Raw genomic sequence first — 576,716 nt, forward strand, 5'->3', positions numbered from 1 at the left:
TCCAAACACAGGCAGCCCCTCCTTACGCATCTCAACCCTGCAGCCATACTGGGCTCATTTCTGCTTCTGAACAGCCTTCAAGTCCATCTCTTTACCTGGCCTCATGCTGCCCCATCTGTCTGGCCATTCCCACATGTGGAGAGTCCAAATCCTACCAACATTTCAAGGCCTTGTCCAAGGAATCCCTCAAGCCATTTGCCACCCTCTGCCCCCACTTTTCATTTCTCACAGCCCGTGATCTGGATCTTTTGCAGACACATCACTTTCTCCCTGAAAGGTACCTAGTGTCTTCTTTCACCTAAAAGAGGCCATGCATAAAAAACACCTAGGAAGATGATGACACATCCTGGGTGTTCAGGAGAGGATTCTATGAAAGAAGAGCCAAACAACAAAGGGAAAAGATCTATGCAAATCAAAGGGGGGGGGAGAGAAAAATATGAACGTGAATCAGAAAAAGAGTGAGATTTAGAAGTGAATATTAGAGTGGTCGAGATTCCAGGCTGGAGGAGCAATGTAGACAGAGATGATGGGGTGGAGAAAAGGTGAGGAGGTTTACCTGATAAAGTTGGAGACTCATATGGCATTAATGCAAAGGTGGAACTGGGTACATGCAATGGACCAGAAGAGAGAGTCTCACAGTCTTTAAGAAATACAGTTTTAATTTCCTTTGTAAAACAGATATCATTACATGTGCCAGTTTATAATCAATCCTTATACATGCATTAATAAATATTTTTGTGTTACAATGTTAGGTGAATAAGATAGATTGTGTTTCTGCCCTCATAGAGCAGACAGTTGAACAAGAAGAATTAAGATCAAGTCCAAAAAACAATGTAGATCTTAAAAAAAAGAAAAAAATCAGGTCCATTCTATTTGCTCCTTAGCTGTTATTTAAAAAAATTGCTAGCAATTAATAAACTTGAAAAAAAAAGATTAATCTTTGTATCCTGGTGTCTTAGCTATCTAGTGCTGCTATAACAGAAATATCAAAAGTGGATGGCCTTAACAAAGAGAAATTAGTCTTCTCACAGTCTAGGAAACTAAAAATTCAGAGTGTAAGCTCCAGGGGAAGGCTTTTTCTCTCTGTCAGCTCTGCTGGAAAGCCTTTGTCATCATTCTTCCCCTGGTCTAGGAACTTCTCAGCACAGAGACTCTGGGCCAAAAGGATGTGCTCTGCTCCTGGTGCTACTTTCTTGGTAGTATGAGGTCCCTCTGTCTCTCTGCTTGCTCACTTCTCTTTTATATCTCAAAAGATATTGACTCAAGATACAATCTAATCCTGTAGATTGAGTCCTGTCTTGTTAATATAACTGCCTCTTACTCCTGCTTTGTTAACATCACAGAAGTTAGGATTTATAACAAGTAGGATAATCACATCAGATCACAAAATGGTGGACAATTGCGCAATACTGGCAATCAAGGCCTAGCCAAGTTGACACACTTTTTGGGGGACACAATTCAATCCAAAACACCTGGGAAACTATCTCCTACAGACTTGATTTCACTTGTGGAAAAATTTTAATCACATTTGCTCAAAATGGTATATTCTTTAAGAGTGGAAGATTGAGCGATGAAACTCTAGTTCATCTTTTCCTCCTTCTTCCTCATTAGAATAAATGTTAATACTGAGAACTATGCTCCATGAGAGAGTAGATGGATTCTGTTTCTTTGAAAAATAAAAAAGGGAACTCTTTTAATTACTCATGGGGGTATTCTTTATCATAAAAGATGCAAGAAAAACTTGGCATCTTATTTTCTTATTCTGTGGTTCAAATATGTTCTCAGCAATTTGGAAATTATATGAAAGGTTTCAAGACTCAATTTACATATCCAGCAACATTATGAGCGAAGAACAGAAGTTAGAATCAAAACACCTTTTTTTCTTTGGAAAACGAAGTACCAAGGCTGGTGGCAACACCTCTGTGAGTCATGGCGCTCCTTTTGAAGATCCACTGACAGATTTACATACTCCCACCCAGCAGAGCAGTAGGCCTCCTGTGTCCTCGTAGGGCAGGCCCCTAAGTCAGAGGATGGCTCTGATCATACCACCCACCACTCTGCCTTGGCGGTGTGACTATCCCAAGGCCTGGCCCCTCTCTGAGCCTCCTGGACCATTCTCCACAGACTGAGAGCTCCCTGTGTCCAGTCCCCAGGCCTTTGTTTCTGCCTCACTCATGAGGCACAACACACCAGACCTTATCATTTCTCTGTATCAGGAACACATATCCTATTTTAAAATGGAATCCATTAAAAAAACATTACCAGGGGTTTAAATCAGTCTGGGAGGTCCGTTCTTTCTCTGTTTTGGGAGGCAAAACAATTTGATGGGCTTTTTTTAGTCCTGTAGTTGCTTCAGACTAAGACGGTGGGTATTTAGCAATAGTGTGAGAAGTCTGCTTTCCCTGAGGCAGAGGGAATTTCTGCCCAAGTGATGAGGACGTTAGGAAGTTATCTGACCCCATCCCCACCCTCCCAGGCCCAGGGCTATGAATAAGGGACAATAATGGAAATTGGGATTAGGATGTAGGATCCTGTGGAAGAAGGAGTGGGTTTCAGCCATGCGGTTACAGTGTTGGGACTAAGGAGAGAGAGCAAGCCTGCAGGCAGTGAGGCTGAGAGAGGCCAAAACAATAATAGCTGACAACTAGCTTTACGTTTGCCATTTCTGTATCAATATCTTCTTATGCTCTCCTCAAACCAGAGTCGAGTCTGTTAGAAGTGACAGCCTTGACTAGCTATGCTACGGAGGTAAGAGAGATAAGTGTTGATGGTGATCTCTTTGGGAGCAGACTGAGACTTCTAGAAACCTGGAGGAGGGACAAGAGCTGACAACCCACAGTTAGGATGGGTCTGAGGGAAATGGACACTCCCCAGGGATCTGCTCAGTGGGGTAGGCCTTGCTGCCATTAGGAGGATGGCTCCACCTCATTGCTCAAAGGACAATGGGAAAGGCAGGAAAGGTGGAGACAAGTCAGATTACACCTGTATTCTCATCATTCAGTGCCGTTTTAGACAAAGCTGTTATAGGCTAGATGCCAAGATGTCCTAAACCTGAGGTCTATTCATAGGGAATGTTGACAAATAAAGGCTGGCTTAAGAGCACATGCTGTGAAGATCCATGTGATCCAGTAAAGCAGAGATAACCAAGGTCCTAGACCAGAGGAGGGGCAGGCAGGTAAGCCCAGGGAGGTCTTGGCCAAGGACCACCAGGGAAAAGAGAAGGGCCGTCCAGAGAAGTGGAGACTGCCTGGGATTGGAATTCACTACATATTTAAATATTAACAATATTGCCTCAACAAACTGATATTTCCACCTAAATTAATCACCCAGGCCTATTCTAGAAAAAATCACATATCCATATCTTTACCCTGTATCTGTTATTTTCCTGGGCCATTCCCTGTGCAGGAGCCCTGGTGGCACAATGGTTAAAGTGCTTGGCTGCTAACCAAAAGGTCGGTGGTTTGAATCCACCAGCTGCTCTTTGGGAGAAAGATGTGGCAGTCTGTAAAGATTACAGCCTTGGAAACCCCATGGGGCATTTCTGCTCCGTCCTATAGGGTTGTTGTGAGTCAGAATTGTCTTGATGGCACTGGGTTTTTTTTTTTGGTATCCCTCTTGTGCCTTATTACACTTTTTGTAATTTTTGTCTCTTCCGCCCTCCTCTACTTATCCTGTAGACCCCTCCCTTATCTGTTCCCCTGTGTGTCCACCTTGTTTGGAGGCCCTTTCAGGGAGAGTGACCCACATGGCACAGACAAGGCCAAAAGCTGAGGAATTAGGGCTCTAATCCTGACTCTGCCATAAATTAGCATGTCCCTTTATCTACAAAATGGGAAGACTGGACTATACCAGGGGTCAACCTCGGATCACGAACTTTGCAAATTATGTAGGAAATTCTGTTATCACCATACTTTTCTGGAGAGAATGGCCAGCATTTTCATCATGTTAGAATCGTTGGAATAATTAATCTGAGAGAATAGTAACAGTTATTTCTGACAATTACAGGATCCAAAGGTATTCACATTCAGCTTGTGTGTATGTCTGTGTGTGTGTGTAGAGCTGATTTTGAAAATTTTGTGTTGAATAAGGTGGACGAAAAAGAATTTAAACTGATGAGAAGCAATGTTAGGCACCAATATTAACAAAGCTTGGTTGTAGTTATATAACACTCAAGGAGTGCATAATGCATGTACGCATACTTTCTCACACATCCATCACACACTCTTGGTTCTCTCTCACACACACATACATACACACTCACACTCACAGATACCCTACTCCGCTGTCATAGGTAGAACAGTCCCCTGTGACTGTTAAGATTGTATGTCGACTTGGCTCAGCCATGATTCTCAGTGTTTATATGTGATCACTCCCATGATTGAATCTGCTGTGAGTAGCCAATCAGTTGAAGGAGAGTTGACTTGGGGATGTGGCCTGCATCTAAATATAAGCAGATGTTTTGGCTCTTTGCTCACTCTGGATCCTGTGGCTGCCTCCTATTCATCTGACCTCTGGTTCTTGGGACTTGAGCAATCAGCTTATCTGCTGATCTTGGGATTTGTGGATCTTGACAGCCTATGAGCGGAGTGCTGCTCTCCAACCTGCTCATCTTGGGTTCACCAGCCCCTGCAGCAACGTGAATCAGGAGAGCCTTGTGGTCTTTCCTGCCAATCTTGGGATTCGTGGATATTCACAGCCTGTGAGCAAGAGCCCTGCTTTCCAACCTGCTGATCTTGAGTTCACCGCCGCACCCCGCCCCCCCCCCGCCCCACACCTGCGGCTACATGAATCAGGAGAAGGCTTTTTCCTAATCAAAGGACTTGGGATATTCCAGCTTCTACAATCACTCGAGCCATTTGATATAAATCTCTATGTATATTTATACGTTTCACTTGTTTTGCTTCTCTAGAGAAGCCATCCCCCGAAATATATTTATACCCTAATCCCTGGAACCTGTGACTATATTTCATGACATGGCAAAAGAAACTTTGCAGATATAATTAGCCTTAAATTGAGAGATTATCCTGTATTATTGAGGTGGGCTTGATCTAAACATGTGAATCCTTAAAAGCAGAAAACGTTCTTTGGTTGGAGCAGGAGAGATGTGGAAGAAGAAGAAGTTGGAGAGATTTGAAGTGTGAGAGGGATTTGCTCACCATTAATGGAGGGGGGCACCTGGAAAACTTAAGAAGGAATGTGGGTGGTCTCTAGGAACAGAGAGCACCCCCAGCCAACAGCCAGCAAGGAAACAGGGACCTCAGTCCTACAACCACAAAGAACTGAATGTTGCCAACAGTCCAATGAGCTTGAAAGCATATTTTCCCACAGAGCTTCCAGGTAAGAGTTCAGTCCAGTGGACACCCAGATTTTGGCCTCGTGACACACTAAGCAGAGAACTGGCCAAGTCCACTAGACTTCTAGCCTCCAGAACTGCGAGATCATCAATTTGTATTGTTTTAAGCCACTCAGGCTATGGTGATTTGTTATGGTAGCCCAAGAAAACTAATATAACCCGCACCCCAACTGTATTGTCTGCTTCTGCCTTTCTATTAGATCATCAGCATCAGCATACCAAGGTATTTTAGAGTCTCACATCTTAAAAAAAAATAAAAATTTCACCTTTGATTCCATATTCCCCTTCTGCTACTGGTCTATTTTTTCCTGGTGTTCACAGCAGTGGTGGCTTCTGGGTTCTTCCAGCAATGCCCCACCTCACTTTCTCTGTTTGAGTCATTCCAGTCGGCCACCATCTTCACTGAGATGGCTCTTGTCCAGGAACTGATGATCCCTATGCCACATATCCAGAAGTCACATTTTTGTTCTTATCTAAAACTCAATACCATTTTCTTGTAAAACTGCTGCTTCTCCAAGTTTCCGTGGACCCCACTCCCAGGCTTTCCCCTTTCTAGTCCCGTTTTCCTTTCTATTCTCTTCTGCTTGACATGGAAATGTTGGCAGGACTAGGGCTCTGTTCTGGGCTTGTCTCTTCTTTACCTGCTCCCCCTGGGCCTCATCCAGCTCTGTGGATTCAAACACCGTGTTTGTTTGAATGGTCTCATCTCTAGCCTGGCCTCTCCCTGAAAACCCAGACTTGCACATTTATGTGTTCATTTGGCATGCCTATGTGGGTATCGTGGACATCCTCATCTTCTCGAGGCCAAAACAGAGCTTTTAGCTTTCACTGTCAACAAACTGATCTTCCCGTCTCCACAAACACATGCACTCAGTTGCTCCGGCCACAAAAATTATCATTCTTTTTTTTTTTTTCTTTCTCTTCTGTACAGTATTGATTTAAAAAAAAAATTGAGATATAATTCACATATAAAATTCATCCATTTAAATTGTGCAATACAGTGATTTTGAGTCTATTCACAGATTTGTGCAACCATCATCACAATCTAAGAAAGTAACCTTGTACCTACTAGCAGGCACCCCCCATTCTTTCCTCTCCTCCACCCCCAGTGCCTGAAAACCACTAATCTACTTTCTGTCTCTATGGATTTGCCTGTTGTAGACATTTCATCTAAATGGAATCATACAATATATGGAATTTTTTGTCTGGCTTCTCTCACTTAGCATAATGCTTACAAGGTTCATTCTTATGATAGTGTGTATCAGTACTTTACCCCTCTTTATTGGTAAATATTATTCCACTGTATGGATATACGACACTTTGTCCATTCATCAGTTGACGGGCACTTGGCTATTACAAATAACATAGCTGTGAACATTTTTGTACACATTTTTGTTTGAATCCCTGTTTTGAATTCTTCTGGGTAGATACATAGGAGTAGAATTGTTGGGTCATGTAGTAACTCTTTGTTTAACCTTTTGAGGAACTTCCAAACTCTTCCTAAAAGGCTGCACCCATCAGCATTGTTTGAGCGTTCCTATTTCTCTATGTCCTTGTCAACACTTGTTATTGTCTATTTTTTTTTATCACAGTTGTGCTGTGCTGGGTGACTGTTTTGGTATGCAATGTCTTGCTGTTTCCAATCTCTACTGCCCAAGTTGTAGAGATATTATGCACAGGAAATCATTATCAGTCCACCAATGTCTCTGGAATACCTACTAGGCAATACCTTTTACTGGTACTTTGGGAAGACTAAGTAAGAGTGAATAAAGCATAATCCTCTATCTCAAGTAACTTACATTCTTTTTTTTTTAAACTGTGGTACATATCAAATAAATCCCTCATTAAACAATTAATACACATATTGTTTTGTGATATTAGTTGCCAACCCTGCAATGCGTTGACACTTTCCTCTTCTCAACCTTGGGTTCCCCATTTCCATTCATCCGGCTTTCCTGTCCCCTCCTGCCTTTTCATCTTTGCCCCTGGGCTGGTGTACCCATTTAGTCTCATATACATGGTTGAACTACATGTATTATTGCTTGTTTTTTGGGCCTGTCTAATCTTTGGCTGAATGGTGTGACTCCAGTACTGAATTAAAGGGGTGTCCAGGGGCCATACTCTCAGGGTTTCTACAGTCTGTGTTATACCAGTAAGTCTGGTCTTTTTTTTGTGAGTTAGAATTTTGTTCTACATTTTTCTCCAGCTCTTTCTGGGACCCTCCATTGTGGTCCCTGTCAGAGCAGTCAGTGGTGGTAGCTGGGCACCATCTAGTCGTGCTGGTGGAGGCTGTAGTAGTTGTGGTCCATTAGTCCTTTGGAATAATCCTTCCCTTGTGTTTTTTGTTTTCTTCATTCTCCCTTGCTCCAGATGGTATGGGACCTGTAGCCGTATCTTAGATGGCCGCTCACGAGCTTTTAAGACTCAAGACACTTCAAATAATTTACATTCTTGCAATATAAAGTACATTTTAAAATTGCTGATGTTTAGGGCCAAATAATATAACATCCATGGGAAGGAATCTGTGGAGGCTTTATCTGGGATGTAGCATTTGAACAGGTGTTAGAAGGGTGGAGAAGATTTCAGATGCTGTAGATGAAAATGGGGAAAGAGTTCCTGGGTGAAGCAGTGGCCTGGGAAAATGTTAATCCTTTGACAGGCAAGTAAAGCAGTTTGGCTAAAGCATAGGATACCCTAGTGGTGCCATATTTCCTGAAATGGGAGACTGCTCTTTGAGAGATACAGGCATTTCGATTGCCATATTGACATGGCAGCTTTGACATGGGAACATGCCATTCATACCGATTTTTGTGGCTTTCTCGGTGACCCCTTCTGCATCTCTGTGTTTTACCTCATTATGTGATTTCCACTTCCATGCTGGGCCTTTTCTCAAACCTGCCTGGACCCCATCTGTCAGCCTTCCTTTACGGGTGACCTCTATTAAATGAAAATCACAATTTTTATGGTTTTTCCTCTCTAAGATCACATTAAAATACTGTGGCAACTAAAAAATGTCTATATCAAAATTTCCTGTCTTAGGTCAAGAGTGAGGGAGTGATAGACTGGTATTGTGCTTTAAGAAGACTGTTCTGGCAGCAATGTGAAGGATGGTTGGCAAATCAAAGGATGGAGACCAGGTAAGAAGCCATTGCCTTGACCCAGGTGTAAGTTAATAAGAATCTAACTAAGACAATACCCAGGATTCTTATGAGAAAGATAGGAGATGTAAAGATGGAATTGGCTGGAATTGGACTGGGTTGGGGAAGCCAATAAGATTCTTAGCAAAGGTTATTTTTCTCTAACATGTAATAATGAGGTATTAGTGCTTAAGCAACATCTAACCATTCTCTTTTTTAATTACTTCCACCACAACTTTGTGTGGCCAAGGCATACAAATTCACCTTTGAAAAGATCTTCTTTGTTAAATAAGGAGCCATTTAAGCAAACTTCTTAAAATGCAGAAGGGTATAGTGAGACAATTCATTCGACTTAAAAATAAGGCCCCTTTCTCTTGGTGTCCAGGGCCCCGGAGAGAGGGTGGGACCTTTTAGAGGGTAGGGATGAGTGCTCCAAAACTCCTCTGATAACTGAGTTTTTAAGTGAGGCCCCTGTCAGCAAAGAAGCCAAATGCCTGAAAGAACAACTCAGCAGGAGGCTGGGGGATGGAGCTGGGACCTGGAACACAGGCCTACTCTTGGTCCAGGCTGGCCATGTAACTAGAGTTGGAGGGGAGACTGGGAACTATGGGAGAGCACAGGGCTGGGTGAGCCAAAAGAGTCTTAAAAGTGGAGACCAAGTGTGGGTACCCTTCTGACCTGTACCAGTATGTGAACCAGCATGGAATCACCACAGTGAGGGGTGCCCCTCAGACTGGGCAGAACCAGTGCCCAACAGCAGCACCATGTGCAGCAATTGAAGGAAAGAGGCTATGGACTGACCAGATGTACCATTCTCTGCCTCTGCCTGCAAAGTGGAAGCAGTTCCCTTGGACTAGGTCAGCCTCAGGAGGGAAATGTGCATTTTCTTGGTAATAAGGGCAGTTGGGGGATCAAGCATTACAGGGGGGGATAAAGATGTGACAGTTTGTACCCCAAGTTATAAAGTAGTAAAGCGCATCATATACTGGAGAAATATAGATAATTTTTTGCACTACAAGATGTAAAAAAGCTTTATTTCTTCAGATGCAGCTAATGGACCATACCCAACCCAGCCCAACTCACTACTGTAGAGTCAATTCCGACTATAGGACAGAGTGGAACTGCCCTATAGGGTTTCCAAGGAGCGGCTGGTAGATTTGAACTGCCAGCCATTTGGTTAGCAGATAAGCTTTTAACCACTATGCCACCAGGGTACATAGTCACTCACAATTTCTCGAAAGGCTGATGGAAAGTAAGTACTTTTAAATTTTCTGTATCAGGTGTACAAATTTTTTGTGTGTTTTCTAAAAACTGTAAGCAAAGATTAAATATATGTGCTTACTGTATCTCTTTTTTTCCCTTGAGAATGTTCTTCCCTGTCCCATTTAATTTAATGAGATGATCATGAGAAATCAATTTTATGATCTTAGCACCTAGGTATAAACAACCCTGCTCAATGCTGTATTCATTAAGAATGGGTACCAGGGTCCTTTGTCCTGCACCTGCACCATCTTTGTGGTGGCTGTGACCTTTCTATCAGCTAAGAGAAGTATCAGGTCTGAAAGTCAGTCCCCAGTTGATGATCACAGTTTTTATTGTCTGAACCCTAAGCAAAGTAATATTGCCATTTTACTTGGCTCTGCCCTTTACTTTGAAAAGATGTGTGAGGCTAAATGAGATGAGAAGCAAGGATCACTTCCCTTTCTCACATTACTGACTGCTTGGAAATAGTTTGTCAAATTGTATTTGCGGTTAGACAGGTTCAAACAGGAGCTTTAGAGTTACCCACCTGGAACTATATCAGAAATGGAAAAAGACAGGAGCAAGAGAATAACAAAGGGTCAATTAAAGCTCCAGGGAAGATAGGAGAAAAAAACAAAATCAGAAAGGATGTTAAAAGAAATCAGATTTTTTTTTTTATTAGTACTTTAAACTGTCAAGGGAAAAGGAAAGCAGACAGAAAAAGTAGCTCCATTTGTAAATGGAGAAAGCAAACTCAGAAGGCATAAAGAACAAATTAACAATATTAATAATAGCTATCATAGCCACTATTTGTTGAGTGACAACAAGTTAATGATATTCGCCATCATCCTCATAGCCACCATTTGTCACTGATTCCTCTGCCCAAGTCATTGAACATAACCAGCACTAATTGTGCTGTGAGGTGGTAAGATGATCCTGATTTCATAGATGGGGACAGTGAGACTCAGAGAAGTAAAGTAATCTGCCCAAGCTCACCCGGTAGTCATTGAAGCAGCTGGTATTTGAACCCAGCTCTATCTACTCTTTCCATTCGACTGCTGCCTACAGACATAAAATGGAAAGTCTTGGTAACGTTTTCATCCTACCTGAGCCACTCTCCTCTCAGTGAGTCATCTGGGGACTCCAGTGAGCCCCGACCCTATTCATCTCATGGGAACCCAGGAATGCCAAGGATGGAAAGAAGCTCCAAGCTGTCTTCAAACCATCTTTGAGTCATCCGCTGTTTCAGAGAACCAGCCTGGGTTACTGGCAGAAAGCAGAGTGAAGAGAAGGGCTGGTGGGCAATAGTTTACTTCAGGAAGTGATCCCAAGGATTAGGAATGGGGAATGGGGAAGAGTGGAACAGGGAGGGAGGGAAAAAGCCCAACAAGCCTGTCAGCAGTGTGGGCACCAGGCTCCATTGCTGGCCAGGCCCTCAGAGCTGCAGTGGAATGTAAAAAAGAGGGGCTTTAGTTCTCTGGCTCCAGTTCCCTGTTGATCAAAGAGTGTGACCTGGGGCTCTAACTCCCTCACGCTCCCAAGTGAGGCCCGGATGGTTACTGTCTGCATCTAAGTGTCTGCGTCTAAGATCTGATACAGCAGAGGCTGGAGGACAAAGAAAGCTGAGGGCTGTGAAGCAGGGCCCAACAGGTATTGGACATACCCTGCTACTAGGTAAAGGGGTGTCTGAGCATTTTTGTTCTCCATCAGCAGAGCCTGCAAATAGGTTGGGAATTAGAGAGTTCTCGTTTAAAAGATGGTAAATACTTCATGGTTATAGGATGATCGAGGTCAACTGGCAACACCTGGGAAATCTTCACCAACCTTTTCCAGGTAGCACCAGGAACACTGTATCCCATTTTGATCCCATTTACAGTGTATACATTGCTTTCACACACACCATCTCATTTGACCCTCAGGAGACACGATGAGTTAGTCATTACAATGAGCCCCTCTTACCAAGGGGCAAACTGAGGCCCCAAAAGGTTACAGAACCTGTAAGTTTGAGGGTACCATACCAGAGTCCTTTACTTTTATGAGTCTCTTCTACTTTCACCATTTTACATAATGATTAAATGTGGCTGTTTATGCATGCATATTCCAAGGAGTCTGTGAGAACGCTTTGCAAACAAACTCTAACCCAGTGCCCAACCCATGGGCTGTTTAGCGAGCAGTAAACCCTGCTGGTGTAGTGGTTAAGCGCTATGGCTGCTAACCAAGAGGTTGGCAGTTTGAATCCACCAAGCGCTCCCTGGAAACTCCATGGGGGCAGTTCTACTCTGTCCTATAGGGTCGCTGTGAGTCGACATCAACTTGACAGCACTGGGTTTGGTTTTCTTTCTGTTTTATGCTTTAAAATGGCTGGGGTGGGGGCGGAGGTTGTAGCAGCGGTAGGAGGGCTTCCACATCAGAAGGCACTCAGAGTGTTTCTTTGTTTTCGTTTTGCATCTCGACCAAAAAATGCTATATTTATGCCATCACAGAACACACAGACCTGTGACTGTTTCACAGATTTCAGGAGTGGTTTTATACACCATTGTGTTTTATAGGGTCGCTATAAGTCGGAATTGACTCGACGGCAGTGGGTTGGTTTATGTATCAAGTGCTGCTTTTTATATGGAGTCTCTGCTACAAGCCAGACACATGGCATAGATGTCATATCTAACTCCACAACAACCCTTTCAACATAAGGGCTATAATCCCTGTTTTATGAGTAAGCCTGAGGTTCAGAGGGAGCCCTGGTGGCACAGTGGTTAAGAGCTATGGCTACTAACCAAAAGGTCGGTAGATCAAATCCACCAGCCACTCCTTGGAAACCCTACGGGGCAGTTCTACTCTGTCCTATTGGGTCACTATGAGTCTGAATCAACCCAATGGCAGCAGGAGTAATTTTTGATTTGGGAGACTGAGAGAGTTTCCCTGTCTTACCCAGGATCATAGCTAACAACCAGCCTGTCCAGCTCCAGAGCTGGAGGCAATTCCACGTACCTTTGGAAATAGAGGGTGACGGAAGACATTTGACAGAAATTAACTCTCATTTTAGTGATAAAATTATTTATTGAAGTCTTGGGAATGGTGTATCTGTGATGGATCAGGGCAGTCAGGTTCTAAAGCCATTGTTCTCATCACTACACAACAGCTGTCTTTCTGCTACAGCAACAAAAATATCTAAGACCCATCAGCCACTATCATAAAATATTTTTAGTGTTGTTTTTGTTAGCTCCTTTGAGTCAGCGCCCCTGACTCATGGTGATCCCCATGCACAACAGAACGAAACACTGCCCAGCCCTGCACTATCTCGTGATTAGTTGCAAATCAGACTGTTGTGATCCATTGGCTGAAGTTCAGAAGTAGGTTATGAGGTCTTTCTTATCTTAGTGTGGAAGCTCCTCTAAAGCCTGTTCAGCGTCTTAGCAACACCCAAACCTCCACTGACAGATGGGTGGTGGCTGTGCATGAGGTACACTGGCTAGGAATTTAACCAGGTCTCCCACATGGAAGGCATGAATTCTGCCACTGAGCCACCACTGCCCACTAGTAAAATATTAGCTTATTTTTATTGGCAATTTACTATATTCCTGAATTATCTTCTTTATATCTCAAGATTGATACTACCATGGTTCCTATTTTATAGCTGCAGAAATGGAGACTTTCAAGGATTAAAAATCATGTCGAAGAACAAAAAATTCAGTAAGAGATGGAGCTGGGATTTAAACCCAGGCGATGTGGCTGCAGAGTGAGAGAGAGCAGAAATCAGGAAAGAAAGGAGCCAACATTAGCCATCAAGATAGATTTGGTCCTGTTCTAGAAAGTAAGGGTATCAGGACTTTTGATCTTCTAGAAAAAAGGTAAGAAGCAAATGACTTACTGAGGTTAAAATGTAAGGTAGTTTTACAAAATTGGAAAGTTAGGGAGAAAATTATAACCTATTGGCATGCCATTCAAAGGCCTTCTAGGGAAGAAGATATGACCACTTTAGACATGGGGTTCCTACTTAGCTGTAGATTAGCATCTGTGGTCTGGGGATCCCTGGAATCACATGCAAAAATTTGTGCGTGAAATTTGTGTGTATGGAGGGGACTTGACAAACAAAGGTAAAGCTTAAACGGAGTTGGCAGAACGAAGAGTGTTGGGGAAGGGGCAGGGCATTTGGAGCAGAGAGGACATAATGGAGTGTCCACCGTTCAGTCATCAAGCTACCATCAAGCCACCACCAATGTGGCCTGGATGGACTGTGAAGGGAGGAAGGTCTGAGATGTGTTGGGGTCAGATTGTCAAGGGCTCTTGAGGAATCTTGACGTTATCGTAAGTGTGATGGGGAGGCCTGGGGTAGCACAAACGGTTACGACGCTTGGCTGCTAACAAAAAGGTTGGAGGTTCGGGTCTATTCAGAGGTGCCTTAGAAGAAAAGCCTAGCGATCTACTTCTGAAAGATCGGCCATTGAAAACTTCGTGAAGCGTAGTTCTACTCTGACACACGTGGGGTCCCCTGAGTCAGCGTTAACCTGACAGCAACTGGTTTTTAAGTGTGATGGAGGGGGCTGGTTACTGAAGGTTTCTAAATAGAAGAGTAACATGATCTAAATTTTGTTTCAGAAGGAGTGCTCAGGACTCCATGTGGCTGATAGCCTGAAGGCAAGGGGAATGAATGAGACAAACCAGTGCCTCTCTACACCTCAGGTTGTTGTTTGGCATCAGGTGGAGCTGTCCTGAGGGCAGCAATGAAGAAGCCAAGTGGGAAGATTCAGTGGCTCCCGCCTGCTACCTGGCAGGGAGTAGAAGCTGAAGATCTGCCCCCCACAGGAGGAGCCCCTGGGCACTGCACACTTGTCGCACTTAGGAGGTAGGAGCTAGTATTTCTTGTACACATTGTGTTTATTACTCGCTGTTATGGATTAGATTGTATCCACCCAAAACACGGGTGGGAATCCTAACTCCTCTGTGGATATAATCCTGCATGGAAGTAACTTTTCTTTGTTATGGTCATGAGGTCCTATCAGCACAGGGTGTGTCCTAAGCCTAATCACTTCTGAGACTTGGACATAGAGACAAGCAAGCCATGTGGAGATCACTGAGGAACTGAGGAAGGCTGGGGCAACAGAAGCTGAGAAAACGACCTTTCCCTCAAGCTGACAGAGAGAGACCCTTCCCCTATAGCCTGTGCCCTGAATGCAGACTTCTAGCCTCCTAAACTGTGAGGAAATAAATTTCTGGTACTGCAGCACTAGGAAACTAAGGTACTCACTATGCTACACACTGTGCCTGACCCTTGATAAACAATGCGGCCTCACTGTCTGGCGGCCTCCCTGAACACTAGCTCCATTTTGCAGATATCCACTGCAAGGTTTGAAAGCACAGGGGAAAGCTCTGGAGAGCCACACCTGGTACAAGCTTGCTGCAGAGTAAAGCATTTTTTCTCTGGAGTTTCATAAAGACGCAGGCGCTGGAGATATGTCATTGGGGGTGTGAAATCTCAGTGAGCTAAGGCATTATCTAAAAGCATCAAGTATTTATTTTAATAGTCACATATTGTTAGTACAAACCAGTATGCTAGACTGGATCGGGAATGGAGAGAGCTAAAATGACGAATGATTGGGTTCTGGCCTATGACTGCACTTGCGTGCAAATAGGAAGCTAGGTAAATGCATAAGAAATAGTGGAAGTGAGGTGGGGCTGAGTAGGAACAGAGGCTAGGGATACCACCTTTTAGTTTCCAGGCTGAAGCTCTGTTATATGATGCCTGAGAATAAAGGACCCTCAAAAGATTGTAGCCAGGGATTCTTTGAATGTCTTTGGTCATTATTTAAAAAAAAAAAAAAAAAAGTTTGTCAAGTTGATTCCAACTCATGGAGACTCCCTGTGTGTCAGAGTAGAGTTGTGCCCCAGTGGGAACCTCCAAGAGGCTTGGGAAAAGAAAAAGGATAACTTTTGGGTTTTCTTCCAATGGCTGCTCTTTCAGAAGTATATCTCCAAGGTGTCTCTGGGTGAACTTGAACCTCTAACCTTTCAGTTATTGAGTGCTTTAACCATTTGGGCCACCCAGGGACTCCTTGGCCATTATAAAAAAAACAAAAACCTGTTGCCCTTGAGTCAATTCCAACTCATAGCAACTCTATAGGACAAAGTAGGACTGCCCCATAGGGCTTCCAAGGAGCGGCTGGTGGATACGAACTGCTGACCTTTCAGTTAGCAGCAGAGTTCTTAACCACTGCGCCACCAGGGCTCCTTGGCCATTAGAGAGTCATTAAAAAGACACACCTAAATCCTTCCAGAATTTAAAAATTATCTTCCTTCACAGCAGTCTGAAGGGGCCTGGTTCCTCTGTATTTGTTTTCCCCTTTGGGAAATAATCATTCTCGTAATTTCTACCCACTTACAATCAGGCCGTGATGATTTTCCACTGATGGTCCCCGCCGCTCTTCTCTCTTTTAAGACAAGAGATTATAGAGGCAGAAATGATTATTAGTATGAATCTTTAGAATAGAATTAAAAAAAAATTTTTTTTTTAACCTCTTATTCAAAATCATGGCTTTTGAATAATTTTTGAGCTACTAAACGGAATTTATTTAGGCTAGTTTAAAGGCTAATTGATACCATTTCAATTTCAAATTGAAACACTACTTACAATGCATTGTCATTCATCTTAATGGGTGTTAATGTTGAAACATAATTGAGACTCTTTGAATAAGAGCATCATTAACCCCCTTATTGCTGATCAATGTACGGCAATGTTTTAATAAAAATGCTTGTCCAGCATGGTTGGATACAGAGTCTGGCATCTCCGATCATGAGAATTTCCAGCAGAACAGAGGGCAGTCAGAATACCTGGGCTTGTAACCCCTGGCTGTTGAGGAAATAAACCAGATAATATATGAAGTGCCTAGCACCGTGCCTGGAACACAGCAAGGACTCAATAAACAGCTTCCATTTCCTAACTTGTTGGTGATTTTTGCAGCTACTCTATGGTTATGCTTATCTTCTTTTTCCAAGCTTCTTGGAAATTGCCATTGGATCTAGAATACATATCTAGGTGCAGAAAGTGTCTTGGAATACTATTAATCATGATAGTGACTAGTTACTGAGTTCCCAGTAATGAAAGATACTTCACAAAATCTTTTTTACTCAGAAGAGTAGTTAATCCTTCCAGCAACCCTCAGCATAGGTATTATTCATGCCATCTTGTATACAAGGACACTAAGTTCAAAGATGTTAAGAAACAGCCCCAAATTCACTATTATTAAGTGGTACAGCTGAAATTCTGGCCAACATTATGGCCCGTGCTCTTAACGACTGTTCCCTGTTCATATGAAAGAATTTCCAGGGATAGTGGACATTTCTGCCTCTTACCATAACTTCTAGAAAAATGCTCAAAGTGCACCATGATACTCCACAGATTTCCAGAAGAATAAAACAGAATCGCACTGAGTTTGCTCTGTGAGACAACCACTACCCTTTTCAGTTCCCTTTGCCTCAGGCATCCATCACCCAAGAAGTTCAAAGCCCACCACTGTGACCTTTTCCCTGAACTGACTCTTCCCAGGGAAGCTATATTGTCGTCAAAAACATGGTGGATTCCACTTCTGTGGCCGACACTCGGGAGCAAAATTTCTAAAGTAGCATGAGAGCTAAGAGTTTAGGTCTGACCTTTCCTAGGTAATGTTTTTTGAAGGTCTCTCACAGGAGCAGAGACCACGATAAGCAGGCCCCTCAGACCCTCAGTCTTGGGGTAGTCTCATTTGCTTCAGTAGAGTGTGGAGTGCATGCAAGGCCCACTGGTGTCAGATAGCCAAGCCTTGCTTCAACTGACCACTTAGCCAACATTCACTGAGAACATGCACGTTCCATGGCCCTGACATATATGGAAAGATGTTAAGCACTTACCTACAGTTTAGTGTAGGAACGCACATATAAACGTTAAGTAGTACAAGATCATTGCTGTGATAACAATATCTAATTTGCATTGAGCACTGTGTGCTAGGCATTTTATGCTGTGACCTCAGTCAATCCTCAAGAGGACCATATAAAGTAGGTACTATTACTATTCCATTTCACATGTGGGGAAATGGAGGCCTAGAGATAAAATCACTTCCTCTAGACTATTTGGCCAGAAGGTGAGAGGACCAGGATGTGCATCTCAGCAGACAGACTGCAGAGCCCCTGCTTTCAACCACAGCACCCTACCACTCAGAGGTGGGGGTGTTTGAGGATGAACAGAAAGTACAAACTTAAAGTTCAAGTTGGGCTGGGATAGAGGAGATAGCGTTTGATTTGGATCTTGAAGCTTAAGCAAGAAATTGGTGGGTGAACAAGCAGACCTGAGATCTCAAAGCTGAAGAAATGGTATGCATGCAGCCTGGGGGTGGTCAAGGTCGTTGCCTGTTTTGGGAACCACATGCAGTGTTACTGGAGTGAACTTCCAGTGAGGCTGAGAGAAGAGGAAGTGGCAGAGCTGATGCTGGGTCAGGCCAGAGAGGCCTGTGGGCTGTGCAAAGGCTCTGGATTTGGTAGTGTCAACAATGGGGAGCCCTTGAAGAAGGTGGAGACCCCAGAAGTGGGACAAATATGTGCATTAGGAAGCTGACTGTGGTGTGGCCACGTGTGACGTGTGGAGCAGAGTGGGCCATAGGGAAGAGAGCTGGGTGTAGAACATCAGTTAGGTGACTATTGCAAAGATGCAGTGGAGGCATGATGAAGGCTTTAAAGCAGTGGCAGAGCGAGTGGAGACAAGAGGATTGTCTTTCAAGATTTAGTTAATGGGTAGAACTATCAGTACTTGGAGTCTCTGGGCAGTGCAAATTGTTAACATACTTGACTGCTAACCAAAAGGTTGGGGCTTCAAGTCCACCCAGAGGCACTTTGGGAGAAAGCCCTGGAGATCTACTTCTAAAAAATTAGCCATTGAAAACCCCGTGGAGTACAGTTCAAATTCTGACACACATGGGGTCTCCATGAGATAGAATCAACTTCAGGCAACTGGTTTTTTTTTTTAATCAGTGCTTACTTAATAAATATGTGTGTGTCTGTGTGTGTGTGTGTGTAGGGAGAGAGAGAGAGTGAATAGTTAAAATTCTCTGCATGGCAAGTCGAAGAAACTGACTAACTTATGCAAAGGGTCACAGATATGAAGAGCTGAAATCCCAGCCTCAGGAGGGGCGTGACCCAGAGCAGTTAAAAAGTCCTCGGCATCATTACCTGAGGATCCCGGCTAGTATGGGCCTTCTTGTCGCTCTTTGACTCTAAGAGTGAGCAAACACCTGCAATACCAGATGCTGTTAGACCAGACATATGTTTCTACAGAGAGTACGGATTTGGGGTGTGGAGAGACAGGTATTAAATTAGACTTTACAGAGGCCTTGGTGGAGCAAGACGGAATGTAATCTGAGTATGCAAACAAGTCTTCCCATTCTAGAAAAGACTGAGATGAGCTTTATATTTTTAAAGCAAAATAAAGTCTATTTTTCAATGAGTGAAACATAAATAAACTGTATAGTTCATGAATATTATCTGTGAATATAATATGCAAACCAATTTCGAGTCTTAATCCTCCCCAACTTAAAAGAAATGTTACCTATGGGAGAAGTTTTCAGTGTTGGGGACGGTACCTGTCCTGGCTCCCCCAGGGGCTCTGGGAGGGAAGGTCTGCCCACTGTGGAGGGTGCTCACTGAACGTCCTGTACACAGTAACTGTCAGAGTTGTAGGACTGAATGAATGAAGCCAAGTGCATGATGGTGGGGAGTCTAGTGGAACAAGCAAAAATTTAGCAGTCAACAAACCTGGGGTTTTATACCAGCCCTGACAGTCACTGGTTGTGTGATTTGGGGCTAAATAACTTAGCTCAGTGAGTCCTCATTTCCTCAGAAACTTCATAAATAGATCTGTTCCAGACTCTACCTCTATCGATTCTGATTCAGTATGTCTGCACTCTTAAAAAAGTTCTATGGGCCACATGATGAATAAGCAGCATTGAAGACTTCAGATCTACAGGACAAGCAAGAAACAATCATGGTCTCGTGGTCATTCATTCATTCAACTCCTCCTTTTGAGCACCTACTACGTGCTAGAGTCTGTTCTGGGCACTAGGGCTACAGGAATAGACAAGATAGGGAGTAGTTAAAATAAATGAACTAGCCAAGAGAAAAGAGTGCTCCCTCATTAGTCCTAGTGATGGTATGTGGTTATGGGCTGCTGGGAAACTTCCTAGACTCTCCTTGGCTCCTCAATTCCGAAGATGTGATATTGACTATGTTAGACTTAGAGGTAGTTTCCTTTCACCCCACCCCAGCTAACTTCAGTTGCAAACGACCATTCAGCAGCCTTACTTCACCTTCTTTTGTGCCTGCCAGGAGGCCCAGGGAAATGGAGTAAACTTGGACCTTAAATATTCTTTCTCCAGTTCACCATTTCTTCTGGTGTACCTATTAGATTATGCCGATAAATTTTGCACTACCTCATGGCATTTTTCTGAGCAGAAACACGAGTCTTTGCTGTCCAGTCCCTGATGCCTTCCCCTCCACAGGCTCAGTTCCTCCATCTGAGCGGATACTGTTTAGAGCGGAAGAGTATCAGCTATCCCTCCTTCTACCAGCTAATGGGAATGAGACGTCGTTATGTTCCTCTAGATGTAGGTCAGAAATTGCAGTCTGCCCTCTCTGGCTACTGTGTTGATTTAGAACATGTAATTGTGCTTTTCAGACAATTATAGTTGTTAGTTATTGTCCTTTGGCTCTGGTTCATGGTGACCTTATATATACCAGAACAAAACATTCCCTGTTCCTGTGCCATCTTCACAGTTGTTGGTATGTCTGAGTCCATTGTGATGGGTATTGCGTAGGGCCTTCCAACCTGGGGAGCTCGTCTCCCAGCTCTTTATCATACAGTGTTCTATGGTGATCCATAAGGTTTTGATTGGCTGATTTTCTAAAGTAGATCGCCAGGCCTTTCTTCCTAGCCTGTCTTAGTCTGAAAGCTCTGCTGAAACATGTCTACCATGGGTGACTTTTCTGGTATTTGAAGTACTGGAGGCAGAGCTTCCAGCATCATAGCAACCCAAAAGCCACCACGGTAGGACAAACTGACAGATGAGTGGTGGTTCAGACAATTAGAGAATTTGATAATGGTAAATTATCAAATTTTCTCTGGTGGCTAAGGATGAAATCCAGCAATAGGATGGTTAACCTTGGCCTGCCTGAACAACGTGCACTTCCATGGGAGCAGAAGTAAGGAGACCACACTCTGGGAACCAATGTGGAAAGAGGAAGCTCTGGCTTGTGCATGTCTGGTCAGAGTGCAGGAAGGGGTGTGGCATGGAGGGTTGGGAAAGAAACAGCCCGGAAGAACACTTGGAATTTAATAGTGTTGGTTTTTTAATGGAAAAAAAAAAAAGTGGTCTGAAAGGGTAAATATTTTAGCATGTGCCTGTCTGATATACCTAAGTATCTCTTTGCAGATATGAAAGAATGAATACTACAATAGACAGCAATTTTTATCTAGCAGCCCTAATGGCAATAACATCTTCAGTGCCTACCATACCCACTGGCAAGTGGCAAGTGACAATAAATGTGAGTAAATGACTGACTGATGGAATAATTGAATGAATCGTAGAATCTTGAGTATACAGTAACTAGATGAAGCAATACTAATTGCTGAAGTTGGCTTTAGAACAATGGAGATGGGTCTGGGCTTGGAGTATGGCCAGTGAACCTGGCCTCTCTCTTCAGCGTAGCCTAGAAGTTAAGAACGTAGGCATTGGAGTCAGCAGTCTGGGGTTCAAATCCCACCTCCACCACTTGCTAACATTACTTAGCCTGTCTATACTTCGGCTTCACCAATTATTACTACTAACAGGGTAGTAATAGTACCTCATGTGTGTGTATGAGTGGGTGTGTACATGAGTTAAGTGAGCCAATATACACGAAATGCTTAGAACCATGCCTGGCACATAGTAAGTTCTATGCAATTATTACTAATTATTATTAGTCATAGTAGTACCTGTATACATTTGGGCATTTGTGTAACATAAGTCTCAATTTCCTCATGTATAAAATATGAATAGGAACAGCTCCGTCACAAAATGGCTGTAAAGATAAATGGAATAATGTGGGTAACAGTATCTGGCCCGAAATTGCTGTTCAATGCTTAGCGCTTGACTTTTTCAGGCCTAGACTACCTACTTACAATTTTATATTGTCTACCACGTCATTTTCTTTTTTTTCCCATTGAGTAACTACACTCTAACTGTGAGGATTTTCCTAAATATAATTACATTTAAGGTTTCAAATAATTGAGCAAATACCGGTAAAGGTGTTTGCTCAGTAAGGACAGAATGCACTATCCAAAACAAACAAACAAAAACCAAACCAGCTGCTGTGCAGTTGATTTAAACTCATGGCGACCCCATGTGTGCAGAGGAGAACTGCTCCATAGGGTTTCCAAGGCTGTGACATTTCAGAAGCAGATCACCAGGCTTTTCTTCCGACGCACCTCTGAGTGGGTTTGAACTGCCAACCTTTCAGTTCGTAGTTGAGCACTTAACTATGGCCCTAAGGACTCCAAATGCACTATACTATAGCTCCATGGGAAAAAAAAATTGCATTTATTTTCCTGGTTTATGGAATGGCCTTCCATCTCAGGGGCCTCATCAGCCCCGATCAAGTGTCGCCTGACACATCTGAATTCTACATGTTCGCCCCTACAGGTGCTGTGATGGGTGGAGTAGGCTCTGCTGGAGCTTTATGGTGAGCTTGCTATGTGGTCTTCCAGAAGCCCCTTCAGCCAGGGACCACCACAGAGGTCAAGACAGCGCCCAGCTTCCTCACAGGAGGAAGAGGGGAATTTTAAATCAGGACCCTTGGGCAATCCCCCAGCTGTTGCCCAAATGGTCACAGGGTCTGCCACGGACCCACGACACTGAAGGCTTCTCTGAAATCTTCTCCTGAGGGGAAATGTGACAGGGTAGAGGTGCTGGATAAACGGAACTTCTGGGCTGGCTTTGTCCAGAAATTTCCTGTCGAGTGTTTCACTTCACGTTTAGGAAAGGATTGAGGAACCCTTGGGAATCTAGCTCACAGAGAGTCAGAATGCAATGAAAAGACATTGGGCACCCACCTCTCCCTTTCGGGTCTCCTGGAACACACTGCTTAGCAGGAGCTGGTACAGAAGATACCTATCCTTGCTTCTGTGAAGCTGAGGTTATTTTACATCTTGTGTTTATTTCTCAGCGGAACTGTGGTGGCGTAGCCGTTAAGTGCTATGGCTACTAACCAAAGGGTGAACAGTTTGAATCCGCCAGGCGCTCCTTGGAAACTCTGTGGGGCAGTTCTACTCTGTCCTACAGGTCGCTATGAGTCGCAACCGACTCGACTGCGCTGGGGTTTTTTGGATTTGTTTCTCAACTCTCTTGTGATCCTGAGCATGCACTTGGCATTGTCTCTTTTTATTTTTCTCCAGATCTCAAAAAAAAAAAAAAAAGGAAATACTGGAAGTGGTTCATCTCTGCATGCACCCTCATGGCTGTGCAAACTGCCCCCGAATAACCACTGGCCCTCCATGCTCCATCCCAGAATGCTCTCCGTTCCTTCAAACCCCTTAGACCCGTGACCTTGGCTGAGGCCAGGCCAGTTGAAATAAATGACCTTCGATTAAAGTATGGATTAAAACACCGTGCAGAAAGGTGTATCTTTCAGGAGGACATCTTCTCAGTTCTCCTCCATAGGTGTTTGAGAGCAGTTTTTGGAAGACCAGAGAGGAAGAGAGAGGGTAGGTTTTCCCTTTCATTTCATGGGTCCTTAACCCATATTTCATACAGACTCTGGATTTTAGACACAGCAAGTATGCTCGCAATTATTTCAAACAGTTAAAAAAGCTAGTTAATGATGTTCAACATAAGTAATCATGTTAAATAGTAAAATTTAATTTCTTAAAAACTTAAATCCTCATATCTTCTAGGATGCATTGTACTGTAGGATGTCTGAGTAAATTAAATTCTCTCCTGCACACTAAAGCATCAATTTCCTTATGGTAATTATCTGCTAGATTGGATCTGTCAGTAGCAGGGAAGCAAGCCTGACATTATACCCTCTTTACAAAAAATGATTACAAAAAATTAAGACGAATGAGTAAAATTAAGGCTGCGGCTGGTAAGCCTCTATAAAGCTCTCATGGATCACTTTACATAAGATAGCATTGTACTGGGGACTAAGCTTTTAATGACTAGTCGTATAATCAGGTGAAGTCCATTAAGGAACGGCAGAAGTTACCGATCACAGAGATAACAGCGGAAAATGATTTTCCGCCAAGTAGAAGCAATTTATTATACACAAAAACGCATTTCTAACGGCAACGTCTGGATAGATGAGGAACTCGGTAAAGTTGACAGGATTTCTCTTCTGGAAAGTTTGACAAATACGATAATGCTCAGGCTCTGCTCACTCTTTTTCTTTGCCTTTTGGGTCTCTCCCCAAGTTGGCCTCTTCTGAGGACGGAACTAACCTGGCTCTGTAAAAGCCTGCTGGAGCTTGTTGGAATAGCCTGAGGCTGCTCAGGGGGTCACAGGGCTGCCAGTGCCCAAGTTCTCTGGTCTAGAGTCCTCAGAAGTTAATTTGGACAAAGGTATTCCTTCAATTCTGTGTTCCACTCTCTCTCATTGTACCCTGGACAACCCAATTGTTAAAATCTGTTGTTAAACTCAGCCATGTGTGAAGGTACTTAGGAAATATAATCGGATGGCTCTCATGGCCAGCACATTAGTTTAATTAACTCTAAGGCTCAAGGGATTCCCCAAGGAATCAGGAGGAAAGCTGCCTGGCCTCTGGGCATAAATTAGTAATGAAACCTGCTTGGCTTGGCATTCAAGGCCCTCCAGCTGCTACCGTGGAACATCCTCTGTGCCCCTCTCGCCTTTCCAGACTTACTGTGTACTGTCCTTGCCAGCCCCTGGAGCATCCCTTTGTCTGTGATCTTGCCAGGGATATTAATTTCAAAGGATTACCTCTCCTCTTTGCAGTGATTAAGACCACAGGTTCAGTCCCAACCCTGCAATTGACTTCTGCGGGATTGTGAGCAAGTGACTTCTCTGGGGACAACGGGTGTTCAGTGGTAGAATTCCCATCTTCCAGGCTCCGGTTCCTGTCAAGCGCAACTACCACCTGTCTGTCAGTGGAGGTTTGTGTGTTGCTATGATGCTGAACAGGTTACAGTGGAGCTTCTAGACTAAGACAGATTAGGAAGAAAGGCCTGGAGATCTACTTCCAAAAATCAGCCAATGAAGACCCTGTGGATCACAAAGGCCTTACCTGCAACTGACCATGGGAATGGCAAGGACTAGGCAGCATTTCATTTTGTTGTGCATAGGATGTTCATGAGTCAGAGCCAACCTGAGAGCAGCTATTACCTTTTCTGGGCCTCAGTTCTCTGGTCTGTAAAATGGGATTCTAATGGAAACACGTCAGTGTTAAGAGAGGTAAATCAGGTGCCACACTCAGTGTCTTGCAGGATATACTAACCGCGTGACTGGGGTTTTTAGTAAACCAGGGCACAGGCCACCTGGTTTTATTCTCAGCTGCGTGTATATCCATCTTGCCCATTCTTCTGTGAGCTCTATGAGGGCAACAATTGTCTTTGGTTCTTCATTGTGTTCCAGCACCTAATGCAAATGTTGGTTCTTTAAAACTCTGGTAAATAAAAATGTGAATAGAGAGTTTGAATTTTTCTAATCCTAAGTGAAAACTAGGGAAACTGGAGCCCTGGTGGCACAGTGGTTAAGAGCTCAACTGTTAACCAAAAAGTTGGTGATTTGAATCCACCAGCTGCTCCTCGGAAATCCTTTGGGGCAGTTCTACTCTGTCCTACGGGATTGCCACAAGTAGGAATTGACTCGATGGCAATGGGTTTGGTTTGACTTTTTACTTTCGTTTGGATGACATAGATAATCTGGTTTATGCCTTTCTTTAGCCTCTGGCATGAACTACAAGAAATAGGTCACTGATTTGTGGGAATAAAATCCATTAGCTTAAGTCATGCTTCATAGTGAAAAGTACTTATTCTAGAACAAGCAAAGGGAGGATTGTATGAGGTGATTTTCCAGTGATAATTTCGGAACCGAAATGTATTTCCTTTCTCACTGATACACTTGGCATTTCCTGATGGGATCCCCGGGAGCAAAGGCAGGCCTTCTTTGGTTGCCATTTGGGGCACTAGAATCAGGGGCAGAGGCCAGACCCTGCCCAGCCCATCCTTTATGGCAGCCAACCACAGCATGCTCCAGCAGTCTCAGTCCTCCTCACGGCGCTCCAGGTTCTTCACTATCTGGGCCCACATACTGTGTTTCACCTCGCACCACATGCTCTGGACATATGGAATGGTGTTTCATTTTCTAAACAACGTCCAGCTCAGCATTTCTATGCCATTGCTCATAGCCTGCATGCGGTTAGTGCTCTTAATAGCTTTTCTTCACTGAAAAAAGTCCCTGCTCGCTCTTAAGGTGACTTTCTCTAAAGGCATCCCTGATGTGCTCAGGGACAATGAACTGCTTTCATTAAACGATGTTTACGTTTCCAAAAGAGCACTGATGAAATTCTACTGTGGGTTAATTGAGTATGTATCTGTATCCCAGGTAGCTAGCTCTTTGAAGGCACAAGATGTGTTTTCTATCCCCTATTTACGCCTACAATGTCTGAAAAGCTGCCCTGGTATAACTGAGTAGGCAAAAGAGAACAACCTTACTCTTAGGTGTCACCGAATATAAAATATATGCAAATGATGGTGCACAATATTTATTTACCCATTTGGTTTACTCTTCTCCATCTGAACTCTGGCACTTGGATGGACTACTCATTCCTTTCTGGTCTTCTTACTTCTTTCTTCCTGTTGCCGATACCGATCATTTCTCATAACATAATTTTAATAACATTTTATGCTAACAAGGTTTGGTTTTTAATTTTTTCCCCCATAAAACACATCTTCCCCTTAAAGTGGGAGAGGAGGTAAAGATGAGATGAGGTCTTGAGGGACAAAGATCATCTCATCCTGCCATATTGTATCCCACCAACACCTCACTCAACAGATGTTGGTGCAGTGAGTTTTCACCACAGTCCACTTTGCTTGAGGGTTTCCCATTTGGACAAGAATCTTGCCCCTTAATGGACATTTCCATAGAGCCAGAAGAGAGGAGCTGGTGAAATGGCAAGAGAAAGCTTCCATGTGACACTGTCATCACAGCAAGGATTCTGGGAGAACCTGATTGTGGGGTTGGGATGTGAGGGAGGGTACCGTCTCTGAGGATGTCTGAAATGACAAGGCCCAGCAAGTTCAAGTCAAGACCCTTGAGGAAAACTGAAATTGGAAAGAATCAATGCAATTTCTAGCCTCATGAGTAGGGGCGGGGCCAGGAACTGGAAGGATGTAGGAGCACACCAGAACAAGTGAGGTTGCTGTGCAGTGACTTCTGTAAACCCTACACCATCCAAGGGCACATTTCCACAAGGCTTATTTATGTAAAGACCCCATGTTCCCAGCAAGATGGTGAAGGTAGGCACTAGAGATTAGAGGTCTGGTCCCTGGGTCACGGTCTGGTAGATCTGGATAACAGGGTGCAATGAGGTTCTACCAAACTCTGCACTGTCTTCACTTGCCAGGGATCCAGGTCTGAGATGTTGATTCTTGAGGAACAATTTGAGTATTACGTGGGCTGAACCTGACCAAATACCCTTGGGCCACTCTTCATTCCCTGTACACCCTCCTACCCCCCCCACCCCCTCTGCCACCCCCACACCCATTAAATTCTTCAGCACAGAAAACTGTAACCTAAGAACAAGGGTTATCTTGTGAGATCCTTAATAGTGACAGATTCCAGTATAATGCTATTGAGGGCACCTAAAACCGTGACCCACACCCTAGAAACATGCTGAGAATGTGTGAACTAAAGACCAAGGATAGTGAAAGCTCCTGGAACAGCTTGCTAACGAACAGACTGCGTGTATGCTCCTCTTCTAGGGTTCTGATTGGAGAGCTAAATAAATGATCAGAAAGAGAACATGGTCCTTTGAAGTAATTGCTGAGCACATTTATCTATAAACCCAACAAGTAGCTGAAATAGGTTGTACAGTCCTTATAGGTGCTTCGTGGTTGGCTGATATGGTCAGGAATGTTCTAGTTATCCAGAATAGCCTAAGGATCAGAGATAGAAAAGAACTTAGAAATCCTTGGAAATTCATACCTTCAATTGGCAGAAAGGGCACCTGAGGCCCGGAGATATCACAACACATCCTGGAGGTCATGCATCTGTCTGCCCAAAGGCAGAACTGAGGCCCAGGGTCCCACTCATTTTCCTGGGTCATCTTTCCCATGGCATTTCTATCACTTCAATTCCTTATAGGACCATCGTCTTTATTAAAAAAAAAAAAAATGCATGTTTAGCATATGAAATGTTTTTGCCTAAATAATTATGGGCTGTTTACTTAATTATTTGATTGGTTGAAAAAAATTTGATAAGGTGTCAGTCTGCACAAAGGATTTAATTGTTCAATTGTAAACACACAAACCGTTCTTTGAATTGAGCTCAGGAATAATCTGGGATATTAGGAAGAGATCTTGCTTGAGAGGCGAATTCAAAGGAGCAGGTTTCCAGCCGATGAATGAATGGGAAGCCTTCTTTTGAGTTAATATAACAAAAAATTAACTTCATACTGAAGGAATATGAGAAAGTTCAGTGACGCATTCTCTGTCCTGAACCAACCAAAGACCCAGATCAGACAAAGAGCCCCTTATGACAGTAGAAGCGATTTCAGAACGGAGTTGGGATCAACTCAGATTCCACTATCGGTGGAGAGCATCCGAAAGCAAATGCACTTTATCTTGATCAGCTTCCTCTCTCGCTTGACCAGCTCTCTCTGGTCAGGCTCAGGAAGGGAAATTCCAGGGGTCTTGGTATTGCTGCTCTGCTTCTAAAATAAGCTTCACTCCAGCCCACTGACCTGAGGGTTTCACAACCACACTGCACTGACTCTCTGCAAGCAGACAGCCTGCCTTCTCTGTGCCTTACACCTTTGTGAACTCCTTCAATGTGCAAACCTCCCTGATAAGTCAACTCGTAGTTGCTGTCCCTTCCATGACAAATCTTTTCCAACGCCTGCACATGTAACAGTGACACAGCTTCCTTTTTAAGCCAAGGTGTGTCATAAGGATTCAGTTCTATTAGGATGCAGAATAGAATGCACTTTTTTCTAGGACATAAACCCATTGCCATCAAGTTGATTCCAACTCACAGGGACCCTATAGGACAGAGTAGAACTGACTCACACTGTTTCCAAGGAGCAGCCGGTGATTCAAACTAACTACCTTTTGGTTAGCAGCTAAACACTTTCCATATTATATATATATATATATATATGCCTCAATTCAATTTATTTCCTCCAACATTGGTTGGTGTCTTAGTCATCCAGTGCTGCTATAACAGAAATATTACAAATGGATGGCTTTAACAAAGAGAAGTTTATTCTCTCACAGACCAGTAAGCTAGAAGTCCAAATTCTGGGCACCGGCTCCACGGGAAAGCTTTCTCTCTCTGTCAGATCTGGAGAAAGGTCTTTGTCATAAGTCTTCCCTTGGTGTGGGAGCATCTCAGTACAGGAACCTCAGGTCCAAAGTATATGCCATGCTCCAGGCACTGCTTTCTTGGTGGTGTGAGGTCCCCCTGTCTCTCTGCTTGCTTCTCTCTTTTATATCTCAAAAGAGATTGGCTTAACACACTATCTAATCTTACAGTTTTCATCAGTATAACTGCCACTAACCCATCTGATTACATCATAGTGATAGGATTTACAATACATAGGGAAATCGCATCAGATAACAAAATGGTAGACAATCAGACAATACTGGGAATCATGACCTAGCCAAATTTACAGGTATTTTGGGGGGACACAATCCAATCCATGACAACTGAATTCTCAATATATTTCAGGTAATGTTCCTACCATTTATAGGACATAGTTTCCAGCCCAACACTAGAGGACGATGAGGCAGATAAACAATTATGGCACAACTTAATATATATATATATATATATATATATATATATATATATACACACACACACATACAAGGAGACCTGGTTGCACAGTGGTTAAAAGCTCAACTGCTAACCAAAAGCAAAAGGTCAGCAATTCGAATCCACCAGCCACTCCTTGGAAACCCTATGTAGTAGTTCCACTCTGTCCTATATATAGGGTTGCTATGGGTTGGAATTGACTTGACGGCAATGAGTTTTTTTTTTTTAATATATATACAAAGTGTAATAAAAATGATCTGAGGGAAGTAGTTAATCCCCCAGGGAGCTAGGAAGGCTTCACCAAAGGTGGGATATTTCTATTGGGTCTTTAAGTTTAGGGTGAGGAAGTTGGTGTGGTAGGCAGACATTTCAGGCAAAGGGAGCAGGGTCTGGAAAGAGGTGTGGAAAGAATACTGGCAGCCTGCCATGGCAGCAGCATGACATGGGGATGGCAGAAGATGTGTCTAGAAAGAAAGATTGGGACCATGCTGTGAAAGATTTTTTGTGCCCTGCCAAGGGGCTTGGAATTTGTGCTGAAGGTGGATGGGAGTCATTAAAGGATTTTTTTAGCAAAGATAAATTAACAGAATGATCATATAGCAATGTGGAGGAAGATGGATTTAAATAGGACAGAGTGAAATAGAAAGTGAGAGAGAAACCAATTGGAAGTATATTACAAAATATAAAGCTAAAATGATGAAGGTCTAAGGGCCGAAACTAGAGGAAAATGAGACATAGGGATAGAAAGATTTTTTTTTTTTAATTAGGAGATACATTCAGCAGGACTAAGTGATTCATTACAGACAACAGAGAATAGAGTGGGAATGTTGAAGGGAATAGAGGGAAGAATTTTGGATTCCTTTCATATATCTGACTTGGTGACTCTGCATGGTGGGACCAACAAGGGAAAGGAGCAGGTTTGAGATGAGGGAAATGCAGAAGGCAGTTCTGACCGCGTAAAGTTGAAGTATCTGATTGAGAGCCAGCTTTGGATTTCTACAGTGAAGGTCAGGAGAGAGACTCTGGGCCCCTAACTATAGAAATGGATTCCTGGACTGAATATCAAGACATATTTGTGGGTCACCAGCAAATAGGATAATTGAAGCCCTGTTAGCAGGGAAAGTTACATTGGAGTGTTATTTCCCTGTGTTCAGTCTCTCTCTTCAAAGCTTCCTGTACTCTGATTTAAAATAGTGTTAAACACTCATTTCTTCATATACCTTCATTTTATCCTTATTAACAGGAGTGCATCCAGCTCCGTTACATTGGCTGGGAGGATCCTTTAAAATCTGGTCCTAGCAAAAATGTAAACATAGCACACTCCTTATTAAACTTTTTGTTGGAAATATGTAGTGATTTTTCATAAAAAGTGTGCTGTTAGTGTTAGCATGGAATGGTGTCATTATTTAATGTTTAAATAATTGCTTTATAAATTATTTATAAAAATCGTTATAAGTAATTCATTTATAATGAATTAATAAAGATTTAAAACTATTTCTCTAGTTTTATTTCTAATATTAAAAAAAAAAAAACCCATTGCCATTGAGTCAATTCCAGCTCATAGTGACCCTATAGGACAAAGTAGAATTGTCCCGTTGGGTTTACAACAAGTGGCTGAAGAATTTGAACAGCTGACCTTTTGGTTAGCACCCATAGCTCTTAACTACTGCGCCACCAGGGCTTCTTTCTGCTATAGTAAATGTCAAAAATATTACCCACATGAACAAAAGCCCTTTGGAAACTGTAATAATTTTTAAGAGTGTAAAGAGGTCCTAAGACCAAAAAGCTTGAAAGCCAACACCCTGCACTACGGAGAAAGTCTTCATTTCACTTCTCTCCAGCCAAGCCATGTGGGTTACTCCTTTACTCCTGCTTCTTCTGCTGCCTAGAAGGTTCTCCTCATGCCTTCCCTTCTTGAACTCCTAGTCTTCAAGACTGAGCTCCAATGTTACTGACCCAGGGGCTTTGTCTCTTCTACAAACACAAGGAAGGGACCGCCAATTCTTCTCCTAGAGCTTCTTAATTCGTCTTCATCACCTGGGTCTCGCCTTGCCTTATGTGGTTTATCTCCGAAGCTGGAACACATCACATCTCTCAGAGAACTTGCTTTTTTGGATTAAGTTCCCCTGGGTATGTATTAGCTGAGTAACTGGATAAGTCTGTCCTGGTGCACACAGATTAGTGCTTAAGGCTGAGATGTACAGGAGAACTTGATGAAAAGGGAAAGGTAGTGGATTTTCAGTTCAGGCTGATTTATCTGTCTCCCAGAGAAACAGCAAAAGGACAGACATGTATTCTAAATGGAGCACACACCTATAGTAAGACTTTGTTCTTTGGGGGAGATTTGACACTTCCATCTCACTTAGGTACAATCTGAATTATAGGGTATTTTCAAAGAAGTAATTTCTTCCCTTCGAAAACATTTAGAATGAGTAGTGCTTGGTTAAATAGAGTTCAAAATCATTTGCGATCAGATCTTATCTGAGACTGGTAGGAGGCAGGAGATCTTGTAGAGGCCAAATTTTTGATTAAATAATAATACCTCAGCTGGATTCCTTGTTCCAATACGACTAGTTGTGCCACCTTGGACATCCTTGCTGAATTCCAGTTTCCTCATCTGTAACACGCAGCAAATACTGACTTCTACATGGGTTGGATGAATGGGTTACAGGGTAGGACCTGGTGGAGCACATAGCCCCTTTCCATAGGAAGGGAATCACAGTTTTCAATTTCAGAAATTAAAAAAATGAGGGATATAAATTAAGCATTAGGAGAAAAACATTATTCTAGAGTGAGCCAGTGTCCTTGTCCTACATTCAGTGGCAAGACTGCAAGAGAGTCCATCTTGGCGAAGTTGGAAATCCTGGGTCCCCTCCACAAGCAGAATGTTTTCTCCCCTCTGTGCCCTGCTCAGCCCCTCTCCACAGCCTTCTTCCCTGCCCTTTCAGTGTCTCCCTCCTCCTCTCAGGCAGGAAGTGAGCGTGTGCAATGCGCTGACAGGCTTTACTTCTGATGGAAAAGGTTACATCTTTGCAGGGTTTGTGGGAAAGGAAGGGGTGTTGTCACTTTGATTTAAGAGAGCTGAGGTTTCTGAAAAACAATATCACTCTTTCTGAGCCCCTAGGCACTCTGAAGGACAAACCAGAAAAAAATTCAAACCCCACCACTCGTCTGTCAGTTTGTCATATTATGGTGGCTTGTATATTGCTGTGATACTGGAAGCTGTGCCGTCAGTATTTCGAATGCCAGCTGGGTCACCTATGCTGGGCAAGATTCGGTGGAGTTTTCAAACTAAGAAAGACTGAGAAAAAGTACCTGATGATCTACTTTTAAAAAAATTGGCCAGTGAAAACCTTATGAATAGCAGCAGAGCACTGTCTGATATAGTCCCAGAAGAAGAGGCCCAGGTTGGAAGGCACTCGAAATGAGACTAGGGTAGTGCTGCCTCCTCAAAGTAGAGTCAACCTTAATGAGTTGGTATTGGCCGTTTTGAATCAGACATTCACATGGTCTACCATGCCAGGAAAGAAAAATTGAAGAGGAGCAGCGTCACATTCATAGTCAAAAAGAGCATTTCAAGATCTATCTTGAAGTACAACACTGTCAGTGATAGGCTAATATTCATACCCCTACAAGGAAGACCAGTTGATATGACTATTATTCAAGTTTACACGCCAACCACTAATGCCAAAAATGAAGAAACTGAAGATTTTTACTGACTTTTGCAGTCTGAAATTGATCAAACATGCAATCAAGGTGCATTGATAATTACTGGTTATTGGCATGTGAAAGATGAAAGCATAGAAGAAGGATTCAGATAAACCAAACCCCTTGCCGTTGAGTTGATTCAAACTCATAGCGACCCTACAGGAAAGAGTAGAACTGCCCCATAGGATTTCCAAGGAGTGGCTGGTGGATTCGAACTGCCAATGTTTTGGTTAGCAATTGAATTCAGAAGAAAGATCAGTAGTTGGAAAATATGGCCTTGGGCATAGAAACAACACTGGGGATGGCATGATAGAATTTTGTAAGACCAATGACTTATTCATTGGAAATAGCTTTTTTCAACAACATAAGCAGAGGCTATACACATGGACCTCATTGGTTGGCAAACACTGGAATCAAATAGACTACATCTGTGGAAAGAGACTATGGAGAAGCTCAATATCATCAGTCAGAACATGGCCAGGGGCTAAAGGGATAACAGACCACTAACTGGTCACATACAAGTTCAAGTTGAAGCTGAAGAAAATTAAGACAAGTCCAGGAGAGCTAAAGTACAACCCTGAGTATATCCCACCTGAATTCAGAGACCATCTCAAGAATAGACTTGACATATTTAACACTAAGGACCAAAGACCAAACGGGTTGTGGAATGACATCAAGGACATCCTATGTGAAGAAAGCAAAAAGTCATTAAAGACAGGAAAGAAGGAAAAGACTAAAATGGATGTTAGAAGAGACTCTGAAACTTGCTCTTGAATGTAGAGTTGCTAAAGCAAAAGGAAGAAATGATGGAGTACAAGAGCTGAATAGAAGATTTGAAAGGGCAGCTCGAGAAGACAGAGTAAAGTATTATAACGAAATGTGCAAAGACCTGGAGTTAGAAAACCAAAAGAAAAGACTATGCTTGAAATTTCTCTGACTGAAAGAACTGAAGAAGAAATTTAAGCCTTGAGTTGCGATATCGAAGAATTCTATGGGCAAAATATTGAATGACACAGGAAGCATCAAAAGAAGATGGAAGAAATACACAGAGACACTGTACCAGAAAGAATTGGTCAGTGGTCAACCTCTGGCATTTCAGGAGACATGAAGAAATGATGGTGTTGAAGGAAGAAGTCCAAGTGATACTGAAGGCGTTAGTGAAAAACAAGGCTCTAGGCTTGACAGAATACCAGTTGAGATGTTTCAACAAGTGGATGCAATGCTGGAAGCACTCACTTGTTTATGCTAAGAAATTTGAAAAAGAGCTACTGGGCCAATCGACTGGAAGAGATCTATATTTGTGCCAATTCCAAAGAAAGGTGATCCAACAAAATGCAGAAATTATCAAACAATATCATTAACATCACATGCAAGTAAAATTTTGCTGAAGATTATTCAAAAATGGATGCAGCAGTACATCAACAAAGAACTGCCAGTAATTCAAGCTGGATTCAGAAGTAGACGTCGCATGAGGGATATCATTACTGATGTCAGCTGGATTTTGGCTGAAAGCAGAGGATACCAGAAAGATGTTTACCTGTTTTTTATTGACCAGACAAAGGCATTTAACTGTATGAATTATAACAAAATATAGAGACTATTGTGAAGAATGGGAATTCCAGAACACTTAATTGTGCTCATAAGGAACCTGTTTATGGAACAAAAGGCAGAACAAAACTAGGGGATATTGAGTGGTTTAAAATCAGGAGAGGTATGTCAGGCTTGTATCTTTTCACCATACTTATTCAACCTGTATGGTAGAGCAAATAATCTGAGAAGCTGAGCTATAGGAAGCTGGGCTATATGAAGAAGAACGAGGCATCAGGGTTGGAGGAAGACTCACTGACAACCTGCAATATGCACATAACACAACCTTGCTTGCTGAAAATGCAGAGGACTTGAAGTACTGACTGATGAAGATCACAGATTACAGCCTTCAGTATGGATTACATCTCAACATAAAGAAAACAAAAATTCCCGCAACCTAACCAAAAAGCAACATTGTGGTAAACAGAGAAAATATTGAAGTTGTCAAGTACTTCATTTTACTTGGGTCCACAGTCAGCACCCATGGAAGCACTGTCATGAAATCAAATAACGTATTGCACTGGGCAAATCTGCTGCAAAAAAACCTCTTCAAAGTGTTAAAAAGCAAAGGTGTCACCTTGAGGACTTGGGTGATCCTGATCCAAGCCTTGGTATTTTCAATGGCCTCATATGCATGCGAAAGCTGGAAAATTTAATAAGGAAGATCAAAGAAGAATTGGTATGTTTGAGTTTTGGCATTGGGGAAGAGTAATGAATATATCACAGACTCCCAGACAAATGAATGAATCTGTCTTGGGAGAAATACAGCCAGAATGCTCCTTACAAGGCAGGATGATGAGACTTCGTCTTATGTACTTTGGACATGTTATGAGGAGGGCCCAGTCCCTGGAGAAGGAAATCATGCTTGGTAATGTATAGCATCAGTAAAAAAGAGGAAAACCCTCGACAAAATGGATTGATGCAGTGGCTGCGACAATGGGGTAAAATATAGCAATGATTTTGAGGATGTTGCAGGGCCGGACAGTGTTTCATTCTGTTGTACATAGGGTTGCTATGAGTCAGAATGAACTGGATGGCACCTAACAACAACGACATAACATGATCAAACCACAATCCTATCCCTACCAACATAAACAACATCACTAACCCGCCTTTGCTAACCTCACCTTTTAAGCAGAAGAGGGCAAATATCCCTGTGCGCTTTTACCTCAGCGGCTGCCTTGGCCTCAACTCCTGCGCTCTTGGGAGATGCCTCAGGATAGCTCAGCACAAGGGTTCGGTTGCCAAATCTCTGTGGGAGAACTGGCAGCACCATTTATGAACGTGGTAACTCCTTTGGCCATCAGCCCTCCAGGCCTTGTGTTTTGCAGATGTTAGGTCTTCAATTTGAGGCATTAGGGTGCACCTTGACTCAGCCTGATGGTTCTTTGGAGCCAAGAATTGACTTCACACAACTGATCAGAGTAGCCACACTCGGAGCAGCAGCCAGACTTCCATTTGGTGGCTTGAAATCCTCACCTGTTGTCTGGATTGAAAGGAACTGGCATGTATTGGACACACCTGGTCCAGTTGCCGTGGCGTCCACTCCAACTCATGGTGACCCCAAGAGTGTCAGAGTAGAGTTGTGCTCCATAGGCTTTTCAAAAGCTGATTTTTTGGAAGTAGACCACCAGACTTTTCTTTAAAAGTGCCTCTGGGTGCACTTGAACCTTCAACCTTTCCGTTCGTCGCCAAGTGCTCTGTTTGCACTCTCCGAACTCATACCAGAATATTTTACACAAGTGTGCTCCTCAGAACATTGACGGGTCTGTCACCAAGCTCCTGTAGCTCGGTAGCCACTACTTGAGGACTACTCCACCAACACCCACTATCTCGAAGTGCTTTCACTTTTCTGGCCTTTCTTCTTTGTAGGTTCCCTCAGTAATTGAGTTTGGCCTTTTCCCTTGTGTGATGCCTAGATCATCCCCCCACTTCCCCTTCAGGGCATGTGAGCACTACCTACCTGTCCCGCTGCCATTCTCAAATGTCTCTTTGAAAGTCCAGCAGCTCTTACTCTCCCTGTGTATAGGTCAGTTGCTTATGTATAAGACTTACTCAAGAGAGGTTTTTTTATTTTCAACTGATAAATTCATTATTAAATAATTCTTGGAGAGATACAGGCCACTGATTTTCTGCAATTTGCATCACCACATTTTAACTTACCTTGAAAGCTGAGCTTTTTGGTCCTCATGTTTTAGAAGTATATTAATATTTCTGTGACCTTTGCTAGATGGCAGTTGAGACATATTCTTTTAAAGAGCAAGACTAAGAAAATCAATAACCTAAAATGCATATTTCTGACCCTTGTTTGATGAGCAAATTAGAAGAGAGAAGTCTTTTCCCAAAGGAAAGAGAAAGTCAAGGAGACTTGTAAAGTTCAAGCAGAATGATGATATGCACATATATATACTCCAATGTTTTATATATATAGATTCAAATTCACCTTTTGATATGTTATAGTTTACACAACTTAAATTCCATGTCATATTTTATGTAATTGACTTGAGTTTTTAAAGGATGCCACATTTAGTGGGTGTCAGGATGACAAAATAGGAGGCAAGAGAACAAAGCTTTTAGGCTTTCAGAGTGCATGGCTGCTGCCTTCCACAGAGCAGCAGAGAATGCTGAGCACCTTAGTTTGTTCCTCAGCTTCAAGACCCCTCAGTTTCTGTCAGTGTTGGCTATGCAGCCAGTACCCAGTAGGATCAAACTTGCGGTCAAGACCTGAATTTGATCTTGTGGCCATGCACCACCTCCCTAGTAAGTCCAAGTGGTTTGGGTGACTGACAAACAATGTCTCTCCCCACATGTCATTGTTGCAGAGCAGAGCTTAGCGAAAAGCTTACATCATCTCCTGAAAGTCTCGAGCCTGAATAGCAGGCTACACCAGCCTGAGTCAATGTGACCCCAGGGAAGTGCTAGATTTTCTTTACAAGCCAGTCTGGATCCTCTCCAACAGTATATAGAATGGCTGTTATTAATTGTAGGCTATGTAGTTGAGTTTTAATTTTTGAACTAGGTGGTCTGCATTGCTCACATTGGTCTTGAAAAATATCCCAATTAAGGACTCATAGGTCATCCACTTTGAAACTACATAACTTTTTAGTGGATCTCTCACAAAGACTTTTGTTGCATTTGTCCTCTTAGGTTAAGTAACTGGGTATAGAGATGCTAGCACTAAGTTATTAAATGTTGAAGACTATTTACTCAACATGCTGATTTGGGTTTTGGAACCAATCATCTGCAGTCATTGGGGGGGGGGGCAGGAGTAAACATAGATATGAAACAAAACACACGCCACTTAAAGATTTTTTACACGTAGAAGACATTAATTATATTCATCATATTGTGCAACCATCACCAATATGCATTTCTAAATTTTTCCATCACCTTTAACAGAAGAAGCTCAGTGTCCCCTAAGCAATGATTCCCCCTTTCCCCTTCCTCCCACCCACCCCTGGTTACCACTAATAAACCTTGGTCTCTATACACTTGGCTATTCTAGATCTTTTATGTAGATGAGATCCAAAAATATTTGTCCTTTTGTGGCTGACTCAGCATAATGTTTTCAAGGTTCATCCATATTGTAGCATGTAATAGGACTTCATTTCTCTTTATGGATGATTAATATTCTATTGTATGGATGCACCACATTTTTTTGCTCATTCATCTATTGATGGACATTTAGGTTGTTTCCACCTTTTATCTATTGTGAATAGTGCTGTAATGAGCATTGATGTACAAGTATCTGTTTGCATTCCTGCTTTCAATTCTTTGGGTTATATACCTAGGAATGGAATTGCTGGGTCATAAGGTAATTTTACATTTAATTTTTTGAGGAAGCCCAAATTTTTCCACAGTGGCTCTACCATGTTACAGTACCAACAGCAATTTTTCCACATTTTCACCAACACCTATTGTTTTCTGTTTTTTTTTTCTTAAATTATCATAGCTGTTGTAGTAGGAGTGAAGTGATACTTCACTGTAGTTTTGATTTGCATTTCCCTAGTGACTGATGGCATTGTGCATCTTTGAATGTGCTTATTGGCCATTTGTATTTCTTCTTTGGTGAAATGTCTATTCAAATCCTTTGCTCATTTTTTGACTGGGTTTTCTTTTTATTAAGTTGTAGGTGTTCTTTATATATTCTGGATATGAAACCCTTATGAGATAAATGATTCCCTAAAATTTTCTCACAATCTGTAGATCGTCTCTTTATTTCTTTAATAAAATTTATTGATAAACAAATTTTTTAATTTTGATGAACCCCAATTTTTCTATTTGGTCTTTTGTTGCTCGTGCTTTTGGTGTTATACCTAAGAATCCATTGTTGAAAACAAAGTCCTGAAGCTTATGTTTTTTTTCCTAAGAGTTTTATGGTTTTAGTTCTTCATTTAGGCCTTTGCTTCATTTTGAGCTAGTTTGCATAAATGGTGTGATGTAAGGGTATACAACCATTCTGTATGCTGACAACATAATCAGTATACTGATAACCCATAGTCTGTCTGAGTAGGCTTTTCCTTCATTTCAGCTTTGCCCAATTTACTTCCTACCCAGGGCTGGAGACTTGCCCTGAATCTCAGTAATTCTTCATGATAACCCAACGCCACACTTCGCACTGACCAATACCCACTCCAGGGACAGTGGTCCCCAGCCACTGCCAGTGGCCTGCTCTCGTGTGGAAGATCCTCCATCCACCACAGAGTCCGGTGACCTTCACCTTCCAGACCAGATCACCTGCAGTCTCCCCACTATGTGCACCCCAACCCTCTACACGCCACCCTCACTCAGGTGTTCTTCCCTGCACCTCCTTTGTGCATACCCTCATGCCTTTCCCCATGTCCCACGGCCTGTCTAAGTTTATCCCGTATCTGTGGCTTTGCCCACAGAAGGTACAATAAAAATGGTCTACCAGCACTGGAAAAATGGATTTATACTGAACACTTAGTGCCTTATCTTCAAAATGTTAATGTAATAAAGTGAAGCTATTTACAAATATAGTTTGCAAACTAGAACAGAGGGTTTTACCCTGGAAATGCACTCTGCGTAACCAGGGATGTTTGGTGGCACACAGGTAGCTAGCTCTCTTCCTGTACACCTGTAATCAGCAGGTGAAATGAATTCATCTGGAGCGACGTTTCAATGTCAGCTTTCACCAGTTTATGAGGAACCTACATTTAAGGAGTGTGATAAGAGAATTGCTTTGACAACAGTAAGTATATTCAAAATCAGCCATGATAAACAAAACACATAAGTGCATCAAATAAAGCCAAAGTATCATTTATAAATACCATTTGGATAGAACGCACAAGGTTAAATTAAATTGCAACACTATGTCGGAAAAAAAAAAAAAAACTGAAAACTGTGTACTCAATCCAGAATATTTGCATTTTCATACAATTTTATCACAAATTTATTGGGCTCCTACTATATGCCCAGTACCCCCTGGATTATCAGGTGTTGCTTCCCCAAATCTAGCATAATTAAAGAGTTCCCATTTTTAGAAAGAGCATTAGTTTGGGTAAACCAAGGTCTTTTATGGTAAAAGTATATAGTTAGTTTCAAGTATCTCTTGAGTATATGTGTACACAGACGCATACGTATCTTACAATAAAAACCACCCACTGCTGTCAAGTTAATCTTACAATAGGGCATCATATTTTGATTTTTTAAAATTCCATATATTTTACTTTTAGGAAAATTGCTCAATTTACTACACAAAAGATGTAATTTGTGTACTTGTCTGAGGTGAGATATTGTGTATGCTGCTATTCTTTGTAACCTCCTTAGCACAATCATTGTTTGTTGACTCTTTGATCACTTCCTATTTACTTGTGGTCTTGAATATGGGGGGTCTCCACAGCACCTAAGACACAAGAGTCCCCTGCACCATTGTGGCCCCAGTACAGCTGATGAATGAATTAATCTGCATCAGCAAAGCATAGATTCCCTTCCTGTTTTAACTCAGGCAATGAGATTACAGGTATTATTAAGGTTATGATAATTATTCTTATAATTATAATCACAGTATTTTATATTCAATTCAATTGTTGTTGTTAGGTGCCATCAATTATTTCACTCCCGGGGAGCTGTGGTTCAGAGCAGTAAAGTAGCTTGCCCAGAAAGTGTGGGGCCTAGAATTTGAAACCAATTCAGACTGATTCCAAAGCCTGTGGTTGTAACATGCATGCTGCCTTACCTCCCCCAGTGGGATAGGAGTGGGGATGAAAAAATATTGTTATCAAAGGTTATTCTTTAAAAAAAGAATCAGTCCTTAATGTACATTTTACAGGGAAACATACCTGTTTCTTATTTAATTATAGATATTTTTATTTTGCATTTTCCTTCTTTGCTTTTTATGTTTAGCAATTCATGGATTCTACAGCAGAACTCTGTAATTCCCAAAGATTAACGTAATCCAGTCTACTCTGGGCTAAATGGAGCAAACAGATCTTACTTAGAATATCAGAATATTATCATTTATTAGAAAATAATTCTGGGTTGTTGGGGTTGGTGTTTCTGTTACTGGGTACTCCCACATCACTCTCAACTTCATGTCTTAGGGAGCCCTAGAAGGGCTTGAACATGCTTTGCCTACAGAGGTTCTTGGGATGGTTATTACTACATGGGTCTTTGTTTCTTATTTTGTTTTTTCCTTTCCAATTCTCAAGTCAGTGTTCCCTGTTGTGCATGAAATAATAATGGAAAACACATTAACATTTTTAATGTAATCTATATCATCCATTTCCCCCAAGGATCTAAGGTATCTCATAATACTATAAACCAGCCAAAAACAAACTATAAGTGTCCTAAAATAGAAACAAAGAAAAAAATCTAAAACCATGTAGAAAAGAAGAAAAAGCAGTCATATAAACTGGAATCGGTGGTTATCAGATTTTAATGTGCACCATAATAACTCAGACATATTATAATAACAATATTGAATGGTTAAACTTTGTTAAAGGGTCTCTGGGTAAATATATTTATTCAATTCAGCTTTGAGCTACCTGGCAGGCAGGAGAAAAAGAAAGCACATTATCCTATATAATTTCATTCTTCTGTATATTTTAAATGACCAAAGTTTAGAAATAATTGACACGGGCAGCTTAAATAATCTCATAATCAGATACCCGTTTTTCAGAAGACATTTTCCTTGTACTAAAATCTTAAAAGGAATTTTTTAGATAATTTATCATATAAAGAGTTTTAATAAGCATTCAGGATATTGACTTTATATAAGTTTTAAAATTTTCTAATTTTAAAGAAATACAATACACTTTTGTAGTAACAAGACAAAAAATGCAATCAACTGTAAACCCAGAATTAATAACTATTAACATTTTTGTCCACCACTTGTCAGTTTGTCATTCTGTGGTAGCTTGCATGTTGCTGTGATGCTGGAAACTATGACATTAGTATTTCAAATGCCAGCAGGGTCACCCATGGTGGACAAGTTTCAGTGGAGCGTTCAGACTAAGATAGACTAGGAAGAAGAATCCGGCAATTTACATCCAAAAAATAGCCAGTAAAAACCTTATGGATGGCAGCAGAACACTGTCTGATATAGTGCTGGAAAATGAGCCCCTTAGGCTGGAAGGCACTCAAATTACAATTGGGGAAGAGGTGCCTCCTCAAAGTACAGTCAACCTTAATGACATGGATGAAGTTAAACCTTTTGGGACTTTTGTTTTCTGATGTGGCATGACCCAAATGAGAAGAAACAGCTGCAAATAACCATTAGTAATTCGAACATGAAATGTACAAAGTATGAGTCAAAGAAAAGTGGAAGTTGTCAAAAATAAAATGGAACACTTGGAGATCCATATCCTAGGCATTAATGAACTGGAATGTACTGATATTGGCCATTTTAAATCAGACAATCATATGGTCTACTATCCTGGGAATGACAAATTAAAGAGGAATAGTGTAGCATTCATCATCAAAAAGAACATTTCCAAGATCTATCCTGAAGTACAGTGGTGTCAGTAATAATATCCATATGCCTACAAGGAAGGCCAGTTAATAATACAAGTATTATTCAAATTTACATACCAACCACTAATGCCAAAGATGAAAAAATTGAAGATTTTTACCAACTTCTGCAGTTTGAAAGTGATCAAACATGCAATCAAGATACAATGATAATTATTGGTGATTGAAACGCAAAAGTTGGGGAAAAAAGAAGGGCCAGGAATTGGAAACTATGGCCTTGGTGTTAGAAAAGATGCCAAAGATCTCATGATAAATTTTGCAAGATGAACAACTTAGTCACCAGAAATGCCTTTTTTCAGCAACATAAATGATGACTATACACATGGACCTTGCCGGATAGAATACACACGAATCAAATCAACTACATCTATGGAAAGAAACAAATAGAAAAGCTCAATATCATCAGTCAGAACAGGGCCATGGGCTGACTGCAAGACAAACCATCAAGTTCAAGTTGAAGCTGAAAAAAAAAAATTAAAACAAGTCCAGGAGAGCCAAAGTACAACCTTGAGTATATCCCACCTGAATTTAGAGACCATCTCAAAATTGAACACTAATGACTGAAGATCAGAAGATGTGCGGGATGACATCAAGGGCATCATACATGAAGACAGCAGAAGGCCATTAAAGACAGGAAAGAAAGACCAAAATGGATGTCAGAAGAGACTCTGAAACTTGCTCTTGAACGCAGAGTAGCTAAAGTGAATGGGAAAAATGATAAAGTAAAAGAGCTGAACAGAAGATTTCAGAGGATGGCTTGAGAAGAGAGAGTAAAGTATTTTAATGCACTGTGCAAAGACCCGGAGTTAGAAAACCAAAGAGGAAGAACATGCTCCACATTTCTCAAGCTGAAAGAACTGGAGAAAAAATATAAGACTTGAGATATAATATTGAAGGATTCTATAGGCAAAAAAAAAATTGCATGACACAGGAAGCACCCAAAAGAGATGAAAGGAGTACACAGAGTCACTGTACCAAAAGAATCGGTTGATGTTCAACCATTTCTGGAGGTAGCATATTATCAAGAACTGAAGGTATTGAATGAAGTCCAAACTGCACTGAAGGCATTGGTGAAAAACAAGTCTCCAGGAATTGATGGACTATCAATTGAAATGTTTCAACAAATGGATGCAATGCTGGAAGTGCTCACTTGTCTATGCTAAGAAATTTGGAAGACAGCTACCTGGTCAACAGACTGGAAGAGACACATATTTGTGCCCATTCCAAAGAAATGTAATCCAACAGAATGCAGAAATTATTGAACAATTATCATTAATATCACAAATAAATTTTGCTGAAGATGATTCAAAACCAGTTGCAGTAGTATATCAACTACGAACTGCCAGTAATTCAAGCTAGATTCGGAAGAGGACATAGATTGAGGGATATCATTACTAATGTCAGATGGATCTTGGCTGAAAGCAGATGATACCAAAAAGATGTTTACCTGTGTTTTATTGACTATACAAAGGCATTCAACTCTGTGGATCATAACAAATTATGGATAACTTTGTGAAGAACAGGAATTTCAGAACACTTAATTATGTTCATGTGGAACCTGTGCATAGACCAAGAGGCAGTTGATCAAACATAACAAGAGGATACCTGCATGATTTAAAATCAGAAAAGTTGAGCATCAGAGTTATATCTTTCCATCATACTTATTCAATCTATCTGGTTATCAAATAATCAGAGAGGATAGACTATATGAAGAAGAAAGTAACATCAGAATTGGAGGGAGACTCATTAACAACCTGTGATACAGAGATGACACAACCTTGCTTGCTGAAAGTGAAGAGGACTTGAAGCACCTACTGATGAAGATCAAAGATCATAGCCTTCAGTATAGGTTGCACTTCAACAGAAAGAAAACAAAAATCCTTATAACTAGACTAATAAGCAACATCATGATAAACAGAAAAATAATTGAGGTTGCAAAGGATTTCATTTTACTTGGATCCACAATCAACACCCATGGAAGCAGCAGTCAAGAAATCAAAGGACATACTGAATTGGGCCAATCTGCTGCAAAAAAACCTCTTTAAAGTGTTACAAAGTGAAGATGTCACTTTGAGGACTAAGGTGGGCCTTACCCAAGGCAGGGTATTTTCAATCGCCTCATATGCATGTGAAAGCTGGACAATGAATAAGGAAGACTGAAGAAGAATTGATGCATTGAATCATGGTGTTATTAAAGAATAGTGAATACACCATGGGCTTCCAGAAGAACAAACAAATCTGTCTTGGAAGAAGTATAGTCAGAATGCTTCTTAGAAGGGAGGATGGTGAGACTTTGTTGCACTTTCTTTGGACATGTCATCAGGAGGGGTCAGTCCCTGGAGAAGGACATAATCCTTGGTAGAGGGTCAGCGAAAAAGAGGAAGACCCTCAACGAGATGGATTTTCAAAGTGGCTGCAACAATAGGCTCAAACAAAGCAACAATTGTGAGGATGGGGCAGGATCAGGCAACATTTTGTTCTGTTGTACATAGGGTCTCTATGAGTCAGAACAAACTTGACTGCACCTTAAAACAACAACAACATTTTTGTACAGCTCTCCAAAGTATCACATGTGTGTTTGTGCATAAAATTAAAATAGGGTAATAAGATACATACTGTTGTCAAATCTGCTTTTTCACTTACCAATATTTTATGTATATCTTTCTAAGATAATAAATATAGAGCTACATTATATTTTTAATGCATATGTAGTATGTCAGTATATTTATGTACCACAAGTCTTTTATCATATTTTCTCTTGGACAGTAAGTTATTTCTAATTTCTCTCATTTAATTAAAATTATATACCTTTAACTTCTTTATACAAACATATTTGCTCACTTGTCTAATTATTTGCTTGTTAAGTCAAAACACATGCCACTTGTAAGGGCTATGGAAACATTTTGCCAAATGCCCTATAGAAAGGAGCTCCTAGTTGTTATTGTTGCTGTTATTTGCCATTGAGTCGATTCCAGCTCATACCAGTAGTGTGTAAAGGTATGTATCTCCTCTTATGGACACAGATTCATGTGTGAAAAGTGCAATAGTATAGTCACTTCTCTAATACTCATGGGGCATAAACATTTTTATTTGCTTATTGGCCCTTTTTCTTATTTTTTCAATTTATTTGCTAATATCCTTTGCTTTGTTCCTATTGGGGTAATCGTATTTTGAATGTGGATTCTTTTTATGATAATAGTAGGAACCCTTTATCTGACATATTTTCCCGTTGGGTTTTTCTGACTTCCGTTGGTGTATTTTTTACATTAGAAAATTGTTTTTTCCTCTATGATTTTTGGCTTCAGTGTCCTGTTTGAAAAGATTTTTCACACACCCAAGCTTATAAAGCAATCCAGTAAATTCCCAGGTGATCTGTCTAAAGGCTTTCAATTATCCACTTAAATCAGTGATCAAAGAACAATTCACTTTTGTTTAAAGGGTGAGATCTGGGTCTACCTTTCTTCTTTTTTTCCAAATGGTTGTCTCACCATCATCTATTGCAAATATCTATCCTGTATTCATGGGTTTAGAATAATTTCTTTATGTTTTCGTTTCTGGACTTTCTATTCTGCTCTATCATGAATATCATATTTTTTATATTGTTGTACCTCTGCAATAGTTTTAAAATATTACATTGTAATGTCCTTACCTGCTAAGGGAAGGTAATTAGCTCACATTTTCTCTTCCAGGTGAACTTTATAAGAATTTCTAACGTCATCTCCCACATTAGTTTTATAAAAAATGCAAAGATCTTCTGTAGAGTCAGTATTTGAATAATCCCTGGGGATAAATAAAAGTTGAGATTATAATATCGTAGGGAAGACTTTGGTTTGGGGACGACAGTGAGGGGCAAGTCACTAACCTGAGGAGGTCCAGGAATGTTGGTATCTGGTACCATCAAGAATTCAGAACTTGAAGAGGAGTTAAATATCCCTGAGACTATCTTCCTTGATTCTTTTATCTTCCATTTGGGCTTTGGCCAATGGAAACCCAAATAATGCAATTTACACACATGGGTAAGAGTCAGGGCACTGGAATTTCTATCTTCTCCATTGGTGTGGCTGACCTTGGAGTCTATATATGTGGTGAGCAGGGTTTGCATTTTATCTTCAAAGGTGAGCAGTCTGACCTAGTCATAGTGCAAACAGTCACCATCTGTCTTCTCCTGGATACAGCCCAGGGGGCTACAGGGAGAGACAACATTTCCTTCAAGAGCAGCATCAGATGTGCTCATGCTCTGATAGGAGCCCAGATGTCTGCATTGCAGAGCTTGGAAACAACGTCTTAGCCTGCAAAGAATGTCCAGAGCAGGTGTTAGTGCCACGGAAGGATCCAGATGATGAAGAGCGGTCCAAGAGTTTGGACGGTAGCACCTGCTGACAAAGTGGCCTGCCTAGGATATTCACCAAAGAAGGTGATCTCAGTGAACTAAATGAATCTACCTCTAGGATGAGGCTAATATTTTCCATTTGTGTTTTGGTGAAAGTCTTCCAGAGACAAAGATTTTTATTTTGGTTGGATTTTTATAGAATTGCTCTTTCTGAGTATAATTATACAAGATCAGACTTGTCTTGAGGGCCAGGCAGGTATTCAGGAACATGGCTGCTTATCTTCCTGTTTGTCACAGCCCAGAGCAGGCCCGGAAAGCAGCACACAGACATGTTCTTCAGATTCAGTTCAAAGCCTAGGTCATTTTTAACTGAGGCAATATAGGATTTCAAATCAAAAGAGCTGCTTTTCCCTTCCTGTGAGATAATACCACCAGTTAGTTGCCTTTGAGTTGACTCCAACTCATTCTGACCCCATGTGTGTCAGAGTAGAACTGCATAGGGTTTTCTATGGCTAATTTTTCCGAAGTAGGTAAACCAGGCCTTTCTTCCGAGGTTACCCTGGGTGGACTCAAACCTCCATCCAGCCTTTTGGTTAGCAGGCAAGTGTGTTAACTGTTTACATCACCCAGAGACTTCTGTGAGTTTAGCAGCGCCAAATTACTCTCAAAAGAGTGCAAGCATTTTTCTTGGAGCTCTAGTTATTTATGGCAGCAGTTATCTCCCCTAGCCCACATCCACTCTCAGTGGCTCTGTGAGCTGGTGCAGGGTCATGGCTGATTCCTGACACCCTCTAACTCTAATGTGGCCAGAGGTGGTACTTTCTGCCTGATCACGTGGAACCTGAGGGATACTTCTCCCTCTGAAAGAAGTAGCAACTGGGACAAGGGAGGATTTAGTCCCGTCTGCATCCTCAACATCATTCCCCATGCAATGTCATCTCCCAGGTGATGTTGTCCCCTCTGTGAGAAGCAGAATGCAGCTGTCAGTTACGGCCTGTCACTTTCTTTCTCAGTCACTCCGTGTCCTCATTGGGAAAATATGGGTTTTGACTAGATCATCTCTGTTGGTGCCCTTTGGTTCTACCTTTGCATGCTCTGTGCTCAACAGTTATCATTCTTGCATTAACTTACAGGACACAAAATCTCTGTGTAGACCTGGTGTTCCAACCTCACAGAGAAATCATCTAAAATAAACCCCTGTGATTGGTGGCTTTGGAAAGCCTCAGCTGCCATCACAAAATGGTAGCATTCCAGGGCAAGGCAGAGAGCCCCCGGACAGGTCAGAAGACTGGCCGAGGGTGGGGTTCAGGAACTCTGCCTTAGGCAGGAAGAGGACACAGGGGGCTTACTGGCATTACAGACACCCTGGGTACAGGCCAGGCACCTTTATTTCCCACCACACTGTGTGGAATGCCGACACTGAGGTCTTAGCAGTCTCACTCAGCAGGCTGGTCTCTTTCAGTAGTCTACAGTTTCTTTTTCCTTTCTGTTGAAAGGGTTGTAGGGTTTCACAGTTGTGACCATTCGAGACAGAGGCCCCTGGTGATGGAAAAAGTCCACTGCCGTGTCTTTCCGTAAGATGCTGTAACGGAGTAGAGAAAAACAAAAAAGAATGCTTAAAATAAACATAAAAACACATATCCTCATCTATTTTGCAACTAATGGTAAACATGTATGAGAGCGAGAGAGAACACAGCAGAAAGAGAGACTGAAAAAAACCAAACCCATAGCTGACGAGTCAATTCTGATTCACAATGACCATATAGGACAGAGTAGAACTGCCCGACATGGTTTCCAAGGAGTGGCTGGTAGATTCGAACTGACCTTTTGGTTAGCAGCTGATCTCTTATTATGAATCATTGTGTGTATTCCTGGTCTTATTTCATTCAGTTGCATTTACTGAAAATCTACTATGTGCCTAGAATTACATTAGGAGCTAAGAATACAGAAAATAAAGCCCAAAGGAGGTGAGTCTATACAGAGGCAGTCACACAAGTCAACAGTTACCACTGGTAAAGTCTCTGAATGGAGTGGGTCCAGGGTGCTGCGGGAGTGTGGAGCACACAGTTGCCTCTCTGGGCAGGGAAGGACATTGGCCTTGAGTTTGAGGGAATTAGACAGATAACGGAAAAAGAGAGGTGGTGTAGGCAGCGGTGTGGTGTGGGGAAGGAAATGGAGGTGAGAGACAGCATGGCACATTTGGGGAGAGGCTAAATGGGTGAGTGGTGAGAGAGGAGTCAGGGTGGGTGGACAGAACCCCCAAGAGGAGAAGCTGTATGGTGGCTGAGGAGTGTATGTTCATCCTAAAGGCAATAGAGGTCTCCTAGTGGGTTGTAGGAGCCCTGGTGGTGGAGTTGTTAAGAGCTACAACTGCTAACCAAAAGGCTGGCAGTTTCAATCCACCAGCCACTCCTAGGAAACTCTATGGAGCAGTTCTACTCTCTCCTATATGGTTGCTATGCATCAGAATCGACTGGATGACAATGGTTTTTTTTTTTTTTTTTTTTAAGTGGGTTGTAGGAGTACTTGGTGATAGAAAAAAAAAAAAAAACCAAACCCAGTGCCGCCGAGTCTGTTCTGACTCATAGTGACCCTATAGGACAGAGTCGAACTGCCCCACAGAGTTTCCAAAGAGCGCCTGGCGGATTCGAACTGCCAACCTTTTGGTTAGCAGCCGTAGCACTTAGCCACTACACCACTAGGGTTTCCCCTGGTGGTAGGAGGTGGTGCAAATGGTTAACACACTCTACTGCTAACCGAAAGCTTGAAAATTTGAGTCCACCCAGAGGTACCTCAGAAGAAAACTCTGGCAATCTACTTCCAAAAAATCAGCCATTGAAAACTCTGTGGAGCACAGTTCTATTCTGCACGTGGACTCTCCAGGAGTTGGAGCTGGCTTAGCGACAACTGGTTTTAATGGGTTGTAAGCTGTCTGCTCTCACACGGTTTTCTTAAACTTACTCTTAGTTTGCTCATCTATCAAGTGGGAATAAATGTGTTCTACCAAACTTGTTGTGAGAATTAAAAGAACAAAGATAACTATGACAAAGTCTAAGACTATGCAGATGATATTTCCTTACCTTGGCTGTCAATTTTGCTGACCTTCCTCTCACGTGCATTATTGGCAGTCTCAACTCTGATACATGGCCTACTGACTATCATGAGCCGCCCTACAAGCCTACTACCTGAAGTAATTTTGCTGTAAATTTGCCACAAATTGGAATCATGTGCACAATGTGACGCTCACATGTGGCAGCAAGTTACAAAGTTCCTGCACAAAATAACCCACACACAGCCACCAAATCCAAAATGGCTTTGTTTTTATGCTGTGATTATCAAGAAGTAATAATTGTTCTCTTTTCTTTGTTTTTGTTTTCTTTTTTCTTATGTTGGAGGAAAGGGCTGTTGAAGTGAAAGCTAAAACTTCTGTAAAGGTTACATTTTGGTGTGAGGGAATGTGCAAGGAACACTGGGCTCTAATAGAAATAGGAGTGGAGAGAAACGCACTGGTACACGTTTCCTTCTTTATGAATTTGCAGTCATAAAACCTCTCCTTATCCACCTCCTGCGCCTCCCTAGCTCTTCACTTCAAATCTCTTCCCATAATTCCTTTCCCCTATATTTCTCTACACCTCACTTGATATTAGTCCTAGGACATGGCTTGACCCTGTCCTTCCTGCTCAAAATGCGATATGGGCATCTCAGGGCCACCAGCCCCTTGGTTGGCATTCGAGGCGTAAACAATTTAACCCGAGCTGACTTTGCAGGCTGATTGACCAAAGAGCTCCAAATGTGGCATCCATGCCATGGAGAGAGCCGTGGCCCCTGTTCTCCTGTCTCTTGGTAACTCTGTGGCCTGGCAAGAGGAGGATGTTCTCTGACTGCTGGCGTCAGAATTCAGATTGTAAGGGGTGAAGGAGAGAGTGGGCAGAGAGGAAGTGGAGGCAGTGAGTGAAAGGAGCGGGTGGTTGCTTTTTAGAGAAGTTCAGAAGTGAAAGGAAGACAAGGAGAGAGGCGGGGGGGTGGTGGGGTGGGTGGAGGGGGGAGGGTGATCAGAGGGGAACACATTTGCTTTGTACAGTAGGGAAACGTGGTGCGTTTCTTCATAAGCAGTGGGCCAAGTGGGGAGAGACGAAGCCCTCATGGCAAGCAGGGAGGAAGCGGGAGTAGATTGAAGAAGGAATGACTGACCTTCTTTAAAAAGTGAGACATGTCTTCCTAGGAGGAGAAGAGAAAGAATGGTGACAGGAGTAGAGATTCTAATGTGAGGAGGAGAGGGAGTGGCAACAGAGAAACAAGGAGGTCTCCACAGACCATAGTGGGGAACCAGAAAGCAAATGGTAAGACCTTCTGTTGACAGTGACCTGAGGAGGAGATGGGATTGGAAGTTTACATGGTGTAGAAAGGTCTGGAATATAGCCACTTCGGGGAATGGTGTAGGCTCTTAAAAATAGCTGAGGGAATTGCAGAGGAGCAGTGAGGTACAGTTGAGGTTGATATTCACGAGTTCCCAGGGAATGCCTGAGCATAGACAGCTTCTTACAAATAAAATAACAGGAAAAAGCGCATCATATCAGATAGGTACCATCAGGAGGAAGTTAGCTCATGGAGTTCTCATGATACTCATCAGAGAGAGACCTAGGCTCACACTTTCACTGAAAACTTTAAGCAAACATAACTGTAACTATAGTGTCACAAAAAATCAGAGGCGATACTTGATGATGAAAAGCCTTGAAGGCCTAAAAGGAGCAAATTTCCTCTGAACATAGGACCAGGAGGGCAGGGCTAAATGCAGTGCAGAGGGCTTCTGGCTGAGGGCACCAGCCAGCCTCTGTGCTTTCTCACTCTGGGCCATCTAGACTCTGGAGTCAGAGCTGTGGTTGGAGGAGATCTGGATCCCCAGCAAACACCAGCTCTCCTTCAGTATAGGTGACACTTTGGGGGCTGACGCTGGATGTGTGTCTCTGGGGCCTTATGTGCACTCTGTGAAGAAGAACCTCAGAGAAGCCACCTCAGAGGTTGATTAATTCTGGCCCCACTCTGGGAAGTTGGGTGACAGATACACGTACAAGAGGTGTGAAATGAATGTGAAGGCCACCGAGGATTCTGCAATAGGCCTAAGTCTGGAAATGAGTTTCCTGCTGCAAGACACAAGCTCTTTTCTCTAGTAGTAGCAGTAGGTGACAATTTTACAATTAGAAATAAAGATTTCTCTGAAAGATAGTAGGAACATTTCACCATATATTGGATAGGTAGCTGGATTATGTGGTTGCAGAAACACATGTTAAACCAACAGGATGCTGCGGGTGGGATCTGCGTTGTTTGGGGTGAGAAGACAGACTGTGAAACCGAAAGGTGCCTGCCATTTTCCCTGACATAGCATCTTTGAGTTGGATCCCTCCTATATGGTTAACCATCTAGATACAAAATTTAATCTTGCCTTTTTTGGGATAACAAATTTAAATATAGATATACGGATGCAGTTAATTTTGACATTGTTTCTTTATGTCCTTCCCATGAAATAAAATGTTATTTGCCTAAATTTCTGCCAGTCCTGCCTTGGATATGGATTTGTGACATTTCACCTTAGAGAAAACTGAGTGCAAAATATTAGCTCAGAAAATCAAAGATCTCCTTTAAAAACTGTCCTCGGCAGATGGCCTAGGAACTCCAGACAATCATCAAACCAAAAATTTAGATAATACCATGAAACTCTCTGTCTGCAGGCACCTTTCCTTTCCCAGATCAGTCCTGTCCTGCCCTTAGAGCTGGGTCACGCATGCAGGGAGTGTGGAAGGCGATTAGGATCCTCTATGCACAGTGGCATGGAAGAGGTTAGGGATGGCCCTGAGGAGCCTCCATCCTATGATTCCATATTGCATGGTGAGCTCTACATGCTGAGGGCTCCCTGGAGCAGGGCAATCCATGCCTAGGTGCAGGCGGCCCTCAGCTACCTATGAAACAAACACCCACTCCCAGGATCACCTCATAAATCGCTTCATCTGTGTGGTCTTTTTTGGTGCCCCCTTGCAGATCAGATTACCACTGCAACTCCATGTGCCTAGGTTTGCTTATCTGTAAAATGGAAATAATAACAGTACCTTCCTCCCAGGGTGCTGGGACAGTTAAATAAACTACTACATGCAAAGTACTTAGTGGAGTGCCTGGGTATAAGAAGTACTCAGTCAATGTAAGTAATGATGGTGACGGTGACGCTTGTCACCCTGTACTATAGGTGTCGATTGTTTCTTCCTGACTGCTAGACTTGAAGTTCTTGTGATTTAATTAAATACAGTAATTATTGGACTATAAAATTTTGTTGATTTAATGAAAGAACATACAAATTGACCAACAAATGCGTGAGTGATGAGAGAATGAGCAGCTGGGTGAATGCAAGAAGCTCTTACTCAGGAGCTCTCCCTGTTTACAGGAGCTGCCTCTGTTCCCAGCAGACATTCTTTGTATCATTTTCAAGATGTTTTTAAGAAGTTGGTGGAAGCAGGAGCTTGGGCTCGGGTACCCCCATAGCCTGCCCCTTGCCAGGCACTTTCTAGTTTATCACCTCTCCCACATCACCCAGTTTTTCTTCTTCACGGTACATCTTACTACCCAAAATCATCTTTAGTTACTTGTCTACTTCTTTATTATCTAGCTCTCAGGCCAAAATATAAGCTCTGGAGTGTGGGATCTTTTCTGCCTTGTTCCCCACTATATCCTCTGTGCCTCCAACAGCCCAGAAGGGATGCTCAATAAATGCTTGATGAACGAATGAATGCTCTACCAAAATAATAATCTAGGCGAAAAAAGTGCCATTTGGGAGTGGGAACTGATCCCTTCCCCCAAACACACATTACCAACCACCCTCCCCACTCCCGTCCTACCAGGACGGGTTTGTTTATTTGTACCAGGCCAGCATCTAGACCTGGTGAAGGCTGCATTTGCATTTTCAAAAACTGTGTCATCTTATTTGCAAGGCCAGGACTTTGACCAAATGTTTTCAAATTTGAGCGATAATGTATAATAGCGTGCTTTTTCTCACTAGCAGCTTCAAATACAGGAGCTTTCAGCAGGCTTCCATCCAACCTCTATTTTCAATTTGCAAAAATCTGTCTAAAAATATATGATGTTCAACAGAATTTTGCCTTTTAGCAAAGGTAAGGTGATTGTTCACAAGAAGTAAATATGTGTCTGATGCAAATATTTCTCATGCACCCAAGAAACATTCATCTTCTTACAATGATGCAGAAGGATGATATGCAAAGCTGTGAGTCCAAGAGGCAAAGATGTTCTCCACCTACAATGCCTTAAACATCCTAATACGCTCCATTCTGCCACCTCAATATTAACATTAATCTGCATATGCTTTTCGATGCAATTTAGAGTGACGCTAATTAAGGCTTAATAAAGATCCCCTCTGTAGGAAAATAAACTCCTCTCTCTTTTTGGACTAGACACCCCATTTTTTAAAATAATTTAAATTTACACTTAGTATTTAATTGTTCTTTAATGGAATAACCATAATTAGAATCTCTCCCTAATGTGTCTGAGAAAATTGAGTAATAGGATTCATACTTACCGATGCACTTCTGAGTCTGGTGATGGGGTTGTTGGTGGAATATTAGAATTTGCTGGGTGGGTGGCTGTGAAATGAACCTTGCCGGTGTATCCTGGGATGTTGCCAGAGCTAAAGCAAAGAGTTAAAGAGAGAAGAGATTAAAATGATGACTTGTGACTAGCCATGGTAACTAGCACTCAGATATGAAAACCATAAAGGAGGATGACTCTGGTTTTTTTGCCTATCTAGGTTCTGTAACATGGGTTGTCCAAACAGGAGAAAGCAAGCATGGGGCACGCTGATGCAGAGATATGTAGATTACAGCTCTACTCTAGCATTGCAAAAATTTATTTCTAGTCCACGCTTTTCTATTATTTTATATTTGCATGTACTTTATACACAAGATTCACTACCGAGGTGGGTTTCATGATGAAGAAAGAGACTAGTTCTTTACCAAATGGCAGACCATACTCCAAACCTAACATCGCAGAATGCTGATTTTAATACTAGTGGGCACACGCCCTTACTTTTGCAACTGAGGTATTTTTTATAAAATGGTCTTTCATGTCACCATCAACATGCTACATGACCTATTTCAGATAATTTCCTAAAACTGCACACACTGAAAACAAATTTAAACAAGCATATTAATTCTATATTGGCTTGTTTAATTTCACTTTTTTTCTGCTCTCCCTTTCCTTTTCCCATACCCATGAGGGAGTTAAGGGGGAAAAAGAAAATAGTAAGACAGCACAGGGGAGATTCTTTAGTGTGAATAGAAAAAAAAAAAAAAAAAACTATGAAAAGCAAATGAACATTCAAAAGCAATATTTATATAGAGAATTTGGAGAAATACACAGTAAGAATAACTAGTATTTGTGCCATCTTTATAGCATACAATCTACTTTACACAGATTATTTTGTTTGGTGGGTACGATAATCCTGAGAGGTAGTAAATCTGAATTATAGGGACAGGCCCTATGTGAGGTTCCACCCTGTGTGCAGCTTAAGACATGCTGCCTTCACCTGAAGAAGTTTATAAAATACTTAGAGTTAAGATTTACACTGCATTTCAAGGAGCAAGAACACACTATATGCAAATCACAAGGCTCATTTAAATATCAGACCATTTTTTTATGGAATTCAGCTTTAGTATCGATTCAATGCTATGGCCTTAGCTTTTTGTGCTTATTTCAGAGGTGGAAAGAGAAACAGCACCATCAGCAACGTACTGATAGTAAGGAGAATGCCAGCCACCAGTGGTTTGTGCTTCCCATCCTGGGTGCCTTTCTTTCAATGCACGACACCCTTTGGAGTGGTTCTTTATTCTAAATTGATGCATGGATAAAATGCAACAAGGCCGCAACAATCAAACCTCTGCCTCAATCAAAGGCTGCTCCACCTGTGGCTCTCTTGGCTATGTATATCTACATCATTCCCCCCACACACGCTAAACCAAACGAAACTTCTCCAGGAACTGTTCATCTTAGGAATAATCTTCTAAGTATGGAGTTTAAGGAGGTGGCTCATTCATAAAGTGTCATGTGACAAGGCATACTGATGAAAGACCAACTCAAACCAAACCCACAGCCCATAGTGACCCTGTAGGACAGAGCAGAGATGCACCATAGGATTTCCAAGGATATAATCTTTACAGAATCAGACTGCTACATCTTTCTCCTGAGGAGTGGCTGGTGGGTTCAAACCACTGACCTTTTGATTAACAGCCAAGCACTTTAATCACTGCACTACCAGGGCTCCTTACAGAAGAGAGAAGGGGTAGTGAGAGGGGTATGTTTTCAAGAGTCAAGACAAAGGGTCAGACCCCAGGTATCCGCTCACTGGCTTTCAGATCTGGGCCATTGACTTAATTTCTCATCTGTGAAAAAGGGTAAAACCATCAACCTGGAGGACATGGGTGACAGTAAAGTGAGATACTCTAGATGAAATGGTCTAGGGAAATTAATATTAATTTTAATAATATTAATATAGGAGTCCTTAGATGGCATAAAAGATTAAGCATTCGGCTATTAACCAAAAGGTTAGCAGTTCGAACCCACCCAGAAGTACTTTGGAAGAAACCCCTGACAATCTCCTTCCAAAAGGTCACACAACCATAAAAAAAATCTATGGAGTGTGGTTCTACTCTGAGGCTCATGGGGTCACAATGTATCAGAATGGACTTGACAACAACTTTTTTCTGTTTTTAATATTGCAATTTCTTGGAATCCTAGCATGCATTGATGAAGTGTTGATGTAGGAATGCTAGAGAAAAAAAAAATTAGCAGGCAGGGGATTGCACAAATAGACCTCATATGTTTCTCCCAACTTTATAATCTATGACTCTGTAGGTGATATCTTATTCACTTGGAGGCAATAAAATCCTGAACTAGTATAAGGAAGAGAAATTAACTCCAGGGCAACACTGGAATAAATGGTATAAATTAATGGATTTTTATGAGATTTGGAAAATAAGTCAGCAAAAGAGCATAATAAACAGAGAAAAAATTGAAATTGTCCAAGATTTTGTTTTACTTGGATCCATAATCACTACTCACGGAAACAGCAGTCAAGAAATCAAATAATGCACTGCACTGGGAAAATCTGTGGCAAGAGATCTCTTTAAAGTGTTAAAAAAAAAAGCAAAGATGTCACCTTGAAGACTAAGGTGCGCCTGACCCAAGCCACAGTGTTTTCAATCACCTCCTGTGCATGTGAAAGCTGGACAATGAATAAGGAAGACTGAAGAAGAACTGATGCCTTTGAATTTTGGTGTTGGCAAAGAATATTGAATATACCATGGATTGTCAAAAGAATGGACAAACCTGTCTTGGAAGAAGTACAGCCAGAATGCTCCCTAGAAGCGAGGATGGTGAGACTTCGTCTCACATATCTTGGACATGTTATCAGGAGGGATCAGCCCCTGGAGAAGGACATCATGCTTGGTAAAGTAGAGGGTCAGTGAAAAAGAGGAAGACCCTCAATAAGGTGGATTGACACAGTGGCTACAACAACGGGCTCAAGCATAAGAACAACTGTGAGAATGGCACAATTCTGGGCAGTGTTTCGTTCTGTTGTGCATAGGGTCGCTATGAGTCTGAATCTACTTAATCTACTCAACAGCACTGGGTTGAGTACTGGGAGCCCCACAACCAAATGTAAGTTTTTACTCAAATGAGGAAGGCACTCTCAGCCTTACTCAGTCAACTGAAGAATAAAGATAGCACTAACTTTTTTTAACTCATAGCAGTACTCAGGGATTAATAAATTAAATGGATGTGAAAGCAGCTAGCAAATCATCAGCACTCAGTAGGTGCTTAACTAATTTTAGCTGAAACACAAGATAGTAAAGAAATAAGTTATTTAGAAAATAGGAGCTGTGTAAATGGAGCATGCTTTTATCCAGTACAGATGCTATGAAGATGTTAAGAGCATTGTTTCCAAATGGTACTGCACTTGGAATCTCATGGGATCTTTAAAAGGTGCTGTACCTGGCTTCCACTCCCAGACCTTCTGATTTAATTGGCAAAGGGGTGTAACCTGAGAATTGGGCTTTTCAAAAGCTCTCCAGATGATTTTAACGTGCAGAGAAGTTTGGAAAGCTCTGCTTTAGCCCTACATTTTCAGACTTTTTGGAGGAACCTGGGTGAATGAACTAATGCTGTCAAATTCTAGGCAGTGCCCTTCAGTTTTGCTGGGAATGTTCTTGAAGACATGTAGCTCTAAGTTAAGGCGGTAATAAAAAGTGAACCAAAATTATTCATGTGTATATCTCTCCCCCAAGCATTCTTTAAAGCTTCCATGCATGTTGCAAAGGAAATACTCTTCATTTGTGTGGGAGGTTTTTTTCCACTGACCCTAAAACACCCACAGAATTAAAATGCCTCTAAACTCATAGTCTTCCACTAGAGTAGTGTCTTAGGATGGGTTTCTCTAGAGAAGCAAAACCAGTGAATTATGTGGCTTTTGCATCTCTAGAGAAACCCATCCGAAGACATACTAAGATATACACACACACCTATACACAACCTTGCTTCCTGAAAGTGAAGAGGGCTTAAAGAACTTACTGATGAAGATCAAAGACTACACCCTTCAGAGTGGATTATACCTCAACATAAAGAAAACCAAAATCCTCACAACTGGACCAATAAGCAACATCATGATAAATGAAGAAAGTATTCAAGTTGTCAAGGATTGCATCCCCGGTCAACACCCACTGAAGCAACAGTCAAGAAATCAAACAATGTATTACACTGGGCAAACCTGCTGCAAAAGACCTCTTTAAAGTGCTGAAAAGCAAAGATGTCACTCAAAGGACTAAGGTGCGCCTGATCCAGGCAGTGATATTTTCAATCGCCTCATATCCACGTGAAAGCTGGACAAGGAAGAAGAAGACTGAAGAAGAATTGTTGCCTTTGAATTATGGTGTTGGTGAAGAATAATGAATACACCATGGACTGCCAGAAGAACAAACAAGTCTACCTTGGAAGAAGTACAGCCAGAGTCCTCCTTGGAAGCGAGGATGGGGAGACTTCACCTCATGCACTTGGGACATGTTATCAGAAGGGACGAGTCCCTGGAGAAGGACACTGTTTTAGGCTGGGTTCTCTAGAGATGTAAAAACAGTGAAGCATCTCTCTCTATATATATAGAGAGAGAGATTTATATTAAGGAATTGGCTCATGTAGTTGTAGAGGCTGGAAAGTCCTAAGTCCACGGGTCAGGCTGGAGGCTTCTCTTGACTCATGTAGCTGCAGGAGCTGGCAAGCCCAAGATCAGCAGGTCAGATAACAAGCCTCTGGCTCACAGGCTGTGGAGACTGACAAATTCCAAGATCGGCAGGTAAGCTGCTAGCTCAAGTCCCAAGAACTGGAGGTCGGATGAACAAGAGCTGGCTGCAGGATTCAGAGTGAGCAAAACCCAGTGAGCCTTGCTAGAAAGCTCACCTATATTGGATGCAGGCCACGCCCCGAAGGAAACTCCCTTTCAACTGATTGGCTACTCACAGTAGATCCCATCATGGAGGTGATTACATCATTATAGGACTGCCAAACTACATTATAACTGCCAAACCACTGATAACCATGGCCTAGGCAAGTTGACATACACGCTTAACAATCACTGACATCATGCTTGGGGAGGCAGAGGGTCTGGGAAAAAGAAGACTCTCTGGGTGAATTGACACAGTGGCAACAACAATGGGCTTAAACATAGTAATGATTGTGAGGATGGTGCAGGACTAGGCAGTGTTTTGTTCTGCTGTACCCAGGATCACTATGAGTTGATTCCGATTCATACCAACTATAAAGGACAGAATAGAACTGCCCCATAGGGTTTCTAGGGAGTGGCTGGTGGATTTGAAGCAGCTGAGCTCTTAACCACTGCACTACCAGCGACGCTATAGGACAGGGCAAAACTGCCCCATAGGGTTTCAAGGCTGTAATCTTTATGGAAGCAGATTGCCACATCTTTCTACCACAGAGTGGCTGGTGGGTTTGAACACACAACCATTCAGTTTGCAGCCACCAATCATTCAGTTAGAAGCTGAGCACTTAAACACTGCACCACTGGGGCTCCTTTACAGAGATTCATCTCAAGGAAATGGCTCATGTGGTTGTAGAGTGTCTGGCAAGTCCCAAGTCTGTAGGTTAGGCATCAGGCTGGAGGCTTCTCCTGACTCACGTAGCTGTGGAAGCTGATGAATCCGAGATCAGCAGGTAAGACAGCAGGCTGCTAGTCCACAGGCTGTGGAAACTGATGAATCCCAAGGTTGGCAGGCAGTAGGGTGGGCCACTGACTCATCATCAAGAACCAGAGGTCAGATGATGATGAGCTGGGTGCAAGATCCAGAACGAGGAAAAGCCAGTGAGCTTTGCCAGAATGTCCATATATATTGGATGCACGCCCTGCCCCCAAGGAAACTCCCCTTACAATTGATTGGCTGATCACTCCAGATCACATCATGGAAGTTATTACATTATTATTAACTGCCAAATTATGTCATGACATAATTGCCAACTTACTCCATTACATAACTGCCAAACTACATCATTATATAATTGCCAAACCGCTGAGAATCATGGCCCAGCCAAGATGACACACAACCTTAACCATTACAAGTAGTTAACAGATCAGGGAGAAGGAAACAAGCAACTGCTATAAAACATCATACGGCCCTATATGCTTCTATAGCATACTACAGCATTGATGTTAAATGGTATTATAACCCAAACCAAAAACAAACCCATTGCTGTTGAGTCAATTCCGACTCATAGTGACCCTTGTATTACATTATTTTATGAGATATGATGTGATATGGTAAACTAAACCCACTGCTATCAAGTCAATTCTTACTCACAGTGACTCCATGTGTTACAGAGTAGAACTGCTCCATAGAGTATTCTTGGCTATAATCTTTACAAAAGCAGGTTGTCAGGCCTTTTTTCTACTTTACCTCTGGGTGGGTTGAACCACCAGTCTTTAGCTTAGTAGATGAATGTAAACTGCTTGTGCTACCCAAGGACCTATGATGTGATATATAATGTCTATGTGATATCAAATAATAAGATACCATAAAGTAGTACGCTGCTTAAAAACCAAACAACCAAACCCATTGACATTGAGTCGTTTCTGACTTATAGCAACCCTATAGGACAGAGTAGAACTGCTCCATAGGATTTCCAAGGAGTGACTGGTGGATTCGAACTGCTGACTTTTTGGTTAGCAACTGACCTCTTAACCACTGTGCCACCTTATGCTTGAGAAATAAATTCAGTTACATAATAAAAAGCCAGATATTTGAAAACAAAAGCCCTCACCTACATTGCTTATCATTATTCCCTGTAAATGTGTACATGATATCATGAGGGGAATTTTGTAGCAGGCTGAGCTTACATCAAAAGGAGAATAGTCTGATGGACAGTTTACAGACCTCCTGCTGATACAAGATTATTATGCCTTCCCAAACCCAGTGCTGTTGAGTTGATTCCAAGTCATAGTGACCCTATAGGACAGCTAGAACTGCCCCATAGAGTTTCCAAGGAGCGCCTGGCGGATTTGAACTGCCGACCCTTTGGTTAGCAGCCGTAGTGCTTAACCACTACACCATCTTAGATGGAGGAAACAAAGCTCTTAAAAACTTTGAAACTTACAGGCTTCGAAATGAATTGCCAGGTTAGTTGCATGTTAAAAGACATCCCCCACCCCCATTTGAGGAAAGCAAAGAGAAGCAGGAACCAATTCAAAAATGAGAAATCTTCATTTTTGTCTTTTTCTCCTCAGCTTCCAGTCCTTTAAATACCCTCTTTTGTACCTCTTTTCCCAAATAAGCCTGGACTTGGTTCAGTAATGGGTAAATTTTAACAGCTTATTGCCAAGTTTACAACTAATTGGTTTTGCTCAGTAAAGCATAATAAAATATGTTGGTGTTAGGTGTTGATTTCGATGCCCTGTGACCCAATGCATCAGGTTAGAACCCGCCCATAGGGTTTTCTAGGCTGCGGTCTTTATGATAGCAGGTTGCTGTGTCTATCTCCCACGGAGCCACTGGGTGGGTTCAAACCGCCAACTTTTTCGTCAGCAGCCAATTGCTTAGCCCTTGTGCCACGGAGGATCCTTATATAATAAAATGCACATTAAATACTTTCAAAAAGTAAAGAAGTTTTAGTATATGAGTTACAAAAGTAGCTAAAGGAATGTAATTAAAATTTAAATAAAAATACAGAGAATGGCGGGAAAATCATGTTATGTGTAGAATATATGCAGATAAAAATATAAACATCTTTACAATTTCTCTCTGTAGATTAAAAAAAAAAAGTTGCCGTGGAGAACTTGGCACGGGACTCCACACGAGTCAGAGTCGGGCTGTGCTGCACAGGGTTTTCTCTGGCTGAGTTTTTGTAAGCAGATCACCAGGCCTTTCTTCTGAGGCACTTCTATAAGACAGGGCTAGAGCCTTGGAGTCATTTTTTCTTAGCCTCAAGACAACCCCTCACCCATCCCATTTCCTTTTGTTCTTTCTTTTCCTCCTCAGACCTCCTTAAAGAGAAACAGCCACAGGTTGGCAAAAACCGACTAAAACCAGTCCTGCCCTCCATCTTGGCACCCCAGTTAAACTTTAGCTCATTAACTGCCTCACGCATGGTAACTTCTCCACCCCTGGAAAGCTAACATGCTAATAAACAAAAATGGTTAATTACACCTGCAAAGGGAATCGAACCTTGCTCTTAAAAAATGCTTACTCATTCTAAAGCGATCTGCGCCTGCGCGCATACCATTTTGTATTTTGAAACTGATCCTGCCTATATAAACCAGCCTCAACAAGCTTCTTTCGAGGCAGTCTTGGACGGGACGCAGCTCTGACTGTCTCCTTGCTTGGCAGACCAATAAAGTGCCTTTCTTCTCCCCAGCTCGTTCTCTGTCTTTTTGGCCCTGGACGGAGTTGCGTCCAGCAGAAGCCAAAGTTCATGGCAACATTTGGGTTAGCAGACAAGCGTGTTAACTGTTTGTGCTATAGATGTGACTAATACTCATTGACTTGGTAGTATGTTCCAGGAACCCTTCTAAATGCTTTACATATATTGGTATATTTGATTCTCACAAAATCCCTGTATGGTAGCCCCTATTATCATCCCTGTTTTGTAGTTGAGAGAACTGATATGGAGAAAATACGCTCAGAGACAACCAAGCTCACAAGTGGTAGAACTGCATCATAACCCCGGCAATCTGGCTGTGGGTTGGCACCTGCTGCCTCTGCAGGGAGCCAGAAGCCTTGGGCTTTGGAGACAAAGAGATCAAGATGAAAGGATCATTTGCATTGCTGGGAAATCCCCCTCCTGCTCTTACACACATGGCCTCCAGCCTAGCCAGGAGAGTCTTGTATTTAGGGTATGTTCTTTGCAGAGTAGGGCTGTGAGTGGAAGTTCAATTCCACAATCTTTTCTTGAGCCCTGGTGGTGCAGTGGTTAAGAGCTTGGCTGCTAACCAAAAGGGTGGCAGTGCGAATCCACCAGCTGCTACTTGGAAACCCTAAGGGGCAGTTCTACTCTATCCTATAGGGTCGCTATGACTCAACAGCAACGGGTTTGGGTTTTGGGTTTTTGGTGGCACAGTGCTTAAGTGCCTGGCATTTCGAACCCGCCAGTTGCTTCACGGGAGAAAGATATGGCAGCCTTTTTCCACAAAGATTATAGCCTTGGCAACACTATGGGGTAGTTCTACGCTGTCCTATAGGGTCATTGTGAGTCAGAATCGACTAGACAGCAACAGATTTGAGTCTTTGTTGTTGTTCTTTTTTTCTTGAGAGGTATTCTGCATATGTCAGGTACAGTTTTAGGCAGGAATCAAGCAGGCCTGACTTCTCAGAGCTTTCAGAGGTAGTGTGTAAATTAAAAAAAAAAAAAAAGCATCTCTAAAGGTTGAAGTAACCCAAATGGGGCAAGCATCATTGATATAAAGTCAGGGACAGGGAGCATGAGATGGCTACCGGCAGAGCCGGTCCCTTGTACCTGGCTTCAGGGTTGTTGGAGAGGGTGTTAGGTTATAGAGGTAAAGTGCCTGGCTTAATGCCCAGCACGCAGAGTGTGTGGAATAGATGTACTAAGGAATGTCAGAAGTAGGGGTGGGGGACAAAATGGTAAAGGTGGGAAGAGAGCAGGAGCAGAATGAAGTGACAGAAAGGATCAAGGCCTGGCTTCAGGGAGAGTTGGGTGGAAAGGAGAGGTGAGGGAGAGCCTCCAGAGAACCTGGAGTGTAAGAGCTAGCTAGACAGGAAAGCAGAGGAGGTTACTAGTGAGTTTTGAATTTGATTGCTTTTACTACTCAATGAAAAATGTAAATAAGACTAGAATTATTTTATAATAATTTTTAGTCATTGCAGGGCCCTGGTGGTGCAGTAGTTAAGCATTTGGCTGCTAACCATAGGGTCAGTAGTTTGAATCCACCAGCTGCTCCTTGAAAATCCTATGGGCAATTCTACTGTATCTTATAGGGTCACTATGAGTCAGAATTGACTGAGGGCAATGGGTTTGGTTTTGGTTTTTTAGTCATTGAACTGTATTTCTCTGAATATAATAACAGGTTGTGGCCCCAAGATTTGTTCAGTTATTACTATTTGCATTGTATTATTGTATTATCATCATCCTGTGCTGGTTATATATTTTTTTCCTCCTTTGTTCTTAGGATCTGCAGCTTTTACATTCGGAAGGAGATACAGAAATTATATAATCCGAAACCTTGAGATTTTAGATAAGGCTGAAGCCCAAGGAACCAGTTACTTGCCAAAGGCAAATGACATTTCCAAGTGGATTGAAAAAGCAAGCCTTTGCCGTGGGCGTGAGAAGGCTGTTCTCTGGCCTGCTCTTAGCCACTCCTGAAATGAGTGATCTTGGGCTCCTTAAGTCATTTACTCTGGCCTCAGGCTCCTCATCTGTAAAATAAGGATAGAACCTGTTTCCGCAGCTCTGGTCTCATCACACTATTTTGAAAAACAAATGAGAGAGTAGATGTGAAAGCACTCTGAAAGGCAGAAGTTTTGGGTTAGCGTAAGGAACTACTATTCATAATGTTATTCTTTAACCTAGGTTGTGGTAAGATTGAAAAAAATAAAAAGGTGCTACAAAGCATAGTGACTGACAGGCCACCTCGCTCATTTCACCTTAGACCTCAGCCACGGCTGCCTGGGGGATCATTTGGACAACTGCTCATTATTAGCAAATGCTTCCTCAAAGAAATCATTGAAGTAAAAATATAATAAATACAAAACTATGTGAGGTCCTGAAATTAAAAAAAAAAAAAAATTCAACTTAGAAGATAGTGTAGTGAAGGGACCTGTGTCATTTGGAAAAGCAGGAAATGGTGACTGAAAAAGTCCTGGGCTTGGGATCTGAAGGGTTCTCAGCCAGCTTCTACTTTAATGGTCTTAATTCCCTGGGCAGACTGCTCTCAGCCTCAGTTTCCTCACTGGTAAAGCACAGGATCTAGACTAGATGAGATGCTTGTATATAAGATCCCAGTTAGTTCTGGCATTCTAGAGTCAACAACCAAAGAAAAAGCACTTTCAGCAGCTCCTTTTCATTTTCTTAAGGAAGGACAAGGATTAAATGCTTTTGATTCTGACTTTTCACAGGTCTGCTGTTACATGTAATAGCTACACGTCTTACACTGATGACTGATGACTGCAAAGCACTTTAAACTACATGGAACTATAAAATAATTACTGAAAGAAATTAACTGCTGAACCTCGTTCATTAAGCTCTTGCAAAGAAAATAACTTTGGCATTAAAGAGGATAAAAAAAATCAGATATGAAATCAAATAGGAATCCTTACGTTAAATTCACTTATTTTACCTTAACTTTCCTGCTCAACATAGTCTATGAGGGTAACTTTGTTTCATTAATATTATTATTATTCTATTCCTGGATACAATTTACTCCAATGTAATAAACTCTCAGCACACGTTTGTTGAAGGAAGGAAAAAGTCGTTTAACCATCCTGAGCTTCTATAATTGCTATTGAACCCGATGGAAATTTTGGGTTCTCCTAGTTCCTAAATTAGTCTCAAGTTAGAAAGTAGGAACTGCAGTGAGAACTGCATTAAATATTTTGAGTTCCTTAACTCTAAATGCCACTTAAAAATTGGGCATGCCTACCAAATTTGAAGATATTTTTAATTTTAGTGAGAAAACTTCACACAATCAGTTCATTTTTAGGAATGTATTCTACAGAAATGTAGCATAACTGTCCAAAGACATAGGCAGAGGTTGTTTATTGCTATATTGTCTACAACAGGAAAAAAAAAAAAAAGACTTTAGTAAGGGCTTGGGCTATATTATACAGCCATGTTATAGAAAACCATGCAGCCATTAGAGAGATTTCAGTAAGCCTTCATAGTGTCCAGAAAAAATGTCCAGTGCATATTTCAACCACACATGCATGCACACACACACAACACATGGATGCACACAATAATAGTATACACATAATTATACAAAGCACACATTCACAAATACATGGGGAAAAAGTAAAAAGAATACCCCAAAATATTTAATAATGGGATTGAAAATGGAATAAATCCTTTACATTTCACAGTTTAAAAATATTTGAATTATTTGTTCGATGAACACATTTAGAAAAAAGGAAGAGGTGTTTAGTGAGCTTTAGTGCTAGCATTGAAGGTCATCATAAACCCTGGCCGTAAAACACTAGTTGCACTCTAAATTTACATAACACTTTCAGAAAATAATCTGGCAACATGCTTCAGAATATTTATGTATTTTGATGCTACAGTTCATGTCTGGGACTCTCCCTTAATAATTCCAAATCATGAAAAAGATTCATGTAAAAAGTGTTTGAGAGCATTATTTATCATAGCAAAAAGTAGAAACAATTTACATATATAATCTATGTGAGCTAGTTAATTACAGTTTTTTTTTTTTTTTTTACATCTATACAAATAGCAAAATGTGATGAGCTCATAATAACATGTACCCATGATATGTTGTAGTGGTAAAAATTCTATATGCAGTATGATCATAGTTATATAAATACACAAAAGCAAGACTAAAACAATACATATGGCAGATGGAAATATTCCAAATATTAATAATGACTTTTTTATGTGTGAAGTATAATTATATTTTTACATTGTTACAAATTTTTTGGTACTTTTTCTATAATGATTAGATTCAACAATAAAAATAACAAGCTATTTTAAAAATAATAGTACAGTAACCATCAATATAAAAACCATTGGACATATCAGATGAATTGGTGACCAGAAAAACAAAATTAATTAATCAGGGAAATTTGAAGAAATTTTCACCTGTTCGGGAAATTGGTGATTCCAATAAATGGAATCACTCCAGCTCAACAGTCAGTGACCTCAACCCACACTCATCTGAAATATTACTTCCGTTCAATGGGTGGGGACATGGCCTGTCTAGGCCACCATGATTAAGTAACATCAATCATGAGGAAAACTCTAAAGACATGGTAAAGACATTTCTTTTTAAGAAAGTTTACACTGAGAAAATAATGAAGTTGATAATTTGCTTCTGAAGAAGGTAGTGCTCAATTTCTTGCTAGGCACAAAATCAGTATGTTTATGTCTCTGGGTTTTGAACTTCATACAATGGACATCTTATATGTATTCCTTCTGTGCCTTGATTTTTCTAGCTCAGTGTGGCATTGTGCAAACTACTTGACATATTGCTTAGAGATTCATATATGTTGTAAAACTATAAAGCGAAGCAGGTGAATGATAAGCTCAAAGTCTGATGATGAGTCTTCTGGGTTGGGGAAGGCGTAGCCAGGGCCATGAGACTGGGATGGGCACACAGACGGTTTAAAAGATACAGGTGAGATTCTGTTTCTTAAGCTAGGCAAGGGTGTACACAGGCATTTATTTATTATTTTCCTCTACCTATTAATATAATGTTATATATTTTTGTATCTCTCAATATTTCACAATAAAAATGGAAAACTATTTCTTCACGTTAAAATGTTAAAGTAAAAAATCCTCTTAAAATTGTAAACGGAAAGAAACCTCTCAACCTTGGAGGCCCTCTAGTGCCCAAATTGAATAAGAACAGTTAAGGTCTTCAATTCTTTTCCATTATCCACTCACAATTTCATATCTTTAAAAACAGAAATTAACAGCAAGATAAGTTAGAATGACATACCCCCAAATTTATTCAAGCTAAATTATATTTTTTGTATCAAATTTTTAAAAATTCTGCTAGACTTCTCTTTACTCTCATTGAAGCATGATCTAAAAGAGTACATTTTGATTCTTTAGCAAGAATATTTCATAAAACATTTCAAACTTCAAATATACATTTTAAAGGAGAAACATTAAATTATCATGCCTGTATAGTATTTTAAAATTGGTTTTATCCTCATATCTTTCCTTTAATTTAATTCTTTTAGGCTTACTATAAAAAAAAATTTTTTTTTTTACTATAACCATTGCCAAACCAACCTAATTGGAGCAAAGGAGAACGAAGAACACATAAAAGATGCAAAATATTAGCCCAAGAGGCAAAAGATCCACATAAACCAGAGATTCCATTAGCTGGAGACCAGAAGAACTAGATGGTGCCTGGCTAACACCAATGACCACCCTGACAGGTAACACAACAGAGAGTTCCAGAGGGAGTGGGAGGTTAAAGTACAGAGCAGAACTCAAATCCACATAAGAAGACCAGACTTAGTGGTCTGACTGGGGGAACTCCTGAAACTATGGCCACTGGACGCTCTGTTAACCCAGAACTAAAACCATTCCTGAAACCCGCTGTTCAGACAAAGATTAGACTGGGCTATAAAACAAAAAATAATAATCGTGAGGAGTGAACTTCTTACTTAGTTCAATCAGATACACAAGACCAAATGGGAAGCTCCTGTCTGGAGGCAGAATAAGAAGGCAGGAAGGGACAGGAACTGGTTGAATGGACACAAGAAAACTGGGGTAGAAAAGTGGTATGTGGTGTCATGTTGTGGGGATTGCAACTAATGTCACATAATAATATGTATATAAATTTTTGTATGAGAAATTAACTTGAGCTGTAAACTTTCTCCTAAACCACGACTAAAAAAAAAATTAACAAAAAAGAAAACATTAAGAAAAAATGAATGTTACTTTTGAAATATATTTTATAGTTTGGCCAAATAATAAAAAGAATTAGATAGTCATAATAAATAACATAGAAAAATTCAAAATTATGTAGGCTACATTATTGCACTTAACAAATAACAGAATATGTCAGTAGAAGGGCAACTATTGTGAAATTTAACTAGTTTGGCTTATGGGCACATTGATGTTTTAAAAACAAACAGAAATTAACGTTTAAAATCTTATCATGATTCATGATATTATCTTGGATGAAATCTTCTGCAAGGTTTGGCAATCATTCTAGAAACTGAGGGTATTGTCCATAATATTAGTCTGCTCAGTGGAATAATGAAGAGGACACAGGACTTCAGCTGTGAGTCTGTCTCATGAATTGTAGGGAAGTCATTTAACCTCTTTGAGCTTCAGCCTCCCCATTGGCAAAACTGAAGCTATAAAGATTATTGTGATGAATCCCAAATATCAAATGGTGGTACTTAGGAGGTCCTTCCTCAACCTTAGGTAACTAGTGGCCATCTTATCTGTTGCCTCTGACAACAAACACCTCCCAGGGCTATTGGACCATGCATGTCAGCTAAGCAGGGCAGTGTTCTGGAAAGCAAGACCCTAACACTGAAAAATTCACATATCTTGTTTTTGAAAAAAAGCCAAGTTTCACCAACTTTAACAACTATCAGTTATCAGTCAGTCACGTCTCAGGTGCTTTACAAACATGATTGGTTCCCCTTGCTGCCACCTTGCTCGGAGGCATTTTCCTCCGCAGGTTTCAGATAAAGAAACTGAAGTCACCGAGGTGAAGTGACTTGCCCAAGACCCCCAGGTAAGTCAATCTCAGAAACTGTAATCTCCTTTGTGACAAACTACACTTCATGAAACAGGAATCTTTCTTCTTAAATTATGTCCAATAACGGGACATTTTTTATACCTTCATTTGTAATAAAGTCAATCATCATGTTTCATCCTTAAGAAAATAAGGGACATATTTACGAATGTAACTCACCGACTCGTGTCTGTATACAAGGGTTTAGAGCTCCGCGCCTTGGCTAGAGATGTCAGGTCTCCGAAGGGATTGTCAACATCATCAGCATTTGTGGACTCCACATAACCACTGTTGGGTGAAAAGAGAAAGAGAAGACACTGTTTGCTTATAAGAAAAACAGGTGAACAGTGTTCTAACTTTCAGTGGAAATCTCCATTGCAAAAAATAGATCAAACCCCAAAATGCAAAAATAAACCATTCTTTCAAATGAGGCTGGATGACGGAACAATTTGTCTTAAAAAAAAAAAAAAAAAACGGTAATTTTCCCTTCTTTGGGTAAGAGTTGCCAGGATCTTATGATCTCAAGTTTGGACCAAAGTGAGAGTAACCAGTGAGCAAAGGAACATGCTGTTTGTGCAGCCCTGACGTCCTCTCCACGGAGACTAAGAGGAACTCCTGGGCAAGGCAGAAACCCAGAGGTGTTGGCTAGAGCTAATAAGAATCCTATAGGGATGGAAGGCTGGGCAGGGGCTTGGGGGCCTGGGCAATAAACGATGTGGCCTCAGGAGTCTGAGACGAAGTCCTGGAGGCTGAGTCTGTCTGTCAGGGAGAGGGTATCCTAGAGACACTTCTGAGGCCACTTAAAGGAACACTCATCAACTCTACTGTACAACAGAAAAGGAGCTAACAATGGGTGGAGGAGACTGATGGTCTAGACTCCTCTGTTGTTCTCTTGGATCTACATTGTTCCAAGGTTATTCTTCAATCTGAAGCAGAGGGGAAGATTCCAAAATGATGAATGCTTTTCTATCCATGGAAAGCCTGACTTAAAGTTAGAAAAATAAGATGGTATAGTGCCCTCACGCCAGTGTTAGTGAGCACATGATACCTTCTGCATCAAGTAAAATAGTGTTCCTAGTTGACAACATCCAAAAGTGGTAGCATCCAAGTTATTTTATCTCGTAAAATAGCCAATTTAAGAAAACAGAAAAATACCACCCCTCCTTTCTTTCTTTTATTAAAATTTTTAACAAACCTTTGATGAAATTCCTGATATTAGATGGGTGCTGTGCTAGGAAAATTTTAGAAGCCTGTAGAACCACATGTTGTTTGAAAAAGTGAATTACAAGCATGAGTGAGCAAAGAGGAACTATAATTTACATGTAATTGTAATATTTTTTGAAACATTACTTACGTATAGAGAGGAATGTATTTACTTCTAGAACTTGGACTCACACTTAGAAAAAGAGAAAATATGGACAATTGGGTTATCAATATTACCTTAATGAACATCAAATAATTACATTATTTCTCTAAAACAAAAACGAAGTGTTTTTTTTCAATCTTTATAATTAAAATAAAAAAAGTATATATCTCATAGCAACGGGTCTCCAAAAGTTTGTAATTCTGAAGAAAAATGATTTAAAGATGTACTTTTTAAGTGATGAAAATCACAAATAGAACAAGTTGACCCCAAGTCATTATTGGTAAACATGTCTCTTTGTTGACTTTCACTTATGATTTAGCTCTTTTTCAAAACCCTTCCTTTCGAATTTTTCTTTTGATATAGTCATCCTTAATGATTAGAAGGAAACCCTGGTGGCGTAGTGGTTAAGTGCTACGGCTGCTAACCAAAGGTCGGCAGTTCGAATCCGCCAGGCGCTCCTTGGAAACTCTATGGGGCAGTTCTACTCTGTCTTATAGGGTCGCTATGGGTCGGAATCGACTGGACCGCACTGGGTTTGGTTTTTTTTTTTTTTTTGTAAATGATTAGAAATGCAGTATTTGACAAAGTTGAACCTCTCATTTTTTTAGGCATAGAATTTTAGCATTTGGGTGGATCTTATTGACCATCTGTTCTAATCTCCGTTGTAGAGATTAGACAGCTCTGGCACAAAAAGTTACATAATTCCTTAATACCACAGTTATTTCTGGCACTACAAGATGCTCCAGATTCATCTTGTATTTTTGGTGCTCCAGCTCTAGAATCAGGCATTATGCCATGGAACCGTGGTTCTTTTTATTAGAGAGTGGTATTAGAAACCAAAATCTGGGTGTTAGATGTATTTGTGGTTCCTGGGTTGTCACTGCTTCTAGGTCCTCTTGGACAGAGCTAGGAATATACACATGTATATGAACCCAACATTGGGGTTTTTTTATACACATATATCTATATTTATTAATTTCTGTATCTATGTATTTGTCAATCTATCTAAATTCATAGGTTGTTTCCCACTCTAATCCACACGGTTCATTCTAGCTTCTTTTCTTACTTAATTGTAATTTCTTTCTTTGGCAGAGAAACCTGGCTTCCCTTATCTATAAAATATTTACTTAATTGTTCAACATTGTGTAAGTAGTTTCAGAGTTATAAACTCATGCCCCTGTGAGAAATCAAATTTGCCAACTAGACTATAGTGTTTATATACATTTCTTTTTGTATTCAGCCTTACATATCTACTTCAAATACTCTCACTACATTTAGTTAGATCAGCCCTTTTGTTCCCCACCCACTTAGGTGTAGTTATTCATTTATTTTTAATACAGATTCATTCTTCACCGTTTTCATCATCCTAGATTTCTCCACCATCCTGGGATATTTTTCTTTCTTTTTTTAAACTTTACATTTGGTGAATTTTTTTCTTTGTGGTATATAGTTCTATGAAGTCATACACTAAAATACCATACCCAACAATTCCATCACCCTAAATATTCCTTTTACAGGTCCTTTGTAACCCCTCCGCCATGTCCAAACTCTGGCAGCCACTGATCTTCATTTCTATAGTATTCCCTTTTCCAGAATGTCATATAAATAGAATCATACAATATGAAGCCTTTTGGGATTGGCTTCTTTCCTTTGGAAAAATGCATTTAAGATTCTTCCATGTTGTTGTGTGTTGTACTTGTTGCTTTTTTCTTGCATGGATGTACTACGGTTTGTTTATCCATTCACCTGTGGAAGGGCATCTTGGTTATTTCTAGGTATTGGCAATGATGAATTAAAAAAAAAAACTGCCATTGAGTTAATTTCAACTCATGGAGATTCCATGTGTTACAAAGTAGACTGCTCTATAGGGTTTTCTTGGCTGTAATCTTTACGGAAGCAGATTGCCATGCATTTCTTCCACGGTGCTACTGGGTGGGTTCAACCTGCCAACCCTGATGTTAGCTGATGAGTGCAAATTGCTTGCACAACCCAAGGACCTGATGATAATGAATGAAACTGCTATAAACATTCACATATAGGTTTTTGTGTGGACTCCTGGGAGCAACATATTCATAGAGGCATGTTCCAGGATGAATGGTACCCTCTGGAGTTGTGAGATATGGCAGTACTGACTAAGAAATATTGCATTTAATTTACCACCTCATATGTCACCAAAAAAAAAAAAAAAATGCGCTGCATCTACATAAACTGGAATTTAAAAAATTAGCATCTGGGTCCACTATTTTCTATTTGACCACATGATATATAAATAAAAGATGCTAATACAGTTGCCTCATGAACATTCTCATAACACTAAGGATCAGTACCAATAAATTTACATCTTTATTCATTTAAGATTATTTGACTTGGATTATTAACAACTTCAGCTTGCAGTATTTATAAAGATCTTATAATTTTTTTAAATAATTTTTATTGTGCTTTAAGTGACAGTTTACAAATCAAGTAAGTCCCTCACATATAAACTTACATACACCTTACTACATACTCCCATTTACTCTCCCCCTAATGAGTCAGCTCGCGCCCTCCTTCCAGTCTCTCCTTTAGTGACCATTTTGCCAGTTTCTAACCCCCTCTACCCTCCCATCTCCCCTCAAGACAGGAGATGCCAACATAGTCTCAAGTGTCCACCTGATGCAAGTAGCTCACTCCTCACCAGCATCCCTCTCCAACCCATTGTCCAGTCCAATCCATGTCTGAAGAGTTGGCTTCGGGAATGGTACCTTTCCAGCCACAACAGAAGGTTTGGGGACCATGACCGCCGGGGTCCTTCTAGTCTCAGTCAGAAAATTAAGTCTGGCCTTTTTACAAGAATTTGGGGTCTGCATCCCACTGCCCTCCTGCTGTCTCAGGGGCTCCCTATTGTGTTCCCTGTCAGGGCAGTCATCGGTTGTGGCCAGGCACCATCTAGTTCTTCTGGTCTCAGGATAATGTAGTCTCTAGTTCATGTAGTACTTTCTGGCTCTTGGGCTCATAATTAACCTGTGTCCTTGGTGTTCTTCATTCTCCTTTGATCCAGGTGGGTTGAGACTCATTGATGCATCTTAGATGGCTGCATGCTAGCGTTTAAGACCCCAGACGCCACACTTCAAAGTGGGATGCAGAAATGTTTTCTTAATAGATTTTATTTTGCCAAATAACTTAGATGTCCCCTGAAGCCATAGTCCCCAAGCCCCTGCCCCTGCTTTGCTGACCTTTGAAGCACACAGTTTATTCAGTAAACTTCTTTGCTTTTGGTTTAGTCCACTTGTGTTGACCTCCCCTGTATTGAGTGCTGTCCTTCCCTTCACCTAAAGTAGTTCTTATCTACTATCTAATCAGTAAAGAATCCTCTCCCACCCTTCTTCCCTCCCCCCTCTCATAACCACAAAAGAATGTGTTCTTTTCAGTTTAAACTATTTCTCAAGTTCTTATAATAGTGGTCTTATACAATATTTGTCCTTTTGCAGCAGACTAATTTCACTCAGCATAATGCCTTCCAGGTTCCTCCATGTTATGAAATGCTTCACAGATTCATCACTGTTCTTTATCATTGTGTAGTATTCCATTGTGTGACTATACCATAAATTATTTTTTTCCGTTGATGGACACCTTGGTTGCTTCCATCTTTTTGCTATTGTAAACAGTGCTGCAATAAGCATGAGTGTGCATATATCTGTTTGTGTAAAGGCTTTTATTTCTCTAGGATATACTCCAAGGAGTGGGATTGCTGGGTCGTATGGTAGTTCTATTTCTAGCTTTTTAACGGAGCGCCAGATCGATTTCCAAAGTGGTTGTACCATTTGACATTCCCGCCAGCAGTGTATAAGTGTTCCAATCTCTCCACATCCTCTCCAACATTTATTATTTTGTGTTTTTTGGATTAATGCCAGCCTTGTTGGAGCGAGATGGAATCTCATCATAGTTTTAATTTGCGTTTCTCTAATTGCTAATGATCGAGAACATTTCCTCATGTATCTGTTAGCTGCCTGAATGTCTTCTTTAGTGAAGTGCCTGTTCATATCCGTTGCCCATTTTTAATTGGGTTGTTTGTCTTTTTGTGGTTGAGTTTTAGCAGAAGCATGTAGATTTTAGAGATCAGGCACTGATCGGAGATGTCTTAGCTGAAAATTTTTTCCCAGTCTGTAGGTGGTCTTTTTACTCTTTTGGTGAAGTCTTTAGATGAGCATAGGTGTTTGATTTTTAGGAGCTCCCAGTTATCGGGTTTCTCTTCGTCATTTTTAGTAACGTTTTGTATTATGTTTATGCCTTGTATTAGTGCTCCTAACATTGTCCCTATTTTTTCTTCCACGATCTTCATCGTTTTAGACTTTACGTTTAGGCCTTTGATCCATTTGGAGTAGTTTTTGTGCATGGTGTGAGGTATGGGTCCTGTTTCATTTTTTTGCAGATGGATATCCAGTTATGTCAGCACCATTTGTTAAAAAGACTATCTTTTCCCCAATTAACTGACACTGGGCGTCTGTCAAATATCAGCTGCTCCGTCTGGGTTCTCAATTCTGTTCCATTGGTCTATGTGTCTGTTGTTGTACCAGTACCAGGCTGTTTTTGACTACAGTGGCTGGATAATATGTTCTGAAATCAGGTAGAGTGAGGCTTCCCACTTTGTCCTTCTTTTTCAGTAATGCTTTACTTATCTGGGGCTTCTTTCCCTTCCATATGAAGTTGGTGATTTGTTTCTATACCACATTAAAAAATGTCGTTGGAATTTGGATCGGAAGTGCATTGTATATATAAATGGCTTTTGGCAGAATAGACATTTTCACAATGTTAAGTCTTCCTATCCATGAGCAAGGTATGTTTTTCCACTTATGTAGGTCTCTTTTGGTTTCTTGCAGAAGTGCTTTGTAGTTTTTTTGTATAAGTCTTTTACATCTCTGATAAGATTTATTCCTAAGTATTTTATCTTCTTGGGGGCTACTGTGAATGGTATTGATTTGGTGATTTCCTCTTCAATGTTCTTTTTGTTGATGTAGAGGAATCCAACTGATTTTTGTATATTTATCTTGTAACCTGAAACTCTGCTGAACTCTTCTATTAGTTTCAGTAGTTTTCTGGAGGATTCCTTAGGGTTTTGTGTGTATAAGATCATGTCATCTGCAAATACAGATAATTTTACTTCTTCCTTGCCAATCTAGATGCCCTTTATTTCTTTGTCTAGCCTAATTGCTCTGGCTAAGACCTCTAGCACAATGTTGAATAAGAGCAGTGATAAAGGGCATCCTTGTCTGGTTCCCGTTCTCAAGGGAAGTGCTTTCAGGCTTTCTCCGTTTAGGATGATGTTGGCTGTTGGCTTTGCATAAATGCCCTTTTGTTATGTTGAGGAATTTTCCTCCAATTCCTATTTTGCTGAGAGTTTTTATCATGAATGGGTGTTGGACTTTGTCAAATGCCTTTTCTGCATCAGTTGATAAAATCATGTGGTTTCTGTCTTTTATTTATATGGTGGATTACATGAATTGTTTTCCTAATATTGAACCATCCTTGCATACCTGGTATAAATCCCACTTGGTCATGTTGGGTTATTTTTTTTTGATATGTTATTGAATTCTATTGGCTAGAATTTTGTTGAGGATTTTTGCATCTATGTTCATGAGGGATATAAAAGAGGGATATAGGTCTGTAATTTTCTTATTTTGTGGTGTGTTTACCTGGTTTTGGTATCACGGATATGGTGGCTTCATAGAATGAGTTCGGTAGTATTTCATCCTTTGAAATACCTTTAGTAGTAGTGGTGTTAACTCTTCTCTGAAAGTTTGGTAGAACTCTGCAGTGAAGCCGTCCAGGCTAGGATTTTTTTTTTTTTTTTCGTTAGGAGTTTTTTGATTACCTTTTCAACCTCTTTTTTTTTGTTATCAGTCTATTTAGTTGTTCTACCTCTGTTTGTGTTAGTTTAGGTAGGTAGTGTGTTTCTAAGCATTCATTTCTTCTAGGTTTTCAAATTTGTTAGAGTACACTTTTTTGTAGTAATCTGATAAGATTCTTTTAATTTCAGTTGGGTCTGTTGTGATATGGCCCATCTCATTTCTCATTCAGATTATTTATTTTCTTTCCTATATTTCTTTAGTCAGTCTGGCCAGTGGTTTATTAATTTTGCTGTTTTTTTCAAAGAACCAGCTTTTGGTTTTGTTAATTCTTTCAATTGTTTTTCTGTTCTCTAATTCATTTAATTCTGCTCTAATTTTTATTATTTGTTTTCTTCTGGTGCCTGACACATTCTTTTGTTGCTCGCTTTCTATTTTTTCAAGTTGTAGGGACAGCCGTCTGATTTTGGCTCTTCCTTCTGTATGCATGTGTGCGTTTATCATTATAAACAGACCTCTGAGCACTGCTTTTGCTGTGTCCCAGGGGTTTTTATAGGAAGTGTTTTCAGTCTCATTGCATTCTATGAATTTCTTTATTCTCTCCTTAATGTCTTCTTTAACCCAGTCTTTTTTGAGCTGGGTATTGTTCAGTTTCCAAGTATTTTATTTCTTTTCCCTGATTTTTCTGTTATTGATTTCTACTTTTATGGCCTTATGGTCTGAGAAGATGCTTTCAATGTTTTGGATTCTGCAAAACATTTGTTTTATGACCTAATATGTGATCTATTCTAGAGAATGTTTCATGTACACTAGAAAAAAAAGTTTACTTTGCAGCTGTTGGGTGGAGTGTTCAGTATAAGTCTATGAGGTCAAGTTGGTTGACTGTAGCAATTAGGTCTTCTGTGTCTCTATTGAGCTTCTTACTGGAAGTCCTATCCTTTACTGAAAGTGGCGTGTTGAAGTCTCCTACTATAATTGTGGAGGTGTCTATCTCACTTTTCAGTTCTGTTAAAGTTTGTTTTATGTATCTTGCAGCCCTGTTATTGGGTGCATAAATATTTAATATGGTTATATCTTCCTGGTAAATTGTTCTTTTAATCATTATGTAGTGTCCTTCTTTATCCTTTGTGGTGGATTTAACTTTAAAGTCTATTTTGTCAGAAATTAATATTGCCAATCCTGCTCTTTTTTGATTGTTGTTTATTTTTTTCCATCCTTTGTGTTTTAGTTTATCTGTGTCTCTAAGTCTAAGGTGTGTCTCTCGTAGGCAGCATATAGATGGATCGTGTTTCTTTACCCAGTGTGAGACTCTCTGTTTCTTTATTGGTGCATTTCGTCCATTTACATTCAGCATAATTATAGATAAGTATGAGTTTAGTGCTGTCATTTTGATGCCTTTCTTTGTGTGTTATTGACAATTTCATTTTTCCACATACTTTTTTGTGCTGAGAAGTTTTTCTTTGTAAAGTGTGTGCTCCTCATTTTCATAGTAGTTGAATTTATGTTTGCTGAGTCATAATGTTTATCTTGGTTTTTATTTTGAGGTATGGAATTGTTAGACCTCTTTGTGGTTACGTTAATATTTATTCCTATTTGTCTAATTTTAAAAACCTAACTTGTATCATCTTATATCGCTTTGTTTTCCTCTCCATGTGGAAGATCTGTGCCTCCTGTATTTAGTCCCTCTTTTTTGATTGTTGTAGTCTTTTACATAAGAAGATTCCCTGTTTTGAGCATTTTTTTCTTTTTTAAATTAATCTTAATTTGTTTTTGTGATTTCCCTATCTGAGTTGATAGGCTGTCACCTATTAACTTAGAGGAGTAGGTGTGATGGTTGTATGCACCAGATTCTAGTAGCGGCAGGGGGTCACACTACGAGGAGGGCAGGATGCTGACAGCCTTCCCCCACGTGCCGGTGAGGTAGGGGTGTCTCTATTCCTAGAGCACTTTGGTGGGTGGGTTCTGCAGTTGAAAGAACTGAGAAAAAATTCAAGTCTCGAGTTGCAATAGTGAAGGATTCTATGGGGAACATATTAAACAATGCAGGAAGCATCAAAAGAAGATGGAAGGAATACACGGAGTCATTATACTAAAAAGAATTAATCGATATTCAACATTTCAAGAAGTGGCATATGATCAGGAACCAATGGTACTGAAGGAAGAAGTCCAAGCTGCTCTGAAGGCATTGGCGAAAAACAAGACTCCAGGAATTGGTGGAATATCAATTGAGATGTTTCAACAAACAGATGCAGCTCTGGAAGTGCTCACTCGTCTATGCCAAGAAATATGGAAGACAGCTTCCTGGCCAACTGACTGGAAGAGATCCATATGTATGCCTATTCCCAAGAAAGGTGATCCAACCGAATGTGGAAATTATAGAACAATATCATTAATATCACACACAAGCACAATTTTGCTAAAGATCTTTCAAAAATGGCTGTAGCAGTATATTGACAGGGAACTGCCAGAAATTCAGGTTGGTTTCAGAAGAGGACGTGGAAACAGGGATATCATTGCTGATGTCAGATGGATCCTGGTTGAAAGCAGGGAATACCAGAAGGAGGTTTACCTGTGTTTTATTGACTATGCAAAGGCATTCGACTGTGTGGATCATAACAAACTATGGATAACATTAAGAAGAATGGGAATTCCAGAACACTTAACCGTGCTCATGAGTAACCTTTACATAGATCAAGAGGCACTTATTCGGACACAACAAGGGGATAGTGTTTGGTTTCAATTCAAGAAAGATGTGCATCAGGGTTGTATTCTTTCACCATGCTTCTTCAATCTGTTTTCTGAGGAAATAATCCGAGAAGCTGGCCTTTATGAAGAAGAACGGGGCATCAGGATTGGACGAAGACTCACTAACAACCTTTGTTATGCAGACACAACCTTGCTTGCTGAAAGCAAAGAGGACTAAAAGCACTTACTAATGAAGAACAAAGACCACAGCCTTCAGTATGGATTGCACCTCAACATAAAGAAAAGAAAAATCCTCACAACTGGACCAATGAGCAACATCATGATAAACGGAGATAAGATTAAAGTTGTCAAGAATTTCATTTTACTTGGATCCACAATCAACAGCCATGGAAGCAGCAGTCCAGAAATCAAAGGAAGCATTGCATTGGGGAAATCTGCTGCAAAGTACCTCTTTAAAGTGTTGAAGAGCAAAGATGTCACCTTGAAGACTAAGGTGTGCCTGACCCAAGCCATGGTATTTTCAATCGCATCATATGCATGTGAAAGCTGGACAATGAATAAGGAAGACTGAAGAAGAATTGATGCCTTTGAATTGTGGTATTGATGAAGAATATTGAATATACCATGGACTGCCAAAAGAACAAACAAATCTGTTTTAGAAGAAGTATAACCAGAATGCTCCTAGAAGCAAAGTTGGTGAGACTGTGTCTTACATACTTTGGACATGCTGTCAGGAGGGATCAGTCCCTGGAGAAGGACATCATGCTTGGGAGAGTACAGGGTCAGCGGAAAAGAGGAAGATACTCAACGAGGTGGGTTGACACAGTGGCTGCAACAATGAGCCCAAGCATAACAACTATTGTAAGCATGGTGCAGGACCGGGCAGTGTTTCGTTCTGTTGTGCACGGGGTCGCTATGAGTCCGAACCAATTCGATGGCACCTAACAACAACAACATTAGTTATATTGGGATGTTTTACAATTTTGCCAAAACCATATTTTAAATAATATTTATTAAAAATCATACACTTATTAGTTTTAGAATATGGCTGAATAAAATGTAAGTTTGCTGAAAAACTCAATATTTTTCTCAATATCATCACTGTTTACATTTCTACACCCAGCAGTTAAACTTGATTACGGCTTTGTATTTTTCTACCTCATTATTCTTTTTCTCCCAATAAAAATTCAATTCCTTTTTTATTTTTATTTTATTTTTTATTTTTATTAACTTTTATTGAGCTTCAAGTGAACGTTTACAAATCAAGTCAGTCTGTCACATATAAGTTTATATACATCTTACTCCATACTCCCAATGCTCTCCCCTAATCAGTCAGCCCTTCCAGTCTCTCCTTTCGTGACAATTTTGCCAGCTTCCAACTCTCTCTATCCTCCCATCCCCCCTCCAGACAGGAGATGCCAACACAGTCTCAAGTGTCCACCTGATATAATTAGCTCACTCTTCATCAGCATCTCTCTCCTACCCACTGTCCAGTCCCTTTCATGTCTGATGAGTTGTCTTCAGGGATGGTTCCTGTTCTGTGCCAACAGAAGGTTTGGGGAACATGACCGCCGGGATTCCTCTAGTCACAGTCAGACCATTAAGTATGGTCTTTTTATGAGAATTTGGGGTCTGCATCCCATTGATCTCCTGCTCCCTCAGGGGTTCTCTATTGTGCTCCCTGTCAGGGCAGTCATCGATTGTGGCCGGGCACCAACTAGTTCTTCTGGTCTCAGGATGATGTAGGTCTCTGGTTCATGTGGCCCTTTCTGTCTCTTGGGCTCTTAGTTGTCGTCTGACCTTGGTGTTCTTCATTCTCCTTTGCTCCAGGTGGGTTGAGACCAATTGATGCATCTTAGATGGCCGTTTGTTAGCATTTAAGAACCCAGACGCCACATTTCAAAGTGGGATGCAGAATGTTTTCATAATAGAATTATTTTGCCAATTGACTTAGAAGTCCCCTCAAACCATGGTTCCCAACCCCCCACCCTTGCTCCACTGACCTTTGAAGTGTTCATTTTATCCCGGAAACTTCTTTGCTTTTGGTCCAGTCCAATTGAGCTGACCTTCCATGCATTGAGTGTTGTCCTTCCCTTCACCTAAAGCAGTTCTTATCTACTAACTAATCAGTAAAAAACCCTCTCCCACCCTCCCTCCCTCCCCGCCTCGTAACCACAAAAGTATGTGTTCTTCTCAGTTTATACTATTTCTCAAGATCTTATCATAGTGGTCTTATACAATATTTGTCCTTTTGCCTCTGACTGATTTCGCTCAGCATAATGCCTTCCAGGTTCCTCCATGTTATGAAATGTTTCACAGATTCGTCACTGTTCTTTATTGATGCGTAGTATTCCATTGTGTGAATATACCACAATTTATTTACCCATTCATCTGTTGATGGACACCTTGGTTGCTTCCAGCTTTTTGCTATTGTAAATAGAGCTGCAATAAACATGGGTGTGCATATATCTGTTTGTGTGAAGGCTCTTGTATCTCTAGGGTATATTCCGAGGAGTGGGATTTCTGGGTTGTATGGTAGTTCTATTTCTAACTGTTTAAGATAACGCCAGATAGATTTCCAAAGTGGATGTACCATTTTACATTCCCACCAGCAGTGTATGAGAGTTCCAATCTCTCCGCAGCCTCTCCAACATTTATTATTTTGTGTTTTTTGGATTAATGCCAGCCTTGTTGGAGTGAGATGGAATCTCATCGTAGTTTTAATTTGCATTTCTCTAATGGCTAATGATCGGGGAGCATTTTCTCATGTATCTGTTAGCTGCCTGAATATCTTCTTTAGTGAAGTGTGTGTTCATATCCTTTGCCCACTTCTTGATTGGGTTGTTTGTCTTTTTGTGGTTGAGTTTTGACAGAATCATATACATTTTAGAGATCAGGCGCTGGTCTGAGATGTCATAGCTGAAAATTCTTTCCCAGTCTGTAGGTGGTTTTTTTACTCTTTTGGTGAAGTCTTTAGGTGAGCATAGGTGTTTGATTTTTAGGAGCTCCCAGTTATCTGGTTTCTCTTCATCATTTTTGGTAATGTTTTGTATTCTGTTTATGCCTTGTATTAGGGCTCCTCACGTTGTCCCTATTTTTTCTTCCATGATCTTTATCGTTTTAGTCTTTATGTCTGGGTCTTTGATCCACTTGGAGTTAGTTTTTGTGCTTGGTGTGAAGTATGGGTCCTGTTTCATTTTTTTGCAAATGGATATCAAGTTATGCCAGCACCATTTGTTAAAAAGACTATCTTTTCCCCAATTAACTGACACTGGGCCTTTGTCAAATATCAGCTGCTCATATGTGGATGGATTTATATCTGGGTTCTCAATTCTGTTCCACTGGTCTATGTGCCTCTTGTTGTACCAATACCAGGCTCTTTTGACTACTGTGGCTGTATAATAGGTTCTGAAATCAGGTAGAGTGAGGCCTCCCACTTTCTTCTTCTTTTTCAGTAATGCTTTGCTTATCCGAGGCTTCTTTCCCTTCCATATGAAGTTGGTGATTTGTTTCTCTATCACCTTAAAAAATGACATTGGAATTTGGATCGGAAGTGCATTGTATGTATAGATGGCTTTTGGTAGAATAGACATTTTTACTATGTTAAGTCTTCCTATCCATGAGCAAGGTATGTTTTTCCACTTAAGTATGTCTTTTTTAATTTCTTGTAGTAGAGCTTTGTAGTTTTCTTTGTATAGGTCTTTTACATCCTTGGTAAGATTTATTCCTAAGTGTTTTATCTTCTTGGGGGCTACTGTGAATGGTATTGATTTGGTTATTTCCTCTTTGATGTTCTTTTTGTTGATGCAGAGGAATCCAACCGATTTTTGTATGTTTATCTTATAACCTGAGACTCTGCCAAACTCTTCTATTAGTTTCAGTAGTTTTCTGGAGGATTCCTTAGGGTTTTCTGTGTATAAGATCATGTCATGTGCAAATAGAGATAATTTTACTTCCTCCTTGCCAATCCGGATGCCCTTTATTTCTTTGTCTAGCCTAATTGCCCTGGCTAGGACTTCTAGCACGATGTTGAATAAGAGCAGTGATAAAGGGCATCCTTGTCTGGTTCCCGTTCTCAAGGGAAATGCTTTCAGGTTCTCTCCATTTAGAGTGATGTTGGCTGTTGGCTTTGCATAGATGCCCTTTATTACGTTGAGGAATTTTCCTTCAATTCCTATTTTGGTGATAGTTTTTATCATAAAAGGGTGGTGGACTTTGTCAAATGCCTTTTCTGCATCAATTGATAAGATCATGTGGTTTTTGTCTTTGTTTTATTTATATGGTGGATTACATTAATGTTTTTTCTAATATTAAACCAGCCTTGCATACCTGGTATAAATCCCACTTGATCGTGGTGAATTATTTTTTTGATATGTTGTTGAATTCTATTGGCTAGAAGTTTGTTGAGGATTTTTGCATCTATGTTCATGAGGGATATAGGTCTGTAATTTTTTTTGTAGTGTCTTTACCTGGTTTTGGTATCAGGGAGATGGTGGCTTCATAGAATGAGTTGGGTAATATGCCGTCATTTTCTATGCTTTGGAATACCTTTAGTAGTAGTGGTGTTAACTCTTCTCTGAAAGTTTGGTAGAACTCTGCAGTGAAGCCGTCCGGGCCAGGGCTTTTTTTTTGTTGGGAGTTTTTTGATTACCGTTTCAATCTCTTCTTTTGTTATGGGTCTATTTAGTTGTTCTACTTCTGAATGTGTTAGTTTAGGTAGGTAGTGTTTTTCCAGGAATTCATCCATTTCTTCTAGGTTTGCAAATTTGTTAGAGTACAATTTTTCGTAATAATCTGATATGATTCTTTTAATTTCAGTTGGGTCTGTTGTGATGTGGCCCTTCTCGTTTCTTATTCAGGTTATTTGTTTCCTTTCCTGTATTTCTTTAGTCAGTCTAGCCAATGGCTTATCAATTTTGTTAATTTTTTCAAAGAACCAGCTTTTGGCTTTGTTAATTCTTTCAATTGTTTTTCTGTTCTCTAATTCATTTAGTTCAGCTCTAATTTTTATTATTTGTTTTCTTCTGGTGCCTGATGGATTCTTTTGTGGCTCACTTTCTATTTGTTCAAGTTGTAGGGACAGTTCTCTGATTTTGGCTCTTTCTTCTTTTTGTATGTGTGCATTTATCGATATAAATTGGCCTCTGAGCACTGCTTTTGCTGTGTCCCAGAGGTTTTGGTAGGAAGTATTTTCATTCTCGTTGCATTCTATGAATTTCCTTATTCCCTCCTTGATGTCTTCTATAACCCAGTCTTTTTTCAGGAGGGTATTGTTAATTTTCCAAGTATTTGATTTCTTTTCCCTAGTTTTTCTGTTATTGATTTCTAGTTTTATGGCCTTGTGGTCTGAGAAGATGCTTTGTAATATTTCGATGTTTTGGATTCTGCAAAGGTTTGTTTTATGACCTAATATGTGGTCTATTCTAGAGAATGTTCCATGTGCGCTAGAAAAAAAAGTATATTTTGCAGCAGTTGGGTGGAGAGTTCTGTGTAAGTCAATGAGGTCAAGTTGGTTGATTGTTGTAATTAGGTCTTCCGTGTCTCTATTGAGCTTCTTACTGGATGTTCTGTCCTTCTCCGAAAGTGGTGTGTTGAAGTCTCCTACTATAATTGTGGAGGTGTCTATCTCACTTTTCAGTTCTGTTAAAATTTGATTTATGTATCTTGCAGCCCTGTCATTGGGTGCATAAATATTTAATATGGTTATGTCTTCCTGATCAATTGTCCCTTTTATCATTATGTAGTGTCCTTCTTTATCCTTTGTGGTGGATTTAAATCTAAAGTCTATTTTGTCAGAAATTAATATTGCTACTCCTCTTCTTTTTTGCTTATTGTTTGCTTGATATATTTTTTTCCATCCTTTGGGTTTTAGTTTGTTTGTGTCTCTAAGTCTAAGGTGTGTCTCTTGTAGGCAGCATATAGACGGATCGTGTTTCTTTACCCAGTCAGAGACTCTCTGTCTCTTTATTGGTGCATGTAGTCCATTTACATTCAGCGTAATTATAGATAAATAAGTGTTTAGTGTTGTCATTTTGATGCCTTTTTATGTGTGTTGTTGACAATTTCATTTTTCCACATACTTTTTTGCGCTGAGACGTTTTTCTTAGTAAATTGTGAGATCCTCACGTTCGTAGTGTTTAACTTTATGTTTGTTGAGTCGTTACGTTTTTCTTGGCTTTTATCTGGAGTTATGGAGTTGTTATACCTCTTTGTGGTTACCTTAATATTTACCCCTATTTTTCTAAGTAAAAACCTAACTTGTATTGTTCTATATTGCCTTGCATCACTCTCCATATGGCAGTTCTATGCCACGTGTATTTAGTCCCTCTTTTTGATTATTGTGATCTTTTACATATTGACTTCAGTGATTCCCTGTTACAAGCATTTTTTTTTAATTAATCTTAATTCGTTTTTGTGATTTCCCTATTTGGGTTGATATTAGGATGTTCTGTTTTGTGACCTTGTGTTGTGCTGGTATCTGATATTATTGGTTTTCTGACCAAACAATATCCTTTAGTATTTCTTGTAGCTTTGGTTTGGTTTTTGCAAATTCTCTAAATTTGTGTTTATCTGTAAATATCTTAATTTTGCCTTCATATTTCAGAGAGAGTTTTGCTGGGTATATGATCCTTGGCTGGCAGTTTTTCTCCTTCAGTGCTCTGTATATGTCGTCCCATTCCCTTCTTGCCTGCATGGTTTCTGCTGAGTAGTCTGAACTTATTCTTATTGATTCTCCCTTGAAGGAAACCTTTCTTTTCTCCCTGGCTGCTTTTAAAATTTTCTGTTTATCTTTGGTTTTGGCAAGTTTGACGATAATATGTCTTAGTGTCTTTCTTTTTGGATCAATCTTAAATGGGGTTCGATGAGCATCTTGGATAGATATCCTTTCGTCTTTCATGATGTCAGGGAAGTTTTCTGTCAGCAGATCTTCAACTATTTTCTCTGTGTTTTCTGTCCTCCCTCCCTGTTCTGGGACTCCAATCACATGCAAGTTATCCTTCTTGATAGAGTCCCACACGATTCTTAGGGTTTCTTCATTTTTTTAAATTCTTTTATCTGATTTTTTTTCAGCTATGTTGGTGTTAATTCCCTGGTCCTCCAGATTTCCCAGTCTGCATTCTAATTGCTCAAGTCTGCTCCTCTGACTTCCTATTGCGTTGTCTAATTCTGTAATTTTATTGTTAATCTTTTGGATTTCTACATGCTGTCTCTCTATGGATTCTTGCAACTTATTAATTTTTCCACTATGTTCTTGAATAATCTTTTTGAGTTCTTCAACTGTTTTATCAGTGCGTTCTTTGGCTTTTTCTGCAGTTTGTCTTATTTCGTTTCTGATGTCTTGAAGCATTCTGTAAATTAGTTTTTTATATTCTGTATCTGATAATTCCAGGATTGTATCTTCATTTGGGAAAGATTTTGATTCTTTTGTTTGGGGGGTTGGAGAAGCTGTCATGGTCTGCTTCTTTATGTGGTTTGATATGGACTGCTGTCTCTGAGCCATCACTGGGAAACTTGTTTTTCCAGAAAATCCGCTAAAAAAAAAAAAATGCAGTCAGATCCCCATCAGAACTGTCTTTGGATTATAACTGCCACCTTGTTCCCTGTAAGGATGAAAGTCAGAGATCTGGATCATATATACTTGGCTGTAGCTGGTTCTGTGTTTTTAGTCCAATTAGGGATGGATTTTTGGTCCCTGGGTTTTTTGTGGTTCCTTCTCTCAGGCCGGAAGAACGGGTTAGGAAAAGACCAAAAAAAAAAAAAAAGAAAGAAAAGGGGGGGGGAAGCAAAGCCGCCGTGGAGCTGGAGCCGTTCTCCCTCTGGCTCAGGAAATTCCAATGTTAATGAAGCCGCCTGGGAAGGGTGGGGGAGGGATCAGGGAGAGGAGAGTAGCACCTTGGAATATAGCCAGAGTTGCTTGTCTTGCTTGGAATGACTATTTTATCTGAGATTCCCAAGGGGCGTGTCGCCTATGTGTGCTGGCTGTGTGGAGATTGCCCCTGGGGGTCTGGCCCGCTGAAGCCGCAGTCAGATCCTCCGCTGCCAGTCCAAAGCCCAGCGTCAAGGTTCCCCTGCTGGGACGCTGCACTCCCGGCTCCAAAATCAGTCGCTGCCTCCCGGGGACTTCTCGTCCTGCCAGCTGCGTTGCTGCGCCGCCCTCGAAGACCAGCTGGGCCCCCTCCTGGGGTTAGTTCAGGGGAGTAGAGCTGCACCCTGTGCTTGTGCCGTGACAGCACCCAGTCAAAAGCCTGGCGCCAAGGTTCCCCAGCTGGGATGCTGCATTCTCGGCTCCAAAACCAGTCACTGCCTCCCCGGGACTTCTCCCACCAGCTGCGTCGCCACACCGTCCGCGCAGACCTGCTGGGCCCCGGTTCAGTTCAGGGGGGTAGGGCTGCGCCCCTTGTTTGTGCTGTCACAAGATTTATGAGTTCAGCTCCCCTGGGCCCAGAAGCCCGGCGCCAAGGTTACCTGAGTGGGACGCTGGCTCCAGGCTCTGAAAACAGTCGCTGCTTCCCCGTATTTGTTCGTTTTCCGTCTCTAAATCTGTGTTTCTTGTTCAGGGTTCGTAGATTGTTATGTATGTGATCGATTCACTTGTTTTTCCGAGTCTTTGTTGCAAAAGGGATCCGAGGTAGCGTCTACCTAGTCCACCATCTTGGCCCCGCCTCCCACAATTCCTTTTTAAGGGTAATTTATATTGGTTTTATTGGAGTGGTGCAATTGTCAAATATTCGAAAAATATTATCCTTGGTAATGTCTTTCATTACTGAAATTTAGTAAAAATTCTCATTAACTTTGCTGATTCTGGGCAAAAGTCTCCTGTACTTTGTTTTGTAACTAGCTGTGAGTATGCAAATATAAAATTAAATGTACAGCATTAACCCTACCACTGAGGCAATGATCAAATTGACCATGATAAAACCAGGAAATCAGAAGAGACTTCAGTGAGCAACAGATGGACTAACCTCTTCCTGGACAACGCGTGTTTGGCTTTTCCGACGCCTGTCAGTCTCGCATAATTGGCTACAGTATTTGCCCCCAAATACAGTTTTATATAAAGTTCCATGTGGTTCATTCTGATATTTTCTATTCTGTTTAATTTTTATAAAATGTTGGTTGTGACTCACTACTGGCCACCAACAGGCTAAAAAAATCTCTGCCTTACTCATTAAACTGGGCTAGGACAATTAGCTATTCATGTGAATGGTCTGGATCGCTACATCATACTGTGAGCAAAATCAATTTCAACTGGTTTAAAAGGATAAATGTGAAAAGAAAAACTATAAAACTTTAATTAAAAAAAGAAAAAGGGAGAATATTTTTATTACTTCAGGGCAGGGAAATATTTCTTTAAAATTTCACAAAAAGCACAAATCATAAATCAAAATGTTAATAATTCAACTATTTTAAAATTAAAATTTTCAGTTTCGGAAAACGCGCCATAAAAATAGAAGAGTCACTAACTAGGAAAAGATACTTTGTTGCACATTATCAGTAACAGATTTTTATCCAAAATAGTAAATATAAAGCTTTCTATAGTTAATAAGTAAAAGGCAACCCAAGAGCAAAAGGGGCAAAATATATAAGCAGTCAAGTTATAAAAGCAAAAACCCAAATAACTAATTAACTTACAAAAAATGCTTGCTATTTTTAGTAATCTGGTAGGTGTAATTTAAAACCATAATGAAGTACAATTTCACACCCATCAGACTGGCAATTTTTTTTTAACTTGAACATTCCAAATGATGGCCTGGATGTGAAGTGATGGGAACTCAATTACTGGTGATGGGGGAGTCCATTGTTGCAACTCATTTGGAGAAGAATATGGTAATATCTAGAATGTAAAGAAGTGTACTTCCCTTGATCCAGCAATTCTAGATATAAATATGTATATATATAAAACCCTGAAATCATTTCACACTTGGGTAGATGTAGGTATGGGAGCATTGTTTCCAGTTACAATAAAACTCAGATGAAAAGATGAATTATAAGAATGGATGAATAAATTATGGTAAATCCAGAATATACAGCAGGGAAAATGAATACCTAGAGATGCAGATGTAAACCTGTATGAATCTTGCAAATGCAATACTGAAATGAAAATACTAAATTGTGTATGTATATGTATGATATCACCTATAGAGTTTATAAGCATGAACCACAAAATATACCAAACCTGTTGCTGTTGAATCGATTCCTACTAATAGCGATAAACATGAACCATAAATATATTGGTTAACAATAACACATATGATTTAAAAGATTAAAGAAATGCATAGAAATACTAAACATCAAATCCAGAATAGTAATAATCCTGAGGAAGGCAAATATGCTTAAAAAGATGCACATATGGGACTTCCCTAAAGCTGGTAATATTTTATTTTGAAATTATGCCAAATTCTCATTTATATATTTTTTATTTAGGAAATATTCAAAAAAGAATTAAAAAATAAAAACCAAGATGATGACCTGGGTTGTGGGTTGTGGTGAGAACAAAAAAATCAAGACAAAATAGTGACATCTTCAAAGGCAAAAACAAGTTTTTTTAGATTAGACACACAAAATTGCATACGTGAAAGTTTCAGTAATAAGCCTATAGTTTCCAGCCTTAAAAGAACATAAAATAACTGTATGATATAAAAGCTGACAGAAAATAAGTATTAGAATTCCTTTTTTACGAACTTCACTAATTATTAAAAAAAAATTTTTTTTTACAATATAATAATTCATCATATCAAATTATTTATAAAGGACTCCCCATTTAAAAATGTTTGTGCTATATTTAATGTCCTAAATCTTAAGGAGGCTTAGGAGGAAATGAAAGATAGCAGACTGAACTGAGTAATTAAAATGGGATTTGGGCTATTTTTTTAATTCAGAGTGATAGGAGTCTAAAGGCCTCTGGAATGCTCTCCAACAGAAGATATGCCACACCCATCTCTCTAACCCAAGGGTTAGAGCATCAGATTCTTAATTATAAATAAGTGATAGTGAAAATCTAGCAATGAGAATATTAGGAGATAAAACTTACAAGTTAATTGGCTTGACTGGTGCCAAGAAAGATCTTGTTTGAAATCTGTCCCAGAGTCCACCAACCATCTAAAATCATCATCAAAACCAATGACAGATGTTTAATAAACAAATCATTGTAATATACAGTATATAAGCTTCAGCACCTTTAGCGCCCTCTCCGCACAATAACCAAACCCCAGGCCTCCCCAAGTACCTCCAGCAACTCAAGGTTGGCTACAGAGCCACCCATGATCTGTGCTCTGCTCTCAGACCCTCAGTTTCAGTGTGTTGTCTCACAGCTGGCGTTTGCCTCATTACCTAACTCCTTCAGATGGAAGCCCATGTGAAAGGTCTGATTTTAGTGTTCATCCTTGGATCCACCTTGGCTCACACCCGCATCCCCAGGCCAGTCTACCCTTTCCAGCTCAGCCCAGATCCTGAGATTTGAAACTCATGTTGCTTGGGAAGGGCCTCTGGACACTAACATAATTTAACACCATGGAATATGAAATCAAATTATAGATTTGTAATGGAGTGATCAATTTTCACAAGACTCAAAAATATTTTGAAGTAGCTTAGAGATTTAAAGAAAACAATTACAAAGAACCATGCATATTGTTTGTCCTCTATTTTAATCTCTATGTGAAAATCCTGTGTTTAAGTCTTTGTATTAAACCTGTGTTTTTCCTCTCTTGTTAACATTTTTCATTTTAGAATTGAAGAAGTCTTATAAGATAATGTGACTTTCTTTACCTGGGGTCTATGTTTCCATTAAGGGTCTGGTTTAGAATTGTATTTCAATATAATTGGTTTGCTTTTTAATCCTTTACATTTTATGTATCCAAAAACCTCATTATGAAAAGTAACTAAATGGCTTAACCAGACTTCTAAATGGGTACATATGGTACAAAAGGATGAGAGAATCAACAGAAACAGAAGGTGTTTTGCAAGCACACAGCAGGCACATCTAAGCTAGTGTTAAGTGGTCAGAAGTGAGGTCTAAAATGAAACCTGAAGGATACTGAAGGATACAAAGAGTGATGCAGGCAATGGAAAACTATTTGCAAAAGGTAAGAACAGAAGAAACACATGGCACACTTGAGGGTTTGAAATTTCAGCAAAGACAGGATAGAATACATTAGAGAGGGTGATGGTTGGGCAGCAGACTGGAAAAGCAAGAAGAGAAACGGGGAGAAAAGATTTGGGGTTATGGGCAAATAATGTAAAACTGAGTATGTGTCATGTCAAAAATATAAACTTTATTTTTTTTAATGATGGATTTTAATCAGTGGCTGTGGGTGTTGATATAATAATCTATGTGACAAATTCTCCTAGATGTTCAGAGATGAAAAGAATGGCCCTATCTACTGACCACTTGGTAGGCTTCGTTGTATTAGATAATAAGAGCTATATGATAAGTACAGTCATTGCTTCTGTGTACTCAATGATGAACTGCTCAGATTACTTTTGAGAAAGAGGTAGACTCTAAATAATAAATTAAAAAATTCAATATTAATAATTTTAAAGTATTGCAATTATCAATGAATTTTATGATTATAGATGTGTATATGTATTTGATTCTTTCAGTAATTCTAAGCAATAAAATAAGTGTTATTGTAACTAAACAAAGTTTTGGAGTTCAGTTCAGTAACAGAAATAATAAGCTGTTACTCAGGAATGTTCACTGACCTGAGTTATTGCTGGTAGTTTTTCGTATCTTTTCAGAGTAAAACACTGTGAGATGAGGTCACTAGCTTTTTCCATTGTTGTTTCTTCTGGATCAAGTTTCGGTGGTAGCATTTTGTCCCAAGGAACATCTTCATAAGCTCTATGATATTATCAAATAAGAGCATTTTATCTAAAAAATACATATCCACTTGATATGGTTTATAACAATATCATATACAATGGTAGGCAGAATTCTACAATATCCCCAAGATTCCCACCCCCTAGTATATACACCTATATAATCACTTCCCCTTGAATGTGGATGGGACCTGTAAATATGATGCAATATCGCTCCCATGATTATGTTACATTATATGGCAAAAGAGATTTTGCATATATAAGATTCCTAGACAGTTAACTTTGAGTTGATCAATAGGGAGATTGTCTTTGGGTGGCCTGACCTAAGTAGGTGAAGCCTAGAAAGATACCAAAAAAAAGCAGTAGGTGTTCTGCTTTCCTTAAATCTTTATGAATCCTACAGCTGTAATATCTGGATTCTTCCAACAACCTGAATGAGCTTGGAAGATGAGAATCCAGCCCCGACTGACACCTTGATTCCAGACCCTGAGCAGAGAACCCAGGTGAGATATGCCCAGACTTCTGATACACAGAACTGTGAGACAATAAATGGGTGTTGTTTTAAGCTACTAAATTTGTGGTAATTTAACTAAAACCTATGCTGATATACATTTTACAGTTTACAGAAGATTTCACTTGACTCACAGCAGGGCAAGAGATCATTGACTTACCAACAAATAAATTTCAGCTTTGACAACTGGATTTGTTTGCCTAAGGTCTCACAGCTACTGGTGATCTCACATCCAGATAATCTGCCTCACATGAGTCAGAGGCTTGTCTGCTGTTCCGTACCAATGCAGCCAAATGTTTAAATCACCCGCCATCTTATTGTATTCAATGACCATACCTAAGGATTTGTATTTGGAGTTTTGAAAGTTGTTGCTCTTTTTGACAGGCATGCATGGCAGACACAGTGGAATATACTCCAAGTTTATGCTGAATAATAAAAAAAACCATCGCCATCGAGTTGATTCTGACGCATAGCGACCCTATAGTACAGAGTAGAACTGCCCCATAGAGTTTCCAAGGAATGCCCGGTGAATTCGAACTGCTGACCTTTTGGTTAGCAGCTTTAGCACTTAACCACTACGCCACCAGGGTTTCCAAAAGCAGACAAACAACTCTCATTCCAGAAACTATGTCCTGGACAAATAGATGAATAGATGGTCTGGGCTCCCATTGCCTGGATCCCGGGAGCTACCCCTGCTTCTGCCCTGTCCAAACTTGGTGCTAAAACTGATCTTTATATTCTGTGGGCAAACCATATTTTTCCAAGTAATTCCATTACTAACTAAAGTCAGTGTGCAAAGAAATTCCAGTGTTCTGCATTCCTTTGACAAATAACTACTCAGAGATTACTGTATTTGTAGCACTGTGTTAGGTGGTAAAAATGAAAGAATGGATGTTCTTGTTGTTAGGTGCTGTTGAGTCGGTTCCGACTCATAGCGACTCTACACACAACAAAACGAAACACTGCCCGGTCCTGTGCCATCCTTACAATCGTTGTTATACTTAAGCTCATTGTTGCAGCCACTATGTCAATCCACCTCGTTGAGGGTCTTCCTCTTTTCCACTGACCCTGTACTCTGCCAAGCATGATGTCCTTCTCCAGGGACTGATCCCTCCTGACAACATGTCCAAAGTACGTAAGACACAGTCTCGCCACCGTTGCCTCTAAGGAGCATTCTGGCTGTACTTCTTCTAAGACAGATTTGTTCGTTCTTTTGGCCGTCCATGGTATATTCAATATTCTTCACCAACACCACAATTCAAAGGCGTCAATTCTTCTTCAGTCTTCCTTATTCATTGTCCAGCTTTCACATGCATATGATGCGATTGAAAATACCATGGCTTGGGTCAGGCGCACCTTAGTCTTCAAGGTGACATCTTTGCTTTCCAACACTTGAAAGAGGTCCTTTGCAGCAGATTTACCCAATGCAATGAGTCTTTTGATTTCTTGACTGCTGCTTCCATGGCTGTTGATTGTGGATCCAAGTAAAATGAAATCCTTGACAACGTCAGTCTTTTCTCCGTTTATCACGACGTTGCTCATTGGTCCAGTTGTGAGAATTTTTGTTTTCTTTATGTTGAGGTGCAATCCATACTGAAGGCTGTGGTCTTTGATCTTCATTAGTAAGTGCTTCATGTCCTCTTCACTTTCAGCAAGCAGGGTTGTGTCATCTGCATAATGCAGGTTGTTAATGACTCTTCCTCCAATCCTGATGCCTCGTTCTTCTTCATAAAGGCCAGCTTCTCAGATTATTTGCTCAGCATACGGGTTGAATAGGTATGGTGAAAGAATACAATCCTGACGCACACCTTTTCTGACTTTAAACCAATCAGTATCCCCTTGTTCTGTCTGAACAACTGCCTCTTGATCTATGTAAAGGTTCCTCATGAGCACAATTAAGTGTTCTGGAATTCCCATTCTTCTCAATGTTATCCATAATTTGTTATGATCCACACAGTCAAATGCCTTTCCATGGTTCATAAAACACAGGTAAACCTCCTTCTAGTATTCTCTCCTTTCAGCCAGGATCCATGTGACATCAGCAATGATATTCCTGGTTCCACGTCCTCTTCTGAAACCAACCTGAATTTCTGGCAGTTCCCTGTCAATATACTGCTACAGCCATTTTTGAAAGGTCTTCAGCAAAATTGTGCTTGTGTGTGATATTAATGATATTGTTCTGTAATTTCCACATTCGGTTGGATCACCTTTCTTGGGAATAGGCATACATATGGATCTCTTCCAGTCAGTTGGCCAGGAAGCTGTCTTCCATATTTCTTGGCATAGAGGAGTGAGCATCTCCAGTGCTGCATTCGTTTGTTGAAACATCTCAATTGATATTCCATCAATTCCTGGAGTCTTGTTTTTCGCCAATGCCTTCAGAGCAGCTTGGACTTCTTCCTTCAGTACCATTGGTTCCTGATCATATGCCACCTCTTGAAATGGTTGAACATCGACTAATTCTTTTTGGTATAATGACTCTGTGTATTCCTTCCATCTTCTTTTGATGCTTCCTGCATCTTTTAATATTTTCTCCATAGAGTCCTTCACTATTGCAACTTGAGACTTGAATTTTTTCCTCAGTTCTTGCAGCTTGAGAAATGCTAAGGGTGTTCTTCCCTTTTGGTTTTCCATCTCCAGCTCTTTGCACATGTCATTATAATACTTTATTTTGTCTTCTTGAGAGGCCCTTTGAAATCTTCTGTTCAGTTCTTTTACTTCATCAATTCTTCCTTTTGCTTTAGCTGCTTGACGCTCAAGAGCAAGTTTCAGAGTCTACTCTGACATCCATCTTAGTTTTTTCTTTCTTTCCTGTCTTTTCAATGACCTCTTGCTTTCTTCATGGATGATGTCCTTGATGTCATTCCACAACTCGTCTGGTCTTCAGTCACTAGTGTTCAATGCATCAAATCTATTCTTCAGATGGTCTCTAAATTCAGGTGGGATATACTCAAGGTCATATTCTGGCTCTCGTGGACTTGCTCTGATTTTCTTCAGTTTCAGCTTGAACTTGCATATGAGCAATTGATGGTCTGTTCCACAGTCGGCCCCAGGCCTTGTTCTGACTGATGATATTGAGCTTTTCCATTGTCTTTCCACAGAGGTAGTCAATTTGATTTCTGTGTGTTCCATCTGGCGAGGTCCATGTGTAGAGTCTCCGTTTATGTTGGTGAAAGATGGTATTTGCAATGAAGTCGTTGGTCTTGCAAAATTCTATCATTCAATCTCCGGCATTGTTTCTATCACCAAGGCCATATTTTCCAACTACTTATCCTTCTTTGTTTCCAACTTTCCCATTCCAATTGCCAGTAATTATCAATGCATCTCAATTGCATGTTTGATCAATTTCAGACTGCAGCAAAATCTTCTATTTCTTCATCTTTGGCCTTAGTGGTTGGTGTGAAAATTTGAATAATAGTCATATTAACTGGTCTTCCTTGTAGGCGTATGGATATTATCCTATCACTGACAGCATCGTACTTCAGGATAGATCTTGAAACATTCTTTTTGACGATGAATGTAACACCATTCCTCTTCAGGTTGTCATTCCCAGCATAGTAGACTACATGATTGTGCGATTCAAAATGGCCAATACCAGTCCATTTCAGCTCACTAATACCTAGGATATCGATGTTTATGCATTCCATTTCATTTTTGACAATTTCCAATTTTCCTAGATTCATACTTCATGCGTTCCAGGTTCCGATTATTAATGGATGTTTGCAGCTGTTTCTTCTCATTTTGAGTCGTGCCACATCAGCAAATGAAGGTCCTGAAAGCTTTACTCCACCCACATCATTAAGGTCGACTCTACTTTGAAAAGGCAGCTCTTCCCCAGTCATCTTTTGAGTGCTTCCAACCTGGGGGCTCATTTTCCAGCACTATATCAGACAATGCTCCATTGCTATCTGTCAGTTTGTCATACTGTGGGGGCTTTTGTGTTGCTGTGATGCTGGAAGCTATGCCACTGGTATTCAGATACCAGCGGGGTCACCCATGGAGGACAGGTTTCAGCTGAGCTTCCAGACTAAGACAGACTAGGAAGAAGGACCCGGCAGTCTACTTCTGAAAAGCATTAGTCAGTGAAAACCTTATGAATAGCAGTGGAAAGAATGCATAATGATTAAAATTAATATATTTACCACATATGAATGTTGTGAGGATTAAATCAAACAATAGTAAAAAACCAAAACCAAACCCAGTGGTAAAGGTAAATAGCATGGAGGCTGATCCATATGCATTCTGAATTCACTTATTCCAGTTCTACTGTGACACATTTGCAGTTGCCATGAGTTGAAATCATCTAGATGGCAATGAGTGAAAGAAATGCTAAATCTAATGAAATCTTTTTAATTATAGCTACGACTTAAATGGTACAGTTTTCTGACTAGGATTGCACTAAGAAATTTACCTGTGAGTTGATTTAAAGCTTGAAAGACACTTTACTTTTTGAGACTATGATATACTCATATTTCATGAATTATCTAATGGAATTTTCCGTGTCAGGTATACAAGCTTTTCTCTAAGAAAACTTTTATAAGATTTTTTTTAAAAAATGCTACTTAATACTATGATTTGATACTTTGTTTTATAAAAATAAAATTAAAAATTGCTATATTCAAAGTATTGTGACTTTAACCAAAGCATTAACCATTTCTAAAATGATCACGGAACTATTTTTCTTCTGATAAATATCAAGGTAAGATTACAGTAGTAAATTAACTCAAAACTAGGGAGGAATTTAGAAGTCTTATAATTTCAAGACTTCATTTTTAGGATGAGAAAACTGAGGATCGGAAAGATTAACTCACTGCTGTTGAGTTGATTCTGACTTACAGCAACACTATCTGCCTTATAGGATTCCCAAAGCTGTAAATCTTTATGGAAGCAGACTGTCATATCTTTGTCCTGCAGAGTGGCTGGTGGGTTTGAATCGCCAACCTTTTGGTTGGCAGCCAAGTGCTTTAACCACTGCAAGTAAAAGCCTTGGCATTTATAATTGCTTTGTTCTAAATCCCCTCTGTCCGGAATAGAGTTACTCAAGGTATCAGCTCAGCTATTCCCTCCAAGTTTCTGCTCAAATCTCATCTCTCAAGGATGCCTCTGACCTTTTATTTATTACTGAAGCCTACTAACCCCACAGACCCTGGCACTCCTGATTCCTCTGTATCCTATACTACCTTTTCTTTTCTTTTCCATGGACTTATCAAGCCTACTAACATATGATCCATTTTCTTTCTTATTGTTTATTGCTTCCCCCCCCGCCCTACATTTAGAATGAGAGCTCTTTGAGAGCAGAGATGGTGGTCTGTCTTATTCACTGATATATCTCAGAGACTAGAATATAGGCATATAATAGGTACTCAATAAATATGTGTTGAATGAGCAAATGAATTGTCCTCCTTCACACTTTCTCTGCTATTCTTTTCTATGACACTGTACTCTTATCTCCTTCTCTCTGTCTGACCATTTCTTCTCTGTTTTGGTTTTGTTCTTCTATTGAATATAGGTGTTCTCTAGGAGTCTTCCTTCACCTTCTGCTTTTAGCAATCAACATAACCTAGTTACAAGTATCTGTGTTTGATGTTCTCTGACTTACACCTAGGATTCAGGATATTGTAGACACAAAGGATATACGTGATTAAGGATAAATAAATACATTGTAAATAAAAATTTGACTGGGAAAAATGCTTACTTTTGTGTAGAAGACTTGTAAAATGAATCCTTTGCATTATATTTCTTGTTTGGTTGAAAAAGTGGTTCACCGTCATCCTATAAGGAATAAGACGTGAATAACAAGTAAGAAGAAACCAGATACAAATGGGGATTGCTATTATTTTCTATTCACCATACTTTTCTTTTTTCTTTTCTTTCTCTCTTCCTTCATAGCACCTCTGGAATTGACCAGATTCAACGTTTTCCTACTCTCACTATATTGTTTTGGAAATTTACATTCTATTTATATTATTCAGGTGGCTAAATGGCAACCCTGGTGGCATAGTGGTTAAGAGTTATGGCTGCTAACCAAAAGGTTGGCAGTTCAAATCCACCAGTCGCTCCTTGGAAACCCTATGGGGCAGTTCTATTTTGTCCTGTAGGGTCACTATGACTCAGAATTGACTCAATGGCAACGGGTTTGGTTTTTTTTAGTGGCTAAATTAAAATTTCCAAAATGTATATGAAAATTCAGTGTTTTCCATGAGAAGGCTCTTGATTTTAAATATAAGAGCAAAGATGTCACCTTGAAGACTAAGGTGCACCTGACCCAAGCCATGGTATTTTCAATGGCATCATATGCATGTGAAAGCTGGACAATCAATAACAAAGACTGAAGAAGAATTGATGCCTTTGAAGTGTGGTGTTGGTGAAGAATATTGAATATACCATGGACTGCCAAAAGAACAAACAAATCTCTCCTGGAAGAAATACAACCAGAATGCTCCTTAGAAGCAAGGATGGCGAGACTGCGTCTTACATACTTTGGACATGTTGTCAGGGGGGATCAGTCCCTGGAGAAGTACATCATGCTTGGCAAAGTGCAGGGTCAGTGGAAAAGGGGAAGACCTCAACGAGGTGGATTGACATAGTAGCTGCAACAATGAGCTCAAGCATAACAATGATTGTAAGAATGGAGTAGGACCAGGCAGTGTATCATTCTGTTGTGCACAGGGTTGCTATGAGTCCGAACCGACTTGACGGCACCTAACAACAACGCAATTAAAAACTTTAAAAAATCATTTTCTGTCTTGTCTCCTGATAATACAAGACTATTAATAGCTCTAAAGTACATCCCCTTTCCTTTCTTTCAAAATTATTTAATTATTTATTACTATAATCATTATTATTACTATATTTAATAGTTAAGCTACTATTTATTTAGCTTTTCCAAGATATTTCACCAATTCCTTGCCTATTTTTACTTCTTTTATCCTACTTGTTCTCCCTCACCCTGCCCCAGGTTCTGGGTTTCATTCTCCTTAGTAGCAGTTCTTTCATCAAGGATGTAAACTTCTTTTAATCGTGGTTTTCAATTTATCCTCATCCTCAACTAATATTCTAATTGGGTTTAGAATTCTACTTTAATAGTTATGATTCCATAACGTCTTGGACATACCTCATTGACTTATGGCCTGTATCGTTGTTTTGAAAATATATTGAATTTAATTGTTTGAAAATATTCTGATTTTGCTTTTGTCGTTTCCTCTTTCTGGCTGTATTTAGGATATTATCTTTGTCTTAGTTTTTCTACATTTACAATATAATTTGCTTAGGAGAGGACATATTTTGTTCACCCAGCTTAGGACATGTTATGAATCCTCATCCTGAGAATTGGACATAGATCTGGACAATTCTTTGTCTTTATTATTGTATTCTCTTTATTGTCTTCTTTTGAAATTCCCATTAGATAAACGTTGGTGTTTCTCATTCTATCATCCAAGTCTCTTATCTTTTGATCTTTCATGTTGAACTTCCCACAGCTAGTTTCCATTCTACCACTATCAACTATTCCTATTTATCAATTCTGAATTCAGGGATTTTAGTCTGTATTTAAACTTGTTCATTATGATTTTTTTTTAATTTCATCAAAGCTACATCTTTATCCTTTATTCTGTTACTATGGTGAATTATATTGATTGATTTTTTAATGTTAAACCAATATTTGCATTCCTAGAACAAATCTCACTTGGTGATAGTGTATTATCCTTTCTATAAATTACTGCTTTTGATTTGCCAAGACTTTGTAAGAGTTTTTTGTGTCTATGTACATGAAGAATATTAATCTGTCACTTCCTTTATTTGTGTAATATCTTTATTTGATTTTGGTATATTAATTTAAACTGGACACAAAAATAGCTGGGAAGTGTTCCCTCTTCTATTTTATGGAATAATTCATATCAGATTGATTTGATTTTTTTCCTGAAATATTTCATAAAATTCACTACTGAAACCATCTGGACCTGGAGTTCTCATTGTGGGAAGATTTTTGGTAAAAATTCAATTTATTTAAAGGCATCCATATATTTAATTTAGTGTCAATTTTGATAAGTGATATTTTTCAAGGAATTAGCACACTTCATAACTTGTCAAATTTATGGCATACAGTAGATTGTAATATTCTATTTTTTTCTTTTAGGATTTACAGTTACAACCATTAATTTTTTTTTAATTTTTATTGTGCTTTAAGTTAAAGTTTACAAATCAAGTCAGTCTCTCACAAAAAAACTTACACTCTCTCTTTTCATGTCCATTTCACCAGCTTCTAACCCCTTCTATCCTCTCATCTCCCCTCTACACAGGAAATGCCAACATAGTCTCAAGTGTCCACCTGATCCAAGAAGCTCACTCCTCATCAGCATCCCTCTCCAAACCATTGTCCGGTCCAATCCTTGTCTGAAGAGTTGGCTTTGGGAATGGTTCCTGTCCTGGGCCAACAGAAGGTCTGGGGGCCCTGACCACCAAGGTCCTTCTAGTCTCAGTCAGACCATTAAGCCTGGTCTTATGAGAATTTGGGGTCTGCATCCCACTGCTCTCCTGCTCCCTCAGGGGTTCTCTGTTGTGTTTCCTGTCAGGGCAGTCATTGGTCATAGCCAGGCACCATCTAGTTCTTCTGGCCTCAGGATGATGTAGTCTCTGGTTTATGTAGCCCTTTCTGTCTCTCAGGCTCGTGATTACTTTGTATCCTTGCTGTTCTTCACTCTCCTTTGATCCAGGTGGGTTGAGAACAATTGATGCATCTTAGATGGCAGCTTGTAGCATTTAAGACCCCAGATGCCACTCCCCAAAGTGGCATGCAGAACGTTTTCTGAATAGATTTTATTATGCAAATTGACTTAGAAGTCCCCTGAAACCATGGTCCCCAAACCCCAACCCCTGCTACACTGGCCTTCGAAGCATTCAGTTTATTCAGGAAACTTCTTTCCTTTTGGTTTAGTCCAGTTGTGCTGACCTCTCCTGTATTGTGTGTTGTCTCTCCCGTCACCTAAAGTAGTTCTTATCTACTGTCTAATTAGTGGATACCGCTCTCCCACACTCCCTCCCTCCCCCCTCTCATAACCATCAAAGAATATTTTCTTCTCTGTTTAAACTATTTTTCAAGTTCTTATAATAGTGGTCTTATTGATATTTGTCCTTTTGCAACTAATTTCAGTCAGCATAATGCCTTCCAGATTCCTCCATGTTATGAAATGCTTCACAGATTCATCACTGTTCTTTATCGATGGGTAGTATTCCATTGTGTGAATATACCATAATTTATTTATCCACTCATTTGTTGATGGGTGCCTTGGTTGCTTCCATCTTTTTGCTATTGTAAACAGTGCTGCAATGAATATGGATGTGCGTATATCTGTTTGTGTAAAGGCTCTTATTTCTCTAGGATATATTTCAAGGAGTGGGATTGCTGGATTGTATGGTAGTTCTATTTATAGCTTTTTAAGGAAGCAGCGAATTGATTTCCAAAGTTCTACTATTTTATATTCCCACCAGCAGCATATAAGTGTTCCAATCTCTCCACAGCCTCTCCAACATTTATTGTTTTGTGTTTTTTGGATTGATGCCAGCCTTGTTGGAGTGAGATGAAATCTCATGGTAGTTTTGATCTGCATTTCTCTAATGGCTAATGATCGTAAGCATTTCCTCATGTATCTGTTAGCTACCTCAATGTCTTCTGTAGTGAAGTGTCTGTTCACATCTTTTGCCCATTTTTTGATTGAATTATTTGTCTTTTTGTGGTTTAGTTTTTGCAGTATCCTGTGGATTTTACAGATCAGGCACTGATCAGAAATATCATAGCTAAAAAATTTTTCCCAGTCCTTAGGAAATCTTTTTAGTCTTTTGATGAAGTCTTTGGATGAGCATAGGTGTTTGATTTTTAGGAGCTCCCAGTTATCTAGTTTTTCTTCTGCATTGTTAGTAATGTTTTGTATACTGTTTATGCCTTGTATTAGGGCTCCTAACGTTGTCTCTATTTTTTCTTCCATGATCTTTATCATTTTAGAGCTTATATTTAGGTTTTTGATCCATTTTGAGCTCATTTTTGTGCAAAGAGTGAGCTATGGGTCTTGTTTCATTTTTTTGCAGGTGGATATCCAGCCATGCCAGCATCATTTGTTAAAAAGACTGTCTTTCTCCCATTTATTTAACTGTTTTGGGGCCTTTGTCAAATATCAGCTGCTCATATGTGGATGGATTTATGGCTGGATTCTCAATTCTGTTCCATTGGTCTATGTATGTGTTGTTGTACCAGTACCAGGCTGTTTTGACTACTGTGGCAGTATAATAGGTTCTAAAATCAGGTAAAGTAAGGCCTCCCACTTTGTTCTTCTTTTTCAGTTATGCTTTACTTATCTGGGGCCTCTTTCCCTTCCATATGAATTTGGTGCTTTGTTTCTCCATCTCATTAAAAAATGTTATCGGAATTTGGATCAGATTTGCATTAATTCTATAGGTCACTTTTGGTAGAAGAGACATTTTTATAATGTTAAGTCTTCCTATCCATGAGCACGGTATGTTTTTCCTCTTATGTAAGTCTCTTTTAGTTTCTTGCAGAAGTGTTTTGTAGTTTTCTTTGTATAAGTCTTTTACATCTCTGGTAAGATTTATTCCTAAGTATTTTAACTTCTTGGGGGCTAATGTAAATGGTATTCATTTGGTGATTCCCTCTTCTATGTTTTTTTTTGGTTGGCGTAGAGGAATCCAACTAATTTTTGTATGTTTATCTTGTATCCCGATACTCTGCTGAGCTCTTCTATTAGCTTCAGTAGTTTTCAGGAGGATTCCTTAGGGTTTTCTGTGTATAAGATCATGTCATCTGCAAATAAGGATACTTTTACTTCTTCCTTGCCAATCTGGATGCCCTTTATTTCTTTATCTAGCCTAATTGATCTGGATAGGACCTCTAGCACAATGTTGAGTAAGAGTGGTGATAAAGAGCATCCTTGTCTGGTTCCAGATACCAAAGGGAATGCTTTCAGGCTCCCTCCATTTAGGATGATGTTGGCTATTGGCTTTGTATGAATCCCTTCTATTATGTTCTTTTTTTTTTTATTACTATTATGTTCAGGAATTTTCCTTCTATTCCTGTATTGTTGAGAGTTTTTATCATGAATGGGTATTGAACTTCGTCAAACGCATTTTTTGCATCAATTGATAAAATCATGTGATTCTTGTCTTTTGTTTTATTTATATGATGGATTACATTAATTGTTTTCCTAATGTTGAATCATCCCTGCATACTTTGTATGAATCCCACTTGGACATGGTGAATTATTTTTTTCATACAGGGTTGAATTCTATTGGCTAGAATTTTGTTGAGGATTTTTGCATCAAAGTTCATGAGGGATATGGATGTGTAATTTTCTTTTTTTGTGGCATCTTTACCTGGTTTTGGTATCAGGGACATGTTGGCTTCACAGAATGAGTTTGGGAGTATTATGTCCTTTTCTATGGTCTGAAATACTTTTAATATTAGTGGTGTTAACTTTTCTCTGAAAGTTTGGTAGAACTCTGCAATGAAGCCGTCCGGGGCAGAGCTTTTTTTTGTTGGGAGTTTTTTTGATTACCTTTTCAATCTCTTCTTTTGTTATGGGTCTATTTTGTTGTTCTACCTCTGTGTTAGTTTAGGTAGGTAATGTGTTTCTAGGAATTCATCCATTTCTTCTAGTTTTTCAAATTTGTTAGAGTACAGTTTTTCCTAGTAATCTGGTATGATTCTTTTAATTTCAGTTGGGTCTGTTGTAATATCACCCATCTTATTTCTTATTCAGATTATTTGCTTCCTCTCCTGTTTTTGTTTTGTCAGTTTGGACAATGGTTTATCAATTTTGTTGATTTTTTCAAAGAACCAGCTTTTGGTCTTGTTCTTTCAGTTGTTTTTCTGTTTTCTATTTCATTTAGTTCTGCTCTATTTTTATTATTTGTTTCTTCTGGTGCCTGAGGGTTTCTTTTGTTGATCTCTTTCTATTTGTTCAAGTTGTAGGGAAAATTCTTCGATTTTCACCCTTTCTTCTTTTTGGATGTGTGCATTTATTGATATAAATTGACCTCTGAGCATTGCTTTCACTATGTTCCAAAGGTTCTGATAGGAAGTGTTTTCATTCCCATTGGATTCTGTGAATTTCGTTATTCCATCCTTAATGTCTTCTATAATCCAGTCTTTTTTTGAGCATGGTATTGTTCCATTTCCAAGTGTTTGATTTCTTTTCCCTGCTGTTTCTGTTATTGATTTCCACTTTTATGGCCTTATGGTCAAAGAAGAGGCTTTGTAATATTTCATTGCTTTGGATTCTGCTAACGCTTGCTTTATGTCCTAATATGGGGTCTATTCTAGAGAATGTTCCATGTGCACTAGAAAAGAAAGTACACTTGATTGCTGTTGGGTGGAGTGTTCTGTATATGTCTATGAGGTCAAGTTGGTTTAGATCTTCCATGTCTTTATTGAGCTTCTTTCTGGATGTCTTGTCCTTCACTGAAAGTGGTGTGTTGAAGTCTCCTACTATTATTGTGGAGCTATCTCACTTTTCAATGCTGATAGCAGAGTTTGTTTTATGTATATTGCAGCCCTGTCATTGGGTGCATAAGTATTTAATATGGTTATATCTTCTTGGTATATTGTCCCTTTAATCATTATATAGTGTCCTTCCTTATCCTTTATGGTGGGTTTATCTTTAAATTCTATTTTGTCAGAAATTAATATTGTCACTCCTGCTCTTTTTTGATTGTTGTTTGCTTGATATATTTTTTCCATCCTTTGAGTTTTAGTTTGTTTGTGTCTCTAAGTCTAAGGTGTGTCTCTTGTAGGCAGCATATAGACAGATCTTGTTTTTTAATCCATTCTGCCATTCTCTGACTCTTCATTGATGCATTTAGTCCATTTACATTCAGTGTAATTATGGGTAGGTATGAATTTAGTGCTGTCATTTTGATGTCTTTTTTTGTGTGTTGTGGACATTTTCTTTTTCCCACTTAATTTTATGTGCTGAGTAGATTGTCTTTATATATTGTCCTTTCCTCATATTCATTGTTGTTGATTTTGTTTCTGCTGAGTTGCTTTTTTCCTTGTATTTTATTTTGATCTGTAGGATAGTTTGTCTCCTTTGTGTTTACCTTATCATTTACCCCTATTTTTCTAAGTTTAAACCTAACTTTTATTTCTTTGTATCGCCGTATCTTCCTATCCATATGGAAGACCTATGACTACATTTCTTAGTCCTTCTTTATTGTTTTAATGTTGTCTTCTTTTACACAATAACATCGCTGTTACCCTGTTTTGAGCATTTTTTAAATCTTGATTTATTTTTTTGATTTCCCTATCTGGGTTGACTTCTGATTGCTCTGCCCAGTGTTCTAGTCTTGCATTGATACCTGATATGATTGATTTTATAACCAAAGAACTCCGTTTAGTATTTCTTGTAGTTTTGGTTTGGTTTTTACAAATTCCCTAAACTTCTATTTATCCGGAAATGTCCTAATTTCACCTTCATATTTAAGAGACAGTTTTGCTGGATATATGATTCTTGGCTGGCAATTTTTTTCCTTCAATTTTTTATATAAGTCATCCCATTGCCTTCTTGCCTGCATGGTTTCTGCTGAGTAGTCCGAGCTTATTCTTATTGGCTCTCCTGTGTAGGTGACTTTTCGTTTATCCCTAGCTGCGCTTAAAATTCTCTCTTTATCTTTGATTTTGGCAAGTTTGATGATAATATGTCTTGGTGACTTTGTTTTATCATCTACCTTATGCGGAGTTCAATGAACATCTTGGATGGATATCTTTTCATCTTTCACAATACCAGGGAAGTTTTCTGCCAATAAATATCCAACAATTGTCTCTGTATTTTCTGTTACCCCTCCCTGTTCTGGTACTCCAGTCACTCATAGGTTATTTCTCTTGATAGAGTCCCACATGATTCTTAAGTTTTCTTCATTTTTTTAATTCTTTTATCTGATTTTTCTTCAAATATATTAGTGCCAAGTGCTTTATCTTCAAGTTCAGAAATTCTGCCTTCCACTTGCTCAATTCTGCTCCTCTGACTTCCTATCAAGTTGTCTACTTCTGTAATTTTATTGTTAATCTTCTGAATTTCTGATTGCTGCCTGTCTATGGATTTTTCCAACTTATTAAATGTTTCATTATGTTCCTGAATAATCTTTTTAATTTCTTCAATTGCTTTATCTGTGTGTTCCTTGGCTTGTTCTGCATATTGCCTCATTTCCTTCCTGATGTCTTGAAGGGTTCTGTACATTAAACTTTTGTATTCTGCATCTGGTAATTCCAGGAATCCACTTTCACCTAGAAGACCCCTGGGTTCTTTGTTTTGAGAGCCTGTTGAGGTGATCATTGTCTGTTTCTTTATGTGACTTGATATTGACTGTTGTCTCCAAGCCATCTATAAGTTATTGTATTAGTTTATTTTGTGTTTGCTTACTGTGTCATAGCTTCTTGCTCTGTTTTGTTTTGATATGCCCAAATGTGTTGCTGGAGTGAGCTAGCTTGATTATTTTCACCTTTGGAGCTCTGCTTTTCAGTCCCCAGACGGGTAGAGTTGTTATCAGGTACATCAGTCTAGAAGTCCGTTCACTTTTCTAGTATGAATTCAGCTCAGGTGTCCAGGTAGCTGATTATCAAATGTGTGGTACAGGCTCTGTACTAGAGTCTTAGAGGGGCAGGGGTGATTGGTGTAGGTATTGGTATCTGGTTGCAGTAGGAAGTCACACTCTGAACAAGGAAGGAGGCTGAGAATCATCCCCCACTTGTCTCTGAGGAAAGCGTGTCCCTGTTCCCTAAAGCATACAGGTGGGTGAGTTCTACAGATGGACCATGGGCACCCAGTGTTCTTGGTTGTAAGGACTGGGAGGTACCAGTTATCCTTGGACCCCTGTCGCGGGTGGCTGGGTGACCTGAGTGGCGCTACCGGTCCTTAGGCCCTGATGTGGGTATATAAGGACCCTATTTAATAGGCAAAACAATATCAAACATCAAACACCCACCTCTCCACCGCACAGCTGATACAGGTGGAGTCTGCCAACAAGGGCCTATTCTCCTGAAATAGGCCCACACAGGTCCATGCAGAGGGGAAAGATACTCAAAGTCTATGGACTGTCTATGCCTGGACAGGAGCTGCTTCTGTCCTGAGCACCCCTGATTAGTGGAGCTGGCAAATTATCTTTTCCCCCGACTGCAAATTTATTCCTTCTTCAAGGCTGGGAGGATGGCTCTCGGTGCTCAACAGGGCCTATCTCAGGCCCGGGGAAGTCAGCCACTGAGGCCGGCTTGGGAGCGGGGGAGGAGGGCAGTAAAATATACGCAAGTACTTAGCTTTTGCCGAGAGTACCATTCTTCTCTGGTTCCGGAGGTGTGAGTAGGCTGTGTGGCTGATTGCTTCTCCCTGAGGAAACTGCAGCTGAATGCTAGTACCAGCCCACCACCGCCGCTCCCAGGAATGGTGCCTGAGGGCTCACCACGATTCAGGTCCAGTAACTCCTCTCCGCTTCTGAACCATCTCTTCCTCCCTCTGCCCCTCAGTTCATTTTCTAAGCTTGCCTTTGATGCTCAGGGCTCCTAGCTTGTCATAAATATACTTGTTTTACTTATTTTTCGGGTCTTTGGTGTGAAGAGGGCTCACCAGAAGCATTTGTCAACTCCGCTATCTTGGCTCTCCCTTCCCTCCTTTAATTTCTGATGTTGTTAATATATATTCTCTCTCTTTTTTTTTTCCCCATCCTTCTCAGGCAAAAAAGGCCTATCTTTTTTTTTTTTTTTTTTAAATCTTTCCAAAGGAACAGTTTTGGGCTTTATAAAATTTCTCTTTTGTGTATTTGTTTTCTATTTCACTGACTCATGTATTTGTTAATTAACTTATTTCTTAATTAATTAAATGTAAATGTTATTATCTATTAAAAATTTTCTTCTAATTTTCAATTTACTCTAACAGTTTTTTTCTTTTTCTTTTCGGATGGGAATTTATGTAATTAACTTTAGGCCTTTCCTGTTTTCCTAATTAAATGCTAATTTTTCCACTTAGCAATTTTAATTGCCTTGAACAAAATGTGATTTCTTGCATTTTTCTTTATCTTGTATAAAATGTTTTCTAATTTCCGTTGTGATTTCCACATTGACGTATAGATTATTTGGAATGTCATATTTAATTTCAAAATATTGAGGTTTTCCTAGAAATCTTATGAGTTTAACTCTGTGATGGATTGAGAACATATATGAAACCACCTCATTCCTTTTAAATTTGTACACCACTGTATGATCTATTGTTGCAAATATGTCATGTGTATTTGAAGTGAATACATATCCTGCATTTGTTGGGTATAGTGTCATATAAATACCGGTTACTGAATCAGATTGAGACAATATGGCAGCATAAATAGACACAACAGAATGTTTCCCCACAACAATGACACAAGAAAACAAGTCAGACTGAACACAACCAATGATCTCAGAAATCTGGTGAGCAATTGAAGGATTGGAGAACCAGACTCATACTGAGTACCGAGTCATGGAAGATAAAGAACAAAGTTGGCAAGAAGACAAAGATCTACAAACTATCCACAGCCAATATGCCAACCTGGTGCAGCATGGCCATTTTGTGATGACTAGAGAGGCATCCCCAAACAAGGGGCTCAAGGCGGGAGTGACACAGAAAAAGCAAATTGGGACAGAGATACTGAGTAAACAGTGCTGTAACGAATCAGTAAGGTGGGAAGGCATGCATCATGGCTGGGCAGGCCTGAGAGAGGGTGGCACATGGATACAGCATAGTTTGGAGTTCTGGTAACCCCAGGTAAGTGCTTCCAGAGACAAGCAGAGGGAATCTGTGGGTGGGAGACAGGAAAGACAGAGCGAGTACCCCTGAAGAGGAGCATGGGGAAAGTACAGGAGTGCAAGCATGACCTTCTGCGTCTAAAGTGAGTGTAGTTGCAGAAAAGAGCCAGGAATTAGGCCTAGGACCACTCAGAAGCCATGGCATCCATCTATTACCCAGGATGGGAGCTATTCAACACCCTAAAGACCCACTGGGAAATAGCTAGGCCTCCCATACAGAGCCAGTCAAACACCACCTGACGGGGTCCTGTCACACCAGTGCCACATGTCTCACCACACAGAAGAGCCCCATCTCCCCAAAGCCACATGCCTCAGCTCGAGGAAGGGCCCCAACCCCCTGGTACCACACCATGGAAGGGTCCTGCCTCCCTAGAGTCATGCAGCCCATGACAAGAAGGGTTACACACCCAGCGCTGTAGGCCTCCGTCAGTAGTCCAACCCCACATACCTGAGATTGGAAGCCACACTCAGCCAACCAGTAACTCCAAAAACATAAGCAGGTTCCCTGGGTATAACAGAGGAGAACCTCCACTCCTACTCTTTCCAGTGCAACAGAAATAAGTCTGAGAAAATCCTACCAGATACCTGACAGCTGACCCAGGGAACAAAGCATTACACAGCACATGAACAGACAACCTTGACACAGAGAGGTGAGGCTGAAGCAGTATAGGCCAAGATACCTGAGCAATAAGACTTGGGACAGTGCGACTAAGCAAGTACTGCTTGGATGGAAGTTTCAGGGGATCACGGGAAGAAGCAATGAGGAAAACTAGAGGCAAAACAGGAAACAATAGTAAAGAAGCAATAACAAGTGTACTAACATGAGGAGGCCAGAGTGGAAACAGAGAAATACATCCTTCAATAAAACAAAGCAATAATAAAAACAATAATACAAAATAAGAAGAGCAACTTAGAAAGGAGCTAGTCACTTGACTTATCAAAGCAAAAGAAAAATTAATGTCTGCAAAACAACAGATAATTACAAAGTATATGAAGAAAAAAGAAAGGATGGCTCACGCAAATGAGAAAAACAAAAGGACAGAAATTGTCTCTGAGGAAGGACAGATAATGGAATTACCCAACAAAGACTTCAAAGAGCTCTCTATTTCACTGACTTATGTATTTATTAATTAGCTTATTTATTTATTTATTAATCAACTATTCTTATTTATTAAAAAAAATTTCTTCCTTTTAATTTTCAATTTACTCTAAAAATTTTTTCTAGTTCTTTTAAGATGGGAATTTATGCAATTAACTTCAGACCTTTCCTGTTTTCCTAATTAAATGCTAACTTTTTATTCTTAGCAATTTTAACTGCTTTGAACAAAATGTGATTTCTTGTATTTTCTTTATCATGTATAAAATATTTTCTAATTTCTGTTACAATTTCCACTTTGACCTATAGATTATTGAGGAGTATATCAAGTATAACAAAGATATAAAGGAAAATATGGGAAAAACCCTAAAGCAAACCAGGGAACAATACAAGAATAGAACAAGAACTTCAATAAAGAGAGGAATCTTTTAAAAAAGTTAGGAATTCTGGAGCTTAATAGTAAAATAAGAGTGACGAGTAACTCCATGGAAGGACACAAAAGTAAACTTGAAAAGGCAGAAGAAAGGATCAGCAAAATGGAAGACAGAGCTTTTGAAATTGCTCAGTGTGAAGATCAAAAAAAAAAAAAAAAGAAGAAGAAGAAAAAAAAAATGAGCAAAGCTTAAGGGATATGTGGAACACCATCAAGAGGAATAATATATGCACTACGGGAGTTCCAGAAGGAGAAAAGAGAAAAAAAAATTCAGAAAGAATTATTATAGAAATAATGGCATAAACCTAGAAATGTCATGAAAGATGAGAAATTTTACACCCAAAAAAGCTCAACAAAGTCCATATATGATAAACCTTAAAAGGAGCACACTAAGGTATATCATAATGAAACTCTCAAGAATCAAGAACAAAGAAAGACTTTTGAGAGCAATATGAGAAAATCAAAATGAAAAAGAACATACAAAGCGTTCTCAATGAGATTAAGTGACGATTTTCTCATTAGAAACCATGCAGGTAAGAAGACAGTGAGACAATATACTTAAAGTGCTGAAAGAAAAGAACAGTCAGTCAAGAATAGCAAAATTGCAGAGGGGGCCAAGATGGCTGACTAGGTAGAAGCTACCTCGGATCCCTCTTGCAACAAAGACTCGGAAAAACAAGTGAATCAATCACATACGTGACAATCTACGAACCCTGACCATCAAACACAGCTCTAAAGAGTTGACCTGAGTGACAGAGGAGAGAAAAGCTGCACCCTGAAGCAGCGATTGCCTCTGGAACCGGCATCCCATGCCACAGTCTTGAGCCCTTGCGGTTCCCTGGTGCCAAGTGGCGGGGCTGATTACAGCTTGCTGAGGCGGGGCAGGCACAGGACACAGCCCTAACCTCCAGCCTCCTGGGGTAACCTCGGTAGAGACTCAGCCAGTGCAAGAAGGCTGCACACTGACATGGCTAATGAGAGAACGAGCAACCATGGGGAAGGAGTGACGGTTTTCGGAGACTGCAGCCAGAGTTCCAGTCAGAAAACCTTGGCGCCAGGCTTTGGACTGGGCACAGAGGAGCTGAGCACGGCTTCCTGAGACAGCACAAACATGGGACGCAGCCCAAGCCCCCTGAAGTGACCTCAGGGGAAACCCAGCCAGCACATGCAGGCAGCACAGGGACGTGGCTGACAGGACGAGAAGTCACTGGGAGGCAGCCACTGGTTTTGGAGCCTGGAGTGCGGCGTCCCAGTAGGGGAACCTTGGTGCTGGGTTTTGGACTGGAAGCAGAGGAACTGACCATGGCTTCTGAGACAGAACAAGCACGGATGTGGGCCTGACCCTCGGGGGCAATCTTGACCCAGCCAGCACACACAGGCTGCCTGCCCCTCGGGAATCTCAGATAAAACAGTCATCACCAAGCAAGATAAGTAACTTTGTCTATATTGCTGGGTGCTATTCTCTCCTATCTATCTGATCACTCCCCTCCCTGCCCCAGGTGGTTTCATTAACCTTGGAATTTCCTGGCCCAGGGAGTGAGGTGCTCTGCAGGGTTTTTTTTTTGTCTTTTCCTAACCCATTCTCCTGGCCTGAGAGAAGCAGCTACTAAAAACTCAGGGACCAAAAATCGTTCCCTGACTTCCCTAAATTGGAATAAAAATACAGAACAAGTTCCAGCCAAGCATATGAGATCCACAGTCTTTGACTTTCATCCCTACAGGGAACAAGGTGGCTATTATAATGCAAAGGCAATTCTGACAGAGATCTGACTGAAATTGTTTTAGCAAAGCAGTGGAAAGACAAGTTTTCCAGGTCCGATATCTCTACCTATTAAACAGAGACCTCACTGATCCACAACGGGGAACTGAGGGATGAAGCTCCACCCAAACCACCTAGCCATCTGCCAAACGGGTCTGAAGATACTGACACCTACCAATCTTTGGAAGTACATGCATTGGGTGCCTAAGGTACAGGTGCAGAGCCCACCCACCAAAGAGCGTTAGGAATAGAGACACACCTACCTCACTGGCACGTGGGGGAAGGCTGTCAGCATTCTGCCCCCCCCCGGAGTGTGACCCCCTGCGGCTACTAGAATCTGGTGCACACAACTATCACCACTACTCCTCTAAGTGAATAGGTGACAGTCTACGCCACACACTTGGTGACCCAAAATCAGATTCTATTAGAGAATAGTGAATGGACTCTTAGGTTTATGTATCTGGTAACAGCCCAAACCAGCTGCTAATAGGACATAAGTGATTCAAAGGCTACAACAATCAAGATAGCGCAATCTAGTAGCCCATCTGCATATACTGAAACAAAACAAAACAAGACTCCGTGAGCAAATATAAAATAAATCATTACAATATCTTATAGAAGGCTTGGAGACAGCAGTTGATATCAAACCACATAAAGAAGCAGACCATGATTGCTTCTACAACTCCCCAAATTAAAGAATCAAAATCTTTCCCAAATGAAGATACAGTCACAGAATTGCCAGATGCAGAATATAAAAAACTAATATACAGAATGCTTCAAGACATAAGGGATGACCTAAGAAATGAAATAAGACAATCTACAGAAAAAGCCAAGGAACACACTGATAAAGTAGTTGAAGAAATCAAAAAGATTATTCAAGAACATAGTGCAAAAATAAATAAGCTGCAAGAATCCATAGAGAGTCAGGATTCAGAAATCCAAAAGATTAACAGTAAAATTACAGAATTAGACAACTCAATAGTCAGAGGAACAGAATCAAACAATTGGAATGCAGAGTGGGGGAGCTGGAGGATAAGGCAATTGACACCAATATAGTTGAAGAAAAATCAGATAAAAGAATTAAAAAAAATGAAGAAACCCTAAGAATCATGTGGGACTCTATCAAGAAGAATAACTTGCATGTGATTGGAGTTCCAGAACAGGGAGGGAGAACAGAAAACACAGACAGAATAGTTGAAGATCTGTTGGCAGAAAACTTCCCTGGCATCATGAAAGACGAAAGGATACCTATCCAAGATGCTCATCAAACCCCATTTAAGATTGATCCAAAAAGAAAATCACCAAGACATATTATCATCAAACTTGCCAACACCAAAGATAAAGAGAAAATTTTAAAAGCAGCCAGGGATAAAAGAAAAGTCTCCTACAAAGGAGAATCAGTAAGAATAAGTTCAGACTACTCAGCAGAAACCATGCAGTCAAGAAGGCAATGGGATGACATATATAGAGCACTGAAGGAGAAAAACTGCCAACCAAGGATCATATATCCAGCAATACTCTCTCAACTACGAAGGTGAAATTAAAACATTTACAGATAAACATAAGCTTAGAGAATTTGCAAAAACCAAACCAAAGCTAAAAGAATTACTAAAGGAAATTGATCAGAAAATCAATAATATCAGATACCAACACAACACGAGGTCACAGAACAGAACATCCTGATATCAACTCAAATAGGGAAATCACAAAAACAAATTAAGATTAATTTTAAAAAGAAAAAAGATGATCAAAACGGAATCATTGAAGTCATTATGTAAAAGAACACAATAATCAAAAAGAGGGACTAAATACAGGAGGCATAGATCTTCCATATGGAGAGGAAAACAAGGCAATATAGGATGATTCAAGTTAGGTTTTTAAAATTTGAAAAATAGGGATAAATATTAAGGTAACCACAAAGAGGTCTAACAATTTCACAACTCAAAATAAAAACCAAGATAAACATAAGGACTCAGCAAACATAAAGTAAAATACTATGAAAATTAAGAACACACAATTTAAAAAGAAAAACATCTCAGCCCAAAAAAGTACGTGGAAAAATGAATTGTCAACAACACACACAAAAACACATCAAAATGACAGCACTAAACTCATACTTATCTATAATTATACTGAATGTAAATGGACTAAATGCACCAATAAAGAGACAGAGAGTCTCAGACTGGATAAAGAAACACGATCCATCTGTATGCTGCCTACAAGAGACACACCTTAGACTTAGAGACACAAACAAACTAAAACTCAAAGGATGGAAAAAAATATATCAAGCAAACAACAATCAAAAAAGAGTAGGAGTTGCAATATTAATTTCTGACAAAATAGACTCTCAAGTTAAATCCACCACAAAGGATAAAGAAGGACACTACATAATGATTAAAGGGACAGTTTACCAGGAAGATATAACCATACTAAATATTTATGCGCCCAATGACAGGGCTGCAAGATACATAAAACAAACTTTAACAGAACTGAAAAGTGAGATAGACACCTCCACAATTATGGTAAGAGACTTCAACACACCACTTTCAGAGAAGGACAGGATTTCCAGCAAGAAGCTCAAGAGAGACACGGAAGACCTAATTGCTACAATCAGCCAACTTGACCTCATAGACTTGTACAGAACACTCCACCCAACAGCTGCAAAGTATACTTTTTTTTCTATAGCACATGGAATACTCTCTAGAAAAGATCACATATTAGGTCATAAAACAAACCTTTGCAGAATCCAAAACATCAAAATATTCCAAAGCATCTTCTCAGACCACAAGGCCAAAAAAGTGGAAATCAATAACAGAAAAATTAGGGAAAAGAAATCAAATAGTTGGAAACTGAACAATACCCTGCTCAAAACAGACTGGTTTATAGAAGACATTAAGGAGGGAATAAAGAAATTCATAGAATGCAGAGAATGAAAACACTTCCTATCAAAACCTCTCGGACACAGCAAAAGCAGTGCTCGGAGGTCAATTTATATTAATAAATGCACACGTACATAAAAAAGAAAGAGCCAAAATCAGAGAACCATCCCTACAACTTGAACAAATAGAAAGTGAGCAACAAAAAAATCCATCAGGCACCAGACAAAAACAAATAATAAAAATCAGGGCTGAACTAAATGAATTAGAGAACAGAAAAACAATTGAAAGAATTAACAAAACCAAAAGCTGGTTCTTTGAAAAAATTAACAAAATTGATAAACCACTGGCCAGACTGACTAAAGAAATACAGGAAAGGAAACAAATACCCAAATAAGAAATGAGATGGGCCATGTCACAACAGACCCAACTGAAATTAAAGGAATCATATCAGATTATTATGAAAAATTGTACTCTAACAAATTTGCAAACCTTGAAGAAATGGATGAATTCCTAGAAAAACACTACCTACCTAAACTAACACAATCTGAAGTAGAACAACAAAATAGACCCATAATAAAAAAAGAGATTGAAAATGTAATAAAAAACTCCCAATAAAAAAAAGCCCTGGCCCAGACGGCTTCACGGCAGAGTTCTATCTAACTCATGGGAATACTACCTAACTCATTCTATGAAGCCAGCATATCCCTGATACCAAAACCATGTAAAGACACCACAAAAAAAAAAAAAATTACACACCTATATCCCTCATGAACATAGATGCAAAAATCCTCAACAAAATTCTAGCCAATAGAATTTAACAACATATCGAAAAAATAATCCACCACGACCAAGTGGGGTTTATACCAGGTTATTCATGGTTGGTTCAATATTAGAAAAACAATTAATGTAAACCACCATATAAATAAAAGAAAAGACAAAAACCACATGATCTTATCAACTGATGCGGAAAAGGCATTTGACAAAGTCCAACACCCATTCATGATAAAAACTGTCAGCAAAATAGGAATTGAAGGAAAATTCCTCAACATAATAAAGGGCACCTATACAAAGCCAATAGCCAACATCATCCTAAATGGAGAGAGCCTGAAAGCATTTCGCTTGAGAATGGGAACCAGACAAGGATGCCCTTTATCACCTCTCTTATTCAACATTTTGCTGGAGGTCCTAGCCAGATCAATTAGGCTAGACAAAGAAATAAAGGGCATCCGGATTGGCAATGAAGAAGTAAAATCGTCTCTATTTGCAGATGACATACACAGAAAACCCTAAGGAATCCTCCAGAAAACTACTGAAACTAATAGAAGAGTTTGGCAGAGTCTCAGGTTACAAGATAAACATACAAAAATCACTTGGATTCCTCTACTTCAACAAAAAGAATATAGAAGAGGAAATCACCAAATGAATACTATTCACATTAGCCCCCAAAAGATAAAATACTTAGCAATAAATCTTACCAAAGATGTAAAAGACCTATACAAAGAAAACTACAAAATACTAGTGCAAGAAACTAAAAGGGACCTACATAAGTGGAAAAACATACCTTGCTCATGGATAGGAAGACTTAACATAGTAAAAATGTCTATTCTACCAAAAGCCATTTATATATACAATGTACTTCCAATCCAAATTCCAACGACATTTTTTAATGTGATGGAGAAACAAAGCACCAAATTCATATGGAAGGGAAAGAAGCCCCGGATAAGTAAAACATTACTGAAAAAGAAGAAGAAAGTGGGAGGCCTCACTCTACCTGATTTTAGAACATATTATTGAGCCACAGTGGTCAAAACAGCCTGGTACTGGTACAACAACAGGCACAGAGACCAATGGAATAGAATTGAGAACCCAGATATAGATCCATCCACATATGAGCAGCTGATATTTGACAAAGGCCCAGTGTCAGTTAATTAGGGAAAAGATAGTCTTTTCAAAAAATGGTGCTGGCATAACTGGATATCCATCTGCAAAAAAATGAAACAGGACCCATACCTCAAACCATCCACAAAAACTAACTCCAAGTGGATCAAAGACCTAAACATAAAGTCTAAAACGATAAAGATCATGGAAGAAAAAACAGACAACATTAGGAGCCCTAATACAAGGCATAAACAGAATACAAAACATTACTAAAAATGACGAAGAGAAACCAGATAACTGGGAGCTCCTAAAAATCAAATATCTATGCTTATCTAAAGACTTCATCAAAAGAGTAAAAAGGCCACCTACAGATTGGGAAAAAATTTTCAGCTATGACATCTCTGACAAGTGCCTGATCTCTAAAATCTATATGATTCTGTTAAAACTCAACCATGAAAAGACAAACAACCCATTTAAAAATTGGGCAAAGGATATGAACACGCACTTCACTAAAGAAGATATTCAGGTGGCTAACAGATACATGAGAAAATTCTCTCGATCATTAGCCATTAGAGAAATGCAAATTAAAACTACAATGAGATTCCATCTCACTCCAACAAGGCTGGCATTAATCTAAGAAACACAAAATAATAACTGTTGGAGAGGCTGTGGAGGGACTGGAACTCTTATACACTGCTGGTGGGAATGTCAAATGGTACAACCACTTTGGAAATCTATCTGGCGTTTTCTTAAAAAGTTAGAAATAGAACTACCATACAACCCAGAAATCCCACTCCTCGGAATATACCCTAGAGAAATAAGAGCCTTTACACGAACAGATACATGCACACCCATGTTTATTGCAGCACTGTTTGCAATAGCAAAAAGCTGGAAGCAACCAAGGTGTCCATCAACAGATGAATGGATAAAAAAATTATGGTATATTCACACAATGGAATACTACGCATCGATAAAGAACAGTGATGAATCTGTGACACATTTCATAACATGGAGCAAACTGGAAGGCAGTATGCTGAGTGTAATTAGACAGATGCAGAAGGACAAATATTGTATAAGACCACTATTAAAAGATCTTGAGAAATAGTATAAACTGAGAAGAACACATTCTTTTGTGGTTTCGAGAAGGGGGAGGGAGAGAGGGTTAGAGAGGGTTATTTACTGATTAGATAGTAAGATAAGAACTACTTTAGGTGAAGGGAAGGACAATACTCAATACAGGAAAGGTCAGCTCAATTGGACTGGACCAGAAGCAAAGAAGTTTCCGGGATAAACTGAATGCTTCGAAGGTCAGGGGAGCAAGGGCGGGGGTTTGGGGACTATAGCTTCAGGGGACATCTGAGTCAATTGGCAAAATAAATTCTATTAAGAAAACATTCTGCATCCCACTTTGAAGTGTGGCATCTGGGGTCTTAAATGCTAACAAGTGACCATCTAAGATGCATCAATTTGTCTCAACCCACTTGCATCAAAGGAGAATGAAGAACACCGAGGTCACAAGATAGTTATGTGCCCAAGAGACAGAAAGGGCCACATGAACTAGAGAATTATATCATCCTGGGACCAGAAGAACTAGATGGTGCCCGGCCACAACTGATGACTGCCCTGACAGGGAGCACAACAGAGAACCCCTGAGGGAGCAGGAGAACAGTGGAATGCAGACCCTAAATTCTCATAAAAAGACCAGACTTAATGGTCTGACTGAGACTAGAAGATTCCCAGCGGTCATGGTCCCCAAACCTTCTGTTGGCCCAGGATAGGAACCATTCCCGAAGACAACTCATCAGACATGAAATGGACTGGACAATGGGTTGGAGAGTGATGCTGAGGAGGAGTGAGCTACTTGTATCAGGTGGACACTTGAGACTGTGTTGGCATCTCCTGTCTGGAGGGGAGATGAGTGGGAAGAGAGGGTTAGAAACAGGCAAAACGGTCATGAAAGGAGAGACTGGAAGGAGGGAGCGGGCTGACTCATTAGGGGGAGAGTAAATGGGAGTATGTAGTAAGGTGTATATAAGTTTATACGTGAGGGACTGACTTGATTTGTAAACTTTCACTTAAAGTGCAATAAAAATTATTAAAAAAAAAAAAGAATTGCAAAATTGCCATTCAAAAATGAAGGTGTAATTAGGACATTTTCAGATGAACCAAAGTTAAGGGAATGTATTAGCACCAGACTGACCTATAAGAAATATTAAAGGGAGTTCTCCAGAAGGAAAAACAACAACATTGGAGAGCAACCTGAAGCAATACATGTAGGACTTCCATTAAAAGGAAAGCATTAACAGTATAAAGATTAGATCTAAGATATTTCTGGTTGGTAAATACAATGGGCATATTTTCCATGCACTACGATGACAAAATTATGGGAAGGAGGGATAATAATAACTAAACACATATAACAGTAAAATAAATTTAAATATAGAATACAGAGAAGCCAAGATACGAAGATGCAATTGATGGTAACTTCAAAAAAAAAAAAAAAAGAGAGGGAGAGAGAGATTGGTGTAGAAGCAGACTTTTCATATGTGAAGGAAGTTTAGTTGATATAAAGATATAAAAGGTAGTTTTAATTGGAAGATATTAAATGTAATCACCATAGTAGTCACAAAGAAAGTAAATAATAAAAGTATACACCAAAACAAAGGGAAAGAAAATAGTTCAGTACCTACCAAAAAAAAAAATAATAATAATAACAATAGTAAACAAAAGAGAGACAAAATCCGTGGATAAAAAGAACTCGACACTAGAAGAAAAGAGGAACGAAGAAGCCATAAATCTCACAAACACACATACAAAATAAAATAACAAAATGGAAGAACTAAATTCCCCCATTAATAATTACAGTCAATATAAATGGATTAAACACTCCAGTCAAGAAACCAAGAGTGGAAGAATGGGTTAAAAAAAGTGACCCATCCATGTGCTGTCTACAAGAGACACACCTAAGGCACAAAGAAATAAATAGCTAAAAAAAAAAATAATAATAATAAACATTCCAAGCAAACTATAGCCAAAAGAAAGCAGTTATAGAAATATTAATACCTAAAAAAAAATAGATTTTAAGCTTAAAACCTATTTTAAGAGACCAAAAAGGACCCTACCAAACTCCTTGCCGTCGAGTTGATTCCAACTCATAGCAACCCTATACAACAGAGTAGAACTACCCCAAACGGTTTCCAAGGAGTGCCTGGTGGATTCAAACTGCTGACCTTTAGGTTAGCAGGTGTAGTTCTTAACCACTACGCCACCAAGGTTTCCTAAAAAGGACACTATATAAAGATAAAAAGATCAACTTACCAAAAAGATACTTAAGTATTTACACTCCTAACAACAGAGCCCCAAAATTTATAAAGCAAACTCTAACAGAAATTAAAGAGAGAAATAAATAGATCTACAATAAAAGGAGACTTTAACACACCACTTTCAATAACGGATAGAACAATTAGAAGATCAATAAAGAAACAGAAATCTTGAATAACAGTATTAACGAACTTGGTCTGACAGACATATACAGCACATTCCACCTAACAGCAGCAGAATACGCATGGATCGTTCTCCAGAATAGACTATATTTAGGATACAAAGGAAAACTCAATTAATTTAAAAAAGATTGAAATCACACAAAGCACCTTTTGTGACCATAATGGAATGAAAAAAAAAAAAGAGAAAAAAAAATGCATGGAAACTAAATAGCACACTACTAAAAAACTAATAGGTCTTTGATGAAATCAAGAGAGAAATCTAAACATATCTACACTCGAATTAGAATGAAAACTCAACATATAAACCTGCAGGATGCAGTGAAAGCAGTGCTCAGAGGGAAATTCATACCAACACATGCCTATATTAAAAAAAGAAGAAAGATCAAAATCAATAACGTAACCTACAAATTGAGGAAACAGAAAAAGTAGAGTAAAAAATCCCCAAAGCTACCAGAAGAAAGGAAATAATAAAAGTCAGAGCAGACATAAGTAGAATAGAAAAAAAAAAAAAAAACAGAAAAATTTAACAAAATAAGTTGGTTCTTTGCAAATACCAATAAAATAGACAAACCACTGACTAGACTGACAAAGGAAAAAAGTAAGAGGATGCAAATAATCAAAATAAGAAATGAAATTAGAGACATGACAACAGATACAACTGAGACAAAAAGGCTCATAATAGAATACTATGAGAAAAAAAAATTGTACTGTAACACCCTTGAAAATGTGTACAGAATGGATGAATTTCTAGAAACATGCCCTACTTAAACTAATATAAACAGAGGTAGAAAAGCTCAACAAACCTGTAACAGAAGAGACTGAAGCAGTCATCAAAAACCTACCCCAAATAAATACCCTTGATCAGACATCTTTACTGGGGAATTTTACCAAACATTCCTAAATACAGAAGAGAAAGGAATACTCAATAATTCATTCTACAAAGCCAGCATTACCCCGATATCGAAACAAGATAAAACATCACAAGAAAAGAATACTGCAGACCAATATCCCTCATGAATATTGATCCAAAAATTCTCAATAAAATTCTACTGAACAGAATACAACATCTTATGGGAATTATACACCATAACCAAGTAGGATTTATTCTAAAAAAACAATTGATATAATATACCACATAAATAAAACAAACTAAAAGAACCACATGATCATTTCAATAGACACAGAAAAAGCATTTCTTGATATAAGGAAAAAAAAAAAAAACTCCCAGTAAAATAAAAACTAAAGAGAAATTCCTTAACATGGTTAAGTGCATCTATGAAAAGCCAACTGCCAACATTATACTCAATGGAGAAAGATTAAGAGCCTTCCCCTTGAGAACAGGAACAAGAACAGGAAAGAGACAAGGATGCCTACTATCAACACCACTGTTCGATATCATACTGAAAGTCCTAGCCAAAGCAATAAAGAAGGAAAATGAACAAATGAATAAAAATAAAAGAACACTATGCAACATGAAGGACAGTGATCAGTCCACGAAACATATTATAACATGGATGGACCCTGGAGGGCACAATGCTAAGTGAAATGAGCTAAGCACCTAAGCACAAACATTGATGACTTCTCTTTTATAAGAAGTCAAGAATATATATATATATATATGTATACATATATATACCCAATTATATATACATATATAAAGACTCTAATGTTCACTGGTGATTACAAAAGAGAGGTGGAGTGGGAGAGGGAAGTGTGTTTCAGATCGTAGGTACTTGTTATTTTTGGTGATGGGAAAAGTGGCATCAAATGTGGGTGTAGTGAGCACAGCAAGACCAAAGTAAATTGTCTCTGAGTTCTCAAGATAAAAGGATACAGGTACTAAAGAATTTGACATAAATAACATAGTAACGACTCCAACAAAGACCCTAAAATGAGTGTAAGGTCACATGTGGATGGGTATAGGCACATAGGTATACAGGTACATACAGGTGTACAAATATGTGAGAACAAATATGTGTGTGCAGGCACATATATTCATTGACGACACAACTTCAGATACTCCTCAGACATAACGAAACACCTTCCAAAATTGATTTTCTAGGTTTGAAGGCTTAGGACCAGAGTCTCATGGGACAGCTAAGTCAACTGGCATAATATAGTTTGAAAAGTTCATGTTCTGCATCCTACTGAAGTGAGTAGTGTCTGGAGTTTTAAAAGCTTGTGAGCAGTTGTCTAAAATACAACTATTGGTCTCTACTCCTCAGGAGCAAAAGAGAAGAAACAAATCTGCAAGGCTGATAACCTACTCAAGCCATGACCTCATCTGCTTTGAGACCACAAGAATGACATGGTACCTGGCTATACTTACTGACTGTTCCAACTGGGGTCACAATAAATGGTCCCCGATAGAATAGGATAAAAATGTAGAACAAAGCTCAAATTCTTTAAAAAGGCCAGACTAATCAGAGGAGTTGAGATTAGAGGGTTCTTCATATTTTCCATCTTTTTTGTATCTCCATGCTTCATCATAGTTTTGTTTTTTTTTTTTTTTTTCTGATGTATCTATCAGCTCTCCAATTCTTTCTTCAGTTGTGCCTATTATGCTATTGCACTCAACTACCAAGTTCTTTAGTTGTTGTATTTTTCAGTTCTGGAAATTATTTTATCCCCAAATTTTCAAATTTTGCTTTTTGTAATTTCTAACTTATTTGCAAAAATTGAAAGTGCTTCTTTTATCTCCTTGAACATCTTAAGTATATTTAAGTGTCTGAAATCCATGTGTCTGTTTTTGTTTTCTCTTATTTCTGTTGATTCTTGCTCATGATGTCATTTCTACTTATGTGCTTGGTTACTGTTGATAGTGTGTTGAATATTGTATGTTAGAAGTTATTTATGGAAGTAATTTGAAGTCTAGAAAGGTATTATATTCCTCCAAAGAATGCTCCTGGTAATGATAGCAATCTAGGATCACCTTAATCCCAGTTCAGGACTTGAAGTTGATGAAGCCAGGCTGCAGTCTGTTCAATAGCTTTTTGCTATTGATATACTCTTACTTCTGGGCTTCAGAACTCTTGGTATTCAGCCCAAAGTGTGAGCTGATTTTAAGGACCAACTCCAACTTTTGATCTTTTAGTCCCATCAGGCCACCAAAAATTCAGCTCAGACTCTAGTTGCCTCTTCCAAAATAGCAAATGCCTGCAAGGCCAAAGTGACTCTAAGTGCTGGGCTTAAACATTAGAGTTTTTTTTTCCTCTCCTTGGCCCAGTAATTTCTACCTTTTTACCTCTCTGATGTTTTAAGAAATAAAAGAAAATTTATCCAGTGGAAGTATATCCATGTTACTGATGCAGATTTATTTTCTGTCATTAAAAAGTCTGACTTTATTTTAAATTTGAATACATATGCTACTAATAAGAATTCCCATGGCAAGAATTCTAATTCTAAAACAGATAGTTAAACAGAGAATAAAGCATGGGACTTTGCCATGAGATTTTTCATAACTTAGGTGATAGAGGAACCCTGGAGGCACAGTTGTCAAGAATTTGGCTGCTGACCAAAAGGTTGACAGTTCAAATCTACCAGTTGCTCCTTAGAAACCTTATGGGGAAGTTCTGCTCTGTCCTACAGGGTAACTATGAGTTAGAATCGACTTGATGGCTATGAGTTTAGATGGTAAAAGTCACGATTACTTTCAGTTTCTTATAATGTTCCTGTTGATCTCACCTCACCTGCAGGAGCATTGGCTTCTTTGATAAGAGTCTGGAGATGGAATAAAACCAAAAAACCAAATCCGTTGCTGTCGAGTCAATTCTGACTCATAGGAAACCTATAGGACAAAGTAGAACTGCCCCATAGGACTTCCAAGGAGTGGCTGGTGGATTCGAACTGCCGACCTTTTGGTTAGCAGCCAAACATTTAACCACTGTACTACCAGGGCTCTGGAGATGGAATAGATGGAAGTAATAAATACAAATTTTCATTACCTTTGTAACTTTTTTTTTTTTTTGTAACTACATTCAGCATTTTACCTGATTTCATAGCCCAAACAGCCCAAAATACCCCATGTATAATGCCATGACTTTCTTATAAAAGAAAAACATAACATGAAGCCATGCCATGGGTGCATGATGTCTTCAGTAAAGAAGGCATCGGTGACACATTTTGAACTGTCCTTTATTCCATGCTGTTTGTTTCATGGCCATATACCTTAGTACAATTGATGATCTGTTAGAGGTATGCCCCAACTCTTTTTGTGGTAAATTAATAGAAGGGTAATAGTGAAAGTAGAGGAGGGAAAAGAAAAGTCTACATAACACTATAATTTCAGGTAAGCTCTCAGGCAGATCAATTTTAGGAAGCAGTACCTATGGGATTTACAGAAATGGAAACTGATTACTTAAAACTATTCATATCAGTGACTGCTAATGAATATGGGCCTTCTTTCTGAGGTGATGAAACTGTTCCAAAATTAGATTGTGTGATGATTGCACAACTCTGTGAATATCCTAAAAAACATTGAATTGTGCGTTTGAAATGGGTGGATTTTTTGGTATGTGAATTATATCTTAATAAAGCTTTTAAAAGTATTCATGGCTCTGTATCCTTGTTTGTGGATAACCTCATGGATAAGAATTAGAATAAATTTACCCAAAATGCGGAGACTGACTTAGTGTCTACCTCCCACTTCTCAATCCTTTCTGACACCAGCTTCCCACGTGGCACAATCTCTCTCTGATCTGAGTCACCCTGAGCTATGGCAGATCACAGGTTAAAAGGACGCTGTTCTTTAGCCTCCCAAACAGGCAGATTCCAGCCACAAGTTTGGGAGTCTACATGATACTCTCGTTTTCACCTGTTGGCTCACCCTTTTCTTCTGGGTTCCATAATTCACCGGAATGACTCACAGAACTCACGTAGAATACTATACTTATGATTACAGATTTATTATACTAATGATTATAGATTTATTATACCAAAAAGATATCAATCATGATTATTATAAAGAAGAAATGCATGGGCGAGGTCTGAGAGGGTTCACAACATGAAGCCTCTGTGTCTCAAAAAGACATCATCACCCTCCCTTTGCCAACCAGCAAGCTCTCTGAGCCTTCGTGCTCCAGGCATTTATTGGCCAGTCCTGCATGATAGGCTAAATCATGTCTCTTGGGGCTAGTTGAAACCAGCATCAACAGTGAGTCTTTTCTGGTCTGGCCAGCCCCAAGCATCAGCACAATTCCTCAGGTGTGGCCTAGAAGTCCCAGGCCAAAGCATATCAATTACTCCAAGGGCTATTTTTCAGGAACCAAGGACAAAGGCTGCCTTACTTTGAGTAAAGTTAAATATTTACCCCACACCTTGAAAAGCTTTTCAGTACTCTAATTTAAATATCAGGGGTTCAGAGGCTATAAAATCAATATAGAAAAATTATTAGGAACATAATCCTTAAATTCAGAAAAAAATCTAGGCTTAAATTTTGGCTCATACTTACTATATGTATGATCAAGAGTCAGTTGAAATCACTTGGCTTCAGGTTTCTTATATAATGTGTCTTAGTTATCTAGCACTGCTATAACAAAAATACCACAAGTAGATGACTTTAACAAACAGAAGTTTATCCTCTCACAGTTTAGGAGGCTAGAAGTCTGAATTCAGGGCACCAGCTCTAGGGGAAGATTTCCTCTCTCTATTGGCTCTGGGGGAAAGTCCTTGTTGTCAATCTTCCCCTGGTCTAGGAGCTTCTCAGCCAGGGACTCCAGGTCCAAAGGATGTGCCCTGCTCCTGGCTCTGTTTTCTTGGTGGTAGGAGTTTCCTCTCCTCTCTGCTTGATTCTCTCTTTTATATCTCAAAAGAGATCGATTCAAGATACAACCTAATCCTAGACTGAGTCCCATCCCATTAACATAACTGCCTCTAATCCTGCCTCATTAACATCACAGAGGTAGGATTTACAACATATAGGAAAATCACATCAGATCACAAAATGGCAGACAACTACACAATACTGAAATCAGGACTTAGTCAAGTGGACACACATTTTTGGGGAACACAATTCAATCCATAACAATATGGGATAGCAACACTATTTTTTCTAAAAGTAGAGACTGAGAAAAGGCTGTTGTTCAAATGAAGGGGAGTGAGGAGAGTAGAATGGGATAAGGGAAAGAAGCTAGTGAGAATGTGGTCTCAATCAGAGACTAGCTTTATGCTGTTCCCTCAGGGAAGCCAACCAGTCATTGGCTGAATCTTGTGGGGGACAGTGTGGGAGGGTGCAGTCTGCTACAACTTTCTCTTGTGGAGTGGCTGGTGAGTTCAAGCCAGTGACCTACCAGTTAGCAGCCAAGTGCTTTAACCACAGTGTCACCGAGGCTCCTAATATGTATGATATATTATTACATTGTTACTATGGTCAAGGATAGAAAACATATAGGCAATAAAATGAATTAATGACAAATATTGTGTAACACCATTCAATAAAAAAAATCTTACTGTGCATGTTGCCTCCTCATCAAATGTATACGTGTGATTTATTGAGCATCTTTCATGAAGAGGTTCTAGAGGAGTAATTTTCAGTGGACTTGTCCAACCTGGAAACAAAAATGTAGGTGCTTTGGATTAAGAACAAAACACAGACATTTTTAATTCCACCAGAAATATTTCCTACTAGGAAGCTAAACTTTGTGGTATTAATTAGTTTTCCAGTGGGTTATAAATAAATTTTCTGGGATATAAGCCATAAGAACAGAATATCTGTGAAATTTATGTATTCAGATAATTATAACTATGCAAAATTACTTATTATTGAAAAAGACTTGTTAGGTACTATGAATCTGTATAGGATGGTGGTGACTGACACCAAGTGAGTCTGATTACTATTCTAACAGCAAATTAGAACTTCTGAGAGACTTGTTGTATGCTATTGGGTCTATTCCTACTCATAGTGACCCTATAGGACAGAGTAGAACTGCCCCATAGGGTTTCCTAGGCTGTAATCTTTACGGGAGCAGATTGCCAGGTCTTTTTGGTGGGTTCAAACTGCCGACCTTTTGGTTAGCAAACTAGTACTTAATCATTGTACAACCAGGGCTCCTAGCAAATATAAAAGAAGCCTTCAAAAAATAATTACAAAACTGTTAATGGAAGCAGGTGAGCATATAAAGATAAAACCTAGGGTTCCTGATTTTGAGGTAAGATCAGATGGAAAAGGCAGATACATAAATGAATAATTTATAATTTCAATGTAAGGTGGCAACTGTAATAGTACTTAAGATGAGAGAGCGGATGCTAATCCAACCACATTGTAGGGACATCTGCCTGAAGATGGTAAGGAGCCCTCATGGCGCAGTTGCTAAGCACTCTGCTGCTAACCAAAAGGTTGGTCATTCTATTCCACCAACTGCTCTGCAGAAGAAAATGTGCAGTTTGCTTCTGTAAAGATTACAGTCTTGGTGAGTGGAATAAGTCAATCACAAAAGGACAAATACTGTATGAGACCACTATAAAGTTGCAACAAAAGGTTTATACATAGGAAAAAAAAAAAGATTCTTTGATGGTTACTGGGGATAGAAGGGGGACAGAGGGAAAATCACCAATAAGATTGAAGACATGAGTTAACACTAGTGAGGGGAAAGGCAGTACACTATATGGGGGAATTCAGTACAACATGACCAAGGCAAGAGAGGACACGGAGAGGAACGTAAGGATAAAGGGCAACTACGGTAACTACCATAGCTTAGACTATCCTGCAGCAATAGTAAAAACAAACAATAATTTACGAAGGGACAAATAGGTAGACAGATATGCGAACGGTATGGAAGAATGTAAGGAAACACACCCGCTGGCAGCTATAGGCTTGGCGGTAGATATTTCTATATACACAACTGTAGGTGCGGCTCATATAGAACATACAAGGGGTAAAGTGAGGGAAACCTCTTGGATATAACCAAACACCTCGCAGGATAAAGTTCCTAGGCTAGAAGACAAAGGACCTAGACCCAGGGGTCATCTGTGTCAATTGGCACAACATAGTACATAAAGTCAATGTTCTGCATCCTACTTTGGTGAGTAGCATCTGCGGTCTTAAAAGCTTGTGAGTGGCCATTTAAGATACAACCATGGGTCTCTTCCTGTCCAGAGCGAGGGAAGTGAAGGAGACCAAAGACTCAAGGATGCAATTAGTACAAAGGACTAATGGATCACATGAACCACAGCCTACATGACTCTGAGCCGCCAGAAGAACTAGATGGTACCTGGCTACCACTACTAACTGATCTGACTGAGATCACAAAAGAAGGTCCGGGAAAGAGCCGGAGAAAAATTGTAGAACAAAAATCAAACTCACAAAAAAGAGAGGGCTTGCTGATCTGACAGAGACTGGAGGAACCCCCGAGACTATGGCCCTAAGACACCTTCCTGACCTGAAAAGGAAGGCATTCCCAGAGATCACCTCCCAGCCAAACAATAGACAAGCCCATAAGATACCCAAGAGGAATGTACGCCTTAGAACAATCAATTATTGAATCAAAGATCTAAACATAAAATCTACAACAATAAAGATCATGGAAGAAAAAATAGGGACAACACTAGGAGCCCTAATACATGGCATAAACAGAATACAAACCGTTAGCTAACAATGCACAAACACCAGAAAAGAAACTAAATAACTGGGAGCTCCTAAAAATCAAACGCTTATGCTCATCAAAAGGCTTCACCAAAAAATAGAGGGTGCCCAACAGAGCTGGAGAAAAATGTAGAACAAAATTCTAACTCAAAAAGAAAGACCAGACTTGCTGGCCTGACAGAGACTGGAGAAATCCTGAGAGTATGGCCCCCGGACACCTTTTCAGCTCAGTAATGAGGTCACTTTTGAGGTTCATCCTTCAGCGAAAGACTGAACAGACCTGTGGAACAAAACAAGACTAAAGGGGTGCACCAGCCCTGGGGCAGGGACTGGAAGGCAGGAGGGAACAGGAAAGCTGGTAATAGGGAACCAAGTGTTGAAAAGGGAGAGTGTTGACATGTTGCGGGGTTGTTAACCGATGTCACAGAACAATGTGTGTACTAACTGATGAGAAGCTAGTTTGTTCTGTAAACCTTCAGGTAAAGTACAATCAAAATAAATAAATAAGCCTTCACCAAAAAAGTAAAAAGAGAACCTACTGTCTGAGAAAAAATTCTTGGGTACGACATATCCAATAAGGGTCTAATCTCTAAAATCTATAAGGTACTGCAACACCTCAAAAACAAAGAGACAAATAACCCAATTAAAAAATGGGCAAAGGATATGAACAAGCACTTCACCAAAGAAGACATTTGGGCAGCCAACAGATGCATGAGGAAATGTACACGATCATTAGCCATTACAGAAATACAAATCAAAATTACAATGAGATACCATCTCATCACAACAAGGCAGGCACTAATCGAAAAAACACAAAATAATAAATGTTGGAGGCGTTGTGGAGAGACTGGACACTTATGCACTGCTGGTGGGAATGTAAAATGGAACAATCGCTTTGGAAACCAATTTGGTGCTTCCTTAAAAAGCTAGAAATAGAAGTACCATACTATTCAGCAACCCCACTCCTTGGAATATATCCTAGTGAGATAAGAGCCATCACATGAATAGATATATGCACACCCATGTTCACTGCAGCACTGTTCACAATAATAAAAAGATGGAAGCAACCTAGGTACCCACCAACAGAGGAATGGATAAACAAATTATAGTGCATACACACAATGGAATACTACACAATGATAAAGTACAATGATGAATCTGTGAAACATCTCACAACACAAATGAATCTGGAGAACATTATGTTGAGTGAAATAAGTCAGTCGCAAAAGGACAAATATTGTATGAGACCACGATTATAAGGACTCAAGAAAAGGTTTAAACACAGAAGAAAACATCCTTTGATGGTTATGAGGGTGGGGAGGGAGGGAGAGGGGAATTTCTAACCAGGTAGTAGACAAGAATCATCTTAGGCGAAAGACAACACACAATACAGGGGAAGTCAGCACAACTGGACTAAACCAAAAGCTAAGAAGCTTCCAGAATACAACCAAACATTCTGAGGAACAGAGTAGTAGGGGTAGGGGTCTGGGGACCATGGTTTTGGGGGACATTTAGGGCAACTGGCATAACAAAGTTTATTAAGAAAATGTCCTGCATCCTGCTTCAGTGAGTGGCGTCTGGGGTCTTAAAAGCTAGGAAGCGGCCATCTAAGATGCATAAATTGGTCCCAACCCACCTGGAGCAAAGGAGAATGAAGAACACCAATGACACAAGGAAAATATTAGCTCAAGAGACAAAACGGCCACATAAACCAGAGACTCCATCAGCCTGAGACCAAAAGAAATATTTGTTGCTCAGCTACCACCAATGACCGTCCTGACAGGGAACACAACACAGACTTCCTGAAGGAGCTGGAGAAAAGTATGGAGCAGAACTCAAATTCACATAAAGAGACCAGACTTAATGGTCAGACTGAGACTGGAGGAACCCTCAAAGCCACGGCCCCCGGATGCTCTGTTACCCTAGAACTAAAAGCATTCCCGAAGCCCACTCTTCAGACAAAGATTAGACTGGAGTATAAACATAAAATAGCACTCGTGAAGAGTGTGCATCTTAGTTCAAGTAGATACACAAAAGCAAATTGGCAGCTCCTGTCTGGAGGCAGGATGAGAAGGCAGGAAGGGACAGGAGCTGGTAGGATGGACATGAGAAACCCAGAGTGGAAAGGGGGAGTGTGCTGTCACATTACAGGGCTTGCAACTGGTGTCACATAACAATACATGTATAAAATTTTGTATGAGAAATTAACTTGAGCTGTAAACATTCATCTAAAGCACAGTAAAGAAAAAAGGAAAAGAAAGACATATTTACCAGGAAAAAAAAAAAATCAATTATAAGATGAGAAGGCAGGAAGGGGTAAATAATCAGGGCAGAAGAAAATGGGGAAACCAGGGCAGAAATGGGGAAAGTGCTGACACATTGTGGGGAATGAAACCAAGATTTTGAAACACTATGTACAAACCATCAAATGGGAAACTAATTTTCTCTATAAACTTTCACTTAAAGCTCAATTAAAAAAAAAAAAAAAGATTACGGTCTTGGAAACCCTATGAGGCAGTTCTACTCTGTCCTATAGGGTCACTAAGAGTTGGAATCACTCAGCAGTGAAGTGAGTAACGGGCCTGAAGATGACACTTGATCTAATATTAGAAATTGAGTAGGACTTGGATAAAAAAGGGGAAGTGGAAGAAGGACATTCCACGCAGGCAAACCTGTGCAAAGCCATGACCGTCTTTTGAGCATATCATAGTGTGTACAAGGAATTACAAAGGGTTATTGGGTATAAGTGATGCCTTTGAATTACGGTGTTGGTGAAGAATGTTATAATATACCATGGACTGTGAGAAGAATGAACAAACCTGTCTTGGAAGAAGTACAGCCAGAATGCTCCTCAGAAGCAAGGATGGTGAGGCTTCTTCTCATGTACTTTGAACATATTACCAGAAGGGACCAGTCCCTGGTGAAGGACATTATGCTTGGTAAGGTAGAGGGTAGTCGAAAAATAGGAACACCCTTATAGAGATGGACTGATACAGTGGCTGCAACAATGAGCTCAAACACAGCTATGATTGTGAGGATGGCACAAGAGCAGAGAGGGTTTTGTTCTGTCGTACCCAGGGTCGCTATGAGTAGGAACTGACCCAATGGCACCTAACAACAAGATAATAAAATAGCAGCCGGGGAATGCAGGAAATGAACAAGACGTTAGACCAGGTTCAGGACATGAAGGCCTTGCAGCTCATACAAAGTGTCTGGACTTAACCTTTAGATGGATTGCCATTGCAGGGTTTTAGTAAGAGAGACCAGCAACTTGGACAAATAACCCTGGTTTGGATTGGAGACTAGCATAGGTATGGAAAATGGTAGTACCTCTGATAGTTTACAGAGGGATTCCTTCTCCTACTCCATGACTTGGCTATCTACTTCTTATCCTTGTACCATGAATTATGCAACTTGGCAAAGCAAAAAACAAAAACAAAAACAAACCTGTTGCCATCCAGTCAATTCTGACTTATAAAGATCCTATAGGACAGAGTAGAACTTCCCTATAGGGTTTCCAAAGTTGTAGTAAAAAGTAACAATTTGAGATCTAAGTGGACAGTACAGAGATGTTGACCCGTGTGGAGAGATGAGTTAAGAGAGAGGCCTGGAATAACACAGGAACTACGTGGTGGTTTGAGGATACCAATCTGACGGGACTCTACAACAGACTCCAGCAGATGTTGGGGCTTAAAAATAACCCACTTTTTTGCTCAGCTAACAATGTGACCTGAGTGAGTTATTTAACCCCTGTGAGTCTCATTTTCTTCACTTTTATTGATTCTTGTCAGAGTTGTGAACACTCTAATTAATGTATATAAAGGAATTGGCAAAGTTTTTGGCATAGAGTTTAAATGTTCAACAAGGTTATTGGTAGTATTATCAATTAGTAGTTGTAATATTGTTAGTATTTGTAATAGTAATATATTTTCATATTAATGATGATTATGATTTGGTCAATATTTGACTAAGAAACTCAGACCTGAAACTGCAAAGGAAACTCGCAAGGGATGGGGTAGGAGTGTATGCTGATGGTCTGTGGATTCATGATTTAATAATAAAAAAAAAAGTGCTTTAAATGACATCAAAAAGTGAAAAGGCAACCCACAGAAAAAGAAAGTGCTGACAAACAGTATATCTGACAAGGTATTTGTATTCAAAACATGTAAAGAACTCTTAGAACTTTGTAATAAAAATAACCCAATTTAAAAATGGGCAAAGGAATTGAGTAAACATTTCTACAAAGAAGATAAACAAATGGCAAATAAGCACCTGAAATGTTGCTCAACATCTTTTGTCATTAGGAAAATGCATATAAAAATGACAATAAGATACCACTTCACCCCCAGTTTTTTTAAAAAAAAAAAACATTGCTGTCCAGTGGGTTTCAACTCATAGCAACCCTATAGGACCTAGTAGAACTGCCCTATATGGTTTCCATGGAGCAGCTGGTGGATTGAAACTGCCGACCTTTTGATTAGCAGCCAAAGCTCTTAACCACTGCACTACCTGGGCTCCACTTCCACTAGGATGGTTATAATAAAAAATCAGATAATAACAAGTGTTGGTGATGATGTGGAGAAGTTGGAGCCCTAATACAATGCTGGTGGATCCAGCTACTTTGGAAAACAGTTTCTAAGTTCCTAAAATATCAAACATACAGTTACCATATGTCCCAGCAATTCCACTACTATATATATTCCCAGGAGAGATGAAAACATGACCATATAAAAACTTGGAAATGAATGTTCATAGTAGCATTATTCATAAAAATCCAAAGTTGAAACAATGTACTGATGAATTTTCCATTAACTGATGTCTATTTTTTTTATTAACTGATTAATGGATAAACAAAATGTGGTTTATGCACACAGTGGGATATTTTCAGGCAATAAAAACGAAGAAGTTGCTAATACATGCTATAACATGGATGAACCTTGAAAACATTGTTAAAAAAGTCATTTACAAAAGACAACATATCATATGATTTCACTTATACGAAACATTCACAATAGGAAAGTATAGAAAGTAGATATTAACAGTTTCCTGGGCCTGGCGATGGGGGCGAAGGCAAGAGTGGGAACTGACTGCTAATGTTTGTGTAAGTTTTGTTTTGAGGTATAGATGAAAATGTTCTAAATAAGATTGTCGTGGTTTTCACAACTCTGTGAGTATACTGAAAACCACTTTAAGTGTGAGAATTTCATGGCATGTGTAAAAAAATCAGTTGGCTATAAATATAAGAATTTATCATTGGACCCTCTATTATCTTCTTTTGATTTATATATCTATTCTTTTGTAGTAGCATACTATTTTCTTTACTGTAGCTTTACAGTCAGTTTTAAAATTGGCTTTTGTAGTTGAATTTTACTTCTCCCTTTATATCTTTTAAAAGGAAACTGTGGTGGAGTAGTGGTTAAGTGCTACGGCTGCTAACCAAAACGTCTGCAGTTCAAATCCACCAGGTGCTCCTTGGAAACCCTATGAGGCAGTTCTACTCTGTGCTACAGGGTCACTATGAGTTGGAATTGACTCGATGGCAACAGGTTTGGTTTTGGCGTTATCTTTTAAAACAAGAATGCAAAATATTTTCATACATTTTAATTTTACATAAAATTTTTATAGTCACAGACATTACAATTATTGTTTGAACTGGTAATAGGTATTCGTGTTTAACCCTTAGTTACCCTTTTTTTTTTTTTTGCATGTCCTTGTTTTCATCTGGAAAAATTTTCATTGTACCTCAGAAGCTCTCTTTAGTACTTTTTTAAATTGTGGTAAGTATATATATATTTTTTATATATAACAAAACATCTGTTATTTCAACATTTTTTACATGTATACTTTAGTGACATTATGTTCATCATGTTGTATAATCATCACCACCACTCATTTCCAAATTTTTCTATCACCCTTAACAGAAGCTCAGTGCCCCCTAAGGAATGGCCTCTTTCCCCTACCCTTACACTCGTGGTAACTACTAACAAATTTTGGTTTATATGTATTTGTCTACTCTAGATAGTGCATATAAGTGGGATTATATTTATCCTTTTGTGATTTATTTCACTCAATAAAAATGCAATCCTGCTGTTGACAATTTTGTTTGTTTTACAAAAAAATAAATAAATTTTATCTTCATTTTATAAAGATATTTTTATCAGGCATGAGGTTCTAGGTTGGTAGTTATCTTCTATTAATTTCAAGATTTTATTTCATTGCCTTCTGGCTTCTATGGTTTCTGTTACATAGTTACAGGTGCCAACTTTTCTCATGTCAGGTAAAATATTGACATGTTCTAGGGTTTTAGACAAGGATCTTTGGAGGACCATCTTTCGGCCTACCACACTCATAGTTATTTTAATTCCTTGGGTTTTAGCTGCAACTTTTGACTCACCCATGGCTTTATTTTTATTATCTTTTTTGTTTTTTCTTATTCATGTATTTCTGCCTCTTTCACTGAATTGTTATTGAATACTGGATATTATATATTAAAGGTGTAGAGCCTCTTCATAATGTTATCTTTGCAAAAGGAGATTATTTCCTCTGCTGAACAAAGTAGGAAGTGGGTCATTCAATCCAATCAGGGATTCTTTCGAATTAAAGCATGACTGACATTTTGGTAATAGTTGGTGTTCTTATTTTGCTTTCCTATTTCTCACGCACAATTTTTTGGGCCTCTTAATTTTGTAATTCCAGCTCTGAGTGACAGCCAAAAGCTGCTCCTCTCTACTTAGGCCCACCACAGATTCTTAATTCCTAGCCTGCTCCTAGGTTACTTTCAATGAAGATTAGTTTCAAAGAAAGGGCAGAAAATTATCTTTTTAAGGTCATAAGCTCATGCTGATTTTTCCAATTTACCATCCTGATATCAGCCTCTACTTTTTTCTACAGTGTGCAAGTCTATCAAGCAGTATTTTCCTTTACATGTTTGCACTTTCTATAAACTTCATAGTATTTGGCATATACATAACAGGTGCTTAAGCATGCTGAATGAACTCTCCAGAACAAATAAGTCATTACAGCAAAGAGATCTTTGCACCTGGACTTTGCATCTAATGGAGGTTGCTGACCACAATCAATGCGAACAAGGCTAAGGTACTCTAACGGGAGCTACGGAGACTCAGCTGATTTCTGAAAAGTTCTCCCTTCTCTGGAATTTTATTTCCTATATTCTTGAGGGCTTTTGAAGCTGATGCAATTAAATATGTGATTTTGCAATTTTATCTAGCTTCTTCTAAAGCAGAAGGTCACAGACAATTCCATCCTACCTGAAAGCAGAGGTTCCCCTATTTAATGGAATTTCATCTCTGGAAATTTTTTTTTTATACTTATACAGAGAATTTGTGTTTGATTATGCAAGTCTCTTGAGGACATTACCATTTTAACACAAAATTTGCACATGTGGTATTTTGAACTGTCAATCTAAGTGAGGGTTGGTTATTTTCCTCCTCTGATCTGTGCTAGGAGCTCTGGTGGTATAGTGGTTAGAGCTCGGTTGCTAATCAAAAAGTTGGCAGTTCAAATCCACCAGCTATTCCTTGGAAACCCTATGGGACAGTTCTATTCTGTCCTATACAGTCTCTATGAATCGGAACTGACTCGATGGCAACGGGTTTGGTTTTGGAATCTGTGCTAATGCCATGACTGTTAAGTTTCCTAGTTGTCCCTGTCCAGTGGGTTTATTTCTCTCTCAATCTTTCACAGAGGCTATAGGTTTTGGTGGAGCCCTGGTGGTGTAGTGGTTAAGAGCTCAGTTTCAATCCATCAGCCACTCCTTGGAAACCCTATGGGGTAGTTCTACTGTCTCCTGCAGGAGCACCATGAGTCAGAACTGAATTGACGGCACACAACACCACCACCTTATATTTGGGTTGCTGAGGATTTTTCAGATTCTCACCAATTCATTGCTGCATTTAAGACATATTCCTATATTTATATTTCAATTTCTACCCAGTATTTTTCTTAAACTTGCCATACATTAAGGTAACTAGTCTCCAAAACCGAAGGAAATATAAGTCCCCAGTTTTGAATTTGCATTTTGATCTGACATTCAGCAGTTTTTTGGGGGTTTCTTGTTAGTTCTAATAGTTTGTTAAGGAAGTTCACTTCTCTTTCAATATTATTAACCTTTGTTTAAATAATGTACAGGTGCTAAATTGTATTAATCTTCCCTCCCCCCATATTGAGATAATAATTTTATTCTACCTCAAATCACTAATGTAATCAGTTACATTGATTTTTTTTTTAAAGGTCCATTTTGCATTTTGAAAGTATGATGGGTTTTAAAAATACCTCATTTAATTTTATTCGGTAATACTTTAGATCACCATATGTCTGTCAGTTTGTCATACTCTGGTGGCTTGTGTGTTGCTGTGATACTGGATGCTTTGGCCCTGGTATTTCCCTTGGTGGAGAGGTTTCATTCTGTTTTGCAAGGGGTCACTATGAGTCAGAATGAACTCGATAGCACCTGACAACAGCAGCAATACTTTAGAAGTTGTGCTACTATTTTAGGAAATTTAACATTTTGGGAATTTTTTCCTTTCTGATAATGTCTTTGTTTTGGTATCAAGTTTAAACAAGTCTCTTTTTCTGTTTTATAGGATGGTTTCTCTAAAACAGGAATTATCTGTTTCTTAAAGTTATACATAATAAAGTTTGATGCTTTTACAGCTGGCAGGATTTTTAAAAAATATTCAAAAACATTTTTAATAGTTACAGTTTATTCAGATATTCTCTTTCTTTTAAGTATATTCCAGGATTTTATACTCTCTAGAAAATTTTTCATTTCATTAGAGAGGCAATATAGCAGGTAGTTAAGAACATGGCCTCAGGTACTAAGTCCAAATCTCAGCTTTTCTATTTGTTTTGTGTATAATCTTGGCTAAATTACTTAACTTCCTTCTTCCTTAATTTCCTCACCTATAAAATTGACCTAATTAATAGCATCTGCCTCATTGGGTACCCTGAGGATTAAACTAAAATAAAAGCAAACCTAGATAGTACTGGTATATACTAAGTACTCAGTAATTCTTAGTCCACAGTAGAAGATCAGGGTATAGGAATTGGTAGGAAAATATCTCAAACTCAAAATATTTGTCATTTTGTTTTATTTATTTATTTTTCCATATAGTGTCAGGGACTGAATTGTATCCCATCAAAATATGTGTTGGAATATTAACCCCTATACCTGTGGATATAATCCTATCTGGAAATAAGGTTTTCTTTGTTATGTTAATGAGGGCCCTATCAGTGTAGAGTGTGTCTTAAACCTAATCACTACTGAGTAATAAGGAGCAGCAAAGACACAAAGAAGCACAAATAGGGGAATGATGTGAAGATTGCCAAGGAACCAAGGAATGCTGGAAGAGAACAGAAATCTTCCCCTAGAGCCCACAGAGGAAGAGTCTCCTAGAGCTAGTGGCCTGAATTTGGACTTCAAGCCTCCTACCCAATGCCAAGGAGTTGATTCTGACTCATAGTCGACCCCACAGGACAGGGTAGAACTGCCCCATAGGGCTTCTGAGGAATGCCTGGTGGATTCGAACTGTTGACCTTTTGGTTAGCAGCCAAACTCTTAACCACTGCACCACCAGGGTTTCCAAACCATCACTAATTCATAATACAAATGCAAGTGGCTTTCTTGTAACTCCTCATTCTCACATAAGCTTTCCTTAAGTTCACTGGTCTTAGCTGCTCATGAACAATGATGAATCCACCATCATAAGAGCCCAGAAACATGCGCTTACTGGTTTTTATTCCACTTTATAGTAAGAGTACATATGGAGTTTATGGAGCTATGTGAACTCCACATATACTCATATAGAGTTTATGGGGCTATGTGAACTCCATCACCTGGATCTCAGTTCCCAAGTTCGTAAAATCTTGCTAAACTACAATTAAGTATTCCAAGTACTATCCCTAGCTGTGCCATCTAATCACTAAAGATATTTGTGCAGCAAGCCTGGCCATAATCTACCACAATTTTTAATATTGCTCCTTTCTTCTCTTTTTATTTTTTTCTTGATTAACATTGGCTGAGACTTATCTTTTTTATTAAACTTTTTTAAAAAATCAGCTTGCAATCTTGTTGATCATTCCAATTGTTTCTTCTTTTTTTCCAGTTCATTAGTTTAATTAATATTCCCTTTCTCCTATTTTTGGGGTTTACTTTGTTTTACGTTTCCTAATTTCTTAAATAATTAGCTCACTGATTTTTAATTTTCTTCATTTTTTACTATACATGTAAGATAATAAATTTCCTACTAAATACTGCTTTATCTATATCCCTCAAAATTGGTATGTGAAGTTTCCATTAACATTTAGTTTTAAATAATTTGTAATTTTCATTATGATTTTCTGTTTGATTAATGAATTATTAAAATTGGTTTTATGTGTAATTTTTTTTGTTATTGGTTTCTAATTTTATTCTACAATGGTCTGATTTGAATAAGTCTACCTTACCTGTTCCTATGTACATTTTGTGATAAAGTTTATAAATAATTCATGGGTACTTTAAAATAATGTGTATTTTCTATTTTGGAATATAGAGTTCTAAATATGCTTGTGAGTTCAAGCTCATATTTTAATAATGTTCAAATCTTCTATATTTGTATGACCATTTTTGTGTTCAAATAACTCCTGAAAGACATGTCTTCAAATGCTGCATGCTAAGTTCTGGACTTGAGATATAGTAAAAGATTGGATTGTCAAATAAGACTCCACAGAATTAGTTATCTCACCCAGTATCACATTTTACTAATAATTTCAAGGCTATAAGTAATGATGAGACACAGGTGAACAAGGAAATTTCTTATCAAGAATTGCTCTGGCCAGATGAATATATAAAATCTCTTTGTAATGTAGGCAGGTACATTAGTTAATATTAGCTGTTTTGGTCATAAAATATCTCCATTTTATATTCTAATAATTAATATAGTTATATAACATTTTAAATGAATCAAAACAAAAACAAAAAACCAAACCAATTGCCGTCCAGTCAATTCTGACTCAGAGTGACCCTTTAAAACTGAGCAGAACTGCTCCAAAGTGTTTCCAAGGAGCGCCTGGTAGATTTGAGCTGCTGACCTTTTGGTTCACAGCCAAACTCTTAACCACTATGCCACGAGGGTTTCCTTTAAATGAATGTGGAAAAAATAGTGCCCCATAAATCCACAGATTTCAGGCTTACTATGGGCAATCCTGGACAGACCAGGTATAGCTTGTTAAAAGCATTTCATAGGAAGATTCTTCCCCTAGTAAAACCAAAAAACCAAATCCAGTGCCGTTGAGTCGATTCCGACTCATAGCGACCCTATAGGACAGAATAGAACTGCCCCATAGAGTTTCCAAGGAGCACCTGACAGATTCGAACTGCTGACCCTTTGGTTAGCAGCTGTAGCACTTAACCACTCCACCACCAAGGTTTCTCTTCCCCTAGTAAGTACCATTAATTTACTTTCCAGAAGATCAGTCATTAGCATATTCAAGTCATTTTAATTCTTTTTTTCTAAGAGTGTCCCCCTAGTAAAGGAAAAGAATGGATTATAGGCCTGCTGTTAACCATTTGCTTCTCAGAACATACAGGTTTCTCTTTAAATTCAGTTTTTGCTTCAATTATTTTCAGCTGCTCTCTTAGGTAAATATAGGTTCCAGGTAGCTGACATTTTCCCAGTTATTTCCCTCTCTTTTTCTATAATATCCTGTTATTTCTAATAATTTTTGTGTCACAAAGTACATTTTATCTCACACCAGCTTTCTTTCTGCTAATACTTGCCTGGTGTATCTTCTCCCATTTCCTTCTTTTCAATCGTATATTTTGTTGCAGTTATTTCTCTCTGAACCATCGAATTGCTGAATTTCCTTCTTTTACCTAATCTGAGAACCACTTTGTTTTAATAGGCAAGGTGAATCATTTTACATTTAACTTGTTTAGTGATATATTGCTGGGTTAGTAATATATTCAAACTCATTTCTGTCTTCAATTCACCAAATTTTCTTTGCTTATGTTTTTACCTATTCCTCCCTTCTTTAAGATTTTTCTATACTTTAATTTTTATCACAAAAACACATATACATTTAAGAACTCCAAATATTATAACAAAATATTATAACAAATATTATAACAAAAACTGCAGTCTGTGGCACTACCCTCCTCCTGCACCTAATTCCCTTTCCTACCCGATTCCCACACCCAGAAATTTCTAGTTTAAAAACTTCTCCCTTATTTCTGATCTTTACTTTGGCATTTCTCAACAACATGCTTGGATTGCAAACTTGATCTTTCAGTTATAGATAACATCTACAGATTTACTAATCTAAGAAATGCTAGGCAAAGGTGAGTTTTACCCATCAATGGTGGTACCCATCAGGAAGTTGTTAACTTGTCCTCAACGTTTGTAGCAAGACTTTCTAAATGCTTCAGCTTATATTGTGGCATGACTCTAATCTAACTGAGGACCAATACAAAATTACTGACACAGCAAGTTTGAATAGCAGCGTCCTGATGATGTAGCACTCCGACATATTTCTCTCCCTTCCTACTTTATCTGCCCTATTTTTACAAAATAATTATATTAAAACTTCAGGGTAAAAGACATTAAAAGTTTTATTTTACAATCACTGTGACACTACTGTTCTCAGCTACATCATGTAATGTTCTTAAATTTCTGTCTTACATGAAAAGCCTCTTGTCTTCAGAGTGGAATGTTTCTTCTATTGGCTTTGCAGTTCCTATCAATAATTTATTCTCTAGTCGTCATCAGAAACATAAATCCCCTTAGAGGATGTTCATAACTCATCAAGTTAGCTATTCGTTTTATTTTATTCTCAGAGACATCACTCCTGCAACTAACCGTCTTTCTGTTCCCATTTGGACTGATTACTGTCTAGGCCAGCTGCACATCTGTAATCTTGTGATTTCCATCCAAGATTTGTATCTGCTTCTGATTTTTTTTTTTTTGTGGGGTAGCTATGATTTGTTCTGGCTTATCCTCTGGTTGGAATTTTTTTTTTTTTCATCCTGGCACCTGGGGGTTTTCCTTCCTTTCAAACTCAACCTTGCGATCAATCTCTACATATCCTACTCAAGTCGATGCTGATTTATGGTGATCCTGTAGGACAGGGTAGGGTTTTCAAGGCTGTAAATCTTTATGGAAGCAGGCTGCTACATCTTTCTCCCACAGAGCAGCTGATGGGTTCGAATGGCCAATCTTTCGGTTAGCAGACATGCACTTAACCACTGTGCCACCAGGACTCCATATATATATAAATATATATGTATATATATCTCCTACATATTGTGTGTATATATATACATATAAATATATATACATATATATGTGAGTGTATATACATATATCTTCTATATATTGTGTGTATATACACATATAAGAAAACACTGGTGACATAGTGGTTAAGTGCTACGGCTGTTAACCAAAAGGCCAGCAGTTTGAATCCACCAGGCGCTCCTTGGAAACTCTATGGGGCAGTTCTTCTCTGTCCTATAGGGTCACTATGAGTTGGAATCGACTCAACGGCCACGGGTTTGGGTTTTATATACATATAAGTGTGTGTGTATATGTATATACATATATATCTCCTATACATTTGTGGTTGTAGTTGGGATGGAGTAAGCCTTACTGTAGCTTCTTAATCTACCATGTTGACCCACCTTCAAATCACATTCTAACTTTATTTCATGGACTGGTACAATAATTTCTTATCAATTTGTAGACTGGGATAACATTATAGTACTTGTCTTTCAACGTTATCTAAATTTGCCCTCACTTTGAAACGACTGGGTTTGGTTTTGGGTTTGAAGTGACTGAACCAATCCCTATTCCCAACAATTTCTTCATTACAGTAACCCTCACTTGCTGCATGTGTAGCTTCTAAATCACTGAAAAGTCTTTGAGCCTTTTCTTGCACTAAAGTAAGGCTAAATAACAACTGTATGCACCTGTTCCAACTTACCCGCAAATTCAACTGAAAGACACACTTAGGACCAGATCTCGTTTGTAACCCAGGGACTGCCTGTACTTCCAGAATACTTTCCAGCTCAAACAGGATGGGATTTAACTTTCACTCGCTCCCATTCTGAGGACTGAGCTGTATTCATGTCAGTGTGGGTAAAATATAGTTCCTACCCCTAAGGAGTATAATCGAGGAACAAATTATTTGGGAAATAAAGCAAGTATTGCCTTGTATTCTGGAAATCCTGGTGGCATAGCGGTTAAGTGCTACAGCTGCTAACCAAAAAAAAAGGTAGGCAGTTCGAACCACCAGGGACTCCTTGGAAACTCTATGGGACAGTTCTACTCTGCCCTATAGGGTTGCTATGAGTCGGAATCAACTCAACAGCAATGGGTTTGTTTTTTTTTTGGGGGGGGGGTTGCCTTGTAGTATGGCCTTGAAGTAAAATGTAGCACATACTGCAATTCATAAATATTTTTCATTGATTGCAGTCTTATGATCACAGGATCAAAGAAGTTTAGAATTGGAAAGAATATTAGGATATGATCTAATTCACAGGCCTTCATTTTATAGATGTAAATTCATGTTCAAATGTGTTAAATAACTTTTCCAATACCATTCAGCCAGCAGGTTACAAGGATCCTTTAGTCTAAGAATTTTTATTTCATCTCACTGATTATAAGGGACGAGGCTGCATCATACATTTTGATTTAAAACTGAACAATTCCTGGTATACGAGACCCCATAGCAAAGAGATTAAAGATAATTGATGCACTTAATCTGGGTTTTCTGATACTGCGGTGACAAAATATATGTATCTCAAGAGAAATGGATATTTTTGAAGATATTTTCATTTTTAGTTATTTTAATCACAATTAATATTTTAGTCACCAGACCACGAACTATAACATTTCCAGGAATGTTTTTGTCAGCGTTGATGGCATACATAGATGATTTCCTCTGCTGTCTACTTTTAGGAGGCCTCTTTCCATTTCCCTACTTTGTATCCTATCACTAGTCAATGAGGTCAGTGATCTGTGTAACAAAAATATTTTTACATGAGAATTAAACTGGATAACTCCTTTTCCAATCCTGGCACTATTTACGCGTGCTATATGAAGGGAAAATGATGCTGCAACTTCTGATAGATGAATGCCAGAAAACTGGCAAGCATCTTCTCAGTCCTGAAATTTCTGCCTCATACAGCTTGATGGGAGCCCCATAAACAGCAACGAGTTTCTGAGGCCATGACATGACCAATGAACTTGGGGACAGTAAGTTTGAATTCAAGGCTCAGTCTTATTTTTTCTAGCCACTTTTTTTTTTTTTTTGGTGGTGGAAGTCCTGGGTGGAGTTCCACGGTGCCACTGGGTGGCTTCCAACTGCCCATCTTCGAGTTACTAGGCCAGTGCAAACCATCTGCGCCACCCAGGGGGTCCAGACTCAAAAATGTACTTTCATATACTTTCTCTTTCAGCTCCTGCAACCTACCTCTTTCATAACCACTAGCAGATTTCTTTTTCGGAGGGAGAGACATAGGTAAAAATGCAAGATACACAATTAACAAAGTGATACATAAATTCCTTTGTGGTAAAACTAGGTTATTCGTACTTTCAAAATAAATGATCTGATAAATACACTGAAACTAATGAATGCACATTTTGTAACCAAGTATTGCTTTAGCAAAAGGTTTATAAAATACTTACCATCCTTACTATTTTCCTTGCAAGCCCATAATTTAAAATACTAATCTCTTTTTCAGTTCCTTACAACTTTATGTTCACATTAACTGCTAGAACGCTGAATCTTATATTCATACTTCTTTCCCTCATATGAATGTTTAAAGAAAATAAAGTCCATGACACTTTATTTACCTCCAAGTTTTGCCCTGATGGAAATGTCTGGTACTGCCCTGGAATTCCACCTCTTGTCCTGTTGTAGTTCTTCTAATAGAATTTTTTGTCTTTTTATCGTCGTATTAAACCCTGAGTCTGGTCTGGGAACTCGCTGTTGAGGTTTCACATCACTAAAATCCACCAGGTTTGGTATGGTCCTGCCAACACCAGGCTTTAAATCAGCATCAGCACCAGGACTCAAAAACTGTGAACAAGGATCACCTAAGGGCTCATCATCCCGAAGTGGAAATAACGGATAATTTGGTCCATACGGTGGGGGATAAGGATAGTGGAGGTGATAGTCTGGCAGGACTGAAGGGGGATAAGGGTGAAACTTAAGAAAAGTAGGATTGCATTTCTTTTCAAATCTACCATAGTCATGTCTGTCCTCAATTCCTGCCACAAAAGGCATGTTCATTTTTCTTAAGAGATCACAGTAGTGTGGATAGTCCATGGTATTAACACCCTTTGTTGCTGAAAGGATGGACCCTTTAGGGATACTTATCTGTCCAGGTGTACACTGTGAATCCATATCTGTGGCCTTTTATGTTTATAAACTTTTTAGGATTTTAAGTTAAGAGCTTCTGATGACACTTTTCCCTTTAACTCTATAAAATCTTATATTTCCAATAATTTCCAGGATTAGGGCTAATCAAGCATAAAGTGACTGATTAAGCTTCTAAATGACTGCAGAGTAGGCTTTCCTTTCCAGAAAAACATTTTTTCTCCATGAAAGGAAGAATAAGGCATTAAAGGAATAGAAATGAAAAAGAAAAAAAGGCCAAGAGTCTTTCGTTGCTTGGCAACAGCTAGAACTGTAACACACTGAACCATTTATTACATACATCATAATATAATTCTTAGGAAAAAACCTTGGTAGCAGTATTTCCATGATACCTTTCTCCTCAACACTCAGGAAAGTGGTGCTCACTTATTATTTATTTTTAAATTTTGTCATAGGTTAATATTTTATGGGAGTCTCTGGGTGGCGCAAATGGTTTGCGCTCTGTTACCTACCAAAAGATTGGCAGTTTGAAACAGCCTCAGGAGAAAGTCCTGGCAAGCTACTTCCAAAAGATCACGGCCATTGCAAACCCAATGGGAGAACAGTTTTACTCTGAAACACATGGGGTTGCTATGAGTTGGAGCTGCCTCTGTGGCAATGGGTTTGGTTTTTGGTTTTAATATTTTATGAGCAAAATGATATTCAGTAAGTAGTACAGATACAGCAGTCAATCCAGTGAAAATATGTTTTTAGAAGCATGTATGTGAATAAAATTATTTATTTAAAGAGATAAACCAAAACCAACCCCCCTGCCGTCGAGTTGATTTCGACTCATAGCGAGTGTATAAGACAGAGCAGAACTGCCCCATAGAGTTCCCAAGGAGCACCTGGCGGATTGGAACTGCCAGCCTCTTGGTTAGCAGCTGTAGCACTTAACCACTACACCACCAGGGTTTCCTTTAAAGAGATACAATGTATAAATTATAACACTAGCTGCTTAAAGAAATGTAAATTTAAATTCGCTGCAGAAATGAACGTGCTTTTTTTAATTATTATTATTATTATACTACTGTTAAATTAGGAGTCCTTGGATGGCACAAATGGTTAAGCACTTAGCTACTAGCCGAAAGATTGGTGATTCGAACCCACCCAGAGGCACCTCAGAAGACAGGCCGGGAGATCTGCTTCTGAGAGGTTACAGCCTTGAAAATCCTATGGAGCAGTTCAATTCTGCACACAATGAGTCGTCATGACTTAGAATTGACTCAGAGGCAACTAACAGTCACATGGTTAAATGGAATATATCTAATTTTTAAGGAAAGTAATTACAGTCAAAGTACATATTTTATATGCCCTAAATTATCCGTAATTCCCTTGAACTCTACTGTGATGTCCCTAATGAGAACACTGAGGGCTTTAAACTCATATCAGGAAACATACCTGGACAATACCAGGGACTGACCGGAATTTAATAAAGTGAATTTTTATTTGATTTGCTCAAAGAACTACAAGGTATTGACCACAATGCTGGCTGGATGCAAATTATTTACATCTCTCTTTAGGAAAACATGGCTGGACCGTCTAAATTTAACCCAGGACTTTATATAGACTAGAACTTCTTGAGAGATCAATCTACTCAGTGGAATAAACTGTACTCAGTTTATCAATTAACATATGCATAAATGTATCCAGTGAACTCAAGGAATCTGCACATTGTTATTAGGCACTGTCTCTAGTTGCTCGAACTTTGTTCTTCCTCGTATTTGCACCAACTGCATAAATTTCTTTTGTAGCTCTGTTCCCATTAAATAAACCCTTTTAGTTGCAGAACACAGTAGAGGCATGATTCTCTTTCAAGCTCTCTGAAACACGGTCTGGCTACAATGACCTCTTGAGCTGATGCATGGTTTTATACTTTTTTTTTTTTCCTGACCCTAGAAGATAAAAAACTGTCTTCCAGGCTGTGTTGCAAAGTCAATTTCATCTGGGTTTTTCCCACCAAGCCTCACCTTTCACTCCTAATATGTATGCCTTCCATTCATCTCGCAATTAAGTTTCATGGATCAATGAAACAGGAACAGTTCCAGGCGACCCTCTAAGGGCTATACCCGTACTCGTTGCCGTCCAGGCTATTCCGACTCCTAGCAACCCTACAGGACAGAGGAGAATTGCCCCATACAGTTTTCCAGGAGCAGCTGGTGCATTCGAAGTGCCAACCTTTTGGTTTAGCAGCCAAACGCTTAACCACTGCAAACAGGTTCTCAATTCTTACCACAAGGAGTACCTGCTGTTCAGAGTTGGCCCACGAATACGCGACTCCTAAGTCTACCGCCTTAGCTTATAAAAAGGGCTTTCGCTCTGCCCGTGAACGCACAAAGCTCGGGCTTTGGGGCCCACCATTCCTTTCCTAGTTTCACAATCTTCAGCAAGTCGCGTATCCTCTCCAAGGTTCCCCGAGTGGCTGTGAAGTTCTGAGGTTCAACGTCAGGCACAGCTGACACTTGACTACCTCTTAGCGATTGCCCTCCGGACTCCTGGACCACACCCACCCGCCTGCGAAGACCTCTGGGCCTCCCCAGCCCCACCACGCGGGCTCCGCGGCCACCCACCCGAGCCCGCCCACAGCGGAAGTGGCGGCCCCTCCTTCCGGCCCGCTGTGGCCCGCCAACTCCAGCCGGCGCGTGCGGCCCAGGGCGGGTGGGCGCGCGTCGCGTAACGATCGTCTGCGCCGACGGTCGGCAGGCGGCGACGAGTGAATGGAGGCCTCGGCCCGGGGCCGGGTGCGGCGGGGCAGGAGGCGGGCTCGGGATGCGGGCTCTCGGCTCTCCGGTCCCGCTGTCCTCCTCGTCCTCTCCGCCTTCCTTGTGCGTGCGCCCCCGTCAGGTGAGGCGGCGGCTCTCAGGGGTCGCCTGGGTTGGCTTCCGGAGTCCGGTATTGTCCGCGGTGCGAAGACGTCGCTGCAGGCGCGGGGCAACCTGGGAGCTGCAAGTTGGAAACAAGTCGTTTTCCTGTTCAAATTATAGGATGGGTTTTCTTGATAGCATTTAAATATCATATATACATATATTTTATCACCACCACTCATCCCCCTTCACCCCCCAAAAAGAAAAAACTAATGCCTTCCCTCCCATTTCCTCCAGCTTTGTGCAGCACGTGTGGGGTCTTAAAGAACAACCTGAAACATTCGATGCGTCTGTGCTCATTTGGAAACCCCGGGTGGCTTAGTGGTTAATAGTTTGGCTGCTAACCAAAAGGTCAGTAGTTACAATCCACCAGCCTCTCGCTGGAAACCCTATGGAGCGGTTCTACTCCGTCCTATAGGGTCGCTCTGAGTCGGAATCCGCTCGATGGCAACCGGTTTGTTTTTTTTTTTTTGATGCTCATTGGGGCCGCAGGTGCCCTCGACCCCGTGTCTGCACTTGTAAACACTTCCTTAAGACTTCGCATATACACGTGATCACACTTAACCAAACCTTTTCTGTGTGGAACCACAAAAGTATACTCATCCCAAAGATCTTCTAGACTAGAGAAATGGTTCTCAAACTTGAGCTGGCATCACAGTCACTCGGTGGGCTTCTTAAAACCTTGATGGCCTCACTCCCAGAATTTCATACTCTGTGGGTCTGGAGTTCGTCAGAGAATTTACATTTCTTACAAATCCCAGGAGACGTTGATGCTGCAGGCCTGGGACCACACTTTGGAAACCACTGCTGCAGAGAACTTTTTTCCTTTGTCATGTGACTGTACTCACTAATATCTAACAAGAGGTTTATTTTTTTAGTGAAGGCAAAGAAAGGAACCCTACGTATACATGGAGAAACAAATGCCAGGGAATGTTAGTGTATAAATAGGAGAGATCATTAAAGCATCTGTATCTGAGGCTTTAAAGTTGAAATGGCTGTTAACTCCCTAATTCATTTCATGGGCTGTTTTCCATCTTTGCATTTCAGTGTGTTAACTTTGTTGGTTCCTTACATATAGCTGATGTAATGATATATTGTGCCTAATATTTCAATATATTTTAAAATTAGTAGTTATGGTGCTTGAGCCCTGGTGGTGTAGTGGTTAAGAGCTCGGCTGCTAACAAAAAGATCTGCAGTTCAAATCCACCAGCCGCTCCTTAGAAACCCTCTGGGGCAGTTAGTTCTGCTCTGTCCTGTAAGTCTCTGTGAGTCAGAATCCACTGGACAGCAACAGGTTTAGTTACTGTGCTGCTTTGACGTATCAGTGATAGTGGAGCTCCATCTATTGGTTGTAGCTGTAAACTGCAGGAAAAGCTGGGATTTTTAAGTTTTGACCGTGTTGCTTAACACCGTTTGTTTCCTTACTTGTACCCAGAGAACCGAAATACTTTATCTTATTTCCAAAATATCTTTAAGATACTGATGAACACACGGCAAAGGAAGAAGTTAGAGTTTAATTGAACTATTGTTTAACTAGAAAGTTTGCATCATTTGGTGTTCAGATATTAGACTCTTTAAAAGTAAAATATCTCCCAGAATTGATGAATAAAAAGCACAGAAGAGATTTGTTTAAAGTGCTAAAAGTTGTTCAAATAATGGGGAATAAGAAAAGAAGACTTCAAGAGCATAAGTATAAAAGGGCTTTGGGATGTAGGAACGGCACAGGGTGGAGAAAGGACAGAAGTGAAATGATTAGCTATCACAGGATGTGCCAAAGTCCAGGTATCGAGGATCCAGAGTCCATTCATCTACTGTAAGTACTAGAACAGCCAGTGATGCCCCTGTAATTGCCCTGTAGGAGCAGGATGCTTCTTGAATATGGTTCATGAGCTTGTCCCAGGTACTAAAGAGTGTGTTTTGTTTTTTAAATTACACTTGGCTGTCTTTTAGTAAAATCACAAGATGAGACCAAAACGAAAAATCCACTGCCCTTGAGTCGATTCTGACTCATAGCGACCCTATGAGTCAAGATCAGACAGACGTACTAAATTCTGTCTTAGTTTTCTAGTGCTGCTATGACAGAAATACCACAAGTGGATGGCTTTAAAAGAAAAAATTTATTTTCCCATGGTTTAGGAGGCTAGAAGTCTGAATTTAGGGTGCCAGCTCTAGGGGAAGGCTTTCTGTCTCTGCAGACTCTGGGGGAAAGTTCTTACCTCTTCTGAGCTTCTACTCCTGGGCAATTTTCATGCTGCTTGGCAGCATCTCTCTTCCCTCATCTCTGCTTCTTTAGCTTGCTTGTTTCATTTCTTTTTTATCTCAAAGGAGACTGATTTAAGACATACCCTGCACTAATCCTATCTCATTAACATAACAAAGATAACCCATTCCCAAATGGGATTATAACAGGCATGGTTCCCACTCATAGTGACCCTGTGAGACCTCTGAATATTAAAGACCTGATGTTTGTATAGAATTTTACAGTTTGTACAATATTCATCCAGTCCCTACAAAAACTCTTGAAGCTCCAATTATTATTAGTCCCATTATACCCATGGGGAAACTTAAGCTACTAGAGCTTCAAGTGACTTTCCCAAGATCAGTAAGTGCCAGAATTAGAACTTAAACTCAGTACTTTGACTTTGAATCCCACGCTTGCAGAACACTTTACTACCTCTCTATTAAAGGTTATTGGAATATAGTGCTTTATTGCATATTTTATACTGCACGTCCAGTTTGTTCTATGCACACTACAGTGTTATGTCCATCATGTTTGTTTGCTCAGTAATGACTGAAGGGTATCAATATACTGTAACAATTACTGTTTAACATTTAAAGAGCCCTGGTGGTGCAATGGTTAAGCACTTGACTGCTGACTGAAAAGTTGGTGGTCCGTACCCACCTAACAGCTCCTCAGAGAAAGGCCTGGCGATCTGCTCACACAGATGACAGCCTAGAAAGCCCTTTGGGGCTGTTCTGCTCTGTCGTGTGGGATCACTATGAGTCAAAATTGACTCAAAGGCACCTAACAACAACACAACAGCATTTAATACCTTTTATATGGAGATGGACATCATGCTTGGTAAGGTAAATGGTTAGCAAAAAAGAGGAAGATTCTCAATGAGATGGATTGACACAGTCTCTGCAGTCATGGGCAAACGTAGTAACTATTGAGAGGCTATCACAGGATTGGGCAGTTTCATTCTGTTGTTCATAGGGTCACTATGAGTGGCAATAGACTCAGTGGCACCTAACAACAACAACCTATGCAAGGTATTATGTTTGTAGTGATTCTTGATAAATTGACATAAACCCTGGTCCTGCTATAAAATGAGGTTTATGATCTAATAAGGAAAATGATATATATGTATAGATAATTATAATGCATTGTAGAATGGGTATCATAAGAGAGGTCCCCAAAACCAAACCCATTGCCATCGAGTCGATTCCGACCCTTAGCAACCCTATAGGACAGAGTAGAAGTGTCCCATAGGGTTTCCAAGGAGCTGTTCGTGATGTGAACTGCCAACCTTTTATGGTTAGCAGCCAAACTCGTAACTACTGTGCCATCGGGGCTCCATGATGTAATATAGAGGTAATAAATGAAAGAGACAAACAGAAAATTTGATGGAGAAGGACTTTGTGATTTGGTTATTGAAGGGTGGGAAATTTGAACTTTTAAAATAAAGGGTCTGTTCTATGTGGATGTAGAAAAAACCACAAGTCAGATAAAGTAGGGAGGATATGAGAAGCAGTAGGTGAATTTATTACATTGGGACAAATGAAGGGAAGTGGAATTGGATCAGAGATATCAGATGTCAGGAGAATGATTTATGGCCTTCCCCTTCAGCCAAGATCAAATAGTTATTTCAATCTCTTGGAATTTCTACAAATATTTGGTCATTTCTGTTTGTTTTTGACAGTTGGCTATTTGATACGATTACCAAGAGGATTTCATTTGTCCCAAGATTTGGTGAAAATAGTGGGATCAACAAATTTTCCAGGTATTTATAAGTAAATTTTCTGGAATTTTAAGAGAGTAATTACCGTTCATTTAATTAAATTTTACTAGTTTTACCCACAAAGCTAAATTTTCTCTAGCTATCTCTGTCTTTTTATTCTACAGGAAGACCTTTTTCATTCTGTAGGAATGGATTAAAATTGTTTCTTTATAGTTAGATTCGTCTTGGCCTAACTCTGTTTGGTGTAACTGCTAAGCTATTTTAACTGCTAAGTTATTTCTAAAAATTTATCTGGTTAACGTAGCTTATGATATTTTTTCTTGTTACTGTATGATAACTATAGTAATATTAAGTGTATGCAGTTCATACACAGTAAACTTATTTCAATAAGATCTACATATTTTGAAGATTTAAGAATTACTGAAGGTTTTGTAGTGGTTACATGAGCCATAGCAACCACTCTTTACCTTTTACTTATTTTTTTTATAATACACATGCCATAAAATATCTCCTCTTAAAGTGTGCAACTCAGCAATGAGTATGTTCACAAAGTTGTGCGTTAATTAAGAATAATTGTTATCAAGTCGATTTCAACTCATGGCGACCCCATTTGTGTCACGGTAGAACTGTGCTCCAGGAAGTTTTCAGGGGGTGATTTTTTGGAAGTAGATCATCTGGCCTCTCTTCTGAGCCACCTCTGCATAGACTTGACCCGCCAACTTTGCAGTTAGCAGCCATGAGCATTAACTGTTTGCACCACCCAGAGACTCATTGTAGCCTTGTCTACCGTCTAATTCCAGAACATTTTCAGTGAAGACACCCCATGTCCATTAAGCACAAACTCCCCATTGCCCTGTCCTTTTCAGCTCCTGGCAACCACTAACTCTTTGAAGACCTGTGGGACATACTGTATCCCACCCACTTTTTATGCCTCTGGAGTTCTTTGGAAAGGAGGTAGCCCGATTTTAACGCATTTAGCCTCAAGGTGAGAGCCTTTTGAAATGTGTGAAACTCAGAAGTCCTTAGTGGAAGCCTCATTTTTGTGTAGATTGAGCACTGTCTTAGATGATGCCTCTTAGATGTGTGAATTTTCTAAACTTTTGACAGGTTTGCCTTTATTCCTGTGAGGTAAGCCTCCACACCATATTTCCTAGTTACTGTGTTCTTTCGGGAATGTAATTATGAGCATAAGCTATTGGCAGCCTTCATTCAGTGATAGTGGCCATTTTCTCCTTTACACTATTCATTATTTACAGGTGTTACTGGCTCCCTTCTTTTCTAGCTTCTGAGCAGTAAATGATACCTTTCCAATAAGGAATAATGCATTGCAGTGGTACTTTTTAAGAGATTGGAACTCCTATAACTTATTCTTACTCTGCATTCAAACTAGGGCCCAATCATTACTTCTACTTGTGGCAGGTAGAATGCACTGCTGTGAGTAGTCCTGCGGTATTCCCGGGCAGCTGTTTCTGCTTCTTAGCTGTTAGTACTGATTTTGTTATAATGAAGAATAAATAATAGTGGTAATTTTCCTGAGATTCAAATTCCTTTGTTGTTGTTAGGTGCTGTTGAGTTGGTTCCAACTCACAGCGACCCTATGCACGACAGAACAAAACACTGCTCGGTCCTGCACCATCCTTAAAATCGTTAGATGCTTGTGCTCATTGTTGCAGCCACTGTGTCAGTCTACCTTGTTGAGGGTCTTCCTCTTTTCCGCTGACCCTGTACTTTAGTTTTATTTATTTGGACTGTAAGTACTGCTTTTTCAGTAATGACAAATGCATTGTAGTGGTAATTCTCCTGAGTTTAAAAAAAAAAAAAAATCCCTTGGCTTTATTTGGGCTGTAGGTACTGCTTTTGCAGTAAGGAAGAATGCATTGGACCACGTTTTGAAAAGCTTCGTGAGAAACAATAAAAGCACTAAGAAGGAGGAGACTAGACTAAAATGTGTGTGTAGTCATTCCCAGGTGTCTTCATGTTTTACCTCATGCTTTGCAAATTTTCAAGAAATAAAATTAAAAAACTAAAAAGCCCTGATTTTATCATTGAGTCATCGGCAGGATTTACATCATTATCCACTGTATGCGGGGACATACTTGATGCCAGATAATGGGTATCAAAATCCATAAATCATAACAAAAATTCTGAATTGGTCCTTCATTAGTGAAAACATATAGTATCATCAAAAACTTCAAAGGAGAAAATAATTGGGTCTTGAAAGGGTTTTAGTCCATTTTTTGTCTGTTTTAGACATTTCATATAAATGTCATGATATAATATGTAACCTTTTGTCTCTGGTTTCTATTACTTACAATGATGTCTTCAAGATTCATCCATGTTGTAGGTATCAGCACGTCATTCCTTTTTATGGCTGAATATTATTACATTGTATGGACCCAGCCACATTTGTTTATCCTTTAAGGTTTCTTCCACTTTTTGGCTGTTTTGAATAATGCTGCAAAGAACTTTTGTGGAACATTGTGTACAGGTTTCTGTGGGAGCATATGCTTTCAGTTTTCTTGGGTGTATCTAGTAGATTGCTAAATTATATAGTAACTCTATGTTTAACTTTTTGAGAAACTGCCAAAGTATGTTCCAAAGTGGCCACACTATTTTACTTTGCCACCAGCAATGTACAAGAGTTCCACTTTCTTCACATCTTTGCCAATACTTGCTATTGACTGTCTTTTTCATTATAGCCATCCTGTTGTTGTTGCTGGGTGTCATTGAGTCAACCCTATATGACAGAGTAGAACTGCTCCATTGGCCTTCCCAGGCTATAATCTTTATGGGAGTAGACCGCCAAGACTTTTCTGGTGGAGCTGCTGGTGGGTTCGAATTGGTTGCATTTTGGTTAGCAGCCAAGCACTTAACCATTGGCCACCAGGACTCCTTCATAAAACCAAAAAAACCAAATCCATTGCCATCTAGTTGATTCCGACTCATAGCGATCCTATATGACAGAGCTGCCCCATAGGGTTTCCAAGGAGTGGCTGGTGGATTCAAACTGCTGACCTTTTGTTGAGCAGCTGAGCTTTTAACCACTGGGTGTAAAATGTTAATCTCAATGTGTGTGTGCGTGTGTGTGTGTGCGTTTTAATTTACTGTGCTTTAGGTAAAAGTTTACAAATCAAATCAGTCTCTGATACAAAAAAGCCATACACACTGACATGCACTCCCAGCTGCTCTCCCCTTGATGAGACAGCACATTCCTCCTCTCCACCCTGTATTCCCTGTGTCCATTCAACCAGCTCTTGTCCCCATCTTCTCATCTTGCCACCAGCCAGGAGTTGCTCACATAGTCTCATGTGTCTACATGAGCCACAAAGTTCTCTCCTCACCAGCATCATTATCTAGAGTCTAGGCCAATCCCTGTCTGTAGAGTTGGTTTCGGGAATGGTTCCAACCTTGGGCTATCAAAGGGTCCAGGGACCATGACCGTCAGGGTCCCTCCAGTTTCAGTCAGACTATTAAGCCTGATCTTTTATGAGAATTTAAGATCTGCATCCTACTGCTGTCCTGTTCCATCATCAGTGTGGTTTTGATTTGCATTTCCCTAATGACCATTGTTTAATCAGTAGTTACAAATATTTATACCTATATTCTAAGAGTTTTATAGTTTTAGCTCTTGTATTTATGTCTTTGATTAATTTTGAGTTAATTTTTGTGTATGGTGTGAGGCAGGAGTAGAACTTCATTCTTTTGCATGTGGGTATCCAGTTGTCACAGCACCATTTGTTGAGGAGTTTGTTCTTCCCCCGTTGAAATGAACTTGGCACCCTTGTTGAAAATCAGTTGACCATAGATACATGAATTTATTTCTGGCTCTCAATTCTATCTATTGATCTATCCTTCTATCTAGATCTAGATATGTAGATCTATAGATCTATCCATCTGTATATCTGTCCTTATACCAGTACCATACTCTTTTGATTACTCTTGCTTTGTAGTAGGTTTTAAAAATGGGAAGTCTGAGTCCTACAATCTTGTTTTTTTTCAAGATTATTTTGGCTATTTAGATCCCTTGTGATTCTAAATGAATTAGAGAAAACTTTTCAAATTGTGCAAAAATGGCAACTGGAGGTTTGATAGGGAATGTGTTGAATCTGAGGATGAATTGGAGGAGTATTGCCATTTTTAACAATATTAAGCTTTCCGTGAACATGGATGTCTGTTTATTTAGGTCTTCAGTTTCCATCAATGGCATTTGTAGTTTTCAGTGTGAAAGTCTTGCATTTACTTTGTTAAATATATTCCTAAGTATTTTATTCTTTTTGATACTATTATAAATGAATAGTCTTCTTTATTTCGTTGGAGCCCTGGTGGCATAGTGGTTAAGAGCTCAGCTGGTAACCAAAAGTTCTGCGGTTGGAATACACCAGCTGCTTCTTGGAAATCCTATGGGAAGGTTCTACTGTGTCCTATAGGGTCACTGTGCAGAGTGTTCATTGCAATTATGTAGAAATATAGTAGATTTTTATATATTGACATTGTATCCTGCAAACTTGCTAGTTACTAGCTTTAGTTTTTTTTTTCTTTTTGCAGATTCCTTAGTATTTTCTATATACAGGATCATGTGATCTGCATATAGAGATAGTTTTATTTCCTCCTTTCCAATTTGAATGATCTTTATTTTTTCTTGCCTAATTGCTCTGGCTAAAACATCCAGTACTTTGTAGTATAGACGTGCCAAGTAGACATCCTTGTATTCTTCTTAATCTTAGAGGGAAAGTGTTGAGTCTTTCACCGTTAAAGATGATGTTAGCTGTGAGTTTTTTTGTAGATTCCATTTATTAAATTGAGGAAGTTCCCTTCTACTCTAGTTTGTTGAGTGTTTTTATTATGAAAACGGTGTTGGATTTTTGTCAGATCTTTTCTGTGTGTCTATTGAGATGATCATACAGGTTTTTTTCTTTATAGATATATTACACTTACTGATTTTTATATGTTGAACCAAATTTGAATTTTTAGCATAACTCTTACTTGGTTATGATGTAAAATCCTTTTTATAAGTTGTTTGATTTGGTTCTCTTATATTTTTAGAAATTACCCATCTGTATTCATAAGAGCTATTGGTATGTAATTTTCTTATGATGTCTTTGTCTGATTTTGGTTTCAGGGTATTACTGCTATGATAGAATGAGTTGGGAAATGTTCGCTCCTCTTCTGTTTTTTGGAAGAGTTTGTGAATGATTGTTAATTCTTTAAATATTTGGTAAAATTTGTCAGAGAAGCCCTCTGGTTATGGGCTTTTCCTTGTGGGAAGTTTTTTTATTTTTTCAAATTAATTCATTATCTTGTTTTAGACATATTAAGATTTTCTATTTCTTTTTGAGTCAGTTTTGGTGGTTTGTGTCTTTATAGGAATTTGTTCATCTCATCTACAGTATCTAGTTTATCGGCATACAAGTTAAAACCCTTTTAAATTTCAATAAATCAATAAATCTTTCCTTCCTGGTTTTAGTAATTTGAATCTTCTGTATTTTTTATTGGTCAGTCTGGTTAAAGTTTTGTCAATTTTGTTGATTTTTTCAGAGAACTCACTTTTGATTTTGTTGATTCTCTTTATTACTTTTGTATTCTCTATTTCCACTCTAATTTTTATTTCCTTATGCTTTCTTTGGGTTTAGTTTGCTATCTTTTTATAATCTCATAAATGGAAGGTTATTATTATTATTATTATATTACAATTTATTTGTTTTTTGTTGTTGAAAATATACAGCCAAACTTACTCTAATTCAACAATTTCTGCATGTACAAATCAGTGACACTGATAACATTCTTTGAGTTGTACAACCATTCTTACTCTCTTTTTGAGTTGTTCCTTCCCCATTAACATAAGCTCACTGCCCCCTAAGTTTCCTGTCTAATTTTTTGAGTTGCTGTTGTCAATTTGATCTATATAGATACATCTTAAAAGAGCACAATACTCTAAGGAAAACACTCTTTACTAGTTAAGCTAAACTATCATTTGATTTTAAGAAGACTTCAGGAGTATTTTTGGTTTAAGGTTTAAAGATTATCTCAGGGCAATAGTTTCAGGGGTTCATCCACCCACAATGACTCTGGAAAGTCTGAATTCCATGAGAGTTTTAAATTCTGTTCTTCGTTTTCCCTCTTTTGATTAGATTTCTGCTGTAGAATCTTTGATAATAATGTTCAGTGGTGGTAGCCAAGCATCACCCAGTTCTTCTGGTCTCATGGCAGAGGAGGCAGTTGTTCATGGAGGCAGTTAGCCACACATTCCATTTCCTCCTTCTATTCTTGACTCTCCTAAGGTGGAAGGTTATTGATTTTAGATTTTTCTTCTTCTTTTAGTATAGGTATTTACAGCTATAAATTTTCCTCTGAGCACTGCTTTCACGACATTTCATCAGTTCTGGCACACTGTATTTTTGTTTCATGCTTCTCAAAGTATATTTTAATTCCCCTAATGATTTATACTTGGTCCACTTGTTAGTTAACTTTCACATATTTTTGAATTTCCCAATTTTCCTTCTGTTATTTATTTCTAATTTCATTCGATTGTGTTGTAATAACGTATTTTATGAGATTTCAGTATTTTGAAATTTATTGATGTTTGTTTTATGGTATTAACACGTTGTGTATCCTAGAGAATATTCCATATGCATTTGAGAAGAATATATATTTCACTCACTGAGTGGAGTGGTCTATAAATGTTTATTAGGTCTAGTTGGTTTATAGTGTTGTTCATGTCTCCTGATTTCATGCTTATTGTCTATCTAGTTTTATACTTTGTTGAAAATGGCATGTTGGAGTCTTCAATGATTATTTTTGAATTGTCAGTTTTTTCTTCAGATCTGTCAGTTTGTGTTCCATGTATTTAGGAGCTCTGTTGTTAGATGCATATATATTTATAATTGTTATATCTTCTTGATGGAATGGCCCTTTGTTAATCTATAATTCTTTGTATTTGTAGTAACAATTTTTGTCTTAAAGTCTATTTTGTCTGATATAGCTCAGCTCTCTTTTGGCTACTGTTGCATGGTACATCTTTTCCCATCCTTTTGCTTTGAGTTAGCTCTATTCCATCTGACCTCTCTGTTGGCTGCTGGAGTGCTGGTTTTCACTGTGATTGCAAACTGTTGGTTTTTGTGAAAGTTAAGGTTATGTGTCAAGTTGGCTGGGCCATGATTCCCAGTGGTTTGGCAGTTATATAGTGATGTAGTTTGGCAGTTATGTAATAATATAATTTGACAATTATGTAATGATGTAGTTATTCTCCACTTTGTGATATAATGTAATCAGCTCCATGATGTGATCTGATGTGATCAGCCAGTCAGTTGTAAGGAGAGTTTCCTTGGGGGTGTGGCCTGCATCCAATATATATGGAAATTTCGGTGAAGCTTGCTGGCCTTTGCTCGCTCTGGATCGTGCATCTGGCTTGTCATCATCTGACCTTCGGTTCAAACTTGAAGCAGCAGCCTATCACATTGCCTGATGATATTGGGATTTGTCAGCTTCTACAGCCTGTGAGCTGGCAGCTTGCCATCTGAACTGCTGATCTTAACTCATTTCCTTCTTTTTTTATTTTGCTGTACAAGATTAAACTTGATCTTAAAAATGGATTTTTGTTTTTCAATTCAACAGTCAGTTCTTACATCACATAGTAGATTCTTATATGATATTTTACTAGTTGTAGCTCCACAGAATGCTGACTGATTTTTCTTGCCTCAAATTTCTTCAGTTCTTTCTGAAATGTAAGATCTCATTGTTTCTCTATGTCCTTTTCTATTCTGTGATCTTTGTTTTAACCTTTTACTTAGTATTTTCTGTTCAGCTGGCCTTCAGCTTTCATTCACTTGTGTTTGCATTTATTCAATAAATATTCATTTACATCTTTGTCGCACTTCCAAGTCAGTCTATTTTTTTTTTTTTTGGTGTGTGTAATTAATACCATTTTGTATGTCTCATCTGTACCTGTTCTGACATCCTCACCAACACTAAATATTATCCAACTTTTTGATTTTTGCTAACCTGGCATTGTTACCTTTGCTTGACTTTTTCTTGTGGTTTGCTAAGGAGTACCTTGAATATTACTTATATATTTCAGTTATTAAGCCTTTATTATGTTGTTTGCAAGTATCATCTCCTAGCTGTCATATCTGTTAAATCTGTGATATATAGGCCTAAACAGAAATTGCTAATATTTAAGAAGTTGAGTTCAGTATTTTTCTTTATATGTATGTGTTTTTTGCATTGAGAAACATCCTTTTATATCCCAAAGAGAAATATGTTATTTATATCTCAAAGTCATACAGGTATTTTACATTTTCTTTAAAATTGATATGATTTTACCTTCATGTTTTCAGTCCACCTGGAATTTATTTTTTATTTTGCTTTGAGATATTCATCTAACTTTTTTGTGTGTAGAGTGGTATATTTTTTCTAACATTATTTATTAATAACCTACATTTTCTCCAGTGATTCAGGGTGGTATTTCTATCATATAGCAGTTTTTTATACTTGTTTGAATTTTTCTAGACCCACTGTTCTTTTCCATTTATTGCTTTTTGTCTGTACTAGTCCACTCTATATGAAGAAGAACAGGGCATCAGGATTGGAGGAAGACTCATTAACAACCTGTGTTATGCAGATGATACAACCTTGCTTGCTGAAAGCAAAAAGGACTTGAAGAACTTACTAATGAAGATTAAAGATCACAGCCTTCAGTATGGATTGCACCTCAACATAAAGAAAACAGAAGTCCTCACAACTGGACCAGTGAGCAGCATCATGATAAACGGAGAAAAGATTGAAGCTGTCAAGGATTTCATTTTACTTGGATCCACGATCAACAGCCATGGAAGTAGCAGTCAAGAAATCAGACAACGCATTGCATTGGGTAAATCTGCTGCAAAACACCTCTTTAAGGTGCGGAAAAGCAAAGATGTCACCTTGAAAACTAAGGTGTGCCTGACGCAAGACATGGTATTTTCAGTAGCCTCGTATGCATGTGAAAGCTGGACAATGAATAAGGAAGACCGAAGAAGAATTGACGCCTTTGAATTGTGGTGTTGGGGAAGAATACTGAATATACCATGGACTGCCAAAGGAACGAACAGATGGCGAGACTGTGTCTTACACACTTTGGATATGTTGTCAGGAGGGATCATTCCCTGGAGAAGGACGTCACTCTTGGCAAAGTACAGGATCAGTGGAAAAGAGGAAGGCCCTGAATGTGGTGGATTGACCCAGTGGCTGCAACAATGAGCTCAAGCATAACAACAGTTGTAAGGATGGTATAGGACTGGGCAGTGTTTCGTTCTGTTGTGCATAGGGTTGCTATGAGTCGGAACTGACTCGACAGCACCTGACAACAAAGTCCACTTTATTAATGTAACTTTGTAATATATTTTAATAACATCTCTTCTCTTTGCTTTTCTTTTATTGAATTGCCTTAGCTATTTATGAACCTTTAGTCTTTCAAATACATTTTAGAGTAAGTATTTACGAGTATCTTAAAAAATTGTGTTGGGATTCTACTTGCAACTGTGTTGACTATATACCATAAATATGGGTGTAAATTAAAAAAAAATTAGTATCTGTTAAATAATAATTCTACCCTTTCATTATTATGGCAGTGTAGCCTAATTTTTTGATACAGGCTAAAAATGTTCCTCATATTTTGTTTGATTATAGATTAATACCTGTTAATTGTTCCCAAAAATGTTATCTTGTTTTTTATTATAATTATTTCTGATATAGAAGAATATTATTTATTTTGATATATTGATCTTCCTTTGGGAAATCTGGCTGGATTTGCTTACTTTTGCTGTGACTGAAATGTCTACAAAGTTTAATGGGCATGAGAAGAGGGGATAGTACTGGCTGGGGCCTCTTGCACTGTCAAAAAATCCAGAGAAAAAAGGGTATGTTGGAGTTGAGACTCCAAATATGAGGAGGCATTTAGGTACTTACATGAGTAAAATCACAAAGGAGTGGTGCAATTTGCTGCTTTAGGGAATTATATAAGTAGTTTGACATGATAAGGGCAAAGCATGTGAAAAGAGGTATAGTAAGATATGTTTATGAAAGGAGCCCTAGTCGTGCAGTGGTTAAGTGCTCAGCTGCTAACCAGAAGGTTGGGAATTTGATCCCACAAGCTGTTCTGTAGCAGAAAGATACGGCAGCCTGCTTTTGTAAAGATGTACAGCCTTGGAAAAACTATGGGTCAATTCTACTCTGTCCTATAGGGTTGCAGTGAATTGGAACCTACTTTGTGACAATGGGTTTGATTTTTTTAAGATATATGTAAAAGAGAGATCATAGAAAGGATGGCCTGTAAGTCATTCTAAGGAGTGGAAATTGTTGGAGTAAGTATTTTTAAAAGAAGGTAGGGAGACTAAGAGACTTGTAAACTGAAAAAAACTAGGAAAGAAATAGGAAAAAGAAGAGCAGAAATTAATTAAAAAAAGAACAAAATAAAGAGGTTCAATAGAACAAAAGCTATCTTTGCAACAATTAATAGGCTTTTGGCAAAATTTATCATGAGAAAATAACTAAAGTACAAATAAACATTATGAATAACTGAAGATATGGTGAAATTTTAAAAACTGTAAGTTAATATTCTGAACATTTGAAATGGATAATTCTGTAGTAAAATATAAATTTCTAAAAGACTTTATTAAATCACTGAGTAGACTAGTAATCAGTTCTTAGTAGTCACAAATTTGTTTTCCTACTCCACCCACTAGGTTATATATTTTCCAAGGGAAAAAGAAACAAAAATCCTATGTATGACCTTTCAGAGAAAATTTGTAGAAGAACATTTGCACATTTTATTTTAGGAGGCCATTATAATCTTAGATGCCTACATTAATAATAATAAATAACAGCTTTAATACTGAAATTGGAAAAGGATAAAGGATAATACAAGAAAAAAAATTATACGTAAGTTAAATTTGGGAACACAGATGCAAATATCCAGAGAAAAATATTTGCGAATTGAATCCAAAAGTGTTTAGGTAAAAAAGCATGACCAATTAGATTTATTCTAGGAAGGCAATCTGTTAATGTCAATCATTTTATTAAAATATTCAAGAAGAAAAAAACTCAATAGATTTAGTAAAAGCATTTGTTAAATTTTAATACTAATTTATGATAAAAAATAAGTCAACCAAGAGTAGAGGGAACTCTCTTAACCTTAGGATGGATATCCACTGAAAAGTATCATACTTTATGGTGAAACTTTAGAAGCACTTCTTCAAAGTTTATTTTGATTCTCAAAAATATTTTTTATTTTACCTGATCGCAATAATCTTCAAATATGGTGAATCAGTGAAAAGTTGGCATTCTATTTCTGAACATTTGTTGGAACCTTTTTCTAAAAGCTTACTTATGACTAAACTCAAAAGAGTATTAATTGAATCTTCACTGTGTTCATTTTATATTCTCTTGAGAATATAGTTTTTGCTTGTCTACTTATCAGGATTCTTTAAATTTTAAAGCAAAATGGAACAAAATGCTTAACACAGAAGCCCCTCCTCCCTCCTTATCCCTGGTTTTCCTTTCCACAGTTTTAGTTAGCCATGGTCGCCCTCGGTTTGAAAATGTTAAATGAGTACATAGCATGATGAAGTCTCAGGCTGTCCCACCTCCGTCATTCACGTAACTTTTATTACAGTATAGTATTATTTTTCTATTTTACTAGTTATTATTGCTAATCACTTCCTGCACCTAATATATAAATTAAATTGTATCATAGGTATGTATATATAGGACAAATCATAATATATATAAGGTTTGGTGCTATCTGTGGTTTCAGGCATCCACGGGGACTACTGTTGAAAATCAGCCTTAGTACACATTTATTGACTTTTAATCACTTTGTAATTTTTATCCAGAAAATTGTGCTGCACCACTGAGAATATTGTAATATTTTTTTAAGCTGAATACGTTTATCTTATCAGTATTCAGATTTGGCTTTGCAAAACAGAGTAGATTAAACCTATGTAGAATTATCTTAATACTTTGTAATTAAAGTAGTATTCTGAAAATAAGCTTGGTTAGTGAGCTCTGAATAAAAAAAAACAAAGAGAAACATTATGTTCAAGTTGAGGACACACATACGCAATCCACGTATACATCTTTTTAGTGTTACTTACATAGAAGGCAGTGAAATTCAGTTCAATAGGAGCAGTAATCCAAAGAAAACCTATAAAAACATGTAACCCAAACTACAAAAATATGTGGCATTATAGAAAGAATGAGCATAAAATATTATTGGAACATTTTAATGTTGTATTTTCAGTAAGAGTATATGTCATGCTCCATCAAAGAAGTCCACATGTGTTATGTGCAACCCAACAACTGCGAAATGAGGAACTGATAGACCCATCATACCAATGGCACGGGCCAAGAGGTAAAATTGTTTCAGGTAGGATTTTGTTTCAGTTGTCTTAATTAAATTGATGTGTCTAAAATGTATTCAGAACAAAAAGAAGGTTTTTATTTCATTAACACTTGTCCATTCCCTCTATTTTTTTCTGCAGTTTGCTGTTGGAGTTAGAATATAACAATGTAGCTGGTATTATTTTTTCCCCATATTTTAATTTGAAATAAATAGAGACAATGTACAAGAATGAGCTGTTTGGAGAGTTTGTTATGCATCTCTATTTCAAATAGTTCTTTTGTTTAAAGTTCAGAACATCGTTTTGGTTAGACTTTTGCTAGCAAAGTATGTATGAAGAAACAAAGGGAATCTGGATTTTCTAAAATATACAAATGAGCACTTGAGCTGTAGATTTGTAAGTATGGTTTTATAGAGCCACACGTAGGGACAGTTGGAGACTTTATTGTTATTGTTATTATATATTTTGATTTACATTTTTTCTGTCTAAAATTCTGACCAGATAATATGGATTATATTTGTAATTCAATTTAAGAATTATTATTCAATTTGAAACAAATAGCTAAATTTAACATAGATATTTTAGTATTAAAGAATGCTTTTAAATATACTGCGTGGATTGACAGTGGTTGTCTGTTAATATATTGTTAGTCATTTGGTTACAAATAAACATTGCACTCGGGTTTATCCACATGAACAAAATGAATTTGAGACACACCTGAGTGGTAGCTTTACAGGTTTTAGGTTTTTGAGAAAACAAGATCTTATTCTTACAAAGCTACTTTTCCCCATAGAGATTACTGTTGGTATGGCTGGTTTGATTAAACTTTTCTATTGTTATTCTGAAATGCATATTTTACTTTTACTATAATTTTTCATTTGCTAAAAGCAGATTTATTTTTACAGTGTACTTTGAAAAATACAAATTAGCCCAGCTGTTTTTCTTTCAGCCTCACTAAAAATCAAGATTGATGAATTTTCTTCCTAAAGATATGTTGAATGAAACACCTTATTGTTTTTGTATATTCTGAGGAATGTTTTCTTTACTGTGCTATTTACCAGGTTTTTTTGTTTGTTTGTTTTCAACCATTTTGGTACTTTGAAATAGTGCCTGCGGATAAAAACCTACAGGTTTATTTTATTACCTTGAGTGAAGAAAACCAGCGTATTTATTCAAAGACATGCCAAAAAAATTCATAGGAAATATTTATTTTGTATTGTGTTTTAATTCATATTTTTATATAATTGAAGGATCTCCATTATAAATTTTTATGTTTCTGTTTATTACAAAATAGCTGAAACTTTACTGAGTTATTCTGCACTTTACGTCAAAATGGTGGTTCCTTAAAATGAATGATTTGCATGTTTAGTAAGTGTCTGAGCCCTGGTGGCACGGTGGTTAAGAGCTCAGCTACTAACCAAAAGGTCGGCAGTTCAAATCACCAGCTGCTCCTTGGAAACCCTGTGGGCAATTCTACTTTGTCCTGTAGGGTTGCTGTGAGTCAGAATCTACTTGACAGCAATGGGTTTGGTTTTTGGTTTGGTAATTGGTGGATATCATTGTGCAAGGTTTTGTAGGAGATCCAAAGATCAGACATAACCTCTGCCTCACTACAATGATACAGTAGGAACCACTGTGCCACATATCCATGAAATCAGTGGGGGTCAGTACCAGAAATGCCTAAGAGATTTGGAAGCTAATATTAATGAGTGAAGTGGTCAAGGTGTAAAAACATCCAATACTGGAATTATAATCAAACATTATTTTTATTGCTCTGTGGTCTCAACCACCCAGACCCAGTGCCGTCGAGTTGATTCCGACTTATAGCGCCCCACTCTGTGGTAGTAGCACATAAATGTAATACAGACGTATATTAAATATGTATTCCATTTGCTGTTGAAATGTCTAAGTTGAAAAATAGAAAAATTTAAATATTGTATTTTTCTCTTGTATTATGATACCCCTTTAATTCAGAAATAGATTTCTGAAGCCTCTTCTTCTCTAAGATGCCATGTCAAGTCTTATATTTTCAAAGGTAGTATTCGATTACACATACACAAGTATATATATATAATAAAAAAAATACACACGTGTATATATATGTATGTGTATATATATATGTACACATCAAACATGTATATATGTATATGTGTGTGTGTGTATATATATCTGTATATATATATATCCCCCCCATGTGTCTGACAGCTTGTTGTCCTGTGGGGGCTTGTTTGTTGCTGTGATGCTGGAAGCTGTGCCACCGGTATTCAGCAGGGTCACCCATGGAGGACAGGTTTCACCTGAGCTTCCAGACTAAGACAGACTAGGAGGAAGGACCCGGCAGCCTACTTCTGAAAAGCATTAGCCACTGAAAACCGTATGAATAGCAGCAGAACATTGTCTGATATAGTGCTGGAAGATGAACCCCCCAGGTTGGAAGGCACTCAAAATATGACTGGGGAAGAGCTGCTTCCTCAAAGTAGAGTCGACCTTAATGATGTGGGTGGAGTAAAGCCTTCAGGACCTTCATTTGCTGATGTGGCATAACTCAAAATGAGAAGAAACAGCTGCAAACATCCATTAATAATCGGAACCTGGAATGTACAAAGTGTGAATCTAGGAAAATTGGAAACTGTCAAAAATGAAATGGAGCACATAAACATTGATATCCTAGGCATTAGTGGGCTGAAATGGACTGGCATTGGCCATTTTGAATCGGACAATCATATAGTCTACGATGCTGGGAATGACAGCTTGAAGAGGAACGGTGTTGCATTCATCGTCAAAAAGAACGTTTCAAGATCTATCCTGAAGTACGATGCTGTCAGTGATAGGATAATATCCATACCCCTACAAGGAAGACCAGTTAATACGACTATTATTCAAATTTACGCAGCAACCGCTAGGGCCAAAGATGAAGAAATAGAAGATTTTTATCAGCTGCTGCAGTCTGAAATTGATTGAACACGCAGTCAAGATGGATTGATAATTACTGGCGATTGGAATGGGAAAGTTGGAAACAAAGAAGGATCAGTAGTTGGAAAATATGGCCTTGGTGATAGAAACAATGCTGGAGATCGAATGATGGAATTTTGCAAGACCAAGGACTTCTTCATTGCAAATACCTTCTTTCACCAACATAAACGGAGACTATACACATAGTTTTTTATACACATGGACCTCGCCAGATGGAACACACAGAAATCAAATTGACTACCTCTATGGAAAGAGACGATGGAAAAGCTCAATATCATCAGTCAGAACAAGGCCAGGGACCGACTGTAGAACAGACCATCAATTGCTGCTATGCAAGTTCAAGCTGAAACTGAAGAAAATCAAAGCAAGTCCACAAGAGCCAAAATATGACCTTGAGTATATCCCACTTGAATGTAGAGACCATTTCAAGAATAGATTTGACACATTGAACACTAGTGACTGAAGACCAGACAAGTTGTGGAATGACATCATCCATGAATAAAGCAAGAGGTCACTGAAAAGACAGGAAGGAAAGAAAGAAAAGACCAAGATGGATGTCAGACGAGACTCTGAAACTTGCTCTTGAGCGCTAAGCAGCTAATGCGAAAGGAGGAATTGATGAGGTAAAAGAACTGAACAGAAAATTTCAAAGGGCCTCTTGAGAAGACAAAGTAAAGTATTATAATGACATATGCAAAGAGCTTCAGGTGGAAAACCAAAAGGGAAGAACACGCTCTGCCTTTGTTTCTCAAACTGAAAGAACTGAAGAAAAAATTCAAGGCTCGAGTTGCAATAGTGAAGGATTCCATGGGGAAAATATTAAACAATGCAGGAAGCATCAAAAGAAGATGGAAGGAATACACAGAGTCATTATACCAAAAAGAATTAGTCAATGTTCAACCATTTCAGGAGGTGGCATATGATCAGGAACCAATGGTACTGAAGGAAGAAGTCCAAGCTGCTCTGAAGGCATTGGCGAAAAACAAGGATCCGGGTATTGATGGAATATCAAATGAGATGTTTCAACAAACAGATGCAGCGCTGGAGGTGTGCACTCGTCTCTGCCAAGAAATATGGAAGACAGCTTCCTGGCCAACTGACTGGAAGAGATCCATATGTATGCCTATTCCCAAGAAAGGTGATCCAATGGAATGTGGAAATTATAGAACAATATCATTAATACCACACGCAAGCAAAATTTTGCTGAAGATCGTTCAAAAATGGCTGTAGCAGTATATCGACAGGGAACTGCCAGAAATTCAGGCTGGTTTCAGAAGAAGACATGGAACCAGGGATATCATTGCTGATGTCAGGTGGATCCTGGCTGAAAGCAGAGAATACCAGAAGGATGTTTACCTGTGTTTTATTGACTATGCAAAGGCATTCGACTGTGTGGATCATAACAAACTATGGATAACACTGCAAAGAATGGGGGAATTCCAGAACACTTAATTGTGCCAGTGAGGAACCTTTATATAGATCAAGAGGCAGTTGTTCATATAGAACAAGGGGATACTGATTGGTTTGAAGTCAGGAAAGGTGTGCATCAGGGTTGTGTTCTTTCACCATACCTATTTAATCTGTATGCTGAACAAATAATCTGAGAAACTGGACTATATGAAGAAGAACGGGGCATCAGAATTGGAGGAAGACTCATTAAGAACCTGTATTATGCAGATGACACAACCTTGCTTGCTGAAAGTGAAGAGGACTTGAAGCACTTACTAATGAAGATCAAAGACCATATCCTTTAGTATGGATTACACCTCAACATAAAGAAAAAAAAAATCCTCACAACTGGACCAATGAGCAACATCGTGATAAATGGAGAAAAGATTGAAGTTGTCAGGGATTTCATTTTACTTGGATCCACCATCAACAGCCATGGAAGTAGCAGTCAAGAAATCAAAAGACGCATTGCATTGGGCAAATCTGCTGCAAAGGACCTCTTCAAAGTGTTGAAGAGCAAAGATGTCACCCTGAAGACTAAGGTGCGCCTGACCCAGGCCATCGTATTTTCAATCACATCATATGCATGTGAAGGCTGGACAATGAATAAGACCAAAGAAGAGTTGACTCCTTTGAATTGTGGTGTTGGTGAAGAATATTGAATATACCATGGACTGCCAAAAGAACGAACAAATCTGTCTTGGAAGAAGTGCTGGCAGAATGCTCTTTAGAGGCAAGGATGGCGAGACTGGGTCTTACATAACTTGAACATGTTGTCAGGAGGGATCAGTCTCTGGAGAAAGACATCATGCTTGGCAGACTACAGGGTCAGCGGAAAAGAGGAAGACCCTCAACAAGGTGGATTGACACACTGGCTGCAACAATGAGCTCAAGCATAACAGCGATTGTAAGGATGGTGCAGGACTGGGCAGTGTTTCGTTCTGTTGTGCATAGGGTCGCTATGAGTCGGAACCGACTCGACAGCACCTAACAACAACAACATATATCCAGGTGTGTGTTTGTGTGTGTATTTCTTGATGCATTACTGCATGTATGTGTATTCCAATAGGGTATATATATACACACACACATATATAGATTTCACAGATATAGTTATTTCCAGATCTAGATAAATCACATTAATATAATGGTTTTTTATATTTAGCACCCCTGGTGAAATAGTGGTTAAGAGCTCAGCTGCTAACCAAAGGGTTAGCAGGTCGAATCTACCAGGCGCTCCTTGGAAACCCTATGAGGCATTTCTACTCTGTCCTATAGGGTCGCTATGAGTTGGAACCCACTCGATGGCTGGCACCTAACAACAACAACAATACACACACACACACAGATGTGGTTTAATTTTGAATCCTTGAACTAAGAGAAATATTTGATGTTACTCACTTTCATAATGAAAAATAGATGTTCACATATATAGTTATTTCCAGATATGGAGAAATCACATTAATATAATAGTTTTTCTATTTAGAAAATGTATTTCTAAGAATATTCTGACATCATAATTTTATTTTCCAGTGCAGTATTGCATCATAATTCACTATATGCATATTTTATGGCTCACTGTTATTTCAGAAAGTACTATAAAATGTTAGGTAATCTCCTTAAAGTGTGAAAGACAGAGAAGCTTTTTTGGGCTTTTTAGATTAAACTACAGTGTACTTTATTTGTCATTTTATGAATTTTCCAAATACATTTTCTTTCCCTGAAAGTGAGCCAATGAAATCATGTAATTATATAATTACTTGTACATTGCTTTGGAGAGATATATTCAGATTGTTTAAATGTGTTATATGTAAAATCCAAGGACAAGCTTTAGATTTGGTTGCCCTTTCTCTCTGTCCCTCTTTTTCTTTCTCTCCCTCTCTCTGACTCTCTCTCAATTCCAATATTTTTTATTTACTAAGCTAATGCATTTATTATAGTAAGTCCTATATCTTTCATTCGACCCCAATGTCATTCTAATGAATTTACTTAAAAAAATTTTTAAAAATATATTTATGTATTTTGTTGTTGTTGTTAAGAATATACACAGCAAAACATATACCAATTCAACAGTGTTGACATGTGCGGTTCAGTGACATTGATTACATATTTTGGGTTGTACGACCATTTTTACCCTCCTTTTCTGAATTGTTCCTCCTCCATTAACATAAACTCACTGCCCTGTAAGGCTTCTGTCTAATCTCTCAAGTTACTGTTATCAGTTTGATACCATATAGATAGTTCTTAAAAGAGCGTAATGCTCACGGCAGGCACTTTTTAATTAGTTAAGCTGGCAATGGAGGCTGGATCAACTCCTGAAACTATTGCCCTGAGATAATCTTTAACCCTAAACCAGAAATATCCCCAGAAGTCTCCTTAAAACCAGACAGTAGTTTAGCTTAACTAGTAAAAAATGATTTAACTTTTGATGTGTGGACTTTTCCACTTCTTAAAAACATTCTTGTAAACATAGACAAGAACATATAAACATTTAAGTTCAGCTTTCTCCTGTAACCCCCCCCATTTTCCTTTTTGTAAACATGAGAGCATAGATTAGATTATATTTTACTGTCCTGTACCATTTTTATTATGAAGCATCTTATTTATACCTGTATATATGATATATGGAAACTCTGGTGCCTTAGTGGTTAAGTGCTACGGCTGCTAATGAAAAGATCGGCAGCTTGAATCCACCAGGCGCTCCTTGGAAACTCTGTGGGGCAGTTCTACTCCGTCCTATAGGGTTGCTGTGAGTCAAAATCGACTCAACTGTGGTGCGTTTGGCTTTTATCTGGATATATACAAGTTATGAAGCACAACAGTACAACAAACACCCTTGAACCTAGTACACAAATTAAGATGGATATACCATTATCAGTACCTTTCAAAATGTCTTAAAACCCTGTCCCTTTGTCCACAAACCCTACTCAACTATACATTATCCTAGACTTTTGCAATATTATTTCCTTGATTTTCTTTGATGCATTTACTGCATATATATGTATTCCAATAGAGCATATCTTAGTATTTTTGGTGTTGACTTTTATAAAAATATGAATAATAGCAAACACATAATGTTTACACTGTATCATATGCTCTAAGAAATTTAAATATATTAATAATTTAATCTTCACAACAACCCTTTGCAGTTGAGATACCATTTCCTTCATTTTATATGTGGGGAAACTGAGGAATTGTAAAAATAATCTTTCTGAAGTCCCATGTCTTTGAAATTTGCTTCAGCATTTGTAGATAAAAGCTGTGGTAGGAGTAGAATTTCCTTCTCATTATATGTGAACTTTGGTCTTTTGTATCTTTCAGGTAATTCATACAACTTCTTGAATTTTTTTCAACTTATTGGATTAAAGTTATAAATTTTATAGTATTTCCTTATTATCTTTTTAATGTATTTAGGATCTGTGGTGATGTGTCATTGGTCATTTCTGTTGTTTGTTGTATCTTCTCTGTTTCTTTTTTTTGCCTCTCTGTGCACAGGTTTAACAATTTTTCAGTATTTTCAAAGGACCAGGTTTTGGTTTTATTGATTTTTCTTTGTTATATTTCTGTTTTCAATTTCATTGATGTCTGATTCTCTCTTCCTTATTTCCTTTTTTCATTTCCTTTGTATTTGCTCATCTTTTTCTTTTGCTGGTTGTAGAATTCTGGGTTCGCAGTTTTTTTTTTTTCCTTCAACTCTCTAAAAGGTGTAGTTATGTATTCATGTGTGTAGTTTCTAATAAGAAGTTGTCAGAGTCCTTATCCATGTCCCTTTGCAGGCAGTGCTTCTGTTTTTAACTCTGGCTGCGTTACAGATTTTCTTTGTCTTCATTTTCAGCCATTGGAAAACAATATGCATAGTTTTTTTTTTTTTGTATTCATCTTGCTTGGTATTCTGGGAACTTCTTGGATCTATAGTTTAGTGTCTGTCTTTAATTTTTGGAAATTCTTAGCAGTATGTCTTCAAATATTTCTTCTGTCCCATTCTGTTTCTCTTCTTCTGGAATTCTAATAATACTTCTGTAACACTGTTTCATATTGTCCCACAGCTTTTGGATGCCTCCTCTACCCCCTCACTTTTTTTCTCTTTGTGTTTCAATTTGCCTAATTTCATTTCAGCGTATCCTTAAGTTCACTGATTGTTTCCTTGTTAAGAGTCCACTAAAGGCATTCTTCATCTGTGTTACTGTGGTATTTTTTTTTCTTTTGTTTTTAGTTCTAGCATTTTCTCTTGATTCTTAGGGTTTCAATTTCTCTACCGAAATTACCCATACAGTCTTGTATGTTGTCTATATTTCCATTACAGCCTTTAACCTATTAGTCACAGTTATTTTAAATTTACTGTTTGATACTTCCAACATCTATGTCATATAGGGGACTGATCTCGTGCATTGCTTGGTGTTGAGAACATGCCAATTCTTGCCTTTTCATATGCCTTGTAAACTTTTTATTGTTAAAATTGGGCATCTTGAATAAGACAATGGATATTGAGATTTTTATGCTTTGACATAAAACCCTTTTTTCCTCTAATCTTCTAGTTCTCTAGTCATGAGTTTATCTGGGTTTTATACTGATGTTGCTGTGGTTATGTTAGTGCACTGAAGCTTCAGATACTTTTACTGAAATCTTGTTTTTAAGGTGTAGGCTTGTTTATCAGAAATTATTTTTTTCAGTGTCTAATTTTTTCGTGGCCTAGGTTTCTCCCTTTGGTCTCCTTTCCAGAGAGAATCTCTTTCCTGCAGTTCTTCCAGCTTTATTTCACTGTTACTTTTACTAGATTCTTATTAGCGTTAGGCAGTTGGGAGAAAGGGGCATTCGCTAATGTTCTCATTAAACCTCAGTCTTTGGCATACACTGTGTACCTGGATCTCGGGGTGGTAGCCTTCACAAGTGCTCCTCCCTCTTTTCCTGCTTAAGTGCTGGACCTATCCCTGCTTCCTGCCCCTTACTCTGGGATAAGGCTTTTTTTATTTTTATTTTTGTTTTTTTTTATTATATCTCCTTCCTCAGCTGCATTGGTTTCCACCAGTGCCGTAAGGAGACTTTTTTGTTTTCTTTTTTCTTCCTGTAGATTAAATATTTTTTCATTACAAGAGGTAGGGAAAATGGATGTGGGTGGAGTTTTGGCACACACACATTTGCTGTGGTCCTTAGCTAGCCAGCACTGAGAGAAAGGCACTTGGTGGTGTTTGTGCAAGAAAAGCCTATAATCCAAGAAACCAAACCTGTTGCCATCAAGTCGATTCTGATTCATAGTGACGCTGTAGAACTGCTCCGTAGAGCTTCTAAGGAGTGACTAGAGGATTCCAATTGCCGACTTTTTGGTTAGCAGCTAAGCTCTTAACCACTGCGCCACCAGGGCAATACCAAAAAAACCAAACCCAGTGCTGTCGAGTCAATTCCGATTCATAGTGACCCTATATGACAGAGTAGAACTGCCCCATAGAGTTTCCAAGGAGAGCCTGATGGATCCGAACTGCTGACCCTTTGGTTAGCAGCCATAGCACTTAACCACTACTCTACAAGAGGGTACAAACTTCTTTTATCTGTGGCCTCTGGAGGCTTGACATGGTCACACTTGCCTGTACTTGGCTTTTAGCAATTCATTGAAAACTTGGCTGAATCTTCTACCAGATTATATGGTAACTGAAGCATATGCTTGGGCCCCATTTCTACCTGCAGCCACCTGTCTCTCCCCGGAGTTAAGGTTATAACTTTTATTATTTGGTTTCTTCTGGTGCCTGATGGATTCTTTTGTTGCTCACTTTCTGTTTGTTCAAGTTGTAGGGACAGTTCTCTGATTTTGGCTCTTTCTTTTCGTATGTGTGCATTTATCGATATAAATTGACCTCTGAGCACTGCTTTTGCTGTGTCCCAGAGGTTTTGATAGGAAGTGTTTTCATTCTCGTTCCATTCTATGAATTTCTTTATTCCCTCCTTAATGTCTTCTATAACCCAGTCTTTTTTCAGGAGGGTATTGTTCAGTTTCCAACTATTTGATTTCTTTTCCCTAATTTTTCTGTTATTGATTTCCACTTTTATGGCATTCTGGTCTGAGAAGATGCTTTGTAATATTTTGATGTTTTGGATTCTGCAAAGGTTGGTTTTATGAGCTAATATGTTATCTATTCTAGAGAATGTTCCATGTGCGCTAGAAAAAAAAGTATACTTTGCAGCAGTTGGGTGGAGAGTTCTGTATAAGTCAATGAGGTCAAGTTGGTTGATTGTAGCAATTAGGTCTTCCGTGTCTCTATTGAGCTTCTTACTGGATGTCCTGTCCTTCTCTGAAAGTGGTGTGTTGAAGTCTTTTACTATAATTGTGGAGGTGTCTGTCTCACTTTTCAGTTCTGTTAAAGTTTGTTTTATGTATCTTGCAGCCCTGTCATTGGGTGCATAAATATTTAATATGGTTATATCTTCCTGGTCAGTTGTCCCTTTAATCATTATGTAGTGTCCTTCTTTATCCTTTGTGGTGGATTTAACTTTAAAGTCTACTTTGTCAGAAATTAATATTGCTACTCCTGCTCTTTTTTGCCTACTGTTTGCTTGATGTATTTTTTTCCATCCTTTGAGTTTTAGTTTGTTTGTATCTCTGAGTCTAAGGTGTGTCTCTTGTAGGCAGCATATAGACGGATCGTGTTTCTTTATCCAGTCTGAGACTCTCTGTCTCTTTATTGGTGCATTTAGTCTATTTACATTCAGCGTAATTATAGATAAGTATGTTTTTTTTTTTATGTGTTTAGTGCTGTCATTTTGATGCCTTTTTATGTGTGTTGTTGACAATTTCATTTTTCCACTTTTTTGTGCTGAGACGTTTTTCTTTGTAAATTGTGTGTTCCTCATTTTCATAGTATTTGACTTTATGTTTGCTGAGTCGTTATGTTTTTCTTGGTTTTTATTTTGAGTTATGGAGTTGTTATACCTCTTCGTGGTTACCTTACTATTTACCCCTATTTTTTCTAAGTAAAAACCTAACTTGTATTGTCCTATATCGCCTTGTATCCCTCTCCGTATGGCAGTTCTATGCCACCTGTATTTAGTCCCTCTTTTTGATTATTGTGATCTTTTACATATTGACTTCAATGATTCCCTGTTTTGAGCGTTTTTTTCTTTTTTTAAATTAATCTTAATTTGTTTTTGTGATTTCCCTATTTGAGTTGATATCAGGATGTTCTATTCTGTGACCTTGTGTTGTGCTGGTATCTGATATTATTGGTTTTCTGACCAAACAATTTCCTTTAGTATTTCTTGTAGCTTTGGTTTGGTTTTTGCAAATTCTCTAAGCTTGTGTTTACCTGTAAATGTTTTAATTTTGCCTTCATATTTCAGAGAGAGTTTTGCTGGATATATGATCCTTGGCTGGCAGTTTTTCTCTTTAGTGCTCTATATATGTCATCCCCTTGCCTTCTTGCCTGCATGGTTTCTGCTGAGAACTTATTGATTCTCCTTTGTAGGAGACCTTTCTTTTATCCCTGGCTGCTTTTAAAATTTTCTCTTTATCTTTGGTTTTGGCAAGTTTGATGATAATATGTCTGGGTGATTTTCTTTTTGGATCAGTCTTAAATGGGGTTCGATAAGCATCTTGGATAGATATCCTTTCATCTTTCATGATGTCAGGGAAGTTTTCTGTCAGCAGATCTTCAACTATTCTCTCTGTGTTTTCTGTTATCCCTCCCTATACTGGGACTCCAATCACACGCAAGTTATTCTTCTTGATAGAGTCCCATATGATTCTTAGGGTTTCTTCATTTTTTTAAATTCTTTTATCGGATTTTTTTTCAGCTATATTGGTATCAATTCCCTGGTCCTCCAGATCTCCCACTCTGCATTCCAATTGTTCGAGTCTGCTCCTCTGACTTCCTATTGCATTGTCTAATTCTGTAATTTTATTGTTAATCTTTTGGATTTCTGAATGCTGTCTCTCTATGGATTCTTGCAAATTATTAATTTTTCCACTATGTCCTTGAATAATCTTTTTGAGTTCTTCAACTGCTTTATCAGTGTGTTCCTTGGCTTTTTCTGTAAAAAAAGTAGCTTGCCTTATTTCATTTCTGAGGTCATCCCGATGTCTTGAAGCATTCTGTAAATTAGTTTTTTATATTCTGTATCTGGCAATTCCAGGATTGTATCTTCATTTGGGAAAGATTTTGAATCTTTAATTTGGGGAGTTGTAGAAGCAGTCATGGTCTGCTTCTTTATGTGGTTTGATATTGACTGCTGTCTCCAAGCCATCGCTAAGATACTGTAGTGATTTATTCTATATTTGCTCACTGAGTCTTATCTTGTTTTGTTTTCTTTCAATATACGTAGACGGGCTACTAGATTGCGCTGTCTTGATTGTTGTAGCCCTTGACTCACTTATGTCCTATTACCAGCTGGCTTGGGCTGTTACCAGATATATAAGCCTAAGAGTCCATTCACTATTCTTGAGTAGAATCTGATTTTGTGTCACCAAGTGTGTGATGCAGGCTGTCCCTATCCACCTAGAGAAGTAATGGTGATAGTTGTGTGCACCAGATTCTAGTAGCAGCTGGGGTTCACACTCCAGCAGGGGCAGGATGCTGACAGGCTTCCCCCAAGTGCCAGTGAGGTAGGTGTGACTCTATTCCTAAAGCACCTTGGTTCGTGGGCTCTGCAGCTGTACCTTAGGCCCCCAATGCAAGTACCTCCACAGATTTGTAGGTGTCACCCTCCTTAGACCCCTAAGGCAGGAGCCTAGGTGGTCTGGGGGAAGCTTCAGCCCTCAGTTCCCTGTTGTGGGTCAATGATGGCTCTCTTGAATATGCAGAGATATCAGACCTGGGAAACTTGTCTTTCCAGTAATCTGCTAAAACAATCACAGTCAGATCCTGATCAGAAATGCCTTTGCATTATAATAGCCACCTTGTTTCCTGTAGGGATGAAAGCCCAAGACTGTGGATCACATATGCTTGGCTGGAGCTGGTTCTGTGTTTTTAGTCCAATTAGGGAAGGATTTTTGGTCCCTGGGTTTTTTGTAGCTGCTTCTCTCAGACCAGGTAAATGGGTTAGGAAAAGACAAAAAAAAAAAAAAAAGAAAGAAAAACCTCAGCGCAGTTCACTCTCTGGCTCAGGAAATTCCAAAGTTAATGAAGCTGCCTGGGAAGGGGAGGGGAGGGTTCAGATAAATAGGAGAGAGTAGCACGCTAGAACATAGACAAAGTTACTTATGTTGCTTGGGATGACTGTTTTATCTGAGATTCCCGAGGGGCGCGTCGCCTGTGTGCGTTGCCTGGGTAGAGACTGCCCCCGAGGGTCAGGCCTGCGTCTCGTGCTTGCGCTGTCTCAGAAGCTGTGGTCAGTTCCTCCGCTGCCAGTCCAAAACCCAGCGCCAAGGTTCCCCGGCTGGGACGCCACACTCCTGGCTCCAAAACCAGTTGCTGCCTCCCGGTGACTTCTCCTCCTGTCAGCCTCATCGCTGCGCTGCCTGCATGCACTGGCTGAGCTTCCCCTGAGGTCAATTCTGGGGGCTAGGGCTGCGTCCCTTGTTTGCGCCGTCACAGTATGTCGTGCTCAGCTCCCCTGCGCCCAGGCCAAAGCCCGGCGCCAAGGTTTTCTGACTGGGACTCTCACTCCAGGCTCCGAAAACAGTCGCTGCTTCCCCGTGGTTGTTCGTTCTCAGTCTTTGTCACTCAGGTCAACTCTTCAGATCTGTGTTTGATTGTCAGGGTTCGTAGATTGTCATGTATGTGATCAATTCACTTGTTCTTCTGAGTCTTTGTTGCAAGAGGGATCCAAGGTAGCTTCTACCTAGTCGGCCATCTTGGCCCCACCTCCTAAGGTTATTATTGGTTGCTCTGCCACTGTAATTCTTTGATGGGTTCAAAAAAGTTAATTTGTGGTTTCTCTAGTTTTTCCTTATTCTAATGGCAAGATCAACATTTATATTCATTTTCCATATTTGAGCTGAAACCAGATTATGAATGAATTTTTTAAAGGAATAAGCTATGCTTAAATATTAGCCATATATTTTTAGTGCTCGAATGCATGGACTTATAGAGATCTCCATTTATATTCATTTTCCATATTTGAGCTGAAACCAGATTATGAATGAATTTTTTAAAGGAATAAGCTATGCTTAAATATTAGCCATATATTTTTAGTGCTCGAATGCATGGGCTTATAGAGATCTAGTCCAACTCTGAATTTTTGGATAGTCAAGCCAAGGTCTTGAAAAAGAAAAATAAGTACCTAATTTAATTTAACAATTATTTATTATCTGATGTTGAATGAATTCTTACGGTACCTAGCCCTCGGCATCATGAAATTTCCTTAAGAGTCAATTCGTTAAGTGATATTATAGAATGGGTTCTTGCATGGGTATGGAGTTCCCTGGGCATCTTTGCAGTGCTTACAGTGCTACTGAGATGACACTTTTTATTTTTTTTTAAATAAGCAAGTAGCCAGAGGACATTTTATTATAGATTATTCTTAAATTTTTCCAGGTCTTATACTATTTGGCATTATAGTAGGCATTCCAACACACACACACTCAAACACATATACATATGTGTATGTATACCTATTAATTGATGATACTGGTTTGAGAATATTTTGTCTTACATTATTACTAATGATTGTGTAGCTTCTTTGATGACATGTTATTTCTTTTATCATATTCTTGTGAAGTGTTTCTCCTGAAAAATATAGCAAATACTTGAAATCTGATAGTCTGTTTTAGAAAAGAGAAAGCATGTTATGATAAACATGTAATCATTTGTCAAAAGTTATTCATGAAGAGATAGGCATTACAATAGTAGTTAATTCAAAACTTGTATCATTTTCAGCTTCATAAATTGGAATTCTCAAGGTGTAGTGCTCTATGTAAATTCTTTGATGGTGTCTATATCCATGTATTCATTTCTCCTTCTGTATCTTAAAAAGGGCTTTGAATGTAGTAGAAGGTAAATAAATATTTATTGAACAAATTGATAATGCAAATTTCATCACTAAGAGCACTCATGTTTTGGCTTACTTTGAAAAAAATTTCAACTTGAAATTTGTAAGCAATATATCATTTACTTAAAGTATAAAAAAGGTAGACAATTATTTATTGAGATAGTACTTTCAAATGTAATGAATGGCATATTAAATTATTGACAGAGTTTTAATAAGAATTTTGCTAATGCAAGGCAGTGGTAACAAATTTTCCAAATGGAAACTTATATTTGGTTAATGATTTATGGCTTTGTCAAGTAGTTTAATGATTGTTGTATTTATAATACAAAACAATCCTGTGAGAGAGTTTATTTCCCCAAGGTTACACAGTTTGTAAGAGAAAGAGCTAGAAGTGAAATCCAAGTTTTAATGCTTCTAAATCAATTTTATTTTCCACCACACAGCATAGCTTTCTCCCAATATGATACTTACTTTATGAGGCATATGGACGTAGAAAGGGATCAGCTCAGTGACTGAATAACCTTGGGCAAGTCCCTTGATCTAATCTCTTTATTCTGCAGCCCTCGAGATTATAATCTAACCATTGCTTAGTATGATATGTGTTGACGAGAAATCTCTAGTTGTTACGGATTATATTTGGTTAACCTTTCTTCTGGGTACACTGTTTCATATGTAGTTTGTAAGCTCAATGAAGATGTGACTCATATAAAAAATGATAAAAATATACACATTTCCAAATCAAGGAGCAGGTTAGAAGCACATTACCAAACCAAAAACTAAACCCACTCCTGTCGAGTCGATTCCGACTCATAGTGACCCTGTAGGACAGAGTAGAACTGCCCCATAGAGTTTCCAAGGAGCACCTGGCGGATTTGAACTGCCAACCTCTTGGTTAGCAGCCATAGCACTTAACCACTACGCCAGCAGGGTTTCCACATTTCCAGGAGCACATTATGTACTTGTAATTATTAGTCTGTTACCGCCTTAGGCAACCATACAATTGATCAACTCTGGTTAGTGACACTAAGAAGGTCATCTTAGCACCCACTGTCAGCAAGCACCAGACCCAATGACTAGGTATGTCTCAGCTTTTTTCAGTGGCTCTATAGGTAAATTTTGATGGTTTTACTCTGATTATATTATATTATATTTTGGTAATTTTTTCAGTCTCATGTAATTTAATCAACTAAGGACTGTATCTTATTCCTTTAATAGAAAACAGCTCTATACAAGTAACATCCACAGGAAGCCTTGTATTCCAGAACTTCGAGGAGGCTATGAGTGGAGTTTACACATGTTTCCTTGAGTATAAGCCTACTGTGGAAGAAGTTGTTAAAAATCTTCAACTAAAATATCTTGTGTATGGTAAGAAGTACACGTAGTTTCTTAGTGTTTTTAAATGTTTACATATTTTTAAAAGGCTTATTTTAAAGAGACTGTCATTTGTAGTCTCTTTTAATAATAATAAAAATGCCTGCCTGTTTTTTATAAAGACTCTGTAAGGTATTAGTGGTGAGGGCACAGAGTGGTGCAGAATCTTTTTCCTCAGGGAAATGTTGACATGTACACAGAGTTGAGTCGACATGAAAGCAGGGGCTGTAGGAATCATGTTTGTGGTAATTTGTTGCACCAGCATTGGGAAACTAATACACCGTGGTCCTCATAGCTGGACTGCTAAAGAAATAGCCAAATTATGAGTGGTTTCCTGATAATTTTTGCCACCCAAAAACATTATCACTATATATATATATATATATATAATCACTATATATATGTGTATTCACAAAATAAAATGAAATAGATTTTTATGAGAAATTGTATTTTGTTAGGATAATACTTTGTTGGAACTTTTAGAATTAGTCATATTTCATCTTTATTACATTAGATTTCTCCATCTCATATCATATATCTAGCTTATAACGAACATACTTAGAAATTTCTAATAAGAGCATATTCATATAAATAAAAAAATGTAAAAGTGCCTGAAATGAGTGATAGTAATGTATAATGATAGCTAAGGACATATTATGTTCCAGGCAATGTTGTTTTTATATGTAATTATAACAAGAACAAAACAGATACTCATGCTTACTTATGCCTGTCATTGTTCTAAGTGCTGTAATTATTTCAAATTATTTAATCCTTACAACAACCTTGTGAAATAAGTACTGCTATTATTTGTCTCTTATAGATAAGAAAACTAAGGTTCAGAGAGTTTAAGTGACTTGCTCAAGGCCACACAGCTAGAATGTGAGGGAACCCAGATTTGAGCCCAGGAATTGTGGTCCTAGAGTCAATACTCTTATGCTTTATGTCCTGCCATATACCACTGTGATATAAATGCAAGTAAGATAAAATACCCTTTAATAAACACTGACCTGCTCTTTTTGTGCTTAAAAACAAATCATATAATTCAGAGGACCTCTTTAATCTTTTTAATGGCTACATGGTATTCCAGTTTTTATTTGACCGTTCATCTGTTGATGGCCATTTAGTTTGTTTCAATTATTTCCTGTTCCAAATAGTACTGTATTGAACATTAAACACACACACATACTATATATATTCTGTAAGATTATTTCCTGGCATTTCTGTGAGATGAATTCTATAAGGCAAAATCTTCTACAGAGTATTCACAGTATTATTTTGATAGATTCTTTCATCTGCCCTACAGCTAATGTATCAATTTGCACACCTGCCATAGTATTTGAGAACCTCAGTTCCCAAAACTCTCTTAATGTTGCCTTTTGAATTTTTGTCATTCTGATGAGTTAATTATGGTATTTCATGGTTTTAATATGCTTTTTTATTATTGGTGGGTTATTCGAATTTTGCTGTTTACACAAGCTGTGTGCGTGTCTTTATGTCTAGTAAGAGATGTAGATGTGTAGATACAGAGCTGTGTGGATATTAATTTTTTGTCAGATATGTTACATTCTATTGTTTTTGATTTTTGGTTTAGCTTATGGAGATTTTTTACCCTAAGTAATTTAAAAATTTTATATAATCCACATGTGGTATTTTTTTCTTTTTGACTTCTGTGTGCTGAGCAGGGTATTTCCCTGGCTTATAAGAAAAAAATGAAATAATTTATAATTACATCATATATAAAACAAACTTTATTTTAATATATGATTTTTTATTTTTCTCCTTTTTTTTTTCTTTGTCCCCAGAAACTATGGTTCCCTGTCATACATATTTTTTAGATTAGGTTTAGGTTTACAGAAAAGTTGTGCAGAGAGTATATCGAGTTCCCGTATTATCACCTTCCTCCTGCACGTTGTTTCTTCTATTAACACCTTGTGTTCCTGTGGTTCATTTGTAACAACTGATAATATTGATGTACTATTGTTATATTATTATACTTTATTATTAAACATTTAGTGTTAAATATTTGCAATTTCAACATTCCTCACATGTGCAATTTAGTGCCTTTTTTTTTTGCTGAATAATACTTGTATGGAGGTACCAGTTTGTTTATTCATTCACCTATTGAAGGAAGGACATCTTGGTTGCTTCCAATTTTGGCAGTTTATGCATAAAGCTGCTATAAACATTTGAGTGCAGTTTTTTTTATGTGGACATATGTTTTCTCCTTATTTATGTAAATAACTTAGGAATCCAATTGCTGGATCAAGTGGTAAGCCAATGTTTAGTTTTGTAAGCAATTGCCAAACGGTCTTCTCAGGTGGCTATGCCATTTTGCATTCCGATCAGCAATGAAGGAGAATTCCCATTGCTCCACATCCTCAGTAATATTTAATGTTGTCAATGTTTTGGGTTTTAGCCATTCTAATAAGGGTGTCATAGGGTCACTATGAGTCGGAATCCACTCGACAGCAGTGGGTTTGGTTTTTAGTTTTTGGTTAATAGGTGTATAGTGATATTTCATTTTTGTTTTGATTTGCAATTCCTTAATGACATATGATGTTGAGCATCTTTTCATTTGCTTCCTTGCCATCTGTCTATATTCTTTTGTGAGGTTTGTGTTCAGATCTGCATATTTTGTAATCAATTGTTTATTGTTGGATTTTAAGGGATTTTATTTTTTATTGTGCATTAGGTGAAAATGTACACAGCAAATTAGTTTCCTATTCAATATTTTGTACATTAAGTGTCTGATAACATTGGTTTCATTCCACACAATGTGTCAGCACTCTTCATTTCCATCCTAAGTTCTCCATTTCCCTTCATTCTGATTTTCTATCCCTTCCACTTTCTTATCTTTGCTTTTGGGCAAATGTCGCCTTTGGAGTTCAGATAATTGATTCTGAGGAGCATGATCCTCTCTGGTGTTATTGTTTATTTTATGGGTTTGTCTATGGTTTGACTAGAAGGTGGCCTCTGAGAATGGCTTTAGTTCTAGTTCAGAAGGTTGTCTCAGGGATTCCTCCAGTCTCTGTCAGACCAGCAAGTCTGTTTTTTTTTTTTTTTCTTGTGAATTTGAATTTTGTTCTGCATTTTTCTCTTGCTGTGTCTGGGAGCCTCTATTGTAATCCTTGTCAGAGCGGTCCATGGTGGTAGCCAGGCTTCTAGGGTCAGGCTGGTGGAGGCTGTGGTTTATGTGGTCCATTTGTCCTTTAGGCTAATGTTTTCCTTATGTCTTTGATTTTCTTCATTCTCCTTTGCTCCAGACAGGATGGAACCAATAGACAAATCTGAGATGGCTGCTTGCAAGCTTTTAAGACCTCAGACACTACTCACCAAAGTAGGATATAGAAGATTTTCTTTATGAACTGTGTTATGCCATTTGTCCTAGATGTCCCTCAAGACCATGGTCCCCAGCCCTCAACCCTGGCAACTTGATTCCTCAAGGTGTTTGGATTTATCTAGGAAGCTTCTATGACTTTGCCTTGATTAAGCTGTACTGACTTTCCCCATATTGTGGGCTGTCATTCCCTTCATCAAAGTTAACACTTGTCTACTATCTTGTTAGTGATTTCTTATCTGCTCCCTTCTTTCATAACCATCAAAGATTTTTTTTTTCCTTGTATAAACCTTTTCTTGGGTTTTTATAATAGTGGACTCATATGATATTTGTCCTTCTGTGATTTATTGATTCATTTCACTCAGCATAATGCTCTGCAGATTATCCATGTTGTGAGATGTTTTGTGGATTTGTCACTGTTCTTTATCATTGCATAGTATTCCATTGTGCGTATGTACCGTAATTTTTTTTTATCTACTCATCTGTTGATGGGCACTTAGGTTGTTTCCATCTTTTAGCTATTGTGAATAATGCGGCAGTGAAATGGGTGTGCATATGTCTGTTCATGTGATGGCTCTTATTTTTCTAGGATATATTCCTAGAAGTGGGATTGCTGGATCATGTGATATTTCTATTTCTAGCTTTTTAAGGAGATGCCATATCATTTTCTACAGTGGTTTGTACCATTTTACATATCCATCTGTAGTGGATGAGAGTTCCAGTCTCGAGAGGCGGGGCCAAGATGGCTGACTAGGTAGATGCTACCTCGGATCCCTCTTGCAACAAAGACTCGGAAAAACAAGTGAATCGATCACATACATGACAATCTACGAACCCTGACCAACAAACACAGATTTAAAGAGTTGACCTGAGTGACAGAGACCGAGAACGAACAACTACGGGGAAGCAGTGACTGTTTTCGGAGCCTGGAGCCAGCGTCCCAGTCAGGAAACCTTGGTGCCGGGCTTTGGACTGGGTGCAGGGGAGCTGAGCACGGGCATCCTGTGACGGCGCAAACACGGGGTGCAGCCCTACCCCCTGAACTGACCTCGGGAGGGGGCCCAGCCGGTCCGTGCGGGTGGCGCGGCGATGCTGCTGGCGGGAGGAGAAGTCGCCAGGAGGCAGCGACTGGTTTCAGAGCCGGGAGTGCGGCGTCCCAGCCGGGGAACCTTGGTGCCGGCTTTGGACTGGGTGCAAGGTGGCTGAGCACGGCATCCTGTGACGGTGCAAACATGGGGTGCAGCCCCAGTCCCCTGAACTGACTTCGGGGGAAGCGCAGCCAGTGCACACAGGCGGTGCAGTGACGTGGCTGACAGGAGGAGAAGTCACCGGGAGGCAGCGACTGTTTTTGGAGCCGGGAGTGCAGTGTCCTGGCTGGGGAACCTTGACGCTGGGCTTTGGACTGGCAGCGGAGGAACTGACCGCGGCTTCTGAGACAGCGCAAGCATGGGATGCAGGCCTGACCCTCAGGGGCAATCTCTACCCAGCCAGCGCACACAGGCGAGGCGCCCCTCGGGAATCTCAGATGAAACAGTCATCCCAAGCAAGATAAGTAACTTTGTCTATATTCTGGGGTGCTACTCTCTCCTATTTATCTGAACACTCCCCTCCCCTTCCCAGGCGGCTTTGTTAACATTGGAATTTCCAGAGCCAGAGGGAGAACTGCTCCACGGTTTTTCTTTTCCTTTTTTTTTATTTGTCTTTTCCTAACCCATTCTTCTGGCCTGAGAGAAGCAACCACAAAAAACCTAGGGACCAAAAATTCTTCCCTAATTGGACTAAAAACACAGAACCAGCTCCAGCCAAGCATATGTGATCCACAGTCTTGGGCTTTCATCCCTACAGGAAACAAGGTGGCTATTATAATGCAAAGGCATTTCTGATAGGGATCTGACTGCAATTGTTTTAGCGGATTTACTGGAAAGACAAGTTTCCCAGGTCTGATATCTCTGCGTATTCAACAGAGACCTCACTGACCCACAACAGGGAACTGAGGGCTGAAGCTCCCCCCAGACCACCTAGCCTCCTGCCTTAGGGGTCTAAGGAAGGTGACAGCTACCAATCTGTGGAGGTACTTGCATTGGGGGCCTAAGGTACAGCTGCAGAGCCCACGAACCAAGGTGCTTTAGGAATAGAGTCACACCTACCTCACTGGCACTTGGGGGAAGACTGTCAGCATCCTGCTCCTGCTGGAGTGTGAACCCCAGCTGCTACTAGAATCTGGTGCACAAAACTAGCACCACTACTTCTCAAGGTGGATAGGTGACAGTCTGCATCGCACACTTGATGACCCAAAATCAGATTCTACTCAAGAATAGTGAATAGACTCAGGCATATATATCTGGTAACAGCCCAAGCCAGCTGGTAATAGGCCATAAGTGAGTCAAGGGCTACAACAATCAAGACAGCGCAATCTAGTAGCCCGTCTACATATATTGAAAGAAAACAAAACAAGATAAGACTCAGTGAGCAAATATAGAATAAATCACTACAATATCTTAGTGATGGCTCGGAGACAGCAGTCGATATCAAACCACATAAAGAAGCAGACCATGACTGCTTCTACAACCCCCCAAACGAAAGAATCAAAATCTTTCCCAAAAGAAGATACAATCCTGGAATTGCCAGATACAGAATATAAAAAACTAATTTACAGAATGCTTCAAGACATCGGGATGACCTCAGAAATGAAATAAGGCAAGCTACTTTTTTACAGAAAAAGCCAAGGAACACACTGATAAAGCAGTTGAAGAACTCAAAAAGATTATTCAAGGACATAGTGGAAAAATTAATAATTTGCAAGAATCCATAGAGAGACAGCATTCAGAAATCCAAAAGATTAACAATAAAATTACAGAATTAGACAACGCAATAGGAAGTCAGAGGAGCAGACTCAAGAAATTAGAATGAAGAGTGGGAACTCTGGAGGACCGGGGAATTAACACCGACATAGCTGAAAAAAAATCCGATAAAAGAATTTAAAAAAATGAAGAAACCCTAAGAATCATATGGGACTCTATCAAGAAGAATAACTTGCGTGTGATTGGAGTCCCAAAACAGGGAGGGAGGACAGAAAACACAGAGAGAATAGTTGAAGATCTGCTGACAGAAAACTTCCCCGACATCATGAGAGACAAAAGGATATCCATCCAAGATGCTCATCGAACCCCATTTAAGATTGATCCAAAAAGAAAAACACCAAGACATATTATCATCAAACTTGCCAAAACCAAAGATAAAGAGAAAATTTTAAAAGCAGCCAGGGATAAAAGAAAGGTCTCCTACAAAGGAGAATCAACAAGAATAAGTTCAGACTACTCAGCAGAAACCATGCAGGCAAGAAGGCAAGGGGATGACATATACAGAGCACTGAAGGAAAAAAACTGCCAACCAAGGATCATATATCCAGCAAAACTCTCTCTGAAATATGAAGACGAAATTAAGATATTTACAGATAAACAGAAGCTTAGAGAATTTGCAAAAACCAAACCAAAGCTACAAGAAATACTAAAGGAAATTGGTCAGAAAACCACTAATATCAGATACCAGCATAACACAAGGTCACAGAACAGAACATCCTGATATCAACTCAAATAGGGAAATCACAAAACAAATTAAGATTAATTTAAAAAAAGAAAAAAACGCTCAAAACAGGGAATCATTGAAGTCAATATGTAAAAGATCACAATAATCAGAAAGAGGGACTAAATACAGGTGGCATAGAACTGCCATATGGAGAGGGATACAAGGCGATATAGGACAATACAAGTTAGGTTTTTACTTAGAAAAATAGGGGTAAATATTAAGGTAACCACAAAGAGGTATAACAAGTCCATAACTCAAAATAAAAACCAAGAAAAACGTAACGACTCAGCAAACAAAGTCAAATACTATAAAAATGAGGAACACACAATTTACAAAGAAAAACGTCTCAGCACAAAAAAGTAAGTGGAAAAATGAAATTGTCAACAACACACATAAAAAGGCATCAAAATGACAGCACTAAACACATACTTATCTGTAATTACGCTGAATGTAAATGGACTAAATGCACCAATAAAGAGACAGAGAGTCTCAGACTGGATAAAGAAACACGATCCGTCTATATGCTGCCTACAAGAGACACACCTTAGACTTAGAGATACAAACAAACTAAAACTCAAAGGATGGAAAAAAATACATCAAGCAAACAGTAGGCAAAAAAGAGCAGGAGTAGCAATATTAATTTCTGACAAAGTAGACTTTAAAGTTAAATCCACCACAAAGGATAAAGAAGGACACTACATAATGATTAAAGGGACAACTGACCAGGAGGATATAACCATATTAAATATTTATGCACCCAATGACAGGGCTGCAAGATACATAAAACAAACTTTAACAGAACTGAAAAGTGAGACAGACACCTCCACAATTATAGTAGGAGCCTTCAACACACCACTTTCAGAGAAGGACAGGACATCCAGTAAGAAGCTCAATAGAGACATGGAAGACCTAATTGCTACAATCAACCAACTTGACCTCATTGACTTACATAGAACTCTCCACCCAACTGCTGCAAAGTATACTTTTTTTTCTAGCGCACATGGAACGTTCTCTAGAATAGACCAGATATTAGCTCATAAAACCAACCTTTGCAGAATCCAAAACATCAAAATATTACAAAGCATCTTCTCAGACCAGAATGCCATAAAAGTGGAAATCAATAACAGAAAAATTAGGGAAAAGAAATCAAATAGTTGGAAACTGAACAATACCCTCCTGAAAAAAGACTGGGTTATAGAAGACATTAAGGAGGGAATAAAGAAATTCGTAGGATGCAACGAGAATGAAAATACTTCCTATCAAAACCTCTGGGACACAGCAAAAGCCGTGCTCAGAGGCCAATTTATATCGATAAATGCACACATACGAAAAGAAGAAAGAGCCAAAATCAGAGACTGTCCCTACAACTTGAACAAATAGAAAGTGAGCAACAAAAGAATCCATCAGGCACCAGAAGAAAACAAATAATAAAAATTAGAGCTGAACTAAATGAATTAGAGAACAGAAAAACAATTGAAAGAATTAACAAAGCCAAAAGCTGGTTCTTTGAAAAAATTAACAAGATTGATAAACCATTGGCCAGAATGACTAAAGAAATACAGGAAAGGAAACAAATAACCCGAATAAGAAACGAGATGGGCCACATCACAGAAGACTCAACTGAAATTAAAAGAGTCATATCAGAGTATTACGAAAAATTGTACTCTTAACAAATTTGCAAACCTAGAAGAAATGGATGAATTCCTGGAAAAACACTACCTACCTAAACTAACACAAGCAGAAGTAGAACAACAAAATAGACCCATAACAAAAAAAGGGATTGAAACGGTAATCAAAAAACTCCCAACAAAAAAAAGCCCTGGCCCGGACGGCTTCACTGCAGAGTTCTACCAACTTTCAGAGAAGAGTTAACACCATTACTACTAAAGGTATTTCAAAGCATAGAAAATGACGGAATACTACCTAACTCATTCTATGAAGCCACCATATCGCTGATACCAAAACCAGGTAAAGACATCACAAAAAAAGAAAATTACACACCTATATCCCTCATGAACATAGATGCAAAAATCCTTAACAAAATTCTAGCCAATAGAATTCAACAACATATCAAAAAAGTAACCCACCATGACCAAGTGGGATTTATACCAGGTATGCAAGGCTAGTTTAATATTAGAAAAACCATTAATGTAATCCAGCATATAAATAAAACAAAAGAAAAAACCACATGATCTTATCAATTGATGCAGAAAAGGCATTTGACAAAGTCCAACACCCATTTATGATAAAAACTCTCACCAAAATAGGAATTGAAGGAAAATTCCTCAACATAAAAAAGGGCCTCTATTTAGCCAACATCACCCTAAATGGAGAGAGCCTGAAAGCATTTCCCTTGAGAACGGGAACCAGACAAGGATGCCCTTTATCACCGCTCTTATTCAACATCGTACTTGAAGTCCTAGCCAGGGCAATTAGGCTAGACAAAGAAATAAAGGGCATCTGGATTGGCAAGGAGGAAGTCAAATTATCTCTATTTGCAGGTGACATGATCTTATACACACAAAACCCTAAGGAATTCTCAACAAAACTACTGAAACTAATAGAAGAGTTTGGCAGAGTCTCAGGTTATGAGATAAACATACAAAATTCACTTGGATTCCTCTACATCAACAAAAAGAACATCGAAGAGGAAATCACCAAATCAATACCATTCACAGTAGGCCCCAAGAAGATAAAATACTTGGGAATAAATCTTACCAAAGATGTAAAAGATCTATACAAAGAAAACTACAAAGTACTACTACAAGAAACTGAAAAGGACCTACTTAAGTGGAAAAACATACCTTGCTCATGGATAGGAAGACTTAACATAGTAAAAATGTCTATTCTACCAAAAGCCATCTATGCATACAATGCACTTCCGATCCAAATTCCAATGTCATCTTTTAATGTGATGGAGAAACAAATCACCAACTTCATATGGAAGGGAAAGAAGCTTCGGATAAGTAAAGCATTTCTGAAAAAGAAGAAGAAAGTGGGAGGCCTCACTTTACCTTATTTCAGAACCTATTATACAGCCACAGTAGTCAAAACAGCCTGGTACTGGTACAACAACAGGCACATAGACCAATGAAACAGAATTGAGAACCCAGATATAAATCCATCTGTATATGAGCAGCTGATATTTGACAAAGGCCCAGTGTCAGTTAATTGGGGAAAAGATAGTCTTTTTAACAAATGGTGCTGGCATAACTGGATATCCATTTGCAAAAAAATGAAACAGGACCCATACCTCACACCATGCAGAAAAACTAACTCCAAGTGGATCACAGACCTAAACATAAAGACTAAAACGATAAAGATAATGGAAGAAAAAATAGGGATAACATTAGGAGCCCTAATACAAGGCATAAACAGAATACAGAACATTACCAAAAATGACGAAGAGAAACGAGATAACTGGGAGGTCCTAAAAATCAAACACCTATGCTCATCTTAAGACTTCACCAAAAGAGTAAAAAGACCACCTACAGACTGGGAAAGAATTTTCAGCTATGACATCTCCGACCAGCATCTGATCTCTAAAATCTATATGATTCTGTCAAAACTCAACCACAAAAAGACAAACAACCCAATCAAGAAGTGGGCAAAGGATATGAACTCGCACTTTACTAACAAAGATATTCAGGCAGCTAACAGATACATGAGAAAATGCTCTCAATCATTAGCCATTAGAGAAATGCAAATTAAAACTACGGTGAGATTCCATCTCATTCCAGCAAGGCTGGCATTAATCCAAAAAACACAAAATAATAAATGTTGGAGAGGCTGCGGAGAGATTGGAACTCTTATCCACTGCTGGTGGGAATGTAAAATGGTACAACCACTTTGTAAATCTATCTGGCATTTCCTTAAAAAGTTAGAAATAGAACTTCCATACAACCCAGAAATCCCACTCCTCGGAATACACCCTAGAGAAATACGAGCCTTCACACGAAGAGATACATGCACACCCATGTTTATTGGAGCTCTATTTACAATAGCAAAAAGCTGGAAGCAACCAAGGTGTCCATCAACGGATGAATGGGTAAATAAATTGTGGTATATTCACACAATGGAATACTACGCATCGATGAAGAACAGTGACGAATCTGTGAAACATTTCATAACATGGAGGACCCTGGAAGGCATTATGCTGAGCGGAATTAGTCAGAGGCAAAAGGACAAATATTGTGTAAGACCACTGTTATAAGATCTTGAGAAATAGTATAAACTGAGAAGAACACATTCTTTTGTGGTTACGAGGGGGGGAGGGAGGGAGGGCGGGAGAGGGTTTTTTACTGATTAGTTAGTAGATAAGAACTGCTTTAGGTGAAGGGAAGGACGATACTCAATGCATGGAAGGTCAGCTCAACTGGACTGGACCAAAAGCAAAGAAGTTTCTGAGATAAAGTGAATGCTTCGAAGGTCAGCGGAGCAAGGGCGGGGGTTTGGGGACTATGGCTTAAGGGGACTTCTAAGTCAACTGGCAAAATAATTCTATTATGAAAACATTCTGCATCCCACTTTGAAAGGTGGCATCTGGGGTCTTAAATGCTAACAAGCGGCCATCTAAGATGCATCAATTGGTCTCAACCCACCTGGATCAAAAGAGAATGAAGAACACCAAGGTCACATGATAACTAAGAGCCCAAGAGACAGAAAGGGCCACATGAACCAGAGACTTACATCATCCTGAGACCAGAAGAACTAGTTGGTGCCCAGCCACAACCGAAGACTGCCCTGCCATGGAGCATAACAGAGAACCCCTGAAGGAGCAGGAGATCAGTGGGATGCAGACCCCAAATTCTCACAAAAAGACCATACTTAATGGTCTGACTGAGACTAGAGGAATCCCGGCGGTCATGGTCCCCAAACCTTCTGTTGGCCCAGGACAGGAACCATTCCCGAAGACAACTCATCAAACTTGAAAGGGACTGGACAGTGGGTAGGAGAGAGATGCTGATGAAGAGTGAGCTATTTGTATCAGGTGGACACTTGAGACTGTGTTGGCATCTCCTGTCTGGAGGGGGGATGGAAGGGTAGAGAGGGTTGGAGGCTGACAAAATTGTCACGAAAGGAGAGACTGGAGGGGCTGACTCATTAGGGGGAGAGCAAGTGGGAGTATGGAGTAAGGTGTATATAAACTTATATGTGACAGACTGACTTGATTTGTAAACATTCACTTGAAGCTCAATAAAAATTATATATAAAAAAAAGTACTCAATTTACACTTAAAAAAAAAAAAAAGAGTTCCAGTCTCCCTGCAGCTTCTCCAACATTTTTTTTTTTTTTGATTAGTTCCAGTAATGTTGGGGTGAGCTAGTATCTCATTGTAGTTTTGATTTGCATTTTTCTAGTGGCTAATGATCCTGAGCATTTCCTCATGTGTCTAATAGCTGCCTGAATGTCTTCTTTAATGAAGTGTCTGTTCATATCCTTTGCCCATTTTTTAATTGGATTATTTTTTCTTTCTGTTGTTGAGGTGTTGAAGTATTCTATAAATTTTAGAGATTAGACCTTTGGGTGAAATGTTGTAGCCCATTTTTTTCCCCCCCGTCCATAGTTTCTCTTTTTATTCTTTTGGTGAAGTCTTTTGATGAGTACAAGTGTACAATTTTTAGGTGCTCCCGGTTATCTTGTTTATCTTCTGGGGTTTGTATATTGTTAGTTATGGTTTGTTTTGTATTTATGCCATGTTATCAGGGCATGTAGCATTGTCCGTATTTTTTCGTCTGTGATCTTTATTGTTTTAGGTTTATATTTAGGTCTTTGATCCTTTTTGTGTATGGTGTAAGGTATGGGCCCTGTTTCTTTTTTTTACAGATGGATGTCTTGATTTGCCAACACCGTTTGTTAAAAAGACTGTCTTTTCTCCATTTAATGGACTTGAGTCCTTTGTCAAAGAAAAGGTGACCATAGGTGGGTGGATTTACATCTGTGATCTCAGTTTTTTTCCATTGGTCTATATGTCTGTTGTTGTACCAGTACCAAGCTGTTTTGACTACCATGGCTATGTAGTAGGTTCTGAGATCAGGTAGTGTGAGTCCTCCTACTTTGTTCTTTTTCTTCAATAATGCTTTGCTTATTTTGCTTTGCTCTTTCTATATAAAGTTGGTGATTAGTTTTTCCATTTGTTAAAGAATGCTGTTGGTATGTGTATTGGGATTGCTTTATACCTATAGATCACTTTGGGCAGAGTTGATGTTTTCACAGTGTTGAGTCTTACTGTCCAAGCGTGTGGTATGTTTTTCCATTTATGTAGGTCTCTTGCAATAGTGTTTTGTGATTTTCTTTGTATAGGTCTTTTTTTTTTTTTTTTTAATCCCTGGTTAGGTTTATTCCTAAATCTTTTATTTCTTTAGGGGCTATTAAAAATGGTGTTGTTTTCTTGATTTCCTTTTTGAAGTTCTTTTTTTTGGTGTATAGGAATCCAGCTGATTTTTTTATGTTGATCTTGTATTCTGCTGTTGAGCCGAATTTGTCTATTAGTTCCAGTAGTTTTCTTGTGGAATCCCTGTGGTCCTCTATGTATAGTATCATATCATCTGCAAATAGGGATGGTTTTACTTCTTCCCTTCTGATTTGGATGCCCTTCATTTCTTTTTCTTGCCTTGTCGCTCTAGCTAGGACTTCCAGCACAACAATGTTAAGTAGGAGTGGTGATTAAGGGCATCCTTGTCTTGCTCCCATTCTCAGGGGGAATGCTTTCATCTACTCTCTGTTGAGAGTGATGTTGGCTGTTGGTTTTGTATAGATGCCCTCTTTTATGTCAAGGGATTTCCTTTCTATTCCTATTTTATTGAGAGTTTTTATCAGGAATGCCTTTGCCCATTTTTTAATTGGATTGTTTGACTTTTTATTGGTGAGGTGTTGAAGTTTTCTGTAAGTTTTAAAATTAGACCCTTGTCGATTATGTCATAGCTAACATTTTATGCTATTATATGTAATGGGTTTATTATTGTTATTTTAAAATGAATTAGTAAATATTTTTAAATTTTCTCAGTCTTATGTTCTAATACTATAAATATTGATAGATGCAACCCATACAAAAGGTCTTTTGGTAGTCTTTAGTAATTTTTAAGAATGTAAAGAAATCCTTTTTCCTTTTAAAACTTCTCATTTTAATCTGGGAATTTTAGTTTTTAATCTATTTCAGGGGTCCCCAACACCACCTACATATTTGTTCATTCACTGCAAGGACTCATGGGATTCAGCCTATATTTGTACTCACGGCTAAGGTGAAAGGATACACAACAGTATCAGAAATCTATGTGCAGACTTCTTGTGCTCTATCTTTCCCACAGGGATTTACACTACACCTGCTCCTTTGTCTAGCAGTGAAAAGCACCCAATGTCTTTATTGGTAGCTCGATGACAATGGGTTTGTTAGTCAGGTAGGCACCCTCTGCCTAGCAACTATAAAAACTCCAGAGTCCCAGAAGGAAAGCACATGTTCAGTGCCCCAGGTGAGAAAGAAATCTTACCACTTAGGGAGAATCATATCATTGTAGGGAACTCTTTCTCAGTCCAGTTCCTGGATATCAACCAAGGGCCAATCTTAAGCAACCACTTCTAAAGATGGTAGTCTCAAGTCAGCAGTGTTAACTCTGTTGTGCACATCTGTTCACCTTGAACCTGAGTTATGGGTGTGTGCGTGTGCATGTGTGTTTATGTACTGCTACTGGATTTGGAGCCTTCTTCTGAAGTTTTTAAGAGCATTCGGGGGACATTTTATTTTACACCTTGACTTCCTTCTATCTCAGGTAACAGCTTTATATATACCAAATATATGGATAGAAAACAGCTCTTTTTCCTTCTACAGTCAGGATATACTTGTGCTGTCCCTAGTCTCATACTATTAGCCTGGTTTTAGTTTCCAGCTCTGACCCATCAGGTTCAGTTTTCCTATGTGATATTTGTGTGTATCACACATCTCTAACGTGTGCTTATACGTGTGTATATATACATAATATACATAGGTATATATATAAATTTAATCTATATTTGTTATATATATACACATGTGCACACACACACATATATACATGCACACGTACACTGACAGATGTATCAGGATAAAAAAAGCATGATAATTTATAAGATTTGTATCAAGATGTGACAGTTATTTCCAGTATCACTGCTCATTATTTGATGGACTTTTTTTGATATGGTGACAAATCTTTCTTCAGATTGATAGCTGCGATCTCTTTTCCTCATCTCTTACTTCATCCTCATAGTTTTAATTTATTTTTGCACCTCTCTGTGCTTTGTTTTTTTATTTTACTTTTTAAAATTTTGTTGTTGCTGTTAGGAGTATACACAGCAAAACATACACAAATCCAACAGTCACTACATGTACAATTCAGTGGCATTGATTACGTTCTTTGAGTTGTGCAACCATTCTCACCCTCCATTTCTGAGTTGCTTCTCCCACATTAACTTAAACTCACTGTCTGCTTAGGCTCCTGTCTTTTCAGTTGCAGTTGTCACTTTGATCCCATGCAGATAGTTCTTAGAAGAACGTAAGGCTCAAGGCAGATATTTTTGGTTTAAAGTTTAAAGAATCTCTCAGGGCAGTAGTTTCAGGGGCTCACCCAGGCTCCATGGCTCCAGAAAGCCTAGAGTCAATAGAATTTGAAATTAGTGGTTACCGAGTATGGGAGGGAGGGGAAAAGGGGGTAACAGTGATGTAAGAATCGTATTAAGGATATGGTTGCACGGCAGATTATTATAATTCCTGTCAATAAGTTGTGCACCTGTAAAAATTTGAATTGGTAAAAGTTGTGTGATAGATATATTTACACCAATGGCAAAAAAAAAAAGTCGCTACTGATTCTGCTTGTCGTTAGGTGCCGTTGAGTTGGTTCTGACTCATAGTGACCCTGTATACTACAGAAGGAAACACTACCCAGTCTTGCACCATGCGAACAGTCGTTACGCTTGAGCCCATTGTTGCAGCCACTGTGTGAATCCATTTCATTGTGAGGGTCTTCCTCTTTTCCACTGACCCTGTACTTTACCAAGCATGATGTCTTTCTCCAGGGACTGATCCCTCCTAATAACATGTCCAGAGTATGTAAGAAATAGGCTCACCCTCCTTGCTAATAAGGAGCATTCTGGTTGTACTTCTTCCAAGACAGATTTGTTCGTTCTTTGGCAGTCCATGGTATATTCAATATTCTTCACCAACACCACAATTCAAAGGTGCCAGTTCTTCTTCGGTCTTCTTTATTCATTGTCCAGCTTTTGCATTCATATGATGCGATTGAAAATATCACGGCTTGGGTCAGGCGCACCTTAGTCTTCAAGGTGACACCTTTGCTTTTCTATATTTTAAAGAGGGCTTTCGTAGCAGATTTGCCCGATGCAATGCGTCTTTTGATTTCTTGACTGCTTCTTCCGTGGGTGTTGATTGTGGATCCAAGTAAAATGAAATCCTTGACAACTTCAGCCTTTTCTCTGTTTATCATGATGTGGCTTATTGGTCCACTTGTGAGGATTTTTGTTTTCTTTATGTTCAGGTGTAATCCATACTGAGAGCTCTGGTCTTTGATCTTCATCAGTAAGTGCTTCAAGTTCTCTTCACTTTCAGCAAGCAGTGTTGTGTCATCTGCATAACACAGGTTGTTAATGAGTCTTCCTCCAATCCTGATGCCCTCTTCTTCATACAGTCCAGCCTTGTGGATTATTTGCTCAGCATACAGATTGAATAGGTATGGTGAAAGTATAGACCCCTGGGGCACACCTTTCCTGAGTTTAAACCACACAGTATCCGCTTGTTCTGTTTGAACAGCTGCCTCTTGATCTATGTACAGGTTCCTCATGAGCACCATTAAGTGGTCTGGAATTCCCATTCTTCACAATGTTATCCATAATTTATTATCATCAACACAGTCAGATGCCTTTGCATAGTCAATAAAACATAGGTTAACATCTTTCTGGCCTTCTCTGCTTTCAGCCAGGATCCATCTCACATCAGCAGTGATATCCCCTGGTTCCATGTCCTCTTCTGAATCTGGCCTGAATTTCTGGCAGTCCTCTGTTGCTATACTGCTGCAGCAGCTTTTGAATAAGCTTCAGCAAAATTTTACTTGTGTGTGATATTGTTTGATAATTGCTGCATTCGGTAGGCTCACCTCTCTTGGTGAAACTTCGCAATTCATATTCTGTCAATTCTTGGGGGCTTGTTTTTTGCCAATGCCTTCAGTGCAGCTGGGACTTCTTCCTGCAGTACCATTGGCTCCTGATCATATGATACGTCTTGAAATGTCTGAAAGTCAACCAATTCTTTTTGGTATGATGACTCTGTGTTTTCCTTCCACCTTCTTTTGATGCTTTCTGTGTCATATAATATTTTCCTCATGGAATCCTTCACTATTGCAACTTGAAGCTTGAGTTTTTTCTTCAGTTCTTTCAGCTTGAGAAATGCTAAGCATTTTATTGCCTTTTGGTTTTCTATCTCCATTTTGTACATGTGACTATACTAGTTTACTTTGTCTTCTCGATCCGCTCTATGAAATCTTCTGTTCATTTCTTTTACTTCATCATTTCTTTCTTTTGCTTTAGCTACTCAACATTCAAGAGCAAGTTTCAGAGTCTCTTCTGACATCCATTTTGGTCTTTACTTTCTTTCCTGTCTTTTTAATGACCTCGTTCTTCATGTATGATGTCCTTGATGTCATTCTACAACTCATCGTGTCCTTGGTCATCAGTGTTCCATTCATCAAATCTGTTTTTGAGATGGTCTTTAAATTCAGGTAGGATATACTCAAGGCCATACTTTGGCCCTTGTGGACTTGTTCTAATTTTCTTCAGTTTCAGCTTGAACATGCATAGAGCAATTGATGGTCTGTTCCACAGTCAGCCCCTGGCCTTGTTCTGACTGATGATATTGAGCTTTTCCTTCGTGCCTTTCCACAGATGTAGTCAGTTTGATTCTTGTGTATTCCATCTGGTGAGGTCCATGTGTATAGTTGCCATTTATGTTGGTGAAAAAAGGTATTTGCAATGAAGATGTCGTTGGTCTTGCAAAATTCTGTCATGTGGTCTCCAGCATGATGTCTGTCACCAAGGCCATATTTTCCAACTATAGATCCTTGTTGTTTCCAACTTTTTGCATTCCGATCACCAGTAATTATCAGTGCATCCTGATTGCATGTTCAATCAATTTCACACTGCAGAAGCTGGTAAAAATCTTTAATTTCTTCATCTTTCGCCCTAGTGGTTGGTGTGTAAATTTGAATAATAGTCGTATTAACTGGTCTTCCTTGTAGGCGTGTGGATTATGCTATCACTGACAGCATTGTATTTCAGGATAGAGTTTGAAATGCTCTTTTTGACAATGAGTGCAATGCCATTCCTCTTCAAGTTGTCATTCCCAGCACAGTGGATCATATGACTTTCTGATTCAAAATGGCCAATACCAGTCTATTTCAGCTCACTAATGCCTGGGATATTGATGCTTATGCCTTCCATTTCGTTTCTGATGATTTCCAATTTTCCTAGATTCATACTTCATACATTCCAAATTCTGATTATTAATGGATGTTTGCAGCTGTTCCTTCTCATTTTGAGTCGTGCCACATCAGCAAATGAAGGTCCCAAAAGCTTGAGTCCATCCATGTGATTCAGGTTGACTCTACTTTGAGGAGGAAGCTCTTTTGCAGTCATCTTTTGAGTGACTTCCAACCTGAGGGGCTCATCTTCCGGCTCTGTGTCAGACAGTGTTCTGCTGCTACTCATAAAGTTTTCACTGGCTAATTCTTTTCAGAAGTAGACTGCTGGATCCTTCTTCTTAGTCTGTCTTAGCCTGGAATCTCAGCTGAAAGCTGTCTGCCATGGGTAACCCTGTTGGTATCTGAATACCAATGGCATAGCTTCCAGCATCACAGCAACACACAAGCCCCCCAGTATGACAAACTGGCAGACACATGGGGGCTGATACTACTTATGTACCGTGAAAAGCCTCATGGGACGTGGTTCCTTGGTGTGGAGGTTTAGGGTCATGGTGTCAAGGACATCCTCGTTAATTGGCCTAATAACGTGTTTAGTGCTTCTGTTCTACCTCCTAGTTTCTTGCGTAGTGCCTGGGGTCTTAAAACCTTGCAAGCAGCCATTCAAGGCAAGACAGTTGGAAGAGAGATTCATCTGGAGCAACAGAGGAAGAAGGAGAGTCAGGAATAGGAGGAGGATATGAAATATGTGACTAAATGCCTCCATGGACAACTGCCTCCTTTGCTATGAGACCAGAATAAATGAATGGTGCCCAGATAACATTACCAAACATTTTAATGAAGGATCATATAGAAGAATCCTGATCAAAAGAGAAAGAATACAGAACAGAATTTCAAATGTATTTTTGATCTGTCCTCCCTGAAAATTCTGTTACTTTGTTTTCAAACACGTAATTAGATTTCTAGTCTTTTTTATTCACCATTTCAGTTAACTGTTTAAAAATTTCTGTATTTATGTTTGCAATGTTTTTCATTTTTTGAGAACACTTTTCATATTTACAAATAATTTCTGTAATAGCTTTGTAGTTATTTTATGTATATATTTTCTGTCTTTACTATTTAGAATTTAAAATACATTTAATGCTGTCTACATTAACTGTTTCTTTTAGACCCGTTTTTCTCACTTTTTTGCTTCTCTTTAATGCTTTCGAATTTCCCCCACATTGAGGGGTTGTGTGGTTTTTACTCATGTCCATAAATGAAAATGATCAAGGTTTCCTCAGTATTTAGAGGCTGTCTGGTGTATCTTTGAATACAGAATCAATAGTAAGCTCTGGAGCACAGGCACTTAAATTTGGTTTAAATGGGTGGGGATAGGAAAGTGAACAGTGGCAGGCTTCCTTTCAGCATGAGTGGGGGAGCTTTCCTCTTGGTGTGGGTGGTTAGGAACCTGTGGGGAGGAGCAGAAGTGGGAATAGAGTTCTCTTCTTTGAAGATGCATTTCTTGTATTTCTGGTGTGGTTGTGTACTTAGATATTAATTTTTATATTTCTTGTGTCATTTCAGTGAGGTTTTGGAATGGACAAGCAAAAAAAAAATACATTGCCTCAATTCCAAATATTAAACTGGAACTCTATAAAACTAATTTTACATTTATTAGAATGTAAAAACTATCATTGGTAATTGTATGACCTTAATTTCTTTTCAAATGAATCTTTAAACTGAAGTTGGAGGTAGCATAAAATAAGCACAGACTCTGGAACCAGGCTGCCTGGGTTGGAATCTTAGTTCTGATATTGGGAGGCTTGGGCATGAGACACAACCCTGTGTCCTTCAGTATCCTCATAGTGGATATAAAAATAATACCAGTTTTAAGGCATAGAAGGGAAATTTCTCAACATAATAAAGGGCGTCTATGCAAAACAAATCACCAACATTATTCTTGCTGGAGAGAGGCTGAAAACAGGAAAACAAGACAAGGATGTCCTCTATCATCACTCCTATTTAACATTGTGCTGTAGTTCTAGCTAGAGCAGTGTGGCCAGAAAAAGAAATAAAGGGTATCCAAATTGGTAATGAAGAAGTTAAATTGTCCGTATTTGCAGATATGATACTATACATAGAAAACACAAAAGACTTCACAAGAAAACTACCAGAACTAATGGAAAGATTCAGCAGAGTAGTAGGATACAAGATAAAGATAAAAAAATCAGCTGGGTTGCTATACACCAATAAAGAGAATGAAGAAAAGGAAATCAGGAAAACAATACCATTTATAATAGCCCCTAAAAAAATAAAATACTTAGGAATAAATCTAACCAGGGATGTAAAAGACCTATACAAGGAAAACTACAAAACACTACTACAAGAAACCAAAAGAAATCTACATAAATGGAAAAACATACCATGCTCATGGATAGGTAGACACAACATTGTGAAAATGACAATTCTCCCCAAAGCAATTCACAAATACATTACAATCCTGATCCAAATACCAACAACATTCTTTAAAGAGTTAGAAAAATTAATTATTAACTTTATATGGAAATGGAAGAAGCCCTGGATAAGTAAAGCACTATTAGAAGAATAAAGTAGGAGGACACACACTACCTGACCTCGGAACCTACTATACAGCTTCTGTAGCCAAAACAGCCTGGTACTGGTACAATGACAGATATATTGACCAATGGAACAGAATTGAGAACCCAGATGTAAATCCATCCACCTGTCGTCTCCTGATCTTCAACAAGGGCCTAAAGTTCATCAAATGGGGAAAAGACAGTCTTTTTAACAAATAGTTCTGGCAAAACTGGATGTCCATCTGCAAAAAAAAGTAACAGGACCCATACCTCACACCGTACACAAAAACTAATTAGAAATGGATCAAAGACCTAAATAAAAGCCAAAAACTATAAAGATCAGAGGAGAAAAAAATAGGATTAATACCAGAGGCCCTGCTACAAGGCATTAACAGGATACAAACCATAACCAACAACACACAAACTCCAGATAAGCTAGATAACTGGGATCTTCTAAAAATTAAATACTTATGCTCATCAAAAGACTTCACAAAAGAGTGAAAAGAGAACCTATAGACTGGGAAAAAAATTTTGGCTATTACAAATCAGACAAAGGTCTAATCTCTAAAATCTATAGGAAAATCCGGCACCTCTACAACAAAAAGACGAATAATCCAATTTAAAAATGGTCAAAGGAAATGAGCAGATACTTCACCAGAGAAGACATTCAGGCAGCCAACAGACACATGAGGAAATGCTCACAATCACTAGTCCTTAGAGAAATGCAAATCAAAACCACAATGAGATACCATATCACCCCAGTAGTACTGGCATGAATCAAAAAGACAGGAGATAACAAAGGTTGGAGAGGCGCTGGGGAGATTGGAACTCTTATGCAGTGCTGGTGGGAATGCAAAATGGTAGAATCATTTTGCAAAACGGTATGACATGTCCTTAGAAAGCTAGAAATAGAAATACCATATGGTCCAACAATCCCACTCCTAGGGAAGTAGTCTTTACTTTCAACATATGCATATCCATGTTCGTTGCAGCATTGTTCACAATAGCAAAAAGTGGAAACAACCTATGGCCATCAATAGATGAATGGATAAACAAACTATGGTACATACACACAATGGAGTATTACGCAATGATAAAGAACAATGATGAATCTGTGAAGCATCTCATAATGTGGATGAATCTGGAGGGCATTACACTGACTGAAATAAGTCAATCACAAAAGGACAAATATTGTATGAGAGCACTACTGTAAAAACTCATGAAAAGGTTTACATACAAAAAGAAACAATCTTTGATGGTTACAAGGGAGGGAAAGGGTAGATAAGTGGTAACTTTGGTGAAGGGTCAGACAGTACATAATACTGGAGAAGCTAGCACAACTTGTATAAAGCAAGGTCATGGAAGCTCCATAGATACATCCAAACTCTGAGGGACTGAATTGCTGGGCTGAGGGTTGTGGGAACCGTGGTCTGAGGGAGCATATAGCTCAACTGACATAACATAGTTTATAAAGAAAATGTTCTACATTCTACTTTGGTGAGTAACATCTGGGGTCTTAAAAGCCTGTGAGTGGCCATCTGAGATACTTAACTGGTCTCAACCCTTCAGGAACAAGGGAAAAGGAAGAAAACTAGACACAAGGGAAAGATTAGTCCAAAGGACTAACGGACTACATCTGCCACGGCCTCCACTAGACTGAGTTCAGTACGATGAGATGGTGTCCAGCTACCACCACTGACTGCTCTGACAGGGATCATAATAGAGGGTCCCGGACAGAGCTGGAGAAAAATGTAGAACAAAATTCTAGCTCACAAAAAAAGACCAGACTTACTGGCCTGAGAGAAACTGGAGAAACCTTTGGAGTATGGCCCTGGACACCTTTCTAGCTCAGTAGTGAATTCAGTCCTGAGGGTCACATTTCAGCCAAAGATTAGACATGCCTATTTTATTATTGAAATGAAAGGGAGACTAAAGGGGCACACTGGCCCAGGGACAAGGACTAGAAGGCAGGAGGGGACAGGAAAGCTGATAGTAGGCAACCCAGGGTCCAGAAGGGAGAGTGTTGTCGTGTCGTGGAGTTGTTAACCAATGTCATAAAACAATATATGTACTAACTGTTTGATGAGAAAGTAGTTTGCTCTGTAAACCTTCATCTAAAATACAATAAAAAAAAATACCAATTTTAAATGATTGGAGATTCAAATTAACTAATATTCATCAAGTGCCTATGTAATATTTGTCACTTAGTGCTAGATGAGTGTTTAATAAAAATAAATATAAAAAAAAAATAAAATCGTGTATTATGAATTTAATTCCAAACAATGATTTCTCTTGAATGATTGCAGTGGATATTTGAGTTGCTTAAATAACCATGTTTGTATTTTTCTTTATTTTTTACAGCTTATCGTGAGCCTCATTATTATTACCAGTTCACAGCTCGATATCATGCAGCTCCCTGCAATAGCATCTATAATATTTCTTTTGAGAAGAAGCTTCTTCAAATTTTAAGCAAATTGGTTCTTGACCTTTCATGTGAAATTTCCTTACTTAAATCAGAATGCCATCGTGTTAAAATGCAAAGAGCTGGTTTGCAAAATGAATTGTTCTTTACATTTTCAGGTAAGCATGTCCAATTCTCTGAGGAAGACAAATTGAGGACAGACAGATACATTGTGAATTACCAACAGCATTTTTTAGTATATAAATACTATAAATCTGAATTTTTCATGTTCCCTACTTTGATTAGCCCCCAAATAAAACTCTGCTGATTCATATACTTAGTGAAAAGTTTGCTATATCACATAATTATGTTGCTAAAATTTACTGTAGACTAGAATTTAGTATAAAGAATATCATGAGATTGGAAGCCCTGGTGGTGTAGTGGTTGAGAGCTACAGCTGCTAACCAAAAGGTTGGCAGTTCGAATCCACTGGGTACACCTTGCAAACTCTATGTGACAGTTCTGCTCTGCCCTATAGGGTCGTATGAGTCAGGAATCGACCCAATGGCAACGGATTTTTATTTTTTTAAATCATGATATTTAGCTATACAGATTTAATTTGTAAAAGGATGCTATTATAAGATAGGTCAGTATAATGGATGGAACAGGAGGACTGTTCTAACAACTTTGTGTGCTTGTCCTCTTAATCCAGAGTGGAGGTCCAATATATTCTGAAAAATAAATCTAGAGACTTCAGATTTATAAATGGTCTATTTATGAATGAGCACTTAGGAGTAGCTATCCCATGTGTTTTTAAAGAGTTCCAGTGGCAATAGGACTCCATTTTCTTTTCATCTCAAATGCTATTGTTTTGCTTTTTTCCTTTTTCCTTGATTATCTATCAGTGTTTTTTTTTTTTTTAATGTACCCATTTTTCTGATTTTTCATTCTCTATTTTGAGCCTCCTAGGACTGAATCTTTAGAGAGCACAATTGAGAGGCATGACGCTTTAACGGAAAAGAACAGGAGAATTTGAACCCTATTTTTACTGCTTTTTATCTTTCTTACTACTTTTCTCTTTTCCAGGAAATCACTAGAGTTTTTCTTTAGGCCCTGAGACAAATTAGCAGAGAAAGACTGACTTTTTCTTAAGCTCTCCAAAGACCCACTATTAACATTCGTAGGAGTTATGGAGTTTTTGTACCTTGGTCCTTTTTACTAGGTGTGAGATTCCTTAGGAAACCTGAGAAGTGTACTTCAACCCATGAGTGCGGAAAAAAAAATTTTTTTCCTATGGTAGGGATGTGGATGGAGATAGGACACATCGAGTTTGTTTTAGGTAGTTTGTACGTGGCTCTGCAGCTCCTCCTAAGTCATCTCTGCATCTCCTCCACATATGAGCAACTCCATTTCCTGCTGTTACCGTCTGTCTTTGGTTTCTTTTCTTTATTTCTTATAACGTAAGCTGAGGATTACCTTTTTTCATAATTATGCTAGAGCGGATTTTAAATTTTGTGGAATTCCAGCTAAACTTAAGTCCCTAACAATTCCTGTGTTTATTTGTTGAATAATGGTATCATTCAATTATTTCTTCCTTTCCTCTGTTCTCCCTCCCTCACACTCTTCCCTTCTTTCTTCTTCTTTTTATGCTGTTCTTTCTTTTTTTTTTTTATTGAAAGTGAAAGTCACATAACATAAAATTAACCGTTTTACAGTGTGCAAGTCAGTGGCATTTAGTACATTCACAATGTTGTGCAACCATTATATTTATCTAGTTCCAATGCATTTCTGTCACTCTCAAATGGAAACCCATGACTATTAAGCAGTTACTCCCTACTCTCTCATTGTGCGTAGAAGTCATGGCTTTCTGTCTCTGTGGATTTACATATTCTAGATAGTTACATATAGAATAGAATTGTAGAATGTGTAACCTTTTATGTTTGGCTTCTTTCACTTAGCATGTTTTGAGATCCATCCATATTGGAGCATTCATCTTCATTTCATTCATTTTTATAGCTGAATAATATTTGGTGTATGGATAAACTATATTTGTTTATCTGTTTATCAACTGGTGATATTTGGGTTGCATCTTTGGATTCTTTTTGGTAGAACTGACATTTTTACAATGTTGGGTTTTCCTATCCGTGAGCGTGGTACATTTATTTACGTAGATCTCTTTTGATTTCTTGCAGTAGTGTTTTGTAATTTTCCTTGTATAGACCTTTTACCTACCTGGTTAAATTTATTTCTAAGTATTTTTTTTGTTTGTTTCCTTAGGGGGTGTTATAACTGGTATTGCTTTCCTCATTTCTTTTTTATAGTTCTATTTATTGGTGTATAGGAATCCAACCGAATTTTGTATGTTTATTTTATATCCTGCCACTCTGCTGACTCTATTAGTTACAGTAATATTTTTGTGGAGTCTTTTGGGTTCTCTATGTATAGTATCATATCATCTGTGAATAAGGATAGTTTTACTTTTCCTTACCAATTTGTATATCCTTTATTTCTTTTTCTTGCCTTACTTTTGTAGCTAGGAATTCCAGTACAGTGTTAAATAGGAGTGATGCTAAAAGGCATCCTTGTTATATTCCTGTTCTCAGGGGGAATGTTTTTAGCTTCTCTCTGTTGAGAATGATGTAAGCTGGTGGTTTTGTATAGATGCCCATTATTATGTCAAGAAATTTCCCTTCTATTCTATTTTATTGAGAGTTTTATCAGGAATGCATATTGGAGTTTATCAAATGCCTTTTCTGCATCTATCGAAATGGTCATGTGATTCTTTTGTTCTATTTATGTGGTGGATTACATTGATTAATTTTATAATGCTGAACTATCCTTGCATGCTTGGTACGAATTCACTTGGTTGTGGTGTATAATTTTTTTTTTTGATATGATGCTGAATTCTATTGGCTAGAATTTTGTTGAGAATTTTTGCATCTATATTCATGAGAGATATTGGTCTGTAATTTTTTTGTTCCTGTATGTGGTTTCTTTGCCTGGTTTTGGTATCAGGGTGATGCTGACTTGAAAGAATGCATTCAGAAGTATCCCTTCTTTTTCTGTGTTCTGAATTATTTTGGGTAGTACCAGTGTGAGCTCTTCTCTGAATGGTAGAATTCTCCATGAAGCCATCTGGGCCAGGACTTTTTTTTTCTTGGGAGTTTATTTTTATTCTTATTTTATTACCTTTTCAGTCTCTTGCTGTGGGTCAGATTCAGATTTTCTACCTCAGTTTGTGTTAGTTTGGGTAGGTAGTGTGTTTCTAGAAATTTGTCCATTTCTTCTAGGTTTCCAAATTTTTGTTGGAGTGTAGTTTTCATCGTAGTCTGTTATGATCCTTTTTATTTAAGTTGGGTCTGTTGTAATGTCCCCCATTTCATTTCTTATTTGGGTTATTTGCATCTTATCATGGTTTTTCTTTTATCAGTTTGGCCAGTGGTTTGTTGATTTTGTTAATCTTTTCAAAGAACTAATTTTTGGTTTTGTTGATTCTTTGTATTGTTTTTCTCTTCTCTATTTTATTTCTGGTCTAATATTTATTATTTCCTTTCTTCTGGTAGCTTTTGCTGTTCTCTATTTGTTCAAGTTGTGAAGCTAACATTTTGATTTTGTCCCTTTCTTCTTTTTGATGTATGCATGTATCACTATAAGTTGACCTTGAAACACTGCCTCTGTTGCCTCTCAAAGGTTTTGGTATGATGTGTTTTCATTCTAGTTTGATCCTAGGAATTTTTTGATTCCATCTTTGATTTCTTCTGTCACCCAGTGGTTTTTTAAGCAGGGTGTTTAGTTTCCGTTTTCAATTTTTTTTCCTTGCTCTTCCTGTTATTAATTTCTACTTTTATGGTGTTGTGATCATAGGTGATGCTTTGTATTATCTTCATGCTTTGGATTTTGTTGAGTGTTGCTTTGTGGCCTAAGGTGTGGTCTATTCTGGAGAATGTTCCATGTGTGTTGGAAAAGAGTGTATACTTCACTGCTGTTCGGTGGAGTGTTCTTTACATGTCTTTGAGGTCCAGTTGGTTGATTATGACCTTTAGATCTTTTGTATCTTTGTTGAGTTTCTTTCTAGATGTTTTGTCGTTTACCGAGAGCGTTGTGTTGAAGTCTCCTACTATTATTGTGAAACTGTCAGTTTCTCCTTTCAATGGTGTTAAGAGTTTGTTTTATGTATTTTGGAGCCCTGTCATTGGCTACATAGATGTTTATTATGGTTATGTTATCATGGTGGATCTTCCCTTTAATATTATATAATGTCCTTCCTTGTCTTTTATGGTGAATTTTGTCTTAAAGTCAATTTTATCTGAGATTAGTGTTGCCAGTCCTCTTTTTTGGTTGCTATTTGCTTGATATATTTTTTCCATCTTTTGATTTTTTATATGTTTATGTCTTTGCTTCTAAAGGGATCTCTTGTAGATAGCATATTGATGGGTCCGATTTTTTTTTTTTTTTCCCTTTAATTCATTCTGTCACTCTCTCTCTCTTTATGGGTGCATTTAAGCCATTTTTGTTTAGTGTTATTATCGGTAGGTGTGAGTTTGTTAATGTCATTTTGTAGTGCTTTTTTTGTGTGTCATGCTGATGTTTTCTTTATTTCTCTTACTCTTCTGTGCTGAATTTCTTTTATTTGTGTATTTTTTTTGTTTTTGTAGATTTTGTGTTTACTGAGACTTTGTTTTTCTTCTTTATTTTGATGAGTAGGTTTGTTAACTTTCTTTATGATTACCTTGAAATTTACCTCTGTCTTCCTAAGTTTGAACCAGCCTTTTATTACTTGATATTGCCTTGACTTCCTCTCCAATTGAAAGTTCTGTACTACACTGGAAACCCTGGTGGCGTAGTGGTTAAGTGCTATGGCTGCTAACCAAGGGGTCGGCAGTTCAAATCCACCAAGCGCTCCTTGGAAACTCTATGGGGCAGTTCTACTCCATCCTATAGGTCGCTATGAGTCAGAATCTACTTGATGGCACTGGGTTTTTTTATACCTACACTGTTTAGTCTCCCTTTTATTGTCCTGATGTTGTTATTTACAGATTGACAACTCTGGTTACTTTTTGTAAGTCTTTTAGTTTTATTTTATCCTTGAGAGTTCATTACCTAGGTTGGTATTTGGCTGATGCTGTCCTGTGTCCTAGATTCAGGTTGTTGTCTGATGTTGTTGATCCTTTAACCAAAGGACTCCCTTTAATATTTAACCGAAGGACTCCCTTTAATAATTCCTGTAAGTTTGTTTTGTTTTTTACAAATTCCCTTAATTTCTGTTTCTCTGGAAATGTCTTAATTTTGCCATCGTAATTGAATGAGAGTTTTTCAGGGTATATTATTCTTGGTTGGCAATCTTTTTCTTTCATGGTTTTATGTATGTCATCATCCCATTGCCTTCTTGCCCACATGGTTTCTGCCAAGTAATCAGAGCTTAGTCTTACTGTTTCCTCTTTGTATGTGACTTTTTATTTTCCTTGAGCTGCTCTCGTGATTTTTTCATTGTCTTTGGTTTTTGCGAGTGTGATTATATGTCTTGGTGACTTTCTTTTGGGGTCCATCCTATATGGGGTTCATTGAGGTTCTTAGATGGTCAACTCTTCTTCTTTCATGATATTAGGGAAGTTTTCTGTCAGCAAATCTTCAATGATCCTCTCTGTGTTTTCCATTTTTCCTTGTGTCTGCTTAAATATGCATTTGACAATCTCTAACGAATTTTTTATTTTCATTACTGTAATTTTTAGCTCTGTAACTTCTGTTTGGTTCCTTTTTATAATTTATTACTGTTTACTGATATTCTCTATTTTTAGAGGAACCCTGAAAAAACCTGGTGGCTCAGTGGTTAAGAATGTAGCTGCTAACCAAAAGGTCAGCAATTCTAATCCACCATCTGCTCCTTGGAAACCCTGTGGGGCAGTTTTACTCTGTCCTATACAGGTGCTTTGAGTCAGAATCAACTTGGCAGCAACGAGTTTGGTTTTTTTGTTGTTGTTGTTGAGATATTGTTTTCCTAATTTCTTTTAGTTTTTTGTGGTTTCCTTTAGCTCTTTGTGCCTATTTCAGACAGGTGTTCAATCTTTTTAAATTAGACTTATAGTCTTTTCTAATAAAGCCAATATCTGTGCTTCCTAAGAGACAGTTTCTGTTCTTTTCATTTTCCCCTGTGAATGGGCCATAGTTTCTTGTTCATTTTTCATGCCTTATAATTTTTTGTATTCCCAAATGGACGTTTTGATTATCGTAACATGGTTACTTTGAAAATTGTTTCTTTCCCCACCTTAGTGTTCATTTTTGCTTGTGTGGATTGTAGTAGTTTGTTTACTGACTTCCCCAAACTATTTTTGTAAGAGCTGTATTCTTTGTTGTGTCTGGTCTCTGAAGCCTCAGATCCTTTAACTTCTGGTCAGCTAATGGTTTGACAGTAATTAAACACAAGGTTTAAGTCATATTTCTATTTTTTTGGCATTTGCTTGGTTGCTTTAAACCATAGACTACTTTCTAGAATTCTGACAAAGTTGAATTTGACACTTTTTGTTCTTTTTTTTTGGCAGAGAAGAGTGTTTCTGTAGAGGAACAAACTCATGGAGTTCTCTACTCCAGCACTGACACTCAAGTCCCTTCTATCGTTTTATTTCTTTTTTAATCTTGTAGAAAAATTCAGAGGGCTCGGTAGTTTCATACAGCATGAGGTTAGCTAGCTAAGCTAAAAAAAAAGAGGACATGAAATAGAAAATAGAAACTTGGGAAGAGTTAAAGCTCTCTCAGAAGCTGATTGAGAGAGCGTGAATGTCACGCAGTTTGCAAAACTGAGGAGGAATATATTGCCTATGGCTATTATCACCATAAGTACTGGATTTGAACCCAAATAGTGCCTTTGAGCCAAATAGTGTTATTTGAGTATAATTTTTTTATACCCATTCTGAAATGATACATTTGAAAGATCCTTTGTTTCCGTTGATTTTGTATTGTGGTTTTGCTTTAGTTTCATGAATAGTAGATAATTTTAACATTTTTTTAAATTTTGCATTAAGCCTTTATAAGGGTCAAAAGCAAAACAAAACAAAACAAAAAACTGTGCAGCACAATGATGATCCACCATCATAATCATGTTATTGTAGTTTCATACATGAGTCTACTATCCTATCAATTACTTTATGGGTAGTACTTTAAAAAAGTATACCTTCAGTGCATAGCATTTCAAAGGTGTGACTGCATTTTGCTGCAACTTTGCCACAGTGCGTTTTGTCATCCAATGTGTATTTTTTAAACATAATTTTAGAGGTGTAAATGTTACTGGGCCTGGATTATGACAGCCTCGTTTTAAGAGGATTTAAAAGAACAATAAAACATAAATAAAACTCATTTTTTCCCAAATCTGCAGCCCTAATTGAAATTCTGCCTCAGATTAACTGTTCAATATAATTTTATGCCAGCGCTGGGATGGATTGTACAGTCCTGTATGTGTTATCACACAATTTTATAATACCTTATAATACCACTAGTTGGCAAATTGAAGTTTTACAATATATCCTGTTTTGGTAAGGTAAAGTAAAAAAAAAAAATTTTTTTTTCTCAATTTTCCAGGAGTTGTACTTCGTGTATATTAATACTCCATCTCCTTACTTATTGATATGGTTAGGTTCCAAAGACCAGGTCTGTATGCAAAATCGGTGTTACGCAAAAATGGAGGATGACCGTATCAGATCATAGTATGGACAATGATTACATCACTACATAACTGCTAAACCACTGAGATTCATGGCCCATCCAAGCTGACATATAACCTGAACCATCAGAGCTAGTATTACTCTCACCTCACACCTCTGTGTTTGTTACTGCCAAATGTACACCATCAATGCACAAAATATGTAGTAGATTTTTCACTATTGCCACAGAGTCACAATGGCAGCTAACAAGATAGTTGATAAGTGAGGAGAAAGTGTGCTTGTGTGGTCAGTTGTATGATCTTTAGATCAACTAATATTCATCAAACACATTTTACAAAGCAGATTGGGCAAATATTGGTAATATAGAGTAAGAATCTTTCTTCAAACAAAGTCATATTCTAGTAAGAATAACATATCCAAATAACAATAGAACAGGTCATGTAAATACTATGGAAAAGATGCCAAGTGCACCGTGGGTCCTAAGACTATGAAAACGACTAATAAGAAGAACCATTAGAAATGGTTGGGATTCTGAAAGGTACTCTTAACGACGGAAGTTGCTGAAATATTTATGCAAAAGGGACAACTTAAAGTTTTGTAGTAGGGTGTATTTGGCAGACAGTCTAGAATGACTCAATGAGTAGGATATAGAGAGAGAAGTTGGAGAAGACAAAATTGTCAAGATTTCTTGCAGCTATATTTTAGAGAGCCTTGCTTGTAAGGCTAAAATATTTATGTTTTCAACTGGATTCTCACGGTGGAAAGGAATGACAAGAATCATTTCATTCAACCCCTTGTTTTACAGAGTATAGAGTGATAGTCTTATGGAAAGACTGAGTAATTTGCCTAAGTTTATCAGTTTATTAACCTAGGCCTAGAAATCTGATTATTTTTCATTTATCTGTAAAGATATAAGGGAATAACTGAAGCCTGTTGAGCCATGTGGTAATAAGATGGATGCTATTATTTACAAAGATTAATTAATGGACACCACTTAAGTCATCTTCTGTTTCTTATTCCCTCATTGAACTTATGTATTGATAGTTTGATAGCCTCTCTCCTGTGATCTCCCAAAGGCATTAGTCATTTCTACATTGCTAAATCCAGTGGTCACTTTTCAGTCCTCATCTTACTTATAACCAGCTTTTGAAGAGTTTACTCCACTTCCTTTGTGATTTTTTTTACCTGACTTCCAGCACATAGTAATGCCTTGATATTTCTCCTTCTCAGTTTTCTTTGCTTGTTCCTCATCTTTTCTGAAGTTTAACATTAGACATTTCACCTCTTCTCTGAAGTTTAACGTTGGACAGTATTCAAAACTGAACGTCTATGTGATCATCCTCCTCCCGTCCTTCCCCGCAAAAATACTGCTGCATCCTCGATCTTAAACATCTAGTTGATCTAACTCTATTCTTCTGATTGCTGAGGGCAAACACTTTGGAGTCATCCTTGACATTCACACATTCCATAACCAGTCTCTCAAGAAATCTTCAGAATTACACTTTACTTTCAAAATATAATGAGAGTCTACCATCTCCTTTGTTAATACCTTGATTTAAGCCACCAGAGTCTCTGACTGGATTGCTGCCATAGTTTCTTTTTTTTTTCTTCTTTCTAACACAAAAAAATGTTGCTGAACAAACCACCTCTAACATTAAAACAAAAAGTACTTATTTTTATGGATCTGTGGACTGGTGGGGTTAGGCTGGCTCAGCTAGGTAACTCTGTCAAGTTGTGGGTGCCTAGCTGTGTGTCTGTGCTCCATGTGTTTTTATTCTAAAGCCAGGGCTGAATTGGCAGTAGCCACTTAGAGGAAAGTATGCTTATGGAGATAAGGGAAGCATAAGAAGACAAGAGGAAACCCATTAAGATCTACACTCAGAACTAGTATGTTGTCACTTCTGTCCATGTGCCATTGGCAAGTCACATGGCCAAACCCAAAGTCATGGGGTGAGAAAATACACAGTGTCCAAGTTGAAGCCATGATAAGGATATGGATGCATGGAGGTGAAGATGCATAGAGGTTAATAATGTAATCTGTCATGCTCCTCTTTCATGGTGTTCCTCTTTTAACAATCTTACAACGACTATCTTCTGCTCATAATATAAACCAAAGTCCTTTATGGTATCCTACACAATATTACCTCATGTTGCCTCTTTCATTCCCTTTGCTTATTCTACTCTAGCCATGCTTGCCTCCTTGCCGTCTTTCTAGTATGCTGTATTTGTTTCCTCCTCAGAGACTTTATATTATCTGATCACATAGGAAACACTCAGACTTTCTTTGTTATTTTACTCAAATGTCACTTAAAATTGTCTGATTTAAAATTGCAATCCTGTCACCATCTCACAATTCCAGTCCTTCTTCCTCTGCTTTCTCTCTGTTTTCTTCTTGATCTAGTATCACTTTATCATACTATATAGTTGTTGCTTATCCCCACATTAGAAAATAATATCCAAAAAGGCAGGGATTTTGTTCAGTTATATATCCCAAACACTTTGAATAATGCCTGGCACATAGTAGGCACTCAGTTACTGTTGAATAAATGAATACATGTATTCATCCATGCATGCATGAATATCTCTGTTATTTCAGTTACCATGGCTACTACCACAGTCCAACCTCAGCACGTTGCCAGGATTTTTATTATAATTTTTCTTATCTCCATCAATTTGTTGTGAGAGATTAAGAATTTAGTTTGTCAAATAATACTGTGTATTCAGATAGAGTTAATGGAATGTTGAATGAAAACCTGCACATATGCACACACATGATACATAATATACGTATATATTATAAAGGTTGAAAATAACTTTTATCATTAAAAATGAGTTTGGGAATTTAGAGACCTAAATACAAAAGAGCAACAGTCAAATGTCAATTATCAAGACAGTTGATTAATTCTGAAGTGCACTGTAAGTGTGAGGTTTTCCTGATTTATGTAAAATAAATCTTTGGCTTAGGTTTATACCTGAAAAGAGAGACTTGACATTAGGAAATGGCTTAATTTTTTAATGAAAGAGAAATACAAGACAAATGATTTGTTTTATATTTCAAAAAGCCAATGTAAATATCATGATTCAGTACTTTAGATCCATGATAAAATATAATATATTTTCTCAGTTTCATCTCTAGACACTGAAAAAGGACCCAAGCCATGTAAAGATCCTAATTGTGAATCTTCCAAAAGACTTTCTAAGGTATGTTATGTGAGGCTGGAAAAAGAGAAAAAAAAGTTGAATGAACATGCTCAGTGTGTAAGTAAGCATCTTAGCTATTTATGAAACACCATATAAAACACATGGGGGACATTTAGAGAGTTCAGTAATACAGATCACCCAATAATAAGTGATAAGAAATTAGTAGAACAGGTATTTCTATAAACTACTTTGAAATTTGGCTTATGCATAAAAAATATTGGAAGTGGTTATATGAAGAAGGATGGTTTTTCCATTTATTTGGCCTTATTTGGTTTTGATACTTAAATTATAATTCCTATAATTATTATGTTAATCAGAATTCTTGGAGCCCAGGTAGCACAGTGGTTGAGAGCTATGGTGAGCTATGGCTCCTAACCAAAAAAGGGTGGCAGCTCAAATCGACCAGTTGCTCCTTGGAAACCCTAGCGGGCAGTTGTATTGTGTCCTTAGGGTCGCTATGAGCCAGAATTGACTCCAGGGCAATGGGATTTTTGTTTTGTTTTTGGTTAATCAGAATTCCATCCATGTTACTGTTATCCATCATAAAAAATATACAAATTTGAAATATGATGTTTATTAACTATTTGTATATTGCCTATACCCAGCATCCTGTGTTTAAGATGGTTTATCATTCCCAGTAGCAATATTTAGTATAGTTCTCTCTTTTACATTATACTTAACACATTTTTCATGCTCAGTAAATTTATGGCAATATTTCCCATGCCTAATTACTCTGCTGACAGTATAAACTTTATGAAACATATTTTTAAATATTTGGAATATAAATTTATTTACATTACAATGGTTGTGAAAATTTCATTTCATGGGTATAGATAGACATGGCACACTGAGGTCAACGTTCATTATTTTGGACCAGGGAAATTGACAGGGAGATTGTTTCTTTCAGGGTGGCTATGAGCTGGCATCGACTGGACATCAAGGTTTATTTTTTTTTTAAGCCTCCTAAATACACTTTAAGTCATCAGTCTGTATACTATCAGGTGTTTCCATTGAAATATTTTCCTTAGGGCTTCCCTAGGATAGATTTTGTCTTTACTCTTTAAATGGGACTTAAGTTTGAGGTCACTAAGAATAGAGAGAAATCAATGTTAAATTTATTTTCTCATTTCTTAGTTAACAAGTACTGTGCTAATCATAGGGTCTCTGTGAGTCGAAATCAACTCAACGGCAATGGGTTTCTTTTTTCATTTGGTGCTAATCAGTATTCAGTTATTACCTAACATACTTTTTAGCTTTCTGTCAAGAGTGTGGAATATTTAAACTTTTAAATGGTCGTGGACCCTGAGCTGGTATAATTTTTTGGTGGTGAAATAGGAATGGCTTTACAGTTCTTTGGTTTACACAAAAATTAAGTAACCAAAATACCTCCCAAACTAAGTCCAATTTACTTTGACATATTTGGCTTAATGATAACATACCTGGCTTTTCTAAGATTTGATCCAAATATGTAAATTTTTTTTTAGATGCAACATTTTCTTTTTACTGGCGAGGTAGTACCCTTAGTTAGCTTTTCAGATGTGGCCTTCAGAAAGATACTAACATTAATAGTTGGTTTATTTAAGTCGAATTACATGATTTATTAAGCCAATGCTAGACTTTTATGTTCTCTTGAAGTTGATTTTATTTTTCCTGTAAATGTTTGTATCTAGTTTGCTGAATCACTTTTTCAAGCATGATGACTCTTTGTACAGGAGCTACGTTTTGACTCCCTTGAGCAGCATGCAGTTCAGTTCTGCATTGTTTTATTCCGTATCTACATATGTGATAATTTGCTGTCTTTTTAGTTTGATTTTTACATGACTTAAATTCTGGGAGGCCTGACAAATATACTTCACTGCATTTAAAAAGAGTATCTAATTGGTTTTAATATTTCTGTTTATCTCTTAGGATTACCAAAGTAGGTGTTAAAACTATATGGCTCACAAGATTTAATTGACCAAGGAACATTTTCAGTATCAGTCATCAAAAAATTGTGTCTTCTATTTAGTTCTCTTTTTGTTTTTTGATTATTTATGGTCTCTTAGACTTTTTTCTTCTACAGTTAACTTGTTCATTGATTTGTGTTTACTGACTTTTTAAATTTTTCTAAATTTGTCCTAAATTGTTGGTTTTAGCATTACCCCCAATAACTCTGAAACCCTTCTTGTCTGGAAACAATAATATGTTCTAGGCCTATTTTTTTGTTGTTTGTTTTGTTTTAATTCTTTACCTCAAATCCAGTGTATTAGGTTGTTACATATGACTTCTGATTGCAGACAAAGTACAACCAAATGATTTCTAGGCTGATCTAATGAGGGAGCCAGAGTGCTTTATGTCCTTTATTACTTTTTTTTTTTTTTTTCGGTATAAAGTGTTGTCACTTTTATTATTTTTTTTCTCTTTTATGAGCTACTACCTTCCATCTTTGCTATATAAACATTCTTTTGCCAGCTGTGTTACCTCGTACTATATCTGTATTTTTTATGGCAAACTGTGTTTAAATTACCATTTCATTCAAAGCTTAGCAAACTTAGCTTACTTTTTTCCAACATTTTATTATGAAAAATCTCAAAGGTAAAGTCAAAGAATTTTACAGTGAACACTCATATTCCCATCAACTAGATCAAACCATTAGCATTTCCGTATGGTTGCTTTATCATGTCTATTCAGCCATCCATCCTTTTATCCATCCATCAACCCATCTTATTTTTGATGCATTTTAGAGAAATACTTCAGCATATTTATCATTAACTAGAGTTTTTAATTAGTTAATGAAATGCATTAACTAATTGTACCTCAAAATAAAAAAAGTGTAAATAAAGAACTCCATGTAGTTTTTTTTTTTTTTTTTTAATCAGCAGTATTTTTCAGTTTTGTGTGTAAAAGTTTTGTATGTCTTTTGTTTGTTAAACTTATTCCTAAGTATTTTGCATTTTTGGTACTATTGTAAATGGAATTAAAAAAATTCATTTGCCAGTTGCTTCATTTTCCGGATATGTTTACGTATTAACCATGTATCCTGACACTTTGATAAATTCACTTATTAGTTATAAGTAGTTGTTTTATAGATTACTTAGGATCTTCTATGTAAACCATCATGTTATCTGCACATACAGTCAGTTTTACTTCTTTCTACCTGATTTTTATATCTTTTATTTCTTTGTCTTATTGCAACGGATAGAACTTACAGTGTAATGTTGAAAAGATGTAGTGAGAGCAAAATTCTTGTCTTATTCCTGATTTTAGGGAGAAAGCAGTCTTTCACCATTAAGTATGATGTTAGCTCTACAATTTCATAGATACCTTTTATCAAAACAAAGAAGTTCTCTCCTATTCTTAGCTTACTGAAAGATTATATCACTAATGGGCATTAAATTTTGTTAAATACTTTTTCTGATTTTAAGAAAAAAGATGTAGTACGTTTTATAATATTTTGTTAATAATTTTTGTATCTGTTCAGGAGTTATATTGCATATTATTTTCATTTTTTGTAATGTCTTGATAAGATTTTGATATGTGGGTTCTGCTGGCCTCATAAAATGAGTTGGTAAGTATTTTCTTACATTTTGTGAAATAAATGTTATGATTGGCATATTTTTTCTTTGAATGTTTGAAGAACTCACCAGTGAAAATACCTGATCCTGAAGCTTTCTTTATGGGCAAGTTTTCAATAAAAATTATGTCCAAATGTTTTCCTTAGTGGCTCTACCATTTTATATTCCCACTAGCAATATATGCGTGACTAGTTTCTCCACATTTCTGTCAGCATTTGGTGTTGTCGCTATTTTTTAATTCAGCCATTCTTATACACTTGTGGTGATATCTCATTATGGTTTTAATTTGCATTTTGTTGATGACTAGTGATTTTGAACGTCTTTTCATATGCTTTGCCACCTTTATGTAATTTTTTACAAAAGGTCTGTTAATGATTTTTGCCCATTTCCAAACTGGATAATTTTTTTTTTTTTATTGTTGAGTTTGAAGAATTCTTTATGTATTCTAGATGCAAGTCTTTTGTCAGATATGTAACTTGTAAAGAATTTCTCCTGGATTCCAGCTTTTTATTGTCTTCTCATAGGTTCACAGATAAAAAGATTTTAAGTTGGATTATACCAAGTATATCAATTTGTCCTTTTGTGGATCATGTTTTTGGTGTTAAATCTAAGAATCTTGTGCATAGCCCTAGATCTTGATGATCTCCTTTGTTTTTTTTTCCTACAAGTTTTACAGTTTTACAGTATTCATTGCAGTCTGTGGTCATTTTTGAGTTAATTTTTGTATAAGTTATGCTGTTTAGGTGAAATTTTTATTGTTTGGTTGATTTTTGCCTTTGAATGTCCAATTACTTCAGCACCATTTTTTGCAAAGGCTACCGTTCGTCCACTGAATTGCTATTGCACCTTTGTTAAACATCACCTGAACATTTTTGTGTGGGTATATTTCTGGGCTCTCTATTCTGATCCATTGATCCAGCTGTCTATGCCTCCACCAATATCACACTTTCTTGACTAGCTATTTAATAAGGCTGAAAACTTTGGTGGCATGGTGGTTAAGTGCTACGGCTGCTAACCAAAGTGTTGGCAGTTCGAATCCGCCAGGCGCTCCTTGGAAACTCTCTGGGGCAGCTCTACTCTGTCCTGTAGGGTCACTATGAGTCGAAATCAAGTCATCGGCACTGGGTACCTGGGTAACAACGGGTAGATTTAATTCATTCACTGTATTCTTCTTTTGTCATGATTGTTTTTTACCTATTTTAATGTCTGTCCATTTCTATATAAATTTTAGAATAAGCTTCTCTGTGTCTGCAAAAAAATCTTGCTTGGATTTTGATAACGATTATGTTGAACTTGAATATAGATTTAAAGATAATTTACATTTTTATTATGTTGATTCTCCCAATCCATGGACATGGTATGCCCCTACATCTTAGATATTGTCAGATTTCTCTTACCAGCATTTTGTAAATTTCAGTCTACAGATGCTGTGTGTGTTTTGGTAAGTTTATACTTAAGTATTTCATCTTCTTTGGAGCAATTTTAAATAATAATGTTTTAATTTGGTCTTCTTCATGTTCATTGTTAGTATGTAGAAATGGAATTCATTTTTGTTTGTTGATCTTGTCTCCTGAGAACTTGCTGAACTCATTAATTCTAGGAGGTCAGTTGTTTGTTTTTAGGTAGATTCCTTGAGATTTTCAACATAGACGATCGTGTCATCTGTCTCTTTGTTTATTTTTCTTGCCTTATTGCAGTGGCTAGAATGTCCTATACATTGTTGAATAAATGTAGTGAAAGAGTGACATCCTTGCCTTGTACCTGATATTATGAGCAAAGCAGTCAGTCAGCCTTGCGTCATTATTATGTTAGCTATAGATTTTTGTAGATGTATTTTATCAATTTGAGGGGACTCCTCTGTAATATTAACTTAGTAATATTTTTATCATGAGTGGATTTTGGATTTCATCAAAGGCTTTTCTCTGTCAATTGTTAAAATCATAATTTTACTTCTTTGATTTGTTAGTATGATGAATTACATTGATTTTAGAATGTTGAACCAGGCTTTATAGCTTTAATAAATCCTGTTTGGTTAGGGTGTATAACTCTATACATTATTGGTTTCAATTTGCTGATATTTTGTTGAGAAACTTTACATCTAAGTTCATGAGAGTTATTGGTGTGTAGTTTTCTCTTTTGTATTGTTTGGTTTTGGTATCTAAGTAATACTGGATTCATAAAATAAGTTGGGAAGTGTTAACTCTTTTATTTTATGGAAGAGATTATGTAAAATTGGTGTCAGTTCTTTTAACTGAGAATTCTCTATTGAAACCATTTGGGTCTGGAGATTTACTTTTTGGGAGATTTTAAATTACATATTTGATTCTTTTTATGGTTATACTACTCTATCTTTATTTTAATTATAAGTGAGTTTTTATAGTTTGTGATGTTTGAGGAATTGGCCCATTCTAAATTTGCAAATTTATGAGTGTAAGGTTTTTCATAGTTGATATTTGTGTATGTGTATTCTCCTTATTTTTTTAGTCTTGCTAGACCTTTATCAATTTTATTATTTTTGAAGAACCAGCTTTTGCTTCATTGAGTTTTCTTTCTTGGTTTTCTATTTTAAATTTCATTGATCTTTGCTCTTATCTTTATTATCATCTTTCTTTTTCTTGCTTTGTGTTTATTTTGCTCTTGTTTTATAGCTGCTTGAAGTAGGAACTTAGGTTATTGTTTTGGATTCTTCTTAATCTAGTGGAAGTATATGTGGTGTAATTTTCACTGCTTTAGCTTTACCCCACATGTTTTGATATGTCCTCCCTTCAGTTCCATTCAGTTTTATGCATTTTTCATTTTTCTGTGGGTCTTCCTCCGTGACCCATAGATCACTTTGGATGGTGTTGTTTAATTTCCACGTATTTAGAGAGTTTCCTCTTCCCTTTCTGCTATTTATTTCTAGCTTGCATCCTTTATTGCTAGAGAACACACTCTGTTTAATTTCAGTTATTTAAAATTTGTTGAGGTTTGTTTTATGGCACAGGAGATGGTCTATCTTAGTAAATATTCAATGGATGCTTGAAAAAAATGTGTATTCTGTTGTTGGGTGGAGTGTCCTCCATATCACTTATATTCTATTGTTTGCGATTATTGGATCTTCTTTAATTTGCTGATATTCTATGTAATAGTTCTATCAGTTCCTGAGAGGGATGGTGTTCAAGTCTCAAGTATAATTATGAAATTTTCTATTTCTGTTTCAGCTCTGTCAGTTTTTGCTTTATGTATTCCTTGTTGATTATTTTATCATTATGTGATATCCCTCTTTGTTTTTAATAATTTTCTTTGATGTAAAATATAATTTTATCAGATATTAATGTTGACACCCCTAGTTTTTATTAATATTTACATATGATATGTCTTTTGCCATCATTTTAATTGTCAATCTACCTGTACTGTTAAATTTGAAGTTAATTTCTTGTAATCAGTGTAGAGTTTTTGTTGTTTATTTGTTTTAATCCATTCTTTCAATGTCTCTCTTTAGTTGGTATATTTAGGCCATTTACTTAAACATAATTGCTGATATATTAGCATTTCTGTCTGACATCTTATTATTTGTCTTCAGATTTTTTTCTGGTTCTCGTTCTGTTTTTCCTTTCTTGCCTTCCAGTGGGCTTACATAATCGTTTTTTAGCAGTTTTTAGAATTTCTATTGATTTTTTTTGTAGTGTTTTGAATGTATTCCTTTGTATCATTTTCTTAGTTGTTACTCTCAGTATTGTAATATGCATACATAGCTTTAACCATCTTCTAGCATCAACATGTTTCCACTTTGTTTGAAGGATGGAAACCTCATATCTGTTTAGGACCCTTTACCTTCCCTACTTTAAATATTTTTTTAAGTATATGATAGTGTTATAATTTTTGTTTCAATCATTAAATATCATTTATGAAACTCATGCAACAAGGTGTAGCGTATTGTCTGTACCCATGTTTCTCCTCTATGTGTTGTCCTTTCTTCCATCACAATGCTTCAAGGTTTCTTCTTTTATTATTTATTCGCTTTCTGTTTGAAGAACTTGCTTTAGTCAGTCTTTAAGGCTGGGTCTTCTAGCTAGGACTCCTTCTTCTGAGAATGTTTTTATATCTCGTTCAATTTTTCCAGATATGGAATTTGTTCTTGCCTCTGTTGTTTCAGTTTAGAAATTTACTGTTATTTGAATTGTCATTTCCTAATAGGTAATATGTCATTTCTCCAAGGCTGCTTTCAATATTTTTTTCTTATCTTTAGTTTTTAGAAATTTAATTGTGATGTAGTTGGCATGTATCTGGAGGCAAAAGTTCAAATGAGGGTCTCAACTGTATCTCTAGTTTCTGATGTCTTTTGGTGATCCTTGGCATACTTTTTTATAGACGGGCCCTCACATGTCATCTCTTTTCTCCCTGTGTGCGTGTCTCTGTGTCTATTCTGCTTTTTTTTTTTTTTTTAATAACTCAGATGCGCTTAGGTTTAGAACCCACCCTATACTGATATGATCTCATTATTGTAACAAAATAAAAAAAATTAATTCTAATCAGGTTCCTATTTACCATACAAGGACTTAGATTTTAACACACTTTTTTGGGGTGACACAATTCAATATATAACATTATGGGTTTCTTTAGGTTTATCCTGTTTGGGGTTCATTCAGCATCTCAGATCTGTACGTTTGTATCTTTCACAAAATTTGGATGTTTTTAGTCTTTATTTTTTCAAATATTCTTTCAGCCATATTGTCAGTCTCCTCTCCTTTTTAGACTATGATGATACAAATGTTGAGTTTTTGTGATTGTCCCACAAGTTCTTGATTCTTTTTCCCCAGTCTGTTTTCTCTTTATTTTTCAGATTGTTCATAATTTTCTTGTTCTGTCCTGAAGACCATCTCTACTCTACTGTTGAGCCCTCCCAGCAAGTTTTTTTTTTTTTAATTTCTGTTATTATATTTGTAATTCTATAATTTCCATTTGGTTCTTTTTTATAACTTTTAATTCTTTGCTAATTTTTTAATTTTTTCATTTGTTTCAAGAAAATTTGAAATTGATTGTTTAAGAATTTTAATGACAGCTACTTCACAATCCTTGTCAGATGATTCCAACATCTGATTTATCTTGGTGTCAATAGTCTTATTAAAATTTTGATTTTCCTGGTTCTTTACATGATGAATGATTTTAGATTGTATCCTAGACATTCTGTCTATTATGTTAGGAGAGTTCTGGGTCCTATTTAATTCTTTTATTTTTGTGGGCAGTCACCTGTTTAGCTCATGGGTCTTGGCTTATTTTTGTGGGTTGTAGTTTTAAAGGTGTTTTAATATTCAGAGCCTTTGTGATGTTATTTTGGTCTCTGCTGTGGCTCCTGCTGGTATCTGCTGGTGTTGCCTGAGGGAGCAGGAGGTATTTTCCTTGATGGGGCCATTCGGTGTCTCTTGGTGTGGGGTACGTGTGCCCCCTACTTACTTCCTTGCTTCTTAGGCTTCTGGGGTTAGATAGGCTTCCCAGGTCAGATAGATAGTTTTCTGTGATTGTGTTCCTCTTTCCGATTTTGCCTACCCATCAGTAGAAGAGATACAGAGTCTCCAGTCACTTGGGAGCAAAGATGCTTCACATACTGAGATGCTTGTTATGCCTGAGTTCCTTTTCCTAGTTCTTCCCACCCACCGTAGTATCTCTAGCCAGAGAAAGGAGAGCTTCAGACCTTCAGGGTCCACAGACACTTGCCAGACTACACTGATTCCTATAACTGAGTCCGTTTCCTTTTCTGCACACCCTTTCTCTTATTTCTGATTTGAGGAGGAATGTCTTTGGTTTCTGGAGACAAAAGGGTTTCTTGGACTAGGTTGCTCGTTGTGATTGGGTTCCTTTTACTGTTGTACTTGCCAGCTCCTGTGTCTCTGGGTAAGGCAGGAGAGTCTCAGGCTTGCTGTGTCAGCTTCTGTCTTGCCTGTTTTACCAGCTCACCTTAGTGTCTCAGTGAAAAGGGGAGTCTCAGGTTCAGTGGAGAAGCAGAGTGCCTCCTTTTACTGATTAATTTTGATGGAGCTCCCAATGAGTCCTCTCTCTAGAGATGTTGGGCTGACCTGTTGTTGTCAGAGGGACTCCCCTTCAATCCCAGGGAAAAATTGTTGCTTTGTTAGGGTGGACATACATCAGATCTGGATCAACTTCTGTTGGTTAGAGAATGCACGAGACCTTGCTTCTGTATTCTGTCTCCAGTTCTGGAGTCCCAAACCAACTCACTTTCTTAGCACTTTTAAGACTTTCCTTTGGCTGTTTCTTGTGCCATTCCCAGGGTTCATAGTTCTACTTAAATGTGGACTTAGGCCATCTTGTCCAGATCAGAAGTCCCCAACCTTTTTTTTTTTTTTAATTCAGGAAGTGTATGTGGTAGGTCACACTGCTTATGTGGAAGCATCATAACCATGATTCATTTTTTACCTTTGTTGTAAGTATTCTTAAAATATTTTCTAAGTATCTTTAAATGACTCTCACTCTTAGCAATTTGCAAATACAGTGTGAGGTACCTGAAAATAAATAAAATTCTTATCCAGGGTAACACCAAGGTAAATGAAAGATTAAAGCAGTTTTTACCTCATTAGAATCCCATACAGTTATTCAAAAAAAAAAAAAACACAAGGTAGATAGAATAGACTAGGCTTTACTGAAGTGACAAATAAACCCCAGAGGCTCAGTGGCTTAACACAGCAAAAGTTTAGTTTTTACTCATTCTGTAAGTCCATTTTTTTTTAACCTTTATTGTGTTTTAGATGAAAGTGTACAACACAAATCAGTTTTTCATTCAAAAATTTTATACACAGATTGTTTTGTGATGTTAGTTGCAATCCCCTGCGTTTTCAGTGTTCAATTCAGTTTTCCTGTCCCTTCCTGCCTTCTCAACTTTGTTTTTGGGCAAGTGTTGCCCATTTGATCTCATATGCTTAATTGAGCTAAGAATTACAGTCCTCTTGTGTGTTATTGTTTGTTTTATAGGCCAATCTAATCTTTGGCTGATAGTGGTCTTTGGGAAGTGGCTTCAGTTATGAGTTATCAGGGTGTCCGTGGGCCGTAGTCTGCGGGGTTCTTCCAGTCACCGTCAGACCAGTAAGTCTGGTCTTTTTTTGTGAATTTGAGGTTGCTTCTACATTTTTCTCCCACTCTGCCCAGGGAAGCTCCGTTGTGATCCCTGTCAGAGCTGTCAGTGTTGGTAGCCAGGCACCATCTAGTTGTTCTGGGCTCAGGATGGTGGCGACTGTGGTTCATGTGGTCCATTAGTCCTTTAAACTGGTATTTTCCTTGTATTTTTGGTGTTTTTCATTCTTCTTTGCTCTGAATGTACTGGAACCAATAAATGTATCTTAGATGACCACTCACAAGCTTTTAGGATCCCAGATGCTTCTAGTCACCAAAGTAGGGTGAAGAATTTTTTTTTTTTATAAACTATGTTATTATGCCAGTTGACCTAGATGTGCCCCTCCAACCCCCCAACCATGATTCCCAGCTCTCAGCCCCAGCAACTTGGTCCCTCAAGGTTTTTGGATGTGCCTAGGAAACTTCTGTGACTTTGCTTGGGTCAAGTTGTGCTGCCTCCTCCTATTTTGTGTGTCTTTCCCTTCCCCAAAGTTACCTTGTCTACTATCTAGTTAGCGATTTTCCCAATCCTCTCCTTCGTAACCATCAAAGAATGCTTTTTTTCTGTGTGTGAACTTTTCCTTGATTTCTTATAATAGTGCTGTCATACATATTTATCCTTTTGTGATTGACTTATTTCTGTCAGCATAATGCCCTCTGGATTTATCCATGTTGTGAGATGTTTCACAGATTCATCATTGTTCTTTATCATTGCATAGTATTCCATTGTGTGTATGTACTGTAGTTTGTTTATCCATTCATCTGTTGATGAGCACTTAGGTTGTTTCCATCTTTTTGCTATTGTGAATAATACTGCAGTGAACATGGGTGTGTATATATTTATTCATGCGATGCTCTTATTTCTGTAGGATATATTCCTAGGAGTGGGATTGCTGGATTGTGTGGTATTTCTATTTCTAGCTTTTTAAGAAGTGCCATATCATTTTCCATAGTGGTTGTACCATTTTACATTCCCACCAGCAGCCCCTAAGAGTTTTTAATCTCCTAGTAGCTTCTCCAATATTTATTATTTTCTGTTTTTTCTTACTGCCAGTAATGTGCTTGTGAGATGATACCTCATTGTTGTTTTGACTTGCATTTCTCTAATGGCTAAAGATCACGAGCATTTCCTCATGTGTTTGTTAGCCACCTGAATGTCTTCTTTGATGAAGTGTCTGTTCATATCCTTTGTCCATTTTTAATTGGATTATTTTTCTTTTTGTTGTTGAAGTGTTGAAGTATTCTATAGATTTTAGAGATTAGACCCTTCAGATACGTCATAACCAAAAATTTTTAGGTCCTCCCAGTTATCTAGTTTATCTTCTGGCATTTGTACATGGTTAGTTATGGTTTGTATTATATTTGTGCCATATATTAGGGCCCCTAGCATTATCCATGTTTTTTTCTTCCGTAGTAATCTTTATTGTTTAAGTGTTATGTTTAGGTCTTTGGACCATTTTTAGTTTTTGTGTGTGCGGTGAGGCATGGCTCCTGTTTCTTTTTTTTAACAGATGGACATCCAGTTTTGCCCCTCCATTTGTTAGAAAGACTATCTTTTCCCCATTTAATGGACTTTGGTCCTTTGTCAAAGATCAGCTGACTATTGGTAGATGGGTTTACACCTAGGTTCTCAGTTCATTTCCATTAGTCTATGTATCTGTCATTGTACCAGTACCAGGTTGTTTTGACTACTATGGCTGTATAGTAGGTTTTCTTTGTTGTTATATAGGAATCCAAATTATTTTTGCATATTGATCATGTATCTTGCTACTCTGCTGCATCTTTCTCTTAGTTCCAGTAGTTTTCTTGTGGAATCTTTGTGGTTCTCTATGTATAGGATCATGTAATCTGCAGATAAGGATAGTTTAACTTCTTCTTTCCAGTTTGAATGCCCTTTATTATTTTTTTTCTGGCCTTATTTTTCTAGCTAGGACTTCCAACACAATGTTAAATAGGAGTGGTAATAAAGGGCATCCTTGTCTTGTTCTTAAGTCTTGTTCTTAGGAGGAATGTTTTTAGTTTCTCTTCATTGAGAATGATGTTGGCTGTTTTTTTGAGAGTTTTGATAAGAAATGGGTACTGGACTTTATCAAATGCCTTTTCTGTGTTGGTTGAAATGGTCATGTGATTCTTTTGTTCTATTTATGTGGTGGATTATATCAATTGATTTTATAATGTTGAAGTATACTTGCATACCTGGTATGAATTCCACTTGGTTGTAGTGTATTATTATTATTATTTTATATGATGCTGATTTCTATTAGCTAGAATTTTTGTACCTGTATTCATGAGAGATACTGGTCTGTAACTTTCTTTCTCTGGTGTCTTTGCCTGACTTTGGTATCAGGGTTATGCTGGCTTCATAGAATGAAAACCTGGTATCCAGTGCCATCGAGTTGATTCTGACTCCATAGCGACCCTATAGGACAGAGTAGAACTGCCCCATAGAGTTTCCAAGTAGCGCCTGGCAGATTAATGAATTCAGGAGTATTTCTTCCTTTTCTGTGTTCTGAAATAGTTTCAGTAGTACTGGCATAAGCTCTTCTCTAACTGTTAGAATTCTCTAGTGAAGTCATCCAGGTCAAAGCTTTTTTGGGGGTAGTTTTTTAATTACCTTTTCAATCTCTTGTTATGGGCCTGTTCAGATTTTCTGTCTTAGTTTGTGTTAAATTAGGTAGGTGGTGTGTTCCAGGAATGTCCTCTAGGTTCTCAAATTTGTCGTAGTACAGTTTTTCAGAGTATTCTGTTATGATCCTTTTTATTTTGGTTGAATCTGTTGTAATATCCTCCATCTCATTTCTTCTTTGGATTATTTGCCGCCTCTCCAGTTTTTCTTTTGTCAGTTTGGCCAGTGATTTGTAAATTTCGTTGATCTTTCAAAAATCCAACTTTTGGTCTTTTTTTTCCTTTCTATTGTTTTTCCGTTCTCTGTGTCCTTTATTTCTGCTCTAATCTTTATTATTTCCTTTCTTCTGGTGCCTGTGGGCTTCTTTTGCTGTTCTCTTTCTATTTGTTCGTGTTGTAGGGCCAACATTTTGGTTTTGGCCCATTCTTCTTTTCTGATGTATGTGTTTATTGGTATAAATTGACCTGTGAGCACTGCCTTTGCTGTGTCCCAAAGGTTTTGGTATGATGTGTTTTCATTCTGATTTAATTCTAGGAATTTTTTATTCCCTCTTTGATTTCTTCTATTACTGAGTTTCTTTTAAGCAAGGTATTATTCAGTTTCTATGTATTTTTTTTTTTTTTATGTATTTGATTTTTTTCCTTGCTCTTCTTGTTACTGATTTCTGCTTTCATGGTGTTGTGATCAGAGAGAATGCTTTGTGTTATTTCAGTGTTTTGGATTTTGTTAAGGCTACTTTGTGGCCTAAAATATGGTTTATTCTGGAGAATGTTCCATGTGTGATAGAAGAGAATGTATACTTTGCTGCTGTTGAGTGGAGTGTTCTATATATGTTTATGAGATCAGGTTGGTTGACTGTAGACTTTAGATCTTCTGTATCTTTGCTAAATTTCTTTCTAGATGTTCTACCCTTTACTGACAGTGGTGTGTTGGAGTTTCCTACTATTATTGTGGAACTGCCTATTTCTGTTTTCCGTGCTGTTAGAGATTGTTTTCTGTTTTTTGGAGCCCTGTTGTTGGAAGTGTGAATATTTAATAAGGTTTTGTCTTCTTGGTGGATTGTCCCTTTAATAATTATATAGTGTTCTTCCTTATTTTTTGTGGCTGGTTTTCCTTAAAGTCTATTTTATCTGAGATTAGTATTGCTACTTCTGCCCTTTTTGGTTACTGTTTGCTTGATATTTTTTTCCATCCTTTGATTTTAATATTTTTATGTGTTTTTGTCTAAGGTGTGTCTCTTATAGACAAAAAGCTTGATGGATCAAGCTTTTTTATCCATTTTGCTACTCTCTGTCTCTTCACAGGTGCATTTAAGCCATTTGCATTCAGTGTGATTATCAGTAGGTATGAGTATATTGCTGTCATATTGTTGCCCTTTTTTTTGTGTGGCTAACATTTCCTTTGTTCCTCATACTCTCCTGTCCTGAGTTCCTTTCGTTTGTGGATTTTAATTTCTTTTCTTTCATTATTATAGATTTTTTGTTTACTGAGACTTTATCTGTTTTTTCTTTTGATAAGTAGGTTTGTTAACTTTCTTTGTGCTTACCTTGAAATTTACCCTTATCTTCCTAAGTTTGAACCAGTCTTTTATTACTTGATATTGCCTTGACTTTCTCTCCATTTGAAAGTTTTATGTCTATACTGCTTATTCTCCCTTTTATTGTTTTGACATTGTCATCATTTACAGTTTGACTTCTCTGTTGTCTTGTTTTAAGTCTTTTAGCTTTGTTTTATTATTGAGAGTTCTTTACCTAGGCAGGTATCTGGCTGATGGCTGTCCTGTGTCCTAGACTCAGGTTGTTATCTTATGTTGGTTCTCTAAACAAAGGACTCCCTTTAATATTTTTGTAAGTTTGGTTTAGTTTTCATGAATTTCCTTTATTACTGTTTATCTGGAAATGTTCTAACTTTGCCATTGTATTTGAGAGAGAATTTTGTAGGAGATATTATTCTTGGCTGGCAGTTCCCCCGACCCCAAGCTTTTTTAACATGTCATCCCATTGCCTTCTTGCCTGAAATAGTTTCTGCTAAGTAATCAAATCTTTATCCTATTGTTTCCATTTTGCAAGTGACTTTTCATTTTTCCTGAACTGCTCTCAGGGTTCTTTCTTCATCTTTGATTTTGGCAAGTATGATTATGATATATCTTGGTGACATTCTTTTGAGGTGTATCCTCTGTGGGTTTTGTTGAGCTTCTTGGATGGCCAGTTTTTCATCTTTCATGATATTTTCTGCCAGCAAATCTTCAACAATCTTTTCTGTGTTTTTGATTTTCTCCCCCTGTTCTGGAACTCCAATCCTGCATATATTTTTGCTCTTGATTGTGTCGCACATAATCTTAATTTTTTTCCACTCTTTTCTCTGATTTTTCCTCAAAGTGGCTTCCATGGATTTGTCTTCGGTCTCACTGCTTTTATATTCCATTGTTTCAAATTTGCTTCTAAAACCTTCTATTGAGTTGTCTGTTTCTGAATTTTTTTTTATTTACCTTTTAGATTTCTAGTTGCTGTTTTTATATGATTTCTAATTATTTATTTAGGTGTTTTGTTCTTGTATTATTTTCCTGAATTATTCTGTTGCTTTGTCTGAGTTTTCCTTGATTTAGCTGATGTTTTCATTGGTTTTATCTATGATTTCCATGATTTTATTGATTTTTGCTTGTTTTTTTCTGTGATTTCATTGATCTCTTTCCTAACTTTTTGGAGAGCCCTAAATATTAGTCTTTTGAATTTCATATCAGGTAGTTCTTCTGTCCCTTCTTCTACCAGCAGGTCATCTGATTATTTATTTTAGTTACTTCCTGGAGCCATCTTGTCCTGCTTTTTTATATGTTTTGATATTGTCTGCTGGCTCTAAAACATTAAAATATCATTTTATTTATTGATTGTATGTTTGTTTCCTCCTGCTTCTTTGTTTTGATAAGTCAGGACAGGTGGGCCAGGCGTGCTTTGCTCCTTGCTTTTTTGTGGACACTATTTTTTTTTTTTTATAGCTCTTACAGCCTTGTCCTGGTGGTCAGGGTGGCAGCAGGCAGGATGAGCCTGCTCGCTGTACACTGGTTTGGTGAGGTGGCTGAGGGCAGACTGGGAGGGTGTTGTCTGTCTCCTGATGTTTGTCTAGTGGTGTGGGAACATTTACAGCCCTTTGCCAGATAGGCGGGGGTGTCAGATGGGAAATGGTATGGCTTTGCTTCCTGCCATTCAGCAGCTGGTCATGCCACATGAGGGGAGGAGCAGTTGGCCTTAGCTGGGGACACTCTAGCCATGGCAGCGTGACTAGGGCTGATGGGAAGGGGGGTGGCATATGGGGCTGGGTGGAGGGAAGAAAGAAAAGAAAGAAAAAAAGGGTAGCTGGTGGGTGTGGGTGGGGTCGCCTAGGACCTGGCAGGAATAGGGAGAGGTGGCACATGGGTCTAGGTGGGAGGTACAAAGTGGTAGGCTGGTGGTCCTCTAGCTACAGCAGTGCAGTGTGGCCTGGCAGGAAGAGGGGAGGCTAATGTACAAGGCCAGGTGATAGGGACAGCGAAAAGAAAGTGGATAAAAATGGTGTGGCAGAAGCTGATGGGTGGGGGCACGGTGGGCTGGTAGCTCTTTAGTCGAGCAGCATGGCTTGGCTTGTGGGGAAGTGTTGGGGTTGGCATATGGGGCTGGGTGGGAAGGAGGAAGAAAAGGAAAAAAATGGCTTGGCAGGGCCAGAAGGTGTGCATGGGGTAGACCTGGGGTGACAGCTGGCCAGTAGCTGTCTAGCCAAGCAGTATGTCATGGCCCATCTGGAAGGATTAGAGGTGGCATTCCGGGCTAGGTGGGAAGGAGAGAAGAAAGGGAAATAAAATGGAGAGGCAGCAGCCGGTGTGTGGGTGAGGGGAGGACACAGATTGGTGGTGCGCTAGTAGCTCTCTAGCTGAGTGGCATGGCATGGCTTGTCGGGAAGGTGTGGGGGTGGCATATGTGGCAGAATTGTTAGGGGTGGTAAAGCGTGTTTATCTGGTTACTGTGTACTGGATCTCCTGTTGGGAGCTCCGTGAAGTTGCCTTCCCATACTCCCTGTCTGGGGTCATTTCTGGCTGTGCTTCAAGATGGCAATGCTGTGCCATGTTAGTTGGCATAGGACCTCCACTCCGTATCACTCCTCATTCTCTGTTTTCTTTCAGTTTCTTCCTGCATTCAGTGTTTGATCCCTTTATCCCTTCATTTGATACTTAGGATTCCACAATTGATGTTTGTACCTGTTTTACTTATTTTGGGGGGTCTTTTTTTTTTTGCTGCAGAGGGATGGCATGATGCATCTGTCTAGGGTTCCATGTTGGCTACACCTACAGTCCAGTGTTTTTCAGTGCTGGGTTTTCTCTACATCCAGGCTGATGAAACTCTCACCTGCTTGATTAGAAGCTTCAAGATTTGCTATGATATAGGAAAGCTGGAATGTTACACTAAAATTTTTAAATGCCTTGGACTGAAAGTGAAATATATCACTTAAGCTTATAGCCCATTGGCCAGCATTAGATACACAGTATTGCCTAAATGCAGTGCAGTTGGAAAATGTTAAGAACCATATGTATTTTTTGTAAGTATAAATTATTTCTGCCACAATGGAAGAATAGAGATTTTTTGAGGTTTTGTCTGAAAATTTCTGTTTGTTTTTTATTTTTGAGGATCAAAATATAAACCTGTTATGGTTTGAATTGTGTCCCCCAGTAAGATATGTTAAAGTCCTAGCCCCTGTGCTTGTGAATGTGCCCTTTTTTGGAAACATGGTTTTTCTTTGAAGATATTGTAGTTAGGAGTCCTAGTGGTGCAGTGGTTAAGAGCTACAGCCACTAACTGAAAGATCAGCAGTTTAAATCCACCAGCCACTCCTTGGAAACACTATGAGGCAGTTCTCTTCTGTCCTGTAGCGTCAGTATGAGCCAGAATCAACTCAACAGCAACAGTTTTTTTTTTTTAATTATTATTATTAGTTAAGGAAGTCATAATGGAGTAGAGTGTGTCCTAATCCCTCTTGAATGGTGTCTTATAAAAGGGCAGACTAGACACGGAAACATGGGAAGACACCATGTGAAGATGTATCTACAAGTCAAGGAATACCAAGAGATGCCTGAGGCTACCAAAATCTGGAATAAACAAGGAAGGACCTTCCCCTAGAGTAGACATATAGAGAGCATGGCCCTGCCTATGACCTCAATTTGGAACTCTAGCCTCCAGAATTGTGAAACCATAAATTTATGTTCTTCAAACCCACTGGCCTTGTAGTATTGTATTATGGAAGCCATAGGAAACGTAGAACACTAACTGAATGTTGTATTTGACAAATACATATGGTTTACAAATACATCTGTTTCTCTTTTACTGGTTTCTTTTTATTAAACAGAGAATTCACGTATTAAAGTTTGTTTTCTCGGGGGATTTCTATGTATATAAATATAAGTGACTTTTATTATTGTACACGCTCTGTATTTCTGTCTTCTAAAAGCTTAACCCAAAAGATTGGGATGATTAGAGAAATAATGTAATTATTATGACAAATGTTCAAATTAATATTAAGAACTATAGAGACACATGCCAAATGTTCTGCCCTTAAAACTTAATTGAAGAATTCATGTGGAATAATTATATTACTTTTATTTCAAATTATTGCTTAGATTCCATAAGAATTAACTCATGAAAAGATCAATTATAATCTTATGTTCACAGTATAGTTATATATCTCCTGATACTAACCTAAGTTGACAAGTTTTTTTCCTCCAAAAGCAAGGAGAAGGTTAAACAATTATGACCATGAAATTTTTTAGTCATTTTAACTTTGGAACAACTCATTGCATATGACACCTCTATTCTTTAGTTTCAAATTTTCTGTTAACACATCAATCATCTTTATAAATATTTGTATAGACACTGAATTTTACCTTTCTGGGTGGTGAAAACCTTGGTATTCTTATAAATATTCTTGAGCTTTATTCTGGAACACAGTTAAATTGGAAAATAGCTTGAATCTTTTAAGTCTTGCTTTGAAGATTTGTTAAGTGGGATCTGAGCAGTGTTCAGACTAAGTCTAATTATTCTCCCCCTATCAAGGGCACTGGGTTTTTTTTTATTGAGACAAGATCTTTCTGATTACTTTTTCCAAGGCCTGTGAATCTTGAGTTTGGCCAGTCTGGCTAGTGTTAACAGGCACTCTTACCTCTGTCTTTCCAGATTGTTCTTTTTTCAGCCTTGGGTAGTTTCCACACATGCACTGATGAGTACTCAGCTGAATACTTGAGGGATCCCTCTGCAATTCTCTGGGCTCATTCTGTGTGCAGCTCTCTCTTCTCCGTTATGTTGTACTGCTAATAATACTCACCCAGACTTCCAGCTCCATCTCTTCAACTCGAGGGTCCTCCTCTTCACTGCAGCTGGAGGCGGCAAGCTGAAGTATTTGCAGAGCTCACCTCATTTATTTCCTATTTCTTAGGGATCTGATGTCCAGGATCTTGCAAACTATTATTTCATATATTTTGTTAATTTTTTTTCACTTTTTGTTTATTTGTGGAGTTTGTTTATTTTATTTTGGTTGTCGGAGGTGGGAGTTCTTGATAGCCCATCTCATCTTGGCTAGTGGTAAAAGTCTTCTGGATAAACTTTTGAATCATACAGTGATTTTAAGCTTAAGCATGAAGAGGAAATAGATTCTCTTAAGTTCTCTTCCAACCTATATGTATAAACCCATTGCTGTTCAGCCGATTCCGACTCATAGTGACCCTACAGGACAAAGTAGAACTGCCGCATAGGGTTTCCAAGGAGCGCCTGGTGGGTTTGAACTTCCGTAGCTCTTAACCACAGTACTACCAGGGTTTCCACCTATGTATATAAAAAATATAGGAGATGAAAAAGTGATGGGGAGTGGAGAGAACAAAGAAAAGGTGCCCAATCCTTTCCGACTCTTATTCCTTAAAGTTGGAGCTCCAGCGAGGCTTCAGGACAGAGCATTCAGGCTTCAGTCACGGCAAATAAAGGAAAAGTGAAACAGGAAGAACTTGAGAACACACTTAATTTTCTCTGACCAGCAAACTTCTAAATTTATCTCCACTTCATACCCTGAAAAAGCTGCTAAAAGAATGAATTCTACAGATCAACTGTGAAGTTCTCTGAGGTCCAAATTGCTTATAGTAATGTTTTATAGTAATCCTCCCAAAATTTGTGTTTTCTTCACTTCTTACACTGAGATAGAAGGTTAGAGATATCGAAAGATAAATAAAAGTTAAAGGATTTTTGTATTCTTCTTTATTCCATTCAACATACTAAATGCTAAGCAGCTTTCAAATATTACTTGTGCTGCTTCTAGCTTTTAGCTGAAGTTGAGGTTTCCTGGGTTGGTGTAGCATGGTAAGCAGCGAGATGGGTACAGAAAAATTTAATTTAGTGGATTAAGGTAGCAGGGAGGAGAGATTGGTATAGGAAGTTATCTGATGACATTATTGCCTTTCCTTAGAATATAAGTTACGGGCTTTCTCTTATCTCACTTAGTACACTGAATTGCAGATTTTTATTTAATAAGAATCCAAATAAAATCAGTGCAAGTGTTAAATTTTCTCTCAGTATAGTTAATAAACACTGGGAAAGAGATCTTGATATAATTTCCTTAAAGAAAATCAATGTCTATGTTCTCGAGAAGGAAAAATCATTACAAAAAGGTTTTTGATTCTTCTTTAATGGTAGTTTTACATTTAATTAAATCAGAAATTAGAATGTTATAGTTTAAATGTATCTTTTTATGATATTTTAATTTTTTGAGTACATCTCTGTATCCTTTTCATAGTGGTTGCTTTTGCAATTACTGTATACATACATAGTTTATCGCAGTCTACTGGTACTGATATTTTGCCATTTTAAGTGTAGAAACCTTACTTCCATGTATGCTTGTTTACCATCCATTTTTAAAATATAGCTGCTTTAAGTATTCTCTCTACATACACTGAACACCATATCAGATGGTGTAAAAATTTTTGCTTCGACAACTTGTGAGGAAAAAGCTAGTCTATTTACCCCCATTGTTAATCATTTAATTGTTCTCTGTTTTGGTATTTTCTTTCTGTTTGGAAAACTTTAACCATTCTTTTAGAGTAGGTCTGCAGGTGACAAATTATTTTAGTTTTTCTTTGAGAATATCTCCATTTCTTCTTTATTCCTAATGGATATTTTTGCCAAGTATTGTATTTGAGGTTTGAAATCCTTTTCTTTCATCACTTAAAAAAACTCATCAGCTTCCTTCCGGCCTCTGTGCTTTCAGCCCTATTCTCTATCTCCTCTCCCAGGACTCCTCTGATGACATGAATATCAGATCTTTTAGTATTGTCTCACAGATCTCTGAGGCCCTTTTTATTTTGGTTTCTTTTCAGTCTTTTCTCCCTGTTGTTCAGATTTGGTAATTTCTTTTTTCTGTCTTTAAAGTCACTTGAGTTTTTCATCTGTTCCATCCATTCTACTGGTAAACCTATGCACTGGGTTTTATTTTAGTGGTAATTTTCAGTTCTAAAATTTCTATTTGGACATTCTTTATATCTTCTTTTCCTCTGCTGAGGCTATTTTTCCTTTTTTCAAGTTTGTTCAGAATTTTTAATGTTTATTTTATTTGATATTATTTATTATATTTTGATAGTTTTCTAAAATTTTTATTGTAGTGAGTGCACATAGACAGATTTTGCCATTTCAACGTTTTCTACATTTACAATCCAGTTACTTTAATTACTTTCATCATATTGTGTAGCCATTACCACTGTACATTTGCAGATTTTTCCATAACCCTTAAAGAAGTTCCGTGTGCTTTGTTGAAGCATTTTTACGATGACTGACTTAAAGTATCTTTCAGATAATTATCCCTGTCATTTCAGTTTTGGTGCCTATTGATTGTCTTTTTTCATTGAAGTTGAGGTTTTTATTTATTTTCCTTATTTGGTATGATAATCGGTATGTTATTGAAACATAGACATTTTGGATATTTTGGATGTTTTTAGACTGTGGATTTTATTTAAACTTTCTGTTTTTGATGGCTTCCTCTAACACTGCTTCAGCAGGAAAAGAGGGGTAGCATTACCTCTTTACAATGAGGTTGGGGTAAAATCCAGGTTCCTTAATCAGCCTCTATTGGTACCCAAGAAGGGGAGGCTCCTCATTACTACCGGGCAATGATCAGAGTTCTGCCCCCTACTTGGCCTCCACTGCTACCATGCTGTGTAGGCGCTTGTTACTGTTCCATGGATACCACAAGGAGTGGCCTCATTATAATGAGTGGTGGCGACTTTCCATTAGACCTCCTCTGATACCATCCCAGGGGGAGGGGTAGGGGTGAGTCATCATTGCCAGGTGGGAGTATAAGTCCACGTTTCCCATGTGTTTTCTTTTGACACTGTGGAGCAGCATAGGCTCATTGCTGCCTGGGAGTGGCATGGGGGGTGGGGTTGGTAGTGAAGATATGGAAGTCCAGGGTCCCTACTTGGACTTCTCTGGCACTATTCTATTGGAGAAGTTGGGATGATTCCTTGCAGTCTAGGCAGGGTGAAAGCCTAGGCTCTCCAATCCGCCATTGAGGTGTAGGTGGGGTGGGTCCAAAGTGTTTTCTGTTATGTTTGAATGGTGTGTGGTATAGAAAGCAATTTGGCCTTTGGTTGTGGATTTCTGAGATCCCTGAGTACAGAGGCTCACTTGAGGGCCTGATACTGACTAATCCTCACAAGCCATGTTGTAATTTATCTTGGCAACGTGATGAGGCCAGTAAAGGCTGTGGAAGACAGAAGTTCAATGGAATTTCCAGTTTGGAGAAAATGGATATCTGCTCTTGGGAATATAAATAAGCATGTCTCCTGGGGACATGGAAGCTCTGTGCTGGGACTCCTCCCATTTTTCGTCTTGTGAGTCTCTTCACTTGTATCCTTTTGTGTTTTATTAAAGTTGTTTTCACACGTATAGTGTCTCCCATGAGCTCTGTGAACCATTCCAGAAAATTATCAGACCCAAAAGAGGTGGGGGAACCAGTCGATCTGAAGTGGGGGGAGTCATGTGTACTCCTGGGCCTTTGGCTGTTACACTGAGGAAGTAAAAGAAATCCCAGATTTGAAACCGGCTAGCCTGAAGTGGAGGGAGTCATGTGGACACCTGAGCTTGCAGTTGGTACCTGCCGACCCACCCCAAGGTGGCTGGGAATTAGGGAGAAAAGCGTCCGCTGGTGTGATGTAAAAGGAGTCAGCAAGGACTCCAGAGCTTGTGAATGATACTCACTGACCCAGCCTAGGTGGCTGGAGGGGCTGAATGAGCAGCTGAAGTTTGAACTGAATAGGGAGAGAAGCTGAGATTTCCAAATGACACGGCTGGCATGTGGAGTGGGATTTGTCACCCACCACATAATTTGGTTTCAGAAGTGGGTGATTTTGGTTTCCCTGGACTGGTTTGTGCAATAGGTGCAATGAGCAGGGTCTCCTAGATTGGCCCCTGACTGCACAGATGGTGTACAGTGGTTTTTGTTGAAATGTTTTCTGTCTTGCTAGGTTGTTCTTTTCCTGGCCTGTTGGTTAGAGAGAGCATGTTTTTGTTGGGGCTTATTTTTGTCTACACCACTTGGGTGTTTCAAGTTGCTGGCTTTTTCAGCTCCAAGCCTAGGATATATGAGGCCAGAAAAAACAAAAAACAAACAAACAAAAAAGCCTCATCAGTGTTGTTCATTGGTCCAGAGGTCTTTAGCTGGTCTGCCTTCTTTTTACCTTTAGGAATCTTCTTATGTTTTAAATACGATGCCTGGGGTTTTAAGTTACATTTAGCAGGAGGACTAGGGAAAAATATATCTATTCCATCTTTTTCTTAGAGGAAATCACAAAATTTTTTTTTTGTTTTAAATTTTGATAATCCTAATTTAAGTGTTTCTTTTTCTTTTTTCTTTTATTTTTTGTGCTGTATTTAAGAAATTTTCATGTACACCTAAGTTGTAAAGATTTTCTTTGATGTTGGTTTCTAGACATTACAGCTTTTGTGTTTAGTTCACTGGTCCACAACCAAGTCAGTGTTTGTGTATGTTGTAAAGTAAGTTCAAAGTTCATTTTTACCCTGTGAGTTTCCAGTTGTTCCAGAACCGTTGGTTGAAAAGTCAGTCCTTTACTCACTCAATTATTTTCATGACTTTTTTGCAAAGAAGTTGAGCATATAAGCATAGGTCTATTTCTGAATTATACTCTTTATATCTATCATTACACAGATATTACACCATTTTGATTACCATATAACAGTTCTTGAAATCAGGTCCTGTAGGTCCTTCATCTTTGTTCTTTTTCAATGTTTTGCCTATTTTAGGTAGTTTCCATTTCCAAATAAATTTTAGAATAAACTTGTTAATACCTTTCAGAATCACTACTGAGATTTTGATTGAAAATATGTTGTATCTATAAATGTTTGGTAAGAATTGACATCTTAATTTAGCCTTCCCATCCATGAACCTAGTAGAGTTCTCTATTTATTATTTAGGTCTGAACAATGTTTTAGATTTTTCAGTTGTAAGGTCTTGTATATAGTAGAAGTTTATATATATTTTTATTTAATGTTATTGAAAACTTTTCTAACTTTCAGGTTCTAATTGGTGCTCATATATAGAAAAACTTTTTTTGTGTGTGTGTGCATGGCATTGTTGATATGTGCAAACGAGTCAGTTCTGACTCATAGCAACCCTGTGTACAAAAGAATAAAACACTGCCCAGTCCTGCACATACTCAAAATCCTTGCTATGTTTGAGCCCATTGTTGTAGCCACTGCGTCAATCCATCTCATTAAGGGTCGTCCTCTTTTCGTTGACGCTCTACTTTACCAAACATGATGTCCTTCTCCCGGAATCAGCCCTCCTAATAACACGTCCAAAGAACATGAGATGAACACAGACTTGTTCATTCTTCTGGCAGTCGAAGGCATACACAATATTCTTCGCCAACACTATAATTCAAATGAATCAATTCTTCTTTGGTCTTTCTTATTCATTGTCCAGCTTTTGCATGCATATGAGGCAGTTGGAAATATCATGGCTTGGATCGGGGTACCTTAGTCCTCAAAATGGTATCTTTGCTTTTTAACACTTTGAAGAGGTCTTTTGCAGCAGATTTGCATAGTGAAATATGTTATTTGATTTCTTGACTACTGCTTCCATGGACGTTGATTGTGGATCCAAGTAAAATGAAATCCTTGACAACTTCAGTCCTTTCTCCACTTATCATGATGTTGCTTATTAGTCCAGTTGTGAGGATTTTTGTTTTCTTTATGTTGAGGTGTACTCCATACTGAAGGCTGTGGTATTTGATCTTCATCAGTAAGTGCTTCAAGTCGTTTTCACTTTTAGCAAGCAAGATTATGTCACCTGCATATCGCAAGTTGTTAATGAGCTTTTCTCCAATCCTGCTGCCATGTTCTTCATATAGTCCAGCTTCTTAGATTATTTGCTCAGTACATAGATCGAACAAGTATGGTGAAAGTATACAACCCTGACACACACCTTTCCTAACTTTAAACTAGGCAGTATCCCGTTGTTCCGTTTGAACTACCGCCTCTTGATCAGTGTACAGTTTTCACATGATTACAATTAAGTGTTCTGGAAGCCCCATTCTTTGCAGTGGTACTCATAATTTGTTATGATCCACACAGTCAAATGCGTTTGCATAGTCAATAAACACAGGTAAAGATCTTGCTGGTATTCTCTGCTTTCAGCCAAGATCCACCTGACATCAGCAATAGCATCCCTGGTTCCCTGTCCTCTTCTGACTCCAGTTTGAATTTCTGGCAGTTCTCTGTTGATGTACTGTGGCAACCATTTTTGAATTATCTTCAGCAAAATTTTGCTTGTGTATGATATTAATGATATCGGGCAATAATTTCCACATTCTGTTGGGTCACTTTTCTTTGGAATCGGTACAAATTTGGATCTCTTCCAGTCAGTTGGCCAGGTAGCTATCTTGCAAATTTCTTGGCATAGACTAGTGAGTACCTCCAGAGCTGCATCTGTTTCCTGAAACATCCCAGTATTTTGTCAATTCCTGGAGCCTTGTTTTTCGCCAGTGCTTTCAGTGCAGCTTGGACTTCTTCCTTTAATACCATCAGTTCTTGATCATATGCTACCTCCTGAAATGGTTGAACATAGACCAATTCTTTTTGGTACAGTGACTCTGTATATTCATTCCACCTTCTTTTGATGCTTGCTGCATCATTCAATATTTTTTTCATAGACTCCTTCAAAATTGCAACTCCAGGCTTGATTTTCTTCTTCAATTCTTTCAGCTTGAGAAATTCCAAGCATGTTTTTTCCTTTCGTTTTTCTAACTCCAGGTCTTAGCGCATTTCTTTATAATACTTTATCTTCTTGAACCACCTTTTGCAATCTTCTGTTCAGGCCTTTTACTTCATCATTTCTTCTTTTTGCTTTAGCTGCTCTGCATTCAAGAGCAAATTGAAGAGTCTCATCTGATATCTGTTTTGTTCTTTCTTTCCTGTCTTTTTAATGTCCTCTTGCTTTCTTCATGTATGATGTCCTTGATGTCATTCCACAACTCGTCTGGTCTACGGTCATTAGCATTCAATGCATCAAATCTATTCTTGAGAAGTTAAGTCGACAAGATCCTAAATACAACCTTGAGTATATCTCTAAATTCAGGTGGGAAATGCTCAAGGTTGTATTTAGGATCTTGTCGACTTGTTTTAATTTTCTTTAGTTTCAACTTGAACTTGCATATGAGCAATTTTTGGTACATGGCATATAATTGGGGTTTATTTTAAATCTAGTTGATAATTTCTGCCTTTTAATTGGAATATATAGAACAATTACATTTATTTCGGTTATCAATATGTTTGAGTTTAAATTCACCGTCTTGCTATTTCTCCTATATTTGTCCTATCTGTACATTTTTTCTTTTATACTGCTTTCTTTTTCATTGGTTGATCAATTATTTAGTGGATTGTGTTAATATGTGTGTCAGTGAGTGTGGGTGTATTTTTTTAATCCATTTTATGGCTTTACTTTGGCGGATGCTTTATTATTTACAAATCATAATTACTCCTGTATGTGGATTGGGTTTTGCCGTTTCATTATGTATTTTTTACCCTGGTTTTCTATTCTTAAGTTTGGGTCCCTCTCTGTCTTCTTTTGGACTGATCTAATGTTTTTAAAACAGATTTTCCTATGTTGTTTAGATGTTATACATTCTTTTTTTTTTTTACTTTTAGTAGTTTTTCTTCAGATTTTAACATATATAATTGACAACAGAACCAACCTAATTTATTTTACCTTTCTAAAAAATACAAAAGCCTTAAAGTCCTGTAACTTTCCTGACCCCTTCCACCGTTCATGGCTTGTTTCCCAGTGTTTTAGTTAGTTTTTTTTTTTTTTTTTTAATTTTTCCAATTATTTTTCTATCATTAAGATTGTTTGAGAAGCTCAGTGTCCGTTTAGGTTTACCCACAGCTTTATTCATTATGTTGTTGGCCCTTCCTTCTTGCATCTCAGTTTCTCCTTCTGGCCATTTTTCTTTTTTGAGAATTCATTGCGCCTCCTGAGTCTGAGGATTCATTGCCATCTTCAGTTTTTGAAAATATTTAGCCAAAATCCTTTCAAAAAAAAATTTTTTTTTTGCATTTGGTTCTCTGAAATTTTACTAGATATATTTTAGATTTTCTCATTAATTTCTCCATCTCTATTTTATCATCTTAACATTTTTCTACCTGTTTATATACTATATTCTTGAGTGATTTCTTTAGATACTTACTGTATTTTATCTTTCTGTTTCCATCTGCAGCTAAATTGTTGTTCAGCCTGTCCATTGAGTTTTCAATTTCAATTCTATATGTATATATATTTTTTTCATATTGACCCCTTTTCAACAGAACTTCTTGTTTTTTCTCTTGGTATCATTTTCTTTTTTGATGTTTCCATTCAATTCTTATGTCTTTATGTATTTTAAACACATATATTTGTATTTTAGATAACTGCAATTTCACTATATGAATTTCTTAATAGTCTAATTTGGCTGTTGTTTTTTATCATGGTGACTTATTTCATCATGTACTTCATAATTCTGGATGATGATGTCATGTTTATCACTCTGTCTATTTAGCTTAGTTTGTGTGTGTATTACTGTAGAGTTTTATGTTTGCTTTTGCCCAATGTCTCAGGGTTGTTCACAGCAAAGACCGAATTTTAAGCTGATTTTTTAGTTTGAGATATTTTAGACCACACAGAAAATGCATATAAAGTTCCCAACCCACTTTAAGGCAGACCATTGTTTAGGAATTCTTAGAGGAGTTCCACTCTGGCCCTCTCTGCTTTGACAGAGAAGCTTTCTTCTTTCTCTCTCTCTTTTTTTTTTTTTTGTTCATTTATCTTTTTCCTGTCCACTGGTTCACTTAGAGTCTTGCTCTCTTTTTACAAGTTGAAGACTTTTCTCTTGCTCTCTTTAGGCTGGTAAATTATAACACCCTGGAATACTGAGATTATCACAGTATCAATTATGGACCCAGCTAATGTTAGGTTTGCAGATTTTTCTCATTTTTACTTTCCTTCTTTCCTTTCTTCTTTCCTTCCTCCCCCAACCCCAGCTTTTATTTTTTCTCTGATTATTGCAATGTAGCTACACAAAATCTTTGTTCTCTTTTATTCTGCTAGAAGATTTATAGCAGGAAGATTTTCAAGACATCTCGTACCAGAAAGATGTTTACCCGTGTTTCATTGATTATTCAGAGGCATTCAACTGTGCAGATCATAACAAATTATGGATAACATTGAGAAGAATGGGAATTCCAGAACACTTAATTGTGCTCATGAGGAACCCTCACATAGATCTAGAGGCAGTTGTTCGAACAGAACAAGGGGATACTGTGTGGTTTAAAGTCAGGAAAGGTGTATGTGAGGGTTGTATCCTTTCACCATACCTATTCAATCTGTATGCTAAGCAAATAATCTGAGAAGCTGGACTATCTGAAGAAGAGCGGGCCTTCAGTATTGGGGAAAGACTCATTAACAACCTGCATTATGCAGATAACACAACCTTGCTTGCTGAAAGTGGAGAGGACTTGAAGCACTTACTAATGAAGATCAAAGACTACAGCCTTCAGTATGGATTGCATCTCAACATAAAGAAAACAAAAATCCTCACAACTGGACCAATGAGCAACATCATGATAAATGGGGAAAAGACTGAAGTTGCCAAGGATTTCATTTTACTTGGATCCATAATCAATAGCCATGGAAGCAACAGTCAAGAAATCAAAAGACACATTACATCGGAAAAATCTGCTGCAAAGGACCTCTTTGAAGTATTAAAAAGCAAAGATGTCACCTTGGTGTGCCTTACCCAAGCCATGGTGTTTTCAGTCACCTACTATGCATGTGAAAGCTGGACAGTGAATAATGAAGACCGAAGAAGAATTGATACCTTTGAATTGTGGCGTTGGAGAAGAATACTGAATATATCATGTGCTACCAAAAGAATAAACAAATCTGTCTTGAAAGAAGTGCACCCAGAATGCTCCTTAGATGTAAGGATGGCGAGACTATGTCTCACATACTTTGGACGTGTTGTCAGGAGGTTCAGTCCCTGGAGAAGGACATCATGCTTCATAAAGTAGAGGGTCAGCAAAAAAGAGAAAGACCCTCAATGAGATGGATTGACACGGTGGCTGCAACAGTGGGCTTAAGCATAAGAGTGATCGTAGGGATGACCAGGACCGGGCAGTGTTTCGTTCTGTTGTACATAGGGTTGCTATGAGTTGGAACCGACTTAATGGCCCCTAAAAATAACAACAGTATACCACGTGGTTGGAAATGGGGATTTTGTATTTTTATTTCATTTTTACCTGCCCACTGCCTAACTTATCTCCTTGCTTTTTCCTGTGAGAAAAACAAATCAAAACAAAAACCTAACTTAATATGCCAAATATACCAGGTTGAATCTCTAATAATTTCAAAATATAAATTACAATTTGTCTTTAATTTTTCTTCTAAGAGCTTAATTTTTTAATGCAAATTTAAATTCTTGTGGAACAACCACCACTTCAATGGCATCACTAAGGGAAAAGTATTATTTCTTGCCTTTGCTTCAGGATTGAAGTAGCCCACAAATCATCAAATGAGAGACTTCTGTTGTGAAGTCCTGAGATTCATTATACTTCTTATAGGTAAATTATAACTCTCATAGAATTCAAATTATTATTTAACCTTTTCCTTTCTTCCTCCTCCCTTTGGTTCTGCTTTCAAACTTTGTGTCATAGCTCTCTTTCTAATTCACTGACAGACATGAAACTAACAATTTTGTTTTTGATTAATCATTTTCTAGAGTCTCTACTGGAACATTTTATTATGAAATCTAGACACTGCCTCCTTTCATTTGTTGTCTGAGCACCAAAGTTGCCAATTTCTTCTACCCAAATTCACAAATCTTTCCAGTCCGTCCAAGACACCTCTAAGTATCTATTTTATTTCTCTTTTCTTAATTCCAACCCTATTCAATGACTATATGTGTTTTCCCAAAGATCCCAAAAGTAACCAGAGGGATGTATCTTACAGGTTTAATAGCCATCTGGTAGATATTAGTTCTCCCCGTGGGTGACACAATAGTTAAGAGCTACAGCTGCTCATCAAAAGGTTGGCAGTTCAAATCCACCAGCTGCTCTTTGGAAACCCTATGGGGCAGTTATATGCTGTCCTATAGGGTGGCTATGAGTCGAAATTGACAGCAACAGGTTTGGTTTTTCTGGTTTAGTGGAAACTGGAGCACTAATTAGATTCTGATCTTGTACAATATATGTTACTTGTTATCTATCCAGGAACTCCCTTAATTGTGGGTAGTTTTTGTCGGCTTGATTTTCTGGACTAACCTAGAGCAAATAGTAAACCTTTTCCATTCATCCTTATTCACTGTAACTTGGCATGGCCAGTGGAGCAGACTGTTGTATTTAAAACAAGCTGTTCAATTTCTACATGCAAAACTTCATATATTTATAGACTGTTCATTGTTGAAAGAGTAGGGGTTTCATTTTCCAGTCTTGTAACCAAATGACCAGTCATTATAAAGCATATTCCTTCTATGTATACTCAATCATTCTATGAAGTTTTTTTTATGAGGCAAGGGGGAGCATGGGAGAATTAGAGTGGTCTAATTAATATGCCTGAATAGACATGGGATTTTTTTTTTTTAATCCAGTGTCTATTCAGGCATATTAATTCTTTGTGTCTTCAGCCAAATGATTAATTTATGGACAGTCCCAAAAATGTGATTTATTCTTATATCGTTCAAATGGTCCAAAAAGCTTTACTTTTTAATCTGCAGTCCTTATCCAACCTAAGTTTTCCTCAGTTTCACTCTTTCTCTGGTGCAAAGTATTAACGCCATATCAACCATCAGCATATTCAGTACAAGAACATTCAGTTAATGATTCAAATAAGTTTTTATCTTCTTTTTATTTGTATTAACTAGTGGATCTAGATGCTTCTTTTTAGAGGGAAAATAGGGAACAGAAATCTGATTTATATGATCATTAGCTTCATTCATTTTTCTTGGACGGGGGAAGGGGACTAGAAAGCTGAGTGATTATGAATATGTCTCCTGAAACATTTCATTTCAGTCTAGCAATAAGTAGGATTAAATAAATACCACATTTATTTGCCTCTTAAGTATTTCATTGGGGTCCTGGTGGTGCAGTGGTTAAGAACTCTACTGCTATCTAAAAAGGTCACCAGTTCTAATCCACTAGCCGCTCCTTAGAAACCCTTTGATGCAGGTCTACTCTGTCCTGTAGGGGCGCTATGAGTCAAAATTGACTCAATGGCATTGGGTTTGTAAGTACTTCATTAAGCAAAATCATATGGTTGACCATGTAATACGTAAAAAATCCATTAGAATTTATCAAAAATCAAGGAAAACTGTTTAAACTGTGGAAGTTAGTAACTGAGTAATAGAACAAGAGGGGTTGTATATTTCGGTTGAATTTAGTATATTAAAAATCATTTTTTACAATCGTTCATATAAATTTTATGGAAGTGGTACAATTTACAAAAACTGAGTATGTTGAAAAGGTACACCGTTAATAGTTATATATTAGCATGTGTCAGTCTGTCCATACTTCTAACTAGAGGTACAGTTTTACGATTTAACATGGTAGAATTGAGCAGAACTAGCTTGTAGAGGGATTGAACTCATGACAATACCTCATACTTTAACAGGTAGAGCTTATGAGTCTCAGAAAAGTACAAACCTCTTGTTAATTTTAGGAGTCAAGCCAGAGTAATAATTATAAAGATAATTATAGATAAGAACGATGCCTTAATTATTTTGTAAACTTAATTTTTTGAACACAGAGCTAGAAGTTGTAATGTGTCTTATTCTTGTTTGAAACCCAGTATTTCGTTGTGGAATGAGTGGAGGGTATGCCTCCGGATAAGCTGCTTAAACATTTTTAAACTTTCAGTCCCTTGGAGTAAATTTAGTTCCAAAGAACTGTCTCGATTTTGCTCAGATGCCTAGCCATATATTATTCAAAATCAAAAGAGATCAAAAGGTTTAGTTATATATCTGAACAAATACTTTGTGTTATATGTGGAAGCATGTTTAGAAATATTTGAGATTTAGAGATGACTTTTTTTGTTTTTGCGTGTCTTATTTATATCCGATGAACACAAGAAAAAAGAAATAACCCAAAACATTGTTTCCCTTAACTCTAAATACATAAGCAACCTTATTTGTTCTTAAAGTACATTTATTTACATAAAGGAAGCTAATAATTTATTTTCAAATTGTATTTATGTTTTAGGCTAAAAATCTCATAGAGAGATTTTTTAATCAACAAGTAGAAGTTCTAGGCAAACGTGCAGAGCCATTGCCTGAAATATACTATATTGAAGGTACCCTCCAAATGGTTTGGATTAATCGCTGCTTTCCAGGGTATGGAATGAATGCCCTTATACATCCAAAGTGTCCTGAGTGCTGTGGTATGTAATGAACTCTGATATCATTTTTTTATATTTATAAAAATTCACTTATTTTTATTATGCCTATCGCATATTTTCACTATCATTTGAATATTCTTTAGCTTATTTGAAGTCATGTTTTTGAAAAGACTATGTGAATCTGAAGATGTAAAAGAAATAAAGCTGGTTGAATTCCAGTCTTGGTATTAATATTACAGCAAAGAGAGTTAGTGGCATTAGGCAGTTGTCTTAGAGAAGATACAAGTAATTAACAGTTTTGAGTTACTTAGCGTTGTTGTCAATTGTTGTTCTTGATAGTTGCCTAGAGTTGGCTGCAACTCGTAGTGACCCCACATACAACAGAACTAAACATTGCTCAGGTCTTTGCCGTATTCGTGGTCATCGATATGCTCAGGTCCATTGCTGTAGTCACTGTATTTTGAATGCCTTCCAACCTCGGGGCCTCATCTTCCAGTGCAGTGTCATTGGCTGATTTTTTAAAAGTATTTCACCAGGCCTTTCTTCCTAGTCTGCTTTAGTCTAGAAGCTCTGCAGAAACCTGTCCACCCTGGGTGACCCTTTTGATATTTAAAATATCAGTGGCATAGCTTCCAGCATCCTAGCAACACACAAGTCCTACAGTATGACACACTGACAGACGGGTGGTGGCACTTAGAGTTACTTACCCTGAAGGAGCCAAATGATATTTTGTTTGTAATCCATTATTGATGGGTCTGGGTTTGTATAGTCTAAGGTAGGTATCTTTTTTATTATTATTATTTTTTCCTTTTGGAATAAGTATACAATTCTTCTATTACCAATTGTTTTTTTAAGACTTTTAATTCTAGCACTAAAGGATCTGAGCGACTAGCTGAAGTTTATCCATCTTCATCCTTATTGTAGAAGAGAGTTCTGTAGAGATTGCTGGCTTAGGATGAGTACTTAGATTCAGAGTCTTTGAATATCTATTATTAGGAATTGAGTGAGACCATTTTCAGTCTTTAAAGACTTTCTAATATAAAAAAATAAACATTTTTTTTTATATAAATGTCACTAAATTGGTATCATTTTGGTTCAGTTTTCTGTTGTTATTTTGTGCTCTTTCTACTCTCTTTAATTAGATTAAAAGGCCTCATACAATAGAGCATGAAACATTCTTTATGCTTTGCTTTATTTGACTTGATTTTGCTTTTAAATTTGTTTTGTGGTTTTTTGTTTAAATGTATTACATACCTATACAAATATACATATTTGACAAAATGTACTAAAAAGGAAATATAAATCCAAAAATAAAGCATTTCCAAATTCTAACTTTTTATAATCTGTGACTGTGTATATCAGCCTAGAGCACAGATAAGGATGAAAAAAAGGCTTGGAAATACCAAGCAAAGAAATCAGAACCCAGTAGCTTAGTTGTCTGTTTATATGCATTTATATTTTCATTCAGTAAAGTTTTAAGATGAGCTAAAATTGGTAAAATATTTGCTCTTATTAATTCCAGTGATTTTGGAGTAATTAAAATAGCTCTTTAAAATGAAGTAATATTTTCAAGTATCTAAGAAATACAAATAATTTTACCATTCTAAAACATTTTCTGCGTTTATGAAATTTTAGGCAATGACACAATTGTCAGGTTCTGTAATTCCATCATGTAATTATAAAATTCAATTTATTATGTGCAGTATATTTGACCAAATTCAATGATCAATTACTATATTCCAGACATCAGACCCCATAAGAAGAATACAAGAGAACATATAAATCTCAATATTCTGTCTCTCATATACTGTTTCGAGAATTATGTGGTCTCTGCCCACAGAATTTAGAGACAAAGGAAATGCATAGACAAGACAGGGAACAAGAGACTGTTAAGTTGTGGAAAAGAGATGGAAAGGAGATAAGGTAAAGAAAACTGAGTTAGAAATGGGTTAAATCTTAGAGGATTAATGTAGTTGAGATGTCTGTCTGGATGATTTGAGACTTGACGTAGGACTTTGAAGAATGATTCCGGGTTAGTAAGTACAATCCAAGCAAGGGCATCAGTGAATATCAGTGGGGGAATTTAGCTAACTTGGGCTAGAGGGTTGGTATACTGAGAACTAGGAAACATAACAGAACTTGATTAAAAAAATGGATGATTTAAAATCGAATTAGGCAATAGGAGACACCTTTGAGAAGCCAAAAAACCCAGGGCCATAGAGTTGATTCTGACTCATAGCGACCCTATAGAATAGAGTACAACTGCCCCATAGAGTTTCCAAGGAGCGCCTGGCGGATTTCAACTGCCGACCCTTTGGTTAGCAGCCGTAGCACTTAATCACTATACCACCAGGGTTTCGAGAAAATTTATTTTTATAATTGTCGATAGGTCCGTTATTTTTTTCTACAGATTTTTTTTTTATTGTCCTTTATGTGGTCGATAGTTTATTAACTAGTGATTTGCTAAATTTTAAATTTTATTTTGTGGTAAACTAAGATTTTTAATTTAGAAGTCCCTGTGTGCGGTTATCATCTCTACGGTCTAATTAACCAATATTAAGCTCCTTGTTTTGAACAAACTAGGGCTTATTAAAATATAATATGACTTTCAGGTCCTCATTACACACAGTATTTTTTGTCCATATTACATAAGGTGATCACTCTACCATTTTAAAACAGCACATAATCATTCTCCAAACTGAAAGTATAAAATATATTCATGGTGACACTAGTTACAAGACAAAATTAACGTATTGAAAGAACTTAAAATCTGTGGAAGTGTGAAATGAAATCCTAGATAGAAGCACATAAAATATATGGCCATTTTATGAAATGACTTATTTCCGGAATGAAAATGCACTAAGTTTATGTTCAGTAAAAAAGATTGATTTAAGTCAGGTCATATTTGTTATCTGAGAGAAGTTTATTTACTTTTTCTTTTTATGATATCTTCCTTTGCCCATTTAATTTTTACCTCTAGAAGGCAAAGATTATTTACTTATAAATTAGGTGGGACTCAACATTTCTACTTCTTTTCTAATTTATTTAGCAATTTTTAATTAATGTTCACTATAAAATTTCTCTATAGCTGTACATTTCACAGTGCTTATTTATCTGTGATTCTTGTCAGCAGTTTTGACACTGCAAAAAGAAAAAGCTTTAATCAAATTCATGAATCATAGGTGCCTCACAATTTCATAATTTGTATCAAGCTACAACAGCCAAAAACCAGATAGAATATAGTATTTTCTGATTAAATTTTGTCTGAACACAGATTCTGAAATGTATTGTACTATATAATTTCTATTATTTCTAGTTAACCATCTTTGAAACTTTGTCCCATCTATTCTTCTTTCCCCATTTTATCACCTCAAAAAACCACTTATGGGTCAAATAACATTTTTTTTTTTACATGCTTCCCCTTCTCCACACCTACCTCTGTTTAAACTCTGACAACAGTTTTAAAATGTAATGTATATCAAAATTACATGAAGGTTTTTTCAAAAATACACTCAAAGATAGAGAACTAGACATCTGCATTATAATAAGTTCCGTAGGAGATTCTCATGCACATGAAAGTTTAGGAAATCTTGAATATTAATGTTAATAGACAATACCTGGACAGAATGCCAATCCTCCTACTGGGGCAACAGACTCTTTGCCATTGACTATTATGGATTGAGGAGCCCTGGTGGCACAGCATTTAAGAGCTATGGCTACTAACAGAAAGCTCGGCAGTTGGAATCTGCCAGGTGATCCTTGGAAACCTTATAGGGCAGTTCTACTCTGTCTTCTAGGGTCACTGTGAGTTGGAATCCACCCATTGGCAATGGGTTTGGTTTGGTTTTTTGGTTTGCTGTCGGGTTGATTCCAACTCATAGCAACCCTAGAGGGCAGCGTAGAACTGTTCTGTAGGGCTTCCTAAGCTGTAATCTTTATGGGGGCCGATTGCCTGTTCTTTTCTCTCATGGAGCGGCTGGTGAATTTGAACCACCAACTTTTCAGTTGGCAGCCAAGCACTTTATCCACTGTGCCACTAGGGCTCCTTTATTAAATCAGTTCATTAATTTTTTGTCAAGAATACCAAAGAAATAATGCTCTCATTCTTCATAACTTATTATTTGGAATGATAACTTTGATCTCTTAGTTAAGGTGCTATCTGCCACATTTCTGCACTGTAGAATAACTTTTGTATGTCTTTGTAATCAGTGTCTTGTTAGAAATACTTTGCGACTATGGAAATATGCTGATGTTACCATCCACTGATGATACTTGCCTGTGAAATCCGTTAATGTGTTTGCCTAATGTCAGTTTTCTATATTCATTATTTCTTATATGTTTATTGACTGGGATTATACCCTAAGGGAGAGCTGTTTTCTCTCCATTTATTTATTTATTGTTACTTATTTGTTTGTAAGTATGGACTCATCAATATTTTATTCTTTGATTTATAATCCATTGCTATCATTATTTATTTTGCTGCTCAGTTTGTCCCAGATTTACCCCTTGCAAACTCTCTCAAGTAGATTCTGTATTCTTTACACATTTACACATGCCCTCATAATTTTTTGAGGACTTTCTTGCTTTCTGGCACCACAAGATACTCCAGGCATACCTGTGTTTTCCCTATTTCTCCAAGGAGCTCTGCTTCTTTTTAATGGATAATGGTACTTAGAAGCCCAGACCTGTATGATAAGTGTGCTCATTGCTACTGGCTTGTCATTGCTTCTAAGGCTTGTCAAGAAACAGAGCTAGGAAATGTATGTATGCATAATCACACGTCCATACATACACATCAGTATTTATTTATACATCTATCCATCTTATATGAATTAAAATCCATGGGGTTTTACTCATGCCTCCAATTCGTATCACATACCTCAAGGTTCATTCTGCTCTTCCCATTTTCTTATTTGGAAATCCTTTCTGTAATATTGAGATTTATAGATGTTATTGGTTACATTATTTTCTCAATTCTAGTATATGTGTAAAGTAGCTTTAGAATTACTAACCCTATATAAAACAAATTCACCAACTGGAGTGCAGTACTTGTGTACAGTTTTTTTGTTTGTTTTGCTTTATCTTTAGCCTTCACTATACAGTTAAAAGGAAACCCTGGTGGTGTAGTGGTTAAGTGCTACGGCTGCTAACCAAAGGATCGGCAGTTCGATTCCACCAGGTGCTCCTTGGAAAATCTGTGGAGCAGTTCTACTTGGTCCTATGGTTTTTATACAGTTAAAAATGCTGTTTTTCAACATAGGATCATTATTTTATTCATTTGTAATGGTTTATATTTCATTATGGACCCCCCAACATCCTGATTGATTTTTATTTAATTATAAATTAGGGATGCAAACTCATTAGTTTCTGGTTTATCCTTGCTGTATTGCTTTTTCACAAATGAACTTTATATGTGAATCTTTTTCTATATGCTATTTTTTCTTATATGAATAGTAGCATATGATGCATACTGTTTAGAACTTTGTTCTTTTCACTTCACAAAAGATCCTGGAAATCACTCCATACTTACTCATATAGATATTTCTTATCTTTCTTTATAGCTGCATGGTACTTCATTGTGTGGATGTACCATGGTTTATTTAACCATTCTCTTATGCCTGGGCATTTAGTTTGTTTCTAATATTTTAAAATTATAACTTTGTGCATATGTATCTTCATCTTATTAGAGATATATCTTTAAGGTATATTCCCAGAAGTGAGATTGCTGAGTAAAAGGTAAGTTTATATGTAGTTTGATTAGGTGTTGCCCAGTTCCCTTCCAGAAGGGTAGAGTCTGTTTATATGCCCACTAGTCAAAAGAAGATGTTGACATATTTCTAAATTTTCATTAATCTGATATATGAGTAATGATATCTTAGTTTTGGTATAAGTTGAAATTTTCTCTTATGTTTTTTATGTTAAATTTGTTTTTTACATGTATGAGAACCATGCCCATACCCCGTGCTGTCAAGTTGGTTCAGATTCATAGCAACCTTATAGGACAGAGTAGAACTGCCCCATAGGGTTTCTAAGGAGCGGCTGGTGTATTTGAACTGCTGACCCTTTGTTTTACAGCGCAGACCTTAACTGCAGCACAACCAGGGCTTCATAAGAGCCACTTAGGGGCCATCTCCTTATATTTTTGTGAATTGACAGTTCACGTATTTCTCCTTTTTTCTATTGAGTTTTGATCCATTGCTCCCCATTGTTTTAAAGAGTTATTTATATCTTAGGGATATTAGCTCTGTGTGGGAAATGTTGCAACTATTTTCTGCCAGTTTGTTAGTTTTCTTTTGAATTTTCATAGTGATTTTTGCCATGAATTTCAAAAATGTTCTCTAGTTAAATTTACCAATTTTCTTAATGCCTCTGGACTATTGGGTCCTTTTAATATGTAGATTTCATGTCTTCTTTTTATTTCTGGGGAATTTTATTGCATTCTACTTTCGAATATAATACTGTGTGATTGTTTTTTCCTTCTTCAGAGATTCCAATTATACAAATGTTTTTCCTGTTTTTCTTTGTCTTTTATTTGGTGTATTTCACTCTGACACATTTTACTTCCTTTATTTTGTTTTCATTCTCTTGGTTGTGTTCCTGCCTTCCTTTAATATCCCATATTCAATTTCCCCCCAACGTGTCTGTCAGTTTGTCCTACCGTGGGAGCTTGTGTGTTGCTGTGATGCTGGAAGCTATGCCACTGGTATTCAGATACCAGCAGGGTCACCCATGGAGGATAGGTTTCAGCTGAGCTTCCAGACTAAGACAGACTAGGAAGAAGGACCCAGCAGTCTACTTCTGAAAAGCGTTAGCCGTGAAAACCTTATGAATAGCAGCGGAACATTGTCTGATACAGTGCTGGAAGATGAGCCCCCCAGGTTGGAAGGCACCCAAAAGATGACTGGGGAAGAGCTGCCTCCTCAAAGTAGAGTCGACCTTAATGATGTGGGTGGAGTAAAGCCTTCAGGACCTTCATTTGCTGATGTGGCATGACTCAAAATGAGAAGAAACAGCTGCAAACATCCATTAATAATCAGAACCTGGCATGTGTGAAGTATGAATCTAGGAAAATTGGAAATTGTCAAGAATGAAATGGAATGCATAAACATCGATATCCTAGGCATTAGTGAGCTGAAGTGGACTGGTATTGGCCATTCTGAATCAGACAATCATATAGTCTACTATGCTGGGAATGACAACTTGAAGAGGAACGGTGTTGCATTCATCGTCAAAAAGAATGTTTCAAGATCTATCCTGAAGTACGATGCTGTCAGTGATAGGATAATATCCATACCCCTACAAGGAAGTCCAGTTAATACGACTATTATTCAAATTTATACACCAACCACTAGGGCCAAGGATGAAGAAATAGAAGATTTTTATCAGCTGCTATAGTCTGAAATTGATCGAACATGCAATCAAGATGCATTGGTAATTACTGGCGACTGGAACGGGAAAGTTGGAAACAAAGAAGAAGGATCAGTAGTTGGAAAATATGGCCTTGGTGAGAGAAACAATGCCGGAGATCAAATGATAGAGTTTTGCAAAACCAACGACTTCTTCATTGCAAATACCTTCTTTCACCAACATAAACGGCAACTATACGCATGGACCTCGCCAGATGGAACACACAGAAATGCAGTTGACTGCATCTGTGGAAACAGACGATGGAAAAGCGCAATATCATCAGTCAGAACAAGACCAGGGGCCGACTATGGAAAAGACCATCAATTGCTCCTATGCAGGTTCAAGCTGAAACTGAAGAAAATCAGAGCAAGTCCATGAGAGCCATAATATGACCTTGAGTATATCCTACCTGAATTTAGAGACCATCTCAAGAATAGATTTGACTCATTGAACACTAGTGAGCGAAGACCAGACCAGTTGTGGAATGACATCAAGGACATCATCCGTGAAGAAAGCAAGAGGTCACTGAAAAGACAGGAAGGAAAGAAAAGACCAAGATGGATGTTGGAGGAGACTCTGAAACTTGCTCTTGAGTGTCGAGCAGCTAAAGCAAAAGGAAGAATTGATGAAGTAAAAGAACTGAACAGAAGATTTCAAAGGGCCTCTTGAGAAGACAAAATAAAGTATTATAATGACATATGCAAAGAGCTGGAGATGGAAAACCAAAAGGGAAGAACGCGTTCGGTGTTTCTCAAACTGAAAGAACTGAAGAAAAAATTCAGGCCTCAAGTTGCAATAGTAAAGGTTTCCATGGGGAAAATATTAAATGATGCAGGAAGCATCAAAAGAAGATGGAAGGAATGCACAGAGTCATTATACCAAAAAGAATTAGTCGATATTCAACCATTTCAAGAGGTGGCATATGATCAGGAACCGATGTACTGAAGGAAGAAGTCCAAGCTGCTCTGAAGGCATTGGCAAAAAACAGGGCTCCAGGAATTGATGGAATATCAAATGAGATGTTTCAACAAACAGATGCAGTGCTGGAGGTGCTCACTCATCTCTGCCAAGAAATATGGAAGACAGCTTCCTGGCCAACTGACTGGAAGAGATCCATATGTATGCCTATTCCCAAGAAAGGTGATCCAACCGAATGTGGAGATTATGGAACAATATCATTAATATCACACACAAGCAAAATTTTGTTGAAGATCATTCAAAAACAGCTGCTGCAGTATATCGACAGGGAACTGCCAGAAGTTCAGGCTGGTTTCAGAAGAGGACGTGGAACCAGGGACATCATTGCTGATGTCAGATGAGTCCTGGCTGAAAGCAGAGAATACCAGAAGGATGTTTACCTGTGTTTTATTGACTATGCAAAGGCATTTGACTGTGTGGATCATAACAAACTATGGATAACACTGCGAAGAATGGGAATTCCAGAACACTTAATTGTGCTCATGAGGAACCTTTACATGGATCAAGAGGCAGTTGTTCAGACAGAACAAGGGGATACTGGTTGGTTTAAAGTCAGGAAAGGTGTGCGTCAGGATTGTATTCTTTCACCATACCTATTTAATCTGTATGCTGAACAAATAATACGAGAAGCTGGACTATATGAAGAAGAATGTGGTATCAGGATTGGAGGAAGACTCATTGACAACCTACATTATGCAGATGACACAACCTTGCTTGCTGAAAGTGAAGAGGGCTTGAAGCACTTACTAATGAAGATCAAAGACCACAGCCTTCTGCATGGATTACACCTCAACATAAAGAAAACAAAAATCCTCACAACTGGACCAATGAGCAACATCATGATAAATGGAGAAAAGATTGAAGTTGTCAAGGATTTCGTTTTACTTGGATCCACAATCAACAGCCATGGAAGTAGCAGTAAAGAAATCAAAAGACCCATTGCATTGGGCAAATCTTTTGCAAAGGACCTCTTCAAAGTGTTGAAGAGCAAAGATGTCACCCTGAAGACTAAGGTGTGCCTGACCGAAGTCATGGTATTTTCAATCACATCATATGCATGTGAAAGCTGGACAATGAATAAAGAAGACTGAAGAAGAGTTGACGCCTTTGAATTGTGGTGTTGGCAAAGAATATTGAATATACCATGGACTGCCAAAAGAACAAACAAATCTGTCTTGGACGAAGTGCGGCCAGAATGCTCCTTAGAGGCAAGGATGGTGAAACTGTGTCTTAAATACTTTGGACACGTCAGGAGGGATGAGTCCCTGGAGAAGGACATCATGCTTGGCAGAGTACAGGGTCAGCGGAAAAGAGGAAGACCCTCAACAAGTTGGATTGACCCAGTGGCTGCAACAATGAGCTCAAGTATAACAATGATTGTAAGGATGGCGCAGGACCGGGCAGTGTTTCGTTCTGTTGTGCATAGGATTGCTATGATTTGGAACCAACTCGAAAGCACCTAACAACAGCAACAATTCAATTTTTATTTGACATTGTTTCCCCTTGAATGCCTTGAAATATTTTCATTTCCAAAGTAATTTTTTTTCCATTTCTTTAGTCAATTGACTGTCTCTTAATTTTTTCTTTTTTATTTATTTTCAAAGGAGTGTTTGAGTTATGTATAATTCAGTTTGCATTGTTGTCTTACAGTGCCCTTATGCTTCACAGTGTTTTTTGGGGGAAATTTTTGTCAGTCGATGTGAGTTTAGTCTCGTTTTCTGATTTTTTGTAGTGAGGCTTATAGGTATCGTTTTATGTTTATTTTTATGGTATTGAGTGTTTGACAAAGTTTCTAGTTTAATAGCATCCTTTTCATCTTTATTTATTCATTTTTTTAATCATTAGAGTAATAATGTGCCCTCCTCTTTTTTTTTCCTTCTTGAAAGACCCTAGTTTTTCTTGTTTTGCTTTTTTTCTCCTTCACTACCCATTTGTCCAAGGGCACTTTTCACTTTCTGCTTGCCTTTTTTCTCCTCCAAAAGATATAATTTGAAGGATCATTACTTCAAATTGCAGCCCTGTGGGACAAAGAACCAGGTTTGGACTTTTGTCTGGTTTTTAAAAATAGCTTGAGTAATCAAGGGGCTTTTGTTTTATAAAACAGCCAGGCAATAGATAAACATATGCAGTTAAGTTGGGAGTACCCAGCTCATCACTTTAGCAACAGGTCTCAGGAAGGGAGCCTTTTGGTGTCAAGTCTGTTTTGACTCATGGTGACCCTGTAGGACAGAGTAGAGCTGCCCCATAGGGTTTCCAAGGAGAGGCTTGGTAGATTCAAACTGCCGACCTTTTGGTTAGCAGTGAAGCTCTTAACCACTGCACTACGATGGCTCATTCAGGAGAAAGGGGGCACGATTCCCCCCTCCAACCTTTGAGGCCTGATGTTTGTCCATGTGGCATGTCACATGGGCTTTGAGGTATAAAATGGCTGGACAGGAGACCTCAGTTTCCCTCAGCTACGATGCTAGTGGGCAGCTGGTATAGCAGAATCTTTCAGCCCATGTAACTAAGCCTACTTGGCTTGGGAAGGACTAGAAGAAGGTAGGCCTCCCTTTGGGTACGCATAGAATAGGCATCAGCTCTGCCTAGACAGCCTTATTGAGTTAGAGGATGCTCAAAAATGGATTTGGTTTCCTGGGTTGAAGGTTTAAGGTCATGGTTTCATGGGATATCCCAGTTAATTGGTCTAATAATAATGTTTAGTGTTTCTCTTCTACCTCCTAGTTCATTGAGTAGTGCCTTGGGTCTTAAAAGCTTGCAAGCAGCCATCCAAGGCACAATAATTGGTCTCTATTCACCTGAAGCAACAGAGGAAGAAGGAAAGTCAGGAATAGGAGGAGGATACGGAATATGTGGCTCATAGCCTCTTTTGCCATGAGACCGGAAGAACTGGATGGTGCCCGGCTACCATTGTTGAATATTTTGATCAAAGATTCTGTGGAAGAATCCTGATCAACAGGGATAAAATGAAGAATGGAAAATGGAAATTATCATGGAACTCCTGACTTTCTGGAGCCACAGAGATGGATGAACCCCTGAAACTATTGCTCTGAGATGATTTTAAACCTTAAACTGAAAATATCCCCTGAAGTATTCTTAAAACAAAACAGTCTAACCGAACTAGTAAAAAATGTCTGCCTTAAGCATTATGTATGTTTACACAAAGTGTGCCTTCTACGTTTGTTTGCCAGCCATGCCCTCCACCAGTGAGGTATTTTCATAAGTGCACTATGCCAATTTTTTTTACAGCAACATGTAAAAACATTTGGCATAGTGGCACTTATGAAAATTCCTCACTGGGGGAAGGCACGGTTGGCAAACAAATGTAGAAGGTGTATATTTTTTGTGTAAAAATAGAGTATATGGGATCAAAGTGACGACAGTAACTCGAGAGATTAGATAGAAACCTTAGAGGACAACGAGTTTATATTAATGGCGTGGAACAGCTCAGAAAAGTAGGGTGAGAATGGTTGCACAACTCAAAGAAAGTAATCAGTGTCACTGAATCGTACATGTAGAAAAAGTTGAATTGGTGTGTGTTTTGCCATGTATTATCTGAACAGCAACAAAATTAAAAAAAAAAAAAAGGAATCACGTTTGTCCTGGTGTGCTGTCTGCTTCTTGTTATAAGTAAAAGAGCTACTTTCTCTGTACTAATGCTCTAGGAGCATCTGGTATGTTCAGACTCTGATCAGCAGGATGTGATGTTCATGGAGGAATCATTACTTACGATAGGTACATTTTTCTAATGGCTGTAGCTAATTAGAAATTGAAGACACACTGAATGTCTTGCGGACACTTTTGAGTCCCTTACCTGTCATCTGTACTCTGAGGTACCCAAATACTCTTTTAGTACTTTCAGACTTAAAATTGACTCACTCTTTCTGGTTGTAGTTTTAATCAGTATTAGACATGTCACTAAGTCTCTACTTATTGCAATGGGATGGAGATGAGGTCGGAGAGTGAGCATATTGGATTTGGTGTTTTTCTTTCTGTTTTCCTTAAAGTTCTTTGAGGTTTAGGCATTTTTTCTGTCTCAGCTTAGTCTGATGGCATGATTTTTTGTGTCATTTTATTTTTCCCTTCTGTATTGTTTTCAGGTAAAACAGGGAGACATGGGAGTCTAGGCAGATCTCATTCGTCAGTTACTTCGAAGTTCCCATTTTTTTTTTTAACTCCTGTTTTAATCTTCTGTTCCTAGTATGTAGATGTATCTTTGATTTTTTTTACATTTATTTTTGTCTATTATTTTAAAGATTCTTTTGGATTTTCTGTGACTATTTACATCTGCAAAAAATAATACTTTTGTTCTTCCTTTCTGGTTACTAAACTTTTTAATGCTTTTTATGTGTAACTATCCTGAATATAGATTGAAACAGTAACTGCAGCAATGAGCTCAAGCATAACAATGATTGTAAGGATGGTACAGAACCGGGCAGTGTTACGTTGTGTTGTGCATAGGGTTGTTATGAGTCGGAACTGACTCGATGGCACCAAACAACAACAACATCCTGAATAGGACCTCTAGGACCCTGTAAAATAACAAGGGTGAGAGAGTAGGTATCATTCACATTTGGATCTATAGGCAAAGGTTTTAAAAACTTAATCATTGTGTATAGCTCTTACGTTTAGTTTTTGGAGAACCTCTTTATTAAGACTGTTTCCTTGTGTTTATAGTTTGCTCAGAGATTATTTTTAATGCCACAGAGTTTAATCAGATATTTTTCCTTGCATGCATTGAGATGATAGATGATTCTACTCTCTTCATTTATTAATGTAGAGGGGTTTTGTTGTTATTTTGTTTTACTTTGTCTTTAACCCTGGTGGTGTAGTGTTTAAGAACCGTGGCTGCTAACCAGAAGGTCGGCAGCTCGAATCCACCAGGCGCTCCTTGGAAACTCTGTGGGGGCAGTTCTGCTCTGTCCCCTAGGGTCGCTATGAGTCAGAGTCGACTTGATGGCAATGGGTTTGGCGTTTGGTTTGGTTTAATATTGGTGGTGCTGTGGTTAAGCGCTTGGCTGCTAACAGGAAATTTGGTGATTTGAACCTACCCAGAGGCTCTTCGGGAGAAAGACCTGGCGATCTGCTTCTGTAAAGATTACAGCCAACAAAACTCAATAGGGCAGCTCTTCACTGTCACATGTGAGTCATAATTGAATTGATGGAATTTAACTTCCACAACCACCACAAACATATTTGCATTTCTGGAATAAACTGAAGTAGATCCTCATGTATTATCATTTTATATAACTGCTTCTTGTTAATATTTCACAAAAAGTATTTTATCTGTGATTATGAGAGATTTGCCCTATAATATTTCTTTTCATACTTTTCTAGCAAGATTTTGACACAAGGTTATGCCAGCCACGTTAAATAAATTTGAAATTCTCTTTTTCTCTTCTCTGAATGAATTTAAATGCTTCCATCTTTAAATGTGTCTTAGAATGCACTAGTGAAGCTATTTCAGCTAGATTTTCTTTTTTAGGAAGATTAATTTAAAGAAATCATTCACTCTTTTTATTGGTTATAGTATCATTTTCTATTTCTTTGTTTGCCAAACTTGTTATATTGCATGTTCCTACTAAATTGTTCGTTTCATCTGCAATTTAATCTATTGGTATAAGGATGGTCATAATCTATCACTATAAATTATAAAGCTGTAATTTATAAAGTAAAATACATAAATCTTAAGTAGACAGACATGAGTGTGTGTGTAAAATATATAAAATAAACTAATAAAAGCTCAGTTCAGTTCTGTGTAAGCCAATTTTCCAATATTTTCAAGAAGATTCTCACCTCAAATTTCTTGGTAGTCAATACCCCAACCCCACAGGTAACCACTTTTATGACATCCATCACCATAGATTGTTTTGCCTACTCTTGAACTTTGTTTTAATGGAATCATATATGTTGTATTGTGTCTGGTGTCTTCACTCATCATTTTTTGTGTGAGATTCATCCTTGTATTTGTATGTGTGTGTGTGTGTGTGCGTGTAGGGTCATGGTGAGTCGGAATTGATTTGATGGCAATAGGTGGGTTTTATATATATGCGTGTGTGTTTATATATATATATATATATATATATATATATTTTTTTTTTCCCCTGTTGTGTAGTATACCAGTGACCTACCCAGCGGCCCAGTGACTCCAAAGGAGAAAGAACTGTCAATCTACTCCCATAAAGATTACAACCCAGAGAACTATGGGGCAGTCCTACTCTGTCACATGTGGTCATGATGAGTCTAAATCAACTGAAAGGCACCTAACAACAACAATTCATAGTGATTCAGTTCTTTCTAGTTTGTGCTATTGTAAGTAAAATTGCAGGGAACATTCTTTCATGTTTTGGGAGACATATTTCTTTTGAGTATACATCTATAAGCGTATTTGCAAGGCAATAGGGTTGGCATATATTAACACTTTAGTACATAATGTCATATGGTTTTTTAGGGTTTGTGCCAGTTTTGATTCATATCAGTAATATATGAGAGGTCCATTTGCAGTTCATATATTTAATTAACTCCATATATGTTGATATCTTTTAATGTTAGTGCTCCACCTTTGTTGTTGTTCTTCATATTTGTCTTGGATATTCTAGTTTGTTGTATATTCATATAAATTTTAGAATCAGCCTCATAATTTTTCCAAAAAACATGTTGGGGTTTTAGTTCCAGTGGTATTGAGTATACATGTGGGAGAATAAGAATTGGTTCTTACCATCTCTGAACAGTCTGTCTCTTCTTGTGCCTTTTTAAATGTCAGCAGTTGTTTTTAAATACATGGTTTTCAGTCTAAAAGTCATTATTGATTTTGGAGTGTTGCTTAATTACCTTTTTGAGTTATTATTTGGATTATAATTTATATATCAATGAATTGCATAATTCTGAGTTTTTGTGGATTTTCTAAATATCTTTTTATACTAAGTTATGCTTTAGAGAGATAAAATGCGCTGTATTATTTTAATTCATCTATTGAGACTTATTTTGTGGCTCAGCATATGGTCTTTGTGAATGTTCATCTATAATTGGAAACAATCATTGAGTGTACTGATTTATGAAGTTCAATTAGATCCAGGTAGTTGATAATTCAAGTTTGTTAATATATCTTCTATATGCCTACTAATTTTTGTTTACTTCTCCTGTCAATTTTTATTTATGCACTTTATCAAATTGTATTGATTATCAAGAAAAATAGATTAAGATCTTAAAATATACTGCTTTTCAAACATGCTTAGTCTGATATTTATGTGATCATTGCAGATATTTTTGTTTGCGGCATGTATTCTTCCAACTTTGCTTTTTAAAAATGTTTAATGTGTGTTTCTAATAAGGAGCATATAGCTGAGTCTTGAATTTTTAAACCGTTTTGACATTCTCTGCCATTTAACTAGATCTTTTAGTCCATTTATATTTAAGGATTAGGTTTAAGTATATTGTCTTAGTCATATTAGTATACCGTGTTATTAGGTACATTCACAGGTACTAGAAGTATGAACTTGGGCATACCATTTTTGAACAGCACAGTCCAACCCTCTACATTCTGTCATCTGGTCCTCCTAAATTCATGTCTCTTGCACTTGCAAAATACATTCACCCCCATCCCCATATCCCAATGGCTCAACCCATTACAGCATCAACTCTAAGTCTAAAAATCTCAACTAAATCTCATTATCTCAAGAATTCCAAAATCTCATCATCTAAATCAGGTATGGGTCAGACTCTGGGTATGAGCCATCATGGGGCAAAATAATTCTCCATCTGCAGACCTTTGAATCAAAGTACATTGGTGGGACAGGCATAGAATAGACATTCTCATCAAATAAAATGAGAAATTGGAAGAAATAATGGGGTCATTGGTCCCAAGCAAATTTGAAGCCTAGCCAGACAAATTACATTAGGTTTGAAGGTCTGAAAATAATGTGTAGTTCAATCCTCTACCCTCCGCTCTGGGCCCATGGAGGCTCCTTCATCTCCTGCCTCAGGGCCTGCATCTCTCGCTTCGTCAGCCTCTGGGTCTGTCCCTCTGACCTCAGAGTCATTCTTCCTTTTTTTGAAGGGTAAACCCACTGCCGTCAAATTCATTGTGACTCATAGCGACCCTGTAGGAGAGAGTAGAGCTGCCCCATAGAGTTTCCAAGGAGCACCTGGCGGATTCGAAATACCGACCTTTTAGTTAGCAGCTGTAGCACTTAACCACTATGCCACCAGGGTTTCCTTTTGAAGAGTAGCACATACTTAATAGCTGAGTAACTCTATCAGCCCATTTTTTGCTTGTAGAATTTTGAAAATCCAGCAGACTTTGTTCATTGCATTTTGACCTTTGTGTCCTTTAGCCCAGGTTGGCAGTGTTTCTGCTGATACAATATTTCCAAAAATGTCATGAATTTATACCATTAAGACAATATGGTCTTCCACAAATCTTTTTGTGATAACCTCATCTCTATTCCTGGTGTCTGCTGAGATGTTTGAGTGTATCTCTGAGTCACGCACCTAATCTCTTCCATCAAAAGATTATCCAGCTACCCTCAACACTCTGTCCCAGAGCATACTTTTCCAGTTAAAAAATTTTAGCATTCCTTAAAATCAGGAAAAACCATGAATTTCATATATCATCAGTGCTGGTTTCCTTTTGTTTAACAATTCCTTTGTATCTTTTTCCTCTTACATTTTACTGTAAGCACCAGGCTACACCTTCAACATTTTGTTTGGAAATTTCCTCAGCAAAATATCCAAGTTCATCACTTACAAGTTCCGCTTTACACTTAACACAATTCAGTCAAGTTTTCTGCCTCTTTATAATGAGGGTTACCATTTCCTCCAGTTTCCAATAAAATGATCCTCGTTTCCTTCTGAAAGTTCATTAGAAGCGGCTTTATTATTCATATGTCTAGCAACATTCTGTTCATAACATTGTATGTATTTTCTAAAACACAAAAATTTGTCTCCTATGTTCCTTACTTCCATCTGAGCTGTCAATAAAATTATGTATAATACCCATATTTCTATCAACCATCATTTTTATGCATTCTGTTGTTGTAAGTTGCCATCAAGTCAATTCCAACTCTTTTATCATGTTCCTCAAAATTATTTCAGCCTGTATCCATTACCTAATTCCAAATCCAATTCCATATTTTCAGATATTTGCTACAGCAGCACCTCACTTCCAGTATTAGTTTCCCTGGGCTGCCATAACAAATTGTCACAAACTTGGCTTAAAACAACAGAAGTGCAGCCTTTCATCCTTTTGGAGACCAGAAATCTGAAATAAAGATATGGCAGGGTTGGTTCCTTATGGAGGCTCTATGAGAGGATCTGCTCTATATCTCTCTCCTAGACTCTGTCCGCAGCTGGTGTTCTGTGGCTTGTCGAGGCATCACTCCTGTCTCTCCCTCTGTCTTCACATGGCCTTCTCCCCTGTGTCTTTGTATGTCTTCTTTTATTCTGTGGCTTAGAAGGACGCCATCATTGCATTTAGGACCTACCTTAATCCAGGATGATCTCATCTCAAGATCTGTACCTTAATTACAATTGCAAAGACCCTTTTTCTAAATAAGGTCACATTCACACCTACCCACAAAGAGTGAGGGCATAGACATATCATTTATGAGACATAGTTCAATGTACTAAATATATCATTCTCCTGTTTCTTTTTTATATTTGTCCCATATTTTTTCTTCTCTGTACTTGCTTTCCTGCCTATTAGTTTGGATTGAGCATTTTATTTTATTTTATTTTTCTCTTTCCTCCTTGGGCCATTTAGCTATGACTGTATTTTTTTAGTGGTTGGTTTAGGGATTATAATGTGCGCAAAGTGGTATTATATGCTCTTCATATCATGTAAAAAATTCTACTTATTCTTTCTAGTCTTTTGTGTTCTTCTGTCATACATTCTACTTTTTTGTATGTAATAATGTAATATAATATGTAATAAACATGATGCTATGTTAGTATTTTGGCTGTAATCAAATATAATTTATCAGCTTTATGTAGGTAAAATTCATATATAATAAAATGCACTTAAAGTATACAGTTATGTTTGACATATGTACACACCCATGAAACCATCACTATGAGCAAGATAATGAACATATTCTTTACACCTGAAAGTTTTTTATTCTACTTTTTAGTCCCTTCATCCCATTCCTGCTACTCCCTTGTCCTCACTGATCTGCTTTCTGTCACTATATGTTAATTTCTATTTTCTTGAAATTTATATAAAGATGATTCTTATTATTCAAGGATTCTATATTTGAAAGTTTGCCTACTCAATAAAATTTATTTGTAACACCCAAATTAACATTAATGGCACTTTTGTGGTCTCTCACAAACATGCTCAGAAGGGTAAAACAAAGATGTGAGTTGTTTGACATATCAGGGACAGCTGAGGTCGAGCAAGGCAATGCTCTACTTTCTTGTTTCAGCTCTTATACTATAAAGCAAGTATCCTTTTCATGTCTATTTAGTGCCATAGTTGCTGCATTTGTTTGTTTTTGCTGATTTGTTTTGTTTTTGCTATTTAAAATGGCCCCCAAGCATAGGGCTGAAGTGCTATCTAGTGTTCCTAAGGGCAGGAAGGCTGTAATGTGACTTCTGGAGAAAGTATGTGTGTTAGATAAACTTAGTTCAGGCATGAGTTATAGTGCTGTTGGCCCTCAGTTCAATGTTAATGAATCAACAATAGGGTATCCTCAGACAGAGAAAGACAAAGTTTGCCAATCTTCATGTGAAGCAGTGTATGAGAATTCCAGCTCCTCCTCATCCTTGCCAATACATGCTTTGGTCATTTTTTTCCCCTTTATTTTCAACACATAATATGTGTATAGTTGTATCTCATCAAGACTTTAGTTGGTGAATTGAACATAATTTCATGTGCTATTTACAGTTCATAAGTCTTTGTTAAAGTGTCAATTCCAGTTTCCCTATTTTTAAAGTTGGGTTATTAATTTCCTTGTTATTGAATTTTTGAGAGTTTTGTATACATTGTAGATGCATGCTTTTTAACAGAGATAAGATTTGCAAAAATTTTCTCTCAGTCTGTGGCTTATCTTTTCATTCTCTTAACAGGTCTTTTGAAGAGCAGACATTTTTAATTTTGGTGAAATCAAATATGCCTTTTTTTTATTGATTAGGATTTTAGTGTTGAATAAAGAAAAAAAATTGCCTAACCTAAGGTCACCAATGTTTTCTCACATGTTTCATTCACACATTCAGATTTATGATTCATTTTGAGTTATTTATTGTATATGCTGTGAGATATGTTTCAATGTTTGTTTTTTAAAATACCAGTATCCAGTTGTTCTTGGACCCTTTTGTGAAAAAGGACATCATTCTGTACTAAATTGCCTTGACATGTTGGTAAAAAATCAGTAGCCTTTGCATGGGTGAATATATTCCTGAACCTCTCTACTCTTTTCTGGTGATGTATTTATTGATCTTGATATCAATACCATATGGCCTTGATTACTGTAGCGTATGTTTAAAATCAGATAGTTAGCATTAGTCCTCCAACTTGTTCTTATACTGTTTTGTTTATTTTATGGTCCTTTGCATTTCTATATGAATATTAAAATCAGTTTGTTAGTTTCTACCAAAAAAAAAAAAAAAAGCTGCTGGAATTTAAATTGAGATTTCATTGGCTCAGTAGATCAGTTTGGAGGAGAATTGACTTCTTAGCAACTGTGAGTCTTCTGATCCATTAATATGATTGTCTTAGTTATCTAGTGCTGCTGTACTAGAAATACTACAAGTGGGTGTCTTTAAAAAACACAAATTTATTTTCTCTGTTAGTAGATTAGAAGCCTAAATTCAGGATGCTCGACCTAGGGGAAGGCTTTCTCTCTCTGTTGGCTCTGGAGGGAAGTGCTTATCTCCTTTCAACTTTTGTTCCTCAGCTGTCTTCATGTGGCTTAGCATCTATCTCCCCCATCTTTCTTGCTTGCTGACTCTGCTTTTGTATCCCAAAAGAGATGAATTTAAGACGCACCCTACACTAATATTGTCTCAGTAACATAACAAAATCTATTCCCAAATGGGATTATAACCACAGGTATAGGGGTTAGGACTTAAAACAATGTCTTTGTGGACACAATTGAATTCATAACAATGGTGTAGCTCTCCATTTATGTCCTCTTGAATTTCTCTCAGCATGTTTTATAGTTTTCAATGCAGAGGTCATTCACATCTTTTATCAGATTTATCCCTAAACATTTCATATTTTTAATACTATTCTAAATTATATTGCTAGTCATTTAAATTTTAATTTCTCATTTTTCCTTTGCAGTTTGTATAAATATAGCTGATTTTTGTATATCATTCCTGTACCCTGGAACCTTGCTAAACCCACTTCTTCATTCTGATAGCTTTTTTGTAGATTCCATCAGTTTTTTTTATATAGAAGATCATGTTTTTTTGCAAGTAAAAATAGCTTTACTTCTTTCTAATCTGAATGTCTTTTTTTTTTATTCTTGACTTATTTTACTTACCAGCACAGTGAGTACAGTCTTAAATAAAAGTATTGAGAGTGTGGAGAGAGTGTACATTATTGTCTTGTTTTTGATCATAGAGGGAAAACATTTGGTCTTTTACCGTTTAATATTAGCCGTGCCTTATATGAGGTCAAAGAAGCTACCTTCTATTTTGGCCTTCTGAGAGTTTTTTAAGAATGTATGTGTGGAGTTTGATAGATGTTGTTGTTATTGTTGTTGTATGCTTTCAAGTTAATTTCAATTCATAGGAACTCTGAATGACGGAGTAGAACTGCCCGTAGGGTTTCCTAGGCTGTAGTCTTTATGAGAGCAGATTATCAGGTCTTTTTCCCCCACAGAGCCTCTGATGGGTTCTAAGTACAGCCCTTTCGGTAGGCAGTTGAATGCTCAACCATTGATCCTTTTTTTTCTATATCTATTGTGGCGATCATGTGTTTTTTTTTCCCTTTATAGTTTAATAATATGATTGTAAGTCTGAGTTTTATCATGTGCCCTTACAAATCAGCTTTCTCCGTTTTCACCTTGTTTATAAACTCTTACTGGCATTTCCAGAGTAGCAGTGCCCCTGAGGCTTGGTATGTTTTGGATCTCAATTCAGGACTAAAGGTCTCTTCATTCTGAGTCAGAACTCAGTTAACCCCATCACTGTTTGACCTTTACAACGTCCATTTATTCCACTTTTTCCCAGTACAGCCATTTGTTTCTTAAGGATAGGACGTTATGCAATTTGGACATCGCACAGAACCATATTATATACAGGCAGTCCCCATACAATCATATTTATGAACGAACTGCCATAAAGCCTACTATATTAAAACCTATGGGAGCCCACCAGGCAAAGCCCGGGAGCTGTACCTACCAAGTACAGGAGGCCTGCATTGCCTGGTATGCAGCTGTGGGCTGGGCAGGACTGTACCAGCGGCCAGATCAAGAGTTTGCCCATGTCCAGACGCAGGGTGTAGGGTGCATGGAGAGATGGCATGGGAACTGGATGGGGAGCGGGTGTGCAAGTTTGAGGAGCACAGCTGGCTGCTGATGCCCTGTTGGTGCAGCCACTTCTGATCACATTCACCCACTGCCATCCAGACCCGGGAGCTTGTGAGCACCCTGGACCCGGCCAATGCCCCTGCCAGTGCCCATGGCAGGAGTGGAGGAGCCATGACAGGCCTGCTGTGCTCTGGGTGTGAATGGCTGCTGGGATGTGAATGGCTGCATGGCTGCTTGGCAGGTGAATAAAGCCAGGGGCAGAGGAAGGGGGCAGAAGAGGAGGCTCTGTGGAGTTTGGAATGCACCCTGGAGCCCTGTTCCTCCTTCACGCTGGGAGTTTGGGATCTTTAAAACCGTTAGGGGGAAATGAAAAAAGAAGAGCTGCTTTTCCTTACCAAGAAAAAAGAATCCTTAGGGGACCACAGATGTAAATGCAGTCACATGTTGCCCCATAGACTTTATGAGACGCATGACTGTAGTTGTTCTCTGTCAGCCCCTGTAGAGTGTTGCCATGCTCATACGCAGCTTTGTATTTGATCAAGATTTACAGATTTTTAGAGTTCCTTCTTTAAAAATTTTTCCAGTATCCAGTGCCATCCTTTCCAGTGTCTTGGCTTATAAATTCCAACTGCTTCAGCAGTCCCAAAGTCGGACCTAAATTTGCTTAGATCAGCAAAACCACTCTTATCTATTTGGGCCCTAAATAGCTGTGTCAAAAATGCCTTCTCCGTGCAGGAACATGGGGCTAACATGAGGCCTACTTCGTGGAATTTCCTTTTTTGGGGGGAAATAATCTTAGAGTCAGAATTGACTCAATGGCACTGGGTTTTTTTTTTTTTTTTAAATCTTAAATTAGGTATTTCCTAATTGAAAATATATTTTATTTAGCTTTATAGAGTTAACTGTGGGGGAATTTAGCCTTTTATCATTGACTCAGTTTCCGCCAAAAGCAGAAATCGTAATCACACTTTGGTTTCTTTTGTATACAGTTCCTTCTCTAGATAATATTTAGAAAAACTAAATTTTTCACATATTTATGTAACGTGCAAGTTTTGACAGATGTAACCCCCAGACCTAATGAAATATAGAGCATTTCCTGATGGAAAGCATCCCAGAATGTTTTCACATGCAATATCCCAGTAAATTTCTCTCCTCAACATCTGTAGAAAACCGTTTTCTCATTTTTTTCCGCCATTGGTTTCCCCTTGTTCTGTAATTTCATATAGTAAATACAGTCTGCAGTATGTATGCTCTTCTGTTTGGCTCCTTTTACTCAGCATAATTTAGACTTACGCACCTTGCTACATGTAGAAGCACATGATTCCTTTTTTATCGCTCAGCTTGTATTCCATGTAGTTCCATTTGTTTTCAGTTCTCTTGTTTTTGAACGTTTGGACTGTTTCCAGGTTTGTCTATCGTTAATAAAGCTGCTAAGAAATTTCACGTACAGGAGTTTTTGCTGGCATGTGTTTTCCTTCTTTGGAGGTAAATTCATAGGAGTAGAGATGCTGGGCTATAGGTTTGGTATCTGTTTAACTTTATGTGAATCTATCAGAACTCTGGCCAAATAGGATGCCGTTTTAAACACCCATCAGCGATATATGAATGTTAGTTTTGCTGCATTCTTATCTACATTTCAGTTAATTTTTGTGTATTGTGTGAAGTAATGATAGAAGTTCATTGTTTTTAACCATATATATATATATCTAGTTTTCCAGCACCATTTATTTAAAAAGGCTGTCTTTTTTTCTCATTTATTATCAAGGCACCTTTGTCAAAATTCAGTTGATCATTTAAGAGTGTGTTTATTTCTGAGCTCTGTCCTTTGGTTTATGTGTTTGTCTTTATGCTAGTACCACACTGTTTTTATTATGTAGCTTTATAGTAAATTCTCTATTTTTTTAATTGTTTTGTAACTTCATAAATTTTTAAACTCAGGCAACAAGATCCACACCAAAACAAACAAATGAACAAAAAATCTAGCATTTTGATTGAGATTGACTTGAATATATGGATACAATTTTGTTCAAGTGAGAATGTGACATGTCAATATTGATTCTTTTAATCCATGAACACGATATATCTGTTTCTTAAGTCTTTTTATTTTCTGAACAGTGTCTTCTAGTTTTTGGTGTATTGGGTTTATGCATATTTGTTAAATTTCTTAAGTTTTTTCATGCAGTGGATGCAATTGTAAATGGTACTTTAAAATTTCCATTTCTAATTATTCATTTGCAGTATGTAGAAGTATAATGTTTTTTGTATGTTGACCTTGTCCCTTGTGATCTTGCTAAATCTATTTATACTTCCACTAGTTTATTTTGTATTTTTAGAATGTTTTTCATACCTGATTACACTACATAGGAATAAAGTCAATTTCCTTCTTTACTTACAGGCTCTGTGCCTTTTTTTTTTTTTTTTTATTGCCTCATACCTCTGGATAGAATTGCTGAACAGTGTTGAACAGAGTGGTGAGACTGGGCATCCTTATCTCGTTTCCGATGTCAGAGCCTTCAGTCTTTCTCGGTTAGGTATGATGCCAGCTGTACGATTTTTCTTTGTGCCCTTAATCAGGTTGAAGAAGTAAAGTCCCTTCTATTCTCTATGTATTTTTAACCTAGATTAGTGTTGAATTTTGTCAAGTATCTTTTATTCATCTATTGAAACGATCAGGTGTTTCTTTTATTATGGTGCTCTGATATGTCAGCAAATATTAAACCAACCTTGCATAAACTGAGCTAATATAAATTACTCATGATCATCATTTATCCTTTTTTTATATATTGTTACATTTTGTTTGCTAATATTTTGTTAAGGATTTCTGTGTCTGTTCATGAGTGACTTTGAAAGGTAGTTTTCTTGTAAACACACTGCAAGGATTTAGTATTAGTGCATTGCTGTCTTTAAAAAAGTTGAGATGGAATTTTTTTCTCTGCTTGCTTTTTATTAAATGGTGTTCATAAAATTGGTATAATTTTTGCCTCAGAGGTTCAATTCATCATTTAATCTATTTGTGACTGGAAGTTTTTTTTTTTTTAAATAATTTTTATTGTGCTTTAAGTGAAAGCACAAATCAAGTCAGTCTGTCACATATAAACTTATGTACACCTTAGTACATACTCCCATTTACTCTCCCCCTTTTTTTTTTTTTTTTAATGAGTCAGCCCACTCCATCCTTCCAGTCTCTACTTTCGTGACTGTTTTGCCAGTTTCTAACCCCCTCTACCCTCCTATCTCCCCTCCAGACAGGACATGCCAACACAGTCTCAAGTGTCCACCTGATAAAAGTAGCTCACTCTTCATCAGCATCTCTCTCCAAGCCATTGTCCAGTCCCTTCCATGTCTGATGAGTTGTCTTCGGAAATGGTTCCTGTCCTGGGCCAACAGAAGGTTTGGGGACCATGACTGCTGGGATTCTTCTAGTCTCAGTCAGACCATTAAGTGTGGTCTTTTTATGAGAATTTGGGGTCTGCATCCCACTGCTCTCCTGCTCCCTCAGGGGTTCTCTGTTGTGCTCCCTGTCAGGGCAGTCATCGGTTGTGGCCGGGCACCATCTAGTTCTTCTGGTCTCAGGATGATATAAGTCTCTGGTTCATGTGGCCCTTTCTGTCTCTTGGGCTCATGGTTATCGTGTGACCTTGGTGTTCTTCATTCTCCTTTGATCCAGGTGGGTTGAGACCAATTGATGCACCTTAGATGGCTGCTTGTTAGCATTTAGAGATCCCAGATGCCACACTTCAAAGTGGGATGTAGAATGTTTTCTTAATAGAATTTATTTTGCCATTTGACTTAGATGTCCCCTTAAGCCATATTCCCCAAACCCCTGCCCTTGCTCCGCTGACCTTCGAAGCATTCAGTTTATTCAGGAAACTTCTTTGCTTTTGGTCCAGTCCAGTTGAGCTGACCTTCCCTGTATTGAGTATTGTCCTTACCTTCACCCAAAGTAGTTCTTATCTACTAACTAATCAGTAAATAACCCTGTCGCACCCTCCCTCCCTCCCCCCTCTCAAAACCACAAAAGAGTGTGTTCTTCTCAGTTTATACTATTTCTCAAGATCTTATCATAGTGGTCTTATACAATATTTGTCCTTCTGCATCTGACTAATTTCACTCAGCATAGTGCCTTCCAGGTTTCTCCATGTTATGAAATGTTTCACAGATTCCTCACTGTTCTTTATCGATGCCTAGTATTCCATTGTGTGAATATACCACAATTTATTTACCCATTCATCCGTTGATGGACACCTTGGTTGCTTCCAGCTTTTTGCTTTTTGCTAAACAGAGCTCCAGTAAACATGGGTGTGCATATATCTGTTCGTGTGAAGGCTCTTATTTCTCTAAGGTATATTCCGAGGAGTGGGATTTCTGGGTTGTATGGTAGTTCTATTTCTAACTTTTTAAGAAAACGCCAGATAGATTTCCAAAGTGGTTGTACCATTTTACATTCCCACCAGCAGTGGATGAGAGTTCCAATCTCTCCGCAGCCTCTCCAACATTTATTATTTTGTGTTTTTTGGATTAATGCCAGCCTTGTTAGAGTGAGATGGAATCTCATCGTAGTTTTAATTTTCATTTCTTTAATGGCTAATGATCGAGAGCATTTTCTCATGTATCTGTTAGCTGCCTGAATATCTTCTTTAGTAAAGTGTGTGTTCATATCCTTCGCCCACTTTTTGATTGGGTTGTTTGTCTTTTTGTGGTTGAGTTTTAACAGAATCATATAGATTTTAGAGATCAGGCGCTGGTCGGAGATGTCATAGCTGAAAAATTTTTCCCAATCTGTAGGTGGTCCTTTCACTCTTTTGGTGAAGTCTTTAGATGAGCATAGGTGTTTGGTTTTTAGGAGCTCCCAGTTATCTGGTTTCTCTTCGTCATTTTTAGTAATGTTTTGTATTCTGTTTATGCCTTGTATTGGGGCTCCTAACGTTGTCACTATTTTTTCTTCCATGATCTTTATCGTTTTAGTCTTTATGTTTAGGTCTTTGATCCAGTTGGAGTTAGTTTTTGTGCATGGTGTGAGGTATGGGTCCTGTTTTCATTTTTTTGCAAATGGATATCCAGTTATGCCAGCACCATTTGTTAAAAAGACTGTCTTTTCCCCAATTAACTGACACTCGTCCTTTGTCAAATATCAGCTGCTCATATGTGGATGGATTTATATCTGGGTTCTCAATTCTGTTCCATTGGTCTATGTGCCTGTTGTTGTACCAGTACCAGGCTGTTTTGACTACTGTGGCTGTATAATATGTTCTAAAATCGGGTAGAGTGAGGCCTCCCACTTTCTTCTTCTTTTTCAGTAATGCTTTGCTTATCCGGGGCTTCTTTCCCTTCCATATGAAGTTGGTGATTTGTTTCTCTATCACATTAGAAAATGTCATTGGAATTTGGATCGGAAGTGCATTGTATGTGTAGATGGCTTTTGGTAGAATAGACATTTTTACTATGTTAAGTCTTCCTATCCATGAGCAAGGTATGTTTTTCCACTTATGTAGGTCCCTTTTAGTTTCTTGGACTAGTACTTTGTAGTTTTCTTTGTACAGGTCTTTTACATCTTTGGTAAGATTCATTCCTAAGTATTTTATCTTCTTGGGGCCTACTGTGAATGGTATTGATTTGGTGATTTCCTCTTTGATGTTCTTTTTGTTGATGTAGAGGAATCCAACTGATTTTTGTATGTTTATCTTGTAACCTGAGACTCTGCCGAACTCTTATATTAGTTTCAGTAGTGTGTGTATAAGATCATGTCATCTGCAAATAGAGATAATTTTACTTCTTCTTGCCAATCCGGATGCCCTTTATTTCTTTGTCTAGCCTAATTGATTGGGCTAGAACCTCTAGCACAATGTTGAAGAAGAGCAGTGATAAAGGACATCCTTGTCTGGTTCCCATTCTCAAGGGAAATGCTTTTAGGCTCTCTCCATTTAGGATGATGTTGACTATTGGCTTTGTATACATGCCCATTCTTATGTTGAGGAATTTTCCTTCAATTCCTATTTTGCTGAGAGTTTTTTTTATCATGAATGGGTGTTGGACTTTGTCAAATGCCTTTTCTGCATCAATTGATAAGATCATGCGGTTTTTGTCTTTTGTTTTATTTATATGGTGGATTACATTAATGGTTTTTCTAATATTAAACCAACCTTGCATACCTGGTATGAATCCCACTTGGTCGTGGTGGATTATTTTTTTGATATGGTGTTGAATTCCATTGGCCAGAATTTTGTCGAGGATTTTTGCATCTGTGTTCATGAGGGATATAGGTCTGTAATTTTCTTTTTTTCTGGTGTCTTTACCTGGTTTTGGTATCAGGGATATGCTGGCTTCATAGAATGAGTTAGGTAGTATTTCATCCTTTTCTATGCTTTGAAATACCTTTAGTAGTAGTGGTGTTAACTCTTCTCTGAAAGTTTGGTAGAACTCTGCAGGGAAGCCATTCGGGCCAGGGCTTTTTTTTTGTTAGGAGTTTTTTGATTACCTTTTCAATCTCTTTTTTTGTTATGGGTCTATTTAGTTGTTCTAGTAACAGAAAAAAAAAAAAAAAAGAAGTTCTGATTCTGTTAGTTTACGTAGGTAGTGTTTTTCTAGGAATTCATCCATTTCTTCTAGGTGTTCAAATTTGTTAGAGTACAATTTTTCGTAATAATCTGATGCGATTCCTTTAATTTCAGTTGGGTCTGTTGTGATGTGGCCCTTCTCGTTTCTCATTCAGGTTATTTGTTTCCTTTCCTGTATTTCTTTAGTCATTCTGGCCAATGGTTTATCAATCTTGTTAATTTTTTCAAAGAACCAGCTTTTGGCTTTGTTAATTCTTTCAATTGTTTTTCTGTTCTCTAATTCATTTAGTTCAGCTCTAATTTTTATTATTTGTTTTCTTCGGGTGCCTGATGGATTCTTTTGTTGCTTGCGTTCTCCTTGTTGAAGTTCTAGGGGCATTTCTCTGATTTTGGCTCTTTCTTCTTTATGTATGTGTGCATTTATCGATATAAATTAGCCTCTGAGCACTGCTTTTGCTGTGTCCCAGAGGTTTTGATAGGAAGTGTTTTCATTCTCGTTGCATTCTGTGAATTTCTTTATTCCCTCCTTAATGTCTTCTATAACCCAGGCTTTTTTGAGTAGGGTATTGTTCAGTTTCCAAGTTTTTGATTTCTTTTCCCTGATTTTTCTGTTATTGGTTTCCACTTCTATGGCCTTGTGGTCTGAGAAGATGCTTTGTAATATTTCGATGTTTTGGATTCTGCAAAGGTTTGTTTTATGACCTAGTATGTGATCTATTCTAGAGAATGTTTCATGTGCTCTAGAAAAAAAAGTATACTTTGCGGCTGTTGGGTGGAGTGTTGTGTATAACTCTATGAAGTCAAGTTGGTTGATCGTAGCAATTAGGTCTTCCATGTCTCTATTGAGCTTCTTACTGGAAGTCCTGTCCTTCTCTGAAGGTGGTGTGTTGAAGTCTCCTACTATAATTGTGGAGGTGTCTAGCTCTCTTTTCAGTTCTGTTAAAGTTTTTTTTATGTATCTTGCTGCCCTGTCATGGGGTGCATAAATATTTAATATGGTTATATGTTCCTGGTAAATTGTCTCTTTAATCATTATGTAGTGTCCTTCTTTATCCTTTTTGGTGGATTTAACTTTAAAGTCTATTTTGTAAGAAATTAATATTGTTACTCCTCTTTTTTGATTGTTGTTTGCTTGATATATATTTTTCCATCCTTTGAGTTTTAGTTTGTTTGTGGCTCTAGGCCTAAGGTTTGTCTCTTGTAGGCAGCATATAGATGAATCGTGTTTCTTTATCGAGTCTGAGACTCTCTGTCTCTTTATTGGTGCGTTTAGTCCATTTACATTCAGCGTAATTTTAGATGAGTTTAGTGCTGTCATTTTGATGCGTTTTTGTGTGTGTTGTAGACAATTTCATTTTTCCACTTACTTTTTTTTGCTGAGATTTTTTTTTTTTTGTAAATTGTGTGTTCCTCATTTTCATAGTTGTTGAATTTATGTTTGCTTAGTCGTTTTTTTTTTTTTTTGGTCGTTATGTTTTTCTTGGTTTTTATTTTGAGTTATGGAATTGATAGACCTCTTTGTGGTTACCTTAATATTTACCCCTGTTTTTGTAAGTAAAAACCTCACTTGTATCATCCTATATCACCTTGTTTTCCTCTCCATATGGCAGTTCTTTGCCTCCTGTATTTAGTCCCTCTTTTTGATTGTTGTGATCTTTTACATAATGACTTCAATTTTTCCCTGTTTTGAGCATTTTTTTCTTTTTAAAATTATTCTTAATTTGCTTTTGTGATTTCCCTATTTGAGTTGATATCAGGATGTTCTGTTCTGTGACGTTGCGTTGTGTTGGTATCTGATATTATTGATTTTCTGACTAAACAGTTTCCTTTAGTATTTCTTGTAGCTTTTATTTATTTATTTATTTTGGTTTGGTTTTTGCAAATTCTCTAAGCTTGTGTTTATCTGTAAATGTTTTAATTTCACCTTCATATTTGAGAGAGAGTTTTGCTGGATATATGACCCTTGGTTGGCCATTTTTCTCCTTCAGTGCTCTATATATGTCATCCCATTGCCTTCTTGACTGCATGGTTTCTGCTGAGTAGTCCGAACTTATTCTTATTGATTCTCCTTTGTAGGAGACTTTTCTTTTATCCCTGTCTGCTTTTAAAATTTTCTCTTTATCTTTAGTTTTGGCAAGTTTGATGATAATACGTCTTGGTGATTTTCTTTTTGGATCAATCTTAAATGGGGTTTGATGAGCATCTGGGATAGATATCTTTTTGTCTTTCATGATGTCAGGGAAGTTTTCTGCCAACAGATCTTCAACTATTCTTTCTGTATTTTCTGTTATCCTTGCCTGTTCTGGAACTCCAACCACATGCAAGTTATTCTTCTTGATAGAGTCCCACAAGATTCTTAGGGTTTCTCCATTTTTTTAAATTCTTTTATCTGATTTTTCTTCAACTATATTGGTGTCAATTTCCTTATCCTCCAGGTCCCCCACTCTGCATTCCAATTGCTCATTTCTGGTCCTCTGACTTCCTTTTGAGTTGTCTAATTCTGTAATTTTACTGTTAATCTTTTGGATTTCTGGATGCTGTCTTTCTATGGATTCTTGCAGCTTATTAACTTTTGCACTATGTTCTTGAATAATCTTTTTGATTTCTTCAACTGCTTTATCAGTGTGTTCCTTGGCTTTTTCTGTAGATTGCCTTATTTCATTTCTGATGTCATCCCTGATATCTTGAAGCATTCTGTAAATTAGTTTTTTATATTCTGCATCTGGCAATTCCAGGATTGTATCTTCATTTGGGAAAGATTTTGATTCTTTAATTTGGGGAGTTGTAGAAGCAATCATGGTCTGCTTCTTTATGTGGTTTGATATCGACTGCTGTCTCTGAGCCATGTATAAGATATTGTAATGATTTATTTTATATTTGCTCACTGAGTCTTATCTTGTTTTGTTTTCTTTCAGTATATGCAGATGGACTACTAGATTGCATTGTCTTGATTGTTGTAGCCTTTGAATCACTTATGACCTATTACCAGCTGGTTTTGGCTGGTACCAGATATATAAGCCTAAGAGTCCATTCACTATTCTCGAATAGAATCTGATTGTGGGTCACCAAATGTGTGGTGTAGACTGTCACCTATTCACTTAGAGGAGTAGTGGTGATAGTTGTGTGCACCATATTCTAGTAGCAGCAGGGGGTCACACTCTTGGGGTGGCAGGATGCTGACAGGCTTCCCCCACGTGTCAGTGAGGTAGGTGTGTCTCTATTCCTAAAGCTCTTTGGTGGGTGGGCTCTGCAGCTGTACCTTAGGCAACCAATGCATGTACCTCCAAAGATTGGTAGGTTTCACTATCCTCAGACCCCTATGGCAAGAAGCTAGGTGGTTTGGGTGGAGCTTCAGCCCTCAGTTCCCCATTGTGGGTCAGTGAGGGCTCTGTTTAATAGGTAGAGATATCAGACCTGGAAAACTTGTCTTTCCAGTAATCTGCTAAAACAGTTACAGTCAGATCACTATCAGAATTGCCTTTGCATTATAACAGCCACCTTGTTCCCTGTAGGGATGAAAGCCCAAGACTGTGGATTTCATATGCTTGGCTGGAGTTGGTTCTGCATTTTTATTCCAATTTAGGGAAGTCAGGGAAGGATTTTTGGTCCCTGGGTTTTTAGTAGCTGCTTCTCTCAGGCCAGGAGAATGGGTTAGGAAAAGACAAAAAAAAAAAAAAAACCCAAAAAAACAAAAACAAAAGCAAAAAAAAAAAGCCGCAGAGCACTTCACTCTCTGTCCCGGGAAATTCCAATGTTAATGAAGCCGCCTGGGAAGGGAGAGGAGGGATCCGATAGATAGGAGAGAGTAGCACCCAGCAATATAGACAAAGTTACTTATCTTGCTTGGTGATGACTGTTTTATCTGAGATTCCCGATGGGCATGTAGCCTGTGTGGGCTGGCTGGGTTGAGATTGCCCCGGGGGGGTCAGGCCCGCGTCCTGTGCTTGTGCTGTCTCAGAAGCCGTGGTCAGTTCCTCAGCTCCCAGTCCAAAGCCCAGCGCCAAGGTTCCCCTGCTGGGACGCCGCACTCCAGGCTCCAAAGCCAGTCAGCGCCTCCTGGTGACTTCTCCTCCTGTCAGCCGCATCACTGCGCTGCCTGTGTGCACTGGCTGGGCCTCCCGTGAGGTTGCTTCATGGGGCTAGGGCTGCATCCCCTGTTTGTGCTGTCTCAGGATGCCATACTCAGATCCCCTGCGCCCAGTCCAAAGCCCGGCACCAAGGTTTTCTGACTGGGTAGCTGGCTCCAGGCTCCGAAAGCAGTCACTGCTTCCCTGTGGTTGCTCATTCTCTTGTTAGGTGTGTCAGTGTGCAGCCTGCTTGCGCTGGCTGAGTCTCTACAGAGGTTACCCCAGGGGGCTAGTGGTTAGGTCTGTGTCCCGTGCCTTCTCCGCCTCAGCAAGCTGCAATCAGCCCTGCCACTGGGCACCAGGGAACCACGAGGGCTCAAGGGTGTGATGCCAGACGCCGGCTCCAGAGGCAGTTGCTGCTTCAGGATGCAGCTTTTCACTTATTTGTCACTCAGGTCAACTGTTTAGATCTGTGTTTGATGGTCAGGGTTCGTAGATTGTCATGTATGTGATCGATTCACTTGTTTTTCTGAGTCTTTGTTGCAAGAGGGATCCGAGGTAGCTTCTACCTAGTCAGCCATCTTGGCCCTGCCATGATATCTGGAAGTTTATTTGTGTTCATTTTGTTTTCATGGAAAGGTTTTTGTAGGAAGAATCATGTGTATGGTTACATTTTAAGTAAAATTTCCCTAATTACCTTTTGATTATTTTTATGGCTTTTTGGAAACAAAAGTATTTCTTAGTAATATTATATTTCAAACATCCAGAAATACAGAAAATGGTATTGAAAACAAATGTGCACACATCACCCATTCCAAATAAATTTCATATTCTTTTGCATACCTCTTCCTTTCTAAGATTTAAAGAGATTTTTTTTAGTAGGACATAGATGAAGCCTTCTGTGGCTCCCTTAACAACCTCATTGTCTTCCCTCTTTCCTTAATGATATCCATTATCAGAATTTGGTGTTTTTCATCCCCACTCAGAATTTCATACTGCTAGCATGTATTGAGGTAATGAATGATGAAAAATAGTATTGGTTTATATGAGAATTATCAAATAATTGGTATCTTACCTTACCTCTGAAACTTGCCCCTTTTTGGCTCAACATTTTTTTTAATGACTTTGTTGAAGTATAATTAACATACTGTTAACGATGCATGTCGAAATTATACAATTTAATGACTTTGGCATATATACATTCATGAAAACATCACTACACTTAATGTAAGGGGCATTAACATCACATCCTATTTTTTTATGCACTTTTCTAGTCCATCCTACCTCAACATCCATTCTTAGGCAAGCTGGTATTTGTTTGTGTCACTATAGATTTGTGTTCAGTTTTATAATTTTCTGCAAATAGAATCATGCAGTGTATTATCTGAATTCTTTCACTCAGCATAGTGATTTTGAGATGCATCCATTTGTTGCTTGTATAATGAGTTTTTTCCTCTTTATTGCTGAGTAATATTCCGTTGTATGGATATACCACTTTTGTTTGTCCATTCACCTGATGATAGACATTTGGGTTGTTTCCAGTTTTAGGCTATTACACATAAAGCTGCTATGAACATTCCTGTGCAAATCTTTGTGTGGACATATGTTTTTCAGTTCTCCTGGGAAAATACCTATGACTGTGATTGCTGGGTCATATGGTAAGTGTATGTTTAACTTTATTTAAAAAAAAAATGCCAAATTATTTTCTAAAGTGGCTGTAGAATTTCAGCCTACTACTGTTTAGGAGTTGTATTTTGGCAAATCTTTGCCAAAGCATGGTGTATTGTCATTCTTTTTTTAACTTTAACTTTTCTCATGTTTGTGTGTACAGGTATCTCATAGTGATTTTAATTTGCATTTTCGTGGTTACTGAATATTTTCTGAATCTTCATATTCCTATTGGCCGTTGGTATGTCTTTTCAACAATATCTGTACATATATCTTGTCCAGCTTAAGTGGGTTGGTTGTTTCTTATTGTTGAGCTGTAAGAGCTCTTAATGTAGTATAGGCAAAAGTTGTTTTCTGGTATATGTTAATGTGAATTTTTTTCTCCCATACTGTGGCTTGTGTTCTTGTTTTTAAAGAAAAATGGCTGAAGTCCAATTTATTTGTTTATTTTTATTCTGTGGTTCATGCTTTTTGTATAATAATAAACTTTCTGTACTCTAAGGTCATAAAGATTTTCTTCCGTGGTTTTCCAATAGTTTTATAATTTGGAGTTGTACATTTAAGTCTATAATCCATTTTAATTTTTCTGTTTGGTATGAGTTAAGGATTTTTTTTTTTTTTTTAACCATATCCTTCCTGATTATCCGGTACCATTTGTTGAGGAGAATTTTCTTTCCAAATTAAAATGCCTTGATATTTCTGTCAAAAAATCACCTGACCGTATCTGTGTGGCTTTAAGTCTGTTCCATTCATCTATTTATTTATCATTTCACCAATACCAAAGTGTTCTTATTACTATAGTTTTATATTAAGTGTTGAAATCAAATATAGAATAATTCTTCATCTTTGATCTTCACTTAGGTCGCTTTGGCCATCCTATATCCTTTAAATTTCAGTACAGATTTTAGAATCTGTATGTCAGTTTCTACAAACAATCCTCCTGGAATTTGAGTGGGACTGCATTGAATCTAAAGATGAAATTGATGTAATTGCCGTCCCAAACATATTTAGATTTTCAATCAATGTACATAGAAGTCCTTTGTTTACATCCTTTTTAAATTGTATCAGGGATGTTGTATAGTTTTCATTTGTACAGCTAGATTTTCTTAAATTTATTATTAAGGATGTTATGGGTTTTTTATCTACTGTAAATTTAATTATTTTAATGATTTAATTTTCCAAATGTGTGCCGCTAGCATATCAGAATATAGCTGATTTTAAAATATTATCCTGAATCCTGTGACCTTACCTAATTCACTGATTAGCTCTGATGTTTGTTTTATAGATTCTCTGGCTTGTTTGTTTACATAAGTAAACATATCTACAGATAACGAAAGTTTTAGTTCTTCATTGCTAATATTTATAGCTTCTATTTTTTGTTTTTCTTGATTTAATGCAATGACTAGGCCCTCTATACGATCCTGAGTGTTGTTGTTAGGTGCCATCGAGTCAGTTCCGACTCATAGTGACCCTGTGTACAACAGAACGAAACACTGCCTGGTCCTGCGCCATCCTCATCTGTTATGGTTGAGCCCATTGTTGCAGCCACTGTGTCAATTCATCTCATTGAGTGTCTTCCTCTTTTTCCCTGACCCTCTACTTTACCAAGCATAATGTCTTTCTCCAGAGACTGATCCTTCCTGATAGCATATCCAAAGTATGTGAGATGCAGTCTCACAATCCTTGCTTCTAAGGAGCATTCTGGCAGTATGTCTTCCAAGACAGATTTGTTCGTTCTTTTTGCAATCCATGGTATAGTCAATATTCTTCGCCAACACCATAATTCAGAGACATTGATTCTTTTTCAGTCTTCTTTATTCATTGCCCAGCTTTTGTATGCATATGAGGCAGTCAAAATCCCCATTGCTTGGGTCAGGTACACATTAGTCCATAAAGTGTTATCTTGGCTTTTTTTTTACCTTAAAGAGGTCTTTTGCAGCAGGTTTGAACAATGCAGTATGTCATTTGGTTTCTTAACTGCTGCTTCCATGGGAATTGATTTTGTATCCAAGTAAAATGAAATCCTTGAGCACTTCAGTCCTTTCTCCCTTTATCATGATATGGCTTACTAACTCAGTTGTGAGGGTTTTTGTTTTCTTTATGTTGATGTGTAGTCCATACTGAAGGCTGTAGTGTTTGATCTTCGTCAGTAAGTGCTTGGAGTCCTCTTCATTTTCAGCAAGCAAGGTTGTGTCATATGCATAACACAGGTTGTTAAATTTCAGACTGCAGAAGTTGGTAAAAATCTTGAATTTCTTCTTCTGTGGCATTAGTGATTGTTGCCTAAATTTGAATAATAGTTATATTAACTGGTCTTCCTTTTAGGTGTATGGATATTATCCTATCACTGACAGCGTTGTACTTCAGGATAGACCTTGAAATGTTCTTTCTGATGATGAATGCAATGCCATTGCTCTTCAAGTTGTCATTCCTGGCGTAGTAAGACCATATGATTGTCCGATTCAAAATGGCCAATACCAGTCCATTTCAGCTTACTAATGCCTAGGATATTGATGTTTATGTGTTCCATTTCATTTATGAAGATTTCCAATTTTCCTAGATTCATACTTCATACATTCCACATTCCAATTATTAATGGATGTTTTTTTAATGCTGTTTCTTGTCATTTTGAGTCGTATGATATTAGCTGTAGGTTTTTCATAGGTGCTTTTTGTCAGTTTGAAGAAGTTTCTTACTATTCCTGGTTTGCTGAAATTTTTGTCATGAATAGTTGTTGAATTTTTTCATGCACTTTTTTTCTTCATATACTGAAATAATTATACGATTTTTTATGTATTCTCTTGTTATGGTAACTTACATTGGTGTATTTTCTAATGTCAAATCAATCTTGCATTCCTAGAATAAATCGTACTTTATGTAATGGTCTATAATCCTTTTTATATATATTGAATTCAATTTGCTAATATTTTTTTTTTTTGAGTCCATATTGATAATTTGTGTCTTCTAAAGTTGCTTGTCTCTTTTGTCTACATGGGTAAATTATCGATATGGTTGAATATGATTTTTCATCTATCTTTTAATTTTTACCATCTTTGTTCCTTTTAATGCTTATTTCCTTATTTTCTTTTGGATTGACATGTTTTCAATATAGGTATATTATCTAAACTTCTATTTTAGCAGTTGCTCTAAGGTGTCATATGCATGTTTAAGTCATCATAGCATACCTTCAAATAATATACCATTTTATGTACAGTATGACTAACAACAAAATTCACATCTACTTACCCTCCTGTACTTTGTATTGTTTTAGTTTCATATATGTTATAAACCTAACAATGCATTAGTATTAATTTTTGTTTTAAAAAGTGAATTATATTTTAAGGAAACTTATCAGTGAGAGCAAAATGTCATAAATAGTTTCTTGTTACAATTTCCTGAGTCCCAGAATAGGGTGAATTGAGCAAACACCTAGGTTAAAAACTTTAAAGAGGCGCCCCGCCTCTCAGGGCCAACCCTTCACTTGTATGACCCTGAAAGCCAGTGCCTCATTAAGAGTGAGGTGCTTAGAAAGCACAGAATTTTAGGACACATTCACTCTGCCAGGGTGGTCCAAAGAGTGAGTGCATCTTTAAATTGTGTGCCCTGTGTGCCTCATTTGCCTCTGCATAGTCCTAGGGATCTTGCAATTTTGGTAATTATCTCCACTTTTTGTAGATTGCAGTATTATATCCTTCTGCCTAAAGAGCTTTCTTTAATATTTCTTTGTAGTACAGGTTTGTTAGCAGTGAATTCAATCAGTCTTTTTCAAAATATTTAAGTCTTTATTTCACCTTCCTTAAAAAAAAAAAAATTATTGGTTTTAAAATTCTAAGTTGATGTTTTTCCCCCTGATTTTAAAGCTGATTAAAAAAGTTGTTTATCATTTTTCTTGCTTAGTTTCTAATGACAAGTTTGTGAATATGCTTATCTTTGTTCCTCTGCATGCAATTTACCTTTTTTCTGGCTGCATTTAAGATTTTCTGCTTATCATCATTTTTCTGAAGTTTGACTATAAAGTGTCTTGGTGTGTTTTTTAGCTCCTTGGGTTGTTTTTACTTCTTGGATTCTTTTATCTATGAATATAGAAGGTTCCTTTTTTTAAATCAAATTTGTACAAATTTTAATTACAATTTTTTTGTTGTATTTTAGTTGAGGGTTTACAGAAAAAATTAGTTTCTCATTCAACAATTATTACACATATTGTTTTGTGACATTGGTTGCCACCCCCATGATATGTCAACATTCTCCCCTTCTTGACCTCTTACCAGCTTTTCTGTCCACCCCTGTCTTCTTGTCCTCTGCCCTACACTGGTGTGCCCATTTAGTGTTGTTTCGTTTTATGTGCCTGTCTTAATCTTTGGCTGGAGGGTGAACCCCAGGAGTGATTTCAATACTGAGTTAAAAGGGAGTCCAGGGGCCATACTCTTGGGGTTCCTACAGGCTCTGTCAGACCAGTAAGTATGTTGTATGTGTGTGTGTGTGTGTGTGTTTGTTAGAAATTTGTTTTACCTTTTTCTCCAACTCTGTCCAGGACCCTCTCTTGTGATCTCTTGTCAGAGCAGTTGGTGGTAGTAGCTGGGCACCGTCTAGTTATGCTAGACTCAGTCTGCTGACGACTGTGGTACTTGTAGTCCATTATTCCTGAGGACTAATCTTTCCCTTGTGTCTTTGGTTTTCTTCATTCTCTCTTGCTCCAGATGGAGTGAGACCAGTGCAGTATCCTGGATGACTGTTCGCAAACTTTTAAGACCTCAGATGCTTCTCACCAAAGTAGAATGTAGAACATTTTTATAACTGTTATGACAATTGAACTAGATGTTCCCTAAGACCGTGGTCCCCAGCCCTCAGTCTGGTAATTTGGTCCCTCAAGAAGTTTGAATGTGTCTATGGAGCTTCCATGACCTTGCCTTGGTCACATTGTGCTGGCTTCTCAAGTATTCTATACTGTCTTACCCTTTACCATAATTACCACTTATCTATTGTCTATTTAGTGTTCTTCCCTCCCCACCCCTCCCTTTCCTCGTAACCATCAAATATTATTTCTTTTTGTATGTAAACCTTTCATGAGTTTTTAGAGTAGTGGTCTCATACAATATTTGTCCTTTTGTGATTGAATTATTTCACTCAGCATAACACCCTCCAGATACATCCATGTTATGACATGTTTCACAGATTCATCGTTGTTCTTTATCATTGTGTAGTATTCCCTTGTGTGTAGGTACCATAGTTTGTTTATCCACTCATCTATTAGTGGGCACTTAAATTGTTTCCATCTTTTTGCTGTTGTGAATAGTGCTGCAGTGAACATGGGTGTGCCTATGTCTATTTGTGTGATGAATCTTATTTCTTTAGGATGCTTTTCTAGTGGTGGGATTGCTGCATCATATATGGTATTTCTATTTGTAATTTTCTAGGAAGTTCCATATTGTTTTCCAATATGGTTGTACCATTTTGCATTTTCACCAGCAGTGCATTAGAGTTGTAATCTCCTCATAGCCTCTCCAACATTTGTTATTTTCTGTTTTTTTAACTTGTGCCAGTAATGTCAGGGTGAGATGGCATCCCATTGTGGTTTTGATTTGTATTTCTCTGATGGCTAAGGGGAAACCCTGATGGCATAGTGGTTAAGAGCTACGGCTGTTAACCAAAAGATCAGCAGTTCAGATCCACCAGGCACTCCTTGAAAACCTTATGGGCCAGTTCTACTCTGTCCTTTAGAGTCTCTATGAGTCAGAAGCAACTCGACAGCAATGGGTTTGGTTTGTGTTTATTTTTTTTGGTAATGGCAAGTGATCCTGAGCATTTCCTCATGTGTATGTTAGTGGCCTGAATGTCTTCTTTGGTGAAGTGTATGTTCACGTCCTTTGCCCATTTTTTAATTGGATTATTTGTCTTTTTGTTGTAGAGGTGTTGGATTTTCGCACAGATTTTAGAGATTAGACTTTTGTCAGATTTCTCATATCCAAAAATTTTTTCCCACTCTGTAGCTTCTCTTTTTACTCTTTTGAGAAGTCTTCTGATGAGCATGTTTAATTTTTAGAAGATCCCAGTTATCTATCTTGTCCTCTGGTGTTTGTGTATTGTTAGTTATAGTTTGTAGCCTGTTTATGCAGTGTATTAGGGCCTATAGCATTGACCCTATGTTTTCTTTTATGATCTTTATTGTTTTTGGTTTTTATATTTCAGTGTTTGATTCATTTTGAATTAGTTTTTATGTATGGTTTGAGGTATGGGTGCTGTTTCATATTTTTCCAGGTGGACATCCGGTTTTACTGTTTGTTAAAAAACATTGTCTTTTCTCTGTTTGACGGACTTTAAGCCATTGTTGAAGATCAGGTGACTATGGGTGGATGGATTTACGTCTAGTTTCTTAATTCTGTTCCATTGGACAATGTGTCTGTCATTGTACCAGTACCAGGCGGTTTTGACTATCGTAGCTATATAGTAGGTTCTGAGGTTAGGTAGTACAAGTTCTCCTACTTTATTCTTCAATAGTTCTTTACTTATCTGGGGCCTCTTCCCTTTCTGTATAAAGTTAATCATTAGTTTTTCCATCTCTTTAGAGAGTGCTGTTGGTATTTGGATGGGGATTGCATTGTATTTGTAGGTTGCTGTGGGTACAGTTGACATTTTCACAATGTTGAGTCTACCTATCCGTGAGCATGGTATGTTTTTCCATTTATATAGGTCTCTTTTGGTTTCTTGCAATTGTGCTTTGTAGTTTTCTTTAATAGGTCTTCTACATTCCTGGTTAGATTTATTCCTAAGTATTTTATTTTTTTAGGGGCTATTTTAAGTGGTATTGTATTCCTGATTTCCTTTTTGTAGTTCTTTTTATTGATGTATAGGAATCCAACTGATTTTAGTATGTTTCTTATATCCTGCTACTCTGCTGAATCTTTCCAGTAATTTTCTCATGGAGTCTTTTAGGTTTTCTGTGTATGTTATCATCCACAAATAGGGACAGTTTTACCACTTCCTGACCAATTTGAGTGCCCTTTATTTCTTTTTCTTGCCTTTATCTCTAACTGACGCTGAATAACAATTCACACCTTAAAACTTTCCCTAAGCTTTAAACTAGACCTCTTTTCCCTAGTATTTATACCAATTGTACTTTTCATCAAATGATCAATTATAGAATTTTCACTATGATATATGAACTCAGATCCCTATATCAACCGCTTCTTCAAATATATTTTACTATTTCTAATTACTATATTAATCCTAGTAACCGCTAACAATCTATTTCAACTATTCATAGGCTGAGAAGGGGTTGGCATTATATCTTTTATACTAATCAGCTGATGATACGGACGAACAGATGCTAACACAGCAGCTTTACAAGCAATACTTTACAACTGTATCAGCGATGTAGGCTTTATCATAATAATAGCCTGATTTATTATCCACCTAAACTCCTGAGGATTTCAACAAATCTTTTTAATTAACCCAAAAAATAATACACTCCCGCTACTGGGTCTCCTTCTAGCTGCAACAGGAAAATCAGCTAGGACTTCCACACAGTGTTAAATAGGAGTGGTGATAAAAGGGCAACCTTGTCTTGTTCCTGTTCTCATGAGGAATGTTTTCAGTCTCTGTCCATTAAGAATGATGTTAATTGTTGGTTTTGTATGTTGTTCTTGTTGTTAGGTGCCGTCGAATAGGTTTTGACTCATAGGGATGCTACGGGACAGAGTAGAACTGCTACAGAGGGTTTCCAAGGAGCGAATGGTGGATTTGAACCGATGGCCTTTTGGTTAGTAGCTGAGGTCTTAACCACTACACCACCAGGGCTCCTGGTTTTGTATAAATGCCCTTTATTATGTTGAGGAATTTCCCTTCTATATCTATTTTATTGAGAATTTTTGTCAGAAATGGGTGTTTTACTCTGTTGAATGCCTTTCCTGTGTCGACAGAAATGATCACATGATTCTTCCCTTTTATTTATGTGGTGGATTACATTGATTCATTGTCTAATGTTGAACCATTTTTGCATAACTGGAATGAATCCATCTTGGCCATCGTGTATTATTTTTTTTTGATATGATGCTGAATTCCGTTGGCTAGAATTTTGTTGATAATTTTTGTGTCTATTTATATTCATGAGACAGAATGGTCTGTAATGTCCTTTGTGGTTGTCTTTGCCTGGTTTGGGTATCAGAGTTATGCTAGCTTCATAGGATGAATTTGAAAGTATCGCTTCCTTTTCTATATTCTGAAATAGTTTGAGTAGTACCAGCGTAAGCTCCTCTTTGAGAGTTTGGTCGAATTCTCCAGTGAAGCCTCCTGGGCCAGGGCCTTTTTTTTTTTGTTGGGAGTGTTTTTTTTTTCTTTTCAATCTCCTCTTTTTATGAGTTTGTTCAGATTTTCAATTTACAGTTTGTGTTAGTTTGAGTAAGTAATGTGTTTCTAGAAATTTGTCCATTTCTTGTGGGGTTTCAGATTTGCTGGAGTATACTTTTTCATGGTGCTCTGTTATGATCCTTTTATTTCAATTGGGTTTTGTTGGAATGGCCCTAATTTCATTTCTCACTTGGGTTATTTGTATCTTCTCTTTTCTTTTGTCAGTTTGGCGAATGGTCTGTCTATTTTGTTGATCCTTTCAAGGAACCAACTTTTGGTTTTTTGATTCTTTCTGGGTTGTTTTTTTCTATATTTCTTTCTGGTCTGATCTTTATTATTTCCTTTTTTCAAGTGGCTGTGGGCTTCTTTTGCTATTCTCATTCTATTTGTTTGAGTTGTATAGCTAGTGTCTTCATTTTGTCCCTTCTTCTTCTTTGATGTATGCTTCTATTGCTATAAATTGACCTCTGAGCAATGCCTTTGCTGTGTCCCAAAGTTTTTTGTATGATGTATTTTCATTCTTGTTTGATTCTAGGAACTCTTTGATTCCATCTGTGATTTCTTCTATTACCCAGGGGTTTTTAAGCAGGGTGTTACTCAATTTCTATGTATTTGACTTTTTTTCCTTGCTGTTCCTCTTATTAATTTCCACTTTTATGTCATCGTTATCAGAGAAGATACTTTATATGAGCTCAGTGTTTTAGATTTTGTTGAGGATTGCTTTGTGGCCTAAGATGTGGTCTGTTCAGGAGAAAGTTCCATGTGCATTGGAAAAGAATGTATACTTTGCTGCTGTTGGGTGGAGTGTTCTATACATGTCTGTGAGATTAAGTTCGTTGGTTATGTCCTTTAGATCTACTGCATCTTTGTTGAGCATCTTTATAGATGTTCTGTCATTTACCGGAAGTGGTATGTTGAAGTCTCCTACTATTATTGTGGAACTGTCAATTTCTCTTTTCAGTGGTGGTAGAGTTTGTTTTATGTATTTTGGAGCCATGTCACTGGGTGTGTAGATATTTATAATGATTATTTCTTCATGGTGGATTGTCCTTTTAATCATTATATAATGTCCTTGTATGTCTTTTATGGTAGATTTTGTTTTAAAGTCTATTTTAACTGTGATTAAAATTGCCACTCTTGCTCTTTTTTGGTTGCTGTTTACTTTATATATATATATTTCCATTCTTTGATTTTTAATATATTTATGTCTTTGTTTTTAAGGTGTGTCTCTTGTAGACAGCATATTGATGGGTAATTTTTTTTATCCGTTCTGTCACTCTCTGTCTCTTTATGGGTGCATTTAAGCCATTTACGTTCTGTGAGATTATTGATAGGTGTGCATTTATTGCTGTCATTTTGTAGTACTGATTTATTTATTTATTTTTTGTGGCGTGACATTTTCTTTGTCCCTCTTAATCTCCTGTACTGAATTACTTTTGTTGCGATTTTTTAAAATTTCTTCTTTTTTTTTAGATTTACTGTTTATTTAAACTTTATATTTTTGCTCTTTATTTTGATAAGTAGGTTTGTTAACTTTCTTTGTGGTTACCTTGAAATTTATCCTGTTTGCCTATGTTTGAACCAGTCTTTTGTTTCTTGATATTACCTTGACGTCCTCTCCATTTCAAAGTTCTATACCTACACCGTTTATTCCCTTCTATTGTTCTGATCTTGTTGTCATTTACAGGTTAACCTCTCAGTTCCCTGTTGTAAATTTTTTACTTTTGTTTTAGCCTTGAGAGTTTATTATCTAGGTTGGTATCTGGCTGATGCAATCTTGCATATTAGATTCAGGCTGTTGTCTGATGTTGTTGCTTTTCTAACCAAAAAAAAAGAAAAAGACTTCTCCTTTTAATAATTCTTGTAAATTTGGCTTGGTTTTTTTTTTTTTTTTTTTTTTCTCTTCCCAGTTCCAAGGGTAACTGGTTATCCATTTATTGACATTTCACTAAGACTATAATGCTAACTTTTATTTATTTTATTTATTTATTTATTTATTTTTTAATTTTTATTAAGCTTCAAGTGAACATTTACCATTCCAATCAGTCTGTCACATGTAGGTTTACATACATCTTACTCCCTTCTCCCACTTGCTCTCCCCCTATTGGGTCAGCCCTTACAGTCTCTCGTTTCGTGCCAATTTTACCTTCTTCCCTCTCTCTCTATCTTCCCATCCCCCCTCCAGTCAAGAGTTGCCAACACACTCTCCCGTGTCCACCTGATTTAATTAGCTCACTCTTCATCAGTATCTCTCTCCCCCCCACTGACCAGTCCTTTTCATGCCTGATGATTTGTCTTCGGGGTTGGTTCCTATCCTGTGCCATCAGAAGTTCTGGGGAGCATTGTCTCTGGGATTCCTCTAGTCGCAATCATACCATTAGGTGTGGTCTTTTAATGAGAATTTGGGGTCTGTATCCCGTTGGTCTCCTGCTCCCTCAGGAGTTGTCTGTTGTGCTCCCTGACAGGGCAGGCATCGATTGTGGCCGGGCACCAACTTGTTCTTCTGGTCTCAGGATATTGTAGGTCTCTGGTTCAAGTGGCCCTTTCTGTCTCTTGGGTTCTTAGTTGTCGTGTGACCTTGGTGTTCTTCCTTTGCCTTTGCTTCCGGTGGGTTGAGACCAATTAATGTATTTTAGATGGCTGCTTGTTGGCATTTAGGACCCCAGGTGCCACAATTCAAAGTGGGATGCAGAGTGTTTTCATAATAGAATTGTTTTGCCCATTGATTTAGAAGTCCTCTCAAACCAAGTTCCCCGGACCCCAGCCCCAGCTTCGCTATCCTTTGAAGCTTTCATTTTATCTCGGAAACCTCTTTACTTTTAATCCTGTCCAATTAGGCTGACCTTCCTTGTTTTGAGTGTTGTCTTTCCCTTCACCCAAAGCAGTTCCCATCTACAGATTGATCAATAAAAAGCCCTCTCCCTCCCTCCCTCCCTCCCTCCCCCCTTTGTAACGACAAAAGTATGTGTTCTTTTCCGTTTTTTCTATTTCTCAAGATCTTATAATAGTGGTCTTATACAATATTTGTCCTTTTGCAACTGACTCATTTCGCTCAGCATAATGCCTTCCAGATTCCTCCATGTTATGAAATGTTTCAGAGATTCGTCACTGTTCTTTATCGATGCGTAGTATTCCATTGTGTGAATATACCACAATTTATTTACCCATTCGTCCGTTGATGGACATCTTGGTTGCTTCCAGCTTTTTGCTATTGTAAACAGAGCTGCAATAAACATGGGTGTGCATATATCTGTTTGTGTGAAGGGTCTTGTATTTTTAGGGTATATTCCGAGGAGTGGGATTTCTGGGTTGTATGGTAGTTCTATTTCTAACTGTTTAAGATAACGCCAGATGGATTTCCACAGTGGTTGTACCATTTTACAATCCCACCAGCAGTGTATGAGAGTTCCAGTCTCTCCGCAGCCTCTCCAACATTTATTATTTTGTGATTTTTGAATTAATGCCAGTCTAGTTGGTGTCAGATGGAATCTCATCGTAGTTTTAATTTGCATTTCTCTAATGACTAATGATCGAGAGCATTTTCTCATGTATCTGTTGGCTGCCTGAATATCTTCTTTAGTGAAATGTGTGTTCATATCCTTTGCCCACTTCTTGATTGGGTTGTTTGTCTTTTTGTGGTTGAGTTTTGACAGAATCATGTAGATTTTAGAGATCAGGCGCTGGTCTGAGATGTCATAGCTGAATATTCTTTCCCAGTCTGTAGGTGGTCTTTTTACTCTTTTGGTGAAGTCTTTAGATGAGCATAGGTGTTTGATTTTTAGGAGCTCCCAGTTATCGGGTTTCTCTTCATCATTTTTGGTAATGTTTTGTATTCTGTTTATGCCCTGTATTAGGGCTCCTAGGGTAGATCCTATTTTTTCTTCCAAGATTTTTATCGTTTTAGTCTTTATGTTTAGGTCTTTGATCCACTTGGAGTTAGTTTTTGTGCATGGTGTGAGGTATGGGTCCTGTTTCATTCTTTTGCAAATGGATATCCAGGTATGCCAGCACCATTTGTTAAAAAGACTATTATTTCCCCAATTGACTGACACTGGTCCTTTGTCAAATATCAGCTGCTCATACGTGGATGGATTTATATCTGGATTCTCAATTCTGTTCCATTGGTCTATGTGCCTGTTGTTGTACCAGTACCAGGCTGTTTTGACTACTGTAGCTATATAATAGGTTCTGAAATCAGGTAGAGTGAGGCCTCCCACTTTCTTCTTCTTTTTCAGTAATGTTTTGCTTATCCGGGGATTCTTTCCTTTCCATATGAAATTAGTGATTTGTTTCTCTATTCCCTTAAAGTATGACATTGGTATTTGGATTGGAAGTGCGTTGTATGTATAAATGGCTTTTGGTAGAATAGACATTTTTACTATGTTGAGTCTTCCTATCCATGAGCAGGGTATGTTTTTCCATTTAAGCGTGTCCTTTTGAATTTCTTGTAGCAGAGTTTTATAGTTTTCTTTGTATAGGTCTTTTACATCCTTGGTAAGATTTATTCCTAAGTATTTTATCTTCTTGGGGGCTACTGTGAATGGTATTGATTTGGTTATTTCCTCTTCGGTGTTCTTTTTGTCGATGTAGAGGAATCCAAGTGATTTTTGTATGTTTATTTTATATCCTGAGACTCTTCCAAACTCTTCTATTAGTTTCAGTAGTTTTCTGGAGGATTTCTTAGGGTTTTCCATGTATACGATCATGTCATCTGCAAATAGTGATAGCTTTACTTCCTCCTTACCAATCTGAATACCCTTTATTTCTTTGTCTAGCCTAATTGCCCTGGCTAGGACTTCAAGTACGATGTTGAATAAGAGCGGTGATAAAGGGCATCCTTGTCTGGTTCCCGTTCTCAAGGGAAATGCTTTCAGGTTCTCTCCATTTAGAGTGATATTGGCCATTGGCTTTGCATATATGCCCTTTATTATGTTGAGGAATTTTCCTTCAATTCCTATTTTGGTGAGAGTTTTTATCATAAATGGGTGTTGGACTTTGTCAAATGCCTTTTCTGCATCAATTGATAAGATCATGTGGTTTTTGTCTTTTGTTTTATTTATGTGATGGATTACATTAATGGTTTTTCTGATATTAAACCAGCCTTGCATACCTGGTATAAATCCCACTTGATCAGGGTGAATTATTTTTTTGATGTGTTGTTGGATTCTATTGGCTAGAATTTTATTAAGGATTTTTGCATCTATGATCATGAGGGATATAGGTCTAAAATTTTCTTTTTTTGTAATGTCTTTACCTGGTTTTGGTATCAGGGAGATGGTAGCTTCATAGAATGAGTTGGGTAGTATTCCGTCTTTTTCTATACTTTGAAATACCTTCAATAGTAATGGTGTTAAGTCTTCTCTGAAGGTTTGGTAGAACTCTGCAGTGAAGCCATCTGGGCCAGGACTTTTTTTTGTTGGGAGTTTTTTGATTACCGTTTCAATCTCTTTTTTTGTTATGGGTCTATTTAGTTGTTCTACTTCTGAATGTGTTAGTTTAGGTAAGTAGTGTTGTTCCAAGAATTTATCCATTTCTTCTAGGTTTTCAAATTTGTTAGAGTACAATTTTATGTAGTAATCTGATATGATTCTTTTGATTTCATTTGGTTCTGTTGTGATGCGGTCCTTCTCGTTTCTTATTCGGGTTATTTGTTTCCTTTCCTGTTTTTCTTTAGTCAGTCTAGCCAATGGTTTATCAATTTTGTTAATTTTTTCAAAGAACCAGCTTTTGGCTTTGTTAATTCTTTCAATTGTTTTTCTGTTCTCTAATTCATTTAGTTCAGCTCTAATTTTTATTATTTGTTTTCTTCGGGTGCCTGATGGATTCTTTTGTTGCTCACTTTCTATTTGCTCAAGTTGTCGGGACAGTTCTCTGATTTTGGCTCTTTCTTCTTTTTGTATGTGTGCATTTATCGATATAAATTGGCCTCTGAGCACTGCTTTTGCTGTGTCCCAGAGGTTTTGATAGGAAGTATTTTCATTCTCGTTGCTTTCTAAGAATTTCCTTATTCCCTCCTTGATGTCTTCTATAACCCAGTCTTTTTTCAGGAGGGTATTGTTCATTTTCCAAGTATTTGATTTCTTTTCCCTAGTTTTTCTGTTATTGATTTCTAGCTTCATTGCCTTGTGGTCTGAGAAGATGCTTTGTAATATTTCGATGTTTTGGATTCTGCAAAGATTTGTTTTATGCCCTAATATGTGGTCTATTCTAGAGAATGTTCCATGTGCGCTAGAAAAAAAAGTATATTTTGCAGCAGTTGGGTGGAGAGTTCTGTATAAGTCAATGAGGTCAAGTTGGTTGATTGTTGTAAGTAGGTCTTCCGTGTCTCTATTGAGCTTCTTACTGGATGTCCTGTCCTTCTCCGAAAGTGGTGTGTTGAAGTCTCCTACTATATATGTGGAGGTGTCTATCTCACTTTTCAATTCTGTTAAAATTTGATTTATGTATCTTGCAGCCCTGTCATTGGGTGCGTAAATATTTAATATGGGTATGTCTTCCTCATCAATTGTCCCTTTTATCATTATATAGTGTCCTTCTTTATCCTTTGTGGCGGATTTAAGTCTAAAGTCTATTTTGTCAGAAATTAATATTGCTACTCCTCTTCTTTTTTGCTTATTGTTTGCTTGATATATTTTTTTCCATCCTTTGAGTTTTAGTTTGTTTGTGTCTCTAAGTCTAAGGTGTGTCTCTTGTAGGCAGCATAGAGATGGATCGTGTTTTTTTATCCAGTCCGTGACTCTCTGTCTCTTTATTGGTGCATTTAGTCCATTTACATTCAGCGTAATTATAGATAAGTAAGTTTTTAGTGCTGTCATTTTGATGCCTTTTTATGTGTGTTGTTGGCCATTTCATTTTTCCACATGCTTTTTTGTGCTGAGACGTTTTTCTTAGTAGCTTGTGAGATCCTCATTTTCATAATGTTTAACTTTGTGTTTATTGAGTCGTTACGTTTTTCTTGGCTTTTTTCTTGAGTTATGGAATTGATATTCCTTTTTGTGGTTACCTTTTTATTTACCCCTATTTTTCTAAGTAAAAACCTAACTTGTATCCTTCTATTTCGCCTTGTATCACTCTCCATCTGGCAGTTCAATGCCTCCTATATTTAGTCCCTCTTTTTGATTATTTTGATCGTTTAGCTATTGATTTCCATGATTTCCTGTTGTGTGTATTATTTTGTTTATTTATTTATTTTTTAGAATTAGTCTTAATTTGTTTGTTTTTGTGCTTTCCCTGTTTGAGTTGCGTTGATATCAGGACGTTCTGTTTTGTGACCTTGTATTGTGCTGGTACCTGATATTATTGGTCATCAGGCCAAACAATCTCCTTTAACATTTCTTGCAGTCTTGGTTTAGTTTTTGCAAATTCTCTAAACTTGTGTTTATCTGTAAATATCTTAATTTCTCCTTCATATTTCAGAGAGAGTTTTGCTGGATATATGATCCTTGGTTGGCAGTTTTTCTCGTTTAGTGCTCTGTATATGTCGTCCCATTCCCTTCTTGCCTGCATGGTTTCTGCTGAGTAGTCTGAACTTATTCTTATTGATTCTCCCTTGAAGGAAACCTTTCTTTTCTCCCTGGCTGCTTTTAAAATTTTCTGTTTGTCTTTGGTTTTGGCAAGTTTGATGATGATATGTCTTGGTGTTTTTCTTTTTGGATCAATCTTAAATGGGGTTCGATGAGCATCTTGGATAGATATCCTTTCTTCTTTCATGATGTCAGGGAAGTTTTGTGTCAGGAGTTCTTCAACTATTTTCTCTGTGTTTTCTGTCCCCCCTCCCTGTTCTGGGACTCCAATCACTCGCAAGTTATCCTTCTTGATAGAGTCCCACATGATTCTTAGGGTTTCTTCATTTTTTTTAATTCTTTTATCTGATTTTTTTCCAGCTATGTTGGTGTTGTTTCCCTGGTCCTCCAGAAGTCCCAGTCTACATTCTAATTGCTCGAGTCTGCTCCTCTGACTTTCTATTGCGTTGTCAAATTCTGTAATTTTATTGTTAATCTTTTGGATTTCTACATGCTGTCTCTCTATGGATTCTTGCAACTTGTTAATTTTTCCACTATGTTCTTGAATAATCTTTTTGAGTTCTTCAACAGTTTTATCAGTGTGTTCCTTGGCTTTTTCTGCATTTATCCTAATTTCATTTGTGATATCTTTAAGCATTCTGTAAATTAGTTTTTTATATTCTGTATCTGATAATTCCAGGATTGTCTCTTCATTTGGGAAAGATTTTGATTCTTTTGTTTGGGGGGTTGGAGAAGCTGTCATGGTCTGTTTCTTTATGTGGTTTGATATGGACTGCTGTCTCCGAGCCATCACTGGGAAACTAGATTTTCCAAGTAGTCAGCTAAAAAAAAATGCAGTCAGATCCCTATCTGAATTCTCTCTCTGGCTCCGGGTATTCGGATGTTAATGGGGTCGCCTGGGGAGGGTGGGGGAGGGATCTGAGAGCTAGGAGTGTAGCACCACAGAATATAGAGCTGAACACCACGTTCACGCTCCGCCCCCGTTCACCAAAATCCGGGCTGGACGGGTCCCTGGCTAGGACACTGCTTTCCTTGCTCGGAAACCAGTCCCTTCCTCCTGGGGACTTCCTCCGGTGCGCGGCACCGCTCGTGGGCACTGGGTGGGCGTTTCCCGCACGAACGGGTGGGCCCGCCCCCAGGGTCTATTCAGGCGATTATAATTAGATCCCGCGGTCACGCCCCGCCTGTGCGCGCGCCCAAATCCCAGCGGGATGACTTCCGGGTTGAGACGCTGCTTTCCCTGTTCAGGAACCAGTCACTTCCTCCCCGGGACTTCTCCTTCCGGAGCGCCACACCTCTCGCGCGAACTGGGTTGGCGTCACCTGCACGGCCAGGTGGGCCCGCCCCCTGGGTCAATTCAGGGCAATAAAAATGGACTCCGTGCTCACGCCCCGCTCGTGCGCGCGCCCAAGCCCCGGCAGGACGGAACCCCGTCTGGGACGCTACTTTCTGCGCTTCGGGACCAATCAGTTCCTCCGCACGGCCAGGTGGGCCCGCCCCCTGGGTCAATTCAGGGCGATAAAAATGGACTCCGCGCTCACGGCCCGCTCGTGCGCGCGCCCAAGCCCCAGCAGGGCGGCACTCTGTCTGGGACGCTACTTTCTGCGCTTTGGGACCAATCAGTTCCTCCGCACGGCCAGGTGGGCCCGCCCCCGGGGTCAATTCAGGGCAATAAAAATGGACTCCGCGCTCACGGCCCGCTCGTGCGCGCGCCCAAGCCCCAGCAGGGCGGCACTCTGTCTGGGACGCTACTTTCTGCGCTTTGGGACCAATCAGTTCCTCCCGGGGACTTCTCCTTCCAGTGTGCCACACCTCTCGCGCAAACTGGGAGGGCGTCACTCGCACGACCAGGTGTTCCCGCCCTCTGGGTCAATTCAAGGTAATAAAAATGGACCCCGCGCTCATGCCCCGCCCGCGCGCGCGCGCGCGCGTGCCCAGATCGCAGCGGAATGGCTCCCCGTCTGGGATGCTGCTTTCCCTGTTTTGAGACCAGACACCTCCGGGGATTTCTCCCTCTGGTGTGCCGTGCCACACGCGCGGACTGGGTGCGCGTCCTCCCGCACGAACGCGTGGGCCCCGCCCTGGGGTCACTCCAGGGAAACACAGCTGACCCCCCCCCCCGCGCGCGCCCCGTCCGCTTCTCGCCTAACTCCCGGCGGATGGCACGGCACCCCAGCTGGGACGCTGTTCTCCCCCCTCTCAGATCAGTCACTGCCTCCCGGGTGTTTCTCCCTCCGGCTGCGCCCCTACGCCGCCCGCGCCAACCTGCTAGGCTTCCTCCCGGGATGGGTTCGGGGGGGAAGGGGTGGGCCCCCTTTCTGTGCCGTCTGCCCCCCTGGGCTCTGCCCCAGATCGAGCTCCGAAGGTCACCTGCCTAGTGCGCTGGCTCCTAGTTCTGAAAACAGTCGCTGTCTGCCCGTATTTGTTCGTCCTCCGTCTCTAAGTCTGTGCTTGTTGTTCAGAGTTCATAGATTGTTATGTATGTGATCGATTCCCTTGTTTTTCCGAGTCTTTGTTGCAAGAGGGATCCGCGGGAGCGTCCACCTAGTCCGCCATCTTGGCCCCCCTCCTTGGCTTGGTTTTTACATACTCTCTTAATTTCTGTTTGTCTGGACATGTCCTAATTTTGCCATCATATTTGATCAAGAGTTTCACAGGGTATATTATTTCTGGATTTGCAATTTTTTCTCTCAAGGTTTTGTATATGTCATCCCATTGCTTTCTTGCATGCATGATTTCTGCCGAGTAATCAGAGCTTAGTCTCACTATTTCCCCTTTGTATGTGGCTTTTTGTTTTTCTCAAGGTGCTCTTGGGGCTCTTTCATTGTCTTTGGTTTTAGTGTGATTATGATATGTTTTGGTGATTTTCTTTTGGGATCTATCCTATGTGGGGTTTGTTGAGCTTCTTGAATGGTTAGTTTTTCATCTTTCAGGATATTAGTGAAGTCTTCTGTCAGCGAATCTTCAATGATCCTCTCTGCATTTTCCATTTTCTCCCCTGTCCTGGAACTCTGATCACGTGATTTTTTTCCTTTTGATTGTATCCCAGATCATTTTCAGGGTATCTTCAGCTTTCTCTGATTTTTCCTCAAAGTGGTATCCAAGAATTTGTCTTCAGCTTCACTGATCCTGTCTTCCATTGTTTCAGATTTGCTCCTAAAACCATCTATAGCACTATGCCTTTCTGAAATCTTATCTTTCAGATTTCTAATTGCTGTTTTTTTATGATTTCTAGTTGTTACGTTGGTGTAACATTTTGTTCCTGTAATATTTTCATGAATTCTTCCATTGTATGTCTGTCTTTCCCACAAATTTGTCTATTTTTTCATTACTCTTGTCTGCATTTTCATTCATCTCTTGGAGAGCTCTGAATATTAAAGTTTTGATTTCCCTATCAGGTAGTTTCAATGCCTTTTCTCCCAGTGGAAGGTCATCTTGTGTTTTGTTTTTATCACTTCATGGAGCCATCCTGTCCTTTTTTTTTTTTTTTTTTTTAATATGTTTTGATATTGTCTGCTGTCTTCAGGACATTAGGAATTATTTTCTTCATTTATTGATTGTAGATTTCTTTCATCCTGCTTTTTTTTGTTTTATTTGGGCAGGCCAGCTCGTTATTCTTTGTTGCTTGCTTACCTATGGGCACAATACTTCTCATCACCCTTGCAAGGTAGGCAGGGTCAGTCACTCAGCTATGGCGCATCAGGGCAAGTCCAGTGAAATGGGAAGGATGGGGATGATTCTTTTGTGGAAAATACTGGGGCTTACAGGGTTGGGCCAGTGGGCAGTGCAAGGTGGGGTCCAGTGATCACACCTGTGCCACTCAGGGGTGTGGCACTCAGCATGTGGTGCAGTTAGGCAGGAGGGAAGGAGGAAGGTGTGTGTGTGGAGCTAAGTGGGTGTAGGAAAGAAGAGAGAGAAACAGAAGCTAAACACAAAACAAAACAAAAAATGGTACTGAGGAAACCTGCCTTTGGAGTGGCATGGACCCGGGGAAGCTGTGTGCTGGTGGCTTTCTAGCCTGGAACTGTTGCATGGCCTGCAAGAAGGGGTGAAGGTGGCACATGTGCCAGGTGAGCAGGAGAAAGAAAAGTAGGGAAGGGAGAGAAAGATAAGAAACCGAAAGTGAAGACAAAGAAAAAAAGGCACATGCAACCAGGTGGTAAAAAAAAAAAAGAAAATGCCCCGAGGGATCCCACTGGTGTGGCGGCATGAACCAGGGAAGTTGTGTGCCTGCAGTTCCCCAGCTGTGTTGTGCGTCACAGCTCATCAAAAAGCAGGAGAGATGGCACATGTGACCAGGTGGTTGAGAGAAAGGAAGGAAGGTAAAGGAAGACAAGAAACCAAAAAAAAGAAAAAAAATATGCCCCGAGGGAGCCCATCAGCATGGTGACATGGACTGGGAAAGCCATATGTCGGTGGTTCCCCAGCCGAGTGGTGTGGCAGGGCCCATCAAAAAGTGGTGGAGAATGGCACACATGATCAGGTGGTTGAGAGAAAGGAAAGGAAGGATGGTAGAAAGAGACAAGAAACTGAGAAAAGAATTCCCTGAGCGAGCCCATTGGTGTGGCTGTGTGTACTATGAAAGCTGTGTGCTGGCAGCTCCCCAGCCAAGCGGTGTGGCACAGCCCATCAAAAAGTGGTGGGGACAGCATGCACAGCAAAGTTGTTGGGAGAAAGGAAAGAAAGGTAGAGGCAAGAAACCAAGAAAGAAAAAAAGTCCCAAGGGAACCCACTACCCTGGTGGTACAGACTTGTGAAGCCATGTGCCTGTGGCTCCCCAGGTGAGCAATATGGCATAGCCCATCAAAAAGCTGTGGAGATGGCACATGCAGCCAGGTGATTGGGAGAAAGGAAGTAAGGTAGAGATGAGAAACCAAGCAAAAAAAAATGTCCCAAGGACGTGGCAGTGTGGATTGGGAAGCCATGTGCCAGTGGTTCCCTAGCAGAGCAGTGTAGCATGGTCTGTCAAAAACAGTGGAGTTGGCAGCTGGAGAAAGGAAAGGAAGGAAGGTAGAGTCAAAAAGCCAAGGGGAAAAAAAACCCACAAGGGGTCCCACCGGCAGCATGACACAGACCAGGGAAGAAGCTCCCTAGCCAAGTGGCACAGCACAGCCCATAAAGAGGGAGCGGAGATGACACACAGTGCCAGTTAGGTGGGAGAAACGAAAGGAACGAGATGAGAGAGAGAGAAGAAACGAAAAGAAGCCAAAAAACAACAGCAACAAAAAAAAAATGACATTGAAGGAACGGGCCAGTGGGGGCAGGATGAGTCCAAATGGCAAGGAGCCAACATCTCTCCAGCCACGCAGAGGGAAGGAGGATGGGGAGCGGGAAAGCGTGTATCCCTGGTTACCGGGTGCTCTATCTCCTGCTGGGAACTTTGTGAAGTTACCTTCTCCTACTTCCTGCCTGCTGTTCTTGGTGGCTGAGGGGTCCAAGATGGCATGTCCATGCCACGTTACTCACAGGGGAACTCCACTCTGTAGTTTTTCTCCTTCTATGCACTGCTGTCAGTTTCTTATTCCATTCAGTGCTTGGTTGAATTCTTTTTCCCTTGTTTGAAGCATAAAATTCCAGGATTAATGATTGTATCTGTTTTACTTGGTTTTTCAGGTCTTTGCTGTAGAGGGACAGCGTGGTGCTTCTGTCCATAGCACCATGTTGGCTTCGATGTCTTATTGCGCACTTAATTACAGTTTTTGCAGAATTTTTTCTGATTCCCTTTTTCTCCTCTCTTTCTGGAACTCCAATTACATGTTTCACTACTTGATAATACCCCAGGGTCACTGAAATTTGTTTTTTTTTTTGTTTGTTTGTTTTCTCTCTGTTCTTCATATTGTACAGTTACTTATTATTATGTCTTTGTGTTCAGTTATTTTTGCTTCTGATGTGGTTAATTACTATTAATCCATTCGATGGCATTTTAATTTCAGACACTGTATTTGATATGCCTAGAATTTTCTTTTTTATGTCATCCTTTGCTCATCAGGTTCATGGTTTCCTTTAAAGTGTTTAGCATATTGAGCAGATTTAACGTTGTCATTTAGAATTTTCTGTCTGCTAATTCTATCACCTCTGTCATTTCTTGGTCAATTTGTGTTGATTTCTCTTCTTCTCTTTCATGACTTGTAATTTTTTTTCTAATGTTGTGAGCTACATTATATTGTTTTCCTTCGGTTCATTGTGAATCTTTGTGGTCCTTTAGCTTTTTTTTTTTTTTTAATTGGGGTATTTGACCTTTTGCATTTACTGTGATTATTAATATGGTTAGGTTTCATCTATCATATTTTTATTTGTTTTCCACTTGTGCCGTCCAGTTCTATTCAAACACAGATTTACACTTTCTGGTTTTTTCTTTTTTTTTGGATTAAATCAAGTTTTTGTATGATTTCTTTTCGTAATTTATTGGCTTATAACTTTGTTTTGTTATTTTAGTGCTTGCTTGAAAGTTTACAGTATACATTTTAAAGTCATCACAGTTTACCTTCAGTAATACTATACAACTCAATATGTTTACGTGTGTGTGTATATATATATCTTAAAATGGGGAAGAATAGAAGTATACTATTTTAAGTGTAGTATACTTCTGTTCTTTCCTTCCAGCCTTTATTTTACTGTATTTTACTTTGACAAATGTGTAAACCTCATAGTACATTATTATTTTTGTTAGAATAGCCTAATATCTTTTAGACATTAAAATCATAAGAAAAATTCTTATCTATTGCCTCACGTAGTTACGATTTCCATTACTCTTAAATCCTTTGATTCGAGCCGTATTTCCTTCCGGTACCTTTTTCTTGCTACTTGAAGGACTCCCTTTAATATTTTTATACTGTGAGATGTGAAGATATATTTTGTTTGCTTTCAAGGTTGAAAGATAGTTTTAATAGTTACTGAATTACAGATATGTAGGCTTTTTTGACATTTAGTATTTAAAAACAATGTTCCATTACTTTCTTGCTTGCACTGATTTTGATGAGAAATATGCCACTCTTTTCCTTGTTCTTCTGTTCATAACATGTCTTTATTTCCTCTGACTGCAATATTTTGTCTGTATTACTGGTTTTGAATAATACAGTTATGGTGGCTATTGTTATTTTTTTTTTTAATTTCATCGTATGCTTGGTGCTCACTAATCTTAGATCTCTGGTTTAATAGTTTTCATGAAGTTTGGAAAACTTACAGCTGTCATTTCTTCAAATATTTTTTCTACCTTTTCTTCCTCCCTTCAGGGATTCCAGTTACTTATATATTCGGCCAACTGGAGTTGCTTTACAGCTCAATTATACTTGTTTCATTTTTAAGTTATATTTTATTTCTGTTTCATTTTTATTGCCTCTTACTATGCTTTCTCCCCCACGTGTCTGTCTTTTTGTCGTACTGTGGGGGCTTGCATGTTGCTGTGATGCAGGAAGCTATGCCACTGGTATTCGGATACCAGCAGGGTCACCCATGGAGGACAGGTTTCAGCTGAGCTTCCAGACTAAGACAGACTAGGAAGAAGGACCCAGCAGTCTACTTCTGAAAAGCATTAGCCAGTGAAAACCTTATGTATAGCAGAGGAACATTGTCTGATATAGTGCTGGAAGATGAGCCCCCCAGGTTGGAAGGCGCTCAAAAGATGACTGGGGAAGAGCTGCCTCCTCAAAGTAGAGTCAACTGTAATGACGTGGTTGGAGTAAAGCATTCGGGACCTTCATCTGCTGATGTGGCATGACTCAAAATGAGAAGAAACAGCTGCAAACATCCATTAATAATTGGAACCTGGAATGCACAAAGTATGAATCTAGGAAAATTGGAAATCATCAAAAATGAAATGAAATGCATAAACATCGATATCCTGGGCATTAGTGAGCTAAAATGGACTGGCATTGGCCATTCTGAATTGGACAATCATATAGTCTACTATGCTGGGAATGACAACTAGAAGAGGAATGGTGTTGCCTTCATCATCAAAAAGAACGTTTCAAGATCTGAAGTACAGCGCTCTCAGTGATAGGATAATATCCATACGCCTACAAGGAAGACCAGTTAATACGACTATTATTCAAATTCCTGCAGCAACCACTAGGGCCGAAGATGAAGAAATAGAAGATTTTTATCAGCTGCTACAGTCTGAAATTGATCAAACATGCAACCAGGATGCATTGATAATTACTGGCGATTGGAATGGGAAAGTTGGAAACAAAGAAGAAGGATCACTAGTTGGAAAATATGGCCTTGGTGATAGAAACAATGCTGGAGATCGAATGATAGAATTTTGCAAGACCAAGGACTTCTTCATTGCAGATACTTTCTTTCACCAACATAAAAGGCGACTATACACATGGGCCTCCCCAGATGGAACACACAGAAATGAAATTGACTGCATCTGTGGAAAGAGACGATGGAAAAGCTCAATATCATCAGTCAGAACAAGGCCAGGGGCCGACTGTGGAACAGACCATCAATTGCTCATATGCAAATTCAAGCTGAAACTGAAGAAAATCAGAGCAAGTCCACGAGAGCCAAAATATGACCTTGAGTATATCCCACCTGAATTCAGAGACCATCTGAAGAATAGATTTGATGCATTGAACACTACTGACCGAAGACCAGATGAGTTGTGGAATGACATCAAGGACGTCATACAGGAAGAAAGCAAGAGGTCATTGAAAAGACAGGAAAGAAAGACCAAGGTGGATGTCAGAGGAGACTCTGAAACTTGCTCTTGACCATTGAGCAGCTAAAGCAAAAGAAAGAACTGATGAAGTAAAAGAACTGAACAGAAGGTTTCAAAGGGCCTCTTGAGAAGACAAAGTATTCTAATGAGATGCAAAGAGCTAGAGATGGAAAACCAAAAGGGGAGAACAAACTTGGTGTTTCTCCAGCTGAAAGAACTGAAGAAAAAATTCAAGACTCGAGTTGCAATAGTGAAGGATTCTATGGGGAAGATACTAAACTATGCAGGAAGCATCAAAAGAAGATGAAAGTAATACACAGAGTCATTATACCAAAAAGAATAAGTCGATGTTCAACCATTTGAAGAGGTAGCATATGATCAGGATCCTATGGTACTGAAGGAAGAAGTCCAAGCTGCTCTGAAGGCATTGGTGAAAAACAAGGCTCCAGGAATTGATGGAATATCAATTGAGATGTTTCAACAAACAGATGCAGCGCTGGAGGTGCTTACTTACCTGTGCCAAGAAATATGGAAGACAGCTTCCTGACCAACTGACTGGAAGAGGTCCATGTTTATGCCTATTCCCAAGAAAGGTGAGCCAACCGAATGTGGAAATTATAGAACAATATCATTAATATCACACGTAACTAAAATTTTGCTGAAGATCATTCAAAAACGGCTGCAGCAGTATATCAACAGGGAACTGCCAGGAGTTCAGGCTGGTTTCAGAAGAGGACAGGGAACTGATGTCAGATGGATCCTGGCTGAAATCAGAGAATACCAGAAGAATGTTTACCTGTGTTTTATTGACTATGCAAAGGCATTCGACTGAGTGGATCATAACAAATTATGGGTAACATTGCGAAGAATGGGAATTCCAGAACACTTAATTGTGCTCATGAGGAACCTTTACATAGATCAAGAGGCAGTTGTTCAGACAGAACAAGGGGATACTGATTGGTTTAAAGTCAGGAAAGGTGTGCGTCGGGATTGTATTCTTCCACCATACTTATTCAATCTGCGTGCTGAGCAAATAATACAAGAAACTGGACTATATGAAGAAGAACGGGGCATCAGGATTGGAGGAAGACTCATTAACAACCTGCGTTATGCAGATGACATAGCCTTGTTTGCTGAAAGTGAAGAGGAATTGAAGCACTTACTAATGAAGGTCAAAAACCACAGCCTTCAGTATGGATTGCACCTCAACATGAAAAAAACAAAAATCCTCACAACTGGACCAATGAGCAACATCATGATAAATGGAGAAAAGATTGAAGTTGTCAAGGATTTCATTTTACTTGAATCCACAATCAACAGTCATGGAAGCAGCAGTCAAGAAATCAAAAGATGTTTTGCATTGGGTAAATCTGCTGCAAAGGACCTCTTTAAAGTGTTGAAAAACAAAGATGTCACCTTGAAGACTAAGGTGGGCCTGACCCAAGCCATGGTATTTTCAATTGCATCATACGCATGTGAAAGCTAGGCAATGAATAAGGAAGACCCGAGAAGAATTGACGCCTTTGAGTTGTGGTGTTGGTGAAGAATATTGAATATACCATGGACTGCCAAAAGAACAAACAAACCTGTCTTACAAGAAGTACAGCCACAATGCTCCTTAGAATCAAGGATGGCGAGACTGCGCCTTACACACTTTGGACGTGCTGTCAGGAGGGATCAGTTCCTGGAGAAGGACATCATGCTTGGCAGAGTATAGGGTCAGCGGAAAAGAGGAAGAACCTTAACGAGGTGGACTGACATAGTGGCTGCAACAGTGAGCTCAGGTATACCAACCATTGTAAGGATGGCTCAGGATTGGGCAGTGTTTAGTTCTGTTGTGCATAGGGTCGCTATGAGTCAGAACCGACTGGACGGCACCTGACAACAACACAAGAACAAAGTGCACTTTTAAAAAATTATCTGTATGAGACCAAATGGTCAGCCTTTACTCTCGCACAAAAATGAGAAGGCAAGGGTTCAGCGAAACTATGTTACTGGAAAGGAAACAAACAGAACAAGAATAATGAGAATGTAGAAAGTCTGTGAAAAACATAAGCAATGTTATGAAAAATTTGTGTAGAAAATTGTTAAATGGAAACCTAATTTGCTGTATAAACTCTCACCAATAGCACAATAAAGTATTTTTTAAAAGGAGTTTGTCTCTGAAAAATTGTTCCATTCTAACATCTGTGGTTTTTGATAAGAATTGATTTGTCATTCATATAGCGCCCCCCCCCATGCCATGAATACATGTCCTTTTGCAGATAGTTTTAAGATTTTGTCTTTACATCAGTTTGACTCTATTATGCCTATGGATGGAGTTTATTGTAGTTTCATACTTGCTAAATCTCTTGGACCTATTAGTTTATGTCTTTCATTAAATTAAGGGCTTTTTTGGCTATTGTTTTTCATTTTTTTTTTCCTACACCATGCTCTACTTCCTCTCCTTTTGCATTATCAAATATACATGTATTGTGCCAATATATGTTGTCTCACAGGCGAACATAGGTTCACAATGAGGATTTATTCTTTTTTTTATTGATGTGAAATTCAAATAATATAAAATTGACCATTGTATGGTGAACAATCATTGTCATTTAGTAAATTCTCAATGTTGTGCAACCATCAACGCTAGTTTCAAAATATTTCCATCACTCCAAAGTAAAGCTATGTACACATTAAGCAGATTCTCTCCATTATCTCCTTCCATAAGCCCCTGGGAACCATCAATCTGCTCTTTATCCCTATGGATTTACCAATTCTAGGTATTTCATATAAATGGAATCAAACAGTATGTGATCTTTTGTATGTGGCTTCTTTTGCTTAGCATAACGTATTCAAGATTCTCCATGTTGTAGCGTGTTATCAGTACCAGTTTTTCATTCTTTTTTTTTTATGGCTGAATAATATTCCATTGTATGTATACTCCATAATTTGTTCATTCATTTGTTGATGGACATTCCAGTTGTTTACATATTTGGCTATTGTACCTGGTTTGATTTCTTTTGGATATATGTTTAGGAGTGGCATTATGGGGTCATATCATTATTCTGGAAACTCTGTGGGGCAGTTCTACCCTGTTCTATAGGGTCGCTATGAGTCAGAATCGACTCGACTCGACCGCACTGGTTTTTTTTTTTGATCATTATTCTATTTTTAGCTTTTTGAAGAACCGCCAGATGTTTTCCACAGTGGCTGAACCATTTCACCAGCAATATATGAGGGTTCTTATTTATCCATATTCTCTCCAACTCTTGTCATTTTACACTTTTAAAATATTATTATAGCCATCATATTGAGTGTTAAATGATACCTCATTGTGCTGTGGATGTGCATTTCCCTGAAGACTTTTGACGTGTGCAGGTTTTAATGTGCTCATTCACTATTTATTTTTCTTCTTTGGAGAACTGTCTATTCAAGTTATTTCCTATTTTTAAATTGGGTTGTTTGCCTTTTTGTTGTTAAGCTGTGTTTTTTGTTTTTTTTTTTTGTATATCATGAATATGAATACTAGACCCTTATCAGATAAGTGATTTTCAAATATTTTCTCCCATTCCATAGGCCGACTTTTTACTTTGTTGATATGTTTTGGTGCACAACTGTTATTAATTTTAATGAAGTACAAACTATCTGTCTTGTTGTTGGTCATACTTTTGCTGTCGTATCCTAGAATCCATTGCCAATCAAGAAGATTCTAGGTTTTAAAAGTTTTAGGTTTCATATTTTAAATTTAAGTCATTAAATCATTTTAAGTGTTTTTTTTCTTAATGATGTGAGGTAGGAGTCTAGATTTATTCTTTATTCCTTTGTGTGTAGATGTCCAGAAACTCTTTTTTCCCCCATTGAGTAGTCTTGGCACTCTTGTCAAAAGATAGTTAGCTATGGATGTATGAGTTTGTTTCTGGAATCTCAATTCTATTTTATTGGTCTATGTGCCTGTCCTTTTGTCTCTACTACGCTGTTTTGATTACTATAGTTTTATAGTAACTCTTGAAATAGGGAAGTGTGTTATTCCAACTTTTTTTTTTTCCTTTTGTAATATTGTTTTGGCTCTTCAGGATTCCTAACAATTCCATATGAACTTTATGATCAGCTTTCCCATTTCTACCAGAAAAATAGGCTGTTACAATTTTTATAAGGATTTCAGTGAATCTGTAGATTTCTTTGGGTGGTATTGCCATCTTAAAAACATTAAATTTTCCAATCCATGGAGACAGGTTGCTTTTCCAGCGTGTCAGAAATATTTTATAGTTGTCAGTATACAAGTCTTTCATCTCTTTGGTTAAATTATACTTTTTGATGCTTTTGCAAGTGGAATTGTTTTCTTTAATTAATTTTCAAGTTGTTTATTGCTAATGTGTATAAATACAACTGGTTTTGTGGTTTGATCTGAATCCTGATACTTTACAGAATTTTGTTATTAGCTCTACTAGGTTTCTTTTCTTTTTGCTCATATGTGTATATTCTTTGTGTGTATATATATATTATGTCATTTGCTGATAGTGACAGTTTTACTTTTTTTAATTTGATTACATTTTATTTCTTTTTCTTGCCTAATGATTCTGGCTACTAATTCCAATACAGTGTTGAATAGCAATGGTGAAAACAGGTGACCTTTTCTTGTTTTTGATCTTAGGGGGAAAGCATTCAGTCTTTCAGTCCTGAATGTGATGTTAGCTGTGGGATGTTTTTTGTTGTTGTTAATAAGTGTTCTTTATCATGTTGATGAATTTTCCTCCATTTCAGTTTTTCTGAGTATTTTAATATGAAAGTGTGATAGACTTTGTTAAATTCCATTTCTGCATCAATTGAAATGATCATGTTCTTCTCACCCTCCTTTGGTGAATTACTGTGGTATGTTACATTGATAGATTTTCTTACGTTGGATCTTCTTTGCATTCCTGGGGTAAATACCATTTGGTCTTGGTGCACATCCTTTTTATATGCTGTTAATTCAGTTTGCTGGTATTTTCACTGGTAATTATTGCCTCTATCTTCATAAGTGATACTGGTCTATAATTTTCTTTCATGTTGGCGTCTTTGAGATCAGGGTTATACTGGCCACAGAATGAGTTAGGAAGTACTCACTGCCCATTATCTTTTTTGGAAGAGTTTGAGTAGACTTTGTGTTAATTGTTTAAATGTTTGGTAGAAATCACCTATGAAGCTATCTGGTTGTGGAATTTTCTTTGTTGGGAGCTTTTTTTTACTTTTTTTAATTACTTATTAAATATTTCTACATGTGTGGGTTTGTTCTGATTTTCTGTTATCTTCTTGGCACACTGGTTAAAAGCTCAGATGCTAACCAAAAGGTTGACAGTTTGAATCCACCAGCAACTCCTTGGAAACCCTATAGGGAAGTTCTTTCCTGTCCTATAGTGTCACAATGAGTCAGAATCGACTCGATGGCAACAGGTTTGGTTTAGTTTGGTATAAGTGAAAATGCTAAGTATTCTAATATGTAAGGAAATAAAAAGGGTTTTTGATACAGAAGAGCTATAACTTTGTAACATTAGTTTATTCTAAGTTTGAAAAAAAGGGAGGGTTAAATCCCCCTCAGATTCAGACTGAACAAGGTTATAAAAAAAGTACAAGGCTTCATAAGAACCTAGATACAGGTTAGGAAAACATTTTTCAAGGGAGGGTGAAGGGGGAATGTTCTGAAAACTGGCTGACCATGTAAGTTACATGTTTAACACCTCTGTCTAACAACTGTATAGGTATTGAAGTATCTCTTTCTAACATCAGCCATTTCCAACTGCAAGCTTTTCCTTTAGCAGAGTAGGGTTAGCAAAACCATATTTACCTAGGTCAGGGTACAGTGAAAAGCTCTGCGTAAACGACAAACTGTATTATATGACAGAGAGGAAATCTAAGATGGAGTCACTTAGGGTAGGAAAGGATTGATCTCAGACTTAAGTTAGAAGTCCCAGCTACGCCAAGGGTTTTAGCTTTGGAATGCTCTTCGTCACTCTTCCCTTTTGATTAAGAATTTTTCTAGGAATTTGATGTTCACACTTGAGAGTACCTATCTTCTGTATGGACTTTGTACTTGGGTCAGGATTGTTGCCTTGCTATTTGTAGGGCCTCATCTTCAGAACGAACTGGTTTCATGTTGCCTACAAAAGAGTAACCCTCCTTTTGCAAGGGTTAAAAGATTAAAAGGGTGGTCACTTACTTTGTAAGTCATTTAATACCCTGAACACTATCCTGGACACTGTCAGTTGAATGAAGAGGCTTGGACGTCATCAGTCAGATAGCCGGGCACCCCAGAAGCACTTTTGTCAGTGGTTAAAATCAGTTTATTTACAAGTTCTTAAGACTCTAGGTGAAGGGTGGCTGGGCATCATCTCACCATGTTTCTTTACCATGCTATTTTTTAAATACTCCGTTTCAGTGATCTTGTTATTATGGGGCTGTGGATACAGCAAGGCCATATTGAAAGGAACAACTTGACAGACTGAAGACCTCTAACTAATGTGTGAAGTCAGACCCCTTTGAGTGGGTAAAGTATATTAAACATTAAATTAGGAAATGGATGAATCTATAGACCCAGTGGTGCTGTGGTTAAGAACTCAGGATGCTAACCAAAAGGTTGGCAGTTTGAATCTACCGGCTGCTCATTCTAAGTGCTATGGAGAAGTTCTACTCTGCCCTGTAGGGTTGCTATGAGTCAACATTGACTCAACGACAATGGGTATATAGCTTTTTCAACCGTTTTGTCAGAATACAGGATATGCTGTTCATGAGTGGTGGTGAACGTTCAGGTACAGAGTAGGGTGGTACAGGAAAAGAAACATTTGATTAAACAGAAGAAAATTACAACAGCAAGGAATATAGCTAGACCTGTTTTGACTATAGAATTGAACAAGGATTTAATACCATTAGGTAGCCAAGTGAAAATATCAAACCAGTTGTTAATGCCATTAGTATCTTCTCTGTGGTGCCAGATGACCATTTGTTGAATGTTCCTTATGCTCTGCTCTACTTGTCCAGAATTATTTATCCAGTTGCAACAAGAGGTGTTAGCAATGGTACATAAGTCTTCCTCATTGGGCCAGGAAGTTTCAAGACATATTCTTTTATCTAAGACTACTTTGGCCAAGGATGACTGGTTTTCTTGTTGTGCTGCAAAATGATCTGCAATCTTATTATCTACCTTTTGCATAGTGGCTGACATCTTTCAAACAGCTATCTCCATCTCAGCTACTCCAATGAAAAGAATAATGATCATAGAAACCTATATTACATATTGGGGTATTGTGTATAGGGTTGTAATATCCAAGAGGGCCTTTGATTTCCTGGAGATTTCTGACTAGGAGATTTAGGTCATTAGTCCAGTGTTTGTTCTCATCACGGATAATACTAAGAGTACTCCTAGTTGTCCCAGAATGCATTGGCCTACCATATGCCATCCATCTAAACAGGGAAATGTCCTACGTAGGGTTCATCACTCGGGTTATGGTTTGATTTATTAGGGTAGTCTGATTCTCTACAGAAAAATATATGTTCTTCTGGAGCACAGATTACATTATTTCCATTGTAAGATGTACAGAGCCAGAATGGTTTGGTTACTCTGTTTAAGCCAATCCTCTGTTAAAGAGCTATTGCAGATTGACAGGTAACTGAATCTTGGTGGTTTCCAATTTTTTTTTTTCCACAAAAGGGAGATGCTTTGTAATTATTTTTACAGTCTAATAACTTTTGGGATGTGTCTGATACATTCTTATAGTAGTACTTCAGGGGATTCATATCTAAAATCGGATGACCGTCTCAATCTTTACACCAGTTTTCAAACATTTTGACCAACCTGGGATGGGAAGAGACTATATGCTAGAATAATCTACTTTGGTTAGGCTAACTATGGTTAAAGTGAAACATGGTACTTGAGGTCGAGTTTTTAATCTAGGGGGATACCATAGCTTAACACATGTAGCTCGCTTAAGGGTTGAGCTGGGGTTGATAGTGGCCTCGGGTGAAAGGCTGTAATCAGATACAGGAGGAGCAAATGGATCTTAATTATCAAGCCAAGAGCAAGGGAATGGATGACTAATCCAGCAGTTGGTTGTATTGTTTGTACTAGCCACTGTCTGAGTGACTCTGACATTGTCTTTCCAGACAATTAAAGATATGATTATGGAAACTATACAAATAGCAATATTGGTTTTATGCCTATTTGTGTAAGTAGACAGGTGTGATAAACTTAAACAAAATATATGATTATATTCTATTAGTAAGATACCTAATTTGCTTCTATTGAGAGTATAAAATAAAATTATTAAAAATATAAACTAAGAGTATAATAAATGTTAGAGTAAAAGAAAGCTTAATCTACTTGTATGAAAGGAAAACCTTATTAAGGGGTAATTCCTAGTTGATAAAACTGTTTCTGATATGATAAATATTAAGGAAAATGTAATAATTTCTATAAAACTGATTAAGTAAATGCTATTAAGTACATAAAGTTATTTCAAATAGAAAATGGCAAAAACATTAAAATACAATTCCAAAAATAACAGATAATATCTGTCTTAGTCATCTAGTGCTGCTCCAACAGGAGTACCACAAATGAATGACTTTAACAAAGAGAAGTTTATTTCCTCACAATGAAGTGGGCTAAAAGTCCAAATTCAGGGCGTCAGCTCCAGGAGAAGGCCTTCTCTCTTTGTCGGCCTTCTCATCAATCTTCCCCCAGACTGGGAGCTTCTCCACACAGGGACCCCAGGTCCAAAGGATGCACTCTGCTCCCAGCACCGCTTTCTTGGTAGTATGAGGCCCTCGTGTCTCTCTTCTCACTTCTGCCTTTTATATCTCAAGAGATTGCCTCAAGACACAATCCAATGTTGTAGACTGAGTCCTGCCTCATTAACACAACTGCTGCCCATCCTCCCTTATTAACATCATAGAGGCAGGATTTACAACATATAGGAAAATCACATAATACTGGGAATCATGGCCTAGCCAAACTGATACACACATTTTTGGGGGAACATAATTCAACCCATGAAAATATCATAATAATGTAGTAATCCAATGAAAGAAAGAATGTATAAGTATGAAGCAAATTGTAAAAATATCAATTGTAATTCTTACTAGTCCTAACTGATAACAGTGATTTCAAAAGCAAAAAGAATCATTACTATCAATTAAAATACAAAATTGTACAATAGCATAGCTGATATTAAAACTACTGTAACAATGGAAAGAAAAGCAATGATGTCAATGTAAGTAGCTTTTGTCTAAAGGTATAAGACTAAAAGACTTGGGGATTACCAAGGAAAGATTCTAAGCTGATAAAATAGAACTGTCTCAAATGTAGTGAGTATTAAACAGAGCGCAACAACCTCAGTGGTTTGCAACCCATAAGCTTCTAAGTAATGAATTCTAATGAGTTGAAATATGACAAAAGGCTATTAAGTATGTAAAGTCAAAACTGGGCTATTTCAAATGCAATGAATATTAAGCAGAGAGTAATGACATCAATAGCTCACATTAATAAGATACTAAAACAAAAGATAATACTGTAACATAATATGGTTACTAGAAATAAGATAATCAATGGGGTATGCAAAAGGGCAATATGGGCCTTATGGGATTAATAACACGAGTAGCATTAAATGCAAGGAGTATGGGTTTTCAGGGAAAGAACATTATGTCAAAAACAGGGGATGATATTCCAAACTGGGATCCACTTATAATAAAAAGTATGACCAAAATAACTAAAAAAACTAACTCCAAGTATTTCTGCTCTTAAATTCCATACATTCTATGAGATTAAGTCAGTAGAACTAGATTACTTCAAAGACAATAAGAATTAAACATAGAGTAACTAGTTGTAAAGTTACCACATGATATAAATGATGTTATACAGAATACCGCTAAGTACAGTAATGAAAATGAAAAAATACAGTTCAGAGTTGTCAGCTGTTTTCATAAGGAGAGTATACGGGCCTGGTACGGAAATCTTAGAAAATGTAAGTAGTCTTTTCAGGCGCCAGCTTCTTGTTCTCAGGTTTAGCTGTTTTCTTCTAAGGTTTTCTGCTGTTGGTCAGTGGCAATTAAATTTCAGTTTTAGTCCTTCAGTAGGTTGGCAAATCCAAAGAGATCTTCATTTGGCCTTTTTTAATTGAAACAAATGAATCCAAGTTTTAATGCCTTCCGGTTTAGCAGCATATGCGTTAGAAGTATTAATAAGGTCCTTTCCACTTGGGCCCTAAGGAATCCTTTTGAAATGTCTTTTCCAGTCCACATAGTCTCCAGGTTCAGTGCTAAGAGAATATGTACTGGTGATTATAGGTTAATAAAGGCACTTTTAACTTGAGCATAGTATTTTTGAGAATATCCAATTAGAGATTTGCAGTAGTTCAACAAATTAAGTTGACTTTGTGTGGTTCAGCCTGAGCAATGTGAGGGGGAGATATTGGTCTCCCTGTGATGATCTCATAAGGAGAAATCTTATGAGGATCAAAGGGTGTAGATCTTAGGTTTAAAAGGACGAGAGGAAGGACCTCGATCCAAGATAAATGTAGGGACTCATTTAGCTTGGCTTTTTTTTTTTTTTTTTCCATTTGTTCTTTCAGCAAGACCTTAGGACTGAGGGTAATAGGGGCAGTGTAGCTGCTGATAAATAGGAAAGCTGCAGCAGATTTCTTTAATCACTTGTCCAGTAAAATGAATTCCCTGGTCACTACAAAGAGTTGTGTTGTGCCAGGCTGATATTATATTCTCAAGTAGTTTCTTAGCTACAAAGGTAGCGATAGCTTGCCTACAGGAACATGCTTCTACCCAGTGTGGAAAGTTGACAGATGATTACAAGTACATACTTATATACACCTGAGGATGGTAATTGTATGAAGTCAGCTTGCCATTCTAGCTTAGGGACAAAAGGCAAAGTATCGTGTCAGGTAGAAGCTTTGAAATGTTTTCCTGGATTGTGGTGGGAGTGTACAGAGCAGTGAGTACCTATGTGCTCTGTGGCTTCAAAGAATTTTCCCTACCAATACTTTTTTTTTAAGATTTCAATCATTTTATCTGTGCTGAAATGGGATCCTTCAAGGAAGGCCCACATCATAGGAATATGTAGGTCTCTGAGTAGAACTAATTTTCCATTTGGGCCAATCTGTAAATTAATATCAGAATTCTGGTGTCAGCCCTCTTTGTACCATTTTTCATCTTCATTAGCTAAAGCCAATTGTTGACCTTTCTCCAGACTTTCTGGAGTTAATCCAAATAAATTATAATTATTCATAAATAAGTCAGGATAATGACCATCATTAGTTTTCATGAGAGCAGAGAAGCTATTTGTTTAGGGGTTTGTTTATATAATTCAGGATGTTCTTTTCTAAATTTTTGTCTTCTGAGTTCTTTGGCATGAATGAACAGGGCACATTGAGAAAGTGCTTGTTCTACAGGTTCAAAGAACTAGTCATCCCACCAGTACTTTTATTAAGATAGTTAGCATGTCTGCTTCTCCTGAATATAAAGGTAGATGGAGTTTTTGAGTTATAGGAAGATATGAAGATTTTGGTAGAATGACTTTTCCCTTGGGCCCAATCGGTAAAGCATTGGTTGGGTCCTTTTAGCTTCCTACCCTTTTCCAGCTTATTAATTTGGCTTGAGGCACCAACTGCTGATGTTGTTCAAGCACTCTTGGTGTTATAAGAAGGAAACCAGGGTTGAGTGTTTTTGCAGAGAGGTAAGAATAGTTTTGGTAGCTCATAGTTTGGTCCTTTGGAAGAGTAAGGAGGCTCTGGGAGATATTTTTGTTATGAATATTTTATTCTAATTTATCCATCTTTTTGCAAAAATGTTCTACAGTATCATGAGGTATTCCCCCACCAGTAATTTCTTAAAAGTAGCAAACATCTCACATCCCTCCAAAGGTAGGCATTCGTGATAAATTTGAATTTAAGGTAAGGTAAATATTCTGGTATAACAATTTTATTGTCAGGACTAATCCAAAGCTTTGTTCTTGGATCTTTGTGGCAGCTTTAAGGTTTCCATTTTATAATTTCCTCTAAAGGGGCTGCTTGTTGATTAAAGTAAAAATACTTTTAGAGCAGTATGAAGCTCAGTGAAAACATTTAAACATATAGGGTTCTAAGAGAGCAAGAGTTGAGAAGCTTGAGAGGCAGCAGCTGTGTCAGCCAGATTATGTCCTTGAATCTCCACAGTTTGAGAAACTCATTTATGCTGATCTGTTGAAACTTTTATGACTAAAATTTCAGAAGGGAGTAGTAAAGCATCTATTCTGTTATTAAGGTCCATTTTTAATAGTAGACCCAGATGAGATTAAAAGTCTCTGTTACCAAAGCATTCCAAAATCATGAACTCTTCCAAATGAGTAGCGAGAGTCTGTAAAAAAATATATATATATCACGGATTTTCCAGATGCGATCATGCAGGCTTTGGTTAAAGCTCCTAGTTCAGCCTGTTGAGGTAGCTTCTGGAGGGGGTTGACTGACCAGTACCTCTGTAGAGGTGGTGACTGATTTGGACTTGAGGGATGAGGCTGTAAATAAGAGCCATCAACAAAAAAAATTTAGGTCAGGATTACTAAGAGGAGTTTCTTTAAGGTATTTTCAGGGAGATATTAATTATTCAGTTAGGCTCAAACAGTCATGTTTTGGGTATTCTTCACCCTCTAAAATGGGAAGAAGGGTGGCAACATTTAAGTGAGTTACAGTGTGAAGTCTAATAATGGCTGATTCAAGAAGAATGGTTTCATGAGAAGTCAGTCTGCTGGCAGAGACATGCTGCATGCATGTGGAATTTAGCAAGGTGGACACAGCATGTGGTGCATAAAAATCTGAGGAATTTCCAAGAACTATATCTACAGTGGATTCTGTGAGTTTAGCTGTGGTGGCTACAGCCTGAAGGCAGGAAGTATAACCTTTGGCAACTGGAGCAAATGGGAGGCTGTAATAGCCTCCAGGTCTGTGTTGGCCACCATGCTTTTAGGCTAATAGGCCTAATGCATTTCCATCTATGTCATGTATAAATAATAGGGCATCTATGTGGTAATTTGAAAAACCTAAGGCTGTTGCAGAAATTAAAGCACTCTTTAAATTTTCTATTGTTTGGTAGTCTTCCGGAGTAAACTTAATTGAGTCAGGTTCTGTACTTTAAATATTTATATGAAGTCTGTGCTAATAAAGAAAAATTAGGGACTCAAGTTTATCAATAACCTCATAGGCCAAGGAACCCTCGAAGCTTTCTCTTTGTTTGGGGAATTGGGTATGATAATACAGCATCCTTTCTCTTAGGGTCGATAGAAATGCCTTGGGCAGAGATTAATTGTCCTAGGTATTTGGCCATGAGTTTGGCATGCTGTAATACATCTTTGGGTATTTTATGTCCTCCTTTAGCTAGATGTTTAAGTAAAACTAAGCTATTCTCTAAACATGCGCCCTTAGAGGAGGAACACATTAAGAGGTCATCCACGTACTGAAACAGTGTACAACTTTCACTAAATTGTAGAGCTTGTAAGTTAGCGTGTAAAACTTGGGAAAAATAGGAGATTCCATAAATTCCTGGGGCATGATAGTCTTGTGAGCTGTTGGCATTCCCAAGAAAAGGCAAATAACTGCTGACTATCTGGATGAACAGGAATGCTGAAAAAAGCATTACAAATGTATCCTATGGTGAAACGTGTGGTCTCAGGTGGAACCCTTGATAGCAATAAGCAATGGTTTGAAAACACTGGAAATCTGGGAATGACTGCCCAATTAATTGCATGAAGGTCCTAAACAAACCTCCAGCATCAATTACTGGAAGGACTGGAGTATTACAAGGACTGGCGCAGGGAATAAGAAGACCTTTGTAGAAAAAATCCCGTGTTATGGGTGCAAGACCTTCTTTAGCTTCTTATTTCAATGGATATTGTGGAATTTTTGGAAAGGGTTTAGAAGTGTTAATCTGAATTGTAAGAGGTTCAGCAGATGAGACTCTGCCTACATCCGTGGATGTAAGGAACCATAACGTGTCAGGAACTGAGGAAAGATCTTCCTTTAGTGGAAGTTTTGTTAAACGGAAATTTGCTTCAGGCAAATTTAATGCGTGCATGTGACAATTTCTTCATTGGTTTCCAGATTCATTTGCTCATAAGACCTCACCCTTATCATTGAATTGTAAATAGCAATTCCATTTGGGCAAAAGATCTCTCCCTAGAAAATTAATGAGAGTGTTAGGACACAGAAGAAGTGGGTAGACATCTTTCATAAGCCCTAGAGATTTTGGTAGAGGTCTTGAATGATATAAAGTTTGTGGATTATTTGTAACCCTAAAAATCTTTGTAGTTTGTGTACTCCGAGACAGAGGCTTTTGTAAAAATGTGGAGTTAATGGCTGATACAGTTACTCCACTATCAATTAAAAATTACAGTGTTCTCCATTAACAGTTAAAACAGTTTCACCTTGAGTGGCCGGAGCTACTGTAGGAAAAGTGTATACTCCCCGGAGCACCTTCATGCAGGTTTGGGTTTGAGAGGCTCATATTGGGCTGTTTTTTGCTTGTTTTAAAGTTTAAAACAATCAGTTTTCCAGTAGACTTTTTGCAGTAATGGAAAAAAAAAAATTTTTTTTTTTTTTTTTAATGGAAAGCTTGTTTAAGTTGGTGCTATGAGAGGATTCAGGCATTGGCTGATTGGATCTTCTTTTGTTCAGTGTGTTGCAGCTGCTGTAATTGTGATGTTATCAATTTATGTTCTGCTTTTGTTCTTTTTTTTTTGTTGTTCTTAATAAGATTTTGCTTTTCTTTTTCTACAACTTGAGCTTGTTGTTCAGGGGTCTAAGATAATTTATGGGCCAGTGTAACAAGGTCAGTAATAGGAGCTGTCTGCCAATTCAAATTATATCTTTTTACTAGATTGAATATTATAGGGTCTAATCCATTAAGGAACAATGAATTTAAAGCCAACTTAGCACCATCATATTGTAGGGACATTCCAGAATGTTCAGTAAAGAGTTTAGTTAATTTGTACTGTTGATTATGGATGCTTTTACCTTTCTCTCGTTTGCAAGTATGAGCTTTTGCCCAATCTGCTTTTCGGGAGGAAGCTTTAGGGATAGCCTTTAACGACCATTCATCCATGTCGCTAGCATCGTGTAAAAGGCTTCTGGAAGACTTTACAGAGTTGAGAAGCAAGAATGTTTCAGGGTAATGCCATCCAGCCTCCTCCATCCACAAATGGGCTTCCCCTGACCCAGTAATGTGAATGAATGGATAAAGGTCCGTTAAATCAGGTTGGTAAGTATAGACAAGGACTCTAAATTCTTCCCTGAATTTATGTGGATCATCTCGAGGGTTTGGAAAATTCTTTGTTATGGCTCTTAGTTCTCTTTTTGCCCAAGGAGTAAAACTAACCCCTGGACAATCCCGAGTGCTTAGGTGGTTTTATTTTAAAGGGCATCTCAGGTATAGGTTTATAGTCAGTGCTTTCCTTGTGTGAAGATAGGGATTTCAGATAAAGAAGTATCATACAAAGGAAGAGAAGGATAGAGAGGATGAGTTGCCAAATGAGAAAGAGGGAGATCTTTAGGTTCAATAGAGGGGACAGTTAGTAGTGCCAATGTATTAGAAATGGAAATGGAGCTCTGAAGTTCTTTGTTTTGTTAACTTAGAAACTGTATTCTTAGGCTAGCAACTTTGCTTTCTTGCTTTATTTTAGAAGGGCTTCAAGATACCAATAAAAAAAAACAAGCTCCGTTGAGTATGATTAATTCTGGTGCCTTTCTATTCTAATTTATTTGGAAAAAAGTTAATTTGGAAAGTTCAAAAGAACCATAAAAAGGAAACATATTTTCTAAGCTGTGCCTTAGTTAGATTTTGCCATTGGCTTAGAAAAGTACAAGCACCAGGACAATAATGTTTACTCATAAAATGTACAGAAATTGCTGAAGGGTATTCTTTGCTCATGGATTTGCCATTCCACATCTCTCTTGTTAATTAAAAGTGCGCACCAGAGTCAGAACCAGAATGGACCTGTAGGTGGAAATACTTAATCAAAACCTACAAGCAGACAAACAGTTTTTGCCAAAGTGCCCAGACTTACAAGTGGAAACAACCCAAACCTGCAGGTGGACAAACGGTTTTAACCAAAGTGCCTAGACTGCAGGTAGAAACACTGAACCTACAAGTGGGCAGTCAATTTCCTCTAACAGTGTCCTGGTAGAGGGAGCTCAAGGCTCTCATAAAAATAAACCAAAACAGAAAGAAAGGGAAAACAAATCTAGGCTTAATAAAAATGAGAGAAAATTAATAATAATGAGAGCAAGCCATTAACAAAACTCTGTCCAAATCTCAGATGCAACAAAGGTGGAATTTTTAGAGTCTGAGAGGTACACACCTGGGCAGCGCCCAAAGGTCCATAGTAAAAGGAGAGGCCAGTTGGCTCAGTTGGATCCAAAGCCTGGTATCTCCAGCTCTCAGGGCCTACTGGAGGGTGCTGTCTTATGGACCCAGCTTCTGACACCAAATGTGTTAGCACAACAAACCACACATCTGTTTAAGTTTAAAAACAGAGTTTTATTATGGCAAAGAAAGCATTCTGCAAAATGGGGAGAGAAAGTGCTAGGAGAATCCAAGAGTGTACTTCAGGGACTACAGTAATATAAAAACTTAAGGGGGACAAAAACACACACACAAAGCACAAGATACAGCTAAAACAATTTTGATTGGTTAGCTTTTACAAAGTTACAGGTGGCAGAGCCTTGGCTGACCATCTTGGCAGGTGTTGACATCTTTTGCAAGGGTGGCTCCAGGTGATAGGATTTTGGCTGAGCACAAAAACCACATTTTCTGGCTTTTAGACATATATCCCAAAACAAACAAACTCATTGCTGTTGAGTGAATTCTAACTAATTGCAACCCTATAGGACAGAGCAGAACTGCCATACAAGGTTTCCAAGACAGTAAATCTTTAGAGGAGCAGGCTGCCATCTATAGTCTATGTTAAATTGAGCTACTTCAGCATTATGAAGGGGAATTCTGTTGAAATATAAACAAAAGGTTTTAGGATGATTATAAATGAAAATGCTAGGTATTCTAATGCTTGAGAGAAAAAGTTTTTTTTGACACAGAAAGCCATAACTTTGTAACATTAGGTTTTGTGGGGGTTTAGGTCTCCTTTGGGTTAGGTTGAACAAAGTTATGAAGAAAGCACAGGGCTTCATAAGGACCCAGAAACAGATTAGAAAAACTTTTTTTGAGGGAGGGTGAAGGGAACATTTTCTGAGAACTGGCTAACCGCATTAAGTCACATGTTTAACATCTCTAACAGTTGTATAGGTCTTATCTCTTTCTAGCATCGGCAGTTTCTAACTGCAAGCTTTTTCTGTAGCAGAGTAGAGTAGGCAAAACTGTATTTTTCTAGATCAAGGTATAGTGGAAAGCTCTGCATAAATGACAAGCTGCATTATATGACAGAGAAGAAATCTAAGATGGAGCCGCTTAGAGTAAGAAAGGACTGGGCTCAGACGCCAGCTGGAAGTCTCTGTTATGCCAAGAGTTTTAGTTTTGGAATGCTGTTTGTGATTATCCTTTCTTTATTGACCTTTTTTTGTCTTTGGGGCAAATGTCAGTCTCTTCCCCAAGGTTTCTTCTTGTTACTTGCTTTAAGCTTTAGCTGTTTCTTTGTTATCTGAAAACAACAAGAAAGAAGTGATTCATCATGTGCAAGGATCTTCAGTAAAATTAACAGCAAATTTCTCCTCCACGAATCGTAGAGGCCGTTTTTATAGTTATGACAGAAAAAAAGAAAACCTACCAACCAAACTGTTGACAAACAACTGTTGTTTTGTTTGGTAGTTTTTTTAAATTACTTTTGCAAAGTTTGTATTCTTTATCATGTGTGATCTCTGAAATCTCTCTCCTTTAGCTTGCATTCAGCTAGTATTTTGATAGAGATTTCCTTGAATGTTGGGGGAGGGGGAGGGATGGGAAAGAGAGAGAGAGGAAGAAGGAAGAGAAGATAACAAAAGCAAACCAAATAACAGTAAGAACAACAAAAACACAAACCTTTCCCAGCGTTTGCTGATTGACTCTTTACTGGGATACTCCTTTATCACTTAGCCAGGCTGTTTCCAGCTCTGCCTTATCCGTTACCTCTTGTGCTGTGGCTAGATAGAGATCAGCCAGAGGTGAAAACAGAGTCTTCTCAGGTAATCTCTGAGCATGTATCCTACCCAGGGCATGCATGTGGCTTTATAAATCCCCCAATATACATTGGTGCTTTTGAATGTACTAACTCCCCTCCCCCCAAAAAAAATCTTTCCCAACATTTTTCTTCCAAGCATTTAGTGTTATATGCCTCAGCTGTAATATTTTGCCTCAGGTTACTGTGGGTTGATGGTTTGTTTTACAGTGTGCTCAAGAAACTTTGTGTTATTCCTTCAGGTAAACCCAGAGAGATTTGGACACAAAAACACAATTCTTTGCAAATAAGGTCTTCTCTGCTTCCCTCCTGAACCAGCAACCAGCTTCCCAGTGGGAATGTAGTCTGCTGTATTTAAGACCACTGTAGAACCAAGGACTTAGGTGGGACAAGGGAAATAAATAGCCACACCCCTCCCCACTATACTTTAGTTGCCTTTTCCTCAATTCCACACCCACTTGGTTGACATAAACCTTTGTTCTTCTGCCAAAGATTCTTCTGATAGTTTTTGCTTGATTTTTAAGTTTCCTCAGAAAGACCAGCTTTTGGAGATGCCTACTTTGCCATTTTTGCTAGCATCACTCTTCATTTGTTTTCTTTTTAAATCTTATTTCTCTCTTTCTTTCAGAAAGGACAGTTTCTATTGATCTGTCTTCTAATTCATTGATACTTTTTTCTTTTGTTCATTCTGCTGTTAAACACATCTTGTGTGTTTTTAAGTTTTGGATACTTTAGTTTTCAAGTCTAGAATTCCGCTATGTGTTTTTTAGTTTCCCTTTCTCCTGTATGATTTCCCCATCTGTTCACTTATTCTGATAATTTATACCTTTATGTCCTTGAATGTCTTTATGCTAGCTGCTTCAAAGTCCTTACCTGTTTGTCCTAGTCATCTAGTGCTGCTATAACAGAAATACCACAAGTGGATGGCTTTAATAAAGAGAAATTTATTTCCTCACAATAAAGTAGGCTAAAAGTCCAAATTCAGAGCATCAGCTCCAGGGAAAAGGCTTTTTCTCTCTGTCAGCCTTCTCATCAATGCTCCCCTGGACTAGGAGCTTCTCTGTGCAGGGACCCTGGGCCCAAAGGACGCGCCCTGCTCCTGGCACTGCTTTCTTGGCGGTATGAGATCCCCAACTTTCTTCTTGCTTCCCTTTCCTTTCTATCTCTTGAGAAATAAAAGGTGGTGCAGGCCACACCCCAGAGGAACTCCCTTTACATTGAATCAGGGATGTGACCTTAGAAAGGGTGTTACAATCCCACCCTAAGGCTCTTTAACATAAAATTACAATCACAAAATGGAGGACAACCACACAATACTGGGAATCATGGCCCAGCCAAATTGATACACACATTTCGAGGGGGACATATTTCAATCCATGACACTGTTCATTAATACATCTTTGTTATCTTGGATCAGTTTTTATTGATTGCTTTTTCTCTTGAATGGTGAATGACACTTTTCTGTGTCTTTGCATATCTAATAATTTTATTATATACTAGACTTTATGGATAGTTCCATGTACACTCTTCTATTTTTTCTCTATAAAGTATTGATTTATGTTTTAATAACATGCTTTACTAAATTCCAAACTTTCTCCACTGTCAGTAGCAGCATCTCAATTTTTTTAAGTCTTTCAGCCATTGCTTTTTGCTGAGCTTCTTGCCATAGCACTGGCACATATGAAAATCACAAATCAGCTAGTGATCTGATTGCAGTTCATATGCAAATTTTTGGAGCACCTGCCTTTGTAGTGCTGCCTTCAGTTTCACCCATCACTTCATACCTTTTAATAGCGCTAAACTCTTGACTGTCAGTTTAGTTACATAAGACTTTGACTTCCTGCTTGAGTTTCAGCCACCCATGGGGAACGTGAACTGGTAAATGTGCACTGGCGAAATATATACAAGATAAATTTTACCCCGTGTACTGCACTTCTTTCAAAAGTTAACATGTGGTTATAGAGACTGATAAACCCCAAGTCCATAAGTTAGGTGTCAGGCTGGAGGCTTCTCCTGACTCAGGTAACTGTAGGGGCTAACGAACCCAAGATTGGCAGGTCAGACAGTAGGCTGCTGGATTACAGGCTGTGTAAGCTGATGAATCCAAGATCAGCTAAAATGGCAGGCTGCTGGCTCGCAGGCTGTAGAAGCAGACAAATCCCAAGACCAGCAGACGATATGATGGGCCACTGGCTCAAGTCTGGAGAACCAAAGGTCAGATGATGAAGAGCCAGATACAAGATCCAGAGAGAGCAAAGCCTAGTGAACTTTGCCAGAATGTCCACATATATTGGATGCAGAGCACACCTCTGAAGAAACTCCCTTTATAGCTGATTGGCTGATCATATCAGATCACATCCTGGAAGTGATTGCATTATATCACAAAATGGAGGGTAACTACATTATTGCATGAATGCCAAATTACATCATTACATAAGTCATGGCCCAGCCAAGTTGACACACAACCTTAACCATCACAGTCCACCCCTTGTCAACTTGGCACCGCTACACATCTCTTTAAATCACACACAGTCTCTGAATAAACATAATTACAAAGTCGTATTTGCACCTAACCTGATACAACTAGCATGCATACAACCAAAAATGCACTAGCCCCATTTACGTTTCATATTTTATGAGTGAAGAAAACAAAAACATTTGATGCACACATGCAAGGAAGGAATTCCCGTAACAATTACAGTCCTTGTTTTTGCAGCTGGTCACGTGTTTGTAACTGGTATTTAGAACTACCTTCTGCCACCACCCATCTTGTATTCTCTTTGCCCTCAGCAAGCACCTCAGCTGGTCATGGTTCTTTGTCTGGTACAGGAAACCAGACCTTCATTCCTGAAGGGTCTGAGTCAGTAGTAGTGTTGTTGAAATTGGGTTACTGCAGTTTTCCATTGACTTTAGTCATAGGGCATGGCAGTACTAAGAAATGTCCTAAGGGATTGTCTGTATTCCAGACATTTTCTTCTTTACCTCTACTATATAATATGAATCCAATTTCTTTTCCATAATCAGGATCAATCACACCAGCCAATACAGTAACTCCCGTCTTTGCCTGTTGATCCAGAGGCATAAGAAGCCCCAAATGACTGGGTGGCATTCTTAAATTCCAGTTCAATGGAATCAGTGTTGTGTCTCCTGGTGGGAGACATTTAGACCTGCAAAGCATGGGGTAGTGGTAACAGGAACCAGAAGTTGTGCGAATGGGTCACTAGGGGTAATAGTGAGTGTTGCCACTCCCATTTCCATCCCTGGATCCTAGACCCATGAATCCTGGCTATGGGAGAAACGGCACTATATATCAGATGCTGGTTTAGAGCATATGCAGCCTCCTGGAGAACATTGCCCCAACCCTGCAAGGTATTGCCACCCAGCTGGTACCTTAATTATGTCTTTAGAAGGCCATTCCATAATTTTGTCAATCCTGCTGCTTCAGGATGATGGGAAACATGGTAAGACCATGAATTCTATGAGCAGGGGCCCATTGCCACACTGCATTTGCTGTGAAGTGATTCCTTTGATCCGAGGTGCTTCTGTGTAGGATAGCATGACTTAGATGAGGTACTCTGTAAGTCCACAGAGTGGCAGAAGCACAGTGTGCATGGAAGGCAAATCTGTATCCAGAGTAAGCCTCTATACCAGTAAGAACAACACACTGTCCTTTCCATGGTAGAAGTGGTCCAGTGTAATCAACCTGCCACCGGGTTGCTGGCTGATCACCTTAAGGAACGTTGCCATATTAAGGACTCAGTGTTAGTCTTCATTGCTGGCAGATAGGGTACTCAGCAGTGGCTATAGCCAAGTTGGCCTTGGTGAGTGGAAGTCCATGTTGCTGAGCCCATGCATACCGTGTATCCCCCGCTATCATGGCCACTTGGTTCATGAGCCCACTGGGCAATGACAAGTGGCTGAGGAAAGAGAATGACTGGTTTCCACAAAATACGTCATCCTGTCCACTTGATTGTCAAAATCTTTCTCTGCCAAGGTCACCCTTTGGTGAGCATTCACATGAGACACAAATGTCTTCCTTCAGGAGCCATGATGGCACAGTGGTTAAGAGCTCAGCTGCTAACCAAAAGGTCAGAAGTTCGAATCCACTGTCTTTCAGGGAGGCCACAGAAAGGGGCTGTATTGCTGCTGCTGTTTGCTTTTGAGTGATGTCTGCATGTCACGTAGAACCCTGTGTAAACCAGGCATGAGTTTTCTCTTCCTCAGCCAACTGATCATAATGAACTACCCATGAGGCCATAGGTATAGACTGGGAGAGGGCAGGGAATAGGACAGGAGTGGTGACCATGGGCTTTTGGGCCACTTTCTCATGCAACTTGTGCCGTCATGTCCTGCTTAGGCCCAATCGCATATATAATACTTCCATTTAATAATGGAGTGCTGCTGTGCACATCCAACTATGGCTCTGTGGGTCAGACAACACCTAGTTCATGATGGGCAGCTCAGGCCACATGGATAAGCATTCAGTCTCTACTAACGCCTAGTAAGAAGCCAATAGCTGTTTCTATAAAGAAGAGTAGTTACCTGCAGAGGATGGCAGGGTTTTGCCCCCAAATCCTAAGGATCTGTGCTGTGATTCATCAATAGGGTCCTGCCAAAAACTCCAAACATCATCTCTATCTGTCACTGACAGTTCAAGCACCATTGGATCAGCTGGGTCATATGGCCCAAGTGGAAAAGCAGTTTGTACAGCAGTCTGAGCCTGTTACAGAGTATTTTCTTGTTCTCCACATGTAAAACTAGCAGTGTTTCGAATCACTTGATAAATAGGCTGGACTAGAATACCCAAATGAGGGAGGCCTTACCTCCAAAATCCAAAGAGGCCCACTGGGCATTGTGCCTCCTTTTTACTTGTGAGAGGGGCCAGATGCCATAACGTATTCTTCACTTTAGAAGGAATATCTCGACATGCCCCACACCACAGGACTCCTAGAAATTTTACTGAGGTGGAAGGCACCTGAATTTTTGTTGGATTAATTTTGCTATCCAAATGGTAGGCAGTTCAAATCCACCAGCTATCCCTTGGAAACCCTGTGGGGCAGTTCTTTGTACCATAGGGCTGCTATGAGTCAGAATTGACTTGATGGCAATGGTATTTTTTTTTTAAGTATGCAAATGATTTAACAGTAAGTCCAGAGTCATCATCACTTCTTCCTTATTAGGTCCAATCAGCATAATGTCATCAGTGTAATGGAACAGTGTGACATTTTATGGAGGGGAAAGGTGATTAAGTTCCCTGGGGACTAAATTATGACATAGGGCTGGAGAGATGGTGTACCCCTGAGATAGGACACTGAAGGTATATTGCTGGCTGAAGGGAAACTGTTTCTCATTTTCCTTCAAAACCAGAATCAAGAAAAAGGCATTGGCCAGATCAGTAGCCGCATACCAGGTATCAGGAGATGTATTAATTTGCTTAAGCAGTGAAAACACATCTGGAACAGCAACTGCAATTGGAGTCACCACCTGGTTAAAAAAAAAAAAGGTTAAGTTTATGATAATTCACTGTCATTCTCCAAGATTCCTGTTTTTTGCACAGGCCAGATATGTGAGGTGAATGGGGATGTAGTGGGAAAAACCACCCCTGCATCCTTCAAGCCCTGGATGGTGGCAGTAATCTCAGCAGTCCCTCCAGGAATGTGACATCCCTTTTGATATACCATTTTCCTTGGTAGGGGCAGCTCTAATGGCTTCCATTTGATTATTCCTACCATAATAGTACTTGCTTTACTTGTCAGGGATCTAATGTGGGTGTTCTACCAGTTGCTGAGTATATCTATTCCAATTATGCATTCTGGAACTGGGAAAATCACTACAGGGCGGGTTTGGGGACTCACTGTGAGACAGCCCTGAGCTAAGATTCCATTAATAACCTGACCTCCACTTTGACTGGAGGGCCAAAGTGACGTTTTGGGTTTCCTGGAATTAGTGTCATTTCAGAGCCAGTATTCAGTAATCCCTGAAAAGTTTGGTTATTTACTTCTCCCCGATGAATAGTCAGTCTCCTAAAAGGCTGTAGATCCCTTTGGGGAAGGCTGGGAGAATGATTAAAAGTATAAAGATTTTTCAGTGTAATGGGGTCCTTCCTCAAGGGGTCCTGGCCTCCCCTTCATTCCAAGAATTGTGGGTCTGTAAACTGGCCCAAGTCTTGGAACTGATTGAGGGGCTTTGGCTGTATTCTGACAGTTGAAGTTAGACTGCCATTCACTTGACCTAGAATTCTTCCTCTTGTAGAAATCAAGTAAATATTAAGTAGATTTCCCATCTTTTTCACTCCTAGGGACACCATGACTAAGTAGCCAATGCCATAAGTCCATTCAAGTCAGACTGTTCTTATCGTTGCTTTGATTCAGCTGTCCGTTAAGGTAAACATACCCACCTTGTCTTGGTCGATTAAGTGGCACCATTTGGCCCCTATCACCACAGGGTCCAATCAGCCCTATTGTAGTCAGCCCTATTGTAGTTAGGTGTCTTAATTCAGTTACATCAGTTCCCACTGTCAAATCTGACTTCCATAAAATAGTGGGGCTCACTTCACAGATTTTTTCCTCATCATTGTGTTAAAAGATGTGTCCTCTGGGCATCCCATGGGTGGGTCTGTGCATCTAACTTGATAAATCCACCCTAGCATGCCAATTTCCGTAAGCCTTTGGATTCCTTCTTCTGCAGTATACCAAGGCAGGTCTGGTACTTCAACTTGATTTAGTGTAGGCCAGCATGTAATTTATGCTTCAGCAAACCAACCAAATAAACTATTAGATCCTTTCCTAGCCTCTCAAGCTCAAACAATGAATGAAGAACCTGTGCTTAGAGGGCCCATAACTCAGACTGATCCAGCTTTATGTTCCTTGCACCATTATCCCACACCCTTAATAGCCATTCCCACACATAAATTCCCCAGGTTTCTGTTTGTACATATTAGAAAAGTCAAGCAGTTCTTTTGAAGTGTAGTGTACGTCCTCTTAGGTCACACTTTGTATTTCACCTTTTGTGTCTTATTGGGACTTAAGTCTAGTTATAGGTTTAGAAACAAAAATGGGTGGTGGAGATGTGTTCTAAGAACATTTTGCAATGTCTTTTAAGTCACCTGCCTCAGACAACAACCCAGGCAATGACTCAGATGCCTCCCCAGGGAATATCTCAGACAAAGGCTCTTCAGGCATAGCTGGGTTAATCTCATCACATGGGAGTTTAATTGTTTTAGTGGGAAGAATGGCTTAGCAGATAAGGATAGAGCAGTCTCTTCAGAAGAGCCCTGAGGGCGTAGTGGTTAAGAGCTCAGGTGCTAACCAAAAGGTAGGTAGTTCAAATCCATCATCCACTCCTTGAAAACCCTATGGGGAAGTCCTGCTCTGTCCTATAGGGTCGCTGTGAGTTGGAACCAACTCGACAGCACCTAACAACAACAACAGTCTCTTCAGATGGGAGTGAAAGGGCTGGTTCTGTTGGCAGGAGCGATTCGAAAGAATTTAGGGACTCAGGGTCCCCAGCATCCTGATTATCTTGCCCCTGTGTCCCTGTTGTGGATTGAATTTTTTTCCCCCAACTTGGCTAGGCTATGATTCCCAGTATTGTGTGATTGTTCACCATTTTGTGATCTGATGTGATTTTCTTATGTATTATAAATCCTACCTTTATAACATTAATGAGGCAGAATTACAGGCAGTTATGTTAATGAGGCAGGACTCAATCTACAAAATGAGGTTGTGTCTTGAGTCAGTCTCTTGTGAGATATAAAAGAAGCCAGTAGAGGGCACCTAATGTTAGCAAGAATGAAGAACCAAGAGGGGAGCGTGTCCTCTGGACCCAAACTCCCTGCACTGAGAAGCTCCTAGACCAGGGGAAGATTGATGACAAGGCCCTTCCCCAGAGTCAACAGAGAGAGAAAGCCTTCCCCTGGAGCTGGCACCCTGCATTTGGTCTCCAGCCTCCTAAATTATGAAAGAATAAATTTCCTTTTGTTAAAGTCATCACTTACGATATTTCTGTTATAACAGAAGGTATAACAGACAGTCTCCATCCCAAGTTTCAGGATCCCATTTTTTCCCAATCAATTTAATTTCAGATTCCGTTTGAGGTTGGGAATTCATTTGGTGTTGTAATTCAGCCACTGTTACAGTAAGACTCTGGGTTTGGTTTTCTGCAATACCAGCTCTATTACTACAAGAAATAAGGCTTTCTTTCAGGACACATTTGGCAACTTTGAGATCATTTATATGGTGCTTGAGCTGTGACTCTGAAGCCCTGAGCTCATCTCTGCCTTTCACCACTTTGTCTAGTAAAAGTAGGACCAGCCAACCAGCTTTCTTATACTTCTCATTCTGACATATTTGCAGAAAAGCATCAAATGTGATCATCCAAAGTCTTGTCTCCCAATAGTTCGTGCTCTATTGGTGGTGATATTTTGTATATTTCTGTTACCATGTCATTCCTTGGATTAGCAATGGCTTCTTTACTACTGGAAGCAGAGTCTTCAATATCTTTAAGACTAACTGGACTTAAGAACCAATTTAGAAAACTCATCCATACAAACTTGTTTCTCTAGAACCACTCTTGGTACCAAATGTCTTAGGCTGGGTTCTCTAGAGCAGCAAAACCAGTGAAGTGTGTGTGCGTGTGTATGTGTGTGTGTATATATGTGTGTGTATGTATATACATGTATATATGCACATACACAGATTTATCTCAAGGAAATGGCTCTTACACTTGTAGAGGCTGACAAGTCCCAAGTCTGTGGGTCAGGTGTCAGGCTGGAGGCTTCTTCTGATTCGAATAGCTGCAGGGCTACCAAGCCAAGATTGGCAGGTCAGACAGCAGGCTGCTGGATCGCGGGCTGCAGAGGCCAGTGAACCCCAAGATTGGCAGGCAATTTGGCAGGCTGCCGGCTCAAGCTCGAAGAGCCAGAGGTCAGATGATGACAAGCCAGATGCAGGATCCAGAGCAAGCAAAAGCCAGTAAGCGTTACCAGAACACCCATGTATATTAGATGCAGGTCCCCCCTTCGTGGAAACTCCCTTACAACTGATTGGCTGAGTATATCAGATCACATCATGGAGGTGATTAAATTATACCACAGAATGGAGGATAACTACATCATTATAAAACTGCCAAACTGCATCATTACATAACTGCCAAACCGCTGAGAATCATGGCCCAGCCAAGTTGGCACACAACCTTAACCCTCACAGGGACATATCACTTTTTTTTTTTTTAATCCATTCATTTGTTGATGGACATTTGGGTTGTTTTCATCTTTGGGCTATAGTGAATAGTACTGCTGTGGGCATGCGTGTATATTTTTATTGTTTTAAAAATATATGTAACATTTGACAATTTAACATTTTTTAGTATGCACAATATGGTGACATCAATTATATTAATCATGTTGTACAACCACCACCAATACCCATTGGCAAATTTTCTATTACCATAAACAGAAACTCAGTGCTTCCTGATTATTGACTCCCCATTTCACATTCTCCCCCTGCCCCTGGTACCCACTAATAAACTTTTATCTCTAGATGTTTACCTATTCCAGATATTTCATACTAATGAGTTTATACAGTATTTGTCATTTTGCGATTGACTTCACTAAGCATTATGCTGTCAAGGTTTATCCATGTTGTAGCATGTGTCAGGAATTCATTTATGTTTATGTTGTTGTTATTAGGTGCCATTGAGTCCATTCTGGCTCATAGTGACCCTGTGTACCACAGGACGAAGCACCGCCTGGTCCTGTGCCATGCTCACAATCGTGGTTATGTTTGAGCCTGTTGTTGCAGCCACCTTGTCAATCCATCTCATTGAGGGTCTTCCTCTTTTCCACTGACCCTGTACTTTACCAAGCATGATGTCCTTCTCCAGGGACAGATCCCTCCTGATAACATGTCCAGAGTATGTAAGATACAGTCTGCCATCCTTGCTTCTAAGGAGCATTCTGGTTGTACTTCTTCCAAGACAGATTTGTTCATTCTTTTGGCAGTTCATGGTATATTCAGTATTCTTCGCCAGCACCACAATTCAAAGGCATCAGTTCTTCTTTGGTCTTCCCTATTCGTTATCCAGCTTTTGCATGCATATGATGTGATTGAAAATACCATGTTTTGGGTCAGGCGTACCTTAGTCTTCAAGATGACAGCTTTGCTTTTCAACACTTTAAAGAGCTCCTTTGCAGCAGATTTGCCCAGTGCAATGCATCTTTCGATTTCTTGACTGCTGGTTCCATGGGTGTTGATTGTGGATCCAAGTAAAATGAAATCCTTGACAATTTCAATCTCTTCTCCATTTATCATGATGTTGCTTATTGTTCCAGTTTATCTTTATGGCAGAGTAATATTCTGTTGTGTGTATGTGTTTTTCTAGTGCCAACTGGAAAAGTATATATATATATATATCCTACATTTTGCTTACCAATTTATCTATTGAAGGGCGTTTAACTTATTTCCACCTTTTGGCTATTGTGAATAGTTCTTCAGTGAACATTGGTATACATGTGCCTGTTTGCATCAGTGATTTCACATCTCTTGGGTATATACCTAGGAGTACAATTGCTGTGTGATATGATAATTCTATGTCTAACTTTTAGAGGAATTGTCAAAAATTTTTTTATAGAAGCAGTACCATTTTCCATTCCTACTAGCAATGAATAAGGTTTCCAATTTCTCTACATCCTCACCAACATTTGTTTTCCTTTTTTTTTCTTCTTTCTTAGCAATCCTAGTGGGAGTGAAATGGTATCTCATTGTGATTTTGATTTTCATTGTCTTAATGGCTAATGATGTTGAGCATCTTATTATGTTCTTATTGGCTATTTGTATATTTTTGGTGAAATATCTATTAAAATCTTTTGCTCATTTTTTGTTTGGATTATTTGTCTTTCATTGTTAAATTATAGGAGTTCTGTGTATAGTCTGCATATTAACCCTTAACTGGTATATGGTTCTCAGAAATATTCTCTCAGTCTGTAGGTTGTCTCTTCACTTTGTTATCAAAATCCATTGTTGAACAAAAGTTTAATGTATATGTATATATATTTTCTGATGAAATCCAGTTTATTTATTTTGTATTTTGGTGTCATACCTAGGAATCCATTGTTAAAAACTAAGTCCTGAAGTAATACCTCTGTATTTTCTTCTAGGAGTTTTATGATTTTAGTTATTACATAGGTCCTTGATCCATTTTGAGTTGATTTTCATGTATGGAGTGAGGTATGAATCAAACTTGATTCCTTTGCATGTAGATATCCAGTTGTCCCAGCATCATTTATTAAAAAGACTATTGTTTCTCCATTGGACGAACATGGCACCCTTGTCAAAAATCAATTGGCCACAGATGTATGGGTTTTGTCATGGACTCTAAATTATATTCCTCTGGTCTTATATGTTTATTCTTATACCAGTACCACCCTGTTTTTATTACTGTAGCTTTCTAGAAAGTTTTGAAATTGGGAAGTGTGGGTTCTCCTGCTTTGTTCTTTTTCACAATTGCTTTGGCTATTCAGAGGCCCTTGAAATTTCATATAAATTTGAGTACTAGTTTTTCCGCTTCTGCAAAGAAAACTGTTGCAATTTTGATCAGGATTGCATTGAATAATGTTGGGTAGTATTGACATCTTAACAATATTTAGTCTTCCAATCCATAAACATGAAATGTTTTCCATTCATTTAGGTCTTCTTTAATCTCTTTCAGCATTTTTTTAAATTTATTTTGTTGTTTTTGAGAATATACACAGCAAACCATACACCAATTCACCAGTTTCTACATGTACAAATCATGGCATTGAGTACATTCTTCAAATTGTGCAACCATTCTCACCCTCCTGTTTCGAATTGTTCCTCTTACATTAACATAAATTCACTGCCCCCTAAGGTTCCTACTTAATCTTTCAAGTTGCTGTTGTCAGTTTGATCCCTTATAGATAGTTCTTCAACGAGCATAATGCTCAAGGCAGAACTTTTTTCCTAGTTGAGTTAAACTATTGTTTGGTTTCAAGAAGACATCAGGAGATATTTTTGGTTTAAGGTTTAAAGATTATCTCACAGCAGTAGTTTCAAGGGTTCATCCAACCTTCATGATTCCGGCAAGTCTGGATTGCGTGAGAATTTGAAATTCTGTCCTGCATTTCCCTGCTTTTGATCGGGATTATTCTATAGAATCTTTGATCGAAATGTTCAGTAGTGGTAGCTGGACACCATTTGGTTCTTCTCGTCTTAAGGCAAAGGCGGTAGCTCTTCATGGGGGCTGTGAGCCACACATTACGTATCCTCCTCCTGCTCCTGACTCTTCTTCCTCTGTTGCTTCAGGTGAATAGAGACCAATTGTCATGCCTTGGATGGCTGCCTGCAAACTTTTAAGACCCCAGACACTATGCAACAAACTAACAGGTAGAACAGAAGCGCTAAACAAGTTATTAGATGAGGTGTCCCATGAAACCATAACCCTAAACCTCCAAACCAGGAAACCAAATCCCATGAGGATTTTGGTTGCACATACGCAGCCTCAGCATCTATTCTTTTTTTTTTCCCCTGTTGTTGTATAAATATATCTGTCACACAACTTTTGCCAGTTCAACTTTTTACAGGTATACAGTGTATTTGCAGCAATTACAATAATTGGCTGTGCAACCCTACCCTAAATCAGTGTGATATTTCCATTATGATTAACCCTAATTCCCCCCTCCTTCCTGCCCTGGTAACTGCTAATAAACTTTTTTCTCTATTCATTTGCCTTTCTTCTCTTTTTATATAAATCAGGTCATATAAAACCTACCTTATGTGGAGTTCGATGAGTATCTTGGATTGGTATCTTCCCATCTTTCACGATATCAGGGGAAGTTTTCTGCCAACAAATCTTCAACAATTCTCTCTGTATTTTCTGTTATTCCTCCGTGTTCTGGTACTCCAATCACTCGTAGGTTATTTCTCTTGAAAGGGTCCCACATGATTCTTAAGATTTCTTCATTTTTTTTTAATTCTTTTGTCTGACTTTTCTTCAAATATATTGGTGCTAAGTGCTTTATCTTCAAGGCCCCTAAATTCTTCCTTCCACTTGCTCAATTCTGCTCCTCTAACATTCTATTGAGTTGTCTAATTCAGTAATTTTATTGTTAGTCTTCTGAATTTCTGATTGGTGTATCTCTATGGATTCTTGTAGCTGATTAAATTTTTCATTATGTTCTTGAATAATCTTTTTTTTAAATTTTTATTGTGCTTTAAGTGAAAGTTTACAAATCAAGTCAGTCTCTAACACAAAAACTTATATACACCTTGCTACATACTCCCAATTGCTCTCCCCCTAATGAGACATTCTGCTCCCTCCTTCCACTCTCTCTTTACGTGTCCACTTCGCCAGCTACTAACCCCCTCTACCCTTTCATCTCTCCTCCAGGAAGGAGATGCCAACATAGCCTCAAGTGTCCACCCAATCCAAGGAGCTCACTCTTCACCAGCATCTCTCTCTAACCCATTGTCATGTCCAGTCCCTGTCTGAAGAGTTGGTTTTGGGAATGGTTGTTGTCCTGGGCCAACAGAAGGTCTGGGGCCATGACCATTGGGATCCTTCTAGCCTCAGACAGACCATTAAGTCTAGTCTTTTTATGAGAATCTGGGCTCTGCATCCCACTGCTCTGCTCCCTCAGGGGTTCTCTGATGTGTACCTTGTCAGGGCAGTCATCAGTTGTAGCCAGGCACCTCTAATTCTTCTGGTCTTGGGCTGATGTAGTCTCTGGTTTATGTGGCCCTGTCTGTCTCTTAGGCTCATAATTACCTTGTGTCCTTGGTGTTCTTCATTCTCCTTTGATCCAGGTGGGTTGAGACACATTGATGCATCTTAGATGGCCGCTTGCTAGCATTTAAGACCCCAGATGCCACTCTCCAAAGTGGGATGCAGAATGTTTTCTTAATAAATTTTATTATGCCAATTGACTTAGATGTCCCTGAAACCATGGTCCCCAAACCCCTGCCCCTGCTATGCTGGCCTTTGAAGCATTCAGTTTATTCAGGGAACTTCTTTGCTTTTGGTCTAGTCCAGTTGTGCTGACCTCACCTGTATTGTGTGTTTTCTTTCCTTTCACCTAAAGTAGTTCTTATCTACTAATTAGTGAACACCCCTCTCCCACGCCCCCTCCCTCCACCCTCTCATAACCACCAAAGAATATTTTCTTCTCTCTTTAAGCTATTTCTCGAGTTCTTAAAATAGTGGTCTTATACAATATTTGTCCTTTTGCAGCTGACTAATTTCACTCAGCATAATGCTTCCACATTACTCCGTGTTATAAAACATTTCACAGATTCATCACTGTTCTTTATTGAATATCATAATTTATCCATTCATCTGTTGATGGGTTCCTTGGTTGCTTCCATCATTTTGCTGTTGTAAACAGTGCTGCAATGAACATGGGTGTACATATATCTGTTCGTGTAAAGGCTCTTATTTCTCTAGGATATATTCCAAGGGGGTGGGATTGCTGGATCATATGGTAGTTCTGTTTCTACCTTTTTAAGGAAGCACCAATTCGATTTCCAAAGTGGCTATATCATTTCACATTCCCACCAGCAGTGTATAAGTGTTCCAAACTCTCCACAGCTTCTCCAACATTTATTATTTTCTGTTTTTTGGGTTAATGCCAGCCTTGTTGGAGTGAGATGAAATCTCATTGTAGTTTTGATTTGCATTTCTCTAATGGCTAATGATCATGAGCATTTCCTAATGTATCTGTTAGCATCCTGAATGTCTTCTTCAGTGAAGTGTCTGTTCATATCTTTTGCCCATTTTTAATTGAGTTGTCTTTTTGTAGTTGAATATTTGCAGTACCATGTAGATTTTAGAGATGTCATAGGGGAAAACTTTTTCCCAGTCTGTAGGTAGTCTTTTTTTGATGAAGTCTTTGGATAAGCATAGGTGTTTGATTTTTAGGAGTTCCCAGTTATCTAGTTTTTCTTCTGCATTGTTAGTAATATTTTGTAAACTGCTTATGCCATGTATTAGGGCTCCTAACGTTGTCCCTTTTTTTTCTTCCATGATCTTTATCATTTTAGATTTTATATTTAGGTCGTTGATCCATTTTGAGCTCCTTTTTGTGCACGGTGTGAGGTATGGGTCTTGGTTCATTTTTTTTGCAGTTGGATATCCAGTTATGCCAACACCATTTGTTAAAAAGGATGTCTTTTCCCCATTTAACTGATTTGGGGCCTTTGTCAAATATCAGCTGCTCATATGCGAATGGATTTATGTCTGGATTCTCAATTCTGTTCCTTTGGTCCATTTATCTGTTATTGTACCAGTACCAGCCTGTTCTGACTACTGTGGCTGTATAGTAGGATCTAAAATCAGGTAAAGTAAGGCCTCTCACTTTGTTCTTCTTTTTCAGTAATGCTTCACTTATCCGGGGCCTCTTTCCCTTCCATATGAAGTTGGTGATTTGTTTCTCCATCTCATTAAAAAATGTTATTGGAATTTGGATCAGAATTGCATTAAATCTATACATTGTTTTTGGTAGAATAGACATTTATATAATGTTAAGTCTTGCTATCCATGAGCAAGGTATGTTTCTCTAGTTATGTAGGTCTCTTTTGGTTTCTTGCAGAAGTGTTTTGTAGTTTTCTTTGTATAAGTCTTTTACATCTCTGGTAAGATTTATTCCTAAGTATTTTATCTTCTTGGGGTCTACTGTAAATGGTATTGATTTGGTGACTTCCTCTTCGATATTCTTTTTGTTGTTCTAGAGGAATCCAACTGAATTTTGTGTGTTTATCTTGTATGCTGATACTCTGCTTAACTCTTCTATTAGTTTCAGTAGTTTTCTTGAGGATTCCTTAGGGTTTTCTATGTATAAGATCATGTCATCTGCAAATAGAGATACTTTTAATTCCTCCTTACAAATCTGGATGCCCTTTATTTCTTTATCTTGTCTAAATGCTCAGCCTAGGACTTCCAGCACAATGTTGAATAAGAGTGGTGATAAAGGGCATCCTTGTCTGGTTCCCGATCTCAAGGGGAATACTTTCAGGTTCTCTCCATTTAGGATGATGTTGGCTATCGGCTTTGTATAAATGCCCTTTATTATGTTGAGAAATTTTCCTTCTATTCCTATTTTGCTGAGTTTTTACCATGAATGAGTGTTGAACTTTGTCAAATGACTTTTCTGCATCAATTGATAAAATCATGTGATTCTTGTCTTTTGTTTTATTTATATGATGGCTTACATTAGTTGTTTTTCTAATGTTGAAACATCCCTGCATACCTGGTATGAATCCCACTTGGTCATGGTGAATTATTTTTTGGATATGTTGTTCAATTCTGTTGGCTACAATTCTGTTGAGGATATATGCATCTAAGTTCATGAGGTGTATAGGTCTGTAATTTTCTGTTTTTGTGGTGTCTTTACCTGGTTTTGGTATCAGGGATACGGTGGCTTCATAGAATGAGTTTGGGAGTATTCTGTCTTTTTCTACGTTCTGAAATACCTTTAGTAGTAGTGGTAGTAGTAGTTTTGTAGAACTCTGCAGTGAAGCCATAGGGCCAAGTCTTTTTTGTTTTGAGAGTTTTTTGATTACTTTTTCAATCTCTTCTTTTGTCATGGGTCTATTTAGTTGTTCTACCTCTGTTTGTGTTAGTTTAGGTAGTTAGTGTGTTTCTAGGTTTTGGATTCTGCCAAGGCTTGCTTTATGACCTAATATGTGATCTATTCTGGAGAATGTTCCATGTGCACTAGAAAAGAAAGTATACTTGGTTGCTCTTGGGTGGAGTGTTCTGTATATGTCTGTGAGGTCAAGCAGGTTTATTGTGGCATTTAAATCTTCCGAGTCTTTATTGAGCTTTTTTCTGGATGTCCTGTCCTTCACTGAAAGTGGTATGTTGAAGTCTCCTACTATTATCTCACTTTTAATTGTTGATAGAGTTTGTTTTATGTATCCTGTAGCCCTGTCGTTGGGTGTATAAGTATTTCATATGGTTATATCTTCTTGGTATATTGTCCCTTTAGTCATTATATAGTGTCCTTCCTTATCCTTTATGATGGATTTAACTTTAAAGTCTGTTTTGTCAGAAATTAATATTGCTACTCCTGCTCTCTTTTGAATGTTATTTGCTTGATATATTTTTTCCCATCCTTTGAGTTTTAGTTTGTTTGTGCCTCTAAGTCTAAGGTGTGTCTCTTGTAGGCAGCATATAGATGGATCATGTTTTTTAATCCATTCTGCCACTCGCTATCTCTTTATTGGTGCATTTAGTCCACTTACATTCAGCGTAATTATGGATAGGTATGAATTCAGTGCTGTCATTTTGGTGTCTTTTTTTGTGTGTTGTTGACAGTTTTTTTTTCGCACTTAATTTTATGTGCTGAGTAGATTATCTTTATATATTGTCCTTTTAGTTGTTGTTGTTGATTTTGTTTCTGCTGAGTCTCTATTTTTTTCTTGTATTTTATTTTAATGTGTAGGATACTTTATCTCCTTCGTGGTTACCTTATTAAAAAAATTTATTTACTCCTATTTTTCTAAATTTAAATCTAATATTTATTTCTTTGTATCACCTTATCTTCCTCTCCATATGGAAGATCTATGATTACATTTCTTAGTCCTTCTTTATTCTTTTAATGTTGTCTTTTTTAATGTAATAACATTGCTTTACCTGTTTTGAACATTTTTTTAATCTTGATTTATTTTTTTGATTTCCCTTTCTGGTTTGACTTCGGACTGTTCTGCCCAGTGTTCTAGTCTTGTGTTGATACCTGATATTATTGATTTTCTAACCAAAGTACTCCCTTTAGTATTTCTTGTAGTTTTGGTTTGGTTTTTACGAATTCCCTAAAGTTCTGTTAATGTGGAAATGTCCTAATTTCACCTTCATGTTTGAGAGACAGTTTTGCTGGATATATTTGAATAACCTTTTTAATTTCTTCAACTGTTTTATCTTGTGCTCCTTGGCTTGCTCTGCGAATTGCCTAATCTCCTTCCTTAGGTCTTGAAGAGTTCTGTATGTTAATATTTTGAATTCTGCATCTGGTAATTCCAGGAAGGCACCCTCATCCAGAAGATCCTTTGATTCTCTGTTTTGAGAGCTTGTTGAAGTGATCAGGATCTGTTTCTTTATGTGGTTTGATATTGACTATTGTCTCCAAGCCATCTATAAGTTATTATATTAGTTTATTTTATGTTTGCTTACTGTATCCTAGTTTCTCTCTTGTTTTGTTTTGATATGCCCAAATGGGTTACTTGAGGAGCTAGCTTGATTATTTTCACCTTTGGGGCTCTGACCTCCTGTCACCAGATGGCTAGAACTGTTATCAGTTATATGAGCTTATGAGTCCATTCACTTTTCTTGTGTGGCTTCAGCTCAGGTTTCCAGGTAGCTGGTCATCAAGCATGTGGTATAGGCTCTGTCCTACAGTCTTAGAGGGGCAGGGTTGATTGGTGTAGCTACCAGTATCTGGTTGCAGCAGGAGGTCACGCTCTGAACACGGCAGGGGGCTAAGAACTGTCTCCCGAGTGTCTCTGATGAAAGCACATCCCTGTTCCCTAGAGTGCAGGTGGGTGAGTTCTGCAGATGGAGCATAGGCACCTAGTGTTTTTGGTTGTAAGGAATGGGAGGTACAAGTTATCCTTGGACCCCTGTCCTGGGGCCTGGGTGACCTGAGAGGAGCCACCAGTCCTTAGGCCCCTGATGTGGGTAGGTGAGGACCCTGTTTAATAGGCAAAGCTGTGTCAAATATCAAACACCCACCTCTCCATCACACAGCTTAAACAGTCGCAGTCCGCCAGCAAGGGCCTATTCCAAGAGAATAGGCCCACATAGGTCCATGCAGGGGGGAAAGGTATTCAAAGTCCATGGCACGTTTATGCCTGGACAGGAGCCACTTCTGTCCTGAGCTCCCCAGATTAGTGGAGATGGCAAATTATCTTTTCCTCCTGTTGTAAAGTTATTCCTTCTCCAAGTCCAGGAGCATGGCTCAGGGCACTCAAATGGGCCTATCTGAGGCCCAGGGAAATCAACAGCAACTGAAGCCAGCTTGGGGGCGGGGGGGGGGCATGGTAAAATATATGCAAGTACTTAGCTTTTGCCGAGAGCACCAGTCTTCTTTGGTTCCAGAGGTCTGAGCAGGGTGTGCACCTGGCCTCTTCTCCCTAAGGAAACTGTGGCTGAATGCTGTCACCAGCCTGCTGCAGCCACTTCTGGGAATGATGCCTGAGGGATCTCAGCGATTCAGGTCTGGCAACTCCTCTCCGCTTCTGAACAGTCTCACTCTCCCCGTGCCACTTAGTCTGTTTTCTAACTTTGCCTTTGATGTTCAGGGCTCGTAGCTTGTCATAAATATAATCATTTCACTTGATTTTTTGGGTCTTTGTTGTAAGAGGGATCGGCAGAAGCATCTGGCTATTCCACCATCTTGGCCCTGCCTCAAGTCGGGTCATGTAATATTTATCCTTTTATGACTGATTTATTTCATTGAGTATAATGTCTTCCAGCTTCATCCATATTGTACCATGTATGAAGACTTCACCTCTCTTACTGACTGGGTAGTATTCTGTCGTATGTATGTACCACATTTTGTTTACCAATTCATCTGTTGTTGGAAAAAAAAAAAATTTTTTTTTTTTTTTAAATGTTTAGGTTATTTCCACCTTTTGGCTATTGTGAAGAGTGCTGCAAAAGAACAGTGGTGTAGAAACCTCTGTTTGAGTTTCTCCTGTCAAGTCTTTTGGGTATATACCTAGGAGTAGAAGTGCTGGGTCATATGGTAGTTCTATTTTTAGTTTTTTGAGAAACCACCACACTGTTTTCCACAACAGCTGTACTGTTTTTGCATTCGCACCAGCAGTGGGTAAGGGTTCCAGTTTTCCCACATCATTGCCACTTTTGTTGCTTTCAGGTGTTTTTTTTTGTTTGTTTGCTTGCTTGCTTTTAATCTTAGCCATACTAGTAGGAATGAATGGTATTTCATTGTAGTTTTGATTTACATTGCTTTGAATGCTAATGATACTAAGCATCTTTTCATGTGTTTGGTGGACATTTAAATGTCCTCTTTGGTGAAATGTCTGTTCAAATCCTTTGCCCATTTGATGATTGGGTTATTTGCTTTTATGTTGTTAAGTTGTCAAAGTTTTATATATACATGATTATTAGATTCTTTTTGGATATCTGGCTTCTGAAGATATTCTGCCATTCAGTAGTTTGTCTTCTCTTTTTTGGTAAAGTCTTTTGATGAACAAAATTTAGTTTTTATGAGGTCCCATTTATTTATGTTGTCTTTTGCTGTTTGTGCTTTTGTTATTAGATGATTTTCATTGCATAAATCTTTCACATCTCTTGTTACATTTATTCCTAGGTATTTTATTTTTTAGATGCTAGTGTAAATGAAACAGTTTCCTTAACTTTCTTCTCAGATTGCCCATTGCTGTTGTATAGCAACATAACTGATGTTTGTGAGTTGACCTGTATCCTGTAACTTCACTGGATTTCTTCATAAGCTCTAGTGGTGTGTGTGTTCTTTGGGATTTTCTGTGTATAGGAAAATCCCAGTCATCTGCTGGTCGAGATAGTTTTAGTTTTTCCTTTTTAATTTGGTTACATTTTGTGTATTTTTCTTGCCTAATTGCCTTAGCTAGAATATCCAGGACAATATTGGATAGCAGTGGTTAAAGTGGACATTCTTGGCTTTTTCCTTATATTATGGGAAAGCTTTCAATTGTTTACTGTTGAATATGATGTTAGCTGTGAATTTTTCATAAATGCCTTTTATCATTTTGAAAATATTCCCTCTGTTCCTAGTTATCCGTATGTTTTTCTCATGAGAGGGTGGTTGAATACTTTCAAATGCTTTTTCTACAGCAATTGAGATGATTTAATGTGGTGTACTACATTTATAGCATCTTATGTTGAGCTACCCTTACATTCCCAAGATAAATCCTGCTTGGTCATGGTATACAATCCTTTTATTATGCTGTTGGATTTAACTTGCTAATATTTTTATTGAGGATTTTTACATCTATATTCATAAGGGATATTGCTCTGTAGTTACATTTCCTGCTTTTTTCGATGCTTCTGTGGAGGGACAGGTGTTTGGAGCTGCTTATTCAGCCATTTTGTTGATGTGACTCATTCTCTCCTTCTTTAACTAGTCATAAGTTTAATCAAACTTATCTTATACCAGTAGCTGAAAGATTTTCTACTCAATGAGACTCAAACCTGGAAGATACTTTTGCTAATTTTGTACTTTAGATGACTTTTTAATATTTTTTTCTCTAATTTCATTTGAGAGGGGGAGAAAACCATTTTACAGTGTATAAAAGCAGAGATCGCTATAAGTAAGGACTGTATGGTATTATGCATAATATTATGAAGTTTTGTTACTTCTAAGAATATTTATTTAAGGGTAATTTTTATTTAAACTTGTCTTTACATGATTTTATGCCAGTGTCAGTTCCACTTATGCCGATTGATGTGTGTAAAGACTGCATGCAGATTTTTCTTCTGCACGTGTAATGTTTGTTAGCATTTTCAATAACTTTGCTCAGTGTTTCCAAAATTTTGCTCCAAGTAATTAATATTAATGGTTATTTTTAAAGAAAACATACCATGATTGCATACCTTTGAAAACCATGATATCTACAATTGGAATTTTATAATGTACATTATCATTTTAAACTCTCTTGTTATTCCTGTAGCAAATAAATCTTTTTAACTTTAATTTTTCTTCAGCATGAAACAATATTTTCCAAATAAAATGTTTATTAAATCTTGGGAAATACCGCTTCTGATTAACAGTTAAAATATTTCTTGATTTGGAAAAAAAGACATAAAAGTAAATTACATGTAATTAAATTATATGAAATTGTATGAATTTCATATATTTTATATGAAATTAAATTATATGAATTAAATAATATAACATGAACCTGATTTGAACATTAACAGGTACTATTGAATCTTGGTAGTACTGGAGAAAAGCATCTTTTTTGATCCTTCATGTAAAGTTAGCTTATGTGGCATTCTAAGAAAAAATTTACTTATTAGCCTATTCTTTATTCACAGTTATCTGCAGTCCTGGATCTTATAATCCCCGTGATGGAATTCAATGCCTTCAGTGCAATAACAGCCTGGTATATGGAGCAAAAGCATGCTTGTAGCACATTATTTTGAATTCCTCAGTGATTTATTAAACACACAAAAATTTTTTGAAAAATGTATATAATCAGTATTATGCCAAAATTAAATATATTAGATTTTACAAAATATGGTGTCATCATTTTACTCAAACACAGTATGTTCAGATGCTTTGTGAAGGTGAACACCTGTATTCTTTTTCTATTTATGCCAGACCTACATGTGACTCCAAAATATCTTTTGTATCACTGCTTTTTAAAAATGCTTTCAAATATACTATATAGGGTTACTTCAAAGGATTTTTGAAGATTTGTTCAATTATGTAGGCTGGATTTGGGCCACCATATTCTTCTGTAGTCAATTTCATTTCAGCTAGTTTCATTCCTTTGATTTAATTTTATGGGATTTTATTCCTTCTATAGAATTTGAACTTTCACAGTTCAAAGTCATTTTTAAACACTGGGGGTCTAATTATTGCAATTTTTAGCCTCTTTAGTGTAAGACCTACCTCTAAGCACACCTTGGGTTTTTAATATGGTTCAGTGTGGCTATCTTAAAACTTTGCAGTTTAACGTCGTTTAAAGTACCTTTTTGACATTTTAGAATGGAGAAATCATTGCATTAGCCCATGTTAATGTTTGAGCTTTCTCAGTGAAGAGAGAGTGGCTAAGAATCAAACAATTATCACAATCTTTGTTTCATTGCTTTCACTATTAAAATGAGTATTATACGATAGCTGTTACTACTGCTACAACTACTACTGTCTCTCACATTAGGACGTTATATTTGGATATGAATAATTGCCATAAAATTTAATATTTAAATATCATGAAAATACATTAAAGTATATATATCAGTATTATGTCAAAATTAAATACATTAGATTTTACAAAATATGGTGTCATCCTACTGATATGTCAAAATTAGTAGGTTCTCAATTTTTTAAGTACTGTTTTATTATATTTACATTAACTTTACTGTCTGATATCCACTGTTTTGGTCTTCATATCTTTTTTCTTAAAACAAACATTTATAAATGGAAATAAAGAAGTTGGATGTAGGCAAAATTGTGCAATATGTTGACAAGCAAAGACTACTTATACCTAGGATCCAGTGTGGCTTTTAAAACTGGCCAGTTAATGTAAGCTGAGAGTTCTAACACATATACAAAGGGACGAAAAATGACATGTAGCTCTATTTGTTTATGAGCACTATTTAAAAAATCTCTTTAGGCTTTCAGAACTATAATTGTTTTCATATAACTTCTGGAGGTTTTTCAAGTGCCTGTTTTTCCTCTAATAAGTACAGTGATATATTGAACTTCACACTGTTTGGGTGAGTTATTGTTCTTCTCTAATTAACTAGCATACGTATTATGTAACTAGTAAAAAAACCATCTATCAGTACATGTCTTTCTGAGTTTTTTCAAATTTATTAGTTGTATAATAATGATAAATTGGAATGAATATTCTTTCCTTTGTACTGAAAAGTTAGGTGCTTTGTACCTGTTTGGCTAACTTATTTTCTATTAAAAAAAAATTGAGTAATTTGATTTATGATACATTTTACTGAGCATGAACATCTTTAGATCAGTAGCTAGTCAGCCTGAGAAAGCAAAACCAGTTATAATGGCAGTGATAAGCACTGGTGATGACGGTCAGATCAAGAAGAGATAGATGGTAGATAAGGGTAGATAAAAAGGAGGATGATTATCAAAATTATATATTTTACCTTATGAAGGCAGACTGGAAATAAGACCACATAAATATCAGAAGGTAGACCAAGGTAAGATTAACAAAGTCCGTGCAAAGAGAACAATCTGTAGAAATTGAAACAGAGGACAAAACAGGGAAGGAAAGAAAGTATTCATTGCTTCTCTTTCTGGGTCCCCATAGTGAAATGTACCTCGCTGTATTGCACCACTTATCACATTTATTTTTGTTTGTTATGTATCTATCTGTCATCCACATTCAATTATACTAGTATATTCCTGGGTTCCTAGTCTTTAATATATTTTTAAAAATTAATAGAATATTAATGTTTTCAAAGTATAAATCCTTCAATAAGACAAAAATTGTTTCTATTACATTAACAAACAGGATGTAAAATGTAGTTGTTTAAAATGATAACAATATATATGATATAAATTATAAACTAATGCCCAAGAGATTATTGTCATAAAGCAATTTTGTGTTTATCATTTTTGTTTGAATCAAAATATCTTACACTTATATAATACATTAATTTTCACAGAACATTTTTAAAAATTGCGTTGACCTGTAAAGGTAGCAGGGCATATATGATTCCCATATTGTGTTTTACTAATAAAATTTTTTCTCATGAATGTGTAATAGGTGTTCATTTGGCAACATGTAAAAAGCACCTTAGCAATTTCAGTCCATTAACCTCACTTAAAGAAAACTATCCTAAAAAAGTAAATCAGATGAAATATTACATCCAGTGATATCAGCTGCCACAGTATATGCAATAATGAACAGGGAGTTAACAAATGACTTCAAAGGGAGTAATGGTTGAGTAAATTATACTGTTTCCATAAGATAGAATGTTATTGAGCCATTAAAATAGTATTTTAAAATTGAATTAACTAAGCAAAGTTAAATATATATACATACATATATTTGAAAATATATATATTTGAATGTGGATTTATCCGTAATATTATTATCTGCATTATTTTTAAAACAAATGCACCAAAATATTAACAATGGTTGCCTTATGTAATGGGACCATGTGTGAGGTATTAAATTTACTTCTTGATGCCGTCTGGTTTCAAAATTTTCTACAATGAAACAAGTTATTTTGAAGTAGGGCCGACATGGCAGAATAGTCAGACCCTTCCTCTTATTCCTCTTACAACAAAGACTCGAAAAACAAGTGAATTGATTATAAATGACAATCTAGGAGCCCTGATCATCAAAGACAAAGCTGGAGGAGTCAGACTGAGTGGCAGGGGGAAGGAAAGACAGTTCAGAAGTGCTGAAGAAGTGCCAGTCATGAGGTTACCAACATTCTGCTGGCTGGATCAGCCGGCACACCCAGGCTGAGGCGAGCAGTAGCCTTCAGGACTCCTTTTACCATGTTCGGAGAGGCCAGGCCAGTAGAGAGTCTCAACAAGCCTCTGGAGCCAGGTCGAAGTGGCACCGGATCTGCAAAAGTTAAGTACAGGTATCTGACCTACTTTACGGGGGGTCAAAATAACCTCTCTCCCTCCAGGACACTCACAGTGGAAAAGTGCCTCTTTGCCTTCACCTACCCTCCACCGCACTCTACTACACCACCAGTCCCACAGTATTCAACAAATGCAACACCCCCTAAGCTGAAACTCAAGGCTATCTAACCCAAACCGGTCTTGCAGCTTTAAAAAAAAAAAAAAAGCCAAGCCCTCTAAGCCAGGAACTCAGGACTATCTGTGCCCAAACCAGTCTTGGAAGGAAGACCAAAGAATAATTTATACCTTTGAATTGTGGTATTGGCGAAGAATATTGAATGTGCCATGGGCTGCCAATAGAACGAACAAATCGTCTTGGAAGAAGTACAACCAGAATGCTCCTTAGAAGCAAGGATGGCAACACTGAGTCTTGCATACTTCGGACAAGTTATCAGGAGGGATCAGTCCCTGGAGAAGGACATCTTGCTTGGTAAAGTACAGAGTCAGCAGAAAAGAGGAAGACCCTCAACGAGATGGATTGACACAGTGGCTGCAACAATGGACTCAAGCATAACGACTGTGAGCATGGCACAGGACTGGGCAGTGTTTCATTCTGTGGTACATAGGGGTGGCTGTGAGTCGAACTGACTTGATGGCACCTAACAACAACTGTCCCATTGATGCTGTACTAGATAGAGTACATATTTTACTGCGCCCTCTCCAACATTATTTTTTAAATTATTATTTAATTTCATAGATGTAACTGGTTTCTCATTTTATATTTTTATTATTTTTGAGTACTACCCATTGCAGTCAAGTGGATTCTGACTCATAGCGACCCTGTAGGACAGAGTAGAACTGCCCCATAGGGTTTCCAAAGAGTGGTTGGTGGATTCCAACTGCTGACCTTTTGTTTAACAGACTTAGCTCTACTAGTGCAGCTGAAATTCCTCATATAATAATGCTACTGCTGTTGTGGATATTAGTTATTTAGTGCTTAATATGTGAAAGGTTTTGTTTGAAAATCTTCAGAGAGATTGTATTTAATTGCCAACCTTGTGATTTAGTAGTACTACTATCATTTCATATATGAGAAAGATGAGTCACAATAATTAAATAATTTCACCAAGTTTACCTATCTAGTAAGTGGTGAAGACATGTGCATGTTAAGGTTTGGTTTTGCTGCAAGTTACAGAGAGCCCTAATCCAGTGGTTTCTTTTCCTCGCACAAGTCTATCAGTTGTCAATGTAGAGCTCATGCAGTGACTCCACAGTGTCATCCTTACCTCAGGCCTCCTGTATTTTCTTTCTCCACCATCTTAGGCATATACAGTGTTTGTCCTCATGGTTGCAGGTGACTACTAGGCTTCCAGGTATTGAATTTGTCTTCCATTCAGAACAAAAACAAAAAAAGATAAAAATCCTCTTTAAGGACTTCACATTACATTGAACAGAATAGTATCACATGGCCACTACTATTTGTAGGGGAGGCTGGAAACTGATTCATTTTTGATTCTCTTTAATAGAATGGGGGGAAAAAAGGGGAGGACATGGACTTGGAATGAGTGTTGAGTGAGCCAATGTTTATCTTCCCAAGGTCATCTACTTTGCATTGATATATACCCTTCACATTAATATGTTTTGCATGCAGTATGCTTATCCCTTCCCTCAAGTAATACAGCCTCAAAACTCTCATCCAGTTTCTGCATCCGGGTTGCAGTTGAGAATCATGAATTATGTGTAGAACTTTACATCGGACGCAGGTCCCTATGGTCTGGAGAGCTGATCTGCCTCCAACCTACCCGATATAGATAGATGAAAAGGGAGAGAGTGTTGTTGTTATGGTTATTAGGTGCTGTCAAATTGGTTCTGACTTACAGGGACCCTGTGTACAACAGAACAAAACACTGCCTTGTCTTGTACCATCCTCACAATCATTGCTGTGTTTGAGCCCATTGTTGCAGTCATTGTGACAATCCATCTCGTCAAAGATCTTTTTCATTTACCCTCTACCTTATCGAGCATGATGTCCGTCTCCAGGGACTGGTCCCTCCTGAGAACATGTTCAAAGTACATAAGATGAAGTCTTGCCATCTTCATTTTCAAGGAGAACTCTGACTGTATGAGGCAATTGAAAACATCATGGCTTGGGGTCAGGTGCACCTTAGTCCTCAAAGTGACATCTTTGCTTTTTAACACTTTAAAGAGATCTTTTGCAGCAGATTTGCCCAATGCAATACGTTATTTGATTGAAGTTGTCAAGGATTTCATTCTATTCAGATCCATAATCAACACTCATGGAAGCAACAGTCGAGAAATCAAGCATGGTGGAAGTCTTTCAGCAAGCAAGGGTGTGTCATCTGCGTATCGCAGGTTGTTAATGAGTCTTCCACCAATCCTGATGTTGCATTCTTCTTCATACAGTCCAGCTTCTTGGATTATTTGCTCAGCATACAGATTGAATAAGTGTGGTGAAAGGATACAACCCTGACACACACCTTTCCTGAGTTTAAACCACGCAGTATCTCCTTGTTCTGTTTGAACGACTGCCTCTTAGTCTATGTACAAGGTTCCACATGAGCACAATTAAGTCCTCTAGAATTCTCATTCTTCACAATGTTACCATAATTTGTTATGATACACACAGTCGAATGCCTTTGCATAGTCAGGAAAGCACAGGTAAACATCTTCCTGGTATTCTCTGCTTTCAGCCAAGATCCACCTCACCAGCAGTGATATCCCTTGTTCCACGTCCTCTTCTGAACCTGGCTTGAATTCCTGGCAGTTGCCTGTTGATGTACTGCTGCAACCATTTTTAAATTATCTTCTGCAAAATTTGGCTTGTATGTAATATTAATGATATTGTTTGATAATTTCCACATTCTGTTGGCTCACCTTTCTTTGGAATGGGCACAGATACCTCTTTCAGGTAGCTGTCTTCCAAATTTCTTGACATACATGAAGGAGAGAGTATCCAATTAAAAACTCTCTGTCGGGACAGAGGAGAAAAACTTCTCAGTCACCAATCCACATGGACAAGGTAGAGTGAGATCTTCCTGCTATCAAATTGGTATATAAGTTCTTTGTTGACCCTGTGGTTCTAATCTCTGGTTATCCATTCTATTCCACTTTCTGGAAGTTGCACTGTAGTCTCAACTCCCTGTTAGAAGCCAGGGGCCCAGCAACAGTCACAGGCTATTATTGGCTCGATTTGGAGTTCTGAGAGGCAGTAAAGTTCTCTCCTGCAGGATTGTGTTGTGTCGTCGTGATGAAGCATGGTCACAAAAGATGCATAGGTGCTTTTAGGACTCAGCCTGTGCTCTGCATACAGCTCATCTTCCTGATTGCTGGCAGTACAAACGGACAGTGGCTCAGACACATCCCAGCTGCTTGGTGTATATAGGAAGAGACTCCCCAGAGGCGGCTGTTTCCATACACCTGTCCTTCTATATTTGTGTGAAGTCTAATTCCCATTTTTAAAAAAAATTCCTACCCTTATAATACATTTAGATATAAGGAGAAGACTGACCTCATGGCCAGTGGTAAACTGAACACTTGTAGTTCATGGCACTCAGTGGCAGAAAATTTCTGAAATTATCACCTTAAATCACCTGTAGTTAAGTGCCTGTAGAAAACAAGTCTTGGGGCATTCAAGTAGAAGATGAAATAGTACATTTTAATGAAAATAAAGGAGAGGGGTGTGTTGGTTGCTTCTAGGTGCACTAGAGAATTTGGTGAACGAAAATGATTTCAGGGCTTTAAAGAACCACTGAAAGTTCCTGTGAATTCCCTGAAAGTAGCTCATATCATCTCTATCCACATGGATTTCTGATAAATCTAAATTTTAATCCAATGGAGAGCTGAATTACAAAGCAAATTGAATTAACAGCCTAATAAGTCTCCTGTTAAAGTTGGGACACCGATTAGTAAAGAGAATGGGGCCCTAAAAATTGAGATGAGAATATCCAAAAAGATTTCAATGAATTAAATCCAGAATTCCACCAAACACTTTTGCCAGTAGCAGCAGTCCTTCCTCCCTTGTCTAAGGAGGGTAAACTTCCCTTTGTTTAAAGAATCTCTAAAGAACACTCCTGAAATAGTTCCCTTGCTTTCATCCTCCTCAAGAACCATCTTCATCATTTCTCATTGCTTCTAAACCTTTAACTAAACTTGAGTCCTACAGTCTTCAGGAAATTTGGTACCAATATCATCTATCATACTTATCAAAATAATTTCAAGAGTTTGCCAGCTTATATCAGAAGGTAGACACAACACAATGTTATGCAGTTTTGTACAATCCTTTTTTGTGAGCAGGTGGAAACTAACTTGATTCTAGACAATAAAATATGGCAAAACTGATAGTTACGTGTGTGTTTATGTTATGTAAGACTCTATATTAGCTCACTGGAGCAAGTGGTTCTCCTGCTGGCATTAAAGATGTAAGCTGCCGTGTTGTGAGAGCAACTGTAAGAGGACTGAACTGCAAGGAATTGAATACTGCCAACAACCACATGAGCTTGGAAGAGGATCATGTGCTCCAGAAAGGAATGCAGCCTAACTAAACCCTTGACTGAAGCCTTGTGAGAGCCCAAGCAGACAACCCAGATGATTCATACCCAGAATCCTAACCTAAAGAAACAGAGAGATAATAAGCTGCTAAATTAGTGGTTATTTCTTATGCAGCAGTAGAAAACTAGTACATATGAGAATGAATCCTAAGGGTCTTTGGTCAGGGTAGATTGGACTTATTGGATTGGACTTAATTTATTGATATGGATGTAATTACCAGAGATTCTGGATTCATTGTATTAGCTTGAGTGGCTAGAAATAGCTCTAACAGTCGGTTGACTGAAATCTGAAAGCAGTGGTGTACTTAGTGAATCAAGTGTGAAGTTAGAACGTGCTTGGCATACTGAGTAAGGTATTCAAAGCCAGAATGCCGTTGAAATACTAGAGTGGATTTTTTAATAGAAGACCTTCTCACACACCCCCTAATTCTCATCCTCTCAATGGGTCTAACGTTTGTGTACTGTGGAGGCCTGTGTGTTGCTATGATCCTGGAAGCTATGCCACCAGTATTCAGATACCAGCAAGGTCACCTATGGCAGACAGCTTTCAGCTGAGCTTCCAGACTGAGACAGACTAGGAAGAAGGACCCAGAAGTCTATTTCTGAAAAGAATTAGCCAGTGAAAACTTACGGATAGCAGCAGAACATTGTCTGATACAGTGCTGAAAGATGAGCCCCCCAGGTTGGAAGGCACTCAAAAGATGACTGGGGAAGAGCTGCCTCCTCAAAGTACAGTCGATCTTGATGACGTGGCTGGAGTCAAGCTTTTGGAACCTTCATTTGTTGATGTGGCACTACTTAAAATGAGAAGAAACAGCTACAAACCTCCATTAATAATCGGAACATGGAATGTACAAAGTATGAATCTAGGAAAATTGAAAATCATCAAAAATGAAGTGGAACACAAACATTGATATCCTAGGCATTAGTAAGCTAAAATGGACTGGTATTGCTCATTTTGAATCAGATAATCATACAGTCTACTATGTCGGGAATGACAAAGTGAAGAGGAATGACATTGCATTCATCGTCAAAAAGAACATTTCAAGATTGATGCTGAAGTACAATGCTGTTACAATATCCATACACCAACAAGGAAAACCAGTTAATACGACTGTTACTCAAATTTATGCACCAACCACTAAGGGCATAGGTGAAGAAATTGAAGATTTTTACCAAATTCTGTAGTCTGAAATTGATCGGACCTGAAATCAGGATGCATTGATACTTTCTGGTGATTGGTGTGCAAAAGTTGGAAACGAAGAAGGATTGGTAATTGGAAAATATGACCTTGATGATAGAAAGGATACTGGAGATCGCATGATAGAATTTTGCAAAACTAGCGACTTCTTCATTGCAATAACTTTTTTCACCAACATAAACGGTGACTATACACGTGGATCTCCCCAGATGGAATAAATAGGAATCAGATCGACTAAATCTGTGGAAAGAGACAATGGAAAAGTTCAATATTGGTCAGAACAAGGCCAGGGGCCGACTGTGGAACAGACCATCTCTTGCTCATATGCAAGTTCAAGTTGAAACTGAAGAAGATTAGAATAGGTCCACAAGAGCTAAACTATGACCTTGAGTTTACGCCATCTGAACTTAGAGACCATCTCAAGAATAGATTTGATGCATTGAACATTGTTGACCAAAGAACAGATGAGTTGTGGACTGACATCAGGGACATCATCCATGAAGAAAGCAAGAGATCATTAAAAAGACAAGAAAGAACGAAATGGATGTCAGAAGAGACTCTGAAACTTGCTTTTGAAAGTCGAATAGCTAAAGCAAAAGGAAGAAATGATGAAGTAAAAGAATTGAACAGAAGATTTCAAAGGGAAGCTTGAGATGACAAAGTAAGGTATTATGATGACATGTGCAAAGACCTGGAGATAGAAAACCAAAAGGGAAGAACATGCTGGGCATTTCTCAAGTTGAAAGAACTGAAGAAAAAATTCAAGCCACAAGTTGCAATAGTGAAGGATTCCATGGAGAAAATACTAAATGACAGAGGAAGCATCAAAAAAAGATGGAAAGAATACACAGAGTCACAGTACTGAAAAGAACTGGTCAATCTTCAACCATTTCAGGAGGTAGCATATAATCAGGAACCAATGGTATTGAAGGAGGAAGTCCAAGGTGCACTGAAGGCATTTGTGAAAAACAGGGCTCCAGGAATTGACGGAATATCAATTGAGATGTTTCAACAAAAGGATGTGGCACCGGAAGTGCTCGCTTGCCTATGCCAAGAAATTTGGAAGACTTCTACCTGGCCAACTGATGGATAGAGATCCATATTTATGCCTATTCCCAAGAAAGGTGATCTAACCAAATGTGGAAATTATTGAACAATATCATTAATATCACATGCAAGTAAAATTTTGCTGAAGATCATTCAAAAGTGGCTGCAGCAGTATATAGACAGGCAACTGCCAGAAATTCAAAGCAGATTTAAAAGAGGGTGTGGAACCAGGAATATCATTGCTGACATCAGATGGATCCTGGCTGAAAGCAGAGAATACCAGAAAGATCTTTACCTGTGTTTTATTGACTGTGCAAAGGCATTCGACTGTGTGGATCATAACAAATTATGAATAACATTGTGAAGAATGGGAATTCTAGAACACTTCATTGTGCTCATGGGGAACCTATCCATAGATCAAGGGGCAGTTAGTTGTTCAGACAGAACAAGGGGATACTGCATTCTTTAAAGTCGGGAACGCTGTGTGTCAGAGTTGTATCCTTTCACCATACATATTCAGTCTGTATGCTGAGCAAATAGTAGGGACTGTATGAAGAAGAAGGGGTCATCAGGATTGAAGAAAGACTCATTAACAAGCTGTGATATGCAGAAGACTCACCCTTGCTTGCTAAAAGTGAGGAGGATTTGAAGCACTTGATGAAGATCAAAGACCACTTTGTATGGATTACACCTCAACATAAAAAAACCCTCACAACTGGACCAGTAAGCAACATGATAAACAGGGAAAAGATTGAGGTTGTCAAGGGTTTCATTTTACTTGGGTCCACAATCAACACTCACGGAAGCAGCAGTCAAGAAATCAAAAGATGCATTGCATTGAGCAAATCTGCTGCGAGAGACCTCTTTAAAGTGTTGAAAAGCAAAGATGTTACCTTGAGGACTAAGGTGGGCCTGACCCAAGCCATGGTATGTTCAATCACATCATATGCATGTGAAAGCTGGACAGTGAATAAGGAAGACCGAAGAAGAATTGATGCCTTTGAATTATGGTGTTGATGAAGAACACTGAATATACCACAGACTACCAAAAACATGAACAAATCTGTCTAGGAAGAAAAAAAAATGCTCCTTAGAAGCAAGGATGGTGACACTACGTCTTACATACTTTAGGCATGTTATCAGAAGGGATCTGTCCCCCGAGAAAGACATTGTGTTTGGTAAAGTACAGGGTCAGCAAAGAAGAGGAAAACCCTCAACAAGATGGATTGACACAGTGGCTGCAACATTAGGCTTAAGCATAATGATTGTGTGCATGGCACAGAGCCAGGCAGTGTTTCGTTCTGTTGTGCATGGGGCCACTATGAGTTGCAACCGACTCAATGCCACCTAACACCAACAACAACAATGGGTCTAGAGGACAGTCTTTTCACCAGTGCTTGCAGAAATACCTTGGTGAAGGGGGCACTGACATTCTTTTTCTCTCTAATAGGAGTTCTTTTCAGTCCAGGAATGAGAGTGGGAGATGCTGCTATTTTCAGTGAATTCAATCAGGATGATGGAATCTAGGAGGAAGAGTCTAGAGGTGTCCATAGATAGATGGGCATCAGGGCTGAAGCACTAATCAGAGATCTTTGGGATTGACTAATTGCTTATGGTATTCCTTAGACTGAAAGAGATGAACAGTCTACTGAAGGCTTGCTAGATTTTTATAAACAGAAAAACCCTAGGCCTGTTGAAAAGAAACCTGAATCATGACAGGTAAAATTCATGGTGTCTAGGCAATTACTAGACTTGAACCAGCTCACAAACCCAAAGATGTTTTTACATTGAAAAAAGTGTAGCCAAGTTGAAGAACTCCTGACAGAAAACTTCCCTGACATCATGAAAGACGAAAGGATATCTATCCAAGATGCTCATCGAACCCCATTTAAGATTGATCCAAAAAGAAAAACACCAAGACATGTTATCATCAAACTCACCAAAACCAAAGATAAACAGAAAATTTTAAAGCAGCCAGGGAGAAAAGAAAGGTTTCCTTCAAGGGAGAATCAATAAGAATAAGTTCAGACTACTCAGCAGAAACCATGCAGGCAAGAAGGGAATGGGACGACATATACAGAACACTGAAGGAGAAAAACTGCCAGCCAAGGATCACATATCCAGCAAAACTCTCTCTGAAATATAAAGGAGAAATTAAGATATTTACAGATAAACACAAGTTTAGAGAATTTGCAAAAACCAAACCAAAGCTACAAGAAATACTGAAGGATATTGTTTGGTCAGAGAACCAATAATATCAGATATCAACACAACACAAGGTCACAAAACAGAACGTCCTGATATCAACTCAAATAGGGAAATCACAAAAACAAACAAATTAAGATTAATTAAAAAAAAATACACATAACAGGGAATCATGGAACTCAATAGGTAAAAGATCACAATAATCAAAAAGAGGGACTAAATACAGGAGGCATTGAACTGCCATATGGAGAGTGATACAAGGCGATATAGAACAATACAAGTTAGGTTTTTACTTAGAAAAATAGGGGTAAATAATAAGGTAACCACAAAAAGGTATAACAACTCTATAACTCAAGATAAAAGCCAAGAAAAATGTAACGACTCAACTAGCATAAAGTCAAACACTATGAAAATGAGGATCTCACAATTTACTAAGAAAAACGCCTCAGCACAAAAAAGTATGTGGAAAAATGAAATTGTCAACAACACACATAAAAAGGCATCAAAATGACAGCACTAAAAACTTATTTATCTATAATTACCCTGAATGTAAATGGACTAAATGCACCAATAAAGAGACAGAGAGTCACAGACTGGATAAAGAAACACGATCCATCTATATGCTGCCTACAAGAGACACACCTTAGACTTAGAGACACAAACAAACTAAAACTCAATGGATGGAAAAAAGTATATCAAGCAAACAATAAGCAAAAAAGAAGAGGAGTAGCAATATTAATTTCTGACAAAATAGACTTTAGACTTAAATCCACCACAAAGGATAAAGAAGGACACTATATAATGATAAAAGGGACAATTGATGAGGAAGACATAACCATATTAAATATTTACGCACCCAATGACAGGGCTGCAAGATACATAAATCAAATTTTAACAGAATTGAAAAGTGAGATAGACACCTCCACAATTATAGTAGGAGACTTCAACACACCACTTTCGGAGAAGGACAGGACATCCAGTAAGAAGCTCAGTAGAGACACGGAAGACCTACTTACAACAATCAACCAACTTGACCTCATTGACTTATACAGAACTCTCCACCCAACTGCTGCAAAATATACTTTTTATTCTAGCGCACATGGGACATTCTCTAGAATAGACCACATATTAGGTCATAAAACAAACCTTTGCAGAGTCCAAAACATTGAAATATTACAAAGCATCTTCTCAGACCACAAGGCAATAAAACTAGAGGTCAACAACAGAAAAACTAGGGAAAAGAAATCAAATACTTGGAAAATGAACAATACCCTCCTGAAAAAAGACTGGGTTATAGAAGACATCAAGGAGGGAATAAGGAAATTCATAGAAAGCAACGAGAATGAAAATACTTCCTATCAAAACCTCTGGGACACAGCAAAAGCAGTGCTCAGAGGCCAATTTATATTAATAAATGCACACATACAAAAAGAAGAAAGAGCCAAAATCAGAGAACTGTCCCTACAACTTGAACAAATAGAAAGTGAGCAACAAAAGAATCCATCAGGCACCAGAAGAAAACAAATAATAAAAATGAGAGCTGAACTAAATGAATTAGAGAACAGAAAAATAATTGAAAGAATTAACAAAGCCAAAAGCTGGTTTTTTGAAAAAATTAACAAAATTGATAAACCATTGGCTAGACTGACTAAAGAAATACAGGAAAGGAAACAAATAACCCGAATAAGAAACGAGAAGGACCACATCACAACAGAACCAAATGAAATTAAAAGAATCATTTCAGATTATTATGAAAAATTGTACTCTAACAAATTTGAAAACCTAGAAGAAATGGATGAATTCCTGGAAAAACACTACCTACCTAAACTAACACATTCAGAAGTAGAACAACTAAATAGACCCATAACAAAAAAAGAGATTGAAACGGTAATCAAAAAACTCCCAACAAAAAAAAGCCCTGGCCCGGATGGCTTCACTGCAGAGTTCTACCAAACTCTCAGAGAAGAGTTAACACCACTACTTCTGAAGGTATTCCAAAGCATAGAAAATGATGGAATACTACCCAACTCATTCTATGAAGCCACCATCTCCCTGATACCAAAACCAGGTAAAGACATTACAAAAAAAGAAAATTATAGACTTATATCCCTCATGAACATTGATGCAAAAATCCTCAACAAAATTCTAGCCAATAGAATCCAACAACACATCAAAAAAATAATTCAGGAGGGGGGCCAAGATGGCGGACTAGGTGGACGCTCCCGCGGATCCCTCTTGCAACAAAGACTCGGAAAAACAAGGGAATCGATCACATACATAACAATCTATGAACTCTGAACCACAAGCACAGACTTAGAGACGGAGGACGAACAAATACGGGCAGACAGCGACTGTTTTCAGAACTAGGAGCCAGCGCACCAGGCAGGTGACCTTCGGAGCTCGATCTGGGGCAGAGCCCAGGGGGGCAGACGGCACAGAAAGGGGGCCCACCCCTTCCCCCCCGAACCCATCCCGGGAGGAAGCCTAGTAGGTTGGCGCGGGCGGCGTAGGGGCGCAGCCGGAGGGAGAAACACCCGGGAGGCAGTGACTGATCTGAGAGGGGGGAGAACAGCCTCCCAGCTGGGGTGCCGTCCCGCCGGGAGTTAGGCGAGAAGCCGACGGGGCGCGCGCGGGGAGGGGGTCAGCTGTGTCTCCCTGGAGTGACCCCAGGGCGGGGCCCACGCGTTCATGCGGGAGGACGCGCACCCAGTCCGCGCGTGTGGCACGGCACACCAGAGGGAGAAATCCCCGGAGGTGTCTGGTCTCAAAACAGGGAAAGCAGCATCACAGACGGGGAGCCATTCCGCTGCGATCTGGGCACGCGCGCGCGCGCGGGCGGGGCATGAGCGCGGGGTCCATTTTTATTACCCTGAATTGACCCAGGGGGCGGGACCACCTGGTCGTGCGAGTGACGCCCTCCCAGTTTGCGCGAGAGGTGTGGCACACCGGAAGGAGAAGTCCCCGGGAGGAACTGATTGGTCCCAAAGCGCAGAAAGTAGCGTCCCAGACAAGGTGCCGTCTTGCCGGGGCTTGGGCGCGCGCACGAGCGGGGCGTGAGCGTGGAGTCCATTTTTATTGCCCTGAATTGACCCAGGGGGCGGGCCCACCTGGCCGTGCGGAGGAACTGATTGGCCCCGAAGCGCAGAAAGTAGCGTCCCAGACGGGGTGCCGCCCTGCTGGGGCTTGGGCGGGCGCACGAGCGGGGCGTGAGCGCGGAGTCCATTTTTATCGCCCTGAATTGACCCAGGGGGCGGGCCCACCTGGCCGTGCGGAGGAACTGATTGGTCCCGAAGCGCAGAAAGTAGCGTCCCAGACGGGGTGCCGTCCTGCCGGGGCTTGGGCGCGCGCACGAGCGGGGCGTGAGCACGGAGTCCATTTTTATTGCCCTGAATTGACCCAGGGGGCGGGCCCACCTGGCCGTGCAGGTGACGCCAACCCAGTTCGCGCGAGAGGTGTGGCGCTCCGGAAGGAGAAGTCCCGGGGAGGAAGTGACTGGTTCCCGAACAGGGAAAGCAGCGTCTCAACCCGGAAGTCATCCCGCAGGGATTTGGGCGCGCGCACAGGCGGGGCGTGACCGCGGGATCTAATTATAATCGCCTGAATAGACCCTGGGGGCGGGCCCACCCGTTCGTGCGGGAAACGCCCACCCAGTGCCCACGAGCGGTGCCGCGCACCGGAGGAAGTCCCCAGGAGGAAGGGACTGGTTTCCGAGCAAGGAAAGCAGTGTCCTAGCCAGGGACCCGTCCAGCCCGGATTTTGGCGAACGGGGGCGGAGCGTGAACGTGGTGTTCAGCTCTATATTCTGTGGTGCTACACTCCTAGCTCTCAGATCCCTCCCCCACCCTCCCCAGGCGACCCCATTAACATCCGAATACCCGGAGCCAGAGAGAGAATTCAGATAGGGATCTGACTGCATTTTTTTTTAGCTGACTACTTGGAAAATCTAGTTTCCCAGTGATGGCTCGGAGACAGCAGTCCATATCAAACCACATAAAGAAACAGACCATGACAGCTTCTCCAACCCCCCAAACAAAAGAATCAAAATCTTTCCCAAATGAAGAGACAATCCTGGAATTATCAGATACAGAATATAAAAAACTAATTTACAGAATGCTTAAAGATATCACAAATGAAATTAGGATAAATGCAGAAAAAGCCAAGGAACACACTGATAAAACTGTTGAAGAACTCAAAAAGATTATTCAAGAACATAGTGGAAAAATTAACAAGTTGCAAGAATCCATAGAGAGACAGCATGTAGAAATCCAAAAGATTAACAATAAAATTACAGAATTTGACAACGCAATAGAAAGTCAGAGGAGCAGACTCGAGCAATTAGAATGTAGACTGGGACTTCTGGAGGACCAGGGAAACAACACCAACATAGCTGGAAAAAAATCAGATAAAAGAATTAAAAAAAATGAAGAAACCCTAAGAATCATGTGGGACTCTATCAAGAAGGATAACTTACGAGTAATTGGAGTCCCAGAACAGGGAGGGGGGACAGAAAACACAGAGAAAATAGTTGAAGAACTCCTGACACAAAACTTCCCTGACATCATGAAAGAAGAAAGGATATCTATCCAAGATGCTCATCGAACCCCATTTAAGATTGATCCAAAAAGAAAAACACCAAGACATATCATCATCAAACTTGCCAAAACCAAAGACAAACAGAAAATTTTAAAAGCAGCCAGGGAGAAAAGAAAGGTTTCCTTCAAGGGAGAATCAATAAGAATAAGTTCAGACTACTCAGCAGAAACCATGCAGGCAAGAAGGGAATGGGACGACATATATAGAGCACTAAACGAGAAAAACTGCCAACCAAGGATCATATATCCAGCAAAACTCTCTCTGAAATATGAAGGAGAAATTAAGATATTTACAGATAAACACAAGTTTAGAGAATTTGCAAAAACTAAACCAAGACTGCAAGAAATGCTAAAGGAAATTGTTTGGCCTGATGACCAATAATATCAGGTACCAGCACAATACAAGGTCACAAAACAGAACGTCCTGATATCAACGCAACTCAAACAGGGAAAGCACAAAAACAAACAAATTAAGACTAATTCTAAAAAATAAATAAATAAACAAAATAATACACACAACAGGAAATCATGGAAATCAATAGCTAAACGATCAAAATAATCAAAAAGAGGGACTAAATATAGGAGGCATTGAACTGCCAGATGGAGAGTGATACAAGGCGAAATAGAAGGATACAAGTTAGGTTTTTACTTAGAAAAATAGGGGTAAATAAAAAGGTAACCACAAAAAGGAATATCAATTCCATAACTCAAGAAAAAAGCCAAGAAAAACGTAACGACTCAATAAACACAAAGTTAAACATTATGAAAATGAGGATCTCACAAGCTACTAAGAAAAACGTCTCAGCACAAAAAAGCATGTGGAAAAATGAAATGGCCAACAACACACATGAAAAGGCATCAAAATGACAGCACTAAAAACTTACTTATCTATAATTACGCTGAATGTAAATGGACTAAATGCACCAATAAAGAGACAGAGAGTCACGGACTGGATAAAAAAACACGATCCATCTCTATGCTGCCTACAAGAGACACACCTTAGACTTAGAGACACAAACAAACTAAAACTCAAAGGATGGAAAAAAATATATCAAGCAAACAATAAGCAAAAAAGAAGAGGAGTAGCAATATTAATTTCTGACAAAATAGACTTTAGACTTAAATCCGCCACAAAGGATAAAGAAGGACACTATATAATGATAAAAGGGACAATTGATGAGGAAGACATAACCATATTAAATATTTACGCACCCAATGACAGGGCTGCAAGATACATAAATCAAATTTTAACAGAATTGAAAAGTGAGATAGACACCTCCACATATATAGTAGGAGACTTCAACACACCACTTTCGGAGAAGGACAGGACATCCAGTAAGAAGCTCAATAGAGACACGGAAGACCTACTTACAACAATCAACCAACTTGACCTCATTGACTTATACAGAACTCTCCACCCAACTGCTGCAAAATATACTTTTTTTTCTAGCGCACATGGAACATTCTCTAGAATAGACCACATATTAGGGCATAAAACAAATCTTTGCAGAATCCAAAACATCGAAATATTACAAAGCATCTTCTCGGACCACAAGGCAATGAAGCTAGAAATCAATAACAGAAAAACTAGGGAAAAGAAAACAAATACTTGGAAAATGAACAATACCCTCCTGAAAAAAGACTGGGTTATAGAAGACATCAAGGAGGGAATAAGGAAATTCTTAGAAAGCAACGAGAATGAAAATACTTCCTATCAAAACCTCTGGGACACAGCAAAAGCAGTGCTCAGAGGCCAATTTATATCGATAAATGCACACATACAAAAAGAAGAAAGAGCCAAAATCAGAGAACTGTCCCGACAACTTGAGCAAATAGAAAGTGAGCAACAAAAGAATCCATCAGGCACCCGAAGAAAACAAATAATAAAAATTAGAGCTGAACTAAATGAATTAGAGAACAGAAAAACAATTGAAAGAATTAACAAAGCCAAAAGCTGGTTCTTTGAAAAAATTAACAAAATTGATAAACCATTGGCTAGACTGACTAAAGAAAAACAGGAAAGGAAACAAATAACCCGAATAAGAAACGAGAAGGACCGCATCACAACAGAACCAAATGAAATCAAAAGAATCATATCAGATTACTACATAAAATTGTACTCTAACAAATTTGAAAACCTAGAAGAAATGGATAAATTCTTGGAACAACACTACTTACCTAAACTAACACATTCAGAAGTAGAACAACTAAATAGACCCATAACAAAAAAAGAGATTGAAACGGTAATCAAAAAACTCCCAACAAAAAAAAGTCCTGGCCCAGATGGCTTCACTGCAGAGTTCTACCAAACCTTCAGAGAAGACTTAACACCATTACTATTGAAGGTATTTCAAAGTATAGAAAAAGACGGAATACTACCCAACTCATTCTATGAAGCTACCATCTCCCTGATACCAAAACCAGGTAAAGACATTACAAAAAAAGAAAATTTTAGACCTATATCCCTCATGATCATAGATGCAAAAATCCTTAATAAAATTCTAGCCAATAGAATCCAACAACACATCAAAAAAATAATTCACCCTGATCAAGTGGGATTTATACCAGGTATGCAAGGCTGGTTTAATATCAGAAAAACCATTAATGTAATCCATCACATAAATAAAACAAAAGACAAAAACCACATGATCTTATCAATTGATGCAGAAAAGGCATTTGACAAAGTCCAACACCCATTTATGATAAAAACTCTCACCAAAATAGGAATTAAAGGAAAATTCCTCAACATAATAAAGGGCATATATGCAAAGCCAACGGCCAATATCACTCTAAATGGAGAGAACCTGAAAGCATTTCCCTTGAGAACGGGAACCAGACAAGGATGCCCTTTATCACCGCTCTTATTCAACATCGTACTTGAAGTCCTAGCCAGGGCAATTAGGCTAGACAAAGAAATAAAGGGTATCCAGATTGGTAAGGAGGAAGTAAAGCTATCACTATTTGCAGATGACATGATCGTATACATGGAAAACCCTAAGAAATCCTCCAGAAAACTACTGAAACTAATAGAAGAGTTTGGAAGAGTCTCAGGATATAAAATAAACATACAAAAATCACTTGGATTCCTCTACATCAACAAAAAGAACACCGAAGAGGAAATAACCAAATCAATACCATTCACAGTAGCCCCCAAGAAGATAAAATACTTAGGAATAAATCTTACCAAGGATGTAAAAGACCTATACAAAGAAAACTATAAAACTCTGCTACAAGAAATTCAAAAGGACACGCTTAAATGGAAAAACATACCCTGCTCATGGATAGGAAGACTCAACATAGTAAAAATGTCTATTCTACCAAAAGCCATTTATACATACAACGCACTTCCAATCCAAATACCAATGTCATACTTTAAGGGAATAGAGAAACAAATCACTAATTTCATATGGAAAGGAAAGAACCCCCGGATAAGCAAAACATTACTGAAAAAGAAGAAGAAAGTGGGAGGCCTCACCCTACCTGATTTCAGAACCTATTATATAGCTACAGTAGTCAAAACAGCCTGGTACTGGTACAACAACAGGCACATAGACCAATGGAACAGAATTGAGAATCCAGATATAAATCCATCCACGTATGAGCAGCTGATATTTGACAAAGGACCAGTGTCAGTCAATTGGGGAAATAATAGTCTTTTTAACAAATGGTGCTGGCATACCTGGATATCCATTTGCAAAAGAATGAAACAGGACCCATACCTCACACCATGCACAAAAACTAACTCCAAGTGGATCAAAGACCTAAACATAAAGACTAAAACGATAAAAATCTTGGAAGAAAAAATAGGATCTACCCTAGGAGCCCTAATACAGGGCATAAACAGAATACAAAACATTACCAAAAATGATGAAGAGAAACCCGATAACTGGGAGCTCCTAAAAATCAAACACCTATGCTCATCTAAAGACTTCACCAAAAGAGTAAAAAGACCACCTACAGACCGGGAAAGAATATTCAGCTATGACATCTCAGACCAGCGCCTGATCTCTAAAATCTACAGGATTCTGTCAAAACTCAACCACAAAAAGACAAACAACCCAATCAAGAAGTGGGCAAAGGATATGAACACACATTTCACTAAGGAAGATATTCAGGCAGCCAACAGATACATGAGAAAATGCTCTCGATCATTAGTCATTAGAGAAATGCAAATTAAAACTACGATGAGATTCCATCTGACACCAACTAGACTGGCATTAATTCAAAAATCACAAAATAATAAATGTTGGAGAGGCTGCGGAGAGACTGGAACTCTCATACACTGCTGGTGGGATTGTAAAATGGTACAACCACTTTGGAAATCCATCTGGCGTTATCTTAAACAGTTAGAAATAGAACTACCATACAACCCAGAAATCCCACTCCTCGGAATATACCCTAAAAATACAAGACCCTTCACACAAACAGATATATGCACACCCATGTTTATTGCAGCTCTGTTTACAATAGCAAAAAGCTGGAAGCAACCAAGATGTCCATCAACGGACGAATGGGTAAATAAATTGTGGTATATTCACACAATGGAATACTACGCATCGATAAAGAACAGTGACGAATCTCTGAAACATTTCATAACATGGAGGAATCTGGAAGGCATTATGCTGAGTGAAATGAGTCAGTTGCAAAAGGACAAATATTGTATAAGACCACTATTATAAGATCTTGAGAAATAGAAAAAACGGAAAAGAACACATACTTTTGTGGTTACAAAGGGGGGAGGGAGGGAGGGAGGGAGGGAGGGAGGGAGAGGGCTTTTTATTGATCAATCTGTAGATGGGAACTGCTTTGGGTGAAGGGAAAGACAACACTCAAAACAAGGAAGGTCAGCCTAACTGGACAGGATTAAAAGTAAAGAGGTTTCCGAGATAAAATGAAAGCTTCAAAGGATAGCGAAGCAGGGGCTGGGGTCTGGGGAACTTGGTTTGAGAGGACTTCTAAATCAATGGGCAAAACAATTCTATTATGAAAACACTCTGCATCCCACTTTGAATTGTGGCACCTGGGGTCCTAAATGCCAACAAGCAGCCATCTAAAATACATTAATTGGTCTCAACCCACCGGGAGCAAAGACAAAGGAAGAACACCAAGGTCACACGACAACTAAGAACCCAAGAGACAGAAAGGGCCACTTGAACCAGAGACCTACAATATCCTGAGACCAGAAGAACAAGTTGGTGCCCGGCCACAATCGATGTCTGCCCTGCCAGGGAACACAACAGACAACTCCTGAGGGAGCGGGAGACCAATGGGATGCAGACCCCAAATTCTCATTAAAAGACCACACCTAATGGTATGATTGCGACTAGAGGAATCCCAGAGACAATGCTCCCCAGAACTTCTGATGGCACAGGACAGGAACCATCCCCGAAGACAAATCATCAGGCATGAAAAGGACTGGTCAGTGGGGGGGAGAGAGATACTGATGAAGAGTGAGCTAATTAAATCAGGTGGACACGGGAGAGTGTGTTGGCAACTCTTGACTGGAGGGGGGATGGGAAGATAGAGAGAGAGGGAAGAAGATAAAATTGGCACGAAACGAGAGACTGTAAGGGTTGACTCATAGGAGGAGAGCAAGTGGGAGAAGGGAGTAAGATGTATGTAAACCTACATGTGACAGACTGATTGGAATGGTAAATGTTCACTTGAAGCTTAATAAAAATTAAAAAAAAATAAATAAATAATAATTCACCCTGATCAAGTGGGATTTATACCAGGTATGCAAGGCTGGTTTAATATCAGAAAAACCATTAATGTAATCCAGCATATAAATAAAACAAAAGACAAAAACCACATGATCTTATCAATTGATGTAGAAAAGGCATTTGACAAAGTCCAACACCCATTTATGATAAAAACTCTTACCAAAATAGGAATTGAAGGAAAATTCCTCAACATAATAAAGGGCATCTATGCAAAGCCAACAGCCAATATCACTCTAAATGGAGAGAACCTGAAAGCATTTCCCTTGAGAACGGGAACCAGACAAGGATGCCCTTTATCACCGCTCTTATTCAACATCGTGTTGGAAGTCTTAGCCAGGGCAATTAGGCTAGACAAATAAAAGGTATCCGGATTGGCAAGGAAGAAGTAAAGTTATCACTATTTGCAGATGACAGGATTATATACACAGAAAACCCTAAGGTATCCTCCAGAAAACTACTGAAACTAACAGAAGAGTTTGGAAGAGTCTCAGGTTATAAAATAAACATACAAAAATCACTTGGATTCCTCTACATCAACAAAAAGAACACCGAAGAGGAAATAACCAAATCAATACCATTCACAGTAGCCCCCAAGAAGATAAGATACTTAGGAATAAATCTTACCAAGGATGTAAAAGACCTATACAAACAAAACTACAAAGCTCTACTACAAGAAATTCAAAAGGACATACTTAAGTGGAAAAACATACCTTGCTCATGGATAGGAAGACTTAACATAGTAAAAATGTCTATTCTACCAAAAGCCATCTATACATTTAACGCACTTCCGATCCAAATTCCAATGTCATATTTTAAGGGGATGGAGAAACAAATCACCAATTTCATATGGAAGGGAAAGAAGCCCCGGATAAGCAAAGCACTACTGAAAAAGAAGAAGAAAGTGGGAGGCCTCACTCTACCTGACTTCAGAACCTATTACACAGCCACAGTAGTCAAAACAGCCTGGTACTGGTACAACAACAGGCACATAGACCAATGGAACAGAATTGAGAACCCAGACATAGATCCATCCACGTATGAGCAGCTGATATTTGACAAAGGACCAGTGTCAATTAATTGGGGAAAAGAAAGCCTTTTTAACAAATGGTGCTGGCATAACTGGATATCCATTTGCAAAAAAATGAAAACAGGACCCATACGTCACACCATGCACAAAAACTAACTCCAAGTGGATCAAAGACCTAAACATAAAGACTAAAACGATAAAGATCATGGAAGAAAAAATTGGGAGAACCCTAGGAGCCCTAATACAAGGCATAAACAGAATACAAAACATTACCAAAAATGATGAAGAGAAACCCGATAACTGGGAGCTCCTAAAAATCAAACACCTATGCTCATCTAAAGACTTCTCCAAAAGAGTAAAAAGACCACCTACAGATTGGGAAAGAATTTTCAGCTATGACATCTCCGACCAGCGCCTGATCTCTAAAATCTACGTGATTCTGTCAAAACTCAACCACAAAAAGACAAACAACCCAATCAAGAAGTGGGCAAAGGATATGAACACACATTTCACTAAGGAAGATATTCAGGCAGCCAACAGATACATGAGAAAATGCTCTCGATCACTAGCCATTAGAGAAATGCAAATTAAAACTACGATGAGATTCCATCTCACACCAGCAAGGCTGGCATTAATCCAAAAAACACAAAATAATAAATGTTGGAGAGGCTGCGGAGAGATTGGAACTCTCATACACTGCTGGTGGGAATGTAAAATGGTACAACCACTTTGGAAATCTATCTGGTGTTATCTTAAACAGTTAGAAATAGAACTACCATACAACCCAGAAATCCCACTCCTCGGAATATACCCTAGAGATACAAGAGCCTTCATACAAACAGATATATGCACACCCATGTTTATTGCAGCTCTGTTTACAATAGCAAAAAGTTGGAAGCAACCAAGGTGTCCATCAACGGATGAATGGGTAAATAAATTGTGGTATATTCACACAATGGAATACTACGCATCGATAAAGAACAGTGACGAATCTGTGAAACATTTCATAACATGGAGGAACCTGGAAGGCATTATGCTGAGCGAAATTAGTCAGAGGCAAAAGGACAAATATTGTATAAGACCACTATTATAAGATCTTGAGAAATAGTAAACCTGAGAAGAACACATACTTTTGTGGTTACAAGGGGGGGAGGGACGGAGGGTGGGAGAGGGTTTTTTATTGATTAATCAGTAGATAAGAACTGCTTTAGGTGAAGGGAAAGACAGCACTCAATACATGGAAGGTCAGCTCAATTGGACTGGACCAAAAGCAGAGAAGTTTCCGGGATAAAATGAATGCTTCAAAGGTCAGCAGAGGAAGCACGGGGGTCTGGGGAACATGGTTTGCGGGGACTTCTAAGTCAATTGGCAAAATAATTCTATTATGAAAACATTCTGCATCCCACTTTGAAATGTGGCGTCTGGGGTCTTAAATGCTAACAAGCGGCCATCTAAGATGCATCAATTGGTCTCAACCCGCCTGGAGCAAAGGAAAATGAAGAACACCAAGGCCACACGACAACTAAGAGCCCAAGAGACAGAAAGGGCCACATGAACCAGAGACCTACATCATCCTGAGACCAGAAGAACTAGTTGGTGCCCGGCCACAATCGATGACTGCCCTGACAGGGAGCACAGCAGAGGACCCCTGAGGGAGCAGGAGATCAGTGGGATACAGACCCCAAATTCTCATAAAAAGACCAAACTTAATGGTCTGACTGAGACTAGAGGAATCCCGGCAGCCATGGTCCCCAGACCTTCTGTTGGCACAGGACAGAAACCATCCCCGAAGACAACTCATCAGACATGAAAGGGACTGGTCAGCGGGTGGGAGAGAGACGCTGATGAAGAGTGAGCTAATTATATCAGGTGGACACTTGAGATTGTGTTGGCAACTCTTGTCTGGAGGGGGGATGGGAGGATAGAGAGAGAGGGAAGCCCGCAAAATTGTCAGGAAAGGAGAGACTGAAAGGGCTGACTCAAGAAGGGGAGAGCAAGTGGGAGTAGGGAGTGAGATGTATGTAAACTTATATGTAACAGACTGATTGGATTTGTAAACGTTCACTTGAAGCTTAATAAAAGTTATTAAAAAAAAAAAAAGAAAAACAAGCTAATTTTTCAATCCTAAAAAAAAAAAAAAGTGTAGCCAAGGGAGTCCATGGCAGTCCTCTTGAGGAAAGACTGTTACATTGATAATGATTTATGTGGTAAATTTTTCTAGCCTTACTTCACAGGATCCCAAAGCCATTTACCAGAGTTACTGTGTATTACTCATTACCATAGAGTTGATTCTGACTCATAATGATCTATAGGACAGAACAGAAATATGCTCCATAGGGTTTCCAAGGAGTGGCTGGTGGATTCAAACTGCTGACCTTCTGGTCAGCAGCCCAACACTTAACCACTGTACAACCCAGGCTCCTACTGTATATTACCAGCCACCCAGTGGAAGGGGAAATATCAAATATTTGGGAGATTACTGGACTCTTGCTCTGAAGTGATGATATTCCTGAGGACCCCAAATGCCACTATGGAGAGTTTTTGCTTAGAAGCCATTAAGTTTATGTTAATGGTAATGGAATAATTTGGAAAACAATTGTGAGAATGGCAATGATAAAAAAAAAAAAAAGAAACACAATAGGTGTTGGTGAGGTTATGTAGGGGCTAAACAAGACATTACGTTCAGGTGCATTTTAACAGTGGACTGAATGGGTCCCCACCCAATGACTTTATGTGGTCCAGAGTGCATAACTGCGATAGCAGTTGGTTGAATTCCACTTGTTGATTCCATGACCTATGGAGTTATGGTGATCATTCTAAGAAAGGCCTAGTGGAAGCACCTGGAACTGTCCTTAACTTATAAAAATAGTAAACCAAAAGCTATATTGCGTATCTGGTGGGATTGTAGAGATTAATGCCACTTTCAAAGCTGAGAAGGATGAAGGGATAATGATTCTTACCTCATACACCTCAACACTTTGGCCTGTGCAGAAAAGAAATGGACCTTGGACAATTAACTCTACCACTTAATCCTTCGGGACTCAAGTTGTAGCTCCTTTTCCAGATGTTGTTTATTTATTATAAGTTAATATAGTCTCTAGTATCTGGTGTGCAGCCACTAATCTGTTGAATGCTTTTATTCTCTATAATTTTTAGTAAAGACCACCAGAAGCAGCTTTTGTTTTCCAATCTGGCTGACCAGAAATGTACCTTCACTGTCCTACTGCAGGACTATTATCAAATTCCCATCCCTCTGTCATAATCTTGCCTACAGAAAACTTGATTATGTTTCCATTTCATGGTGCATGATGCTGAACAACTCCACTGAAGCTTTTAGGGTGATTGTACCTGGTAAGCAAGAATTAGCAAATTTGTCACACAATTTTGTGAGACCTGCATGTCAGAGGGTTGGAGATAGGCTCTACAGAAATTCAAGAGGCTGCATCCTTGGTGAAATCTCTATGGACCCTGTGGTCTTGGGTATGTTGATATCCATGGACAAATTTCTTCCTCTGACTTCTCCTTCCACCAAGAAAGAGATACAGTGGCTGAGGGGAGGTTGATTTTGGAGTTAACATTTATTTTAATTGAGTTCTCTGGTCCTACCCTTTTACTAAGTAATCTGAAAGGTGACTAGTTTTAAATGAAGCCAAGAGGAAGAGATGGATCTGCAACAGTTCCAGGCTACTGAGCAAGCTACTCTCCTCTTGGGCTGATGACCAGCAGGTCCAATTATACCTGAAGCGTCAGTAGCAAATGGGGATATTTTACAGACTACTTGGTAGGTTTCTGTTGTTGTTAGGTGCCGTCCAGTTGGTTCCAACTCATAGTGATGCTGTGTACAACAGAACAAAACATTGCCCAGTCCTGTGCCATCCTCACAATTGTTGCTGTGCTTGACCCCATTGTTACAGCAACTGTATCAGTCCATCTTGTTGAGGGTCCTTCTCTTTTTCACTGACCGTTTACCAAGTGTAATGTCCTTCTCCAGGGACTGATCCTTCTGGATAACGTGCCCAAAGTGCGTGACACATAGTCTTGCCATCCTTGCTTCTAAGGAGCATTCTGGTTGTACTTCTTCCGAGACAGATTTGTTCATTCTTTCAGCAGTCCACGGTTTGTTCAATATTTTTCACCAATACCAAAATTCAAAGTGTCAATTCTTCTGTCTTCATTATTCATTGTCCAGCTTTTGCATGCATATGAGGTGATTGAAAACACCAGGGATTGGGTCAGGTGCACCTTAGTCCTCAAGGTGACATCTTTGCTTTTCAACACTTTAAAGAGGTCTCTCGCAGCGGATTTGCCCAATGCAATGCATCTTTTGATTTCTTGACTGCTGCTTCCATGAGTGTGGATTGTGGATCCAAGTAAAATGAAATCCTTGACAACCTCAATCTTTTCTCCGTTTGTCATGATGTTGCTTATTGGTCCAGTTGTGAGGATTTTTGTTTTCTTTTTATTGAAGTATAATCCATACTGGAAGCTCTTTGATCTTCATTAGTAAGTGCTTCAAATCCTCTTCACTTTCAGCAAGCAAGGTTGTGTCATCTGCATAACACAGGTTGTTAATGAGTCTTCCTTCAATCCTGATGCCCCCTTCTTCTTCATATAGCCCAGCTTCTTGGATTATTTGCTCAGCATACAGATTGAATATGTATGGTGAAAGGATACAACCCTGAAACACCTTTCCTTACCATGCGGTATCAGCTTATTCTGTTTCAATGACTGTCTCTTGATCCATGTACAGTTATCTCGTGAGCACAATTAAGTGTTGTAGAATTCCCATTCTTTGCAATGTTATTCATAATTTGTTATGATCCCTCACACAGTTAAATGCCTTTGCATAGCCGATAAAACACAGGTAAACATCTTTCTGGTATTCTTTGCTTTCAGCCAGGATCCATCTTACATCAGCAATGATATTCCTGGTTCCACGTCCTCTTCTAAATCTGGCTTGAATTTCTGGCAATTCCCTGTCTATATACTGCTGTAGCCACGAATGACCTTTAGCAAAATTTTACTTGCATGTGATATTCATATTTGATAATTTCCACATTCAGTCGGATCACTTTCTTGGGAATAGGCATAAATATGGATCTCTTTCAGTTGGCCAGGTAGGTACCAAATTTCTTGGCATAGACGAGTGAGCACTTTCAGCACTACAACCTTTTGTTGAAACATCTCAATTGATATTCCATCAATTCCTGTAGCCTTGTTTTTCACAAATGCCTTCAGCACAGCTTGGACTTCTTCCTTCAGTACCATCGGTTCCTGATCATATGTTACCTCCTGAAATGGTTGAACGTCCACCAGTTCTTTTTGGTACTGTGACTCTGTGTATTCCTTCCCTCTTCTTTTGATGCTTCCTGTGTCATTTAATATTTTCCCTGTAGAATCCTTCAGTATTGTAACTAGAGGCTTGAATTTTTTCTTCAGTTCTTTCAGGTTGAGAAATGGCTGAGTGTGCTATTACCTTTTGGTTTTCTATCTCCAGGTCTTTGGACATGTCATCATAATACTTTACTTTGTCTTCTAGAGCCACCCTTTGAAATCTTCTTTTCAGTTCTTTTACTTCATCATTTTTTCCTTTTACTTTAGCTACTCAACGTTCAAGAACAAGTTTCAGAGTCTCTTCTGACATCCAGTTAGGTCTTTTCTTCTGTCTTTTTAATGACGTCTTGCTTTCTTCATGTATGATATCTTTGATATCATTCCACAACTCTTCTGGTCCTTGGTCATCAGTGTTCAACGCATCAAATCTGTTATTGAGATGATGTCTAAATTCAGGTGGGATATACTCAAGGTCATACTTTGGCTCTCTTGGATTTATTCGGATTTTCTTCAGTTTCAGCTTGAACTTGCATATGACTAATTGATGATCTCTTCCGCAGTCGGCCCCTTGGTCTTGTTCTGACTGATGATATTGAGCTTTTCCAATGTCTCTTTCCACAGATGTAGTCATTTTGATTTCTGTGTATTCCATTTGGTGAAGTCGATGTGTATAGTTGCCGTTTATGTTGGATAAAAAAGGTATTTGCAATGAAGAAGATGTTGGTCTTGCAAAATTCACTCATTCAATCTCCAGCATCATTTCTATCACCAAGGCCATATTTTCCAATTAACGATCCCCCATGTGTCTGTCAGTTTTTTGTACTGTGGGGGCTTGTGTGTTGCTGTGATGCTGGAAGCTATGCCACTGGTATTCAAATACCAGCAGGTCACTTGTGGTGGACAGGTTTCATCTGAGCTTCCAGACTAAGATAGACTAGGAAGAAGGTCTTGGCAGTCTAAAAAGAATTAACCAGTGAAAACCTTATGAATAGCAGTGGAGCATTGTCTTATATAGTGCCAGAAGATGAGCCCCTCGGGTTGGAAGATACTCAAAAGACGATTGGGGAAGAGCTGCCTCCTCAAAGTAGAGTCAACCTTAATGATGTGGATGGAATCAAGTTTTCAGGACCTTCATTTGTAGATGTGTTGTGACTCAAAATGAGAGGAAACAGCTGTAAACATCCACTAATAATAAGAATGTGGAATGTACAAAGTATGAATCTAGGAAAATTGGAAATTGTCAAAAATGAAGTGGAACACATAAAGATCGATATCCTAGGCATTAGTAAGCTGAAGTGGACTGGTATTGGTCATTTTGAATCAGACAATCATATGGTCTACTATTTCAGGAATGACAGCTTGAAGAGGAATGGCATTGCATTCATAGTCAAAAAGAACATTTCAAGATCTATCCTGAAGTACAATGATGTCAGTGATAGGATAATACCCATATGCCTACAAGGAAGACCAGTTAATCAGACTGTTATGCAAATTTATGCACCAGTCACTAAGGCCAAAGATGAATAATTTGAAGATTTTTACCAACTTCTGCAGTCTGAAATTGATTGAATATACAATTAGGGTACACTGATAATTTCTGGTGATTGGAATGCAAATTTGTAAACAAAGAAAAAGGAATGGTAGTTGTAAAATATGGCCTTGGCAGGTTCCTAGGGGTGAGATAATTACAGTGCATACCTTTGGGATGTTAGAGACAGCTATGAAGTCCTCTGTAGATTGTTTGTTCTCCTGAGAAACAACTTGTGCAATGCTACTGGGTTCTTGTCTTGGCCTCCAAATTACAGTATGATCTGAGCTGCCGTCATGAACTGGGTATTGTTAGACCTACTGAGCCATAAAGTTGGGTGTGCAGAGCAGCTCTCTGTTTTCCAGTGAGAGAGATGTATACATGATTGGACTCAAGCAGATCCTGAAGGCATAGGTAAGTTGCATGAGCAAACGATTCAGACTCCCACGGTTCCTACTCGTACTACATATATTCCTCCCCTTTAACCCACACCAATGATCTCATGGGGAGTTCACTATGATAAACTGAGTGAAGAAGAACACTTTTGAGTCTTATTTATACAGCATTCTGTGCAATATCTTGGCAGCATCAAAAAATGAACAACTACATCCATACTCAGGACTGGTCATGAAGGAGCATGATGAAGGGAAATTTTCAATAGGCAGAGCTTTGAGAATTACACCTGTTTGTCCACTTTGTCTGAAATGAGATATGGCTAAAAGTGTAAATCTGCACAGTGTAAATCATTAGTCAACAACTTGGAAGGAACAAGATTGGAAACTGAGTGACAACATGTTATGAAAAAATGTATATGAAGAAATCTCTCATAATGAGCAGAAGAGTGTGTGGATATCTGTATTCCATTGGCATGCTTACTAAAGAGAAGTCTCAGCTGGGAAGATTATAATACAGTTGACAAGGAGGCCCATTCTTTGGAAAATGATCAGCCTCTCTTCATTTCCAGTAGATTCATGAACAAACTGGCCATGGTGACAGGGATAGAGGGTTCAGCAACCTGGTAGTCACCAAGATATAATGTCCTGTGGTCACTTTTGTGTGCCCAGTTTTCCAACAGCAGAGTTAAACAATGATCCCCAAATATGGCAACATTTACCAGGGAGACATCCAGCCACCTGGTAACAGGCTGATTACATTGGACCAAGTTCCTCAGGGCAGCACTTTGTTCATACTAGAATTGGATACAGATTTGCCTTCCTTGCCGACAGTATTTCTGCCAAACCACCATCTGTGGAATACTAAATGCTATTATTGCTGTTATTACACTCCTCATAGCACTACTGTTGACCAGGGACCTCATTTACAGCAAGTGTGGCAAGGGGTTCATGCTCCCCATTTCCCTGAAGCATCTGGACTAATAGAATGGTGGAAAGGCCTGTTGAAGACTTATGGTGCCAGCTGGGTGACATCATTTAGTAGGACTAAGGTAATGTCTTCCTGGATGTGGTTTATGAGCTGAATTAGCAACTAATAGCAACTGGCCAAATTTCCCTTATTGGTTCCAAGGCCTATGAAGTTACGGTGATTATTGTAAGACAGGCCTAGTGAAAGCCCCTAGAACTGTGCTGTCATGGATTGAATTATATCCCCCCAAAAATGTGTGTATCAATTTGGCGGGTCCATGATTCCCAGTATTGTGTGATTTTCCTGTAGTATGTAAATCTGCCTCTATGATGTTATTGAGGGAGGATGGGCAGCAGTTGTGTTAGTGAGGCAGGAATCAATCTACAAGATTGGATTGTGTCTTGAGGCCATCTCTTGAGATATAAAGGAAAGAAGTGAGCGGAGAGACGGGACGTAATACCACCAAGAAAGCAGCACCGAGAGCAGAGCACGTCCTTTGGACCTGGGGTCCCTGCACCTGAGAAGACCCTTGACCCAGGGAAGACTGATGACAAGGAGTCTTCTTCCAGAGCCAACAGAGAGAGAAAGCCGTCCCTGGAGCTGACACCCTGAATTTGGACTTGTAATCTACTAGACTGTGAGAGAATAAATTTCTGTGTGTTAAAGCCATCCACTTGTGGTATTTCTGTTAGAGCAACACTAGATAAGTAAGACATGTCCCTACCTATATACTCCTAATGTATGATACTTTTTCTTCCACATTGAACATTCAGATGTCTCAGAATTAAGTGGGGTAGAGGTTGAGGGAGAAGCCCTAGTGGTGCAATGGTTAAGTGATTGGTTGCCAATCAAAATATTGGCAGTTCGAACCCACCAGCAACACCACTGGAGAAAAAACCTAGAGAGCTGCTCTGGTAAAGATTACAGCCTAGGAAACCCTATGGGACAGTTCTACTCCTTCCTGTAGAGTCACTGTGAGTGAGAATCGACTCCACAGCACACATCAATAATGGGTTGGGGTGGGGATTGGGAGTAGCTTCTCTCACTTTTAACCCTTATATTCACAAGTGAAACATTTTCTTCTGTCTCTGCAATTTTGGACTTTGCTAGTTGAAAAGTATTATTTCTGAGGAATGTTTCTATTAAATTGTAAGCTTGTACTGCCAACTCATGCCAGTGAACCAGCTGGTAAAAAAGAGGTTACTATAGTGGTTAAGATGATTTTTTCTAACCCTCAAAAGGAAATTTTGATGTTAGAACACAATGGGGGCAGGGATTAATGGTAGATATTCTCTATGGCATGCTTGAATACTCCCTTGTCCCCTGATAAAACTTAATTGAAAATAACACCCAATGTAGGTAGGGCTGGTAATGGCAGAGAATGGACATGTGGTAGCTATGAAAATGCACCTTTCAGATCTTCTGCTGTGGGGAGTAATTGCTGATAGCCCCAGCTGCTGCACCCTGATTCCACAATTGCAATCACACCAAGACCATGCTGCTGCCAAGCAACTGACTGAGCATGGCAGGGATACAGAGGCAGGCCCATTACAGTGACATGTGGAATTTCTCTGATGGGCAACTCTGGACTTCTCATTGGCCAGACAAAAGTTTCTTAGAACTGACTAAAATCTAACACTCTACCTAAGATTTTCCCTCCTTCCTTTTCTTCTTCACAGGGGTCAGACCTGCATTATGCTTTAAAGCTCTTCCAACATTTTCCAGCTTCCTCCCCATTTTGTCTCAGATAATTCCTCAATTAGATCTATTGCACATCTAACCCCATTTTGTGACTGTTTCTCAGAAAACCCAAACTAACCCTAGTAATTCCAGTAGACAGGAGCCTCTCTCAAGAACTACCATAAACTCCTCCCCTGGATGCCAGGGCTATAACTAGGGCTAAATTCCAGCATCATGTATCTGGGGGAAATGCTAGGCTGATGAAGTAGGGAAGAGATTATACACTAAAGGAATAGCAAGATTATACACTAAAGGAATAGCAAGAATGAGTAGGCATGTACCAGCAAGTGCCAGAAGAGTAGCCCTGGAACTGGATTTTGAGGGTGTCTGATGAATCGAGTTGGAATATAAGCCTGGGTATGCAAGAATTAATTGACTAGGACACTTTTTTGGAATATAGCCCTTAAACCCCTGGAAAGGATCCTATGGGCAAATTCATTGCTAATGTGGCTCTTAGGGGCAAGGAAAAAAATGATGTCTGACACTGATGAAAATGGAAATGCCTGAGATTCCCTGAGGGAGTATAGAGGAAGAAATACAGATGCTGAGGGAAATGAGAATGCTGGAATTAATATTATGGGAAGCTGGAAACTGCAACAGAGGGTTATGGTCCATGGGAGGGCCCAGAGGACACACCATTTACAAGGCCATCAGGGAAGTGCTGGTCAGAAGGTACCAGCATCACTGAACCTTTCATTGGTGAGCTTTGTCTACAGGCCGCATGATGGTAGAAGAGGTAAACACAGTAATGCAAGTTATAGGGCCACAAGGAATGCTCATCTATGGGGCACCAAGTGACTATGCATCCAGAACTACCCATTATGAGTTGGGTTTGGGCAGACCCAGAAGCAGTGTATTATTATATGGAAGTAATATGTCCAAGACTGAGGGCTCAAGTAAACTGAATAAGCCGGTAGCCCAGAACTGGGCATTGTACTGTTGCCTTTTCCCAAGCTCAAATTTGTTCAACCAGCTGAAAAATGAGAAAAAGCCCAAGCTTTATTTATGGGTGGATTGGGAAAAGCTGAAAGTTCAACCACTTGGTATGGAGGAGCAGTGCTCCAAGATGAGAATATATGCCAATTCCTAGGCAGTGGCCAATGGCTTGGATGCAGTCAGAGCCTTAGAAAGAAAAAGACGGGAAGATTGGGAGCAAGGAGGTCTCGGGCAGAGGTATGTGGACAGACATATGGGTGTGGGCACAAAGTGTGAAGATTTTTATATCACATGATAATGCCCAGCAAAAAAAAAAAAAATTGGAAGAGGCACTGAATAACCAATTAGACCAAATATCTCAGCCAGATAAAATTAGGCAGCATTCATCATCAGCTCCAAAAGAATGCCACAATGGCACATGAACAGAGTGGTAGGGTGTCGGAGCTGGAGCTACGTATGGAGTCAATAGCATGAACTCCCATTTCTCCATGTCTGCTAGTTACTGCCACCTCTGAATATCAAACCTATCATTCACAGAAACTAACACTGCGTTCCCAATATGAAAATGTTTCTCAGTGACATCAGCCATCCACTTTAGAAGTTATTACATCTGGTGCTTTCCAGTGGTTCATCCTTACAGGGATATACACGTATTTCAGCCTCAGCTAGCATTGCTGCACCAGAGCAGTAGAAGCTCTTGTGATTCTGTTCCTATTGTTCTTTCTTTTGGTCCTTTGTGTTCATGTTGTAGCCCTGTCTGCCTTTTAGCTTTCATAATATGCCAGACTTTGTGTCTGAATAATTGTTTGTAATAATAATTTAAGACAAAATGGTATGTACCTCCAGAGGAGAGTCTGGAGGCATGTGCAATCAGGGGTCATTTTAACCCAGTTCCAGTTTTTGAGATTTTCTGTGGTAACCCAATGATTTAGAGATGGATTGTGGCCCAGATGATGGCTAGTTCACACTCAGTTCGCTGTACACCTCACATGCGCCTCTTTGGGGTCCCAAACTAAGTATGGAGAAGTCACTTTGATGGACCCAGACTCCAAATTTTGTCCCTCTACCTCATGAGATGTCAAAAGTGCTATGCAGCCTCTCAGCCTACTATCCCAAGTAAGAAACATGCGTGGGGCAAAAACTGCTCAGGATGCCAGCCTCAACTATGAATTTGGTCTTTTCCAAGAACTGCATCTGATAATTATTTTACTAAGTTTTTCGTTGTCCAGTGACTTCAAGAAAAAAAAAAAAAAAAACTGTGTTTTCTCTATGGCCTTTCTAGTTGTCCTTGGCAGGAGGGTTGATTCTAAATGACCTAATCTGCCATTTCAGGAATGTGAAGTTTTTAACTGAAAAAAAAAAGAAAAGGGAAGCTGGCAAAATTGTCACGAGAGACTGAAAGGGCTGACTCAATAAGGGGAGAGCAAGTGGGAGTACGGAGTAAGATGTATGTAAACTTATGTGTGACAGACTGATTGGATTTGTAAACGTTCACTTGAAGCTTAATAAAAGTTAATAAAAAAAAAAAAGAAAGAAAATGGTTTTTACTCACTTTTTAAAGAAGCCTGTCTCCATGCCACAACAGAGCAGACTCTAATGAAGGTCCATAAAAATAATTTGAATTTAAGATATTTACTTGCTAGGAATCCAAGTTTCTAGATATGTGGCTTAATGTGCATTACATTTAATTTTAAAAAGACCAAGTAAAAATCTACTACCATGTGACAGGGTCATAGTATAGGTACTACTTCAGCATAAGCAGAGTGTCCATCTTCTATTAAATAACAGGAATGAAATTTACATATTTGAATAAGCCTCAAGAATTATATTTAAATTACCCAAAGTATTTAAAGAATTTTGAGTGTTTTTCCAATAATTTTTGTTGTTGTTCTTGTGTAATCTATCTTAAAAGGCTAAAATATTTCAAAAGTATTCTCTTAAATGTGACTCTACTTGGAAGTGAAATACTCAAGTTTGAAAAATAGTTTATTTTATAAATTAGTTCAAAACACATACTCACTCAACAACACATACAAATTGGGCTTCATTAAATAAATTCAGCCTTACATCAAATTAAGTTATTATAAAACATTTCCTGGCAGATATTATGTATATAAATAGGATAAAATTAAAATATTATATAAATTGTATATTTTAAATTTAAACATATGAGAAGGATAGAATAGGAAAAAAATTAGCCCTAGAATAAGACATTCAACTTTATTTCTTTAGAATCATTGAAATGTTTTGATTTCAATTTCCCATTTCCAATATAATACACACTGTGCTTTACAAATAGTCTATGTACTTCGCAAACATTAACTCATTTAATCCTCTTAGGGATTGACACCGCTATCCCCATTTTATAGACAAGGAAGGGGAGGCACAGAGAGGTAGACAACTTGCACCTGATAAACCACCTGATAAAGCATCATAGGTATCTCTTTTGATCCATTTACCTCTCCTCTTTCCCCCCTACTGGAATTATTCTTGGTATCTTGAACTGTGAGCATAGTGTTTTCCACCTGGCCAGATATACAGGAAAAATAGTTGTTGGTAATTAAATATTACACTTTGTGTATAACATTGATGCCATCTGATAAACTTGTACAGGATTTGGAGACTTACTGGTAAGCTCACTTTCACCGAAGAACTTATAAAAATGAATCTTCATCTCACTCTATAGACAACTGCCTGTAATTCATAAATGTAATAAATGCAGTCTTTTAGTATATTTTCCCTACAACAGTCTGTTAAAAATGAAAAGAGAAAGTCACCATTGTATATTCATCTGATACCTTGTAAAGCATCACACACATTTGATAAATAATGCTATTTAAGATGTTACCTTTTTCTAATTTTCAAATATTGAGTCTGTGGAATCAGTATTTGAAATTTTTTTAAATGATTCGAATTTCAAGTATTAAAAACACAGTTAAATACATATGTTTTGCAAATGCTTATATTTATAAACCTGTTGCCGTCGAGTCGATTCTGACTCATAGCGACCCTATAGGACAGAGTAAACTGCCCTATAGGGTTTCCGAGGGGCAACCGGTGGATTCGAACTGCCTACCTTTTTGGATAGCAGCTAGTCTCTTAACCACTGTGCCACCAGGGCTCTGCTTGTATTTATAGCTATGTGAAAATAATTATAGACTTTGTATAGCTGTAATTACATAGCCAAATTAGATCAGCAGCAATCTGTCTGCCAAAGAGTCTCCCTCGGTCTACCAGTGTACTCTTCACTACTGAAGCAGGCCGTGTCTGAGCTGCAGGCTACCATGCTTCTTTGCATTGCGTTTGAATTTTGATTGTTATACATTATTTAAGTTGAGCTAAGTATTGTACCTAATTATGAAATGAAGTCTTTAAAGTGTTAAAAAGCAAAGATGTCACCTTAAGGACTAAGATGCATCTGACCCAAGCCATGGTGTTTTCAATGGCTTCATGCATGTGAAAGCCGGACAATGAATAAAGAAGATTGAAGAAGAATTGATGCCTTTGAATTATGGTGCTGGTGACGAATATTAAATAAACCATGGACTGCCAGAAGAACAAACAAATCTGTCTTGGAAGAAGTGCAGCCAAAATGCTCATTAGAAGCAAGGATGGTGAGACTTCATCTCACATACTTTGGACATATCAGGAAGGACCAGTCCCTGGAGAAGGACATTATGCTTGGTGTAGGGTGTAGGGGCATAAAAAAAAGAGGAAGACCATCAACAAGATAGATTGACACAGTGGGTACAACAATGGGCTCAAGCATAACAAGAATTGTGTGCATGGCGCATGTCTGGGCAGTGTTTTGTTCTGTTGTACATAGGGTCGCTACGAGTCAGAACAGACTCGATGGCACCTAACAACAACAACAATTATAAAATATACTTGCAGGTAGGTGATGCTTGTTCAACTGCCTAATGGTGAGCTGGAATTTGGATGGGACTACTGTATTAACAAATACATCATTGTCTTTGATATGGAACTGCAAAAGAATTTCTAGCCAGTATTGCATTGCTTCCTTTGTATTTCGTTTGTTTTATCCTAATAAGATCCTGCTTATATTTTTTTTTTTATATTTATCCTTACATTTCAGATATTGGTGAATTCAGAGGATAACTCATTAACCATTGGTATAGATGCATGCATGTATAGAGAGAAAAGGTTCCGACTGGAAAAATTTAAACCATTCTGAGGGAGAATGATCTTACCTTTGAAAATTATCTCAAAGACTACTTTTGTTTTATTATTCAGTTTTTTTTTTCCTTAAGGAGGTCATTATGAATTATAATTTTTGAGTTTTTAAGTCATGTTCTCAATACTGTAGATGTTTCTAACACACCTTTTAAACTCTGTATTACTCTAAATTTCTACCTTTCTGCTTTTGTTGCATATCAAAACTAATAACTCCCTTTAAATGACCTTTAAAGACTACTTTTCAGTGTAGGAAGGCACGAATATGAATCTACTCAACAGCAACCTTTTTTTTTAAAATATATTTTCAAAATTATGTTTCTTTAAAGACATTTAGTTTCTTTACTTAAACAGTGGGCAGTTTGATTTTCACTTCTGTGTTGTTATTTGTAATATTTTTTAAAGGTAACTGGCCCTAATCTTCAATCTACAAAAAAAAAGATAAATAGGAAATAATATTTTTTATATCAAGCCACTTTATAACAATGACGTATAATTTAAAATGTGGATATTCTCTTAAAGGAAGTAACAAGGGAGCCTGGCCCACCGTGGCCCTGTGAGGGCTCTGCTGTCCCTCCTCCCACTGCCGCCCCCCACCAGCACGGTTATTACCTGGTGAAGGTAGTGTTCACTTGGAGAATGAGTATGTGCTTGAAAATTACAGACTTATCATCATAGTATTTGACAAATTACCTTTATAATGAAATTATGTTAATTAAGTTTGTGGGGATTAAATGAAAAAAATGTGTGCAGAGTGTATTGCAGAGCATAACTAGCCCAGATAGACAATTTTTTAAAATCGTTATTAGTCCATATGATATTAACTTCATAATTCTATCACTAGCCACTGTATAATAGGGGGTAGCAAAATTTGTTGCAAATGTATAAATGGCGATACTGGTGTAAGTTAATGAATTTAATGCATCAGTTTAGAATGATATGTGATACCATTACTTTTTTTATTGGTTCAAGAACCTCTGTAGGTTTACTAGATCAATAGCTCCATGGGCCAAAGACCATATATTACTTAACACCCAGGCCTAAACTCTATTTGATACATAAAATGCACTCAATAAATACCTGTAGAATGGGCTAAGGTGCAGCTGCTCATCTGGAAGAATATTTGAATGCAGGTATTGCATTCTAACCCTGACTATGTCCCTTGCTGTGCAGTGGGAAATTCTGGGCTTTGGAACCAGACACACTTGGCCTCACCTCCATCACTGGAACTTTGACAAGGCACCTATTAGGTGTTAATGTCCTCATCTATACAATGAGGAAAAGAGTACATGCCCATACAGTATTGATGAATGGAAGAAATTAGATGAAAGAAGACTCTGGTGTAAAACAGATTTGGATTCTTAACTCAATGCCATCACTTACAGGACTGAATTTTGAGGCCATTTCTGAACTTCCCTGGGTCTGTAATTATATTTTTGCCAAAAGTGAAATTATAGACCCACCACCTAGGGAAATTGTGAGATTAAATGACATAATAATTAAAAGCACCTAGCACAATGCTTTGCTTGTCATACACATTTATTGATTGCCTAAGAGTGGATGTTTTTGAATTTCAAAATATACAACTTAGTTATATATATAGAACATTTAAATAGTTTCATAGAAATGCATTATTTATTAGGTACTTTTGATTTTTTCATTCTAATCATAAGAATTATATCTTTAGGAAGAAATTAATCCATGAAATAAAATACAAAAAATGGTATTCCTTTGATAATGTAAGGATAATATATAAAGTAAATGGGAAAATGAATATTGCCATAAAGTATATTTGAAAATAGTTTGGCCTAAAATTACTTTTAAATTAAAAAAAAAAAGTAGGTATTAATCATTAAGGAGCCCTGGTGGAGTAGGAGTTAAACACTTGGCTGTTAACCAAAAGGTCAGCAGTTTGAACCTACCAGCTGCTCCATGGCAGGATGATATGGCAGTCTGCTGCTCTAAGGGTTACAGCCTTGGAAACCTTACCGGGCAGTTCTACTCTGTCTTACTGGGTCGTTAGGAATCAGAATGAACTTGACGGCAGTGGGTTTAATCATTAAAAAAAAAGTATTGAATATTTAAAAATTGAAAAACATTATAGCTCTTGAACATTGATTTTAAAACTAAGGTACAATATTTAGAATTATTTTTTGTCATAAGACTGGACCAGTAATGTACTAAAATGGCTTCAGGTATGTCCCTTGAATATTTCTGATAGTTCTATGCCCCTATAATATGTAAGATGATTTAGGTACTTCTTGAATCTAACAAAAAAAAATTTTTTTTTTTTTTTTTTTTTGAATCTAACAGGAAGGAGTTAAACAGCATACTTTTCTGGATCCATTAGCTGTCATTTGTCAAGCATTTAAAGCATATTTTCATTTTTAAGTTTTCTTAAATTGAAACTTTGTATCAACACTTCTCAGCATGATGGTCAGTGTCACTTAATATGCAGTGGGTCTCATTTATTTAAAAACTAAGCATTTGAAAGTAATGTCCACATTTTTGTCCAAATGCTAAAACAGCAGTTGCTTTACAAAATTCTGAGTGATAGTTGACATTGGTGAAATTTAGACAACCATCAATTTTTAACACATTTCAAGCTGACTATGGAAACTGTTGTATTTCTGCACAGTCTGTTCAGTTCAAATGGCTTATTTTCTCAATCCATTAGATACCTATTGAGGTGTTTAATTATGTTATGTAGGAAGATTAAAATACGCAGAAATACTCAAAAACACAACAGGAAGTCGAAGTTAAGAGATTTATATTCCAAAAGTAGGAAATAAGTAAGTAAATAAATAGCAAAAGTGTAAACTTGATTTCTTACATCATCAGTAAGTACCAATGACTTCTCAATATAAGAAATTATTTTCAACATCAGCAACTTTACAGCAAAAGCAGTTTGCTTCCTGGCTTGAATCAGAAATGGCCAATGGTTCTCACCGTTCATCCTCAACTATGTCCCAGGTTGCTCTGTCCCAGACACTAGAGATTTACAAGTTAATTGAGAAGCCAAAAGACAATAGGGTAGACATACAGTAATGGGAACTTTCAGTCTCTCTGTAAGATATATGCTGTCCATACACAAGAAGAGTAAGTAACTCTGAATGAATAGTTAGAATACATCTCAAAAAGCCTTTAATACAAGAGGTACCGGGTTACATTTTGAGGACTGAATGTCCCATAACAAGATTTAAAATATTTATATATAATAGAGCAGACATCATATTAACTATAATGATATTATATCATATTAACTATATGATTTCTACTATATAAATGCTAAAATAAGATATTATATGTAATATGATAGAGACAATTTATCCAATTAGGATTAAACCAACCTTCTCACAAGCAATGACCCTTGAGCTGCGTATTGAAAAGTGGCTTATAGAGGACGCTCTTTGGAAGGGAGTCAGGAAAGTAGAAGACACGTTCAGAGCATGGTGGGGTGCCCAGTGCCTACGTTCACAATAGCGAGTGGGAGATGAGGTCATGATGTGGATTTGTGGATGGAGACCTAAGTGTGAAGATGCCACCTGGCCATGCAGAGGAGATTGGCCGTTATTGTGTATGCAGCTGGGAACCTCAAAGTAGAGAATGAAGTAAAAAAGAAGGTCTGTATTTAGAAAACTAAAACTAGTAGAATGCGGTGGTTGGTTTGGAGTGAGGAGGTGAGGTAAGTAGGCTCTTTTATCAGTACTGTGAAACGAGAACCTGAGCACTGGAAGTGGTGGCTGAAATGTGAAAATATGTATTGCAGAATAAGTTAATTGCTTTTTTTCTGAATTTATTTAGGAAAGCTATTGACTGTATCAGCCACTAAGATGCCACTAAGATGCCACTGGCAGGAAAAAAGAGTAGGCGAGAGATCTAGCAGTAACATAAGGCTGCAAATTATACTGGACAAAGAAGCACATATGCTATTAACCAGTGTTGCCTTATTTGTGTATCTGGTACTTCTCTCTTGTGCAGAGGAGATAACATCTAGACAGCTTTTCCTTATTACATTGCATTAGGGAAAAACATTTTTTTTTTTTTAAATCAATAAAAAGTAGACGATCTATGTATTGAAACTAATATGATAAATTGTTAATATTTGTTAAATCTGGGTGATGTCTACAATCTTGTTTTCTGTATGCTTAAATAGTCTATATTTAAAATAGTAGATGGAGTTTCTAATAATGATTGAAACAGCGTATACTTTGCATGTTTGAAATAATGTATACATTAAATAATGCATTTCACTGCTTAAAAGCAAGACAAAAACAAAAAAGGGACATCAGAGTTCTCTGAAATTTTCAGGGCTTTTTTTTAAACATTGTATACATGCAGCATTTATTTTGAGGTGAGAAAGAAGGAGAATTTCTTAGCCATATTTATGATGCTGAAAATTAAAAAAAAAATGATTAGAATACCTCTCTTAGCATGTTTTACACAAAACAGATGATGAAATTGAATATATCCAAAGATTAAAAGCAAAATAATCAAATGTAAATTTGTCTCAGGGTATAGGAACTCCTTGATTTCAAGGTAAATCTCTCCTCCCTATTTGCACCAGCCATAGTATATTGATGGGATGCAGCTAGTGTCTGTGGCATGAATGGAATACAACTTGTTGACATTACTTTACCCAAGACTCCTGTGAACTGTAAATAAGAGTACTTATTAATGTACCCAACATGGAAAGACCTTGTGACTGAAAGGATGAATCTATCTTGAAAATCTCCTAACATCAAACTAAAAAAAAAAAAAAACCTGTTGCCAACAAGTTGATTCCGACTCATAGTGACCCTACGGGACAGAGTAGAACTGCCCCTATAGGATTTCCAAGGAGTGGCTGGTGGATTAGAACTGCCAACCTTTTGGTTGGCAGCCAAGTTCTTAACTATTGTACCACCAGGTCTAAAACATCAGATCTGATAATTTTCTGACCCACCTTATTGCTTATGTAAGTAGCTTCGTATTTTCAGATCTAAAAGTAGGTTGAATAATTTGTAACCAACTAGTGTAATACATTTTCAGCAGTTTCCTTTTTAAACTTTAATAAAATAATTTTACAAAAATTATTATGTATTTATGGGGCATGTCTACTTGCTTTTTAAGAATTATGGCTTTCCAAAACCTTCTCCATTTGAATCTGAGGCCCCTTGTTCAGTACTATGTTCAAGTCATACTATTTTTGGAATCAGATTGCTTGGACTCATGCTTTCTTACTTTATAATACAGTTACTGAGGTTATTATGATTAATGAATAGAATGGTTTCATTGTTAATAACCTAAGCAGAGGGTTTTTTGGGAAGGGAGAGGAGGAAAATAAATTTAATGCTAAGGTAGCTATATAGATGTGAAATTCTGAATTAATTCAAGAAAAAAAGAACCTAAGAATTGTCCAAGTTTCCCTTGGACAAAAAATGCAAATAATCTCATTATGCATTAAGAAATATGAGCAGTGTCATTAATCCAAGGCATGCCCAATATTTGGTTTATGTATTGTCTCTGTGTGAGGAGAAGGATGAGCAGGTCTGACTCAGAGAGAGAGGAGAGTTACTTTAGTCTAAGAACAGACACTGAGCTCTAGCTTTTAGGGAGTGGGGATGGGACAAGTGTGGGTCACACTGTCTGAAACCAAGTGGAAGTCAGTTTTCCAGACAGATGTTGTGTTCACTCACTCTATATGCAACCAAAGATTTGTGGTTATTAGTTGTCACTGCGTGCCTGCCAAGTCATCGTGGCCCTACGCACAACAAGACAAAACGCTGCTCAGGCCTGTGCTGTACCTGTGGCTGGCTGCAGATGAGCCCCTGTGATTCATAGAGTTTCCATTGGCAGGTTTTTGGGAGTAGGTTACCAGGCCTTTCTTCCTAGTCAGTCTTAGTCTCAAAGCTCAGCTGAAACCCATTCAGCAGCATAGCAACATGAAGGCCTCCACCAACACAAGAATGGTGTCCCGTGTGGAAGGGGAGGATTCTATCACTGAATCACCACTGCCTTCCAGACTGAGATGAACTAGGATTACGTCTGAAAATTAGGCAACAGAAACCCCAGGCATCACAATGGTCTGATCCTCGGTCTATCATGGGGATGGCGCAGAAATGGGCAGCATTTCAGTCTACTGTGCATGGAGTCGCCCAGAAATTGGAGGCTGACGCAATGGCAGTTAATAGCAACCACCACCAAATACTAGGTTCCTTGAATTTGCACGTTATTTAAGCTACCATTGCAATTATTTTAAGAGCTCGTATCACCAAGAGAAAAGGAATAATTTGAGCGTCATTGATTGAGTCTCTCTGATGGCATCCATGTCTGATAGCGAGAGAAAAGGCTACTTGTCCACTGTTAGATGCTGTTAGATATGGCTAGTGGCCCACCTACCAAAGGGTGTAGGACCATTTGTTAGCTAAACTATATCTTTGTATAACCTTGTCTCATAAAAATTTACCCTTGAATAATGGCCTATGTTCAACAGTCTTTAATATTAAAGACTAAATTCTGGAAATTTCATTACACCTGAGAACAGTGAACTAATAATTCCCCTGAGTATTTCCATAAATATCTATGTGAATGAGGCCAACTTACCCTAAGATGTTCTTTATGAACAAGATAAAAAGGAACAACTATGAACTAAGAGGAATTTACTGAGCATTCAGTCAGTGGATGCTTTATATTTACTGAAGTCCATAATGGTTCAACTCCTCAGTAATTGGCTACATACCAAATTTTCTTGAATATAATTACATTTTTAATGATGCTAATTAAATGATTTTTTTTTTTTTTTTTGGTATTCTCTGTGATTTTTTAAGGAAGCCTTCCTCGCCTACCTAGCTGGATCATTAATCTCCTTCTCTAGCTTCACAGAACCCTTTGCTCACCTCTAGTTTAGCTCCTAACAGTGCATTCTAACTTCTTGTTCATGTTATGCCAAACCAAAACCCACTGCCATCGAGTTGATTCTGACTCATAGTGACCCTAGAGGACAGAGTAGAACTGCCCCATAGAGTTTCCAAGGAGCGCCTGGAGGATTAAAACTGCCGACCTTTTGGTTAGCAGCCGCAGCACTTAACCACCACGCCACCAGCGTTTCCCATGTTATACCAGAGACTAAAATTCCACGAAGGCAAGAAACCACACCTCATTACTTTCAATAATCCCAATACCTGCTACATAATAGATGCTGAATTCAAATTTTTGGAATAAATACATGTATGGAGAAGAAGAAAAAAAAAAAACTTTAAAGTCTTCAAATAGTGATGATCATTTTGTTTTTTACCCAACACCTATTAAAACTCTCCTGCCTCTTTCATCAGTGTGCCAAGTGTTCATGTGGTAAAGGTAGAACTATTCTCTAAGATACATCGATTGTATCATCAGGACTTTACAGTAGCTTCCTTCATTCCACATTCTGTGAAAAGAAATGAAGTTGGTTAGCAATCATATGTAACTACAGGCAAGATGTGGAATACACTTTGCCTTCAGCTTTTTGTTTGTTTTGTTTTGTTTTAACATAGTAGGACAGAAGAACTGCTTGCTAACTCCTCTCTTGGAGGACTAATACAGGATATATTTCAGTATTTTTACTGAGTCAGTCTAATGAGAAGTGTGAGTCCACTGAACTGAGAGCTGAGGATATCTGCCCCACATTTAGATTTCAGGTATAAACTGGTTCAGGAGTTCCATTGCTCTTAACCCTCCTCCAGAGATTTGAGTGACTTTCTTCCTATTTTGCTGCATGCTTCAGCCTTATGGAACTGTAATGCAAATTTTATAGCCCACCCTATTCCTCAGTTTAGGGGATGAATTAAAGCTATGCTTAGAAGAGAAAGTCAATATAAATGAAAATGAAATATATGTATCACTTATCTACAGCCCACAATGTGAGAGTTTTGGATGAAATGAAAAAAGTGTCTTTTAGTAATTTTTGTGTCTACATTTCCTAAATGAATGAGAATGAAGCTGATAAAAGCAGTAAGTTATTATAGAAAGGAAATGTTATGTTTTTGTGTTTAAGGCTGGGTCCTTTCGTGATAAAAATTGGATATATGTCTGTAATTAAATAGAATTTGGACTGGGTTTCAGTAGAAAGTCCCATTCTCTTACATCCATCAATGGGTGTATTATTCCACGTGAGGATGTGAAGGAAGGTAATCAACCACAAACAATCCCATGTGAAGAAATCAGAACTGAAAAAGATATGCCATACACAGTGAGGACAGTTGACCACAGCATGTTTAATCTTTATCTATAGAAAACATTTATATACTCTCTCTAATAGAGGGATTATAGAAATACATTTAATATATAATAGTGTACTTTAGTGTACTTACTGTGAAAATAGCACATTTATTTAGAGAGGGATTTTATGCCCCAAGTTCTTGTTGATGTTTTGAAATATATTCCTTTCATTTCTTGCAGGAATTGTTACCAAGAAAAGCAAAAGTACCAACAATTTTCCATTATTCCTCATCAAAGGTCTTCTTTTGATTTATATTTCCCAGGGTCAACTAGAATGTTCGCTTCAGTAAAATATCCTAGAAAAACATCAGTTTTGTATTGTACATGGTCTACATTTGTTTGCACTCATGCCTGGTGCACATGGCTTGCCGTTCGATTCGCCACGTGCCTTCCTCGTACGTGCAGTGACAAATGGTGCATTCGTCAGTCTTCACTTCCCTTCCAGCTGGTATGACAGCAGTTTCTGCAAAGCAGTTTGGACCTGAAATTCAAAAAAAAAAAAAGTTATAGTATGTGTGTGAATAAGTATATGTATATAATTAAGTAGTTAGCATTATAATACATTTTTTCACTCTATTTCATGGATAATGAGAAAGTTATAATTTCAGTAATAGGAAGTACTCCCAACTTTTCCTGAAAGAAATCAGTGTTCCTTAAATTTTCATGAGTGACAGCAATGTGTGATTTTTATCAACAGACAATTCCACTTTAACGCTGTGTACACAAGCCAAATCTGAAATGATTTTATTTAATTAGTTCTAAGTAATCACACCACCACCTGCCTTTCACTTTGCTGTACTGTGGTGGCTTGCATGTTGCCATGATGCTGGAAGCTATGCCACCAGTATTTCAAATATCAACAGGGTCACCCCTGGTGGACAGATTTCAGTGGAGCTTCCAGACTAAGGCAGACTAGGAAGAAAGGACTGGCAATCCACTTCCAAAAATTAGCCAATGAAAACTTTTTGGATTACAGAAGAACACTGTCCAACTCGCTTGCTTTGAACATGTCATCAAGAGGGATCAATCCCTAGAGAAGACATCACATTTTGGTGAAGTAGAGGGCCAATGTGGGCATGGGAGACCCTCAGTGAGATAGATTGGCACAATAGCTACAATGATGGGCTAGAACATACTGGCAGTTGTGAGATTGGCACAGGGCCAGGCCATATTTTGTTGTACATGAGGTCATCATTAATCAAAGTCAACAAGAGGGTAGCTATGGAAAAGCGTAATTAAATGGCATCTTCAAAGTATGAGTCTTCTTCATCATGCTACTTTTAGGAGAGACAGGCACAAACAAGCAAAATGCATGAAATAACATAAACCCAATAAAACTTCCGCACCTCTCAGAGCCATGGTTGTCAAACTTTAGCGTACAGAACAGTCAGCTGAAGGACTGCTGAAACTCTGATTGCTGGTCCCAGCACCAGAGTTTCAGATTCAGCAGGCTTGGGATGGAGCCTGAGAATTTGGTTTGCTATCAAGTTCCCACGTGATGCTGATGCTGAGGACCACACTTTGAGAAGCACCATCTTAGCCTGTGCCAGGGTACATCTTCGATGATCTTCAATAAAATCTGAAGATCTCTGTGATTCTCAATCCACAACATCAAATATAAGTTTCTCAATCAACGTTAAGTGTCAAATCTGCATTTTACTCTATGTTTAAGGGCAAGAACATGAAGTGAGTCAGAAAGGCTTCTGATATTATGAGTTCAAACAATGGATTAAAAAAAAAAAAGAAATGGCTTTATGTGATGGTTCATACACTTAATTCAAATTCAAACAACTGCTCTGCCTCCAAATTGCTCCCCCCAAATCCAACAGCAGTAATTACTGCAGCCTAAATAAAGCCCCCCCGAAATTTGGACTTCAGCAGTGTGCTGAAATTCTCATTCTTTACTTCTAAAGTCTTTGTTAATGTACTCACTATCAAAAAACATTTAATTATAATGTGTGAAGCCATAAAAGAGATGAAAAAGGTTCATCAGCAAACATTTTTTTAAAGTAAATTAGTCCAACAAAACTCCAGGATAAAAACTGATCTTTTATAATTCTAGTCCGAATAACTCTTGAGTAGAAAAATTCATGCTTTTGTGGTTGTTGATTTTTAAGTTAGCAAGTTAGTAAAATATACCAACTACTGCATGTCACGCACTGGAGTCTCCCCACCCCCTCACTAGGGCATATGTAACTCCCTTCTCCCCACCCTTAACAGTTTTCTTCCTGTCCTCTCATTTAGACACTGCCCTCAGGACTAGAGGGCACTGGGTTTGGGTTCTCAGGTTCTACTCTTGACCACACCTCTTCTTTTCTTCCTTGGAGGCCTCAAAGCTTTATCAGTCATTAATCTCTGAATGACTCCCAAATTTGATTTCCAACCTCAGTCTGTCTCTGGAGCTCTGTATTTCCAAGGGACGGCTGTCTGCACTGCCCACTGACACTTCAGATTTAGCATGTCTGGGCTGAGTGTCTCTTCTACTTTATATCTGATAAGCATCAGTTTTGTTAAAGATACTCTCATCAGCTTTGGTGAATTATAATACTTTGTGTTCAAGATTTCAAGATCCCTACCCAGAAGCCTCTACATGCTATCCTAGTACTTTACACACACACACACACACACACACACACACACACACACGCTGCCTCCAAGCTTTGGCTAAAATGCTTTCCTCTGTCCAAGGTAGGGAAAATCTTATGGATAGCAGCAGAACACTGTACACGTTATCAGGAGGGACCAGTCCCTGGAGAAGGACATCATGCTTGGTGAAGCAGAGGGTCAGTGAAAAAGCAGCAGACCCTCGATGAGATGGATTGACACTGTGACTGTAACAATGGGCTCAAACATAGCAACAATTGTGAGGATGGCACAGGACTGGCAGCATTTCACTCTGTTGTCGCTATGAGTCAGAACCGACTTGATGGCACCTAACAACAACATACAATCAGTGTTGCAACAGCTAGTTCAAGTGGGACCTACTTTATGAATGCTTCCCTACTCGCCCTGTCTGCCCTTGACATGCCAGAGAATTTTAACATCTAGCTCTAGCTCTTTCTGTCATGATTTTTTTTTTTTCTATTTATCATGTTTCTTTGCAGAGTGCACTCTGAACACAATCTATTTCTAATTCAGCCTAATGTCAGTCGGAGTGCCTTGCACATAGAGGGTGCCCAGGATGTATTCTTAGAAAGGCACAGGTCTTAGCTTCAGACAAATCTGGATTCAAAGTCTAGTTCTGTCACTTAGTACTTGAGTGATCTTGCACTAGTCAAATTGTTTTGAGTTTTAATGGCCTCACCTGCAAAATGGGGATACTACTACTCTACAGGGTTGTTGTGAGGATTAAACTAGATAATTCACTTATATTTCTGGTGCCTTATAGTTACTCAACAAAAGCTAGCAGAATTCTTATCCTTTTGTATGTTAGTGTAACAGGAACTTCCAATGGTGGCGAATGAGATTTTAATTATTATTAATTCATCTCTACATTTTATATCACTGTGGGCTTTTGGATGTTTGTTTTTCAATGTTTTGAAATCAATTGTAATCATTATTCCTTTTGGTGTTCAAACTGTCCCAGATTTGGCTAATGGGATCCCTGAGCTTCAGGCTGGCTCCTGTGTCCTTTTGACACAACTCCTTTAGCCACTAAAAGCTTCTTTCATTTCTGGAACAACAAGAAATCTTCAGCACACATTGCCCCAAGTCTGGAATTAGCCTTTTCTCTGAGGACCCCAGATTTCTTTTGGTGGAGAATAGTATTTAGAAGCCAAGAAAGGAGAATGATATTTAGAAACCAAGACCTAGATTTTGGGAGTGCTCATTATATTTGGATGTCACTGCTGCTAGGCCTTCTCAGTAGACACATACACACCTGCACACAATTTTTCAAAATCGTATTATTAATTATAATTAAAAATTTTTCTTCTTAGATTTTATATTTGTATATATTTTCTTACACTGAAACACACGTTTAGTTTCAGTGTAAGAAAATACAATGTGTGTCACAAATTGAACTGTGTCCCCTCAAAACGTATGTCAACTTGGCTAAGCCATGATTCTCTGTATTGTGTGATTGTCCATCATTTCGTCATATGATGTGATTTTCCTGTGTGTTGTAAATCTTACCTCTATGATGTTAATGAGGCAGGGTTAGAGGCAGTTATGTTAATGAGGCAGGACTCAATGTACAAGATTAGGTTGTGTCTTGAGTCAATCAATCGCTTTTGAGATATTAAAAAGAGAAGTGAGCAGAAAGAGAGGGGACCTCATACCACCAAGAAGCAAGAGCCAAGGAATAGTACATCCTCTGGACCTGGGGTCCCTGCACAGAGAAATTCCTCAACCAGGGAAGACTGATGACAAGGACCTTCCCCAAGAGATAACAGAGAGAGAGCCTTCTCATGAAGCTGATGCCCTGAATTCAGACCTTTAGCCTACTAGACTGTGAGAGAATAAACTTCTGTTTGTTAAACCCATCTACTTGTGGTATTTCTGTTATAGCAGCAGTAGATAACTAAGACAATGTATTTTATTAAATTACTTTTTTACTTGATTTATCCTATTCATTTTTTTCTTATTAGATTTTAAATTATATTAACGCCTCTTATGCTAAAACTCCTGCTTATTCAAATCATTAACACATTCACATAATTGTTTAGCCTACAATTACATAAAGCAGCTTTAAAATCACAATAAAAATGTCACTTAACATGAGTAACGAATACATTTTACAATTTCTTTGTAGTTTTTATAATCAGCATACTTTCTTCAAAAGTTGCTTAAAATCTCTCCTCTGTGTAGCTGCGTTATCAGTGACATATATAACTGGATTCATTAGTTTTCATTTATCCTCTCTACCACATCTCTTCACTGCCACCACCCATCTCCAGCCACTGTAGTAAGCATTTTTATTAGTTTCTAAGTTATACCTCTTGTATCTTTTTGTAAAAAATAAGCAGATACTTCCATGCTTTTTTTTCACAAAATGTAACATACTGCTTACATTCTAGGTACCTGGCTTTTAACCACTCAGAATATACTGCAGCAATCATTCCTCATTCTCTATGGCTCCACTGAGTGCCTACACCACTGTTTATCCAAGGTGTGCTCTTCTGATGGTAACTTGAAACTGCCCCCCTCCACGCACACATGAAATGTGTAAATGCTTAGCACGTTTTTCATCACCTTCTTCAGGAAGGGAAGAAATTATTATATAATGAGGTTAGGCTCCCAAGAAACTGTTGGGATCCTATAGTAGAAAGTATAGTCATGAGAAAAAACAAATAAACAAACAAAAAACAACAAAAACACCAAATGTTAAAAAGATTTAAAAAACACAATGCTAGAGAAAGAAAGCGACAATTTATATTACTTAATAATGAAAACTGTGTTGTGAGCTTTCAAAATAATTATATATAAGGTCATCTTTCTATCACTGTGAAATGAATAACGAAAAAAATATTGACTCTAGGCTTCCTTGAGTCACAACTGCCAGGCTTTCCTGACTGGTGGTATTGTTTATTTTATAGGCCTGTCTATTTTTTTTTATTATTATTATTTGGATGAAAATGATCTCTGGAAATGGCTTCACTTTGAAATTAGAAGGGTATCTAATGGCCACAATCTCGGGGGTTCCTCTAGTCTCAATCTGATCAGTATATCTGATCTTTTTTATGGATTTGAACTTTGTTGTACATTTTTTTCCCACTCTGACCAGGACCTTCTTCTATTGGGATCTTGGTCAGAGCGGTTGGTAGTGGTAGCCGGGCACCTTCTAGTTCTTCTGGTCTCAGGCTTGTAGAGCTGTGTTTCCTGTGGTCCATTAGTTCTTTAAACTAATTGTTTCCTTGAGCCTTTGATTTTTTTTTCTCTTTCACTCTGGACGGAAAGAGACCAATAGTTGTATCTCAGATGGCCATTTACAACCTTTTAAGACTCCAGACACTACTCACCAAAACAGAATGTAGAATGTTGTCTTTATGAACTATGTTATGCCAATTGACCTAAATGTCCCCCAAGACTATGGTCTGTAGCCTTCATGCCCAGTAACTCAGTCCCAAGAGGTGTTTGGTTATGTCCATGAATATGCTCTCTGTGTGCTCTATTATATATATGAATATACATGCAGCACATACAAATATGTATGTAGAAACATTCACAGCCTAACATATATATGCACGTGGGTATACTAACATACGCCCTTCCACACCTATTCAGCATACTTACTACTTCTGTATCCTCTCATAATTCTTGTTTGTTCTTACTGTCGTTGCAGAATTGTATATGTTATGGTATGTACCATCATTGCCTTTTATTCTTGTATGCCTTTCAGTGCCTTCCCATGCCTTCCCTTGTCTTGGTCATGTTGTGCTGACTTCCTCCATGGTGTGTACTATCTTCCTTTCACCGAAGTTAACATGTGTCTACTCTCATGCTAGTGATTATCCCTCCCTCCCCCTCCCATCCCTGGTAGCCATTAAAAAGTGTTTCTATATGTAAACCTTTTCTTGACTATTTATAATAGTGGTCTTATACAATATTTGTCCTTTCGTGATTGACTTATTTCATTAAGCATAATGTCTTCCAGATTCATCGATGTTGTGAGATGTTTACAGGATTCATCATTATTCTTTATCATTGCATGGTATTCCATTATGTGTATGCACCACAGTTTGTTTATCCATTCATCTGTTGATAGGCACTTAGGTTGTTTCCATCTTTTTGCTATTGTGAATAATGCTGCAATGAACATGGGTGTGCATACGTCTATTCATGTCACAGCTCTTATTTCTCTAGGGTATATACCTAGGAGCAGGATTGCCGGATCATATGGTATTTCTATTTCTAGCTATTTAAGGAAGTGCCATACCGTTTTCCATAGTGGCTATACCATTTTACATTCCCACCCACAGCGTATGAGCTCCAATATCCCTATAACTTCACCAGCATTGTTTTCTTTTTTTTTTAATCAGTGCCATTATTGTTGATGATATCTCACTGTAGTTTTGATTTGCATCTCTCTAAAGGCTAATGAAAGCGAGCATCTCTTCATGTGTTTTTTAGCCACCTGAATGTCTTCTTTGGGGAAGTGTCTGTTCATGTCCTTTGCCCAATTTTTTAAGTGAGTTTTTTTTTGTTGTTGTTGAGGTGTTAAAGTTTTCTATAAATTTTAGAAATTAGACCCTTGTCAGATATGTCATAGCCAAAGTCCCAGTCTGTAGGTTCTCTTTTTACTCTTTTGGTGAAGCCTTTTGATGAACATTGTTTAATTTTTAGAGGATCCCAGTTATCTAGTTTATCTTCTGCTGTTTGTGCATTTTTAGTTATGTTTGGTATTCCACTTATGCCATATATTAGGGCCCCTAGTGTTGTTCCTTGTAGCCCTAGTGGTACAGTGATTAAGAACTTGGCTGATAACCAAAAGGTCAGGAGTTTGAATCTACCAGTAATTCCCTGGAAACTGTAAATGGCACTTTTATAGCTCATTAAAGAATGTTTTTGGAATCTGACTGGGATTGCATTATATTTGTAGATCACTTTGGGTAGTACTGACATTTGCACAATGTTAATTCTTCCTATCCATGAGCATGGCACGTTTTTTCTATTTATGAAGGTCTCTTTTGGTTTCTTGTAGTAATGTTTTGTAGTGTCCTTTGTACAAGTTTCTTACATCTCTATTTGGATTTATTCCTAAGTATTTCATATTTTTAGAGCTGTTATAAATGGTACTGTTTTCCTGATTTCCTTTTTTGGAATTCTTTGTGGGTGGAGAGCAATCCAACTGATTTTGTACCTTACCACTTTGCTGAATTCTGTTAGTTCCAGCAGCTTTCTTATGGAGTCTCTGGGATTTTCTCTTTATGGGATCATATCATCTGCGAATAGGGATAATTTTACTTCTTCCTTACCAATTCATATGCCCTTTATTTCCTTTTCTTGCCTTATTGCTCTAGCTACGACATCTAGTATGGCACTGAATAAGAGTGGTGATAAAGGGCATCCTTGTCTGGTTTCCATTCTCAAGGGGAATGTTTTCCGTTTCTCTCCATTGAGAATAATGTTGGCTGTTGGTTTTGTATACCCCAAAACCAAACCCATTGCTGTTGATTTGATTCTGACTCATAGCAACCCTATAGGACAGAGTAGAACTGCCCTATACAGTTTCCAAGGAGGACCTGGTGGATTTGAACTGCTGAACTTTTGGTTAGCAGCTGTAGCTCTTAACCACTACACCACCAGGATTTCTGTTGGTTTTGTATATATGCCTTAATTATGTTAAGGAATTTTCCTTTTATTCCTATTTTGCTGAGAATTTTTATCAAGAATGGGTATTGGACTTTATCAAATACCTTTTCTGCATCGATTAAGATGATCATATGATTCTTGTTCTTTGTGTTATTTATATTGTGGATTATGTTGATTGACTTCCTAATGTTGAACTGTCTTACATAACTGGCATGAATCCCACTTGGTCATGATTTTTTTTTTTAATATGCTGTTGAATTCTATTGGCTAGAAATTTGTTGAGAATTTTTGCATCTATATTCATAGGGGATATTGGTCTGTAATTTTATTTTTTAGTGGTGTCTTTGCCTGGTTTAGGTATCAGGGTTATGTTGGCTTCATTGAATGAATTTGGGAGTATTCCTTCCCTTTATATATTCTGGAATGTTTCAAATACTATTGGTGTCAACTATTTTCTGAATGTTTGGTAGAGTTCTCCAGTGAAGCTGTTTGGGCTTGAGATTTTATTTTGTTGTTGTTAGGAATTTTTTTTAATGACCTCTTCAATTTCTTCTTTTATGAGTCTGTCCAGATTTTCTATCTCAATTTGTGTTAGTTTTGGTAGGTAGTGCGTTTATAGAAATTTGTCCATTTCTTCTAGGTTTCCAAATTTGTTGGAGTATAATTTCTCAAAGTATTCTGTTATGATCCTTTTTATTTCAGTTGGTTCAGTTGTAATGTCACCTATTTAATTTCTTATTTGGGTTATTTGCATCTTCTCCTTCTTTTCTTTTGTCAATTTGGCCAGTGGTTTGTCTATTTTATGGATCTTTTCAAAGAACCAGCTTCTAGTCTCATTGATTCTTTCAATTATTTTTTGTTTTCTGATTCATTTATTTCTGCTCTAATCTTTATTACTTCCTTTCTTCTGGCTGTGGTAGGCTTCCTTTGCTGCTCTTTTTCTATTTTCTCGAGTTGTATGATTAAATATTGATTTTGGTCTTTTCTTCTTTTTTGATGTATGTGTTTATGCTACAAATTGACCTCTGAGCATTGCTTTTGCTGTGTCCCAAGGGTTTTGATATGTTGTGTTTTTATTCTCGTTTGATTCTAGGAATTTTTTTATTTCATTTTTAATTTCTTCTCTTCAGGAGTCCTTGTGGCATAGTGGTTAAAGCAGTTGCCTTCTAACTGAAAAGTCAGCAGTTCAAACTCACCAGACACTTTACGAGAGAAAGATGTGACAGTCTGCTTTTGTACAGATTTGTAGCCTTGGAAACCCTGTGGGGCAATTCTACCAGTGGTTGTTAAGCAGGGCATTATTCATTTTCCATATGTTTGATTTTTTACCCTTGTTCTTCCTGTAATTGATTTCTAATTTTATAATGTTGTGATCTGAGAAGATACTTTGTACTATTTTGGTATTTTTTAATTTACTGAGATTTGCTTTGTGGCTTTAAATATGGTCTATTCTAGAAAATGACCCGCGTGCATTGAAAAAGAATGTATACTGTGCTGCTGTTTACTGGAATGTTTTATATGTCTATGAGGTCAAGACACTTGATTGTGATGTTACGATTTTCTGTATCTTTGTTGAGTTTCTTTCTAGTTGTTCTGTCCTTCATTGAAAGTGTTGTTAAAATCTCCTACTATTATTGTGAAATTATCTATTTCTCTTTTCAGTACTGTTAGAGTTTGTTTTGTGCATTTTGGAGCTCTGTCTTTGGGTGCGTAAATATTTATTATGGCTATCTTGGTTGGTTGATCCATTAATTATTATATAATATCCTTCTTTGTCTCTTATGAGCCCTGGTGGGGCAGTGGTTAAGAGCTCAGCTGCTAACCAAAAGGCTGGCAGTTCGAATCCACCAGCCACTCCTCAGAAACCCTAGAGGGCAATTCTACTCTGTCCTATATGAGTCAGAATTGACTAGACAGCAACGGGTTTGCTTTGACTCTTATAACGGATTTTGACATAAAGTATATCAGAGATTTTTATTGCCACTCCTGCTGTCTTTTGGTTACTGTTTGCTTGATATATATATATTTTTCCGTCCTTTAATTTTTAACCTATTTGTGTCTTTGTGTCCAAGGTATGTCTCTTGCAGGTAATATATTGATGGACCTTTTTTTTTTTTTTAAATCCATTATGTTACTCTGTCTCTTGACTGGTGCACTTAACCCGTTCACATTCAGTGTGATTATCAATAGGTGTGAATTTAGTGCTGTCATTTTGTTGTGCTTTTTTTGTTGTTGTTGTCTTGATGATTTCTTTGTTCCACTTACTTTTCTAAACTGAGATCTTTTTGCTTATGGATTTTCTTTTCATTTCCTTTTTTGGTTTTGATTTTGTATTTACTGAGGCATTATTGTTTTCTTTTTTACTTTGGTGAGCATGTTTATTAATTTTCTTTGTGTTACCTGAAATTTACCTTTATCCTCTTAAGTTTAAAACAGTCTTTTATATCTTGATATCACCTTGACTTCTGCTCCATATGGAAGTTCTGTAGCTGTACCATTTATTCTCCCTTTTTATTCTGAAGTTGTTGTTTACAGATTGACATCTCTGGTTCACTGTTTTCAGTCTTGTAACTTTATTTTACTTTTGCAATTGCTTTGTCTTGGTTGGTATCTGGGTGACGTTGTCATATGTCTTAATATTAGGCTTTTGTCTGATGTTGTTGGTTCTCTCTCCGAAGGACTCCTTTTAATATTTCTTCTAAGTTTGCTCTGGTTTTTACAAATTATTCTAGTTTTGCCATCATATGTGAGACACAATTTTGCTGCTTATGTAACTCTTGATTGGCAGTTTTTTCTTTCAGTGTTTTAAATATGTCATCCCATTGCCTTCTTGCCAACATGACCTCTGCCAAGTAGTCAGAGCCTAGTCTTAATTGATTCCCTTTTGTAGGTGACAGTTCATATTTTCCAAGCTGCTCTCAGGATTTTTTCCTTGTCTTTGGTTTTGGAAAGTTTGGTTATAATATGTCTTGGTGACTTTCTTTTGGAATATTTCCTGTATGGATTTGTTAGAGTTTCTTGGATGGCTATATTCTGCCATCAAGTTTTCTGCCAACAAACCTTCAAAAATTTTCTGTTTTTTTTTTTTTTTTTTCTCCTCTTCTGAAATTCCTATCACACATAAATTATTCCTCTTGATACTGTCTCACATAACTCTTAGGCTTTCTTCATTTTTCTTCAGTCTGTTTTTTCTGAATATTCCTCAAACAAATTAGTATCAAGGGATTTGTCCTCTATTTTGCTGATTCTGTCTTCCATTGATTTGATTTTACTCCTATGTCCCTCCATTGAGTTGACCATTTCTGAAATTTTATTGTTAATCTTCTGGATTTCTAGTTGCTGTTTTTGTATGGTTTCTAATTGTCTATTTTGTTCTTGTAATGTTTTCCTGAATTCTGGCATTTTGTCTGTGTTCTCCTTGATCTCTTGGAGGATCCTATACATAAGTCTTTTGAATTTCTTATCAGGTAGTTCCACTACCATTTCTTCCTCAGGAAGGTTTTCTGGCCCTTTATTTTGGTCACTTGCTTGAGCCATGTTGTCCTGCTTCTTTATGTGACCCGGTATTGTCTGTTATCTTTCAGACATTAAGGTGTTATTGCATTTATTGATTGATTGTACGTTTGTTTGCTTTGTCCTGATTTTTGTTTTGTTTTCTTTTGATATATCTGGACAGGCAGAGTAGACATACTACTCTCGTCACTAGTCTGGCAACACATGCACTCACCACCTGTTTCTGGGTGGTTGGTGCAGCAGCTGGGAATGTGGGAGCGGGTCTCTATTTGTAGGTCATGAGGAGCAGCTGAGGGCAGGCTAGGTGAACATTGGCCACTGTCTGTCATTAATCCAGTGGTGCAGGAGTGGTCGGTGGTACTTGCTGAGAAGATAGGGTGGCAAGTGTAGTGGGTGTGGTGGGCAAGTGGGGGCATGGCTGTTACCACTAAGTCATGGGGGGTGAGTGGTGGGCAGGTGCCTCCACATGCACAGGGTTGCCACTGCATGCTCGGTTGGGGATGGGGGGTGGGTGGAGGGTGGGCGTGGGTGTGGGCACTCAGTCACCACCACTCATCAGGTCAGGGATGGAGGTGTGTGGCAGGTGGGTGAGCACACGGACATGTGGTCACTGCTGTTTGCCAGGATAGTGGGAGGCAGGTGTGTGTGCAAGCATGCAGTTGCCGCCACTCGCTAGGTAAGGGTGCGTGATTGATGGCTATGTGTGTGGGCATGCAGTTGCTGCTGCTCACCAGTTCAGGATGGGGGAATGGGTGGTAGGCAGGTATGTGCACGCTCACATGGTCACAGCCACTTGCTAGTTCAGGGAGTGGTTGAGAAGCAGTTGAGTGAATACAAGGGAGTGCATTTACTGCCACTCTTCTGGTGGGTATGGGGGGTGGTGGACAGGACTGAGGCAGGTGGGAAGGTCCTGGCTGGATGGGGTGATGAGGATATGGGACCCCCCTACTGCTTCTGATCAGGAGAATCGGGAGTGGGGAAGTGAGCCCCTTCCGTGAGCAGATGTAGGTGCCCAGGCACTTCCTGTCTTCTGTAACCAGCAATCAGGACCTGCCCCTGACCAAGTTTGGAGGGGAGCCATCTAGAATCAGGTGGGATGGGAACCACCTGCCCATACTCTGCTGATCCACTGTCTCATGTGTGCCACCCACCCCAGAGGTCAGGGACTGCTGCTCCTGAGTAGACCTGACTCTGGATTCTGGCTCCCTCCTTGCTCTGTGGATGTCAGGGTCCCTGTAATTCTCTTCCTCCTTTCTGTGTTTTCCTCCCTTAGATCCAGATTGTGATCTACTCACCGTGCTTCTCTCTGGGTGTGTTTATACAGTTTCTCTGTCTCTTATGGGAATGCTGTGAAGTTGCCTTCCTGTATTCTTCACCCAGAGTTGCCAATGGCTTTGTCTCAAGATGGCCACATTAAGCTCGGATGGCTAGCAGGGCACCTCTGCTCTGTGTCAATCCTCTTTTGCTGCATTTGTTCAATTTTTTTCTACCAGTTGATGTTCGATTCAATTCTTTATCCTCCCTTTTTGATGTTTAGAGTTTCAGGATTGTTATCTACATATGTTTCATTTGGTTTCTTTGGTCTTTGCTGCAGAAGGCTGGTATGGTGCAGCTGACTAAGCCACCATCTTGACTCCTCCCCACATCAATATGTTTAGTCTTAGGCAGTAAGATTAGAGGTGGGGGCAGTCTGTGTTCCAACCAAGTTGTTGACCCAGGAAGAATTTATAAAATTAGCTTCCTTCATCTCAAATGATTTTAGCCTGGGTAAGGTTTTTTTTTTTTTTTAAGAGATTATTCAGATGACTTTTAACTAGAATTACATGCTATATTGTTATTTTTCCTACTTTAAATATTTAGTTATAATATAGTTAACTAAACTTACTGATCTTATACTTTGTAAAATTCTTTTTGAATCAGAACCACATAAACATGTTTTGTGGCATTTTGGAAGATTTAAAATGCAAGTTAAGATGCAATACAACAGATTCCAATTACTGACATTTTCTAAAGCTTTCATCTTATATGCAGTAGTCCTATAATTGACAAAGTTATGAGAGACTCTTTCAACCAATACCCTGTGACTATGTATACGTGTACACACCCACAAATTATTTTCTTTTTGAAACTCATTACTTTCTTAATAAAGCTTTCTATTTTGAAGTAATTATAGAGTCACAGGAAGTTACAAATGTTATACAGGGAGGACGTGTGTACCATTTACCCAGTTTCCTCCAACAGTAACATCTTACATACCTATAGTACAAAATCAAAACCAGGAATTTGACAGTAGTGCATGTGGATAGACCTATATGCCATTTTATCATGTGGTGATCATGTGTACAACTGGACCCATAAACAACATCATGATAAACAGAGAAAAGATTGAAGTTGTCAAAGATTTCATTTTACTTGAATCCACAATCAACTCCCATGGAAGCAGCAGTCAAAAAAATCAAACAATACATTGCATTAGGCAAATCTGCTGCAAAAGACCTCTTTAAAGTGTAAAAAGCAAAGATGTCGCTTTAAGGACTGAAGTGCACCTGAACCAAGCCATGGTGTTTTCAATTGCCTCATAAGCTGGATAATGAATAAGGAAGACTGAAGAAGAGTTGATGCCTTTCAATTATGGTGTTGGCGAAGAATACTGAATATACTGTGGACTGCTAAAAGAACAAACAACCCTGTCTCAGAGGAAGCCTAGCCAGAATGCTCCTTAGAAGCAAGGATGGTGAGACTTCATCTTACGTACTTTGGACATGTTATCAGGAGGGACCAGCCACTGGAGAAGGACATCATGCTTGGTAAAGTAGAGGGTCAGGGAAAAGGAGGACCCACAATGAGATGGATTGATACAGTGGCTGAAACAATGGGCTTAAGCATAACAATGATTGTGAGCATGGCACAGTACCAGGCAGTGTTTTGTTCTGTTGTACATTGGGTCTTTATGAGTCAGAACCAACTCAACAGCACCTAACAACAAGAGATTCCTGTGAACACCAATGCAGCCAGGATACAGAACTATATGATCACCACAAAGATCACCATTATGCCATCCCTTTATAGTCACACTCGTCACTCTCCCCCCAATACCCTAAAACCATGGCATCTACTAATCTCCCCATCTCTACAGTGTTGTCATTTCCAGAAGGTTATATAAGTGGAATCGTACAGTGTGTAACTTTTTGAGTTTGGCTTTTTTCATTCATCATAATGCCCTTGAGATCCAGCCTAGCTGATTCAAGTATAAATAGTTCATTTCTTTTTATTGATGAGTAGTATTCTATGGCATAGATACCACACTTTGTTTAAGCATTCACCTACTGAGGGACATTCTGGTTGTTTCCGGTTTTGGGCTATTACAAATACACCTGCACACGTATTTTGGGGGTCTAGTAAGTCTTCATTTCTGTGAGATGAATGCCCAGGAGTGCATCTGCTGGGCCGTATGTTAGTTGTATGTCTGGATTCTAAAGAAACTGCCAAATTCTTCTGCAGAGTGCCTGTACAGTTTTATAGTCCCATCAGCAATGTATGAGTACTCCAGTATCTCCACATCCTTGAAAGCATTTGGTGTTGTCACAACTTTATTTTAGCCACTTGGAAAGGCGTGGTGACATATTATTGTGGTTTTAATTTGCATTTCTTTAATGTTTAGTGATGTTGATCATCTTTGCATATGCTTATTTGTCAGTCATTTATCCTTGTCAGTAAAGTGACTCTTCATGTCTTCTACCCATTTTCTTTCTTTCTTTTTTTTTTTTACTATTGAATATTGAGTGTTCATTATATATTCTAGGTACTAATCCTTGTCTGATACGTCGTTTGCAAATAATTTTCTCAATCTGTAGCTTATTTTTTCCTCATTTTAACAGGGTCATTCACAGAACAAAGGTTTTTAATTTTATTGAAACTGAATTTATCATTTCTTTCTTTTATGGATTTTACTTTTAGTGTTATGTCTAAGAATTCTTCAACAAGTCTTAAGTTCCAAAGGCTTGCTCTTATGTTATGTTCTATTTTGGATTTAAATTTACATACAATTTGAATTAATTTCTACAAGAAATGAGATTTAGGTCAAAGTTCATTTTTATGTCTATGAATATCCAATTGCTCCAGCAGTATTTGTTGAAAAGACTATCCTTCCTCCATTGAATTGCTTTTACATTTTTGTCAAAAAAAAAGTCAGCCCTACTGGTGTGGGTCTATTTCTTGATTCTCTATTCTGTTCCACTGATCTATGTGCATTTACCTCCACCAATACTATACAGTTTTGATTACTGTAGCTATATAAATCTAGAAGTTGTATAGAGTGATTTTCCTCACACTTTATTCCTCTACTCCAGCAATTTTTCTCTCCTGATGACATGTCCAAAGCAAATGAGTCAAAGAATTTCCTGTTTTGATCCACAGCGTTCCCACAGGCTGATTTTCAGAAATAGATCACTAGTAGTCTTTCTTAGTCTGAAATCTTCACTGAAACCTGTCCACCAAGAATGACCTTACTGGTATTTGAAATGCCAGTGGCATTGCTTCCAGAATCTTAGCAACATACAAGCCACCACAGTATGACAAACTGACAGATGGGTTGTGGACCTAAGAAAAGACTAATGTATAAAAATGGACTCCTGAACTCTATAATCATTCAATGGTAAATAAACCCTCATAAATTTGACTTCTTTAGTAAGTAGAGGGAGGGAAACAATGTTTTAATCTTAATTATAATATTTAACTTTCATATATATTTCTATGCTATATTAAACAACTATGAAGTAGGTAAAATAATTTTATAAATATAGAAGACAAGATTTAGAGAGAATAAGAATTAGTTCCAGTTATGGCTAATAATTAACTACTGATAACTCGTTTTATGTTTGATCTGATATGGCTCTAGTCACAGTACCATCTTGCTAAAAATGGCTAACTTCAAAATGAGCATAGCATCTGATGTTCTTCTTGCCTCAGGGACAGTTGTTCAAGTAGACAGTCGATAAAGATTGCTAAATTGAAATTTTCTGAGCTAAACTGACTTCAGGGCAGGGGGGTTGTGATGGTAAAGGTTACTGTTTCTACTAGCTGCACCCCATGAGTATGTGTACCCCCTGATTGCAGCTGGCACGCAGAATCAGAATTGCTGGAAAGGGTACCACTTTGGGGGTTGTACATTCTCGAAATTAGTAGAAGCCTGTTCTTGGGCCGACATCAGATGAAGGAGCCAGCTTCCATTCCTTTATGATCTTCCATCATGGGTCTTCTGGAATGCAGAGTCCATGTCTCCTTCCCATTGTTATCCTAGTTACTAGCATACTCTAGCACATGACAGGTGCTTCTACTTAATGTGTGCTGAACTGGAGATAAGTTAGGCTGAAGCTCACAAATACCAAATCAGTCCTGAACCTGTTGGGGTGTTTGTAGTTGAGCACCCCCTTTTGCCACTCCTGTGTCTCTGAGAACATTGCAACTTCACAGTGACATCCCCTGGGCCCTTGAATACTCTTTCCTGACTGGGAACCCCTGGTAGGGGGAAGGGGCCAGAACTAATTGCAATTGCTTCCCAGAATCGAGGACTGCCTTCTAGGCAGATTCGAACCTCAGTATTTGTACAAATTGAGTTAAAATTTGAGTAATAAATAATAAATTCACAAAACTAAAATAAAATTGTTGTTATTAGGAGCTGTTGAGTTGGTTTTGACTCACAGAAACCCCATTTGACATGCCCCATAGGTTTTCTAGGCTGTCATCTTTGCGGGAGCAGATTGCCAGGACTTTCTCCCATAAAACTATAACAGCTCTAACCAGTTGCCATCAAGCTGACTCAGACTTATGGTGAACCTATTGTGTCAGAGCAGACCTGTGCTGCATAGGGTTTTCAATGGCTGATTTGTTGGAAGTAGACTGCCAGTCTTTTCTTCCAAGACACCTCTGGGTGGGCTCATACCGCCAACCTTTCAGATAGTAGCTGAATGTGTTAACTGTTTGCACCACCCAGAGACTCCACAATGGCTATGATGATGGGTAAATTGCCAATATGCTTTATATTTTTAACATAAGGAATGGAAGCCACAGTGTGAATACAAAGAAAATAGAGTGTTAATGAAGAAAGACATAAATTAGCACCTGGGCATATCTCCTTCTCTTCCACCAAGGACTAAGCGCTGAGGAGCTGCCTGCCAGACTAGTATAGCTTGACATCTGTTCTCTGCTTCACAAATTGGCAAATTCTCTAAGGAAAAAATGGGGAGGTTAATGAAGGGTTTATCTCAATGTTATGGGTTGAATTGTGTCCCCCCCAAAATATGTGTTGTAAACCCTAACCCCTATACCTGTGGTTATACTCCCATCTGGGAATGGGTTTTCTTTTTTATGTTAATGAAGCAATATTAGTATAGGGTGTGTCTTAAATCAATCTCTTTTGAGATATAAAACAGCAGATTAAGCAAGGATGCAAACAAGCACAGTTAGGGGAAGATAGATGCCAGGCCACCTGAGATTTCCAAGGAACCAAGAAACAGAAGCTTGGAAAGAGACAAGGACATTCTCCCAGAGCTGACACAGAGAGAAAGCCTTCCCCTAAGAGCTGGTGCCCTGAATTCAGGTTTCTAACCTACTAGACTGTGAGAGAATAAATTTCTGTTTGTTAAAGCCACCCACTGGGCTATTACTGCTTTGGCAGCACCAGATAACTAAGACACTCAGTAAGCCTCCTTGTTTCCTTTTGTTCTCTGGTGCTTCAAACAGTTTTCTTTTTCTTTCTTTTTGATTTTTTAATGTGGGCATATTCTAGCCACACATCGGACTCAAACATACCAACAACCATGAAGATGGAATGCAGGGCTATAATTTTGTTGCCATAGCATATTTGACAATTCCCAAAACATTTCTTTAAGATTAGATATTAACCTTCATAAATTAGTAAGGTGTTGTAATTTTATACTCCAGTAGAGATGTTACTCTTAGAGCTGTTATGGGTTTATTGGCCTGGAAAAAGTCAAAACAGCATGCTCTCTAACCTAAACCCACTGCCATCGAGTCGATTCCGACTATGCTCTCTAACCTACCAACTTTAAATAAGCATTCCTTTCCCAAATGACTATATAAATCCCATTTTTAACCAGATGTTTTTTATTCCTGCTGGCTCTGTCATTAACAAATACAATTTGGCATGTGTTCTCTATTTACATGAGAATAAAATTTCAAAGTTTATAGCAAACACACATGAGCTATAATCATTAGAATAATATATCACCCAGACTTTATGCATTTCTTTAATGCTAAAACCTCAGATTTCTGCTTTATTTTTGTTTATCCTTCCTCTCTTCCTAAAGGAGATGCGTTGGTGTTATTTCTTTCAACTGTGAGGTGGGAAAATTGAAGTTTAGAATGTTCAATCTAAAAAATATTAGACCTTAGGGATCTAAAAAATATTAGACCTTGGGGATCTTTCAACATACAGATGGGAAAATTGAAACATCAAAACATCACAAGATTAGAACTGGGATTAGATATTTGACTTTCTTTTGCAAAACGTGTTTTCATTTCTCAATTATGTTGATAAAATCTCACACGCCAGATGGCTTCCCTATTTCAAAATTGCAAATGCGCATGACAGACACACAGTGGCATCTACTTGCCGTTGCTAAAAATCAGTTAAGTCTTTCTGAATTCAAACAGAATATTTTAAAATTTCTGTTAATCAAGTGTGTTATTTATTCTCAACAGAATATTTTTCTTCCAATAAAGTTATTAGTGGCCTCTATCAAAAGCTTGGGAACTATCTTAGTTATCTAGTGCTGCTATAACAGAAATACCACAAGTGGGTGGCTTTAAAAAACAAATTTATTTTCTCACAATTAGGAGGCTAGAATCCAAATTCAGGGTGCCAGCTCTAGGGGAAGGCTTTCTCTCTTTGTTAGCTCTAGAGGAAGGTCCTTGTCTCTTTGAGCTTTTGCTCCTGGGTGATCTTCACGTGGCTCACCATCTCTCTTCCTCCATCTCTGCTTGCTAGCTTGCTTGGTTAATCTCTTTTATGTCGCAGAAAAGACTGACTCAAGACACCTTACACTAATCCTGTCTCATTAACATAGCAAAGACAACCCATTCCCAAATGGGATTATAAACACAGGCATAGAAGTTAGGATTTACAACACATATTTTCAGATTAGATATTCGACTTTCTTTTGCAAAACGTGTGTTCATCTCTCAATTATGTTGATAAAATCTCACATACAAGATGGCTTCCCTATTTTAATCCATAACAGGGAGCTTCTGGGACACATTGTCCACTCTTGGAGGAGCAATAAGAGCGTCCACAGTAACAGCAGTCAGGTGTCCAGCAGGATTCTGGTGAGGCCACAGTTCTGTAGCTGCTGATCTTATTTTCTCGGCTTTGGTCTGCCTTGGTTCCCTGGTTCTTGGGACTCTATGACACATTTTACCCATGTTAGTTTGTTAGCTTCCAGATTTTTGTCATCTTTTTCCTTCTTATTCATCCCTTCCCTCTCTTCTTCTATACATGAGGCACAAATATTTCAAGTAAATGGGGAAGCGTTGTTACAAGTCTGTTTAAATTATATCATCTTACTTTTCTACTTAGATCCAGCCTTATTTAATACGATGACATGCCATTTATTTCACCTTCAAAATAAACCATAAGTAACATGTTGAAAAATTCCTAAAAAATGGTAATCCAAGGACGTTTCCCTTTTCCAGAATTCCATTCATCTGATGTGCATTAGAAATGAGAGACAATCTGCTGTGATGCACCCAGCAGAAAGTAAAGATAAATTTTACACCTATGTCTGGCTTTGCCTTACAAGCCCATATTCAGACAGCAATATGCAGTATGTACCCCATAAGCTGTTCAAAGTGGTCCTTCTGCCTTGCCAGGCAGATTATTCCAGGTCCATCCATACTTTGAGGATCCACTTCTTAACCATTTCCTGGGCCTGGGACTCAGTCAGGCATCAGGCACTCTGAGGCTGCTGCTAAGATTTCAGATATTGAAGCCCCTCCTTCCTGGATTGATCGATCATCCCTTTGATATTGAGCTAATAGAAAGGATGAGTGGATTTCATCTAAACTGAACTGTAAGCTTTTGGATAGATAAAAAAAAATTATTTTTAAAGCAAACAATATTAATAATAGACTAAAATTTAGTGAAATCACAGTAAAAGAAATCTGAAGAAGAAGTAAATTTTGGAAAATAAAACAGCTATAGAACTAAAAATACAGATAAACACAAATTTACTATAAGCAAGTCAGGCAAAGCGGAATGAGGACTGCTTATATGTTTCAAGAACCAGGATTGCATCTAAGGTTTAAAAAAAAAGCGGAGGGGGGGGAATCTAGTAGTGTTCTGGCTCTCTGGGGGAAAAAAAAAAGCCGAGAAAGAAAAAAATTCATTTGATACCCCCACCATGGCCAATTTTGAGCTACCAATGTGACGCCACTCAACAAAGATTATAATGAGCTGTGCACGGTCTGCTGCCACACAATCCAAGCTCAACCCTGGCAACCACTGGCTAGCAGACCATACTGAGTGACTGAGAAGAGCCATGTTTTGTGAGGCAGGCTGCAAGCAAAGAAATTTGAATCCCACTTAGGAAATACTTTCTAAGCCCCAAAGGGTTGAATGGGGGAGTCTCAGGCAATTGGTGAGCAGGTACTAAACAAACAAGAGAGATCAAAAGAGGCAATGAAATTTCTTCTGCATTTGAAATGGATAGAAATTTGGGAGGAAGGAGAGAATGATTCCATTTCTGGGTCAATGTAGTACAGTCAGGGGGCATGCCCAGGAGATAGTATGATGATGTATACACTTCCTAATTCGGCAGAAGGAGGACCTCAGAGCCAGAGTTGGCCCTGAGTATGTGGGGATTCAGAGAAATTTTAGGGGCAGTTATTTTACTTCCAAAAGTTGTGCTAAATCTTATCTAGATCTAAAACCATGGACTTCCGAATGTAATGTGAAAGACCATTCAAGAATACAGGTGTCATTGTAATCTGAGTATCATCTGAGGTCCCACAATTAGAAGATTGCTAAGGGAAGCAAAATCATCACATCACAACCCAAGGACATTTGCTAATAAATGTATAATTTGGCCACATTTTAAATTAGTCCCAAAAGATCACTCTCCTTTTAACTCTCGTATCTAATCCTGATCACTGTATCAACATCTTTGTCTGTCACCCTTCTTGACTGATGAATGTTGTCCACATGCACTCATGTAAGACACACAAATGATTTTCAAAATGAAATTGCAGATCTTTCCAATGATGCAGGATATCCTCAAGTCAAAATTGATACCACTAAACTGCTAAAGAGGATCCCTGGTGGTACAGTGGTTAAGTGGCTTGACTGCTAACTGAAAGGTCAGTGATTCAAACTCACCAGCCACTCCATGGAGAAAGATGTGGCAGCCTGCTTCCGTAAAGATTTACAGCCTTGGAAACCCTATGGGTCAGTTCTACTTTGTCCCATAGGGTCGCTATGAGCCAGAATTGACTTGAAGGCAATGGATTAAACTGCAACCACTCTCATGTAAAAAAAAAAAAAAAAAATTTTTTTTCATGTAAAGCTACTGATTAATAAGTGCATGTCAGTTCTTTACCACAAATCTAGCTTCTCTTTTGTAGTATTGAAATTAGAAAGCAAAAACAAAAAATCCTCACATTTAACTTTTCCAACAACCATCATAAAGCACCCCTGAAATAAAAATATCCAAACCCCTGTTGATAAAGAATTTTATAATCTAACTAGTTTTAAGTTTATGTGCAAAGACATCAGAAAGCAACTGCGATCATTTGCAAAGTAACTTTTCTGCAAAACTGATTTAAAATTCTTCTTGAAACTGAAAGCCGAACCAGGTAAATGATATTTGAATTTAGACATACATTTAGAAACAGTGTGGACACTAAAACCCAGACTGTTAAAGAGAGAACAGTGTATAAAACTTGCCATTAACTGAATGGTTTATTTGATAATTCTAACTAATTATTAAAATTGTATTGGAAAATGAATACTATGGTATAAAAAATAAAATAAAAGAATTAAATATAAACTGGACAAATTTCATACCCTGGTAAAATCAATTAGTTGAAGTACAGGGAGAAGATGCCAAAGAGCTAATGTGCTTATCTTCCTAAAGTGAATCTAGCCTTATGATTTTAACAAGCAAGAGGGTATATACAAGAAAGTACCTAGAAAAAAGTCTGGTGTAAGCACTGCTACTTTTAAGTTTAAACTGTACCTGAAATTAACAAAGCTACCCTTCAATAGAAATATAAAGAGAATATTTAATTTTAACAACATACTTAAATGTAAAATTACACAAGACAATAAGTTAAAAGCTAAGTAAAATTAAAAAAAAAGAAGACCCATAAAATATAAAAGTCTTGAAGTACCATGACGTCTAACAACAATTGTAATCTACATATTTTTCTATTTATTAAAGGCTAAATATTTTTATTAAAAGCAAAGAAATAACAAAACTGACTAGCAAGGGACATACATTTAAAAAAATTCAGGAACTTTAAATAGATTAATTTTAAGTAATGCATCATTTATTTTAGAAAACGTATTTTATCACATTATATAAAGAAATAAATAATGACATTTTATAATGTTAAATGAAGTTAAACACATAACAAGAAAATAACCTTAAGGTGCCAAAAAGCATACCAATGAAACAGTAGAGAGAAAAATCCATTTGAAATCAAAATTCTAAAGTACGGAGGAGGCAGAGCCAACGTGGTGCCCTAGACAGATGCACCATGTCGTCCCTCTGCAGCAAAGACCCTTAAAACTAAGTAAAACACATACTGATGTCAATCCTGGCACCCTGACCATCAAATGGAAAGATAAAGAACTACATCGAGCACTGAATGGAAAAAGAAACTGACAGAAAACAGAAAAGGAGGAGCAATACAGAGTCGTGGTCCCCGCCATCTAACATGGCACAGTGTAGCTATCTTCAAACACAGCCAGCAATGACCTTGTACAGGGAATATGGGAAGGCAACTTCGTGGAGCTCCCAACAGGAGACAGAGCACCCAGTAACCGCAGAAAAACATTTTACCACCCGTCACCCTTCTGGTGAGTAGAAGCAAGAACCCCCCATCCCAACAGCCCCCACCACCAGAGTCCAAAATATGAGCCCCCTCTCTGGGCCTGCCCCATACCTTCCTGCAGCGTGATTCTTTTTTTCATTCTCCCTCCCACCTAACCTTGTACACGACCTGCCGGCTCCCACCATACTGCCATTTTTAATTTTTTTTTCTCTTTCCTTTCTTTCTCCCTCCTACATCGCTCAATATGCCACCTCCACTCCCTTCCCAGCAGCCCCCAGGCCTGCCCCAGCCCAATTCACCAGCCCTTGCCACGCCACCATTCTTTTATTTTCTCTCTCCCTCTTACTAGCCCCTTACACAATCTCCCCCTCTTCCAACTGGCCCCCACCACACCACCATGGCTAGAGAGCCACCAGCCTGCTGCCACCCTAGGTCCACACCACCCTACCCACCAGCTCCCAACGAGCCATTTTCTTCTTTTTTCTTTCTCCCTCCCGCCTAGCCCTGTACAACACCTCCTCCTACTTCTCACCATCCCAGGGTCCACCCAACCCCACCTACTAACTCCCATCATGCCACCCTTTTTTGTTTTTCCTTCTCTCTTATTTTCTTCCTCCCTCCCACCTAGCCCTGTACACCACCTTCTCCCTTCCTGCCGGCCCTCTCCATGCCACTGCAGCTAGAGTGCCTCTGGCACCAGGCAACTGCCATATCAGGTCTGCACTGACCCTCCCCTTCTGCCACTCCACCAGCTGCTGAACAGTGGAAAACAAGCCTGTACCACTCCCTGTCCAACACCCCTACCCATCTGGCAAGGCTGTGAACTCTCCCACACTGCTGGAGCAACAACATCAGGATGCAGACAGCGCCTGCCTAATTCACCTTCAGCCACCTTGCCAAATAAGTGTACAGTGAAGCAGGCTCATCCTGCCTGCTGCTGCTCTACCCACTCAGACAAGGTGGTGAAAGCCATCATGCTGACAGATATAAGCAAGCAGCAAAGCATGCCCAGCCTGCCCGCCCTGACATATAAAAACAAAGCAAAAAAGCATGAACAAATGAATATATACTCAGTAAATAAAGAAAATAATACCTTAATGCCTCAGAGACAGCAGACAATATCAAAACATAAAAAAGCAAGATGACTCCAGCAAGTGATCAAAATTATCAGATAACCTTCTGGTAGGAGAAAAGGCACTGGAAATACCTGATTTGGAATCCAAAAGATTAATATTCAGTGCTCTCGAAGAGATTAAGAAGGGGATCAAGGAAAATGCTGACAAAACCAAGGGAAAAAATAGACAAAACCATGAAAAACACAGACAAAACCAACAAAAACAAAGCCAAAATCAAGGAAAACACAAACAATAGAAAAATTCAAGAAAATAATACAAGAACAAAACTTCAAAATAAATAAATAATAAGATATCATACAAAAGATAAACAACAAAATTTCAGAAATAAACAACTCAATAGAAAGTTTTAGGAGCAAGTTTGAAGCAATGGAGAACAGAAGCAGTGAGACTGAAGACAAATCCATGGATGGCACTTTGTTTATGGAAAAATAAGAGAAAAGAATGAAGAAAATCTAAGAATTATGTGGGACAAAATCAAAAGCAAAAACGTGTGATTGGAGTTCCAGAAAGGGAGAGAAAATGGAAAACACAAAGATTATTGAAGATTTGCTGGCAGAAAACGTCACAAATATCATGAAAGATGAAAAACTAACCATCCAAGAAGCTCAAAGGACCCATATAGATAGACCACAAAAGAAACTTCCAAGACATATCATAATCACACTTGCCAAAACCAAAGACAAAGAATCCTGAGACAGCTCAAGAAAAATGAAAAGTCACTTACAAAGGGCAAACAATAAGACTTAACTCTGAGTACTTGGCAGAAACTTTGCGGGCAAAAAGTCAATGGAATGATATATATAAAACCTTGAAAAAAAAAAAAACTGCCAACCAAGAATAATATATCCTGGAAAATGCTGTCTCAAATACAGTGGTGAAATTGGGACATTTCCAGATAAACAGAAATTAAGGGAATTCATAAAAATCAAAGCAAACTTATGAGAAATATTAAAGGGAGTTCTTTGGTTAGAAAATCAACAACATCAGACGATAACCTGAGTCTAGGATACACGACAGCATTAGCCAGAAGCCAACCTAGGTAAAGAACTTGCAATAATAAAACAAAGCTAAAAGATGTAAGGAGCCCTGGTGGTGCAGTGTTTAAGAGCTCAGCTTAAAACAGGGAAACAGAAATGTAAATCTGTAAATGATGACAATATCAGAACAATAAAAGGGGGAGTAAATGGTGTAGGTATAGGAGTTTCAGATAGAGAGAAACTCAAGGCAATATCAAGTAATAAAAGGCTGGTTCAAACTTAGGGAGATAAGGGTAAATATCAAGGTAACTGCAAAGAAAGTTAACCTACTCATCAAAACAAAGAAGAAAAACATAAAGATTCGATAAACACAAAGTCTATAATAAAAAAAGAAATTAAGAAAAAATCCACAAAGAAAGTGAGCACAGGAAAGTAAAAGGAACAGCAAAAACATCAGCACCACAAACATAAAAAAAAAAAAGCACAACGATATGACAGCAATAAACACATAACCTGTCGATAATCACACAGGCTTATGGCTTAAATGTACTTGTAAAGAATTAGAGAGAGGCACAATGGATAAAAAAAGTGACCTATCAATATATTAGGTTAAAAGGCAGTTTTTCAGACAGAACAAGGGGAAGGGGATACTGATTGGTTTAAAGTGAGGAAAGGTGTGTGTCAGCATTGTATCCTTTCACCATACCTATTTAATCTATATGCTGAGCAAATAACCCAAGAAGCTGGACTATATGAAGAACGGGGCATCAGGATTGGAGGAAGACTCATTAACAACCTGCGTTGTGCAGATGACACAACCTTGCTTGCTGAAAGTGAAGAGGACTTGAAGCACTTACTAATGAAGATCAAAGACCACAGCCTTCAGTATGGATTGCACCTCAACATAAAGAAAACAAAAATCCTCACAACTGGACCAATGAGCAACATCATGATAAACAGAGAAAAGACTGAAGTTGTCAAGAATTCATTTTACTTGGATCCACAATCAACAGTCATGGAAGCAGCAGTCAAGAAACCAAATGACGCATTGCATTGGGTAAATCTGCTGCAAAGGACCTCTTCAAAGTATTGAAGAGCTAAGATGTCATCTTGAAGACTAAGGTGTGCCTGACCCAAGCCATGGTATTTTCAATCTCATCATATGCACGTGAAAGCTGGACAACGAATAAGGAAGACTGAAGAAGAATTGATGCCTTTGAATTGTGATGCTGGTGAAGAATACTGAATATACCATGGACTGCCAAAAGAATGAACAAATCTGTCTTGGAAGAAGTGCAACCACAATGCTCCTTAGAAGCAAGGATGGAGAGACTGCGTCTTACACACTTTGGTCATGTTGTCAGGAGGGATCAGTCCCTGGAGAAGGACATCATGCTTGGCAAAGTACAGGGTCAGCAGAAAAGAGGAAGACCCTCAACAAGGTGGCCTGAGACAGTGGCTGCAACAATGAGCTCAAGCATAACAACGGTTGTAAGGATGGCGGCACAGGACCAGGCAGTGTTTCATTCTGTTGTGCATAGGGTTGCTATGAGTTGGAACCAACTCGATGGCACCTAACAATTATAAAAAAAAAATAACAACGTCAATATATTGTCTACAAGAGACATGGCTTAGACACAAAGACATAAAAATATTAAAAATCAAAGGAAGAAAAAATATATATCAAGCAAACGATAACCAAAAAAGATCAGGAGTGGCAATACTAATTTCAGGTAAAACAGACTTTACGGCAGAATCCACCATAAAACTCAAAGAACATTATATAATGATTAAAGGGACATACCTTAATAAATATCTACACACCCAATGACAGGGCTCCAAAACACATAAAACACACTCTAAAAGCACTGAAAAGAGAAACAGTCCCACAATAATAGTAGGAGACTTCAACACACCACTCTTGGTAAATGAAAGAACATATAGAAAGAAATTCAACAAAGATACAGAAGACCTAAAGGCCGCTATCAACCAACTTGACCTCATATACATGTAGAGAACATTCCACCTAACAGCAGCAAAGTATGCATTTTTTTCCAGTGCACATGGAACATTCTCCAGAATAGACCACATTTTAGGCCACAAAGCAGCCCTTAATAAAATCGAAAACATCGAAATAATACAAAGCATTCTCTCTGACCACAGCGTGATAAAAGTAGAAATCAGTATCAGCATGAGTAAGGAAAAAATATCAAATACACGGAAACCAAATAACACCTTGCTTAAAAAAAAAAAAGGGTAACAGAAAAAAATCAAAGAGGGAATCAAAAAATTCCTAGAATCAAATGAGAATGAAAACACATCATACCTTTGAGATACAGCAAAGGCAATGCTCAGAGGTCAATTTATACCAATAAATGCACACATCAAAAAAGAATGGGCCAAAATAAAAATGTTAGCCCTACAACTCAAACAAATAGAAAGAGAGCAGCAAAAGAAGCCAACAGGCAGCAGAAGAAAGAAAATAAAGATTAGAGCAGAAATAAATGAAATGGAGACCAGAAAAACATTAGAAAGAATTAACAAGACCAAATGTTGGTTCTTTGAAAAGATCAACAAAATTGACAAAAAAAAAAAAAAGAAAGAAACAGGAAAGGAAGCAAATAACCCAAATAAGAAATGAGATGGGGGACGTTGCAACAGACTCAACTGAAATAAAAGAAGATCATAACAGGATACTATGAAAAATTGTACTCCAACAAATTTGAGAACCTAGAGGAAATGGACAACTTTCTAGGTATACTACCTACCTAAACTAACACAAACTGAGATAAAAAATCTGAACAGATCCAAAGCAAAAGGAGAGATTGAAGAGGTAATTTTAAAAAACTCCCAACAATAAAATCCCTGGCATTGATGGCTTCACTGGAGAATTCTAGAAAATATTCAGAGAGTAGTTCACACCAGTAGTACTCAAACTATTTCAGAGCATAAAAAAGGGAGGAATACTCCCAATTTCATTCTATGAAGCTGGCAAAACCCTGATATAAAAGCCAGGCAAAGACACCACAAAAAAATAAAATTACAGACCAATATCTCTCATGAATGTCAATGGAGAAAATCTGAACAAAATTATAGCCAATAGAGTTCAACATCATATCAAAAAAATAATATACCATGACCAAGTGGTATTCATACCAGGTATGCAAGAATGGTTCAACATTAGAAAATCAATTACTATAGTCCACCATATAAACAGAACAAAAGGAAAGAATCACAGGATCATCTTAATCCACATAGAAAAGGCATTTGATATAGCCCAACACCCACTCCTGATTAAAAAAAAAAAACTCTCAATAAAATAGGAGGAGAAGGGAAATTCCTCAACATAATAAATGGCATCTATACAAAACCAATAGCTGACATCATTCTCAATGGAGAAAACACCTGAAAGCATTTCCCCGATAAGGGAAACAAGACAAGGATGCCCTTTATCACCATTCCTGTTTAACATTATGCTGGAAGTCTCAGCTATAGCAATGAGACAAGAAAAAGAAAAAAAGGGCATCCAAATTGGAAAGGCAGAAGTAAAACTATCCCTAGTTACAGATGATGTGATTGTATACATAAAGAACCACAAAGATTCCACAAGAAAACTACTGGAACTAATAGAAAGATTCAGCAGAGTAGCAGGATATAAGATCAACATACAAAAATCAGCTGGATACCTATAAATCACCAGAGAACTTCCAAAAGGAAATCAGGAAAAGAATACCATTCATAATAGTCCCTAAAAAAAGATAAAATAGTTAGGAATAAATCTAAAAAGGGAAGTAAAAGACCTATACAAAGAAAACTACAAAACACTACTACAAGAAACCAAAATAGACCTATGTAAAAAAAAAAAAATACCATGCTTATGGCTAGAAAGTCTCAAGATTTGAAAACGTCAATTCTACCCAAAATGATCTACAGACATCATACAACCCTGATGCAAATTCGACAATATTCTTTTATGACATGGAAAAACTAATCAATAGCTTTATATGGAAAGGAAAAAGGCCCTGCATATGCAAAGCATTAATGAAGAAAAAGAACAAAGTAGGCTTCACACTACCTGACCTCAGAACATACTAAAAAACCACAGTTGTCTAAATAGCCTGGTACTGGTGCAACAACAGACACATAAACCAATGGAACAGAATCAGGAACCCAGATGTAAATCCATCCACCAATCATCAGCTGATCTTTGACAAAGGACCAAAGTCCATTAAATGGGGAAAAGACAGTCTTTTTAACAAATGATGCTGGAAAAACTGGATGTCCATCTGTAAAGAAATCAAACAGGATCCATACCTCACCCCATATGCAAAAACTAACTCAAAACGGATAAGGATCATGGAAGAAAAAATAAGAGCAACACTAGGGTCGCTAACACATGGCATAAATACAATTGAAACCCTAACTAACAATGTACAAATACCAAGAAGATAAACTAGATAACTGGGAGCTCCTAAAAATTAAACACTTATGCTCATCAAAAGACTTTACTAAAAAAGACAAAAGAACCTACAGACCAAAAAAAAAAATTGGCGATAACATATCCAACAGGGGTCTAATCTCTAAAATCTATAAAATACTTCAACACCTCAACAACAAAAAGGCAAATCATTGAATTAAAAAATAGGCAAAGGATATGAACAGATATTTCAACATAGAAGACATTCAGGCTACTAAGAGATGCATGAGGAAATGCTCTTGATCATCAGCCATTAGAGAAATGCCAATCAAAACTACAAAACACCATCTCACCCCAATATTACTGGTAGTAATAAAAAAAAAAAAAACCATAAATAAACACTGGAGAGGTTATGGGGGCAATTGGAACTCTTATGCACTGCAGGTGGGAATGTAAAATGGTACAACCAGTATGGAAAACGATATGGGACTTCCTTAAAAAGTTAGAAATAGAAATACCATATGATCCAGCAATCCCACTACTAGGAATATATCCTAGAGAAATAAGAGCTATCACACAAATAGACATGTGTACACCCATGTTCACTGCAGCATTATTCACAATAGCAAAAACATGGAAACCTAAGGGCCCATCAACAAATGAATGGATAAACAAATTATGGTACATACACACAATGGAATACTATGCAAGGATTAAGAACAATGATGAGTCCATGAAACATCTCACAATATGAATGAATCTGGATGGCATTATTCTGAGTGAAATAAATCAATCACAAAATGACAGATATTGTATGAGACCACTATTATAAAAACTCAAGAAAAGATTTACACACAGAAAAACAAAACAAAAAATCTTTGATGGTTACATGGGAGGGGAGAGGAAGGGCTAGGAAGGGAAATCACTAAGCAGATAGTAGATAAGTATTAACTTTAGTGAAGGGAGAACACACAATATAGGGGAAATCAGCACAACTTGACCAAGGCAAAATCAGAGAGCTTCCTAGACACATCCAAACGCCTTGAGGGACTGAGTTACTGGGGCTGACAGTTGGGGACCATGATCTAGGGAGACATCTAGGTCAAATGGCATAACATAGTTCATAAAGAAAATGTTCTACATCCTACTCAGTAGTATCTGAGTCTTAAAAGCTTGCAAGATGCTATCTAAGATACATCTATTGGTCCCATCCCATCCCGAGCAAAGGAGAATGATGAAAACCAAAGACACAAGGAAATATTAGTTCAAAGGACTAATGGATTACATGAACCACAGCCTCTATCAGCCTGAGCCCAGAAGAAGTAGATAGTGCCTGGCTACCACCATCTACTACTCTGACATGAACCACAGTAGAGGGTCCTGGACAGAGTGGGAGAAAAATGTAGAACAAAACTCAAATTCTCAAAACAAGACCAGACTTACTGGTCTGACAGAGAGCTGGAGGAACCCCAAGGACTATGGCCCCCAGACACCTTTTAGAACTGAAGTCACTCCCAAAGTCCACCTTTCAGCCAAAGATTAGACAGGCCTACAAAATAAACAATAACACACGTGAGGAACGTGCTTCTTAGTTCAATCAAGTATACAAGACCAAATGGACAACACCTACCTAAAAGCAAAGTGGAGAAGGCAGGAAGGGAAATGAAAACTGGACAGATGGACATTGGGAACCCAGGGTGGAAAGGGGGAGAGTGCTGCCACAATGGGGGCTTGCAACAATGTCACAATTTGTGTATAAATTTTTGAACAGGAAAACTAATTTGCACTGTAAACTTTCACCTAAAACACAATCAAATTAAATAAATAAACTCTTTACCTTCCTCTCCCCCTCCAAAAATAGAGCCCCATCATCTATTAGCATAAGGTACATTAGGTGATGACTTACACACTATAGAAGGCGTAACTAACATTGCAGAGTTCATACTAATATGGAGTATTTCATACCGAGGAAACAAATAGACTTGTATCTGAATATTCAAGTTCTTTTACCCCAGTGGCGTAGTGGTTAAGTGCTACAGCTCTTAACCAAGAGGTCGGCAATTCGAATCCACCAGGCGCTCCTTGGAAATTCTATGGGGCAGTTCTATTCTGCCCTATAGGGTCGCTATGAGTCGGAATCGACTCAACGGCAGTGGGTTTTTTATTAAAAGTGATTCAAAGCCAGATGGACTATTCCAATAAATACACTGAAGGAATAGAATCATAATTTACCAGAGTCCTCCTCATTTCCTGCATTCCATGTTGTGGTGCTCGAGTTCCAGTTCATGAACCTCTTGCTTCTTCATCTACACTCACTCAGACCTGGTTTCAAGCAGGACAGGATTTTACCCTCCCTGCTGGGCCATGCACCTTCCAACCCCCACAGGTGTCTCCAGCCTGGACCACTCCCCCATTCAACTGTTACGTAGCCTCTCTATTTGGATGTCTGATAGGGCTTATCGCGTCCAAATATTTAACTTCAAATTGTCCCCAAACCTCCTCACACTGTACAAGCATGCCCCTTGCATGAATGAGACGCTCCTTGGTTGCACAGGCCCAAGGCTGGAAGACCACATCCAAGCTACCAGCAAGTCCCAGCAAGTTTACCTTCAAAATGCATGCAGAATCCAATCACTTCTCACTATCTTCACTGCCACCACCCTGGGGCAAGCCATTACAGCTGGATTCTCCCAAATCCTCCTACGTGGCCTCCAGCTTCTGTCTTTGCAGCCCTTCCTCCCCACCCAACGGTCAGAATGATCTTGTTAAAACTTAAGTCAGATCACCTCACTCCCCCTCAAGCCGAGTCCTCAAAGGCCATTTAAAAAGGTTATTAGAGAAAAATCCTAATAATTTATGGAGTATTATCTTTTAGAATATATTTTACTAATATTCAATTTATTGTCATATCTATAAATAAGCAAAGATGTCACTTTAAGGACTAAGGTGCGCTTGACCCAAGCCATGGTGTTTTCAATTGCATTATATGCATGCGAAAGCTGGACAATGAATAAGGAAGATGGAGGAAGACTTGATGCCTTTGAATTACGGTGTTGGTGAAGAATATTAAATAGACCAGGGACTACCAGAAGAACAAACAAATCTGTCTTGGAAGAAGTACAACCAGAATGTTCCTTAGAAGAAAGGATGGCGAGACTACGTCTCACATACTTTGGACATGTTATCAGGAGGGACCAGCCCCTGGAAGAGGACATCATGCTTAGTAAAACAGAGGGTCAGAGAAAAAAAGAGGAAGACCCTCAACAAGATGGACTGTCACAGTGGCTACAACAATGGGCTCAAGCATAATGATTTTGAGGATGGCACAGGACCCAGCAGTGTTTCATTCTGTTGTACATAGGATCTCTATGAGTCAAAACTGACTTGACGGCACCTAACCACCACCACAACAATGTAACTAAGTGGAATTTTCCTGTCTTTATCTTCACAGAGCTATTTTTAAAATTTAATTGCTGTGTAGAATTATCCTAATTTTATCAAATTTATTAAGACACTTTCCATCTTTTTATTTGTTAAATTTAAATAGATACTATTTGTTTCTTACAAGTTTGCAGAGTCCCCAGAAAATTTTTCTGAAACTAAGCTATTTATCATTTCAATTTCTTTTTTCTGCTGTTTTTTTTAATTTTTATAATTTTTATTTTTTTATTTTTTTTAAGTGAAAGTTTACAAATCAAGTCAGTCTCTCACACAAAAACTTATATACACTTGCTACTTAATAAGACAGTCCGCTCTCTCCCTCCACTCTCTCTTTTCATGTCCATTTCACCAGCTTCTAACCCCCTCTACCCTCTTATCTCCTCTCAAGGTAGGAGATGCCAACATAGTCTCAAGTGTCCACCAGATCCAAGAAGCTCACTACTCACCAGCGTCCCTCTCCAACCCGTTGTCCACTCCAAACCATGTCTGAAGAGTTGGCTTCAGGAATGGTTCCTGTCCTGGGCCAACAGAAGGTCTGGGGGCCCTGACCCACCAGGGTCCTTCTAGGCTCAGTCAGACCATTAAGTCTGGTCTTTTTATGAGAATTTGGGGTCTGCATCCCACTGCTCTCCTGCTCACTGAATGGTTCTCTGTTGTGTTCCCTGTCAGGGCAGTCATCGGTTGTAGCTGGGGACCATCTAGTTCTTCTGGTCTCGGGGTGATGTAGTCTCTGGTTCATGTGGCCCTTTCTGTCTCTTGGGCTCCTAATTACCTTGTGTCCTTGGTGTTCTTCATTCTCCTTTGATCCAGGTGGGTTGAGACCAATTGATGCATCTTAGATGGCTGCTTGCTAGTGTTTAAGACTCCAGATGCCACTCTTCAAAGTGGGATGCAGAATGTTTTCTTAATAGATTTTATTATGCCAATTGACTTAGATGTCTCCTGAAACCATAGTCCCCAAGCCCCTGCCACTGCTACACTGGCCTTTGAAACATTCAGTTTATTCAGGAAACTTCTTTGCTTTTGGTTTAGTTCAGTTGTGCTGACCTCCCCTGTATTGTGTGTTGTCTTTCCCTTTACCTAAAGTAGTTCTTATCTACTATCTAATTAGTGAATTAGATAACCACTAAAGAATGTTTTCTTCTCAGTTTAAACTATTTCTCAAGTTTTTATAATAGTGGTCTTATACAATATTTGTCCTTTTGCAACTGACTAATTTCACTCAGCATAATGCCTTCCAGGTTCCTCCATGTTATGAAATGTTTCCGATTCCTCACTGTTCTTTATCGATGCATAGTATTTCATTGTGTGAATATAACATAATTTATTTGTCCATTCATCTGTTGATGGACATCTTGGTTGCTTCCATCTTTTTGCTATTGTAAACAGCGCTGCAATAAACATAAAAAAAAAAATAAAATGGGTGTGCATATATCTGTTCGTGTAAAGGCCCTTATTTCTCTAGGATATATCGACTCGACGGCACTGGGTTTTTTTTTTTTATTCCAAGGAGTGGGATTGCTGGATCGTATGGTAGTTCTATTTCTAGCTCTTTAAGGAAGCGCCAAATCGATTTCCAAAGTGGCTGTACCATTTCACATTCCGACCAGCAGTGTATAAGCGTTCCAACCTCTCCACATCCTCTCCAACATTTATTATTTTATGTTTTTGGATTAATGTCAGCCTTGTTGGAGTGAAATGAAATCTCATTATAGTTTTGATCTGCATTTCTCTAATGGCTAATATCTGTAAGCTACCTGAATGTCTTCTTTAGTGAAGTGTCTACTCATATCTTTTGCCCATTTTTTAATTGGGTTATTATTCTTTTTGCAGTTGAGTTTTTGCAGTATCATGTAGATTTTAGAGATCAGGCGCTGATCGGAAATGTCATAGCTAAAAACTTTTTCCCAGTCTGTAGGTAGTCTTTTTACTCTTTTGGTGAAGTCTTTGGATGAGCATAGGTGTTTGATTTTTAGGAGCTCCCAGTTATCTAGTTTTTCTTCTGGATCCTTAATAATGTTGTTTTGTATACTGTTTATGCCATGTATTAGGGCTCCTAACATTGTCCTTATTTTTTCTTCCATGATCTTTATCATTTTAGATTTTATATTTAGATCTTTGATCCATTTTGAGCTCATTTTTTTGCATGGAGTTCATTTCAATTTCTTATGTGCTTTTCTGACCTTTCCAATTTTCTCATTCTTCTTGACACATTTTTAGTAGTTCACTTCATTGATAATTAAATATTAATAAAAAGTTACAGTTGTACAAAGTATTCTCCTATAATTTTAAATTCAACCCCATAACTACTGCATCCTACTTATATATCCAAATTTTATAAGATCATGCTTTTCATCTTTTTCTTCATTTGATTTGTTAGAAGCTTTTCTTTTATTGGTTTAGTCAAAGAATTAGTTCTTATTTTATCAATTTGCTCTATTTTTTTTCTAATTCTTTTTTTAAATTTGTTTTTGTTAACTACTAATTTTAATATTGAGTCCCTGGGTGATGAAAACAGTTTGCACTGGACTACTAACCAAAAGGTTGATGGTTCAAACCCACACAACGGCACTGTGAAAGAAAGGCTTGGCGATCTGCTACTGTAAAGATCACAACTGAGAAAACCCTACAGAGCAGTTCACTCTGTAATACATTGGATTGTCATGCATCGAAACTGACTAGACAGCAATGGGTTTGTTTTTTTATTTTAACATCAATATTATTTTTAAACTTTTTATCTTCGTTTTTCTCTTCTTTGGCATCATTAGTGGATTTTTTTTTTTTCTTATCCTTGCTTAGAAGTGAAAATATTAAGACAATGAATTAACATCAGAGTAGAACTAGAGCTGTAAATCTCCTAGGTTTTGACACAGGTAGGCCTGCAGGTGTGGTATCCCTGACAGCCAACCATTTGCTGTCTGTGCCCTTCCTACCTTCCTGCCAAGAGTGGACCTCGGCTCCTCAGTTAGCACCCTAGACTTCTTCCCTCCTTAACCCCATGAGACTGGGCCCAAGACTGTGGTCTCAAACCTGCCCCTTCATCTTCCAGCGCTCATGGTAGGGCTTTCAGCTTGTTCTGATGTTCCGTGCTCTCTCTGGGGATGTGCGTGATGTCACTATTGTCCCTACAAGCATCACAGTCCACCCTCTTGCTGCACAGGACAAAATGTTGCGCTCACCAGCAAACCTATGGATGAATTGTTTTCTATGGCTTTCTGGTTCTTAAATTGCAAACGAGAAATCTGAGACCAGCATGATTTTTACTTCTTGGTTACTGTTTTCTTTATTCCAGAAATTCACATGTTCACTAGCCTGGGTCCATGTATTAGTCTCTTTTCATTAATTTTAACTAATACATGATGAGCCATTTCAATTAACAGGCTCAAAATTTTCTTTGATTGGGAATTTTTTCTGTCTGGGTTTTATAATTTGTGATGACTTCTATTCGATCTGTTCTGATGTCCCCTTCAGGGGCTACAACTACAGGAAGGTGAGATTTCATGTTCTTTCCTTGTTTTCTGTCCAATTTTCTTTTCTCTCTTTTTTTTTCTGTTTGCACACTGTGTGCAGTTAATGCTTTCCATTGTGATTTTTCAACATTAGCAAAAGTTGATTTTCATTTTTGCATGGACTTTGCTAATTTCCCTGTGCTATTTTAATTTTTTATTTTAAATCTAATTTCAGAGATACATTATTCTTTTTTAATTTTTATTTTAAGCACATGGATTACATATTTTCTAAGATTTTATCCTACTTCATTGAGTAAATTTATTTCAGATAGGGACCTTTTTTTTATACTTGATTTTAATTTTGTGAATCAACAGTGCATTCAAGATTCACCTGATTCAACACCGAAAATGATATAAAGATAAAAGCACGGAGAAATCTCACTGCGCTGCCATCCTGCCTCCTCCATCTCTGCCACCTGTGAGAACCGCTTTGTTAGGTTGTCAGTTGTTTCATTTGCTTATATACTTTTCAGTCAGGCTTTATGAAAATGAAAGCACAAAATGAAATCAGACATCTTTTTGTATGTTTAAGAGTGAACTATATTTCTTCTTCTATAAGCTGTCTACTCCTATTTTTTTTTTTTTTTTTTGCCAAAGTGGCTATATAGTTGTTCTAAGCAGTTAAAAACATTATATTTACCTCATTGTCACCTGAACATGTTTTTACTACGTGTATTTGAGCCTATTCCTGAACTTTCTATTTTTTATCATTGGTCTCTCGGCATATTCAGGCACCAGGACCACCACATATTAAATACTGAAGCCTTATATTTTAATATCTAGTAATGCTAGACCCTCCTCTTTGTTTTTTTCTTTTCAGAGTTTCTTGGCTGTGATGTATTTTTCCATCTTTATTTTATATTTGTTGTGTCTAGATTCAGAAAAGTATAAATTAACCTTGCCACTTCTATTGGAATCACTGAATACAGAAACTGACTTAGAAAGAATTGTCATTTTTACTAAGTTGCTTCTTACTCTCCAGGAACCTAGTATGTCTTTCCACTAGTTCAGATCTACTTTCTTTCTTTCAGAAGGGATACTTTTAAAATTTTACATATAGCACATTGCTTATTAAGGTTATTGCTAAGCATTTGATGACTTTAATTTTTTAATGAACATGGATTTTCTCAATCATTACATGGTATAATTTTTGTATATATGAAGAAAATTTCTATCAATTAATTCAGTACCACACTTTTCTTCTGAACGCTCTTATTTTTTGTCATAGGTTTAATGTTTGATAGTATGTGTTCCAGATATGTTATGGTATCATTCATAAATAGGGATAGTTTTAACCCCCTCATTCTCTTAAGTAACTCTATTGGCTAAAAATCCCCATATAAGAGTAAATAGTAATGTTGGTAGTAATTAAATATCCTTTTTGACTTCAGGAGGAACTAGGCCTTACTTCTGATATACTGAGTGGTGTTTCCTATTTGAAATGCAATGTCTCAGGTAAGCCCCTCTATGATTCTTCTACCTTCCCACACTTACAGAGATAGAGTTGGATTCTAGCAGGATTTGAAAATGATTCTGTCAGCTGTGCTCAGGGTCCCTACACGATCCTCAGTTCAAAATAGAGGAAGAGGGGATGAGACTTTCATTGTTTATCAATGTTCGTCTATCTATCTGTCTTTGAGGGAAGTGAAAGGGAACCTGAGCCATGGGTGGGGACTATAAGAGCATCTGCCATCTTTGTGAGAAGAAGACTTTCATCCTGCCTAAGGTGATGCTAAAGCTGGGATCAAATCCTGGTAACTGGTGTCCCACGGTCCTGGTATGCATGTCCATGGCAGTGCCTTTGAGGTGCTTTTTCTGTCCACTGCTCTGGGAGAAATTCTTCATAGATTAGGTCTGCTTGTCAGTTCACTTACCCTAACCTTCTTTCCTCCCTCTCTCCTTCCCAAAAGTCAGACCTGCACTATGGTCTGACAGCTCTCTGGAACTCTCTCCATTCCCCTCAAAGTTGTTTCCCTTAATAAATCTCTTGCACTTCTGACCTGTCTTGGCTTTTCTTTCTAGGGGAACCCAGACTAACACCATGAGGACAAGCTAATTCAGGGAGTAAAAAGGCGGAGGAAAGGAAAAAGTGTGTGTGTGGGGGGGAATATAAAAAACAAAAACAAAAAAACTTGGAAGGCTCATTGCTGGAAAGGACTGAACGTTTCAGTGGCTTTTTGCATTGAGGCATTTCAGAGAGTACAAGGTGTAGGAAAATCACAAGAAGAAAGGTATAGCCAGAGCTTATAAATCATCTTGATTCCCTTTTAGGAATAAAAATAGAGAATAAACTCCTTTAAAAAATGTTTTGGCTGTTGGCAGGTGCTTTTCGAATGTGACTAATGTTATCAGAGCTTTAGTCGGGTTACACATTGAACCCTTCATCTGAGATTTGGGAGTGCAGCAGCTGAGAGCTTGCTAGGACCACAGCACCGTGTTAGTCTCTCCCCGCTGCCCCGTCCCTCAGCATACACAGTTACATCTAAACTACTATAATGACCTACTATTTTGAGATGTATGTGGAAAAAGACTAAAAGAAAATAAAAAAATGAAGAGAGTGGATGGTTTAGTGGTGTAAGATAATAGTATGTTTCTTTCTATACATTTCTAATTTGCTTTTTTATTGCCATAATGTATGTGCAAATGTTATAACAGGTGGGGGGAGGCAAGGCTTAGCAGAAAGAAGAGAAATACCGAGTATCCATCCTCCTGCTTCTAATTGCAAACTTTGGACAGCTTCCATGTAAGAGAAAAGCATGTCCCATCCATTACTCGTCTGTTAAATTAATAAAAGGACAAAATAAGTGTTGAATGGATCATTAGTTTGTTCCCAATTTTTACATCACATGTAAATCTGTTCTAAAATATTTATATACAATACCTGTTCTGTTTTAAATAATTTCTAAAGCAGAAAAAAATATCTGTGAGAAACTGCTAACTGAGCAGATGGTACTTGCTTATCTAAAAGCTGTTTTCATTTCCTCTTATAAATGATATGAAAATATAATTTATTTTTAACACATGTTTAAACACTGAAAAGGCAAATTTTATATAACAAACTACAGATTTAGTATACTAAATAATTAAAAACTATGCTAAATATGTGTTCATCCTTTATATCTGTAAATTTACCTTCATACATATATCCATTTAATAGGACAAAATAAATTAATAATTATTTTAGTTAACATCATTATTATTATTGGAAAGATGATTTCTATCAATATAAAAAAGAGACATTGCCCTTCAAAAGCCTATTTATATTTATTCTACCATGGATCTAACCAAATCAAAGACATTCAGGGAAAATTAATTTATCCTGAAACAATGTTGTAACAGTTAATTTCTTTTAGGCAAGCAAGGCATGACAGATGGAAACAACATGAATATCTTAAAGGAACTATGACACATAACCCAAACGACTAAAGCCATAGCAAAAGAAGACAATGAGACATTTTGAGCATGGATAGAGGTGGGGTAGGGGTATGGCCCAGTTGTTAGCTGCCACTGAATTGGTTCCAACTCATGGTAACTTTATGTATAACAGAACAAAACATGCCCTTCCTGTGCCATCTTTACCATCCTTGGCTGCTACTGTGCCTTCTGAATGCCTTCCAACCTAGGAAGCTCATCTTCTAGCACTATATCATACAACATTCTATTGTGATTTGTAGGGTTTTCACTAGATAATTTTCAGAAGTAGATCATCAGGGCTTTCTTCCTAGTCTATCTTAGTCTGGAAGTTCTGCTGAAACCTGACCACCGTGGTAACCTTGCTTGTTGTTGTTGTTAGGTGCCATTCAGTTGGTTCTGACTCGTAATGACCCTGTGCACAACAGAATGAAACACTGCCTGGTCCTGTGCCATCCTCACAATTGTTGATATGCTTGAGCCCATTGTTGCAGCCACTGTGTCAATCCATCGTAATGAGGGTCTTCCTCTTTTTTCGCTGACCCTGTACTTTGCCAAGCATGATGCACTTCTTCAGGGACTGATGCCTCCTGATAACATGTTGAAAGTATGTGAGATGTAGTCTTGCCATCCTTGCTTCTAAGGAACATTCTGGTTGTACTTCTTCCAAGATAGATTTGTTTGTTCTTTTGGCAGTCCATGGTATATTCAATATTCTTCATCAATACCACAATTCAAAGACATCAATTTTTCTTTGGTCTTCCTTATTCATTATCCAGCTTTCACACGCATATGAAGTGACTGAAAACACCATGGATTGGGTCAGGTGCACCTTAGTCTTCAAGGTGACATCTTTGCTTTTCAACACTTTAAAGATATCTTTTGCAGCCGATTTGCCCAATGCAATGCATCTTTTGATTTCTTGACTGCTGTTTACATGGGTGTTGATTGTGGATCCAAGTAAAATGAAATCCTTGACAACCTCAATCTTTTCTCCATTTATCATGATGTTGCTTATTGGCCCAGTTGTGAGGATTTTTGTTTTCTTTATGTTGAGATGTAGTCCATACTGAAGGCTATGGTCTTTGATCTTCATCAGTAAGTGCTTTAAATCCTCTTCACTTTCAGCAAGCAAGGTTGTGTCATCTGCATAATGCAGGTTGTTAAAGAGTCTTCCTCCAATCCTGATGCCCTTTTCTTCTTCATATAGTCCAGCTTCTGGGGTTATTTGCTCAGCATACAGATTGAATAAGTATGGGTGAAAGGATATACACACCTTTCCTGACTTTAAAGCATGCAGTATCCCCTTTTTCTGTTCAAATGACTGCCTCTTGATCCATGTACAGATTCATCATAAGCACAATTAAGTGTTCTGGGATTCCCGTTCTCCACAGTGTTATCCGTAATTTATTATGATCCACACAATCGAATGCCTTAGCATAGTCAATAAAACACAGGTAAACATCTTTCTGGTATTCTTGTTTTCAGCCAGAATCCATCTGACATCAGCAATGGATATCCCTAGCTTCACGTCCTCTTCTAAATCTGGCTTGAATTTCTGGCAGTTCCCTGTTGATATACTGCTGCAGCCACTTTTGAATGATCTTCAGCAAAATTTTGCTGGCATGTTATTTTGATTAATGATATTGCTCTATAATTTTTGCATTCAGTTGGATCACCTTTCTTGGGAATACATATAAAAATGGATCTCTTCCAGTCAGTTGGCCAGGTAGAAATGTCTTCCACATTTCTTGACATCATAGACAAGTAAGCAATTCCAGTGCTGCATCCATTTGTTGAAACATCTCAACTGGCATTTGGTCAATTCCCAGAGCCTTTTTTCGCCAATGCCTTCAGTGCAGCTTAGACTTCTTCCTTGAGTACCATTGGTTCTTGATCTTATGTCACCTCCTGAAATGGCTTAACATTGACCAATTCTTTTTGGTATAGTGACTCTGTGTATTCCTTCCGTTTTCTTTTAATGCTTCTTGTGTCATTTAATATTTTCCCCATAGAATCCTTCAGTATTGCAACTCAAGGCTCGAATTTTTCCTTCAGTTCTTTCAGCTTGAGAAATGCTGAGCATGTTCTTCCCATTTGGTTTTCTATTTCCAGGTCTTTACACATGTCATCACAATACTTTGTCTTCTCGAGTTCCTTTGAAATCTTCTGTTCAGCTCTTTTACCTCATCATGTTTTTCTTTTGCTTTAGCTACTCTACATTCAAGAGCAAGTTTCAGAGTCTCTTCTGACATCTATTTTGGTCTTTCCTTTCTCTCCTGTCTTTTAAATGACCTTTTGCTTTCTTCATGTATGATGTCCTTGATGTCATTCCACATCTCTTCTGGTCTTCAGTCATTAGTGTTCAATGCATCAAATCTACACTTGAAAGTGTTTCTAAAATCAGGTGGGATATACTCAAGGTTGTACTTGGGCTCTCATTAACTTGTTCTAATTATCTTCGGTTTCAACTTGAACTTGCATACGGGTAAACTGATGATCTGATCTGCAGTTGGCCCCTGGCCTTGTTCTGACCAATGGTATCGAGCTTTTCCATCATCTCTTTCCCCAGAGGTAATCAATTTTATTCCTATGTAATCCATCTGGTGAGGTCCGTGTGTGTAGCTGCCGTTTGTGTTGGTGAAAAAAAGGTATCTGCAATGAAGAAGTCGTTGGTCTTGCAAAATTCAGTCATTCGATCTCTGGCATTGTTTCTATGCCCAAGGCCATATTTTCCAACTTTTGCATTTCAATCACCAGTAATTACCAGTGCAACCTGATTGCATGTTCGATCAATTTCATACCACAGAAGTTGGTAAAAATATTCAATTTCTTCATCTTTGGCCTTAGTGGTGGGTACATAAATTTGAATAATAGTCATGTTAACTGGTCTTCCTTGTAGGTGTATGGATATTATCCTATCACTGACAGTGTTGTACTTCAGGATAGACTTTGAAATGTTCTTTTTGATGATGAATGCAATGCCATTCCTCTTCAAGTTGTCATTCCTGGAATAGTAGATTGTCTGATTCAAAATGACCAATACCAGTCCATTTCAGCTCACTAATGCCTAGGATATTGATGTTTATGCATTCTGTTTCATTTTTGATGATTTCAACTTTCCTAGATTCATACTTCGTACATCCCAAGTTCTGATTATTAACGGAAATTTTGCAGCTTTTTCTTCTCATTTTGAGTCATGCCATGTCAGCAAATGAAGGTCCCAAAAGCTTGACTCCATCCATGTCATTAAGGTTAAGGCTGACTCTACTTTGAGGAGGCAGCTCTTCCCCAGTTGTATTTTGAGTGCCTTCCAAGGCGAGAGGCTTACCTTCTGGCACTGTATCAGACAATGTTCTGCTGCTATTCATAAGGTTTTCACTGGCTAATTCTTTTCAGAAGTATCTGCCCTGTCCTTCTTCCTAGTCTGTCTAGGGGACCCTGCTGGTATTTGAAATACTGGTGACCTAGCTTCCAGCATCACAGCAACACACAAGTCACTACAGTATGACAAACTGACAGATTGGTGGTGGATGGCCCAGTTAGCCCCTCCTCTTTTAACATTTTGATAATCACCTTTATTCTGAACTTCCTGTTACCACAAATATTATTTCAGCACTTTTTTTTTTTCCTATTTTCTCAAGTTGCTCAAGCTGTAATGTCAGATGAATGGAGTATCTGGGCAGGCAGGCAGGTACTACTCTAAAGACATTAACTGGTAGAAGATATAGAAGAATTGGAAAGCTGGGAACAAGACCACCAGAGCTTGGCTTGCTTTCTCTTCCCTGAATCTCATCTATTTTCTTCTCCTGAGTCAAATAACTCTTGAGGCCTAAGAACAACTTAATGCAAGTGAAACATAGAACTGGTTCCTTTGGAATGAATGAATTGAGACAAGGTATGAAGTACTTTAGAGCAAGGTCTTGGTCACAGAGAATGCACAAAGGGACCCAAGAAAAAGTCAAGGATTTGAATAAATCAATTACCATAAAAAACCTTGATGAAAAATCTATTATTCAGAAAATATACCAAGACTGGATATATTGATAATCGAAATAGTATAACCTTTTACCCCAATGGCATTTTAAGTATTCCATATCATAGAAAAGCATGAAAAGCTCTCAAATAATACAATGTTGCCAGAAAAACTTCAATACCAAAGCCTAATAGCAAGAAATCCAAATTCATCTATGAATACAGGCATAAAATTTTAAGAGAAAAGACAAATATACACAATTCAGCTTTTTATATTTTAAAAATACAGAATGACCAAGTGAAGTATTAAGAAATACAAGTGTGGTTCAATATTAGGAAATGTATGAACATCTTTTGTATCAACACATATAAGAGAAAATACAGTATCCTATCAACAGATAAAAAACACACCTGTATCAAGATTTCATTTCTCCTACTGGCTGAGTAGTATTCCGCTGCATGTACGTACCACATTTTCATTCATCAGTTGATGGGTATTTAGGTTATTTCAACTTTTTTGCTATTGTGAATAGTGCCACATAAACATTGTTGTACAAGTCTCTGTTTGAGTCTTTGCTTTCAAGTCTTTTGGGTATATACCTAAGAGTGGAATTGCTGGGTCATATGGTAGTTCTATTTTTAGTTTTTTGAGGAACCACCACACTTGATACATGCTACAGTACAGATGGAGCTTGAAGACATTATGCTTAGTAAATAAGTCAATCACAAAAGGACAAATATTGTATGGCCACACTTATATAAAAAGATAAGAAAAACAAATGTATGAGACCAAAGTTTATTAGTGGTTACCAGAGGCAGGAGGGAGGGGAAAAAGGAGGTTATTGCTTATGGAATACTGAGTTTCAGTTTTCAGTGATGAAATATCTTATTGATTAAGGGTAGGGTTACATAGCCAATTCTTTTAGGTACTATCAATTTGTACACCTAAAAAATGTTGAATTGGCAAAAGTTGTGTGATACACATATTTACAACAATGACAAAGAAAGAGTAGCTGCTGGGGCTGTTTATGTACAACCAAACACCTCATCGGACTTGGTTACCTGGTTTGGAGTTTTAAGGTCATGGTTTCATGGGACATTACAGTTAATTAGCCTAATAATGTGTTTAGTGCTTTTGTTTTACTTCCTACTTCATTGCATAGTGCCTGGGGACTTAAAAGCTTGCAAGTGAACATCTGAGGCAGGGCAATTGGTCTCTATTCACCTGAAGCAACAGAGGAGGAATGTGCATCAGAAACAGGAGAAGGATATGGAATGTGTGTCTAATTGCCTCCATGAACAACTGTCTCCTTTGCCATGACACCACAAGAACTGGATGGCTCCCGGCTACTATTACTGAACAGGTCGATCAAGATTCTATAGAAGAATCCTGATTAAAAGGGGAAAATACGAACAGAATTTAAAATTCTCATGGACTCCAGACCTTCTGGAACCATGGAGGCTGGATGAACCCCAAATAATATAATGGTGTCAGAAAAACTTCAATACCAAAGCCTAATAAAGATGGTAACATGAAAGAAATTCAAATTCATCTATGAATAAAAACATAAAATTTAAAGAGAAAAATAAATATACACAATTCAGTGTTATATATTTTAAAAATACAGAATTGTCCAAACTACTGCCCTGAGATAATCTTTAAACCTTAAACCAAAATATTCCCTAAAGTCTTCTTAAAACCAAACAATAGTTTAGCTTAACTAGTACAAAGTGTCTGCTTTGAGCATTATGCAATTTTAAGAACCATCTATGTGGGATCAAATTGACAGCAACTTGAAAGATTAGATAGGAACCATAGGAGGCAATGAATTTATGTTAATGGGGTAGGAAGGATTCAGAAAAGGAGGGTGGAAATGGCTGTAGAACTCAAAGAACGTAACCAATGTCACTGAATTGTACATGTAGAAACTGTTGAACTGGTGTATGGTTTGCTGTGTATATTCTCAACAGCAACAGCAAAACAAATAAGATAAAAAAAAACACATCTGATAAAATTTAACAAATACTCTTAATAAACCACTGTAAATGCAGGAATCTTCTTAAATAAAAGAAAACTGTTCACCAAAATCTAATGGGAGTTATTATCCTAAATTATGAGGCATTAAAAATATGTCAATTAAAATCAAGAGCTAGAAAAGGATGTTCCCTCTCATCATGGCCGTTTTATTTAAACTTGAAAACTGTAGACAATGGAAATGGGAAAAAGAATGGAACGGCTGCAACAGACACGGAGTGAGCTGTGACGGACCTGTGATAGACCACTGCTGTGACTGCATGCTGGCAAACACAATGGCTTTCTGAGGTTTTAAAGTACATAGAAAAGAATCAGAAAAATACTCAATTTACAATATTATTTAAAATTCTATGAATAAGATTAAGATAGCAAAGGGCCTGTTGAAAGAAATAAAACAGGAATGGAAGAGAAAGATTTACTGTATACCAGGATTAGGACATTTTATATCACAAAAATTATAGCCTAAGGCCTTCTGATTGGGACTGAAGCAGAGCTGCTGGTGAACTCCACTAGCTTAGGGTAGGGAGCCTGGATAGCTGCACCCTAGAAGTGACAGACAAATGGAAGCAGATAGGCCCTCTGAGGGAGGATGCTCAGCTTGATCAGGGGAGTCCACACTGCAGATGCTCAGGCAACTGGTATAAGCAAACATAGCTCCTCTCTGGGTAAAGTCCCAGCATCTTTAAACTCAAATTGTTTCTACAAATTTTTGCAAAGAATATTCAGCATACGATACAAAAATTAATGAACACGTGGACACCAGACAATAAAAACAAAAACACCAGAATAGAAAACATAGTTGCTCCAGATATTAGAGTTATCTATCACAGAATTTAAATGTTGTTCTCTGTATTCAAGAAGATAAAAGACAAGGTTGAGAATTTTGGCATATAACAGGAAACTACAGAAAAGGAACCAAGTGGAGATTATAAAATGGAAAATATAATAACTTTGGCAGGCCATGGGTAGAAATAACACAGAGTAGACACATCTAAATATATAATGAATGAACTGGAAGATGGTTCAGAAGAAAATATCCAAAATGAAACACAAAGAGACAAAAGACTAGAAAATATGGAGAATATGTAACAGACATAAAGGATATAGTGAGGTCTGACCCCATGAGTCAGCAATTTTTTTCTGTAAAGGGCAAGAGGAAAAAAAAAAAAAATTCTAGGCTTTCAGACCACACTGGCTATGTAGCAAAATCTACTCTGCCATTGTATCCCTAAAGCAGCCATAAACAATACAGAAATAAGTAAGTGTTGCTGTGTTTCAATAAAACTTTATTTACAAAACCAGGCCACTGGACAGATTTGGCCAGAGGGTCCTAGTTGCTGACTCCTGCTATAACCTATGTGAAATTAAAGTATCAGCAGTACAGGAGAAAATAGTTCATGAGCAATTTTTGAAAAATTATGGCAGAGAACTTTCAAAACATGAAAGACATCAAGCCACAGATAAAAGAAATCCTATGAAAACCAAAGAAGATAAATAGAAAGAATTAAACATCTTCAAATAGCACTATAAAACTCCAGAAGAATAAAAACAAAGTTAAAATCTTAATAGACGGGGTAGGGGGGTGAAGTTATATTACTTTCAAAGGAGCAAAAAAGCAGACTGACTAAAACCAAACCCACTGCCCTCAAGTTGATTCCAACTCATAGTGACCCTATAGGACAGAGTAGAACTACCCCATAGGGTTTCCAAGGCTGTTAATCTTTACAGAAGCAGACAGCCGCATCTTTCTCTATGGAGCGACTGGTGAGTTCGAACCGCCAACCTTTCGGTTAGCAGCTGAGTGCTTTAACCACTGTGCCACTAGAGCTCCAGACTGAGAGTAGAGAGCTCAATATCAGGAGGAAGAGGAAAGTGAAAATAAAAAATCTTCCAACTTTTGAAACAAAATAACAAACTAGATAGAAGTACACATTTAGCAAATGTATCCTTATAAAAGTCAAATAAAGACATTTTCAAATGAACAAGTACTGAGAAAATGTATCACTGTACAACCCTTACTGAAGAAGGAGTACCACAGTAATCTTCAAGCAGAAACAAAATTACCCCAAAAGAAACTTGGAAAGGGAGAGCAGACAAAAGAGCAACATAAGTTATACATATGTGGGAAGAAAACAACAACAACGGATTGCTATGTTTAAAATATGTAGAATAAATGCATACGGTAACAGAGTGGGTATTTAGAGGTAAAGTGATCTAAAGACCCTGTATTGTCCAGGCAGTGTGTGGAAAAACCAATTCATATTAGACTTTTGAGAAGTCAAGGGTACATACGTAAATATCTAGAGCAATTAGTTAAACAACACACACAAAAAATATGTATATAGCTTCTGGATTACTGGAAGAAAAAACTGAACAAAAAAATCTTCAATTATTCAATAGAAATCAATAAAAAAGAGGGAAATTTAACCTAAATGATATAAGACACTGAACCCAACAATGATAGAATACACATTTTTTCAACTACACCGGAAAATTTAGAAAAATTGACAATATGCTGGGCAAGTCTCTACAAAGTTCAAGAGTCTGGAAAATTACAGACTACATCCACTGACTGCAATACAATTAAAGTTGGTATCAGTAACAAAAAATATATCTAAAATATATCGGGAAATTTAAAATTCAGTTCTAAATAACCTGTTGATCAAAGACAAAATCATATGTGAAATATGAATATATATTTTCAACCAAAGCCAGCCCAGATTCAAGGTGGGGGGAGGGGATCAGATCGGGGAGCAGCACATGCTTACCAGTTGGGGTGGGGGAAATGATGGTAACCACCTTTAGATATTACTACTGATTAAAAAAAAGGTTAAAGGCTTACATCTTAAAAGCATCTGATGTCTAAAATATGACAGCGAATCTCTACAGGTCACAAAGCTAATCAGAGTGAAAAGCTTGAAGTAGATAATGAGGGGCCGTAATCCCCAGTTTGTGGCTCTATACTATCCTAATTAGACAGATCACAACATCTGCAGACTGTAATTTGTCCATCCAGTGAGTCTGGGCTTCAGACTGGAAATTGTCATTTTTTTCTGAGCACCAGCTATGTGCCAAGAAAGAGCCATGTGTCTTTCCACAGATCTTCTCACTTGATTCTCACAAGACCACAGTGATGGAAACTCTTCAACACAGAAACTCTCTTAGTTCCCTAGGGCTTTGGTGACCAAATATCACAAACTGAGAGGCTAAAAAGAACAGAAATTTTATTATCTCACAGTTCTGGAGGCTAAGAGTCTGAATTCAGGGTGTTGGCAGGGCCACATTCTCTCAAGCAAGGCTCTAAAGGAAGATCCTTTCTCTCCTTGCTTTTGGGAGCCCCAGGCATTCCTTGTCATGTAGAGACATCTTCACATGGCTGTCTTTCCTCTGTCTCCTTGTGACTGTTCTCCTCTTTTATAGGACACCACTCAGATTAGATTAGGACCCACCCTACTCCAGTATGACCTCAAGTTAACTTAAATGATAACATCTTTAAAGGCCCAATTTCAAAACAAGGTAACGTTCACATATACCAGGGCTTCAACATAAATTTTGGAGGAGACAATTCAATCCGTAACAGAAACCAAGCCTGAAAAAACAGCAAGGAGTGACTTGGTGTTGAACAGCCCTGGTAGCACAGTGGTTATGCACTCAGCTGCTAACTGAAACGTTGGTGGTTTGAACCTACCAGCCGCTTGATGGGAGAAAGATGTGGTAGTCTGCTTCCTTAAAAATTTCAGCCTTGGAAACCCAACGGGGCATTTCTACTCTGTCCTATAGGGTCACTATAAGTCTGAATCAACTCGATGGCCATGGGTTTTTGACTTGGTGTCAGGGTGGTGGTGGTGGGAACCATAGCAGAAGAATCCTACCGGAGACCACCCACCAGACCTCCCTTGCTCTCACAGAGACCTGGCCTTTCATGAACCAGGTGCTCTGCCCAGGACCCTGCTCATTTCTCCCCTCTCCTGCCATGTCCTTTCACTCACTCTTTACAGGACACCACAGGCCCTCTCTCTGTGATAGCCACCGTGCTTACTGATGGGCCATGGGAAAAGGACAGTGCCTGGTGCTCCCCACCTAGATGGTCCACATCATAGCCATATGAATTATAACACAGTGTGGGGAGTGCAAGCAAAACACAGGTTGGCTGCACTCCTGGTCCACATTTTTGGACCACCCAGTCCTGTGATTAAATCCTGGGTCTATGGCATACCAGCTTTATGACTTTGAACAATACACGTTTCTCGGCTAGAAAATGGATATATTACCCCCCACTTCATAAGACTGTTGAAGATTAACAGCTATGATTTTTTTTTTGTATTGATATAGCACCTTAGATACAATGACTATTTAATAAAGGACAGTTATGATGAATAATGAAGTTGATGATATCATGACAAAGTAGACACTCTAATTAATGCTCTTCTTAAATTCTCTTTGTGTGATTTTAATGATAAAAACTAGACCTCTCTGTCATGAAAATGAATACAACATTGATAAACGCATAATTCCTGTGCTGGCCCAAGCCGGTGTAAACCTCCTTTCAGTGTCTCAAATGGAGGGTAAAATGTCTCAGAATCAACAAGCTATGCTTAGGTATAGCTCCCTGATACGCACAAAAATCTGACAAGTTTCCTTATGGGGTTTACAGTGAGATGCTGGCCAAGAACATGGAAATCAGGGAAATAATGCTGTGTTTTGGGAGTTAAACTCTGAAATCAGCATACAATGAAGATTTTTCTTTGTCTTAGAGACATGTAAAGTCACCTCCAAAAAACTGCCAGATCAGACTGAAGACTTCATCAGGTTGTGTGAGGTAGGGAGTCACAGCCACAGTGCACCCAGGATGGGAGTGCCAGGTCCTGCAGTGCCAGGCCAGGAATCCTCCCTGGTGCAGGGCAGGTGCTGATTTGGACACGGCCACACCAGGTCATCTTGGTGAGATGCCATGAGGCTCCCATAAACTCCTCTTTAGTTACATGCTTAGGCGTTTTTGGGTAGCGCAAAAAGTTAAGTGCTATTCGAGCCCAACTAGAGGCTCCTTGGAAGAAAGACTTGGCAATCTGCTTCTGAAAGATCACGGCCAATGAAAATCCTATGGAGCACAGTACTACTCTGACCTGACACACATGGGGTCTCCACGTCTCCATGAATTGGAATCCACGGCAATTGTTGTTTTTTTTTGGTTCCACGCTTCCATAAAAGCAGCCTTCGTAATAGCTGCCTTTCCGATCTAGTGGGAACTAATACAATGGTAAGAGGTTATGTGTAGCAGTCCAGAAGTTCTTGCTGCTCTGTTGGATGATTTAGTGTGAGTCAACATCTTTGTGTCCATTCTTCTGTGGCCATCAGACAGGAACCGTCCTCTGGACTTCAAGGCTGAGGTCAGAATGTGGACAGTGCTATGTTCCCGAAGGCAGTGCCACCCTGAGCCCTCACTAAGTCAGCCCTGCTGGCGGCATCATCTTTCCGTCCAATTTCTTTGGATATCATCTGTAACTCTAGGAAGAGGCTCACATTAAAGTAGAAAGCTCTGCAACTCCAGAATATCCTAAGGAATTAAAAAAATAAATAAAAATAAACTTTTCCTTGAGTTGATTCCAAGTCACGGTGATCCCATGTGTGTCAGAATAAAACTGTGCTCTGCAGGGTTTTCGGTGGCTGATTCTGTTGGTGCCTCTCTTCCTAGACATCCCTGAGTGGACTGGAACCTCCAACTTTCTGGATGGCAGCTGAGCACGTTAACTGTTTGCACCACCCAGGGACTCCTGTCCTAAGGAGTAGTTGTGGTTCAAATGTATTTACGCCTTCCAAACCTGTTAAAAAGGAAATTGGGCAAAGCCACAATACCATGAGCACATCAAAAGTATCACACTGATAAATTTAGACTTCATGTTTTAAGTCACCTTGGCAGGTTGTGTCATACTCTCCTGATATGAAGGCTGCACAAATAAAGCAACTCTACATCTGTAATTAAGAGAATCATTTTCAAGCTAATTATGCCATATTCATTCAAACCAAATAAAACTGTGTTGACAGGTATTGATTGAATACAGACACAGGCTGTCAGGAAAAAAAGAAGAAGAAGGGGGATCCTAAAATAGGATAAAGTATCAAGGCTTTTGAAGAGCAAGAGAAAAATTCTTTCTCTAACCCCTTCCTGGGTCTGCTCTTAGGGCTTAAAATTCACATAGCTTTTCCAAATAGGTATTTAGTGGAAGTACTGAATTAAATATAAATTATGTAAAACTCATATCCCCAAATACCACCAGGGAATTGTGTTTATATGCATGTTTGTGGCTTTAAAGGAGCTTTTACATACATTTAATTATTTTTAAAACTCCAAGAGACAGGTGTTTTTCTCTCATTTTATCGATGCAGAAACTGAGGCATGTTGATATTAAATGACTTGCACAAGCGTGTCCACTAGAAAGTGACAGACAAAAAAATCAAAATCGAGGCTTCTGGAGAAAAAAAAAAGGCATGTTATTTTCCACCAAAAAAACCACGACTGCTTCCCCTAAGACAAATCTGCCTGTTTCTAATTTTCTTGAACAAGTTTCTTGAATGATTGGTTTTAATATTCCTACTCAACCAGGGTCTGCTAAAGTCAAGTCCTTACCAATTTCTTGCATAGCTGAAATAGCCTTTCATAAGTCATGGTCTACATATTTATTTCCTTAGGATAGATTTCTAGAAGTACAGTGACTGGGTCACAAATTACGAACACTTTTAATACCTTATACACGTTGCCAAGTGGTTTTCTAGAGTGTTGTACCAATTCACATTGACAGTATGGAATAAGGGTGTGCTAGTCTGGAGTATAATGCATAGACCCCTGGTGGCATGGTGGTTAAGAGCTTGGCTGGTAACCAAAAGGTCATCAGTTCAAATCCACCAGCTGCTCCCTAGAAACCCGATGGGGCAGTTCTACTGTGCCCTATAGGGTCACTGTGAGTCGGAATCAACTCGATGGGAATGGATTTCATACAATACATTGGAAGAAAGACCTGGCGATCTGTTTCTGAAAGGTCACAGCCTTGAAAACCCTATGGAGTATAGTTCTACTCTGTACACATGGGATCACCATGAGTCAGAATAGACTTGATGACAACTTGTTTGTTCTTCTGGTTTAATACAATACTTATTTCTTCTGTTAATTCTTTCAGCAACTATTTATTGAGTCTTACTAATTGTTAAGATACTGTTCTGGGTGCTAAGGCTATACAGTGGTGAAAAACCAGACACGGTCCCAGTTTTCACTAAGCTGAGTCCAATTGGGAAGACAGACTAAATGGAGCAGTAACACTAATGGTGACAATAAACAGCTCTTTGTTTGTGCTTACTATAGCTGGACATTGTTTTAAGCACCAAATGCACATTAACAATATGTATTTTCATAAAATCCCAATGAGATACTATTATTGTCTTTCCTGCCCAGCAGAGGAAAGTGAAAGACAATGAGGTGAAGTGGTCCGCCAGGGTCACAGAGCTAATAAAAGTGGGCGTGTTTCCAACTCAGCAGCACACCGGCACCTTCACCTTAACCTCCTTTCATTAATCAAAAAATTCACTGAAATGAATTTCAAGCCACCCCAGGTTCTCCACTCATGTATCTAGCTCAGCACAGGAGCCCCCATTGTGGACAGACACGGGTCCAAAGGCCTTGGTTTCTTTCTGTTATTAACGTAAGTCTGTCAGGAGCTTTTTTTTTTTTTCCATAGAAACAGTATCATAAATAGTTCCCCATTCTGCCTCCAAAGCTTATTACACCCATTTACCACAATATTATAATGATAAAACTATTCCAACTCCATCTTTGTACAATTTAAAACTAATTTCCACCGGAAAATGCAATTCCACGAATCCAGCTCCCACCTCACAAAGAGGGATAATGGAGAGGCAGGTTCTGGTATTTGCTCTCTAGATGCTAAGTGTGAATTGGGGAAGAGATGGCAGGAATCTTCACTGGAAAAAAGGACCAGGACTGCCAAGCAAGATGTAAGGCCTGTAGCTCCTCATTGCCTCATGGTGCTTATAACAAAGGCTTCCTAACGCAGGCCTACCCATGTAGCCTTTCCATTTTTACAATACATGTGTAAGCTCCAGAAAAGTGAACGGGATAACATGAACATCCCTGATCCTGTCATTCAGAATTAACAATTACATTAACTTCCAGTTGTTACATATATGTACATGGCTGGGTATATGGGCGTGTGCATGGATATAGCTTTACATTTTAAGAGCCTCGAATAGAACACATAGAGCCTGGATCCTCCTTTCTGTCCACCAAGCCCAGTCCTAGTCTTTCCTCCTTAACCAGAAAAAACCTCTATCAAAATATGGCATGTATGCTATGGCTCCATTTATTTTTGTTTGTTTTCTTTTTTTCACTTTGTGTGTGTGTGTGTGCTTTAAGTGAAAGCTTACAGTTCAAGTTAGTTTCTCATACAAAAATTTATACACATATTGTTATGTGACCTGTGTCCATTCAACCAGCTCCTTCCTGTCCCTTTCGGTCTTATCTCTCCTCTGGACAGGAGCTGCCCATTTAATCTCATATATCTACTAAAGCTAAGAAGCAAACTCTTCACAGATATCATTTTATGTCTTATAGTCCAGTCTAATCTTTGTCTGAAGAATTGGCTTCAGGAATGGTTTTAGTTTTGGGCTAACAGAGTCTGGGGGCCATGTCTTCTGGGGTCCCTCCAGTCTCAGTCAGACCATTAAGTCTCGTCTTTTTACTAGAATTTGAGTTCTGCATCCCCCTTTTCTCCTGCTCCATCAGGGACTCTCTGTCATGTTCCCTGTCAGGGCAGTCATTGGTGGTAGCTGGGCATCATCTAGTTCTTCTGGTCTCAGGCTGATGGAGCCTCTGGTATGTGGCCCTTTCTGCCTCTTGGGCTCATATTTTCCTTGTCCTTGGTGTTCTTCATTCTCCTTTGATCCAGGTGGGTTGGGACCAATTGATGCATCTTAGATGGCTGCTTGCTAGCTTTTAAGACCCCAGACACCACTCACCAAGGTGGGACGCAGAACATTTTCTTAATAAACTTTGTTATTCCAATTGACTAGATGTCCCCTGAAACCATGGTTCCCAGAACCCCACCCCTTTTACTCTTTCCTTCTAAGTGTTTGGTTATATTTAGGAAACTTCTTAGCTTTTGGTTTAGCCCAGTTGTGCTGACTTCACCTGTATTGTGTATTATCCTTCCCTTTACCTAAGAGAATTCTTGTCTACTATCTAGTTAGTGAATACCCCTCTCCCTCCCTCCCCACCCTCATAACCATTAAAGAATATTTTTTTCTGTGTTTAAACCTTTTCTTAAGTTCTTATAATAGTGGTCTCATACAATAGTTGTCCTTTTGTGACTGACTTATTTTACTCAGCATGTCTTTCAGATTCATCCATGTTATGAGATGTTTTGCAGATTCATCATTGTTCTTTATTGTTTTGTAGTATTCTAGTGTGTGAATATACCATAATTTGTTTATCCATTCATCTGTTGATGGGCACCTACGCTTTTTCATCTTTTTGCTATTGTGAACAGTGCTGCAATGAATATGGGTGTGCATATATATTTGCGTGAAGGCTCTTATTTCCCTAGGATATGTTCCTAGGAGTGGGATTGCTGGATCTTATGCTAGTTCTATTTCTAGCTTTTTAAGGAAGCAGCAAATCGATTTCCAAAGTGGTTGTACCATTTTACATTCCCACCAGCAAGGTTCAAGTGTTCCAGTCTCTCCACAACCTCTCCAACGGTTATTATTTTGTGTTTTTTTGATTAATGTTAGCCTTGTTGGGGTGAGATGGTATCTCATTGTAGTTTTGATTTGCATTTCTCTAATGGCTAATGATCATGAGCATTTCCTCATGTATCTGTTAGCTGCCTGAATGTCTCCTTTGGTGAAGGGTCTGTTCATATCTTTCGGCTATGGCTTCATTTTAAACAAAACAACAACATACATATATATATGTGTGTATCTATATGTATATATATGTGTGTGTATATATATATATACATTATATATATATGAATATGACATGTGAGTGTATTCCAAACAATATAATATCTTGGTTTTAATTTGCGTGATTTTTACATTTAAACAAATACATCAGAATATACTAATACCATCTTATATTACTTTTTTAAATTTAGTTACCATGTCTTCTGTCATTTTCCCATGTTGACATAAAAAGAAATATTATACAGTAGTTTATCATATGAACATACCATAATTAATTTTTCCATTTTTCCTCCAGATGGCCATGAGTGAGGCTGTTTCTGTTTCTTGTTATAAAATTATTATTCAATGAAGGTGCTTCTTTCAGTCTCCCTGTGGAAAATCCATGAGAGTTTCCCCCTTCTATCTAATCAGAGGTGGAAATGCAAGATCATTGCAAACTGCTGGTTATGCATGGTTACGATTTTAAAGTATGCTGCTCAGCTTTTATCCAAACAGTCCTTCCAATTCATGCTCACACAGGCATGTACAACAGTATCATTTTCCCATATCCTAGCCAATACTTACTAGTCTCAAACTTTGTTTTTCCCCTAAATGAGTGAGAATTAGCTTTTGCTAATTGCTATTGTTTTGCGATTTCCTGAAAACTACTAAGATTAAATTTATTGTCATCAATATTTCCTATTTTGTGAACTGCCTATTTATATCTCAATGTTGGGATTTGGACTGGGATTGCATGATATGTGTAGATCGTTTCGGGTAGTACTGACATTTTTACAATGTTAAGTCTTCCAATTCATGAACATAGAATGTTCTTCCATTTATGTAGGTGTCTTAGTCAGCTAGTGCTGCTATATCAGAGATACCACAAGTGGCTGGCCTGAACAATTAGAAGTTTATTCTCTCACAGTCCAGGTAGGCCAGAAGTCTGAATTCAGGGCACAAGCTCCAGGGGAAGTCTTTCTCTCTCCGTTGGCTCTAGAGGAAGGTCCTTGTCATCAGTCTTCCCTTCGTCTGCAAGCATCTCAGCTCAGGAACCTCAGGTCCAAAGGACGCACTATGCTCCCAGTGCTGCTTTCTTGGTGCTATGAGGTCCCCCTTTCTCTCTGCTTACTTTTATCTTTTATATCTCAAAACAAACTGGCTTAAGACACTACCTAATCTTGTAGGCCTCATCAGTATAACTGCTGCTAATCCATCTTATTACATCATAGTGATGGGATTTACAACATATAGGGAAATCACATCAGAAGATAAAATGATAGACAATCATATAATCATACAAAGGAATCATGACCTAGCCAAGTTGACAGATGTTTTGGGGGGACACAATTCAATCCATGACAGTGGATCTCTTTTAGTTTCTGGCAGTAGTATTTTATTGTTTTCATTGTGTAAGTCTTTTACATTCCTGGTGTTATGGATTGAATTGTGTCCCCCAAAATGTGTGTTAACTTGGTTAGGATATGATTCCCAGTATTATGTGGTTGTCCTCCATTTTGTAATCTGATGTAATTACCTGTGTGTTGTAAATCCTAACCTCTATGATGTTAATGAGGCAATATTAGAGGCAGTTATGTTAATAAGGCAGGACATAATCTACAGGATTAGGTTGTACCTTGCGTCAATGCCTTTTGAGAGTTAAAAGGAGAGAGAAGCAAGTAAAGAGAGGGACCTCATTACCACCAAGCAAGAAGAGCCAAGAGTGGAGTGCATCCTCTGGACTCAGGATCCCAGCACTGACAAGCTCCTAGACCAGGAAGAGACTGACAACAAGGACCTTCCTCCAGAGCTGACAGAGAAAGTCTTCTCTTGGAGCTGGAACCCTGAATTTGGACTTCTAGCCTCCTAGACTGTGAGAGAATAAATTTCTGTTTGTTAAAGCCATCTACTTGTGGATCTCTGTAATAGTAGCACTAGATAACTAAGACACCTGGTTACATTTATTCCTAGGTATTTTATCCTTTTGGGAACTATTATCAATAGTATTATTTTTCTGATTTCCTTTTTGGTGTTCTCTTTGTTAGTATAAAGGAACCCAACTGATTTCTGTGTACTGATTTTGTATCTTGTCACTTTGCTGAATCTTTCTATTAGATCTAGTAGCTTTCTTATAGAATCTTTGGGATTATTCAGTTGAGTCTTCCTAAGCTATAATTTTATTTTCTTAAGTAAAGTTCATGTTGCTGTGGGCAATAGGCACCCCAAGAGGCTCCACTCTTGGAAGACCTTCTGCTCTTCCTACTTCTGCACATGTCTTGGAAAGAATCCCAATTCCTTCAAGTTCATGGTTGATTGACAGGTACATCTTTAGACCAGAATTCTGCTGCCTCTTCAGCAAAGAGTCCCATGGGTGTTGGAGTTCAGGAGGGCTGATGAGTTGCCTCAGACTTCTCCTTTCCTTCAGGCATTGCAGAGAACCTTGTGATCTCTAGAGAGTTTATTAATTTATTATTCATTCCTTTTTTACTCATTCATTCATTCATTCATATAGAGTTATCCATTCTGTTATTTATTTTTAACAAAACAAGTAGCAGCTGTCAGCACATGGGACATATTTTATTTATTATGGTGTATCATTTCCTAATGTTTTTCTTAAATTTGCATTCATACCACCGTCACTCCATTGACCCTACAGGCCCTCCATTACCTTGCTCTCAGTTGCTCCAGTCTATGCTAAGCAGCAAATCCTAATGATGGAATGAATAAATGATAAAATGGCCTTTCTGGTTTTCTCATGAATCTTCCCTTCCAGGAGTCTTCAATAGTTAAAAACCTTTAATATATTTTTAGTGAAATTTTGGTCAATATCATTTCCCTGTGGAATTGTTAAAAGATGTGAACAAATAAAGCTTAAGTCTCTTTAAAGGGAGTTGACTGTAATTAAAGGTTTCTGTATACAATGGACTCTCAGGAGATGACTCCAAACAGTCGCAGAACCACCAGGAAGAGGCGTTGCTATTTAAATTTCATGAGCAAGATGCCTCTCCACTATGACTTACAAGGGTAATGTAATCTGTTCTGGATTCACCCTGACTGCCTTCAGATCTCACTTATGATTCTCCAAGAAGGGAGAGAACACAGACAGACTTCCTGGATCTCTTTGTCCTTAGAGATACACTGGCTCTGCTGACTGCACTGCTCTATGGAAACAGTGTGGGCACATTCTTGTCTGAGGCATGCCTCAAAATGGCCTGAGTTAAAAAGTAAACTTAGATTCACTTGAACAAATATAGGGACCTGTATACCACAAAAGATGGCTGGGCTTGGAACAGTATTCCAGCTTACCAAGATAGTTTCTACAATTATCCTGTGGAGTAGGCTCATGTGTGCTACTCCCTCCTTCCAACAGATGAGAATATAAAGGCCCACCACAATCTTAAAAGGTAGGTACTTATGACTAACTGCAAAATGAATCACAGTTTCCTCCTATGGACACCTTTTTGTGATGGGACATTGCAGCTCCACCCATCAAGAGCTGAAGTCTACTTTTCCACTTTTTGAAACTAGTGTTGGGCATGTGACTTCCTTGGCCAAAGGATCACTGGCAAATGTAAAGCAAACAGAGGCTTGAAAAGGGTTTGAGAGTACACATCTCTGCTGGCTCACTAACTTGCAACCCTGAGACCACCACGGAATAAACTTGAGCTGGTTTGTTGGAAGATGAGAGCCATAAAGAGAATACAGTCAGCCAGCTCCTGGCCAAGAGCCTGCCAACCAGCAGGCATGTCAGTGAAGCATCACAGGTCAAGGCACCAGCCAATCCACGAACTAATTGAAGACATGTGAGAGAGCCCAACAGATACCAGACAACATAGACAGAAGAGTTACCCAGCACAGATTGCCAGCCCACGAGTCATGAGCTCATAATGCTGTTTTTTTTAACCCAAATATAAGATTTGGGGTGGTTTGTTACACAGAAAAGTTAGCTAATACAAGGGCAGACTGTGATAGACTGTAGCAGTAATGACCCCCAATTTGTTCACATCTTCCTGTTTTCCCACTCTTAGACAGTTCCCTTCCATTTGGACTCTGGGTTTAGCCATGTGGCTGGCTTTAACCAAGTGCACACAAGATGGGGCAGAGATTTAAAGCGACTTGCTGAGTGGGGCTTGCCTTTTCTTGCTGCTTCTTGGGACCCTGATTTGCTTGGGTGGCTAACCGAGTGGAGGATAAGAGGCAGCATGGAGAAAGGGCCCTGCTCCCAGCCACTCTATCCAGACTACAGAATCACAGGCTATGCAAAATGAAATTTGTTTTAAGCCACAAAGTTTTAAGATGGCTTATTATACAGCAAAATCCACCAAAACAGACATTGTCTTAACAAAAACCTAAAATATGTGGCATTAGCTTTAGGACTGGGGAGCAGTCAGAGGTCAGAAAAGCACTGAGACAACTGCTGGTGAGGGCTAGAGAAATAGCAACCAGCGTTATATTACAGTGAAACAAGAGACGAAACTGTCACCCGGAGTGTCTTGAAAGAAAAAAAAAAGGGCCTCATGAACTTCTGAATCTACGTTAAGTTGACCTCCAAACAGAATGTTTAAAGTGGCAGTGGTTCTTCTAGCTGTGCGATAAGACAGTGATGAGCTAATGAAGGAATTGCTCAGTGTGAAGAAGAATTTAGAGAAAATTATATAGGAGATAGGACTTGAAGGGATGGGAAATAAAACTTCCACATTTCTAATGTCTCTAACTGGCAAAAGGAACAAAAGGCCTCAGAGGAAAAGTACAATTGAAGCATAGCTGGAAGATTTAAGATGATGCTTAGTAGGACCTCTCAGCTAGACAAAAGAGCTTCTTAAGAATCTGTCCTGCAGCACCAGGAAATGCTGCCCATAGTGGAGAGACATCTGAGGCAGATGTTGTAATAGGATGAGAATTTTCAGGCTGTTGGCAGGCAGTTGGTATATTTTACATGAATCATGGGGGCCAGAGAAGGGAGTGGCCTGGATTGTTACAACAATGAACCTCAATTGTTTGCACCTCCCAGAATCCACATCTTTAAGTAGTCTCCTACCAATCTGGCTTTCAACTTGACATATGGCTCGTTTTGACCAATGGGAAAACAGTAAGTGAGATACAAAAGAGACTTAAAGAATATTGGCATATCAATGTTTGTCCTTTTGTGTTGGCATTTGTAATCCTGAGCCCATGGTGTGAAGAAGCCTGGCTAGCCTACTGGAAGCTGAGAAGCTAGCTAAGTAGAGGGAAGCTCCCACCATCACAGCCATCGCAACCCCCTACAGAATCATGAGCTAAATAAAACAATTGCTACTTTAAGCCAATAAGTTTTGCTGTGGTTTGTTATATAGCAAAAGCTAACTGATACATTACCCTTGTTACTGCCTTTTCTCAGCTGAGAAACTTGAAGATTCAAAGAGTTTAAGAAATTTATCAAAGATCACAAAATAAATAGGAGAGAACCAATGGTTTTATCCAAGGTAATCTGATTCTATTAATCTGATTCTAGAACCCAACCCTTTTATCACGACCTATTGAGAAGCTTTCACCTTTCTAGCCTTACCCCAAAGACACACTAAAAATAACCCCCTCCTCCTTAATATATTTTTATAAAATCAATTACATTTCTATACACCAAATTTCAGTTAGAACACATGACATGAAAAGCATGTCACTCAACGCTAGGAGCCCTAATACATGGCATAAAGAGTATACAAAATGTTACTAACAATGCGAAAGAGAAACTAGATAACTGAGAGTTCCTAAATATCAAACACCTATGCTCATCCAAAGACCTCACCAGAAGAGTAAAAAGATTACCTACAGACTGGGAAAAAAGTTTTTAGCTATGACATTTCTGATCAGCGTCTGATCTCTAAAATCTACATGAGACTGCAAAAACTCAACTACAAAAAGACAAATAACCCAATTAAAAAATGGGCAAAGCATATGAACAGACACGTCACTAAAGAAGACATTCAGGCAGCTAACAGATACATGAGGAAATACTCTCGATCGATCGATGAGGAAATACTCTTGATCATTAGCCATTAGAGAAATGCAAATCAAAACTACAATGAGATTCCATCTCACTCCAACAAGGCTGGCATTAATCAAAAAAACACAAAATAGTAAATGTTGGAGAGGTTTTGGAGAGACTGGAACACTTAAAAACTGCTGGTCAGAATGTAAAATGGTATAACCACTTTGGAAACTGATTTGGCGCTTCCTTAAAAAACTAGAAATAGAACTACCATATGATCCAGTGACCCCACTCCTTGAAATATATCCTAGAGAAATAAAAGCCTTTACATGAACAGATATGTGCACACCCATGTTCACTGCAGCACTGTTTACAATAGCAAAAAGTGCCCATCAACAGATGAATGGGTAAATAAATTATCGTATATTCACACAATGGAATACTACGCATCGATAAAGAACAATGATAAATCTGTGAAACATTTCATAACATGGAGGAACCTGGAAGGCATTATGCTGAGTGAAATTAGTCAGTTGCAAAAGGACAAATATTGTATGAGACCAGTATTGTAAGAACTCAAAAAATAGTTTAAACAGAGAAGAAAATATTCTTTGATGGTTACGAGAGTGGGGAGGGAGGGAGGGAGAGGAGTTTTCACTAATTCGATAGTAGATAAGAACCGTTTTAGGTGAAGGGAAAGACAGCATACAATACAGGAGAGGTCAGCACAACCGGATTAAATCAAAAGCAAAGAAGTTTCCTGAATAAACTGAATGCTTCGAAGGCCAGCATAGCAGGGGCGGGGATTTGGGGACTATGGTTTCAGGGGATATCTAAATCAATTGGCATAATAAAATCTATTAAGAAAACATTCTGCATACCATTTTAGAGAGCAGTATCTGGGGTCTTAAATGCTAGCAAGCGGCCATCTAAGATGCATCAATTGGTCTCAACCCACCTGGAGCAAAGGCGAATGAAGAACACCAAAGACACAAGGTAATTATGAGCCCAAGAGACAGAAAAGGCCACATAAATCAGAGACTACATCAACCTGAGACCAGAAGAACTAGATGGTGCTCAGCTACAACTTATGACTGCCCTGACAGGGAACACAACAGAGAACCCCTGGGCAGGACAGCAGTGGGATGCAAACCCCAAATTCTTGTAACAAGACCAGACTTAATGGTCTAACTGAGACTAGAAGGACCCCAGAGGTCATGGTCCCCAGACCTTCTGTTAGGCCAAGATAGGCACCATTCTCAAAGCCAATTCTTCAGACAGGGATTGAACTGGGCTATGGGATAGAAAATGATACTTGTGAAGAATGAGCTTCTTGGATCAAGTAGACACATGACACTATGTTGGCATCTCCTGTTTGGAGGGGAGATGAGAAGACAGGGGGGTCAGAGCTGGCCGAATGGACACGAAAACAGAGAGTGGAGGGAAGGAGTGTGCTGTCTCATTAGAGAGCAACATATAAAGGAGTATATAAAAAAAAAAAATATATATAGCAGGGTGTATATAAGTTTTTTTTTAATATAAGTTTTTGTATGAGAAACTGACTTGATTCGTAAACTTTCACTTAAAGCTCAACAAAAATTTTAAAAAAAGAATGTTACAATTGTTTATAACAAACAATAAGACTTATAAGACTAAATATAACAAAGGAGGCATAAAATTTGTATGAGTAAAATTATGAAATGTTCGAAGCTACTTAAAAGTACCTAATCAAATATGTGCCTGTGTGTGTGTGTGTGTATGGTTGGTGGTTTGAACCTACCCAGAGGCTCCTTGGAAGACAGGCCTGGTGCTCTGCTTCTGAAAGGTCGTAGCTTTGAAAACCCTGTGGAGCAGTTCTACTCTGCACACATGGGGTCGCGATGAGTTGGAACTGACTTGACAGCAACTAACAACAAGAAGTTCACAGATAAGAAGGCTTAATAAGGTAAAATTCTTAAATTTCCCTAAATTGGTTTATACATTCAATGTAATTATGATGAAAATCTCAATGGAAATTTGGGGGGGGGTTGTTTGTTTTTTAAAGACATGGTAATTATTTTAGTTATCTAGTGTGCTATAACAGAAATATGCACTGGGTTAGTGGGGTTCTAACACAAATATCACAGGATAGTGGCATTAACAAATAAAATTTTATTTTCTCACAGTTTAGGAGGGTAGAAATTTGAATTCATGGTGCTGGCTCTATGGAAAGCTTTCTCTCTCTGTTGGCTCTGGGGAAAGTTCCTTATCTCTTTTCAGCTTCTATTCCTTAGTTCCTTGGCAACCTTCATCCTCCCCATCTGTGCTGCCTTCTGAGCCTAATCTGCTCTTTTATAATTCAGAAGTCACTGGCTTAAGACACATACTACACTCACATGATCTCACTAACATAACAAAGAAAACCCTATTCCCAAATGGGATTACATCCATATATATAAAAGTTAATATTTACAACACTTATTTTTTTCAGGACACAATTCAATCCATAACATCTGTTTCTTTTTGTCTTCCAAAGACATAGTAGTCTAATTTTAAATTTGTAGGACAGAGCAAAGGCAGAGAACCAATTGTCAAGACCATCTTGAGGAAGAAAGACTTGCTTCACCAATTGTCAATTCTTAGTATAAATTTACAGCAATTAAGGGAGTAGGGCATTGTCACAAGAATAGACAAATATACCAGTATACATTGTCAAAAGCCCAGACATCAACCCACATACAACTAGAAACTACATGACAAAGTGGCACTGGGTCATCACCACTTATGGTGCTGGGACAGATTATACATTTGAAAAACAGAAAAGAAATCAAGATCCCAACCTCACAGCCTATACAAAAATTAATTTCGTCTCAACAAAAGTTTTAAATATGATAAACAAAACTTTAAAGTATTTAAAACTTAAAGACTATATAGGAGCACATCTTTGTTACCTCAGAAGAAAGCAGGGTTTTTTTTTTTTTTAAACTAAATTCAAAAATAAAAACTATAAAAATGAGGTACACTCACAGGTTGTTTAAACAATATGCATTTATTATTGTGGTGCACACTCAGGTCATTCAATAAGAGTGAATCCTGTAAAACACTGTGGCTATTTAACATTCTTCAAAATGTTAAACATGCAGTTACCATTGTTGTTGTTAGCTGACGTTCAGTAGCCCAAGACTCAGGACAATCCCATGCACAACAAAATGAGAAGCTGCCCAGTGCTCTGCCATCCCCATGACCTCTTGTGGATCAGACCATTGTGATCTTTGGGGTTGTCATTGGCTGATTTTCAGAAGTAAAGTGCCAGAGTTTTATTACTAGTCTGTCTTAGTTTGGAAGCTCTGGTAAAACCTGTCCAACATCACAGCAACACTCCAGCCTCCGCTGACAGATGGCGCATGAGGAACATTGGCCGGAAATCGAAACCGGGTCTCCCGCCTGGAACTTGAGAGTTCTACCATGAACCACCAATGCTCCAGAGTTATCATAGGACCCAGTAAACCCATTCCTAGACACATGCCCAAGCAAAATGAAAACATACGTACACTCAAAACATGGATGTGTGTGACTGTTCATAACAGCATTGTTCACAAGAGCCAAAAACTAGAAATTCAAATGACCTTCAATTAATGAATGGAAGAATAAAATTTGTGTATTATTTGCCAAAAAAAAAAAAAGAGAGAGAGAGAGAAATTCTCATGCTACAACACAGATAAAACTTGAAAACATTATTCTAAGTCAAAGATTCCAGTCACAAAAGACCACGGTACATGATTTCATTTGTAAGAAATGGCTAGAATAGGAAAATTTATAAAGATAGAAATTAGATAAGTGGTTGCCTAGGGCTTGAGGTTGGTGGGGATCATGGGTAGTGGCTGCTAATGAGCATAGGGTTTCTTTTTAAGGGTGACAAATATTCTAAAACCAGATCGTGATGATGGCTGCATAACTCTGAATATGCTAAAAGCCATTTAATTGTACATTTTAACTGTATGATACATGAATTATATCTCAATAAAGCTGTTCAAAAAATGTGAAAAAAAAAGAGTGAACCCTCCATAAATATCATGCCCATCTGATCAGAGCCAAAATACACAAGATGCCCCCAGAGCATCAGAACAAGGAAAGTAGATGCCTGTTGCCATCAAGTTGATTCCAACTCATAGCAACCCTATAGGAAAGTAGAACTGCCCCACAGGGTTTCCTAGGAGAGGCTAGTGGATTCGAACCGCTGACCTTTTGGTTGGCAGCCAAGCTCTTAACCACTGCAGCACCAGGGAAAGTAGATAGCAAACAATAAAATAGAAATCAATGTTCGTTCACTCCCCAAACAGTTTCATAATGGAAAGTCAATGTTTACTCTTATGTCACTGGGTGGACACGTCTTAGGTGTCAGCAAGTGCTCTGCTCCCTCTGCTTCGGTAGAGATTCTGCCACTGCCTAGGCAGCTAGTGGTCTCCGTTGCATTGCCGTCAAGTCCGTTCCGACTCTAGCGACCCTATAGAACGGAGTAGAACTGCCCCATACGGTTTCTAAGGAGCGCCTGGTGGATTCGAACTGCCGACCTTTTGGTTAGCAGCTGTAGCTCTTAACCACTATGCTACCAGGGTTTCTGCTGTTCTTGGCCCACTCATCTCAAATTGCTCTGCTGCCACTTCTCTGCTCAGCACACGCTGGCTTTTGCTTCCCCCAGCCTCTGTTGATGTTTCTCTCACTTCTGCACTCTTATCAGGTCCAGGGTTTGTGCTGTTTGTGGTGCCATTCTCTTTTGAAGGATTTCTAATATCTTATTCCCCGGGTGATGTCTCCACCCTGGAACAAGGACTTGGGGGTGGGGATCTTCAGCATAGAGTTTATGTTTCCCCAGGGGATGAGCTCATCCCTGCTCCTAGAACAGAATATTCACATTCTACAACCTAGGAAGCCTCAGTGAGCCTCTGTCTTCCCAGGCTTTTACTGGCCTCACCACACGCCTCCTGAGGCTTACTCAGCATCCAGTCCTTAGGTGACTGCTTTAGTCAGGGTAATCTCCACTCATTTGCCTCAAGTGTGGTGCCACTCTCAGAACCACCAAAAGGCCATACTTTCTACTGCAAAGGGGTTACAAACCTTGTAAAATATAATTTCAATTCATTAAAAGATACCATAAAGAAAGTGAAGAGTTCAAAAACTGGCAATTCAAGGTATCTGCAATATGTAGAACTGTTAAAGAAGATCGAAGAATTAAAAATAATTTTGGTCTTACTGAAAAAAGCTGAAGACATGCACACCCTGTAACCTAGAATCCTGCCCTGACGTGCGTTTCCTAGCTAAGCCTGTGCCCAGATGTAGAACGATGCTCCTGGCAGTACCATTGGGAATTGCCAAAAGGTTATAAAGCAACAGCAATGTCTATAGGGTGGTGAGAGGAATTAATCCATTCAAACGTCATTGATATGAATAAACCTCAGAAAAAGAATACCAGCGAGAAAAGTTTTCACCAAAGAATTTATTCAGCATGATTCCATTTGTATGAATTTTAGGAACATAAAAAATAAAGAATACATACATACATCAGTAAGCAATAAAACTAAAAATAAATGGATAATCTATACAACATTCTGAGGCTTGCTCTCTCCTGAAGGAAAGACACCTGGGGTTTCAGTGTGGTTTCAATGCTCTGCTTCATTAGATGGGTCAGAGGTAGGTTCATATATGTCCATTCCATTTTTGCATTGTTTGCGTATTTTATATGTCCTTTCATATTTGTGATTTTTTTTTTCTAATAATACATTTAAAATAAAGAGAAAGTGCCTTACATGTGGATTGGAAGACCTACATTAGCATGATGATGGTTCTACCTGCTCCTTAACTTGGGCATCTTGGACTCTCTGAGCCAGATTCCTCATCGGCAAAATAGGAACAGATATATCCAAACTCCCTGCTTCACAGAGTCCAGTGAAGACCAAAACCTACACGTGTGAAAACACTTTAAAAACCACAGGTCACATAATCAGTGCTCCGTGTCATTACTGTTAAGGATGGTTTCTGGACATGGGTTGCATTTCTGAGCTAACTCATTTGCTCAGGGCAAGACCAAGAACCAACCAGGCCCCCTTTCCTGAAGCACCACATGGCCAGCGGTCATCATCATTTTCTGCTGTGCCCTGAAAGATGCTGTTACCACTGTTGTTAATTAATTTCTCTCTCTTCAAAGAAATAAAAAATAGAGATAGCTGCCCTTCTAGGCTGTGATTGAATGGGACCACAGGGTCATCCCAGCAGTCTAATTAGAGTTTGAAATTTCCAGGAAGCCTGTGTGGTCTTGGCTCTGCCTGATGTACAGTCACCACTATTGTTGCTGGTAGCTGCTATGGAACCTGCCCTCGATTCATGGGACCCCATGCACAACAGAAGAAAATGCTGCTTGGGCCTGCACCATCCCCATGATTGGTTAGAGATCAGACACTGTGATCTATAGGGTCTCACTGGCTGATTTCTCAGAAGTAGATCACCCGGTCTTTCTTTGTAGTCCTTCTTAGTCTGTATTATGAAAAAAAAAATATATATATATATATATGTGTGTGTGTGTGTGCGTGTGTGTGTGTGTTGTAAATCCTAACCTCTGTACCTGTGGTTATAATCCCATTTGGGAATGTGTTTTCTTTGTTATACTAATGAGGCAATTTAAGCAGGATGTATCTTATGTCAATCTCTTTTGAGATATAAAAGCAGATTAAGCAACCAAGTAAGCAAGCAGACATGGAGGAAGACAGATGCCTTGCCACATGAAGAGCACCAAAGAGCCAAGAAACAGAAGCTGATAAAATACAGGAACCTTCCCCCAGAGCTGACATAAACAGAAAGCCTTCCCCTAGAGCCAGTGCCATTAACTCAGACTAATAGCCTCCTAAACTGTTAGAAAATAAATTTCTGTTCCTTAAAGCCACCCACTTGTGGTATTTCTGTTATAGCAGCACTAGCTAAGACAGAATTTTGCTACCAGATAGTGGGGTGCTGCTCTAACAAATACATAAGGTATGGAAGTGGTTTTGGAATACAGTCAAGGGTAGAGGCTGGGGGAATTTCGATGTGCTTCAAATAAGGCCCTAGGTTACCTTGGAGAGCCTGCCTGTTGGTAGAATTATGGATGTCAAAAGCATAGATGTTCTGGTAAGGGCTCTGAAAGAAGTGAGGAGAGCTAAAGAGAAAGTCTCTATCATCTTACAGAACACATCTGGAGCCATCAACAGAATGTTGCTAGACATGTGGACATTAAATGTGCTCCTGGTGAGGCTTTAAAAGGAAATGATGAACGTGCGATTAGACAATGGAGGAAGGAGATGCTTTTTGTGAGGTGGCAAAGAACTTGTCTGAAATATGCTCAAATGTCTGATGGAAGGTGTAACTTGTAAGTGATGAACTTGCATATTTGGCGGAGGAGATTTCTAAGCAAGATCTTAAAGGGGCTAAGTGGTTTCTTCTTGCCATTTATAGTAAAATGTGAGAAGAAAGAAATGGATTTAAAAATGAACTGTGCAAAATGAAAACAGAACTTACAGATTTGGAAAATTTTGTTGTACAAATTAAGAACAGGTATCCTAGAACTTTAACCAAAGATGTGGCTACACAATTTTTTTGTTAAAGAGATTAAGCCTGTGACTGACCGATCTAACCAACTACCACAGCAGAAAACCCATCAGTTTAGCCTGAAGGGGACAGAGACAGGACGAAAGGAAACCGTCTGCCTCTTGGAACAGGGAACAGGCCAAAGGAGCTATATCTGTTGTCTTCCGAAAAAATTTAAAAAGACCATCCCTGGACCAGCTCAGAGTTCAGAACTGTTAGGAGTACGGGAAGCAGGCCTGGCTCGGTTTCAAAGGGTAGAGCCATAGCCTCCTAGGTTTCAAAGAGTCATATCTCTACCAACTCATTTCTGGAGCGTGAGGCTGCTGTTTGGGCATGCCAAGAGAATGTGCCACTGCCCAAAGCTCGGGGAATGAGGCTGATATGCCCAAAGGCCAAGAGAATTGGGTTACCACCCAACGCTGAGAGAGCAAGGCTGTCACTTGGATGGACTAGGAGAACAGGGCAACGCAATGCTAAGGGGGGCAAGGTTTCTGTTCTAGGGGGCCTGGAAGTTGGGACCTTGGTCCAAGGCCTAGAGGCCTACACCCAGAATCTAGAAAGCACAGCCAACACCTAAAGTCTGGAGAGCAGGGCCATTGCTCAGATGGTCTCAGAGAATAAAGGATTATTTTCATGACTTGAGAGCTAATGTAATTTGTTCTGCTGGGTTTTGGACTTGCTTTGTACCCATTATCCCTTCTTTCCCTCCAATTTCTCCCATTTGTAAATGGGAATATCTACTTTTTGCCTGCTCCACCATTGTGCTTTGGAAGCATATAACTTGTATGTTAGATTTCACAGGTCCACAGATGAAGAGGAATTTTGTCCCAGGATGGAATATGCCTAAAGTCTCACCCATGTTTTATTTAGATGATTCAGAAGAGATTTGGGACTTGAAGTTGATTTAAGACTTTTGGGATGATGCGATAGGGTAAATGTGTTTTGTATGTGGGAAGTAAATGTGTTTTGTATGAATTTTGGAGGGCCAAGGGGTGGAATGTTATGGATTGAATTATTTACCCCAAAGATATGTGTTGTAAATCTTAAATCCTCTGCCTGTGGTCTTAATTCCATTTGGGAATGGGTTTCCTTTGTTGGGTTAATGAACAAGTGGAGTGTGTATTAAGTCAATCTCTTTTGAGATATAAAAGCAAATTAAGTAATTAAGCAAATAAGCAGAGATGGAGGAAGTTAGATGCCATGCCACATGAAGATCACCAAAAAGCCAAGGAAATGAAGCTGAAAAAAGACAAGGACCTTCCCCTACAGATGACACAGACAGAAAGCTAGCCCCTAGAGCCAGTGCCATGAATTCAGACTTCCAACCTCCTAAACTGTGAGAAAATAAATTTCTGCTTGTTAAAGCCACCCACTTGTGGTGTTTCTGTTATGGCAGCACTAAGTAACAGAGACAGTCTGGAAACTCCGCTGATACCTATTCAGCATAATGTTATTGTTGTTATTCTGTGTCATCAAGTCTACTCTGATTCATAATGACCCTATGTGACAGAGTAAAACTGCTTCATAGGGTTTCCTAAGCTGTAATCTTTTCAGGAGAAGATTGCCAGGTCTTTTCTCCTGCAGAGCAGCTGGTGGGTTCAAACCACTGACCTTTCAGTTAGCTGCTAAGCACTTAACCATTTTGCCATAGCCACAGACAAGTTTCCACTGACAGGGAGGTAGTGGCTGATCTCCTACATGAAAAGCAAGAATTCTATCATTCTACCATAATCAACAAAAGTCCTGCAGAAACCTGAACAAAGCTCAAAGATTATCTAGTTACATCCTTTACAGCCCTGGAATGAAAATGTGGCCTCTACCTGTATGATCTTTTGCATTGCTCTGTCCAGCTCGGCATACCCCAGTGAGGCACCCAGGGTGGCCAGTTCAGCCACCAGCCAGTCTGCAGGGCATTCACTGAGAAGTACATTGGGAATGAACAGAGACCACAGGCATGGCAGGAGTTATCTGTGGGGCTGCCCTGCCAAGGGAGGGGAGGCAAGGGTCCTTGCAATCAAGGACTGAGCTGGCCACTGACCAAAATTGGTTTTGGCCAGTTTCACTACTCACCATCTACTACCACACAGACCAGATCTACTACCACAAGGCCTTAGAAATTCTGGAGAACCACCCCATTCTCCTACAGTACCGAAGCATGAAACTTCATACGAACTTAAAGGAACATTGTCTCCTGAATGTCCTGCAAGTCTCTTCCTCCTCTCCCTCCCCACTAGGAGTCCTAACTGAAGCCTTCCTCATCTCTCTCCTGGACTCAGTCCCCCTTCCTTCCCAGAACCAACCAAGCTTACACCCGGCCTGAAGAATTTTCTTAAAGCCCTGTTTTCTAAAACCCATTGCCATCAAGTCAATTCCAACTCATAGCAACCCTATAGGACAGAACCGAACTGCCCCATAGGGTTTCCAAGGAGCGGCTGGTGGATTCAAGCTGCTGACCTTTTGGTTAGTAGTCATGCTCTTAACCACTGTGCCACCAGGACCCCTATTTTCTAAAGAAATGTTAAACTCCTGTTCAGAAATACTGATGAGATTCCCATCAAGAAAGTATGCCTAATGATAAGTAATAGGGCATCTAATTGAATCTAAGTTGTCATTGGTTCTAAGGCAGATCATTATTTTAAGTATCATTTTTTTTTTTTTAAGAAAGAAAAAACGCTGGCAGTAAGCTACAACCCAATGTTTTCTTCAGTCATTGTTTGTAAAACAATTCCCAATGTCAATGTCAGAGATGGTAACATGTAAAAAAGTACTTTGCAGGAACTATGAAATACGGCAAAGTTTTAACTATTAAGGACCTAGTGTAAGCAAGCTTTTCACATACATGATCTTATTTATAGCTCCACAACTCTACCGAAGAATGCATTCATTTTTCTATTTTCCAAATATGAGAACCAAGAACCGCTCATTCCTTCTAATAGCACTTAACTTTGCACCTTCATGACACTTAGTACTTCTCTTGTGAAAGTGTAATTGCAGCGCCCTGGTGGCACAATGGTTAAGAGCTTGGCTGGTAACCAAGAGGTTGGCAGTTCAAATCCAGCAGCTGCTCCTTGGAAACCCTATGGGGCAGTTTTACTCTGTCCTATAGGGTGAGTCAGAATCAACTTGATGGCAATGGGTGTGATTTCTTGGTTTTTACTCCTGTTGTGATCCAAATCAATAATGTGTCTAGTTTCACAGATGTTGGCTTCTGTCTGAGCCCGTAATTTAAAGAAATGGCCACTAGATGGGGCGCCTATCTAAGTCATGGCTAGTTATTTCTTAAATCTGTGAGTATAAAGGCAAAGGAAGCGGTTAAGTTAGGGCCAGTAGGGGGAAAGTCCAAGTCCCAATGACCTATACTGGCTTGGATTTTGGAAGAAACCAATTATGACACAGCCATTTGAGTCCTCCCAGACATGTCTATAGGGGCAAAGCCCATGCCCAGGTCTGTCATTCCCGGGTGACAGGGCTCCACCTGAAGAGACAAGATGAGACACTCTCCCCTCAAACCCAATCATGTTACAAAATTTAATCACAAAAAACAGGAACAACAACCAGTAAATACAGATATGCCAGGTATGATCTTCAGCCCTCCTCGCCCTCAATTTTCTGATGATTATAAAGGTTTGGTTTGAAGATGAAATGAAAATATGCCTTAAAGTGCTGGGCCATGCCTGAGACATCCAGCAAGTGCAGAAAAGGAGTGGCAGCCATTATTAAGTCAATCAGCGAGCAAGTCAATGACAGCCACCAGAGTGGGAGTGGTTTGCAAAGGATTCTCTTCACCCAGTGCCCCGTTACGCAGGATACACGAGTTATCTTCAGCACATGCAGAACACTTTCCAGGTGGTGTTGTTCTCCCCTTTGGACAGAGGATGCACAGAGGTGCAGGAAGGTGAAGTCATTTGACCAAGGTCACTCACCTGGTATAGTGTGTTGAATGGTGTCCACCAAAAGATATGTCTATGCAGAACCTCAGAATGTGACCTTATTTGGAATAAAAGCCTTTTCAGAGGTAAATAAAGTACAGATCTCTAGAGATGAGGTCATCTTGGATTAGGATGAACCCTAAATCCAATGACAAGCGTCCTTATAGAGAGGGAACAGGAGAAGACACACAGAGACACAGAGGGGAGAAGGGGCTGTAAAGATGCAGGCAGAGATTGGAACAATGCTGCCACAAGCCAAGGATTACTAGGAGCCACCAGAAGCTGGAAGAGGCAAGGAAAGATTCTTCCCTAGAGCCTCCAGAGGGAGCATGGCCCTGCTGACGCCTTGATTTCAGACTTCTGGCCTCCAGAACTGTGAAGCAACAGATTTCTATTGTTTTTAGCCACCCAGTTTGTTGTAATTTCTTAGGACAGTTGTAACTCATACACCGGGTAAAAAGCAGAGCTTTTGAGGCTGGACTCTGGGACCACAGCCCATAGCTCATGGTAGGTGAGAGTCTGAGATGAGGCAGTTGCCGTAAGGAACAGAGAATAGCTGCTGCCAGATGACTGGACCCTTTCTAGGAAGCCAAGATTAGTTTTGGGCTCCATCAATCAAACCGTCATCCAAAGCTCTCAGCAGGGTCCCTCATGCCCCACAAGCAATGACCTACAAGGAATGAGGAGACTTCTCCACTGCCCAGCATCATCAGGATGGTGAAAGAAGAAACCAGCCAGATCAAGGAGAGTTGCCCAATGTGGGCAGTGGAAGACCTATGGAGCGTGCCACTTCACACCAGGGTGCTTTAGTTCAGGTTTGGTCTCAGGGCCTTTATTACACTAATCCACACAAGACTTAAACACTTTTAACTTTATGAGAGTCTAAATTACAGAGTGTCAAACCACCAGTTGTTGTCGAGATGCCCCCAAATCATGGTGACCCCATGGGTGTCAGAGAAGAACGGTGCTCCACAGGGTTTTCAATGGCTGTTTTTTGGAAGTAGATCACCAGGTCTTCCTTCTGAGGTGCCTCTGTATGGACTCAAATTGCCAACCTTTTGGTTAGAAGCGAGTGTGTTAAACCTGCGCCACCCAGGCATTCCTTTTTGTATTTAGAAGGGCTGAAATTTGCTGGGCTCGAGGACTAAAAGAGACATATAGCCCAAGGGGCTGCAGAGGAGGTGTATTTCAGAAAGGTGGTCCAAGACAACCTGTGGCCATGAGGAGTCCTAGCCCAACTCTGTTCCCAGCTATGCCAATCACTTGGAGCCTTATAGGAGCAGTGGCTGAATGAACAAACTACAGCTGTAATTGGCTCTTCAATTCTCAATACTCCCTGTACCCAGTTTATCTAAGGGATGATATTAGGCATGTAACAACAACAACTAATGGAGCTAGGACTCCCTCTCTATTCCCTAGAGGAGAATTAGTTTGTAAAAGACAAAAGTATCATGTAACCAACATATGACAATTGTACCTATTTCTCCCTTTTTTATTTTTTGGCTGCTGTCAAGTAGTCCCTGACTCTAGGTGACCCCTCACATAACGGAAGGAAACGTTGCCCAGTCCTGCACCATCCCCACGATGATCAGTTGTGTGTCAGACCGCTGCGGTTCTCAGGTTTGTCATTGGCTTAGTTTTAGAAGCAGATCTGGAAGCTCCGCTGACACCTTCTCAGCATCATAGCAAAACGCAAGATTGCACTGACAGACAGGTGGTAGCTGCACCTGAGGTGAACTCGCCTGGAATAGCACCCATGTCTCCTGCACGGAAGGCGAGAATTTACCCCTGAACCACCACTGACCTCCCAGAGCCTGATTAGTCATTATGTTATAAAATGCTCTCACTTTTCATTTCTTAATATTACACCTCATGGAAGATTCTTATAGCCTGCCAATGACCCTTTAAAAACTCATCTATTCTTTTAACAAGGCTATCCCTGTGAGGGAGGAAGACCAATGAAGAATTGACACCCTTGAATTATGGTGTTGGTGAAGAATATTGAATATACCGTGGACTGCCAGAAGAATGAACAAATCTGTCTTGGAAGAAGTACAGCTAGAATGCTCCTTAGAGGCAAGGACCGCAAAACTTTGTCTCACATACTTTGCACAAGTTATCAGAAGGGACCAGACCCTGGAGAAGATACTTGGTAGAGTCTCAATGAAAAAGAGGAAGACCCTCAATGAGATGGATTGACACAGTGGCTGCAACAATGGGCTCAAGCATAATAACAATTGTGAGGATAGCACAGGACTGGGTAAGGTCTTTCTCTCTGTTGTACACAGGATAGTTACGAGTCGAAACCAACTGAAAGGCGCCTAACGACAACAACAACAACAATAATATCCTCGTGGCCTGCTGTTCTTTTAAAAAGCCAAAATTTCCACAGGGATCCATGATTTGTAACACAGACCTTCTGCTCATTGCAAGCTAGAGTTAAATTTTGCATGTAGGGAAGCTACAGCTTCACACTGAATAATTCACAAATGCAATCTGTCAAACTCTAATTATTCCTTCAAAGAAAAACAATCAGATATTTGTATCATAATATTTTACCTCTTCCAGTCTAAACTGCCAAGGTGTCAGAGTGATCAGGAAACCTGCTTTTCTGCCTGTCAAAAGATGCTTTGGGGAATTTACACATGTATTTATACGTGAGGAGGGAAAATGCATACATTGCTATGATGTGAAATGATGCATTAACTCAGCAAATATGTAGCCAGGGGACGGCTGTGTCATCCACGTTTTAGGCACTGTGGACACCGAGACAAAAAAGCCTATACGCACCTGTCTTAGCTTGCCAAGGCTGCTGTAACAAAAGACCACTGTTCTGGCTGATAAGCAGAGAAATGTATTGTCTCACAATTCTGAAGGCTAAGAGCCCAAATCAATGTGTCAGCTGGGTCATTTTCCCTTCACAATCTCTAGAGGAATATTCTTTCTTGTTTCTCTCAGCTTCTGGTAGCCCCAGATGTTCCCTGGCTGCTAGCTCCATCTCCACATGGTTGTGTCCTTCCTCTACCTGTCTTTCTGCGTCTCTCATAAGGACACGACTCAGGCTAGATTAGGACCCATCCTGCCACAGTATGACCTCGGGTTAATTGAACTGATAACATCTTCAAAGACTTTTTCCAAAGGTCACATTCATAAGTACCAGGGGTTAGGACTTTGGGAGACAGAAATAAATCCCTAACAGGTATTCACAGGTTAGTGCAGGAAATAATCAAATCAGGCAATAATAATACCGTGAAACCTGTAAGAGCTGGAACTCAACGGGACTGCCTTGTTTTCCGGGTCTCGAAAGTTTTTGGTCTTTGACAGGGTGCAGGCTTACCGCTTTCTATTGCTCATTTTAGTGGAAAATATCTGAGTTTTCCTTCTCTGACAGGTTTTTGCCTCACACAGGTTCTGGCTTTCAAGGGTTTTAACTGTAATAATAATAATACAGTGTAATAAGGATAAAAGAAGAGAGTCATCTGTCTGGGATTAACAGGCTTTCCAGGGAGAGAGTGCTTGAGCTGAGTAGTGCAGGGCCAAATTAGGAAGGTGGGGAAGCACATTTCGAGTGCAGGGAAGAGCATGCGCAAGGACACAAACTTGAGGGAGAACGTAGGCTGTCCTGCAGACTTTAAAAATGCTCCACAGGGCTGAAGCCCAGCGTGTCCATCACAGAGTGTCTGTTAGAGGCCGGCTCCTAGAAGTGCTTGCAAGAGAAGCTATCAAATTGCAGTGTCATGCCCAGTGCTACACAATGTCATGGGAGGATTTAAGCTTGGCAGTGATATGATAGTATTTTCACCTTAGAGAAATCAATCTGTCAATTGTGCAGAGGATGGATGAGAAAAGGAGACTGGAGACTGAAGCAATTAGGGCTGATAGATGGAGAAGAAGATATTAAAACCCAAAAACTAAACCCGCTGATGTCAAGTTGGTTCCACTTCATAGTGACCCTATAGGACAGAGTAGAACTGCACCTTAGGGTTTTCAAGGAGCAGCCGGTGGATTTGGACTGCTGACCTTTTGACTAAAGAGGTAGAAGAGAAAAGGTTTATGTCTAATGTGATAAGGAGTGCATGAAAGGGAAAAGAAAATTTCCAGGTTTGGTCATAGTGACTGATGGATGGATTTCCATCAAGATAGGGAATGCAGGAGGAGGGTCAAGGTAGTTTTTGTTACAGAGGGAAGAAAAGAAAGGAGAATTAATGGTGCTGCATCTAAGGTATGTGGGCAACTGCTAAGTGAAGAGATCTGGTTGGACAGACATGAATCTTACCACTCAAAAGGAATGTCAGGATTGTTGGTACAGAATACGTCTACATCAACATGGATGATAACTGGTTTACAAAGTTCTTTGAGGACATCAATTTTAACCTCTCAACCTTTAAAGCAATTTAAAACATTGCAGTATTTATATTTGGGAGGTCTCAGTAAGTTATTAAACTTCCTATTTTAACAGTTCCACACAAACCAAGCCAAGTTACAGTATCAGGTAATGAAAGGCTTTGTCTCAGTAGAGTTAGCTAACTCCAGATAGGTTTCTAAAAGATTGTCTTATAAATTCTGCTCCAGAAAATATTTATATAACATTACTTAATTGAATGCCCATTAATTAATATAAATTCCTACTTACTAGCAGGCCATGAGATAATAGCACACATCTGTGCCAAAACAGAGAAACAGCATGGAATACTGGACAGAACACTGGCCTTCGACTGAGACACTGAGGATCTCCGTCAGTGGATCTGCCATGCGACGGCCCCATTAGTTTGAGCAAGTCCCTCCTCTACCCATCTCTGGACTTAGTTTCCTCTTTTATAAAGGGATCTGATTAAATTACCTGGTTTCTAGGACTCTCTACAGCTGTTGAAGCCCTGGTGATGCAGTGGTTAGGAGCTTTGGCTGCTAACCAAAAGGTCAGCATTTTGAATCCACCTTGGAAATTCTACGGGGTAGTTCTACTCTGTCCTATATGGTTGCTATGAATTGGAATCAACTTGAAGGCAATTTTTTTTTAAAGCTGTTAATAGTCTGTGAGTTCAACAGAAACATTTTAATCAGTAACTTCAATAATTGCAATTGAGATCACAATCATCAATATACTAGTGAGATAGCGAACACTTGATATGTAATAGTTCCACTATAAAAAAGACTGAATACAAAACTGTGACTGAATATATCTGGGAGAGAGACAGGCAATGTATCTAAATGAAATTGGTCACATGCTAACAAATTACAGATGTTTTGCAGCCATAAGGAATTTCCACAAAACAGAGGTCAGCCTTCAAAATTAGAAATCATAACTTCAAGACACCAACCCACAGATTACACTTCAGAGTCAAATTTTAATTCTTAATAAAATATCCCACCACATTTGTCAGTGTGTTGTACTGTGATGGCTTGTGTGTTGCTGTGATACCAGAAACTTTGCCACTGGTATTTCAAATACCAGCAGGGTTTCAGGGTGGTGGACAGGTTTCAGCAGAGCTTCCAGACTAAGACAGACTAAAAAGAAGCATCTGGCAGTCTACTTCTGAAAAAAAATGGCCAGTGAAAATCTTATGAATAGTGGCAGAACATTTTCTGGTATAGTGCTGGAAGATAAGTCCCTCAGGTTGGAAGGCACTCAAAATACAAGTGGGGAAGAACTGCCTCCTCAAAGTAGAGTTGACCTTAATGTTGTGGACGGAGTCAAGCTTTCAGGACCTTCATTTGCTGATGTGGCATGACTCAAAATGAGAAGAAACAGCTGTAAACATCCATTAATAATTGAAATGTGGAGTGTGCAATGTATGAATCTAGGAAAATTGGAAGTCATCAAAAATGAAATAGAACACATAAAAATTAATATCCTAAGTCATTAGTGAGCTGATGGACTGGTACGGCCATTTTAAATCAAACAATCATGTGGTCAACTATGCCTGGAATGACAACTTGAAGAGGAATGGTGTTTCATTCTTCATCAAAAAGAACATTTCAAGATCTAAACTGAAGTACAAAGCTGTCAGTAATAGCATAACATCCATAAGCTTACAAGGAAGACCGGTTAATACGACTATTATTGAAATTTACGCACCAACCACTAAGGCCAAATATGGAGAAATTTAAGATTTTTACTAACTTCTGCCATCTGAAATTGATCAAACATGCAATCAAGATTCGTAGATAATTACTGGCAATTGAAATGTGATAGCTGGAAACAAAGAGAAGGGTTGGTAGTTAGAAAATATGGCCTTGGTGATAGAAACGATGCTGGAGATCCCATGATAGAATTTTGCAAGACCAATGACTTCTTCATTGCAAATAACTGTTTCAACAACATAAACCATGACTACATATGTGACGTATAGATGAAGACACAAGAATCAAGTACAGTACATCTGTGGAAAGAGACGATGGAACAGCTCAATATCATCAGCCAGAATAAGGCCAGGGCCAAATGTGGATCAGACTATCAATTGCTCATATGCAAGTCCAAGTTAAAGCTGAAGAAAATTATGTGTTATTCCTTTTTCCAAAAGAACATTTGAAGTGGCTTCAAACCATATACATTGCTTTATTTGACAATATCACATTGTGTTTTTTTAGGGATACCTAGTCTAACTATCTAAGCAAGCCAGTAAAGTCCACTATTTACTAAGACATTCAAAGATATACTATCCAAGAAAACATATCAACCACATTTACAGTGCCTTTTCATCACTCTGGCGTAAATAGTTAACGCGATAAACTGCTGACGGAAAGGCTGGCGGTTGAGTCCACATAGAGGTACCTTGGAAGAATGGCCTGGCATTCTACCTCTGAAAAATCAAACATTGAAACCCTAGGGAACCCAGTTCTACTCTGACACACACAGGGTGTGTCAGTTAGTCACCTGGCTGGCACTGGTGCTATGGTTTCATCGCCCTGCGTGGCGTGGGATGCTCCTGCTCACAACTATAGCTCTCATCAGCACGTCACTGCTTATTCCGTGGTAAACACGGAGGGAAATTTAATCCACGAAAACAGAAAAAAAAAATTACAGGTAAAGTACAGGCACTACAAATGGAAAGCTTTTTTCTGTTTTTTTTTTTTTTTATGAAATAAAACAAAAATCACTCATTGCAGAGTAATTCTTAGATTTTTAAAAATGTTTTTAACTCAAGTAGCTGCTTGAGTAAAAATTAGAAAATTCTGGTTCAGTGGTCTGAATGGGGTACTGGCCACTAAGCTCATTAGTGATTGGTTCTGTTATCTCCGGAATAATAAGGAATGGTACCTACCCAGACTTCCAAGAAATATTTGCCTAATAAGTTGGTGGGCCTCACTGAGCTGTGCCTCCTTTCCCATAAGCAAAGTCTAGGATCTACTGTTGCTGATTTGCAGTGTATTGCCTTTATGTGCCTGGAGTTATCAGGCACTAAGAAAAGCGGTTCATTCACAAGAGAATGAATTTTAAGCCAGAATTTGAATCTAGATCTATGAGTACGTCATGAATACTAGAATACCAACATTTGTTGCTTTTTACTGTTTATAATAAGCAAGGGATTTTAGAAGAGGAGATGTATAATATTATGAGTCATTTTACATCAAGCTGGGAAGCATTGGAAATTGGTATCCTTTTCTATAGGTTCACATTGGACTTCATAAAACAATCCACAATCTAGTTAGAATAGTATTAAAGCTACTTGGCCAAATTCATACACACTGAATTTTTCCTTTCTTTCAACATCTCCGGGAAATTACCAACATTGGACATCCACAAATTACTGTGTTATCTACTGCCCAAAACCTACTGCCACTGAGTCAATTCCTACTCATAAGGACCCTATAGGACAGAGTAGAACTGCCCCATAGGGTTTCCAAGGAGCACCTGGTGGATTCAAACTGCCAATCTCTTGGTTAGCAGCCATAGCACTTAACCACTACACCACCAGGGTTTCCGTTATCTACTGTATTTATTTTCAGTAACATTAATAACAATATGCAAGTGTACACAGTATTCCTTTCTTTAACTTATTAAAATATGATTACAGGCAATCTATTTTTGGAAAAATTCTACAATCAAGAAACTGGATTCACTGTAATGTCACTGAGTCTCACTGGGTGGTCCTTCTTAATATTAGAATCTTAACTCAATTTTTATCTTCTTATGTCTAAGTTTTTAGGTTCTCCCTTATATTGACTTGTCTAAACCATCATGCCGAACAGGTATCCACTTAAGAATAAAATGACTCATGGCATTTTTTCTTTTCATCCTGGGTAAATTTAAATAAATGGATACAGTAATACCCCTTTATCCTCAGTTCGACTCTCTGCGGTTTCAGTTACCCATGGTCAACCGCTGTCTGAAAATGTTAAATGAGTAGAAAGCATGATGAAATCTCGAGCTGTCCTGCTCCGTCATTCACATAATTTTTATTACAGTATATTGCTATAATTGTTCTATTTTATTATTAGTTATTGTTGTTAGTCTCTCACTGGGCCTGATTTATAAACTAAATCATAGTTATGTATGTATAGTACAAAACATAGCATATACAGGGTTCAGCACTATTCGTGGTTTCAGGCATCCATGGAGGATCTTGGAATATATCCAATGTGGATAAGGAGGGGCTAGTGTGATATATTTTTAGATTTATTTTTCCTAAATGATACCACTCTCCTAAGAGCTATAGTGTTGTGATAGCGATTTATTCATTCATGCATATGCAATGGAATTTATCATGTATTTATTATTATATAATGCATGTGACATCACTTAAAAGAGTTGAATTTAAAATTTTCTTCTCATAAGAGTTCCTTATTTTCTATTGAGCATAACGTGAAAAATTCTTTTGGCGACCACTAAGTGAAAGGTGATCTCTTACTGAGAACATAGGTCCTAAGGACAGTGAGTTTCTCCTCACTCAGAAACTTATTATGATGAACACAGATTTCCCACAAAAATGAAGCTCGATGAAAAATGTCATCGTAAATTACACTATGCATTATAAAGAACATGTGAACAGGGACAGAGATTAAGATGAAGGATTCAAAAAAAGCAACCCTTGCTATGTAAATCTCTACTGCAATGCTTCCCCAGGCATGGCCCACAGAGCAGCAGTTCTTTAAGGTAGTCTGTGAGGAAAAGCTCCATGTCCAAATTATTTTGGGAAATTTACTCCACCCCTTCTTGGAGATTTACGCTATGCTTTACCATATCAGGGTCTCTGAGCAGTTCCAAAGAAATGAAACTTGTTTCCTTGTGTTGAAATGAGAATTTTATACAATATAGAACCTCAGAATCCCTTTTGTTTCTAAATAAAATTCCACTAACATATTTAATTTCTTTTCTCCCTTCTGGAATCTTCTATTTTTGCTTGCCTCTGGTACTTTGAGCTGACAGTTCTGCTTACTGCTTTGCCTGATTTTCTTAATAATAATAATAAAAAGGAATGTTTAAAAACATCTTCGGCTATTTCAGCGAATCTGTTCATTACATGGCCACAAACCTTGACTGTGTTCATCTCATCAGCAGGGAGCTGCCAGGATCCCTCTCCTTGCCTTGGCTTCTTAAGCCTGGAGCACATGGGCCACTTTCTGCTGGACCTCCTCCCAGGCCATAACAGACAGCTGTCCTTCCATGCGTTATGTCTCATAATGCAGACAGAAAACATCTCAACTCACACTCCTCCACTTACTCAAGCAAGACCGAATCACCAGCAGGTACACTTCTGTATATTCATCTTCTGTCCTTTGGGGGGAATAAAATCAAGAAGGAGGCATGCCTTCTAACTCTTCTCCTGAGGCCCTTCGACTCTGACCTCCTCCCTGCCCCCCTTGGTGCACCCGTCAGCTCACTCGTATTGACCGGCTCTCATATTAACCAGCTTGCACGGAGCATGAAAAAACTTGGAATTGAGTTGTACCTCTGCCACAGGGGTTAGAAAGAGGATGAGAGAAACAAACAAAACGTGTGAGACTTGACTTACTGTGAACCTGAGGTGCATTTAAGCTGCAGCTGGAAATCCAGAATTTTTCTGAACGCCAGGTCCATAACGATAGACAATAAAAAAGAGAATAAGCAGCTTATTATGCATAAAGCTCTCGAAGTGGCACTGAAGCAGTTTTTCTAGTGATTCAGGAAGAAAAACTAACCAGATCAATACGCTTTCTGCCCCCAAAATAAATAAAATCAAAGGATGTTCCCAACATTTGGGAATCTAACTCAGTGATGTGTGCTAAGCGGGCTACCATTCCATTCTCATACTACTAATCGTTATTGCATCACATTGTTTTTACTGTGTGGCTCTCCACAAAGGTGAGAGTTTCCAAATGACATCCAGTATGTTCTGTTCAACAAATGTATGGCTCCAGAATCAGGCACTAATGATAGACCTCTGTACATCAAATATTACCTGATAATTATAACCCCCATGCTGCTGGTATATGCTTCCATATGGCTGTTAGAATTTTCTAGAATCAGTGCTGGATAGGTTTCCTTCACTGTATGTTCTCCACAGCTCTAGAGCCTGGTAGTTGTGATCGTTAAGGTTGTGTGTCAACTTGGCTGGGCCATGATTCTCAGTGGTTTGGCAGTTATGATGTAGTGTGGCAGTCATATAATGATGTAATTGCCTCCATGATGAGATCCGATATAATATGATCACCTCTATGATGGGATCTGCTATGGGAAGCCAATCAGTTGATAGGGAGTTTCCTTGGGGGTGTGGCCTGAATCCAGTATAAGTGGACTTTCTGGCAAGACTCGAGGGCTTTTACTCTCTCTGGATCATGAAGGGGGCTCCTTCCTGTTCATCTGATCTGTGGTTCTTGGGATGTGAGTTAGCAGCTTACCTGCCGATCTTGGGATTCATTGGCCTCTGCAGCCTGTGAGCCAGAGCCCCGCTGACTGACCTTCTGATCCTGGGTTCACCAGCCCCTGCAGTTATGTGAGTCAGGAGAAGCCTCCTGCCTAACCCAGGGACTTGGGGCTTTCTATAATAACAAGGAGGTGGCTCTCTACAACTGCATGAGCCACCTCCTTAATATTATAAATCTCTCTCTATATATATACATACATACACATATACAGATGCTTCACTGGTTCTGCTTCTATAGAGAACCCAGCCTAATAGTCATTCTAGTAATTTATGTTTACTGCCTTAAGAAACATATTTGTTCATCTAAAAGCCATCTCAGTGCTTCCGAGGATCTACTCTCTCACTAATCAAAGAATAGGGTAGGTCTCAGGGTAAAACTTCCTCTGACAGACACGCAGTGTGACAGAAGGGAGGAAATGAACTGCCTAGGAGGCCTGGTCAGAGGCCTGGTCAGCCACGTGGGCTCGAGTGGTCCAAGGGGCAAGATATGCCGCAAAGACCGCTTCCCAGAGAGAAACACCTACACCATACCCCTGGGGCCTGAGAGTGGCCTCAACTTCAGAAGATACGATTTAATCCTCAGAATCATTCATCCTAAAAAACTAAATAGAAAACAAAACAAGAAAACCACAAATACAGTGAAAGTTGAAATTCGATGGGACTGCTTTCTTTTTCTAGGTCTCCCAAGTTTTCTGCCTTTGACAGGGTGTAGTCTTACCACTTTTCTATGGCTCATTTTAGTGGAAAATATTTTGGGTTTATCTTCTCTAACAGGTTTCTGCCTTACACAGGTTCTGGCTTTCACAAGTTTTACTGTACTTAGTTTTGAAAGATCTAAATCTGCTTTGAAAGGGTCTAACTTTAGGTTTTAGAAACATGGACTTCCATAGTTAAAAGCATGTGGTTCAAACCGTAGTGTTAATTAAACTTGATGTCTCTCAAGTCTGTGTTTCACCCCCTTCCTTGTGGAATTCACTTCTGTAGGCAGCTCTTTCAACTCAGGACATTTTCAACTATTACCAAGACCCGCTTTCCAATGATCTAGCATACATAGTCCTAGAGCTACTGACCACAGGCTCCACACAAGGAACATTTGGCGTGAGGCAAAGAAAGCCAAACAGAGCCTCCACTTTGCAGCCTATCTCTAATTTGAAAGTGCTTGTCCTCCACCCAGGATTCTGGGTGGTACAAATAGTTTGTGCTCAGCTACTAACCAAAAGATAGGCAATTCTAACCCACGCAATGGTAGCATAGAAGAAAGGCCTGGTGATTTGCTTCCATAAATATTGCAGCCAAGGAAATCATGTCGATCAGGTCTGCTTTGTAACACACGGGGTTGCCATGAGTCAGAATGAACCAAACAACAGGTTTGGTTTATGGCTTTATCCTTCACCCACCACCACCTGTTGGCCATCAGTTTGCTGTACTGTGGCGGTTTTCATGTTGCTGTGATGCCAAAAGCTATGCCACTGGTATTTCAAATACTGGTAGGGTGACCTATGGTGGACAGGTTTCAGCATAGCTTCCGGACTAAGACAGAGTGGGAAGAAAGTTGTGGTCATCTACTTCTGAAAATGAGCCAAAGAAAACCCTCTGGATCAAAACAGAATATTGTCTGATACAGTGCTGAGTCCCCCGGGCTGGAAGGCATTCAAAATACAGAGTGGCTGCAACAATGGACTTGAGCACACCAAAGACTGTGAGATGGTGCAGGACTGGCCAACATCTCATTCTGTTATACACGGAGCTGCCAAGAGTGGGAGCAACTAACAACATCCTCCACCCAACTTCTTCAGGTGAACCTTCCCCAGTTTGTTTTTTTTTTAAACTGTTATTATACAGGTTCCTCTCTGCTGCCTCAGTCACAAGTGTAACATCATTCCCTTCAAACAAGAAATCCTGTGGGAATACAGACATTTCTGGACAAGCAAAGCCATGATTCCCCTCTGTTTGGATAGCACAGAGCATATGTGAAAAAGCCCCTTGGGAATGAAATGGCACTGCAGAGCTGTGAGTTATCATCGTTACCTCAGAGGCACCACAGCACACAGAGACTGAATTCAGATTGTACCATTGCCTCTTAATAGTTGTGCGAGTCTATTATGTGACGTGCAAGTTTATCACCTCTAAGCCCCGACACTTGATTTGTAAAATGTATATTATGTTCACCTTATAGAGTGACTATGGGGCTTAGATGATATAATATAGATCAAAAGCTCCTCAGAAATGCTGGATACTTTTAGATCTTGAAAGATAAGTTATAGCTATTACGACAGTCATTGTAACTTCCTGAGGGTGTTGGTTAGTCTTTCTCTAACAGAACTGCTCACACTCTGCTATAGTCTACTTCAAGGCCAGTAAGAAATCACACACAATTTCCCAGGTGGGACATTCTGAAGTCCACCTTTCTGATATGGGGCACTCCTCGGCCACCACTGGAAGAATTCTAGCTGTAAACGTGCCACATCCTCCTATAGCCATCTCTTCCTCCTATGACAAGATCTAAACCGATGACTCTGCCTACATTCTGCCCTAGCTTACTCTCCTCTGTCAACCATCAAACTCCCACCACAAGTCCAATCTGTGGTTGGACTGTTGTTGGTGTTGTTAGCTGCCATCGTGTGGGCCCCCACCTCATGGCGACCCCATGCACAAGAGAATAAGCCACTGCCCAGTCCTGTACCATCTCCATGATCGGTTGCGGATCTGACTATTGTGATCCATATGGTTTTCATTGGCTGATTTTTGGAAGTAGATGGCTAGACCTTTCTTTCTACTCCATCTTAGTCTGGAAGCGCCACTGAAACCTGTTCAGCATCACAGCAAGGTGCAAGCCTCCACTGACAGGTGGTGGTGGCGCATGAGGTGCGTTGGCTAGGAATCTTACCCTAGTCTCTTTCATGGAAGGTGAAAATTCTATCACTGAACCACCACTGCCTCAGACTGGCTGCTTATATTTCTCGATTCCTGTCCCTCTTCTTTGCCCCGTGTTGTTGTTGCAGAGGTTCCAGGACATGTCATGCCTGATCCTCCTCAGTCATGTCTCGTGTTGGTCGATAGGTATTTGGGTCCCTCCACCTAAGGGCAGGATTCCTATGAAAGCTGGGCTGGGCTGGGTCTGCAGGAGTGAGGGGGAATCTCCATTAAAGGTTTTACCACGAGGCCTCAACGACCTTCACACTTTCTTTGGTTTTTCACACTGCAGAACAGAGAAGCTAGACCCAACATGCTGCTAGCGAGTTCCTGTGACTTCTGTGAGCCATGGCTGCAAGGCAACAGTTTGCATTGCAAATCTCACCCATTCTTTTTTTTTTTTTTAATAATTTTTATTGTGCTTTAAGTGTAAGTTTACCAATCAAGTCAGTCTCTCACACAAAAACTTATATACACCTTGCTACATACTCCCAATTACTCTCCCCCTAATGAGACAGCCTGCTCTCTCTCCCCACTCTCTCTTTTCGCGTCCTTTTCGCCAGCTTCTAACCCCCTCCACCCTCTCATCTCCCCTCCAGGCAGGAGGTGCCAACATAGTCTCAAGTGTCCACCTGATCCAAGAAGCTCACTTCTCACCAGCATCCCTCTCCAACCCATTGTCCAGTCCAATCCATGTCTGAAGAGTTGGCTTTGGGAATGGTTCCTGTCCTGGGCCAACAGAAGGTCTGGGGGCCATGACCACCAGGGTCCTTCTAGTCTCAGTAAGACCATTAAGTCTGGTCTTTTTATGAGAATTTGGGGTCTGCATCCCACTGCTCTCCTGCTCCCTCAAGGGTTCTCTGTTGTGTTCTCATCCATTCTTCTTATTCAGTAGTGTGGCAATTCTTATGTTAATACTGTACAAAATTTGATATTTAAAGTAGGATACGTTTATGTGAAAGACGCAGTTAGTAAACGCATTTTACATAGTTTGAGCCTGTTTTTATTCCATCGCTCACATGCTCTTTGCCTAACCTGCTGCTGTCTAGTGGAGTGGATTCTGACTCACGGCAACCCTATAGGAAAGAGTAGAACTGCTATATAGGGTTTCCAAAGACCTACTGGTGAGTTCGAAGTGCCAATCTACTGGTTAGCAGCCTTAATGCTTAACCACTGTACCACCAGGGCTCCAAACTTACTGAACGATTAATATCTCTCTCATTCTATATATGGTATGCCCACATTATCTGGTTTGAAGTTGAAGCATGGCACAAATATCTGTGTGCTACAAAAAAAAAACAAAAAAAAACCTGCCTTCATTTATGCAAAAGTCTTCTCACTGTAACATTGTCATTATTCTCTTGCTCAAAATTCTTAGGAAAAACAACAAACAAACATAAACCTAAGACCTAAAGGGGAAATTCAAGTCTAAACATTTTCTAGCTTTCCCTCCCTCTGACACCAGCCAATACAGCATTCAATAACCATTTGTTCCTAAGTGGGAAAAAAAAAAAATCAACCAGCTGAAAAAGAAATAATTTAAACCAGAGATTCTACATTAGTCTTGTTATGTCTTTAACACAATACTTTTCAAAAATGGAAGATGAGAACTGTCTCACATTCCACTGTTACTCACCTTTTATGCTTATACCTATCAAAGATTATAACCCCTAACTCTGCCTTCCAGTTCTTACAAGGCTAGCACATGAGTAAGGGACAGGGAAGACAGCCTTCAGCATATTCAATCCTCCATACCCAACACAATGCTGGGATTAAGCCAGACCATTTGAGACTAGCTTATCTGGACTGGAGAGCTTCAACTTCCCTTTGAAATGGGTCTAGTGAACTATGCTTGGCACTATTCCATCTGCACACATAGAAGAAGGTTATGAGCAGAGTTTTGGGCATTATGGTTGTATTTTCTGTAAGGATTTGGAAGATGTTATTTTATTACATTATATCATAAGGGTTAATGGAAGATATTTCTGTCAGGTTTCAAAATAAGAAAGAAATTCGCTTCTCCTAAGCAATACTTTTATTTCATTGCCCGTTTTATTTTTATTATAGGCACTGTGAATCATGGAATGGATTGGATTTCTTTGCCCCTTGGCTGCTAGAAAATGCAGAGCCAATTTTTTGTTCCATCTCTAATAAGTGTATCCAACCTTTGGAAAGCATTTTTGGGTCATATTCTTGCTATTAAATTTATCCTTTTCTCTCCTCCTCAAATTACATCACTTTAAAATTTTTTTTTAAATCTTGGTATATTCTATGTCTCATGTTAGCCATGCCAAGTCCTTTTTGAAATAAAGAGGGGGAGGGGAGCTTGGTACAATGAATAAAACTTGTATTTTTCATATACACTTGCCAATTTGGTCTTCACAGCTCTGGGCACGATACCAACGATGCCCCCAAGGTTGTGTCCCTGGGAATGCAGGTCTGATCAGGTGGTCTGAGTCCATGTTCAGAACTCTCTCCACCACCACACCCAGCCTTCAGGATTTCAAGGCAAAACATTCAGTAAAAGATCACTCTTTATTTTCAATTGATCAGAGAGGATCTATAAATCCTTCCCGTCCTGGGTACCTGTGTTCTTGCCTGGCACAGGAAGCTCACAATTGAGATTTGTTATTACTCGTTTCCTCACATTTAGTACTAGATTTTGCAGAAGACAAACCCATCAGCTCTTATTCTAAGGATGTCTAAATTTAATTAAGTCTTATTACACAAGCCAGCATGAGAAACGTCTGCCTGGTCCATTGAGTTTCACGGAGCACTGATTCTTTAAATATTCCCTCACTGAATGTAGCGCTTGCGATTCTTAATTTAAAGTTTTCACATCTCCATGGAATATGTTTAATGAAATGTTTGAAAAGAACTGGGTCATTTTTGTTAAGGTTCTCAACTGACTTCAAGGGTTGGCACATATTATTATACTGTCAAGCCAATGTTTAACATCATACAAACCAAATAACCTAGACTTCAAGGATGGAAACTTTCAAGTAATTAGTGACCATAGAGTTTAGTAATTAAATTTGAACACATTCTCATTTCTTTTGAAGTTTTGTTCAAGGCCAAAGTGTGATGCGAAATTCTGACATGAATGTGATTCAAGGAGTGGGGATTCCCTCTGAGAAGAATATATGGCATTAAAAAAAAAAAAATTCATAGCTATAAAAAATTTTTTTTTTTTTTTTTATATACCTACAACTAAATGGTGCTTTGGTTTCATTGTATATATATTTTTTCATATCAAAATACTGAAAGACTTTGGGAAAATATGCCAAATATTTTGAGGCTAATAAATTAATAAAAAAGCCCAAAGAAGAATTTTATAAATTCTCTGCACACCTAAGTATGGATTTTAAGTATGGTTTGAATAAAAGGCATAGAAAAAAAAATTGCTTTAAGACCAATTTTAAAGATATTGGTAAAAGCTATTAACTACATATTTATCTCTTAATTTATCTTAATAAAAATTTTTACCACTTTGGTTTTACAAACGTAAATACAATTGTTGAGTTTATCTGGCTAAAATAAATTAGATAGCTTGATACTGTATTGTAATAATCTGGGAAGAGCTATTCCAGGGTTTTGTTTCAACCCAAAATGAAAAAAAGTCTCTTTCTCAAGCTTGTATTCATTATCATTAACTTCTACAAATGGCGGTTTAACATGCAGGAAAGCGCAACCCAGGAACTGTATTTTCTTCAAAAACAATGTATCTTTGATTGTTTTGTATAAGGAACTTTGTCATGATATCATTTCAGAGGCCTCAGTGTTTTCTTCTTGTTCTTGATTTTAAAAGTAATGGTCATTATAAGACAGTTAAAAACATATAAAGAAGGAAATAAAATTAATAACTTCTTAAGGCAGATAGTTAATACTCATAGATTGTATATTTCTTTTCAGTGATAATCATTCAATCAATAGTCTATTTTATTACATTTTCTAATTAAATGTTCTGGATGTGTAGAATACCATTAAACGTTTTCTATTACCAATTTGGTGAACTCTTCCATTAGTTCTAATGGCTTATCTATAGATTCTCTTGGATTTTCAACATGGCCTGTCTTCCATGAATAGAACTTTCTTCCTCTTCAAATTCTTATTCCTTTTATTTCTACTACTTGTCTCCTTGTATTTGATAGGATTTCCTATAAAATTCTGAATAAAAAGTGGTGGAGAATGGCTATTCCTTTCTTTTTCTTGAAGAGAAGACTTACCATGTTTCACCTTTAAGTATATTTGTTTTAGGTTTTCTGTCTTATTTTCACACTGAATCAAATTTTTAAAGATTGTTTTTACCCTTTGTTTTGTTTTTGTTTGTTTTTTTAGTCATAAATAGGAGCTGAATTTTATCATACACTTCTTCTGGGTCTATTGAAACAATCACACATGTCCTCATTTAATATCTTGTATGATTGAGTACATCGATTGACTTTCTAGTCTTGAATTAGTTAAGAGCTCGGCTGCTAACCAAAAGGTCAGCAGTGAGAATCTACCAGCTGCTCCCTGGAAGCCATATGTGGCAGTTCTACTCTGTCCTGTAGGGTAGCTATGAGTTGGAATTGACTGAATGACAATGGGTTTTTATTGGTATTAGGTCATAATGTGGTTTTTATTTCATATTGCTAGGTTTGGTTTGATGACACTTCATGCAGAAATCATTCTATTTATGTTTGCAGATAAAACTGATAAACAGGTTCTGTTTATTTCTTTTTTTTTTTTTTTGTCTTGTAAAGAATTGTGAGGATTCTACACCCTTGTCCAATTAGGCAATTCAGAAATCACAGGGGACATTTATTTCTTGAAGGTTTGATAAAACCCACCTGTAAAATAATCTGGACCTATTTTTTTTTTCCCAGTAGATTTTAAAAAATTAAATACTAGGTTTTATTTTTTTATATTTACCTGGCCATTTAAAATTTTTCTTGAGTCAATTTTGGAAGTTTATATTTCTCAAAAATTGTTTATTTCACTTACATTTTCAACATTTTAGCATCAAATTATTCACCATTTAATTTTTCTTTATTTTACAGTGTTTATTATATTTGTGGACCCCTGGTAGCACAGTGGGTAAGTGATACAGCTGCTAACCAAAAAAGTTGGCAGTTCATATCCACCAGCTTCTCCTTGGAAACTCTATGGGGCGCCTCTACTCCGTTTTATAGGTTCACTATGAGTTGGATTCGACTGGACTGCAAGGGGTTTGGTTTTTTTTAACATATTTGTAACAAGCTCTCGGGTCTCTTTTTCCTCCTAAAGATAGTTTGTGTCTTTTCTCTTTATTTTATGCTCAATCTTCTGAGTTCATTGTTATTTTTGTTTACGGTGACTTCATCATCAGGGCAATTTTATATTTTCTGGAATTCCTTTGTCCTGGCTTGTGAAAATGTCACTACCAAGGGGACTGAACTTACCCATTAGAAGTCTACATGCTGTGTTATTTTATGGCCCTGTTATTATTTTTTTTTTTTTGTCATAATGAACGTAAAATAATTTGAGTATCAAACCAATGTTTATCACAGGCTTAGTTACCCCTCCCTGACTCACTTAGTCTAGATTAAAAACTTTATCCAGGGGATGTTCTGGCTCTTCTGACTCACAAGCATCAACATCCAAATTTTTTGTCTGCACATGGGATTAAAATTCTAATCCAGTCTCACACTCCCAGAGTATATGACACTGGTTGTTGGATATTACTCTGGTTTTTACTTCTCTCTTCATTTCTAGCACCTGGAGACTTCACTTACTTTTTTTTTTCCTTCAACCAAGCTATATATTTCATAAGAAAAAAAATTATATTTTAACCAGGATTTGTGTGTTTGCAGTAGGAGGATGTCCATGAACTAGACATTGATGTCACTTAATAGAACCAACAAATCTGCTAACTAATAAACTTGCTTAATTAATTTGTTGTATGAGTATCTATTTACATAATTGGAATCATGTTCTTATATTTAATACGTTGTTTCCAGTACGGAGTTCTTAATGTATGAAGATAGCTCTCTTCCCAGATTCATTCTCCATATAATTGAACTATTTGATTCCCACAGAGTTCCTCCTGGGAATGAACTAGCCTCTGGGGATAGCGAATAGAGGACAAAAGAGCATATCAATGAACTGGATCAAGTCAACCTTGAAGTTCTCCCCAAGGTCCACATAACGCATACAATATTATTTGGCTACTCAGAACTGCCTTGCTCACATAGTAGAGTGCATTGCTTTGGAAAACAGCAGCCTCCCTCACTCCAAAATCCTACCTATAGGCCTAATAGGATCACTGCTGGTCTTACCCAACCATTACATTGCCCTCATTGTGCACGGTCAACTTCCTGGCCCTGGATTTGGTAATTCCAAGGCTAGTGTGTGTAGGAAAATAGCTTCAAATCACCATTAGGGTCCTCATGAGGATTAAGCTCTTTAAGGAAAGCTAACTATTTAGCACAGTGGACGTCCTGGTTAGATGATCTTCTCTTTTCTCCCTCTGTCCTTCCCCTGGGCCAGAACCACATCTCACTGCTCTAATGCTTTGCATACGCTTTGCTCCAGACACTTTATTCCTTCATCATTTGCATCTCTCTTGCCTTTTTAAGTCAATTTTCTAAAGTACCCAGCACAGAACACAGCATGTGTTATTTGCCACTGACTAATCCTTGATGCTTTATGGACTGAGGTTATGACTTCAATCAGTTGGACTGAGGAGTCTGAACTCATGAAGTATAAAACTCGAGACTGACATGAAAAGCTGATTTCATAGGGTTTTGGACATTTTTGTTTAGTAACGCAGTCTAAGCAATCTATTAAGGCCAGGAATCCCTGGGTGGTACAAACGGTTAACACATTCAGCTACTTTACTGAAAAACTGGAGGTTCGTTGTCTACCCAGAGAAGCCTTGGAAGAAAGTCCTGGTGATCTACTTCCAAAAAGTCAGCCACTGAAAACCTTTTGGAGCACATATATTAGAGGGCATTGCTCTGGAATATACTCTATACTTTGATTCGGCAGTTCGACAGCACTGGGCACTGGGTTTTGATACAAATGGGCCTGCCATGAATCAGAGTTGACTTGATGGCAGCTGGTTTGCTTTTTTTGGTTTTATTAAGATAACCCAATCCATTATAAAACTTAAATCTCACATCTGATCCCAAGCTCTCCTACTTGCTAGTAGTTAGCAGGGACTTATGCCCATAGCATGGCCTGGGGTCATAACCAACTCTCCATCTTTCTGTACTTACTTCTTCTTGGGTGCTGTGGAGAGAAGAAAGAAGGGATAAAAAGTGAACGTGTTTCCTGCTGTGCCTAGTGACTGCCTCATTTGCTCCACTGACTTCTTTGGTGGTAGTCCGGCAGGAGTGATGAGGTTTTTCTCCACCTTCTATGAGCCACCACCATGCATCCAGCTCGTTTTCTGGGCAGAGGGCAACGGTACAGTCAGAGACTCCATACCCTGCTCGGCAGGCCTCTCAGTGACGGCTGGCTCTCCACCAGCTAGCTCTCAGCTCTCCTGATATTAGCAAACTCTTGTAAGACTTGACTCCATCTTTAGGCCGACCCTGTGAACAGCTTCAAACTGTATTCCTCTGACATGCTGGGGACAGGCACACTCAACTCAGGATCCACAAGCGGGTTCAGGGAACATTTGCTTACTTCTTTAGCCAAACACAAAAGAATGACTAACTACCAGAAGAAGCATACAAGAATATTCTATTGTATCAGGCATGCTAAAACAGCAAATTCTAGGGAACATGGGGATTAATAAACCTTTCAGAAGGTATAAGAACTGAATGAAGAGAAATAATAAAAGAGTAATGTTAGATTCAATACTAGCCCAGAAAAAAATGATCAGCGGCCAAATGGACAAGAATAACAACAATAATACCATGTAAACTCACAAATTCATAAATTACATCCAGGCCATCATGCTACATATGATGAAACTGAGATACCAGAGAAAACAGAGAATTCTAACAACAGGGAAGCAATGAAGAAAGACGGACATGAGCAGAGATGTTCCTAAACAGAAAATTGCAGACTGGCAGTACCAAGCACTCCTTGGAAGAGTAAAATCTGAAGGGCATGACTCCTCGTTTGTTCTAGGACTCCCACTTCTTAATATATGTACACATATATTAACATGCATATATACGAACCCCCAAAAAAAAAAAACCATTGCCGTACTGTTGATTCTGACTCATAGTGACCCTATAGGACAGAGTAGAACTGCCCCATATGGTTTCCAAGGAGCGCCTTCTGGATTTGAACTACCAACCTTTTTGGTTAGCAGCCATAGCTCTTAACCACTATACCACCAGAGTTTCTACATATATATAATATTAACTTTAAAGAAAAAGAGAAGAACCTACAACTTGCCAAAGAGAAAAAGAATATGTTGCCTCCGATTTCTTCCTGGAGACTGAAGCAGGGACGTGCTGCAGGGGAGAGCTGTACATTTCCAATAACGGAGCTCGTGCTGCAAGCCCTGCACTCAGTTAGGCTGACTTGTCTTGTGAAGAGAGAACAATATGTCCCAGTAGCTCCAGGACATAAAAATAAATCTGTAAACACAGCCCTGCAGCTGTAAAAATCATTACAGGAAGCAATAGAGATATCTGAGAACAGCTTAACTAGAGAAAACAACCACCACAAAGATAGGTTAGTGATACACAAATTAATCAATATGAACTTCTCCTTCCAATTAGTGTGTAAAAAGTCTCAAGGGACTGTCACTCCCACAATGACAAGAAAGAACTGGATAAGCTCTAAGCCATAGAGAACAAAGAATGCAAAAGAACCCAAGAGGGCTAAAATCCAGAAAGAAAAAAAAGCTCTCCCAAGAAAGAGGTAAATCCCAGCCACCTTCACTGCTGAAAGGGAGGAGACCACCTGGGCAGGGGCAAGCATCCCAAAGCCTCACAAATATGGACTGGCTTGATAGTTCAGACTCCAGAAAAGCACTGTCCGCAGAGCAAGTCTGCCCCTGTCCTGACCTTCTAGGGCTTTTGTTAACAAAATACCACAAAGTGGGTGGCTTTAAAGAACAGAAATTTATTGTCTCATAGTTCTGGCAGCTAGAAGTCCAAATCAGGGTATCTTCTGAAGGCTGGGCCCATGCTTCTCTCCTAGCTTCTGGTAACCCCGGTGTTTCTGGGCTTATAGCTCTGCCTCCTACAATTTCTCCCTCTGTGTCTCTTCTGTTTATAAGAACACCGCTCAGATGGAATTATGACCCACACTACTAAAAAAAAAAAAAATTGCCATTGAGTCGATTCTGACTCATAGGGACCCTATAGTACAGAGTATAACTGCCCTATAGGGTTTTCAGGGAGCACCTGGTGGATTTGAATTGCCAACCTTTTGGTTAGCAGCCGAGCTCTTAACCACTGTGACACCAGAGCCCCTCATCTTACTCCAGTTATTTTAATTGATCTCTTACAGGGAACATCTCATGTTAACTGATAATATTTTCAAAGCCTCTATTTCCAAACAAGGTCACGTGCACAGTAACCAGGGTTGGGGGACTTAGGACATCAACATATCTTCTTGGGGGATGACACAACTTAATCCATAACAACACCCAACCATTGTCACTTTCCCATGGATTTCCACAAGTACACAAGTGAAGTTTGGAGCAGGGTAGGAGAGCCGGGCTCCCCCACCCCAGGATCTCTGGACCTTAACTGAGTGCATCAGGGACACCTTCCAAGGGCAGCAGAGCAGGGAGATATCACCAACAGTGAGGTAAGCCAGGAAAACAGTTGGAGAGTGAAGAGAACTCCCAAAGATACAGAAAGCTAGCAGTCAGGCTGTAAACAGAGGGAGGGCTCTTAAAGTTCAGAAAACTGGCCATTGGAATGAAAAACCCAAACAAATCTCAAGTCAAAATACTACTCAGATCCCAAGCCTTGCTAAAGAGAAAATCCTGATCCTGCCCTGAAAACATATGGAGCCAGTGGTGAACTGAACCTAACTAAGACCTGAAAACATGGAGCCAGTGGTGAACTGAACCTAACTAAGACCGGTTCCAGCCCCACACGTATGAGACACCACCACACATCCAGTAGAGTGGCATATTGAGAAAGACTAGTGATAACAAGTATTGGTGAGGGACTTCAGTAACTGGGACTCTCACACACTGCAGAGAAAACCCAAAAAAACCCACTGCCGTTGAGTTGATTCTGACTCCTAGTGACCCTGTAGGACAGAGCAGAACTGCCCCATAGAGTTTCCAAGGAGCGCCTGACGGATTCAAACTGCCGACCTCTTGGTTAGCAGCTGTAGCATTTAACTGCTATGCCACCAGGGTTTCCCCATACTGCTGAGAGGAGTGTTAAATGATACAGATCCTTCAAAAACTGGTAGGTTCTTATAACTTTACACATAGGCCAAATGCACGACTTAACAGTTCTATTCCTTAGTATTTACCTAACAGCAATGAAAATGTATGACCATAACAAGAATTATACAAAAATGCTCCTGGCACTTTTTCCATTATAGCCTCAAATTGGAAAGGACCCCAGCGTCCATCAGCAGGAGGATGGATTAACAAATTGTGGTCTATTTGTACAATGGGATACCATCCAGCAAGAAAAAGGAACCAAAACACAAATATGCACAACATGGATACATCTCAGTGTCTCAGTTATCTATTGCTGCTATAACTGAAATACCACAAGCTTTAACAAAGAGAAGATTATTCTCTCACAATCTGGTAGGCTACAAGTCCAAATTCAGGGTGTCAGCTCCAGGGAAAAGTTTTCTCTCTCTGTCTGCTCTGGAGGAAGGTCCTTGTCATCATTCTTCTCCTGACTAGCAGCTTCTCTGCACAGGAATTCCGCACCCAAAGGATATACTCTGCATTGCTTTCTTGGTGGTGTGAGGTCCTCCACTTTCTGTTCACTTCCCTTTCCTTTTACCTCTTGAGAGAGAGATGGTGGTGCAGGCTACACCCCAGGGAAACTTGCTTTACATTGAATCAGGTCTGTGACCCTAGTAAGGGTGTTACAATTCCAACCTAATCCTCTTTAACATAATCTAATCTTGCCTCATTAACCACAGGCAGAGATTAGGATTTACAACACACAGGAAAATTACAACCACAAAATGGAGAACAACCACACAATACTGGGAATCATGGCATAGCCAAGTTGACAGATACAATTCAATCTATGACACTCAGAAATACTAAAATTCATCAAATATTTTATGTCAGTTAATGATTTATTTGAGTGCTTTACCAAAAGCACTGGCCAATGTTAGAAAAATCACAGGTCTTAATTTTATACCGCATCAGAATATAGTATCTAGATATCCAATATCCAATTAAACATTACAGCTCAATTAAAATGTTCTCCCCAAGAATTTAAATGTTCGAAAACACAATAGTAAAATTTGAAGATTAAATTTTAACAACTTGATCTCCTATCATTTAATGTGCTCAGTTTCTCAAGAGAAATTTGTGTTGTCTGATTTGCAAGCTTTGTTTTCAACAACGGCAAATTTTTATAACTATAAAAGCTGAAGTTTTCTTTTCCCCCATTTGCAGAATATTTTGATTAAAGATTTCCAATTAATTGTGAAAAAAAATTTTTAAATGCAGTCAAAATACAGAGAATTCATTTAGAAAAAAGTAATATGTCAGAGGTGGGGCCAAGATGGTGGAGTAGTCAGATGCTCCCAGTTGTCACTCTTACAACAAAAGCCTGAAAAAACAAGTGAATCAATTATATATATGACAAGCTTGGAACACTGAACATCAAAAGTAAAGTTAAGAAATTGGACTGAGTGGCAAGGGGAGGGAGAGACAGTGTAGAAGCAGCGAGGAGTTGCCAGACCTGACTTGGCAGGAACTGGCACCCCTCAGCCCCGATCCCCTGGCGCGACCATGGCAGGGCTGACAATAGCATTCGGGATGCGGTTACTTCAGCAAAAGAAGGGGAGAAAAGTGGCACAGCCCCGATCCCCTGATGTGACCCCGTCAGGGCTGAGTCAGCATCACAGTCTACGCATGCCTCTGGAATCAGCAAAAAAATAGCACTCTTGACACAAGACAAGTGATTTCATCTTATTTACTGTGCAGATCTGATAGCTCCCCTTTTGAAATAACTCTCTCCCATCATTCTGATCATTCCTCCCTCTGCCTCAAGCTGGCTTCAGTGACAGTTGATTTCCCTGGGCCTGAGATAGGTCCTGCTGTGCTCCCTGAGCCATTCTCCTGGCCTTGGAGAAGGAACAAATTAACAAACAGGGGAAGAATAATCTGCCGGCTCCCCTACACTAGGAACTTGGAGCAGAAGCAGCTCCTATCCAGGTACAAGCGGTCTACAGACTTGAATGTCTTTCACCCCTGCATGGACCCAGGTGGCCCTATTTCAGCACCTAGGCTCTTGTTACATAGCAAGAGTGTACGTGCTGTGCAGTGCAAAGGCGGGTTTTTGACATTTGATACCACTCTGCCTATTAAACAGGGTCCTCACCTACCCACATCAGGGGCCTGAGGACTGGTGGCTCCATAGACACCACCTAGCCACCCATGACAGGGGCCCAAGGAAAAGTGGTCCCTCCCAGTCATTACAGTTAAAAGCATTAGGTGCCTATGGTATGGCTGCAGAGCCCAACCACCTGTGTGCTCTAGAGAACACAGACATGCCTTCCTCACAGACACTCAGGGGAAGGTTGTCACTCCCTGCCTTGCTCAGAGTGTGACCCCCTGCTGCAACCAGAAACCCATGCATACACGAATCACCACTGCTCTTCTAAGATCGTAGGTGAGAGCCTACACCACTCATTTGGTGACTGACTACCTGGACACCTGACCTGAATCTATACAAGAATAGTGAATGGATTCCTAGGCTCATATACCTGATAAGAGCTCAAACCATCTGGTGACAGGACATTAGTGCTTCAAAGGCTTCAATAACCAAGTTAGCTCACTCAAGGAGCCTATTTGGGTATATCAAAACAAAACAAAGCAAGAAGCTAGGACACAGTGAGCAAACATAAAATAAAATAATACAATAACTTACAGATGGCCCAGAGACAACACTCGATATCAAATCACATAAAGAAGCAGACCATGGAAGGCTGGGCCAAGATGGCGGAGTAGTCAGACGCTTCCGGTGATTCCTCTTACAACACAGACTCAAAAAAACAAGTGAAGTTATTATATACATGGCAAGCTAGGAGCCCTGAACATCAAAGGCAAAGGTAGAAAATGGACTAAGTGGTAGTGGTTCAGAAGTGGCAAGGAGTTCCCTGACCTGACTCGGTGCGAACCCTCAGGCATGATCCTCTGGAGTGACTGGGGCAGGGCTGGCAGTAGAATTCTGGATGCAGTTTCCTCAGGTAGAGGCAGCAAGCCACACAGCCTAGTCACACCTCTGGAACTAGAGAAGAATGGCGCTCTCGGCAAAAGCTAAGCACTGGCACTTATTTTACTCCACCTCTAGCTCCCAAGCAGGCTTCAGTGGCTATAGATTTCCCTGGACCTGAGATAAGTCCTGCTGCGTGCTCTGAGCCATTCTCCCGGCCTTGGAAAAGGAATAAATTAACAATTGGGGGAAAAGATAATCTTCCAGCTCCACTAAGCTGGGGAGTTCAAGACAGAAGCAGCTCCCATCCAGGCACAAATTATCCGTGGACTTCGAATACCTTTCACCCCTGCATGGATTTGTGTGGGCCCATTTCAGGAGAATAGGCCCTTGTTGGCAGATTGCAACTGTTTCAGCTGTGCAGTGGAGAGGTGGGTGTTTGATGTTTCACACCACTTTGCCTGTTAAACAGGGTCCTCCCCTACCCACATCAGGGGCCTAAGGACTGGTGGCCACACCCATGTCACCTAGCCACCTGCGGCAGGGGTCCAAGGGTAAGTGGTGCCCCCCAGTCCTTACAACCAAAAGCATTGGGTGCCCATGGCCCATCTGTAGAACACACCCACCTGTGTGCTCTAGGGAACAGGGATGCACTTTCTTCACAGGCACTTGGGGATGGTTGTCAGCCCCCTGCCTTGTTCAGAGCATGAACCCCTGCTGCAACAAGATACCTGTGCCTACACCAATCACCCGTGCCCCTCTAAGACTGTAGGACAGAGCCTGTACCACACACTTGATGATCAGCTACCTGGACACCTGAGGTGAATTCATACAAGAAAAGTGAATGGACTCCTAGACTGATATACCTGGTAACAGCTCTAGCCATCTGGTGACAGGACATTAGAGCTTCGAAGGCGAAAATAATCAAGCTAGCTCACTCAAGCAGCCTATTTGGGCATATGAAAACAAAACAAAGCAAGAAACTAGGATACGGTAAGCAAACATAAAATAAATTATTACGATAACTTATAGATGGCTCAGAGACAACAGTCGATATGAAATCACATAAAGAAGCAGACCATGATTGCTTCAACAAGCTCTCAAAACAAAGAATTAAGGAATCTTGTGGATGAAGGTGTCTTCCTGGAATTACCAGATGTAGAATGCAAAAGATTAATATACAGAACTCTTCAAGAGATCAGGAACGAGATCAGGCAAAATGCAGAACAAGCCAAGGAACACACTAATAAAGCAGTTGAAGAAATTAAAAAGATTATTCAAGAACATAATGAAAAGTTAAATAGGCTGCAAGAATCTATAACTCACAATCAGGAATTAACAATAAAATTTCAAAAATAGATAACTCAATAGAAAGTCAGAGGAGCAGAATTGAGGATACGAAAGGCAGAATTACTGAGATTGAAGATAAAACACTTGGTACTGATATATTTGAAGAAAAAATCAGATAAAAGAACTTGAGAAAAAAAAAGAAGAAATCCTAAGAATCATGTGGGACTCTACCAAAAGAAATAACTTACAAGTGACTGGAGTACCAGAAGAGGGAGGGATAAAAGAAAACACAGATAGAACTGCTGAAGATTTCTTGGGAGAAAAGTTCCTTGACATCGTAAAAGATGAGAAGATATATATCCAAGATGCTCATCGAACTCCACGTAGGGTAGATCTCAAAAGAAAGTCACCAAGACATCATCAAACTTGCCAAAACCAAAAATAAAGAGAATTTTAAGACCAGCTAAGAAAAAACAAAAAGTCACCTACAAAGCAGAGTCAATAAGAATAAACTCAGACTACTTTGGCAGACACCATGCAGGCAAGAAGGCAATGGGATGACTTATATAAAGCATTGAAGGAAAACAAATGCCAAACAAGATTCATATATCCAGCAAAACTGTCTCTCAAATATGAAGGCAAAATTAGGACATTTCCAGATAAAACAGAAGCTTAGGGAATTTGTAAAAACCAAACCAAAACCACAAGAAATACTAAAGGGAGTTTTCTGGTTAGAAAATCAATAATATCAGATATCAACCCAAGACTAGAACACAGGACTGAGCACCCAGATGTCAACCCAGATAGGGGAATCACAAAAATAAATCAAGATGAAAAAAAATGCTCAAAACAAGGAAACAGTGATGTCATTATGTACAAGATGACAACATTAAGAAAATAAAGAGGGACTAAAAAATGCAGTCTTAGATTTTTTATATGGAGAGGAAGTCAAGGCAATATAAAGAAATAAAAGTTAAGTTTAAACTTAGAAAAATAGGGGTAAATATTAAGGTAACCACAAAGGAGACTGACAATTCTACTCATCAAAATAAAATACAAGAAAAAAATAAAGACTCAGCAAAAACAAAATCAATAACAACAAATAAGAAGAAAAGACAATATATAAACTGCTCAGGACAAAAAATTAAGTGGGGAAAAAGAAACTGTCAACACACAAAAAAAGACATCAGCATGCCAGCACTAAACTCATACCTACCCATAATTACGCTGAATGTAAATGGACTACATACACCAATAAATAGAAAAAAAGTGGAGTGCCAGAATGGATAAAAAAACACGATCCAGCTATATGCTTCCTAAAAGAGACACACCTTAGACTTAGAGACACAAACAAATTAAAACTCAAAAGATGGAAAGAAATGTATCAAGAAAACAACAACCAAAAAAGAGCAGGACTGACAATATTATTTTCTGACAAAATAGACTTTAAAGTTAAAATCACCGCAAAGGATAAAGAAGGACATTATATAATGATTAAAGGGACAATATACCAGGAGGATATAACCATATAAAATATTTATGCACCCAATGATAGGGCTTCAAAATAATAAACTCTAACAGCATTGAAAAGTTAGATAGACAGCTCCACAATAATAGTAGTAGACTTTGACACATCACTTTAAGTAAAGGACAGAACATCCAGAAAGAAACTCAATAAAGACACGGAAGATCTAAATGCCACAATCAACCAACCTGACCTCATAGACATATACACAACAATTCACCCAACAGCAGCCAATTATACTTTCTTTTCTAGTGCACATGGAACATTCTCTAGAATAGACCACATATTAGGTCATAAAGCAAGCCTTGGCAGAATCCAAAACTCAAAATATTACAAAGCATCTTCTCTGACCATAAGGCCATAAAAGTAGAAATCAATAGCAGAAAAAGCAAGGAAAAGAAATCAAACACTTGGAAACTGAACAATATCCTGCTCAAAAATGACTGGGTTATAGAAGACAAGAAGGATAGAATAAAGAAATTCATGGAATTCGATGAGAATGAAAGCACTTCCTATCAAAGCCTTTGGGACACAGTGAAAGCAGTGCTCAGAGGTCAATTTAAATCAATAAATGCACACATCCAAAAAGAAGAAGGGGCTAAAATCAAAGAACTATCCCTACAACTTTAACAAATAGAAAAGGAGCAACAAGAGAAACCCTCAGGCACCAGAAGAAAGCAAATAATAAAAATTAGAGCAGAATTAAATGAAATAGAGTACAGAAAAACAATTGAAGGAGTTAACAAGACCAAAAGCTGATTCTCTGAAAAAATTGATAAACCATTGGCTAAACTGACAAAAGAAAAACAGGAGAGGATGCAAATAACCTGAATAAGAAATGAAATGGGTGATACCACAACAGACCCAACTGAAATTAAAAGAATCATACTAGGTTACTATGAAAAATTATACTCTAACGAATGTGAAAACCTAGAAAAAATGGATGTATCTGTAGAAACACACTGCCTACCTAAACCAACACAGACATAGAACAACTAAATAAACCCATAACAAAAGAAGAAATTGAAAACGTAATTAAAAAACTCCCAACGACAACAACAAAAAAAGCCTGACCTGGACGGCTTCACTGCAGAGTTCTAACAAACTTTCACTGAAGAGTTAACACCACTACTACTAAAGGTATTTCAGAGCATAGAAAAGGACAGAATACTACCAAACTGATTCTATGATGCCACCATATCCCTGATACCAAAACCAGGTAAAGACTCCATACAAAAAGAAAATTACAGACCTATATCTCTCATGAACTTAGATGCAGAAATCCTTAACAAAACCCTAGCCAATAGAATTCAACATACCAAAAAAATAAGTCACCATGACCAAGTGGGATTCATACCTGGTATGCAGGGATGGTTCAACATTAGAAAAATAATTAATGTAATCCACCACATAAATAAAACAAAAGACAAGAACCACATGATCTTATCAACCGATGCAGAAAAGGCATTTGACAAAGTCCAACACCCATTCGTGATAAAAAACTCTCAGCAAAAGACTAGAAGGAAAATTCCTCAACATAATAAAGGGCATTTATACAAAGCCAACAGCCAACACCATCCTAAATGGAGAAAGTCTGAAAGCATTCCCCTTGAGACTGGGAACCAGACAAGGATGCCCTTTATCACCACTCTTATTTAACATTGTGCTGGGGTCGTAAATGCTAGCAAGCAGCCATCTAAGATGCATCAATTGGTCTCAACCCACCTGGAGCAAAGGAGAATGAAGAACAACAAAGACATGTGGTAAAGACGAGCCCAAGAGACAGAAAGGGCCACATAAACCAGAGACTCCAACAGCCTGAGACCAGAAAAACTAGATGGTGACCAGCTACCACTGATCACTGCCCTGACAGGGAACACAACGGAGAATCTCCGAGGGACCAGTAGAACAGTGGGATACATATATCAAATTTTTGTAAAAAGAGCAGGTTTAATGGTCTGAATGAGACTAGAGGGGCCCTGGAGGTCATGGTCCCTGGACCCTTTGTTAGCCCAAGATTGGAACCATTCCCAAAGCCAACTCTCCAGACAGGGATTGGACTGGGGTGTAAGACAGATAATGATATTTGGTGAGGAGTGAGCTTCTCCTCTCCAGCAGACACATGAGACTACGTGGACAACTCCTGTCTGGAGGCGAGACGAGAAGAAAGAGAGGGACAGGAGCTGGTTGAATGAACACAGGGAATACAAGGTGGAGAAGAGGAGTGTGCTGTCTCATTAGGGGAAGGGTAGCTAGGAGTACACAGCAAGGTGTGTATAATTTTTTGTATGAGAATGATTTGATTTGTAAACTTTCACTTAAAGCACAGTTAATTAATTAATCTAAAAAAAAAGTAATATGTCAAAACTATTTGTCAGACACTGAGACTGACCTCAAAGTATTCCTTCAAAGGTTCAACCATTCTATAGAAAATCCAACTGACAAAAATCACTGCCATGCTGAGAAGGGTTTTCTTAAAAAATTGTGTTTATAGGAATATTTTTAAATTCTGACAATTAAAGCTTCTATATTTGTTCCTAGGATATCAAAACTTGTTTGGACTCAATTATAAATAGTCTGTGCAACACAGTCAATTTCAAGGACATTCTACTCTATTGATTTTTTATTTTTGTTGTAGTAAAATGTCATTTTTACCATTTTAACCATTTTCAGAGTACAATTCAGTGACACTATTTACACTCCTCGTGTTGTGTAATCACCACCACTGTCTTTTTCCCAAAGTTTTCATCATCCCAAATAAGAACCTCAGTACCCATCAAGCAATAACGCTGTCTCATCCCCAGGCCCAGACCCTGGTAACCATTAACAAACTTTGGTCTGTCTGCATTTGCCTATTCCAGATAATTCATATAAATGGTATGATACAATACTTGTCCTTTTGTGACTAACTTATTTCACCTCTCATGTTTTCAAGGCTCATCCATGCCGCAGGATGTATCAGAACTTCATTTCTCCTTATGGCTGCATAATATTCCGTTATAAGGATAGACCACATTTTGTTTATTCATTCATTTGTTGATTGACAGTTTGTTTCCATTTTTTGACTACTGTGAATAGGGCTGCAATGAACACTGGGGTGTAAAGATCTGTTTGAGTCCTTGTTTCCAACACTTTTATTTATATACCTAGGAGTGGAATTGCTGAGTCATATGACGACTCTATGTTTAATTTTTTGATGAAATGCGAAACTGTTTTCCATAGCAGCTGCATCATTTTGCAATGCCACCAGCAACGGATGAGGGTTCTAATTTCCCCACATCCTTGACAATACTTGTTACATTACGATTCTCTAATAACAGCCATGTTAATAGGTGTGATGTAGCATCTCATTGTGGTTTTTATTTGCATTTACCTAAAGACTACAGACATTGAGCATCTTTTCATGTGCTTACTGGTGATTTGTATATCTTCTTGGAAGAAATGTCTATTCAAATCTTTTGTCCAGTTTTTAATTGGGTTATCTGTCTTTTTGCTGTTGAGTTACAGGAGTTGTTTATATATTGTAAATATTAAATCCTGATCAGATATATAGTTACTAAATATTTTCTCCTCTTCTATAGGTTTTCTCTTCACTTTGTTGATAAAGTCCCTTGATGCACAAGATTTTAATTTTGAAGAAGTTCACTTTCTTTTGCCTTTTATTTTGTATGCTTTTGGATTGATATCTAAGAATCCCTTGTCAGAAACAAGGTCCTGAAGCTTTAATGTTTTCTTCTAGGAGTTTTAAGGTTTTAGTTCTTTTATTTAGATTATTGATCCATTTTGAGTTAATCTTCGTCTATGGTGTGAGTCCAACTTCATTGTTTTGTATGTGGAGATCCAGTTGTTGCAGCATCATTTAAGAGATTATTCCTTTTCTATTGAATGAATCTGACATTCAACATTTTTTAAAAATAAATTTGGCCAAATGGAACTGTTAAAGTTCAACTGGCCAAATTGTTGTTGTTAGGTGCTGTCGATTCAATCTAGTCTCATAGCAACCCCATCACTGCCCCCATAGCATTTTCTAGGCTGTAATCTTTACAGGAGCAGATCACCACGTCTTTCTCCTGTGGAGCCACTGGGTGGATTTGAACTGCCAACCTCTCAGTTAGTAGCCGAGCTACCAGGGCTCCTTCAATTTGCCATAAACCCATTGCCGTCGAGTCAATTCTGACTCATAGCAACTCTACAGGACAGAGTAGAACTGCCCCATAGAGTTTCCAAGGAGCACCTGGCGGATTCGAACTGCTGACCCTTTGGTTGGCAGCTGTAGCACTTAGCCACTATGCCACCAGGGTTTCCTCAATTTGCCATAGATGTATGGATTTATTTCTGGATTCTCATTTTTATTCCATTTGTTTATACGTCTATCCTTACACCAGTACCAACCATTTTGATTACTGTAGCTTTATATAGAACAGAAAGTGTGAGTCTTACTCTTTTTCTTCTTTTTCAAGATTGCTTTGGTTATACACAGCCCCTTGCAATTCCATATGAATTTGAGAAAAAGCTTTTCCAGTTCTGCAAAAAAAAAAAAAAAAGGCTGTTCTACTGGAATCAACAGCTACTGGCCAATTGGTTTCTTAAGTTACTAAAGTCATGACTTTTATAATGATACACTTATCTTCCAAAAATTTATTCATAGTATCAGTTAAAAAACTAATTTTACTTTTGATGTTAAATTTTAAAAATGAATTTAAAATAGAATTAGAAATAGGATCAGATGTTTTACCTTCCATGGAATTAACTTCCAAAAGTTTTGCTTTGATTCCAGGAATTAAAAGATTTTGTTTCCTGAAAATGACTGAAATGATTTTCTACTGGAAGTGTATGAAACACTGACATAAAATTGGCATTATTTAATTATTTGCTACTTTTGTCTTCTGCTAGTGGAGCCAATATATTATAGCTGCTGTTTTATTTTTTCGTTTAGGACAAAAAACCTACAATTGAAAATGAGTGAATTAATTTAGAGTAAGATGTCACCCGCATTCAGTGAGAACTCATGGTTCTGAGAGTAACAGGTAAATAAAATACACCTTCTATTTGTTTGCTTGTCTATTGCTGCACATGTTAAATTATCACCTTTAGACAGTCTTCTTACAATAACTACTAACTTAAGACCTAGAGGAGCCCTGGTGGTGAAGTGGATAAGAGCTTGGCTGCTAACCAAAACGCTGGCAGTTCAAGTCCACCAGCTGGTACTTGGAAACCCTGTGGGGCAGTTCTGCTCTGTCCTACAGGGTTGCTAGCAGTCAGAATGCACTTGATGGCAAGGTATTTATTTTATTCTTCTTCTTCTTTTTTTTTTTGGTTTTATGACCTAGCAGTTGATGATTCTTCAGAAGATTTATGTTTTCTGGTTTGTGTCTGGTCAATGATATCATTACAGCCCCCATAAATGTCTTGAAAAATTTTGTGTAAATTACATGTTCCTCATCAACAGCCTTGAGAAGAAGAAAACCAATGCAAAAGTTTTGGTTAAATGTTCACTCTCTTCTTTTTTTCCTCTTATTATTTTTTTTTTAGCTCATTGCTAATGAAAGGGTTAGTTCCAAAATAAAAATCCCATCCACATAAATTAGTTACTTTTGTTGTGATCATACTGTGCAGCAACCATAACAACACAGTTTTCCCTGACTGATAAAAACAAGCCCTTAATTCAGACTCCCAGGCCTGGGAGGGCTGGCAGTTTTGCTCCTGCCTCAGCCCCTCCCAAGCCCCAAACTGAGCAACAGCTCTTGCCTGGTCATGCTGGGCATCTTCCAGGAACTACTCTCATGACCAGCTTCCCAGCTCTCTTTGTCCTGCTCATTTGGGGTATATTTCCCAATTTTCATTCCTTTGGTGGTTTCAAATCATCATTTTTTTGCCAGTTTAGTTAGGGATTTTAAAGACACTGTAAGGGTAAATAATACCAGTTGGAATGAAGCTGATTCCAACTCTTGGTGACCCCATGTGTTTCAGAGTACAGCTGTGCTCCATAGAGCTTTCAACGGCTGGGATCTTTCAGAAGTAGTTGCCAGCCCTTTCTTATGAGGTGCCTCTAAAAGGCGCCAACCCTTCAGTTAGTAGCCCAGTGTTCAACCATTTGCGTCACCCAGGGACAGTCAAAATAAGTGAAGTGCACTTTATATTCCCAGCACATGCATATTTACATCACTGTAGAATAAAACATCAAATTCTGTCATTTTGATTAAAATTTTTCAACAAAATGTCACTAAGAAACATCTTGAACAGCAAGTAAGAGACTTGCTTGCAGGCACTGAGTTTCATTTTAATCACTTTTTCCCTAATAAACTTACATTCTCTAGAAAGTGCCTCTAAAGTAAGAATAAACTGGACAGAAATGAATTTCTTTAAAACAAATATCCTTTTATTCTCCCCCTGCTTATGAAAGCTTACTGAGTGAGCACTTCCTTCAGGCTTTTCATTACCATGGAACCCGGAAGGAGCAGTCTTAGCGTCTTCATTATTCTGATGCTGTATTTTGGATAAAGAACGGCAGGCTTCTTCAGAGAAAACTGTTCCGTGGAGCTTGTAATCTGAAGCAGTTTCATGTTAGAAATTCTGGAACTCAGGACAGTCTCAGAGTCACAGAAAGGACACAGGGTAGAGTATTTAGAGGTATTTATAAGATCTGAAAGGACATATCTTCACTCAAAGGTACCAGGGAGATTCATAAGGTCAGTGCTCTCAAAGTAAGGATAAGAAGCTTGTTCTCTCTTATGTCACTTTGTAGAAAGGATGTAAACCTTGGAGTTACATGAAGAAAAACTAATTTTTACATTTTTGGTGCAGAGTCGGACCCACGTATCTTGGCTCCCATGTCCTCTGTATTCACAAAGATGGGCGTTGTTTTGTAATACAATCCCATAGGCCTGGCAGTAGAGAATGGAGTATGAAAATGGGTAAGTCCCGGCCCCTGGCATTGAGGCTGTGCACTGCCTCATGGGAGAAAAGTAGGTCAACAACTAACCACACCTCTATTAAGAGCTCAGCTACTAACCAAAAGGTTAGCATTTTGAATCTGTTAGCTGCTCCTTGGAAACCCTATGGGGCAATTCTACCCTGTCTTACAGAGTTGTTGTGAGTCAGAATCGACTTGATGGCAACGGGTTTGGTTGTGGTGGTAAATACCACAGTAGAGGCACACACAGTGTTTTCTCTGAGTACGAAGGTGAGGAAAGCTGGGATTGTAAAGCAAGATGCAGACATTTGCTTAGGCCCTTGAAGATGGGGAATTTTTTGTTGTTGTTGTTCGAGAAGGGCTTTAAGACATTCTAGATTGAGTGAGCAACTAAGGAAAACCCAAGGTGACAGGATGTGTAAGAAGTTCTGTGTAGATCCAAGACCAGGGGCGGGCCTGGGTGGAGCTGGTGACAGAGGGAGTCTGCAGACAAGCCAGGAAGTACTTTGTGTCCTGTGCTGTTCCAAGTAATTTGTGCCTCTGGACTGTTCCAACAGGCTAGGTTGGTGGGCTTCAAAAACCTAATTCTTAGGAGATACATGAATTTCGGATTTTCTGGTGGAAATGTATGGCACTTTTTGTAAATATTAATCACACTTGTTTTATTTCCTAAGGCACTTCCCCTTCTTCAAATAATATTTGTTTTTAATTTTAAAAGGCATGTTCCTATTTATTCTTTCCCACTTTATTTCAGAAGGTCCTATTTTCCCACTTTACAGATGAAGACAGCGCAACCAGTGGTGTCAGGTGTGAGTGAAGCCACATCTGAGCTGCTCTGCTTCAGGCTCTGTGTGCTCTCTCAGTGACCCATCCGAGTCTTCTCTCCGTGCCTCTTCAAAGTATAAGGAATGATTGTTTCATGTGTTTATAAGGAATGATTGTTTCATGTGTTTATCTGGTTAACTTATGAAACGACTTACTGACACAATTAACACGTGAGAAAAAAGAAAACCTGTGAATTAGGCAGAGGGGGAACAAATTGTTCCTTTTGTGCACCCACGATGGATCACTGAGTAATAACGTCTGACACATTTATGCATTCGTTTCAAAGAATAGCAGATTTTTCATGTTGAATGGCTCTTCAAGTTATCTGGTCCAATTTGCAAAGTACTTTTCTCTAAATTTGCCTTGCCATCTCTGAATATTTCTGAGGAATAGCTCTGATGATTAGAATATTCTTCCTTGTCCTGCATCCAAATCTGTCTTCTTTCAATTTCCACCCATTTGTCTTAACCATTCTCTCCTAAGTTACCTGGATGCAGACATGCCCAGCATTTGATGGCTCTCCTTGGGGTGAAGTCCAATGTGTACCTCTGTACCTTCATTAGTGTGCTTTTCAGGGAACCAAATAGTTGTTCAAACAACTGCTAGCTTAATCGGTATTAAAAGAATTAATTTAAAACACAGGTTAAAATATACACACTCTTTTCAGAGGTACATAATTCTTATTATATAAAAAAAAAAAAACTATTGCTCCAAATTAAAGAATTTGCAATGCTCTCCCCCACACCAATATCATAATGCTTTGCTCAGTGAGAGCTGATGCACTTTCAATCGATACTTAGTGAATGTGTGATGAAAGGGAAATTCAGTTCACAGCTGTCAGGTTTCCTAAATTGTAACCACTCTTAAGTGATGGCATTTGTTTTAGAAAAGATGAGATGCAATTTACAGAATTGGAGGTTTATGGATTCCTCCTGGAGTGATGGACTCTTTTATACCTGGAGTTTATCTTCCTGAAAGACAAATAAAAGGTTTGGGCTTTGCTGCTGGTATAAGAGCAGAATGTGTCTTCCAATCAACAAACAGGATATTTTACATTCCCTGGAAGCACCCACAGAAAATCCTTACTAAGAATATTCATGGGCTCCTTCTCCTGAAGACAGATCGGGCAAGTTGTCCACAGAGCTATTTGTCTTCACGCTGTCTACTATTGACAGATCACTTCTGCCAGACTGCAACCCTTGTAAGTGTTCTGGATGCAATTCAAGCTACCTCTGGTAATGGCACCATTGATCATACCGTGGATGTGGTAAAGATATCTGTCTTGGGATGAAAAGCCTTATTGTATATTGTGACAATTGATTTCCCTTTTGCTGAGGACACAGGCTGGAGATATTTCAGACCACTGTATTAATGACCAAGCAGCTTTTAACAGATGAATAATGGCAAAGGAGTATGAATGGATAATCTTCTAGAGGACAAAGGGAATGCCTGTGAAATACAGCTGGAAACGTAAGCTTTTCTGCAGCCCTTGTTGGCCTGGCCAAGGCTGGGCAAACTGCTTCACACATACTCAGCAGTGGCCATCGTGTTTGCGGTACCGATTTTAGGGGTTCCTCAAAAGAAAATTTGGTGATGGGTGTTACATTTAAGAAGCACGGCTGGGGGCAGGACACTGGGGGGCCACAGGCTGCGAGAAAACAGTTTGAGTCTCTAAAATGAGGCTGCATTACGCACTTGAGTTGTTTAATCTTCATAATAAGGCTGCAAGGTGATGTCTAGCAGCTTATTCCTATTTTGCAGGGAAAGAAATTAAAGAAGATCAACGAATTAAACAAGTGTGATTCGGATCGAAACTCAGATTTGCATGTCATAAAAAAGAATAAGCTGCTGTTTAGGTGACTCTTACTCATGACAACCCTATGTGTGTGAGAACAGAATTGGGCTCCAAAAGATTTTCGATGGCTGATTTTTCAGAATAGATCACCAGGCTTTTCTTCAGGGAGCCTCTGAATGGACTTGAACCTCCAACCTTTCAGTCAGCAACAGAATGTATTAACTGCACCTCCCATGTACTCCCCAGGCTCCAAAGCCAGTGCTTTTTCACACCATTTCTTCAAGTCTAACCTGACAGCTCAAGATGTTTACCAAAAAGCATCCTCACACCCTGATCTTTCCACAGCACTTACAACCTGCTCCTCCTGTCACCTTTCCAACTCAGGGACCAGCACCACTATGTCTCCCATTCCTCAAATTTGACGCTGAGCACCACCTTTAACTCTTCATTTTCTCCCACCTTAGTCAGCCACTAAGTCTTGTTGACTTGACCTCAAGTATCTCCTGAACACTCTGCTCTCCATGGCTGCTGTCCTTGTCTGAGTTCAGGCCGTTACCAGCTTTCCTCGAGTGCCCCTTTCTGAACCTCACAGCCAGAGTGATTTTTTATAGCTCAAACACAGTTGAGTGTCTTCAATCCTAAAAACCCTTCTCAGGTTCCTCATTGCCTCGGGGTTACATTTAAAACACCTGACAAGGCTTAAAGGTTAAAGATCCTTCATAAACTCATATCTGACTACTCTGGAGCCTCTGCCTCACAGTTTTTAACTTTCATTCCACCTGCAGGCTTAGGCAACTATTTTAGGTTCACAAGTATGGTGCGCTTTCTCTCACCACATTGACATGCACTCTGTCCTAGGACCAGCATACTCTTCCCTAGCCCGCCCTCCTTCTCTAGGCCCCACAGATGCTTTCTGCCATGGCCTCACCCTCTGTGTTCCCGGGAATCTCCTGTGTCTGCTCCCACAGTGCTGTGGGCCTCTCCTCCTCACAGAGGTTCTCACGCTCTGGTCAGAACCTGTTTTCCTCACCAAAATCTGTTTCTAGAGGCCTTGTGTTCACCATTTTATTTCCTGTGTCTTCAGCAAATGATCAACCAATATCTTCCGAATGAATTAATGAAGCTTTTCAAGATCCACCAGGTTATTTAATTGTCACAAACACCTACAAATGTAGGTATATTCAATACCTCCATTTTACTGATAACAAAAGGATACAGAGAAATCAAGGTACTTGACCAACGTCTTACTCTGAGACCTCAATATATACAGGGCAATTTAATAATTGGTATTCACATCAATGACCTTCAGTCATCAAGAACCATTTAAATTACGTTCAAAGTTATTTTTTTTAAGAAGCTGTATAAGCGTAATACATAGTAGAAAAATGCCATCCAAAAGATTTTAAACTTTAGGTGCTCAATACTGAAACAAGGAGGCACCATTTTTAATAAATTAACAAAAGGTTAGCAAGCCTGTAATAAAACCAAGCCTTTAAAAACGTGCACAACCTTCTATAAAACAACATGGAAATATGTATCAGAGTCACAAAAACGTTGCAAGCCTTTGGCCTAAAAATCTCACTCCTGGGAATTGATCCTAATGAAGTAATTCAAAATCAAATAAAAGCCATATTAATGGTGATGTTTACTGCAGCATTACTCACTTCTCCCTCCCCCACCCCAGTTCCTTACCATTTTCACTGTGATTCAAGTAAAATAGCAGACAGAAGTTATTTTCACAACTACCTTGCTTTTAGACTTTGAGCTCATTAAGGGCAAGACCATCATTTGATTCATCCTTGCATCCACAGTGAAATAAATAGTAAGTGCCTAAATATTTTATAAAAGCAACATATATGCATGTACACACATGTTCTCTCTCTCTTCTCCCACCCTCTCCTCTCCAAAAATCCAAAAAGAGAACCAAACGTTCAACAAAAAGAGATTGTTTACATGATGGTGTCTCTACAATTCATACACTTGGAATACAGCGTGATTAGGGCTATAATGATGTTGTACACAAGGTTCTGAGAGCAGCGACAGCAGAATAAACTTGCTTTAGGTAAGCAGTCCAGGAGAGGATAGCTGGGCACAAGTCTTTGGAGATGGAGAGACTTAGAAATCATCCACAGCAGGTTCCGATCTCGGAGGCTCAGAGGACAGAATGTAAAATGGAAATGACCAAGCTTAGTTGACACTAGCCATTGACCTGAGTCTCCAGCTTCCTCTGAAATCTATGGCCGAGTGGAGTTTGGTTACAGGAAACCTACAAGTAAAACCACTGTGCTACGCTTTCTGACTAGATGTTCAGAAGTGCACTTAACTCAGAAAAGTACTTCGTCCTTCTAAACTGGAAGCAACTACTTTGGGAAGGTTTGTTTAACTTATTTATCATAAAAAAAGATTTATCATACATGTTTTAAACAAAAGTGCCATTTTAACTTGTTCTCAAATTTACAAAGAAAAGCTGCTAACTCAAAGATCTCAGGGGTAGATGGAAAACAATTAGATTCTAGAATTTAAGCAAGCACGCTCTATCTATTCCTCCTCTTTTGCTATTTGTCGTAAATAAGGACTTTTTTTTTTTTTTAAGGAGGTCCAAGGAGCTATCTAAACTGTCTTCTGATGATAATGAGGATCTAAGTAAGCCTGGAAGGGCCACAGCAAGCACAGAATTGACATGAATTAAAGAGCATGGCAAATACATATCACGGAGGCTGGGAACATCCAATGGCTTCTCTAAATAAGAACAACTAATTGATGCTCACTGGGCTTTATGAGGATGAATGGAATGCCATCTGAATCGTTACGCCCACAAAACTAAAATGAAAGTAAAGCAGCAGACACCTGGAGAAGAAACTCCTCAGCACCCGGAACTGAGCTCCTGGCTTACTGTAAGGACCACTGTCAGAAGCTGAATAAAGTTTTTCTTTTTTTAATGTTATTTATTTATATACGGCATTTAGTTTTAGGAAGTTGTTCACTAGGAAGTCATTTTCTCCAAGACTTACTGCCAAGAGACGCAGAAATGCGGTGTATTTCTCTTTGTAACTAATAACATTTTTCATTCTTGCTTTGGGTGCTAGAAAGCTGAGAGTTAAATATGGTGCCTACCTTTAATAACTAACTATAAAAAAAAAAACTATATAGGGTGATAAAGAGTACATTTCTGTATTAATCTTTCTGACTTAACTTGCCGTTCAACATTTTCTCTTTAGATTGACTTTTTTTTTTAATTTCTAAAATAATATTAAAATCAGTTATCCAGCTGTCCTTGAGTCAGTTCTGACTCACGGTGACCTGATGTGTGTCAGAGTAGAACTGTGCTCTAAAGGATGTCAATGGCTGATTTTTCAGAAGCAGACCACCAGGCCTTTCTTCTGAGGCCTTTCTGGGTAGACTCGAACCACAAACCTTCTCATTAATAGCCAAGCACATTTACCATTTGTACTACCCAAAAAAACCTGTTGCCGTCTAGTCAATTCTGACTCATAGCAACCCTATAGGAAGGAGTAAAACTGTACTATAGGGTTTCTTACGCTGTAAATTTTTACAGGAACAGATAGCCAGGACTTTTCTCCTGTGGAGTGGCTGGTGGGCTTGAACCACCAACCTTTGGGTTAGCAGCTGGGCAGTTAGCCATTGCACTGCACTACATGTTATATATTCTATAAACCCTAAAATTTCTAGGAAAACAAGTAAATGTGTTTATAGTCTCAAAATGACCTCATTTCACGTTTAAAGCCTTGCTGTTGTTAGGTGCTGCTGAGTCAGTTTCAACCCATGATGACCCTACGTACAACAGAACAAAACACTGCCCGGTCATATGCCATCCTCACAATCATTGTTATGCTTGAGCCCACTGTTGCAGCCACTGTGTCAATTCATCTTGTCGAGAGTCTTCCTCTTTTACCCTGATCCTCTACTTTCCCAAGCATGATTTCCTTCTCCAGGGACTGATCTCTCCTGATAACATGTCCAAAGTATGTAAGACCAAGTCTCGCCATTCTTGCTTCTAAGGAGCATTCTGGTTGTGCTTCTTCCAAGACAGATTGGTTTGCTCTTTTGGTAGTACATGGTATAGTCAACATTCTTCACCAACACCACAATTCAAAGGCGATTATTCTTCTTCAGTCTTCCTTATTCATTGTCAGGCTTTTGCATGCATTATGAGGCAATTGAAAACACCAAGACTTGGGTTAGGCACACCTTAGTCTTCATGGTGACAACTTTGCTTTTTAACACTTTAAAGAGGTCTTTTGCAGCATATTTGCCCTATGCAACGTGGCTTTTGATTTCCTGACTGCTGCTTCCGTGGGTGTTGATTGTGGATCCAAGTAAAATGAAATCCTTGATAACTTCAATCTTTTGTCTGTTTATCATGATGTTGCTTATTGGTCTGGTTGTGAGGATTTTTGTTATCTTTATGTTGAGGTAATCCATACTAAAGGCTGTGGTCTTTGATCTTCATCAATACGTGCTTCAAGTCCTCTTCACTTTCAGCAAATAAGGTTGTGTCATCTGGCAGGTTGTTAGAGTCTTCCTCCAATCTTGATGCCTGTTCTTCATAGAGTCCAGCCTCTCAGATTATTTTGCTCAGTATATAGATTGAATAAGTATGTTGAAAGGATACAACCCTGACGCACACCTTTCCTGACTTTAAACTACACAGTATCCCCTCATTCTGTTCAAACAACTGCCTCTTGATCTATGTACAGGTTCCTCACGAGTACAATCAAGTGTTCTGGAATTTTCACTCTTTGAAATGTTATCCCATAATTTGTTATGAGCCACACAGTTGAATGCCTTTGCACAGCAAATAAAACATAGGTAAAACATCTTTCTCGTATTCTCTCCTTTCAGCCAGGATCCATCTGACATCAGCAGTGATATCCCTGGTTCTACGTCCTCTTCTAAACCCAGTTTCAATTTCTGGCAGTTCCCTCTCTATACACTGCTGCAGCCTCTTTTGAATGATCTTCAGCAAAATTTTGCTTGCATGTGATATTAATGATATTGTTCAATAATTTCCACATTCAGTTCGATCACCTTTCTTAGGAATAGGCATAAATATAGATCTCGCCTAGTTGGTTGGCCAGATAGCTGTCTTCCAAATTTCTTGGCATAGGTGAGTGAGCACTTCCAGTGCTGCATCCATTTGTTGAAACATCGCAGTTGGTATTCCGTCAATCCCTGAAGCCTCATTTTTCACCAATGCCTTCAGTGCAGCTTGGACTTCTTCCTTCAGAACCATCGGTTCCTGATCATATGCTACCTCCTGAAATGGATGAACATCAACCAATTGTTTTTGGTGTAGTGACTCTGTGTATTCCTTCCATTTTCTTTTGATGCTTCCTGAGTCACTCAATATTTTCCCCATAGGATCCTTCATTATTGGAACTCGAAGCTTGAATTTTTTCTTCAGTTTTCTCAGCTTGAGAAATGCCAAACATGCTCTTGCCTGTTGGTTTTCTATCTCTAGGTCTTTGCACATGTCATTATAATACTTTACTTTGTCTTCTCGAGCTGCCCTTTGAAATCTGTTCAGCTCTTTTACTTCATCATGTCTTCCTTTTGCTTTAGCTACTTGATGTTCAAAAGCAAGTTTCAGAGTCTCTTCGGACATCCATTTTAAAGCCAGGTCTATTATGTGCTTCTCTTATGAAATTGGATTGGGAGGTAGTATCCAATAAGAGTATGAGAAATAAATGCTCTAAAGCAGAGGTTATCAAAATGGGGTGCCCAGATTAGCAGCAACAGAAACACCTGAGGGCTTATTAAAAGCACTCATTGTGGGGCCCCAGCTCAGATCTCCTGAATCAGGAACTCTGGGGTTGGGGCCCAGCCATCCGTGTTTTAATAAGCCTTCAGGGGATTGTGATGCACATTGGAGTTTGAGAACCACCACTCTAAAGGAGCTGTGTGAATGAATAGGATCCTGTAATCTGTGATCCTAGAAGACTACAATACCTACATGAGATAAGGAGGCACCCATCCACTTCATTCTCCCTGCATTTGCAATCCCATATCTGGGAAGTTGCATCATCAAAGAGGAAGATTCTAGAACGGAGAGTCTAGAATGACATGGAGAAGGGCAGTGCTTGAAGGAGGAAGAGAAGAAAGCTGTGTGGGGAGTTGGACTTTTATGTAACCAGAAAGAAACAGAGCCAGGAGCTATGTATTGGAGACCTAGAGTACAGGAACTCTTCAAAAAGTTGTATGTCTGTTTGTGTGTCTGTTATTCTTTAAAATCTCCTATCTCTGAAAGGTAAATAACAGTTTATACTTAGAAGGGTCTTCAACAGGCTTAAGAAATATTTCACAAAATCATCAAAGACATCAGAAGAGGGTTAAAATGGTTAAAGAAATCAGTCTCTAAGGAAAGATGGAAGGATGTGTAATCACGACCAGTGCGAGTCAAAGGCATTTACAGAAAAAACATTTTGTCTATTTTTAAGAGGCTGTTAATATTTTAACAGCTTTATTCAGGTATAATTTGCATATCATAAAACCTACTGTAAGTGTAAAATTCATTGATTTTAGTAAATTTATATAATTCTGCAACCATGATCACAACCCAGGTAATAAACATTTCCATTACCTCAGAAAATTTCTTCATGACCATCTGCAGTAAATTCCCACTCCAATACCAGCCCTAGACAACCACTGATTGGCTTCCTACCTGTATACATTTGCCTTCTCTAGACATTTCAAATAAATAGAATCATATGTGATATTTTGAATCTGGCTTCTTTCATTCAGAATACTGTTCTTGAGGTTCATTCATGTTGCAGCATGTGTTATTGCTTTTTACTGATGAATAATATTCCATTGTATGGATATGCCACACTTAATTTATCCATTCACCAGTTGATAGATACTTGGATTATTTACATTAATTAGCCTACACAACTTTGTGTAGATGGATGTTGTCATTTTCTTTAATAGAATTCAGTAACAGAATTGTTGGGTCATATGGCATGTTTACGTTTAACATTTTAAGAAAATGCTCAGTGTTTTCTAAAGTGGGTGTACCATTTGACATTCCCAACAGCAATGCATTAAGGTTCCAGTTTCTCCATATTTTTGCTAACATTTGGTATTGTCAGTTTTTTCTTTGTTCATTTGTTTATTTTATTATAGTATTTGTAGTAAGGTGTAGTGGAATAAAAGTGTGGCTTTAATTTCCGTTTTCCTAATGACTAATAATGGCGCGCTGGTGGCAAACTGGTTAAGAGCTCAGGCTGTTAACCAAAAATCAGTGGTTAGAATTCAGCAGCTGCTCCTTGGACATCTTATGGGGTAGTTCTACTCTGTCCTATAGGGTCACAATGAGTTGGAATTGACTCAATGGCACACAACAACAAATGACTGGTGAGGTTGAGTATCTTCTCAGGTAGTTACCTGCCATTTGTTTATCTTTACTGAAATATCTGTTCAAATCCTGTTCCCAGTTTTTCTTGGGCTGTTTGTCTTCTTATTGAGCTGCATGAATTCTCTTTATATACTTGTGATACAAAGAACTCAGTTTGGCCTGAAACATAGCCCTTGGATTTTCTGGAGCAATCAAGGTATCTACTTTCTAACACAGCCAGTCAATAATTAACAGTGTGCAAATGAGTAGGGACTATATACGCCACACCTGGCAACTAAGCTCAGGAAGGGAGAGGGGCATGATACAATCAATCAGGCACACTTATTGATTCAATTGATCATGACTATGCAATGAGGCCCCTATCATGACTATGAAATGAAACCAATAAAAGACTTTGAACATGGAAGTTTGGGGGCTTCCTGGACTGGTGAGGACATCTGCTTTTGAATGGGTGGTGCCCCCTAGGGATAAAAGCCTTATGCTGGGGCCCCTACCAAACTTCTCCTGATGCATCTCTTTGTTTGTATCCTTTCTGGTTATAATAAATAGGTAATCGTAAGTGTAGATAGTCTCTGTGAATTCTGTTAACCATTCTAGATGATTAATGAATCCACAGGGGGTGATTAAGGCCAGAAGAGGCTATTATTTGCCTATTTGGCAGTCAGAAGGACAGAGTCTCTTTGACTTGTGAACTCTGACTTAGCTTGGTGTGGCTTATTCAGAGAATGGCTGCACAGATAGTTGATGTAAAGGATAGGGTCTTTCTAATGTGTGTTTTGACCTGGCTCAGGCAGCCAGGGATAAGATAGTGTGCCACTTGGAGTAGCTGGTGACAAGAATAATGGAGACTTGAGAGGTGAAGACTGGATCCATTTCCAGTTGGGAAATGGATTCATGTTGATCCTAACCAGGCAGTTAGGAATGAAGGTGAGATTTTCCCACCTTACCCCTTTATTAGTGCGATACTGGACACAAGTCCTTTATCAGATACATTATTTACAAATACATTTCTCACAGTCTGGGGCTTGTATTTTAAAGTAGTTAATGGTGTCTTTTTTTTTATTAACTTTTTTTGAGCTTCAAGTGAACGTTTACAAATCAAGTCAGACTGTCACATATAAGTTTATATACACCTTACTCCGTTCTCCCACTTGCTCTCCCCCTAATGAGTCAGCCCCTCCAGTCTCTCCTTTCGTGACAATTTTGCCAGCTTCCAACTCTCTCTATCCTCCCATCCCTCCTCCAGACAGGAGATGCCAACATAGTCTCAAGTGCCCACCTGATATCATTAGCTCACTCTTCATCAGCATCTCTCTCCTACCCACTGTCCAGTCCCTTTCATGTCTGCTGAGTTGTCTTTGGGAATGGTTCCTGTCCTGGGCCAACAGAAGGTTTGGGGACCATGACCACCGGGATTCCTCTAGTCTCAGTCAGACCATTAAGTATGGTCTTTTTGTGAGAGTTTGGGGTCTGCATCCCACTGATCTCCTGCTCCCTCAGGGGTTCTCTGTTGTGCTCCCTGCCAGGGCAGTCATCGGTTGTAGCTGGGCACCATCTAGTTCTTCTGGTTTCAGGATGATGTAAGACTCTAGTTCATGTGGCCCGTTCTGTCTCTTGGGCTCTTAGTTATCGTGTGACCTTGGTGTTCTTCATTCTCCTTTGATCCAGGTGGGTTGAGACCAATTGATGCATCTTAGATGGCCGCTTGTTAGCATTTAAGACCCCAGACGCCACATTTCAAAGTGGGATGCAGAATGTTTTCATAATAGAATTATTTTGCCAATTGACTTAGAAGTCCCCTTAAGCCATAGTCCCCAAACCCCCGCCCTTGCTCCGCTGACCTTTGAAGCATTCAGTTTATCCCGGAAACTTCTTTCCTTTTGGTCCAGTCCAGTCCAGTTGAGCTGACCTTCCATGTATTGAGTATTGTCCTTCCCTTCACCTAAAGCACTTCTTATTTACTAATTAATCAGTAAAAAACCCTCTCCCACCCTCCCTCCATCCCCCCCTCGTAACTACAAAAGTATGTGTTCTTCTCAGTTTATACTATCTCTCAAAATTTTATAATAGTGGTCTTATACAATATTTGTCCTTTTGCCTCTGACTAATTTCACTCAGCATAATGCCTTCCAGGTTCCTCCATGTTATGAAATGTTTCAGAGATTCGTCACTGTTCTTTATCGATGCGTAGTATTCCATTGTGTGAATATACCACAATTTATTTACCCATTCATCCGTTGATGGACACCTTGGTTGCTTCCAGCTTTTTGCTATTGTAAATAGAGCTGCAATAAACATGGGTGTGCATATATCTGTTTGTATGAAGGCTCTTATTTCTCTAGGGTATATTCTGAGGAGTGGGATTTCTGGGTTGTATGGTAGTTCTATTTCTAACTGTTTAAGATAATGCCAAATAGATTTCCAAAGTGGTTGTACCATATTACATTCCCACCAGCAGTGTATAAGGGTTCCAATCCCTCCGCAGCCTCTCCAATATTTACTATTTTGTGTTTTTTGGATTAATGCCAGCCTTGTTGGAGTGAGATGGAATCTCATCGTAGTTTTAATTTGCATTTCTCTAATGGCTAATGATCGAGAGCATTTTCTCATGTATCTGTTAGCTGCCTGAATATCTTCTTTAGTGAAGTGTGTGTTCATATCCTTTGCCCACTTCTTGATTGGGTTGTTTGTCTTTTTGTGGTTGAGTTTTGACAGAATCATATAGATGTTAGAGATCAGGCGCTGGTCGGAGATGTCATAGCTGCAAATTCTTTCCCAGTTGGTAGGTGGTCTTTTTACTCTTTTGGTGAAGTCTTTAGATGAGCATAACTGTTTGATTTTTAGGAGCTCCCAGTTATCGGGTTTCTCTTCGTCATTTTTGGTAATGTTTTGTATTCTGTTTATGCCCTGTATTAGGGCTCCTAAGGTTGTCCCCATTTTTTCTTCCATGATTTTTATCGTTTTAGTCTTTATGTTTGGGTCTTTGATCCATTTGGAGTTAGTTTTTGTGCATGGTGTGAGGTATGGGTCCTGTTTCATTTTTTTGCAAATGGATATCCAGTTATGCCAGCACCATTTGTTAAAAAGACTATCTTTTCCCCAATTAACTGACACTGGGCCTTTGTCAAATATCAGCTGCTCATATGTGGATGGATTTATATCTGGGTTCTCAATTCTGTTCCATTGGTCTATGTGCCTGTTGTTCTACCAGTACCAGGCTGTTTTGACTATTGTGGCTGTATAATAGGTTCTGAAATCAGGTAGAGTGAGGCCTCCCACTTTCTTCTTCTTTTTCAGTAATGCTTTGCTTATCCGAGGCTTCTTTCCCTTCCATATGAAGTTGGTGATTTGTTTCTCTATCACCTTAAAAAATGACATTGGAATTTGGATCGGAAGTGCATTGTATGTATAGATGGCTTTTGGTAGAATAGACATTTTTACTATGTTAAGTCTTCCTATCCATGAGCAAGGTATGTTTTTCCACTTAAGTACATTCTTTTTAATTTCTTCTAGTAGTGCTTTATAGTTTTCTTTGTATAGGTCTTTTACATCTCTGGTAAGATTTATTCCTAAGTATTTTAACTCCTTGGGGGCTACTGTGAATGGTATTGATTTGGTTATTTCCTCTTCGATGTTCTTTTTGTTGATGTAGAGGAATCCAAGTGATTTTTGTATGTTTATCTTATAACCTGAGACTCTGCCAAACTCTTCTATTAGTTTCAGTAGTTTTCTGGAGGATTCCTTAGGATTTTCTGTTTATAAGATCATGGCATCTGCAAATAGAGATAATTTTACTTCCTTCTTGCCAATCGGATGCCCTTTATTTCTTTGTCTAGCCTAATTGCTCTGGCTAGGACTTCTAGCACAATGTTGAATAAAAGTGGTGATAAAGGGCATCCTTTTTTTTTTTTTTTGTCTGGTTCCCTTTCTCAAGGGAAATGCTTTCAGGCTCTCTCCATTTAGAGTGACGTTGGCTGTTGGCTTTGTATAGATGCCCTTTATTATGTTGAGGAATTTTCCTTCAATTCCTATTTTGGTGAGAGTTTTTATCATAAAACGGTGTTGGACTTTGTCAAATGCATTTTCTGCATCAATTGATAAGATCATGTGGTTTTTGTCTTTTGTTTTATTTATATGGTGGATTACATTAATGGTTTTTCTAATATTAAACCAACCTTGCATAAAAAAAAAAAAAACCTTGCATACCTGGTATAAATCCCACTTGGTCATGCTGAATTATTTTTTTGATATGTTGTTGAATTCTATTGGCTAGAATTTTGTTGAGGATTTTTGCATCTATGTTTATGAGGGATATAGGTCTGTAATTTTCTTTTTTTGTGATGTCTTTACCTGGTTTTGGTATCAGGGAGATGGTGGCTTCATAGAATGAGTTAGGTAGCACTCCGTCATTTTCTATGCTTTGAAATACCTTTAGTAGTAGTGATGTTAACTCTTCTCTGAAAGTTTGGTAGAACTCTGCAGTATAGCCATCTGGGCCAGGGCTTTTATTTGTTGGGAGTTTTTTGATTACCGTTTCAATCTCTTCTTTTGTTATGGGTCTATTTAGTTGTTCTACTTCTGATTGTGTTAGTTTAGGTAGGTAGTGTTTTTCCAGGAATTCATCCATTTCTTCTAGGTTTGCAAATTTGTTAGAATACAATTTTTCGTAATAATCTGATACGATTCTTTCAATTTCAGTTGGGTCTGTTGTGATGTGGTCCTTCTCGTTTCTTATTCGGGTTATTTGTTTCCTTTCCTGTATTTCTTTAGTCAGTCTGGCCAATGGTTTATCAATTTTGTTAATTTTTTCAAAGAACCAGCTTTTGGCTTTGTTAATTCTTTCAATTGTTTTTCTGTTCTCTAATTCATTTAGTTCAGCTCTAATTTTTATTATTTGTTTTCTTCTGGTGCTTGATGGATTCTTTTGTTGCTCACTTTCTATTTGTTCAAGTTGTAGGGACAGTTCTCTGATTTTGGCTCTTTCTTCTTTTTGTATGTGTGCATTTATCCATATAAATTGGCCTCTGAGCACTGCTTTTGCTGTGTCCCAGAGGTTTCGATAGGAATCTTTTTCATTCTCATTGCATTCTATGAATTTCCTTATTCCCTCCTTGATGTCTTCTATAACCCAGTCTTTTTTCAGGAGGGTATTGTTCAGTTTCCAAGTATTTGATTTCTTTCCCTAGTTTTTCTGTTATTGATTTCTACTTTTATGGCCTTGTGGTCTGAGAAGATGCTTTGTAATATTTCGATGTTTTGGATTCTGCAAAGGTTTGTTTTATGACCTAATATGTGGTCTATTCTAGAGAATGTTCCATGTGCGCTAGAAAAAAAAGTATATTTTGCAGCAGTTGGGTGGAGAGTTCTGTATAAGTCAATGAGGTCAAGTTGGTTGATTGTTGTAATTAGGTCTTCCGTGTCTCTATTGAGCTTTTTACTGGATGTCCTGTCCTCTGTAAGTGGTGTGTTGAAGTCTCCTACTATAATTGTAGAGGTGTCTATCTCACTTTTCAGTTCTGTTAAAATTTGATTTATGTATCTTGCAGCCCTGTCATTGGGTGCATAAATATTTAATATGGTTATGTCTTCCTGATCAATTGTCCCTTTTATCATTATGTAGTGTCCTTCTTTATCCTTTGTGGAGGATTTAAGTTTAAAGTCTATTTTGTCAGAAATTAATATTGCTACTCCTCTTCTTTTTTGCTTATTGTTTGCTTGATATATTTTTTTCCATCCTTTGGGTTTTAGTTTGTTTGTGCCTCTAAGTCTAAGGTGTGTCTCTTGTAGGTAGCATATAGACGGATCATGTTTCTTTATCCAGTCCGAGACTCTCTGTCTCTTTATTGGTGCATTTAGTCTATTTACATTCAGCGTAATTATAGGTAAGTATGTGTTTAGTGTTGTCATTTTGATGCCTTTTTATGTGTGTTGTTGACAATTTCATTTTTCCACTTACTTTTTTGTGCTGAGACGTTTTTCTTTGTAAATTGTGAGATCCTCATTTTCATAGTTTTTGACTTTATGTTTGCTGAGTCGTTACGTTTTTCTTGGTTTTTATTTTGAGTTATGGAGTTGTTATACCTCTTTGTGGTTACCTTAATATTTACCCCTATTTTTCTAAGTAAAAACTAACTTGCGTTGTCCTATATCACCTTGCTTCCCTCTCCATATGGCAGTCCTATGCCACCTGTATTTAGTCCCTGTTTTTGATTATTGTGATCTTTTACATATTGACTTCAATGATTCCCTGTTTTGAGCATTTTTTTTTTAATTAATCTTAATTTGTTTTTTCGATTTCCCTATTTGAGTTGATATCAGAATGTTCTGTTCTGTGACCTTTTGTTGTGCTGGTATCTGATATTATTGGTTTTCTGGCCAATTTCCTTTACTATTTCTTGTAGCTTTGGTTTGGTGTTTGCAAATTCTGTAAGCTTGTGTTTATCTGTAAGTATCTTAATTTCACCTTCATATTTCAGAGAGAGTTTTTCTGGATATATGATTCTTGGCTGGCAGTTTTTCTCCTGCTGTGCTCTGTATATGTCATCCCATTGCCTTCTTGCCTGCATGGTTTCTGCTGAGTAGTCTGAACTTATTCTTATTGATTCTCCCTTGAAGGAAACCTTTCTTTTCTCCCTGGCTGCTTTTAAAATTTTCTGTTTATCTTTGGTTTTGGCAAGTTTGACGATAATATGTCTTAGTGTTTTTCTTTTTGGATCAGTCTTAAATGGGGTTTGATGAGCATCTTGGATAGATATCCTTTCGTCTTTCATGATGTCAGGGAAATTTTCTGTCAGCTGATCTTCAACTATTCTCTCTGTGTTTTCTGTCCTCCCTCCCTGTTCTGGGACTCAAACCACACGCAAATTATCCTTCTTGATAGAGCCCCACATGATTCTTAGGGTTTCTTCATTTTTTTTAATTCTTTTATCTGATTTTTTTCAGCTATGTTGGTGTTAATTCCCTGGTCCTCCAGGTTTCCCACTCTGCATTCTAATTGCTCGAGTCTACTCCTCTGACTTCCTATTGTGTTGTCTAATTCTGTAATTTTATTGTTAATCTTTTGGATTTCTGCATGCTGTCTCTCTATGTATTCTTGCAACTTATTAATTTTTCCAGTATGTTCTTGAATAATCTTTTTGAGTTCTTCAACAGTTTTATCAGTGTGTTCCTTGGCTTTTTCTGCAGTTTGCCTTATTTAATTTCTAAGGTCATCCCTGATGTCTTGAAGCATTCTGTAAATTAGTTTTTAATATTCTGTATCTGATAATTCCAGGATTGTATCTTCATTTGGGAAAGATTTTGATTCTTTTCTTTGGGGGGTTGTAGAAGCTGTCATGGTCTGCTTCTTTATGTGGTTTGATATCGACTGCTGTCTCTGAGCCATCAGTAAGATATTGTAGTGATTTATTCTGTGTTTGCTCACTGAGTCTTATCTTGTTTTGTTTTCTTTCAGTATACGTGGATGGGCTACTAGATTGTGCTGTCTTGATTGTTGTAGCCTTTGACTTACTTATGACCTATTATCAGCTGTTTAGGGCTGTTGCCAGATATATATGCCTGAGTCTATTCACTATTCTTGTGTAGAATCTGATTTTGGGTCATCAGGTGTGTGCTGCACCCTAACACCTATCCACCTTGAGAAGTAGTGGTGATAGTTGTGTGCACCAGATTCTATTAGCAGCTAGGGTTCACACTCCAGGGGGGGCAGGATGCTGACAGGCTTCTCCCAAGTGTCAGTGAGGTAGGTGTGTCTCTATTCCTAAAGCACCTTGGTGGAAGGGCTCCGCAGCTGTACCTTAGGCCCCCAATGCAAGTACCTCTACAGATTGGTAGGTGTCACCCTCCTTAGACCCCTAAGGCAAAAGGCTAGGTGGTCTGGGGGGAGCTTCAGCCCTCAGTTCCCTGCTGTGGGTCAGTTAGGGCTCTGTTGAATATGCAAAGATATCAGACCTTGGAAACTTGTTTTTCCAGTAAATCCGCTAAAAAAAAATGCAGTCAGATCCCTATCAGAAATGCCTTTGCATTGTAATAGCCACTTTGTTCCCTGTAGAGATGAAAGCCCAAGATATGGTTCTGTGTTTTTAGTCCAATTAGGGAAGGATTTTTGGTCCCTGGGTTTTTTGTGGTTGCTTCTCTCAGGCCAGAAGAATGGGTTAGGAAAAGACCAAAAAAAAAAAAAAAAACAGGGAAAAGAAAAGCCTCGGAGCTGGAGCCGTTCTCCCTCTGGCTCAGGAAATTCCAATGTTAATGAAGCCGCCTGGGAAGGGGAGGGGAGGGTTCAGGAAAACTGGTGAGAGTAGCACCCCAGGATATAGCTAAAGTTGCTTATCTTGTTTGGGATGACTATTTTATCTGAGATTCCCGAGGGGCGTGTCGCCTATGTGTGCTGGCTAGGTAGAGATTGCCCCCGAGGGTCTGGCCCGCAGAAGCGGTGGTCAGTTCCTCCGCTGCCAGTCCACAGCCCAGTGTCAAGGTTCCCCGGCTGGGATGCTGCACTCCCGGCTCCAAAACCAGTCACTGCCTCCCGGCGACTTCTCCTCTCAGCAGCCCCGTCACCGCGCCGCCCATGCAGACCGGCTGGGCCCCCTCCCGGGGTCAGTTCAGGGGGGTAGGGCTGTGCCCCGTGTTTGCGCCGTCACAGATGTTGTGTTCAGCTCCCCTGTGCCCAGTCCTAATCCCGGCGCCAAGGTTACCTGATTGGGATGCTGGCTCCAGGCTCCGAAAACAGTCGCTGGTTCCCCGTAGTTGTTCGTTCTCTGTCTCTGTCACTCAGGTCAACTCTTTAAATCTGTGTTTGTTGTTCAGGGTTTGTAGATTGTCGAGTATGTGATCGATTCACTTGTTTTTCCAAGTCTTTGTTGCAAGAGGGATCCGAGGTAATGTCTACCTAGTCAGCCATCTTGGCCCCCAGTCCTAATGGTGTCTTTTTAAATGCAGACATTTTTCATTTTGATGACGTCCAATTTATCTCTTTTTTTCTTTCTTTTATAGACAATAATTTTAGTGCTGAATTTAAGAATTCTTTGTCCAATGTAAGGTCAGGAAGATGTCTGCCTATCTTTTTTATCTAAAAGTTACATAGTTTAAGCTCTAGCATTTTGGTCTATGGTACTTTTTTTTGTTGTTAATTTTTGCATAAAAACCCACTGCCGTCGAGTGTGAGGTAAAAATTTTTTTGTTGTTGTTGTTGAAATCTAATTATCCCAGCACCACTTGGTGAAAAGAATATTCTTTCTGCATTGAAGTGTCTTGGTACCTTTGTTGAAAATCAATAGATCCCATAAATGCAAGGATTTATTTCTGGACTCTCAATTACATTTCATTAATATATATGTCTATCCTTGCATCAATACCACGCTGTCTTAATTATTATAGCTTTACAACATCCTATGAAATTGGATAGTGCAAATTCTCCAACTTCGTTCTTCTTTTCCAGAATTATTTTGGCTATCCTACCTTTTCATTTCCATATTAATTTTAGAACCAGTTCATTAATTTCTACAAAAAAAAAATGAGTAGGGTTTTTATGGGAATTTACAAAAAAAATAAGTAGGGTTTTTATGGGAATTGCATTGAATTTATAGATCAGTTTCAGGAGAACCATCGTCTTGACAATATTAAATCTTCTACTGCATGAATGTGACATTTATTGCCCATTTACTTGTATCTTCTTTAATTTCTCTCAGCAACGTGCTATAGTTTTCAAGTGTACAAATCTTAACACTTGTAGTTGTTAAATTTGTTCCCAAGTATTCTTTTTGATGCTACTACAAATGGAATAATTTTCTTAATTTCATTTTGATAGTTTGTTGCAAGTATAGAGAAATAAAATTGATTTTTATATTTATTTGTATTGTATTTTTTTCCTTTATTCTAATTGTGTGTGTGTGTGTTTGTAATCCTTAGAATTTTCCACATAAAAGATCATGACATATCCTAATAAAGGTAGTGTTCCTTTTTAATTCCCTTTATCATCTTTCTTCTTATTTTCCTTATTGCACTAGGCAGAACCTCCACTACAGTGAAGGATAGAAGTGGCAAAAGTAGGTATCTTTTTCTTCTCCTCAATCTTAAGAGTGTTGGAGAAGCATGCAGTCACTCACCATTAAGTATGACATCAGATGTGGGTTATTCATAAATGCTCTTCATGAGGCTGAGAAAGTTCCCTTTTATTCTCATTTTGTTGAGTGCTTTAATCATAAATGGCATTGGATTTTGCATCTATTGAGAAGATCATTTTGTTTTTGTCCTTTAACTTATTAATACATTATATTATATTAATCGATTTTCATATATTAAGCCAACCTTGCATTCCTGGTGTAATTCCCATTCAATTATAATGTATCATCCTTTTACACAAGATTCAGATTGTGCATACTTTGTTAAGGGTTTTTCTATCTACATTCATGGGAAATACTGGCCTGTAGTTTTCTTTTTTTGTGTGATGCCCTTGTCTGGTTTTAATTTCAGGGTGACAATGAACTCACAAAATAAACAGACATGTTCCTTTCTTCTGTATTTTCTGAAGGAATTTGTAAAGGCTTGGTATTATTTTTTCTTTAAATATTTGTTAGAATTAACCAGTAAAGTCATGTATACCTGGGCTTTTATTTGTGGGAAGATTTTGATTACTAATTTTCTTTTTTATTTGTTTTAGGGCAATTGAAAACTGAACTGAGTCAGTTTTAGTAATTTTTGTTTTTCTAAGTATATATTTATTCCAACTTATCTAATTTGTTAGCATAAGGTTGTTCATAGTATTTCCTTATAATACTATTCATTTCTGTATGCCAGTAACAATGTCCCATTCCTAATTTGAATCTTCTCTGATTTTTTCTCTTGGTCAGTTTAGCAAAACTTTGTCAATTTTATTGATCTTTTTAAAGACACAATTTTCAAAGAATTAACTATTCTAAACTTTTTCAATTTTCTATTTCATTGGTTTTTGAAAAAAAATTATCATTTTCTTTCTTCTGCATGTTTGTGGTGTGTTTCATAGTTTTTATTCATTCTTTAAAGTGAAAGCAAGGAGCCCTGGTAGTACAATGGTTAAGCGCTCAGCTACTAACCACATGGCTGGTGGTTTGAACTCACTCAGCAGCTCCACAGGAGAAAGACCTGGTGATGTGTTTCCATAAAGATTTCAACCTAAGAAACTCTATGGGGCAGTTCTACTCTGTCATATTGGGTCACTATGAGTTGGGATTGACTTCACAGTCCCTAAAAACACCAGCAGCAAGATGTAGGCTTACATTATTGATTTTAGAGCTTTCTTCCTTTTTGATATAGATGTTTAAAACTATATATATTCCTCTAACCACTGCCTTGGAGCCCTAGTGGTGCAGTGGTTAGGAGCTCGGCCGCTAACCAAAAGCGTGGCAATTCAAATCCATCAGCTGCTCCTTGGAAACCCTATGGGGCAGTTCTACTGTGCCGTGTAGGGTTGATATGAGTCTGAATCGACTCAATGACAAAGGGTAAGCACTATCTTAGCACCATCCCCCAAATTTTGAAATGTTTGTGTTTTTGTTTTTATCACCTCAAAATATTTCCTAATTTTCTTGTGATTTCCTCATGGCCCATAGGTTATTTAGAAATTCACTATTTAATTTCCAAATATTTACACATTTCCGAGATTCCTTTCTGTTGTTGATTTCTAACTTAGTTTTGTTGAATTAATTTGTGTTTGAGGAACACACTTTGTATGATTAAGTCCTTTAAATTTACTGAGACTTGTTCTATGTTCTCCCATATGGGCTACCTTGGAGAATGTCTGTCTTCACTTGATAAGAACGTGTATTCTTCAGTCATCGAGTGGAGTGTTCATACATGTCAGTTATGTCAAGTGGTTCTTAAGTCTCATTCAAGCAATCTATATCCTTGCTAATTTTATGTCTAATTTTCCTATGAATTACTGAATTGGTTATTAAAGTTTCTAATTATTTACTCTTCTGGTTTTCCTTTGAATTCTGTCAATTGTACTTCATGTATTTTGGGGCTCAGCTGTTACGTGCATATACATTCTATTAGTTTTCTATATGTTTCCTGTCTTTTTGTCCCTGTTTTTCTTTTTGACTGCTTTTTTTAAGTTAAATATTTTTTAATGTGACATTTTTAATTCCTCTGTTGATTTTCCTAATGATTGCTCTGTTGTTGTTGTTGTTAGGCACCATCTAGTCATCTCCAACTCATAGCCGCCCTATGTACAACACAACAGAACACTGCCTGGTCTTGTGCCATCCTCAAAGTCGTTGCTTGTTACAGCCCATTGTTGCAACCACTGTGTCAATCCATCTCATCGAAGGTCTTCCTCTTTTTCACTGACCCACTACTTTACCAAGCATGATGTCTTTCTCCAGGGCTGGTCCTTCCTGATAACATACCCAAAGTACATGAGACCAAGTCTTGCCATCCCTGCTTCTAAGGAGCATTCTGGTTGTACTTCTTCCAAGACAGATTTGTGTGTTCTTCTGGCAGTCCATGGTGTATTCAATATTCTTCACCAACACCATAATTCAAAGGCATCAACTCTTACTTCTTCCTTGTTCCTTGTCCAGCTTTCCCATGCATATGAAAAGATATGAGGCGACTGAAAATACCATGGATTGGGTCAGGCGCACTTTAGCCCTCAAAGTGACATCTTTGCTTTTTAACACTTTAAAAAGGTGTTTCGCAGCAGATTTGCTCAGTAAAACATGCTGTTTGATTTCCTGACTGCTCCTTCCATGCGTGTTGATTGTGGGTCCAAGTAAAATGAAATCTTTGACAACTTCAATATTTTCTCCATATATCATGATGATCCTTATTGGTCCAGTTGTAAGGATATTTGTTATCTTTATGTTGAGTAATCCATATTGAAGGCTGTAGTCTTTGATCTTCACCAGTAAGTACTTCAATCCTCCTCACTTTCAGCAAACAAGGTTGTGTCATCTGCATATCGCAGGTTTTTAATAAGTCTTCCTCCAATCCTGATGCTGCTTCTTCTTCATACAAGCCAGCTTCTCGGATTATTTGCTCAACATACAGATTGAATAATTATGGTGATTGCTCTAGGAATGGCAATATGCATCTTAATTTATCACAATCTACTTCAGATTAATACTATACTAATTTCACTAAAATATAAAACATGAAGTCCTCTTTTTCTTTTTCCCTTCTTCTTCCATGGCTCTGCACTGAAGTCAGATCCTATTGTGGAACTGAAATATTACAGCATTAGTCATGGCAGCCCTGGTACCTGACACTGGCAGGGAAAACTGGTCTGTAATTAGAGCACTGATGTATACAAAGTGTCGGAAATCCTCACTATATTTTTATCTCTTTGTCCCAAAGTAGGTTCCGTTGCACAGGTAAAACTCTGAGAGAACAAGTAGAAAATCCTGGTAAGAAAAGACATCAGTTTTACACATGAACCAACTTAAGTCCCAGGTTCAAACTACATGCATATGCAGAACACATTCAAAGAAACTTTGAGAACTGAAGTACTCTATAAATTATAGCCTATCAATGAGAAATGTGAGGGCCACATCCAAATAGCACAGCAAATACTCTGCAAATTGAAGTGACATTGGAATCCACAGAAGGCAAGGCCAATCTTACTCTCTGAACCTAAACGAGTTTCATGTATCTTTTGGTCATTTGAATATCCCCTTTTTAAACTAAAATTCAAAATTGTTTGCTCATTTTTCTATTAGTTGTATTCTCCATATTGATTTGTTGGAATTGTTTAGTCATTTGTCACATACCTGTATTACAAATATTTTCTCCACTATCACTAGTCTATTTCTCACTATTGATAGTGTTTCTCCAAGCTTAATAATGTTTGATGAACAGAGGCTCGTCATATAAAGGCTCTTCATACCATCCACTGTTATCATTTTTTCCTTTATAGTAAGTGGTTTTTGTATCCTTTTAAATCAATCTTTGCCTATTCAAAGTCAAAAAGATGTTCTATGCTTCCCCCTAAAAGTGTTACTATTTTAACTTTTGTATTTAGATCTATAATGTATTTGGAATTAATTTTTTGTAGAGTGTGAGGTAAGAGTCAAGATAGCTATTTTCTCCATATGGCTATCCAATTATTTATTGGAAAGACCACCCTTTTCTCCATTTACTGAAGTATCAAATTAGTCATATACTTGGTGATCATATATACGTGGGCCTTTTCTGACTCTATTCTGTTCTATTTGTGAGTTTGTCTGTCTTTGGGACAATACCATTGTATGTTAATTACTCTAACTTTAAATAAGTCTTGATATCAAGACTTACAGTACCTCAAAACTGTATGTTTTCCAGCTTTGTTCATCTTCTCCAATGTTTCACTGGTTATTCTTTAACTTTTGTGTTCCTGTGTAGATTTTAGAATCAGTTTGGTAATTTCCTCAAAATTGGCTTTTTTACTGAGATTATGTTGGATCAATAGATTGATCTGGGGAAGACTAACACCTTTTCAATACTGAGTATTCCTATCATGAACTTGGTTGTTGTTGTTAGTTGCCATTGAGTCATATCTTCTGAGGTGCCTCTGTCTGAGTTTGAACCACCAAACTTTTGGCTACGGGTCAAGCGCTTAACCTTTTGTGCCACCCAGAGACTCATGAACATGGTATATCCCTATATTTACTTAGGTCTTCAATAAAGCTTTATAATTTTCAAGTGTGGAGATACTGCATATTTGTTGGAAAAATTCAATAGTAAATTCAATGGCACTAGGCTTCTCTTTGTGGTGGGAAGGAGCTCTATATGAATGAAACATATGAACAGACACACATACCCACTCTTACCCACATACACTTTCACACACACACTCACACACAAATCTTCAGGTCTGTCTAAATGAGGTTTGACTATGATCTTATCCTTCTACGTTTTGAAAAACACAGAAAATGAAACCAAACAAAACCCTGCCGACTTCTTAGTCAGTGCTTTGGACATATTTTCCATGAAACTACTCCTAATAATTTGAAGTTTCAGTGTTTACCTTCAAAGAATTTATAATTAGTGTTGCCTTTCCTTTAAAAATAACCAGATTTATTTTCTCATGAAAATAAAGCTGTAAATACATGTTGTCAAAGAGCACTGGGTACTTCGGCGAGCTAAACAATCTTCATATCTAATGTTTTTGTGCTATTGGTATACATACCCCCTCAGGGTACCATATCCCACTTTTAAGCATAGCTAATTGTGATGGTTAAGGCTGTGTGACTACTTGGCTAGGCCATGATTTTCAGTGGTTTGGCAGTTATGTTGTAGTTTGGCAGTTATGTAGTAGTTTGGCAGTTATGTAATGATATAATCACCTCCATGATGAGATCTTATATAATGTAATCACCTCCATGATGAGATCTTATATAATGTAATCACCTCCATGATGAGATCTTATATAATGTAATCATCTCCATGATGAGATCTGCTATGAGCAGCCAAACACTTGAAAGGGAGTTTCTTTGGGGATGTGGCCTGCATCCCATATATATGGACTTTCTGGAAAAGCTTGTTGGCTTCTGCTTGCTCTGGATCCTGCATCTGGCTCATCATCATCTGACCTCTGGTTCCTGGAAACTGAGCTAGCAGCTTACCTGCCAAATTTTGGATGTGCTGAACTCTGCAGCCTGTGAACCAAAGGCCTACTGTCTGACCTGCCAAGCTTGGGTTCATCAGCCCCTGCAGCTACATGAGTTAGAAGCCTCCAGTCTGATGCCTAAGCCACAGACTTGGGACTTGCCAGCCTCTACAACCATGTGAGCCATTTCCTTGAGCTAAATCTCTCACTCTCTCTCTCTCTGTCTTTCTCTCTCTCTGTATATATATACACACACTCATCATTGGTTTTGCTTCTCTAGAGAACTCAGCCTAAGACACTAGTCCCTACAAGGCCCTCATATTTCAACACTGATGCCCTAATTTTCTTAGCTCTCTTTCATAAAGTAAGAATGCACACACATGCAGAAGGAAGGTCTTCTGATCCCTAATGTTTAAGCCTGGAAGCCTCGTGCCTCACTTAACGTTCACAAGCGTATCTAGGGAGTTGAAGGGAATATGTCCTGAAACCTTTGACGTACATACATCACCAGAGAAAACCTGAATTCTTGAAAGCCAATATATGTTTAAGCATGGAAGCCTCGTGCCTCACTTAACGTTCACAAGCGTATCTAGGGAGTTGAAGGGAATATGTCCTGAAACCTTTGACGTACATACATCACCAGAGAAAACCTGAATTCTTGAAAGCCAATATAGCACTCACTATTTATATCACTGAAAAAAAAAAGAGACATTGCCACACATACATCCACTTTATCAAAAGAGAAACCTTGAGAGATTGATCTATACAAGTCAACAAAGTGAATATATTAAGCTGTATTTGATTTGTGATCATTTATTTATATTCAAGGCATTCTTGATTTAAAAATTTTGCTTCTTTGATGCAAGTGACTTTGGCAGCTAGCAAGTGAACTGTAATTTTCCCTCTGCTGGGAGAAAGAGCTATTTAATTCTATATGTCAATGCATTAGAGTGTAAGGAGCAAAAGGCAGCCCGCAGAGATCAAGAGTTAGAACCTCCCTATTTCACTCAAACTAAGTCTATCCAAGCATTTAATTTCATATAAAGCATCCATTTTTGATGTCCTCTAGTCTGTAATATATCAGACATATAATTTTTTCTTACCAAGACATTGTTTTCTTGTGAAGGGAGGCAAAGTTAGACTACTGTAAATTATTCATTAAACTCTGTGAATTATTACAGAGCATTCATTTCTGATACAAAATGTTTTTTTTTTTTTTTTTTTCCAAGCAAATCTCTTTGACTAAGAATTCCAAACAGCATTTGCCCTGTCAAGGTCAGAATACCCTATAACTAGACACAGTTGAAAACCAAGTTCTATCTGATGAATATGTTATAACAAAACTGAGCAGTACTTGTATGATTAGACAAATTTACACTTATTTTTAGGTGTATTTCTAGAAGTATGATGTTATTGATATAATTAGACCAAACTTTTTAAAACTGATCCTGCTGTAATGGAAATATAGTCTTTAAAAGAAACATGTTCATCCTCCTTCTAAGAATCTATTCTAATGAGCCACCACAAAAATCCGTCAGCCCCTGCTACCATCCAAAGTGTAGAGGCAACAGAAGAACATTTAGAAGTTTACCATCAAGGCAATAACCTTCTCCTCTCTCTCCAAACCATCAATGCAATATTAAAACATTGTGAATCTCTGAGTATACCTTATTTGTATAGATTTTACTTTTGAATATTTTTTACTTATTCAAAAAATAAAGTTATACATTAAATGACCAAAAACAAAACAAATATGAACAAAAGCAAATGACTAAATTTTTATAAAATGTTAACATATCCGCACAGGTTTAAAGAATTAATTCAAATAATATTTACTTATTCAAAAAATAAAATTATACATTAAATGACAAAAAAATACAAACAAAAGCAAATAACTAAATCTGTACAATGTTTTAACATATCCACACAGGTTTAAATAATTAATTCAAACAATTTTTAAACATAGTTCTCTGTTTCTACACCGTAAGTGGTATATATTCTAACAGAAAAAAAAAAAAAGGCAAAAAAATCTTGAACTTTACCTAGTAGGTTTCATGTTGGTGGTAGTATAAGTAGAAGCTATCCCATGTGTATTATGGAAGAGAAAAAATAAGTAAATATATGATGGTGTTGGTTTAGGTAGAGAGATGGGAAGGGAGGGGAGCAAAGAAAGATAGAGATAAAGCAAACATCAACAACAATTAAACACAGTGAAGGATATACAAGTGTTCATTGTACATTTCCTTCAGCTTTTCTGTAGAGTTGATTTTTTTCTAAAGGAAAGGGCAAAGAAAAAAGTCTGGGAAATTAAAACCATGTCTCCTTATCTTTTGTAAGCACCCAAGCTAGGATTCCCCAGCTAATTAATGCCAAAACTTTGTTTCTTAGCACAATTAACAAGACAGTGTTAAGTATTCTGGATGCTTAAGACACTGAATATACAAGCAATCCACATTTAAGCCACTTGCTAAGTATCATTTGACTAAATGAGAGGTTATTTCTCCAATCCCATCCCCCACATTCAGGGTGTAGCCCTAACATCCACCATGATGTTTTCTTAATAGACCCAAAGGCACCAACTCAGGCTCCTCACCATCCAGTTGAAACCAACTGCCATAGTCACCTGTGACTCATGGCAATCCATGTGTTTCAGAATAGAACTGTGCTCCATACGATTTTTCAATCACTAGTTTTTCAGAAGTAGATTGCCCCTGGGCAAACTCAAGCCTCCAACCTTTCAGTCAGCAGTTGAGCACTTAACCATTTATACCACCCAGGACTCCTCACCAGGGTTACTTAACTCTATGCCCCATTGTGACCCTTCCAGCCTCTCTACCTGCTGCTGCTTCTCCAACCCTGAAGTTGTTTCCCCTATTATTCCAACCAACAAGACAGAAGATAAACTGCACTGATTGTCTTACAGTTGTATTGAGATTTTATGTTTTTTTTAAAGCACGTAGTTCATGCTCAAAATTGTCCTACCTCTCAGTCTAATGGACTCATACCTCATGGTTTCCATTTCTCATAATCAACACACACAAAGGAACAGCAAACCCCATAAGAAATGTACTCTATATTAGCAGTATTTTGACACATCCACGTACATTCAGACGACTGCACATACCTCATCTCCATAATTATTATACCCATAATTCACACTCTAATACAGTGATCTTGTACTTTCAGTATTATTCTTCTTCAATATAACATTTATTTCTTTTTCAATTCATTTACCTCAAAAGTTTGATGACTTGTTGTGGTGAATCTGACTATCTGTGGATACCTGGTCAAAAGCTCAGAGCCCACACAATTTTCACTGACATGACTACAGAATCTCAGAGTTGCCAGGGACGTTAACAGCATCCTTGTCTGACCATCCACCCAATGTCTCCCCCTTACAAAGCCCACATCACATGGTTATCAAGCTTTGGTCTAACAACCCTACAACTGAAGAGCTGAAAACTTCACAAGTTAGCCCATTCCTTCACTGAAATGCTCAAAAACCAAAACCAGTTGACACTGAGTCAGTTCCTATCCATGGCAAACCCTTGTGGGTCAGCATAGAGCTGCACTCCATAGGGTTTTCAATGGCTGTGATCTTTTGGAAGTAGATTACCACCCCTTTCTTCTGAGGCACTTCTGGGTGGACTCAAGGCACTTCTGGGTGGACTCAAGCCACCAAACTTGTGGTTTATAGCACGGTACGTTAAATGCTTCACCAACAGGGAAATCCCTCCTGGAGATGCTCAGGCCACGGTCACTAGAATTGTTTCAGACCACTGATAAGTCCTAGCTCCAGCCCTTGGGACAAGAGAGACAAAGCCCAATCCCTCTTTCCAGGCAAGAATTTCCAATACCTGACAATTGTGGTGGCGTCTCCCGAGTCCACTCTCTTCCAAACTGCACTCAAATTCTTTTTCAAACTGTCCTCTCAAGTAATAATTCTCAAGCCCAGGGAGAATACCTTAAAGTGTGTGCCCAGAATGGCCCCCAGTCCTTAAGTATGAAGTAATTCTCTTCATTCAGGATGAGGAAACACTCTCCCTAGATAAATTATGATCAAGGACATCCTGCCATCTCCTTTTAATAATGCAGACAGGGCTTTTGATCCACCACTCTCACTGAGAATAAAAGGAGGCTCTCTTCCTGCCTAATTTGCTTATGAAAAATATTCAATTATGCTCCAAGTTTAATTTAGTTAGTAATGAAAAGTAAATGAGCCCAACCAGCATGTTTGATTTGTCTTGGAAAGAGAGAAAGTGCTTTGCAAGTACACAGTTAAATTAAAATAAGTGACTCTTCTGGACAGTGGAAATTGAATTTCTCCCCTAAAGAACTTCTTAACTTCCGTAACTAATAACAGAGAGAATGCCTCACTGTGGAACAACTTCCTGTGGCCTCAAGATTACATATATATGTATGCGAGCCTGTGTGTACACTTATTGAAACTCACATATCCACAAGTATTTCATCTACTGGGAAGCAGAGTGGAGAACTCATGGGCATACTGGGTGAGCAGCACAGTGGCATCAGACAGCGTCTCACGTACCGTTTTTGCAGATCGGGCAGCACTGGTCGGGCTCGTACACGGGGTCCACGCACTCCGTCTGAGGACACGCGGACACTGTGCACAGCACTTCCCCGCTGGCTTCACAGCGGCACCGTTCGCAGGGAGACACCTGAAACACAAGCCCATCCAACCAGGTCATTCCTCCAGCCGTCCTTACTGGACACAAGCATGTTTCTCTCCCCCAGACTTCCCAAGAAGACACTCAAGTGTTTTAGGGATGTTAAAAAATTACCCAGTGCAGTGGTTTTTCAAGTGTGGACATAGGAGCCCTGAGTATTGAGTAGATTTTCTTCAGGTGTAAACACACATGTAGGGCTTCTACCCTCCCACTGAACACTACCCAGAGCAGCTCTGTTCTTTAGTGGTCTACATGTGGGGCTTTAAACTTTCTTGTGAAGAAAGGTTCCTGTTTTTTTAAAGTAAATACATCACTAAATTCTTGCCCAGCCACTCATCATATAAATGAATCCCTCTTCCACAGCCTTGCCAATCCAGCAAGGATCAGTGCCTATGCTTCTGGTTAAAAAAAAAAAAAAAAAAGATAAAACAGGAAAGGAAGGAAAAGGGTGAAGGGAGAGGAAATGCAGACTATTCTCAGGGCCAGACACAATGCCAGGAGTTGTACTTCCATTATCTCATTTAACTCTCACAGCAACTCTAAAAAACAGCTACTAAGATGATTGTTCGTGTTTACTGAGGAAAATGTGATTCAGAGGGGTTAGGCAACTGACCATTCATAAGAGGCAGAACTACTATTCCCACGGGGCTTATTGACTCCTGAACCCATGGTGAGCCATTCCCTTCCATTGCCCAGTGGTATGATGTTCTTCTACACACTGGGCTTCAATCTGCTTCTCTGCATTCTCCACCCATTAGTTTCAGATCTACCACCGGGGCCATTTAAACCAGGCATAATACCCATTCTACTCTGGCAAGACCGCACTGCCAACTGAACCCTCCCACAGTAACTCAGGCAGGGCTTGGTGCGGATAGTATTTCCTAGAAACCCCACAATGGGAGATTTTCCATCTAGGCCAACCCAGAGCTAGGCAGCACTTGCAGATCCAGCCACCAGAAGCAGGCACTGAATTGGGATATGCACTTAAAAGACACTGGAAATCGGGGAAGGGGATGTTGACAAGCTAAGTCTGCTGCTTCCCCCAGGGCAGGGAGGCTGGGCTGACTTTCCTGTCCGCATCCATAATTCAAACATGTTTTGTAAAGAACACAGACCACACTCACAGCTGCTTCCTGAAACCTCCAGTGAACAGCCTGGTTATTTCTTCAAGCAAAAGCTCAATTTCGATTTAGATGAATATGATTCTCAGGCACTGGAGCAAAGTTGGCCTGCCTGGGAGTCAAGCCTTAGTCATGTATGCGTGCATGCACACGCACTGGGCAAAGAAGAAAAGAAAGGAAACATAACCATTACTCTAGAGTAACCCAGGACAAAACCTTGACCTGGGTCGCCTTACAAGTTAGAGTCAGTTTTGCAACAAAAATCGATCACCATGTTTTTGAGCAGCAGTTTTGGCAGGACAGGTTCTTTAGCATCAATGACCTGTGTTTCTGTTTGTTGCTGTTCTCCTTGCTTCTCTCCTCCTGCCCACCCGCCACCTCCCCCCACCCCCAGTCAGCCTATAGCATCCTTGCTTCAAGGGTGGATACATCCAGCAAGCAGGGTGAGAAAAGCTTTCTGAGTTTTAAAAGCGAAGACCTTGAGTTTCAAGAGACATGGTTTATTGCATTTCAAAAGCCTTCAACCGGAAGGACTCTGGGCATGAGCCACAAAGAACAGATGGTGTGGATTACATGATGGCAAGCCAGGCTTTTCACTGCAGATAAAATACAGATCATCCCATCTAAAGGGAAATATAGCAAAGAGGAGTGAGATGGCCAGATACTGGTGTCTGTCCTCCAGGAAGGGGCGCAGAGTAGCACCACCCCCCACCCAGGCTGTACTCCAGGCTGAAGGAGTAGAAAATACCATTTGAGTTTAGGAATTTGGAAGAAGGAGAGAACTAAGTCCTATGCCATGCCCCAGGGAGGGCCCCAGGAAGGCAGCAAGACCACAGAGCAAGATGGGGAGACTGCACAATTAAGAAGGTGTCAGTCACTGAGGCAGCTGACCCTGTGTCAGCCTCAGCAGCTCCCTTCTGCCTGAGGGAGAGGATCCTGGCAAATGGGGGGGAGATCACTGACCTGGAAACAACGCATGTCTTACTCTCTCTGGATCTGGAATTTCACTCTCCCTGGCAGTGGGTTTTTTGGGCCACAGAGCTCTGCTCAAAACAAATGCACACAGGCTGTTTTGCTATTTTCTTAAAGGTTCAACTTTATCCAGAATCTGCCTGTGAGTTCTACTGTCACTAAATATTTGGAAATCCTGACCTGACTTTTTGGAGACCTGTTCACTTCTCAAAATTCTGCGTTGATGCTTAGAGTCAGGAGCACCAGGAGTATGTCCCTCTCGGGCCTCACCTCCTGCCACCTACTTCTGCCTCCATCTGTGCCCCACGCTGGTTCCTAGTCACCCTTATCTTAGGCCTAGCCCTGCCCTAGTTCCCAGCCAAAGCTAGGCTGGTGACAGCAAGTGGCAAAGCTGTGCCAGTTCCCTTAGATACCAGTACGTTCCCCACTAGTAGTACCTGAGCAAGAACCCTCATGCTGGCCACAATCCGCTGGTTGTTCTAAGCCAGAGCTTCCCACATGATAACAAGGTTCCTGGGCCCCCTTGCAGGACCCAGGTCACATAGTAGATCTCTGCCTTCACCATGTTCATGCTCTCATCACCTGCCAGATGACCCGGTTCCAGGGCCAGAAGTGGTCCCAATCCCACCCCATGAACCTACCGTCTGGTTAACAACCGATGGCCTCACATCCCAGAGGCGCTGGTGTGACTACCTGCTGGTCCCTTGGTCACTCCCTGGATGTCTGGCCTGGATCACTGACCAACCTCACTCAACTAACCACCAGGCCTGCCTCAACACAATGGACAAAAATAATGTGGGATCCTAGAAAGCAAAGCTCGGTCATGCAATCCCCTGAGCTCACCACTCGTTTGTTTTTCTAGGCCTCATCCATGCTGTCCTGACTACTTGGAAAAGCACACCATTTGGTAAACTCCTACTTATTTTATATCTAGCTCCAACGCTTCCTCTCTGGGAAGTCATCTTTGGCACTAACATCTGCAGAGCTGGTCATTTTCCCTCCTTTAAGTCATCACCTTATCTTGTACCTATGTCTCGCACTACACCCACATAGTGTAGTGAACGTTGCCAAATTAAAAACAAAACACTTCCCCACGTGAGCTCAGCAGCTAGCTGAAGAACCTGCAGCTACCTGTTCAGTCTCACCGATTGACCGGGATGAGCTAGCGTTAAAGTGCAAGCTGCAGGTCCTCCAGAGGAGTCCTAGATACTAGCAGGCTCAGGTCAACTATGCTCACATTGCCCGGCCCCACTCTCCCTCTGCACCCAGAAGTCATGCACAGGGCTCTTCCCCATGACCTCAGGGAACAACATTGATGGATGGGTGTGTCCATATAGAAATGAGAGCAGCTTCCAGCTCAGACCAGCGCTATGTCCTCAGACCAAGACGGGAATGCTAGGGCCTTGTACTGTCTGAAATGGAGAGGGTTCCAAGGAGCAGACCTGGAAGCTGTAGGTTCTACGCAGAGCTTAGGTTTCCAGTCTTCAGGGCCAATTTGGTGATCTGGGTCATTTTACCCACCCCTGCATATGGATGGGACCCCACCCAAATGGTTAGTAGTACAATCATCTCGCTCCATTGTGTAGGGCTCAAGAGGAAGGGCTAGGTCTCTCCTGATTAGAGTCCAAGTTGCTACACTAACCCTAACCACCATGTCTGAACAACCACCAACCTGAAGATTCCTCACCTACCAACTGAAGCCAACCTGGCATCACTAGGACCAAACAGCCTCCTGCCAGCCCTGTGAGTTTCGTCTTATTGCAAAAATGAACAATAAGTATGTCGAAGGGCACTGCTGCATCTCCAACCAAGATCATAAATTTCCATGGTACTTTCCTCCTACCAGATGAGACAACCTTTATCCTCTTCCAAATTTATCCCTTCCCCAAAAGAAACTTAGTTAGGGGTAACCTAAATTTAAAACAACAGTGCTTATTGTTAGCAAAGAGCAACCTACATTTTGTACAGAATACTTTATGACAGAAATACTATTCTTCATAATCTTCCAGTTACAAATCCAACCTTTGCATAGATATAATTTAGAACATATCCTGGAAAAACATTTGGGGACTTGAGAAAGGGAACCATTCTTAAAGCACGTACTATGTGCTGGGCCCATTTGCAGGAATTCATACTTGACAGGCGTATGCAGCAATTGTGTAGCTATAATTCTCACCTGGGAGAGAAGACTGTAGGTCAAACCCATGATCGTATAAGCAATCTTTTAGTTTTTTAGTGCTTGGATAAAAAAGAACATGGTTTCTTAGCACTGGAAGTAAGAATAAAGACAATCTCTGTGTTTATTCATTCATTCGGGTCCTGAGGCCAGAGAGACGAGTACCACTTTCGCCATTTTTTATGAAAGTGAGAATATGGTTGATAGTTGAGATGGTAAAGGACATCAACAAAGGGGCAAATATTGAACCTGGCCCCAGAGACATGGTCTCTAAGCTGAATGTAGTTCTTTTCCACTCATCCACTTTTTCTTCTGAGTTACCACAGTGACTCTGTCTTACAAACAATAACTCTAACATGTTGTTGTTGTTGTTGTTAGTTGCTGTCGAGTTGGCTCCAACTCATGGTGACCTTAAGTACAAAACGTTCCCCAGTCCTGTGCAATCTTCACAATCATTGGCATTCTCCAGTCCCTTAGGGCCACTGTGTATTTTGAGTGTCTTCCAACCTAGGGGGCTCATTTTCCAGCTTCATTTTGGACACTATTCTATTGTGATACATAGGGTTTCACTGGCTAATTTTTGGAGGTAGATCACCAGACCTTTCTTTCTAACCTGTCTTAGTCTGGAAGCTCTGCTGAAACCTGTCCACCATGGGTGACCCTGCTGTTATTTGAAATACTAGCAACACACGAAGCATCACAGCACAGCAAACTGACAGATGGGTGGTGTACTCTAACATGGATCTAAGACTTATTACCCGCAAACCTAAAACAAAATGGTGGAGAACAGACCTATATGGGGGTATTTTTTTTTTCAATGAAACAATTGTGACTACAACATATATAGCAGAGGTACGGGTGGCTAAGTAAAGACATTAACTCAATAATTAACATACAAATTATTCATAATTAGATTAAAAAAATAGACTCTAATAATTCCCAGAAATTACAAACATACCCATATTACATGTAGATAAGAACTGTAAAATAAATATTGAATCTATTTCTAAACAAGTAGAAATGGGCAGTACAATTTACACATTTGAAACAATTATTAAATGTAAAATAAAGCCTATATGAAGAATGATACTGCTTAAATCAGGTGACTTGTATATAAATTAAAGATCTACAGAGTGCTAAGACAACAACAACATATAAGTATTATATAAGGAACTTTATATTTTATCTCATAAATTTTACACACATAAACTCAGGTACATTTAGGCATCTATCTGTTAAGTTTTGCTGCGTTTAATGTCTTACCTGTGATTATAATAGACAGGAGAAGGACCAGGCTGTGAAAGAGGAAATATTGCAGAATCAGGCTGAATTTGAAACCCACCCTCATTTATGACTCACATCTCTTCCTACTTTGGTCTTCAGAATGTCTTTTTCAGATATCTCCTCATGGTCCCATTTGTCTGCACAGCAGCACTCCTTCACTACTACCTGGATGCCCCAGTACCTGGGAAACTCTTGTTCTTGTGGTTGTTAGGTGCCATTGAGTTGGTTCCAACTCATAGTGACCCTGCGTACAACAGAACGAAACACTGCCTAGTCCTGCTCCATCTTCATAAATGTTGCTATGTTTGTGCCTGTTGTTGCTGCCACTGTGTCAATCCTTATTGTTGAGGGTCTTCCACTTTTTCACTGACCCTCTATTTTACTGAGAATGATGGCTGTTATGGATTGAATCATGTCCCCCAAAATGTGTGTCAACTTGGCTAGGCCATGATTCCAAGTATGGTGTGGTTGTCCACCATTTTGTGATCTGGTGTGATTGTCCTATGAGTTGTAAATCCTAACTTCTATGAAACTAATGAGACAGGATTAGAGGCAGTACTCTATCTGGATTTACAGGATTAGGTTGTGTCTTGAGTCAATCTCTTTTGAGATATAAAAGAGGGAATTGAGCAGAGAGAAGAGGGACCTCATTACCGCCAAGCAAGAAGAGCCAGGAGCAGTGCATGTTCTTTGGACTTGGGGTCCTTGTGTTAGACCAGGGGAGGATTGATGACAAGGACCTTTCCCCAGAGCCCACAGAGAGAGAAAATCTTCCCCTGGAGCTTGCAGCCTGAATTCATACTTCCAGTCTCCTAAACTGTGAGAGAATAAATCTTTGTTAAAGCCATCCTACTTGTGCTATTTCTTATAGCAGCACTAGATAACTAAGACAATGGCCTTCTCTTACTTTTCTCAAATCCAGTTTAAACACTACCTCCTGTTCTATGCTGCCAGAAAAGGTCACTGGCATGAGTGAGATGTAAGAGATACACGTGTATACAATTCTGTCACTGGAATAGTGACCACCATTATACTTTCAGTCTAGAGCTTTTTACTGCGACTTGCTGAAGTGAGTGCGTGAAATCTCATGGCTGCAAAATTCTCTGGGCTTTTGGTGGCTAGGGAGCAATTTCAGGCAGAATGCACAGGCTTACTCAAGAACAGATAAATAAACCCAAAAACCCAAACCCACTGCCATCAAGTCGATTCCGATTCATAGTGACCCTATAGAACAGAGTAGAACTGCCCCGCAGGGTTTCCAAGGAGCACTTGGCGGATTCAAACTGCCGACCTTTTGGTTAGCAGCCGTAGCACTTAACCACTATGAGACCAGGGTTTCCGAACAGATAAATAGGAGGTATGAAAATCCCAGAACAATTTCCCAAATAATTGCAATGTTTTCATTGATGGGATTAATTTAAACTCAAAGAAGAAGAAGTATGAGTTGATCAACTTCAGTGTAAAACTTTTTCAGCTAAAACTACTCATGATAAAATAACTCTTCTCATTTCTCTATTCTTCCAGCAGCTGAGATGTTCCTTTTATTTTTCTCTCCCTCAAATAGTTGGATTTTGCAATGTATCAAAAAGAGATTAGCATGAACACAAAGAGAAACACTGCCACCTGGACTGCCCTGTGCCTTCTTGTCTCCTTCTCCCAACCCCTTCCTTCTTTACATATCATTTAAGTCCCAGAACCCCCTGGAGATTTCCAGGCACACTGGCCTGAATCACAGTCTCCATCAATGACAGCTCTAAATTGCAGCCTGTGCAGAGTGGGGGACCAACAAGATTTAGTGCAACTCAAGAACCAGGGCTACGTTTTAGGCACGGTGACTGGACCAAGGCAACGTGCTACATGGGCTCAATAAACATGGACTGAATCAAGACAGAAATGGTCAAAAAGGCACAAGAACTAAAATTAACCTCCACAGCACATTACAAAAAAAATAAAATAGAAATGAAAACTAAAATCTGTGGCTTTGCTTCATGGAGGACCGCTCAATACTTCATGAAGGTCTATTCAAGGATGAAAAACCTACTCCTGAGAAAAGGGGGAGTAAATACAAATCTCTGTATTGAGAGGGATCAAGACTTAGATTACACATTTAATCCACAAATGAAATAAATGCTGTCGACACTGGTTGTGGTGTTATTGTTTTTAGTTGCTTTCGAGTCGGCTCTGACCGTGGTGGTCTTATGTATAACAGAACAAAACTGCCTGGGCCTGTCCCACCTTCCTGCACTATTAAAAAAAAAAGAAGAAGGCAAGCAGTTGCCATGGAGTTTATTCAGACTCATGGCGACCTCATGTGTGTCAAAGCAGAACTGCACTCCACAGGGATGCCAGTGGCTGATTTTTCAAAAGTAGATCACCAAGCCTGCCTCTGGGTGGACTGAAATAGAGGTGCCTGTCTGCTCTACACGCTCCAAAAAAAAAAATCCCCAAATCTGAAGGTCTTGTGGCAGGCCGCTTGCTCATATCCCAAGAACTGTGGGTCACAGGATGATGAGTTGGATGTAGGATCAAGAGAGCGTAAGCTTTGCCAAAACATTTATATATATTGGATGTAGGCTACACCTCTTAGGAAACTCCTCCTTCAACTGATTGACCGCTCACACATCAGATCACAAAATGGAGGACGATTACATAATATCTGCCAAACCACTGAGAATCATGGCCAACCCAAGTCAACACATAACCTTAATTATCAGACCCTGCACTGTACTGGACAATATTCTGTTGTGATCCATAGGATTTTTATTGTTAATTTTCAAAAGTACATTGCCAGACCTTTCTTCCTAGTCTGCCTTAGTCTGGAAACTTTGCTGAAACCTGTCAGTCATGGGTGGCCCTGTGGGCATTTGAAATACTGATAAGATAGCTTCCAGCATGAAAGCAACACACAAGCTGCCACAACTGACAGATGGGTGCTGAATACAGATACTAAAATGATATAAACTCTAAATCAGTGACTTTATTTTTCCATTGTGCTTTAAGTGAAAGTTTACAATTCAAGTCAGTTTCTCATACAAAAACTTAAACACTTATGTGACCCTAGTTTCTCTCCCTACAAAGTGACAGCACACTCCTCTCCACCCTGTATTTCCCATGTCCATTCAACCAGCTCCTGTTCCCCTCTGCCTTCTCATCTCACCTCCAGACAGGAGCTGCCCACATAGTCTCATGTGTTTACTTGAGCTAAGAAGCACACTCCTCACCAGTATCATTTTTTGTCTTATAGTCCAGTTTAATCTTTGTCTGAAGAGCTGGCTTTGGGAATGGTTTTAGTTTTGGGCTAACAGAGAATCCAGGGGCCATGACCTCTGGGGTCCCTCCAATACGAGCCAGACCATTAAGTCTGGTCTTTTACTAGAATTTGAGGTCTGCATCCCACTTTTCTCCTGCTCCTTCAGGGATTCTCTGTTGTGTTCCCTGTCAGGGCAGTCATTAGTGGTAGCCGGGTACCATCCAGTTCTTCTGGTCTCAGGCTGATAGAGTCTCTGGTTTATGTGGCCCTTCCTTTCTCTTGGGCTCATATTTTCTTTGCGTCTTTGGTGTTCTTCATTCTCCTTTACTCCAGTGGGTTGAGACCAATTTATGCATCTTAGATGGCTGCTTGCTAGCTTTTAAGACCCCAGACGCCTCTCACCAAAATGGGATGCAGAACATTTTCTTAATACACTGTGTTATGTGTTATGCCAATTGACCTAGATGTCCCCTGAAACCATGGCCCCCAGACCCACGTCCCTGTTACCCTGTTCCTCGAAGTGTTTGGTTGTGTTTAGGAAACTTCTTAGCTTTTGGATTAGTCTATTTGTACTGACTTCCCCTGTATTGCATGTTGTCCTTCCCTTCACCTAAAATAATTCTTGATGCTATCTAATTAGTGAATACCCTTCTCTTTCCCTCCTCACCCTCGTAACCATCAAAGAATGTTTTCTTCTAAAACAGTGAATTTAAAGGAGCCCTATAGCATGTAAACGAGTGCATGGAAATTGAGTAGCTAAATGCACAGTTTGAGATCAAGAAGTAGAATTTCAAGATTTTGGAACAACCCAGTTCTGAACGTGGGGCCATATACACATGTCACACCACACTCTTCCTATTCATGTATTCTAATTCTCTGCTCTACTCCTTTTGTCAATGTTTTCTTTAAACAGCTAAAGATTTATATTGAATAGCTGAAGATTCATATTCTCTTGCTTACAAAACCAACAAAAAAATTTTTTTTTTAATTCCAAATATGTGAGGTAACGTTACAGGTATTATTTACGCATGAGACTTGGGGCAACGATACTAGAAGCAGCTTTCCGAGGTCCCATCACCCACCCATCCATCCTTCCATCAACCAATTCAATAAGGTTTTTTGTATTACAGAATCTTATATTCTAAAGGAGAGAATATAAAGAAATACACACGTCACTGACCTCTAATGTTCAGTCTGTTAGGGAGATTTGTTGTTGTTGTAGGGCTGCTGAGTTGATTCCAATTCATAGCAACTCCATTCAACAGAGCAGAACTACCCAACTGGGTTTTCTGGCTGTACTGTCTTTTTATGCAAATAGCACATGTGTTATACCCTTTTGCCAACTGCACACTCCTCCCCTCGTACGTTATTTTCTCAAGCGCACTATGCCAGTTATTTTTTACATGCTGCTGACTTCAATTTCTATTTCTGATCACATGGAAACTTCCGTTAAGATAAGCAATGATGTTATACTACTTCAAATTTAAGCCAAATGTATTTACAGGTTGATGAAAAGTGTTAGACAAATTTAGCCTTTGTAATTTCCTGATAAAATATCCTCATTCTCATAAATGGAGCAGTGAGACGTCATGTTGAAATCAGAGTATGAAGCCTAAAACATACAAATTACTAAGGAAGAAATTATCCTAGGCCTAAAACTAAAAGAACAAGATTTTGTTTTAATTTCTATTTTTTCATAAATCTTAAATGTAATTTTGGATAATCAGTCTTTGAATTCAACAAAGAAAGGTTTGCAGAAGAAATTGTATTTTCATCTTAAAATAGGCCATTTTAGTTTATTCATTCATTACCATCTGACTCCTGGAAGCCTTCTCTTATCACTATCATCACTGAAGTATCTCTGTGACTTTTGAACTGATGATCTGATAATGTTTTCACATTCAACTGTTGAGCTAATATACTATAGTTATCAGCTTAAATTAATAGAAACAAAAGCACAGTTTTAATTGTTTATTTTTCTATTACTGGGAGACTACCAAATTCTGTCCATCAGTTATTGATCACGGCTTGTACCTTTATTATACAATTATTATCAAAAGTAACATTTTCAAATTATTTTTATACACATAAGCAGGAAATTAAAGAAAATGGACAGAAAGAAAGAAAATAAACAGAATGATACGATTTACCTGTAATACTGGAGGACAGGTGAATGAGGCCAAAATTCACTTCCAGAAATGTCACAAGACTTGTGCGTGTGGTATGTGCATGGCTGTGCTATGTACCAGAACTGTTTTACTTAACTTCATCATTTCCATGAATTATACATGCGGGCATATTATTTATGCAGTCACGCTATTGCAAAAAAATACGGTAATCCTTATGGAAACAGATGCTCAAGTAATTTTCCCAGGGAGCCGCTGCGTGGGTTTGAACTGCCAATTTTTCAGTTAGCAGCTAGAAGAACGCTGAGAAAAGACCTGAGAAACCCTAAGCTTTCATCTCTGGCTGACCTTAGGCTCTGCACAAGATAGAGCTGAAGGCTAAGGCTGACTTGTAAAAGGCCTGGTTAAGGACTGAAAGGACTGAAGGAGTTCTCAAAACAGGCACACTGCAAAAACCAGGGAAGTGTGTGTATATATATATATATATATATATATATATATATATGCAGGTTTTTTTTTTTTTTTTTTTGCTCAAGGAGTTTCTAGAAATCTCTGCAGTAGCTAAACACTAAGCTAACGGAACTGAGAACTCAGTGACTACTACTTTAGTCTACAGCATTTTAGTCAGCAAAGTCACAGTACCAACAAACAACCCACAAGGAGAAGCAACAAAGCCATCACTCTGTCGTTAGAAAAAAACAACTATAAATAAACTTAACAAACAGAGCCCCCAAACATATGAAGCTAAATTTGACAGAAATGAAGGGAGAAATATACAGTTTTACAGTAATAGTCAGAGACTTCAATACAGCACTTTCAATAATGTATAGAACAAGACAGGAGATAAATAAGAGAACAGAAGATTTGAACAACACCTAACAGATTTAACAGACAGACAGACGGATAGACAGACAGATAGATAGACAGACAGACAGATACTCCACTCAACAACTGCAGAGTACACATTCTCCTCAAACACACTGAGCATTCTCTGGGATAGACCATATGTTAGGCCACAAAGCAAGTCTTAATAAATATATGAAGACTGAAATAATACGAAGTATCTTTCCTGACATAATGGACTAAAAGTAGAAATCAATAATAGAAAAAAGTGGAAAATTTAAAAATATATGGAAATTAAGCAACACACTTTAAAAAACCAATGGGTCAAAGAAGAAATTACAAAGGGATTTAGAAAATACTTAATATGGGTGAAAATGAAAATTTAACACACAAAAACCTATTGAATAAAGTGAAAGTGTTAGGGGACTCTGGAGGCTGAAGACATCTGTACTCCACCACGTACCAGGCCACTGCCAGTCACCTCCCCACCTGTCACTCACTTCCTCTAAGTTGTTTTTCAGACTCTTCGGAGAGTCCTGGAAGAGTCCAGATTGAACCAGCTCAGAGTAGCCTGACAGGCGCAGAGCAGACCACGATGATCAACAAATGACCCTGGGCTGCCATGCATGCTCAATAACGTAAGAGAACTTACGTCAAGGAACCAAGACTCACGCCAAGGAACCAAAATCACTGGAAATGCATCATCAACAACAGTTGAGCCCATTTCAAAAGCCCATTTCTGTCTGTCGGCCACTTCTGTGCTGAGTCTTAGCCCCACCTCGCAATACATAATCAGTAGAAACTATGAATAGGTAAAACCTCTGATCCTGCCTACCATTTCCCTCCACCCCTAAATGAATATGTATAAATTGTATACTGCTCGCACAGATTGGGGAACTCAGTCTGAGGCCGATACCTGAGTTCCCACTTGCTAGCCTGAGAAATAAACTCTTTCTTCCACTCAAAACCAGCATCTGAGAGTCTAGCTTCTTGCACACTGGGCACAGACCCATTAGTCTGGTTTCAAAAGCAGTGCTCGGAAGGAAATTTATAGCTGTGAACACCTACACTTAAAAAGAGGAAAGATAAAATCCATAACCAAACAATTTGAGTAAGTAGAAAAGAAGCACAATCTAACCCCAAAGCTAATAGAAAGGAGCAAACAACCTAAAGCTTACAGAAAGATCAGAACAGAAATAAATAAAATAGAAAACAAAAGAATCAGCAAAGCAAAAACTTGGTTACCAATCATTAGTTACACTGACCAAGTGAAAAAAAGGAGAAGACTTCAATTATTAAAATCGGAAATGAAAATGTGGACATAACTATGACGCTACAGAAACAAAAAGACGCATAAGAGAATGTTATAAACAACTGTACACCAGCAAATTTGATAACCTAGATGAAATGAACAAATTCCTAGAAACACACAAACTTCCCAAATTGACTTAAGAAGAATTAGAAAATCTGAATAGACCTATAACAAGCAAAAGTATTGAATCGGTAATCAAAAATCTCATTCCTCAAAAAATTCCCAGGACCAAATGGCTTCACCGACGAATTCGTCCAACTATTTAACAAAGAATTACCACTAAGCCTTCTCAAACTCTTCCTGACTCATTCTATGAGGCCAGTATTACTCTGATACCAAAGCCACATAAAGACACCACAAGAAAACTACAGACCAATAACGCTTATGAATATAAATACAAAATTCTCAATAAAATACTAACAAACCAAAATCAGCAGCATGCTAAAAAGATTATATGTCGTTACCAAATAGGATTTATCCAAGGAAAGCAACAGTTGTTCAGCATACAACAATGAATCAATATAATCAATATAATACACAACATCAATAGAATGAAGAAAAAACACATGGTTATCTTAATTGGTGCACAACAAGCATTTGACAAAATTCAACATCTTTTCATGAGAAAAACATTCAAAAATTAGAAATAGAAGGTAACTACATCAACATGATAATGGACATTCATGAAATACCCACAAATAAAATCATATTTAATGGTGAAAGACTAAAAATTTTCCTCTTAAGGTTCAGGTACAAGACAAGGATACTCATTTTTTGCCACTTCTATTCCACATGTTTCTGCAAGTTTTTTTCCAGAGCAATTAAGCAAGGAAAAGAAATAAAAGGTATCCATACACATCTACATTCAACAAATGGATGCAGCACTGGAGGTGCTCACTCATCTATGCCAGGAAATATGAAAGAAAGCTTCCCGGCCAACTGACTGGAAGAGCTCCATATTTACGCCTATTCCCAAGAAAGGTGATCCAACCGAATACAGAAATTATAGAACAATATCATTACTATCACACAAAAGCAAAATTTTGCTGAAGATCATTAAAAAACGGCTGCAGCCAGAAATTCAGGCTGGTTTCAGAAGAGGACATGGAACCAGGGATATCATTGGTGATGTCAGATAGATCCTGGCTGAAAGTAGAGAATACCAGAAGGATGTTTACCTGTGTTTTATTGGCTATGCAAAGGCATTCAACTGTGTGGATCGTAACAAATTATGGATTACATTGCAAAGAATGGGAATTACAGAACACTTAATTGTGCTCATGAGGAACCCATACATAGATCAAGAGGCAGTTGTTCGGACAGAACAAGGGGATACTGATTGGTTTAAAGTCAGGAAAAGTATGCATCAGGGTTGTACTCTTTCACCATACCCATTCAATCTGTATGCTGAGCAAATAATCTGAGAATCTGGACTATATGAAGAAGAACGGGGCATCAGGACTGAAGGAAGACTCATTGGCAACCTGTGTTATGCAGATAACACAACCTTGCTTGCTGAAAGTGAAGAGGACGTGAAGCACTTACAAATGAAGATCAAAGACCACAGCCTTCAGTATGGATTGCACCTCAACATAAAGAAAACAAAAATCCTCACAGTTGAACCAGTGAGCAACATCATGACAAACAGAGAAAAGACTGAAGTTGTCAAGGGTTTCATTTTACTTGGCTCCACAATCAACAGCCATTGAAGCAGCAGTCAAGAAACCAAACGACGCATTGCATTGGGTAAATCTGCTGCAAAGTGTTGAAAAGCAAAGATGTCACCTTGAAGACTAAGGTGCACCTGACCCAAGCCACGGTATTTTCAATAGCATCCCATGTGAAAGCTGGACAATGAATGAGGAAGAGGGAGAAATTGACGCCTTTGAGTTGTGGTGTTGGCAGAGAATATTGAATATGCCATGGAATGCCAAAAGAACAAACAAATCTGTCTTGGAAGAAGTACAGCCAGAATGCTCCTTAGAAGCAAGGATGGCAAGACTGTGTCTTACATACTTTGGACATATTGTCAGGAGGGATCAGTCCCTGGAGAGGGATATCATGCTTGGCAAAATACAAGGTCAATGGAAAAGAAGAAGACCCTCAACGAGGTGGACTGACACCATGGCTCCAACAATGAGCTCAAGCATAACAACAACTGTAAGGACGGGACAGGACCGGGCAGTGTTTCGTTCTGTTGTGCAGACGGTCACCATGAGTCGGAACCAACTGCACGGCACCTAACAACACAACAACAACATATTGAAAAGAAGAAGAAAGCCATCTGTATTCATAGATGACATTATCTTACATACAGAAAATTCTAATTAATCCACAAAAAATATTAGCACTAATAAATGAATTCTATAAATTGCAGGATACATAACCAATAAACAAAAGTTATATTTTTATACACTAGCAATGAATAATCCAAAAATGGAATTAAGAAAACAATTCCATTTGCAATAAGATCAAAAATAATAAAATATTTAGAAATAAATTTAACCAAAATAATACAAGACTTGTACACTGAAAACTACAAATCATTGTTGAAAGAACTTTAAGAAGACCTAAATAAATGAAAAGACATCCCATATTAAATAATTGGAAGACTGAATATTGTTAACATGGCAAGACTCCCTAAAGCAATCTATAGATTCAACACAATTTCTATCAAAATCCCAATAGCTTTTGCACAAATGGAAATGCTGATCCTAAAACACATACAGAATTACAAAGGTCCCCAAACAGACAAAGCAATCCTGAAAAAGAAGAACAGAGTTGGAATACTCATACTTTCTGATTTCAAGAATTTCTAATTTCCAGAAATAAACCTATAGATCTATGGTCAGTCTATTTTTGACAAAAGTTCCAAGATTATTCAATAAAGAATAGTCTTTTCAATAACTGGTGCTGGGACAACTAGATATCCACATGCAAAATGATAAAGTTGGCCCTTACCTCACACCATATACAAAAATTAACTCAAAATAGATCAAAGACTTAAATATAAAAGTTAAAATTATAAAAACTTTTAGAAGAAAATATAGGCATAAATCTTCATGACCTTGGGTTTAGGAATGGTTTCTTAGATATGACACCAAAAGTATAAGCAAAAGTGAAAAAAAAAAAAGGTAAATCAGATTTTATCAAAATTAAACTTCTGCGCATCAAAGGACACTATCAAGAAGATGAAAAGAGACCTAGACGATGAGAGAAAATATTTGCAAGTAATATGTCTGGTAAGGATTTAATACCCAGAATACATAACGAACTCATATAGCTGAACAACAAAAAGACAAAAAACTCAATTTTTAAAGTGAGCAAAGGATTTGAATAGACATTTCTCTAGAGAATATATACAAAAGGCCAACAAACACATGAAAAAATGCTCAACATCACATTAGTCATTAGGGAAATGCAAATCAAAACCATAATTTGATACAACTTCAAACATACCAAAAACACCAAACCCGTGTCAAATCAGCTTGGACTCATAGTGACCACACAGAACAAAGTAGAACTGCCCCATGGGGTTTCCAAGGCTGTAGTTTTTATGCAAGCAGACCACCACGTTTTTCTCCCGTGGAGTGGCTGGTGGGTTTGAACAATCGACCTTCAGGTTATCATCTGAGCGCTTAAACATACTCGGATGGCTATGATAAAAAAAAAGGAAAATAACAAGTGTTGGCAAGGATGTGGGGAAATTGGAACTCTTATACATTACTGGTGGGAATGTAAAATAGTACTGACTCTGTGGAAAATAGTCTAGCAGATCCTCAATAAATTAAGCATAACCAAAAACTCAAACCAAACCTATTGCCATCAAGTCAATTGTGACTCACAGCAACCCTAATAAGACAGGGTATAACTGCCCTGGAGAATTTCCAAGGCCATAAATCTTTTATGGAAGCAGACTCCCACATCTTTCTCTGTGAAGCAGCTGGTGGGTTCGAACTGCCAACTTTTTGGTTAGTGGCCATGAGCTTTAACCACTGCACTACGAGGACTCCTAAATCAAGCATAAACCAAAACCCACTGCCGTTGAGTTGATTCCAACTCATAGCAACCCTACAGGATAGAGTAACCCACTCCTGTCGAGCCAATTTCGACTCATAGCGACCCTATAGGACAAAGTAGAACTGCCCGGTAGAGTTTCCAAGGAGTGCCTGGCAGATTCGAACTGCCAACCTCTTGGTTAGCAGCCGTAGCATTTAACCACTATGCCACCAGGGTTTCCAAGAGGATAGAGGAGAACTGCCCAAATTAAGCACACCAAAAAAAATAAAACCCGAACCCTTTGTCATCCGGACTCATAATGACCTTCTGACCCATAAACAGAGTAGAACTGCCCCATAGGGTTTCCAAGGAGCAGCTGGTAGAGTCAAACTGCTGACCTTTCGGTTAAGAGCCAAACACTCAACCACTGCACCATCAGGATTTCCAAATTAATTACATAACCCACCAATTCCACTACTGGGTATATACCCAAAATAACTGAAAAAAGGTGATCAAACAAAAAGATTTGTTCACAAAATGCTTATAGCAGCATTATTCACAATAGCCAAAAGGTGGAAATAACTCAAACGTGCATCACCGATGAATGCATAAACAAAATGCAGTAATATTGCTAAGGGATATAATAATAGCTCACCATTGAGTTTTTAAGGATTGCAAGGGTTAAGCTTTCAAGAGAGAATGTGGCTGTTTTCAGCATTTAATGAGTTACACTTTTACATATCAAAAGTCAAAGTATGGCAACTCACCCAGAGAGTAGGAAGAGTGAAGACATCACTGAGAGAATGTCTTGTCACAAAGGAAGGCAAAATATCTTTTTGTTTTGGGGAAAAGGGCCTGAGGGTGCAGGGAAAGCCAGGACAAGAGGTCAGATGCCATGGTCCTGGTTTGAGTCAACCTGGGGTGGTGGAGAGGGCAGTCAGAAATATCCCGACAGGTTTTGGGGAGTTGGAGAACTTCAAGTTGGATCAATCTGCTCCCTGGGTGGATTCTGGAGATCCTGCAGGCCCCTGAACAAAATCTCAAATTAGTGATGTGGTTCAGGGCCTCCTGGACAAGGGAAAATAGTGCTGTCCTAACAGAGGGGAAGCATGATCCAGTGGGCCTCCTAGGCACTGCGCCTTCCTCCCCAGGTAGGGAAAGCAGAGGCCCTGAGAGACCCAGGGTTGGACTAGGTGGTTGCAGAGTGCAGAGTCAACACCAGGGGCTGTAAAGATGCCCAGAGTCACAACAAAGGTGCCAGCACAGCATCCCCAAGGCCATGCGGGACCTGCCGTGCCTGAGCATCCTGCAGAGTGCACTAAGTTCTACCATGGGGACACAGCAAGCAGCAAGAAATGTCAGGAAGACAAGATGCGCTTCCCACTGCCCCAAACATATGTAAGTTCTTCCCCCACCACAATGGAGCCTTCTTGGGAAAAATAAAAGATTATCTGGGGGTCTATGGAGAGGGCAAGAAATCCTAAAATGCTGATTAATTACCCCAAGGCAATGAGACTCCTGAGACCCTGAAAGACTGGAATAACCAAAAGACACATTAAAAAAAAAAGTCACAGAGTTGACTCTGACTCATGGCAAACCCATGTGCTGCAGGGTAGAATTGCTCTCCATAGGGTCTGCAATAGTTGATTTTTCAGAAGTAGACTACCAAGACATTCTTCCAAGGCACTTCTGGGTAGACTTGAACTGACAACCTCCCGGTTAGCAGCTGAGTGCATTCATCATTTGCACCACCCAGGGACTCCAACACACAGTTAATCCGTTGCTGTTAATATTGACTCATAGCGACCCTGCAGGACAGAGTAAAACTGCCTGATAGGGTTTCCAAGGAGCACCTGGTGGATTCGAACTGCCAACCTTTTGGTTAGCAGCCATAGCTCTTAACCACTACTCCACCAGGGTTTCAAAAAAAAAAAAAAAAAACTGCTCCAGGTCAGGTAATTTCTAACACAGATAGAAACCTCAAATAGATAAGAAGAATGTTCCCAGCTACCAGCAGATACAACAAGACATGGAACTAAAAGAAATGTTCTCAAACTAAAGAAAGCTATCTCAGTTTTTGCATGTCTGCATTATGTTGTATGTTTTTGGACCCTGTCACTTGATTACTCTTATCTCCTCAAATTAAGGAACACGTTGCCAGAGGCACGAACTAAAATCACCCTGCTCTGAAAGCAATCTGGCCCCTTGGCCTGGAAGACAAGCAGCCTCCCAAAGCCATTTTCCCAGTTTTGTCACCAGGTGGCGAAAGTGTCATTTCAGCTGCTCAATCTCTATTTTCAAAATGTGGCCACCGTACCCTTGTCGTATTTGTTAGCATGATCCACTTAGACAAAAACCCTAAAGTTTCACTTCTATTTAGACACAAAGTTTAATTGGTACTGGTAACCTGGTGCTGGGGAGGGATGTCTTCCAACTCCCCTTTTTTATGATGGTAAAGACACACCTGGAGTCTCTGAGTGGTACAAACGGCTAACATGCTTGTCTGCTAACCATAAAGTTGGAAGTTTCGGTCTACTGAAAGGTGCCTCAGGAGAAAGGCCTAGTGATCCACTTTGGAAAAATCAGCCAGTGAAAGCTCTACGGAGCACAGGTCTACTCTGACCCACATGGGTTGCCATGAGTCAGGGTCCACTGGAAGGCAATTGGTGTTTTGATTTAAAGCCACACCTGCAGGTCTGGAGAACTGCCAAGAACCTCCCCAGACAGTCAGAAGCAGTGACCTGCACCAAGACCACTGACATAATAATATCTTTACTCAAACCAAAAACCTGTTGTCATAGATTCTGACTCATAGTGAGCCCCATAGAGTTTCCAGGGAGCTTCTGGTGGATTCAAACTGCTGACCTTTTGGTTAGCAGCCATAGCAGTTAACCACTACGCCACCAGGATTTCCAAGCAGTCAATTTAGAATGTGTCCTTAGACCCTGAGTGACACTGCCTAGTTGGTCAGCATCTCCTTATCACCTTTCTTTTCAACAGACCCTTCTAACAAAATCTTAATCCTCATCAGGTACCTTACCAGAACCTGCCTGATAAAACCAGCCCAGGGTGTCTCAAGGCTCAGTTTCCTGACTTCACACAGAGCAGAGTCCTGCACTAATACCCCAACACGAGGCCCTGCTCCTGAGTTCTAGAAGTGCCTGTGCTGCCTGATCTTTCTTCTTCAATCAGGGCACAGCCAGAAAGACTCCAGACTCCCTACGTGCCCCTCTATTACAGATTGAATTGTATCCCCCCAAAACATAGTTCAACTTGGCTAGCCCATGATTACCAGTATTGTGTGACTGTCCACCATTTTGCCACCTGATATAATTTTCCTATGTGTTGTAAATCCTACCTCTATGATGTTAATGAGTTGGGATTAGCAGCGATTACGTTCATGAGGCAGGACTCAATCTACAAGATTAGGTTGAGACTTAAATCAATCTCTTGAGATATAAAAGACAGAAGAGGGCAGAGAGACTTGGGGAACTTATTACCACCAAGAAACAAGAGCCAGAAGGATAAAGCGTCCTTTGGATCCGGGGTCCCTGTGCGGAGAAGTTCCTCGACCAGGGGAAGATTGATGACAAGGACCTTCCTCCAGAGCCAACAAAGAAAGAAAGCCTTCCCCTGGAGCTGGTGCCCTGAATTCAGGCTTCTAGCCTCCTAGACTGAGAGAATAAATTTTTCTTTGTTAAACCCATCCACTTGTGGTATTTCTGTTATAGCAGCACTAGATAACTAAGATATCCTCCCAAGCTTGCTTCCTTCCAATCCTAATATGAATGAATCCGACCCAAAGAGCTGCCTTCCAGCCTCTAAGACAAGCAGGGAGCCCTGTAAGCAACAGAAAGCCCCTGCTTCCGGTGCCATTAGGAAAAGGAACTTTTTAAAATTCTATGTCTTTCCATTCTCTCTCAGAGAGTGGATTTCCACACAAAGGGACTTAATTAAGAACTGTCCCCAGAAGCTGCCAGCTTCTGAGTCACAGTAAGAAAACAATTCTTCGTACCACACAACACACCAGTCTGACAATACGACATGAGGACAGCTTTCTTCTTAGGCCCTAAAAAGTAACTTTCCTTCTTTAAGGTTTAGCTTGAGGCAAAACCCTTCAGCTACTAAAGTCTTCAAATCCTCTCCTGAATAATTCCCTCAGATTAAACAGATCATCCAGAAACTTGCTAGTTCAGTTGTGAGGGGAAAACTGCCGGCAGTGTTTACATGGCATATTTCATCTGGTGGCAAACACCTGAACAGCTAAGATGAACAGGAGGAAGGCTGCCTTCTCCTGGGCTGAAGATCCATACCTGGTGAACATTCTAGAAGTTCACTAACCTTACCACTTACACAGTAGGAGGGACTCAGCAAAAAGTGAGCTGACCACCTGTGAAAGCAGACGTGTGCTCAGGTAAGTCCTAACCCCAGACCTAAACACTCCTGCCTGCTGGAGATACCAGTGCGCGAGGGAAAGGAGGAGCCAGGGAGAAACTGAGTGGTCCCTGGACCACAGGCATCAGAGCAGGGCTGCAAACGGGGCACTAGGCCCAAGGCAGGGAGCAGCCTCTTACCTCACACCCTGGAAGTGTGGGTGATGTTAAGATTTTTGTGGGGTTATATTAACAGACAACTTGCTGGAGTCTCAGGAAGGCGGGCATCATGCCCACTGGGCAGGACAACCTTACCTGGGGCATAATGGGATGAGAGAAGACCAGCTGGCAAATTTTGTTCAATGCTAAACCCCTCTTCTTCTTTAAAAACAGGAAGATCAAAACCCATTTTGTTTTGGGATTAGAGTGAAGGACTAAATGATCCCTAGGAAGACAGAAATGCAGACCTTAGTTTTTACTTAATACATGAATGAGTGAAATCCAATGTCTTCCAAAGAGTAGGTTTTTTTCAAGGCAGGTGTGGCATGGGGATCTGTTCTCTCAGAAATCACAAATTAAAATTCTTTCAGTGACCCGCCAAATATGAAAATGAGGAGGAATGGTGGGAACTGTGGTAAACTGGAGAGAATCTTAAAGCACTAAAACAAACACATATACCTTTTTCTAATACACACACACACACACGCATGCATGCCTACGCACATACGCCAGAACAAAACACAAGGAAACCACGCTGCTCATGTTAGGCATTCTCCATGTCACTGACTTGGGACTGCAGTAATAACACCCACCTAAAGCAGGAAGTGATGCAGATGAACACAGAAGCAAGTCAGTTTGCCTTTTGCCCAAAGCTGGCCCTTCTCCAGGGGCAGGGCTCACACTCCAGGTCTATATAAACTAGACCCACAGGTCTACCCGTTCGGATGCTATCTGAAGTCAGTCTGGCTGTCTCCTTAAACCTTCTTCCAGTACCTTCCTTCGGGTGCCAATTACTCAGAAAGTGCTGGAACACAGCCCAAGCCAGAGCACAGCGGCACTGCCAGCTCCCCTCTGTCCCTGCCCCTCTTCTCGAAGCTAAGCCTCTTCCAATATTTTCTGACATTTGAACAGAGCACCGCCAGCAGTTTCTTCAGTTAAAGTCTCTGTGTAGTTTTAAGCTTGGATGAAGGAGAAACTGCTCACTCGCACAGAAAGAATCTAGCTTTGCACTGAGACATATGGATAGAACAGTCCTTGAAGTTCTGACCATTAATTTTCACCAGTCATCCCTCACGGCTGCCCCGGAGCAAGATGAGTTTGTTTCCTTGGCTTCCTGGAGGCCTCTGGGAGCACAGGGGTGAACTCGGGTACCAACAGGAGGTTACACGGAGTCCCAGGCAACATGAAAGCACAATTTATCCCTCAGGCTGCAGGTATCTCTGCGTGTTCTTCACAAGCCCAGGAAAGGCAATGGCTTTGTCACTATTCTTTTCCTTTTTCAACCTACCTATCCTTGACATTTTCACGTGTGACAGCTAAACTACCGACGCTAAGGCAAAGGCACTCAGAGCACTCCTGCTCCAGGAGAGAGGGAATACTAATGTCTTCCTGTCCCTGGGAGGTGCAAAGGGTTAACGTGTTCAGCTGCTAACTGAAACGTTGAGGATTTGAATCCACCCAGAGACAACTCAGAAGAAAGGCTTGGCGATCTACTTCCGAAAAATCAGCCACTGAAAACCCTATGGAACACAGTTCTACTCTGACACACATGGAGTTGCCAGGAGTTGGCGCTGACTTGACAACAAGGGGTGAGTTGGTTTTAATGTCCTTCTGGCCACCTGCACACTCCCTGCACTGCAGCCATGGCTCCTCCTTAGACCCTGTATCCCCAGAATGTAAAACATGTCCGTTAGTAGCACCAGAACGTTACCAGACAAAAACCCAGTGAGAAGCTATATCCCTAGGACACTGTTATTATTAAAAAAAAAAAAACTTTTTTTTTTTTTTTTGTTATTATTAGTTGCCCTCAAATCGTTTCTGACTCATGGTGATCCCACATGTCAGAGTAGAGCTGTGTTTCATAAGGCTTTCAAGGCTGTGACCTTCCAGGAGCAGATGGCCAGGCCTGTCTTCCAAGGTGCCTCTGGTAGGCTCGAACCACCTATCTTTCAGCTAGTCATCAAGCACTTAACCTTTTTACCACCCAGGGACTTCTAACCCTGACGCATTAAAAGGAATTAAGAAATAAGAGTAGTGGCTTGCTTAAGTCTAAGTGGTTTTACTTATTTTATGATGTTTTATTTCCTACCTCCTAAAACAAAAATATTGAAATACCATTTTAAAAAAGAAACTTTGAAAGTAAAATATAAACTGTTTTTAAAGCTGGAAAAGGAAAATAGAGTACAGCATGTCAACATGAGAGGAAAGCAAACATGCACTACAGAAGGGTCAGACCATTTGGTAGAGTTGAAGGTAAAATTTATTTCTGAGCTGCCTAGTGGCCAAAAGGTAGAGTGCCAAGTAGGAAGAGAACATCGTTTTGAAGAGTACTGACCTTTACTGCAGACAGGGCATCAACAAGAGCCCACAGCAGAGTGGAACTTGGTGGCATCTGTAATGGGCCGCCTAGACAGCAAGTGGGGCAAAAACACACGGCTTTCAAAAAATTTCACATTTCATGAACCAAATGAAAGCTGAGCTTTTGCCAGTAATTTTTTTTCTCTCAAGAACATTTAAAATTTTTATTTAATGACCTTTCTTGTTTGTTTAAGTATAACGTTCCCAAGTCAAAATTCAGGGCAAAACAGAGCAACCCCCGAGAGGCACAGAAACACTCCACCACCAGCTATCTTGGAGCTGTACATTATTTAATCCACATTCCAGGATATCAACCTTAGCAGTGTTGATATTTGTAGCCAGGGGGTTGTTCTGTGCATTGTAGGATGCTTAGCAACATTCTTGGCCTCTACCCACTGGACCCCAGTGGAAGCCCCCCTCCCCCAGTTGTGATAATGTGGGAAGGCAGAATTTCCCCCAGGTGAGAATCACTGATTTACGGCTCAGTATTTTTTTTTTTAAGCAGTAAGTTTTATTTCATTCTTGACTCTGCAACTTTGCTTCTGGGATCACTTTCCTTCTTTCTGAATTTTGTGCTTTGGGTTCAGTTTTGAAATTCTTAGTGAGGGCTTTTTGGTAATAAAACTCATTAAACCCGACCCTGTCGAGTCTGTTCCGATTCTACTCTGACCCTATAGGAGACAGCAGAACTGCCCCTTAGGGTTTTCAAGAAGCACCTGGGGAATTTAAACTGCTGACCTTTTGATTAGCCAAACGCTTAACCACTGTGCCACCAGGGTCCCTTTTTGGTGAAAAGTTCTTTTATTTTTGCTTACCTGAAATTATCTTTAGTTCAAGCTCATTCCTGAAAGGCAGTTTTACTGGGGACACACACACACATATCAGCTAACACTTATTTTCTCTGTTGTTCAAAGATAAAATGTTCTTCTGTCTGGTGTTTTCTACTGTTGATGTCACCTGTCAGTCCAATGAGTGTTACTTTGGAGGTAATATCTTTTTTTTCTGATTGCTTTTAAAAATCTTTCTTTTGTCATCAGTATTTCGCAGTTTCACTTTGATATACCTAAGTATGGATATATTTTTATTTATCTTTCTCGGGAGTCATTGGGATTATTGATTCGGAGAATAGGCGTCTTTCATCTGGATAATCACAGACATTATTGTTTCATTACTCCCATATTCTCTGTTATCTCCTTCTAGAATTACAGTGAGAATATATATATTAGGTCTTCTTATTCCAGCCTCCATGTATTAAAATGTCTTTTTCATGTTTTCCATCTGCATGTCTGTATTTCTTACTAACTTCTTGATATCTACCTGCTAGTTCACTAAATTCTCCCTTAATCTGATCCAATGTGCTATTAAACCTTATCGTTGGATATTACTTCAATTACTCTGTTATTCATATACAGAACTTCTGTTTGATTCTTCTTCCAAGGTGACCAGCATTTTGGATACACGTGAGTTCTTTCCCCGTGCACTTGCTCCCACCATTTCATTTCTTTACGCATATTAATATACTCATTTTATATCCCATATCTGGATCTGACACTTCTTCTTTTGTTTCAGCTGACTCTTGCTTCAACAATGTCCTTTTTCCATGTGTTCTTCATAATTTTCTTTCATTGTCACATTCCTTGGAGTACTCTTTGTGGGAATCCTTTATGGCTTGAGTGGAGGGTGTGTTCTTCCTTAGTGTCAGATGTCTGTAGGCATTGCCGACTTGGGGCTACTTTAAACAAAACAATTTCGCTTGGATCTTTCAGACCACACGGGAGCATGAAGGTAGGCTGCACACGCATAACAGGGTATGTGTGAGAGAGACTGCAACTTCTCAGGAAAACACCTCTTTTTCCCCCTGCACAGAGTTAAGGGCCAGCCAGGGGTGTCTCCTGCATTTTCCCTGTGCAAGACAGGCTCTTTGGGAAAGCCAGGCTTCGGGAGTCTGATCTGATTCTCTGCCTGGTGTCCTGGCCTTAGTCACTTGCCCCAGCTTGACCAGGAAGGCCAAACGTCCAGGTCTCAGGGACCAGCAGACGATCCTAGGGTAGTCACTACCTCAAGGCTCACTCCCCTCTCAGGATTCTGACTTTCAACTCATTTTTTGGCCTCTGGAAGTTAATTTCACCCTCTTTCTTGTTTTCTTTTTTACCTTTCTTATGCTTTTAAAAATATGTGTTTTATATGTTATCTAGGATTCTCATGGTTTTCAGGCTGGCGGTCTTCCATATTCCCAGGAAAGGTGCAGTCTCCCCATGTTTAAAGTGGAATCACTTTCTCCCCTAAGTGAGAATGCAGAGCCACACACGCCTTTCACTCTTCAATCCCTGTACATTTCCATGGTGCAGAGCCTTCCCGGGAACTCATGCGGCTACTGGCAGATGTCAGACACCATCCTTCTCTGCAGATTCAGAAGATGGCCTACATCCTGGCCACACCCAGTGCCTGACAGAAATAGAAGGAGGAGAGGGATCCAGCTGGCAGGATCTCAGCCTTGGAACAGAGAAGCCACAAGAAGGATTTCTGGCGACACGGTCAGAAACGTACCATGAAGGAGTAGGTAAGCTTGGGCAGAAAGCCACGGCCTTCACTCAACCACATCATTTTCATATTTGAGGCAAGCCCTAGTCTTTTCCTGAGAACCTCTGCCCAGGCTCCTGTGTTATTTAAAAATAAACCACCACCACCAACAGCATCTAGAATATGGCCTCCCACCTCAAACTCCCATAAAGCCCTTCGATATGTGCCTTACAAAGCATTGCATATGCTATAGTCACTGCCTGTTTATCTGAGGGAGGTGGTGTGGTTCTAATTGTATCTTCAGTGTCTAAGACAGGGCCTGGACATACTATTTAAAACTATTTTTGAATAAATAAATGCAAGAATAACTTTTCCATTGGGACTTACCAGATTTGGAGACATCACCAGAGAATGAAATACTTTATGGGGAAACAAGGCTACCTAAAGTCATTCCCTACTGATGAGAAAGTCTACAGGCGGTCCTCAAAGCAACCAAAGAACCTTGTAGGGAGCAGTCATTCCCACAAGACGCACACTGAACAGAACTCACTGTATAAACCACACTAACTCTATAAGCAGACCTTTTCCCATTTATTCAGAACTTTATAGGTTCAGGGTATTTTCAAATCTATTTCCTTTTTCATAATGCGAGGAATAAGCAGGACACTACCCACATTTTTTTTTTTTTTTTTTGGGTGAAGAAACTAATTCTACTACTAATAAGGAGGCTCTGAAATTTGTACAAGGTAAGCAAGGATGAAATAGGACAAGGATTCACACTGACGTCTTTAGGCTACAAGCACCTCGTCATTGGACTTCTAGAAAAACCGAAACCCACTGCCGTGGAGTGGATTCCAACTCACAGCATTTCCAACCGTATAGGGATTCCAAGGCTGCAAATCATCACAGAGGCAGACTGTCACATCTTTCTCCCATAGGGCCGCTGTTGGTTTTGAACTTCCAACCCTTTGGTTAGCAGTCAATTGCTTTAACCACTGTGCCACAGACTGTAATCTAAAATGGAGAGGACAGAACTTGGGAATATGGGACCTGGGTTCCTACATGTCTTAGTTATCTAATGCTGTTATAAAAGAAATACCACAAGTGGATGGCTTTAACAAAGAGAAATTTATTCTCTCACAATCTAGTAGGTTACAAGTCCAATTTCAGGGCGCCCCTGGCTCCAGGGGAAGACTTTCTCTCTCTGTCGGCTCTGAAGGAAGGTCCTTTTCATCAGTCTTCCCTTGGTCTGGAAGCATCTCAGCGCAGGAACCTCAGGTCCAAAGGACGCACTCTGCTCCGAGCACGGCTTTCTTGGTGATATGAGATCCCCATATCTCTCTCTGCTTGCTTTTCTCTTTTATATCTCAAAAAAGATTGGCTTGAGACACTACCTAATCTTGTAGATCTCATCAGTACAACTGCCTCTAATCCATCTCATAAACGTCATAGAGATAGGATTTAGGACACATAGGGAAATCACATCAGATCATAAAATGGCAGACAGTCATACAATATTGGGAATCATGACCTAGCTAAGTTGACAGATATTGTGGGGGGACCCAATTCAATCATGACACTACACCACCTCTGATCCTAACTTGCCGTATGATCTTGAATAAAGCACAGATTTTGTAAGGCTAAATTTCACTACCTATAAAAGAGAGGGAGCCCTGGTGGCATAGTGGTTAAGAAGTCACCTGTTAACCAAAAGGTCGGCTGTTCAAAATCACCGGCAGCTCCTTGGAAACCATACGGGGTAGTTCTACTCTGTCCTATGGGGTCGCTATGAGTCGGAATTGACTTGGCAATGGGTTTGGATATAAAAGAGAGGGTGTGAACAAAGAGGTCTTATACACTCCTATGTCTGCAGGCAGTGGGTGACTCCCATGCTGAGGGGGGTACATTCAGATGGAGGGCAAAGCCCTTCTATGGGGGCAGCCCTTGCCCGGCCCCAGCAAATAGCTCCCATCTGGGAATATGGGTCCTGTGTTACCAAATCTCCCCATTTTCCAAGAGTTCTCCAACCTGGGTATTTATATGAACCTTTCATTTTTTAAATATTGGCACTATTCAAAAAAATCTCTTAATACTCTGAGAGTCAAACAGAACACCTCCTCTGGCCAATTAGGTCTTGAATCAACAATTTGCCAAATGTGGAAATGCAGAGTTCTCTGCTTTGTTCACTGCCCACTGGAATTCTCACTAATCAGCCTCAGAGAACTCCTAGAACTAAATACTTTTGATCTTATTACACTCAGTATTCTATATGTTAAAGGGCACAAACATTTATTTTGTCCTAGACAAACTAAAAGTCAAAGATAGCAGTTGTTGTTGTTGTTCGCTGGACCCCATGTACAACTGGTTGGGACTATTGTGACCCACAGGGTTTTCACTGGCTGATTTTTGGAAGTAGATTCCCAGGCCTTTCTTCCTAGTCCATTTTAGTCTGGGAGCTCCTGTGAAATCTGTTCAGCATCATAGCATCACACAAGCATCCACGGACAGATGGGTGGTGGCTGAGCAATGAAGTGTATTGGCTGGGAATTGAACCTGGGTCTCCTGCATGGAAGGGGAGAGTTCTACCACTGAACTACCAATTCCCTCAAAAAGACAGTATGTTGTTGTTGTTGTTACTGTTGTATACTGTTGAGTCAATTCCAACTCGTAGCAACCCTATATGACAGAGTAGAAGTGCCCCATAGGGTTTCCTACATTGTAATCTTTATGAGAGCTGATCGCCAGGTCTTCTGCAGAGCTTCTGGTGGCTCTGAACCACCAACCTTTCAGGTAGCATCCACGAACTTAACCACTGCATCCCCAAAAATAACATAAATACACACAGATCCACATTCAACCTAATTGAGCCAATGTTTATTGCATATGCACCAGGGCTCGATGCCTGTGTAAGCTCTCCTTTCTCCACGTGCCTACAACTTTCTCTGCCACACATAAAACACAGGCATACCTTGGAGGTATTGCAGGTACAGTTCTAGGCCACTGCAATAAGGCACATATCACAATAACGTCAGTCACACGAATATTTTGTTTTCCCAGTGCATATAAAAGTTATGTTTGAGTCAGAATTGACTTGATGGAAATAGGTTTTTGTTTTACACTACGCTGTAGTCTATTAAGTGTGCAATGGCATTATGTCTAAAAAAAACAATGTACATACTTTAATTAAAAATGCTTTATTGCTAAAAAAAAAAAAAGCTAAGCATCATTTGAGCCTTCAGTGAGTTGTAATCATTTTGCTGATGGAGGGTCTGGCCTTGATGTTGATGGCTGCTGAATGATCAGGGTGGTGATTGCTGAAGGTTAGGGTGGCTGTGGCAATTTCTTCAAATAAGAGAACAGTGAAGTTTGCTGCCTCAATTGCCTCTTTCTTTCACAAAAGATTTCTCTGTTGCATGCAATGCTGTTTGATAGCACATTTTACCCACAGTAGAACTTCTTTCAAATTTGGAGTCAATCCTCTCAAACCCTGCTGCTGCTTTACCAACTAAGTTTACGTAATACTCTAAATCCTTTGCTGTCATTCCAACAGTGTTCACAGCATCTTCACCAGGAGTAGATTCCAACTCAAGAAACCATTTTCTTTGCTCATCCATAAGAAGCAACTCCTCATCCGTTAAAGTTTTACCATGGTATTGTAGCAATTCAGTCACATCTCCAGGCTCCACTTCTAATTCTAGTTCCCTTGCTATTTCCACCACATCTGCAGTCACTTTCTCCACTGAAGTCTTGAGCCCCCAAAGTCAGCCATGAGGTTTGGGATCAACTTCTTCCAAATTCCTGTTAATGTTATTATCTTGACCTCCTCCCGTGAATCATGAACGCTCTTAATGGCATCTAGAATGGTGAATCCCTTCCAGAAAGTTATCAATTTACTTTGCCCAGATCTATCAGAGGAATCACACCTATGCAGCTGTAGCCTTCCAAAATGTATTTCTTAAATAATATGACTTGAAAAGTCAAAATTATTCCTTGATATGTGGGCTGCAGAATAGATATTGTGTTAGCAGGCATGAAAACAACATTAATCTCCTTGCACATCTGCATCAGAGCTCTTGGGTGACCAGGTGAATTGTCAATGAGCAGTAATATTTTGAAAGGGATCTTTTTTTCTGAGCAATAGGTCTCAACAGTGGGCTTAAAATATTCAGTAAATCGTTTTGTAAACAGATGTGCTGTCATCCAGGTTTTGTTGTTCCATTCATAGAGCCTAGGTAGAGTAGATTTAGCATAAATTCTTAAGGGCCCTAGGGTTTTCAGAATGGTAAATGAGCACTGGCTTCAACTTAAAGTCACCAGCTGCATCAGCCCATAACAAGAGAGTCAGCCTGTCCTTTGAAGCTTTGAAGCCAGGCATTGACTTCTCCCCTCTAGCTATGAAAAGTCCTAGATGGCAACTTCTCCCAGTATAAGGCTGTTTCATCTACACTGCACATCTGTTGTTTAGTGTAGCCACCTTCATCAATTATATTAGCTAGGTCTTCTGGACAACTTGCTGCAGCTTCTATATCAGCACTCGCTGCTTCGCCTTGCACTTGCATGTTATGGAGATAGCTTCTTTCCTTAAACCTCATGCACCAATCTCTGCTAGCTTCAAACTCTTCTTCTGCAACTTCCTCACCTTTCTCAGCCTCCACAGAACTGAAAAGAGTTAGGGTCTTGCTCTAGATTAGGCTTTGGCATAAGGGAATGTTGCAGCTGGTTTACCCTTCTACCCAGACCCCTAAAACTTTCTCCATATTAGCAACAAGGCTGTTTTGCTTTCTTGTCATTCATGTGTTCACTGGAGTAGCACTTTTCATGTCCTTCAAGAACTTTTCCTTTGCATTCACAACTTGGCTAACTGGCACAAGAACCCCAACTTTCAGTCTGTCTCTGCTTTTGACATGCCTTCCTCACTAAGCCTAATCATTTCTAGCTTTTAACTTAAAGTGGGAGACACGGGACTTTTCCTTTCACTGGAATGCTTAGAGGCCATTGTAGGGTTATTAGACTGGCATAATTTCAATATTGTTGTGTCTCAGGGAATAGGGAGGCCCAAGGAGAGACACAGCCAAGAGAACAGCTGGTAGGTGGAGCAGTCAGCAGAATGCACACAACATTCATAGATTAAGTTCTCCATCTTACACGAGTGCGGTTTGTGGTGCCCCCCCAAAATTACAATAGTCACATCAAAGATCACTGATCACAGATCGCCACAACAGATATAATAACAATGAACAAGTTGGAAATATTATGAGAATTACCAAAATGTGACACAGAGACACTAAGTGAGCACATGCTATTGGAAAAAAGGCACCGATAGTCTTGCTGGACTCAGAGTGGCCACAAACCTTCAATTTGTAAAAAGCGCAATATCTACGAAGCACAATAAAGCAAAGCGCAATAAAATGGGGTACGCCTGTACACACTCCATTACCCTGTGATCATGAAGATGCTGGGGTATATTCTGAAGTGCATACAATTTGCAGAGCCTGACAGAATAGAACTCAAATTTTGGCTCTACTATTTAATGGCTCTATGGCCTTGCTCCAATTACTTAACTTTTTTGAACCTTAGTTTTCTCTTCTTTAAAATAAAGAAAATACCACCAAGTCATCAGTCTGTTGTGTAAACTACAAAAAAAAAGTTATTAAAAATACAGGCACTGGATAAATATTAGTTTCTTTCTCCCCATTAGAAAAGATGAAACTTTTTAAAAATTTTTATTGTGCTTTAAGTGAAAGTTTACAAATAAGGTCAGTCTCTCATACAATAATTTATATATACCTTGCTATATATTCCTAGTTGCTCTCCCTCTAATGAGACAGCACACTCCTTCTCTCCACCCTGTATTCCTGCGCCCATTCAGGCAGCTTCTGTCTCCCTCTGCCTTCTCATCTCTCTTCCAGACAGGAGCTGCCCATATAGTCTCCTGGGTCTACTTGATCCAAGAAGCTCACTCTTCACCAGTATCATTTTCTATCCTATGTCTAGTCCAATCCCTGTCTGAAGAGTTGGCTTTGGGAATGGTTTCAGTTTTGGGCTAACAGAAGGTCTGGAGACCACGACCTGTGGGGTCCTTCTAGTCTCAGTCAGATCATTGAGATTGGTCTATTTATGAGAATTTGAGGTCTGCACCCCACTGCTCTCCTGGTCTATCAGGGATTCTCTGTTGTATTCCCTGTCAGGGCAGTAAAAGACGAAACTTTTATAGTACTGATGCCATCATGCTTAGAGAGAAGATGTCATGTAAAGCATCTAAGCAAGCAGTCATTGAGGTTGGGTTTTCCCCACCTGCATCAGGGAACTATCTGGATAGTCCGGAGAAACCATATGGACTCCTAATCTTCTATTATTATTGCTTAAATGGTTTCAGAAAGAAAGGCAAAACAGAGATGTCCCGAATCTGCAGGTTCTTACCTGGAACCCAAACAAACTCGGAGTCAGCAACAGCACGTGCATTAGGCTGACTGACAGAAAGGAGCATGAACTTCACACAGGCTGATTCATTTTACTTTGCAAAGGCAGGTAGTAACAGTAGTATTGTTTCTGGCTAAGTTAACATCAGCCAAAAGAATATAAATACCATTAGACTGAAACACAGGAATAATCATGTCTTTCCCTTACTGACACTTAATTATAATTGTAACAGAGTTCTATTTACATGCAGCTTTTGATTCCAAATTTCATGTAGCATTGTTTTTCTCATTACAAAAATTTTAGATAATGAGATTTTACATGGAATTCATCACAATCTAGATAATAAAGCCATAAGAGTTTGGTTTAAATTCTGTGATCCCAAATCATTTTCCCAACTAGTATCCCTTTCATCAGCTCCTGCTTAACAGTTCTCACACTTTGAAAGATAATCTGACAAGCCACATTTATTAATAATTAATCATCTCTTTTTCTTCAAAGGTTTATACAATTGCCAATCAGAGCTCCTGATCAGCTGTGATAACCAATGGTGACACAATGAACTGATATCCCAACCAAAAAGGACGAACTGTGAAGTCGTAGTGATTTCATATGGCCTCGGGGAGTAGCACAAACTCCATTAGGTTCTACAGAGCACAGAAACCACCTCAACGACCCCATCTCTACCTTCCCCGTCCCCCAGGGGACCAGGATCCCTATGATGGGAATAACTTATTTTGTTCCTCAAAGTGGAATGGTTTTTTTGATGTATACATTTTAAATTTGATATGCTGCTGGACTGTATGGTAGTAGTCAGGGGCGAACGAAACTCAGAAATGCTAAACCGCTCAATGGAGCCCCTCATCATCCTCTTTCAGTCATCTATGATAGAAGGACCATTAACATAGGCCATACAATCCCTCCTCACGTGGTGTTCAGCATGGAATAGACACAGAGTTAGGATGCTCTGGTACATGTGTGGGGGGCACTTAATTACGTTTATTTGGTGTTTAGTTTATTACCAATCACCCTGTACCTTCTTTATAAACTCTTTTTTCTAATCATACTACAGATACATCCTTCCTCTCGCCATACTCCTTATATCTCCTTAGGCCCATTTCTACAAGGTCAACTGTGGTTGGTTATTCACACTCTAGGAAGCAGAGAGTGGATAAACATACCATTCATTTATATGTGTGTGTGTATATATATACATATATATATAAATGTATAAGGCAGACTTCCTTATTGGAAGTTGGATATCTGCTGGTATAAGTTGAAGAGCAACCGGTATAATTTGAGAGGCAGTGGAGAAAATGCTGCCCTTATGTTTTTTAATTGAATGTACAGTCTAAATTGCAGACATCCCTGGAGAAATGAGGATACTACTCTACTTACTATCAGCATCTTCATGGTACTGCACTGAAGCAGTGAGGTCTTCTAGTGACACCTGGCTGGGACCAACCAGGCTGTAAGGAGGGGAATTTATTTTTTATTTATTTTTATTGTACTTTAAGTGAAAGTTACAAATCAAGTCAGTTTCTCACATAAAAACTCATACACACCTTGCTATGTACTCCTAGTTGCTCTCCCCTCAATGAGACAGCACACTCCTCCTCTCTACCCTGTATTCCTGTGTCCACTTGGCCAGCTCCTGTCTCCCTCTGCCTTCTCATCTCCCCTCCAAACAGGAGCTGCCCACACAGTCTCATGTGTCTACTTGAGCCAAGAAAATCACTCCTCACCAGTATCATTTTCTGTCTTACAGGCCAGTCCAATCCCTGTCTGAAGAGTTGGCTTTGGGAATGGTTCCAGTCCTGGGCTAACAGAAGTCCAGGGACCATGACCTCTGGAGTCCTCTAAGAGAGGGGAGTTTTGATAAAGAACAGGAGTATGGAGAGGAAGAGAAAGGCAGGTTTAGAGAAAGGAAGGAATTGGGCAGAAAGGGCATCAAGAAGACAGGTGCCCAGAAAAAGAGAACTATAGGAAGACAGGGTGAAGCTGCCTCTGGCCACAGCCTGCTTCCCCAGAACCAGGTGTCCTGTACATGACAGGGGCATGGCAATGTCTGCAGTCCCATCTGCTTCTCACTGCAGACACCCACGGTGTGTCCCCGCCCACCATCAGTCATTTCTTCTCTCAGAATGTAGGGAATATTGATGGTTTCCAACAAGAATGAAGTACCAGGGGCTCTGCAAGACTGCTTAAGGAACCTGCACCTCACAAGGAAAGAGCTGCACCAGGAAAGAAGCTCAGGTACAACCAGGCTGGCCTGAAACACTATCTTCTACCTTTTGCCTCCATGTAAGAATGGAGCAAACAATGTTCCAGCATGACCCTATAGTATCCCAGTCTCCATCTGAATTACACTTTCTTCACAGAAGCTCAAAGCATTCCAGACAGAAAGCCCTTTCCTTTCCTGTTTTCTATCACTCTGTGCTAGGCAAACTACAGGATACAATTTCTCTCTCTCTCTCTGAAACCCCGAAGGCCCAGAGCACGCATTTTCACAACCACTGTGCCCTGGCTCGCTGCATCACAACAAATCTCCAGGACTACAGCCCACAGACCCCTTGGACATGGCTGACCCCATAACCTTCCACATTTATTCTTCCAACATCCCCACCCAACAAAGCATTCGATCCCATTTTGTACTCCAAGGGGGAAAAAAATGCAGACATTAAAGACTTGCACTATGTAACACTGGGAATTAGGGGAATGCCTAGACGTTTGTCTGCCAAATACAATAATACCTTCATGGGCTTTTTGGGGGGTTTCATGTAGCTGTACATGTTACATGAGCAGGTATGTACCTAAAAGCGTGTAGCAACTCTGCAACACTTATGTACACTTGTACATCCTAACCTCCAGTAATGACTGGATGAAAGTTAAGAATGAAATGTCATTCGATGATAAAGGTGGCACTTAATACTCTAAAAATAGCTTTATCGGTATCGATTTTTCCTAAGATTGTAATCTTTCCAATGCTTTTCTTGGTATCATCTCTCATCCACAGAGTTTGAAAACACATGCTATCTACTGGCTACTAGTTACTGAGAATGAATCAAATAAGAGATTCCGTTCCCCCACATCCAAGGCAGCTCTATGGCTTCTAGCTCTTAGCAATGAATTACTAAAATGGAAGTATAAATTCTTCTCTCTCCCAGCCCCGTGTATGCCATGTGTTCTTGGGTAGAGTAATGATCATACTGCGATGTACACGGGCTCTTTAGACAAAAATGCTAATAATTCCTTAGTCTACCTTATGGGACAGTTCTAAAAAATGACTCATGAAACTATAAACAGTGCAAACTACAAATGCTGTTAATTAAAGACCAACTGCTTCTCTTTGACCTACTGTTGTTTGTTGCCATCAAGTCCTTTTGGACTCATGGTGAGAGTCTACTCTAACTCTACATGTGTTAGAGTAGAACTGCTCCATGAAGTTTTCAAGGCTGTCTTCCAGGCACCTCTGGGTGGGTTCAAACTTGCCAACCTTTTGGCCAATAGTAAAGCGTGCACTTAACTGTTTGTATCACCCAGCTAAGCCATCCTTTTCACCTTATAACAGGTTTTCTTATGTCCCCAAAACACTCAAGATAATTGCTTCTTTGGGTGCACACCTAACAACCCCATCCCAGGCCAAAATGGAATGCCCCTCCTCTAGGCTCCTTTAGCACCCATGGCACCTCTCCCTGGGCACCTCTGTCTAAGCACTTCCTGTGCTGCACTCAAATTATCAGGAGGGGTATCTTCTCGGTACCCAGTAGACCAGAAGCATTTGGTGGACAGGGTTCCTATCTTAGTCCTGCTGAGTTGCCAGAGACTGGTTCCTATGAAGTTTTCATCAAAGTTTGTTTTGTTGCTCCAAAAGGCTGAAATGAGGAACTGTAAGTAATTAAATAACTCATCTATCCCCATGGAGTCCTGGATGGTACAAATGATTACATGCTTGGCTGCTAACCTAAAGGGTGGAGGTTCAAGTCCACCCAGAAGAGCCTCAAAGAAATGCCTGGTGACATACTTCTGAAAAAATCAGCTATTGAAAACCCTATAGAACAATTTTACTCTGACATACTTGGGGTCACCATGAGTCGGAGTCGACTTGATGGCTCTATTCTGGGAATCAAGATGTTAGAGCCTAGATAAGCCTTAGGTGTAGGTGGTCCAACTCTCTTATCACAGGTAAGAAAAAAAAGGACCCAGAGGGAGATCTTTTTTTTTTTTTTTTTTTTTGTCTCACACAGCTGGTTAGTGCCAAAGCCAGAATGGAAACCTGTAATTCCTGATCCAATTTCACTTTCTGTACACCATCAATGTTTCTGTCGTTCCTGACTTTTTATCTCTAGAGTACATTTGGTAATACCTTCTCAACACACACGGGGCCATGGAATCAGCAGGACTTGGGATCTCTGTAATATCCCCCAGGACTGCGCCTTCCATGTTTTGGGGCTGTCCGTTCCCAGGATTCCCTCTGCAGGTGGAGAAGGAAATCTCCAGCATGCTACATCTTGGGCCAGCACAGGCAGGCCACTGGCTGAGCCTACCTCACTGAGTCTGGAACGACTTAACAGCTATTCTCCCTCAGCCTACTAGTGAGGAGGCAGGGCTTTCAGATTTTACAGCCGCCCCCTCCCCAGTTATCACTGTGTTGGGCAGGCCCACAGCAGTCCTCTTAGGCATTTCCACCCAAATCAGGGCCTCAGTGGGGCTCTGGAGCAGAACTGCTTAGTAGGACACATGAACCTACTACTTAATAGCTATACTGCCTTGAAGAACTTATCCAGGCAGTCTACGCCTCAGTTTCCTCCTCTCCATAAAACAGAAACAAGAGATAATAATCTACTGTATGGAATGACAAGAGGTTTAACTCAGCCTGGTGCCTAACACACAGTAGGTATTCAGGAAGTAGCAGTGTTATTAATATTATTATAACTACTTACCTAAAATAAGACCACGTTTAAGCACAAATGGGACTTCTATGCCAACCATTATATTTTGGCACCCAACAAGCAAGGGTTTTCTTTTTTCTTTCAATTTTTAAAACATTTACATGATGTCCTGAACACTTAATCCAGGGAAATGGCTTATTTATATGAATAAAAACCTCCCTTAATTAGCCTATTAGCTGAAGAGTATATCTCAAATGGCACGGTAAATTACCCTCTGTTTGAAAACAGGTTGAGCACTACTCTGGCAACACTTTTAAATTGGAGGCAGTAAATTAACGTTAAAAGTGCAGTGGCTGAGGGTTCCACAGTGCCATGGGCTTCATTCTAATAAAACTTTTTTATAGCTAATATCAAATCAATGAGTATGGATTAGCAAGCTTGCTTTAAAAGATTATCTCTGCACTGAAAAAGCGAGGTCTTGTTACGGGCCGATCTCTGCCTCTGACAACCACAAAGCACTTCTTCTTCAAAGTGGGGTGAATACATTTATCAGCGCCCCCGTTCCCGGAACGTGCACACTTGCCCTGGCTGGCGCTTGCCTCTTACCACGAACTCCTCCAGAGTCTGGTAGGTCTTGCCCCGGAACTCACAGTAGTTCTTCCTCTCTTTGCATTGCGGGCAGCACTGGCTTGTGTCGACGTGGATGCAACGCGGGTGCAGCCGAGGGCACTCGGGCTGCGCGCACAGCGGCCCCTCCTCGGTGCACAGGCACGGGCAGGCCGAGGGGCCCGGCGCGAACTTCTCTCCGATCGCGTACACGAAGCCGCTCTCGTCCACGCAGCCTTTGCCGCGGTAGTCCGGGTATGCGTACTCCTCTAGCGGTTCTGGCGTGGGTGAGAGTTCCGGGCTGGTAGCGTCCTGGGCCAGGGCGGCAACGGCGGCCGGCGGCTCTACCTGCGGGGTGTCCCCGCGGGGCCGGACCTGCAGGTCGCCGGTCTTGGCACCCCCGCCCTGGGGGGCCCAGGCCTGCTTTTGCTTGCTCCACGCCTCCTTGCCGGCGAGTCCGCGGCCACCCTTGCTCTTCCAGTCCCGGCCGCTGCCTCCCTCGTCCCTCGCGGGGCGCCCGAGCTCGCTCACCCGCCCCGGGCTGTCCCGAGACGCGTGCTCGCGCTTCTCCTGGCCTTGCTGCTCAGGTGCCTGGGCCAGCTTCTCCAAGGGGATGCTTGGACTGCACAGAGCCACCATCAGGCAGCAGGTGACCAGAAGGGAACTGGAGAGCGCGCCAACTGCCATCGCCGTGGAACTGGGCATCCCCTACCACGTCCTGGCGGGCGGGCGGGCGGGCGGGAAGCGTCGTGGAGAGGCGAGTCGCATTCACAGCCCGGGGATGCGCCGCCGCCAGCCGGGAGCCGCCGTCCCTGCGGAGAGATCAGCAACACGACTGAGCCCCGTGGCCCACGCGCACCGCGGCCCGGCCCGGCACCCTGGCCCAGCGCTACCAGGCTCCAGACTCTCTA

At 38.8% G+C, this 576,716-nt stretch overlaps 3 protein-coding genes across 3 annotated transcripts; 1 reads left to right on the forward strand and 2 right to left on the reverse strand.

Annotated features, from left to right (window-relative positions):
• Positions 1 to 40,520: 40,520 nt before the first annotated feature.
• On the reverse strand, positions 40,521 to 147,895 carry SPMIP7 (sperm microtubule inner protein 7). Its single transcript, XM_003407113.3, has 10 exons — positions 146,417 to 147,895; positions 128,438 to 128,535; positions 99,310 to 99,386; positions 92,987 to 93,125; positions 91,317 to 91,384; positions 71,748 to 71,789; positions 70,574 to 70,681; positions 54,968 to 55,075; positions 46,924 to 48,973; positions 40,521 to 46,841 (listed from the first exon to the last, which is right to left on the reverse strand). Exons 1-9 carry the CDS (start codon positions 146,967 to 146,969, stop codon positions 48,850 to 48,852), a joined length of 1,317 nt encoding a protein of 438 aa, XP_003407161.2. The 5' UTR covers positions 146,970 to 147,895; the 3' UTR covers positions 40,521 to 46,841; positions 46,924 to 48,849.
• A 1,788-nt stretch (positions 147,896 to 149,683) lies between these two features.
• Positions 149,684 to 351,699, forward strand: ZPBP (zona pellucida binding protein). The gene is made up of 8 exons (XM_003407109.4): positions 149,684 to 149,825; positions 153,769 to 153,849; positions 166,082 to 166,207; positions 182,733 to 182,882; positions 206,207 to 206,425; positions 217,023 to 217,099; positions 250,174 to 250,351; positions 349,182 to 351,699. The coding sequence occupies exons 1-8, from the start codon at positions 149,699 to 149,701 to the stop codon at positions 349,274 to 349,276; spliced, it is 1,053 nt and encodes a 350-aa protein (XP_003407157.1). The 5' UTR covers positions 149,684 to 149,698; the 3' UTR covers positions 349,277 to 351,699.
• Positions 351,700 to 396,329: 44,630 nt separating this feature from the next.
• On the reverse strand, positions 396,330 to 576,510 carry VWC2 (von Willebrand factor C domain containing 2). The gene is made up of 3 exons (XM_003407105.3): positions 575,806 to 576,510; positions 537,199 to 537,328; positions 396,330 to 396,598 (listed from the first exon to the last, which is right to left on the reverse strand). The coding sequence occupies exons 1-3, from the start codon at positions 576,508 to 576,510 to the stop codon at positions 396,447 to 396,449; spliced, it is 987 nt and encodes a 328-aa protein (XP_003407153.1). The 3' UTR covers positions 396,330 to 396,446.
• Positions 576,511 to 576,716: the final 206 nt, after the last annotated feature.

This window comes from Loxodonta africana, chromosome 8 (assembly GCF_030014295.1).
Source record: "Loxodonta africana isolate mLoxAfr1 chromosome 8, mLoxAfr1.hap2, whole genome shotgun sequence".
NCBI classification, from domain to species: domain Eukaryota; kingdom Metazoa; phylum Chordata; class Mammalia; order Proboscidea; family Elephantidae; genus Loxodonta; species Loxodonta africana.

What these genes read in the sequence shown, in the direction of transcription:
- SPMIP7 (XM_003407113.3), bottom strand. Translation starts at nt 146,969, where the DNA reads ATGGATTCACAGTGTACACCTGGACAGATAAGTATCCCTAAAGGGTCC. An exon ending in AAATACATTCCTCTCTATAC is followed by an intron (nt 70,682 to 71,747) that starts GTAAGTAATGTT and finishes TTCACCCAACAG; the next exon opens with TGGTTATGTGGAGTCCACAA. An exon ending in CCAGACTCAGAAGTGCATCG is followed by an intron (nt 48,974 to 54,967) that starts GTAAGTATGAAT and finishes ACTCCGTTACAG; the next exon opens with CATCTTACGGAAAGACACGG.
- ZPBP (XM_003407109.4), top strand. Translation starts at nt 149,699, where the DNA reads ATGGAGGCCTCGGCCCGGGGCCGGGTGCGGCGGGGCAGGAGGCGGGCT. An exon ending in ATTGTTCTTTACATTTTCAG is followed by an intron (nt 206,426 to 217,022) that starts GTAAGCATGTCC and finishes ATATTTTCTCAG; the next exon opens with TTTCATCTCTAGACACTGAA. An exon ending in CTTCCAAAAGACTTTCTAAG is followed by an intron (nt 217,100 to 250,173) that starts GTATGTTATGTG and finishes TTTATGTTTTAG; the next exon opens with GCTAAAAATCTCATAGAGAG.
- VWC2 (XM_003407105.3), bottom strand. Translation starts at nt 576,510, where the DNA reads ATGCCCAGTTCCACGGCGATGGCAGTTGGCGCGCTCTCCAGTTCCCTT. An exon ending in AGACTCTGGAGGAGTTCGTG is followed by an intron (nt 537,329 to 575,805) that starts GTAAGAGGCAAG and finishes CTTGTGTTTCAG; the next exon opens with GTGTCTCCCTGCGAACGGTG. An exon ending in CTGCCCGATCTGCAAAAACG is followed by an intron (nt 396,599 to 537,198) that starts GTACGTGAGACG and finishes TTTGAATTTCAG; the next exon opens with GTCCAAACTGCTTTGCAGAA.